The following is a 487,175-nucleotide window of genomic DNA, read 5'->3' as shown; positions in this document are numbered from 1 at the left end:
CTGACAACTCGGTTGCAGGAGAAGGTCTCTGGAACCTTCCCTGACTCCTTACTTAGATGGCACCCAGCTAACCCCCTGGGCATCTCCGCCAGGACCTTCCTGGACTTTTTCCTCTTCTCTTGGGCCCTCACAGTATGTAACCCCAGCTAGAGCACACAGTGTGTCTTTCTGCCTCCCCCAGCTGGGACCAGCCTTTTGGGCGGCACCAGGCGGCATGTGGGATCTTAGTTCCCCGACCAGGGATGGAACCCGGGCCCCCTGCATTGGGAGCGAAGAGCCTTAACCACTGGACCACCAGGGAAGTCCCTGGGACCAGCCTTGAATGCAGGGACCTGACTCCTCCATGTCCCACGCCCCAGGTTCCCCGATCCGAAGCCTCCACCTTCAGCGCTTCCCACCACGTGGCCTACTTTGAGGCCTCAGCCAAACTGCGCCTCAATGTGGACGAGGCCTTCGAGCAGCTGGTGCGGGCTGTCCGGTGAGCACTGCCCCCTTGCCGTCGTCCTCCACCACCCTGCTCCCTGCGGCCCAAACTCACCAGCCTCTTCCCGCAGGAAGTACCAGGAACAAGAGCTCCCGCCCTGCCCGCCCAGCGCCCCCAGGAAGAAGGACGGGGGTTGCCCCTGCGTCCTCCTGTAGGGACGGGAGAGGAGCAACCGGCACGAGCTCTCGGGACCAGCTGCCCTCGCCGAGCTTCTTTCCCCATCTGGGTCTCCCAGGAACACTACACTCCCACCCGTGATTCCTGGCCTCCTCCAGGGGCCATCACCACTGTGTGCCTTCTGCCACCGCCTCCTTCCCCCACCTGAGCCCCAGGGTGAGGGCTCCCGGGCGTCCGGGTCACTGCTGTATATAACTCCCCTCCCCCAGAGAAATAAAACGTCACTGCCAATGTCAGGAGGTGCTTTTTAAAAAGGGAAAAGGGCAGGGGAGGTGGGTGAACTCAGGCTGCGCAGACACACTAAAGCCTCACTCCACGGAGAACCATACGCCGAGAACCATTGGATCTAGGACCCTTTGCTTGGGGGAGGGACAGGGGATATACAGAACTAGCCGAGCCAGGCCTCTGGGCCCCCACTTCCACTCCAACAGCACGATTGCACCCTTTTCTGTTTCCCCAGTGCCCAGTACTAATAAAGTACTAACAAAGTACTAACGTTTGAAAAAAACATTCCCCCCCACCACCTCCGGAAAGCTCTAGAACTGCACCTTTCAGTCTGGCAGCCGGAAGCTACATGTGGCTATTTAACTTAAATAAAATTTTAAAACTCAGTTCCTGAATCACACTAGCCACATTTCAAGAGCTCAGTATTCACATGTGGCTCAGCAGCTACCCGAACGGGCAGGGCAAATACACAAAATTCTCCTTATTGCAGAAAGGTCTATGGGACAGTGGTGTTCTAGGAGGTTCCAGGATCTCGGAGAGAGGCAGCAACTGCTACAAAGCCTGCCCACCTGCTTCCCACCTCCAGTGTATATTGAGAAAGGCGTTTTGGCTGCAGGAGGGAGAAGGGACAGGTGGGCTGAATGGTGTCCAAGCAGTCGACTGGCAAGTTCTGTTCTAGAAAGTTCTCAGTTGGGCTGACATCTGAGTCTAAACCCTGAATTCAACTGGAGGCCGGTGTGGACGCACCCCATTTGAGCCTCTCTCCCGGGGGGGCCTGAAGTGTGGGGCATCTTAAGGCCACCGCATATAAGGTGACAACACACTTCAATTTGAGAATCAGGACCCCCAATTCTGTACTCTAGTTGCTAACCTGGAAGGCTGGAGCCGGAACTGGAGACCACCACTCCCCTATCTCCCAGGCCCGTCTGACAGGCCATCTTTGAACTCCAACACCTACTCAACACACCAGGCCAGAAATCTCAACCAAGATTTCACCGTGCCCTGGAACTTTGGCCTCCACCTTATAACTGTCACCAGTCAATGATCTGCTCCCCGACCCCTACATCTGCTCAGTCTCAACAGAATCTCCGGGCCTCAATCCCAAAATATTCCCTTGACACCCACCCCAGAACCCGCTTCCTGGTTCTAGGGTAGACAACGACCCTGCGTGGCCCCAGCAGCAGGCTGCCTGGGTTCAAATCTGGCGCTGCCCCCTCCCATCTGAGCGCCTTTGGGCGAGTGCTTCTCACTCTTCTCATCTGTAAAGAGGGGCTGACCACAGAGCCACTTCCCAGAGCCAGAGGCCTTTAGGAGCCCAATCTGCAACTAGAGAATGAAAGCAGCGCCTGGGACGTACTAAGTGCCCAGGAGCAATGACGGAGGCCCCACTGTTCTCCTGCCCCAGAACCATGAATGTCCCTCTGTATTCCAGATTAGAACAATGATTAGCTAAATATCCCTTTCCGGGTTTCATTATCACAGAATCCTTGGCCTGGGTTCAACCTTCCGCCCTGGGAATAAGCGTGGCTCAGATACATTGTGCTGCGCGTTCACCCTCCACCCACCGCCCCCAGAACCTCTGTTCAGCGGGGGCCCTCCCCTGTGGGACAGGGATGTTTTTTAATCAGTTCCCAGGTTAAGATCTGACCTCTCCACCTGAGCCCCAGCCAGGGGTGAGGAGCTCTCAACAGGAACCAGCGAGTCCCAGGCCAACTTCTCTCTCCCCAGGGTCCCACCGCTGACATGCCACAAGCAGGCCTGAGTCTTTTCTGCATTGTCTAATGGGGCTAAGTTCCTGGCCGGGACACCCCGTTTCTCAGAGGACCTAAAGGCACTCTGAGGAGGTGACGAAAGCTACCGCTTGCCCCTAAAAAAGGCACACATACAAAACCCACATGACAGCTGGCAGGCCATTTTTGGAAGGTTTGCAGTCACCACCATGCCAAAGCTCATCAGACAACAGCGAAGAGGCTGGGATGGCCCCGTTGGCATCTCCCTAGGTTATGTGTGTGCCTGTGAGTCTCTGGTTCCTGCCCTCCCCTGAGCCTGGCAGTGCTTGTCAAAATTCCAAGTCTCTTGGGATCTTAATGTCCCTCTCTTTCTCCATCTTTGTCGTCCTCAGCCTCTACCCCCTCTTGCCATCTCTTGGACCTCCACCAAGCCCCCAGAGTCTCCTGCTATGGGTGACAGCAGCTAAGCGTTGAACAGCGCTTCAAACGAATTGTTTTCCTTTGTCTTGACAAAAGCCCATTTTACAGATGACAAAGCTGACGATGGAAGCTGTTATCCAACTTGTCTGGTCAGTGCCGGAGCTGAGATTCAAATTTGGTAAACTGAATTCCAAAGGCCAACCACAAGGTTATTCTGTCCCCAAAGGGATGATATTGTCCCCACAAGTCACTTTCTGAGCACATCATCCAATTTCTGCCCTGGATCTCTAACCTGGGACAATCCTGGAACCTTTGGCCCCAGTATAACATCCCAGTCCAGAGACTTGAACATGCCACTCCCTCTCAGAGGATGCATTCCTGATGTGCTCCAGGCCAGAGTTCAAGGACGTTAATGACCCATCTTTACTCTAGAAAGTAAATGGCCCATCATTCACTCTCTTGCGGTCCTCAAATGCTACTTCACTCCTCTGTTCTGTAAAACCAGGGCTCTAGAATTGATAACATTGGTTATGGTCTAGCCAATACCCAAGGTTCTAGAACAGGGGTTCTTCCTCAAGTTTCACCCAGAAGAGAATCAATCTAGAACACTGATGATCCACCCCCCCCCTTTTTTTTTTTTTTTAATATTTATTTGGTTGCACTGGGTCTTAGTTGCGGCAGGTGGGCTCCTTAGTTGCAACTCGCCGGCTCCTTAGTTGTGGCATGCAAACTCTCAGTTGCGGCATGCATGTGGGATCTAGTTGCCTGACCAGGGATCGAACCTGAGCCCCCTGCATTGGGAGTGCCGAGCCTTAGCCACTGCACCACCCGGGAAGTCCCTGATGATCCACCCTTAAATCTCACGTTTGGTCTTTACCTACTGACCAGCCATCTTCAGTGCCAACTCCAGAGTTCAAGAATACCAATGGTCTATCTTTCAGGATGTGTCCAGGCTCTAGAACAACGGCTTACTCACTACCTTATAGGCTGGGTTCTAGTAGACCGCCAGTTGACCTCCACACTTTTTTTTTGACTGCACTGTGCAGCTTGAGGATCTTAGTTTCCCAACCAGGGACTGAACCCAGGCCAAGCACCGAGTCCTAACCACTGGACCACCAGATAATTCCCAACCTCCAAATTTTTAACACCCTTATTCTAGAACATTGTTCCTCAAACTTGAACGTATGGTAGGATCCTCCCAGGATTTTATTAAAAAATGGGTTCTGACTCAATAGAGCTGAGAAACAGCCCATGAGTCGTCTACATCTCCACAAGCTCTTCAAGGACTCTAAGAAGGCATGAGAAGACAGAAATCCACATTCAACTCTGCAGGCCGACCTCTAAAATGCCAGTCCACTCGTGACCTTGTAGTTTCAGGGTTTGAGAACAGAGACCCACCCTCAAGCCTATCTCAGGGAGCCAAGAGAAAGCTGGTTAACTCCCAACACCCATCACTGCCTGTACTGGTTTAAAAATACACCCCCAAATTCATATTCTTTTCCCTTCACAAAGTAGACCTTGATTCCCCTCCTTGAGTGGATGCTGGGCTTAATGACCCTCCTCTAATGAAGAGTGTGGCAGAAGCAATGGTGTACAATGGCCGAGATTAGGACATCAAGATTGAGTGGCTTCCTCCTTGCTCTCTCCCCTCACTCACTCACTCTGGGGGAAGCAGCTGCCATGTCTGGAAGACTCTCAAGCCACCACCACCCTATGGCGCGGTCCACATGGCAAGAAACTGAGGCCTCCAGCCAACAGCCACACAAGTGAGCCACCTTAAAAGTAGATAAGTAGATCCTTCAACCCCAGTCAAACCCATGATGACTGCACCCTCACCACTGACCTCAGGCCAGTACCACCCAGCTAACCTGCTCCCAAATTCCTGATTCTCAGAAACCCTATGATGATAAATGTTTGTTGTTTTCAAGTTATTAAGTTTTGGGGTGGGCTGATTTGTTACACAGCAAGACATAATGGATACAATGACCCCAGCCCAACCATGTCCCAGGGCTCCAGAAAAGCCACGTGCCAGATCCAGACCTTCTGCCCCTGCCACCCCCTGGCCCCCCAACATGCCGCAGGACAGAGGCACTCCAGCCAGCCGATAAAGTGTTTGCCGTCGGGTTTTCGTTTGGCTGGTTGTGTGTACACAGTGTATACAAGTTGAGTTGTACAGAAGCCCAAGAAAGAGCATGAGACAAAGGCTGGTGGGGAGATGGGAGCAGAGGGGTTAGAGAGAGGGAGGAGGGGAGAAGAGACCGATAAAAAATAGAACCACATCCAGATGACAATGGGATGGGGGCGGGGGGAGGGGGCAGACACAGACAAATCGCAGTAGAAAAGGAGTGGGAGGGGCAAAGAGAGGGGACCCTTCTCCCCCCTCCACCTCCCCAGCCCCCCGCCCTAGGTATGTACAATAAATAAGATTAAAAATAATTAACAAGATGTGTTTTCCCCCTCCCACCCGACACCAAATGCCCTGGGGAGGGAATGGCCTTTAGCAAAGATCTTGGCCTGTGAGGGGGGGATTGGGGGGAAGGGGTCCCCCAGCTCTCCGAAGCCGCCCCGCCCCCCTCAACCATACATAGACTTTTCCTATACATTATGTACAAGGTGGAGGGAGCTGGGGCTATGCCATGGAGGGGGGATTGGGGCAAGGTGGGGGAGGGAAACCGTTACTAAATAGACATTTATACATATATATAAATAATTTCTCTGTACACCGGACAGCGGGAGGAATGGGAGGGAGTGGAGAGGGCTTGGGACATGGGGGGAGTCGAACTTTGAACCCTGCCCTGTGGGGGCAGCATGGACACACCCTGACCAATGACCACCCCCCCACCCCACCCCAGCGATGGGGCCCAGGGGTTAGCTCCTGAGGGCACAGTTCTGTCCCAATTCTCGGTTTATGGAGGAGGTGGCCCCCCCAAGCCAGGGTGGGGTCACCCGCAGCGGCTGTGGGCCTGTGCTTGGGCCAGCAGGTCGCTGAAGGAGTCAAAGAGCTGTTCCAGCCATGGCTGGTTCCGCATGCACTGCTGGACCACCTCCTCTTGGCCCAGGTCCTCAGCGCCGCCCTCGATGGCCAGGGTCTGCAGGGGGGTTAAACATGGAGCTGGGGTGGGAGGAGGCTGGGGGCCTAGGGATCAGTGTCCCAGGGAGAGGGGGGCTGGGAGCTGCACTCCCGGGTCCAGGGGGGGAGCCTGCGATGGCTTGAATCCCAGGGTGACCCGTGCGGGGCGTGGGTGGGCTCACCTGGTCCCGGCAGCGCAGGAAGGTGTGGTACTTATAGTGGTGGAGTGAGTGGTAGAGCGTGTAGTATCCCGACTTGTCCAGCTCAACCTTGAACTCCTGGGCAGGTGGAGCGGAGAAGCCTCAGCCACCCTGCTCAGCGCCGGGCGGCCCCTACCCCACGCCCCGCCCCCGGCCCCGCCCCTCCCGGGCTCCGCCGCACCTGGGCTCTGACCACGCTCCTCTTGAGTTTGCTGAGCGTCTTGCGGTTGTAGGGTTCCCCGGCCGGCCGCAGACGCACGGCCCCCTCCTCAGGGGAACCCTCCCCACTCTGCTCCACTTGCAGCTGGGGGAACGTGTGCAGGGCGTCCTGCGGGAATCCGAGGGGTCAGGGGGACCTCCCTGGACCCGCACACCCCAGACCCACCCCCCCAGTTCTCAGATCCTGAGTGATCAGATGCCTCAGTTTCCCCCAGGAAACTGCAGATCAGGAAAGACACTTGGGAGTGTCGGTTTCCTCAAAGGACAGTGGAAGCCTAGGTCTGTCTGGTGACCCTTATAATGTCAGGATTCTCCGAGACACCTAACATCCTGCCCAGGATTCTAGAGCCACCATCACATCCTACAAAAATTCTAAGAGTCAGCCTGAAATCCAGAATCCCTAGAGCCGGGCTAACGTCCATCCCAGAATTATATCAGACTCATATTCCACCCCATAATGCTCAGACCTATCCTAATGTTCTACAGTGGAATTCATTTTTTTTGGGGGGGGGGGTGGCGCACGACGCGGCTTGTGGGATCCTAGTTCGCCGACCAGGGATCGAACCCACGCCCTCGGCATTGAAAGTGCGGAGTCCTAACCACTGGACCACCAGGGAATTCCCATTACAGTGGAATTCCTAACTCCAGCGTAATATCCTACCCCCCTTCTCAAAGCCAGATGAACAGTCAATCCCAAGATTCTCAGAGACATCCTAACATCCCATGAAGAGTTCCAGAACCAGATTAACGTTTTACCCCATGTTTTCATAGTCAGACTAACATCCCAGCAAGAATTTTCAGAGCTGGCCTAAAATCCATTCCAGAATTCTGAGCCATCCTAACATTTCACCCCCCGGTTCTCAGCACCACATTAACATCCCCATCAGAATTCTCAAAACCAAATTAATGTTCTCTCCCAGAATTCTCGGAGCCACCGTGATATCCCATCCCAGAAGGGAAATTACATAGATGACTTCGGATTCGAGCCTGAGATTCGAAGAGCCTGAATTACGTCGACAGAGAAGCCATCAGAATCCACTCAACGGGGACTTCCCTGGTGGCGCAGTGGTTAAGAATCCACCTGCCAATGCAGGGGACACGGGTTTGAGCCCTGGTCCGGAAAGATCCCACATGCCGCAGAGCAACTAAGCCCGTGCGCCACAACTACTGAGCCTGCGCTCTAGAGCCCGCAAGCCACAACTACCGAGCCCACGCGCCACAACTACTGAAGCCCGTGCACCTAGAGCCCGTGCTCTGCAACAAGAGAAGCCACCGCGGTGAGAAGCCCGCGCGCCACAACGAAGAGTAGCCCCAGCTCGCCGCAACTAGAGAAAGCCTGCGTGCAGCAACGAAGACCCAACACAGCCAAAAATAAATAAATAAAATGAATAAATTTATTAAAAAAAAAAAAACCTCTATTCTAAAAAAAAAAAAATCCACTCAACGCTCTGCCCCAGAGCGAGCCCTGGGTCCAGGCCCTAGTGCACCTTTTGTCCCCAAACCTGTACTCCACGACCACGCTCTGCTGGGCCTGCCTACCAGCCCACCCCAGACCTTGCCAATGACCCCGCCACGCCATCCCAGCTCACCTCCATCTGTGCTTGCAGGACTGCTGGGAACCCAGAGACTCCCTCCAGACAGCCCGGCCTCCACTATTCTCCTGGCCAAGCCCGACCCTTCCAACGATCGCCCCTCCAGGGCCTGATGCTCTGGGGACCAGCGCAGTGGCTGACATGCACGTGTCTCCTCTGTGCCTGAGCTCTGGGCCCCAGACGCCGCAGGCCAAGCCCCCCCCAAGCACCTGCAGGGCTGGGCTCAGCGACAGCCGCTTTAGGACTTTCTTCTTGTGCTCATTCAGGAGGCCATCGATCTTCCGCATGGGCGGGAGGTACAGCTCGTCTGAAAGGCAAGACGGGGTGTCAGAAGAGATGCAGCCCCACGATGTATGGGAGGCAAAGGAGGGGTAGGGGGCTCTGGGCCCCCAGGCCTCTGCTCACCATGTGTGTCCTCCAGGGCTTGAATCATATCCGGGTCGAGTGCCGTGCTCACCAGCATCTCCACGTAGCTCCGGTACATCTCCCGCATCGCGCGGGTCTTCAGCAGACGCCCGGGTACTGCCCGCTCTGGGGGAAAAAAGGGAGACATGGCCCATCATTCCAACTTCCTCCAAGGCCGCCTGTGTGGCAGACAGTATTCTAAGCCCCAGGGACCAGGAGAGAAATTCCTACCCTCAGTGAGGTACACGTCCAGTGGGGAAGACTCTCCAACACCAGGACAATATACTCTAACGGTGAATCATAGGTACCGTAATGAGCTCAGCCTGGCAAGTCAGGGAAGGCTATTAAAAGTCACACACACGCTGAGCCTTGAGTGACAGGAAAGAGTATTCCAGGCCGGTGACCATTGTGTTTGACTAGTTCAGTGTAGCTTCAGTAAAGTCTAAAGAAGCAGCAGAGTTGGTTTCCAAACCAGTGAATCAAGTCCAAGAGATCAGAGTTGGTTTCCAAACCAGTGAATCAAGTCCGAGAGGTGAGTTGGTTTCCAAACCAGTGAATCAGGTCTGAGAGATCAGGTCACAAAAGGCAAGACTGAGGAAGGAGATGGCAGCTGAGACTGCACAAGTCAGGGCAGGCCAGACCATGTGGGGCCTCTGAGATGAGGCAGAAAGGGGAGGGCCTTTCTTAGGGAGGGGTACTAGGGAGCCATGGGAGAGCTATGAGCAGGGACGGGCGAAGGTAAGTGGAGGGAGACCACGCCAAGGCCAGGGGATGGATTGGAGGGATGAGACCAGAGGCCAGGGCAATGGACCAGATGAGAAAGGATGAGGCCGGCCCAGGGCTGGAGGATCAGGATACAGAGATTGAGGGGCAGGAGGGCCAGCATCTGAGCTAGGGCTGTGGGAAAGAGCAGAGGGGATGGGGGAAGTCAGGGCCAGAGGGGTAGGGCTGGGGGCTTCCTTGCAGCAGAGATGAGGGAGGTGCCTGGAGGGTCTGGCCTGGTGACTTGGTTGCCAGTGGGGCTGTGTCTGAGATAGAGAAACTAGGACCAGCTCGGTGGGGTCTGGAAGGAGGGGGTTGCTGGTGGGTAGGGCTGGAAGGTGGCAGGGAGAAGAAATGAGTCTGAGGCTCACGGAAGTTGTGGGAGCTTGCCAAGTGAGAGATACGGAACGCCAAGCAATGAGGCCAAGGACGGGACTCTTTTTTTTTTTTTTGGTCCGTGCCGCATGGCTTGGGGGATCTTAGTACCCTGACCAGGGATCAAACCCAGGCCCTGGCAGTGAAAGCACTGAGTTCCAACTACTGGACCACCAGGGAATTCTCCAAGGACGGAACTGGAGGGACAGCCACCAGAAACTCAAGAAAGAGCATCAGGGAGAAAAGAGAAGCAGGAGGACCACGTGTGGGGAGACCCCAAAACATCCCTTAGGAAAAGGCACGAGAAATGTCCACTTGATTTACCCACATGGACGGTCCTTGCTGACAGCTGTTTCAAGAGGCCAGAGTGACCATTTAGCCATGGGAGTCAGACCCCATCAAGCCTCTGCCTGAACCCTCCTAAGGCTCCTGTCTCACTCTTGATAAAATCCTGCCAGTGGGGCCACAAAGCCCCAGGATCCTTGTCTCTCCAAGATGTGGTCCTGTTCCTTCTTTGCCCTCACTTCCTCCAGCTGCTGGCCTCTTTCCTGATCCTCAGACACACCCAGTCCATAATGTTCTCTCTCCCAAAGTCACACCACCCCAACCCTGTTGCATTCGGATCTCTGCTCCAATGTCACTTCCAGAAGCCTTCTGCAACTCCCCCTTCCCCCCAAAATATCACCCAGGATCCCGCCTGGATCCTCTTTACCGGATTTATTTTTCTCTACTGCCTTTAATCCGACCCAGCCTTACACTGATGATTTTTCCTATTATTTTGTGTTCTATTACATAACATATTTATCTGATCGACTCCCCCGCTGAGACTGTAAACTCCCACGAGGATACATGTTTTTGTCTTTCCTGTTTACTGCTGGAACCCTCAGTTCATGGCATAGTATGTGCTCAATTAACACCTGCAGAAAGGGGCTGAGGAAGCCAGATGAGAGTGGACTAAAGGAAGGGGAAGAGGGAACATCACTGCAGCCTCTTTCTAGAACTTTCATTGTGCATCTAAGAAAGGAGAGACATCAGCTTCTAGCACATGGAGGATCACCAGTCTTGGACCAGCAGGAGGCCTGGTTCTGAGACCTCCTGGTCTGGGCAGAACCTTCAGGGCATCCAGATGTTGAGTCAGGCTCATCCTGCCCAGGAGGGGCTCCTGGTCAAATGGGGTGAACAGAGAGAGACCCAGGCCCAAAGAAAGATACTGCCCCTTGGTGGGGGAATTGCTTCCCTAAGAGTGCAGAGTTTAGTTTCTCCCATTTCATAGGCTCAGAAAATTCTGGGCTGTCCACATATGTTCATAGCAGCATCAGCCAAAAAAGTGGAGACAACCCAAATGTCCATCAAGCTAGTCCATGGATAAACAAAATGTGGCATACCCAAGCAATGGAATAGTATTCAGCCATAAAAAGGAATGAAGTACTGCAAACAACTATATATAATAATTAAGTAAGCTACAAGAATATATTGTACAGCACAGGAAACATAGCCAATATTTTATAAGAACTTTAAATGGAGTATAATCTATAAATATATTGAATCACTATGTTGTACACCTGAAACTAATATAATAATGTAAATCAACTATACTTCAATTAGAAAAAAAAAAGAATGAAGTACTGATACACACCACAACATGGATGAACCTCAAAAACATTATGCTAAGCAAAGATGCCAGTTCCAAAGGACTGCACACTGTACGTATGATATCCCTTACATGAAATGTCCAGAATAGTCAAATCTATAGAAATAGAAAATTACTGGTTGCTTAGGGATGAGGGTGGGGAGAAAGGGGAGTGATGGCCAAAGGAAGCAGGGTTTCCTTTTGGGGGTGATGAAAATGTTCTAAACTTGACTGCCAGGTAGATGCACAGCTCTGACTATACTAAAAGCCAGAGAATTATGGGTTTAAATTAGGTGAACGACATGGTATGTGAATTAGATCTATAAACTTGTTTAAGAAAAAAGAAAAAGAACCTGCAAATCTGGGCCTTTTGTGAAGCTCCTCCCTTGCCAGCACCTTGCCCTGACTCAGCTTTAACTGCTTCCACCTGGCCAGATTGAGTCAACTGCCCAGTTAAAAGACTACATTTCCCAGGCTCCCTTGCAGTTAGCTGTGGCCAGGTGACTAGTTCTGGCCAATGGGATAAGAGAAGATAGGATGTGGGCCATTCCCAGATCTGGCACTGAATCAGAACTTCGCAACTTCACCAGGGCTTTGATGAAAAGATAATTCCAACTCTCTCATTTGACTAGCCTCTGTTACAACAGCTATCCCTGCACTACACCTGAAAGAGTATGTGACCTTGAGCAAGTCATGTCACCTCCCAGGGCCTCAGATTTCTCATCTTTAAAATGAGGATAAAAAATAAACAAATAAAATAAAAAACAAAACCCCCCGAAAAATATAATAAAAAATAAAATGAGGATAATTTTACAGCATCTACCTCACAGGGTTTATGTAAAGATAAAATAAGCCAATGTGTAACATGCTTAAAGTGATGCCTGGCACTTAGTAAGCACTCAACAAAAGTCAGCTGTTATATTTATTTTACATATGTGTACATATATTTTTGTTGTTGTTATTGTCATCATAAACCAGACATCATTCTAAGCAATGGAGCTCCCACCTGGTGCCCACTACAGGTGATTACCCTCCTATGTGCTTTTCTGTGAATACCCATTTTTACTTTATTATTAACCCATTTTACAGGTGAGGTCACTGAGGTGCAAAGAGGTGTTGCCCCTTTCCTGGAGTCACCCAGGGAGTCACAGGGAACACCACTATGTCTGGGTCCCCATGATAGATGTTGGTCCCCAATCCTCCTCAGCCCTCAGAAACTGCCTATTCTGAGACAAAACAGCGCAGTGTTGAAGAACAGAGCCCGATGCTCCACTGGCTGCATTCCAACTCAGGTGGGATGTCACATCCCAGTTGTGCTGCACTCTCTTGGTGTCTTAGTCTCCTCACCTGTATTTGAGGATAATATTGGTATCTACTTCCTAGGACCACAGTGAAAAACTCAAACAAGTTAACATCTATGAAGAACTTACAAGACAGCCTGTCACGTGGTTAGGTGCCATATAGCTGTTAGCGACTGCTATTATTTTTAACTTACTTGTTACTACTGTGACTGTTTGCTACCTGGAGCCCTCTGGATAGCCCCCACCCATGCCTCCTTCTGAAAGCCAGAGTTGCCTCCCTACCACCAGCCCTACGGCTGCCGATGGCCTTACCATCCTCACTGGGCGCCCCGGGGGATGACTCTGAGTCCGAGGAGCTGCCTGGTGGGCCCCCGCCCACCGAGGCGTTGCCTGCCGCCTCCTTCAGCCACTTCTTCCTCTTCTTGGGGGGCGGCTCAGCCTTCACCTTGGTGGGCCGGGACTTGGGCAGCCGGGAGGTGGCGGGCTGTCCCGTGGTGAGGCTCCGATCTGGCCGAATCTGCCGGCCGCCCGTGCCCCGCTCACCCCGCAGCGGCCGTTCCCCACGCGTTGCCCTCTCTTTCTCCTTCTCTTTCTCCTTCTCCATGGGCCGAGGCAGGGATGGCTTCTCAGGGGCAGGGGGCTCAGGCACGGCCGTCTCGGGTGTCTGCTCTGGGGGCTTCTCGGATGTCGTCTTATCAGGGGTCTCGGGCTTAGGAGGTGGTGCCAGGGCCTTGGGGGGAGGTGCGGAGCTGCCCCCGGCAGATGCGGGGCCCTTGGCCTGCCCAGAGCGTCTGGAAGGGGACATAGATGGGACTGCAGTCAGCATCCCCTGAAACCCAAATTCTCCTCCTTGGGGTACCCCGGGGTACCCCCGCCCCCGCCGCCTAGCCCACAGCTCTAAGCACAGAATTTTGCTGAGCTGGTCTCTGTCCCCCTCTCTCTGGGGGCCCCACTCTCTGGGTCTCTGCACCCCCTCCCCGACTCTGTTTCTAAGCATTGTGTACTTTAAAATGGTTTTTATGTTATGTAAATTTCCTCGTATGATTCACCCCATGCCTGTTGGCCCTGCCCACCACCTGACCCCCGGCCCCCATGGTACCTGACAGGCACTGGGGGCCGGTGCCAGGGTTTCCGAGCACAGACCCTCACGTAATCCTTCTTGTTGACGTTTTCCAGAAACTTGACGTAAAGGCGCTGGTACCGGTTTTTGGCGTCCCCAAAATACCCCAAATACTACGGAGGAAGAGAAGCACATGAGGAACTCCTTCCTCCGCCCCAGCTAGGCAGCCCAACACCCAAGACTCCCAACCCCTGCCCTGGCCCACCACGGCAGGCACCCGGAGCCCGCCGGGAGGTGGAGACCCCCCATCTGGACACATCTTGGACCCAAGGTGAATCAGAATCGTGTGAGGGGGACAGCGGCTTCCACACACCCCACCCAGGGCCCCTCAAGCCCTCGCTCCCCTCTGCAGGCTCACATTACTGGTGGCACAAAACTGCCGCTGCCCGTCCTTGATCTCCGGAGTGAATTTCTGCAGCAGTGCCTTCTGGACTCGCCAGATGGGTGGAGGCTCGCGCCCCGTCTGCAACGCCAGCTGAGGAGGGGCACAGGAAGGCCGGCAGGGTCAACCCCCATTCCTGCCCTTCCCAACCCCAATTCCTGGCCCTCTGTCCTCCCTCTACACCCGCTTAGAGAAAAGGCATCATCGTTAACAAGCATCAGCAGACTTCCAGCTGACAGGTATCTTCTGGCTGTCTGAGGTTCTTAGATTTGGGGATGCAAAGCTTCCCCAACTTACCATGGGGTTCCGTCCCAATAAACCCATCGTAAGTTGAACATATCCTAAATCGAAAGTGTATTGAATACCCCTAAGGACATCATAGCTTAGCCCAGCCTACCTTAAACGTGCTCAGAACACTTACATTAGCCAGCAGTTGGGCAAAGTCATCTCAAACAAAGCCTATCTTACAATAAAGTATGGAGCATCTCATGTAATTTATTGAATACTGTACTGAAAGTCAAAAACAGAATGGTTGTCTGGGGACAGGAGGGTTGGAAGTGTATCAGGTGTTTACCCTTGCGATTAACTGCATGGCTAACCAGGAGCTGGTGGCTTGCTGCTCGCTGCCAGTGCCCAGCATCACAAGAGAGTATCGTAGCGCCTATCACTAGCCCAGGAAAAGAACAAAACTCAAAATTCAAATGCCTCTTGCTTCTGCACCGTGATAACGTTTACAAATCCTAAACTGAACCATCAGGGAACCGTCTATACTCTCAATCAGGCCGTTCATGCTGTTGTTGTTGTTGTTGTTTTTTTTTTTAAATTTTACTGCAGTATAGTTGATTTACAATGTTCTGTTAATTTCTGCTGTATAGCAAAATGACTCAGTTATACATATATATATTCTTTTTCATATTTTTTTCCAGTGTTGTTTATCACAGGATATTGACTATAGTTCCCTGTGCTATATAATATAGTACAGTATAGACCTGTTGTTTATCCATCCTGTATATACTAATTTGCATCTGCTAATCCCAAACTCCCAATCCTTCCCTCCCCAGCCCCTCCTCGCCCTTGGCAACCACAAGTCTGTTCTCTATGTCTGTGAGTCTGTTTCTGTTTCGTGGATATGTTCACTTGTGTCGTATTTTAGATTCCACATATAAGTGATATCATATGGCATTTATCTTCCTCTTTCTGACTTACTTCACTTAGTATGATAATCTCTAGGTCCATCCATGTTGCCGCAAATAGGCCATTCATTCTGGGCTACAAGGTTTTAGTTATTACAGCTATACAGTGTGATGGTACAAGCCATCCGCATGACTCAAAGAAATGACAAAATCTGAGCACTCATCCACCCACCATCTTCTAGATACAGTGTTGGGCGTCACAGTTTGGTGGTGAACGAGATCGACAAAGCCTTTCTTGGGGTCTTCATTACAGAGGTAATAAGACAGACAAGCAAATAAACAGAACAGGGTGAGGTTGTGGCTTGTGCTAAGAATAAACAGGTGATGGGTTACCTGAGACCATTTATTTCATCAGCCTGTCCACAACAGGGCAGGACAGTGACACAAAGGCTCCCCGCTCTCCACTCCCCCCAGCACACTCAGACCCCCATCCCCACCCCAAGGCTTGTGTGCCCCAGCTGGGCACTGGGAACCAAAGGATGTCAGACCCAGCATCTGATCTCAGGGAGTAAGGGGACTAGCAGGGGACCAGACACAGGCACAAAAAATAACAGCACAAGTAATAAATGTGCTAACAGCAGGTGCCCCAGAAGCCTAGAAGAAGGACTCTGGACTCAGTCTGAATCCAAGAATGCTTCCTCGAAGAAGTGATACCTAAATGAGTCCTGGAAGGACTGTATCTTCCGTGGGGGGGTTGGGTGATGACCAGGGACTGCCAGGTAAAGTGTGTGACAGCTGTGGCTCTAGAAAAAAAGCAACTGACAGGCACAGATAAGTAAATAATAAGAACATAGTGGGAAATATGCACTGAGCTTTGTGATAACCCAGAGATGAATGAGGGACAAGCCCTTGCATTTAAAGAATCCATAGTTGGGACTTCCCTGGTGGTCCAGTGGTTAAGAATCTGCCTTCCAGTGCAGGGGATGCAGGTTCGATTCCTGGTAGAGGAATTAAGATCCCACATGCCGCGGGGCAACTAAGCCCGCATGCCACAACTACTGAGCCCGCACGCCACAACTAGAGAGGAGCCTGTGCGCCGTAACGAAAGATCCTGCATGCCGCAACTAAGACCCGACGCAGCCAAGAGTAAATAAATAAATAAATATTTTTAAAAAGTAAATAAGTAAAATAAAGAATCCATAGTCAAGTGAAAAACGGGATTCAGATAACTCCAGCTGACTGATCATGGCTGCCCTGAGCACTAGGCTCAGCAGGAGCAAGCTCTGGGATTAATTAGTGATGTCTGCCACTGGCAGCAGCTGCAGCACTGGAGCCTGAGTGCCAAGTACTTGCTATCTATTCTTGGTTTTTTGGTCAAATGCTTTTTCATATCCTGCAGATCACCCAGGGCAACAGAAAGAAGGAGTTAGAATAACCAGATGAAAATGAGGTCCAGAAAGGTTCTTGGCTGAAATTCCATTGGACAAGAGTGAGGCAGGATGAGACAGGGATATGGGCATGTCAATCCCAAGTGCCTTCCTCCAGGATACCATGGTTCTCAATCCTCCCTCCGGGCTCCTCAGGGAGCCAGGTCAGAGGCCCAAGGATTGAAAAGTCCGTTTCAAATCCTTTTCAAGGACTGAAAAGCTCATTTACATCCTGCCCTGCTCCAAAACCTTCCAGAGCCCCCAATGCAGATTCCACAACCTGGCATAGAGACTTTGCCTCAGTCTCCTTTCCTTTCTCCTACCCCTGCCCAGCAGGTCATCCAGCCCCTCAAAGCTCAGCAGACAAGCCCCAGACTTTCTGACCTCCAGGTTTCTGCACATGCAGGGCTCCCCACTAGGGGTGTCTTTTTCCCTCTCACTGTGGATATAATGTTCCCTGTTCCAGTTCTCAGAAGTTTCTGAAAAATCCATCAGAGCACCCCCTCCCCCAGCCAGGGGAGGGAACCCCCTCCTCTGTCTCTTCCCACTGCCGATCTTCCTCCTCTAAGGATTCAGCTGTTTCTCTAGCTGGACGTGGGGCCCTTGACTCACCACATCCCAATTGGGCTTGGCTTCTTTCCCCAAACCGCTCTTCCTCCCAGGATCCCCACTATCCCCCAGCCATCAGGCCATGGCATCATCATCCTTGCCTGCTCCCCAACCAGGGTCACTTAGTCCCAAAGCCACGTGTTGCCTGCCTCTCCTCATGTCAATCATGTCACTGACCACACCCACTTCCACCTGGTGAGAAGTTGCCCCACCCATAACACCCATTCAGTGGAAGCCACAGCTGATTGGAGGAAACCTGACAAGGGGTGGCCAATCAACAGGCATAACACGAACCCCATCCTGACCCAAAATGCTGTGCTGGGCCAATCAGATTCTCTTCTGGGAATTTGAACTGTGACAAGCTGAGACAAGGGCAGTAAGTAGCAGGATGTGAGTAAGTAAGCTAGAAGCACCCAGCCTGGTGTTAAGGAGAAGGCTGCAGGATCAGACACAGGGGAGTCAGTGTAACAGAACTAAGGCAGTGGACAGACTGTCATCAGGATTGCACACTTCCCCAGCCACCTTCCTGCTGGCCAGGGCCCTCGAAGCTGCCAGACAACCCAGAGCAGATTCTCAAGCAGGCACCCACTGATCTCACCACAGGATGATCTGGACCCTGCCCACCTTCCCAGCCTCGGCACTCGCTGTCAGTCACTCAACCCCTTGCATCTCTCCCTACCCATCACATAAACATGCCTCACCACAGGGCTTTTGCACAGACTGTTCTCTCTGCGTGACCCGCTCTCCCCATACTTTTCTCCATCCAACAAACTTATATGCTCAGAATTTACATCCTGATAAACCCTCAACATCTCCAAGGACTGGGAGTTAATATTATCACTCCCATTTTACAGGTGGGGAGGCTGAAGCAGAGAGGGGGCTAACCCTACACTGTCCAATTCAGAAGCCCCTCCCCATATGTGCCTCTTGAGCATTTAAAACGCAGCTCATTTGCATCAACATGTTCTATGAGTGTAAAATACACACTGGATTTCAAAGACTCGGTAAGCAAGAGAGAACATAAAACATCTCATTAACTTTCCCTATATTGACCACATGTTAAAATGACATTTTAGACATGTTGAGTTAAAGAAAATACATCCTTACAACTAACCTCACTCATCTTTTAACTTTTCAAAAGTGTGGATGCAAGAACGTTTAAAATGCTGTACATGGCTCATACGATATTTCTATCGGGCTGCCACTGTTCTAGAACAAACTATGACCCGTGGCCCATTTTTATAGAACTATGAGCTAAGAATGGTTTCTACATTTCTAAAGGAGTGTGAAAAAGAAAAACAAAACAAAAAACAAAAACCCAAGAATACATGATAGAGACCGTACGTAGCTTGCAAAGCCTAAAATATTTACCATCTGGCCCTTTACAAAAAAAAAAGTCTGCCAAACTCTACACTAGAGATCTGCCCAAGATCACTGAATAATAGAAACAAAGTTTATAGGGCACTTTCGGCGTGCCACCCACAGTCAGAGTACTGGACAAGCCGTAAAGCCTGAGTGCTCACATTGTACGAAGGGGGTACTAACAGCATCAGCCCCCATTTTACAGATGAGGAAACTGAGGCTCAGGAAGGGTCAACACTAGTCCAGCTCGGAAGTGGCAGAGATTCAAGCCAATCAGATTAACGCCAAAGCTGGGCCCTTAATGACCATGCTGCCAGCCTGCCCTGACTCCTGACACATGAAGGAGTCCTCATCTGCCTGAGTGGCTCAATCCTGGGGCTGTGAGTCCCCCATCAGAACACATACTCGTGTTGTATTTTAAGCATCTTAGTCCTTGCCCGGCCCCCTGCCCTGCCCCATGCCAGCTGGGAGGTGGTATCAGATGGCCCTGGCTCTAATCCCGGCTTGGCACCCACCAGCCAAATGATTCCCTCTCCCTGAACGTGAACTTCCTCATCCGTAAACTGGGGACGGTCAGGGTCCCCACCCCAGAGCCCTGTTCATTTGGCCCAGTGCTGGGCGCCTAGGAGCACTATCAATGTTTGGTAGAATATACACAGAGAGTGGTTGACTCTGGTGCTGAGAGCGTGGGCTCCCAGGGCCAGTAGAACTGGGTGTGGGTCCCAAGCTGTGAAAGCCTGGAAAGCCCACTTTAATCCTCTGAGCCTCAGTTTCCTTCCCTGTAAAAGGGGGATAGTAATCCCTATAAAGAAAGGAGATTACAAAGATAAAACTTACAGGTGGTGGCGAAGCTTTGCACAACAAAGTGAATATACTTAATGCCACTGAACTGTACACTTAAAAATAGTTAAATTGATAAAACTTCGTGATATGTATCGGTTACCACGATTAAACTAAATTCCGAATGTGATGTGCCCCAAATCCTATCCCGAGAGCTGGTAGCCGTTCCTGTCACTGCTGTTCGTTTGACACCTCCCTCGCCTGTCCCAGACTGATGGCCAAAGAGCCTCAGAAGTCTTGAAGTTAAAATGAAATAATGTACACAGGGCACTAGCAGAGTGAGTACAACTATGAGGGAGATGGGAGGACTGGCCAGGGAGGGATACTGAGACTCAAGGCATTGGGATTGTTCTGGTAGCTGGCTGAGGAGTGGAGAAGTAAGCCTTCACTCTACCATCCTGCTTTGACCACTTACATATCTCTTGTGAATGTTCTCTTGTATCATATATCATACTGAGAAGATGACAAAGTAACAATGAAAAGATACAGTCTGGGATTGGTGAGCTGGGGTGGACAGAGTAGAATGTGGCAGGGTGGAAGGCAAGCAGAACCAACCAGGAGGTGATAACGGTGGAAGCTGAGTGATGGATACACACAGCCCCGTTGCTGTATTTGCTCTACTTTTCCAACAATAAAATAGATTGAAAGGACTTCTCGGGTGGTCCAGTGGTTAAGACTCCGTGCTCCCAATGCAGGGGGCCCAGGTTCGATCCCTGGTCAGGGAACTAGATCCCACATGCCACAACTAAGAGCCCACATGCCGCAACTAAAAAAAAGATCCCGCATGCCACAACGAAGATCCTGCGTGCCGCAACTAAGACCTGGTGCAGCCAAATAATAAATAAATAAATAAATAAATAAATATTTTTTAAAAAATAGATTGAAAATAAGATAGGAAAAAGCACACTAAGTTCCTCTCCCAAAACACACTTAATAATGAAGTATAATAGGGAATTTCCTGGCGGTCCAGTGGTTAGGACTTGGCACTCTCGCTGCCATGGTCCTGGGTTCAATCTCTGGTTGGAGAACTAAGATCCCACGAGCTGCGAGCTACGGCCAAAAAACAAAAGTATAATAATATGCACTATCCTTATAATGAATTCACCCTACAATTTCTCCATCTGTAACTCAGAAGAAACAACACCCAAGATGAAATTAAACACATTAGGGCTTCCCTGGTGGCACAGTGGTTAAGAATCTGCCTGCCAATGCAGGGGACACAGGTTCGAGCCCTGGTCCAGGAAGATCCCACATGCCGCGGAGCAACTAAGCCCGTGCGCCACAACTGTTGAGCCTGTGCTCTAGAGCCTGTGCTCTGCAACAAGAGAAGCCACCGCAATGAGAAGCCCGTGCACCGCAACGAAGAGCAGCCCCCGCTCGCCACAACCAGAGAAAGCCCGCGCGCAGCAGCAAAGACCCAATGCAGCCAAAAATAAATAAAATAAATTAAAAAATGGTCCACATCAAAAAAAAAAAAAAAAGAAAAAAATCTTTAAAAAAAGAAAGAAATTAAACGTGTTAACATACATCCAAGACCAAACATGGTTCCTGCCCCATAGTTGCTACCCAGTCAGTGACAGTAACACGAAGAATGGCCTTAGCCCTTGGGGTCACCATCAAGGTGATAATGGCTTGCTGACCTACCGAGTACTCGCTCTACCTCATGCTCTGTGAGAAACACTACACAGGCATCTGATGTCACCTACCCTTGTCAAGCACTTATATTAACCCTCTGATCCAACTACCTGTCCAATGAACAAAGTACAGCAAAGGTCACTACACTTTTTCCATAACAGGACAGACAAGAAATATTTTTGGCTTTGTGGATCAGCTAAGCTCTGTTGCAACTACCCCACTCTGCTAGTGGACGGGGAAAGCAGCCATAGCTAATATGTAAATGAGTGGGTGGGGCTATGTGCCAATAAAACTTTATTTATAAGAACAGGCAGGGGGCTGGATTTGGGGGGGCAGGGGGGGCATAGTGTGCCCACCCCTGTGTAGAATAACAGGAAGTAGTAAATGCGCTGGTGTACAAAAAGTGTTTGTTTTTTTTCAGCCACACTGCATGGCATGAAGGATCTTAGTTCCCTGACCAGGGATCGAACCCGTGTCCCCTGCAGTGGAAGCTAGGGAAGTCCCAACATAAAGTATTTAAGATGTGGCCTGACACACAAGCATTCCCAAACCACTGGCTATTACATCTGCACGTTGTATGTGTGCCTTTTTATAGGTATGTCACGTCAATACCTCAGCTTTCCACCTACAAGGCACAAGTTGCCTTTAAAGCATCCCTTGGCTTGTGTTAGAAGCTCCCTAAGATCAGGCCGTCCTCATCAGCTTTGTCCCTTAGTATAACCCTAGCACCCACAGCAAAAATATCTGCAATAAATGCTAACAATGGGTTTACCTTATTTATCGGTGACACACACACACACCCAAATAACATCTCAGAAGCGTGCAAGTCCTCTGCAGGGGTCCAGCTGGCCTCCTCTATCAGCCCCATGACTGTCAACTCAGGAGGATCAGATGGGCTGCCTCAGCCATCACTGTACCTGCAGCCCCCAGCACCGGGCCTGTCATCCAACAGGCGCTCGATAAACGCTCCAGTGACCAAAGCGTTGGGCCCAGTTGTCCGACACGACAGGAGACTCACCTTGAGGGAAGGGATGTCCTCGGCGCGGATGACGAACTCGTCGCGCTCCCGGAAGATGCCCTCCCCGCCGCTCTCGCCAGCCTCCTCGTCCGTTTCCCCGCACACGGCCGCGGTCTCCTGCTTCTTGGCCAGGTGCAGGGGCCGGGCGTCCGGCGGCTCGGGGTCGTCGGGGGACGGGGCAGCAGGCTCCTCCGGAGGGGGGGCAGGGGCGGCGGTGGGCAGGGGCGGCGGGGCGGGTGGTGAGGGCAGGGCTGGTGGGACTGGCACGGGTGGTGGGGGCGGCGAGCTGGGCGTGGGGGCCACCAGAGGGGGCGGCGAGGGCAGGGCCGGCGGCGGGGGCGTCGGGGCAGGGGGCGGCGAGGGCGGGGGCTTCTCCTCCAGCAGTGGGGGCTCTGGGGGCGAGACGGGCATCAGGGCTGGAGCCCCGCTCAACCCCAGCCCGCCAGACCTGTTATCTGCTACCAGTGAAAGGCCTCCCAGCCTATTCTGGGGGGTCTCAACACAGCCCTCTTCCCGCCCTGCATCCCAACATCCCTCCTGACCAAATTGAGCTCTTCACCTAGCATCCATCTCTGCCCTCAATCCCCCTCCATCTCCACTTTTTATTCCTCTTCTGCTGACCTTCCTCTTCCTGCAAAGCTCCTGTCTGATCCCTCCCTGACCTTCAATACCCACCCCTGTCCCCAGACACCTACCAGAAGCCCAGGACCCTTTAACTTCTCTCTCCAAGGTCCTAATAAACTTTCCTACCCAGACATGCCGCGCTGGTCCTCCCCATCTTTCCCCAGCCTCCAAAGACCCCCTTTGTGTCTTAGTGCAGTTCTGTGCCCCAGTACCATTGCTCAGTGTCCCCACCACAATGGCCAGGAGGCCTCTCTGGTCCCATCAACACCCCCCTCCGCCCCCCAGTCTAGTCCCTACAAAGCTCCTGGCCCTGCCCTAACTCCTAGTCCCCAAATACCATTCACCATCCCAGCACCTCTTCTCTTGTCCCTGAATGTCCCTCCCTGTGCCAACAGCCCCTCTGCCCCTTATTGCCACTCAGCTCCCCAGTCACCACTGTGCCACACCTGACTCCCTCCCTGAGACCCCTTCCCAGCCCCAGTGGCTTCTCTGAGCCCCTGAAACTCTCTCCCAACCACAATGTCCATTTTAGTCCTGAAACGTCTCTTTGTTGCTTTGGAGCCCCAGTCTGACGCTTACCTTCCATTCCTCAATGTTCCTCCCAATTCCTCAACCACTCCTTCTGTGCTTCTACCTCCTCTTTTCCTGCTCAGAGGTCTCAAACTCCTCCACTCAAGCTCTCCCCTTTCCTTTCCTCAGCCTGCTCTCCACTCTCGGGAACGGCAATACCCTCTCCTTCCCGCTAACTCCCTGTGAGATTCTGTAACATTCCTCCTCTAACGCCTCGAGATCTTCTGACTCCCCCGACTGCTTTTGCTCCATCCCTGGGTCCTTCCAAGCTATGAGCCTTCCTGACCCTTCCAAGGCTCCCTCTCCCCCCGATGCTCTCTGCCGTTACGGCAGATCCAGGCACTCCCCGTTACGGCAGATCCAGGGACTCTATTTAGCACCCTCGTGTTTCTCATCTCTTCCCTGATGCTTCCCTTCGGCCTCTCACTGTCTCACTCCCCACTGCCCATCTTTCTACCACCTTTCAGAAGACTTCATTCCTTAAGACTCCTGTGAGCTCCCAAGCCGCCTCATTAACTGCTCCAAATGCCTTTCTCCAAACGCCACCTCTTTCTTCCCCCAATGCCTCTGTTCCCCCCATCAAAGCCCCTCAAATTTTGTCCAACCCCCCTCTCAGGACAGAACACCATCCAGACTTGCCTGTACCCCAAGACTTTTCCGATGGCCCCCCACGAGATCTGACTAGTTATTGTTGATACGTTTCTCTTTAAACAACCCTCCCAAGTCTCTCTCTGCCCCCCAGACCCTTTTCTTTCCTTTATTACCCATCCCTAACTCCTAGAGCCTTTCTCAGGTCCCATGTCCCCCATCAGTTTTAAAAGCTCTCTCCGTCCCTGTCACCCACCTGCCCCCATCACTTACAGCCTGCCCTGTCCCCCAGTGTTCTCCACTGCCCACCTTGGGGCCCCTGCTAGTCCCCTTAGCACCTGTGGGCGGATTAGAAAAAGATGCCCCTTTCTCAGAAGGCTTGCCCTCAAGTAGGAGGTTACCCTCGTAAACAGGCAAATCTCTATCAATCACCTGTACTGTGAACAGGGCCTGATCTACACAACCAGGCCTGGTGACCTGAATGTCGGGAAACCCCTGCCCCGCCCCCAAACCATCTTCCCAGAGCTCACCAGGCGTGCCACTGCCGCTGGCACTGGGGAGCCCCGGGAGAGGGGGTGGCCCGGGGACTGCAGCCTCAGTAGCCAAGGGGGGCCCGTCCGCGGTGGAGGTGTCCTTAGGCCCGGCCAGCGGCGGGTCGTCGAGGGCGGAGATGGCCGAGGAGATGCTCTCCTGCAGGTCCCGGTTCTTGGCGACAGAGTCTTCCTCGTCCGACGAGAAGGAGGGCAGGGTCTCGAGGTTCCGTTTCAGCTCCTCGTCCAGCCGCTTGCAGGGCGAAGGGCAGCCGAGCCCCAACCCCTCGCTCTCGGCGGCCTCCAGAGCACCCCCCAGCCCGAAGGCGCCGGCGGGTGGGGGCTGTGGCACGGCAGGCGCGGCGGGGGGCTGGGGAGGCAGGCCCCGGGCCGGCACGGAGGGCGGCACGCTCTTGGGGGGGCTGAGCGGGGGTGTCAGGCCGGCCTGGTAGAGCGGTGGATGGCGCTTGCCTGACTTGAGAAAGTCCAGGAACGAGGCCATGAAGCCGGACTTCATCTCGGGCTGCTTCTCCTCCACCTCCTTGATCTTGGCCTCGATCTTCTCCCGAGTGAGGCTGGAGTCCAGGCTGTTGTGGTCAGCTCCTGACACGGCATCGCCCGATGACGCTCCCAGACCCTCGCCGGCCTTGGGCACAGACAGCTTGATCTAGATATGGGGGCAGTGGGGAGTCAGGGCCCACAAGCCCAGGGCCCCAAGCCCCCTCCTCCCTCAGACCCAGGGGTCTGGGGCCCCAGACCTCTCCCCAGTTAAGACCCTAAAGTGCAAATTCTCAGAGTGTCAGCCTGTAGAATCCTAGAATTCATGCCTGCGGACCCCTCTACTCAGATTCCAGAATGACAGGACTGGGGTCCCTCCCTCATTACTCACGGACCCTCCTCCCACAAGACCCAGGAATCTAGGACTCCTGATCAATAGTCCTGCAGGATCTCGAACCTAAGAATACAAGCGCTAACCCCCCGCCTCCCTCTAGACACAAGAGTTTCAATTCTCAGACCTCTACAACATTGGAACCCTGGAATTCCAGCCCTCGGATTCATTTCCTCGTGGGTGTTAGGAAGATAAACCACATCCCCTACCACGCCCAAGAACCTCAAATGTGGTCCCAACCCTCAGGCGTCGGGGTTTCACTCCCCCTCACCTTCAGTGGTTTCAGGGGCTCCAGCCGAGTGCCCCCAGCCTCCTCGGCCTTCCTGCCTCGGCCCCGGCCCCGGCCCCGGGGTTTCTTGGCCCCATCAGTAGGTGTGGAGGCCAAGGCTGGCCCAGCAGTGGTGGGGACCTCCAGTGGGCGAATTCGGGGTCTCCCCCGGGGCCGGGGCGGCCCATCACGCTTGGCCTTGGTGGGCTTGCGGCCACGGCGCCGGGGGCCATCGGGGCCAGGGTTGGGTGGACAGAAGTCAATGTCGCCCAGCGGTGAGAGAGCCGGACGGGAGCGGCAGCTGGACACCAGGTCAGGCAGGCGCCGGGGGTTGAGGCGGATGTCGGCGGGCACGTCGGCCTTGTCCTCGTCGGCCTCGAACTCGTACTCCTGGGCATACAGCTTCTTGGGCGTCTGGAAAGGCGGGTCACGGCGCCGCAGCAGGTGGAAGGAGGACGTCTTAAGCAGCTTCTTTGGCTTGGTAGAGCAGAAGATGGGCGAGGTCAGGCCTCCCTTGGGCTCCGAGGCAGGGGGTGGCGGCGGGGGAGGCGGGGGCGGGGGGGCCGCCTGGTGGGGCCCACTCTGGATCAGGCCCAGAGGCTCGGCGTTGACGGTGGAGGGCAGCTCAGGCGGCTTGCTGGGGTCCAGGCCCAGGCCCGGAGTCTCGGGACCGGCTCCAGACGCCCGACTAGGGCAGTAGGGCCCATAGGGATCATAGGCAGGGGGGCCCGGAGGCGGCCCAGGCCCTGCCTTGGGATCGCCCTCGTCCTCGGGCGGCCCAGCCTTTCCATAGTCATCTGCGGGGCCGCCGCCAAACATCTCCTCCATGGTGGGGAAGAAGCTGCGCTCCTCGTCTTGCAGCAGGGAGTCAGGGAAGCAGATGGAGGTGAGTGGCACAAAGCGGGGGGCCTTGGTGCCTTGTGGGCTAGGGCTGCGGTAGGCCCCCGAGGGATCCTTGCCCTCGGTGTTAGGTGGGCCCACGCCAGTGTCACCAGGCCCAGGTGGCAGCGGCTCCAGGGCCCCGAGCAATTCTTGCATGGTGCCGGGTGGCTCCAGGCTCTCCTCGGGTCGCAGGCGGGGGCTGGGGGCACCCGGCTCCAGGCCATGGCCGCGGAGGTGGGCCTCAAGCTGGAGGGGCATGGGTGGTGGAGGTGGCGGGGGCGGGGGGGGAGGCTGGGGTGCCCCATCACGGGCGGCCGGCTCAAGGAGATGGACGCCAACTTTGGGAGCACTGGAAGAGGGGCTGGGAGCATGGCTGAGGACCGAGGGGAGCAGCTGGGGGGGAGGGGGAGGCAGCACCAGTGGGAGGTCAGGGCCCCCGGCCTCTAGGAGGAGGCCGTGGGGGGCGGGCTGGGCAGACTGGGCCGTGGGAGTTGGGGGTGGAGGGCTCTTTTGGAGGAAGGCCCCCAGCTCCTTGGCACCTGCGCCATAGTGGACAACTGAGGTGGCCAGCCCCTCGGGGGTCTCGCCACCCCGTTCTGGCCCTTTCTTCTTCTCCTTCAGCCTCCCCAGGCCCAGCTCCAGGGCCGCCGTGGCACCCTCGTCAAGGCTGGCGCTGGTACGGATGACGCTCTGCAGATGGTACCTCTGCGGGTCTTCCTTGGCCAGCTCGTAGGGTGTGCCCGGGGGACCCCCAGCCCCGCCACTCCCAAGTCCCTTGGAGGCATCCGCCGCCCCATCTTCGCCCACCAGGCCATCTGCCCCTGAGGTCCTCGGGGGGCTGGGTGCCTGCAGGAGGTGCTGGATGAGGAATTCTTCATCCTCGGTGCGCTCAGCAGGAGGCCCGCCAGGGCCCGCCAGCAGCTCTGAGCCGTCCCCCTTGCCCTTGTAGCCACCTGCTCCAGCGGCATAGCTGCCGGCTCCTGGGGGTGCCAGGAATGGGGCTGACGCCAGGACAGAGCTCAGGTATTTGCCAGGAGCTCCTGGAGAGCCGACTCCAGGCGGGCGGCCAGGGGCCGGAGGCGACTGCAGCGGGCGGATGATGTGAGAAGGGCTGGCCTCTCCGCCGCCCCCCAGGGAGCTGGGCCCCCAACCACCTCCATGGCCCGAGAGTGCTGGGGAATGGCCAGTACTGTAGCTGAGCGAGGGGCTGGCTGTGGGCAGCCCCTGGGAGTGGGCAGCTGGCCCTGGGTACGGCTCACCCTGCACCCCATATAGCTGCCCCTGCAGCTGGTCTGGGGAATAACTCTGACATGTGGCTAGGCCAGGAGGCGGGGGACCACTAGGGGGCTGCTGGGGCCCCCCTGAGTAGCTAGGGCCTTTGCTCAAGTCCTGCGCTTGACCCCCTCCAAACCCTTGCCCATAGGCCTGGGGTCCTAGAAGCCCTTGGGGCTGACCAGGGGAATAGGCCTGGCCTCCCGCCCCCCCAGCCCCAGAGGCCTTGCCAGTGGCGTAGGCTGCTGCTGGCCCACCCAGGCTCTGGCATTTGGGCGTGGCAGTCGAACGGGGTGGTGGGGGCCTGTTGGCACCGCCCGCAGCTGCCCCATAACCACCTTTGCCCGTCTTGTAACCAGGCGACTGAATGATGGGGCGGTAACCTCCACCGCCACCCGCCGCCCCACCTCCTCCAGCTGCCTCGGGGCCCGCAGCCCGGCCAGATGCCCCGGCCGTGGCTCCACTGGGCCCAGCCTTGCTAGGCTCGCCACCGCCCGGGGAGGGCTCCCCACCACCCAGGGGACTGCAGGCCAAGTTGGCCCGGTGGCCCATGGAGGCGTAGCTCCCTCCGCAGCTCAGGTAGTGCTGGAGGGCATGGGCTGGTGGCGGGGGGGGCTGGGCACTGGCTGGCCGCTGGTAGTGCTTGATGACGGTGTCCTGGCGGGGCAGGGCCCGCTCGGGTGGCGGCGGGCCGGGGGCAGCACCCGAGAAGTTGTAGAGCTGGGGAGAGGATTGCTCGGCGGCAGCGGCAGCAGCAGCGGAAGAGGAAGCCAGCAGGTTGAACTGAGTTGGGAGGTGGCGGGGAGGTGGGGGTGGATCTGGGGGGCCCGGGCGGTAAGGAGGGGTTTGGGCTGGGCCAAGACCAGCGGGCCCCAGGACACCACCCCCCGCCAGGCGCTCAAAGCCTAGCGAGGAGGGCACCGTGGGTGCCTGCGAGGGCTTCAGGTGCAGCACGTCATGAGGAGACAAGAGCCCATTAGCTGGGGGACTAAATGGGGGGTCCTGGAGGCTGAGGGAAGAGGGTACTGGGAAGGGGCGGCTGCCAAAGGAAGCCGGGTGCTGATAGGCCGACAGGGCAGAGGAAGATGGAAAGGTGCTGGAACCCGGCAGGGCGCCTGAGATGAAGAGCTCCGTGGGGCCCGGCGTGTGCATGGCTGGGGATGAGGGAGGAGACCACAGGTCAGAGTTGACCACAAGCCAGCCCCACCCTGGCCCTCCTGGACTGGCAATGGCCTTACCTGTTTGCCAGGAAGGACTGCGGAATTGGGAGAGGAGAGAAGAGGCAGAGGGACCAGGCTGGGGGCCCCGGGACTCCAGGGCTGAGATGAGGTTCATGACGGAGGCGTCGGGCCCTGCTGAGCCTGCGTGATGGAGGCCGGTGTCGAAGAGTCCAGAGAGGCCTGGTGAGGGTCGGGGGGGGGTAGAGTCAGCTAGGTGGGGGACAGGGCAAGGTTGAAAAGGAAAAGGAGCAGGCCAAAGGCAACTTGGGTCAGGAAAAGGGGTTGGAGAGAAGGGGTAGATTCAAAGAAGAGAAAGGAGGCAGAGACAAGTTAAGGAAACAATAAGCAGGATGGGGTACGATGCAATCATAAGGGCAGGGAGCCCAGAAGGAGAAAAGTAGACAAAGGAGTAGAAAAATCCATACATGAAAAAAATGGGAGCAAAACACAGAGCATCCTTATGGTCCAAGGGAGGCCAAAGGATTAGGCAATTCTAGCAAGGAAGGGGAAGGGATGGGATGACCGGAGCCACTGAGAAGAACCAGAGAACAAGTCGAAACGGGTTGAGTCAAAGTGAGAGGATCCAGATTTAAAAAAAAAAAAAGAGAGAGAGGAATAAAGGGAAGGAGCCAACCAAGAGGGTCAAGGGTCAAACTGGACAACAGCCTCTTTGCTGATCCATCTAGGAAGGAGAGCGGCAGGATCAAAGGAAGGGAACCAATCCGAGGCACTAGAGGCAGGGCCACAGGAAAAGAATAAGGCAGTGGGCAAATCTAAGGAAGAAAGGGGAGGTCCAAAGAATCGGAGCCAATCAGGAAGAAAGGGAATCAGGAAGAAAGAATTCCGAGAACCAAGAGGATGAGCAGACCCAGAGGGAAGGGATTGGGGTGGGCTGGAGAGGCGGAAAAGCCTGGAAGAGAAGGTGGGATTTGGGGGCTGAGACGACGGGACCAATTGGAACAAAAGAGGCGGGGCCAGAAACAGGGGCAGACGAATCCGGCGTGAAATTAAGCAGCCTCAGAACAACCAATCAGAGGAGAAGTAGCAAGAGGCGGACCAGAACGGAGGGCAGAGCCAATTAGGAAGGTTGTAACTTTCAGCAGCCAATCATCTGCTCTGGAGGGAGGGCCAGGCGGGGCGGGACAGGGGCCGTACCTGCCGGGTGGTGGTTGGTGGCATAGCTTTGCAGTGGGTGGGGGGCCGCGTAGGCCTGGCGGTGTAAGATGTCCGTCTCGGGGTGCGAGGTCCTGGAGCTGCCATAGACCAAGCTGGGAGGAAGAAGGAAATGTTAGGGTATCCTCCGAAGCTACCCTCGGAGAAGGGAACTCAGCAAATCCCCTGGGGAGTTTGGGAGACTCTTCCAGCTGACTGGGGGTTACCCTAAGGAACCTTGGGCCCTAAAGGAAAGAAGACAAGGGAATCCGAGTGCCCAACTAAAGAGCTATAGAAATGGTCCCCACTCGAGCCCCAGTGAATACAGCCCAGATAGCCTCACATTTACAAACACAGACATGCACAGGGAGGACACAGAGAGGGTGAAGAGCCAGAGAAAGTGCCTTAAGTTGAAAATCTGGACCTGCTTCCACAGCCCCCACCCCGCAGGTGACACAAGGCCCTGGGGCCAATCCCTGAGGGACGCCCCCTCTTCTTCAGACACATGGGAACACAGAGGCCCTGAACCTCACGGGATGGTGCAAACCGAGTCGGGAGCAGGAGGCAGATTGTTCCCCAAAGGGCAAGGATGGGAGGTGGGCAGAGGATAGGACTCCTGCAAAGTACCAGGCACAAGTGTGAACATGAACACCGTCCATCCCCCCGGGTTGAGGTTCAAATGCATGGGCGCATACAAAGCCAGGTATGTGTGCAAACCAGTATCCAACTCACTTGTGTGGAAAGATATAGAGCGAGGAGTCCCACATGGAGAATACTAACACACGTGGGGTCATGCCCAGCCAAGCTGGGAAACCCAGGTGTATAGGGGGAGGGGGATTCGGGGGCAGGTGAAGAGTGAGGGTGTGACACAAACAGCAGGAAAGGGGCAGATTCGCAGGTGAAAAGGCTGCCAGCTACATACGCACTGGGCCCACTCTCACGCACACAACCACACGCCCGGGAAATAGCCTAATCTTCCTGTGCAACGGCCCCAAACCATGGCCCAGACTCAAGAGGTCAAACACTCCACTCCTCGCCATCAACTAGGATTCTGTCTTTGGGGGTGGGGGAGCTCAAGGGGGCGTGTCTCAGATGCCAGGACCCCCACCTTGCACACACACAACCCCAGCTTAGGAAGGGGGCGGGGCCCCGTGCCCACTCAGGGCGCGGAATTTCTGGGGGGGCCCCCCGAGTAGCGCGGCCTCGCGCAGTTCCGTAACAATAGGACCTGAGGGGGGGCCGCGCCCCCCAGGTCTGCGTTCTAATTCTCTTTTCCTTCCCACCTTTGCAAGAGCAGAACCTAGGGCGCGAGGGGGAGGGGTCAGCAAACCGGGAATCCAAGGATGGGGGGAAATCCAGGCCTTGCTTCGCCAGTCCCTCCCACCTTCCCAAGGCCTTTCCGTCTGAAATTGTTTTGCACCCCCATTTTTCCGCGGCATCTCTCCCTTTGCATGCCGGAGCTGGCTTTAGCGGAGTTTGCAATTTGCAAACTGGGGCGGCGGCGTTGCAAACCGAGGAAGGCCGCTCCCTTGCAAGCCGGAGGGGAGTTTGCGATGCACGCGTAGCCGGGCGGGCCCGGCCGGGCTGGGCCCCCACCTCTTGGCCCCTTCCTCCAGGCCACCCCCGGCTCCTTACCTAGCTTTCGCTGACCTCTCGTAACTCCATCCCGCCCCGGCGCCGAGCGGGTCCCCGAAGCCGGCGCTGGGGTAGTTCCTGTCCATGAATTGGCCGCGGTGGAAATTGGGGGGAGGGGGAGGGAGGGGGGGAGGGGGGCGCGCGCGCGCTCTCCTCCGCCGCCGCTCCCTCCGCTGTTGCTTTTTTTTCCCTTCCCTCTCTCCCTCTCTCTCTCTTTTTCTTTGCAGCCGCCGAAGGCCCGGGAAGGCCCCGGGCGGGGGAGGGAGGGGACAGGGGCGGAGGGGCGGAGGGCGGAGGGGCGGGCAAGGGAGGGGGTGCAGCCGACGAGCCAACGAGGGGGGAAGGGGGGTTCCCCCTGGAGGGAAAGAAGGGGGAGGAGGGACCCCGCTGTCTCCGCCTTTGCCCCGGCGCTTGCAGGAGACAAGGGGGGGCGCGCGCTCCGGAGGGGGCGTCCCGGGCGGCCCCGGGGTGGGTGCGGGCGCTGGGTGCTCGCTCTATCGCCGCCGCCGCCGCCGCCTCCTCCTCTTCTGCGCTCACGGTGCAGCCATCTTTGCACAAGGCGGCTGGGGGAGGGGGGAGGGGAAGGGGGGGCGGGCGGCGGGGTGTCTGGCTGCGCTCCGCTTCCTCCCACAATCCCGTGCAAATGCAAAAAAAAAAAGAGAGAGAGAGAGAGGCAGACAGAGCGTTAGCAGGGCCTGAGGGTGTAGGGCGCAGCGTTTGTACAGAAAGCCAGCTCCGCCGTGCGCAGACGCGCCCGGGTACGCGGTTCAGTTTATTTGTTGGGGTTTTTTTTGCATTATTTCACTCTTTTGGGTCTCTTTTCCAAAGGATTTTTATTTAAGGAAAGAGCTCAATTCCAGTCCCCCAGGTGCAGTGTGTGCCTGCCCCCAACCAAGCACGCTTGCAAATATGCCCCCCACCCTTTCCCTGGATTGCAGAGTGCCCCCGTGCGCGCACGGGGAGCACACGAAAACACGCGTGAACACAGGCGGGGCTCTGCCTGTCCGTGGCCCGTGACACTGAGGGCGATGGCCGTGTCACACTTGCTCACACGCGAGTCTGCGAGGCACCGCGCGCCTGAGTCGGAGTTTCCACGCACGCCTATCCCGGGGGCGGGGCTGGTGGGTACCCCCACCATTAGGAGAGCGTGGGGGCCTGCGAGGCGCCGGGACGCGGGAACACGTTGCCCGGGAACTTGCGTGTATCCGTACGCGGCGGAAACACGTGTGTTAGGGTAGGCCTCAGGCCGGACGATCCCTACTGCCATCACCCCTCCAAGCTCAGCTCCGGAGTTTAAGAGGCCTGGGGGTTTCCGGAATCCGGTGTGAATCTGGGGCACGGTGCGGAGAACCCGGGCTCCGAAACAGCTCTTCAGCGCGGCCTCCTGAGGCTGCAAGGGGAGGGGCACAGTGGGGAGTCAAAGGCCCGGCTGTTTTTGCCCCCTCAACCAAGACCACTCCGACCCAACCTGGGCGTCTCAGCCTATCCTCTGGGTACAAGACCCACCCCCCCTATAATACTACACACACACACACACACACACACACACGCACACCCCTATAATACTACACACGCACACACACACGCACACCCCTATAATACTACACACACACGCACACACACACGCCTAGGCCACGCCCCCGCTCTCCAAGACACACACACACACGGCTGGGCCACGCCCCCGCCCTCCAAGCCTCGCCCCGGATAATAAGCTCAAAATTCCAAATCCCGCCCCTAAGCCCGCGCCCCTCCTCCGGCAGTGCCCTCCCCTCTGTGCCCCGCCCCCAGGCAGAAGCCCAGCCCCATACCTGGCGTAGGGAGGCGGTGGTGCGTCGTGCACCCCAGGGGCCAACAGCGCCTGCTCGTAGGTGGGGAGGCCCGGGGGTGGGGGTGGAGGTGGAGGCAGGGGCGTCGGCGGGCTCAGAGAGCTCAGGGGGCTGATGAGCTCGGCCCTGGGGACAGAAGGTGCACTGTTAGCAGGATAGAGAGCCTTGGGAGAAGGAGGAAAGACGTAGGGAGACAGAGACACTGAGGGTGGTGGGGAGACAGAGGTGGAAGGGAGGTGGACCAAGGAAAAAGAGGGTCACCGTCAACCTGACTCTACACACAGAAAAGCACCTCGAAGTGACAGGCAGATGCACAGGGACAGACAGCCACAGAAATCAACAACTGCTGAGACAGACTCGTTCACAGACACACGTGCTCCAGATACAAGCAGAGAGTCGTGGAGAAAGAGGCAGCCCTGCAGAGGCAGGCAGACACACACAAGAAACAGACAGACACAACAGAGATACACTCAGCCACAAATTTCCCAGATCCACTCTTAACAATAAACTCTTCCTAGAAACCTTTAGACCCACTATACTTCAAGACTAATGCTCAAGCCCTCTCTTCGACCCTGCCACTGAGAGAGACACACCTAGACAACTGACACAGGCACACACAAACACAGCTACACCTTGTCACCACGGAAACTGACATCCCACAGACACCCAGAGACCACAGGCTGCAGCCTCACCAGATACAATACCCACAGAATGATAATTACACATAAAACTGGTACTGCAAAGACAGCCAGGCAGCAAATATTGAGTTCCTACTTTGTGCCAGGTGCTGTGGATATAGTCAGAGAGATGCCACAACTGGACACAGACTCTCACAGACTCACTCTCCACATGACGGTCTCCTCAGATCTTTCAGCAGCGCCTAACCGCCCCCAATCTGGCCCATCTCCTTAGGTTGACCCTTCCTCCCTTCCCTGCTCCCCAGCCCCTCCTCCCCAAAGCCCCCTTACTCTTGAGGACAGGGCTGCTGGCCTCGGTCCTGACGGCAATGCAGATACCAAAAGGCTCCCAGGCTGGCCAGGACCATGAGCAGGATGCCCACTGTCAGTCCCACAGCCATGCTTGCTACGTCCACTCGTCCACGTCCTATGGGGGGGAGGAGGGCACAGCGTTAGGGGCTGTCACCCTCTCCAACATCCAGATACCTTCCCCTGAGGTAGGGGAAACCTTTCCACATTTCCCCTGAGGGAAGACGACTGGCCAAGAAGGCAGAGCTGGGGCCACTTCCTAGCTGTGTGAACTCAGGCAACTCACCTCACTCATTTTTGTGAGCCTCCATTTCCTGCTCTGTAAAATGGGAATAATAACCCCTCCCTGATAGGTTGCAAAAATGGGAATAATAATAGGTTGCAAAAATGGGAATAATAACCCCTCCCTGATAGGTTGCAAAAATGCAATGAATTAAATGCAGAAACCTGGGATAACCTCATCTGAGACTAGAAAATAGGGCAATTGTCTCTCTAAGAGGAGAGAGAACCCTCCTAAGATTGCAGTTGACATGCTTACTTAGGGTAGGGAGTTCAGACAGCCAACTCTCTGAACCCCCATACTGAGCATTGCCAGATTTAGCAAATAATAATGAGGATACCCAGTTAAGTGTGAATTTTACATAAACAGTGGATTTTTGTTTTTTAGCCACCGCAGACAGCATGCAGGATCTTAGTTCCCCGACCAGGGATCGAACCCGTCCATGCCCCCTACAGTGAAAGCACGGAGTCCTAACCACTGGACTGCCAGGGAATTCTAATTTTTTAGTATAAGTACGTCCCATGGAATATATGAGATACACTTATACTAAAAAATTATTCCTGTGTATTTGAAATTCACATTTAACTGGGCTGGGGGAGAGCTGTCCTGTATTTTATCTGGCAACCCCGTCCCCTCTGGAATGCAATACCTTTTACCAACCAGGCTAAAGAGGGGCAAGGCCTTACCAGAAGGCTAGGAACAATTTATCTATCAAGGAGGAATGTAGGGACATCCCCTCAAAAACAGATTGCTGGGGTTTAGAACTCATGTGGACCCTTGGCTAAGGTGAAGCGCCTTTAGCAATCAAGGCTTCATGTCTGAGGAAAAGGGGGGTGGGGCACAGGGAGGACCCTGGCTTTGTGAGGCCTTGCTAGGTCTTGCTGCTGGGGAAACTTCCTTTAGCACTGGGTAGGGGGGACTTTCCTCAAACAGTAAACCTCAGGCTTTTAGCCCTCTTAGCAAAAAGCTGCACTAAGAAGGTGGGAGGGTGGGGGGTGGGGAGCAGCCTTCCTGATTCAGACATGTTTCAGGTGGACTCCTTGATAGGCCTGTAGCAAAGCAGTTACCTCCCCTAGCAACCAATGTGAGGACTTCAGCCCAGACTTAGGGCCTGTTGCTAAGGTGGAACCACCCCTAGCAACCAGGCCACTCAGGGGTGAGATGCCCGGTGCCTGGAGGGGGGTCCTCCTGTGGGCAGGAGGCCTTGGGTCCTGAGCTTGGCTAGGTGTGGTTGCTAGGAAGAAGGCCTCCTTAGCAACCAGGCTGAAGCCAGGATGGGGTTGTGGGGGAGGGGAAGCCAACCAGGTAGTGAGTGCTGCTGTCTTCCTTGGTCCAGCCTGACCAGGCTTTGTTGCTAAGGAGCAGCCCCCTCTTAGCAACAAGGCTGCAGCCACGATGGGGCCTCAGAACTCAGAGGAGGGGTTGGGGCTGGGCTGATCAGGCAGGTGAGGACAGACAGGTTTCCACCAATTGGCCTAGCCCAGACCCGTTGCTAGGGAGCGACCCCCCTAGCAACCAAGCTGCAGAAGGGGCTGGGGCTCTGGACTCCAAAGAGGGGCTCAGGTGGGCCAGGGCCTCTGAGCCTGAGGCCTCAGGGCTGTAACCTCTCCTTCCAACTGTCCTCCTTCCTGGGGACATGGGACCTACCCCGAGTAAGGTGTGGTGGGTTCCTTGGGCAAGGGCTCTAGTCTCAGAGGAGGGGATTTCTTTACCAACCCCCTCCAGGAACTCAGGAGCATGGAACATGGAGGGGGTGAGATTGGGCTGGGGGATGTTCGTTCAGCCTCCACAGAAAGGAGCTGCCTTAGTTGCACAGAATGAGAGGGCTCCCCCGACTCACCTCCTTTGCCATTGTAGATGTAGTTCTCCCAAAAGCGCTCCTTGAATGGGCAGGAGGAGAGAAGGCAGAAAGGCATCAACTGGGAGATTCTACACCCCCAAACCAGCCCGCCCTGATGATCTCTGAGGCATGAGGGCAGAGGGAGCTGAGGGGCAGGACACCCCCGCCCCAGGTCCTGGAGAAGACAAAGGGACTCCGGGGACCCCAGGCCCTCACCGTCAGAGTATTGTCCTCAAAGTACTCCCGCGCCTCTTCCCAGGAACACCTCTCCTCTTGACACTCCCGTTCCAGGTTCCCTGGCGTGAACAGCTCCAGGTCCCAGTGGTTGGCTCGTGGAATCCGCCTACGGCTGCCCAGGAAGCTCTGGGCCTCTGGGGAGTCCAGGAAGACTTCTGGACCCAAAAGACATAAGGGACAGAAAAATGGAGGGTTCCTAGTATGGGGGACATGAAGAAGCCAGAACTTAAGGGGATGAAGAGCTATGGGGTCCCGGGGGAGGAGGCAACTGCAGGCAGGGTTTTTCCTGGGCCAGAGGAAGGTGGATGTTTGTGCCTGGACTCCGGCTCTTCCCGCAAACGCTCACCTTGGTCTTGCTCCCCACTGGGTGAGGTGTCCAGGCAGGTGGTCAATCCCAGGTACAGCAGCAGCACAGGGGGGTGGCTCCTCATATTTTGTGGACACTAGGAACCAGGTGTGGTTAGATGAGAAGTGCCTCAGCTCCTGGAGAATGAGGCCAGGTCTCCCCACCCGGACTCTGTGGTCCAGGAATTATAATAATAGCAGATACTTACGTGGCCTGTATCCTGGACCAGGCACTGTTCAAGGTCATTTACCTTTATCAACTCAGTTTCATTTTCACCACAGTGCTATTATTATCTCCATTTGATACAGGAGGAAACTGAGGCACAGAGAAGTAAAAGAACTTGCCCAAGTTCATACAGTTTGCAAGATTCAGAGGCAGGATTTCAGCAAAGGCAGTGTCCCTCCAGAAACCAGAGCCAGGAGTTTATCTTTTTTTCTGCTGTGTCTGCAGCCCCCAGCATGGGTTTTGGCACAAAGTAGGAGCTCATAAACATGTCCATTGATAGGGATTCCTTCTTCCTGGTAATTTCCATGTATATCCACCTCTCTGTGCCCATTGCCACATTCAGCCACAGAATCAAAGATTACAGAAGAGGTAAAACCAGAGGCCTGTATCCTGGGGTCCAGGAGTTGGGGGAGGGGGCAGCGGTCCTGGACTCTTGGGTTTGGGGGCCCCAACTTCTGGGTCCCAGAAGAGCAGGGAGCCAGGTAGCCAGGGTCCCCAAGCCAAGCTCTGCCTCCAGGGACATTCACTTACCTGCCTAGACTTGTGAGCACTGTCCCCTCCTCCTTAATCAGGGCCTCCTCGGCCAGCTGCAGCCAGCCGTGAAGGGGGACAGGGGAGAAGGGAGGGGAGAGGAAGGAGGGGGTACCTTGCTCACTATAGTCGGCACAATCCTGGTTTCTGGCCAGAGGGGCGGGGTTTGCGATTACCTGCCCTGGGCGGGACTCAGGTAAGGGACAAAGTATTTAAAGGGACCTTATGATTAAGGGTCTAAGGTCCAGAGCCCCATAGCGAGGCCAAGGTCTCCGACACCGTGGGGCACTTAGGGAGTTGGATAGGCGCCCCCTCCCCGCCTATCCAATTTCCCCCCAGAGAGCTCGCCAGACAGAGCTAGGGAAATAAACAGCTAGGTCTCCAGATATCTAGGTATCTAGAAACTGGCGGGAAACTTGTGCCTTGGTCCCTGGGGGTAGGTGGGTATGCCGTAGTAAATTCCTGCTTCCTGAGAACGGCTCTGACTTCCGATTTCTCAACTGCTCCATTTATAAAGTGGGGACAGAGGAGTTGTCCCTTCTCTATTGTCTCTTATTTTGCAGCAGAAAAGTGGATGATATGCTTTGGTAAGCGGGCTTTTCAATCTCTGGGCGAAGTGATTAGTCCTTAAACACAGGCTTGGGGAGAAGCAAAGCCTAGCTACAAGCAGGAAATCGCCCGCGCAGGGAAACGCCTAGTATATGCTAAGCACGCCCCCTATTCACGCCAGTTTCACTGACCGGAACCTTCGACTTGCCACTCACGTTTCCGGAGGGAGGAAGAGAAGAAGGGAGCACTTACCAAGCCAGAAGAGATACCTCCGCAAATAGTGGCAGATCTACTTCCGGTCTTTTCCGCCGGGAGGAAGTGAGCGGAGCGGAGAGGGAAAACAGCGCTCCTTTCCGGTGTAGGGGTACAGTTGAAGTAGTTACCGACGAGGGAAGAGTCGTTCGTGAGGTGAGTTCCAGGCGGTGGAAGGATAGTGTTAGTGAGATCGCCTTCCGGTGGGCAAGAGTCTTGGGCTCCTGAGGGAGACTAAGACAGGATTTTGAATTCCCGACTTCCTGGCAATCCTTAATAGAGCACTCTAGGCGCCCCAAGTTTGAAGCCGGACTGCAGGTCCCAGAAATCCCTGGAGGTAGCCAAACCTTCAGCCGGCAGTTCTCAGGAGAGCTTTGGTTCCACTGCAGACGGATGGGCCGGGGATCCCAGGGGAAAGAGGAGACTGGGACTCCTAGGGGTCTAATGAGTGAGAGTTGAGGAAGAAGCACCCCTTTCCTGGCCTCCGTTTCCCAGACTGTGATGGGGAGGGCGGAGAAGGATTGTGCAGTCGCCTGCCGCCGCCTCCCTGCACCTTTTTGACGGCCGCTTCCCTCTCGGAGTAGCTGTAAGGTAACGTTTTCCTCTGTGGAGCTTTGGGGTCAGGCAGTCCTGGGTTCACATCCTGATGGTGTTGCTGATTCGGTGTGAACTCGGGTCTTGATGGGTCCTTTCACTTTAATATTTTATTATGTTTTATTATGAAAATGTTCCAACTTATATAAAAGTGAGAGAATAATAGAAGAATCCCTATCGCCCAGAGTTACCAGTTACTAATATTTTTTGACATATTGGCTGGGTATTTTTTAAAATTAAATATATAAGGCAAATCCTATCCATCGTGAGATTTCACCCGTAAATACCTCAGGATACATGTGTAAAAAACAGGGACATTTTAACAACATTGTAAATTAACTATACTTCAACTTTTTAAAAAATTTTTAATTTTTAAAAAGCACACACGCACACAAAAAACCAGGGACATTTTCTTCCATGACCACAATACTATTACACTTACAAAAGCAACCCTAATATTACCTATTACTTGGTCCATAATCAAATTCTGCTTCTGAAAAAATGCCTTTAAAAAAAAGAAGTTTCACTTTTTTGAATCAGAATCCATTCAAGTCATTGTTATGTCTCTTAAATTGCTCTTAATTTCAAACAGTCTCCTCTCCACCCCACCCTGGTTTTTTTTTTTGGCAATTGATTCATTGAAGAAACTGGGTCAGTTATTCCGTTATCATCCCACCATCTGAACTTGTCTCTTTGCTTCTTTGAAATGGTGATGGCCTTTCACTTACTCCTCCATTATTCCCCCCGCACCCCCTCTCCCCAACTGCCACACCCTCTCTCTATGGATTAACCTAATCCGGACTTTTCACATAAATGGAATCTTCTTCCTGCCTGGTTTCTTTCACTTAGCATAATGTTGTCAAGGTTCATCCATTTTGTAGCATGTATCAGTACTTCTTTTTAAAGCTGAATAATATTCCTTTGTATGAGATACACCATATTTTGTTTATCCACGCGTCAGTCAATGGACATTTGTGTTGTTTCCACTTTTTGGCTATTGTGAATATGCTGCTTGCACTTGTGTACAAGTTTTAGCGTGGACATAGTTTTCATTTCTTTTGGCGGTGGAATTGCTGAATCAAATGGTAACTCTGTGTTTAGCCTTCTGAGGAACTGCCAGACTTTTCCAAAGTGGCTGCTTCATTTTGCATTCCCACCCTCAGGGTCTGAGGGTTTCAATTTCTCCACACTTGTTATGATCCGACTTTTTTTTTTTTTGGCCATGCCGAGTGGCATGCGGGATCTTCCCCGACCGGGGATCGAACCTGTGTCCCCTGCAGTGGATGAGCGGAGTCTTAACCACCGGAAGTCCATGATCTGACTTTTTTTTTTTTTAGCTTTTTAAATTTTTATTTATTTATTTATTTTAGCTTTGGCTGTGTTGGGTCTTCGTTTCTGTGCGAGGGCTTTCTCTAGTTGCAGCAAGTGGGGGCCACTCTTCATCGCGGTGCGCGGGCCTCTCACTGTCGCGGCCTCTCTTGTTGCGGAGGACAAGCTCCAGACGCGCAGGCTCAGTAGTTGTGGCTCACGGGCTTAGTTGCTCCGCGGCATGTGGGATCTTCCCAGACCAGGGCTCGAACCCGTGTCCCCTGCATTGGCAGGCAGATTCTCAACCACTGCGCCACCAGGGAAGCCCATGATCTGACTTTTTGACTGTAGTCATCCTGTGGGTATGAAGTGGTATCTCACTGCTGTTTCTTGTTTTTGTTTTTTTTAAGATTTTTTTGAATGGGGACCCTTTTTAAAAGTCTTTATTGAATTTGTTACAGTATTGCTTCTGTTTTATGTTTTGTTTTTTTGGCCACGAGGCATGAGGCATGTGGGATGTTCGCTCCTGGACCAGGAATCGAACCCGCACCCCTTGCATTGGAAGGCGAAGTCTTAATCACTGGACCACCAGGGAAGTCCCTCACTGCTGTTTTGACTGCATTTCCTTCATGATTAATGATGTGGAACATTTTTTTTCATGTGCTTATTGGCCATTTATATATCCTCTTTGGAGAAATGTCTGTTTCGATCCTTTGCCCGTTTTTAAATTGGGTTATTTGTCTTTTTATTATTGGGTTGTAAACTTCTTATATATTCTAGATACAATTCCTTTGTCAGACAGGTGATTGGCAACCACCACCTGTTTTGGTACAGCTTGCAAACTAAGAATGGTTTTTAACATTTTTCAATAATTGGAAAAGACCGTAACCAACAAGGACCCACTGTATCTCACAGAGAACTATACTCAATATTTTGTAATACCCTATAAGGGAAAAGAATCTGAAAAAGAATATATATATCTCAATCACTTTGCTGTACAGCTGAAACTAACACAATCCTGTAAATCAACTATACTTCAATTTTTTTTAAATTGGAAAAAAATCAAAAAAGAAGAATATTTTGTGATATGTGATTCAGATACCAGTGTCCATAAAAGAAGTTGTGACAGGGGCCATGTGGCCCACAAAGGTGAAAATCTTTACTCTCTAGCCTTTTCTGGCGGATCCCTGCTATAGCCTCTGGCTTCCTAGAATCAGGAAATTAAATTGAAAGGCTTGATTAATTTAGCTTCAGGCATCTTGGCATGGCTGCTTCAGAGCTGCTAGCTTCACGCCTGGCTGTCCCACTTTTAGGGATGGTGAGATTGATCAGGGGCTTCAGGTAGTGTTTACAGACTTAACGTTTGTCCCCAACCCCACCCGAAATCTTATATCTCCAATATGACTATTTGGAGATAGGACCTTTCCCGAAGTAATTAGGGTTTAATGAGGTCATAAGAGTGGGGTCCTACTCCATGAGGTTGGTGTCCTTAGAAGAGCAGGAGATGCCAGAGGGCAAGCACTCTCTCCGCCCTGTGAGGACACAGCCAGAAGGTGGCCAGCCATCTGCAAACCAGGAGGAGAGGCCTCACCAAAACCCAACCATGGTGCCACCCTGATCTCAGACTTCTGGCCTCCAGAACTGTGAGAAATAATTGTCTGTTGTGTCAGCCACCCAGTCTATGGCATTTTGTTTTGGCAGTCCTAGCTGACTAATACAGGTAGGAACAGCACAAACATGCCATTGTAAAGCTATGTTTTTCTCCTTTCTACTAGCGAGTATTAACACCCTGCGGATGTCCAGTTGCCATCAGGTGCCTTAGTGAATCAGTTATGTCATCAGGGGTTGCAAAATGGTGGCTTTCCAATTCTTTCATTCCTCCCACATTTCTTTATCCAAGCTGTTTTTCACCTGAGCCACGTCCAAGGATCAGTAGAAGGGAGTGACGTGATCTAAGCTCCCTTTTGAAAAGCTCACCAGGGCTCCTCTGTCAAGGAACAGACTGAGGAAGAGACCAGTTAATCCCTCCGGGCCTCTGTTTTCTCACCTCTAAAATGGGGAGAACCTACCTCAGAGGTTATCCCGAGGACTGAATGCGTTCAGAATTATGAAGCACTTTGCCCAGGGCCTGGTGCATAAGTGTTGGAAGGATGTGATGGTCATTTCTGTTCCTGCAGTGCTTTTGTATTGATTGGATGGATGATTCATTCATTGATTACACACTTCCCCTGGCCCTAGGGTTGGAAGTGGTTAACTGATCCTATCTGACATCTCTGTGCCCCCCAGGTGCCAGGCAGTGCCAGGACCCATCCTGGAGTCCAACCCAGGCCCCGCCTCTAGGGGCTTCTAGTCTGGGGGGAGAAATTCTGAGGGGTGGCAGCTATAATGGACGGAAATCAGGGCATTGTCAGAGCACCAGGAATGCCTAACCCAGGCTACCCAGAAGAGGCGACTCCTGATGGAGCCTGGGAGGAGGAAGGGGACGGGATTTCCAGGCGGAAGGTCCAGGCCTACAGGAGCTGCCCCGTTCCACGCTGAGAGTCAGCACAGTGCCTGAGGCTGCCTGCAGCCAGACAGCATCAGGGATGGTGAAGGCCACAGACTCACATGCCTGGGTCAGACCCCGGCTGCATGACCTTGGGCACCTTCTCCCTGCCTCTGTTTCCTTGTTTGTAGCAACTGTTTGGGTTGTGGCATCCGGTGGAGTTAATATGTATCAAATACTTAGAACAGGGCCAGGTTCACCAAACCTCTTAAATAAATACCAGTCATTATTAATAGAAAATCTCAGACCCTCGCTTTTGCTCTTAGGGAGCTCCCTCTTTCCTGCTTCCAACACATCCTGTTTGTGTCTGTGATTTCCTTGAGTGTAATCGGCCCTTTGGGTTCCTTTAACACAGGTCTCCGCCCCCCTGGGACGGCCTGCAGCATTCATGTGACCCACGCTATTCAAGGGAGGGGGCTCGTAGCATCCTTTAGTTCTCAGAGGGTTCTCTGATCCCAAGAGATTCAGGATTCAAACGAATCAACTGCAGAAAAAGACGGTCGGGAGAGAATAAGGGAGATTTGAATACAAGCTGAATAGTAAAGGATGTTAAGGGATTATTAATGCATTAATGGTATTGTGGTCATGTTTTTTAAACACAGTAGCCACGAGTCCCCAGAGGCTGTGGGGCACTTTGATATGTGGCTAGTGCCCCCGAGGGACTGTGTTTTTTTAATCATTTCATTTTGATTAGTTTAAATTCAAGCACCGATACCGGATTCAATCCCTGGAAAACTTTTAAGTACGTTTGGCACAAGCAGGGCGTGTGAATGTACATTTGCTCCTGTAAATTTTATGAACCCGAAATATAGGACAAGTTTCTCTAGTGAAACTTTCGTGTCTGAATTGAGATGTGTTGAGAGAGTGGACTAGATTCTGGATTTTGAAGACTTTGTAGGAGAACGGGAATGAGCTGGCCTTTATTCTTGGATTGTGACCTCCCCGGGAGCTCTGCAGCTGTCACACGGTTAAGGGGGCGGCTCCAGAGCCCGGCTGCCTGGGTTCGAGTCTGGCTCTGTTGCCACTTCCCAGCTGGGGGGCTCCATGGGCCTGTTTTCTCCTCTGTAAAATGGGAAGGAGGATATATAACAGCTGATGTTACTTTGGATGTGGCCTCTCTGAAAAGCTAGTGATGTGAGATGGTAGTAGTTCTGTTTTCTCTTTTGAGGTTTTCCTCACTGAGGAGACAATAAAGCTGCTGACCCCTGGTCAACCCTGGTCAGCGGTTCTCAAACTTTTTGGTCTCAGGACCTTAAAAATCATCAAGGACTCCAAAAAGCTTTTGTTTGTGGGAGTTCTGTCTAGCAGGATTTGCCGTATCAGGGGAATTCCCCCGGCAGTCCAGTGGTTAGGACTCGGCACTTTCACTGCTGAGGGCCTGGGTTCGATCCCTGGTCAGGAAAGTAAGATCCTGCAAGCCTCGCTGCATGGCCGAAAGAAAAAAAGATTTGCCATATCAGAAAGGAAAACAGACATGAAACTGTCTTTATTGAGATATAATTCACATGACACAAAACTCACCGATTTAAAGTATACAATTCGTGGTTTTCCGTATAATCACTGTTTTTGCAACCATCACCATTTTCTGATTTCAGGACATTTTCATCACTGCAGAAAGAAACCCCATACCCCTTAGCAGCCACTGCATGCCCCCCCCCGCCCGGTCCCCCCTTCTCCCAGCCTGTGGCAACCACCAATCTGCTTTCTGTCTCTATGGATCTGCCCATTCTGGACCTTTCACATAAATGGAATCAACAACACGTGGCCTTTTGTACCTGGCTCTGTTCACTCCACATGATATAACAGACATTTTTAAAACCCAAGGATGTACAAGCACAAGTCACACAGCCTCTGGAAAACCCCACTGGACACTCGAGAGAAGGAGAGGAACAAAGGCAAACACATTTGTTTTATTTATTTATTTTTAGAGAGCTCTTTTTATATTTATTTATTTATTTATTTGGCTGCGCTGGGTCTTAGTTGCAGCACGTGGGATCTTCGTTGCGGCATGCAGGATCTTTAGTTGGAGCATGCGAACTCTTAGTTGCGGCATGTGTGTGGGATCTAGTTCCCTGACCAGGGATCGAACCCATGCCCCCTGCATTGAGAGCACAGAGTCTTAGCCACTGGACCACCAGGGAAGTCCCAAACATGATTTAGTATCACAGAAATAGTTTCGTGGACTCCCTGAAACTATCTTAGGGACCCCTGGGGTCCCTGGACCTTCCTTTGAGAACCACTGCCCTAGGCAAATGGCTTCACTTCTGTGCCTGAGTTTGCCTCTCTCCAAAGTGGAGATGGGGATGGCACGGACCTCAGAGGGTGGCTGAGGTTGGACGACTGAGAGTTGGCCTGGGGGTCAGGGGTCAAGCAGTGTCCCTTGGGATTATTCCCATGACCGCCTGGCGAAGTAAAGAGATGCTCCATCTATAGCGGTTCCTCTCTCTCTCAGAGGGAAAATGTCCCGGTCCACAAAGCCAAAGAACTTGGCTACAAGACAAGCAGCCCAGTGCCAAATACCGCAGAGGGTCAAGGCAGTTGACAACTAAGAATAGAGTGGGGAATTTGTCCCTGAGGAGGTGAACTCGACCTTCATGAGTGCCAGTGGGGAGGGGGGAGCTGGGGCGGAAGCCAGGGGGCCAGGGCGGAGGAGGGGGATGGCAGGTGAGGTGGCAGCAGGTGCTGGGCTTGCTCCAAAGCTGGGGGTGAGGGGAAGCTGGAGGAGGGGCGGTGGATGGAGTTGGGGTGTTTCACCAAGGTTACCTTCTGCAAGCAGCACCGTGGCCGCAGCTGGGGTGATAGAAATGTTCCGCATCTCGATTTGGGGGGGGTAGTTACGAGGGTGTATGCAATTGTCAAAACCTATCAAGCTGCATCCTTAAGGTCTGTGCATCTATTCTATGTAAATATACCTACAAAACAAAAAAATGGGTTTCTGGGAGGAAGACGCCAGTAGGGGGAGTGCGAGATCTGTAGCTCAAGGAGAGGTTTGTGTTTGAGTTTGAAAGTGAAAGGCAAGTTTCTGAAAGCATCCCGAACCGGAAAATAAAGATGAAGTTGCTTTTTTGCATTTTGGGATCTCCTGGTTGTGCCTCCCTCCCCCACCTTCTGGATCCTCCTTACAGCCACAGAGCCAGAGAGAATATTTCCTGAACATTCCATATGCCATGCTCTGAGTATGACCTCATTTAGTCCACACAGCAATCCAATCGTGTCAACTAGATCCCATGGTTCTCCCCATTTCTTACCAAAGGACTCAGAGAGTCAATTACAAGTCCAGAGTCACAGCCAGTAGGGGGCCAACCTTGGACTCAAGCCCAGGCAGGTCTTATTTCTTTGATCCATATAACCCCCTCCTTCTTGTTTCATTTATTCTTATTTATCCCCTAGTCAGTCCCCTCCCCTACATGGGCAGTCATTCTTATATGCATCATCTTTTGTTTGCAGGTGTTTAAAATGTATCATTTTGTGCATGTGCAGATTGTTTTATTTCTTACTTTTTTCACCCAGCATTGTGTTTTTAAGATCCACCCACAGGAATTCCCTGTTGGTCTGGTGGTTAGGACTCCGCGCTTTCACTGCCGAGGGCGAGGGTTCAATCCCTGGTTGGGAAACTAAGACTCCACAAGCTGCGTGGCACTGCCAAAAGAAAAAAAGTCACCCACGGTGCTCTGTACACACCTAGTCAGTTGCATCTCACCGCTGGGTGGTCTCCACGAGGGGCAGTCACTATCCATTCCGCGAGGGCGGGATATTCAGTTGCCTTTGACTCCCCTCCAGTATAAATAACACCACTGTGAACATCCTCATACATGCTCCCTAGTGGGTGTCGCCTTTGGGGCGCATACACCCAAGTGCAGAATCGCCTGCACTCACTTTGCTGAAGTACCACCAGCCTGTGTTCCCCCAGCATCACCAGAGGGGATTCCTATCACCCACCCTCACCCTATCCAGCTCCTATCTTATCCAGCTCTCAAAGTTTCGCCCACCAGCCTAGTGATAGATTTAAAATGATGTCTCACTGTGGTTTTCCTGTGAGGAGAATTTGAGGCATCTTTCCATCTACCTGTTAGTCTTTGAGCTTCTTCTGTAAATCGCCTCTTCATATCCTCTGCTCATTTTCCTATTGGGGTAGCTGGGTTTTTCTTGTTGATTTGCCAGAGTTCCGCGTACAGTCAGTTCTGTTCTAACACTTGTTTTGAAAACTCGAGATTTATTCCAGTGCGATTGACACATTAGGGAACAATTTGAGCATAAGGCATGTTGCACCTAAAGGAACCCAGGTGCGCTTGGTTGAAATGAGCGTGTAGGCATACACAGAGCACACGCTCAACACATCCAGAACATCTACTGGGCGCTTCAGTTCCCCACTTGTGTTACGAGCCCCACTGATCACATCTGGTGCTAGAACTTTCCATCAGATAACCCTCCTTCCACCACCTCACAGTAACTCACAACGTGTGCCCCTTCGGACACCACTTCCACAAGCAAACTTCAGGTCTTTTTCAGGGTTAATTGCCATATTTTTTTTTTGGAGGTATAGGCATTTCTTAACCATTTAACGTGTGCAAAACTCTCTTCCCCTGCCCCACTCCCAGCTTTCCCATCAGATCAGATCGGGGGCCAGAAAGGTCCAGTCCTCTCTGCCTCTGCTCCCTCTGGTCACACAGCCCTGCAGCTGCCCCTTCCTTACCCCCCGGGATGACGCGCCACGGCAAGAACTGCACGGCGGGGGCCGTCTACACCTACCATGAGAAGAAGAAGGACACAGGTACTGGGGTTGGGAGGGGGGACAAATGGACCCTGAAGTCCCCATGTTACTTTGCTCCTCTGGTTGTGCTTTCTGGGCATGTGTCTTTCCCCTGACCGTGTAAGTAACAGCCACGTGACTGATGGTCATGACCGGAAACGTAACAGCCCACGTGAGCCAGCGACCTTCTCCCTGCCTTGTCGTGGGCACTGCGTTAAGTGCCTTCCATGCTAAGCCTCCCGAACACCCACTGAGGAAGGAATCACTGTTGTCAGGCCATATTCCAGAGGCGGAAACTGAGGCCCAGAGAGGTACAGACGCTTGAGCTTGGTCACAGAGCCAGAAGGCCCGAGGGGAGCCAGTTACGAGCCTCTTCCCCGAGCTGCCTCAGGGACAGGGCCTGTCTGTCACTCATCCTCTGGGGATGAACGCCTTCCTGTGGGTTGTGCAGCCTTGTCCCCAACGCAGACGCACAGCCCAAGCTCTTGACTGCCTGTTCTCTGAGTCCCCCCACCTCGGAGTCCTCTCTGTGCCTTTCTCTCCGGGTTTGGAGAAGGGCACATCTCCTGCCTGTTCTCTGAGTCCCCCCACCTCGGAGTCCTCTCTGTGCCTTTCTCTCTGGGTTTGGAGAAGGGCACATCTCCTGCCTCTCCATCCCTCTACCTCTCTCCGTCCCCAGCGGCCTCAGGCTACGGCACCCAGAACATTCGACTGAGCCGGGATGCCGTCAAGGACTTCGACTGCTGCTGCCTCTCTCTGCAGCCCTGCCACGACCCTGTTGTTACGTAAGCTGGGAACGCGGGTGGGCGGGTCAGGGTGGCGAGGGCAAGGGAACCGCCAGGAGGGGGCTGCACAGCCAGGGCGCCCTGGCAAGCCACCTACCCTCCCGCAGCCTCAGTGTTCTCCTCTGAGACATGGGCATGATCCTAGTACGCTTCATGGGGTGTGGAAAAGAATACATTCACAATAGAGGGTAGGGCTCCTGGAAAGTTGCTAGCCCATAATAACAGCTCACGTGTGGAGTGCTTACTGTTACCTGCCTCTCAGCGTCTGGCAAAGGCTTCAGTGAGATAATGGGTAGAAGATACTTAGTCCACTGACTAAATATGTGCTCAACTACTGGTCCATTTTGTAGACATCGCGATGAGAGTAGATCATGGTTCAGGGTCCCCGAGGCCACCGGGAGGCTCAATGGTTCACTAGAAGAACCCATAGAACTCAGCAAAGCAGTTATCCTCAAATGACAGTTTATGACAGCAAAAGGTTACAGATTAAAGCCAGCAATGGGGGTGGTTTCCCAGGCAGTCCAGTGGTTAAGACTCCGAGCTTCCAGCGCAGGGGGCGTGGGTTTGATCCCTGGTCGGGGAACTAAGATCCCACATGCCGGGCTTCCCTGGTGGTGCAGTGGTTAAGAATCCGCCTGCCAATACAGGGGACACGGGCTTGATCCCCAGTCCGGGAAGATCCCACATACCACAGAGCAACTAAACCCATGCACCACAACTACTGAGCCTGTGCTCTAGGGCCCGTGAGCCACAACTACTGAAGCCCACGCACCTAGAGCCCATGCTCCACAACAAGAGAAGCCACTGCAATGAGAAGCCTGCCCACCGCAACGAAGAGTAGCCCCTGCTCGCCGCAACTAGAGAAAGCCTGTACGCAGCAACAAAGACCCAACGCAGCCAAAAATAAATAAATAAAATAATATAAAAGATCCCACATGCCGCGTGGCACGGCCAAAAAAAATTTTTTAAATAAATAAAATCAGTGGGAAAAGACAGATGGGGCAGAGTCCCAGAGAGACCAGGCACAAGCTTCCTTTGTCTCTCTCAGTAGAGTCGCAGGAAAGCGCTTAATTTTCACAGCAGCAGTTACTACCCACCAGGAAGCTCGCTCCTGCCTTGGTGTCCAGGGTTTTTATTGGAGGTTAGTCACCTAGGCCTGGCTGACCTTGGTCTTCAGCCCCTCCAGAGGTCCAGCTCACACCACATGGTCCCAGCCTCCCAGGCAAACAGAGACACTCTTAACAGGCAGGACATTCCAAGGCCTAGAGGTGCCCTCCCAGGAGCCAGTCCTTTGGCTGGAATGTGCAGGGTTTGGACAGCCCAGGCCTGCTGAGCTAACCCTTTACGGCGCGAGATTTTGCCTATGCATCAGAGAACATTATAAAGCCAGGAGAGTTAAAACAGTGCGGTCACCTCAGAGAGCTAAGCCGAGCCCTGAGTGAGCAGCTGCCTATAAGACGCTTAGTGTTTGCCCTGGGCAGGGAGCTGATGTTTGGCAGGTGACTGTTAACCTCTGGCCATGTGGCCTGGGCCAGGCCCTGTTTTCTCATCCCTTCCTCTCTTTGCAGCCCCGATGGCTACCTGTATGAGCGGGAGGCAATCCTAGAGTACATTTTGCACCAGAAGAAGGAGATCGCCCGGCAGATGAAGGTGGTGGGGCTGGGAGAAGGGGGTGCAGGCGTGGGTAGGCGGTTTCGATGCTGGGCCTCCCGTCTAAATTCCTCCCCGCCCAGGCCTCTGCCTGTGCTGTTCCCTCTGCCGGGCACACCATCCCCTCCCACTTCTGGTTAAATTCTTCTCGTTCTCCAGATTTCAGCCCAGGTGTTGCCTCCTCTGGCCTCTTGCTAGTCCAGGGCCCTGAGAGCCTGCCCCTGTCACCTCTTCTTTGGCACTTGTCACAGTTGTGACTCTACCTGTGGCTGTCTGATACAGGACCCAGGGGCAGGGAGCAGGGCTCTCACCCACCCCAAGGCCCTAGGTTCTCGGGACATACTTGGTAAATGAGTGGATGCCAGCTCATCTCCTTGGGCCTCAGTTTTATTGTCTCTAAAATGGGCTGACAGGGCCAAACTAGAGGGCACTGCAGGGCATGCGGGAAATGCTCACAGATAAGAAATTTTTAGGCATTTTCTTGGAGCCCGGCCCACCTTCCATGGCTGAGCTCATTTTGTGGCTAGGAGGGACCCAGTCTCCCTCCTTGTTCTGCCGGCTTTTCCGGAGCTCAGGAAGCACTGGGGGCCAGATTCTTGTTGAGCTTTTGGTCTGTAGTGCGTGGCTTCCCCTGTGCCCAGGTCCTCCACCCGGCCTGGTGGCCCCCTCATCGTGGAGCCCACATCGGAAGCCTTCCCGAGCATCAGTCAGCGTCAGCGTTCCCTCCTTGCTCACTGGGTGGCCGGAGCAGTGTCTCCTCTTGCCCTCACGCTGCCTGAGCCTTCATGACTCCATAAACCTTCTCTGCTCCCTACTATCCTGGAACTCGGGCCCTTGAGGGCAGGGACAGAGTCTACACTGCATGGACTGTATAATAGATAAGTGATAAGATATACTGTATAATTAATATCATATGGCCCAAAATTACATTTATTGAGCACTTACTATGTGCCAGGCCAGGTGCTAAGTGTTTTAAAAAATCATCGTGTGTAACCCTCCCAGTGAGCCTCCGAGGTAGGTCACCATTGTCAGCCTGTTTTACGGATGAAGAAACTGAGGCCAGGAGAGGTCACAGTGCTTACTGGAGGCCACAGAGCTAATCAGTGACAAAGGCAGGGTTTGAGCTCTGGCGGTCTGCCTTCAGCCAAGCTGTTGACCACCGAGTCCCAAACCAGCTAAACTGGAAATGGCTTAACCGTCCTACAGTTGGTGAAGGGACAAGCAAAGGCAGCAGAGGCACACGATGGGTAACTGTGCAGCCGATTAAAGATTCACACCCAGGCGGTCACCAGCCTCTAGCAAACAGAGCCTCTGCCAGGAACCTCCCCTGTATGGGTTCCAGTTCACCCACCTTTAAATTCAAAGAGGCACCCCAGCCCCCAGCTAGGGTGCCCCAAACTCACAAGCCGCAGGAGGAGGCCTAGCTCGCTTCTGCCTGGCTGCCCGCAGGCGTACGAGAAGCAGCGGGGCGTCCGGCGCGAGGAGCAGCAGGAGCTGCGGCGGGCGGCCGCGCAGGACCAGGTGCGGGGCTTCCTGGAGAAGGAGGCGGCCATCGTGAGCCGGCCCCTCAACCCCTTCACGCCCAAGGCCGCCTCCGGGAACTGCCCCGGTGAGAGAGAAGTGCACATGCGAGTGGGTGGGGGTCCCGCGGGGCCGGGTGCCTCCCTGGGTGCGGCGTCCGAACCCCTCTCCCCGCCCCCGCAGATGATGCCCGACCCGGGTCCAGCGCGGGCCCCACAGGCAAGGACAAGGACAAAGCGCTGCCCAGCTTCTGGATCCCGTCGCTGACCCCCGAGGCCAAGGCCACCAAGCTGGAGAAGCCGGTGAGCCGCCTACCCCAGCAAGCGCCCGTGTGTGCCCACTTTGCCAGAGAGAGCCAGGGTCCTGAGGGCCCTCTCCCCTCCCTCACAGGGACCCCCATCCTCCCTCCACCTGGCGCTAGCCCCGCCTGTTGACTCGGCCCCCCTCCTGCTCCCCAGTCGCGCATCGTGACCTGCCCCATGTCCGGGAAGCCGCTGCGCATGTCCGACCTGACGCCCGTGCGCTTCACGCCGCTCGACAGCTCCGTGGACCGCGTGGGGCTCATCACGCGCAGCGAGCGCTACGTGTGCGCCGTGACCCGCGACAGCCTGAGCAACGCCACGCCGTGCGCCGTCCTGCGGCCCTCGTGAGTCACCTGGGGGACAGCCTGGGGACCTGCGGGACGGGGCGGGCTTGGGGTAAGGCTTTCTCTTTGGGGCGGGGCCTCTGATCGTTGTACCCCACCGTCACCCTCACTGCAGTGGGGCCGTGGTCACCGTGGAGTGCGTGGAGAAGCTGATTCGCAAGGACATGGTGGACCCCGTGACCGGAGAGAAGCTCACGGACCGCGACATCATCGTGCTGCAGCGGGTGAGTGGCACCCCTCCTCCCTGTCCCCTCGCCTTCCGGTAACCCCGACCTGCTTCCAGAGGGCCCACCCCCTTACCGAGGCCCCGCCCCACCAAGGGGGCGGGGCCCAACCTCACCTCGCGGGCTAGGGAACCCCGACGGCACCCCAGCTCCCCGACGCCTCTCCTCCTCCTCCTCCTTCTCTAGGGCGGCACGGGCTTCGCGGGCTCCGGAGTGAAGCTGCAGGCCGAGAAGTCCCGGCCGGTGATGCAGGCCTGAGCGCACGGGAAACCAAATAAATGGGCTTGTTGGATGCGACAGGCCGTGTGGCGCCTTCATTCACCGCGCCGGAGCCCGGTGACGGCGTGCGCTCAGGAATGACTGCACTTTGAAAGCGTGGGCTAAGAATATTTGATGTGTTCTCACGTTAAGAGTAATATCTGAATCGAATGCAAACGCACAGCTTTAAATGGGTTGAGTGGCCAGAAGCTGGAGTCTGGGCCGCGACCACAGGAGGGCGCCACTTTAACGGACTATAGAAATCCCCGCACTTTCTTTTGAGTTAAGCCAAATTTGAAGCCCAGGAGGCGACCCGGAACGCGTTGTAAAGTTTGATAAGACACGCAAAGGAAATGAAGTGCTGTGTGTGACTGAGAAAGCGAACAGCCGGCATCCTGTCTAGAGAAGGCAGTCAGGAACACTCCCTCCCCCACCACCTGGAGGCTGGAGGGTGAAGAGGAAGAAGAAACCACAAGTGCAGAGTCCCGGAGGCAGCAAAGTACTTGGCAGGTGTGAAGAGAGGGAGGAGTTCAGAGCAACCAGGCCTAGTGGACCTGCCCAGAGTTCAGACTTGACTAGGAGGGCAGGGGTGGCCTTTAAAGCTATGTTTTTAATAACCATTGAATCACAAAAGCAGACCCTGTGCAGTGTGGAGAACCAGAGCATACAGTCAAGCAAAGATTGCAAAAATAAAGACTTAAAAGTCCTGACTGTCTGAGCGATACCCAGGTCCTGTCCTTCCAGGTCTTTCTCACACGAGTTTTTTCAACAAAGTGAGATTTCCATGCAAATACTTTTCTGTTCATTGAACAGTCTCTACCTTTTCATTTTGGTAAAAGGTCTTCTCATCTAATGCCCAGGCGAGATTCAGAGTGTCCTTGAGTGCTGGGCAAGCCCCTGTCTGGCACAGGACCAGTTGGTGTATCCGGCTGCAGGGAAAGGTGTTAGCACGAGGGTGGGTCATCCTTGCACCCTGGGGAGCCCCGGAAACCCAGCAGTTCCTCAGACGCTTCTAGACCCTTCCCTTGGTCCCTAAGAGCCCTCATGCCCCACTCTTGGGATCCCAGTCCCTCGTTTTGGGAGAAGAATGCTTGTACCCATTTTGCAGAACAGCCCACTGAGGCTGAGAAGACAACGTGCTCAAAGTCACACTGCTCAAGGCCATAGCTGAGCCCAGGTTCACCCAGAGGTCAGCCACCTCCAGATATCTGCACCCCTCCTCATTCAGTCCTGCCCTCCTCCACATCCTTTGCACCCTTCCTCCCCTAGGTTTCCCACACTGCCACCCACAGACCTCTCCACCTTGGCAAGCTCCCACCCCATCCCTTTACCCAGAATGATAGAGATCGTCCCTCCTTCTCTAAACACCCCCAATCCCTGTCCTCTTAAGAGCTCTAAACCACCCCGAGTCTTTTCTCTCAGTCCTCCCCACCCAAGGATCCTGTTTTTGTGTAGTGCAGACCACGCCCCACCCCAAATAAAGATGTAAAGGTGCAAGATTGGAAATTCTGGATTTCCACAAGGAGCCTAAATCCCACTCTTTAGTTCACAGGCCCTTTGAGACACTCTGCGGGGAGGGGTGGGGTGTGAGTCAAGGTCCTCGCTCTAAGCCATAGGTTTCCTTTAAGATTTCAAAGGTAACAAGGAGAGGAAGCAAGAGTCAGACCACAGCTGAAGCTGTGGCAGAAGGGCGGGACGGGAAGTGGAGACAAATTTTGTGTTTTCTCAGCAGAGGTTCCTTAGACACTGGTCTAGAGTTCAAAGCAAAGGGGCTTCCCTGGTGGCGCAGTGGTTAAGAATCCGCCTGCCAACGCAGGGGACACAGGTGCGAGCCCTGGTCCGGGAAGATTCCCACATGCCGCGGAGCAACGAAGCCCGTGCGCTGCAACTACTGAGCGTGCGCTCTAGAGCCCATGAGCCACAACTACCGGGCCCGCGCGCCACAACTACTAAAGCCTGCATGCCTAGAACCCATGCTCCTCAACAAGAGAAGCCACCGCAGTGAGAAGCCCGCGCACCGCAATGAAGAGTAGCCCCCGCTCGCTGCAACTAGAGAAAGCCCGTGCGCAGCAACGAAAACCCAACGCAGCCAAAAATAAGTAAATTTATTTAAAAAAAAGAATCAGAAGACCTGACATCGTCAAGAGACCCCACCCGACTGCTTCTCCCAGGCTGGCTCTCAGAAGCTGGTGGATTTCATCACTAATCTGGAGGTGTCAGGGGTCACCAGTGGGAGAACTAAAAGCAGAAACAGTTCCAAAGTTCCCGAAGTTCTCAGTAAGCACGTGGAGGAACTAGAATTTTCTTTACTACGCCGGTAGGCATGGAAACTGGGGAAATGATTTGGCCACATGTAGTAAAACTAAAGAATGGTGACTGCATGACCTGGCAATCTTACTCTGACCTCTGCAACCAACACACATACAAACAGCCTCAACAAAACGCAAACTAGAATGTTCACAGCAGCTCTGTTTGTCATAGCCGCTTACTGGAAATGACCCAAGTTTATCAACAGCAGAATGCATGACCTGTGGGCCATTCCCAGTGGAGTGCTATACAGCAACGAAAAGGACCACTCTGCGAAACACTTATGAGTGCACACAACGTGCTTTTACTTCTCTAAATAAATAGGCGAAAGTATGCCCTTTGAAATCGGGGTAGTAGTTATCCTTGGGGAGGTGATGTCTGGGTCCTCCCGGGGGCTGATAGTGTTCTCTTTCTTCATCTTGAGTACTAGTTACAGGTGTGTGCATGCAGTCTGAAAATTCATGTTGCTGAACACTTATGTTGTACACTTTTCTATTCATATGTTATTCTCCCATAAAAATGTCCTTAAATTCACTGCAATAACAAAGAGATGTCCTTGGCAGTTTGGCAGTGTCTACCGAATTCATAAATTCCATTTCTAGGAATTTATCTGCAGTTAAATTCATGGAAAATTACGGATGTGCTAGTGCCTTCTGTGCCGCATCCTTTGGAAGAGAAAAGACTAGAAACAACTTAAATGTTCAGTAGAGAACTGGTTAAATAATCTATCCAGGGACTTCCCTGGTGGCGCAGTGGTTAAGAATCCGCCTGCCAATGCAGGGCGTACAGGTTCGAGCCCTGGTCTGGGAAGATCCCACATGCCACAGGGCAACTAAGCCCGTGCGCCACAACTACTGAGCCTGTGCTCTAGAGCCCGCGAGCCACAACTACTGAGCCTGCGTGCCACAACTACTGAAGCCCGCATGCCTAGAGCCCGTGCTCCGCAGCAAGAGAAAACCCCGCTCACCGCAACTAGAGAAAGCCTGTGCACAGCAACGAAGACCCAAAGCAGCCAAAAATAAAATATATATATATATATAAATAAAATAAATTTATAAAAAAATAAATAAATAAATAATCTATCCAGGAGAATATCACTCAGCTGTAAGACTGTGAGAGAGAAAGCAGGGGGAACGGGGGAGAGAAAGGAAATGAAGACTTTCTTTGTGGACTGAGTTGAAATAGTCTTCAAAATGTATTCTTAATTACCTTAATGAAAAAATAAATAATTTTTAATTTATTTATTTTATTTATTCCTTTTTTATTTTTATTTTTGGCTGCGATGGGTCTTCATTGCTGCGCGCAGGCTTTCTCTAGTTGAGGCAAGCGGGGGCTACTCTTCACTGCAGTGTGCGGGCTTCTCGTTGCCGTGGCTGCTCTTGTTGCAGAGCACGGGCTCTAGGCTCACGGGCTTCAGTAGTTGTGGCACGCAGGCTCAGTAGTTGTGGCTCGCAGGCTCTAGAGCGCAGGCTCAGTAGTTGTGGTGCACGGGCTTAGTTGCTCCGCGGCATGTGGGATCTTCCCAGACCAGGGCTCGAACCCGTGTCCCCTGAATTGGCAGGCGGATTCTTAACCACTGCGCCACTGGGGAAGCCCATAAATAATTTTTTAAATTTACAATTGGAGGATTCTGACTTAAAAAAAAAAAAAGGCAGTAAGAGAAACAAGAATGGTAAAAATATTATCTGCTGTCATTTCCATTAAAAGTAAAACAAGTTGTGCTTTTTTTTGCTTAATTCTGTGTAAATTCTCCCTGAGAAAAACACTGGCTGCCAGAAGAGGCGACCTTAGTGGAAGGAAGACTTTGGTTTTAGTATCATCATATGTATTTAGAATTTTGTATCCCACGAGTATATTGCCAAAATTTAAAAATAAAACGTGCAAAAGATTAAAAAAAATAAAAACCTGGGGAGAGGCACTAAGAGTGTCCAGGTGCTGGGCAGCTTTTTATCATAAGTTTTTCCATAAAAGTAATTTGTTGCTATGTATGCGTATTATTTTGATTTAAAAAAAAAATGTTTTCAAACATGCAGCCCCCAGAGAGCTACAAAATTTCCCTACTCCTTCCTAAACCAGTTCTACACAGTCCGCCACTAGGGGGCAGTATGTCATCATGTTTATAATTAAAAGCTTTTGAGTCACACTTGGATTAAAATTCCAACCCTCCCACAGATAACAATTATAAACTCCGGATAAAACAAAACAGTTACTGTCAAGGTCTTATCCCAAGTTAAATTAGTCTCTTGACATATTTTAGCAATGCTTTTTAATGTATGATTCATTTTCTCGGTTTTTCCTGTTGATTGTGGTCTCCAGGAGGAATGTACTTTCCAATTAATTTGCAGTGCTTTAGATACCTGTTTGGTTACACTGGAGACAAAAGCAGGTCCATTGTCACTTTGAAGGGTGTAAGACAATCTAAATCGGGGAATAATATCCTTAAGGAGAGCTTTCACCACTTCAGAGGCTTTTTCTGTCCAGGTGGGATATGCTTCCACCCATTCTGAAAGTGTCCACAAACACCAGCAGGTATCTGAAATTTCCTGCAGCTTGAGGCATTTGAGTAAAGTCTATTTGCTGATCTTCGGTAAGGCAGGTTCCTTTGTGTTAAGTCCCCCTCACTCCTTTTCTTTTCTTCCTGTACGACAGATGTTCCCTTGGGTTTTTATTACCATAAAGTGACAACTGTCTGACTTTTCCCACCCTGATGTAGTAGCACAAATGCTTGCACCTAGAGGATTTCATCATTCTTCCCTGTTTCTCCACAGAATAACTACAGAGCCATTCAAAGGCAACCATAAAACCATAAATAGCGATGAAGCATCTCTAACCATTAAAAGGATGCCTATTGGCCTTGGCATCCACCAACCAGGCTGAATTCTGGGATGGGCCTCTCAGTGATTTTAAGAACCAAGTGGAACCTTTCTCTTCTCCCTGGGAATGTCCCACTTTTGGACAAGAACAGACAGGTGTTTGTGTGTGTGTGTGTCTGTGTTCCTTTCCTTCATTTGACATCAATCTGTAAATGAAAAAATGGTACCAAAACAAAATGAAATGAAAAACCCCTAACAACAAACAAAAACCTAAATAAACCCTTGAGTTTGGTCACAGGACTTTACATATCAAAAGAGCCATCAACTCAACCCTCACGCAATGCGACTCCTTGGAGAGCTGTTGGATCCAGACCAACAACACAGGAGACTGCAGGCAACGGAATTAACACCACAGCAAGGGTGACGTTACATGGGGCACAGGGTCCCAAGATAACCCTCCCTAGGCCTCTTGTGGAGATCCTAACAGGTATTGTGGCCACACATCGTTACCATGAAATATCATCTTCCTCTCAGTCATGGATTAATAGCTGTTATCAGATCACCTACCCAAAATACACCCCAGAGGACTTTCTTTAGGGATAGTAGAAACATTCCCCAATTTTTAAAGACAGAAATACAAGACAAAACAAAAACAGCGCACACAAACGCCAGCATCCAAAGAAACAAACGATCCCGTTCACAAATCAGGGGAAAAGTCCAGCTGTTATTGCCTCTCTCCAACAGGGTACCCCCACTCAAATACAAAACAAACTGGCTTATTCCGGAGAAAAAAAGCCCCAAGTGGAGGAAAAAGTTTCCGGCTGTACACACCAGAACTACTCACCCTGCTGTATGGATCCTGTCGGCTCCCACAGGTCGATTTCTTGCTCCCACTGCCAAGCGATGGGTCAGCTGGTGCCGCTTTGGGGAATTTTGAAGGGAAGATCCTCAGGACAAGTGCCGGCAGCTGCTAGGGCCTTACCCGAAAATTCCCCAACCAGGGCTGGTTGGCCATGAGCAGCAAGGCTCCTGGCCGGCTTTGCAAAAATTGGTACTACTTGCCCCATGTCAGGCCAGTAAATCCAGAGATGAGTCATTGGGGCAAAGAATAGTGACTTCATTCACAAAGCCAGCATACTGAGAAGATGGTGGGCTAGCATCTCAAAAGAACCATCTTCCCCGAGTTAGAATTCAGGCTCCTTTTATACTAAAAGGGGAGAGAGAAAGTCCTGGTTCCGGGTCAGACTCCGGGTGTTAATTTCTTCCTTCCCTCAGCCATTCACAGGTGGGCCTGGTCAGGAGGTTTCCCTTGAGCTAAACGAAGGTATTTTAGCTTAATGCTCATTACCTGGGAGGCAGGGTTCCCCGAGATGGGTCATTATGTATGATTTAAGCTTATAGGCAAAATCCCTTTAGTGATTAACTTGTAATAGGATACAAAAGTTCTTCCCTATTACAAAATGAGTGGAAAGTAGAGAGTTCCCAGTTTTCCCTACTATTAACATCTTGCACTAGTGTGGCACTTTGTTATAATTGGTAAATCAGTATTGATACATCATTATTAGCTAAAGTGTATAGACATATTATGGTTCACTTTTTTTTTTTCTTTGAAGTACAGTTGACTTACAATGTTGTGTTAGTTTCCGGTGTACAGCAAAGTGATTCAGCTATATATATATTCTTTTTCAGATTCTTTTCCATTATAGGTCATTATAAGATATTGACTATAGTTCCCTGTGCTATACAGTAGGTCCTTGTTGTTTACCTATTTTATATATAGTACTGTGTATCTGCTAATCCCAAACTCCTAATTTATCCCTCCCCCCACTTTCCCTTTTGGTAACCGTAAGTTTGTTTTCTGTGTCTGTGGGTCTGTTTCTGTTTTGTAAATAAGTTCATTTGTATCATTTTTTAGATTTCACATATAAGTGAGATAGTATAATATTTGTCTTTGTCTGGCTTAGATCACTTAGTATGATAATCTCTGGGTCCATCCATGTTGCTGCAAATGGCATTATTTCATTCTTTTTTATGACTGGGTAGTATTTCATTATATATATGTACCACATCTTCTTTAGCCATTCATCTGTCGATGGACATTTAGGTTGTTTCCATGTCTTGGCTATTGTAAATAGTGCTGTAATGAACATTGGGGTGCATGTATCTTTTCGAATTAGTTTTCTCCTGTTATATGCCCAGGAGTGGGATTGCTGGATCATATGGTAGTTCTATTTTTAGTTTTTTGAGGAAACTCCATACTGTTTTCCATAGTGGTTGCACCAATTTACATTCCCACCAACTGTGTAGGAAGGCTCCCCTCTCTCCTCCACACCCTCTCCAGCATTTATTATTTGTGGACTTTTTAATGATGGCCATTCTGACTGGTAGTGTGAGGTGGTACCTCATTGTGGTTTTGATTTGCATTTCTCCAATAATTAGTGACGCTGAGCATCTTTTCGTGTGCCTGTTGGCCACTGGATGTCTTCTTTGGAGAAATGTCTATTTAGGTCTTCTGCCCTCTAGTTTTATTTTTTGTTTCCAGGGACGACCTCAAACCCTGCCCAACCCCCAGAGCTCCCTCTTCAAATGCCTTGTCCCCTCCTTCAGCCCACAGCCCCCCAACTCCCAGCACGTTCCTCTCCCAGCCACAGCCCCCAAGGCCCCTGTTACCCCCTCAGAGAGACACACAGATGGGGCCCCAGCACTAGATTTTATTGCTTCCCTGGCAGAGAGGAGGCATCCTTTGGGCAAGTGCTGGGGGCGAGTTCGGGGCACCTGGGGGAGTGTTTCTCGTCTCTGTGGTGTGAGGCTCAGATTCAGATCTGGGGGTTAGTGGAGGCTCTTAGAGGCTGAGCTTGGCGTAGGGGGACCTTGGTCTGGGCGGGGAGACTCTGCCAGTGAGAAGTGGGTGGTCCCTCACTTTGGGTCCGTGAGCCCCTGGGGGGATCTGGGAGGGGCTGTGATGTCTCAGGGAGAGAAGTTGACCCGGTGGGTCTGTGAGAGCCCAGGAGCAGGGGGACACCGGAGGCTGTGTCCGCATCCTGCAGGGCTGGACAGGGGGCCCTGGCCACTGGGGCCCGTCTGCGGGTCAGCCCATGGGGCGACAAGGCCCCAGTGGGCACGCTGGGGCTCAGAGCTCATCGTGGTGACGCGTCAGGTCCTCGCCGTAGTTGGTGGCCTGGCTGCCCACGAACATGTTCCAGTTGCCCAGGATCTCAGCCTTGCTCAGACGCCCGTCCTGGGGGGGGGTCAGAGGTCAGCGGGACGCCACAGGGGCCCTGCCTGGGAGACTCCTCCCTGGAGCCAAGTATGGCTCCCATGGTCTCTGTTCCCCTCTCTCTGGGTCCCCCTCTCCCTGGGTCCCTGTCCCCCTCTCCCTGGGTCTCTGTTCCTGCTTTTCTCCCTCCCCACCTCGATCTCTCTGTTCTTCTTTCTTTCTCCAGCCAAATAGGGACCCCAGAGCCCCAGGCGCACGTTTTGGTCATTTCCGCCCCCCGGGCCAGCGTCACCCCCTGCGCCCCTGCACCTGGTCCGTGTCACTCTCGTGCAGCAAGTGGTTGGCCTCCACCAGCGGCTGGTCCTGGGCAGGGGGCAGCACCCAGTGGCCCACCTCACTCCCATCCAGCTGCCCGTCCTTGTTCAGATCTCGGAAGTCCCGGAACTGTTCCCGCTCCGTCCGCACCCAGGCTGGCTCCTCCTCCCCGGCCTCTGCCGAGTACAGATCCGCTGGGGTTGGGGGTGAGAGGGGGCGACATCAGGGGCAGTTCCCGGGGCCTCCCAGCCTGGCTCTGACACTCCTGGACCCCGGAACCTCGGACCACCCACTTCACTTTCCTTCACCTCAGTTTCCTCTTCTGTTAAATGGAATTGATAACAAACCCGACTTACAGGTGATCATTATGCTGCACGTGAAACTGACTTCATTGATTGGTCATTTGATTGATTGAATCATCCATCCATTTGATTGATACACGCATGAAACAGAGTGTGCCCTGTGTGGTGCAGTGCCTGGCACATAGTAGGCACCCATATGAAGGAGCAATGAGTGAAGGTTTTTATAGGAGATCCTCTAAAGCTACACTTTGATCAGCTCACCACACCCAGAACATCCCTAGAGATTCCAGGAGCCTCTCATTTGTTGCAATCATTTGTAAATGTTTGAAAAGCTCTTCACCCCAAGGACCCACAGATACATTTGGAAGACATTACACCACAGATACATTTGGAAGACATTACAACCTGACAAGTCTTTTTATACCAGACACAAAGCCACCATAATTAGGACAGAATGCCTTCCTCTACTCCGGGGCCAGGCCAGGGAGCTGTCACAGGGAGGGATGTCCTCATAGATGGAACAGGTGCCAGGCACACAATTACCCACTTAGCCTTCAGGCTTCCTTTTTTTTTTTTTAAATGGTCTTACATCTTTTTTTTTTTTTTGCCATGCCGTGCGTCTTGCGAGATCTTAGTTCCCTGACCAGGAACTGAACCTGTGGCCATGGCAGTGAAAGCGCCGAGTCCTAACCACTGGACTGCCAGGGAAGTCCCTGGAGTTCTTTCTGACCAAAAAGGGAGAGAGAGACTTCTATCTTCCTCAAAGACAGAAAAAAATAAATGATGTTTAAATTAAAATGTCTTGCCTATGGGTTTGTTCCATAAAAGCATTCTATAAAGCAATGTTTTCAAACTTTAAAGACTTCCATGTTTAATAGCCTTCCCTTCAACCAAATTCGCTGTACCCCTGAGGACAGGGACAGAGGCAGGACCAATGGGGAATTGGGGGGTGTCTTCGGGGCTCCCCGACATCCTGAATAACAGGAGATGCAGCATTTGCTGTGTAAATGCAGGCTCAAGACAATTTCCCTGACATCCTATCCCAACCAAACACAGCCCCTGAGCCCTGATTTTGTAGAAACTCCACACTCTCCCAGGAATGGACCTGCTCTGTGATATTCTCTGCTCTATCCTCTACCACCAACATGCAGTAGCTGCTTGATAAATGTTTCCTGGCCCGGCACACAGTAGGTGCTTGATAAATGCTTTTGCGGTCTGGAAAACAGAAGGGACTCAATAAATGTTTCCTGAGCCTGGCACACAATAGGTGTTTGATAAAGATTTGCTGGGTCCCGCAAATATATGTGCTCAGTAAATGTTCCTTAGGCCTGGCCCACAGTGGATACTCAGTAAATGTTGGGTGGATGGATGGACCCAGGCAGCAACCCTGCCCCACTTGAGAGAGCCTTCGCTCTAATGGCTGATATATATCAGCTGCCACCCATGCTCGGGAGAGGACAGGCCTCCTTGGGGAGGGAATCAGGTCCCACTCACCGATGTACTCGTCCACTTGCACATAGCCGTCTTTGTTCTTGTCCAGATCCTCCAGGGTTTCCTGGGGAGAAAGAGGCATCAGGGCTGAGAAAATGCAGAAACAAAGGAAAACAGTCAAACAGGACAAAATATTATTAGTTTAGTCATTAAGCATAGTCAAGGACCCTTTAGTTCCTCTTCAAGGGCTATAGATAATATTCTGAGCCATGTCCTTTGAGCTGTCTTATAGGTACTGAAACCCCACCGGGTGGAAGAAGTTAACTACACCTGGCATGGGCAGGGGGTACAGGAGAAATCTCTAGACTTTCCACTCAATTTTGCTGTGAACCTAAAATGGCTCTAGAAATTAAAGTCAAATGGAAAAAAAAAGAGAGAAGAGAAGAAAAATCCTGCCACTCTAAAATAGAGACAGAGTTGGCAAAAAAAAAAAAAAAAAAAAAAAATATATATATATATATATATATATAAAGTAATAGAAGATGGGGGGCCAGCAGGAATGGCCTCAGAGTGGACACTCCATGTCTGGGGTTGGGATTTTCCTGGGGTTCAGCCAGGATGGGGGCTATCTAAGGCACTGCTGGGGGATGTGGTTTTCTGAAGGCAGGCTGGGTGCCTGGACCCCAAATGTGAGCACAGAAAGGGGGAGGCCAGATCAGGAGAGATTAGATACTGTGGGGTTGGAGGGTGGGCACTGGAGCCCCAAAGGTAAGTGCTGGGAGGCTAGTCCTGGCATCAGAAGCCTGGGTCCTGGGAGGGAGGTGGGAAGCAGCGTTCCTCAGGCCCCCACTCACAGCAATCACGATGTCCCGCATATGAGGGAATTCCTCAGGATGCAAAAAGGCCGTCAGCTCTTCCCGAGTGGCCATTGAGTCCCCATCCTGGTCAGCCACCCGGAAACGCCGCTCGTCCCGAGTCAGCATCTTCTTGTAGGTCTCTGCATCCTCCACGTCGTGAAATTCTTCACCTGGAGAAGAAGGGATCTTGGTGGGATGTGCTTTAAGACAAAGGGGTGTGGGACTTCCCTGGTGGTCCAGTGGTTAAGGCTCCACCTTCCAATGCAGGGGACTCGGGTTCAATCCCTGGTCCAGGAACTGAGGTTCCACATGAAGCAGGGTGTGGCAAAAATTTTTAAAAAAAGAAAAAAAAAAAGACAAAGGGATCTAACTCTGGGGAGTCAGGGCAGGGAGACCTCCACCGAATTAATAATAATTAATAGTAGCTACCTTGTAGTGAGAGCTTATTATGTGCTAAGCTCTTTATCTACAAAATTGCAATTAATTCTCACAAAAAGCAAGCAAAATGAGTTATTTTGTAGTAGTTGTTGTTGTTGGGGTTTTTTTGGCCGCACCAAGCGGCTTGTGGGATCTTAGTTCCCCGACCAGGAATTGAACCCGCACGGTTGGCAGTGAAAGCACAAAGCCCTAACCACTGGACCGCCAGGGAATTCCCAGTTTTTTCATTTATTCTTACTTTATGAAGGAGAAAACTGACTGTCAGAGAGAGGAAATAACTTGCCCAAGGTCATGCAGCCAGGAAGGATGGACTTTGAGTTGATACTGGCCCATTGGGCCCCGAAGTTGTGCTCTGGTGCGGTATACTGACTCAGCTTGCTGGACACAGAGGAGGGGAAGGACATTTTCAACAAAGGGAACAGTACGTGCAGAGTAGAGGTTTGAAGAGCACGGTGAGTTCAGGGAAACTGCAGAAGATCCATTTAGCTGGGGCAGAAAATGCAGAAAAACGGTGGTGGATGGTTGGGTGAGGCTGGGCTGAGGCGCTAAGACTCTCTCCTGGGGACCCTGGGGAGCCATGGGGGGCTGTGAGCAGGGGAAGGTCAAGGTCAGCTCTGAGTGTGGAAAGATCCCTCCGGGTGTATGTGAGGGACAGGCTGGAGGGGGAGGCTGGGTTGAGGGTCCAGGAGGGAGTGGATAAGAGCCGTGGGGGGCCGAGGACTGGGGCATGGGGATGGAGGGGAGGGAATCCAGAGGCAGAGGAAGAATAAATGGCTTGGGGTTCTCAGGATGAGAGGTCAGAGATCAAAGGTCAGGCCGATAGGGCTTGGGAGGTAGATGTCCCCGGTCAAGGATCTGAAGTTCCTCAGTGGATGTCAGAATGAGAAACCAGAGATAAGGGGTTGGGGGTTTCAGGGTGATGGGGTTCTAGAAGTGGGTAGACCCTGGTCAAGGGTCGGAGGTCAAAGGTCAGGGATCTGGTTAACGGGCTTAAAGTTCTCAGGATGAAGGTGTCAAAAAAGGTCCGGGTCATGGTGTGTGTGGGGAGCAGGGGTCGGGTCGCGTACCCGGCTCGTAGTGGCCGTAGGTGGCGTTGCGCAGCTCCTCCCAACCCACACGCCCGTCACGGTCTGTGTCGTACGTGTTCCAGGCCGCGCTCACTGAGTCCCGTATGTGCCGCTGCTGCGTGTGTGCGATCCACGCGCGGAGCTCGGCTAGCGACACCCAGCCGTCCCCGTCCCCGGCGCGGTCCATGCGGTCCACGATGCGCCTGCGAACCAGGGCGGGGCACACGTCAGTCTCGGGCCCCGCCCACCCCCGAGTCCCGCCTTCTTCCAGGAACTCGAGACACAACCCCACATAGGGCTGAAAATGTCACTGAGTCGCCAGCAAATTGGGGGGAGGCGCCTGTCAATCCCGGTACCACTCCCTCCTCAGGGCTCTGCCCCCTCAATCCAGGGTCCGCTCCCAGAAGCGATAACGCCCTTTCCGAGACGCGGCGGGCCTGTGGCTGGCGCTGCGGTCCACGACACGCCCGCCTGGGGATAGGACCTATGACAATCCAGGGTCCCACTCTCCACTCTGGCCTGCACGTGCTACACCTCTAGCTTGAACGAGCTGGGGAGGGGGGCAGGGGGCAGGGAGTCACACCGTGCCCCTCGCCCGCAGATTCCCTGTCCCAAGACTCACTCTGAACTCCGATTGCCACGGCTACATACTCTCCGGACCTCTGGCCGTCTCAGGCCCCGCCCCCTTCCCCTGGCTCTGCCAGTCTTCAGAACCTCTAGCCCCTCTAGCCCCGGCCCCTGCTCGGCCCCCTCCCTGGCTGCGAGCGTCAATTTCAGGCCCGTATCCCTGCAGCCCCGAGGTATGCTGCGACTCGCCCCTTTCCTCTAGTTTTTCCCAGACGTTATCAGGCTTTGCCCTGTGACCATCAGCCCCAACACTGCAGGCTCGGCCTCCACCCACTCCTCCTCGTGCTCCAGCCTGATCCTGTACACCTCCATGTCACATGTCAAGCCCTTTTAGGCCCCCACCTCATGCCCCTTCTCTCGGGCCACGCCTCTCGGCTCCCAGGTCCCATCCCTCTCCCCTGGCAATGCCCCGTCATTGGTCTGTGTTCTCGCCCAACCGCTAACAGAGCCCACATGGAGCCCTTCTTCCTGTCACCGTCCCGAAGCCCCCGCAAACCAGTCCCTAGAATTGAATTTGACATGGCCCTGCCCAGGTCGCTGATCCCTTCCTCCCGCGCTAGGCTGTCTCTGCTCTGTTTAGTAGGGGTCCGGCTACCCTGAGGTTCCAGCTGTGGTTAAGAGTTTGGGCTCTAGAGCCAGACGTTTAGGTTCAAATCCTGCCACCTCTTCTTGTTGGTTGTGTGACCGTGGGCAAGTCGCTTACCCTGTCTGTGCCTTAGTTTCCCCCTCTGTAAAATGGGGATAAATAACAGAACATACCTCACAGCGTGTGGGGATTAAACGACTTAAGTCTCGTAAAGCACTTTGAACGGCGCCAGGCACTGTAGTAAGTGCTATGTCAAATGTGTAAGTCTATCACTGCCTTTCCTCCCCCATCCTTCCTACACCCAACCCCATCCATGCACAATATCCCAGCCAGCAGACCTGGCCACCACCGCTATCTCCACCCTGAATCTGGTGACCCTAGTCTCTTTTCTCCCACCTGGAAGACTGCAGTCACTTCCTCACTGGGCTCCCTGCTTCTTGCTTCCTATAGTCTGTTCCCTGCATGGCAACCAGAGGGATCCTGTTAAAGCCCAGGTCAGCTCACATCCTCCCTCTGCTCAGAGCCATCCCATAACCCTTATCTCACTCAGAGAAAAGCTTAAAACTTCACTGTGGCCCCAAAGGCCCTGCACAACCTGACCCCTTTGTTCTCTCTGCAACTACCTTCTACTCTCTCCCTCCGCTCACTGGGTTCCAGTCACATAGGTCTCACTGTTCTTCAGACACATCAGGCACATCAGGCCCGATCCTGCTTCAGGGCCTTTGCACGTACAGTTCCCTCTGCCTGGAATGCTATTTCCCCATACACCCACGTGTCTCATATATTACCCTCTCACCGAGGCCTCCCCTGACCTTCCTCTTTAAAATTACAACCCTGAATCCTCCTCCCCCTCCATCTCTCTCCTACCCCAGACGGGCTTGGCTTTCCTCTGGGGTGAGTTGGTCGAATTCCTTGGCCACTTCTTGTCCCAGAAAAGCCTCATGATCATATTGGAAGTCCCCGTGAGCGTCATCATGAAGGGCCTCGCTCAGGGGGGCCGCGTGGTGCACCCTCCCCTGGCCATGAGGGCCGGCGTCAGGGGATGGCTTTCCCTGGGCTCCGCGCCTGAGCAGCAACAGCAGCAGCAGAAGTGACGGTCGCCACATCATCAGTCCCTGAGGAGTGGTGGAGGCTAGGAGTCAGGGGTCACAGAGAACAGGACAGAGACGGGACAGGAGGATGGGGATGGGGGAGCCTAGGACAGGACAGAGAGTTGGTAGCTGGCTGCAAAGTTTGGGGCTCAAGAAGGGACAGGAAGGGGAGAAGGGAGGCGGGGTTCTCTGAGGTTAAGCCAGCTGTGGGGACCGAATCCTCTGAGGAAGTCCCAGAGGCGTACCAGAGCCGCAAGCGGGGAGGATTCAAGCGGGAGACGTGGCGCAATTCCCAAGCATAGTTCAGGGCGGGGTCGTGGCCAGAAAGAAATCATGCAGGCCCCCGGGCATCGCTTTCAGCTTGGTCCCCAATCCTCCACCCAAGTGGACCCGAACCGTCCTCGCTGGGCAGGGCAGCCGCCCCCGCCTCCCTTTACCCGGTCAAGCAGCTTCACTTCGCTCTCTAAATTCCACTCTGAGTTCTCCAAAAAGATGCCTAATTTGGCTGCTCTCCAACCAGGCCCCGCCTCCCGCAGTGCAGAGGCCCCGCCCTCCTACCAATGAGCGCTCTTGAGGGCCTCATGGGGCGGGGCCGATGAGAGCTCGGCGGGCCAAGGGCGCCCCTCGCCACGTCCACAAAGGAAAGCGCAGCCCCTTGAGGTTCGGCCCGTCCCTTTCCCAGGACAGGCGGGGTGGGCAACACCGGAGTGACACGGCCGGGGGAACTACAACTCCCGGCAGGCGTCGGGGCGCCGTGCCCGACCACCTGCAGTTGTTCTAGCTCCAAAGCCTCACGGGAGGTGTATTTTTATCTCTTTCCCTTTGTCCGCAAGTTTTAGGAAGGAAGGGAACCAAGAAGCCTGAGGAGGCTTTCCTTTCCCTCAAGGAGGGACTAACTCTTCCGCTCCACCAAGAGTCAGGTCAGACTCCAGCCAAGAATTCCTCAAAATGCCGGGCACAAACATCCAGTAAATATTTGTGAAATTTATTAATTAAAAATATATGACTTGGTATATAAAATTGGTAGATTCCACCATGGCAACAAGTTAGCCTCAGGAGAGATTTGAAGTCCAAGGCTTACACCATTTATTCCCCCCACAATTCCCTAAAAAGTTGAAACGATGAGAACACAATGATTCGGGCCCAAACCCATGTTATATGTGGAGGTGGAAGGGAGCCATATATATCAGGAGGGGAAACTGAGGCAGGCCACAGGAGGAGAAATCCAGAGGGAGGACATCGGGCTCCTTCTGGAGGCTCAGAAATACGAGGATTCCAGGAGGTCTCACAGCATGAAAAGGACCTGACTACATTAGCTGGTAGCAGCCAGGATGGGGGACGATCGGCAGTCGCTGGGAATGCATTTATATCCTAAGATTCAGCTTCCTTGGACAGGCCAGGAGTGGGTAGGAGGGCCCCTACGTCGTCCCCACGGAAAGAGATCCAAGGGGCTGAGGAAAGAGGGAAGGGGGAGAATCTTTGAAATCCTCTGGGTCTCTGACTTCCCCTCCCCCACGTGTGTGTGTGTGTGTGTGTGTGTGTGTGTGTGTGTGTGTGTGTGTGTGTCTTTCTCAGTCTCTGTCCTACCCTGTGGGTTTCTATACGCTCTGAGTCTCTGTTTCACCCCTCCAGTTTTCTGTCCCCACCACTCTCTGGGTCTCTGTCCCTCTCTGTCTAGACCTCTGTCCCCCCCAGGAATGTGTCTCCCTCTTTTTTGGCATCTCTGTCCCTCTCTCTGAGGCACTTCCCTCTTCCTGTCCCACACCTGGCAGCCCCTTCCTCATCCTCCTCCACAGAAGAGCTCCTCCTGCAGCCACTGTCATGAGCAGTAAGAAGCCGATGACGATTCCAACCACTGGCACCGAGGACTTGGCTGGTGATTCTGCAGCCAGAGAATGTTGTGATATATTTAATGGACCCTCCAGCACATCCGAGTCAGGACGGGGGACTGGGGGTTCTCAGTCCCTCCCAAGCTCAGAGATTCCAGCACCAAGTCTTGGGGGAGTGGAAAGGCCACTCACATGGTGCTCTAGGTCTAGAAAGCCCCCAGGTTGTAGGTAAGAACCAGCCATAGCAAGAGGGGTCTCAGTCACTCTGGTCAAGAGACCTGTAGCAGCAGGGTGGGTGGTGTTCCAGATTGGAGAGGAGGGGTGGGCACACAGCAGCGGAACATCAGACCCATAGAGGGCTGGCAGCAGCAGGCAACGAATGGTCAGACTCCATGAAGACTAGCAGCAGCAGGACGGAAGGTGGTCAGTCTTAGGGAGGACTTTCCATAGTGGTTAACGGGTGGCCCGACTCAATGAGGCCAGCAGCAGCAGGATGAAAGGCACTCAGACTTGGGGAGGCAAGCAACACAGGACAAAAGGCTGTCAGGCTTTGGAAGAAGTGGCAGTGGTGGGGCAGAAAGCAGTCAGATTCAAGGAGAACGGGCAGCAGTGGAAGGTGGTCAGACTCAGGAAGGATTGCTGCAGTAGAGGGAGAAAAGGCAACCAGAAGTAGGCAGCGCATCTTTCCCCAGCGGGACCTCACCCAGCTCCACAGTGAGGGGCTGGGCCAGCCCTGCGTGCTGCACCACGCAGCAGTAGTGGTGCTCGTCGCCACTCTTGACTGTTAGCGATGACCAGGCGTGGAAGGAGCCATCACCGTTGGGGCCAATGTCACCCTCACCAGAGCCAGCTGCCATCCCATTCCGTACGAATCGCAGCTGCAGCTCGGGTGGGTAGAAGGAGAAGGCACTGCAGGTGAGCACAGAAAAGCCAGGGCTGCCCGGTCGGGCCTTCAGGCGCATGGAGGGTGGCTCTGCAGACAAAGAGGCGGACAGGCCTAAGCCCCAGGCCCATGAACCCCCAAGGCCAGGCCCAGGGTTGGAGAGGGACATAGAGAGGACTCCATTCCTTCCACTCTACCCAGCAGGCCCCACCACGTGCCCTGTGACCTCCTGAGCCTAGAGAATATAATGGTAAAGGGGGAAGGGCCTTCCCAGGGGTACAGAGACCCAACCTGTCTGCCACGAGGGTATCCGTCTGTCACCCAGTCCTTCCTACCATGACACATACTGTGCCTCCACCGTGTGATGTGCCAGGCACTCTTCTAGGCACTGGGGACACAGCAGTGAACAAGACAGACAAAAGTCCCTGTACTCACGGAGCTTGTGTTCTAATGAGGGGAGAGAGACGAATATTTGTGTACATGCAAATAAAAGGGAAAGGGTTTACGAAAGTGTGATGAGGGAAAATAAGACAGACCCAACAGTCATTCAAAAGATAGTAAGAGAGGGACTTCCCTGGTGGCGCAGTGGTTAAGAATCCACCTGCCAATGCAGGAGACATGGGTTTGATCCCTGGTCCGGGAAGATCCCGCATGCCACGGGGCAACTAAGCCCATGTGCCACAACTACTGAGCCTGCATTCTAGAGCCTGCGAGCCACAACTACTGAGCCTGCCCGCTCTTGGGACCGTGTGCCTCAACTACTGAGCCCGCGTGTTGCAACTACTGAAGCCCGCGCACCTAGAGCCCGTGCTCTGCAACAAGAGAAGCCACCGCAATGAGAAGCCCACGCACCACAACGAAGAGTAGCCCCAGCTCACCGCAACTAGAGAAAGCCCGCGCACAGCAACGAAGACCCAACACAGCCAAAAATAAAAACAAATAAATAAATAAACTTTTTTAAACAAAAAAATTGAAAGAAAAAAAACTCTTAGCAAACTAGGAGTTGGAGGAAACTTTCTTAATTCGTCAAAGGGCATCCAACAAAAAAATCTATAACTAACATAATACCTAATAGTAAAACGCTGAATGCTTTCCCTATGAGTTTGAGACTACAAGATGTTCATTATCACCACTCTATTCAACATTGTACTGGGGATCCTAAGATAAGAAAAAGAAATAAAAGTTACTAAAACTAGAAAAGAAAATAAGTAAAACATGTCAAGCATGACATGATCCGAAAGAATCTAGGAAAAATTAATAGCAGTAAGTGAATTCAGCAAAGTTTCTGAATACAAGGAAAATATATAAAACTCAATAGTATTTCTATAAATCAATAGTATTTCTGTAAACTAACTACAAACTATAAGAAAATGAAATTTTTAGAATTACCATTTACAGAAGCATCAAAAAATGTCTAATACTTAGGGAAAAAGAATCTAACCAAAGGGGTGTAAGACCTCTACACTGAAAACTACAAAATATTACTGAGAGAAATTAAAGGATATCTAAACAAGTACAGGGATATACTGTATTCATGGATTCGAAAACTTAATATTGTTAAGATGTCAATTCTCCCCAAACTAATCTATAGATACAATTCAATCACTATCGAAATCCCAACAGAATTTTTGGCAGAAATTGACAAGCAGAAATGTATATAGAGATGCAAATGACACAGAATAACCAAGGCAATAAAACTGAAGAACTTAATTGCTAGATATCAAAACTTTTTATAAAGCTACATTAATCAAGAGAGTGAGGTACTGGCTGAATTTCAGTCCAATAGCTCAGTGGACTAGAAGAGAGACTAAACAAAAAAAAAAAGAAAGAAAAGAAGAGAGGGACTTCCTTTGCCGTCCAGCACGGGTTCGATACCTGGTTGGGGAAATAGGATCCCACAGGCACGGCCAAAAAAAAAAAATTAATTAATTAATTGAGGGGACTTCCCTGGTGGTCCAGTGGTTAAGACTCCATGCTCCCAATGCAGGGGGCCCGGGTTTGATCCCTGGTCAGGGAACTAGGTCCCGCATGCCGCAACTAAAGATCCCACGTGCCACAACTAAGACCCAGCACAGCCAAATAAATAAATAATTTTTTTTAAAAAAAGTTAAAAAATTAACTGAGCCATGTACTTTAGGTAAGTAAGTCACACCTCAATAAAAAACAAAACAAAACAAAAAAAGAAATATGCTATAATGAATGAATGGACAAAACAGTGGCATGAGAGATAATAATGGGGGTGGGATGGCACACCTTAGCCAGGGTGGTCAGGGAGGGCCCTGCTGAAGAGCTGACATCCAAGGTCAAACCTCAAGCATGAGAAGGACCCAGTCATGGTTGGATCCCAAGGAAGAGAATCAAAAGCAGAGGGAACAGCAGGTGCAAAGGCCCTGAGGAAGGAAAGAACCTGACATATTGGAGGAAAGGGAGAAGGCCACTGTCGTTGGGGGCATTGTGAAATTACAGTGGTGGAAGGCAGCCAGACCATGAGGAGCTTGCAGGCCTTGGAGCAGAGTCTGGATTTTAGTCTAAGACTAGTGGGGATCTACGGGACAGTTTTAAGCACTGGTGTGATGGGAGTTCATTTATGTTTTTAAAACATTCTTCTGACTGCTAGGTGGAGGACTGTCTATATTGAGGGCCGAGATGGAAGTAGGAATTGCACTGTGGGGGAGGCTGAGGACAAAAGAGCTCTAACTGCAGCCCTTAAATTCCCCAGCCGTGTGTGTAATTATAGCTCAGAGTGACATATGCTATGTGGAACAGAGGTCACACAAGATCTTGTGAGCGTCCAAAAGAAGCAAGTGAAAGCCTCATGGGCCAGAGTGGAACCTGACACCGGTGGCATCTGACACCAGTGCAACTGGCAAAGGTGAAGAACTGGGAGGCCTGATGTGAGCTTAAGGGGCTCTGGGTGATTCCGTCTGGCTGAGTGGAGCAGATGGAGAGATGTGAGGCTGAGGAGAGAGACAGAGGCCATGCCACGTGGGGTCTCAATGCCCGGCTGAGGGGCCTGAGCTGTGTCCCGAGGGCTCTAGGAGCCACAGGAGGGCCGCGTGCAGGAGAGGGGCAGGGGCAGCTTGGGATGGACAAAGACCCTCTGGGACATGACTGCAGGAAAGCGGGGTAGACTGGAAGCCTGGAGGCTGGGGAGGAGAGGCTGGGGAAGAGGATGAGGCCTCGGGGCGGGGCAGGGCTGTGGGGAGGAAGGGGTCCGTGGGCGTCAGGACTCCCAGCGGGGTCGCTCACCCTTCCACTCCAGGTTGCCTCGGCCCCTCTCCAGATGCCCCAGCAGCCGGTGGGGGCAGGAGTAGAGCAGGAAGGTCTTCTCCTTGTTGACTGCCTCGGGCTGCTGCGTCCACTTGATACCGATGGTCTGGGACTCAGGCCAGTCCCCATCCCAGGTGCCCATCTTGGGGTCAAATATCATGAACTCCTCGCCATTCAGGGCAAACTTGGCCACAGGCACCGAGACATTGTCAGGGCCCAACTCGCAGCCCAACAGGCCCTGCAGGGTGTAGGGACCTGGGATGCCCAAACACAGATGAGCAGGGCCCAGGAGCAGGGGCCTTGGTCCCCTCCTCCCTCAGACCCAGGATCCAGGCCCCCAGCCCCTCCTCCCTCAGACCCAGGATCCAGGCCCCAGCACCCTCCATCCTCAGACTCAGGAGTTCCAGTCTCACCTCCTTCCCCTAAAACTTGGAGAGCTTCGAGGAAGAGCTTCTCCTTGTTCCTCAGGTCTGTGGTCTCTTTCTCCCAATACCAGGACACCTGGCTTTCCCAGACCCAAGCGCCGTAGGGCTCAGCCTCAGCCCGCAGGTTATTGTAGCTCAGGTACTGCTGTGGACCCAGCCAGCCCGATACCCAGAAGGCAGGAGTCCCCGAGGCAGGGGCGGACACGGCGGTGAAGTGGTACAGGAGGGAGCGATGGCTCTCTGCCGGAGACACAGGTGAAGAGAGCAGATGGGCCGGGGTACCTAGATGGGAGCAGGACAGACACCCCGAGAGAGAAAAGACCCCACCGCAGATAGAGGGGCCGGAACCTGAGAGGGGGGCCAGACCCAGAGAGAGGGACAGAGACCCCGTAAGAAGGGGACAGGTGTTTCCCAGACACACCGCCAGAGGGAGGAGATCGTGAGAAACGAAGTGAAATGAGGCAAAGAAGGAAGTGCCCGGCTCGAGTGGGACCTCGGATTTCGCTTCCTTTGCTCTTTTCCCGGCGGGCGGCACCTCCCTCGTCCGCGGCAGCCCCGGCGCCCCCCGGAGCCCCCTCACCTGCACTCAACGTCCCAGGCAGGAGGACGAGCAGCAGACCGAGCCCCCAGGGCTGAGGCCGGCGGACCCGCATCCTGAATGGGAGACCTGGGGCGGGAGGGGGCGCGTGACTCCTCCGGACCCCCACCCCGCCCCGCCCTCCCTCCCTGCCCCAGCTCCCGCTCGGCTCCCCTCGGCCACCCCGCGCGCCTGCGACTGCGGGTGGAGGGGTTCGATCCCGGAGGATGACAACAAGGCCCTCCTCCTCGATGAACTTTCATCCCTTACTTGGCTCCGAGCTGGTTAATTAGTTACAGAGCCTGGATAGGCTGAGATTCCTTGCTCGGAGTTCGGCCCCGCCTCCTCCTCCTCCTCCCTCAGACCCGCGGGTCCCGGCCCCCCCCACCCTCCGCGCCCCTCCTCCCTCAAACCCCAAAGTCCAGATCCCCGGCTCCCTCCTCCCTGAGACCCTGGAGTCCGGGCGCCCGGCCCTCTCCACCCTCGGTCTTGGGCCCCAGCTCTGCTCACGGCAGCCACGATCCCTTCCCTCCTGCGGCCCCAGCTGGCTCCCGTGACTAGAGACCCCAGTTCCTCTCTCACATCCTGTCCGGAGACGGCTCCTCGACTCCAGGAATATCCAACCCCGCCCCCCAGCTGCAGGGCACACCCCGGGCCCTGGGCCCAGCCTGTCTGAGTGTTGGTCTCTGCCTCTCTCTAGAAACTTTTGTCTTTTTTTTTTTTTTTTTCCTCTCTGTTGCTCCCTTATTTCCTTATCTTGAGGGTGTCAGCCACCCAGCAAATTCATGACAAAGTTGGGAATCAACATTATCGGAGTCCCAAACTGGGAGGTCTGTGTGCGTCCCCTTCTTACGTCGTTGTCTGTCCCCACCACCCCCAACGCCCGTCACTAGCTCCTGCTGTGATAAAAGTCCTCCAGATACTTCCACACTTCCTCCTTCCAAACCCTCCCCCAAGGGCCCCTTAAAGTGCGCCTGCCGTTCTTTAGTATCTTCTGATATGACCTTAATAACGCACACACCCAGTATACTGTGTCAAGCTTCGGGGCACCCTCCAACCGCCCACCGGCAGCCCACACTCCTGCTATAATGCTCCCATTCATTTGTTTTACTGTGGTAAAGTGCACAAAACAAAGGAGTTACTATTGGTTACATTTAGTGCATTCACAATGTTGTGCAACCATCACCACTATCTAGTTCCAGAACTTTTTCATCACCCCAAAGGGGACCCCAGAGACGTTGAGGGGCCCCTGCTCCCCTCAGCCCCTGGCAACCACGAATTTACTTTCTCTCTCTATGGATTTTGCCTATTCTGGACGTTTCAGATTAATGGAATCCTATAATATTGTGGCATTTTGTGTCTGGCTTCTTTCATTTAGCATACTGTTTTTGTTTGTTTGTTTGTTTTTGGTCACGCTGCACGGCTTGTGGAAGATCTCAGTGAAAGCACGGAGCCCTAACCACTGGACAGCCAGTGAATTCCCCAGCATATTGTTTTCAAGATTTATCCATATGGTAGCCTGTATCAGGACTTCGTTCCTTCTTATGGGTGGATAGTATTCTTTTTTTTTTAATTTAATTTAATTTATTTTTTATACAGCAGGTTATTAGTTATCTATTTTATATATATTAGTGTATATATGTCAATCCCAATCTCCCAGTTCATCAGGTGGATAGTATTCTATTGTAGGGACTGACCACATTTCATTTATTCATTCATCAACTGATGGGCATTTAGGTTGTTTCCACTTTTTGGCTATTGTGAATAATGCTGCTGTGAACATTTGTGTACAAGTTTTTTGTTTTGTTTTGTTTTTGCATAGCTGTATTCAATTCTTTTGGGTATATACCCAGGAGTGGACTTGCTAGGTCATATGATGTATTAGTCAGGGTTTTCTGGAGGAACAGAATCAACAGGATATATATATATATATATAGAAAGAGACTTGGTATAAGGAATTGGCGCACGTGATTGTGGAGACTTGGTGAGTTCAAAATCTGATGGGGATGGCCGGCAGGCTGGGGACTCTGGAAAGAGTTACATTTCAAGTCTAAAGGCAGGCATTCTGGAAAACCAAGAAGAGTTCATCTTGCAGATGAAATCCAAAGGCAGTCTGCTCTCAGAGTTCCCCTTTGCTTGGCGGGTGGGGGAGGTGAGTTTTCCACCTTCAACTGATTGGATGAGGCCCACCCACATTTTGAAGGGTGGTCGGCTTTACTCAGAGTCCGCTGATTTCTTTGTAAATCTCATCCCCAAACACCCTCACAGAAACATCCAGAGTAATGTTGGACCAAACATTCGGGCACTGTGGCCCAGCCAAGTTGACACATGTGTTTAACGATGACAGATGGTAAATCTATGTTCAACTAAGTGAGGGACCTCTGTTCATTTTCATTACTCTCCCTGGGTCCTGCTAGAATATCCACTAAGATCCATCCTGATGCCGCCCGGAAGGATCCCACTTTCATGTCCCATGAGTCCTAAAATACCTTGGGGAATTTGCCATGCCCAGCCGTCCCCTCTACGTCCCTTGGGATCCAGCTATGTCTCCGGAGCACCATTCCAGCCCCTGTGCTCTCATTTTAAAGGCCCTCAGGACCCTACTCTGATGTTCCTTGGACCCTGATAAAAAGTGGTCAGTGTCTGTGACAATGTCCCCCAGGACCCTGGTATACTTTTCCTTGAAGCTTAAAAACCATCACACTGGGGTCCCACTTATGTCCTACCTTAAGATGCCCCAGGGACTTCCCTGGCGGTCCAGTGGTCAAGACTCTGTGCTTCCAATGCAGGGGGCGCGGGTTTGATCCCTGTTCGGGTAACTAGTATCCCACATGCTGCGGGGCGTGGCCAAAAAAAAACCCCAAAACCCAAAACAAACGAACAAAAAAAGATGCCCCAGAACTCATCTAAATGCTCTCTGAGCCCTAATGTGATGTTCCTCTAGCCCCACTCTGAGGCCTGTTGGCCCATTAATGGCCTCACGATCCCACAGCTATGCCAGCACGCTGCTCCACTGCCCATCACACCTGGCACAGCTCTGCTGTAATAACTAGTTGTTTTTGGTTTTGTTTTGTTTAGCTTTGTGATTTGATTTCTAACTTTTATTTTATGTATTTATTTATATTTATTTAGGCTGCACTGGGTCTTGGTTGAGGCAGGTGGGATCTAGTTCCCCGACCAGGGATCGAACCCTGGCCCCCTGCATTGGGAGCGCCGAGTCTTACCCACTGGACCACCAGGGAAGTCCCTAGCTTTTTATTTTATATTGAAGTATAGTTGATTAACAATGTTGTGGTAGTTTCAGGTGTACAGCAAAATGATTCAGTTATACATATACGTGTCTATTCTTTTTCAAATTCTTTTCCCATTTAGGTTGTTACATAATATTGAGCAGAGTTCCCTGTGTTATACAGTAGGTCCTTGTTGGTTATCCATTTTATTTATTTTTATTTATTTATTTATTTATTTATTTATTTATTTATGGCTGCTTTGGTTCTTTGTTGCTGTACACAGGCTTTCTCTAGTTGCTTCGAGTGGGAGCTACTCTTACTTGTGGTGCGCGGGCTTCTCACTTCAGTGGCTTCTCTTGTTACGGAGCATGGGCTCTAGGTGCACGGGCTTCAGTAGTTGCGGCACATGGGCTTAGTTGCTCCGCGGCATGTGGGATCTTCCTGGACCAGGGATTGAACCCGTGTCTCCTGCATTGGCAGGCAGATTCTTAACCACTTCGCCACCAGGGAAGTCCCTGGTTATCCATTTTAAATAAAGCAGTGTGTACATTTCAATCCCACACTCCCTAACTGTCCCTTCCCCCCTGGTAACCTAAGTCTGTGAGTCTGTTTCTGTTTTGTAAATAAGTTCACTTGCATCATTTCTCTTTAGATTCTGCCTGTAAGAGATATCATACCATATTTCTCTTTCTCTGTCTCACTTACTTCACTCAGTATGACAATCTCTAGGTCCATCCATGTTGCTGCATTTGGCATTATTTCATTCTTTTTAATGGCTGTGTAATATTCCATTGTATGTATGTACCACATCTTCTTTAACCATTCCTCTGTTGATGGACATAACTAGTTTTAACGCTGGTGTCCCTGGAGTTCTCCTGGACCATCACCAGAGGCCACTACCATGCCCCTGGGTCTCTGAAAATCTCAGGTTCCCACCCCCAAGCTCCTTGGGTCCCAGATAGTATCCTGAGACCCAGTGATGGAGTCTTCAGGAGGCTACACCAACATCCCACGGAGCTGGCCATGCCATCCCTGAATCCTGCTAAATCAGTCCTGAGCCCTCGCAGAACAACTACTGTGACCCACTCTGAAATTGCCACAAAGTGCCCTCAGCCCCAAGCTCACTCCCCGCTGCCGAGCCTGAGTGAATCCTTCAGGTTCTGTCGGAAAGCTAAGCGGGGCTCCCCAGGCCCACTCCTGGGTTCTCTCTATTACTGTCTCTCACCAGGCCCTGCCCTATCCAGAACCTCCCCATGAAAGACAGATAGACAGACAGACACAGAGAGATGGATAGATAGGTAGGTAGGTAAGTAGGTAGATAGATGATAGATAGAAAAATAGGCAGATAAGTTGGTAGGCAGGCAGTCAGGCAGACAGACAGACCGACGGACAGATGAATGATAGAAAAACAGAGACAGACGGACAAAACAGATGGACAAATAGGTAGGTAGGCAGGTAGACAGATAGACAGACAGATAGAAAAATAGAAACAGGGACTTCCCTGGTGGCACAGTGGTTAAGAATCCGCCTGCAGGGCTTCCCTGGTGGCGCAGTGGTTGAGAATCTGCCTGCTAATGTGGGGGACACGGGTTCGAGCCCTGGTCTGGGAAGATCCCACATGCTGCGGAGCGGCTAGGCCCGTGAGCCACAACTGCTGAGCCTGCGCGTCTGGAGCCTGTGCTCCGCAACAAGAGAGGCCGCGATGGTGAGAGGCCCACGCACCGCGATGAAGAGTGGCACCCCGCTTACCACAACTAGCGAAAGCCCTCGCGCAGAAGCGAGGACCCAACACAGCCAGAAATAAATAAATAAATAAATTAATTAAAAAAAAAAAAAAGAATCCGCCTGCCAATGCAGGGGACACGGGTTCCGTCCCTGGTCTGGGAAGATCCCACATGCCGTGGAGCAACTAAGCCCGTGGGCCACAACTACTGAGCCCACGTGCCACAACTACTGAAGCCCGCACACATAGAGCCCGTGCTCCGCAACAAGAGAAGCCACCACAATGAGAAGCTTGTGCACCTCAACGAAGAGTAGCCCCCCTCTCCGCAACTAGAGAAAGTCCACGCACAGCAACAAAGACCCAATGCAGCCAAAAAAAAGAAAAAGAAAAATAGAAACAATTAGACAGACTCTCTAGAACATTCTATAACATCCCTACCAGGCAAGAAACTTTCCGCATTTCCCAGGAACTTGCTGTCGTGGTCCCTCATACAGCTAGATTGCTGCTCCCTCATCCTGAGACCCCACTAAAAAAAGGACCCTCAGGGAATTCCCTGGTGGTCCAGTGGTTAGGACTCTGCGCTTTCACTGCCATGGGCCCGGGGTGGATCCCTGGTTGGGGAATCCCGCAAGCTGCCTGGTGCGACCTAAAAATAAAAAAATAGGGGCTTCCCTGGTGGCGCAGTGGTTAAGAATCTGTCTACTAATGCAAGGGACACGGGTTCGAGCCCTAGGCCGGGAAGATCCCACATGCCGCGGAACAACTAAGCCCCTTCACCACAGCTACTGAGCCTGTGCTCTAGAGCCCGTGAGCCACAACTACTGAAGCCCGCGTGCCACAACTACTGAAGCCCACGCGCCTATAGCCTGTGCTCCGCAACAAGAGAAGCCACCGCAATGAGAAGCCTGTGCACCATAACAAGGAGTAGCCCCTGCTCACCACAACTAGAGAAAGCCTGCGTGCAGCAATGAAGACCCAATGCAGCCAAAAATAAATAAATAAATAAATAAGTTTAAAAAATAAAATAAAATAGCACAGCTACGCCTGTGCCTTTAAAAAAAAAAAAAATAGGACTTCCCTGGTGGCGCAGTGGTTAAGAATCTGCCTGCCGATGCAGGCGACACGGGTTCGAGCCCTGGTCCGGGAAGATCCTACATGCCGCGGAGCAACTAAGCCCGTGCGCCACAGCTACTGAGCCTGCGCTATAGAGCCCGCAAGCCACAATTACTGAGCCCGTGCTCTGCAACAAGAGAAGCCACCGCAGTGAGAGTAGCCCCCGCTCAGCACAACTAGAGAAAGCCTGTGCGCAGCAACGAAGACCCAACGCAGCCAAAAGTAAATAAATAAATAAATAAAATTTAAAATAAAATAAAAAGTTAAAAATAGTTTAAAAGAAAAAAAAAGGGCCCTCAGGTCCTGCTACACGCTGTGTGTATCCCCTTTTGATACCCTGAGTCCTACTCTAATGGTTCACACAGCCCGCAGGATTCTCCTCTATTGCCTAGGACCCTAAAATAATGCCACCAGAGCCCTGATGACAAGCCCTTGGGTTCCTGCCACTATGCTCCCAGGACCCAAGTACATTGCCCCTCGGGGCCTTCCCAGTGGTCCTAGGTCCATCTATAATGCTCACATCCCTCTGCAGCTCCTGCTTTACCCATCCCTGGGTAGCTCCTCTAGGTGTCCTCAGTCCTACTACAATGTCCCATTGGTGTCACTTCAACACTTCTCAGGACCCCTAATCTACCCGTCCTGCCAAAAAGTCCTTTGGTTCCTGTTAACATGTCCCCAGGATCCTGCAGTACTCCCCCTGCGTGCTCAGAAGGTTCCCTGGATCCTGCTAAAATATGTCCAGTCTTCCCTCATGTGGCCTTGAGGGTCACCAAAATGAACTTGGGGTGTCCTCTCTAAGCCCTAGGGGCCCTGCCAGGACCCTATTAGAATGCCTCTAGCCTTACCATGAAGTGTGTTTTTTGGGGCCACGCTGCGCGGCACGCGAGATCTTAGTTCCCCGACCAGGGATTGAACCCATGCCCCCTGCAGTGGAAGCTTGGAGTCCTAACCACTGGACCGCCAGGGAATTCCCACCAGGAAGTCTTTAGGGTCCTGCTAAAACATACCAAGGGCCTGCTATTCTGTGTTCTATGGAGCTCTGGGAAAACTCCCACAGGCTTTTATCCATGCGCCCTGGGATCCTGCATCAGCGGCCGTCCACAATGGGTCTAGAATGCTGTATTAGTGTCCTATGGCTGCTGTAACCAATCACCACAGACTTAGTGGCTTAAAATAACACAAACATATTCTTACAGTTCTGGAGGTCAGACACCTAAAATGGGTCCGCAAGACTATTCCTTCTGGAGACTCCAGGGAAGAATCCATTTCTTTGCCTTTTCCAGCTGCTAGAGGCTGCCTGCATTCCTTGGCTTATGGCTCCTTCCTCTATTTTCAAAGCCAGCACCTTCTCTCCTCTCTGACTTCGGTGTTCCTCCTTACATCTCTCTGACTCTGATCCTCCGCCTCCCTCTTATAAGGACCCTTGTGATGACATTGGTCCCACCTGGATAATCCAAGATCATCTCCGCATCCTGAATTTAATCACATCTGCAAAGTCCCTTTTATTATACAAGGTCACATAATCACAGGTTTTGGAGGATTAGGGCACAGACATCTTTGAGGGATCATTATCCAGCCTACCACGGTCAACGTCATGGAAGGTGCCCTCCCGTGACCCTGCTGTAAAGTCCCCATTCTGATCTTCTCTCCCTCTTGTTAGAATGGCCTCAGGGTTTAGCCAAGAGGCCTCTCAGAGGTCGGCCTGAACATTCCCCATAATGTCCCTCTTTCCTGCTACAAAAGAAAAAGCCCTCAAGGTCCCTTAATACCCACTGGGAATCCCTGCTAAGTATCCTGGGGTCCTGCTATGTCTTCAGGGACCATTTACAGCATCTGTTGGCTGTCTCCTGTCTTATCCCCAGGGTCCTATGCTCTAATGATCCCTGCCTATGCCCCCCCCCTTTTTCTTTTGGGGGGTGTGGCGCGCACCGTGCAGCTTGAAGGATCTTAGTTCCCTGACCAGGGGTTGAACCCGGGCCACGGCAGTGAAAGCGCCGAGTCCTAACCACTGGACCACCAGGGAAGTCCCTCTGCCTATGCCCTTTAGATCCCCTGGGGGCCTACTATCATGTCCTCAGGGGCCCATCACAAAGCAATAGAAAGCCCCAGCAGGACAATTACTAATGTGCAGGGCCCAATGCTAAATGAAAACGTGGGGCCCTTTGTTCCAACTTCAAAACGAACCAAGTGCGGGTCCCTTCGGAACAACTGCTTGGACAGCGTGGAGCGCTCACCCATGAAGCCGCCTTGGTCCCTGGGGACTGCCCCTGGCAGCTCCGAGCTTTCTCCCTGAATCACCACCTTAACATCCGCCCCTCCTCTCTGCACCTGCACTGTAGTGCCCCCTACTGACCCCAGGAAGCAATCACACCTGAGTTCAAAACCAAATCCTGCCTCTTCCAGGTGGGCCTCTCTGAGCCTCGTTTTCTTTATCTGTGAAATGGGATAATAATCATACCTACTTCGGTAGAGAAGCTTTAATGACTCAAAGGTTTGGCACAAGGCACATAGTAGAGCATAGTAATAACCTGTTCCCCATACTGCTCCCCCACCTCAGGATGCTGTTAATGTCCCCAGGGGTGCACTAGATGGTAGGCTCGCAGACACCAGGCCCTGGATCTGTCTTGCTCACTCTTGCATCTCCAGGGGCCAGCACAGGAAACATTAGCAGAATGAATGATGCCAATAATGAATGACCCTGGGCTGGCTTAATGTGTCCCTAAAACTTTTCTAGAACGGCCTTGGTATCCTGTTAGAATGTTCTAGCAGAATCTATACTCACCCCTGAAACAATCCGTGGGTTTGGGAGCTGGGACTTCCTATAATGTGAGACCCCAGGGTTTTCCCATGATGGGCTCAGGGCAGTGTTAAAATATAGCAGGAGGGCTGCTCAAACATACGCACCTGCTCTGATCCCCTTTCCCTAGACTCCACTCACAGACCTCAGGGCCCGTTAAATGAATCCTGGTGCCCGCTGCACACATAATACCCACGCGCCGGCTCTCATATAACCTGGGTATCGCAACCACCAACAGAACCTGCTACAAGACCCTGAGGCCCCACTATAATCCATTATTACTACATCCTGCTGTAATACCGCAGGGGGCTGCAATGACGCTCGCCAGTCTGGCTACAGTAGAACATTCCTGCAGTCTGCTGTGACAGATGTGAGGCCATGATACATTATGATATAACCAATATCTGCCCTGTTTTCATGTAACAGGCCTGACACCCGCTGTCATCATAAGCCAGGACCCTGCTATGAAACTGTGCTTGGAGCTAATTTCCCTGCAAAATGGCCACTGGGGCCTCCTATAAGAGGCATGCGATAGAATATTCTAGAAGCATGCTAAAATAATCTCAAGATCCCATGACAAACCACTAGGATTTGCTATAGTAGACCCAGGGTTCCACAACCATTTAATACCTCTGGGGCCACCTGCCAAAGACTCTTGTCTTTGGGCCTGCCCAAGGGGACTCAGGGCCTGCTGCACCAAAACATCACTGGGCTTTGTTCTAACAACAGGCTCAGGAATGCGACATAATCAGTTCCCTAAGAAGTATCACTTACTGGAACTAGTTCTACCGCCAACAACACAGGTGAGCATATTTCATCCTCCCAATGGGGCAGGAAGGCAAGATTTTACAGATTAGGAAACTGAAGCTCTGTGGTTCCTGGGGGGAGTCACGCCCAAGGTCCCAAGGTCACGCAGCTAATGACAGCAGGGCTAGAATCTGGAACAGAGCCTGCAGGCTTAATGCTTACATTTGGAGGTTTCTGAGCATGTTCACTGCTTCCGGTTACTCCATGCCTTGAGACCTAGTGTAAACAGATAGGTTAGGGGGTCCCCAGAGAAAAAGAACCAGGAATGGCTTTCTTGACATAAGAGAAGCCATTTTGGCTTAAGCCGTTTTGTGATCTAAGCCTGGCTGCAGTGCTTGCCCTTGAACAGGTCTCAGTAATCCTTGATCTTAAGGGAAGTTAGCGAACAAAGGGAAAAGGAAAAGCAGTCAAGAAACAATAGTTCAACAATAAAATAGAGTCCTAATTCCTCCTCAAGGGATGTACAGAACAATCTGATACAGTTTTTGAGCTCTTCAGGAACTAAGGCCCCCAGCCAGGTGAAGGACAGAAAAATGTTGACCCTCCTGACTTCAATCAACTAAAGCTTGGACTCTGGCGACCTTTGCCCCAATTCTGTGCTGAATTCTCTGCTCCAGCCCCCTCATGAATATGCATGTCCCCTTAGCTTAAAACTTCCCCAGTTTTGCTGTTGGGGAGACACTGCTTTGGGAAAGATCCCCAGTGTTCTCCTTACTTGCTGCAGGTAATAAATCCTTTGTTCTCCTGATGTTTGGCTTGGTTGTGTCTTTTGGCTCGACACCCACCCAGAGGTGAACCCAGTTTTCGGGTAACACTAGGGGTCAAGCCTGGCCTGTGAGAATGTGAGGATTTAACTTTAAATGGACTCACTCAGGGAATTCCCTGGCGGTCCAGTGGCTAGAACTCCGCGCTCTCACTGTCAAAGGCCTGGGTTTGATCCCTGGTCAAGGAATGGTGCAGCCAAAAATACACAAACAAATAAATAAATTCACTCAACTAAACATGTTTGGAGCACCTACAATTTGTTCCAGGCGCTGAGGCTGCAGAGATTCCGTGTCTTCTTGGGAGTTTGTATTCCAGGGGTCAACAGGTAAACAAATAAACGTGCAGTATCTTACAGGATTTGTACAACAAATATGCCATAAACGCGTTTTCCTGTCTATGTAAGACATTCAAGCAGGGAAGGGAGATTGGGAGGGTTGGAGGTTCTCCCAAGTGGAAAGAGGTCGGTGAGAATTAGAGATTAAGGGATGAGGGAGGGAGCCAGGTGGAAGCCTGGGGTTAGAGGTTCCGAGGGGCAGAGGGCACAGAGCCAGTGCAAAGGCTCAGAGGGAGCAAGTCAGGGGTGCAGGCAGTGAGGATGGGGGCAGGCAGGTAGGCAGAGGGGAAGCTCTGAGGCTGTGACCTGGGCCTAGGAGTCGAATCTCTAGCTGTCACAGGTCTCTAAGAAAGGCAGGTAAAGCGCTCTCCCACTCATCAGGCCAGAGTACTGGTTCAGCCCTGGGAGGCTTCTCCTGGGAGCTTGTGAGCTGACCCACGAGGAGGCCTGTCGGGTGTGCCCCCAGGCACACGGGCTGCACCCGACACTAGGTAGCCTGAGATGGGGTGCGGAGGAGACGCCCAGGAACCCACCGCGCAGGGAGGAAGCAGGGGAGCCGGGTTGTTGTTTTTGTAAACACAGCGGCCCCACCCCAAACGGAAACACCTGTGGGTGGGGGCTCCTTGAGTGGCCTCAGATCCCCCGCTGGGTCTCTGCTCCCGCCCCCCGGGTCCCAGTCCCCCTCCTCAGGGTCTCCATCCCTCCAGCACTGGGTGGGGCAGGCGTGCAGGCTGAACCTCAGGGCGGTGCCCCCCTCTGACCCGTCCCTGCCCCTTCCTGCCCTCTTTGACGCGGCCCCGCTTCCTCTGGCAGGAACCCCCGCCCTTGCCAGGCCTGGGTAAAAAGGAGCCCCTGGGCCGGTCCACAGGCCAAGTCCTGGGAGGCAGCAGCGGCGGCTCCTCTCTCCTCACGGCCCTGTCTCCCAACCCTTGTACCAGTGTGTGCCTCAGTCCCTGGTACAGGCATGGGGGGCAGGGACCTGGGGACCCCAGCAGCGCCAGGCCCCGAGGGGTGAAGGCAGCGGGGCGACTCCGGCACCTCCCTTCTGTCTGTGCCTCCGTCTCTGCCCGGCTGTGGCTCTGGTGAGGGTCTCTGCTTCAGATCCCGAAGTCCCTGGGTCCCTCTCTGTGGTGTTTCTCATTCCGTCCGCACCTGCCACCCACCCCACGCGTGCCTCTTTGTCTTGTTCTCCAGGCCCATCTGTCTCTGGAATCTGAGTCTGTCCCTGGGCTGTGGTCTCCGTCCCTGTTCGGTGTTCAGCTGAGGGCTCTGTCTCAAATCTCTCTCCTGATCTCTGTATCTGACACTCAAGTTCCCTCTTCCTTTCCCCATTTTTCTCTGCTTCTAACAGAAAGCCCTCCTGCCATTACCAACTGTTAAGCTCTCTCCATCTCCCAGGTTTTTTCCCTGACAGTCAAGGTCACCATGTCCGGCCCTGTCAGCAATCTCTTCCCCTTCATTTGCCTGGCTCTGTCCCCTTTCTCCTCATCTCCAATTTCTCTCCTCACCCAAGGCCACCCCACTTGGTCTGTCACAGATCAGTCCCACCTCTACGGACTTCCTATCCATTTCTGAGCAGCCTGCAGCCCCCCCGCACTGCTGGCTGTCCTTACTAAGCGACTTAACTTCAAGGCCAATTTCCTTACTTGCATTCTTAGGCAAAGAAAGTGTCCATCATCTGACACGTGGAGCTCAGCTACTCCTTGGGACCCCAGGCAGAGAACGTGCCCCCTCAGATGAGTTTGCTCATCTGCAAATGGGCATGGTGTCCACTTAGGAGGCGACGGTGCAGCATACAGGGGGAAGGTGGGTGCCTTGCTTCCCTGCCCCACTCCTTCCGTCAGGGTACACAGTCCCAGGTTGAAGTCAAGGCCCTCATAGTTCCGAACCACGCAGCTGCGTACTCCTCAAGCCCACCCAACACATGCCGACCCCCAGCAAAGCCCAGAGGGCCACTACTTCTTCCTTACCCTCCCCTCGGAGGCCAGAAAGGGCCCAGAGTCTAGAGAACCCAGGAACCTCCACCCTCCCTCACTTCCTCCCCAGAGACTTGCAGGGGGAGCTCAACACCAAGTAGAAGGCATTGTGTACTCCGACACCAAAAGCTGACGAGGACCAAAAGACCAGAGAGGGGCAGCATCGTGGTACAGGTTGTCTTCACCCAGAGACGAGAGGGCAGGAGGCAGGATTTGGTCCCCATCCTTACGCCCCCAGAGGATGAAAAACAGCCCCCCCTTTCACATCAACCCCACTTAATTCCCAGGGACACCCCCTCCCTCTGATAAGGGCATGGATACGGAACCTGGCCCGTGACTGGGGAAGTAACTTTTATTTTGTTTGGGGCAGTGGGCAGGGGTCTGGTCTCAGAACTTCTGGAACTGCTTCTTGGTGCCGGCAGCCTTGGTGACCTTGAGCACGTTGAAGCGCACCGTCTTGCTCAGGGGCCGGCACTCGCCCACTGTGACAATGTCACCAATCTGGACGTCCCTGTGGGGGTGAGCAGCGCCACATCAGAGGGACTCTGCCCCAAGCAGGCCCTAATGGCACCTTTCTCACTGTCTCCAGGCGGAGGCCTGTCACCTCTGGCTCCTCCAAACCCCAACCAAGCCGCTATTTCCAGGTCCATTTGCACTGCATGCCGCCCTGTCGTTATTTATTGAGCGCTAACTATGAAAGGCGCCAAGCTCAATACCATGCAGAGGATGCTCCGACCCTTCCAGGACAGAAGACCTCCAACTAGCATCTCCATTTTGCAGAGAACGGGAGGCTCCCAAAGATGGTGATACAGGGTCCCCTCACAAACCGTCCCCGCCCCCAACAGGTGACGACCTTCACCCGGCAGCCAGGGCGTCCTGTTAACGGCCAAGGCACGTCCCAAGTCACCCAGGCTCTTGTGCAGCCCACCCCCTCCTCTCTGCCTGGGAGGGCGGCTCACCGGGGCTACCTGGGGCCACCGTGCTCACCTGAAGCAGGGGGAAAGGTGCACAGACATGTTCTTGTGGCGCTTCTCGAAGCGGTTGTACTTTCGGATGTAGTGCAGGTAGTCTCGGCGGATGACAATGGTCCTCTGCATCTTCATTTTGGTCACCACACCTGCGGGAGAAGGGGCAGATCCCGGGTCAGGCCCCATAGGGAAGGGAGCCATGGGCAGCCCAGGGCATGCTGGGAATCAGGGGCCGCTGAGCAGGGTTCCCAAGAAGCCCTGCTCCTGGCATCAGCTGTGCCAACTGCTTTCTCAGCAGTGCCCGGGGTGGGCATCTGAAGACCATCGTGAAAATAACAAACATCATCTGCCAGTGCCCCCCATAACCAGGAGTCTGCCAACCCCTTCCTCACCCAGGACCCTGGGGTCACAGTGTCCCCAGCCCCTCCTCCCTCAGACCCGGGAATCTGAACCCAAGCCCCCAGAGGTCCTCACTTACCAGACAGGATTCGCCCTCGGATGGAGACATTACCAGTAAAAGGGCATTTCTTGTCAATGTAGGTGCCCTCGATGGCCTGAAGGAATAAGGAGGATTAGCAAGCCCCGAATGGTAGTTCCTGAAAAGAACAAGGGGTGTGGCCTCCCTGTAGACACAAAACTACAACTCCCAGCAGCCCCAGTAACAGCCACTCAGATGTGGATAGGGCAACTCAGTTTGGGCACACGTGCAGGGAAACAGGGATCTCCTTCTTTCTTCTGAGGATCCCCATACCTCCTTCGGTGTCTTGAAGCCCAGACCAATGTTCTTGTAGTATCGCGGGAGCTTCTCCTTGCCAGTTTCTCCAAGCAGGACCCTCTTCTTATTTTGGAAGATAGTCGGTTGCTTTTGGTACGCACGCTCAGTCTACAGGGATGAGATGAAAGCTGGTAAGCTTGCAGCAGGCAGCAACCTGGTCTGGAAAGCTTCACAAACCCCCCAGATCCCATCCTCTGCAGTATTTAACTCCCCAAACGCTGCACTCACCCAAATTTACCTCTAACCCAGACTCAACTCTAAACCCGGGGTTACGTCGGTATTTACGGTCTAAAGCACCTTCCACCGCCTGCACAATTCACCCCTTAAAACTCAGATACAGAATCATCCCTCTAACACCCTGGACACCCTTCAGCAAGAATTATTCTCCAAGACACAAAGATACCCACCCAGGAGTCACTCCTTATTAATTACATATGGCTCCAAAATTAAATACCAAAACGATGGGTTCCCTGGAGTAGCCCTTAGGACTCAGTTCTCACAGGATTAACCCTACAGCCTAAGGCCTCCAGAAAAACACTCTGTAAACCTTGGGTTTTAAAAAGATAACTCCTAAAAAGCTTCAGCCTTAATTACACCCTAAATGCGGAGCTCCTAAGATTTAGGAGGCGCCAATCGAGATTAACGCCAGGACACGCGCCCTCTGCCCGAATTTCCCTGGGAAATCGAGGACGCCCAGAATTAACCCCCAAACTGGGGCGTAGAGTCCCGCTCTCCAGGACACGCCCCTGAAGCCCGGGCCCCGCTAGGTCTGCGTCAGTCCCGAGCCCGAACCTGAATGTCAGCCATCTTCCCGGCCGCCTGAAAAAAGGAAAGCCGCGGCGGCGTCCGGGTTTCCTTATCGATTGCACAGAAACTAAAGAGGAAGTGACGAAAGCGGGGCAGGGTAACACGGTTTGAGGCGGAGCCTTGGCGAGACTCTGATTGACGGACTGCCCTACCCAAGTACGCGATTCGGAGACCGCACGGACCCTGCCATGACGTTCATGGCAGAGGGGCGGGAAGAGACAGACACTGTCTCGCGAGACTCTTAGGCCATCATTGCGCGCCAGCGCGCTAGGTCACGTTGGGAAAGAGTGGCCAGCCTTGTTATCGCGAGAGTTGTCGGGAGGCGGTCTTGTTTCTGCGGGGAGTGGGACCACGTGGGGTTTGGGGACAGCGTGGCTGTGTCCGCGCAGGGCTTAAACGGGTTGTGGCGGCGGCCATCTTTTTGCAGGACTGGAGACCGGAAAGTCTTAGGCGCATGCATGCTCTGCGGTGCCGCCATCTTTGTGAGGGGCGGGCACTACCCTTGAGTTTGGTGCAGTTTAATGAAGGTTGTTTTCCTCTATGGGCCATTTCATCCCCAAAGGTTTCGTGAAAAAATAAAATTAAAAAAAAAAAAAAAAAAAAAGGCGTTCTTCTGATTGTCTGTAACAGCGCTGTCCAATAGTAGTTTCCGCTGTGATGGAAATGTTCTGTATCTGCGCTGTCCAACACAGTGGCCACTGGCACTGGAAGTGGGGTGCCTGCGACTGAGGACCTGAATTTTTAACTTTTTTTCTTTTTTTTTTTTAGGTAAGAAGTGGATTTATTTAGAGAGAAACATACTCCACAGACAGAGTGTGGGCCATCCCAGAAGGTGAGAAAGGCCCTAACTTTAATTTTATTCGATTTAAATATAAATAGCCACATGGGGCTAATATCTACTGCGTTGGTCAGTGCACGTCTATAACTGAATACTAATTTATTGTTTTATAAATTCTTGTAAAGCAAAATCTAACAGCAATTGCCATGTGCCTGGCATTGTGCTAACACTCTAAGTATGGTTCGGTTACTATTCCCATTTTGCAGATGGGGAAACTGAGGCATTAGTTGCTCCAGGTTTCACAGAAAATGAGAGGCAGAGGTGGGAATTGAACCTGGGCAGTCTTGCTCCAGCGTTCTTAATCACCAACCTTTAAAGAAGGAAGCTTTGAATCCTTTTTACAGTCACTTCACACTTAATGAGCACCTATTTGGTACCTGGCCCCCTTCTGGGCAGTGGTGGCAACAACCCGACCAACCCTGACAGCTGTCCACACTCTGACTTGCATCTTGTTGGGAGATTTCAAACTCCAGACCTTGGCACGGATAGGTGTCTTATGCCTCTTTCCTTAGTTAAGTCTTGGTCTAAAATTTACCAGTGCTCTAACTCCACAGAGTGTGGTTCTCTCTAAATAAATCCACTTCTTACCTATCACAATAAATAAATAAATAAATAAATAAAACCCATGGGGACTATACAGAATATTCAGTGATTTCATGTTAGGACAAGTGTGCAACCATCTGAAAAAAAAATAAAGTTGGGTCTCTACCACCTACTGTATGCCAAAGTAAATTTCTGATGTGTAAATGTAAAATTTAGGTGGGTTTGGGGAATGAAACCATAAATGTACTAGAAGAAAACATGAGTTTTGTTTTGTTTTGTTTTTTTCACTTACGAGTCTAGTAAAGAATTTTTTTTTTTTTTTTTTGGCTGCACCGTGCAGCTTGTGTCATCTTAGTTCCCATGGCAGTGGAAGCGCAGAGTCCTAACCACTGGACAACCAGGGAATTCCCTAGTAAAGACTTTCTTAAGCATTGCATTTAGAACATAAAATCTGTGCTCCCAACAAACTTCTACACAGGTCACAAAATATTATTCTTTTGATCTTTTTCCAATTTTTAAAAAAATTGAAGTATAGTTGATTTACAATGTTGTGTTAGCTTCAGGTGTATAGCAAAGTGATTCAGTTATACATATATATGTGTATATATTCTTTTTCAGATTCCTTTCCATTATGTTATTACAAGATATTGAGTATAGTTGCCTGTGCTATACTGTAGGACCTTGTCATTTACCTATTTTATGTAGTGTGAATATGTTAATTCCAAACTCCCCCTGCCCCGTCCCCTTTCATGCTTTCTTATTTATCCTTTGTTTCCTCTTCCCCACTAAAATGAGGGCAGGAATTTTCGTTGCCTTTGTTCTCCAGGGCTTCTGGTGACTGTCACATAGTAGGTGCTCAGTTTGTCCTTGTTGAATAACTGACCAAATGAATGGAGGAGAATTAGATACACCAAAATGTCCACTTACAGGCAGATGGGTAGATCCTGGCATAGCTTGATCATGGACCACTCTGCAAGCACGTAATAAACATGAGGTAAGTCAACCAATCTGGAAGTGAAAACACTGCCAGACATGTTTCATTTTTTAATCTTTAAATTTCCGATGACTTCTGAATAGGGATTTCATGCACATGGTACAGAATTCTAAAAGTACAAAGTAAGTTGTGAAAGATGAATCTTTCCCTCACTCTTCTCCCCGGACATGCGCACCCAGTTTCCCTCTGCAGAAGCAACTGCTGTCATCCTGTTATCATCTGCCAATGTGTCTTTCAAACTAGTCTACCCTCTGTTGAATTTGTATGTGGACAAAGCAAAGTGCAGAACAAGAGGCACAGCATGATCCATTTATTCAAATGTTTATGGACAATCTATAGGACGACTGCATTTTTTTACATATATATTTCTTTTTCATATTCTTTTCCATTATGGTTTATCACAGGATATTGAAAACAGTTCCCTGTGCTATACAGTAGGTCCTTGTTGTTTAATGCATTTTTTAAAGCTTATTACATGATATAGTTGGGGCTTATCTTTTTAGGTATTATAGACTACATTGTCCAATAACACAGCCATTAGTTACATGTGGTTATTTAAATTTAAATTGAGTAACATTTAAAATTCAATTTTTCACTCATTCTATTCATATTGCAAATGCTCAGTAATCACATGTGGCTAGTGGCTTGCATATCGAACAGCAAAGATTTAGTATATTTTTTATCAACATAAAAAAATGCTCTTATAGACAGAGAAGGCTGGTTGCATATATATGTATATATAATATATATGATGTCTTTTAAGTTGTAATAACTTCAGAAATATAAATGCTACAAACTTACAAAAAATCATTTGAAGTTTAATTATTTAAATTTCTTTTACACTTGATAGCTTTGTGAATTTTGAACGATACATTTTTAAAAATTTATTTTACGGGAGTATAGTTGATTTACAATGTTGTTAATTTCTGCTGTACAGCAAAGTGATTCAGTTATACATACATATACATTTTCATATTCTTTTCCATTATGGTTTATCACAGGATATTGAATATAGTTCCCTGTGCTACACAGTAGGACCTTGTTTTCCCAACCTATATATAATAGTTGGCATCTGCTAATCCCAAACTCCCAGTCTATCCCTCCCCCCAAGCCCCGCATGGCAACCACGTTTGTTCTCTGTGTCTGTGAGTCTGTTTCTGTTTCATAAGTTCATCTGTGTCATATTTTAGATTCCACATATAGGTGATGAATGATACATTGTTAATTATCATTGTTTCAGTCCCTCTGGGGTAGCATTGAGGAGGGACTTTTCATTTTAGAACCTGCTATGTCTTCCCCCCAGTGACCTTGTAGTAGCTTTATAATTTATTTTTTGAAGAAAAAGTAAGTTCTGGAGTATTTGAATGACTTAGAAAGGATTTATGATATTTAGTTAAAAAAAAAAAAAAAAAAAAGCAGGACCTGGAGTTGCTGTCTACAATGTGTGCTAAATAAACTATGTACAAAAGTTACATATAAAAGTCTGCATAAAAGTTTCTAACTTAGAAAAAAGCCTGGAAGGAAATGCATGATATTGCCCTGGTGGTTTACATCTCCAGGTGGTGAGATTAGGTATGATTTCCTGTCTCGTGTCTCAAATGCTCAATATTTTGCAAATTGCTGAGCAGCTGGTGAGATTTTGATAAGGGGAGAGTAAAGAAAAGAAATACTGCTTCACTCTGAAGGGGTGAGGGCAAATCGGAGATGTTTAGGTCCTTAGCTTCTAGATATTTTTGATCACAACCCACAGAAGGAAATACATTTTGCATTGTGACCAAACACACACACCTCTCTCTCACCCTCCTCTGCCTTCTTCTGTTTTCTAATTTTTAAGTCTTTTAACTCTCTCCTTTCCTTTCTGTAATACACTGATTTTTTTCCTTTTCATTTCTATTCAATTTCGTTATCACCACTATTATTTAAAATATTTATTTATTTATTTGGGTCTGCCGGGTCTTAGTTGTGACATGCAGGATCTTTCTTTTTTTAGTTGCAGCATGCGCAATCTAGTTCCCTGACCAGGGATCGAACCTGGCCCCCTGCATTGGGAGCGTGTAGTCTTAACCGCTGGACCACCAGGGAAGCCCCTCAATTTCATTATCATTTTAAGGCTGCTTACAGCCCACCACATCGATTTTTTTGAACTGCAGTGTAAACAGCCTTGCTGCCCAATAATAAACTTCAGCCAACTCTAGTTGTTACCACTTGAGGGCGTATTTCCCTGTCTCTGCCAGATTTCAGACATTTACTAGCATTTCACAACAGAAATCCAAAAGCTAGGAGAACTGGAGACCCTCCCCCTCCCCAGTGAGCACAGAAATGTCTATTAAAACAAGACGTATCCCTGCACCCCACCCACAGACCAGGGTCTCCAAGGTTGCTATAGCCCAGGAGATGAGGCTGACCTGGAGGGTCCTTTGGTTGTGGGCAGTTGGGCAAGATGGAACTGGAGCTTTGGAAATGTTCATTCTGTTGGCCCAGAGGTTCTGATTCCCTGTACTTGTCCCACAGGAATGATTAAGGTTATGCCTGGAGATTTCGTCTGCATTCTCTCTGAGGAATGATGAGCATCTTCTCATGTTTATTTATTGGCATTTGTGTATCTTCTTTGGTGAAACGTGTTTTCAAGTTTCAAGTTTTATTTGGTTATCTCTCGTTACTGAGTTTTGAAGAGTTTTTCTCTGTATTTGGCATTCAAGTCCTGCAAGAGATACGCAAATAACTTCTCCCAGTCTGACCTGTCTTCATCTTTTTAATGGTGGGTGTCTTTACAAGTGGCAAGTTTTACATTTTTAAGCCAAATATAAGGGATTGTGGTTTCCAGGGGATTATATTGTGCTTTTACATGCAGTCCTGTTAAACTTAAGACTTAAACTCTGGTTTTCAGTTGCTTCTGTTGGCAGCTCTGCTGGTAAGCGGGAGCCCCAGGAGGGGTAGGGAACCACCCACTTGCAAAATGATTCTTAGAGAAAATTTAAGCCACTGTGGTGTCTTAGACATTTTGGAGATTAAGCAAGAGAGAATGGCACAGTGTCCCAAGTTATGATCTGCCCCGTGAACCAACTAGCAAGTACTGCCCACCAGTCCCAAGGGCAGCACGAATCTAGCTTTCTGCCCAGTACAGATGTGCGTACCTGGGTCATACCTGACCCCTCTGCGTGTCATCCTGGCTGACACCGCTGACTGCACATAACCCTCCTCAGTAAGGTGGGGATGGGGGCCCACCTGGGTCAAGTATTGAGAGGTGACCAGGGGTGATTATCCAGGGCTGGGTACCCTAATGTTTACCCTTTCAGGGACTCACCCTGACAGATCTAACAAGCCTAGTTTTAATCTTACAAAGCACCAAGAGCTTTCAAATCCCACTTTCTCTAATGCCTAACCACCGTTTACAAAATGTTTTTTCTTGTCCATTTCTTCACGTTAAGCTTGGCCCAGCATGGCAGACTGGAAGAGACCACATGCCCCACAGTGAGGAACCGGTTTGGTTTTAGAGAATGGTGGCAACTCCATACTTTGCAGCTGAATTAGGGAAGACAACTTTATGCAAACTGGGCAACACCAGGCTCTACAGGTCGTAAATACCAATCCCATAGGCATCTCAAATTCCTTGGCATGTCAATCTCTACAAAGGTCAACTCCTCCACGAAAGGCAGTTTCTAATCCATCATCTGCAGAAAGAGCACAGCCAGTTTTATTCTTCAAAGCCTCCCATCAGCCGAGGGCCTTGCTCCCCTGGGCCTGCCTCTATGGCAGACACACACTGCAAAGACGCCAAATTTCTTTAAAAATAATTTATTAGTTTTGGATCACAAAATATAGGGAAGACACAAGGGCAATGCCTGTGACCCCTTGGGCCGTACTTCCCTTCCATAAACACCTTTTAGAACCCCAGACTCGTGCTGCCCAAGCATTCTCTCACATCCTAACAGCTGCAGAGTATAGTACCTGACCATGTGGGAAGCTTAGACTCCCTGTAGGCGACGTGAGTGGCCCTTCTACTTAGGTCTTCCAGCTCACTTTTGCCAGTATTGCAACAGCACGGGTTGTTCGAACTGTCCATGTCCTAAAACTCTCATGAATGAATAGGTCACAGGCAAATTCTGCCTGCACAGCCCTTACAACTGTCTACGCTTTTAAAAAGGCCTTTCTTAAAACAGCAGTGGCTAAGGCCCCTTTGCTATACCCAGTCTTCTAAGCCCCAGGCTGCCTGTGGCACCTGGACGGCAGCCCCTGGGGGTCCCCCACATCCTAGGGTGGCGATGGAGGAAGGGCAGGCCAGGCCAAGCATGAAGAAGAAACGGTCAATTTTATTTGGCTCAGACTAAGAATCCATGGGTCTTGAGGACCTCTGTGAATCGGTCGATTTTCTTCTCTATGTTCTTTTCGGCCTGCTTCCGTAGCCTCTGTGGGGTCAAGGTGACAGGTGGTGGTTAGTGGCTGCTCCCTAGGACTGCCCTTATCCCAGGGGGCCACCCACACCGGGCCTTAGGCAGAGCCTTCCGAGGGCATAACAAAGACCCAAGTCAAGAGTAATCAGCTCCCAGACCCTGCCCCAGAAAGCGTGGTGCCCCTCCAGCCTCAGCCCCGCCCTCACCATGAGCTGCTTCTTTTTCCGGTAGTGGATCTTGGCCTTCTCCTTTCTCTTCTCCTCCAGTGTAGCCGTTACTGCCTGGTACTTCCAGCCAACCTCATGAGCCAGGCGCCCTAGGTAGGCAAACTGGGGGGGAGAGGGAGAAACGAAGCTGTAAGGAAACGAGGCCAGGGTGACTAGGGGAAGGGCGCTGACATCCTGTCCTAGAGGGTCCCAGTCCAGCCGTACAACTTTGCAGCAAGCCTGCGCTCAAGAGACACAGCCACCCCTGGCAGGGCTCTCTGCTCCTCCTGGCATCAGCTGAGCCATTGGCATTATCGGCACTGCCCACAGTGGCATCCGCAGACCATCGTGAGAAAAAGCCATCATCTGCCAGTCTCAGGGCCCTAGGTGCGCCCCCCAGGAAGCCTGGGACCCCAAGGCATCGCTCAGCAGACCCTGGAACTCACCTTCCGTGTAGGCTTCAGACGCACAACTTTGAGGGCGGCAGGAACCACCATCCGCTTTTTCTGTTAGAGAAGGAGAGGGACTTAGAGACCTGGAGTGAGGGACAGACAGGGAAGAAGGCTGGCTGGGGCAGGCGTCTCAGCCAGTGCTGTTTTCACGAGGATCAAACAATGTAGGTAATTGCAGAACATCACGGACACCAGACAAAGATGCCGCTGAGGGAGATGGGTCTTGCTCACCTTGTCATAGGGTGGCGGGATCCCATCAAACACCTTGAGGCGGTCCAGAGCGGCCTGGCCTCGCTTGGTCTTGTGGGGCAGCATGCCTGTGGGCAGAGGACAACAGGCCTGCTCAGTGGGGCATGTGAGGACCCCGCTGCCTCACCTGGGCGGGCGGGCAGGCGGGCGGCCTCAGATGGTAGTGCATGTGGAGTCATCTCACGGTTGGGAAACTCGAACACGAGTGGGAAAAGTCTTCATCACCGGCCACCCGCCCCATCAGCCCGTGGTCCTCAGGCCCAGCTCACCTCGCACTGTCCGCCAGAAGATGCGGCTGGGGGCTCGGAAGTGGTAGGGGCCACGGGAGGGGTTGGTGTTCATCCGCTTGCGGAGGAATGCCAGGTACTTCACTGGGAAGAGGGGAGAGTGTGTGAGGCCTCAAGAGTCCTCAGGCAGATGGTAACTCCTTCCAACGCAGCACACAACCTTACTTCCGAGGGCGTGTTCGGGAACTCAGACTAACACCTCCCACCACTGGTGGGACTGCTTAGGAGCCCGTGAAAGCGTGAGCCCTACAGAGGTCCACCCTCTCCAGCCCTCCTCCCAGGCCCTCACTCACACTTGTTTCTATAGAAATTGCCAGAAATGTTGATGCCCTCACAGCGCACAACCACCACCTTTCGACCTAGAGGGAATGGAAAATGAGACAATCAAGGAGGTCAAAAGTTAGGAAGCAGGCCCAGTTACTGCTAAGGACCCAGAAAGGAGGCTCCTTCCGTCTCAAACTGGCCACAGTGCACAAGGAAGGCACGGAGTCTCCTGCCCCGTGTCACAGAGCAGCAATCGGCGAAGCTGGACTCATGCTTAAGTTCAATTTGTTAGTCTAACAGAGCCCAGAGCCCCCAACCTGGGAGGGGAGGAGGTTGGCAGGTCTCAGAGCGGTGCATGGGGTTGATCTCATAGTCGTTAGACTCAAACGAAAGATGGTGATTTTTGCTCATCACTGACCTTGAGGCTCGTGTCTGGGGGAGCTATGGGCAGGGGGCAGACTTACCCAGAAGCACCTGCTTAGCCACGATGGCTGCCAGGCGGCCCAGGAGATGGCCTCGGCCATCGAGAACCAGGACCTGCTGGAAATAGGTTGAGAGGGCTCAGAGGCACCCACAGCTTTGACTCCCCACCTCAAACAATCATTCCTCCCTACTTGTTCATTTCACCTACCTCCCAGAGTACCTGTTAACCAAGTACAAGACCCAGAAACTAGAACCTAAGGCTCACTTTACAGACAAGGCCAAGAGAGCAAGTGACTGACTCAGAATTTCAGTAAGTGGAATAAGATACCAAAGGACTCCCCTCACATCTCAGCTGCTTGAAGGGCAAGAATCTTTATGCCCAGATTATGCTTGACAGTCAGCAAATGAGCTACAATCTGAATCCAGACTGGCAATACTGATCCTCCAGGCAGAAGAACCTGTGATCTGGATACAAGCTGCAGAATCTCGACAGAATCTGGTTCTGTCCTGGTCTCAGATACTTTTCTAGCATGAAGGTTCAGAGCGGATGAAGCTAGGAAGGGTAGTCTAAAGCCCTGGCTGGCTCTGGTATTGACTAGATTTGCATCCTCCGGCGAACTGCTCAAACGCCAATCCTCAACTTCTTGTCAAGTGTAAAAGTCCCAAGTTTACCAAGGGCTTGCTATACATGTTATGATTTTTGGAAGCCGGTGCAAAAGGCCACAAAATCTAAAACCAGACTTCCTGACAACATAACTTTGGTCAAAACCCTCCAAATCTCCAATATCTGTTTCAGGAACACTATGATAAATTAACTGAATTACACAAAATACAAGGCAAACGGTACCAAGCGCCGTAAATGCAGGGACACGGTTTCGGAGAACTCTACCACTTGCCTGGCCCCAAACGTGGTTTTCCTTCCTGAACCACAGACCCATCACAGGCACACCCCTTCCAGAGGCATCCTTTCCTTTATATCGAATAGGTTACACAAGAAGACTGGGCAAAGTCAGAATTAAGTTTCTGCTGCCGTCCTTGAGGGCCTCCAGGTCGTTAAGGACAAACGATATCCCAGGGCTGTGAACATTTCATCACAATCCTGTTTCCAGCACCAGCAGACCTTTAGACTTCCTCGACCCCCAAGAGGAAAGAAAATAACAATTCGTGCCTGCATGCCCTGTAGGCAGGAGCTCTCTCGACCCACTGCAAAAATTTCGCGCTAAAATACCCACAGCTGCAGGGAAACCCTGATGCGCACTCCCACGAGGCCGAAACAACCCGCGCCTTGGGCAGGGCGGAAATACCCTCCATTTTGGCCAATCCTCGGCTTCTCTTCGTCCCCTGGCCGCGCAGCTGCCTTCCGCGTGCTTCCCCACCGCTGAGGACACACTGGCCCAATTCGGCCAAGGCCCGGTAAAAATCAAGGTAAATCAGGCCTAGTTTTAAAATAACTTTTCTTGTGCTGGAAGCCCCGACCACTGCCCCCTGGGCGAAAAATGATGCCGCATTCTAGCCAGCCGAGAGCGTAAAAACCGTTTTATATTTCCGTTTTGGGTTCCTCTTACCCCGAAAGCTTTCTGTTTTGCTCAGTTGTCGATCTTAAGTTCCACAGTACACTTACGAGAGGAAAGAGGTCCAACCCCGGTCCGGTCTCGACCCCACCCGGCCCCACACCGCTCCGGCCCGCGCAGAGCCTGTACCTGTCCCTCCGCCATCTTCGGCAGCCGCCTGGGAAAGAAGGAACCTTAACCGCAGGGTTTCTTATCCCTTGAAACAGGGGCGGAGGAAGTGACGCAACACGGGCGCTTTCCGTCTTTTCATTGGCCAGAGTGCCTTGCGCGTGCGCAGAAAGGCCCACTGGAAGGCGGGTCATCTTTTGACTGTCCAATCAGTATCGTTTCTATCGAACCTAGGCGGCCATGGCTGTGCCGGGCGAGATCACGTGGGGTAGGAGGGGGCTCTGCGGGGGCGGGGCTGTTCAGCCTCTGTTGCCGTATTTAGGAGGGGCTGGTAATCCTCGCGCGAGTTGCTCGCTGTGTTTGCGGTGGGGCGGGGGCGAGAAGGCTGGAGGAGAAGCGCTCTTAACCCCTAAAGCGATATCACGTGTAGGCCCACAGCAGGCAACGAGGCTTGCCCTTTAGCGCTTCAGTCTAGGCTTAGAGATCTGGATTTCGGTGTCTGTCCGGCTTCCTTGTGATCTGGCTAAATCCCTGGCCGTGTATGGGCCTCAGTGTCCTCACCTGTCAAAAAGGTGGAGATAGTCTTCCCTATGAGATCTAACGTATGAAGGAATGACTTCTAGATGCCTGAGTGTTCCCCAAAGGAGCTTCTCACTTTCTGGACAAAGCCTTTGCTTTGGCGGTGCCCCTTGACTGGGATGCCCTCCCCTCCACCCCCACCTTCTAAAATCTGGCTTGAGTCCTTCTCTCTAGAGAGCCTCCCTGTTATCTCAGGCTGGCTCAGGTACATCCTCGGGGCTCCCACAGTGCCTATGCTACCTCCATTAGAGCGTGTGTCATCCTGTACTGGGGCTCTCTGGGGCCCCTGTCTTCTCACCCATGGACCAGGAACCCTGAGAGGGTGGGGCTGGTTCTCACTCACGTCTGGGTCCCAGCCTTGCCCTGCACTGGCCCTGGGGCCCAGGAGGCCTCAGAAAATAGGTATTGAATGAAACACTGCATTAACTGAAAAACCAAGACCCAAACCCAAGCTGCCCCATCCACTCACCCTGTCCCATCCACAGACAGGCCTGGCCAGAGCTGGTAGAAAAGGATGATTTATATACAATTTCCTGGGGACAAGGGCTTTGTACAGAGGGGGGAGGGTGAGGCCGGGGCCGCTGCTGGGTGCTGGCGTTGCCTCCATCCTGGGGAGACAGTGACAGGAGCAATGTGGCCAAGGAAAGGACCAGTTTCTAGCTGACTTCCTCCAAGTTCCGACTCTGTGTCCTCGGGCAGGTGACTCCTCTCTCTGGGCCTCAGTGTCCTCCTCTGTAAAATGGGATGATAGATGACTCACTGGGCTGTTTGAGGCTCCGTGGACAGAGGAGAGGAAAGCACCAAGCTCAGGGCTTGGCACAGTCTCAATGCCAAAACCAACTCCATTCACCCTGAATGCTCACTATGTGTTTGGGCATCGCTGGCCGAGAGAAGTAACTCTCTGCAACCATGAGAGATCTGCGCTCTCCAGGACAGCTGTGATACCAGCCACATGTGAATACTGGGCACTGTAAATGTGGCCAGCAAAACTGAGAAACTGAGTTTTTCATTTTACCTAATTTAAACTTAAATAGTGTGGTTATTGGGAGAGTGGGAAAACAGGGTGTGAACAGGGACAAGGGTAGGAGGAAAACTTCTCAATGAAAATTGTATCTCGGGGACGTCCCTGGTGGCGCAGTGGTTAGAAGTCCACCTACCAATGCAGGGGACACGGATTCAAGCCCTGATCCGGGAAGATCCCATATGCCGCAGAGCTATTAAGCTCGTGCACCACAAGTACTGAGCCTGCGCTCTAGAGCCTGTGCTCTGCAATGAGAAGTCCTCGCACCACAACAAAGAGTAGCCCCCGCTCACCACAACTAGAGAAAGCCCGTGCATAGCAACGAAGACCCAATGCAGCCAAAAAAAAAAAAAAAAAAAAAGTACTCCCCAAAACAAATGCTGACATGAAAGATCATTTAATTTAGAAATTGTTCCGTGATCCAGTTACTGGAAAACTTCTGTAGGTTTCAAAGAACTTGAGTATACGAATCTACTTATGCAGCTGTAAATTTCATGGAATCTAAATACTGATCAAATATTTCTGATAAAAATTTCGCATATGCATTGCAATGTGCTGTGAGTGTAGCATACACACTACATTCTGAAGACTTGGTATGAAAAAAAGAATGTAAAAATATCTCACTGATAATTTTTTAAAGTATTGATTACATGTTGAGATGACAACATTTTGGATACACAGGGTGAAATAAAATATATTCTTTTTTTTGGCCACGCCACTGGGCTTACGGGATCTTAGTTCCCCGACCAAGAATCAAACCCGTGACCCCTGCAGTGGAAGCACAGAGTCCTAACCACTGGACCACCAGGGGATTCCCTAAAATATATTCTTTATACTAACCTGCTTATTTTTACTTTAAAAAAAGATTCAGCTACTAGAAAATTTAAAATCACATGTGTGGCTTATATTCCATTTCATTGGACAGCATTGCTCAAAGGGTTTTTCGTGGTCACTTCCCTTAACCTCTCAACAACTCTATGGTAGAAGGATTATTATTAGAGTCTTTTGTACAGATAAGAAAACTGAGGCAGAAGAGTGAAAGGCACAGAAGCCGGAATCAGAAGGCCCAGAGTCAAATCTTGGCTCTGTCACTCATGAGCTGTGTGACTTTTGGCAAATGATTTACCTCTCTGGGCCTTGGTTTCCGCCTCTGTGAAATGGGGATAATAATGGCACCAGCTTCTCAATTAAGTGAGTTAATTTGTAGAAAGCTCCAGCACAAGACCTGAGACACTGAGGCACTCTACGTGTAAGCCATTGATGCCAGATGTTTCTTGTTAGATCCCTCTGAGCACATTGGGAACCTGGGCCCTCCACTCCTTCCTCCCTCGGGGAACCACCCACCTTCTGCCCCCAGACTGGTTCCCAAGTTTGCCTCTGGGGCTTCCTCTTCCTGCTGCCCTAGGTGAGAAGTCTCAGCTCCCTTACCTCGACTTTGAGGCCTAGATGTTGCTGTGTCATTTTCAATCCCCCACCCACCCACCCCAGGCTGGGCGAAGTTGCTAGAACACCCTGACCTTTTTCACACCAGGAGGGCTTTGCAGAGGCGGTCCCCTCTGCCTGCTCCAGGAGGCCGCTCTCTCCTGGCTTGCAGACTCCTGTATCCAAATACCTCCCCGGAGGTTGGGGTGGGTGGTGTCTTCATGTCCGCAGGTCCCCACTGAGCTCACTGTCTTTCCCAAATCTCCCTCCTCCCCCCAGGTTCCCCACTGGGCCAGACCCAGCGTCCTCTGCTTGCGCCACCTCCCCTTCCTCCTTCCTCCCACCCCCCACCAAGCCTGTCAGTCTCCAGCCCCATCCCTCCTGATGATCCCTGACCCCTGACTCTGCCCGTCCCCTCCTCTCCGTCCCCGTGGTCCGGCCCTGGCTCAGGCCTGGTCCTCTCTCCCTGGACCCTCGCCCAGCAGCCTCCACTTTGGCCTCCAGTCTGCTGTCTGTTCCAGTCTGTCCCCCTCCATGGCCCCAGAAGGGTCTTCTTGCATCCGGACTGACCCACACCTTCCCTGCTCAAGGCCCCCCTCCACACAGGCCACCCACACCAACACCAAATCCAGGGTCCTCAGCTTGATGAGGAGTCAGTGCTCCAGGCAGGGCACCTATGGCCCCCAAAGGATCAGCTGACTCTGGCCATGCCCTCTGCCCACCCCACTGGCTCACCCGCTCCCCAGGGTAAGGCATCCTCTGTCTCTTCCTTCGCCAGTGCAGGCACCAGGCAGCGGCCAGCAGCAGGAGGGCCACGGGCAGCAGCAGCAAGAGGAGCAGAAGAGGGGCCTGCGGGGCCGGCAGGGATGTGGCCCCCAAGGCCCCGGGACTCCTTGGGGGCAGCAGGGTGGAGGAGTCTGCCAGGAGAGAGGAGGCTGGGTGACTGAGAAGAAGGGCCAGGCCAGGGAAGGAAAAAAAAGGCCTGCCTGGTCCTGCTGTGTGACCTCGGGTGGGCTGCTCACTTCTCTGGGCCTCAGTCACCTCATCCATAAAATGGGGATAATTATTGTGTCGACTTCATAAGGTTGTCACAAAGATTAAACGCGTGAATATACCGAAAGTGCTTAGAACAGTGTCTAGCACGTAGTAAGGTTGAATTTTATTTATTTTTTAAAGCCACTAATAACTTTTTATTTCAAATATATCATTTTTCTTTTTTTTTCTTTTTGCCCGCACGGCATGTGGGATCTTAGTTCCCCGACCAGGGATCGAACCCAGGCCCCTGCCAGTGGAAGTGTGGAAGTCCTAACCAGTGGACCTCCAGGGAATTCCCTACATTTTATTTTAAAAAGGGACAAATGTGTGTCTAGTGCTTATGTATCGATTTGCTTATTTGTCTTCTTCCCCCAATAGTCTATGAGCTACATGAGGGTGACAGGAGCCTTATTGCCAGAACCTACTACTTAGTGCTGATGAAATAATAGTTTAATTTACATAAAGTAAATATCTGAGTGGATGAATGGACAGATAATAGAACAATGAAAGATACAATGTGTGAAGCTATGATGGCTCACAAGGCCCCACTTGATCTGGCCCCCTTTGTTCCTTCTGAACCCTCACCCCCCACCTTCTCCCCTTTGCTTACTTGGCCTCAGCCACTGGGGCCTCCTCATGATTCCTTAAACGGGTAGGCAGGTTTCTGCCTCAGGACCTTTGCACTGGCTGTTCCCTTGTCAACTTTCAGTGACTTTCCAGTCAACCACCTCAGCCCATGATTCCATCACCCTGTTTTAATTTGCCTGCATGGGGCTCGTTACACTCAGATATTTTCCTGATTAATTATATGTTTACATGTTTATTATCTGTCTCCTTTATTAGCAGGTCAGCCTCCCATGGACATGGACTTGATCTTGTTTTGTGCTGTGTCTCCAATGCCAGGCACCAGGGAGATGGTTAATAAAGGTTGGTTGAATGAATGATTAGTGATACATGTAAATACAAATGACAACGTTAAATATAAATGACTAGGACTTCTCTGGTGGCGCAGTGGTTAAGAATCCGCCTGCCAATGCAGGGGACATGGCTTCGATCCCTGGTCCGGGAAGATCCCACATGCCGCGGAGCAACTAAGCCCATGCACCACAACTACTGAGCCTGTGCTCTAGAGCCCGAGAGCCACAACTACTGAGCCCGCGCACCACGGCTACTGAAACCCACGCACCTAGAGCCTGTGCTCCGCAACAGGAGAAGCCACCGCAATGAGAAGCCCGCGCACCACAATGAAGAGTAGCCCCCGCTCGCCGCAACTAGAGAAAGCCTGCGCCAGCAACGAAGACCCCATGCAGCCAAAAATAAATAAACAAACAAACAAACAAATAATTTATATATCTATAAATGACTAAACGATTGGAAATGCAGGAAGAAATTGAGAAGAATATAATTAGAGTGGGAGGTTTTCTTATGTCCCCCCACCCCCACCCCCCGCACGGCTTGCGGGATCTGACCAGGGATGGAACCTGTGCCCCCTGCAGTGGAAGCATGGAGTCTTAACCACTGGACCACCAGGCAAGTTCCTAGAGCGGGACGTTTTTAACCATCCCTCTCAGAACTTGACAGGTCTTGTAGACAAATATAACGAAGTCAGAAAGTCTCTGAAGAATACCAAGATAAGGTTGATAGAATATATACACACTGATTCAATCCTGATCATACCAAAAAAAACAAAAAAACAAAATCTATTATTTTCCTAAGACCTTGTTCAGTTACAAAACTGATTATATACTTGGCCATAAAGGAAAACTTAATAAATTGAACAAGTTAAGTTTTCACAGGGCGTGGTCTCTCGTCATATTCCAATAAAGTTATTTCACTTTGAAACTTTTTTTTTTTTTTGGCCGCACCACGTGGCTTGCAGGATCTTAGTTCCCTGACCAGGGACTGAACCTGTGCCCTTGGCGGCAAAAGCTCAGAGTCCTAACCACGGGACCTCTAGGGAATTCCCCACTTTGAAACTTTAGGGCTGGTCCATCCAATATGGCGGCCACTTGCCTCATGTGGCGACTAAAGATGTGACCTGCGGCCAATCTGAACTGAGATGTGCTGTCCGTGTAAAATACACACCAATTCTTAAAGACTTAGTAGGGAAAAAAGGATGTGAAATACCTCATTAAGTAATTTTTAAAAATATTGATTATGTGTTGAAATGATATCTTGGGTTAAAATATATTGGGTTAAATAAAAAATATTGAGTTGGTAAAATTTGTGGTTTAGGGACTTCCCTGGCGGTCCAGAGGTTAGGACAGTGAGCTCTCACTGCCGAGGGCCCTGGTTCGATCCCTGATCAGGGAACTAAAATCCCACAAGTTGCGGGGCGTGGCCCCCCAAAAAACTTGTGATTTAAATATTATTTTAAAAATTATAAAATTATGAGAATTAAATTCAAGGGACTTCCCTGGTGGTCCAGTGGTTAAGACTCCGCTAAATAAATAAATAAATTCAATAACATCACAGAATTCCCGGGCGGTCCAGTGGTTAGGACTACACGCTTCCACTGCAGGTGGCACGGGTTTGATCTCTGGTTGGGGAACAAAGATCCTGCAAGCCATGCAGCACAGCCAAAAAAAAAAAATAATAATAATAATAAATTCAATAACATCGTTATAGAGAACAGATTACTGGTTGACAGGGGTTAGGATGGGAGTTTTAGGATGAGATCTAGTTGCACAAACTCACATGTGGTTACACAAAGCTACATGTGTGATAAAATTACATAGACACACATATATACACACACACACACTCTCTCTTTTAGGGGTTGAATGTGTCCCTCAAAATTCATATGATGAAATCCTAGCCCACAGTACCTCAGAATGTGCCCTTATTTGGAGATCAGGTCTGCAAAGAGGTGATCAAGTTAAAATGAGGTTGTTAATGGTGGGCCCTAATCCAATATGACTGGTATCCTTATAAGAAGGGGAAATCTAGACACAGAGATATGCATAGGGGGAGAGTGCCATGTGAACATGAAAATGGCCATCTATAAGCCAAGGAGAGAGACCTGAAACAGATCCTTCCCTCACAGCCCTCAGAAGAAGCTAGTCCTACTGACACCTCAATTTCCCAACTGTAAGAAGATAAACTTCTGCTGCTTCAATAACCTAGTTGGTGGTACTTTGTTACAGCAGCTGTAACAAACTAATACTCACACACATGGATGCATGCATATATAACTGGTAAACTCTGAATAAACTCTGTGGATTGTACCCATGTCAATTTCTTGGTTTTGACATAGTGCTATAATTAATGTTACCAAGCAAAAGGTACCACTGGGGAGGCTGGGTGAAGGGTGTGCAGGACCTCCCTGTACAGATTCTATGCCCCTTTCCTTTGAATCTGTAATTATCCCAACATAAAAAAGTTTAAAAAATAAATCCACCAATAACATGCTAAAAAATAACAAACATTAAGAATCCTGAAAAATAAATGAATTAACCTTTTTTCTTTTTAACTTTTTTTAAACACAGCTACAACAAAATTTACACTCAAACGTGTGACTCTATTTCTATGGTATAGAGCTACCTCAGAGAAACAGGCAGGGATGGTTATTCCCTTCTCAGAGATGGGTAAACTGAGGCCCAGAGGGGGATGACAGGCTCAAAGTCACACAGCCCAAAGGAGCACGGTGGGGTCTGGGGAGCCCTGAGTGGAAGGGGTGAGGGCCTAGTGAAGGTGGGAGAGGAGGGGGTGGGGCGGTGGGCTATGGGGCGCTGGGCACCTTTACCCGGCTGACACTGCAGCTCCAGGCACCTGGAGAAATTCCGGCGGGTGATCCAGGGCTTCAAGGCCACCAGCTGCTGGGAAGTGTCCTGCAGGAGGTGGGAGATGTTGGCCTGGACGAAGCGAAGACAGCTGGGGAGGGGCTGGGGGCAGGGGAGGGAGACGTCACCACGGCATCACCCCCAGCGTCACCTCAGGTCAAGGGCAAGGCCTGGATCTCACAGAGAGTTTGGAGCCTTGCTCCCCCAGGTTGCTAGGGGGAAGCCTCCTTAGCAATGTCTAGCAATGCGGTCCAGTCAGACCTGGATCAGGAGGGAGTTTACATCCCCTCCTTCTCCGGGTTGCTAGGGGTGAGAACCCCTTAGCAACATCCTTCAACAGGGCCTGAGAAACAAACTTAGAATTGGTGCGTTGGGCTCAGACCCCTGGCCATCCTCCAGTACTTAGAGAATTGTCACTTCCCAGCACTGAGGGCCCCCAGCAGGACTGGACTTCCAGCTCCATCTCCCTCAGGCTGCTCAGGTCAAAGGAAATCTCCAGTAAGGCCTAGCAGACCTTTGCTTCCAATCCCTAGGAAAGCATCACGCTCCCCTCACTTGTTCCCCAAGTTCAGGGCTGACCTGGAAGGCACATGAGGTGACGAAGTGTATCTCGGTGTTGACAGCCTCCAGCAGTTTCCCCATCTGGGACCCAGCCACGGTCTTGAGCCGTCCCATCCAGCGCTGGGCCAGGACCAGACGCCAGAAAGCCCCACAGAGCTCGTCCTGGGGAGAGACCACCCAGGCTCTGGGTCCCGTGGGCGGAGGGGGCAGGGGGCTTAACTGGTGGGGCTGCGGGCCGGGACTCCAGGGTCCCGGGGGAGGAGGGGGCCGGGTCAGCACACTAGCCTGGCTCCCTGAGGGGTGGTGAATCTTGAATCTCTCCTTCCCACCTCCATCCCGGGCCCCTCCCATCTGTGACTCACGTCCTGCAGGTTGGAGGCAACAGTGACTGGGTAATCTTGAAGCAGGTAGTCAGACTGCGGGAGAAAACAGGGTCAGGCCTGGCTGCAGACAGGAGGAAAGAGAGCTATGGGGACCCGGGGGCGGGGGGACAGGGACCCAGAGAGAAGGTGGCAGGGACCCAGGGTGGGGAGATGGGGACCCAGAGAGAGGGGTACAGAGACCCGGAGGGGGCGGGGACCCAGAGAGAGGGGGACAGGGACCTAGGGAGAAGGGGGCGGGGACCCAGGGTGGGGAGATGGGGACCCAGAGAGAGGGGTACAGAAACCCGGGCGGGGCGGGTACCCAGAGATAGGGGGACAGAGACCCGGAGGGGGCGGGGACCCAGAGAGAGGGGGACGGGGACCCAGAGTGGGGAGACAGGGAGCCACAGAGACCTAGACAGGGGGAACTCAAACCCAGAGACAGAACCTCGGCCTCGGATTTGGAGCAGGGACGCTCACCAGCTTGCCGATGGTGCTGGTGAAGGTGGAGGAGATGGGGCTGTGGGGGAAGGAGCAGTCCGGGGTCCCGCGGAGGCCGGGGCTCAGCAGCAGCAAGAGCAGCAGGGAGGTCTGCGGGCGGCGCGGAGTGAGGGCCCCACTGGCTCCACGCCCGCCCCCCCTCCCTCGTCGAGGCTGCCCCCTCCAGCCCCCTTTTCTCTCTTCCCTCTTTCTCCTTTCCAGCTCTTCCACTTCTCGGCTCCTCCTCCTCTTGGCTCCTGTGTGCCCACCTCTGACCATCTTTCCTGTATCTCTTTCTGCCTCTGGTCGGGTGCTGACCAGGTTTCACCCTCCTCTGCCCCATCTGTTTCGCCCCCCATCTCCCTACCTCGACCCATCTCTCTCCACTTCTGCTCACTTCTGCCCAGGATTTTCTCATCTCTGTCCATCCCTCTGCCCCTCCATGCTCATCTCTCCTGTTTCTCCCTCAATCTGGGTCCCATCTTTCCCACTTGTACCCACCTCCCTGTTTCTTCCCCCGACCCTTACCCATCTCCCCCAACCCCTGTCCATCTCCCCCACCCCTGTCCATCTCCCCGCAACTCTGTCCATCTCCTCCCAACTCTGTCCATCTCCCCCACCCCGTCCATCTCCCCCCAACTCTGTCCATCTCCCCTCTCAGCTCTGCCCATCTGGACACCACTCTTCCTTTGCCCCACCTTAACCCCCAGGGATACGCACAGTTGGGCTCCAGGCTGGCGCCAGCACTATCATTTCGGCCCGGGGCCCCTCATGCCTGTGGCCGGATCTTGGAAGGGACAGAAGAGCGAGTCTCGGACCCCCGCACCCCAGCCCCTTCCTTGCCCGCCCCTCCCGCCCCTCCACCTCCCCGCCCCTCCACCTCCCCGCCCCTCCGCCCCTCCCTCGGTCCTTTGATGTGGCTAAGTTTCCGCCTCCTACTCTATAGAGCTTCCTGCGTGAAGCACGGTTATGGTGAAAACTCCTCATCTCCCCTTCTAAGAACCCCGACGTCCGGTGCCCGCAACCCTCCCCAGGCCAGGGACCCAGGAACCCGACCCCCACGCCTCTCCGCTCAGCCCCAAGAGGGGGATCCCGGCCCCGCCCTTCGGGGACCAGGAGCCCATTTCTCCTCACGCACCAGGCTTGCCCCAGCTGGGTGTGGAAGGGGCCACGCCGGGTGACAGCCGGAGATCGAAAGTGAAAGGAAATATTGGGGGGAGATAGTGAGCTGGGCGGGTGGGGATTGGGGTGGTGCAAGGGGCGCCACCTGGTGGTGACAGTGGTAGCTGACGCCCCAAAGGGCGCCTCAGTGGGACTCCCGCTCAAGCGGGCTGAGGTTGGGTTGTTCCCTGGGTGGGGGGGTGGGGGGACACAGTGAATGGAGAGCTGCGGTTCCAACGTGGATCTGTCTCTAGCTAGAGCTAATCACACAGGGCCAGGAGGAGGTCACCCCGAGCCCTTCATCTTTGTCTTGAAACCTCAGCCCCAGCCCCCAACCCCGGTCACCTTCCACATCGAGGTAAGTGACAGCTCCATCCTTCCAGGTGTTCAGGCCCAAAGGCATGGAGGGGACTTGTGACTCTGTTTGCCTCTCACTGTCCACTGACAGTCCAGTCCGTCAGCAAAGTTGTTGGCTGACCATCAAAATGTATCCAGAATCCGACCACCTCTCATCACCCCCACTGCCGCCACCATCACACGCCTGAATATCACTGTTCCCTACTCACCTCATCAGCTTCCCTGCCTCAGCCCTCACCTGCCACAGCCTGTTCTCCATATGCAGCCAGAGGGAGCCTGTGAAGACCTAAGTCCCCTCACGTCCCTCCTCTGCTCCAACGCCACCGCCCACCCCCGAACCTGCCACAAAAGTCCAAGTCCTCACTGTGGCCTAAACAGACGTGCAGGATCTGGCCCTGTCCCCTGTCTCCTCTCTCCTCCCTCCTCGCTCAAATCCAGCCAAGCTGGCCTAAGGCAGGCACGCTCCTGGCCCAGGGCCTTTGCACTGGCTGTTCTCTCAGCCTGGAATGCCCTTCCCCCAGATACCCACATGGCTCAACCTGATCTCATTCAGGTCTTTGCTCAAATACACAAGGCAAAGCCTTCCCCAACCGCCCTTTTTCAAGTTGCACCCCCCTCCCAGCACTCCCACTCATCCCTGCTTTGCTCTCTCCCTCGTCACTCATGACCTTCTGACACACCATTGCCGTTTACTTTTCTTCTTTATTGTCAGTTGTCCCTATGAGGACGTCAGCTCTGGGAGGACCACGGTGAGTATCCGCTTACCCTGCTGGATCTCCAGTACCAAGAACTGTGCGTGGCTCACGGCAAGTGCTCGATCAATATTTGTTAAATGAATGACCAAGTGGATCCTGGCCCTTCGGCATTGTGTGGTATATCGGAGAATGCATCTGGTGTCCGGCTGTTTCCTGGGAGACAACCTCTAAGTCCTTGGAACTTCCAGGTAAATGATAGGCTTGTCTTTGTTATTCATGGATGGGGGCGCTCCCTGACCACACCTGAGTTTACACTAATGAGGGACTCAGGATGGGGCTGGTCAGGACCAGAAAAACCAGTCATGTGATTAGAGGGTTGGGGCTTGGAGGCACAGGAAGAAGCCTAACTTACCGACCTCTCAACTCCAACCTCGAGGGAAGGGGAGGGAGGCTAGAAATTGAGTTCAATTTCCGTCTCCAACTTCACATGGCTTTTTCCTCTTCTGTCTTCTCCTCTTTTGCCTCTTATAAGGGAACTTGTATTTAGATGTAGGGTCTACTTGGATAACCCAGGATATCTCGAGATCCTTGACTTAATTATATCTGCAAAGACTTTTTCCAAATAAGGTCACATTCATAGGTTCCGGGGTTAGGACATTATCTTTTGGGGGCTACCACTGAAACCACTAGTTCCCCCAAAGCTGTTTTTCTCACCTCTGGAAACAGCATGTGCAGAGGCCGCACTGGCTGTTTCCTCTGCCAGGGATGCTCTCCCCCCACCACTTTTCTAACCTAATTAGATCTTCATTGTCCTTCAAGACCCAATGCAATCACTAATCACCAGGGAAATGCAAATCAGAACCACAGTGAGGTATCACCTCACACACCTGTTAGGATGGCTATTATCAAAAGGACAGATAAGTGTTGGAGAGGGTGAGGAGGAATGTAAACTGGTACAGCCACTATGGAAAAAGGTGTGAAGATCCCTAACAAAATAACAAATAGAGGCAATTCCCTGGTGGTCCAGTGGTTAGGACTCCACACTTTCCCTGCCTTCAGTGCCGAGGGTGTGGGTTCAATCCCTGGTCTGGGAACTAAGAACCCGCAAGCCACGCAGCACGGCCAAAAACAAAAGAACGACAAAAAAAGTGTCCATCGGCTAATGGATAAAGAAGATGTGTGTATATACACACAATGGAATATTATTCGGCCACAAAAAGAAGGAAAACCTGCCATTAACCTGGAGGACATTATGCTAAGTGAAATTAGTCAAAGACTAATACTGTATGGTGTCACATATGGGGAATCTAAAAAAGTCAAATTAATAGACCCAGAGAGTAAAATGTTGGCTGCCAGCAGCTGGGAGGTCAGGGAAACAGAGAGTTGTTGGTCAGAAAAGACAAACTTTTAGTTATGGGTAAGTTCTGAGGATCTAATGCACGGCATGGTGACTCCATTTAACAAGACTGTATGGTATACTTGGAAGTGACTGAGAGTGGATTTTTTAATTAATTAATTAATTAATTAATTAATTAATTAATTAATTTTTGGCTGTGTTGGCTCTTCGTTGCTGCGTGAGGGCTTTCTCTAGCCGTGGCGAGTGAGAGTTACTCTTCGTTGCGGTGCGTGGGCTTCTCACTGCTGTGGCTTCTCTTGTTGCGGAGCACGGGCTCTAGGCACGCGGGCTCAGTAGTTGTGACGCAAGGGCTTAGTTGCTCCGCGGCATGTGGGATCTTCCCGGACCAGGGCTCGAACCCGTGTCCCCTGCATTGGCGGGCGGAGTCTTAACCGCTGCGCCACCGGGAAAGTCCCGTGAGAGTGGATCTTCAGTATTCTCACCACGAATAAAAAAGGTAATTATGTGAGGTGACGGCTGTGTTAATTAACGTGATTGTGGTGATCATTTCACAGTGCATATGTATGTTAAATTATCATGTTGCACACCTTAAGAAGTCACATTGTAAAACTGAAATATATACAATTTTTAACTGTCAATCATACCCCAATAAGGCTGGGGAAAAAAAAAACTCAGTGAAGGGGCACCTGCCTTGGGAAAATTCCTGCCATCTCTCTCGCCTTCACCTCATACACAGACACACACACACACTCAAGTTGGGAAAGGTGTCTTCTTCAGGCCCCCAGAGTGCCCTGAGCTTCTACCACTGCTATAGTACTGTACCTGTCACCTTAGGTTACATCAGTGTCTTTCAGCCAGAGCTGAGCCTACCTCTCCTCTGCTCACAGATCCTCTATGGCTCCCTAGTGCCCTTGGGACAAATTCCCAACCCCTGCTGACACCTTAATTTTAGCTCAGTGAGACCCATTTCAGACTTCTGACCTCCAGAGTTGTAAGATGATATGTTTGCATTGTTTTATTTAAGCCACTAACTTTGTGGTCATTGTCACAGCACTGACAAGAAATGAATATACCTCTCATCCACTGCATGAGCTCACAAGGCTAAGTTCTGTCTTGTTCATGGCCATTCCCAGCACCTACAACAGTGCCCCACTCACAGCAGGCACTCAACCGATTTTTGTTGACCAACTAGATGGCTGCCTTAACTAGGAGCTCCTGCCCCTAAGCCAGAGAAGATTGGACCAGAAGTGGACATCTACCCCAGTCTGGCCAGATTTCTTCTCCTGTGGATGTGGCACTAAGTGTCCTCTGTGGTCTGGGCTGGGGGTATAGAGACCTCCTGTAGTTGGCTTTGGCTGGTTAAAGCAACAGGACTAATAGGAAGGTCACTGAGGCAGCCCATGGAATCTGGGGGAAAGTTATGAAACCCCAGAGGAACTAGAGCCTTCCAGGGACTTTCCTCCAAGACGTTCCTATGTCTTTCCTGTCCAAACGTCCAGATCTTGGGAGAGGTTATCTATTCTGCCCAGCTTTAGTCAAATACTGACAGGAGGTTGTCTGCTCTCATTTGCCCCAGGACAAAATCAACCTCTAATTAACAGCATGTTTTGTGTAACCATCACAGAATCTACCCAATGAGGTTGGAACTATTAGCCCCAATTTATAGATGAGGAAACCGAGGCTTAGAGTGGTTAAGAAGCTTTCCTAACGTCACATGGCTAGAAGGATCTGGAATGAAGCAGACAGGCAGATACAAGACCCAAGAGATCACGTGACCCACTGAGCCGGGACCTGAATACAGCTCCTGCTTGCACTCGGGTTCTGAGGACCTGGGGTTCCCGGCTGTGTATCTCGCCCTATTTTCCATATCTCTGTAGCTTTCCAGAAAATTTCCTTTTATCCTAAGCTAGTGTGTGTGGGTTCCTTGCATCAAAAAGAATTCTCAAACAGTGGTATGCTGGAGTGGCTCGTGGGAACTGTTAAAAGTTCAGGAATTGTCAGCCGGTTGTTCAATCATCTGGAGCTTGAAATTGACACGGTAGGAGCACCATGGAATTGGCTAAAGTTACTTACCATGGATTTTATTTTATCCCAGAGAGCTACTGTATTTTATTTTCACCAGCACACCACAGATTCTGAGGCAATGCAGAGGCAGAGAAAACCAGGGAGCAGGAGCCATTGGATGGAAAAGACCAGAAGAGACAAGAGTCGCTGAGGCCCTGTCCAAAGTTTCTTAGAGTCCCTTGTATCTATTTCACAGACACTGTGTTGTCCTGGCGCCAGCCCATGGGGCTGCTGAGTCTCAGAACTGAAATGGCCTCAATAGCCCAGAAGTTGCTATTTCCTCCCTTCCTCCCCTCAGAAACACAGCCAAGATTGGTCAGAGTTTATTGGAACCATAATAAGAGGAAAATTCCAGATGTCTGGCATCGGTTGGGGTCCATCTGTCCTCTGTCCAAGATGGAGTGGGTGACACTTGGGCAATCAGTCCCCCATGGGCAGCCACAGGGCCTTGGTCCGTGCTGCCCGCAGCCCCAGCTCTGGGCCTGCCCCCTCGGCGTCCTGATCCCAGGCCCGCGGGCAGCCTCTGTTCACCCACACTGGCTTGAGGTTTCCTGCTGAGGCCCATTCCACAAACTGGGAGCCCTGGCGTGGGGAGATGGGTGGGGGGGTGGGGGGGTGGTCAGCATTTCCATTGGCTTGGTTGCTAAGCAGCTGCTTCCTTGGCAACAAGGACTATTATTGAGGAGGGGCCTAAAGGCTTGCCTAGGCTCTGTGGCTAGAATGTTCAGCTCCTAGAAAGCAAACCTTCCAGATGCTGAGGGAAACAAGGTTGACCTTTACGGCTATGGAACTTCTTCCCCTTTAACAGCCCACACTCAAAGGAATGGGGCCTGAAGTTATTGTTGACAAGGAGTTCCCATCTGTTACCATCAGGAGGTTTAAGAGGGTGGACTGCAGGCTTCTGACACTGTTGCTAGGGTGTGGTCCTTAGCAATGGGTTGTCCAATGAGATTAAGTCTTTGGGCTAGGCAGGATCTCAGGCCCTTGTTGCTAAGGAGATCCTCTTCCTTAGCAACCAGGGCTCTAAAGGGGCAGGATCTCAGAACGTGGTTGCCAAGGAGTTTCTCCCCCTTAGCAATGGGTGTTCTAAGGGGGTGCAGCCATGTCCCCAGAAAAGGAAGAGTTTGTTGGTGAAGTTTAAGACACTGGAGATGGCAAAACAAAAGGTACCTGGGCAGATCCGAAATACCACAGGGCCTGGATGTCCTGGTGCAAGGCCAAGCAGCGGGTCAGGTGGTCCCGGTCTCCTGTCACCACATTCACCAGGCCCCCTGGCAACAAGGTGGCCATATCCTAGGGGATGGGATAGTGGGTCATCCAGGGTTGGGAGGGAGTCAGAGACCCCCAGGGCTGTCGGGGAGGGTAAGGAATGAGCATCTGGGGAGTGGCCATGGGGGTCCTGGAAGGAATGGGACTGGGGTCATGACTGGTGAAGGCTCACAGTCTGGAGAGAACCATCACTGGGTCTATGAGGAGTGAAGGTTTTGTGCCAGGATGCAGGTTACCATGGTTACCAAGGGGGTGGGGTGAGAGCTGAGCTCCTGCAGGTCTTGGGGCATCTTTCATCCATCTGCTGCTCCACAGGCTGCTGGGAGCAGCAGCAGGCAGGCAGGCGACTGTACCTGGCAGACCTCCAAGGCAGGGATGGGACAGGCCCCGCTGGGCACCAAGACCACAGTGTTGCCGTGGGCCAGAGCAGGGGCCAGCAGAGACACGAAGGCAAGCAGGGGCCACTCTTCTGGGCACACAATAGCCAGCACGCCCAGAGGTTCCTGCAGCCGAAGCACGGGGCCTTTCAGCTCTGCTACCTGCAGGGACAGGCAGGAGGTCAAGGGCGGGGCAGGAGAGCCTGACTGCCCTCCTTTGGTCTCCTCTATCACCCGCCCTTTTTCTCCTCTCATCCCCAACTTTACTTCTCCGTAACAACTCCAATCATAATAATAAAACCAGGTGATATTTCAGAGTACAGACTCTGGAGCCAGACGCTGGGTTCACATCAGCTGTGTGACCTTGGGTGGGTTACTTAACCTCTCTGGGCCTCAGTTTCCCACCTTTAAAATGAGAATAATAGTGCTTACCTCAGAGATTTACTGTTAAGATAGAATGAGTTAATATGTGTAGAGGTCTCGAAATCTAGCCTATAGGTTTGTGTGTGTGTGTGTTTTTCTTTAAATTAATTATTTATTTTTGGCTGCACTGGGTCTTTGTTGTTGCGGGCGGGCCTTCTCTAGTTGCAGAGAGCGGGGGCTACTCTTCGTTGCGGTGCACGGGCTTCTCCCTGCGGTGGCTTCTCTTGTTGTGGAGCACGGGCTCTAGGCACGCGGGCTTCAGTAGCTGTGGCTCGCGGGCTCTAGAGCACAGGCTCAGTAGTTGTGGCACACGGGCTTAGTTGCTCCATGGCATGTGGGATCTTCCCAGACTAGGGCTCGAACCCGTGTCCCCTGCGTTGGCAGGCGGATTCGTAACCACTGCGCCACCAGGGAAGCCCTGTGTGTGTGTTTTAAAGCTTTATTGAATATAACTGACTATCACTAAACTGCACACACTTCAAAGTGTACAATTTGATAAGTTCTGATATATGGATACACCCGTGAAACCAATCACAACAATCAAGATAATGAACTTCACTCCCCCAAATTTCCTTGTGCCCCTTGGTAATCCTTCCCTCCCTGCCTCTACTTGAACCCTCTGTGCTCAGACAACCAGTGATCTGTTTTCTCTCTATAAATTAGTATTTTCTAGAATTTTCTAGACATAGAATCATATACAGTCTGTACTCTTTTATCTGGCTGCTTTCACTCAGCATAACCATTTTGAGATTCATCCATGATGTAACTTGTTCCCTCCTGATTGCTGAGTAGGAGTCCGATGTATGGGTGGGCCACATTTTGTTTATCTATTAACCTATCGAGGGACATTTGGATTGCTTTTTTGGCTACCATGAATAATGCTGCTATAAACATTTGTGCAGGGACTTCCCTGGTGGTCCAGTGGTTAAGACTCCATGCTCCCACTGCAGGGGGCGTGGGTTTGATCCCTGGTCAGGGAACTAAGATCCTGCATCCTGCAAGCTGCACAGCAAGGCCAAAAAACAAAACAAAACAAAACAAATTTGTGCGTAAGTCTTTGTATGGATATATGTGCTCATTTCTCTTGGGCTAAAACCTAGAAGTTAAATTTATTTAGATAAATACCTAGGACTCATGGTGGGTCATACGTTAAGAGTATATCTAGGGAGTTCCCTGGTGGCCTAGTGGTTGGATTCCGGGCTTTCACTGCTGTGGCCTGGGTTCAATCCCTGCTTGGGGAACTGAGATCCTGCAAGCCATGCAGTGCGGCCAAAAAAAAAAAAGAGTATATTTAACTTTTTAAGAAACTGCCGAACTGTTTTCCAAAGTGGTTGTCCCACTGATGGCCCCACCAGCAGGGTGCGAGAGTTCCAGTTCCTCCACATCCTCACCAACACTTGGTAAGGTCAGTCTTTTGAATTTCAGCCATTCAATAGGTGCCTAATGATATCTCATGATGATTTTTGTTGTTGGCTGCGCTGGGTCTTCGTTGCTGCGCGCGGGCTTTCTCTAGTTGCAGAGAGCAGGGGCTACTCTTCATTGTGGTGCGAGGGCTTCTCATTGCGGTGGCTTCTCTTGTTGCAGAGCATGGGCTCTAGGTGTGTGGGCTTCAGTAGTTGTGGTTTGCGGGCTCTAGAGTGTGGGCTCAGTAGTTGTGGCGCACGGGCTTAGTTGCTCCTCGGCATGTGGGATCTTCCTGGACCAGGGATCGAACCTGTGTCCCCTGCATTGGCAGACGGATTCTTAACCACTGCGCCACTAGGGAAGTCCCTCATGGTGGTTTCGCTTGCATTTCTCCAATGACTAATGATGCGGAGCATTCTTCCATGTGCTTATTGGCCATCCATAAGCAAACATTTTCTGAGCCCTTGGCTACACGTCAGACATTAAATGCTCGGCTCACTTAGTTTTCATAACAACTCTTCAAGGTCGGTACCACTGTATAAGTGTATAATTGTATATCATTTATGGAGGAAGCCCAGGTCAAATGACTAGCTATCTTTCCATTATCTTTCTATTATCTCTATCCCTGAGTGTGCCCATGCCATTGCTTGAGTCACTGAATCCTCACGCTTTCTTCACTGGACCCACCATACGTTTCAGACCAACCTAGTATCTATATTTAGCTGCATATTATATATATAAACAAAACAAAAATCACACCAAACAATACTCTGTGCAATGCACTCTATATTTTCTATCCTGTTCTCTTTTGTTAAAAAAAGAAACAAGAACAAAAACACCAAAGCAGGGCTATGACCCCACTAAATTGGTTTTATGGCTCAGTAATGGGTCACTAACAACAAGTTGAAACACTACTCTATGAGGTGGGCTGGATACCCATTATACAGAGGACGAAAGCAAGATGTAGAGAGGTGAGGCCACTTGGGCCTGGACCCCTAGTCTGGCTCATTCTGGAGCCCCTCTGACGCCACTCCAGACTGCCTGCCCTGTCTGCCGGCCCACAGACCCCTCTCACCTGCAGGGTGCAGCCTGGGGCCTGGACGCGGGCCCCCCATGCCCGAAGCCGCCTCACGCTCAGCTCCACCTCTGCCTTGGCGACCTTGAGCTCCACTCCATGCCTCTCCAGCCTCGAGACCAGGGTGGACTCTCGGCGTTGCAGTGCGGCCGCCAGGGCCCACAGTAGGGCTGCTCGGGCCCCTGGCGACTTGCCCACCCAGCTGTGGGTGGACAGGGCACATTGGGGGTTGGTTTCCTCATCCTGGCTCTTTCCAGGTGCCCCACCTCTGTCCACAGCTCCTACCCTGGGGGTCCAGGCCCCGTAGCGCATCTGCCCGGGGAGGAGAGTGAGGGGCCAGACCCACATCCCGTCAGCCCTGGGAGCTCAGACTCCGTAGCCCACAGTCCTTGGGGTCCAGACCCCATGTCCCATCAGCATCAGCCCGGTCCTGGGGTTTCGGGCTCCCCTCTCCGACACCCCACGACCCCTGCGCTGTCTCACGTGACGCCCCGCTTCCTTACCCAGGGGCAGCCTGGTGCGCAGCCTCCACGGCGCCTCGGATATCCTTGGCTCCGCCCTCAGCCACGTAGCCATGGAGATCGCCCTGCGAATCCCGGATGGGCCTGGAGCTCCGGGCCCCAGGAGCCTGGAAACGGCCTCCCACAAAGAGCCCATAGGGGGGTGCTGGGCTGGAGCAGGGTGAGGTGTGAGGGTGGGTGCTGGGGCAGGGACTGCTCAGACCCCATCCCCACCCCACCGGATGGACCACTCGAGCTCCCATGAGCCTCTGCGGGACCCCACATTCCTGGCCCCTGAGTCTCTGGGAGAGCACAGACCTTCCACACGCCAGGAATTCTGAGAGCTGTAGTCCCTAGAACAGCTCACCTAAGCCCTGTTTCAGGCCCAGCTGGTAGGGTGGAGGGAACAGCAAGGCCAAAGGTGTCATAGTTCAGATTCTCCGACAGGTAGGGCAGCCGGGTAGGGGTCCCTGAGGGCCGCAGATACTCATAGAGACCCTGAGAGAGGGACAGTGTCAAGAGGACGTGAGAAGGGCACAAGGTGGATGAAGGGGTGGTGATGGGCAGGGAGGGGTGCACTCACATCTGGCCCCCCGTGCCAGGAAGACCCACTCTCCTTGCAGCCACCTGTTGGCACTGCAGGGTCTCTGAGGCCGTGGGCATTGATCCAGACCGTGCCCATCTGGAGCCTGTGGGGAGGAGGGGCCATCAGAGAGAAATGCACAAACTTGAGGCGGGGAGGGGTAGTCAGAGAGGCGGGGAGAGACCCAGAGAGAGGGGAAGACATCGAGACTGAAGCTGGGGCCATCCCAGCAGGGCCCCCTGTGTGCCCAGTGGGTGTGAACTGACCCGTAGGCCAGCTCCAGGGCCTGCCCCAGTCTCTCGCTCCACACGCTGGCACTGCCTCCTCGGGGCGTCCAGTTGGCCATGGCCAGCGCCTCCTTAGCAGTGCGGAAAGGGGAGGCCACGACCAGAGGCCACGGCACCTGGAAGGGGTGACAAGGGAGCTCAGGCGGCCTGGCCAGCCCCTCCCTCCAACACCCCACCCACTAGGAGTCCAGCCTACAGCAGTCAGCAGCCCCCAGACCCAGTCCAAATGGTCACCCCGGGGGCCTCTGTGTTGTGCCGCCCATGTCCGGCTGAGGATGGGTGGATGGCCTAGGGTCTCTGAGACCCTGAGGGGCTTACCTCTTCCTGGGTACATGGAGAGGCTGGAGGGAGGTCAGAGACCAAGGATGGGGGAAAGAATGGGCTGTCTGGAGGCATACTGCCAGCCTGGAAGACCTAGGGAGACAGAGAAATAGATCTGCAAGTTCACTCCAGTCCTCTCCTCCCCAGGGATCCAGGAGTCTGGACCCCAGACCCCTCCTCCCTCAGACCCGGGAGTCAGACCCCAGCCCCTCCTTCCTCACACCCCGGAGTCCAGGCCCCCAGACCCATCCCTCCACAGACCCAGGAGTCAGATCTTGAGGTCCCTCCTCCCCCGGCACCCCAGAGTCTGCGCCCAGGCTCACCTGTGCACCCTGGCTCTGGGCCTCGCGCACATAGCGCTGGGCCAGGTCGTGTGCAGCAGCCCCCCGGGCCCCCATGTCCACGGCTCCGTCTAGCCCTCGGCCACCGCGAAGCCGCCCCATCCGCGCCTGGAGCCGCCTCATTGTCTCATCCCACACAGACTCCTGGATGAGGAGTCTGAGTCCCCCCTGTTAGGAAAAGGGGGGGTTAGGGTGGGCAAACTTGGAGCCTATGTGGGTGGGTCACATCCCCACAGAGGGCCAAGCCTGGGGGACATATGTGTACAGACCAGAGGAGGGTCAGGGAGAAGTGGCCGAGGACCAGGAGACTCCCTGAGGCCCCAAACTTCAGGGAGGATGTGGAGTTACAGAAAGCTGGTGACGCAGAGTGAAGAGAGACGCTAGAAAACTAGGACGTGGACACTCAGAAAAATGAAGAGTCCTAAAGAACAACAGACACAGAGCCCCCGAGCCTGGAAGCCCAAGAGAGCCGGGAACATGGAGATTCAGAAACTCGAGAGGATGAAGAGTCCTTCGCATGCGACGGTCTACAGATAAGAGTTTGGAGACACAAAGAACTGAAAATTAAAACAAATGAAGGGACTTCTCTTGTGGTCCAGTGGTTAAGACTCCGCGCTCCCCATGCAGGGGGCCCGGGTTCCATCCCTGGTCAGGGATCTAGATCCCACATGCATGCCGCAACTAAGAGTTCACATGCCACAACTAAAAGATCCCGCATGCCACAACGAAGATCCCACACGCGGCAACGAAGATCCTGCATGCCGCAACTAAGACCCAGCGCAGCCAAATAAATTAATTTAAAAAATAAATAAATAAAATGAATGAAGCCATGGAGCCCCAGGGTCTGGAGACAGACATGCCCAGCCCCCAGGTCTCACCGGGCTGCGGTCAGACCAGGCTGCATCCACGACGCCCTCCACGGCCGAGTCCACATCCGCCGTCTCCATCAGTAGCAGCAGCGACTCAGCCCCCAGTGCCAGGCCCAGCTCGGGACCCTGGCCCGCGAGGGCCCGCCGTAGGGCACGGCCATCCTATGGGATCCACGCAGGGGTCAGCGGCGGGGAGGAGCATTCCAGCCCCCCAGCTGTGTCCAGACACCCTCCCACCCCTGAAGATACCTCGATGGCGCCACAGAAGGCCACCTTCTGGACTCCAGGCTGTGAGGCCAGGACAGGCCCCAGGGAGGCAGGGCCGCTGATCACATTGAGGATTCCTGGGAACTGGCCTAGCTCCCCCGCCAGCTGGGCCACAAGGAGGGGCGTCGGAGAGGCTGGCGGCACGAGGACCACCACAGTGCAGCCTGGGGAAGGCAGGCAGCTCAAGGACCCTGGAGTCCAGACCCCCAGCCCCCTTCTCCCTCAGACCCCGGAGTCCCAACCCCCAGCCAATCATTTACCCACAGCCAGGGCAGGGCAAATCCTCCACATCATCTCAAGGAAGCAGAATGTGGGTGGCAAGATGAGACCAATCACTCCTGCAAGAACAAATGAGACTGGCGCAGGCGCTGCTGGATGGTGAGGGAGGAGGGGGCTGGGGGCTGGGACTCCTGCTTCTCACCCAGGGGCTCCCAGCCTGCCAGCGCCTCCTCCTGGGTGTGTGCCTGGACTGCATGGTGCTGGAGCAGCTGCTGGGCCAGAGGGACATCCCTGTCTCGAACTTCTCGAATGGCCCGTCCAGTAACCAGGGACTCCAGGGTCCACAGCAGCCGCTGGTGCTTCTGGATCATCTTGGCCAGCCTGTGGAGCAAGCAGGTGGGATGGTCATTGTTTTCTTTTTTCCTTTTCCTTGGCCGCCCGCACGGCTTGAGGGATCTTAGTTCCCCGACCAGGGATCGAACCTGTGCCCCCTGCAGTGGAAGCGCAGAGTCCTAACCACTGGACCGCCAGGGAAGTCCTGGGATGGTCATTTCCCACTGCCCCTTGGCCTGATAGAGTCCTGGAACACGCCCTGTGTATACCTGAAGTACAATCCCCAGGAACCCCTGGGGCATCTTTGGTGGAGGGCACCAAAGATGTATGGGAAATGTAGTCTGGTAAACACTCAAAACCTCAGGGTGCTGTGTAAAGATCTTGGCCACCTGTAACCCCCAAACGTGCTAGGAAATGAAAGTTTAGCCTTTAAGTTCAATTGTTCTTTGGGAAATGGAATCTTTGTCTCTAACTTCCCCAAGAATGTGCTGGAAAACAGTTTCAGGAGCTTCACCAGCCCCAGTGAGCTGTTGAGAAATGGCGCCCGGATGAGTCCCAAGGGTATGCTGGGAAACAGGCTTTGTCATTTCTAGTCCCAGCGAACAGTGAGAAATGGAAGTTTTAGCTGCTAAAGGCTCAAAGGCATGCTGGGAATATGAGTCTTAGCAGCCAGTGAATTCAGGGGGATATTGGGAAATATAGAGTCTTTGTTCTCAAATCCTTCTCCGTCTCCTGGGGTCCACACCTCAAGTGCATCACCTGGTCAGATGCTGGGCCCGAAAGGCTCCAGGTTGTGTGCTCCAGTTCTCCAATGAGGTCCTGGCAGCCTCCACGGCTCCCGCCACATCCTCCGTCTGTGCCTGGAGGCAACTGGCCAAGTTCTCTCCTGGGGAGATGAATGGGGGGAACCCAGTTGGGAGGTGGGGGGAACCCGTGTCAGAACTGGAGGGGGCTGACATTTCTGGAGCCCAGAAGCACCCCAAGGCGGTAAAGCTGGTCCCCCTACCCCACACAGGGTCTCAGTTTTACCATCTGACAAATGGGGATAAATCTATATAGGTCTTTGCTCTGACTGCCTCCCACAGGCAAGGAAGGGATTTTAGGAGACAGTGACTTCAAAAGTGTTCACAGGGACCTGGAACCATAATTAGGAGGACTGTTATCAAGAGGGGCCAGAAATCTCAGACTTCTTCTCCCATCAGCTGCTCCCTGCCCTCAGGGCCCTGAGCAGAGAGAATGGTATATTGTTGGTGGGTACACCTGGGGCCACAGACACCTCTTTCCCATGACTGGGGGACACCGCATACCTGTGATGGGATCCTGGCAAGGCACTGAACTCCTGTGTTCAGGCTTTAACCACCGTCCGTTAACATAGTGACCCAAGTGCCGGTCCTGGGTGTCCAGCCAGGCCTGGGGGAGGTGGAGAGAGTTCGGAAAGGGGTCTGAGAGGCAGCTGGGGGAGCTTGATCCCTACCCAGAGTCCTCTGGGAAAAGAATACCCACCCCCTTTGCCCCATCAGTTATTTTCCCGTGTAGGAGGAAAATACACATAAACATAAAAAATACATAACATGAAATTCACCATTTTAAAGTGTAAATTCAGGGCATTTTGTATCAATACATTCACAATGTTGTGCAACCATCTCCACTATCTACTTCCAGAACATTGGGAATTCCCCGGCGGTCCAGTGGTTAGGACTCCACGCTTCCACTGCTGGAGGCCCAGGTTTGATCCCTGGTCGCGGAACTAAGATCCCACGTGGCGAGCAGCACAGCAAAAGAAAAAAATCCAGAACATTTCCATCACCCCAAAAGGAAACTCCATACCCATTAAGAGCTCACCCTCCCTTCTCCCCTGCCCCCAAGTCCTGGCAACCACTAATCTGCTCTCTGTCTCTATGGATTGGCCTATTCTGGACATTTCATATATAAATGGAATCCCACAATATGTGACTTTCTGTGTCTAGCTTCTGTCACTCAGCTTGGTGTTTTCGAGATTCAACCGCACTGTAGCATGGATCAGAATTTCATTTCTCTTTATGGCTGTATGGTATTCCATTGTCTGGAGAGACATTTTCTTTACCCATTCATCAGCTGATGGGCATTTAGGTTGTTTCTGCCTTCTGGCTATTGTGAATAGTGTTGCTGTGAATGTTCACGTACAAGTCTTTCTTTGAATACGTCTTTACTTCTTTTGGGCATATATCTCAGAGTGGAGCCACTGGGTCATATAGCAATGCTCTTGAGTAATTCATGGAGGAACCACCAAACTGTTTTCCACAGCAGCTGCATCATTTTACATTCTCACCAGCAACGTATGAGGGATGTCCTATTGACTTTTACATACGGAGAATGTGAACAAAGGATTAATAAAACTTGTTCTTCTCCGTGGAGAAATGGCCTTCTTGAATAGAAATGACTTTCTATTTCCCTGGAAATCTGATACAATTCAGTTATATCTCTAGACAATATTGACCCCCGACTGGTCCACTGCACCTGGACCGGGAAAACTGGGAATACACCATAAATATCCAGTGGGAAGCCAGAACTCTGGGGCTTCCTGGAGTGCTCTGCATTCTTGTGATAGGCATGTTCCTTGCCAGGACCCTTGCAATGCCCATGAGACTGTATCACGTGGTATCAGGTTCTCTTTGGGAGGTGGGGCTTTTAAGCCAGGTGACTCCCATACCTTCCCACGTGTGATGGCATTCCCTCCCACCTCTGCTGTCATCACTCGGGAACGATGTGACCCCTACTGAAGACACAGGCCTGATGCTGCCTTGCCAGGTGCAGTTTACTTGGTTGTGAAGTGCCTAACTGAGCCCAAGGTAGGGAGTCCCTGGAGCCTGGGGCCACATGGCCTGGGTTTGAATCGTGGCTCTGAAACTTCCTTGTTGTGCAGTCTTAGCCTGGGTCTTAAAATACCCTGGTCTCAGCTAACCCATCTGGAAGATGGAGATAATCACAGTCTCTCCCTATTTCACAGGACAGTGATGAGAATTAAATGGATCCATATGTGTCATAGGCTCAGAACAGCACTTACTTAAGACTTCCTATTAATTTTATTGCATTTCATTCTGTCTGTTTCCTGTTTCTTTCTCTGTCTTCCCTAAATCCTTTCTAAATCCAAGACATCCTTTCCACTTTTTCCTTCTGCAAACTGGTTTTTGTTGTTGTTGTTTTTGGCCACTGGCTTGCGGGATCTTAGTTCCCCGATCAGGGATTGAACCCAGGCCCCCTGCAGTGAAAGCGAGGAGTCCTAACCACTGGACCGCCAGGGAATTCACCAGACTGTTTTCTCTTAGCATCCCCGATGCCTTAGTCTCCTGATTTTTCTCTTACCCTACCAACTGGGCCTCCTCATTTTTCTTTAAAGCAAAAAAAATTTTTTTTTTTGTCTGTGCTGGGTCTTCACTGGGGCGTGTGGGCTTCTTCGCTGTGGGCTTCTCTCTAGTTGCGGCGCACGAGTGCAGTTGCCCTGCGGCATGTGGCATCCTAGTTCCCCGACCAGGGTTGAACTCGCGTCCCCTGCGTTGGCAGCCGGATTCTTAACCACTGGACCACCAGGGAAGTCCCCAAAATTTTTAAGTAAAGTAAAAATTCATAAGTTTCAAATTCAAAGATGCCCCCCCGACGGAAAGACATATTTTTGAAATAGTCGGGCATATATGAACATGGGCTGGGCACTAGATGATATTAAAGAATGACTGTTAATGTTAAAACGGCCTGGTGGTTGTTACAAAATGAGTCCTTACCTGTTAGAAATGAAGATTCAAATACTTATGGGAAAATAACATGACATCTGGGTTTTAAATCACTCCAGGAAAAAAAAGAGATACAACATTGGATGAAATGTTGATGATCATTGACACTGAGTGATGGGTAAATGGGAGTTCATAATTTAAGTACTCTGTGTAACTTTGCAAAATTTCCCCCCCAAAGAAAAACAGAACCCAGAAAGAATGTTCCACAGGGTCCTGGCAGGCCACCCTGGTGTGAGAAGAGGGCCCTGGTGGAGACTAGGAACTCATGACTTGTCTAAAAAGACAGTTAGCTATTGGATCCAGATTATCTTTGTCAGGGAATGTGAGGCAAAGGTTGCCAAACTTTGGAATTTTATTTTCAAGAGAAGCTGGAATCCCGGATGTTTACATGAAATTAGTTGTCCACTAATTCACATTTTTAAAAATAAAGTTCAGGCCAAAGAAAACATGTTTGTTGGTTGAGTCTGGCCCACAGATTGTAAGACTGAGCTGGGGGGCGGGGTGGGGGGGATGGGGGGCATGGGCTCTGGAATCCCAGGGCTCAGGTTCAAATCTCATTTTCACATTTTTTAAGATGTGTTGACTGTTAGCAAATTACTTACCTCTTTAAGCTTCTGTCTGCTATCACTAAAGTAATGACAATAATCCCCTCTCACAGCTGTTTTGGGGATTAAATGAGATCATGCTGAACACAGAGGCTGGCACATAGAAAGCACCCAATAAATATAAGCTATTATCACATTATTGCTATTTCAGGATAGTCCATCTCTAACCAACCTCCAAGGGTGGGAATTCTCTATACTCCATCCCAGATCCTCTTATCTGAGTCTACACTATAGTTCTAGATAATCTCATCATTCCCACCATTCAATTATCTTTCTACTGTGAGGTCCCTGTCTCCAGACCTGAGGCTCAGGCACAGGTAGTATTTGACTCCTGCACATGGCCCAAGGCTTTCCCTCTCATCATCACCATGTGATAACCAAGCCCACAGTCTTTCCCAACCTTTCTGCCACCCTACTCCTCTTGGGTTCACCATGGGGGGTGGAGGGAGGACAGAGACAGCCAGACCCAGACCCGAGGCATTGTCCTTGCCCTCTCAATACCCCAAACCCTGTTACTCCTGCATCTCTGCCTCATCTCTTCTCCATCTCTACAGTCCGCACCAGGCTGTGGTCTCATCTTCTTCCACGTGGACCACTGTTCTAACCTCCTCTTTCCCTCCAGAGAAGCCCAAGCTTCTCACACCTAGGTGCTAGAGGGCCCTGTGAGATCAGGACGGCTCCATGGGGGAATTCTGAGGGGGCTGGGTAGCTATACAAAGTTCGAAGCACCGAAGTTATACACGGGAACCCCAAGATCGTTCTGGGGGACCCTGATGAATCACGGGAGTCTTAGGGAAGTTCTGAAGTACACGGAGGGATCACGGGAGCCCCACGGGGTTATTCTGCGGGGTTGAAGGTAATTACAGGAAGTTCTGATGTATTCTGGGATTCCGAGAGTTCCCGAGACTATAGGATCCCCACAAGTATTGACGTGACCCTGAGGACTCACGGGGGCTCCGCGGAGGTCTCCGGACGACCAAGGGAGCCCCCCCCAGGAATTCCGAGGAACCCCGGGAGCCATAGGATATTCTGAGGAATCACGGGAAGTCTACGCGGGTTCTGAGGGTCCTCGGAAGATCACGGGAGCCCCACAGGAATTCTGAGTCCCAGGGGATCACAGGAAGCTCTGAGGCGGCCCTGAAGAATCACAGAAGCCCCTCGGGGGATTCTGAAGAATAGGAGAATCACCACCGTGACTTTTGGACCGTGGAACACGACAGCCACTAGGGCAAGCGAGAACAGACTAAAGGGCTAACAGGCAGCAACCGTAAGGGCTCAAGGGAACGTCCTCCAGAGTGGATCCTAAGGAGTGGCGGGAATCACGGGAGCTGAGAGGGGCGGAACTGCTGAGCTGCCGCGGTGTATCACGGGAGTCCGCGCTCAAAACGGGGCCCGAAGGACTGGGAAGGGGGATGGGCAGCGCCGGCCGGGTAATCCTCACCAATGCGCATGCGTGGCTCTCCGGCACCGGTCCGTATTCCAGTGTGGTGAAGATCTCGCAGGCGCGGGGTCCTGCGCGCGTCGCAGCCATCACGCTCCCAGGCCGCTTTCCACGGACTACGGGACTCTCTCCCCAAGGGTACCTCGAGGTCTGAAGGGCGGCACCGCCCCCTCCAGCCCAAAGGGCGAGGTACGGGAGATAGAGCGTAACCCCGCCTTAGGACCCGGTGACTCCGCTTATAGGTCTGCGCCGGGAAGTGTAGTTTGGAGCATGCGCATTCCTCAAAGCGGGGGGAGTGGGGAACGAAAATATGAATGCCTTAATAGGTACGAGGCCTCCAGATTTAGAAGAGTGGCCGTATTGGCGTCTTCCCACCACCCTGTTCATATTGGAGGCCGAAAGTGCAGCTTTTAGCCCGAAATATCTTTACTCGAGAATCTAATCTACCTCTGGGGACGAGGTGATTGTTCAGAGATCAGAAGGGAGTCCTTTAGGATGGACAATGAAGTTAAGGTTTTAAAAGTGTGCCAGCTTTGCCCAGTATCCTGGCCAGATGTGGCTGTAGGGAAGGAGCGGAAGTGTGGCTTTAATCCACACCGGAAGTGTGGCGTTTAGCGGCTGCCTGGATTTAGTTTTGATTGGTTGAGGTGAAGGGCGTGGTTTCAGACTTAGACTAGATTGTTCTGTGATTGGTACAGAATGCGGTTGCAGGATAGATGAACGAGCGTTGGGGTAGTCGGAAGTGTGGCCTACCCAAGTTCCTGGTTATGCAGAGACCAGAAGAGTGGCTCTCATTTAAACACTTGGCACAAAGGGCTTAGAGGGCATCTAGAGACATTGGCTTCTAAAAGATTTGATGAAGTATCTGACCTGAGTAAAACTGTAGTCTCAGGCCAGATTCTTAGATCTTCGTACAGAATTGTGGGTGTCGGGAGTCGGTTGAGGGCCCGGGAGCAGGCGTCAGAGTTCGCATCCAACCGAAGGTTGTTGCTGAGGACGCCTAGGTCTCTTCCCCAGGGCCATGGCCGACTTGAAGCTGCTGGTACCGGAGCTAAACGAGGCAGAGACGATGAGCGCTGAGACGGCGCGTTTCGAGGAGCTGCTGCTGCAGGTGCGGACTGAACGGACTCCTGGGTCCCTGAGGATTTGGGAGATTTTGTGTGTGTGTGTGTATGTGTATGTGTGTGTTGTGTGTGCGCGCGCGCACTCAGAAACGGGACTACAGTTCCCAGAATGTACTGGCGGGGGGCGGGGGGGTAAGCAACAGGGCCTACGGGAGTTGTAGTTGCTTAACTACTACTATTACTAGCTGTTCGCTAGTCTCTGGAAGAAATGGGAGTGGGATCAGGGTTGGCCTTCGGGTTCCTCAAAGTAGGAAGGGGACATAGTATGTCTCATGCCCTGCCTAGCTCATATACGTAAAAATTGCTCACTAAACATTTGAGGAACAAATGAGGGGGTTCTGACAGCACAAACGCCAAGCCTGGACGTTGTTTTCTTCCACACAGGCCTCCAAGGAGCTCCAGCAAGCCCAGACAAGCAGACCAGAATCTACACAGATACAACCTCAACCTGGTGAGAAAGACAGAAACCCAAAGAGAGAGGGATAGAGTCCCAGAGAGAGGTGGTCACAGACTGGGGGCAGGGGCATAGGGAAAGGAGAGAGGAAGGAGACACAGTAGTGGTATATAGAGGCCTTGGGTGATGGGAGTGAACGGAAACCCAGAGAGAGCAAGGAAGGGACTGAGATCCAAAGAGAGGAGGGGTAAGGGGGAGGGATAAATTGGAAGATTGGGATTGACATATACATACTAATATATATAAAATAATAACTAATAAGGACTTACTGTATAGCACAGGGAATTCTACTCAATACTCTGTAATGACCTATATGGGAAAAGAATCTAAAAAAGAGTTATACATATATATATGTATAACTGACTCACTTTGCTGTTCAGCAGAAAGTAACAACATTGTAAATCAACTATACTCCAATAAAAATTAAAAAAAAAAAAAGATGTGCGGTGACTAGGGGGACAGAGACTCAAACACAGAGAGTCAGAAATCCCAGGGGCAGGAAGGGGAACAGACCCAGAAAGTGGAGGACTAATACTCTAGGAGGGGGACAGATCAAAAGAAGGATGGACACTGAGACCCATGCAGAGACAGATGGTCAAGGACAAACCCATTCCCACCAGGTTTCTGCATAAAGACCAACTCATCTGAAGGGAAGGTTTTCATCAACATTTGTCACTCTCCCTCCATCCCTCCTCCCGCTGACTTGACCGAGGATGAGCTGCTTCAAATGCTGGAGGAGGACCAAGCCGGGTTTCGCATCCCCATGAGTCTGGGAGAGCCGCATGCCGAACTGGATGCAAGTCAGTGCCTTGAGAGGACCCAGGAGTCTAGCCCCCTCGGTCCTTTCTTCCCTAGAATCCAGGGCCCAGGACCCTCCTCCCTCAGGACCTAGAAACCTGGCACCCCTGTACTGATCCTTTTCCCCATGGCATATCCCTAGCCTCCTGGGCATCCAGAACTCTCACTGGACAGTCCTGGTTCTGCTCACCTGGCCAGGCTGGCACTTCTCCCTGCCCCACCCCAGAGCAAGGGAGGGCTGGGCAGGTGCTCATTAGCTGATCTCCTGGCTCTAGTCCTCGGCCAGCCCTAACTCATCCCTGATTTCTCCTCCACCCTCTCCCCTGTCTCTGTGTCTCTGCCTTGTCTCACCTCTGTCTCTGTTGAGTTTCTGTCTCTATATCCTTGTTTTTTTCAATTCACATATGTCCCCTGAAGCCTCCTGGGATGAAGCTTTGGCCAGTGCCCTGGGGAGTAGGGACTTATCAAAACCCAGAACCTGCCCTTGAGAAACTCTCAGGTTTGGGTGAGGATGAAGGAGGCAGATGTGATTTCAATGTGGTGTGACTCTGTGCTGTGCTCGGGGTGGGGTGGGGGGCCTCTTCACTCCCACTGAGGGATCAGGGAAGGCTTCCTGGAGGAGGAGATGTCGGATATAAGATTTCAAGGAACCAGAGCAGTTCATCAGGCCAAGACAGAGAAGAGGGTTCTAGGCAGAGAGAACAGAGGGGTCCAGAGGCCGGAGAGAAATGACTGAATTGAATTGATCAGTAATCAAGAGTGATTGGAAGAAATTTAAAGGGATGAGGTTGCTGGAGAAGTGAACTCTCTCCAGGTGGGAGGGGCAGACCACACAGGGCCTCCAGTGCCAGGCTGAAGGACTCAGTCCTCCCCCTGCGGGTGTTGGGGAGCCTTGGGAGGACTATGAACTGGGGAGGGTCAGGGTCAGCTCTGGAACATGGTGGGGAAGGACCAGAGGGGAAGAGACTGGAGCTGGGAGACGAGGCTGGTATGAATCCAGACTGGCAAGTGCGTGTCTTGACTTCCTAATGTCTCTGGGTCTGTGGCTGCTGTTCTTGATTGTGTTTTCCTTGGCTGTGCCTGGGCCGTGGGGTTCCCACCGAAGGCTGGGGTCTCACCCCCTTTCTCTCCCGGCAGAAGGCCAGGGTTGTACCGCCTACGACGTAGCTGTCAACAGCGACTTCTACCGGAGGATGCAGGTTGGGGGCGGGGCTGCAGGGGAGGCCTGGGCCGGGGCCTCTCCCTCCATCCCCCAGCCCTCCCACATCTCTTCTCCCTCTTTCACTCCTAGAACAGCGATTTCTTGCGGGAGCTCGTGATCACCATTGCCAGGGAGGGCCTTGAGGACAAATACAGCCTGCCACTAAATCCAGGTGAGGGGCGGGGCCTGGGCCACGGGGAGGAGCCAAACCCGGAGGAGCTTGCGGGCGGCCCCTGGGAGAAGTGGGACTAGTGTGGTCAGGGATTATATTAGCCCCTGGGCTGTGGAGTTCAGGGAGAGGGCTGTGTGAGTCTTGGGAAGGGGGAGAGGGAGGAGACGGGGGAGTCCAGATAAGGGGGATTCCAGATAAGCGGCAGGGTCTTGAGAGCCTCGAGGGGAGGGGCTAAGGCAGGCACGCTTCCTAAAGTCAAGCTTGGGGGTGTGGTCAGATCCCTGGTATCCTCGGCAGAGGGCGGAGCCTCTCCCATGAGGCTCTCGCAGTGCAAGACCCCCTTCCTCCTCTAGGGGAGGGAGCAAAGGACACCCTGAGCCATGTGACCTTTGATCCTGTGCTCCTTCCCCTCAGAGTGGCGTATATTGAAGAACAGACCTTTCCTGGGCTCTATCTCCCAGCAGAATATCCGCCCCCAGCAGCGTCCTCGGATCCAGGAGCTGGGGAACCTGTACATGCCCGACTCCCCGAGACCTGAGAAAGGGTGGGCATTCAGTGGGCTCCCTATCTCCTGTCTCCCCGACATTCTTTGGAATCTCTCCCACCATCCTGTAGGTGTCGGTGTCCTGGGGCTCTGGGAACCCAGAGGGAGGAGAAGCAGAACTCTCTCTGGGAAGGTGTCCTGAGGCTGCAGGGCTGGGAGGGAGAAAGAGAGGGAACAACCCTGGTAAAGCCCTGGCGGCTCTTCTGAGTTCTGGGTCTTGTTCCTCCCCAGCCCTGAGAAGCCTCACCTGAACCTTTGGCTGGAGGCCCCTGACCTCCTCTTGGCCGAAATTGACCTCCCCAAACTGGTGAGTGCACCCTCCACCAGAGCAGGAGAATGAGATCTGGAAGGGTTGGGGTCTTGGAGGGGAAGTGATGTGGGCTTGTTATCAGACCTGTGTGAGCCTGGCTAGTGCTGCCCTCTGAGCAGGTTGCCTCCTCTGTCCCATGGGGGCCTCAGGCCCACTTCTGGTGCTGTCCTGAGGATGCCCAGCGCATCGTAAGTGCTCAGTCATAAACCTGTAATTACTGTGTCCCACCTTTTTCTTGGGAGATGAGACTCTTTAAATATGGTATCCCGATACACGAGAGTTCTCTCACTGGTCTGTGTTCCTACCGTCCTGTTGCCGAGAAGGGAAGGGTGGGCTGATTCCGCTGCATCCCCAGGAAGGCGCTCTGGGACTGTCGCTGGAGATCGGGGAGAATCGCCTGGTGATGGGGGGCCCCCAGCAGCTGTACCATCTGGATGCCTACATTCCCCTGCGAATCAACTGTGATGAGAGCAAGGCAGCCTTCCATCAGAAGAGAAAGGTACTGGGGGGCTGGGGGTTGTGGGGAACCAGGGACACTCGGGGACCTGGACCCCTGGGTATGAGGGGGGTGGGGCTGGGGGCCTGGACTCTGGGTCTGAGCGGGGAGGGGCTGGGGGCTGGATCCCCAGGTCCTGAACCTCTTTCCTCTTCCTCTCTCTCCTCAGCAATTGATGGTGGCGATGCCCCTTCTGTCGGTGCCTTCTTGACTGGGTGTCTCCCTGTGCTTCTACATGGAGGGAAGAGGATGGTGGCTTCCCTAAAATTGAAATAAAAGATTTTTGCCTTTGTTCTGTGTCTGGCTAGGAGTAAGTGGGGAGTGGGAGGGAAGAGGGACATTGGACTGGAGTCCCATGGAGGTCACTCCCCCAGCTCAGGCCTCGTCCTCTCCCCCGATCCTCTCCCTGGCCTCCTGGCCTCTAGTCTCTCCCCTTGTCAGTCTCTCTCAAGGCCCCAGAGCTGCCCTTGCCCCTCTCCTGTTCACAGCCCCTCTTTGGCTCCCCAGTGCCCCTAGGAGAAAGTCCAAGCCTCTCAGCTAGCACTCAATGTTCTGTGCTGTCTGGTCGCCTTCATGTTCCCTTTTTTTTTTTTTTTTTTGCCCACTGCAGGGCACATGGGATCTTAGCTCCCGACCAGGGATCAAACCCATGTCCCCTGCAGTGGAAGTGTGGAGTACTAACCACTGGACCACCAGGGAAGTCCCCCTTCATGTTCCCTTTTGGCCTCTTCCAGTCACTCAGGCTAGTCATACTGAGCAGTGTCCTGACCACACCAGTTTTTTACACCTTTTCTTAGTTTCTGCTATTCCCCTACTTAGTATCCTCTTCTCCAGTACACCTACCCAGGTCTACTCCAGTACCTCTGGTTGTTTGCCCTCACAGGGCACATCTCCTTACTCTACACCATGCCCTGCCCCGACCCTCCCAGTCATCCCTTTTAGTGAGCTTTTCCTGGGAAGCTTTTCAAACTTCAGGCTTTCTTTGATCTTCCCTGGCTGAGTTAGAATCCTCCTCTGGTGGTCCCCAATACCCAGTGATACTCTCATTAGAGCTATGTCCCCTATGGTGTGACAATGCCTGATGCCTAGTAGGAACTCAATAAATATTTGTTGAGTTCATGAATGATTGCCAACACACTCTTCTTCCATAGTGAATCCCAGGAGGATAGGTAAATGCAGGAGCCTCAGTGGTAGATGTTGAAAGAAGAGCGAGGAGGCCAGTGTGGCTGGAACTGAGTGAATTGGGTGGGGAAAGAGGGATTAGATGGTGAGAAGGTGAAAAAGTTTGGGGATGACATTGGGTAGGGTCCCTTGGGCCTCGGAAATAGCGAACTTGGGCGCCATGTCCACCAGAGGGCGCAACGCAACTTCAGCCCGTTGTCTCAGAGAACTACAACTCCCAGCGGCCCTCGGAGTAATCGGCCCTTCAGAAGCAAATGGTGAAGTCCAGTGGCCGCTGGGACTTGTAGTTTGCATGGGAACCCTCCGTGGAGGAAGAAGAACTCATTCCCGGGTCCCGAAAGTGTGGGGCTGGGTCCTCTCTGCCTTCCTCGGTCTCCATGGTGATGGTTCCGGCGAAGGCCCGGGATTTGGCAGCTGCTGGGCCCCCTTCCCACTCCTTCCTCCTCACCATCTGCTCCACCTTCACACCTGGCCCGGAGCCGCGACCGCCGCCTCCGCACCCAGACCGGGGATTCTGTCACCACAGGGTGGCGCGTGTGGACGAATCCGCGGGCTACTCCTTCAGACTCTGGAGTCCGAGCCCCAGGCTCCCTCCTCCCTCTGACCCAGGAGTCTCAGCCCCCAGCCTCTCCTCCCTGGGAATCCGGGGTTTTCTCAAACATAGGCAAAATTGTGACACCCAGAGGCCCAGCGAGACAAAGCTAGAGGCTGCGGCGGGCAGCGGCTGCCGGGCCATCCCTTCCGTGGAGCCCGCCCGCCGCGCCGGCTGCTCCCTCCCACTCCCTCGCGGACCTGTGCCACATCATGAAAATTTAATCCCAAATGTATTTTTGGCCAGACCCAGGGAGGCAGTGAGGAAAGGAGCACCCTCCTGGGGCCTGGATCTGGCGTCGGAAAGAGGGGCTGGCGGCGAAAGGAGCGGGGCAGGACCTGCCAGCGGGCTGGAGACAGGTCGAGGTTCAACCCCAGGGGGGCGGGGCTGGAATTCAGGGGTGGGGTAAGAAATCAGGGGGCGGGGACAGATCCCGGGCGAGGCGGGGACAGATCCCAAAAGGTGGGGCAGAACTCAGGTGCGGGGAGAGGACTCAGTAGCTGGGGACAGAACTCACGGACGTATTCCTGGTGCCGATTCCAGGGGGTGTGGGCAAATATCAAAGCAGGGACAGATCCCAGGGGAGGGGACAGAACTCAGGGGTAAAGAAATATCCAAGGGGACACAACTCAAGGGCTGGGGAGAGAACTCAGGGTGGGGAGAGAACTCATAGGGCGGAGATAGATCCGAGGCTAGGGAGGGAATAATGACCAGCAACTGGGGGTGGAGGGAGTATAACTATAAGGGATGAACTCAGATGGGAAGGAAATCGGAAATGAAGGAACTGGAAGGCGGGATGCGCCTAGAGGGGAAATAGAACTGGAGGGACATGAAATTCAAAAGGGGAAAATGGAAACAGGTGGATGGGAGTCAAGGGCGAAGAAACTGGATGGGGAAGAACTAGAAGGGACAATGGGTGTATCGAAATGGGGGTTGGAATCTAGGGAGGGGGAAGGAATTCCCTGAATGAGAAAAGAACCCTCTGAATGGGAAAGTTGGAACTGAGGATGTGGTGGCCTGGGGATGGAGGGCGCTGGGCAGGATGTGGAACTGGAGGGCACAGAAATTCGGAGGGATAGGGCTGGGAGGATGAAACGCAAAGGAAACTCAGAGGAAGATGAAACTGTAGGGGATGAAAATGTGGGGACGAAATTAGGGGGAACTGTGAATCGGGGGGAGCAAATCTCAGATGGGAAAGAACTCGGGAGGAGAGAAAATCTGGGGTAGAAGGAGCTGGTGGGGGATGGATGAGGGGGGAGTAATTCCGGGAAGGGACAGAACTGGGGGCGATGCAACCCAGACACGTGAGTTCAGAACCCAGAGGCGTGGTCTTGGAGTGGAAGGGCGGGGCAAGAACCGGGATGGAGGGCTGCGAAAGGCGGGCGGGACTAGAATACAAGGGGCGGGGTCTAGCGTGGATGGGCGGGGCCTCTTCTTGCCCCATCCCACCCCCGACGCTGAGTCCAGTGACAGCCCCCAGACAGCCCGCACTCGCAGCCTCCTTCCCCCCGAGCGGAGCTGCGGGGCCGGCCGGGCCGGGGCGGACCCCGGGTACCCGGACGCGGCTGCCCGGGCCCGCGGGCGGGGGGATCGGCGGGGCGAGGGGGACCAGCAGCAGGGGCAGCCGCCATGGAGTTCCGCCAGGAGGAGTTTCGGAAGCTGGCGGGTCGTGCCCTCGGGAGGCTGCACCGGTGAGCGCGGTGGGGATCCTGGGCGGGGAAGAGGGCTAGGGTCCGAGGAGGACGCTCATTCCCACCTGGGCGCAGACGGACAGCTAGACAGGCGATACCCATGGGTGGGGGGACACCCATCTGTCCAGTTTTCTCCCTCGGTCTCCGACGGCGCCGCTCTCCCTGGTCTTGTCTCATCCATCATTTTTCTGCGCCCCACCCCATCCCAGGCTCTGTTCTTTTCTCTGGGATTATATATCCCCCTTGTTTGGGTCTCTGACTCCCTCCCCCGCTTCTGGGTCTCCGTTCTCCTATCTTCTCTCTGCTTCCTCTCTTTAGATCTCTGTTCCTTCTCTCTAGGTCTCTGTTTCCTTTTATCTCTGAGTCTCTGTCCCGCTCTCTGGCCATTGCTCTCACTAGTTCTCTACAACCCCTCTGTCTAGGTCTTTGTCGCTCTCTCTCTGAATCTCTGTCCCCCAACTCCCTGCCCTAGGGCCTCTGACCCTCTCCTTTGGGTCTCTGACCCTCTCTCTGGGTTTTTATTCCTCCACCCCGGGTCTCTCCATCTCTGTGTGTTTGCCAGTTTCCATCTCTCAGAGAGTTTAATCTGAAGCTAAATCGGATTGGGGCCCATTGGTCCTTGTCCTTGAGGAGAGTTAAGCTGGCAGGAAGAAGCCAGGGTATCCTGGGTCTCTGGTGGAGAAGGGAGTTGCCGGCCAAAAATTAGGCTCCTGGGGTAGGACAGACTTCCCAAAGGGTACAGGCTAGAGCTCAGAGGGACTTCCTTCCAGCCAAAGAGATGACCCCAGTGACCTGGGTGTCCCCAGAGCAGTCTGGACACCTCTCCCGAGTCTCTCACCCCCAACCCCAGCCCTGGCTCCAAGTCAGAGAAATTACTCAGCTGCGGAGAAGCCTAAAAATATCTGGCTACAGTGCGGGGAGGAGATGGCCTCATCAGCACTATGCCCCTGCCGCCATTCCCTCAGACCCTTGGGTCCCCTTGGCCCACAGCTCTGATCCCATCTTTGATTGACCAGCTCACTAGACCATGCAGGTCCTTCTCTAAGTCTAACACTAGCCCTGCTTGCTGCAGATCACCTACTAGCTCCAAAGTTACCCCACCCTTCAGTAACGTGAGAGATGGGAATAAAGCTGGACAGAAGGGAGGGGGCAGGAGGATGGCACAGTGATGGGAGGGGGGTGGGGAGATGAGATAACCTCACCCCTTCTTTTCCTAATCTTCCAGCCCCTCCCCACCCTTTTTCTCACCTCCTTTCACGAGTTTCTCAAAATACATCAGTGTGAAGTCAGGAGAGGGAGAGAGACGTGCTGGTGGAGGGGCTGGGAAGGGGGACGGCAGCAGGAGGGATGTGTTTCTCAGGCCCTCTCCCTCAGTCTCCGTTTCTCAGCTTCTCTGTGTTTGGGTTTCTCTCCATCTGTCTCTGCCTTACCGTCACCTCTCTGAGCTGCCTTCTGAGCCCCTAGAGACCCCAGAGTTCAGGGCTCCCACCAGGACAGTCACCAAGGAGTTTGAGCCCAGAAGAGCATCTGAATCCTGGGGTTCACTTTGATGGTTGGCGAGACAGGGGGAATGCCCTATATTGGACACAACACCCTGATTCCTTTTAATCCTCTAGACAAAGCTGGGGAAACTGAAGCACAGTTGGAAAAGGGGGGGAAAACAATAGCTGAATAAATATGGCATCATTCGAACCCAGGTCAGTCTCCCTACCAAGTCTGGGATGGAGGCTGCAGACTTCCTCGAGATGAGTGATGCTGGAGTGGGTGGAAAACTCCCTCAGACCAGGAAACACACAGTAACCCAGATGACTTGGGGCAAGGACAAGGGGGGGAAGGGGAATACAGTAGAGACAGGAGCCAAAATACCTCCTTTCTGAGAGCCAGGCCTTGGGAGGGGTGATGCTGAGGGCCAGGAAGTGGTCAGGCCCCATTGCTACTCTTGTGTGTGACCTTGGACATGGTACTTCCACTTCCTGAGCCTCAGTTTCCTCAGTTGTACAATAGGAAGATAAGGGAGAACCAAAGGGATATAAGAGAACAGAGACCTTGGACGGGGGAGAGGGGAGTGGACCGAGAATCTGCAAGAAGCAGAGGCAGAGACCCAGAGAGGCAGGTTGAGACACCGTCTTCATTTTGGTTACCTGCCTCCTAAGTGCTGCTTTTCCTCACCACCAAGTCCCTAGACCTGAGTTCCAGGCATCCAGAGAGGAAAAAGGACCCTATCCAGGGTCTCCCCTCTCTGTTCTTGTCCTCTGTGAAGTATTGGGGGCACCTTCATCTCTGCATCCCTGGTTCTCTTCTTCTGAAATGATAATATCACCTTGAAGTTCCCTCTTTGTAACCTCACATTCTACTCTTGCCCCCATTTTATAGGTATGGAATACTGAGACTGCCTCCCTCGGTTTAGAAAGCCTTGATCTAAGATCTATGTCCTAGTATTAACAATGAATATCACATTTCAGGGGCTGCAATCATATCTTGAGTTTCAGGGTCAAATAGCATGTGAGAGCAACCTGGGTCAAATTCTAATCTCATTGGCTGGCCTGTTCTGGTGGAGGGCAGTCCCTACCACCCTGTGCTATTCATTCTGGGGGCTTCCATTCCCCTCTCTCTGGCTCTCTGCCCAGGGTCTCATTCCGCATCCCGCTAGGTTCTGTCAGCTCCCCCGTCCCTTTCTCCACCCACCGCCCATTTCTTAACCCCCTCCTCCACTTCCTTAAGTTCTAGGATGGGGAGGGCTGCTGTTCTCATCTCTTCCACCCGCCTCCTCCCAGACCGTCTGGCTGTTCTTTCCTCCCCCGTCCCAGTCTCCCTCGCCTCCATCTGTTCTAGCCCCTTCCTGGGATCCAGCCCGATCCCCTGGCTGCCTACCCGCCTCGGAGCGGGGCCGCACCTCACAAATCATATCCCTAGTCTGTCTCTCCTCACGCTCCTAGTCTCTCCATGTTTCTCTCAGCGTTCTGGGTCTCTGCCTCTGTGTTCTCTCTCCTGGGTTTCTGTCTCTACCTGACTTTGGGTCCCTCTCTGGGTTTCTGTCCCTTTCCTTCTCAGGGTCTTTGTGCTGTCCCCCACCTTCTCTCAGGGTCTCTGCCCCTGTCTTATTCTCTTCTTGACTGGATGTCTGTCTCTCTCTGGATATCTGTCCCCTTCTCTCTGGGTCTCTCTCCTTCCTCTGTGTCTCTGACCCTCTTTCTCTCAGCCTCTGCACTCCTCACCCTGTCTCTGTAGCCCTCCTTTTGAATCTTTCCACACCCATCTCAGGGCACCTCTTTCTCCCTGCAGCCTCTCTCTGGATTTGAGGTGGCCCTCCAAGTACCCTATACATCATCACAGACTCAATCCTGGATCCAGAACAGGCGGGGGCGAGAGCCTCACTGGGGACTGAGCCAATCCCCCTACCAGGGCCATCTGTCCCTTGCCAGGACACCTCCCGCCACTCCTCCTCCCTACCCCCTAGGCTGACAGCCTGAACTCAAGTTTCTCCAGGGATATCCAGCTGGGCTGCTGGATTCCAGTGCCCTGGACGTCTCCGCACCCCCAATCCCTGGGAATGGGCTTCCAGTGGCTGAATGGAGTCAGCTGGATGTCAGGCCCACAACTGGTGCCTGGAAGCAGGGAAGGGCATGCCACAGGGGGCAGGGGAGGAGGGGGGACCGTATACATAGCAGACGTGGCTGAGAAGCATCTGTTCTTTTGACACCTTTGCTGAAGCATCTCCTTAGTGCCTTTTGCTTCCTCAAATAGGCTCATATCTGGAAGAGGGGGCTGGAGAGTGTCTCTGGACCTTGGCGGGGAGGGCTGGGGTCACAGGGTTTTGGATCGCAAAGGGTAGCCTGGGTCTAAAACAACTGAGTCAAGAGGTGACAGGGCTGGGGGAGAAGGGAACTGAGGAGTTCCCCACTCAAGTCTGAGGGAGGAAGGGCCTGGGGGTGCGAATTCCTCATCTGAGGGAGATGGAGACCGGGGTCCAGATTCCTGGATCCAGAGGGGGAGAAGGGAGTCAGGGGCTGGACTCCTGGGGAAAGAGGGAGTGCGGGCTTAGAATCCCAGGTCTTGAAAAGCAGATTTTGCCCTGGACTTTTGTGTCGTGGGAGGAGGGGGCTGGGGACTGGACGTCTGAGTCTGACCCTTGCTGCCTCTCAGTCTTCTGGAGAAGCGGCAGGAAGGTGCAGAGACGCTGGAGCTGAGTGCTGATGGGCGCCCGGTGACGACGCAGACCCGGGACCAGCCGGTCGTGGATTGCACCTGCTTTGGTCTCCCTCGCCGCTACATTATCGCCATCATGAGCGGCCTGGGCTTCTGCATCAGCTTCGGCATCCGCTGCAACCTGGGCGTGGCCATTGTCTCCATGGTCAACAACAGCACGACCCACCGCGGGGGCCACGTGGTGGTGCAGGTAGCTCAGGGCGGATGCTACCTCAGGCTGCTGATAACACTGCCCACGCCCTCTGATGACGTCACACCCGCCCACACCACGCCCCTTCCACACCAAAGCCTGAGTAGCCCCTCCCATTTGTGCTGCCCCCTCAGCTCCATCTCATCTCGGGGCTCTTCCCTTCCTAAGCCCCGCCCCCATCTAAATGAAGCCCCGCCCCTATTTGTTTCAGGTCTCTGATTTCAAAATGCAGACTGCCCATCATTAGGTTCCCTATGTGTTGCCTCTGCTCCATTTTGGGCTTCCTAGCAACTTTGCTCCACCTGCGTCCCACACCTGTTCCAGTGTTGCATCTTAATCCCAGGTGCAACTCAGGTTCCACCGTGAATTTTGATTCTGGATTTTCTGAAGTTCCACCGTTGCTTAAATCCCTCCCCCATCTGCTCTGGTCGTTACCTAAAGCTCCGCCTCATTTCAGACTTTCTCCCTATTTTAATTTCAGTATAGGCCATGACCCCGCCTCAGAAAAAAATTCCTGATTTGGGCTGTGGCCTACCCGCCCCTTGTTCCCTTCCAATCAGGCCCGACCTTTTGGCTACTTCTTGTCCCTGCCTAGACCCCATCCTGGTCAATCAGCAAACGGTTTGTACATTGGTTAGAAGTGGAGAAAGAACCCCCACCCCCATATATGGGCCCCTAGACATTCAGAGAAGGGACCCTGAGACAGGGAAGCAGGCAGAGCTAGGCTTCTAGGCAGCAACAGGCCCCACTGCTAAGGTAGTGCGGTCTTAGCAACATGGAGGAACAGAGTTGGGGTAGGTGGCACGAGCTCTGATTGGCAGGTGTTTTGAAGGCGAGAGGGGATCCTTGTTGCTGATTGGATGAGGGACTGTCTGTGGGTGCTGATTGGTGGAGGAGCAGAACCTGGGGCAGAGATGCTGGTTTGATGTGACTTTTGGCCCACAGAAAGCTCAGTTCAGCTGGGATCCAGAGACTGTTGGCCTCATACACGGCTCCTTTTTCTGGGGCTACATTGTCACCCAGATTCCTGGAGGATTTATTTGCCAAAAATTCGCAGCCAACAGGTATGGGGTGGGGTCTCAAAGTGGGCGGCAGAGTGTGGGTGGAGTTAGAGGGTTTGGCCTTGCATTTGGGGGCTGACTCCGGGAAAATGGGAGGAGCCTGGGTTCTGGACCAGGGTCCTAGAGAAAGGCGGGGCTTGTGATTGTGGAAGGTGGGGGGTCACAGAGAAGGTGGGGCCTGGGGTTCTGGGGGCGCAGGGCCTCGCCTGCTGTGGGAGGAAAGGGCAGAATCCTAGGTATGGCGGGGTAGCTGGACTCTTTTCTCGGACCACGAACTCTTCCTATCAGGGTTTTTGGCTTTGCTATTGTGGCTACCTCCACTCTAAACATGTTGATCCCCTCGGCTGCCCGTGTCCACTATGGCTGTGTCATCTTCGTGAGGATCCTGCAGGGGTTGGTAGAGGTAAAGCTCCGCCCCCTATGACCCCCGCCGCCGTTCTAGCCTCGCCTCTTCTCGTTGACTTTGGCTTTCTCCTCCCTAGGGGGTCACGTACCCCGCCTGCCACGGGATCTGGAGCAAATGGGCCCCGCCCTTAGAGCGGAGTCGCCTGGCAACAACAGCCTTTTGCGGTGAGAGGAAGGGGCTGGGATCCAGCCTTGTGGGTCTGAGGATGTAGGGGGCTGGAGTATGGACTCTTAGGTCTGAGGAAGGAGGGGAATGAGGGCTTGGACTCCCGGGTCTGAGAGAGGAGGGGGCTGGTGACCCAGACTGAAGTATCCGAGGGAGGAGGGGCTGTGGCCTGTGCATCTGTGTCCCAGAAAGGTGGGGGCTGGGAATCCGCCTTATTGCATTTGAGGGAGAATGGGACTCTTCTCCATCCTGTATCATCCCCCATAGGTTCCTATGCTGGGGCAGTGGTCGCGATGCCTCTCGCCGGGGTCCTGGTGCAGTACTCAGGATGGAGCTCTGTGTTCTACGTCTACGGTGAGGGGCCCGGACGCCTGGGTCCGGGTGGCGCTGGGGCAGAGCGAGGCCGGTCGTCACCTCGCTTCCATCCCCCTCCTGACCCCCCCAGGCAGCTTCGGGATCTTCTGGTACCTGTTCTGGCTGCTCGTCTCCTACGAGTCCCCGGCGCTGCACCCTAGCATTTCCGAGGAGGAGCGCAAGTACATCGAGGACGCCATCGGCGAGAGCGCCAAACTCATGAACCCCGTCACGGTCCGGGCCCAAGCCTGCGGGGCGGGGGCGTGGTGGGGAGAGGAGAGATATCGAGGCAGGGACGCAGGAGAAAAATGGGCTTTGAACCCGCACTGCATGTAGATCTTGGTGGGTTTGCATAGACATTTAGAGGAGACTTGATGGGAACGCAAGGTGGATGGAGCTAGAACCTAGGAGGCGGTGTTAAAGCCCGGAGAGAACGGCATTAGCAGGTGCTGAGAGCAGGGCTTGGTGGCGAGGTGGGCGGAACCACTGATGGGCGTGGTTAAACCTGCAGAGGCGGATTAGAATGTGAGGTTTTGCTTAGACCTCGGGGTGGGTGAGGCTAGAATTAGGGGGCGTAATTGGATGGAAAGAGACTCTTGGGTCCATTTATGAGTCTCTGAAGGTCATCGTGGGCTCCGGACACCTGCCAACCTGAGGGCCACTGTAGAGTCGGGACCCCTGCATCCCTGAAGTGTTACTGTGAGGCTAGGATGCCAACGTTCCTATGGGGACGTGGTCAGGCTGGCGACCCTGCGTCCTTGGAGGTTTTAGTGAGATCGGGAAACCTGGGTCTCTGCGGACTATAGTGGGATCCCTGTAGGGACACGGAGAGCGCCCAGCCCCGCTCTCTGTCTTAGCCGTCCCTCCTCTCGCCCACCACAGAAGTTTAACACACCCTGGCGGCGCTTCTTCACGTCCATGCCAGTTTACGCCATTATCGTGGCCAACTTCTGCCGCAGTTGGACGTTCTACTTGCTTCTTATCTCCCAGCCCGCCTACTTCGAAGAAGTGTTCGGCTTTGAGATCAGCAAGGTTGGGCCCAGAAGGGAGGGTGCTGCGGGAGCGGCGGGGGTTGAGGGGGGAAGGAGAGGGACCTGGATCCCAAGGGGTTGGAACGGGGCACAGGGAGGAGCCAGTGGTACCTGAGCCGTGGAGACCCCGGGCACGTGGCCCCTGAGCCCCCTCCCTGTACGCCCGCTGGCGCAGGTGGGCCTGGTGTCAGCGCTGCCTCACCTGGTCATGACCATCATCGTGCCCATTGGAGGCCAGATCGCCGACTTCCTCAGGAGCCGCCGTATCATGTCCACCACCAACGTGCGCAAGTTGATGAACTGTGGGGGTGAGTGGGGCGGGGCCTGGATCTGGTCTGGGACAGCCTGGGAGGGGCAGAGCGCCGTGGGGCAGATCTAGGGGGCCGGACTCTGAGGAAGGGGCAGAGGTCAGAGGGCGTGCCCAGGGGCGCGTCCAAAAAGGCTGAGCCAGGGTGAGACCAGACTTGGTTGGAACAGAATGGCAGGTAGCAGCCTCAGGGGCCGAGGGGTAGAAGGGCAAGGCAGGTATTGCTGTCCAGGTGGAGCAAAGGCGAGACCACGTTGGGTCTGGAAGGACGGGGTCTATACGAGGCTGGCCAGAGTAGGATGGGAACTGGGTGATGAAGAGGGGGAACCTGGAGAGACAAAGGTCTGAGTGTAATGAATAGGGACAGAAAGGGAAGGTGCGAAGGTGCCTGGGTGGGGCCTGGACCCTGCGTCTTCAGGGCGTGGCCTAGTCAGTGGGTGGGGCCACGGAGTGCCAGGTCGGGGCGGCGAGCCTGTGCGCGTGGCCAAGGGCCAGGCATTGGGGAGGTGAGGGCTTGGTTGGGGCGGGCGCGGACAGAATGGGGAACAAAGCCAGGGACAGGCGTGGAAGTGTCCAGACTGGGGCGAATAGGGGTCGGCTGCGGCGGGAACGGGTCTGGAGAGGCGTGGGGCGGCCTGCGCTCAGATAAGCGGCTCTCTGTAGGCTTTGGCATGGAAGCCACGCTGCTGCTGGTGGTCGGCTACTCGCACTCCAAGGGCGTGGCCATCTCCTTCCTTGTCCTCGCAGTGGGCTTCAGCGGCTTCGCCATCTCTGGTGAGAACCGCCGATCCGCCCCTGGGGGAACTCTGGTCACCTCTGTGGGGAAATTCCTGGCTCAGGAAGGGGACCTCCCAGCCTCGCAAAAGGTGGACTAAAAAGCCAGAACGGCGGGGAGGGGGGAGGTAGGGGTGGGGGAGGAGTCACTCGAGCGAGAATCGGCTGTGACGTCTCCTGGCTCGCCTTGCCAGGGTTCAACGTGAACCACCTGGACATCGCCCCGCGCTATGCCAGCATCCTCATGGGCATCTCCAACGGCGTGGGCACGTTGTCCGGCATGGTGTGCCCCATCATCGTGGGTGCCATGACTAAGCACAAGGTCCGTGCGCGGGCCCTGACCCACTTGCCCTCCAAATTTGTGTATATTACCCTCCTGACGTGCGCCACCCTCCCTGGGCTCCATCCCTGCCCTCTCTGGGTCTCTTTCAGCCTCTTTCTGGATCTCGGTCTCCCTTTCTCTGGGCCTCCCTGCCCCCCCCCCCCCCGCCCCGCTCAGGTTCTCTCTCCACCTCCTGTTTCTCTGTCCTCTGACTTCACCTCCCCATTGTCCCCGCCCCAGACTCGGGAGGAGTGGCAGTATGTGTTCCTCATTGCCTCCCTGGTGCACTATGGAGGAGTTATCTTCTACGGGGTCTTCGCTTCCGGAGAGAAGCAGCCGTGGGCGGAGCCTGAGGAGATGAGCGAAGAGAAATGTGGCTTTGTTGGCCACGACCAGCTGGCTGGCAGTGACGAAAGCGAAATGGAGGATGAGGCTGAGCCCCCCGGGGCACCCCCTGCTCCCCCTCCCTCCTATGGAGCTACACACAGCACAGTTCAACCCCCAAGACCCCCACCCCCGGTCCGGGGCTACTGACCATGTGCCTCCCGCTGGATGGCAGTTTCCAGGACCTCCATTCCACACATCTCTGGCCTGAGTGACACTGTCAAGGAACCCCAGTCCTCTCTGTCCTGCCTCAGGCCTAAGAAGCACTCTCCCTTGTTCCCAGTGCTGTCAAATCCTCTTCCCCTCCCAATTGCCTCTCAGGGGTAGTGAAGCTGCAGACTGGCAGTTTCAAGGATACCCAAATTCCCCTAAAGTTTCCCTTCTCCACTTTTTCTGCCTCAGTGGTTTCAAATCTCTCCTTTCAGGGCTTTATTTGAATGGACAGTTCAATCTCTTACTCTCTCTTGTGGTTTTGGGCACCTCCCCCTTTCCTTTAACCCCAGGGACTCTCAGGCTAAGCCCTGAGATTACTCAGCCCCCCCTCCCCTTTCAGAAAAATTCAAGGTCTTCCGTCTAGAAGTTTCAAATCTCTCCCAACTCTATTCTGCATTTTCCAAGTTGGTTTACCTAATCACCCATCCCTGCCATTCTAGGGATTGATTCTCACCAGCGTTTCTGAGGGGAAATGGCAGTTTCAAGCACCCCCCCACACACACCTCTTCACCCCTCCCTCCACCAGCATATTCTGCTGAAGCACCAAATTCCCCAAGACCTTCTCCCTAGCTTAGCACAATACCTAGGGAAACAACCAAAATGGCAGTTTTAACAATATGCCTCTCTTCACTCCCATGCACTTTTTCTGACACGGTTTTCAGGTCTAAATAGTGGCTGCTCAAGTCCATCAACTCAATGGTTTGAAGCCACCGGCATTGAACTTTCCCATGGTGGTTCAAGATGCTCCTCTTCCCCCCAATTCCTTGCACTTTATTCTTCTGGGTGGTTTCAAACTACCCTCATTTTCTCAGTGGCCATTTGTTGCCTCCCTCAGGGGCTAAATGACTCCAAATCTGGGATCCTTCCCCTCTCAGATTCCCCTATTTCGGCTTAGAATTTGGGGAACATATATAGGAGAAGTCACAGAATCCCAGGAAAGGGAATGGGGCTGGGGAAAAGGGGTGCTTTTCCCCGGGGCAGGGTTGTGTCTTTGTGTCTCTGTCTCTGTGATTGTAAACCCTGCCCTGCCCCTCTCCCAATAAAATGCTTTGGTGTACACACCCAGTCGTCATTGGCCTTGGGAGTCCCCAGCACGCTTCTCCCTGAGACCCAGGAGTCCAGGCCCCCAGCCTCCTCCCTCCTCACATCTGGGATCCTAGGACCCCAGCCACTCTCCTCCCCCAGGACTTAGGCCAGAGGAGTTGTCTAGCTGTGGGAACACGTGATTTATTCGTCCTTAGAGTATGTTCTCCGCTGACATCTAAAGCATCTCTGCGTGTTGGACCCTCTATCCGAGAGGACCCCTATGTAGCAAAGCGGGCCAGGAGGACAGGACCTCTGGGTCCTTCCTCTGTCTGGGGAAGGTGCAGGTCTTGAGGGGCTCACACGAAGTTGTTGGGGAGCGTGGAGGGGGAGAGAGGTTCCAGGTGCTGGGGGCGGCCCCCGCGGGGCGGCGGAGGCAGCTTGGGTGGCAGTGGGGGGGTGGGCGGTGGCTGCTTGGTAGCGATGTGTGAAGGGACCCAGGCGTTCGGCGCATAAAAGTAGAGGTTGTAGGGGTCCTTCGGGGCGTCCAAATGCATAACTGTGGGGACAAAGGAACGAGGTCATCCATAGGCTGACAGGGGGCCTGTCCCCTCTACTGAGCCGCTGGCCAATGAGGAGACAGGGAAGAGGATTCCGACCTTCCATTGGAGCGGGGTTTTCGAATTAAAGGGCCCCTGAATAGACGAGGGGGCGTGGCGTCCAAGCAGCAGGGGCGGGGCCTGCCGCGCTCCTGGAGGGGAAGGGGCGGGGCTTGTAGGGACCTGCAGCTCCGAGCGTGCGGCAACTCCCGGCTGGGCTGGGGGCGGAACTGGACATGTGTGTGTGAAATTTCAGAATACTGGGGGGCAGAACCTGACCCTGGAGGGTTCAGGGCTTCTACTGACCTTGGATGGGGACCTGTACTTTTAGGTAGGGCGCCCTGAAGTGTCAGGCGAAACCAGGTTAAGGAAACGTGCAGGCATTCAAGGAGCGGGACGCTACAGGGGTTGCTCACCCGGTTCATCTCCGTCGTTCGGGAGCCGGTGGTGTGCGAAGGGCCGGTGTCGAGCCGCCCGGCGGTAGAGACACCACAGGAGCAGGAAAATGCCAATAAGCAGCCCGGTCCCGGCGAGGAATAGGCACAGGGCCCCGCCTGTCTCGCCCCGGGGACGCCCCACCAGGGTCACGCCTGAAGGAAGGAGGCCCAGGAACAGCAATCTAAACTCCTAGCCTCCTCCACCCTCAGACCCAGGAATCCAGATCCCACCCTCCTCCTCCCTTGGATCCGGGAGCCCCGGCCCCCAGTGTCTCCTCCCTCAGACCCCGCAGTACCAGCCCTCAGCTTCCTCCCCGCTTCAGACTCCGAAGAGGGGCTTACAGCCTTCTCCTCCTTTCGACCCAGGAGTCCGGCTCCCAGGGCCCTCCTCCCTCAGACCCAGGAGTGCGGGTCCTAGTCCCTCACCAGTCTCCTTCACTCGCTCCACCACGATGATAGTGTTGACACTCTCACCTCGGCTGCGCCGCTGGGGGGCCCGCGGAGTGACAGGGGCGGGCTGATCGGGGGGCCCTGGAGGAGCAGGGGACCTCACAATCCGGGCTGAGGGAGGAAGGGCGTCGGGCCCTTTAGGGCTAGAGTTCTGGGGGACTTTCAGATCAACGGTCCCAGGAGATTCTGAAGTGGGCAATTTAAGGGCGTCGGGCTGGGTGGCTGCAAGGGTTTCTGATTTGGGATTCAGGGGCAGCTCATTTAGGGCAGTAACTTCTTCCTTGAAGGGTGCAGGCGTTTCTGGGGGAAGACTAGTGGAGATCTCAGGATCAGAGGCTGGGAGGGTCTCTGTTGCATCTTGGTAGGGGGTAGTGGGGAATTCTGTTTGGGGAATTTCAGTGGGGTTGGGATTGTGGCCTACATGAGATGCTGGGTGGGGGGTTTTGGTAGGGTCAGGATGGAGTGTCTGGAGGAATTCAGAATTTGGGGTCTCAGTGGTGTCAGGGTCACGGGTCTCTGGAGATTTGGGGTCAAAAGTCTTGGTGGGGTCAGGATTAGGGGTCTCAGGGGCTTCTGCATGTGAGATTTCAGTGGAGCTATGTTTGGAAATCTCTGGGGATTCTTGGTGTGGAGTTTGTGTAGGGGCAGGGTTTGGGGTTTCAGGAAATTCTGGGTGTGAAGTTTTGGACGAATTAGGTTTGGGGGTCTCAGGGGATTCTGTGTGTGGAATTTCAGTTGGGTCAGGTTTGGGGGTCTCAGAAGGTTCTGGATATGTCATTTTGGAGGGTTTAATTTGGAGGGTGTCCAGGGATTCTGATATTGAGGTGTTGAGTGAGTTAGGTTTGGGGGCCTCAGGAGACTCTGGGTGTGGGCTTTCTCGGAGGTCAGTGTTGGGGGTCTCAGTGAATTCAAGGGGGGAGGGCTCAGGGGAAACCGCATGAGGTGTCTTGCAGGGCTCAGGATAAGCGGTCCTGGGGGATTCTGGGTTACTCCCATTGAGAGTGGAATTTCCAGATGCAGGAGGGGAGGGCTGAGAGGGGTGGTCTATCCGCGAGAAGTCGGAACCCTCAGGCGGTGAGGCCGAAGGGGCAGCCTTGGAACCCAGCCAGGCGAAGAGAAAGACGAGAAGGAAGAGGATTGGGCTGAAGGATTTCATAGCTCTGGGATTTACCTGTAGCAGTGGGGGAGCGGGAAGGAAGGGGTTAAAGCCAGAAGTCGCCCGGGAGGCGACTCCGGAGGCCACGCCCACTGGTCTCCGGGTAGACCGCGTCTCCGCCCAGCTCTGGGCACCAGGTAAAGGAGAAGCCCCCTGCAACTCCCTGAAGGCTGTGAGGCGGTAGCTGCCGTAGCTAAGGGAGACTGAGGCACAGGGCTTCTTGGGAGTCGTAGTAAATTTCCTTATCTGTTTCCCTAAGGGGTCCCAGGAAAATTGGGAAAGAAAGACACCTTTCCAAGCCCCCAGACCTCCTTGACTTCGGCTTCGAAGGGTGTAGACCTCTGAGGGGCATGGGATTTCTTCCTCTCCAAGAGCCCTGGGGACACCTTGACTTAACAGTTGTTTACATTAGAGGAGGCTCAGAAGGAACGCCTGCGGGCTGGGGTCCTGAACGCCTGGATTTGAGGGAGGAGGGGGCCTAAATGCCTGTAACTGGGGGAGGAGGGAGACTCCTGGATCCTGGTCAAGAAGGCTGCTGGGGGTTCAGACTCCTGGCTCCCAGAGGGTGGAGGGCCCTAAATGTGGGTCTAAATTCCTAATTCTTTAGAAAAGAGAGGCTTGAAGGTTCAGATGCCTAGAATTTTGAGGGAGCAAAGCTTGGAGGGGGGCTGGATTACAGGGGAGAAAGGAAATGGGTGTCTGGAACTCTTGGGTCCTGAGTTAGAAGGAAATTGGGAACTCTGAGCCTTTGTCCTCCAGAGATAGGTGTATAAGGGTCTGGATTCCTCAGCCTTCAGGAGGAGAGAGCCGTGGGGCAGGACTCAGGTCTCTGTTTATTGAGGATGGAGCTGGGATCTCAAGGTCTCAGGGGCTGGTCTGGGGCAGAGATGCCTAGGTCTGTGGTCAGGTGGAGGTGGGGTTGGCATACACCCAAATGGGACAGGGTCACTTGGGGTTTGGGGTCTCTTACCTGCTCAGTGGGGTCCAAGATAACAACAGGTGAGCAGAGCTGAATGCAGAAATCAGTGAATGCTGCAGAATGGCTCTGGGCAGGGCGGCAGGAGGTAGGGTCTCAGGGGTGCATATGACGCACCTGACCCCCACCCTGGGGATCCTGGGAGCCTAGCGACAGGCTTGAACTTTTACAGGGACAGAGATGAGGGAATTGTCTCTGGAGAGGGGAAGGGAGTTAGGGACTGGATCATTTGGTGGAGGGATGTGGCCCAACCAAGCTCTCCTCCCTGTGAAGCCAGGGGTCCCAGCCCTCTGCCCTCTCCTACACCCAAACCCAAGAATCCAGGTCTCGGGTAGCCTCCCACTTCAAGAGCCAGGAGTCGGGACCCTCAGACCTCTCCCCTCAGATCCAGGAATCCAGTTTCCCAGAGCCAGGCTCTGTTCCCCTCCTCTCTGGGGAACTATGAGTCTAGGTTCCCATGTCCTGTCAATCAGAGATTCAGATTGCTACTGCCCTTTGGGACTTCCCAACCTTTGTCTACCATTCCATTGTGTAGACAGCACCCTCTTAAGAGCAAGTGTTAGGGGGATTGGGCCTTATCTTCACAACACCCCCAAGTTCCTCCCCGGGAAGGGCTTGGACACATCCTCAGGGAAGTCAGGGTCCTTGTCTGTCTCTTTCCCCTCTTTGCAGTGTCTCTAAGACTTTCCTGATTTCGCCTGTCACTATACCTGCCTTCACTGCCCCTCCCCCCGCACATACCCTTTGCTTTCTCTTACCAACCCCCTCCCCCACCCCCCCCACCCCCCATTTCTCACTCTTTCTTTCTGGTTTTCTCACTGTCTGGATTCATCTCTGGACCTCTCTGTCCAGGCTGGCTGTCCTTCCATTTCCTGTCTTTCTGCGTGCTCTTTCCCTCATTCCTCCATCTCTAGCTGGCTCTCTTGGTCCCTTTCCCTCTCTTTTCTCTCTTCCTTCCTTTTCCCTTCTTTCTTCCTCTGTTGCTCCCTTTCTTCCTCTCTTTCCTTTTCTCTGTCATTCTGTCTTTGTCCTTCCCTGTCATGGTTACTTAATCTCTTTGTGTCTCTGCTTCTCCCCATCAGTCCCTCTTCTGTTGCTTCCCCCTGTCTCTCTTTCTCTCTCTGTGTCTCTGGCTTCTGCTCTGATGGTCCTTCCGCCGGTCTCTATTTTTATCCCTCTGACACACCCCCTGTGTCCACTTCTCTGTCTGTCTCTCCCCCTCCCAATTCTCTTCAGGTCCCAGCTCCTGGTCCCAATTAGTGGGTGGCCGCTAAGGCAGCGGCGGGGCCCCCACCCCCAGCTCCTCATTATCGCTGGCAGCTCCTAATGAGCCTGGGCGGGGGTTGACCTGGCGCCCCCAGCCCCCTGGTCTGCGTCACTGCCCGCTGCGGGGGTTGTGGAGGCGATATAAGGGGGCTGCCAGCCTCGCTGCCGGAACCCACTGCGCGGTAGGGGGCCCTGCAAACGGGCTGCAGGGGAGTGGGGGTGGATGGTGGGGCCGGGGTTCTGTTCTGGGCCAGGACGCGGGCCTCACTGAGCTCTCTCCTGTGTCTCCACAGGTGATGGAGACCCGCCAGGTACCCAGGAGCCCCCGGGCGCGACTGCTGCTGCTGCTGCTACTTGTGTCCTGGGGCCACCGCACCGCCTCAGGAGCCGCCCTGCCTCCCGCGGGGGTCTTCAGGTACGTAGGACATCCAGGTCTCCCAGGAAGGGTGGGGACTCAAGAGAGGTGGGAAGAGACCCAAAGAGAAAGGGGAACAGAGACTCAGAAAGGGGGAACAGAGACCCAGAGAGAGGACAGAGATGGGGGGTGGACAGGGAATCAGCAAGACAAAGAGATACACAAGGATCTGAGAAAGGCTTTGAGAGACTTGAAAGGAGCCGAAGCAGGAACGGGTTTGTTCCTTGAGCAACGTTTACTGGGTCTTGGTGTGTGCCAGGCGCGCGCCGGGCGCTGGGGCCGGACAGGTGCATCAGACTCGGTCTCTGTACTCAGGAGGCTCCGAACCTGGTGAACACAGAGACGGAGACCCATACAGAGAAAGAGAGAGACAGGGGACAGAGACTGAGCCACTCCACAGACGGTGCAGTAACAGGGCTTCGAGTTAGACCGCGGGGAGGACAGTTGGCGGGCGGCGGGCCCGGACACATGGAAACCGCCTCTTTCCATCTCCCGGCAGACTCCACACCCCCAGCCGGGCTTGGGCGGGTCCGGTCACCCCCCAGTCGCGGCGGAGCCTGGCGCTGGCGGACGACGCGGCCTTTCGGGAGCGCGCGCGGCTGCTGGCCGCCCTAGAGCGCCGCCACTGGCTGAACTCGTACATGCACAAGCTGCTGGTGCTGGACGCGCCCTGAGCGCCCCGCCCGCCCCACCTTAATAAAGACCCTGCTGTGCGTCGGGACTGCGCCTCCTTCATGTGCTTCGTGTGTGTGTGTGTAGTGGGAGGGTGTGTGTGTGTGTGTGTGTGCGTGCACGGGGGCGGGCCCTGCGTCCGCTACGCTGGCGTCTACCTCCAGTTCCCTCTCTCTTTTCTCATCTCCCACTCTACTCATCCTCTCTCTCTCTGCACTACCGCCCCAGCTCTGTCCTTTCCTCTCACTCTGTGCCTTTGTCCCTCTCCACTCGCATATCTGCTCCCACCCCACCCCCGACTCTGTCCCCTTCTCTTGTTCTTTGTAACCTCCCAGGTCTCTGTCCCCCTCTGAGTCACTGCCTCTTTCTCTGGCTCTCTGTTGCTCTCTGGGTATCTGTCCTTCTCTCTTGGAGTCTCTATACTTCTTTTTCACCCTCATGGCTTCCCGGCCTTCTGGGGAATCTCTGTCTCCTCTCTCGACTCTTCTTTCTGCCTAAAACTCTTCCTTCCATTCTTAGTCACTTTCTTTTTTCTCTGCCTGTCTCCTTCGTGTCTTTTTTTCCTTTCTTTCTTCTTTTAGGTCTCCGTCTCTCTCCCGGCTCTCATTTTCTCTGAATTTCTCTTTTTCCGCTCTCGCATCACTTCCCGACTTCTCTTTGGGCGCATTGGAAAGTTGGGGGGGGCGGCGGTGGGGGGACTCTGGAGATGCATCTGCCATTCAAAACCGGGTTCCCCTAAACCTACTTGTGTGGTATTGGGAAGGGCTTCTAACCTTCCAGCCTCATTTTCCTCACCTATTTTGAGGATTAAACCAGATACACCATTAGAAGACTTAAGTACGCCCTTCTGGAAGCCAAACACATTATTAGAAAAGGGTTTCCAGGAATTCCCTGGTGATCCAGTGGTTAGGACTCGGCGCGTTCACTGCTGGGGCGAGTTCAATCCCTGGTCAGGGAACTAAGATCCCGAAAGCCACGGGGCCGCAGCCCCCCAAAATAAAATAAAAAATAGAAAAGGGTTTCCGCCTCTCTTGCAGCAGCCTGCAGCAGTTTCTTCAGGGTTTTCTAACTGCGCGCCTCCCGGAAGACCATTGGGGCGCCTGGGCGGGGCGGGAGGAGAGGAGAAAGGAGAAAAGCTTTAGGCTCCTGGAGGAACGGGACGGAGGCGGGGAAACACCTGGCCCACCGGTGAAGGAAGTAAGGAAGCAGCCAATCAGAATCTGCCTCTCCCTCGCTCTCTCGCTCTCTCTCTCTCTCTCTCTCTGGAGGCTCGGCCAGCACTTCCGCCCCGCCCCTCAGTGGTGACCATAGCAACTCACTCCCTTAACTGGACTGCGAGGTTTCTGAACCTAGCTCCCGTGGCGCAGCTCGCACGGACTGCGCTCTGATTGGTCTAGAGAAGAGAGTGGAGCTGAGCGAGTCGACGTGAGGACAGGGGGCGGGGCTGGCGCTTGGTGATTGGCAAGCTCTCCCGTAATTTGCATTTCCGAGAGGCGGACCGCGCCCTAATTGGCCCTTAGGCTGTGGGGTGTGGCCTGTTTCCCTGTTATTCAGAAATACTGAACAATGAATAACTAACTGTATTTATTCCTTACAACTATGGGGAGTTGGCCAAATTTTACAAAGAAACATGGCTCTGAAAGTCAGGAATCATTTCCCCAAGTTGTCAGCGCTAGTGAAGGATAATTGGAACCCAAATCTGTGCAACTTCAGAAGTCTAGACCATTCCACTACTCTCATGGAGAAAGAGAATTAAAATGTTACGAGCAGTTACTATATGCTGGGCACTCTTCCACATACCATTGTATTGGCTCTTTCAGCCTCACATCAACCCTGTGAGAAGCCTCATCCTCTGTCTGCTGATGGGCCTGGTAACTCCGTCTTGGCCTGTGCTCTTCCTATACTTCCTCCCCACGTCTTTTTTTTAATTTTTTATTTAATTAATTAATTAGGCTGCGCAGGGTCTTATTTGCGGGAATCGTCGTTGCAGCATGCGGGATCTAGTTTCCTGACCAGGGATCGAAACTGGTTCCCCTGCGTTGGGAGCGGGGAGTCTTAACCACTGGACCACCAGGGAAGTCCCTCCTCCCAAATCTCTTGCCTAGCATTTGAGGCTTTTCACAAAATGGTGCCCAAACCCCTTCCCTTCTCACTCTACTCCCCTCTCCTCAGGAAATTTCAGCAATCCCCACACTTCAGTCACCATCACAGCTAATAACATCCAGACCCCCATTTCCAGACTGAAAGCCCAATGCTCAGGGCTCCAGCCACTTCTTGGAACCCAGACACTCACTCCTCCCCACATGAGCTCAGAGTGTCCCCCCCAAGCCCACCCCTTCTCATGGGTTCTCCATGTTGGGAATGGCTCCACTGTCCACCAGTCACTGGGTCAGATGCAGGTGCAGTCCTTGCCCCTTCCCTCTTCATCCTCCTTCATAGCCTGTCAGTCCTGGCTCTGTCCTTCCTGCTCTGCCTCTTTCTGCTCTGCCCTTTTTTCCATCCATGCACCCAGCCCAGCTCAGGCCTCATGCTCTCTCACCTGGACCATGGCCCCAGCCTTCTCCCCACCTCCTGCCTCCAGCCTCACTCCATTATTATTCACCCTCTATACAGGCTCAGAAGGTCTCTTTCCCACCCATAGTTGATTCTGCCCCTTCCCTGATCACAGCCCTTTCTTGGACACTTGACAGTAGAGTTCAAGCTGGTGTTCAAAACCCTTAATGGGCTCTTGTCTACCTATCTTTTTTCTCACAACTCTAAAGCCTCAAATCCTTCCCTGGCTTTTTTTTAAATCCAAGCAACATGGTGCTGCCTATGGCTTTCTACACACAGAGGTGCTTTCCAACCACCTGGTCTTCACACACTTTTTTCCCTCTGCCTGGAACACCCTCCCCCGCCCCTGTTTACTATAACCAACCTTACCCATCTTTCAAGACTAAATGCAGATGTCACCTATTTGGGAAGAAATCTCTAACCTCCCAGGCTGGGTTAGGTGCTTTTCCTGAGCTCTCACAGAGCCTGTAGCTACCTCTATCACTGTCCTGCCTTGCTCAAAGCTCTCCCAAGGAAGCCTCTGCAGTGCTGAAACTGTGCTATATCTTGACCTGGGATTTGGTTTCATGGATGTTTACATGTGCAATAATTTATCCAGCTGATACTTGAGATTTGTCCGTTTATCATTGTATGTAAGTTATACCTCAATTACAAAGTAAATAACCAAAAACAAGTAATTAAATGTCCCCCAAACTCCCATCAGCCTCAGGAGAAAAATCAATGCTCCTCAGCCTGGCATTGGAGGGTCTATTTTTCTGTCTTCTAAAGTCTAGCCATGGCAAATAGATGATCACTAAGTGTTTGCTGAATGAACAAATGGCACACCCTTTCCTGCTGGCCGTTGGTGACATCTATGTGTGTGCCTGGCCCACATCTTGTTCTCCCTCTTTCTGCCAGGAGAGATGCTTGCTCTCCGAGTTGCCCTTGCAGCTAGGGGTGGTCATGCCAAACAGTTCTGGCCGACGAGACAGAGTCTGCTGCTGGCTTTGGGAAGGCTATTGCTTTTCTTTATAAAAAGGAAGAGATGTGTCCCCTTCTCCCTGCAGATATGATGTATGAAGCTACAACACCTGCCATCTCCTGAGCACAGGGGAAGGGCCAAGAGAGTCACAGAGAATCACAGCACGCTGGTCCCGGTGCTATGGAGACTGAGCTGTGGGTCCTCAACTGCCCTCCTCCAGACTTGTTTTGTGAGGGAAATATAACCCCTAGTGCTTAATCCATTATTGGCTGTGTTTTGCTATTGTTAAGAAATGTAGTTGCCAATGTTAAAAAACCAAGAGACTTCACATAAAAACCCAATACAGGGCTGTGGACCCTGGAGCACTGTATCCGGGGTCCCGGCAGTGGGATAATCCCGAATCACAGTGGCACACCCACGGGATTAACAGTAAAAAGAGCCCCAGGTAAGTCACTGAACTAGACGCTGCTCGCTCTGAGGCGGCGGGAAGCGTGCCTCACACCGGGGGCGGCTGGAGGTAGCAGAGCTGGAGGTGGGGCCAGGCGGGGGGCGGGGACTGGCCCAGCAGCCGGACCGAGAGCAGCAGCAGCAGCAGCAGCAGCAGCAGGCCCAGGACCGGCGCCGGGATCAGCGGGTGCCGAGTGACTCTGTGGGGAGGCAGCACAGTGCTTGGGCGGCCCAGGGGAGCCCAGGGTATCCCGGCGGTGCCCTGATGTCTGACCATCACCCTCCCTCTGGAGGCGCCTTGGGGTGCACCTGAGCTGCTGGGGGTGCAGGGGGCGCAGGCAGAGGTGGCCCCAGGCTGGCCTCCTGACTGGGACCAGCTCTTTCACCACCGGCACCAGGGCTTGCTGCAGCTCCGGCTCTGAGGGCCTGCTGGGGGGAAAGGAAGGCAGGGCGATAGTGCTGGACTTTTTCTCTGCCCCCAAGTCCGCCCCCAGGCCCTTGGGTCCCGCTACCTCTCGGGAGGGCTTCCCGGGATGTCTCCAGGGTGTGAGTCTCCCAGAGGGATGGGGAGATCCACCTGGAAGGACAAAGGAGACAAACTTGAGACACCGGGTCCTGGATGGGGAGCGGTGCTCGGTTCAGCCCACTGGACACAAGCGACCACATGGAAGGGGGTGGGACACAGTGGTTCAGTGCGTGAGCCTCCCGGAGACACACTGCTGCGTTGGGCTCCCAGCTCTGCCAGTTTCCTGCTATGTGTCCCTTGGCACGTCACCCCATCTCTCCAGGCCCCACTTTCTCCACGTGCTGGACGGGGATGATGACGGCACCCACCCCACAGGGCTGAAGTGGAGACTGAATGAGTGAATGTGGGCAAAAACCAAAAAATCAGGAGGCGGGCTCAGAACAGTGCCTGGCAGACAGTGAGCGCGCAATAACTGCGTGAGCTACTCAACATTATTATTTCCATCTTCCGTCTGATTCTGGAAGTATCCAGGCTCCCTGAGGGCAGAGACCCCATCTTCTTGAGGAGCCCAGCCCTGGGCTGGGCCTAGTCCACCGTGGATACTCTTTGGGTCCATCCAGGCCCAGCAGGCGCTTTAAGATTAAAGCCCCAAATATTCCTCCTGACTCACTTTCCCACCTCATCCCCCGTGTCTTTCTGAAAGGGCGTCCCCTCTGCAGATCTCAGGCTTTCCCACCCATGCCTTTGCTCTGTAGATGATGATATGGTAATAACAATACAATAATAAATAAAGAGTTCCAGGAACACCAACCCCAGCCACTATCTTCACCACTGTCACCTCCTGTGTGTCTGCTCTGTGCCAGGCACTTTACAACCTGATCCTTAACACTTACCCTCACCCTGAGAGCTGGGTAAAGATCGTTGTCACACTAGCCGCGAGGAAACTGAGGCGAGGGCCCAGTCTCCATGGAAGGGAGCGTGGTGTGGTGGGAAGGAAGTGGGCTTGGGGTCAGGCTGCTTAGAGAGACCATGTTGGACGGTGCGGACCCTGAAGGGTCCCAGGTGCCTGGAACGGAGGCTGGCACACCTTTGGGGCTCACGGTTCTTATCTGAGGACTGCAGGCTTCTGACCTCGCCAAATTTCCTTCCCTCTCTTCCCTTGCCTAAGAATCAGGATTGTCACCTGCCACTTTGAGGAGCAAAGGAGCTGGTGTGGGTGGTACCAGGCAGGGCAGCTGTGACAGGGAGTTCTGGGGCTGGCCGGGGAGGGTCCGGCCCTTCCTGAGAGTGTGGGCGCTTGTGCGCGTGCATGTTTGCAACCCGGGGGTGTAGCCACGTCTGTGGTGTAGCAGCTGCAGCCCTGTACGTGTGCTTGGGGGGTCCCCTGGGAACATTCTGGCCGCCCACTGGCCTGCAGCCTCCCTCTACAGTACCGTCTGCTCTCATTAGCTGCAGCGAGGGCATTGTTATCTCTTGGCCAAACCATTTTCCCGTCTGCTTGGGGGTGTGGGCAGGGGCTGGGGAGGAGCTGTGACTACAGCAGCCTCCTCTGAGGGCTGCAGTGGATGGTGCTGGGGACTGCCTACCGCGACCCGGATCTCTGCTTCCTCTTCTTTCTCTCTTCTGGGCAACCTGGGGCGACAAGAAAGTTGCTGCAAGCATCTGTCTCCCCTGCCTGGTTCCCATTCGCCCGCTGTGTGGCAGAACCTTTAAAGGAGGGCTCTTAACATGGATGGGCACCCTGGAGAGACCTGGAGGATATCCTGGAGCCCCACAAGCAAACTGTTGCGAGTAGGTCTCAGCATCTGTATTTTTTCAGGGGAATTTTTCACCAAATTCTCCAGAGTATGTGACTCCTACGGGGTCGGGGGCCTCTCCACCTCATTGGCTTTCTCAGCTGCTACTTTCCCAGCTGATCCCCCAGCCGATCAGAGGCTTCTGGTTCTCTCGCACCCAAAACACCAGACACTCAGATCTCTCCGGGACCCCACTCCCTGGCCCAGCTTCCTGCCTGGTGGGTTGCGCCATTTTCAGTCAGTCTCAGTCTCACTGGGTCTTCTTTGAGAACTGGGACTCCAGCTCAGACTCCCCTGACTCCAGAACCCAACTGTGTGGGCCCTGCCCCCATCCCAAATCATTTCTCTTAAGTGTGCAAGCTCCAGCCTCTGCGCCTCCTACGGTCACAGCTGTCTGAGCCCCTGAAATGCCTCTCTGGGGGCTCAGGCCTCAAGCTGGCCAGCCCTGATGTCCCTTGGAGACCCAGAGGTCCACACCACCTGTCACCACCTTCGCTGGGGATCAGGGATCCAACCTTCCAGCCTTAGCTACCAGCTTCAGGCCCAACACCCTCAGGATACAGCTGTTTCCTCAACTCCCATCCAATCCAGGCTCGTGGGCCCCAGCCTCTGCCCCAGTCAGACAAACAGCTGTCTGATCCTCTGAGACTTCTATTCAGGGACCCCCCAGCCCCTCTCTCAAGGTCCAAGCTCTCACCCCTGGTCACGTCTAGGGGTCAGAGGATTCACCACTTCCCTCACTCCCAGCTTCCCAATCTGTGGATCATACTGCCCCTGCCCACCGCACCACCCCCCACCCCGGAAACTCGGAAGTCCAGCCCCTACGCCAGCCCTTGTCTCCGCTGCTGCTCAGCCCCCTCTTCCATTCCCTGGTGACGCAGGGGGAGGTCACAGCTCCAGGGCCCCCATCCTGCCCAATCTCAGCTTTCCCAGACAAGTCCAATTAGAGACCGTGGCAGGCAGCCTCATTAGTTGCCGCAGCCGGGAGCCTGCAAGAGGGGAGGGGGGAGAGAGAGGCACCACAGGAAGGCAGAGGCCCCATGCAGGAGGGTGGGCCCAGACATCTAGTGCTTTCTCTATCCTCGGAGGCTGCACATGAGCCTCGTAACAGTCGGTAACAATCACAGGGCAGGGGCTCACTCCACCCCATCTCAAAGTAACCGAGCTGGGATTTGAACACAAGTTGTCTGATTCCAGAGCCCCTGATGATCTCCCAACTGTCTGGCTGCTCTCCTGGGGCACAGTCGGGGTCTCATTCATCCCAGAGCTCCCTGGAGGCCTTGGGAGAGGTGTGTTCAGTGACAGTGACTTAGTGACTGAGCTGTCCCATCTGCCTGACAACTGTCTTCTTGTCTAAGGGCCTCCTATACGAATACCTCTCCTAAAGGACCCCAAGCAGGGCCTCCTCCAGAAGTATTTCCCCCCAGGTGGGGCTGGGTGCTGGATGTCCTCCTGGAACTATCAGGGTCTGAGGGCAGGGCTGGGTCTCACTCATCCTGGTCCACAGGCCCAGGGTGGCCTCAGCATGAATGAACGAGGGAATGAGTGATGCACTCCCTCAGGGCTCTCCCAGGCCTTATACTCTAGCCGTCTGACAGTTGGCATCACCTCGAGGCAGAGGGATGGCTCAGGGAGGACCAATCTTCTTACCACATTGATCGCTCCTTCCTTCCTTCATGAGCGTACGCAGGCTCTCCCTGGAAGTTTCTCTGTGGGAAAGAAAAGCTTAGGTCTCCCAGGCTGCAACACCTGCCAAGAATTCATCACCTGCTTCTAAGACCCGCCTTCCTCTTGGGTCCCCCTTGAGGATGGCTCTATCATCCCTCCAGGAGCAGAAGCCAGAAACAGGACAGTTGTTCCACCAAGCCCCTTTCTCCTTCAGGACCCAGGCGTTCAGGTCCCCCTGCACCTCTCACACTCCTACAAGCCTCTCACACTCATCTGGGACCCGAAGAGGCTCAGCGTTTCCCTTCCAACACCCTTCTCCTCCCAAGTTCCCAGTCTTGGGGACCCAGGTCCCCCTCCATTTTCTCTGGAGACATTCATCCTTGCCTGTGGTCTCAACCACCAACTCGACACTTTTCTAAATACATCCCTGAGCTCCAGCCTTGTGCACCCACTGCCCCCGAGAAGCACCCCCCTATCCCTCAGGGTGTTTACCTCAGAGGTTGCAAGCTAAGTTCAGTGTCTTTCTGTCTACTCCCTTCCCGGAATCCAGCGCCCTCAACCCCGCTGTCAGCGGGTCAGCAGCTCTGTCTCCCTGCCCCAATTCTCTCTGCCTGTCCCTTTTTCTCCATCCCAAGGCCCTGGTCTGGCTCAACCTTCACCCTCTACCTCTGGACCACTGCCCCAGCCTCCTCCCTGGCCTCCCAGGCTATCAGCCTCCAGTCAGTCCCCGTGTGGCCCCAGAGGGGTCTTTCTACATCCAGAGCTGACCTGCCCCTCCCTACCCTCAGCCTTCCTGTGGCTTGATGGAGAAAAGCACAACCTCTCAGCTTCATTGACACGGAATTCCTTTCATTATCCAGCCAGACCTCATCTCTCACTAGTCACCCCCAACTGCCCTCTGCTCCCCAAACATGTTATGGGGTTTCACGCTCCCACATCCTTGCATTTACTATTCCCACTGCCTGGAAGACTTCTCCTTTCTCACACCACTTAACTTCTCTCTTTCTTTCTTCAAAATAAACTCGTGTCAGTTTCCCTGTGATATCTCCTTCAGTCGCCTACCCGACATGGAAACTCTCTTCTCTAGGCTCCCACAGGGCCCGCCGCCACCTCTAGCACGTGGATCATCCTGCACTGGGATGGCCTGATTGCATGATCTCTACCAGGCCTTGGGCGCTAGAGGATCCAGGCCCTGAATGATTCTGCTCTGTGTCCCCAGGAGCCAGCGCAGGCAGCACCCGGAGGCCCGGGTCAGTCTTCCCCTCCAGGAGGCAACGGACCGCTCTCAGCAGAAGCTCGCTCTAACTTACACGTCCCCCGAGGAGCGCGGCTCTGCCCCCCACAAGCTGTGTGACCTCCCTCTGAGCCTCAGTTTCCCATGAGTAACAGGATGAGGGATGAGGGTGCCTAAACCTCGCAGAGGCAGTGGGAGAGGTCAGCGAGGAATCCAACAGGAGCGCTGGTGTCAAAGAGAAACAGAAGCTTCTCTCAACTCAGGGAAAAAGTGAACAGAGAAACGAGTTTGTCCTTTAAGGATGATGAACAGCTTTGAAGCAGTATAATTTTCAAGACAATACAGCGTTGTTTACAGAGCTGTTAGCAATATTTCCTTAAAAAAAAGGAATTCTTCTGGCACTAACAGCTTAAAATCTCACTTTTCAGCTGTGAACACTGAAGATGAGTTGTCTTCATTGTTTCAAACAACGTTTGAAATATTGTTCAGGTAATTACAGAAGTCATAAAACAATGGTTATTGTTGAATTCAAGATTACACAGCGGGCTTGTTAAGTTTTTCTTAAAGGTGACATATTCAAAAGGTAAATGCTTAATGTACCTTTATGGGTCAGGAAGAACAATTCACTTACTCCCTTCCCGCTGTAGCACCATATAAACTAAGGAGATTCCTGACAGTGTATTTGAAATAAGGACAACAACCACCACCATGCAGTTTGCGTGTTGCTTTGTCCACTTTTGTCTCCCACACCAGCAGGCCAGTCCCTAGAGGGCAGAGGTGGTGTCCTGTCTGGCCAGGGGCTCCTTGGCCAACACCCAGCAGGCCCTCAGTCAACATCTGTCTATGAGATGGGGAACAGTGAAGGCACATGGTGTCCCAGGCCCCTCTCCCGGCCCCTGGATCCGGTAGTCTCAGAGTCCCTCCTGTGCTCACCTGCCCCCCAGTTGGGGCTTCAGGTGGAAACTCAGCTTCCTCATTGGTCTCATTGATGACCTCCTCCCACTGCCACACGCCACACAAAGGGTTGGAGAGATCGGCGGCTGCCACTTCTTGTTTCTGGGAGAGAAGAAGTTGTTTCTGAGGCCAGGGAGAGTCAGATTAAGGCAGAAGACAGGTCAGGGGTGGGATGGAGATGGGCTGAGGCGTGAGGATGGGAGGTGGAAGGGAGGTGGTGTGAGGCTGGGCTGGGGAGTCGGTGGGGGCAGCACCCGGGAGGGGTTTGGTGCCCAGACCAAGGACTGGGTTAGGGATGAAGTTAAGGACTGAGATGGTCCTGGGGGAACCGGGGTGGGGCGAGAGGGCTGGGTCAGAGTTGCCGCTGGTGGTGGGTTAGGGTGTTCTGGGGGTGTCAGGCCCACCTGCCGAATGGCCTGGATCTCCACACCCAGCGACGGTGGTGGCAGCTTGGTCCAGTCCACTCTCCTCACCTGAGCCCCTTCGGGTAGCCTGTCCACACAGTCAGGACGGGGAAGGCTGCCTCCACGCCTGCCCACCACCTGTCCGTCAGCCTGTGCTGGGGTTGCTGCCCTGCCCACCTTGGGGCTGGAGGCCAGGGGTCCCTGTCCTGGGGCTCCCCTCCTGCCTCCTCCACCCCCGCCATTCCACTCACTCATCCAGCCCCTCATGGGTCTGACTCAGCTGCTCCTCCAGGTGTGAGATTTCCAGCCTCAGTTCCTGCAAAGGAAGGAGTGGGGGACCCCTGGGTCTCCGTTTTTCCCCACCCCCCATGCCTGGGCTCCTCTTCCAAGGTCAGTTCCACTCCTGTGACTTCTTTGGGCTCCTCCAGACACGTATTGCCAAGGGAGAAGGGGAAGAAACAGTGACAGAAACTTAGGAAGCCAAAGAGAGGCAAAGAGCAACAGGAACCCAGGAGGTAACCTATCAGTCAGGAAAATTAAGAAAAGGAAGGCAGAGATGGAAACACATGGAAAAACGAGAGACACAGAAACAGATTCACAGAGAGGCAAGAGACACACGGGGTGCAAGAGACTCTGAAGACAAGGGACAGAAAGAGGAGTTGCCTCAGGAGACAGAGGGACTAGACCCAGAGAGAGGCAGAGACAAGAATCTAAACAAGCCCGGCAGAGATACAGAAATAGGAGGAGGGGAGATGTGGTGAGAAGTCACCCACAGAGAATCAAAGTGGATGGGAGGGATTTCCCTGGTGGTACATTGGTTAAGAATCTGCCTTCCAATGCAGGGGACGTGGGTTCGATCCCTCGTTGGGGAACTAAGATCCCACCTGCCACGGGGCAACTAAGCCCGTACGCCACAGCTACTGAGCCTGCGCACTCTGGAGCCCATGCACCACAACTAGAGAGAAGCCGGCGCGCCGCAACTAGAGAAGCCCGTGCACCGCAACAAAGAGCCCGCGTGCTGCAACTAAGACCCGACATAGCCAAATAAATAAATAAGTAAATATTAAAAAAAAAAAAGGAATGTGGATAGGAGATGGAGATACAGAGAGAGAGAGAGAGAAAGAGAGAAAGGAAGGAACAGAGGAAAAGTGAAAAGGCAGAGAGAGACAGAGAGGGAGAGAGACACACAGTCAAACAGTAGCGATGGGAGAAACAAGACGTGGAGATTTGGAAAAGATCAACAGAGACAGAAGGAGGCAGCAAATCCCAGAGATGACAAAAGAGAAGTGGGGAGAGTGGGGCCAGGCCAGTGGGTTACCTGGGTTGTGGTTCTGTACTCCTCCAAGGTCTTGGCCAGACTCTCCGCGTGGCGAGTACGCTGGGAAAGCCCAAAGCTGACTGAGTCTGGGCCCAGCCCCCCGAAGACGCTGAGGCTGGGGGTTGGGGGGACAGCCAGGGTGGGCTTGGGGGAAGAGCTAGGGCCTGAGGGAGAGCACCAGTTTCCCGGGAACCACTCTGATCTCTCCTGGCTAATTATCCAAGGATTAGAGCCAAGCAGGACTTCCCTTTGCAGACTCGGGGCAGGAGACACACAGAAGGCAAATGTTTCCCCCCAGCCCCCTCACCTCGGAGAGGATGGCGTCTCGCTGGCAAATGAGGCGTTCACACTCGTAGAGCTGCCGCTGCCAAGGAAGTCGCCCGTCCATCTCTCTGGCCCGCCCACTCTCCCGAGCCCCTCTCCTCAACCTCCCTTCATGTCTTTGGACATCAGCTACACCAAGGGGGGTTTCAGCTGAGTTGCCCACTGCCCCTGGGAACCTGAAGGCTTGATTGAAGTCCCTGATCTCACCAGACCACAGGGGCTGAAACTGGTGATGTAAAAATGGCCTTGGGGTGGTAGGAAGTTGTCAAGGTGCTAGGGAGGGGTGGCACCTTCAAAGCATCTTTCTCTGTGGCCAGCTCCTCACTCCTCCTCTTCACTCCATCCCGCTCGGCCAGCAGCTTCCCGTTCTGAAAGAAGGGACCCTGGTCACATTCACTTCAGCAAATGGCCATGTTAATATTCATAGCTGACATCTGCTGAGCACTTGATGTGCATCGGGCCTCATGCTCAGCACTGTCTATCTTTTAGCCCATTTAATCCTTCCAGCCATCCTATGGGATCTCAGCTTTGATTTGCAGATGAAAAATCAAAATAGAGCTGCAAAAATGGAGATAAGATAGGATGCATGGGGTGGCTGTGAGGATTAAATGAGCTAATAATTATTGCTAATAGTTACTGAGCACCTTGCCAGTGTTAGCTTATTTCTTATGCCCTATTTTAAAGATAAAAATGGGAATTCCCTGGCAGTCCATGGTGAAGACTCCACACTTTCACTGCTGAGGGCCTGGGTTCAATCCCTGGTTGGGGAACTAAGATCCCACAAGCTGCAGGGCACAGTCCCCCCCAAAAAAACAGTATGATGAACCCCCATTATCCATCACCCAATTTCAATAATTATATACATTCTCCCTGTTTATTTCTTCTATATTTTTCAAATATTTTGTTTGTTTTGTTTAACCAGAGTATTTTAAAGTAAACCCCAGGCATCATATTATTTCACCTGTAACTACTCCAGCATTTGTATTTCCTACTTGAGGACTTTTCCTGTAGTAAAACCACAATACAATGATCACTCGTAACAAAATTAATAATTCCTTAGTATCATCGCACACCCAGTGCTCTTTTTTGGTTTCGGTTTTCTCACAAATGTCTTTTCACGCTTAGTTTCTTTGAATGAGGATCCAAACAAGGTCCACCATGGCTTTTGGTTGAAATGTCCCATTTCTTTTCATCTGACAGTGATCCCCCACCTCCCCAGTCCTGGCACTTTTTTGGGTCCTTCATTTGTAGAAGAAACCAGGTCATTTGTCCTGTAGAATTGGTGCGTTTGGATTTGGTTTACTGTGTTCTTGTTCCCTGTGCAGGACGTTTACCATGCTCCTCCCCCCTCATTATTTCCTATAAACTGATGGGTAGATCCAGGGCCTTGTCCAGACTCCTGTTTAATTTTTGGAAGGAAGATTCCATGGATACTGCTATATGCATTTTACTGTGCCATTCAGGAAGAATGTAAAGTCTGGCTGTCCCAATTATTAATTTTTACACTGTCATCATCCCCAGTTTTACAGATTCCAAATCCTGCACTTTTAACTCCCAGACTCCTCTGAGCCAGATGCAGCCCTGGATGAGAATGGGGAACGAGCTTCGTCCCTCATCTCAAGTTGCTCACCACTGGAGGTGGAGACCGACACAGAAGCAGATGATAATACATGAGGTGGGCCTAGGGCCCTGGGCCTTGTGGGAGCCCAGGGTTTGCAAGGAGGCTGTACTGGGTCTAATCCTCAAGGGTAAAGAGAGTTATCTGCGAAAACAAAGGGGCTGGGAGAGGGCAGCCCACGCCAGCCACAAAATGGGACTTGAGAATAAAACGGACCAAATTCCAGCCTAGAGCTTCCAGGCACCAAAAACCTAGCAAGTTGCGCTGAGCTTTGACATGAGGCAGTCACTGGGGAAAGCATTTCGGAGCACAGAGGCAGTCGACTTCCCTTGGCCACACCCCTCCTCCCGGCGCCCCTGGGGATACCAAGGCCAGCTCCCCCCTTCACTCCAGCCTGGCTCAGCTCCAAGTCCTCCATCAGCCGCCTTCTCCCCCTCTCAGGCTCAGCGGGCCTGGGCTGCCAGGTGAAGGGCAGAGGAAGGACGGGCCAGGAATGCTGTGTCAACATCTGTCCACCTGGTCGGGATTTACAGGCTGGATCCTGGGCCACTCGGCAGGGAACCTGGTTACTCAGCTGCTCCTGCCTTCTTCTGCAGTAATCTGAGCCCTGCTCTGTAGGTTCTTGTAGGAAAGCTGAGTGTCCCTTACTCCAGCATTATTCTACTGTAACTTGAGAACTTGATCTATAGATGGTCTGTAGGCAGCTGCTGAGAAGGGAAAGGTGGGGGAAGGGAACCAAGAATAGCTTGTTTATCGAGCGCCTAGGATGTCCCAGGCGCTGCTCAAGGCACTTGACCTGGCACAGGCCTTCTGGGCCAGGAGGAGGCAGAGACCGCCAGCTGCCATTCACCCTGCTTATTCCCTCTCCTGCTTTCCTTGGGGGTCCACTCTCCACGTGGGCAGGTGGGTCCCAGCTGCAGCTCTGGAGGTGAATCAAGATGGAAATCTCAGCAGATTCAGCACAGACACCCAGCTGATTAGCTAACCCAGCAGCCATTCTCACCCCCTCTCACTCGTTTGCCTCCCACTCCAGAGGCTGAGGAAGGTCAGATATTATTCCAGCCTCTCTTGTCACGTGATCCAGTGAGCTGTGAGAGGGGTCTGCTGGTGTGGGGGTGGAGTGGAGGTGCTCCTGGAAAAATGTTTCCTTCTGATGAAGAGAGAGAGCCATGAGAGGAGCATTTGCCCCTCTTTGTCCTGCTTTGAGTGAGAACGCGAAGTCTGGAGCTGTTGCAGCCATCTGTGATCCTGAGGCCGCAGACAGACAAACAAGTCAAAAAGCTGCCAAACCAGCCCAGAACCTTCAAAACCTCTTGTTAAGTTAATTAGTGTCCTTCAGATTGAAGCCACCATTTCTTCGGTGCTTTCTTCTTCAGAGCTGAAAGTATCCCAGACCTATCTGGTGGCTGTGTTATCCATGCCAGGGAGTGGTTTGGCTATAATCATTTGATGTCACTTTAGCCAATGAGATATGAGAGGGAGGTCCTGTCATGGGGCTTCAGGGAAAGTTTCTCCTTGTTCTTAAAAAGAGATGTTTTGGGGGAGGGGGTGGGATGAATTGGGAGATTGGGATTGACATATATACACTAATGTGTATAAAATAGATAACTAGTGAGAACCTGCTGTATAGCACAGGGAACTCCGTGGCACTTTGCTGTACAGTAGAAACCAACACAACGTTGTAAAACAACTATACCCCAATAAAAGAGATGTTCTGGAAGAAACAGTCACATCCTGTCTGCACCCCATGCTTCACACCATGGCAGCCATCCTGCAGCGAGATTCCCATTGCCCCAACAGAGGGAATTTTCATGGAAGAGCCAGGGAATGATAGTGGAAAATTTTTTGGTTTACGTGTAAAAGCCATAATACAGACATAGGACAAAGAGATTTGGGAGGATCAAGCAGAATGAGTATTACTGCCTGGGCTGGGCAGAGATCCTCAGCGCTGGGGGAGGAGCTCAGGGAGAGTCAAAGAAGAGAACAACAGAGTGAAAATGGGCCCTGAGGCCAGTCCCAAGCCCCAGGTTAGACGGCTGGACAGGATGGACGCAGTTGAACCACAGAACCTCTGGAACGTCTGGGAATCTGAGAGAGGTGTTTCCCAGCTCAGTCTGTGAAGCAGCAAGGTGTGTGAAAAATAGAACAGAGATGGCTGTGTGAGGAGCTGAGGCACAGAAGGCCCAGTGAGGCCCCTATAGACACAAAGTCACAGGAAAGCAGCTAAACCTCCTCTGTGCCCCTAGAAGGGTGTGGAGGAACCCCAGTGGCATTTGTGGGTTGTGAGGTTCCGACGAGGGCTACCACCAGCAGATGCAGTGAGGACAGTACATCCAGAGACCAGAAGGCAACGTCAGCCCCCCAGTGGATGCCAGCGTGCAGTGGTGACTAAGGCTAAGGACCAGATGGGACAATGAACATCAGTCTTGTGACCAGCAGAGAGAACAGACATTGATTGAGGAGCACTGAGATGCTGCGTGGATCTCCAGCAACTTAGATGCCACCTTCTGTGGGGGCTTTATTTCCACCTAAAAGGAGTAGGTGGACCCAGAATTAACTAAGACGATGTTTTCTGTCTCAGAATGGGGCTTGAATCAGCCCTGAGGTTGGACTGGGCCTCTTCATGCTATGTGCTAGGCTCTGGGCTAAAAGTGGCCATTTAATCCCCACAACAATCCTAACAAACAGATATCCTTCTTTCCTGTTCTTAGATAATAAAACTATGGCTCAGAAAGGGCATGTCACATGCCTAAAGGTTGTCTGTTGTGTAAGTGGCAGAGATGGGATTTTTTGTTTTTTTTTTTTTGGCCGTGCTGTGCAGCATGCAGGATCTTAGTTCCCCAACCAGGGATCGAACCCGTGCCCCCTGCAGTGGAAGCTCGGAGTCCTAACCACTGGACCGCCAGGGAAGTCCCAGAGATGGGATTTGAATCAGGGCTGACTTTAAGGCCTGTGTTCTTTCCACCATAAAAAATATGAACAACACTAGCTATCTTTTTGTGAGCTCTTTCCATGTGTCCTGCCTTGTACCTAGCATCCTCTTGTTTAAATCTCACACAATCCAACCAGGGAGATTCCATTATTTTGCCCTTTCTCGCAGGTGAGGACACTGAGGCACAGAGAGGGGCAGACTGGCCCATGCTTACATAGGCAGCCTCAGCGTAACCAGGAGTCCGCCCCACGTCCCACCCTCTTACCGACTGTGGCAGTCCTCACATGCAGCCATGTGATCTTCAGGGACATGCACACATTATTGGGCTTCTGAGGTCTCCCTCACCAGACTGAAGGGTGTTTGTTGCAGGCGGCTGGGGGTGCTTGGGGCAGCAGTGGGTAGGGCAGGAAGGTCCTGAGGACTGGGGAAGGGGTGGGGTGGGCACTGGGCCGCAGCTCACCTCCTCCTGCAGACTCTCTATCTCAGCCGCCAGCTGCTGCTGCTCCTTTTCCTGACCGAGCCCAGAGAGAGAACAAAGCCTTCTTTTCAGGCCTCCTTGCCCCCAAATTGCCCTTTTTCCACCCCTGGGCACGCAACTTGGGCCTGGGTCATTGAGGAGCAGGGCCGGGGGAATGCGTCTGGGGAGCCCTGATGACTGCTGCTGTCCCCTTTGTCATGAGAGGGATGGCAAGTAGATCCGGACCCAAAGTCTGGGGAGCAGGGCCTGGACTGAGGGAGGAAGCCCGGGTGACCTCTGCCCTTTCCCACTCCATAGTCAGTCTCTGTTGCTCAGACTCCAAGATAGTAGGAAGAAGAGTGCACCTTTGTGCCCCTTGCCAGAAACCCACCGTCTGCCGGGCTTGGGCCAGAAGGCCGCGATTCTGTTCCTCCAGGCTCTTGGCCAGAGTCTTCAGGTCCTCCAGTTCCTCATCCACGGCCTTGGCAAACTGCAGAGCCTGTTGGGTACTGAGTGGGGGCGGGGGCAGGTGGGCCACATGGGAGAGAGGAATGTAGAGATCATGGATGTAGATCCACTCAGAGCATCAGAGAAATCCCAGACAGATACCCAGAGAGAAAAGGAGGGAAAGAGACTGAGTGTGGGGGGACAGAGACCCAGTTTCTACCTAAAATACTAAGAAAGTGGGAGTGAGCCTGTGCCTGTGGGCAGGTGGGACACGGGGGTGTGCAGGAGGGTGGGTGGGGCCGGGCCCACCTGCGGAGCTGCTTGCGCAAAGCCAAAATCTCCTCCCCAAGGCGCAGGGAACCCTCCTCGGCTGTCTCCACACTGCGCTGCAGTTTGGCGTTCTCCCCGGCCAGCCGGCGGTTGCTGAGCTCCAAGTCCTCCAGGCTGCTCAGCAGGTCGGCTGTGGCGGACCTGGGGGCAGGGAAGGTCCAGGGTCACTGCCCACAGCCCTGGCCTCCTTTCCCCAGGTCGGGGTAGGTGTAGGTGGCGGGGAGATGCGGCTCTTCTAGGGAAAGAGAAATAGGAGACTGCCCCACTCTCCCTGAGCTATTAGCACAGCCTGTGTCCCTCACCCACTTCCCGAAGGACCCCAAGCCCTAGGCCAGGCCCTGGGCCCTAGGCAGGCTGGAGGGCATGGGCAGGGGGAGGGCAGGGAGGGGCTGAGGGTAGGTACAGCTCAGGTCTGGGGTCTTCGCCTCCGAAGCTCTCCAGGTTGGCTGGATCCTCAGCTTCTGAGCGTCCTGGAGGGAGACAGACAGAGGGTGGTGGGCTCCCAGGTGGCCTGAGACGATGGATTGCTCCAGGATTCCGGCCTTGGCCTTCCTTTGGCCTCCATCCTCAGATGCACTCTGGGTGATCCCATCTGCTCCTGGGGCTGCAATTATACCCACCATCCAGAAAGCCTCTTGCTCATGGGTACCTTGAGCTCAGGCTGGATCTCCCCATAGCCCCCAACCGCCCCACATTCATGATGCCCAACACTGGGCAGCACCTCAACTGCCCCAAACTTGTCTGTCCTCCCAGTTCTCCCACTCACCCACCCAGCCCCTGGGCTGTCCTGGCTCCCTCACTCCTCCTGCCTCAGGCCTCACCTTCTCCCCCTGGATCCTCACCACAGCCTCCTCCCCGGACTCCTGGCCTCCAGCCTCTCCTCCCCGGGAGCTGACCTGTCCCTTCCCTGCTCACAGCCCGGCTGGAGGAGGTTCAAGAGAATATCAAGAAAGCTATATTTTTTGACTTTTGTTTTGTTTTTATAAGCCTGGAGAAATAGAACATGAACACTTTTTTATGGAGCACCTCCTATGTGTGAAGACTTTGGGGTAGAATGGTGAGCAAACCAGCCAACCAAACAGCAGGGCAGGTAATGAGTCAGATAATCAGATTTCTGCAGGGGAGGACTGCAGATCTGTGCTGAGGGAGCTGGACAGAAAGGGACCTTAGCCTGCAGCATCCCAGGCCTTCCCCACCAGGGCTTCCCTATCAGGTGTGAAGGATGAGGGAAGACATGGAAAGCTTAGGCTGAGAAATAGCCTGAGCTGAGGCCAGGCCGGAGCGGGGCAGTGCCGGCAACAAGACCAGAGGGACCGTGAATGCAGGGACTAGAGTACAGGGAGGGGCCGGCTTGATGATGGTGATGGAGATGATGATGAGAGGTGGGAGGGGCCTCTGTAACAGGGCTCGTGTCAGGAGGGGTTGGAAAGAACCCATGAGGAAAAAAACAAACAAACCCCAAAGCTCAGGACAGCTGGGAGGTAGTCATGTCGTGGAGGCGCCTAGAAAGCCAAACTCGCAGCTCCAGTTTAGAGCAAAGGTCTCTGGAGTCCTGCCCCATCCCCTGCTCTGCCCCTGGGTGGGAAGTTCCCCACACTGTCTGACCCTGGGCCTGCCTGCTTCATTCTCTATATAACAATCTCACCAGATGGCAGTTGCTGGGAGGTCAGGGCTCCCTCAAAGGCGGTCTCCTCTTCCAGCTCTAATCCCCTGTATCAAAGGGATGAGGCTTAGAGCTCCCTGCAACAACCCGCCCAATCCTGACCAGCCACTGGCAGGGGGATTGCCGGTGGTGGGAGGAGGGGACAGGTCAGGTGAGAGTGAGCACTGTGGGGAGGAAGGTGAGGCCAGATGGCAAGCACCCGGGGCCAGATGGAAAAGCAGGAGGGGCAAGGACTGGGTTTGGAGGAGGGATGGGGACAGGCCTCTGTCAGCCCCTTAACATCGCCCTTCTCCTCCTTCCAGCCCATTTTATTTCTGCCCCCAGACTCCCTCTGCCTCCCCATCTCAGGCACTTTGTCCACAGACCCCCCCTCCCCCAACTCTACTTTTCTCTCCTCCTCAGCTTCCTTCCAACCACAGCAGGTCCCTGGGCCCAAAGGGTGCTGGCTGCAGTAAGCAGGTATGAGGTTAGATCTTAGGAAGGGTTTCTTGGGGGAGGGTGGAGGTGCGGGGACCTACCCATCCAGCTGACAGGCAGCAATCCAGTCCCGCATGATGACCAGGAAGGTGTCCAAGTCCACAGTGGCCTGAGGGCCCTCCCCATTGGGGTCCAGGCTGCAGGCCAGTGTTTGGAGGCGTGCATCCTGGGGGCCCCGTCCTGTCACAGCCTCCAGGTAGGCTAGTACATGGGTCACAGCCACAGTGCCTGGGGATAAAGCAGGCTGTGAGGGAGTCTGGGGCAGGTGAGGGGTGGGGGATGGGGACAGGCGATGGCTTTGAAGTGGGACCACTGGCTGGGCTGGTGGCACCCCTGCACCATGGCCCTTGGGCAAGGGGGCCCAGTCATCCCCACCTCAGAAGGTGGACCGAAGAGGACCAGCTGTGCCCCACCAGGCCCACAGTGGTTGCCCTTCCTCCCTCTCCCAGGCCCCAAAGCCCCACCCTCCTCTGTTAACGTTCCCCAAGTTTCCTCCCCTCACCGTCCTTGTCCTGAAAGGCCTACATCCCCTTATCCATTTCCTTCCTGAAGCTTCCCACAATCATCCACTTCACCCTAGCCCATCCCTCTCGCTATGGCTCCCCAGTTCCCAGCCCCCCATCTCCATCCCTTATAATTCCTTGATTCTCTGACCTGTCCTCTGGGGGTCACAAGCTTCAAACGTGGAGTTGAGTATTTGTTCCTCTAAGCTGAGCAGCGTCCCCGTCCCCAGGCTCCCCTCCTCTGGCTGGTCCCAGAGGTACACTGAGGAGACAAGAGGGCCAGCCCACCTATGAGGAGGGGGGATGATGAAGAGCAAAGAGGGGTGACCCCAGGTCCTGGCTCCTGCAGAGGGGAAGGAATTCATTTCAAGCTGCCTGGAGTTTGGGCTGGTGGGGAACCGCAGGAAGCTTTGGGTGGGGGCCGCAGTGTGAGGGTCTTTGAGTCACCTCCCCCATCCCCCGACCTGGGAATGTGGGCCCCATCTTTCAGGCCAGGAAGTGCCCCTGCTGTTGAATCCTTTGTGTTCAATCGGCTCAGGAGCCCAGATACTGAACAAATACTCTGAGTACAGCCTTTCCTCCTCTCTTCCCCTGCTTCCCAGGCTCGGCTCAGAGGGGGCTAAGGGTGGAGGAGGGCAAAGAAGAGAGGATTCTGGGAGAAGCCGAGGGTGAAGGTGGGCCCAGGAGCCAGGAACAATCCGATATCGCGCGGGCAGCCTGGATCGATCCCTCCCGGCAGCATCTCCGGTCTCCCAGCCCGCCTCGGTGCTGGGTCTCTCTCCTTCCCACATCCCTGAGGCTGGCGTCATCAGTGCCCACGGCCTGGGGCCTGAAACGAAGGGGGATGGGGCAATCCAGGCAGGGTGGGTGGTGGGGGAGCAGTTAGGAGCTCAGAGTCCAGCTTCATGACTGTGGGCAAGTCTTTTCTCCTTTTGGAGCCTCAGTTTCCCCACCGGTAAAATGGGTGGATAGAGTGATCTCCCCTCCCCAGGGCTGGGAGGGCTAGGTCTGTGTATTTGAAGAGCACCCCCTCTCCCCTGCCTCTGCACAATGTGAATATCCTGGGGTCTGTTTGTCCACTGCTGTATCCACTGTGCCCACACATAACAGGCACTCAACAAATGCTCCAAGATATAGAAGGAGCCTATATATTCTCTACCCCAGGACCCACTGGGCCAGCCCAGCCTCTTTCCCAGGGCTGGAAGTGACCTGCGAGGCTCCCTGCCCTGCCCCTGGACAGCTGGGTACAGCAGAGGGCCGAGCACAGGCTGCAAGGTCTGACAGACTCAGGGGGCAATCTGGGCAAGGGACTCAGGCTCTTGGAGCCTCAGTTTCTTCCTCCGGAAAATGGGTGGTGGGGGGTGGTTACTTCGCTCCTGGAGAAGAGATGAGATAAAATCTGGAAAGGCCCTGGCAGAGGGCCTGGCACATGGTGGAAGCTCAATAATAAAACTGAACATTTATTCAGCCTTTAATAGGAGCCAGGCCCCCTCTGAGCATCTTACACGAACCATGGTAGCTGCTATTATTAGCCCCACTTTAAAGATAAGGATACTTAGGCACAGACAAGTTAGAAACTTGCCCAAGGTCACATGTTCAACATATGAGTGCCCTTTCTCATCCCTCTGACTCTTCAAGGGTTCTTTGTAGTGAGCTAAAATTTGTCCCCTTGGGTTTGAACTCATGCTTCTAGGGAAGGGGAGCGGGAATGTATAGTTAGGGGAGACACCTCCTCTCACTGTGCCCCCATGTTATGGAGGAGGACCCTGAGGCCCAGTGAGGTCACCCAGGACTGGCTGGCTCCAGATGTCGTGGGATCTGAGGATCTGCATGTATCTACAGCGCAGATGTGACACTCTGCCTCCCGGGGCCCCTCAGGAAGATGTCACTCTGCTTCTCTCCTGTTTTCTTTCCTTCATTTCCTTCCTCAGTGTCTCTGCCTCTATCTCTGTCCTGTCCCTTTTCTAGTTTTTTCTCTCTGGCTCTTTCTCTCCATCCTCCTCCCCATCTCTCTGTCCCCTGAGTCCCGCCTGCTTGTCTCCATGTCCACCGCTCCCATTTTCTTCCCTGTCTCTGTGCTTCTTTCCCCACAACTCAGCGACTCTCCGTTCCCTGAGCCTTCTCTCTCCCTCCTCCACTGTCTCTCTCTTTCCCCCCTCTGCCTTCCTCGGTCTCCATCCCTCCTGGGTGTGTTCCTCCCTTTCCTTCGGGAGCCTCCCAAAGCTGGCTCAGCCCTTGGCCACGGGTTCCTCGGTGGCCGCACGCCCTCTGCTGGTGCAGATGAAGTTTAGATGTTGGTCCCTCGGTCAGCCTGCCCTAGCTTCCCGAACCCCGGTGTCTGCCTCCTACCTTCTTATCTGGAGAGCCTCCTGAGGCCAGAGTCCAGGCCTGCTAGGAGCTTCTAAGAAAGGGGTCTTGCCTCTCCTCTAGGGTGGGAGTCTCCCTCGGGCTCTCTCACTTAGTAGATGAGTTTCAGAAAGGGCAACCCAGAATCTTCCTCCCGAAGCCGCTTTCACACCCATTTGGTCTGCATCCATCCAATTATTCAAGGACTTAGCAATTGGGTTCCTATTACATGTCAGGCATTGCTCCAGTGCAGCGTGACCAACAGGGCAGCCGCTGGCCACAGTGGTTCTTGAGACCTGAACTGCGGTGAGTGTAAATTGAGATGCTCTATTAGTGTAAAGTACACACCAGATTTTGAAGACTTAGTATGAAAAAAAGAGAATGACTCCAACACATTTTTATATTGTTGTATGCTGAAAGGATACTGTTTTGGATATATGGGGTTAAATAAGATCTATTATTGCCATTCATTTTGTCTGTTTCTTTTATTCTTTTTCTTTCAATGTGGCTACTAACAAAATTTTAAATTACATATATGGCTCGCATGTTGACCAGTGCGGCTCTAGGGACTGGGAATACCAGAGTGAATAAAACCGAGGCTGCCCTGTGGAGCTCATATTCTAGTGGGGGAGACAGAGTCTAAACAGACAGACAAATAGATGTCAGTGTTATGAAGAGAAGTAAAGCAGGAAAGGGGAGAGAGTGCGACAGGGCAGCTGCTTTACAGAAAGCAGAGATCTGAATGAAGTGAGGGTAGCCTGTGGGTCACTGGAGAGGGTGCTCCAGGCAGGGGCACAGCGCATGCAGAGGCTTCTACTCTCGCAGTCTGGCCTCCCCAGAGCAAATGAGATAAGGTGTCCAGGCAGGTGGGCACACAGCAGGCACTTAATCAAGGATCCCTCCCTGCCACCCACCCTGCCTTGAGGTGGAGGCTCAGCCACCCCAGGCCACCTCTCCCAAGTCACAGCCTGGCGCCCCATTCACCCACTCCTCCCTCTTCATCCTCCCATGGGACAAACAGGGACCCAGCCACTTACTTTCGGCAGCGGGGCTGCCCGCCTGGCTCTCTGGCAGGTCCATGGGCCACCCCCACTGCTCTGCAGCTGCTGGCGAAGCTAACAGCTCCCCGCCATCACTGGGAGGAACTGAAAAGGGACCAGCTTCTTCAAGAGATCCTGGAAGGACAAACAGGGGAATGGCCTCCTCAGACCAGCCACCCTCGGATGGAGACCTGCCCTGCCCCACCTGTGCCCCGGGCCGCTCTGGATTCTCAGAACCAGTTTGCCTACCCCTGCCTGGACCAGTGCAGCTCCCACTCAGACCTGTTTTATGGACTGTAGGTGTGAGTTGGGAAAATGGGGGGCTCAAGGAGTGGGCGGCGGAGATCAAAGGGGGTAGGGTCACTCGTTCCTGCCATCCCTCCTGCCCGCAGTTTGTCAAGGTCCCCAGCCCTGTCCCTCCCGCCCAGTGACTCTCCCCTGACCCCTCCTCTCCTTCCCTATGGCCCCAGGTCAGGCCTCAGCCTCTCCCCCTGGGCCCTTGACCCAGCCTCCGACCCAGCCTCCTGACTCCAGTCTCCCGCTCCAGTCCATCCTCACAGGGCCCCAGAGCTGACCTGCCCCTCCCCTGCTCAATGTTTTTCCACAGCTCCCAAGCACCCCGTGGACAAAGCCTAGACCTTGGACTTGATATCGAAGGCCCTGCATGGCCTGATCCCACCTGTCTCCCCTACCCCAAATCCCACTTGCTGCTCCAGCAACTCTGAACTGTGTGCTGTTCCCCAAACTGAGCCAGTTCTTCCCACCTCCGGGTCTCTGCCTGGGACATCCTCTTCACTGGCCCTTCCTGTCTCAGCTCCCATGTCCCCTCCTCTGGAAAACGTTTCTGAAAGAGGGGCTGTCCCTGGGTTCCCACACCACCCTGGGCTCCTGACATTCTTGCCCTATCAGCTTGTACTTGGACCTGTTGGCTTCGCCTGTGAGTTTGATCCCCATCCCTCTCCTGCTCCCAGCCCTCCCATGGCTCCCTAGTGCCCCCAGGACTAAGTCCCAGCCCCTCAGGCTGGTGCCGCACACAGCGGTCCCTGCAACTCCTGGCTTCTTCTTGTCCCTTTTCTCTCCACTGGCCGACCTCCAGGTCCCTCACGGCCCACAGGGACTCAGCATCTTCCCACGGTCCTCCCAGGCCCAGGCTCCCAGCTCCTCTGGGGGGCCCTCCTTGAGTCCCTAGAGCAGTTAGGGACTCCCTCCTTTGTGCCCTGACGATGCCCTGTCCTGCTTCCATCATACCCAGGTTGACCGTACGACTTACTGTCCCAACTCCAGGACCCTTTCAAGAGTGAAAGGGGAGCTACGAAGAATGACAACAGACAATGGTGCCCACATAAGGCTGATCTGGGCACGCTGGGGCACACGGTCAACATACGGTCACCTGGGGCCTGTCTGTCCTCACCCCGCCCACTCTGCCCCCCCTTTCCTCACCAAGTACTCCCCACGCCCTGCTCTCCCTGGTGCCAGACGGGGTCCACAGCTGTGGAGTGCGCACTTCCTGGTGGCTTTAGAAGGTCCTAGAAAAAGGGGTCTTTGAAGAGAGACCCTTCCAGAGTGCGGACCAGGCTGGGGGGTGCAGAAGGGGGGTGACGGCTGTGGGCCCTGAGTGGGGAAGGGTCCCTGCGAGCGAGGGTGATGACAGGCCCTGGGAGCCTCTGACAGGGTTTGGGGGACACACTCCTGGTGAGGGACCAACAGAGGCTCTGGTGGACCGCAGGGGTCTTTGACGGGGAGATTCTAGCAGGAGGACCACCCAAGCAGGCATTGTGGGGATTTCAAGGGGGCCTCTGACTGGATTTCAAGGGGGCCTCTGACTGGATTTCAAGGGGGCCTCTGACTGGATTTCAAGGGGGCCTCTGACTGGATTTCAAGGGGGTCTCTGACTGGATTTCAAGGGGGTCTCTGACTGGATTTCAAGGGGGTCTCTGACTGGATTTCAAGGGGGCCTCTGACTGGATTTCAAGAGGGTCTCTGACTGGATTTCAAGGAGGCCTCTGACTGGATTTCAAGGGGGTCTCTGACTGGATTTCAAGGGGGTCTCTGACTGGATTTCAAGGGGGTCTCTGACTGGATTTCAAGGGGGTCTCTGACTGGATTTCAAGGAGGCCTCTGACTGGATTTCAAGGGGGTCTCTGACTGGATTTCAAGGGGGTCTCTGCCTGGATTTCAAGGGGTTCTTTGACTGGATTTCAAGGGGGTCTCTGCCTGGATTTCAAGGGGGTCTCTGACTGGATTTCAAGGGGGGTCTCTGACTGGATTTCTGGGGGGTCTCTGGATTTCGGGGGAGGGCGTCTCTAACAGGATTTTGGAGGGGAATCTGACAGGATTTTTGGTGGGTTTGACAAGATTTCTGGGGACCTCTGGCAGGACTTGGGGGGAGGGTTCTGATAGGATTTGGGAGGAGCGAAACAGGGTTTGGGGGGGTGTCTCTGGCAGGCTCTGAGGGAGAAGTCTGACAGAATTTCTAGAAGATTCTGACAGGATTTCAGGGGTCATCTACTAGATTTCCTGGGGGTTTCCTTTCAGTATTTCTGAGGGGATCTGGTCAGGATTTCAAAAAGACTTTTAACAAGCCTTGGAAGGCCCTGATATTGGGGACTCTCCGCTAGGATTTGGGGGCTCTGCCAGGATTTCAGGAGGGGCTCTGACTCGGCTGGTCCGGGGAACCTCGCCACGGCCAGGGCGCACCTGGGGCCACGTCCCAGTCTAGGGACACAGCTGAGGGCCACGAACGACAAACAAACGGCACCTCGGTCGTTGAAGAGACGCGCGTGCGCTGTCCCCGCCAGGAAAAGCAAAGGCGACTGGGTGGGACCGAGAGCGCGCGCGGCGTCTCAGAGCTCCTCCCCCGACGCAGGCGCACACGGGGGGCCAGGCGTGCGCTGGTCTAGTCGGTTACCTGTAAGGCCGCGCATGCGTAGGGCTGCCGGGGCGCGCGCCCAGTCTCGTGAAGCGGCCGCCTGCGTATTGGCCGAGCGGGCCAAGGGTGAGGGGACTACAGCTGCCGGGAGAGGGCGGCGGAGGCTGCGTCCCCTGCGCTGGGATCTTCTCTGCGCCCTCAAGCTTCGGTGTAATGGGCCCAAGCAAGGGAGCGTTGGCCTGAGGGACCCCTGGGCCATCCCCCACTTCTTATCAGTCACCAAGCCGTCCCCTTTTTGCCCTCTGTTCCGTGCCAGGTTGCCGGTCACCGTACAATGATGCCCTGCCCTGTCCTGCCTCACCACTCCCGTGCCTTTTTGTGGCTTCAGTCACCATGTATTAATAGGTCCCCGAAGGATTCTTTTCCAAACCGTTTTATTCATTCCTTTTAGGAGAGAGTGGAGGAAAAATAGCCTCAGCTTTTCTGGCTAGAGCGAGGAAGAGAATTATATCCCAAATTGACTCCTAAGGAGGGGCATTAGGGGTAAAAGATGTCCCACACAGTCGGCCTCTTTGCTAGCCTAGACACAGAAAAGGAATCATTCTGCCGTTCATCCCATCATTATTCATTCAACTGTTACTTCCTCAGAGAGGCTTTCCTCTGACAAACTGCCTGTAATTCAGACCCCCATCTCTCTACTTACTCTTTTTTATTGGTCCTCGTGGCACGTCTCGCCACGTGACATATGCTATATTTGTGTACTGTCTTTGTCACCCCCCACTGGAATGTGAGCTCTGAGCAGTAGGAGGCTGTCTGGGGACCAGAACATGGCTGGCCCAGAGTGGGCGCTCAAAAAATTTTCGTTGAGTGAATGAATGAAGGGACAGAATCCGTGCCTGGTAACTACTGGGCAGTGTAGAGTGATGATAAGGCTGGAGTCAGACATTCTTGGGTTTGAATTTTGGCTCCATCACTTCCTACCTGTAACCTTGGCACAATGGCTTACCCTCTCTGAGCCTCAGTTTTCCTCCCAGAAATGGAGATAATAATTGCTTCTTAGGTTACCTTGAGGACTTAAGGTGGTAATCCTTGTTAATTGATAGTTATTATTTTGGCTATTAGGTGGCAGCTTGTTATAAGACCTGGGAAAGAACCTGTTTGACAGATGATGTGGTGAATGATTAACAGAGTGAGATAGGGAATCAGACAAACCTAGTGCCATTGCTCTGTGACTTTGGCAAGTGATTTCACCTCTCTGAACCTCAGCTTCTTCCCTAAAATGGGAACAAGTAATATCCACCCTATGGGGTCTTATGAGAGTTCAATAAGAATGTTTGCCTAGAGTTTTCTTAGCCCTGGCTGGTAAGTGTTGGACGTCATTAACTTTATTAGTATAATTTCATTCTTTCATTTTATTCCTTCAGTATTTCTTGTTTTTTTCCTTTTTTTGAGGAAAATAATTTTGTAAAACCTAAAATAATTAAAAAACCATTTTATAGTATAGTTATACATAAAGTGCTAAATCTTGTTATGCCTCAATTAAATTTTTATAGAGTGATACATTAATGAAACCATCCATATAAAAAAAAGAGAGTATTGCCTGCAGCCCAGAAATCTTCACACCTCCTCTTAATCATTACCCTCTAAAGGTAACCGCCTTGAATTATGGCCTCTTTTGCTCAACGTTATATTTATAGAATTCATCATGTAGCAGTAGGTAATTTATTTCACTGCTGTGTAATATTCCATTGTATGAATACGCCACGACTGAATCATTTTACTCTCGATGGACATTGGGTTGTTTCTGCTTTTTGGCAATTATGTATACTGTTACTATGAATTATTTATCCAGATTTTCTTTAATTACTCTCAGTAATGTCAGAGATCTAGCAAATCTTTTGTTAGGTTTATTCCTAGGTATTTTGTTTTGCTAATGCAAATCATATTTTTAAAAATTGCATTAAAAATCTTTTTGTTCCTAATGTTTAGGAATATAATTGATTAAGGTATATTAATCTTATACACAGTGAAGGGTAGCAGAATATGCCACCCCAAAATATCCAACTATGGCATAAGGATCATTTTGAACTGAACACAGTTGAGAAGAAGCAGATACAAGAAAAGCTCTCTGCCCTTCCCTATTTGCCTAAAAGCTGTATATAAATTTGTTTTGTTTGTTTGTTTGTTTTTTGACTGCACCACGTGGCTTGCCGGGTCTTAGTTCCCTGATGAGGGATGGAACCCGTGTCCCCTGCAGTGGAAGCTCGGAGCCCTAACCACTGGACCGCCAGGGAATCCCCATGGATATAAATTTGTAAAGGTGTTCCCTCTCCCCTCTCTATCAGGAAGGACAAAAGTTAATAACCCTAGACCCTCGTCCACCCAGACACAGCACCAGCACTCTCCCCAAGGGTACTCCCTACCCTTGTTGCTAACAGCATAGATTACTTTTGCTTGTTCTCATACTCCGTATAAGTGGAACCATATAGTATATACTCTTTTGTGATCTGGTTCTTTAGCTCAATTTTTGTGAAATTCAGCTATATGGTTGCATATAGTTGTAGATCAGGAAATCTTTGCCTTTATTGGGAGTATTTAGTTCCAGTTACTTAAAAAAAAACTTCATTTTGAAAAACCTCAAATATATACAAAGTGAGCAGAACAAAGCCCCATGTATCCAACACCCAGCTTTAACAATGGTCAACATTCTGCCATTCTCTTATTTATACCTGTACCCTCATCCCAGTTTATATATATATATATATATTTTTAAAATTAATTAATTAATTAATTTATTTATTTTTGGCTGTGTTGGGTCCTCGTTTCTGTGCGAGGGCTTTCTCTAGTTGCGCCAAGCAGGGGCCACTCTTCATCGTGGTGTGCAGGCCTCTCACTATCGTGGCCTCTCTTGTTGCGGAGCACAAGCTCCAGACGCGCAGGCTCAGTAGTTGTGGCTCACGGGCCCAGCTGCTCCGTGGCATGTGGGATCTTCCCAGACAAGGGCTCAAACCTGTGTCCCCTGCATTAGCAGGCAGACTCTCAACCACTGCGCCACCAAGGAAGCCCCCACTTTATACTGTTATTTATTTTTTTAACATTTCTTATTTTCAGGTAAACTTTACATCTGTTAAAATGCACGAATCTTAACAGAACAATTCTGATAAAGTTCCATTTAATTTTAATGTAATACTGATATTTTTCTTTAGATCTACCATTTTGCTATTTGTTTTATATTTCCCCCATCTAATCTGTTCTGTGTATTCTCTTCTTTTCTGGCTTTCTTTTATATTAGTCAAGTTTTTTGTTTTTTGTTTTTTTCTCTTCTGTTATGTTTTATTCTTCTTCTGTTATGTTGATGGTTATGTTCTTTTATTCTTTTTTTGGTGGTTTTCTTAGAGACTACCATAGGCATCCTTGGCTTATTAGAGTTCTACTTTAAGTTAGTACTTTTATCATTTCTTGGGCTATACGTGAGGACCTAACAACACTTTAATTCCATTTAGCTCCTCCTGCCTGTTGTCTTGCATTTTATTTATTTAATTAATTTATTTTGGCTGCACCGAGCAGTTTGGGGGATCTTAGTTCCCTGACAGGGGATCGAACCCAGGCCCTTGACAGTGAGAGCACTGAGTCCTAACCACAGGAATTCCCTGTCGTGCATTTTAATTCTACATATATTTTAAATTCCACAAGATATTATTGTTATTGTTTTAAGCAGTCAGTATTCATTTAGATTTGGCACATACTTACCTCAGGGTTCTTTATATCTCCCCTCATTACCCAACTTTCATCTGGAGGCATTTCCTCCTACCTGACAAGCTCTAGCATTTCTTTTTGTGCAGGACTGCTGCTGATAAATGTTTCATTTCAGTTTGTCTGAAAAAATGTCTTTATTGTCCCATTACTTTTTTTTTTTTTTTTGTCTGCATTGGGTCCTAGTTGTGGCGCGCGGTCTCTCTCATTGAGGCGTGTGAGCTCAGTAGTTGTGATGCGTGGGCTTAGCTGCCCTGGAGCTTGTGGGAACCTAGTTCCCCGACCAGGGATTGAACCCGTGTCGCCTGCATTGGAAGGCGGATTCTTTACCACTGGACCACCGGGAAAGTCCCTTTGCCATTACTTTTGAAGGATGTTTTCACTGGGTATGATATTCTGGATTCACGATGGCTTTCTTTCAGCCTTTTGACTGTGTCATTGAATTGTTTTTTGACTTCCATTTTTTTTCCCTATTTAAAAGTCAGCTGTCTGTCTTCTTTCCTCTTTGAAGTAAAGTGTCCTTTTCCGTTGGCTGCTTTCAAGATTTGTTGTTGTTTTAGGTTTTCATAGGTTTTAATGTGATATGCCTAAGTGTGGTTTCTTTGTGTTTATTCCGCTTGGGGTTCCTAAAGCTTGAATCTGTGAGTTGATGTCTCATCAACTTTGTAAAATTCTTGGCTAGTGTCTCTTCAAATGTTGCTTAGTACTCTTTCTCTTTTCTCTCTACTTCTAGGACTTCAGTATATGTTTGATAGGCTTTTTCACCATGACCAGTATGTCTCATATGTCTTTTGTATATTTTCCATCCTTTTTCACTGATTCAGTCTGGCTATTTCTACTGACCTGTTTCCCACTGTGTCTAATCTGCTGTAAAACCCATCTACTGAATTTTTAATTTATTTAGAAGTTCTAAAATTTACACTGGATTCCATCTCCTCCCCCTCCCCCTTTTTTAGGTTCCAGTTCTCTGATGAAATTCTCCATCTTTTCATCTATTTTTTTGAGTATATTAATCATAGTTACCTTAAGGTCTGTGTCTGATAATGCCAGTTTCTAGATCACCTATGGATGCATACTTCTATTGATCTACAGACGGGGAAACATCGATTTCCCCAGACGCCAGGTGTGGTTAAGGTTATGGAATCCTCATGGACTGCTAGAGGGAGTAGACTTGTCAGAACATTCTACCTAATCAAAATAGGTAGATGCATCCTCTACAACCCAGCAATTCTTTTACTGGTTATAGCTCCCCAGATCCCTCCTGCCCTCCTTCTGGGCCACAGGGGGACATATATACTAATGTTTATTGTAGCATTATTTGTAATGGTGGGAAATCAGAGGCAGTTCAGTTGTGCATCACTGAGAGTGTGGAAAGGTTACATGTGGTGAAGATTGACCATGGCATTTATTCAGTGGATTGGATGGATATTGGATGTACCAGGGCAATATGGAGGAGTCTTAAAGATGGTGCTGAAAAAAAAAAGCCCCATAAGAATGACATGTGTAATACCACCTATGGAAATTACAAATACATGCATAAAAAGGAATGATCATATTTAGCAAGAATATGTACTGTTAGAAGCTGATGTGTGTCCTCCCAAAATTCATATGTTGAAGCCCTACCCACTGGTACCTCAGAATACAATCATATTTGGAGACAGATCTTCAAAGAGATTATTAAATTAAGATGAGGTCTCTAAGATGGGCCCTAATCCAGTATGACTGATGTCCTTAAAAGAGGAGGAAATTTGGATGCAGACATGTGCGTGCATGAGAAAAGACCACGTGAAGACACAAAGAAAAGATGGCCATCTGTAAGTCAGGGAGAGAGGCCTCAGAAGACACCGAACTGGCCGACACCTTGATCTCAGACTTCTAGCTCCAGAACTGTGAGAAAATAAATTTCTGTTGTTTAAGTCACCCAGTCTGTGGTATTTTCTTATGGTGGTCCTAGCCCACTAATACACTTACCAAAAACACAAGAAATAGTTGTCAATGGTGGGAAAGTGAATGGGACTGGGGGTTGGGGAGAGAAGGTATGGAAAGGCCAGACAAGTTCTGATATTCTCCATGAGGACATATTGATGCTTATTTGGAATAATCAAAAACCTATTTTTTTTCAAAAGGAAGTTCTCTTTTATTTATGCCCACACATTGCTAGTTTCCTGAATGTGCTGAGTCTCTCTGTGGGGTGATCCAACCCTGAACCTGGGCTTCGAGGGAGAAAGTGCATGTTGTGTCTGCACCCCTACAAGACGCAGCACCATAAAGACCCTGATGTGCCTTCTCAATTTTTTTTTTTTTGGCCACACAGCATGGCATGCAGGATCCTAGTTCCCCAATGAGGGATCGAACCTGCGCCCCCTGCAGTGGAAGTGTGGAGTCCTAACCACTGGACCGCCAGGGAAGTCCCTCAATGGTGGGTCTTGAGAGAGGGGTCTTGGAGGGAATAGGAGGTGCTCTGAGGATGGGGGATGGGGGCACAGTGGCAGGGCACCCAAGACAGGGTCTCTGAGCTTCCAGGTTTGGCTGAGGCAGCAGGCCTGGCTTGCAGAGTTAGAGTCTAAGGTGACGCTCATGGAGGGACAGAGGGACAAAGGAAGAGAGACACAGAGCAATTCGAGATGGAGTCAGCATGTAAATTGAGAGTCAGGGAATGAAAAGACAAAGATGAGAGAGTGGAGACAGGTGGATGTAACAGAGATGGGGCTGGAGACACAGACTTGGGGGCTGGAGGTGACAGGGTCTGGACAGAATAATGGCCCCCCCAAAGATGGCCCCCCTCTATTTCATGGAACCTGTTTAATATGTTGTCCAGGTAGGCTCAATCCAATCCCAGGAGCCCTTCGAGGCAGAGAACTCTCTCCTGCTGGAAGAGGAAGAGGAAAGCATAAGGGAGATGGGGCAGAAGGGAAATATAGAGAGCTTCCATGCGTGAGATTTGAAGTATGGGATCCACATGCAAAAACCGGAGAGAGACCTCTATGAACTAAGTGTGGGTGGCCCAGGTGACAGCCAGCAAGGAAGCAGGGACCTCAGTCCAATCCCAAGGGACTTGATTGTGCCAACAACCTGAATGATCTTCGAAGGAGAGTTGTCCCAGAGCCTCCAGGTAAGAACCCCGCTGGCTAACACCTTGATGTTGCCCTTGTGATACCTGCACAGAGGACCAGCCCAGCCATCCTGGATTTCTGACCTGTAGACCAGTGAGAGGATACATTTGTATCATTTTAAGTTGCTAGATTTGCGGTCATTTTTTGCGGCAGTAACAGGAAACTAATGCAAGGGCAGAGTGGACGGACGGGACTGGAGTGAAAGAGCTGGGGGCCAGAGGGCAGACAGAGCTGGAGGTGACAGGGATGGGGACTGAGGATACTGATGGGGCTGGAGGTCACAGAGTTGCTCAGTCAGAAGACAGACGGCGTCTGAATCAGAAAACAACCCAGAGACGTTGGCAGGAACTAACAGCTCAGCCAGATGTCATGCTGAAGGTTAGGGTTGGGGGGACTTGCCATGGCTTGGCTGGCTGAGGCCCGGGGACAGATCTCCACAGGAGACAGTGCTGCTGGATGTAAGAAAAAGTTTAATTTCCATATGGTGGCTGGGGCGGGGTCTGGTGTGGGGGGGGGGGTACATGCAGGTGTTCCCCGGTCCCCACCCCTATAACTGCTGGGAGGGCCTGAGGATATACAGGAAGTGGGTCTTGCGGGCGGGCAGCCTGGCATGAGAGGAGCTCTGGGTCCCCTCTTCGAGGGCGTCCTCGCGGGTCCCCTCTCGGAGCCCATCCCGGATGGCCTGCAGGCGGTGCCGCTTCTCACTGAGCCAGTGGCTGCTCTCCTGGGCATCCTGGTGGGACCTCCGCCGTGGCAGCTTCATGATCCAGAAGGTCATTCGGGGGTGGGGTTCCGGGTGGAAGCTGTCCACGGCCTTTGGCACAGGCACCAGGGCCTCCTTCTCCTCTACCTTGGGTACCTGGTGAAGAGGGACAAGGAGACCCTCTGAAACTCCAAGTGACAGCCTCAAGATGCTCCCCTGGCATATTCAACCCACTTTGCCACCTATGGGATGCTTTGGGAATTAAAAGCTCACCCTGCAGTTTACAAAACACTCGGGTTTATAAGCGCTTTAGAATTAAAAATACTCTGAGATTTATAGACTCCTCTGGGTTTGAAAACACATTTGGGAGGTTTCAGAAGCACTTTAGGATTAAGCATTCCCTGAGGTTTAGAAAGCAGTTTGAAAGGTACAAAGCACTTTGGGATTAAAGAATCATGACCACGGTTGCGACATGTGATCCTTGACTGAATCCTGGATCAAACATCAATCACGTCAGCTCTTGTGGACAGCTTTTGGTCCAGCAGGGACATTTCAATGTCTGTTCGGTCCTTGCTACTCAAAGTGAGGGCTGTGGACCAGCAGGGTCGGCCTCACTTGGGAGCTTGTTAGACATGCAAATGAGCGGGCCCCACCCCATCCAGACCTACTGAATCAGAGTCTACATTTCAGTACGTTGAGGTTTGGGAAGCCCCATAGGAGATGGTTACAGGTTGAATTGTGTCTCCCCCACTCTCCAATTCATATGTTGAGGTCCATTAGGACTCTAGTAGCTCAGAATGTAATCTCGTTTGGAAATAGGGTCACTATGTAGTTTTCATTAGTTAAGATGAGGTCATTAGAGTGGGCTCTAATCTAATATGACTGGTGTTCTTATGCAAAGGGGAAATTTGGACATAGAAATGCACATAGGGAGAACCCCATGCAAAGACGAAGGCAGAGATGGGGATGATGCATCTACGTGCCAAGCAAGGAACGCTAAAGAATTGTCAGCAAACCACCAGAAGCTAGGGAAGAGGCATGGAACAGATTCTCCCCAACAGCCCTCTGAAGGAACCAACCCTGCTGACACCTTGATCTTGGACATCTAGCCTCCAGAACCGTGAGACAACACATGTCTGTTGTTTAAGCCACCCAATCTGTGGGACTTTGTTACGGCAGCCCTAGGAAACTAATACAGAGAGAATAGTCTGATATCAATGTTAAATTTCTTGGGTGTAAAAATGGGACTGTGGTCACGCAGGTGAATGCATTATTCTTAGGAGATATCTGCTGAAGGATTTAGGGGTGAAGTGTCATGATGTCAATAATTTACTGTTATATGGTTCAAAAATAAAAAAGTAAAAAGAAAGTCAGTACGGTAAAATGTTAACAAGTGGTGAATCTAGGCCAGTGGTTTTCAACCCAAGTCTGGAGACATTTTTGGTTGTCACAACTGGAGGGGGTGTGGGTGCTACTTCCATCTAGTGGGTAGAGGCAGGGATGCTGCTGAACATCGTATAGGGCACGGGACAGCCCCCTACAACAAACAGTTATCCAGCCCCAAATGCCAATGGTGCTGATGTTGAGAAACCCTGCTCTGTGGAAAAGTGGATACAGGTTTATGGTACTATTGTTTTTGCAACTTTTCTGTAGATTTGAAATCTTTAAAATAAAAAACTGGGAGTGTGTGTGGGAGAACCATGTGGGTTTGCCAAGCACTTGAGTGTTCTTACAACATTTTAGGATCAAAAAATAAGCACTTTGTGATTAGAATCACTCCTAGAGGTTTACGAAGGTGAGATACACAAAGCATTTGGGGTTCATAAAGTACTTAGGAATTATTAAAAAATCACATTTTGATGTTTACAAGGGAGAGATTTACCAAGCACTTCGGGATAGATTAAAAAATCCTTGGAGGTTTGCAGAGCACTTTGAGATCAAAACACACTTTGAGGTTTACGAGGGTGAATCTCACCAAACACTTGGAATGAAAAGCACTTTTTCTGGCTTACAAAACCCTCTGGGGTTTGAAGCAAGCAAGGATGTACTCTGAGGTTGTAAACCTCATTTCTGAGAGCTGGTTAGTCCCTTTTGACAGATGACAAAACTGAGGCCCAGAGAGAGGGTGTCCAGCACAGAGGGAGTGGGAGAGTCAATTCATCTTTTCCTCCTAAACTACAGAAAGTGTTTGGGTTTGGACACTTTGCTGGGGGCGTGTCCTAACCTTCCAGTCACCCTGCAAGCTCCCCTCTCCTGGCTCGATGGATGCCACCACCTTCTCAGAGATCAGCACCTCTCCTGTCTTGTTGTTGGTCACCTGTGAGGACCCGAAGGAGAGTAAGAAAAAACTTCTTTCCTCCTATGCCCTCCTCCCTGACAGATACTGCAGCATGAGGGATCTTAGGGAGACTCCAGGAGGGACTTCCTGGCATAGGCACCTTGTCAATCTGGAGGTGGCTGGAGAGAGTTTTGTTTCCCAGCCTGTGCTTCTGGTTCTCTTCTTGGTGGTAGTTCCTAGGGAGGCCCCGGAAGTCCATAGGAGCAGAGAAGAAGCTGTCCATGACCCGCAGCAGGTCATCCTGGGGGTGGGGGAGGAATTGGTGAGCTGCTGGACCTCCGGACTCCCCAGGACATCTGTAGCCTTGGCAGGATCCCCTTCTCTCTCCATCCTCTGACCCTTAGGGCCTAACCAGGTCACCTCCTTTCCCCATCTGTCCCATTACTTTCCTATTTCTGTCTTCTGTCTCTCTGTCCCCATCCCTCTCTCCTCCTGTCTGTCTGTCTCTCTGCCTGTCTCCCTCCCTCTCTTCCTATCTCTCGGTCTCCCTGTTGCACGCTCTCTCTGTCCCTTGACTCCTCTTTCTGTCTATCTTTCTATCTGGCCGCGACCCGTCTCCCACTCTGTCTCCCTGAACCCCTTCCATCCCTCAGTCACCATCTGCCCCTGTCCCTCTTCTCGGTACCTCTTCTTTTCCCCAACACACGGCAGCGCTTACTTTCAGGAAAAGCCGGGTGAAGGCTTGGAGGAGACTCTGGAGACCTAGAAAACCCGAGGAGCTCTCCTGGGCGTCAGCATCGCGGATCGGGGCTGCAGTGGAGGGGGGCACCGAGGCAGAGGCGAGCAGCAGCAACAGGGCTAGCGGGTGCCACATTGCGGGGCGGGCCGGGAGGCTGTGGCAAGGGCAGGGGTCAGAGCCCCCCCGCCCCCCATAAAGGCTCCGTCCCCTAAGTGCCCACACCCCCACCCTAGACAACAACTCCTTCCTATCCTCGGCCCAGGAACTCCGCACACCCCGCCCATTCCCCCCGCCCCCTTATCTTCTGCTCCAACCCCCTCCATCGTGTCAGGCCCCTCCCCTCCCCTCAGGCCCGGCTCTTCTGGGCTCTGCCTCACACAACGGATCTCATTCCTCTCCTTCGCCCACATTCGTATCCAGATCTCATTCCTCCTCACCTTCTCCCACGCCCCGCCCCTTCTTCTGGGACCCGCCTTTATACTAGACCACAGCCCGGTCACCGGACTCTCAGACTCCGGCCGTCCACGGACTGTTAAATCCAAACAGTTCTGATCTCGAGCCCAGGCCGGATACCTGGAGCGTTGGATGAGCTCCGCGAGGCCTAGGCTCGTCTCTATTGTCTGACCACGCCCCCATCTGCTGACCTCACCTATGAGCCCAGCCCTCTATTGGACAGTCACGCCCTTAAGGGAAGGGCCACGCCCCTTGAGCCAGAGCCGGGCGTTGATTTCAAGTTCACACCCCCATAGTCAGACCACGCTCCTGTCGGTTGACCTCGGCCCTGGAGACCCAGTGTTGCCCCTGTTCTCTGATCGTGGCCATCGTGCTGGAGTCACTCTGCAATCTCAGGTGGCCCCTCCCCTGACTTAGAGCCACGCCCCCGCACCTAGGCCACGCCTCTGTGCCCCAGATCTTGCCCCTAGCGCCCTCAGTTCCATTTCTAGGCTCTCTCTGCTCATGAAATACCCGTGTCCGAGCAGTCCTTCTGATTATCCCACTGCTTAGTTTTGTATCTATCTCTGAGAGTTTCTCCGTGTCCTTTTGCGTCTTCTCCAGGTTTTGAAACGATTAATACGCTCAATAGAGTGCAGTGTAGGGACGCTGAACCCCGAGCCCTCTTCGGTTCCACTAAAAAGCTCCGCCCTCTCAAGAAACCCTAAATCCAGTCCTATGTACCACCTTACAAGGAACCCGGAATCCGGGCTCCCTTTTTCCTCAGGACCCCAGAGTCTGGACTCCAGCCCCTCTTGTCTCTTGAGTTTGAACACTCAACTCCTCATCTTTAAGGGACCCTTCATCTTTAAGGGGTATAATTAAGGGACCCTCATCTTTTTCCTCAGGCACCGAGGCTCTCCCCGGGTCCTGGGACAGCTGCCACCTCTAGTCTACTAGTGCGTGTGGATGCGGGAGTCTCCACCTTGGTGAACATCCAATAAACTCCCAGTCGTCTTGCTCACGACCCTTAACTCTGATGAGGTCACAAGGAAACCAATCAAGCAAAAGAAATCAGTGGAAATCAAGCAAAAACCCATCCCCATACCTCTAGTCTCAAAAATATACTTGAGGCTGAACAGGATTCTTTTGTGTTCCTATCAATCACTTCCACATCTCCAACACACAGACTACACTAGAGGGTAGCCAGGAGTCCAGGCACCCAGACCATTCCTCCTCCAGACTCAGGAATCTTGGCCCCCAGTTTCCTTCTCTCTCAGATACAGACAAGTTTCCTGGTCCCCATCAATCCTCCCTCAGACCCAGGTGTCCAGACCCCCAATTCTCCTCCTCTCTCAGGGATCCAAGCATCAGAATCCCGAAATTCTCACCAGGCCCCAGCTAGACTTCACCTGTCTTTTCCTAAAGCAAAAATCCTCCCCCAGACTGTCACCGTCGGATCCCCCTTCCCGCTGTCCGGCGCCCGGACCCGCCCCCCCTCCGGTCCCTCCCACTTTTCCCAAACAAAGCTCCCGGGCAACTTTCTCCCTCGCAGCGCCCCGCCCGCCCGCGGCTCCCCAGCCCCAGGCCGGGAGGTAGGTAGGAAGGCGCCGGCGGGAGTCGGGGATCCTGCTTCGGGGTGTGTGAGTTCGGGTGGGAAGTTATGCGTTATGAGTTGAGGTGTTTGTGGGACCGTCTCTGAATTGCTTGCAGCCCTCTTTTTGCCGGGGGGCCCGAGTTTGCGCTCGTGACTGAGTCTAAGTGTGGAGTTGGAACTTTCGCCAGAGTTGGGGTGTCTGTTGATGGGTCTGAGTTTGGGAGTGTGCGCCTGGGAGTCGGTGAGGACTGGGGACTGTGGGGGAAATGTCTTTGGAAGTATCGGTTTCAAGTGAGAAAGGGCCCCATGCTTGTTTCTGATCGAATTGGTTTGTGTGTGTCATTTGTGGGCGCCTGGTCCTCCTCATGGAGAAAGGAGGCCTCCTGGGTGGCAGAAGGGGGGGCTACGGTGCTTTCTGGATCTTCAGTCTTGTCTCTTTGGAGGTTTGGGGCCTGGGGCAGGAAATTAGTGGGGACCTTTCTGACTCAGCTCCTCTGTCCCTTTGTCTGGCCACATGGGGGAGAGCTGGGCTGGGATTTTGGCCTACGGGGGTCCTGAATGCCTCAGCGCCACTGGGCTCGGCCAGGGGTCTTTGTCTGGGCCGGAGCTCCGGGGTCCGAGGTAGGAGGGGGTTGGGAGCCTGGACTCTGGGGTCCTGGGAAAGCTGTGGAAGACGTGGAGCCGCCAGGGAGGCGGGATCTGACTGTATTGGAAAAAGTTTTCCCCTGTTCCCGGCCTCCGGAAAGTCACTGGGAACTTGAGTTGGATCTGAGCCCATGCCGCGGGGCGGGGGGGGGTGGTGGAGGTGGGGGAGGAAGGGGAGGGAAGGGGCGGGGCCGGGGGCCAGAGAGGAGGCGCCCTCGCTGGCCAGCCCCTCCCCTGATGGGGGTTGTGGGAAACTGGGGGAGGGGACGCCTGGGCCCTTTGTTCTGACTCTCCTGATGGCAGGGCGCCCCTGCCCCCCAGTCTGTGGTTCTGTAGGTCTTTCCTGGTCTTGGCTTGAGTTTGTGCCCTGAGTCTCTGTCCCCTTCCCTCTGGGTCTCTGTCCCCCGACACTGGGTCTCTGTTCCCTCTCTCTGGGACTCTGTCCTTCTCTCTCTCTAAGTCTCTGTCCCCCTCTCTCTGGATCTCCCCTCAGCCTTACTAGGGCCTGTGCCCCTCCTTCTTTTCTAGCAGCTGCTGTTCACATCCTGGCACCTGTTCTCGGAGTGGGACTGAGAAGATCTCACCCACGTCCCCCTTCCCTGCAACTAGGCTCTGACTCCTGTCTTCTTTAAACCAGTAATCCACACCCAAATTTTCAGCCCTCCTGGACCCTAGTCATTAATTACTCTGGGGTCTTCAAGACTTCATCACAATCCAGGCTCCCTTGAGAACGCAGAGGAGAACGCTCTCACCCTAAGCTTCCCCAGAAATCCAGCCCCTTTCTCCTCCAGGACCCAGGAGTCCAGGCCCCCAGTCTCCTGCTTCCCTCAGATCCAGGAGTTCGGCCTCCAGCCCCCTCCTTTCTCAGACCCAGGGTTCCAGATCCCCGAACCTCTTCTCCCTCAGATCCAAGGGTCTGGGTGCCCCCAGCCTCCTCTCTCAGACCCAGCAGTCTGGACTTCTAGCCCACTCTGCTCTGAGGTCCCTCTGGGTGGGTCAGGGGAACGTTGCTGAACTCTGTGTTCCTCCAGGCCCAGATGGGGGAACCCCGGGCTGGGGCCCCCCTGGACGATGGCAGCGGCTGGACAGGAAGTGAGGAAGGAAGCGAGGAGGGCACTGGCGGCAGTGAGGGGGCGGGGGGAGACGGGGGCCCAGACGCAGAGGGTGTCTGGAGTCCAGACATCGAGCAGAGCTTCCAGGAGGCCCTGGCCATCTACCCACCCTGTGGCCGGCGGAAAATCATCCTGTCCGATGAAGGCAAGATGTATGGTGAGTCCAGCCCGCTCTTTTGCCTTAGCCCCCACTGGTTAATAAAAATATTAAGCAACACTGATGGAGCTCTAAGCACAGTTCACATAAAAGCACATTGTGTCCTCAGAATGACTCAGGTAGGAGTTAGCATCACCATTTGCACAGATGAGGAAACCAAGGCCCAGCAAGGCTAAATGATTTGCCTGAGGCCACAAAGAACCAGTGTGTGGCGGAACTGGGATTTGAACCCAGGCAGCCTGACTTCAAAGCCTGCAGTCATAACTCCTCTCCCTTATAGCCCCCGGCTTGCTGTGGACCTCTGGGAAATGTTGCTTCTCTCTCCTTCCCTGGTGTCCTCTCTGTTGGGAAGTTCTGCTGAAGGTCTAACTCTATTCCATCTTTGACTTTTCAGGTCGGAATGAACTGATTGCCCGCTACATCAAGCTGAGAACAGGGAAGACTCGAACTCGCAAACAGGTCTCAGGACTGCCTTGTGGGCTTCTGTTTGGAGTGGGCTTGTCTTGTCAGGGTCAGCCTACCAGCAGATTCACGTTAGAGGAGAGGCTTGTTCATGTGTTTTTGTCTTTTCTTTTGGCCCCTTTGTTAGTACACTCTAACTGTGCCTATTTTGGTATAGTTCTCTTAGCAGTTGCATGAGAACTAGAGGGTAAGACAGACCAGAAGAGCCAAAGAGAAAAGGATGGGGAAGAGAAATAAGACCCGGATTTGCTGGGTGTGGGGATGATCAGTAGTGTTAGTGAGAAAAGAATAGCCTTTATGGACGCATCTGTGTTCTTACACTCCAAGACAGCTGGCACTTTCTATGTATTTGTCATCTTTTGTGTTTCAGCAGCTCCATGGGGCACCTGGAGGGAGGGAAGGGGTACGGGACGCAAGGGGTGAGTGGCTGTGGCCTGAATCTGCTTCTTTGTCACTCCCTTCAGGTCTCTAGTCATATCCAGGTTTTGGCCCGAAGGAAATCGAGGGAAATCCAGTCCAAGCTCAAGGTAGAGGTCAAAGGACCGTGGCAGACACCCTGAGAGGGAGGCAGAGACCTTGAGAGGGGGGATAGAGACCCAGAGAGAGGAGGACAGGGACCCAGAGAGAGGGGGACAGAGACCTGGGTGGAGGGTATAGAGACCCAGAGAGAGAGGGGCAACAGAGGTCCAAAGAAAGAGGGAGAGACCCAGGGTGGGGGACAGAGACCCAGAGATGGGGACAGAGTCACACAGAGAGGTAGACAGATGGGGGGAACAGAGACCCAAGGTGGGGGTTAGTGGCCCAGCAAGGGGGTGAATAGAGACCCTGGGTAAGAAGAGTGTCATAGAGAGAGGGGGACCGAGATTTAGCTTAGGACAGGCAAGAAGGATGGGGCGTCGGGCCTGTCCTCTGACTACTGGGGTCTTCACCCTCCCTCTCCTCTCCTCCCCCCTCCCCTCCCCTTCCCTCCCCTCCCCTCCCCTTCCCTCCCCTCCCCTCACTGCCTTCTCCCTCTTATGCTGTGAGGATCTCCTCTTTGTCTCCTTCTGGTTCATCTTTCCATGTTGCCTGCCTGCATTTTCTGTGCCCAGAAATCTTCATTTCCTTTTGGAGATGTTCATATCCCTTTTCTTTTTTGCATCCTCTGGATATCCTGTTCCCTCTTGGCCTGAGACCTTCATTTTCTACTCCTCTGAATATGGGGTCTTTTCTGCCTCTTCCTTAGGACTTGGGGACCACTACTTCCTGTTCTTTTTGTGCCCAGAAGCCTCCCCATCCTTTTTCTTTAAGTCTGAGAACCTTCACTCCCAGTCTTTGGTCTTTTCTGGACCTCACTGTCCCCCTCTGTCCTGTCTGGGCTGGGAAACCTTCACCGTCTCTTCTCTCTGGGTCTAAAAGTCTCATTTCCTGTTGCCTGTGTATTCAGAAACCTCCACTTCCGGCTCTTTCTGAACCTAGAAACCCTCATTGCTTTTATTCTGGGCATGGGAACCCCTTTCCTCGTCTAGGCCTGGCTTTCTCTACTTTCTGTTCTATATTCATCCCTTGCTCCCCTTTCCTCCCATCGCTCAGCTCAGGGTGGCTGGGCTGTAGGGGTTGGGAGGGCAGGAAGGTGGAGTGGGGCAGTCCAGGCCTCATTTCCTAAGTCATGTTTTCTTTCTTCCTTTGGCACCCTCCCCCACCCCCATGGGCAGGCCCTGAATGTGGTAAGTCCCCTTGCCCATCCTCCCACCCTCTCCCTTTCCCAGACATTCCTGAGGAGGCCAGGAGGGGCAGGGGGCTGTAGTGAGAGGGATTTGGACCCTCACCCAACCCTTTGCCTTGGCTCCCCAACTCTGCATCTCCGCGGGCTTGCCCTGCCATGTCATTGTCCCACCCTTCCTGTATCGACTGGGACTTCCCGCTAACATGGACCTCCAACTTCTCCTCCAGGACCAGGTTTCCAAGGACAAGGCTTTCCAGACAATGGCCACCATGTCCTCAGCCCAGCTCATCTCAGCACCTTCCCTGCAGGCCAAACTTGGTCCCGCCGGTCCTCAGGTGGCCTGGGTTGGGGATTGTGGGGTTCAGGGCTGGAGGGGTGGGGTTGAATTTCAACAGGAAATTGATCGAGCCCCCTTCTTTGTCTCTTCAGGCCCCAGAGCTTTTCCAGTTTTGGTCGGGGGGTTCTGGGCCCCCCTGGAATGTTCCAGAGTAAGTACTTGCTATTCTGGCTCAGCACCTGCTCCCCCTCCACCGACCTCCAGCCCTTTCTCACCCCATCTTCCAGCTCCCAACCCTCTTGTGAGCATAGATTCTGGAGTCAGGCTATCTGCATTTGAATCCCAGGGAGGAGGCTGGGGCAGTGGTCCGGAGAAGAGGACTAGGTCTGAACTGGGATAGTGAGGAGGGGATGGGGAAGAGAGGAGAAGGAGGGATGGGGCTGGGACCTGATGGACTGAGAAGGAGGGACGAGGCAAGGAGAGTGCTTGGGGTCTGGCTGGTGACTGGGGTTGGTGGGACCATCCAGAAATGTGCAACCTGGGGGAGGAGTGGGTTTGAGGAGGAAATAAGCTCAGCATGGGATTGATTTGATGAATGTGAGGGGCCTATAGGATGCCCATGGAGATAATGACCTCCCAGTGAGATTGTCTGTCTGGGCTCCAGAGGCTCATGGGAAAGGCTTGTTCTTAACCCATAAAGGTGGTTCTTGGGCCTGAGGGTAGAGCAGGGCTCTTTATCTTCTCTCAGAGTCGGAAGGAAGAAAATGGGCCCCTTTTCAGCTCTGAGAGAGCCCTGAGGGTGACAGGATATGTTTTAAGCCTAGAAGATAGAAAGGGCCCCAGAGGCTCATGGGAAATGGAGTTTTCAGCCCATGGAGGTGGCAGTGGATCCAGGCTGGGAGAGAAAAAAGTTTGCTGGGGAGGTGCTGCTGGATGGGGACACAGGAAAGGGTCAGAACAAGTCCCTGGGGGCTGAAGGAACTACAGGTTTGCAGGGGAGAGGGTTGGGCTGGAAGGAGGGGTGGTTCAGCAAACATCGCACTGGGCATCGGAGTCCCACTTTTTATGGAGCTGATAGTCAAGTGGGGGCGACGAATGTTAATTAAATCATCACCTAAATAAACACAGAATTGAAGTGTGTGCCGTGGTGTGGAGAATCAAAACAGGTTCTTGGGTGACGGAGCGAGTTCTGGGGGTTTTTCTGAGGAGGTAACATTGAAGGCCAAGTAGGACTTAGCAGGGTACATAACGGGGTTGGGAATATTTTAGGTAGAGAAAACAGCATGTGCCAAGGTCCTGAGGTGTGAAAGTTTGGGGAGTTCCAGAAACCGAGAGAAGTATTAAGCCATTGGCTGGTCAGTCAGATGTTTATTGAGCACCTACTAAGTGCCTGGTACTCTTTTTGTATTGGGGACCCAGCATTGAACAAATTAGAATTCCTGCTTTCGTGGAGCTTATATACTTGGAGAGGGGAGGAGACAGACAATAAACATATAGATAAATAAATAAGCATTAATAAGAAAAGAATAAATGTGGGAAATAAAGCAGGGTATATATCCTCTATTTAGACAGGGGTCATGAGAAGCCTCTCTGAGGAGGTGGCATTTGAGCAGTGGACCTCATGGGTAAGAGGGTAGAAGATAGAAAGGGCCCCAGAGGCCCTTTAGATTTCAGAATCTAAAAGGGGTTTAGATTTCAGAACTGGGATGGCAAGTACTAGGTTATGGTTTCTGCGGGTTCAGGTCTAAATGTCCATGGAGTTTGTGTCTTTCTTATCCTGATCTTTTGACACTTGGCCTCTGCCTGCCCTCTGACATCTCAGTCTCCTCACCACTATCTCCTGGGCTACCCAGAGGTTATTGGCTTCTAGAGCCTTGTTGTCGGATACCACAGTCACTAGCCGCATGTGGTTATTGAAATTTAAGTTAATTAAAATTAAATAAGAATTCACTTCCTTGGGAATTCCCTGGCGGTAGAGTGGTTGGGACCCGGCGCTTTCACTGCTGTGGACCGGGTTCAACCCCTGGTTGGGAAGATCCCGCAAGCCGCTCAGCGTGGCCAAAAAAAAGAATTCAGTTCCTCAAATACCCTAGCCACATTCATACTCAGTAGTCACAGGTCGTGTGCTCAGTAGCCACATGTGGCCAGTGGCTACTGTATCGGATGGCACAGATACAGAACATTTCCATCATCGCAGAAAATTCTATTGGACAGCCCTGCTTTATTTTATTTTATTTTTTAAACATTTATTTTATTGAAGTATAGTTGATTGACAATGTGTTAATTTCTGCTGTACAGCAAAGTGATTCAGTTATATATAAATACATTCTTTTTCATATTCTTTCCATCATGGTTTATCACAGTATATTGAATGTAGTTAGCTGAGCTATACAGTAGGACCTTGTTTATCCATCCTATATGTAATAGTTTGCATCTGCTAATCCCAAACTCCCAGTCCATCCCTCCCCCACCTCTCCCCTTGGCAACCACAAGTCTGTTCTCTATGTCTGTGAGTCTGTTTCTGTTTTGTAGACATGTTCATTTGTGTCATATTTTAGATTCCACATATAAGTGACAACATACGGTATTTGTCTTTCTCTTTCTGACTTCATTTAGTATGATCATCTCTAGGTCCATCCATGTCGCTGCAAATGGCATTATTTCATTCTTTTTTATGGCTGAGTTGTATTCACTGTGCACATGTACCACACCTTCTTTATCCGTTCATCTGTTGATGGATGCTTAGGTTGCTTCTGTGTTTGGCTGTTCGGAATTGGACAACACTGCTTTAGATTCTGTTGTGCTTCACCTCCACGCTGAACTTTTGCCTGATGTCCCTCTGGTCATTTTCTCCCTACCCTCTTGAGCCTTCAGCCTCCTCTTTCTCCAAGTTTCCTATTTGTTCTGTTTTCTCCCCACCTCTTGAGACCCCATTTGTGTTCTCTTTTTGCCATTTTGTGAGAGGCACCAAAATATCCTCAAGACCACAGGCTTTGTGGTTGGGACTGATCTGGGTTTGAGCCCAGGCTCCACCATGCCAGCTGTGTGACTTTGGGCGGGTCAGTTGACCCGTTTGTCTCCGTTTCCTCCTATGCAAAATGAGAAGAGCAGTAATCACACCTACCTCATATAGGCTGTGAGGCTTCAGTGAAATGGTGCCCATAATGTGCTTGCACAGGGTCTGGCTTGTCATGGCCCCTCAATAAATGTTAGCTGGTATGATTAGCATCTTTCCTTCTTACTGACCCCCAGTTTCCTTTCTCCTTTAGTGTGAAGCCATTCTCGCAGACACCGTTCTCCTTGTCACTGACTCCTCCATCTACTGACCTCCCAGGTAAGAGCCTGTTCTCCACCCTCTCTTGTTTTCCCCTCTCTCTTCTCAGCCCTGACTGCCTTTCCTTCAACCTTCCATTGATCAGGGGATACATTCTTACTGAGATCCAGCTCTCAGGCAGGGCCTGTGGGGGTATGGGAAGATGAGTCACAGAATTTATAGTGGTTAAGAGCCTGGCCTCTGTAGCCAGATCTACTGGGTTTATGGTCTGTCACTTGCTAACCTAAAGGACATCAGGGACATTGATATATTAATCAAGATTCTTTAGCTGCACGTGACAGAAACCCAAATCAAGCTAGATGACCAAAAAAAAAAAAAAGGGGGAATTTATTGGTTCAGGTAACTGATATTTCAGGAGTTATGGCTTCAGGCATGGCTGGATCCAGGGGCTCAAATGGTAGCATCAGGACTTGCTTGGGTCTGCTTTCCTCTGTGGTGGCTTCGTTCCCAGGCAGGCTCTGCCCACCTGGTAGCAAAGATGGCTTCCAGAAGTCCATGCTGATGTGGTCCTAAGAACTCACATTGGTGAAAGAGAGCTCTCAGCTTCCACGGATTCATCAATTTGGGAATGCTTTTGGCTGCAAGTTACAGAATATCCAAATTAACAGTGCCTTAAATAGTAAAGGCTTTAATGATTCCACATAACAAAAAGTCTGGAGGTGGGCTGCTCCTGTGCTGGTTCAGCAGCTCAGCAATATCAGGACTGGCATCTCTATAGGTCTCTTGGCCTCTGTTTTATTATCCCAAGATAGCTGTTGTGACTCCAGGCATCACATCCCAAGCAGGACTTGGCCAGAGCCAAAAGCTTTCTCCTCCCAAAGTTCTGTCTTTTTCATTCAGGAAGAAACTCCTTCCCAGAAGCCCCCCAGCAGATTTCCCCTAACGTCTCATTGGCCAGGACTGTGTCACATGGCCACCTCTAGCTGCAAGGGAGGCTGGGAAAGTGAGTATTTAGCTTTTTCAGCTTCTAAGTGGAGGCAGGCAAGAGAGAACAGTGCTTGATATATTCAATAAATGTTAGCAATTATTATTGTTTGTTCTTCTCTCTCTAGGGTACGAGCCCCCCCAAGCCCTCTCACCTCCTGCTTTGCCCCCACCTGCCCCATCACCCCCAGCCTGGCAGGCTCGGGCTCTGGGCACTGCTCGGTTGCAGCTGGTGGAGTTCTCGGCCTTTGTGGAACCTCCGGATGCAGCTGACTCTGTGAGTGAAATTTTGGGATAGTCACTGGGGGGTTTTGGAATGAAGGGGGTTATAGGAAGGGAAAGCATAAAGCAGGGGTTCTCAAATTTTAGCATGTATCAGAATAACATGGAGAGCTTGTTAAAACACAGATTGCTAGGCCCACCCTTGGAATTTCTGATTCAGTTGGTCTGGTGTAGGATCTGAGAATTTGCGTTTCTAACAAGCTCGCAGGTGATGTTGATGCTGCTGGTCCAGGGACCACACTTTGAGAACTACGGGAATAAAGGAAGTGGAAGGTCATGGGGTCATGGATTGGAAAGGCCAGAGAAATCATCCAGGACATCGTTCATTCATTCAGTAGACATTTTTGAGTGCCTACTGTGTGCCAGGCTTTGGGGTGGATACTGGGAGCCTGGAGAAGAAAATCTGTTTCTAGGTGCCAGCTTTCCTGGCCTAGGATGGAGACAGATGCCATATTAGTCAGAGTGGACTGACTGTTAGAAGAAATAACTCCCAACCCTCAGGGACTGAACAACATAGAAGTTTCTCACTCATTAACATGTCAGTGTGGCTGGTCGGTAGGAGCCTTCCACGCAGTGATTTGGGGAATCCAGGCTTCTTCCATTTTGCGGCTCTGCCATTTTCTAGGGCTTCAGAAGATGCTGCTGGATGCTCTGCATCTGGCTGGCAGATGGTGGAAGGCAGAGAGTCAAGACTTATGCAGGTTTTATGAATCTGGCTTGGAAGTGGCAACTATCAGGTCTGCTCACATCCCACTGGCCAGAACTTAGTCACGTGGTCACACCTAACTGCAAAGGAGCCTGGGAAATGTAGTTTAGCTGTGTGAAAAGAAACTGGGATTTGTGAACACAGCAGTCTCTGCCATAGTGACCTAAACGCCAGTTGCTGTATATCGTGGTCCTGGTAAAACCCAAGTAAGATGAGATTAAAACCCTCCCATCTCACTTGGAACAAAAGCTAAAGTCCTTTCAGTTGCCTACAAAGCTCTGGTTGATCTGACCCTCATTCCTGTTCTGATCTTACCTCCTGCCCTCTCACCCTTGTTTACTCTGCTCTGCCACACTGACCGCCATGCCCTTTCTCAAACATGCCAGGCCCACTCTTGGTTCAGGGCCTTTGCATCTGGATGTCCTTTCCCCAGATATCCCCATTCTCTCCCTCCATTCATTCAGGCCTTTGCTTGATTGTCTTCTCAGACTGGCTTTCCCAAGTCACTTTATGGAAAATGACAGTCTTGCCCACATTACTATGCTTTATTTTTTCATAGCATATGTCACTCTCTGAAGGTTATATTATCCATGGAATGATTTAAAAAAATTTCTGTCCCTGCCAGTAGCTCCATGAGGTAAGGGACTTTGCCCTTGTAGCCCTGGGACCCAGAATAGTGCCTGCACACAGTAGGTCTCTCGACCGATGTCTGTTGAATAGCAAGTATGTGCTGGGATAGGGGAAGCTCATATTTCTATGGGTGTACAGAGGAGTAATTATACCTGGGGAGTGAGTGAAGACTTCCCTGAGACGAATTTGCCATGTGCAGAACTGGATGTTTCAGACACACAGAGAGAAACAGCATGAAGTTTTCAGGGAAACAAATCATTGAATATGGTGGGAGCTGGTGAGGCTGCAGATAGGTGGGTAGGTGCTGGTTCTGGAGGAGCTGGCATTGCCAAGCTGAGTGAGGGACCCAGACTTTGTTTAGAGGGTAATGGGGAACCACAGAAAAGGTAGGGTATAGAGATGCCATCTGACTGCAATCAAGGGAGGCCTTCAGGAAGAGGCAGATTTGGATGGACTTGGGCCTGGAAAGACAGAAGGAGGATTTGTATTGGAAGAGAAGAAGGGGAATATTTTCGGGGTATGGACAGAAGTGATAAGAATAAGAACAGATAGGAAGTCCTGATGTGGGCTCTGTGGATTTCCACCCATCCATCCATCCATCCATGAACACCTGTTCAATACAGGGCCAGGCTGAGGGGGTGTGGGCTTTGTCCGAGGGGTACTGGGGAGCCATGGGAGGATTATGAGCAGGGGAGGGCCAGGGTTAGCTCTGTAGCCATGTGAGTGAAGAACTGAAGAGGAGATTGGAGGCTGGGAGGCCAGGGAGAAGGCTGGGGTGAGGGTGGGAGAGGACAGGGCTGTGGGGATGGAGAGCAGGGGACAGGGCAGAGAATTGGACAGTAAGGACAGGGCTTGGGGACTGAGATACTGCGGGAGTAAAGGGGCAGCAGGGAGTAGGGACAGTGCCTGAGAGCTGGGCCCAGTGGAACAGCAAGCAGGAGCTGTGGCGATGGTGACGGGGTGTGGGATGGGCTTGGGCAGTGAGGGCTGGGGGTCCAGCCCATCTCCCACTCCTCACCCATGGCTGTCCCTCCTCAGTACCAGAGGCACCTGTTTGTACACATCAGCCAGCACTGCCCCAGCCCCGGAGCGCCCCCCCTCGAGAGTGTGGACGTCCGGCAGATCTATGACAAATTCCCTGAGAAAAAGGGTGGTCTGCGGGAGCTGTATGATCGTGGGCCCCCCCACGCCTTCTTCCTGGTCAAGTTCTGGGTGAGTTCCACCACCAAAAACAAAAGTGCTCACAAATCATGTGGCCTACTAGCTAAGGCCACTGGCTCTAATGGAGAGTCTCAGGACTTACCAGGTCAGCCTGGGCCTTACCAGTCCTCATGGCTCAGAGTGTCAGCCCCCTCAGCAGCAAGGAACACCAAGGAGTTCTGGATGGGACCAGTGCAGGTGTAGAGACCTCCAGCCTCCCCAGGTCCCACTAGACTTTGCCACACCCAGTCACGCGACTGATATGGCCCTGGGGATTTGCTTGTGACATTTCAGACTTCCCTATATCCCACCTGACCACACCAAACCTTGTTGCTAAGGAATGGCTCCTTCCCCTTAGCAAATGAATCCTGGAGTGTTTGGTCTCTAAAGAGGGGACGAGGCTTTACTGGGTTTCACCAGACCCTGTTGCTAAGAATGTCTGGCCTTGAGGAAGCGACTGAAGGAGATGGGGAGTGGCTTTGTAAAGTCCTGTATTTATTTAGCAGTCATTTATTGAGCACTTAATGTATATAAGCCCTAAGCCAGGTATGTAATTGTGAATAAGAGGGTTTCTTAGGCTTATTTGGTGTGGTGTCCAGTACAATGACTGATGCTATAGGGGTTCAATCAATATTGGGAATGTTTAGGTCGTGCTAACTCTTGTGGTAACCAGGGCTGTGGAGGGATCTACGTAGTCTCTGAGAAGGAAAGCCCGTAGCTTCCATGGTTATGAAGCACTCTGGTATGTGATGTGGAGGCCTGAGACGGCTCTGAGGATGTGCTGCTGAAGTTTTAGGCATTGCTAGGGCTTAAGACAGGCCTCACAAGGTCCCAGGTCTGGAGAGCAACCCTTCAGAAGCCCAGTATGTGAAGGGCTGCAGGGGAGTGGCCGGGAAGACCTTCTGTTTTCTTTGGCTTCACAAGGCCCTGTTGCCAGGGTGATGGATGGAGTCAGGCCTCTGGGGAGAGGACTAAACCACCCTGGAGAATGACCTGACCAAGTTAGCAACTACAGTTAGGAAAAGGAAGAGATGTGCCTCCCAGGAAGGTGACCAAGGGGCTCAGACCAAAGGTGTGATGGGGTCTTAGGCTTCATTAGGCTCCACTTGGCCTAATGGACTGTCTGCCAATTGGCCACTGGGGTCATGAAGGGATCTGACATGTGAGAATTGGCTGAAAGGGCCTGGGAGAGTTTTCTAGAGAGGAGTCAGGCTTCCCCAGACCTCACCATGCCCCGTTGCTAGGGAATAGCCACTTGTCTTAGCAACCAAGGTCAGGAAGGGCCCTGAGGGAGAGCCTCTGGTTGCTAGGGAATAGCTGCCTCCTTAGTAACCAGGCCCTTGGAAGGGGCTGAACTCCTGAGTTGGGGGTTTCAGGAGAAAAAGTTGAATTCCAGGGCCTCTTTGGTGGGGAAGTTACTGAGGAGAGAGGGGGACCCAGACATCTTTAACACTGATGGAAGGAACGGTGGGTCTTCTCCAGAACCTGGCCCATGGAGAGGTGGGGACTTTAAATGTTGAGGAAGAGAGATGGGCAACTGCAGGGCAATGAGTGACACCAGGCCATGGAGCAGAGTTCCCACTTTAGAAGAGTCCCCACTGTTTATAAGGGACACCCCCTCCAACTTACCTGTGCCTCCCCATCCCCAGGCGGACCTGAACTGGGGCCCAAGTGGCGAGGAGGTGGGGGCCGGCGGTAGCAGTGGTGGCTTCTATGGAGTGAGCAGCCAGTACGAGAGCCTGGAGCACATGACCCTCACCTGTTCCTCCAAGGTCTGCTCCTTTGGCAAGCAGGTGGTGGAGAAGGTGGAGGTGAGGCTGGAGGGGTGGAGCTCTGGGCGGGTGAGCGCCCAGCCACCTGCCACTTTGGGGGTGCAGACTAAATGGACTGGGAGCCACGACAGCTCAGGCCTTTGGGGGTCTGCATGGTGGGTGGGGGGTGTCCTAACCTCTTTAATGCACGGGCTTAGAGCTAATCCGGAGTTCCAAAGTGATGTGTAGGGGTCACTTTGAGGGTTTAAAGATACTGTGTGGTACAGAGATTTACAGTCACTAAGATTCAAAAGGTTCTTGTGGATTTGGAGGAGTCCGCAGGGCAAGGAGGTTCAAGGGTCACACTTAGCGGTTGCGGAGGGCTTGAGGGGGTTCTCAAGTACAGAGGTCAAATAGACTTTGGAGATCTCATGGAGGGTCTTCGGAGGGTTTGAGGGTATCTGAGGGCCTGGAGGGTTTTGAGGGTTCAGAGAACAGCTTTGAGGGGCTGGAGGGGTCCCTAGTTCCAGGCTCAGTGATCCTGAGCTGGGTACCCAAGGGTTCAGGGTCCCATCTTTGGTCACTGTGGATGGGGCAATGGAGGGAAGATGGCAGTGGGGAGTGGGTGTGGCATCTGAGAGGTGGCATGGAGTGGTGTTCAATTCCTGGGGTGACCCCTGTGTCTCTGAGTCACTGTCCTCTCCACTCCCTGTCCCCTGGTTCAGACGGAGCGTGCCCAGCTGGAGGACGGGAGGTTTGTGTACCGCCTGCTGCGCTCACCCATGTGTGAGTACCTGGTGAATTTTCTGCACAAGCTGCGGCAGCTGCCCGAGCGCTATATGATGAACAGTGTCCTGGAGAACTTCACCATCCTCCAGGTGATGTGCTGGTGCTGGGCCTGAGCAGGGACCCTGATGTGGAGGGGAGTGCCTGCAACAGACCCTCAGCCTAGGGACCCTTTACCTGGGAAACTGACACAGTGGGGACCTCACACTTGACCCTTAGCTTAGGGGACCCGTTTACCCAGGGAACTGTTAATGGTGGGGATTCCACAGCATTCTCATAAAAGGGAAATTGACCTGGAGGACACCCCACAGTGGATCTTCAGCCTAGGGGACCCCCTTCACAGGGAACCTAACCTTAGCCCAGGGAACTTGATATGGTAGAATCTCCTTTAACTTTGGGAAGTATGATGTGGTGGGGACCCCCTTGACCCTGTAATGTGATATAGCATCTGATGTGAGGCCCCTCCCTACTGACCCTGAGACCTAGAACCTGGCATGTTGGCATCCCATCTACCTGGGGGAACATGACATGGTGGGGATCCCTTTCTTGGGTATCCCATGATTCCTCGGGGAGGGCACAGTGTTCCCTGCCCTCCCTTCCAAGCATAAACCCCTTCTCCTGGCCTCCTTGGCAGGTGGTGACAAACAGAGACACCCAGGAACTGCTGCTCTGCACCGCCTATGTCTTCGAGGTCTCCACCAGTGAGCGGGGGGCCCAGCACCACATTTACCGCCTGGTCAGGGACTGAAGGGGGGGCCCCAGAAGTGGCTCACTCCCGGAATACTCTCCTCCCAGGAAGGACCTCCAGCTTTCCTCACGCTTCTTACTTGGGGGGTGGGGGGTGGGCTGCTTCCTCTTAGGACCTTAAAAGCTCCGTGGTGAGTTGAATGGGCTGGGACTGAGAGGAAAGGATGGATCCTGATATTGGGACCTCACAGGGGTGTCTGAAAGGACAGATCACTCCAGAGCATTTGACACTGGGGACAGGAGTGAGACAACCCCTGGGACAGCACTGGTTTCTGTCTCTGACAGGCATCCTCCCCCTTCTCTGTTTTGGGTGTTTTGGAGGGCCCCAGTTACACATTGGCTTGTCCCTCTGTTTTTCAGCACCCCCCTTCTTCCCAGTCTGCCTCTCCTTACCAGCCCCATCCCGGGACCCTGATATTGAATTTTGAAGGTTAACCCTTTCTGTGCAGGAGTAGAGCCAGGTGGGCCCTGGAAATTTTTTTTTTTTTTTTTTTTAATATAACAAGAGATATTTATAAGTGGGTGTTAGGGTCGTGACTTTTTCTCAGCTGGGCAAGCAGTGGGGTGAGGCTTTTAAATCTCATGTCCTCTTCTAAATGAGCCGTGGGGCTAGACTGTGTTGCCTCCTTCTCCTCCCCTCCCCCCAAAGTGTGTTGGTTTGTGTTTTGACAGAGGATAAAGCTATTTTACCAAAATGCAGGGGATTTATTTGGCGTTTGGGCTAAAAATAATCTAGTGGGAGGTGGTAGGCCGACAGATGAGGCAAAGAAATGAGGTGTCTTTAGGGGCAGGAAGCTGGTGGCCGGAAACCCCAGGTCCCACGGGAGAGGTGACAACAGCGGGGCAGGCAGACATCTGGGTCCCCGAGGGGGATGAGGGCTCAATGGCTGGGACCAACTAGGGATTAAACAAATATTTACAGGCGACAGGGAACTAAATGCCCAGGGTACTTGGGGTCGGGGCGGGGCTTCGGGAAGGGCGGGGCCTAGCGGTACCGAGCGAGCCGATCGTAGACGTGGTCCAGGTTTCTGCACAGGAATATGGAGAGCGTCATGAAGCTGAGCTATAGAGAAAGGAGACGCGGTCAGAGAGGTCGAGGGGGTGCCGGGGAGAGTCGGGGGTCCCCAGGGAAAAAACCTAGGGGGTGGGGCCTGGGGAAGAAAATAAGGGCCCGCGAGTTGGGCGGGGCTGCGTCATGGGAGGTGTGGAGAGGAGAGTAGGTAGGAGATGGGCGGGACTAGAGGGAGAACTGGGCCTGGTTGTGAAAGACTCAGTCAGGGACGGGAGTTTGGAGAATATGGCGGAATTAAGGGTAAAAGGGCTAGAGGTCATTGGGTAGGATACCAAAGATACGGGCGGGCCGGGGAGGGGTGGGAGCAGAGTTGAAGCAGGAAGGAATAGGGTGGGGTAGGGGGAATCCAGCTGCGTCTAGCATAGGTCTAGAGTCAGCAGCAGCGTGATCCGGAGAAAGCCCAAAGTCCTTTATTCCGGAGGCTCATCTATCTCGCCCTCCGTCTCGGCCTCTAAGTCCATCTCGGCCTCCGTCTCCGCGCCTGCACTCCCGGTCTCAGGTTGTTCCTCGTCTTGATCCCAAAGCGGCCAGGGCCCCAGAGCCATGGGCAGTTTACCCTGCGGGGCCTTGTCCCCCCAGTTAGGGCAGGCACCCGCCATGCCCCAGCCAACCCACAGACTGCCGCTACGCCCCATGCTGCTCAGCACACCATAGCGCCCGCCGCTGCCATCGGTGCTCGGTCCCGGCCCGGGGTTCGAACAATAGGCATCCGGCACCTGCGGCTGGCGTTCCTGGTGGAGCATGCTGCGTGGTAGTAGCAGGCTCAGCCCCGCAGCCCCGCCACACTCACCTGAGGGGAAAGGGGAGGGATATTGCGGCCAATAGCAGGAGGCTGATATGCCAAGGAGGACCAATGGGAGCCTCGCGAGGAAGGGCGGGAACGCCTGCTCCCTCCGCGCAACCAATCAGGGCTCACAGAGGGTAGGTCTCCTCCCTCGTCCCTGGTGGAGCCTCAGGAGGGCCTGGACTGGCTGACGCTCTATCACGCATGAGCTTTTCCCGGAGAGAATGGTTGGACGCGCAATTTGGGGCGGGGCCACCTAGACCAATCGCGAGTGGGGGCGGGACCAGATTACCTCAAGTAGACCCACGCCGAGACAAATGCCCACTATGGAGATGAAGTTGTTGTGCAACCACTTCTGGAGGCTCCGTGCGCAGCCCTGGGGATATAGGGGAGAGGTTACGGGTAGGGTTCTTTCTGGGATTCGCCCTCAAGCCCGGGCCCACTGTTCTCCTCCGCCCAGCCCTAACCCTTCTTTCAGGTACCGCCCCCCTTCCCTAGTTACCAGGGTTCTCTAGTCTCTCCGCTTCGGCCGGTCCAAGCCTTCCCCCTCCCCAGGCATCAGCGTTCCAGATCCTGCCCTTTCGCCTAGGCCTTTTCTTTAGGCCCCGCCCTTCAAAAGACCCCGCCCCTTGCAGGAGCTCTGCCCCTCTTGTAGTACCGCCCTTTCTCGTAGCTCCACCCTGTCAGACCCCTCCTAAGTCCTGCGCTCCAAGTCCTCCCCACCTCGCGGTAGATGTAGCTGTTCGCGGGGACCAAGCAAATGTCTGCATTGTGTCGGGGCCGCGCCAGTGGTCCGAGCCCGCTGAACTGAGGGAAGGAGATCTTATCGAAGATTGCGGAGTCGTTGGTCGCCGATGAGTTGTAGCAGGAGCAGGGCACGCGGTGCCCTCTCGATTCGTTGCTCCTCAGGCTGGGGATACGGAACCAGTCCTGAGGAGAGTTCCAGCCGCAGCAGCGCAGCTAGAAGAGTGACAAGAGTCAGAGGAACAGGGGCTGGAGGGATGCAAGATGCTTTGGGGGATGAGGGGACTGGGTGATGGGTATGAGGTCATACTGGGGAGTAGAGGGCTAAGTGGTGGGTGCAGGGTGGGGGACTGTGATCTGGGCCAGGAGACATTAGGGGAACATGAGGTTGGGAGAGACGAGTCACGGGGGTAGGGGTCATGGGGCTGGGGGGAGGAGCTGCAGAATCGTGCTGTGGACTGAAGAGTGGGTAGGCAGTACAATTCAGCCTCAGGGAGGGGACAAATGGATGGGAGGGCGGGGTCATGTGAGTGACCAGGGAATGGAGCCTCACTTGGGCCGGGTGTCTTGGGAACCAGAGTCACTACTGGGCAGGGAGTGGGGTCACGCTAGGGCCTTGGGGCTGAGGGCGGAGTCTTGTCGAGGCAGGGGGCGGAGCCACTGCAGGAGCTGGGAGCTGGGGGACTGGGCCATGTCGCCACGGCTGGAGGTGGCGTAGGTGAGTAGGGTTACATTAGGGTCCTACAGCTGGGGGCTCGGGTCGCGTCGGGGCCAAGTGTCTTCCAGGCAGTGGGCGGAGCCACGTCAGAGTCTCAGAGCTAGAGGGAGGGATCCTGGTGGGTGGGGGCCTCACGCACCTGAAACTGCACGTAGTCCCAACTCTCCTCCGCAGCCGTCTCCTCCGGGTGGGCGCGGTAGGTTTGGATCGTCTTCAGCACGACGTCCTCCACTTTCCGTTCCAGCTGACAGGCCGAGAGTGAGGATGAACCACCACCTGCCTCCCCACCGCCATCTGCCCCAACCCACTCCAGCCACTCCGTGGCTGTCTCAGCCTCAGGTAGTCCCTGAGCATCTTCAGGTCGGCCTCGGTTTTTCGCTGAATGTCTAGCTATGTTTCTATCCCTCAGAATCTCTCTCTCTGCCTGTTTCTATCGTCTGTCTTTCCGTTTCTCCACTATCTCCCATGATCTCATTCGGTTTCTGTCTCTTTCTCGGAGCCTTCTGTTTCTCCGAGAGTTTTTTTTTTTCTGTTTCCCTTTGGATTTCTGTCTCTCTTCCTCTGTCCGTGTCGGTGAGTCTTTCTCTGGCCCTAACTGTCTCTAGCTCCTTCTCTGTGTCTCTCTGCCAGTCTCTGCATCTGTCTCTGTCTTTCCGTGTCTCTGTTTCTTTCTGTCTTCTCTGTTATTTCTCTTTGTCTATGTCAGCCCCTGTCTGCCTTTGTTTCCATCTCTTTCCACCGCCCACTAGCTGGGGTTGGGGGGAGGAGAAGGGGAACTCACCTGGACCTTCTGAGTGGAGATGAGGATTCCCAGGGTGATCTGTGTGGCAAACAGGAGCAGCAGTGTCCCAAAATACTGGGGAGGGACAGAGTGGAGAGGTCAGGCTGAATCCCTCCGCAGGATGAAGGAGCTGCCAGGGCTCTATTTGAGGGCAAGATGTGAATGAGCCTAGGGATGGAGGGGGGAGGGGCACTCACCAGGCCCAGGAGGCAGCGGAACTCCTTCAGGGCCCCCACACAGCCCAGGAGGGCAAGGCCCATGGTGAGGATTCCTGAGATGGCCAGGGCCTTGGACCAGATCTGCAAGGGCATGAAGGACAAGCCTGGGGGAGGTGAGAAACAGTGACGTTTGGCTCCATGTGCACAGCTCCAGGCAGCCCCATTCCATACCCACACACCACCCAAGCGGGGAACAGTAACCTGGGGGACGTCTTCCTGGGCTCCTGGCATCCTCTTCTCTGGGCCTCTGTCCCTGTCCCACCCTGAATCTCTCTATCCCTTTCCTTCTGGGATTCTCTCCACCTCTCTCTGTGGGTCTCTGTCCCTCTCTCTCTTTGGATCTCTGTTCCCTTCTTTCTAGATCTCTGTCCCTCTTTCTTCCCGGTCTCTGTCTTTCCCTCTTGTTCTCAGTGTTTCTTTCCTCCGTCAGCTCCTACCCACCCCCAATAGTTTCAGCCCCATCACTTGTTCTGTGACATTGGATCAGCCATCTAAACCTCCCTGAGACCTAGGGAATAATGCTATCTATTTCCTAGAGTTGTTTTGAGGAACACATGGGAGGCATGTGTTCAGTCTGGTCCTCTACACAGGGCAAACATTTATTATATATGAGCTATTAGGATTTTTTTTTTTTTTAAGAGCTATTAGGATTTTGACTATTACTCCATTGTTATTTTCCTACAATTATTATGAGTGTTAATCTGTTCTTCTACTTCCTTGCTGTGTGACATCCAGTAAGTGACTTCCCCTCTCTGAGCCTCAAGAGAGGGAAGATTTATGGGAGAATCTGATGAGCCTCTGCCCAAGATCTGACACCTAGGAAGTGTCTGAGAAATGGCCATTATTATTACTGGTATGCACAACTCATTTGCCAGAGGAAGAAGCTGAGTCTCGGAGAGTTATGGCAGTAGCAAGTGGTGGAGCAGAGCCTGAGATCAGAACAGGGAGTTGGGCACCATGGGCCTCCCTGGGATGAGGGAGACCACAGGAGGTCCTTGGAAGGGAGCCCAGTTCATGCCTGCTCCAGGAAGGCCCACCCGGACTGCCCCAGCTCCCTTACCCACAAAGGACACGAAGCTGGTCTTGTCGATGAGTATCCAGATGCCGAAGCAGAAAATAAGGCTGCCTAGGACCTGGGGAGAGGAGAGGAGAGCACGGCCAGTGGGCAAAGGGGGATTTGAGATTGGGCAGCTGCGGCAGGGGCTGGGGCGTGGGCTGGGGAGCCGGGAGGCAACTCACGAAGAAGAAGACGTTGAAAACGAAGAGGAGGTACTTGATGAGGCTGAGGCAGCTGTCCTGGGCTGACATCTTCTTCTAGAGGTGTGAGAGAACAGTGGGAGGGACAGGACAGAAGGGGTGGTGGCAGTAGGGAGACGCAGGCAGAAAGAAAGACCGTGAGACAGATAGGGAGAGGCCGAGAGAGAAGAGAAAGGAAGAACTCAGAGAAAGAGGAAGTTCCAGGGGCAGAGCCCCACCCCCTCCCTTTACATGCGAGGTGACTTTCTTCTGTGTCTCTGTCCCCATCTCCCTCACCTGCCCCACTGGGATGCACACACCAGTACCTGAGGGGCCTTGGAATTGGTGGGCACCAAGGACATACCAGGCAGTTCTTCCCAGGTCTCCATGGCTCAGGCTGGGGGACGCACAGGGAATCCTGATCTACTTGCACCCACCTACTCTGGGCACCAGGACCCCAGGCTGGCCCTGGACAGCAGCCGACCTCACAGACACTCTGACCTCACCGCCTGCAAAGCTCTGCCACCTCTGCATTCATCTCTGTCCCTGCTTCCCAGCCCTCCCAGTCTCTTGTCCTCCTCTCTCTCGGTCTCTGTTCTTTTCTCTCTGGATCTTTATCCTCTCTTTACCTCTGGGTCTCTGTCCCCTTCCCCCCCAGGTCTCTATCCTCTCCCTCTCTGGTTTCTGGCCCCTTATCTGCGTGCCTGTCCTTCTTTCTCTGTTTATCTACCCCCTTCCCCCACCTTCCTGTCATTGCCCCTCTCTCGGAGTCTGCATCCTGTTCTTGGCAACAAGTGTAGACCAAGGTCCTCCCATGTGCTGGGCCAGGGACTGGGCACCTGGGGGAAGTGAAAGTGCTGCAGGTCCCAAGTGGGAAGGTCCCCAGTGCGAGGGGGTGACTTGGAGGTACCAGAACACCCAGAGCGGAAGCTGAGCCTCGGGCAGTACTTCCTGCTTCTGCAGTGAGGCCCCTAGAGGGGCAGGCCCCACAGGAGTCAGGATTGAGCCCAGGACCTTGGCTGTTAGATCCGGGTGTGCAGTACCTGATTGTCTCTAGGCCCGAGCTGTGCAGCCAGCAGCCTTTGAAGTCTCCCCTGATGCCCTGCAGGTTCCTCACTTCTGTCAAGTCCTAAAGGCCTCACGGATTTTTAACATCATGGATGTTCCTACCATCTTGACATCCACCCAGGCCCTGGAAAACCAGACTTTCTTAGAGACCCAGTACCCTCTCTCTCTTCTGAGCGATCTCATCCACTTTTTTTTTTTTAAGTCTCCAAATGTAATTATTTCTTATTAATGTCATCAAAAATCAATTCATATTAATAGTATTCTGATTTTTGACTCTGGGCTTTCTTTTTCCCTCCAACTTTACCGAGGAATAACTGACAAGTATAATTGTACATATTTAAAGTGTACAGAATGATGATTTTATATGTATATATGTACATACGTATATACATATATGTATATAGTGGAATGATTGCCAGGCTCAAGCTAATTAACATATTCATCACTTCACATAGTAAACTTAGTGTGTGTATGGTGAGAACACTTAAGATCTACTCTCAGCAACTTTCCAGCACACAAAACTGTATTATGAACTATATTTGTCATGCTGTACATTAGATCCTCTGATCAGAACTTATTCCTCTTATAACTGAATGTTTATACCCTTAGACCTATGTCTCCCCATTTTCCCCACTCCCCAGCCCCTGGCAACCACCATTCTACAATGTTTCTGTTTCTATGAAATTGGCCTTTAAAAATTTTTTTTTAAAAAAGATTCTACATATAAATGGTACCAGTATTTTTTTTCTCTGGCTTCTTTCACCTAGCATAATGCCGCCTCCCCCTCCCCCCACTGCAGGTTCATCCCTGTTGTCCCAAATGGCAGAATTTTCTTTTTTATGGCTGAATAATATTCCATTGTGATATATATATATATATATTAAAGTTAGGGTTAGGGATGTATCACATTTTCTTGATCTATTCATCTGTTGAAGGACATTTGCTTCCATATCTTGGCTATTGTGAATAATGCTGTAATGAACATGAGTGAAAAGATATTTCTTCAAGATACTGACTTCATTTCCTTTGGATATATACCCAGGAGTGGCATTGCTGGAGCATACGGTGCTTCTATTTTTAATTTTTTGAGGAACCTCCATACTGTTTTCCATAGTGGCTGCACCAATTTATACATTCCCACAAGAGTACACAATGGTTCCTTTTTCTTCACATCCTCACCAACACTTGTTATCTCTTGTCTTTTTGATAATAGCCATCCTAACAGTTATGAGGTGGAATCTCATGGTTTTGATTTGCATTTCCCTCATGATTAGCGATGCTGAACACCTTTTCATACCTCTATTGGCCACATGTATGTTTTCTTCGGAAAAAAATGTCTGTTCAGGTCCTTTGCCCATTTTCAAATAGAGTTATTTGCTTTTTTGCTGTTGAGTTATATGAGTTCTTTATGTAATTTGAATATTAACCCTTTATCAGGTATATGGTTTGCAAATATTTTCTCATATTCTTCATTGAAAAGGTTGCCCTTTCAATATATTGATTGTTTCCTCTGCTATGTAGAAGCTCTATTGTTTCATGTAATCTCACTTGTTTATTTTAGCTTTTGTTTCCTGTGCTTTTGGTGTCTTATCCAATGAACTATTGCCAAGACCAATGTGGTAAAACTCAAGGAGCTGTTTCCCTATGTTTTTCTTCTAGGAGTTTTACAATTTCAGGTTTTACATTTAAGTCTTTAATCCTTTTCAAGTTAATTTTTGTGAGTGGTGTACGATAGTGGTTCAGTTTCATTCTTTTGCATGTGCTTATACAGTTTTCCCATTTATTGAAGAGACTGTCCTTTTCCCATTGTGTGTTCTTGGCACGCTTGTCAAAAATTAGTTGACTGTATATGCATGGGTGTATTTCTGGACTCTCTATTATGTTTCACTGGTCTATGTGCCTGTTTTTATACCAGTACCATATTGCTTTGATCACTATAACTTTGTAATATAGTTTGAAATTAGGAAGTATGATGTCTCCAACCTTGTTCTTCTTTCTGAGGAGTGCTTTGGTTATTCAGGGTCTTTCACAGTTCCATACAAATTTTAGGATAGTTTTTTCCTATTTCTGTGAAAAATTGGAATTTTGATAGGGATTACATTGACTCTGTAGACTGCTTCGGGTACTCTGGGCATTTTCACGATATTAATTCTTTCAATCCAAGAACATGGGATATCTTTCTATTTATTTGTGTATTCCCCAATGTTTCTTTTCTCAATGTCTTATAGTTTTCAGTGTACAGGTCTTTCATCTCCTTGGTTAAATTTATTCCTAAGTGTTTTATTGTTTTTGATACAATTATAAATGGAATTGCTTTCTTAAGTTTTTTTAGATAGTTTGTTGTTAGAGTATAGAAATGCAGCTGACTTTTTTTTTGGCTGCATTTGGTCTTCGTTGCTGCGTGCAGGCTTTCGCTAGTTGTGGCGAGCGTGGGCTACTTTTCGTTGCAGTGCGTGGGCTTCTCACTGTGGTGGCTTCTCTTGTTGTGGAGCACAGGCCCTAGAGAGTGCAGGCTTCAGTAGTTGTGGCATACAGGCTCAGTAGTTGTGTCTCATGGGCTCAAGAGTGCAGGCTCAGTAGTTGTGGTGCACGGGCTTAGTTGCTCCATGGCATGTGGGATCTTCCTGGACCAGGGATCAAACCCATGTCCCCTGCATTGGCAGGCGGATTCTTAACCACTGCGCCACCAGGGAAGTCCACAGCTGACTTTTGTATGTTGATTTTGTATCCTGCAACTTTACTGAATTCATTTGTTAGTCAGGTTTTTGGTGTGTCTTTAGGGTTTTCTACATAAGATCACATCGTCTGCAAACAGATAATTTTCTTCCTCTTTGATTTGGATAAGTTTTATTTCTTTTTCTTGCCTAATTGTTGTGGCTAGGACTTCCAGTACTATGTTGAATAGAAATGATGAGAGTGGACATTTTTGTATTGTTCCTGATCTTAGAGGAAAGGCTTTTAACTTTTCACCATTGAGTGTGATGTTAGCTGTGAGCTTGTCATATAGGGACTTCATTATGTTGAGGTACATTCCTTCTATACCTAATTTGTTGAGAATTTTTATCATGAAAGGATGTTGAATTTTGTCAAGTGCTTTTCTGCATCTAACGAAATGATCATATGCTTTTTATCCTTCATTCTGTTAATGTGGCATATCACATGTGTTGACTGCCATGTGTTGAACCATGCTTGCACCCCAGGGATACATCCCACTAAATCATGGTGTATGATCCTTGTGATGTGCTGTTGAATTCAATTTGATAGTATTTTAGTGAGGATTTTTGCATCTACGTTCATCAAGGACATTGGCCTATAATTTTCTTTTCTTGCAGTGTCCTTGTCTGGCTTTGATATCAGGGTAATGCTGGTCTCATAAAATGAGTTTGGAAGTGTTCCTTCCTCCTCAACTTTTGGGAAGAGTCTGAGAATGATTGGAATTGATTCTTCTTTAAATGTTTGGTAGAATTCACCCATAAAGTTATCTGGTCCTGGGCTTTTATTTGTTGGGAGATTTTTGATTATTGACCCAATCTCCTTGCTCATTATTGGTCTGTTCAGATTTACTTTATGGTTCAGTCTTGGTAAGTTGTATGTTTCTAGTAATTTATTCATTTTTTCTAAATTATCTAATTTGTTGGTGTATAATTGCTCATAGTAGTCTCTTATGATCCTTTGTATTTCTGTAGTATCATTTGTTATGTCTCCTCTTTCATTTATAATTTTATTAATTGAGCCGTTTATCTTTTTTCTTAGTCTAGCTAAAGGTTTTTCAATTTTTGCTCATCTTGTCAAAAAACCTAACTCTTAGTTTCATTCATCTATTTTGTTTCTTTCTAGTCTCAATTTCATTTATTTCTGGTCTAATCATTATTATTTCTTTCCTTCTGCTACCTGTGGGCTTATTTCTTCTTTTTCTAGTTCCTTGAGGTGTAAGTTTAGAACATAGATGCAACAATTCTCAACAAAATGTAAACAAACTGAATTCTCTCTTTTCCATTCTTATTTTTTTCTCCTCTGACTGGATAATGTCAAAATATCTGTCTTCAAGTTCACAGATTCTTTATTCCTTGGTGAACCAACCCCTGGGTGATGTCCTCATTTCCTCTCTCCTTCTTTCCCATATGGCCCATCAGTCCCTAAGCCAATCCCTTCTTCCCCCTGATTCTCTACTCTGTCCCCTCCTCTCTGTCCTCGTGGCTCGGGCTGACTCAGGACTTTTGTTCTCCCACCTGGACCCAGACCTCAGGCCCTTCCCTGGCCTTATTCTCTCCCCTCCAGTCCATTCCCTACGTGGCTCCAAAAGAGACTTTTTGAAACTCATACCTAGGTTACACAGCCCTATGTTCAAATCTCAGTTAGGACACTGACTCACCACCCCTTCCCCTGAGCGCCCACTTCTAAACCACCATGAAGTCCTTTATGCTCCACTACTAAAATACATTTCGAATCCATCCACTTGTGTCGAACTCCATGGCTACCATCCTAATCCAGGCTCTTATTATTTTCCACACAAATAATTATAATTGCCTCTGAAATGATTGTTATGTGTTGAATGGTGACACCCCCCAAAAAAAGATATGTCCATGGCCTGGAATGTGACCCTATTTGGAAAAGCTTTTTTTGCAGATGTAGTTAAGTTAAAGATATCAAAATGAGATCAACCTTGATTATTCAGGCCCTAAATCTAATGACAAGTGTCCTATATTATAAGAGAGACATAGGAAGACACAGAGAGAAAAGGAGAATGCCAGGTGAAGAGAGAGGTAGAGATTGGAGTTATGTAGCCACAAGCCAAAAAACTCCTGGAGCTATCATAAGTTGGAAGAGGCAATTATCTGATTCTCCCCTAGAGCCTCCAGAGGGAGTGCAGCCTTGTCAACACCTTGACTTTGGATTTTTGGCCTCCAGAATAGTGTGAGAGTAAAATTCTGTTGTTTTAACCTACCAAGTTTGTGATAATTTGCTCTTGCAGTCACAGGAAACTAATACACCAATCTCCCACTTTTCTACCCACTGTTCCCTTCCTCAGAGATGAGTACGTGAGTACCTGGAGATCCAAAGGAAGGTGGCAGAGGTTTGCTAGATGCTCACCAATTTGGTTTCTTCTTTCTTTGGCACACAGGAAGACTACATTTCCCAAGCCTCCTTGCAGTGAAGTTGAGGCCATGTGACTGGTCTTGGGCCAGTGGAGTGGGTGCAGAGTGATGTAGGGCACTTCTGGACCTGGCCGTAAAATGTCCTGTACAATTTTTACCTTGTCTCTCTTCATTCATTCATTGGCTGTCTGTAAGCTGAGAATTTATTGGAGGACTTAAGGATGGGAGAGCCAAGAGATAAAAGAGCTTAGGTCCCTGGTTTCTCCTTGGAAGAGAGCCTTTTGGACTTTATGTAAGTAAGAATTTATTGCATTAAGCTATATAATATTTTATTAGTATATAAAGTTTGTTTGTTAGTATTAGTAAATAGGGTTGTGTGTTAAAGCAACTAGCTTTAATAATCCTGACGGCTACAGGTAAATACCTGTCACTGCATTTTAGCCAGCATCAAAATTCAGATCTGTGATAAACTTCAGTGCTTTCAAATTTTCTTTTCGTAGTTTTGAGTGCATAATGTTATTTTTTTACCTCTTTCTTATGGTGAAGGATGACACATATAATAATGTTCACAAAACACAATGTACAGCTCAATGAATTATCACAATGTTAATACCCATGTAACGAAGATCAACATCATCATCGACCCAGAAACCATTTTCTCCCTTGCAAATCACTATCCCATTCCTCTTGACTTATAATTGCTATATTTTGGTTTGGCCTGTTTTTCATGATATAAATGGAATCATACAGTATTTATTCTTTTGTGTTTAACTTAATTTTGTTCAACATTATATTTATGAGATTCATCAATGGAATAAGTAGCAATAGTTCTTATATCCTCACCACTTTCAAGTATTTTATTGTCTGAATATCCCACAATTTATTTATGCATTCAACTATTGATGGACATCTCGGTTGTTTCCAGTTTTTTGATTATTACAGATCACACCAGTACAAACATTAAAAAAAAGGATGAAATTAGTTTTAATAATATATTTTATTTAACCCAACATATCCAAAATATTAGCTTATAATCCTCTCTTCCAAGTCTTCCTTGAATCTACTCGAATAAGGCTTTCATTCTGACTCGTTCACCAAAACCACTTTTGTCAAAGTCACCAATGATACCCATGTGGTCAATTCTTGGTCCCCATCTTACTTGACTTCTCTACATCACTGGTTGTGGTCCCCACACAGGCAGCATCAGTGTCAGCTGGGAATCTGTTAACATATTGTAAGTCCTCATCCCAGACCTACTGTAGTAGTCCCCCCAAATATATGTCCTTGTCCGAACTGCTGGAGCCTGTGAATGTGACCCTATTTTTTCTAACCCTATTTGGAAGAAGGGTCTTTGAAGATGTAGTTAAGGATTTCAAAATGAGATTATCCTGGATTATCTTGAGTGGGCCCTAAATCTAACGACAAATGTTCTTAGAAGAGACACCCAGAGGAAAGGCACTCCTAGAGGAGAAGGAGAAGACAGAGGTGGAGATTGGAGTTATGCAGATACAAGCCAAAGAATGCCTTGAGCCACCGGAAGCTACCCTTAGCCCACACATCCTATTTTCTGCCCAGAAGCCAAAGGGATCCTCCTGTTAAAACATGAGTCACTTCTTGACTCAGAACCCTCTAATAGCTTCTTATCTCACTCAGGAAAAAACCCCAACTTCCTATCATGACCTCTAAGGGCCTCCATACAATACTCTGGCCCCTGCCACTTCTCTCATTCCACCTACTACCACCCTTCCCTCAGTCACTGGGATCCAGCCATATTGGCTCCCTTGCTGTTTCAAGAACCTGTCAAGTATAGTTCTGCCTCCAGACTTTTGTCATTGCTGTTCTCTCTGCCTGGAATGCTCTTCCTCATGCTGTTCCTAGCTCCTTTCCTCATCTCCTTCAAGGCTCTGCCAAATGTCACTTCCTCAGAGAGGTCTTACTTGACTACTGTCTACAGCTCTCTGCCTTGTCCCCTCATAACACTCTGTTTTGCTTTCTTAACAGCACTCCCATTCTCGGAAATTCTTATTTGTTTACATGTTTCCTGCTTTTGCAACTAGAATGTAAAATCTTTTTCATATAGTATCCCTAGGGTCTAGGGCAGTGTGGGGCACATATCATTCAATAAATATTTACTGACTGGCATTTTTCCTGGTGTCTTGAGTTCACAGATTTCCCTGCCCCAGGGCTTTGCATAGCCTCAGGGACTGAGATGTTCATATTCCATTTTTCACCTAGTAAATCAACCTTCAAGTCTCAGTTTCAGTGTTACTTCCTCAGGGAACTCCTCTTGTAACAGAGAACAAGCCTGACTCCATATTGGATCTATTCCCTTAGTTCTAACCCTTGTGCTCTGTTGCCTGTGCTTAGTCATGCTGGCTCTGCACCTTTGTAGAAGAATGTTGCCAAAGCCTGAAATACACATGATAGCCCATTCTCAAGGCTCTGACCTTTAAATGTATAACGCTCTTCCATTCATATAAAGATAAAAAATTGGAAAACAGAAAATAAGTTGTCTTGTTGGAGGCTTATAGGAACATTGTGACCAGACCTACAGGTCACATAGGTATAAAAGAAGCCTGTATAAAAGAAGCCTGAATTTTAACTCCGGTAAGATTGTTCTTTTGGACACTAGTCCAGCATCTTCTTGGTATGCTGGCTTTCCAAACAAAGTTGCTATTCCTTCCCCCAGCAAGGATTTATTGGCCTGTTGTGTGATGGGCAGTATGAGCTTGGGCTCAGAAACACTCTCTCCAAATTAGGTCTCTGTGTTAAGGACTGAATAATTTCCCCAGATTGTAATGTATTCTTACAGCACCTAGACATTTTCCTTTACATCTTTTTGTTCAGTCATAATGATCTACGCCTGGGGACCACAGGTGGTTCTCAAAATGTGGTTCTCAAAATGTGGCCTAGGGACCACTGGCGGTTCCTGAGACACTTTCAGGGGTTCATGAGGTGAAAATTATTTTCATAATACTATTAAGATGTTATTTGCCTTTTCACTCTCACTTTCTCTTGAGTATACAGTGATGTTTTCCAGAAGCTACAGCAAATGAGCTATTTTGACAAACCCTGTGCAGAAGCAGATATGAGAATCCAATTGTCTTCTAGTAAGCCAGGCATTAAAGAGACCTGCAAAAATGTAAAATACTCTTCTCACTAAATTATTTTTGGTGTGGAAATTAGTTACTAAAAATGTTGTTTGCACAATGAGTTTTTGATGATAATACATATTTCAGAAATTTCTCGGTTTTAATATTGATAGATATAACTCACATAAACACAATCCACATAAATACAACCCACATAAATTATTGGGGTCCTTCATTTTTAAGAGTATAAAAGCAGTCCTGAAACCAAGAACTTTGAGTAAATCTTTAGGTTTTTTATTCTTGTCTGCAAGCCCAGCAGATTTCGGAATTCTCTGAAGGCAAGGTCCCCCTCTGTCTTATTGGACACATACTTAAGGTTTGGCTAGTAGTATGGGGAGACTTAAATGTTACTGTCAAAGATCTGAAGGCAAAAAGAAACGAATGGGAAGACCAATCCTCCCACCTCATCCTCACCTCCACATTACTCGGGGGACTGGAAGCGAAGCCCATGCTCCAGACGACGGACTCGTCTTAGAGCCTGGACTGAGCAGTGCGGGAGGATGGAAAGGGAAGGAGGTTGGGCACGTGGTCTAAACTGCACGAGAGGAAAAGAAGGAAGGAGGGACGCATGCGCATGTGTGCACGTGTGCGCGCGTGTAGGGAGGGAGGTGGGGGTTGGAGAGGGCGGAGCCGCGGATTCGTTCCCTCTGTCAGAGGTGAGCGAGGGGAGCGGCGGCGCATGCGCAGAGGAACGCGGGAAAGTCGGTGCCTGAGGTAGAGCGAGGAGCGTCGCACGGTAAGGCCTGAGGCGTGAAGGGGCCTGAGGTGGTCGCTAGGCTCCTCAGTTGAGCCTTCTACACCCTTATTTTCGGCTGACTGACCAGACTGAAGAGTCCAGGCCTCGAGGGTGAGGGTGAATTGGCCCCCGCAGGATCCCTGAAACGTTCATAAATTTGGGGTGTGTGAGGTTGGGCGTCTCCCCCTGGGGTCACTGGACTTCGCCAAGGGATAACAGGCCACCTGACGGAACCTCCCAGACCCCGGGCTCTGTGGAGCTGAGCGGTCAAACGGCCCGAGAAGGCCCTCCTTTTTTCTCCCCTAGGACCTGGGAAATTGGCGTCAGCCACTTCGCTCACCAAATCTGACTTTGAGCCAATCCCAAGGCCTGACCTTCACGGGAAGCGGCCGTCGGTCCCTGCCCAATTGGGGAAGCCCGCTGGTTCAGGCTCCCAGGCGGCAAGAGACCGGGTCTAGCCTCCTCACACGCCTGTTACGGACGAAGTTATTGCCTGCTCCTTGAGGAAGCTGGACACCAGCTCCCTCCTTTCATTTTTGGGGTTTATAGTTCCAGGGGAGGAGGTAAAGGGAGAGGAACGGGCGTTTCCGGGAGGCCCGAGCGCTCTCCGGAAGGCATGGGCCTAGGAGAGCAGTTGCTGGGAAGGGTGGTGTCGAGCCTCACACGTTGGGCCACCATCAGGGCCTCTCCAGGCTGCGAGGAAGGGTTTACCAGGGAACCAAGGGGCTTTCTAGGTGTCACAGTGGCCGGTTTGCAGAATCTGTTTGCTGAAACTTAGTTCTCTCAGTAGGTCAAATTTACCAATTTACCAGAAAACTTGTAAATTCTGGTAAATGTACCAATTTACCAGAATACACTTGCTGAATGTGTTCAAGAAAGGTGGATATATTTTTCATGGGTACAGTTTTCCTTTGTTTAGTGGAACTCGGTGTCAGGGTCAGTGTTAACATGCATTATGGGAATCAGAAGTACTCCTTGTAATTTTGAGTTATGGTTCATTTCAGCTGCTGGCAAACCGTCTAGTAATAGTGAAGATTTGTGATCTTAGGTAAGCTGCCGACTCTTCTTTTTTTAATTTAATTTAATTATTATTTTTTTATACAGCAGGTTCTTATTTGTTATCTATTTTATACATATTAGTGTATATATGTCAACCCCAATCTCCCAGTTCATCCCACCAGCTTCCTCTTCTTGGTTAACTTTTGAACAAATTGAAGTAAGATTATTGTTTTTCTGTTTATTCTGAAACCCAAAGGAAAGAATTCACTATGGACACGCTTTGGAGTTTCTCTTACTTGCTTTTGTGTTGATAATCTGAGGCTCTCTGTTTCTTTTTCATATCCTTAGCTTTTGTGACAGCATTTCCTTCTGGCATTTCTCCTAATTCTCTGGCCATTTCTTCTTCTTTTCTTTATATTTTATTTTTAATGTTCTAAATCATGAAATATGCATCCACAAAAGGGCATAGAATGTATAAACAGAGTTTTAAATGAATAATTATAAAGCTTACATCTGTGTAACTACCAGCCAGATCAAGAAGTAGAATATTACCATGACTCTGAAAGATCTTCTCTCATTATCATTTCACAATCAAGTACCCCTTCTTCCCTTTTAGAGGTAACTTCAAGTCTGACTTTTGTGGTGATCATTTCCTTGACTTTCTTTATACTTTTGCCATGTATATGTGTATCCCTAAATTACTAGTTTAATTTTGCCTCTGTTTTGAACTTAGAAATATGGACTCATTCTGTCTAGAATATTTTATGCTATGCTTCTTTTGCTCAGCATTGTGAAATTTATATTGTTGAGTGTAGCTGTAGTTCCTTTATTTTCTTCACATATGCATAGTATTCTTTTGTTTGAATAGTCTATGATTTATGCATTTTACTATTGATGGGCGTTGGTGTTTTTCAACTTTATGACAATTATGAGTAATGTTGCTGAGAACATTCTTGTGAGAAGTAGAAGAATGTAGTTGGTTAAGAGCTGCTTCTGAAACCAGACTGTGTTAAATCCTGACTACCACTCATTGGAGGTGTAACGATGAGAAAGTTGTGTAACTTCTTTGTGTTTCAATTTTTTTCATTTTTGTAAAATGGAGGTAATAATAGTACCTACCTCCTAAGGTAATTGTGAAGAGTAATGTAATTTAAAAATGTAAAGCATTTAGAACAGTGCCTGACACAAAGCAAGCACAATGTGTTAGTTATTATTATTACTGTATTCTGTTGCACAAGTGAAAGAGTTTCTCTAGGGAATATATTGGGAGTTGTTGGGCCATAGGGTATGTGTATATTTGATTTTACTACTAATACTAGGTTGTTCTCCAAAGTAGTTATGACAATATACAGTAACGTTAATTGAGGATGAGACTTCCTGGTTGCTCTACATCTCATCAACACCTGGTATTATTAGACTTTTCCATTTCTTCCCAGTCTGGTTGGTGTGCAGTTGTATTTCATTGTAATTCTAATTGCCTTTCACTGATTATTAATGACATATTTGTAATAGTTATTGGGATAATTTAATTAAATGAATTATTTAATGATTATTTAAATATTATAAAATATTTATGAAGTGCCTGCCAAGCCTCTTGCCCATTTTCCTATTGGGTTGTCCGTATTTTTCTTCCTAATTCGTAGGTGTTCTTTATATCTTTTGAATATTAGTCATTTGTTGTTATGTAGGTTGCAGGTATCTTCTCCCATTCTACAGTTTTTCTTTCTATTCTCCTTTTGGGGTCTTTTCAAAAAAGGAAGTTTTTAATTTTAATGTAGTAAAATGTATCAAATTGAAATTTTATGGTCATTGCTTATTGTGTCTTTTATGAGAAATCTTTTCCTATACCAAGGTGTTGTGTTTCAAGGGGCACCATTCACATCAGCAGTAATTTTGTTCCCTGGAGTAGTATAAGACAGTGATTCTCCATTCTTTTATATTTTCTAGAATTTTATAGTATTGTTTTCACATTTACTTCTTTTGTCCATCTGAGATTGATTTTTGCAGTTATTTGAGGTAGGGGTCAGTTTCTTTTTTTTGCTGTATGGATACCCAATTGCCCCAGCACCATTTATTGAGAAGTTCACCCCCTACTTACAGGTCTGCTAAGGCATATCTATCATGTATCAGACTTAATATAACGATAAGTCTAATTTTAGGCTCTCTATTCTGTTCCATTAGCCTATTTGTTTGTCCCTGTCTCAATTCACACTGCCTTACTACAAATTTATAATAAGGCTTAATACTTGTTAGAGCATGTCTTCTCACTTTGTTTTTATTAAGGAGTATCTTAGCTATTTTTGGGCTTTTGAGTTTTCAGATAAATTTTGGTATCAAGGTTGAGCTAGTCTTATAAGTTGGGGAGTGTTCCTCTTTCTGTTTTCTAGGAGAGCATTCCTTTCTTAAAGGTTGGTAGAATTTGCCATTAATGACATCTAGTATTAGAAAGGTTTGTATATATGTGTGTGTAAGTGTGTGCACGAACACATATGTGTGTTTGATTTTCAGTTACAGTTTCAAGTTATTTAATGATTATAGGACTTCCTGGGTTCTTTATTTTTCCTGGGTAGTTCTTTGGTTAATTTTTACAAGGTATTTGAGTATTTCACCTATTTTTTGAAATTACTGGTGCAATAATGTTAATATTCTTTATTTAATATCTGCAGCATCTATAGTAATGTCCCCTTTTTTTAATTCCTAGTACTGGTTATTTGTACTTTTCCTCCTTTTTCTTTTATTTTTTAGAAATTAATTAATTAATTAATTTTTGGCTGCGTTGGGGATTCCTTGCTGCCTGCAGGCTTTCTCTAGTTGCAGTGAGCGGGGGCTACTCTTTGTTGCGGTGCATGGGCTTCTCATTGCAGTGGCTTCTCTTGTTGCGGAGCACGAGCTCTGGGTGCGCAGGCTCAGTATTTGTGGCACATGGGCTTAGTTGCTCCACGGCATGTGGGATCTTCCCGGACTAGGGCTCAAACCCATGTCCCCTGCATTGGCAGGCGGATTCTTAACCACTGAGCCACCAGGGAAGTCCTCCTTTTTCTTGATCAAGCTTATTAGAAGATTGTCAACTTTATTAGTTCTTTCAAAGAACTTCTGGGCTTTGTTGATGATTTTATTGTTTGTTTTCTATTTCATTAAGCTTTGGCTATTATGAATAAAACTGCTATGACTGTTCTTGTAAAAGTCTTTTTGTGGCATATGTTTTTATTTTTCTTAGGTAAATCCATAGGAGGGGAATTACTGGGTCTAGCAGTTTAATAAGAAACTAAGATTTAAATAAATCTTTTTTTTTTTTTTAAAGTTATACAATTTTTATTTATTTATTTATTTATTTATGGCTGTGTTGGGTCTTCGTTTCTGTGCTAGGGCTTTCTCTAGTTGCGGCAAGCGGGGGCCACTCTTCATCGCGGTGCGCGGGCCTTTCATTATTGCGGCCTCTCTTGTTGCGGAGCACAGGCTCCAGACGCGCAGGCTCAGTAATTGTGGCTCACGGGCCCAGTCGCTCCGCGGCATGTGGGATCCTCCCAGACCAGGGCTCGAACCCGTGTCCCCTGCACCGGCAGGCAGACTCTCAACCACTGCGCGACCAGGGAAGCCCCAGAAACTAAGATTTAAAAAGCCCATTTTCATAAGAAACTGCTAGACCTTTTTCAGAATGGTTGTACCATTTACACTCCTGGCAACAGTGTATGAAAGTTCCAGGTGCTCCACATCTTTGCCAGCATTTGGTGTTAATCTTCTTAATTTTATCAATTTTGGTAGGTAAACAGACCAGTATTTTTTTTAAATCATTATATTGTTCTCTTTCTTATAAAGTTGTACACTCTGTATTTATTTAGTGATCACCTGAGAACTTAAAAAATGCACACTTAATTTATTGAAGTTACAGTATGTCTCCCCTTCTCCCAGAAGATGCAAAGAACTTAAAATATTCGAATTCTATTTACTTTCTTCTCAACTTATATTTTATTAGTCTGATGGTTTTTATTTTTACTTTTTAACCTCCCAGGACATTATTATTTTGTTTCATATAGTTATTTTTTTCATTCGTATTTTCTTGCATATTTACTACATATGTATTTTTTGTTTCTCTTGGTTCTCAAATCACCCATCTGGGATTACTTTCCTTCTGCTTGAAAGACGTTTTAGAATTTCCATTAATGAAGATGTGTTCGTGACTGATTGTCAAAACGTTTTTGTCTGTTTGTAAACTATTTTTATTTTACCCTCATTTAAAAATATTTTATTAGGATTTAAGGTACTAGATTAGCAGGCTTTTTTTCTTTCAATATGTTGATCATATCCTACCATTGTCTTGTGGCTTCCATTTTTGATATTGAGAAGTCACCCTTATGTCTCTCCTTTGCAATAGTCTGTATTCTTCTTATAAGTGTTTTGAAGTGTTTTATATAAAATAATATGTCTGTATACAGAGTTCCTTTGGTCTCCGTTGGACTTCGTTGGGCTTTTTGAATCTGAGATTGGTTTATTTCACCAGTTCTGGAAAATCGTCTTAATCTTTTCAGACATTGTTTCTGCACCATTTTCTGTTCTAACCTTCTGAAAAGAACAATTAAATATCTGTTAGACTTTCAAAAATTTCTTTGATTTCTGTGTTTACTAACCTCCTTTTGTATTTTCCATGTCATTATCTCTTTGTGCTATGTTCTTGGTTATTTTTCTGACCTAAGTATTTCGGTTCACAAATACTATCTTCAGCAGAATCGAATCCACTGTTAAATTCATTCAGTAAACTTTTAATTTCAATTATTGTGTCCTACATTTCTTTTTAAATCTGTGAAATCACTTTTTATAGAGTCCTGTTCCCTTCAGATATTTTCAGACTTTTCCTTTATTTCTTGAAAAATAGAAACCAGTTATTTTATTGACTTTGTCTAATGATTCCTTTATTTGATGTCTTTCTTCATTTGATTCTGCCATCTGTTGTTTCTGTCAGTTCTCACTAGTGCCCTTTTTCCCTTATGTGCTATGATTCTCCCTGTTCTTGACAAGTTGTTTGTAGGAATAATTTAAGGCCTTAAAATTAAGGTGTCTTACTCCAGGAAAGATTTCAGTTTATTTCTGCAAAGTATCTGGGGGGACACCATTAGTCTTGTACCAATTATACTTAATTTGTGGGGTTTAATAGTATATTACTGTGATTTTAATGTGCATTTCTCTGATAACTAATGATGTTGAGGACCTTTTTTCAGATGTATTAATATATTGGCCATTTGTATGTCTTTGTGAAGTGTCTTTTTAAATCCTTTACCCATTTTTAATTGTATATCTTTTTAAAATTGAGGTATAGTTGATGTATTACATAAGTTACAGGTATACAGCATAGTGATTCACAAGTTTTAAAGGTTATACTCCATTTATAGTTATTATATAATATTGGCTATATTCCATGTGTTGTACAGTATATCCTTGTAGCTTATTTATTGTATACATAATTAGTTTGTACCTATTATTCCCATACCCCTGTTGTATATCTTTTAATTAAGCTGTAGGAGTTCTTTATATTCCCTAAATACAAGTCTTTGTCAACTATATATCTCAGGATCATTTTCCTAGTCTCTGACTTGCCTATTGATTTTCTTAAGTCTTTTGATGAGCAGAGGTTTTTAATTTGGTGAAATCTAAATGATTAGTTTTTAAAGATTATTGCATTTTATGTTCTATGTTTGAAATTTTTGCCTACCCCTAAGTCACAAAGGTATTCTCTTTTGTTTTCTTTTAAATGCTTTATAGTTTTAGATTTTACATTTAGATCAATGATTCATATCAAATTAATGTTTGTATATGGTGTGAAATGGAATTCGAGTTTCATTTTTTTCCTCATATGGATATTCAGTTATTCCAGAAAGGACTTTTCTTTCCCGGTTGGTTGTCTTTGTATTCTATTTCAAGAATCAAAAAACGATATGCTGGGACTTCCCTGGTGGTCCAGTGGTTAAGACTCTGTGCTTCCAATGCAGGGGGTGCAGGTTCCACCCCTCGTCAGGGAAGTAAGATCCCATATACTGTGCATCATGGTCCAAAAAAAAAAAAAAAAAAGGACCATATGGTTTATTTCTGAATTACATTGCTACTTTTTTTTTTTTTTGGCCACGTGTTGCGGCATGTGGGATCTTAGTTCCCCAACCAGGGATTGAACCAGTGCCCCCCTGCACTGGGAGCACAGAGTCTTAACCACTGGACCACCAGGGAAGTCTCCTACCTTGCTACTTTTATATGTTAAATCGACCTTGCATTTCTGGGGCAAACTCCACGTGATCATTAGTTATTACTCTTTTATATATTGCAGGATTTGCTTTGTAACTTTTGTTGAGGATTTTTGTCTTCATCTATGTTCATGAAGATATTGGTCTTAAATGGTCTCTTTTACTAATATGATTATCAGGTTTTGGCATTAGGGTAATGGTAGCCTTATAAAATGGATTGGGAAGTGTTTCCTCCTTTTCTGTTTTCGAAGTACTTGTTCTTGGTGTGTTTTTTTTTTTTTTTCAGTATTCTATATAATTCACTATTTGAAACCATCTGGGCATGGAATTTTCTTTGTGGGAAGGGTTTTGATAAGGAATTCAATGTATTTAACAGACATAGGACTATACAGATTTCCCATGTCATTTGATATCAATTTTGTTAAGTTGTATTTTTAAGGAATTCCCCCATTTCATCTAAGTTGTTAAGTTTGTTGGCATAAAATTCTTATAATATTTTCTTATTATCCTTTTAATGTCTATAGGGTATGTAGTAATAATCCTCTTTCATTCCTGATATTGGTGATGCGCATATCTCTTTTTGTCCTATTGTTGATCATTTCAAACAACCAGTTTTGGCTTTCTTACTTTCATCTAGTGTCTGTTTTCTATTTCATTGATTTTTGATTTTATATTTATAGTTTCCTTTTTTCCATTTTAGATTTACTTCTTTTCTTGAAACCTTCTTGTAAGACATTGATTTTAAACCTCTTTTCTAATTTCAGCGTGTAAAGCTATAAAATTCTCTCTAAGCATTGCTTTTGCTGCATTCCACAAATTTTGGTATTTTATAGTTTTATTATCCTTCAGTTTAAAATGTTTGGTAGTTCTTTGTGATTTATTCTTTGACCTATGGATTGTTTAGTAATATATTCTTTAATTTCCAAGTATTTGGAATTTTCCTTAAATATGTTGTTACTGATTTTAAATTTACTAACGTTGTAGTCAGAGAACATACTCTGTGATTTCAATCCTTGTAAATTTATTGATACTTGTTTTATGGCTTAGCACTGGTAAAGTGTATGTATTCTGCAGTTCTGAGGTTCTATAAATATCATTTAGGTCAAAGCTGCTGATAGCATTTTTGGATCTTCCTTATCTTTACTGATATTTTGGTCTTATTTTTTTCTGTCAGTTACTGAAAGGGTGTTAACTTCTACCATGATTTTGGAATTAATTTATTTTTTCTTTGACTTTTGTAAACTTTTGCTTCATGTATTTTGGGACTTGTTATGTTTGTACACATTTGTAAACGTTGTCTTCATGATGAATTGACCTTTATTATTAGTAAATGTCCTTCTTTATATCTCATAATACTGTTTATCTCAAAGACAATTTTATGTTATTCTAATAAGTCCACTATAGCATTTTTATGCTTAATTTGCATGATATATCTTTTTCTAGTAATTGACTTTCATCTATGTCTTTGAACTTACAGCACATCTCTTCAGAAGCATCTAATTGGTCTTGCTTTTTTATTTATCCTGACAATTTTTGCCTTTTAATTGGAATGCTTAAACTAAAAACCTTTACTGTAATTGATATGGTTGGATTTTGGTCTCCCATTTTATTATTATTTTTCTTTTTGTTCATTTTGGGGTTCTGTTTCTCCTTTCTATCTTCTTTTAGATAGTTTGAATAATTTTTAGTATTCATTTTAATTTGTCTATTGTCTTGATAACTATAGCTCTTTGTAACATTTATTTACAGTTTTCTAGGGATTACAATTCATATTCTTTTTATAGTCTGTTTAGAGTTAATATTTTATCAATTCACATAAAATGTAGAAATCTTGCAACTATATAGGTCCAGTATTTGCATCCCCCCCACCACTTCCAATGTGTTTTACATCTACCATGCAGTATAAAACCTACAACTTATAATTTTTTTGTTTGTTTTTAATTAATTTTTATTAGTGTGTAGTTGATTTACAATGTTGTGTTAGTTTCTGCTGTACAGCAAAGTGAATCAGTTATACATATACATATATCCACTCTTTTTTAGATTCTTTTCCCATATAGGTCATTACAGAGTATTGAGTAGAGTTCCCTGTGCTATACAGTGGGTTCTTATTAGTTATCTATTTTATGTATAGTAGTGTGTATATGTGAATCCGAAGCTCCCAATTTATCCCTCCCCCCTCTTTCCTCCTTGGGAAACCATAAGTTTGTTTTCTACCTCTGTGACTCTATTTCTGTTTTGTAAGTAAGTTTATTTGTACCATTTTTTTTTAGATTCCACATATAAGCGATATCATATGATATTTGTCTTTCTCTGACTTACTTCACTCAGTATGACAATCTCTGGGTCCATCCATGTTGTTGTAAATGGCATTATTTCATTCTTTTTTATGGCTGATACAACTTATAATTTTTGTTTTAAAAATCCATGTGTATTTTAAAGAAAATAAGAGGAAAATATAGTTTTTATATTTCCCACATATATACCACTTCCAGCATTCTTTATTTGTTCCTGAAGATCTGAGTTTCCCTCATTGTTACCCTCATTCTCAGAACTTCCTTCATCATCTTTGTTGTGTGGGTCTGCTGTGATGAATTCTCTTAGTTTCTCTTTATTTGAATTTTTTTTTTTAAGGATATTTTTGTTGATTATAGAATTCTGATTGACAGTCTTTTTTTCCCCCTTTCTATGCTTTGAAGATGTTATTCATCCCCTTCTGGCCTCCATAATTTCTGATGAGAAGTACACAGCATTTAGTATTCTTCCCTTGTATATAATATGTTCTTTTTCTCTGGCTGCTTTCAAGGTTTTTCTCTTTATCTTTGATTTCCAGCAGATTGATTGTGCTCATGTTAGACATGTTTTTCTTTGTATTTATCCTGTGTGGCATTCTTTGAGCTTCTTTAGATAGAAGCCTATCTCTTTCACCAACTTTGGGAAGCTTTCTGCCATTATTTCTTCAAATATATTTTTCTGACTTATTTTCATTCTTTCCTGTCCTTTAAGGCTTATCCATTGTTAGACCTTTTGACTGGCCTCCCAGATCCCTAAGACTTTGTGACTTCCATCTTTTTCCCCCTTTTTCTTTCAGAAGTTGGATGATTTCTATGAGGGCATCTTCAAGTTTACTGACTCTTTGCTCTGTTATATCTGTTACATTATTTAGACTATCCAGTGAATTTTAATGCAGTTCTGCCTGACAATTTTATTTTATTTTAAAAAAATTTTATTGAAGTATAGTTGATTTACAATGTTGTGTTAGTTTCAGGTGTACAGCAAAGTGATCCTGTTATACATATATTTATTCCTTTTCATATTCTTTTTCATTATGGTTTATCACAGGGTATTGAATATAGTTCCCTGTGCTATACAAGACATCTTGTATATAATAGTTTGCATCTGCTATTTATCCATCTTGTATATAATAGTTTGCATCTGCTAATCCCAAACTCTCAGTCCTTCCCTCCTCCACCCCCTCTCCTCCTTGGCAACCACAAGTCTGTTCTCTATGTCTGTTTATCTGTTTCTGTATCATAGATATGTTCATTTGTGTCGTATTTTAGATTCCACATATAAATGATATCATATGGTATTTGCCTTTCTCTTTCTGACTTACTTCACTTAGTATGATAATCTCTAGGGCCATCCATGTTGCTGCAAATGGCATTATTTCATTCTTTTTTATGGCTGAGTGATATTCCATTGTGTATATATATCACATTTTCTGTATCCATTTATCTGTCGATGGACATTTAGGTTGCTTCCATGTCTTGGCTATTGCAAGTAGTGCTGCTATGAACATAGGGGTGCATATATCTCTTTGAATTATAGTTTTGTCTGGATATATGCCCAGGAGTGGGATTGCTGGATCATATGGCTACTCTATTTTTAGTTTTTAGAGGAACCTCCATACGGTTTTCCATAGTGGCTGCACCAATTTACATTCCCACCAACAGTGTAGGAGGGTTCCCTTTTCTCTACACCCTCTCCAGCATTTGTTATTTGTAGACCTTTTAATTAATTAATTAATTTATTTATTTATTTTTGGCTGCGTTGGGTCTTCGTTGCTGCATGCAGGCTTTCTCTAGTTGTGGTGAGCGGGGGCTACTCTTCGTTGTGGTGCACGGACTCTAGGCGCACGGGCTTCAGTAGTTGTGGCACAGGGGCTCAGTAGTTGTGGCTCACGGGCTGTAGAGCGCAGGCTCAGTAGTTGTGGCGCATGGGCTTAGTTGCTCTGCGGCATGTGGGACCAGGGTTCGAACCCACGTCTCCTGCATTGGCAGGCGGATTGTAGACATTTTAATGATGGCCATTCTGACTGGTGTGAGGTGGTACCTCATTGTAGTTTTGATTTGCATTTCTCTAATAATTTGTGATGTTGAGCATCTTTTCAGGGGCCTGTTGGTGCATTAATTGATTTTTCAATGTTGCATTCATTCAGCCTTGCTTACTTGGGATAAGTCCCATATAGTCATGGTGTATAATTCTTTTTATACATTGTTGGATTGTATTTGCTAATATTTTGTTGAGGATTTTTTTTTTTTTTTGGCCGCGTTGTGTGGCGTGTGGGATCTTAGTTTCCTGACCAGGGACTGAACCTGCGCCCCCTGCATTGGAAGCGTGGAGTCTTAACCACTGGACTGCCAGGGAAGTCTGAGGATTTTTGCATCTATGTTTATGAGAGATACTGGTCAGTAGTTTTCTTTTCCTGTGATATCTTTGTCTGGTTTTGGTATCTGAGTAATGCTGGTGTCATAGAATTATTTCCTCTGTGTCTGTCCTCTGAGAGATTGTAGAAAACTGGTATAATTTCCTCCCTAAATATTTGATAGAATTCATTAGTGAACCCCTCTGAGCTTTGTGCTTTCTCTGTTTTGGAAGGTTATTAATTATTTATTCAATTTCTTTAATAGAGACAGGCCTATTTAAATTGTCTGTTTTGGAAGATTGTGTCTTTCAAGAAATAGTTCCATTTCATCTAGGTTATCAAATTTATGGGCATAGAATTGTTCATAGTATCCCTTTATTATCCTTTTAATGTCCATTGGATTTGTGGTTATGTCTTCTTTCATTTCTGATATTAGTAATTTGTGTCCTCTTTCTTTCTTAGTTACCCTGGGTAAAAGCTTATCAGTTTTATTGATCTTTTCAAAGAACCAGCTTTTGATTTTGTTGATTTTCACTATTGATTTCTGTCTTCAATTTTTCTTTTTTTTTTTTTTTTAATAAATTTATTTATTTATTTTTGGCTGCGTTGGGTCTTCATTGCTGTGTGCGGGCTTTCTCTAGTTGCGGTGAGAGGGGGCTACTCTTCGTTGTGGTGTGCGGGCTTCTCATTGCGGTGGCTTCTCTTGTTACGGAGCACAGGCTCTAGGCGCGTGGGCTTCAGTAGTTGTGGCGCACAAGCTTAGTTGCTCTGCAGCATGTGGGATCTACCTGGACCAGGACTTGAACCCGTGTCCCCTGCATTGACAGGAGGATTCTTAACCACTGCGCCACCAGGGAAGTCTCCTGTCTTTAATTTCTGCTCTGATTCTTATTATTTCTTATCTTCTGTTTACTTGGTATTTAACTTTTAAATTCTTCTTTTAGTTTCCTAAGGTGGAAACTTAGATTATTGGTTTTATATCTTTCTTCTTTTTTAGTATATGCACTCAATGCTATAAATTTCCCCCTAAGCACTGCTTTTGCTGCATGGTCCCACAAATTTTCGTAAGTTGTATTTTATTTAGTGCAAAGTATTTTAAATTTCTCTTAGGATTTCTTCTTTGACCCATGTGTTATTTAGAAATTTATTGTTTACTCTCCACATATTTGGGGATTTTTCCAGTTATCTTTCTGTTATTGAGTTCTAGTTTAATTTGATTGTGGACTGAAAGCAGACATTGTATGACTTCTTGTCTTTGAAATTTGTTAAGGTGTTTTATGGCCCAGAGTGTGGTCTGTTGTGGTGAATGAGCTTGAGAAAAATGTGTATTCTGTTGTTACTAGATGAACTAATCTGCAGACGCCAACTATATCCTGTTGATTGGTGGTGGTGTTGAGTTCGACTATATCCTTACTGATTTTCTGTCTGCTGATTTTCAGTCTTTGTTCTCTTTGCTTTTCAGTTTTGGAGGTTTCTATCTGAGATATTCTCAAGCTCAGAGATTATTTTCTTAGCCATGTTCAGTCTACTAATAAACCCATCAAAGATATTCTTCATTTCTGTTACAGGATTTTTTTTTTTAATCTCTATCAGTTCTTTTTGGTCCTTTCTTAGGATTTCCATCTTTCTGCTTACATTGCCCATCTGTTCTTGCATGCTGTCTACTTAATCCATGAGAGCCCTTAGCATATTAATCATAGTTTTTTTGTTTGTTTTTGGCTGCGTTGGGTCTTTGTTGCTGTGCACTGGCTTTCTCTAGTTGTGGCTAGCAGGGGCTACTCTTTGTTGTGGTGCGCAGGCTTCTCATTGTGGTGGCTTCTCGTTGCAGAGCACGGGCTCTAGGCACGCGGACTTCAGTAGTTGCAGTGCTTGGGCTCAGTAGTTGCGGCGTGTGGGCTCTAGGGCGCACGGGCTTCAGTAGTTGTGGCCCGTGGGCTCAGTAGTTGTGGCTCGCAGGCTCTAGAGTGCAGGCTTAGTAGTTGTGGTCAGGCTTAGTTGCTCCACGGCATGTGGGATCTTCTCGGACCAGGGATCAAACCCGTGTCCCCTTCATTGGCAGGCGGATTCTTAACCACTGTGCCACCAGGGAAGTCCAGTCATAGTTGTTTTAAATCCCTGGTCTGATGATTTCAACATCCCATCCATGTCTGGTTCTGACACTTGCTGTCTCTTCAAATTGTGTTTTTTTGCCTTTTGGTATGCCTTTTAATTTTTTTCTTGATAGGCTGAATATGATATAATGGGTAAAAGGAACTGCTGTAAATAGGCCTTTAGTAATGTGATGGTAAGGTGTAGGGTGAGGGGAAATGTTCTGTAATCCTGTGACTAGATCTCAGTCTTTTAGTGAGCCTGTGTTTCTGGACTGTGAACTTTACAAGTGTTTCTCAGGGTTTTTTTCCCCTCTCCTTTTAGGTGGGGCAGGATGACTAGAGTGGGCTGGAGTTGGATATTTCCTTGCCCTAGGTGGGTTAGACTCTGATATTACCCCAACAGAGTAGGCTCTGGTTAACTAGTTTTTCCTGAGGGCAGGCCTTGTTAAGAACAGAGTGCTCTGGAGCAGTTCAAAATGTTTCTTTTTTTCCCTCCCCCTGCTGGAAGCACAAGGGAATTTATCTCTGATATTCTGTAAGAACCTGGTCGGGCTCCTGGATGTTAAACTCACAAAAATGTGCCCCTCACCAAATGACTGTGGCCCTTGGAGTTTTAAACTCTCAGAGTTGTCCACAATGAACCTCTAGCAATTCGTCAATTACAGTCAGGTTTTCCTATCCTGGTACAGGTTCTATGGTGATTTTTGCTCATGAGTCTCTGCTCCAGTCATTATTCAGTGAATCTTTGTATTTGCCTGTTTCTTCAATATTGAGGGCAGTGATTTGCCCTGTGTCCTCACTTCCCTTAGGGATCCAAGAAGAGTTGTTTTTTTTTTTCAGTCTGTGCAGGTTTTTACTTGTTAGGATGGAGTGGCAAGGCCTGCCTTACATGGGAATCAGAAACTGGAAGTCCAACCCAGATGTTTTTCAAGTTCCAGTATTCTTATTTTGACATCACTTGAGAGTTACAGTTGTAATTTTGGACTTAAAATTCTTCTGTCTTTTCTTGTCTCCCTGACTTTGACATTTTTAGTGAATACAGGCCAGTTACTTTATAGAATTTCCCTCAATTTCGGTTGGTGATATTTCCTCATGATTAGATTCTGGTTATACATTTTTGGTAGGAATACCACTGAAATGATGTTGTGTTCTTCTCAGTGCCTCATATCAGGAAGCAGATGGTATCAATTGACTTTCATTACTTGGTTAAGGTAGTATTTAACACTGTAAAAGTACTATTTTCTATTTTTGGGGGGGAGAATATCTTGTGGGGAGATACATTAATACAAGTACTTATTTGCCCCTATCAGACTTTCTTTCTTTTTTTAAAAATTTATTTATTTATTTTTGGCTGCGTTGGGTGTTTGTTGCTGTGCGCGGGCTTTCTCTAGTTGCAGCGAGTGGTGGCTACTCTTCTTTGCAGTGCGTGGGCTTCTCACTGTGGTGGCTTCTCTTGTTGCGGAGCATGGGCTCTAGGCGCACGGGCTTCAGTAGTGGTGGCACGTGGGTTCAGTAGTTGTGGCTCGCTGGCTCTAGAGCGCAGGCTCAGTAGTTGTGGTGCATGGGCTTAGTTGCTCCGCGGCATGTGGGATCTTCCTGGACCAGGGATCAAACCCGTGTCCTTGCATTGGCAAGCAGATTCTTAACCACTGCGCCACCAGGGAAGTACCCAGACTTTCTTGTGTGAGCAACAATTAATGATTCTTGCTTGAGTCAATTATTACTCTCATTGCAAATGATAATTTTCTGATTTCATCATTCCCATACATTTATTAGTTTGCATTTTACTGTAAGGAAGAGATTTTCCTTTTCCTTATTTGTATCACTGTGGATTTATAGATTCTTATTTTATTCTGTGGGTTCTCGTCTGTTAGTATTATTATTTATTTTGATGCTGCAGTTGTCCCAGATTTGGCTGATGGGAGCTCCTTCAATCTGACTTCTGTGTCCAGTATCATTTTATTTTTAATTTCTACTTATTTAAATATTTATTTATTTATTTATTTGGCTGTGCTGAGTCTTAGTTGCAGCACGTAGGATCTTTGTTGTGGCATGCAGGATCTTTAGTTGTGGCATACAGGGTCTCTTAGTCGCGGCATGTGGGACCTAGTTCCCTGACCAGGGATCGAACCCGAGCCCCCTGCATTGGGAGTGCCGAGCCTTAGCCACTGGACCACCAGGGAAGTCCCAATTTTTACTTATTGATGCATACTTTTCTGGATTATTGAAGTAACACTTTTTTTTAGACAGTTTACTAAACTAATTTAAAATCAGAGAGAAGGCTATAAAAATACCTATAATCCTTTTGTCTTCTATATCTTAATGTATTTTCTTTCAGCCTTTTCTTTCATTGCATTTTTTAATTCTTTTTTTAATTGCATTTTTAAATGTAGTAGAGGTAGAACTAAACATAGAAATTTATATCTGAGTTTTGTTTTTTTAACCTGTCATTGAAATGTAAGCATTTCCTGAGCTACTAAGAACTCTTTGGAAACAGTGTGTCTCACAATTGATTTATCCTTGTGACCCACATGTGCCTGTGTTGCCTTGGCATGCACCTGCTGCCTCTGCTGCTCCTTCCCCCTCTGAAAGAAAACTCCAGTTCCCTCTCTCTTCCCCTCTTCCACATCCTGTTTTTTTTTTTTTTTCCTTTTCTTGTTCATCATGATCCTTGCCCATTCTCTTGTAGAGCATTTGAGGAGCCAACAAAAGGTCAGAGTGGTGGAAGCACAGAGAACAGAGAGGAGAGTGGCCCCAGATATGAGGTAGAGCACCGTCCACTTGCTGGGGGTAGAGCAGTGGGGCGGGGGGGCACAGTTAGATAATAACTAGTTAACAATCAATAGATAATTTCATCAGGAGGTGAGAAATGCTATGAAGAAAAATAAAAGTGGGCGGGATGGAAAGAATTGTGGGTAGGTAGCTGCTATTCTAGATAGGTTGGTAGGGAAGGCATCTCTGGTGAGGTGATATTTGAACAGAGACCTGAGTGTTTTACAGGTGAGAAAGCTCAGAGAAGTAAAACAGCTTTTCTAAGGTTGGTTTACCAGGCAGATTTAGTATTAAATTCATTTCTTTGATTCAGAAGCCCACTGTAAATGGTACTTCCCTCTGTACGGAGTATATCTGAAAGTTTTCAGAAATGCTTTGAGTGGGATTCCTAACTATTAGCTTGGCTATTTCTACCCTTATCCCTTGCACTAAAATATTTCTAAGAAATAAAACCTATGTAAGAGATTTTTTTTGTGTGCTTTGAATTTCAGTGGTGGTAGGGACAGAAATGCAAGTTTTCCTTTAAGGAGGTGTTGAGGATTGTTTTGGAACTCAGTCATTTCTTGACTCTAAAATCTAAAATCTAGTTTTTGGTGTCCTTAAGGTCTACTCAGAAAGGCAAACCCTCCCTTGAAAGAGTTGGAGCTGCTCCTGAGAGTCTGCCTGGAATGACGACAGAGGCCCAGGCTTCAGAATCTTCACTGGCAAAAGCCTCATCTGCTGAGAGTTCCCTAGGAAGCCAAACTTGGGAAGACAAGGGCATAGGGACCTGGTCTCTGATGGCCTGGGTTTCAGAGGCCCAGGCTTTGGAGGCCCGGGCTGCAAGGGCTCAGGCCTGGGAGACGCAAGCTTGTGAGGCTCAGAGCAGGGCCAGCCAACCCAAGCCAACCTCTGTATCGGGGGTAGAAGCTGCCCCAGTCCTGAAACAGAGACTCTTACCTGCGAAAGTTCAGGTGCCAGAGAAGGAAAAGAGTGAGGTTCTCTTTACTCGTCCATTCTGGTCCAGCAAGGTTGAGTACATCCTGGCCCAGGTGGGCTACTCCATGAGGCCAGGCAGTCTCTGGCATTTTTGCTACCTGTGGCTTCACAGCGGAGGTTGTAAGTCTGGGTACCAGGAATCACGGATCCACAAGGGGCTAGCAGGACGGAGGCCTGTCTGGGCTTCAAACTTTAAGATCTCTGGAATCTGTAGAGGCTAGAGACTTGGTGCTCTGAGCAGGGTAGGAGCCAGGTGCCTGAACATCAAGGATCATGAGAGGGGTAGAGGTGCAGGATATCTGAACATGAGGATGGTGGGGCTAGAAGCTGGGATCGGGGTGGGGGTGCACACTAGGTATTTGGGTCTTCCAGGAACTGGGGACCAAAGAACTGGGCACCTGGGACTGTGAGGGATGTGAAAACAGTTGATCCCTGATGCTGGTGGCCCTGAGGAGGTCACTGGTGGGGAATGTGTTTTCCTGGACCCATGAAGAAGTCCAGGCACTGAAAAGCCTGATGGTTCTAAGAGCTCCTCCTCGAATCCCCTGCACAGGCAGTTTTCTCATCATCTACATCTTCCTGCTGTTGTTGCTTGGGGTTCCTCTCCTCTTCCTGGAGATGGCAGCTGGTCAGAGGACTCGTCAGGGCACCATTGGTGTGTGGAAGGTCATCAGCCCCTGGATTGGTGGTGTAGGGTATACCAGCTTCATGGTGAGGAGCCCTGGGCTGCCCAGGCCTACCCTTTACACCCCCTCCCCACCCCAACCCTTGTCCTGGAATGGGTCCCATGACTTCACTTCCATGGGTCAGGTTCCTTCAGTTCCCCAGTCCTCTGTCAAATCCCCTCCTTTTTCCTGTCCCCACTCTTCCTCCCCAGCCACCTCCTCCCTGGCCCCTAGGTGTGCTTCATCACTGGCTTGTACTTGAATGTGGTCAGTGCCTGGACCCTCTTCTACTTGGGTCAGTCCTTCCAGTTTCCTGTTCCATGGGAGAAATGTCCTTTACTGAAGAACTCCACTGGCCTTGGTGAGGGGGAAATGAAAGATGAGAAGGGGGAAAACAGAGAGGTGGAAGGGAATTTGGAAAAGGAGAAAGGAGTGAGGAGCGATAAAGAAGAGGAAGATAGGGGAAGGAAGAAGAAATGGGAGGGGGAAGGAGGAGGGGGTAGTGGCGGAGGGGCTAAAGAGGGGAGGGGTAACCCTGTCTAGCAGGCATGTCCAGAGCCAGGTCCCCTCAGATCCTGAATGTGCACGGACGACACCCTCCCTGTACTTCTGGTACCGGATGACTTTGAAGGCCTCAGACAGAATTGAGGATGGTGGGCCACCAGTCTTCAGTCTGAGCCTGCCCTTATTCGTGTCCTTGTGTATTCTTGGTGCCCTCACGATTAATGGGCTCAAGTCCACCGGGAAGGTGAGCCACCTGTTTTTGATTCCTTGACATTGTCAGATGCTTTAGCCCTCACCTAACATTGTTACTCTTTGATCTCCTAACTTCTCACTCCCTCTGACCTTTTACTCCCACTAGCCCCTGACCCCTGCTGGAAGCTGTCTTCTTACTCCTCCTTATTTCTGATTCAGCACTTTTGATCACTGCTGACTGATGGTTGACTCCCACTGGTACATGCTTTGTCCCACTCTCAATTCAGGTAATATATGTCTTGGTATCATTGAGCTATCTCATCATCCTCTGTTTCATCATCCGGAGTATACTGCTGGATGGGGCAGTATTTGGCCTTCGGTATTTGGCAGTTATCAAGGTAAGGTGTACCTTCCTCACTCCCCTATCAGGCCTTGGAGGACAGTTCTTGCCTATTCTTATCGCATCCTTTCCCCATTATTTCTGTCTGTCTCTCTTTCTCCCCATTTCTGTTAAGGTTCTCCTCTCCTTCTTTGACATCTCCCCTTAACAATTGTCTTCTCCCTTTTTAGATATCAGATATGTACAACGTGAACATGTGGTACCGAGCAGGGAACCAAGTCTTGTTTTCCTTGGGCCTCGGCTTTGGCTCCATTGTCTCCATATCCTCGCACATGCAACCGTCCAACAGCTGTCTCAGTGATGCCTTTGTTGTGGCTCTGGCTAACCTGGTCTCCATGCTGCTTTTCACACCTTTTATCTGCTCTGTCCTGGGCTTCTGGGCCACAGTCCTCACACACCGCTGCAGTGAGAAGTAAGGCCAACCTCTTAGTTGAGGGTCCCAGCCCCAGGGGACTACAAAACCCAGAGAGCCTAACCTTAAAGTCGCTACAAAGACCCACATTCACACATCTCAACCTCAGGTGCACTTGCGAACCTCTACTTTCCCCTATAGTGAAAAACAGACAATAGAATCCCTGTCATATATTGTCCTTCTCAGAACATTTTTCTAGCCCTAGAAATCTTAAAACTCTGAAAATTGCCAACTGTCTACCTCAGAGTACCACCACAGAGTTATGCAAGCGTTCAAGGTTACTCTAATCCCAGAGAGCATCCATGACCACAGCCATCTGGAGACCTTTCTACTTTCTGAATGCCTACATTCTTTACTGTCAGCTCCGAAATTTAGGGATTTCTGTCAGTCTATCATACTTAAACCCCAGAAGGACTCAGAACTAGAGCCTTTATTGTCTGCTCACCCCATTTTTTAACTTCTTTAGGCATTAATTTCAAAAGCATCCATCAGACATTTAGAAAGTACTCCTTGTGTAACGCAGAGACTTGGACAGGTGAATCAGACCACAGTCCTTGCCTTCACTGAGTTTTTAGTTTTGGAGGGAGGAGGGGAGGGGAGTTAGATACTTGATTATACGGTCTTAAACTCATGATAACCAGCAGCAGGAGTGATGGGGAGGACAGAAGACAGAGCTGTTCACTCTGCCTGAGCTACTCAGAGAAGGACTCCCAGAGGAGGCAAACCTAAGCTGAATTTGTCCCTGGTAATCCTAACCCATGCAAATGGCCACGATTTCATTCCAGAAAAAGGCTGGGCATATACAGATGCACACATGCAAGAGTTCTCTAATGTATATACTTAGGAATGGAATTGCTGGATAAGGTTGGCACACCTTCAGTCTTAACATATGTTGTCTGATTTTCAACGTGGTTTATGATATGTGAGAATTCCATGTATTTCACTTTCTGCACAACACTTGGTTAAACTTGGTCGAACTTTAAAATTTTGACAGTCTGGTGGCAGTGTAATGGTATTTTTAATGTTTTTAAAAACATTTTGTTATATATTACTTACATATAGAAACATGCATAAAACAAAATATGCAATGTAAAGAACTATAAAATAAACAGCACCCACGGTAAGAACTAGAATGACCCTAGAAGCTCTCCATGTATCTCTAATTATTAACCTCTTTCCTCCCTCCTAGAGGTAACCATTATCCTGACTTTTATGATAATTAGTTCGTTTTCTTTACATGTTTATCATATGTTTGCTTATTTAAGCAATATAGTTTATTTTGAACACTTACATAAAGCAATATAGTTTAGTGTGTCCATCTGTGTAGTCTAATTTGTTCATTTACATGTACATTTTCTTTGTATTCTTTTATGTTTTACCTTTTTTATTCAACATATGTTTGAAAGATTCATCCATATTGTGCATACCTCTAGTCTGTGCTTTTTAATGCTGTATAATGTTCCAGTAAATGAACATACTGAAGTTCATTTACCAATTCTATTATTGGTGGACGTTTGGAATCTTTCCAGTTTTTGGCTGTTAAAGCAACGTTGCTCTAAACATTCTTATGCATTTTCCTTATGTACTACATATGTGCACATTTTTTTAGGGTATATAAGTATGAGTGAGATTGTTAGGGTGTACTTATCTATTACTATGTGATAAATCACTCCAAAAGTAAGTGGCTGAAAACAGCAGTGGTTTATTATTTCCTCATGATTCTGTGGGTTGACTGGAAAGTTCTTCTACTGGGCTTGGGTGGGTTAACTCACATGTCTGTGTTCAGCTGGGCCCAAATGGGACAGCACTGCTCTGCTGTACATGGTGTTGGCTGGGCTCACTCCACTTGCAGTCAGTTGGCAGTTCAGCAAGGCCTGTTTTCTTCAGGGAGGCCTCACCTTGTGGCTAGTTTGGGCTTCCTCACATGCAGCTTACAGAGAATAAAGGTGGAATCAGCAAAATGTCTTGAAGCCTATTAAGCTTGGGAATGCTCGCATTGTTACTGCTGTTACATTTTGGTCAAAGGAAGTCACAGAGCCACCCCAGATTCAAGGAGTGGAAAAACAGACTTTACCTCTTGATGGGAAGAGCTGCAAAATACCATGGCCATGTTTCTTCAGTCTACAACATGTATCTTCAGCTTCACTAGATAATGCAAATTACTTTCCACAGTGTTGATAGGATTGTAATTCTCTCTCTCTCTCACTGTCTCTCTGTCTGTCTGTCTTTCACACACACACCCATTTACTTAATCCCAATGCTAGAATACATGGAACATAGTTACAGAATTGCTAGTCCATACTATTGCAAAAACATACTAATCCCAGGTTTCCCAGGTATTTGTTGACAACTTTTTGTCTTTATCCTGAATTTTACAGTCAAAATGCTGTGTTCAGAAATTACTTGGGCTAGTTCTTTATTCCTCTATTCAATGTGGTTATGTTATTCACTTGAAATACAGTTATGTTCATTTGTCTCTGTTTGTATGTCATCTCAGTGCCCCTCCAAACTTGATTTTATTTTTTATTAAACATTAATGTGGTTTCAAAAGACAAAATTATATAAAAAGATACTCAAATATCACTCCCCCACCATCACTTCAACCCATTTCCTACCCATCCCTTGCAGGAAACTCATTATTTTTTGGTTTATACTTCTGGTGTTTGTAAAAATAAGTAGAAATATGTCTATTTTCTTATTTACCCTTCTTTCTTACACAGAATATAGCGTACTGTGTATATTCTAGTTTTTTACTTTTGAAAAATTTAATAAGATATCCTGGGAATCACTCTTCCATATTCATTCCTTTCTTATTAGCCTGCCTTAGGCCTAATGGTATTGCCTGTTATCCTCTATCTCTGCTGTTCCTCTATTCTTTAGAGTTCTCATTGCCCCTAGTAGGTAAGCCCTTGTTAATAATCGGACAACGCCAGAATTAAAATCATTTTCTCTTTGAAAGATACCATTAAGATAATGAAAGTACATGTCACAAAATTGGAGGAATTTATATATTCTGTACACAGTTGATCCTTGAACAACACAGGTTTGAACTGCACAGGCCCACTGTATATGTCGTTTTTTTTCAATAGTCAGTACTACAGTACTACATGATCTGTGGTTGGTTGAATCCATGGATACAGAACTGGATACGGAGGAACCGTGGATGTGGAGGTCTGACTATAAGTTATAAATGGATTTTCAACTGTGTAGAGGGCTGGCTCCCCTAACCCTCATTTTGTTGAGGGATCAACTGTATATGTTATCCAGAATATGTAAAGAAGTCTTTCAACTCAGTGAGAAGACAAACAACCCAATGAAAGTGTGCTATTAACTTTTTACAGTCTGCTTAGAATTAATATGATATTTTACCACTTTAAGTGAAATGTAAAACCTTATCATAATAGGACCTTTATCTGCCCCCCTTTATGTTATGGTTGTCATATGTACTACATATACATACACTGAAAATCCCATCAAACAAGGTTATAATTTTTACTTTCAACTGACATACTTTTTTTTTTTTAATTTTAGAATTAAAAAAATTTTTTTAAATTTAAAATTTTTTTTTCTTTTTTTTTAACATCTCTATTGGAGTATAATTGCTTTACAATGGTGTTTTAGTTTCTGCTTTATAACAAAGTGAATCAGTTATACATATGTCCCCATATCTCTTCCCTCTTGCATCTTCCTCCTTCCCACCCTCCCTATCCCACCCCTCTAGGTGGTCACAGAGCACCGAGCTGATCTCCTTGTGCTATGCGGCTGCTTCCCACTAGCTAGCTATTTTACGTTTGGTAGTATATATAAGTCCATGCCACTCTCTCACTTTGTCCCAGCTTACCCTTCCCCCTCCCCGTATCCTGAAGTCCATTCTCTAGTAGGTCTGTGTCTTTATTCCTGGCTTGCCCCTAGGTTCTTCATGACCATTTTGGGTTTTTTTGTTTTTTTTTAGATTCCATATATATGTGTTAGCATATGGTATTTGTTTTTCTCTTTCTGACTTACTTCACTCTGTATGACAGACTCTAGGTCCATCCACCTCACTACAAATAACTCAGTTTCGTTCCTTTATATGGCTGAGTAATATTCAACTGACATACATATTGTAATACTTAAGAGGATAAAAATATCCTGTTATACTTACCTAGATACCATTTTTGTTGCTCTTCCTTCATTTCTGAAGTTTGAATTTTCCCTCCAGTATTATTTCCATTCCATCTGAAAAACTTTTAACATTTCTTTTATGTTACAGGTATGTTGGCAATGAATTTTTTGAAATTCCTTTATCTAACAATGCCTTTATTTTACCCTTATTTCTTGAAGGAACTATGGGTTGACAGTCCTTTTCTTTCAGTACTTAAAAAATGTACTATTTCTTTCTAGTCTCCATTTCTTTTTTTTTTTAATTTAAAAAAGAATTATTTATTTATTTATTTGGTTGTGCCGGGTCTTAGTTGTGGCAGGCAGACTCCTTAGTTGAGGTTCGCAGGCTTCTTAGTTGTGGCTCACTGGCTCCTTAGTTGTGGCAGGTGGGCTCCTTAGTTGTGGCATGTGAACTTAGTTGTGGCATGCATGTGGGATCTAGTTCCCTGATCAGGGATCAAACCCGGGCCCCCTCTTGGGAGCACAGAGTCTTAACCACTGCACCACCAGGGAAGTCCCTCTGGTCTCCATTTTTGATGAGAAACGTAGTCACTCAAATGGTTGTTCCTCTATATGTAATGTGTCATTTTTCTTTGGCGGCTTTCAGATTAAAAACAATTTTTTAAAATTGAAGTATAGTTGATTTACAGTGTTGTTAGTTTCAGGTGTACAACAAAGTCATATATATATAAATTTTATACATATATTTATATATATACACACACCCAGACACAAATACTATATATTCTGCATTTTTTTATGTTTAATTTTCGTTTGTTTGATTTTGATGTGTCTGGGCATAGGCTTTTTGGGTTTATCATGTTTAAGGCTCGCTGAGCTTCTTGAATCTAAAGTTTTATGACTTTGGCCAAATGCCAAATTTTCAGGGAAATTTTTCAGCCATTGTTTCTCCAAATATTTTTTCTGCACTGCACTCAGTTTGACTCTCATTCTGGACTCTGATGACGCAGATTATAGGCCCTTTGTTATTGTCCCATAGGTTTCTGAGGCTCTGTATATTTTTTTCCCCACTGTTTTTCCTGTCGTTCATATTGGATACTTCCTATTGATTTATCCTCAAGGTCACTGACTCTTTCCTCTGTCATCTTCATTCTGTTATTTAGCCATTGAAGTGAATTTTTTGTTATTGTATTTTTCAGGTATAAAATTTTCCACTTAGTATTTTTCTTATATCTTTTGTCTGCTGATAGTCCCTTTTTCCATTTGTTTCAGGTGTTTGCTTTGACTTCTCCAAGTATGATTGTAATAGTTGCTTTCAAGTCTGATAACTAAAACTGCTGTGTCATTTTGGGGTTGTTATGTATTGATTATCTTTTTCCTTGTGGTATATTGAGGTTTTCCTGGTTCTTTATAAATTAGGTAATTACATATTGTATTATGGTTATTTAAAATATATATGAGACTGTATTCATTTGGAAAATGTTGATTTTTTTTTTTTTTTTTACAGTTTTATGAGGCAACTGTCCCAGTTAGATTTAAGTTGTAAATTTCTACCCATCTTTCCAACTTCTGTGGGCTGTGGTTCCAGTGTCAGTTCAGTTTTCAGTCTTCGCAGTGCTACTTGGGTCTGCCCTGGTTATGTGCCACCAGCAGTTTGGAAGCTGGGAAGTGGTATACCCTGTTTTCCAGTTGTCAGAATTTTTTGAATGCTGTTTAGGGTCAGATATAATCCTGTGCTGCCCAGGATTTCATATAACACTTCATAGGATCACCTTCTTGAGCTCCCTCTTACCTGAAGTCTCCCCAACACTTTCCAGCTCTTAGAAGCCCCACTAACTGGCTTTCTGCCTAGAAAACTAGGGCTTTAGTTTCTCTGCTCTGCTACTCCTTTCGTCAGCTGCATCTGTCTCCAGGGCTACACATTGAAAGAATAGAAAAAAAATGTTTAAAGTAACAGGGATTTTCCTCCCTTATCCATGTACTTGGAATCACAGTTTATTTGATTAGAGGAGGGTTTCCATCTCAGATGTATGTAGCTTGTCCAGCCACCAGTGCCATAGCCACCATTGTTGCTGCAGGATTGTCTGACATGTTTGATAAAACAGAAAAAAGGAAGAAAAATCAGGGGATTTCTCTTGCTCTCTCTGAAATTTGAGGCCTCTTTTCTTTTCCTTGGACCTGAAATATAGGACTTTTCTCTCGGAACTCTTTCTGTCCACACCTGATAGGTAGTTCTGGGTTTCAGGCTACCTTTGAGTCCAGACCAGAAGGTACTATAGGGAAAAAGTATTGTAAACTCACTGCCAATTTGGTGGTACTTTGAATTCAACTTTCCTTCCCCCAGCTGCCAGCTACCGTTCACTTTTCAGAGTCCTTCCACGTGTAGGACTTTCAGTTGCATTAAGTAGAAGCAGGGTAGAATGTACATCTGAGCTCTAGTTTCTGATGAGAAGGCATTCAAAAAAAAATTCATCCTACTTGGGGTTGGCTAAGCTTTGTAATTTGTACTTTTCACCAAATTTGAGAACTTAACTGTCATTATTCCTGTAAATATTTTTTTCTGCCTCATTCTCTCCTCTCCTTTTGGAACTCTTAATTATGTGTATGTATGTTAAACTCTTTGTTATTGTCCCATAAGTCCCTGAGGCTCTGTTCATTATATTCTAAAATATGATTTCCTCTGTTCCTCAGATTGTATAATACTATTGATCTATCTTTAAGTTCACCAACTTACCTCTGATTCCACCTATCCTAGTACTTATGTTATAACTGGAAGTTTGTACCTTTTGACCACCTTCATCCAATTCCTCCTACCCCCAACCCTGCCTCTGGTAACCACATATCTGATCTCTTTCTCTATGAGTTTCTTTGTTTTTGGAGTATAATTGACCTACAACACTATGTTAATTCCTGGTACATAACACAGTAATTCGATATTTCTACATTTCAAAATGATCACCGTAAGTCTAGATATCTTCTGTCACCATACAAAGATATTACATAATCATTGGTTATATTCTCCACATGGTACAGTTCATACCTGTGACTCACTTATTTTGTAACTGAAAGCTATACCTCTTAATCTCCCTCACCTATTTCTCTCCTCCCCAACACTTCCCCTCTAGCAACCATCTGTTTGTTCTCTGTAACTATGACTGTATTTATGACTCTGTTTAGTTATGTGTGTTCATTAGTTTTGTTTTTTAGATTCCACATGTAAGTGATATTATGCAGTATTTGTCTTTCTCTGTCTGACTTATTTCATGTAGCATAATATCCTCTAGATCCATCTGTGTTGTTGCAAGTGGCAAGATTTCATTATTTTTTGTGGCTGAGTAATATTCCATAATATATATATGTGTGTGTGTGTGTGTGTGTGTGTATCTTCTTTATCCATTCATCTATTTTTTAAAAACTTAATATATTTTGGATATTAACCCCTTGTTGGATATATCATTTGCAGATATCTTCTCCCATTCAATAGATGGCCTTTTTGTTTTATTGATAGTTTCCTTCACTGTGCAAAAGCCTTTAAGCTTAATTAGGTCCCATTTGTTTCTTTTGCTTTTGTTTCCATTGCCTGAGGAGACATATCCAAAAATATATTGTTAAGACTGATGTCAAAGAGTGTACTGCCTAAGTTTTCTTCTAGAAGTTTTATGGTTCAGGCCTTACATTTAAGTCTTTAATCCATTTTGAGTTTATTTTTGTATATGGTATGAGAAAGTAGTCCAGTTTGATTCTTTTGCATGTAGCTATCCAGTTTTCCCAACACCATTTATTGAAGAGGCTGTCTTTTCCCCATTGTATATTATTGCCTCTTTTGTTGCAGATTTTGGATTGTTGTGTTTTAATTTCCATTTGTCTCCTGGTATTTTTTTTTAAATTTCTTCTTTGATTTTTTTTCAGTGACCCATCAGTTGTTTAGTAGCATATTGTTTAGCCTCCATGTGTTTGTGTGGGGTTTTTTTTCTGCAGTTTTTTCCTTGTAGTTGATTTCTAGTCATAAAAGATTCTGATATGATTTCAATCTTCCTAAATTTACTGAGACTTGTTTTGTGGCCCAGCATGTGATCCATTCTGGAACATGTTCCATGTGCACTTGAAAAGAATGTGTATTCTGCTGCCTTTGGATGGAATATTCTATATATATCTATTAAACCCTCTGGTATAATGTATCATTTAAGGCCAGTGTTTCCTTATTGATTTTCTTTCTGGATAATCTGTCCATTGATGTAAGTGGGGTGTTAAATTCCCCTACTATTGTTGTGTTACTGTCAATTTCTTCCTTTATGTCTGTTAATATTTGCTTTATGTATTTAGGTGCTCCTATATTGGGTTCATATATATTTACAATTGTCATATCTTCTTAGGTTGATCCTTTGATTATTATGTAATGTCCTTCTTTGTCTCTTTTACAGTTTTTGTTTTAAAGTCTATTTTGTCTGATACAGGTATTGCTACCCTGGCTTTCTTTTTGTATCCGTTTGCATAGAATAGCTTTTTACATCCCCTCACTTTCAATCTGTGTGTGTCTCTAGGTCTGAAGTGAGTCTCTTTTCGGCAGCATATATATAGATCTTCTTTTTGTGTCCATTCAGCCACTCTGTGTCTTTTGTTTGGAGCATTTAGTCCATTTACATTTAAAGTAATTATTGATAGGTATGTATACTTATTGCCATTTTGTTAATTGTTTTGGGGTTGTTCTTGTAGTTCTTTTTTGTTCCTTTCTTCTTTTGCTCTCTTCCCTTGTGATTTGATGACTATCTTTAGTGTTATGTTTGGATTCCTTTCTCTTTTGTGTGTGTATCTATTATAGATTAAAAAAAATATTTATTTATTTATTTGGCTGTTGGGTCTTAGTTGCGGCATGCGGGATCTTTGTTGCCATGTGTGGGATCTTCGTTGCCACGTGTGGGATCTTCGTTGTGGCATGCGGGATCTTTGGTTGAGGCATGTGGGATCTTCTTTTTTTTTTTTTAGTTGCGGCATGTGAACTCTTAGTTGCAGCATGTGGTATCTAGTTCCCTGACCAGGGATCAAACCTGGGCCCCCTGCATTGGGAGCACAGAATTAGCCACTGGACCACCAGGGAAGTCCCTATTATAGATTTTTGGTTGTGATTTCCATGAAGTTTATATATATATATATAAAATTATTTTAAGTTGCTGATCTCTTACATTTGAACACATTTTAACAACCCTGAATTTTTACTCCCACCCCATGTTTACTGTTTCTGACATCATATTTTACATCCTTTTGTTTTGTATATCCCATAAGTACTTATTGTGGATATACATGATTTTACTACTTTTGTCTTTTGTCCTGCTAGTTTTATAAGTGATTAATCTACTACCTTTACTGTATATTTGCCTTTACCAATGAGATTTTTCCTTTTGTAATTTTTACATTTCTATTATAGTTATGGCCTTTTCTGCTTAGAGAAGTCCCTTTAACATTTCTTTTAAAGCTGGTTTCTTTTAGCTTTTACTTGTCCGTAAAATTTTTTATCTTGCCTTCAAATCCGAATGAAAGCCTTGCTGGGTACAGTATTCTTGGTTGTAGGTTTTTACCTTTCATCACTTTAAATGCATCATCCCACTCCCTTTTGTCCTGTAGAGTCTCTGCTGAAAAGTCAGCTGACAGCCTTATGGGAGTTCCCTTGAACATAACTTGTTGCTTTTCCCTTAATATTCTCTCTTTATCTTTAATTTTTGCCATTTTAATTAGTGTGTCTTGGTGTGGTCTTCTTTGGGTTAATCCTGTTTGGCACTCTCTGTGCCTCATGGTCCTGGATGTCTGTTTCTTTCTCATGTTAGGGAAAGTTTCAGCTATTATGTCTTTAAATATGTTCTCTGCCTCTTTCTCTCTTTCTTCTCCTGGGATTCCTAAAATGAGAATGTTGGTATGCTTAATGTTGTCTCATAGGCCTCTTAAACTATCCTCATTTTAAAAAATTCTTTTTCCTTTTTTTCTGTTCAGCTTGAGTGATTTCCAACTCTGTCTTCCAGCTCGCTGATCCATTCCTCTGTATGTACTATTGATTCCTTCTAGCGTATTTTTAATTTCAGTTATTGTATTCTCTGATATTTCAGCTCTGTTTGGTTCTTCTTTATATGTTCTAACTCTTTGTTAAAAACTTCTAACTTCACACTGTGTTCATGCATTCTTCTCCCGAGTTCTTTGAGCATCTTTATGTTTTTTTTTAAAATTAATTAATTTATTTATTTATGGCTGTGTTGGGTCTTCGTTTCTCTGCGAGGGCTTTCTCTAGTTGCGGCAAGTGGGGGCCACTCTTCGTCGTGGTGCGTGGGCCTCTCATTATCGCAGCCTCTCTTGTTGCGGAGCACAGGCTCCAGACGCGCAGGCTCAGTAATTGTGGCTCACGGGCCTAGTTGCTCCACGGCACGTGGGATCTTCCCAGATCAGGGCCCGAACCTGTGTCCCCTGCATTGGCAGGCAGATTCTCAACCACTGTGCCACCAGGGAAGCCCCATCTGTATGTATTTACCTTACACTTTTTATCAGGTAGATTGCTTATCTCCACTTTACTTGGTTCTTCTTCTGGGTTTTTATATCGTTTTTCATTTGGAACATATTCCTCTGTCACCTCATTGCCTAATTTGCTATTTTTATTTCTATGTATTTGGTAGGTTGGTTATGTTTCCAGTCTCGGAGAGGTGACCTTATATAAGAAACATCCTGTGGGGCCCACCAGTGCCCTCTGGGTCACCAGAGTTATATGCTTAGGGGTGCCCTCTATGTGGGCTGAGTGGGTCCATCTGTTGTGGTGGGCTGACTACTGTGGGCACGCTGGTAGGCATTGCTGGACCCTGTTCCAGGTGGTTGCCAGGCCCTGCCTTGTGCAGAGGCTGCCGGCCACTAGTGGGCAAGGCCAGTTCCTGTCATGGCTGGATGCAGAGTCCAGGGTGTCCCAGAGCTGGTGTCAGCATGCTGTTGGGTGGGGCTGGGATCCAGGGCGTCCTCTGGTGGTGCTGGCCTGCTGGTGTGGGCAGGATCTGACATGGCTGGCTATGGGACTGCAGTGGTCCCAGGGCTGGTGTTAGCCTGCTGGTGGGTGGGCCAGACCTCAGAGGTTCCCAGGGCTAGTGCCAGCCCACTGGTAGGGTCTTGGGGTCTCTGGCTGCAGGGCCCTGGGGGTCCTGGAGTTGGTGTCAGCCTGCTGGTGAGTGGTGCTGGGGCCCAGGGGGTCCTGGGGCTGGTGTTGGCCCACTGGTATATGGACTTCGGTCCTGCCACAGCTGGCTGCAGGGCCTCAGTGGTCCCAGGGCTGGTGTCTGCCCACTGATGGGTGGGGCTGCGTCCTGGCCCTCTGGTGGCTAGGACTGGGTTCCTACTCAGCTAGCTGCTTGGCCTGAGGCATCCCAGGACTGATGCCAACTGGCTGGTGGGTGGATCTGGGTCCTGGGACTCATAAGCTAGAGGGAGAGTTCCAAAATGGCACTTGCCAGCTCCACTATCCTCGTGGTGGAATGAGCTCCCCAAAATGGCTGCTGCTAGCATCTTTGTCCAGAATGAGTCCCAGTTACCTTCTTCCTCTCTGGGAGGCTCTCCAAGATCAGCAAGTGGGTCTGACTCAGGGTCCTTTCAAATTACTGCTTCTGTCCTGGGCCCTCAAGTGTGTGAGATTTTGTGTGTACCCTTTGACAGTGGAGTCTCTATTTCCCATAGCCCTCTGACTCCCCCGAAAATAAGCCCCACTGGCTTTCAAAGCCAAACATTCTGTGGGCTCATCTTCCCAGTGCAGAATTCTGGGGCTGGGGAGCCCAATGTGGGTTTGGACCCCTTGCTCCCTGGGGAGAACCTCTGCAATTGTAAACATCCTCCCAGTTGTGAGTCACCTACCTTGGTGTATGGGTCTTGATTATACCATGTCTCTGTTCCTCCTATCTGCCTTGTTGTATTTCCTTCTTTAATTGTAGAAGATCTTTTTTGCTAGTCTTCATGTTATTCATATCAGTAGTCGCCTTATAATTAGTTCTACCTTTGGTGTGCCTGTGGGAGGAGGTGCGCTCAGGGTCTTCCTACTCTACCCTCTTGGCCACTTCCCCCATGTAAGTTTTTTTAGAAGTAGCTTGTCAATTTTTTTACAAAAAAAGTTATGCTCTGCTGTTAATTGAGTTTGCATTGAATCTGTGGGTCATTTTGGGAAGAATGAACAATTAATATTTTGTCTTCTGATTTAGGAACATGGTATATCTCTGTTTATTTACATGTTCTTTAATTTCTTTCAGCAATATTTTGTAAATTTCAGTATATAACATGTCTTGTACATGTTTTGTAAAGTTTTTCTGCAATGATTTCTTTTTTTATGTTCTATTGTAAATAATATTCTGAAATTTTAATTATTTAATTGTTCATTGCTTAGTATATTGGAATATAACTAATTTGTGGGTATTGACCTTGATAAATTCATTTATTTTTGTAGCTTTAGGTTTTTCTACATACACAATCATGTATCTGCTGTAAAGGCTTTTACTTCTCCCTTTCTAATCTTTAAAAATTATTTTACTTGCTTTATTTCACTGACTAGAATCTCCAGTAGAAGATAGAAGGGGTGAGAATGGACATTCATGCATTTTGCCATTTTCAGGGGAAAGCAGTGAATCACTAGTATGTATGATGTTATTTGTAGGATTTCCCCCTCAGATGTCTTTAATTAGGTTAAGCAAGTTCCCTTATATTCCTAGTTTTTCTGCAACTTTTTACATGAATGAACACTGGAATTTTGTTATATCGTTACTCTACAACTATTGAGCTGATTATATCAATTTATTTCTTCTGTATTTTTGTTAATGTGGTTCATTGTATTGGTTGATTTTTGAATGTTTAAGCATTCTTGCATTCCTGGAATAAACCCCACTTGATCATGGTGTATTATACTTTTTATATATTTCTGGATTAAATCTGCTGATGTTTTGTTAAAGATGTTGAATCTAAGTTGATGAGGGGTATCAGTATTTTGTTTTCTTTTCTTCTGGTGTCCTTGCATGGTTTTATTATCAGGGTAATACTGGCTAAATAAAATGACCTGGGAAGCGTTTCCTCCTCCTCTAGTTTCCAAAAGAGCTTCTGTAATATTATTATTATTTGTGACTCAAATATTTGATGGCATATGCCAGTGAGCCGTCTGGGCCTGGAATTTTCTTTGTGGGAAGGTTCTTAATTGTACTTCAGTTTATCTAATAGATTGTAGGGCTCTTTTGGTTTTCTGTTTCATCATGTGTTATTTTTGGTAATTGGTAATTTATGTGCTTCAGAAAAATTTTTTCATTTTATCTTAAGTTGTCTATAGTTTTGGCATAACATTGTTCATAACACTCCTGTTTTATCCTTTTAAGGACCTGAAGTGATATTCTTTCATTGCTGATATTGGTGATTTTCATTTTTGGGGGGGGGGTCAGTCTAGCTGGAGGTTATCAATTTTAAAAATTCAATTTTTGGTTTTGTTGTTTTTTTGTTTATTAATTTTCTATTTCACTGACTTCCGCTCTTATCTTTAATATTCCCTTCCTCCTACTTACTCTTTTTTTTAGCTTATTATAGACATGTATCCACAACTATAGTATCATACAGGGTATTTTTACTGCCTTAAAATCCTCTGCGCTCCTCCTGTTCATCCCTCCCCCAGCTCTGGGCAATCAGTGCTCTTTTTACTGATTCCATAGTTTTACTTTTTCCAGAATGTCGTATAGTTGGAATCATACAGTATTTAGCCTTTTCTGGTTGATTTCTTCTTTCACTTAGTAATATGCATTTACATTTCTTCCATATACTTTCTTTTTTTAAAAAATAAATAAATTTATTTATTTATTTATGGCTGCGTTGGGTCTTCGTTGCTGCGTGTGGGCTTCCTCTAGTTGCGGCGAGCGGGGGCTGCTCTTTGTTGTGGTTCGCAGGCTTCTCATTGTGGTTTCTCTTGTTGTGGGGCACAGGCTCTAGGCACGCGGGCTTCAGTAGTTGTGGCTTGCTGGCTCTAGAGCACAGGCTCAGTAGTTGTGGCGCACGGGGTTAGTTGCTCCGCGGCATGTGGGATCTTCCCGGACCAGGTCTCGAACCTATGTCTTCTGCATTGGCGGGCGGATTCTTAACCACTGCACCGCCAGGGAAGTCCCTCTTCCATGTATTTTCATGGCTTGATGGTTTATTTCTTTTTCACACTAAATAATAGTCCATTGTCTGAGTGTACCACAGTTTATTTATCCATTCACCTACTGGTTGCTTCCAAGTTTTGGCAATTACAAGTAAAGCTGTTACGAACATTCTCGTGCAGATTTTTGTATGGAGAAAAGTTTTCAGCCCTCTAGGATAAATACCAAGGAGCACAGTTGCTGGAATGTATGGTAAAAGTATGTTTTTTTTTTGTAAGAAACCTCCAAACTGTCTTCCAAAGTAGCTGTACCATTTTGCCTTCCCACAAGAAATGAATGAGAGTTTCTAATGCTCCACATCCTCACCAGCATTTGTTATTATTAGTGTTCTGGATTTTGGCTATCCTAATAGGTGTGTAGAGCTATCTTGTTGTTTGAATTTGTATTTTTCTGATGACATATGAAAAGATATTCTGCACATCATATGCTTATTTGCCATATGTATATCTTCTTTGGTGAGGTGTCTGTTAAGGTATTTGGCCCATTTTAAAATCAGATTGTTTTCTCATCAACATTTAGGAGTTCTTTATATATTTTAGATAACAGTTCTTTATCAGGTATATCTTTTGTGAATATTTTCTCTATCTTATTCTCTTGATAGAGTCTTTCACAGAGCAGGACTTTACTTCAATTTAATTTAATTTTTAAAAAAATATTTATTTATTTATTTATTTATTTGGCTGTGCCGGGTCTTGGTTGCAGCACGCGGGATCTTTGTTGCCACGTGCAGGATCTTCGTTGTGGGGCAGGGCATACGGGATCTTTAGTTGCAGCATGCAAGATCTAGTTCCCTGACCAGGGACTGAACCTGGGCCCCCTGCATTGGGAGCGCTGTGTCTTAAGCACTGAACCACCAGGGAAGTCCCAGAATTTTAATTTTAATGAAGCCCAGCTTATCAAATATTTCTTCATGGATTGTACCTTTGGTGTTGTATCTAAACAGTCATTACCATACCCAAGGTCCTCTAGATTTTATCCTGTATTATCTTCTAGGAGTTTATAGTTTGAGTTTTACATTTAGGTCTGTGATCTATTTTGAGTTAATGTTTGTGATGAGGTGTAAGGTCTGTTGTCTACATTTTTTTTTTTTTTTTTTTGCACATGGATGTCCAGTTGTTCCAGTATCACTTGTTGAAAAGACCATCTTTGTTCCATTGTATTGCCTATGCTACTTTTTCAAAGTTAGGTTAACTATATTTATTTATGTGGGTCTATTTCTGGGCATTCTATTCTATTGATCTATTTGTCTGTTCTTTTGCTAGTACCGTTTTTCTTGATTACTATAGTTTATAGTAAGTCTGCGAGTCCTCCAACTTTGTTCTGCAATATTGTGTTGGCTCTTCTGGGTCCTTTTCCTCTCTTCATATAAATTTTGGAATTTGTTTGTCAGTATCCACAAAACAACGTGCTTGGATGTGATTGGAAATGCTAGAAGTATGTTGTTCATTTTCCAAATATTTGAGTTTTTATTAGCCCTATTTTTATTGTTAATAATTTAAAATTTAATGCCATTGTGGTCAGAGAACATACTCTGTATAATTACCATCCTTTTATTTTATTGAGAATTGTTTCATGGCTCAGCGTATGGTCTGTCTTGCAGAGCATTCCATGGGCACTTTAAATTTATTTATTTATTTATTTATTTTTGCTGTGTTGGGTTTCCTTTTCTGTGCAAGGGCCCTCTCCAGTTGTGGCAAGCGGGGGCCACTCTTCATTGCGGTGCACGGGCCTCTCACTGTCGCGGCCCCTCCTGTTGCGGGGCACAGGCTCCAGACGTGCAGGCTCAGCAGTTGTGGCTCACGGGCCCAGTCCATGGGCACTTTAAAAGAATGTGCATTCTGCTGCTGTTGGATAGAGTGTCCTATAAATGTCAAGTTGGTTGATAATTGGTTCAAGTCTGTGTTATTAGTGGTTTTGTATACTTGTTCTATCAATTAATGAAAGAAGAATGTTGGTAACTATAAGTGTGGATTTATCTCTTTTCAATTCTGTCAGTTTTTGCTTTATTCAGTTTGAATCTCTGTTACTAGTTGTATAAACATTATAATTGTTATATCTTTGTGATGAATTGACCACTTTATCATTATGAAATGTCTTTTCATCCCTGGTATATTACTTATTCTGAAGTCTACTTTGTCTTAATATAGCCATTTCAGCTTGCTTATGGTTCGTGTTTGTGTGGCATATATTTTTCATCCTTATACTTTTAATCTATCCATATCTTTATAATTAAAATATGTTCTTGTAGCTAGCATACAGTTGGTTCTTGCTTTTTTATTCAGTATGAAAATAGAATGTTTAGGCCATTTATGTTTATTGTAATTATCAATAGAATTGCCCTCTTCCTGCTTCTTTTCTTTTTGTCTTGTGTCTTCTTTGTTGCTTTATTTCTCATTTCCCAATTAGATTGCTTTTTTAAAAGGATCTTAAGATTCCATTTTTAACTCCATTCTTGGCCAATTCACTATACCTCTGTTTTATGTGTTGAGTAGTTTTTCTAGAGCTTACAATACACATCTTTGATTCATCACAGTCTTCTTTCAAATAATATCAAACAATTTCATACAAAACTTAAGAACATTCCAACAATATACTTCTATTACATCTTCCTGTCCTTTGTATTGTTGTTGTCACACATTTTTCTTCTCAGGACATTGTAAACATAATACATTGCTACTATTTATGCTTTAAATAAATAATATCTTTAAAATAAATTTTTAAATAAGAAAAAAATGTGTCTTATATTTGCCCAAGTATTTCCCATTTCCACTACTGTTCACTTCTTTGTGCAGATCCAAGTTTTCATTTGGTATCATTTTCCTTTCATTTAAGAAATTCCTTTTATTAAAGGAATGTAATGTTTTTGTAGTGCAGATCTGCCAGCAATGAATTACCTCAACTTTTGTTTGTCTAAAAGTCTTTACTTCACTTTTACTTATGAAACATATATTCAAATGAATATATGAAATACATTCAGAATGAAAGAACATTTCAGTGTAAAGTTCATTTAACAGTTTTTTTCTTTCAGCATTTTAATGAGGTAATTTCTCATCCTCTTGCTTTTATACTTTCTGATGGCTTTCCTGCATTCATTCTTATCTTTGTTTCACTGTAAGGTATCTTATTCTTTCTCAGACTACTTTTAAGATTTTCTTTTTTTCACTGTTTTTCAGGAATTTTATTATCATAGGTCTTCTTTCAGTGTTCTTTCTATTTATCCTGTTTGGAGTTCATTGAGCTTCCTGGAACTGGGGATTTACAGTTTTTATCAAATCAGGAAAGATTTAGGCCAATATTTTTCAAATACGCTCCCCTTCCCTTTCCTCTTTTTCTGGAACTCCAGTTGCACTTATTTTAGAGGGCTTGATATTGTTCTGCGAGTCATTGGCTCTCTGTCTTCTTTTTCAGTATTTTTTCTCTGTATATTTACTATTGTATAGTTTTTATTTTATTTCTTTGGGTTCCTTGATCTTTCCTTATACAGTGTCTAATCTGCTGTTAATCTCATCTGGGAGTTTTCATTTCAAATACTATATTTTTTATTTCTAGAAGTCCCCCTGGTTCTTTTTTTTTTTTTCTTGCACAATTCATATTTTTTTAGGAACCATTGATGTTAAAGGGACTGTATTTTTTAAAATTTTCTTTTTTAAAAAAATTTATTTTATTTATTTATTTATTTTTGGCTGCGTTGGGTCTTCGTTGCTGCGCACGGGCTTTCTCTAGTTGCGGCGAGCGGGGGCTACTCTTCGTTGCGGTACACGGGCTTCTCATTGCGGTGACTTCTCTTGTTGCGGAGCATGGGCTCTAGGCGTGTGGGCTTCAATAGTTGTGGCTTGCGGGCTTCAGTAGTTGTGGCTCACAGGCTCGGTAGTTGTGGCTCGCGGGCTCTAGAGCACAGGCTCAGTAGTTGTGGTGCACGGGCTTAGTTGCTCCCTGGCATGTGGGATCCTCCCGGACCAGGGCTCAAACCCGTGTCCCCTGCATTGGCAGGTGGATTCTTAACCACTGCGCCACCAGGGAAGCTCCGCCTGGTTCTTTTTTATATCTTCCATTTCTCTACTTGTTAGGTTCATATTTTTCTTTAAACACTTTAACATAGTTTTAATAGCTGTTTTGATAAATATCCCTGACTGCTAATTCCATATCTGTCATTTATTGCTCTATTTTATTTACTGATTTTTATAGTGATTATAGGTCACATTTTTCTCTTTCTTCATTTGTTTACTAATTTTTGACTGGAGGTTGGACTTTGTGAATTTTATATTTTCGAGTGTCTGGCTTTTTGTTGCCTTCCTTGAATAAGTATTGATTGAGCTTTGTTCTAGTAAGTAATGTTACTTGTGGTTCAGTTTGATCCTTTTGAGGCTTGATTTTAAGCTTCATTAGGGTGGGTCTAGAGTAGTCTTTTCTTTTCTTTTTTTTAAATTTTATTTATTTTTTTGGCAGCATTGGGTCTTTGTTGCTGTGTGTGGGCTTTCTCTAGTTGCAGCGAGTGGGGGATACTCTTTGTTGTGGTTCATGGGCTTCTCATTGCGGTGGCGTCTCCTGTTGCGGAGCATGGGGTCTAGGGTGCACGGGCTCCAGTAGTTGTGACGCACGAGCTCAGTAGTTGTGACTCGCTGGCTCTAGAGCGCAGGCTCAATAGTTGTGGCGCACGGGCTTAGTTGCTTCACAGCATGTGGGATCTTCCCAGACCAGGGCTCGAACCCATGTCCCGTGCCTTGGCAGGAGGATTCTTAACCACTGCACCACCAGTGAAGTCCTAGAGTAGTCTTTTCTCCAGGAATACTTCAGTCCCATTGGGAAGGCATGGCCCTTCTGGGCTCTCTACTGAAAACCCCATTCAGAACTTGGATGTTATTCTTTACATAGCCTTGTGGATTTTCATCCTATATGTGTGGATCTTAAAATTCAGCAAAGACTCAAGAGCCTGTATGCAAATTTCTGGAATTCTTTTTCTTTGTAACTACCTTTCCTCCAGAATTCTTCTTTGGAACTTCCAGCTTCTTTGGCCTCTGTGAACTCCCTCTTTGTCTCCCCAGCTCAGTGAGACTGCCATGCTTTACTTGTGATCTTCTTTTCTGCTCTGCAGACTAGAATGTGCCTTCAGGCAGAAAACCAGGGCAATTATATGGCACACCTCACTTGTGGCACACACATCCTTTCTCTCAGGGATCACAGTCCTATACTGCCTGTTATCTAATGTCTGAAAACAGTTGTTTTATAAATTTTGTCCAATTATCTAATTGTTTACAATGGGAGGGTAAGTTGTGCCCCTGTTACTTAATTGTGACTGGAATTAGAATTATCCACACTGAATTTTAAATCTCAATTATTTTTTATTTCAAGAGGGTTCTGTTTCATTTTTTTAAATCTTCACGGTCATTTTATAGTTTCTTGTTCCCTACAAATGTTTCCAGCCTTGTCGTTTATTATTTAATCATAGTAAACTTAGTTGTATTATAATCTTTGATCATTCTAATATTTAGAAGTAACTTTAGGTCTATTTTTACTGTGTTTCTGATGGTTATTGCTCATGGTGTCTTGTTTTTGTGTGCGTGGTTCTCTTCATGTCCTATTTATTTATTTGACCATTATTTGTAGGAATTCTTTAAGGTCTAAGAAGAGGGTGTATTCATCCAGATAGGACTTTTGTTTCTACTTGATGCATAGGGACAATTAGAAAGACTGCTTGAAACTCAGTTCTTAACTTGAGCTTTTTTTTTTTTTTTTTTTTTTTCCGATGTGGACCATTTTTAAAGTCTTTATTGAATTTGTTAACAATATTGCTTCTGTTTTATGCTTTGGTTTTTCGGCCGCGAGGCACGTGGGATCTTAGCTCCCTGACTAGGGATTGAACCTGTACCCCTTGCATTGGAAGGCGAAGTCTTAACCACTGGACCGCCAGGGAGGTCCCTTAACTTGAGCTTTTGAGACAACCAGGGTCAAATATTTGGGCTCCAAGTCCAAGCTAGGGCTGGCTTGTGGTTATGACATTCAGGAACTTTAAAAATTTGCCCTTGTTTTGCTCATTTCTGAAGCAACTTTTCTTGCATTCCCTGTGGTGTGGAACAGTTGGGTGCAAGCTTCTGGTTCATGAAGGTGTAGCCCCTTGAAGTGCCAGATTTAGGGGGAAACCTTCTGTTCTAATCCTTACTTTGGGCAGGCTCTGGTGCCTTATATTTGACCCCCATGCTCTTTTTATTTCTTAAAGGTCACTTTAAATTAGAAACTTCAGGTACAGTTTGCTGTATTTGACATATACATTCGGGGCAAAATTGCTTTGGAAGTCTCCTTTCCCCCCTGCTTTTGTTTGTACTTTGATTTTTGTCTAATAATTCCTTATGATCTCATCAACATTTTTATTTTTTAAGAAGATTTAAAAATCTCTTTGAGACTTTTAAATTATTTCCAGTGAGAAGTTTGGTCCAAATATTTAACTTGCCTGTTACCAGAAGAACATATAGTATTTTATTTTCTAAAATGTGATCAGACTATACTTATTTGTCTGCTGCTTGCATTTCGCCGTTATCAGCACATCTTGGCAAGCCTTCCACTGCAGTTGTTATAGAGCAATGAGCTGAAGTTTTAGGGATTTATAGGAATTAGCCCAAGTGAAGAATGATGGTGGGAATGGGGTTGTTCTTGGGCATGAGAGGGCATGGCAGGCCCTGAAACTGTAAATAGTTAAGTCTGACTAGAGTATAATATGTACAGAGGGTCATGGGGGGAAGATAAAGTTTAGAGAGCAGGGCTCATCAAAAAGTGCAAGAAGCAGTTTCTCACAACATAGTACAACTTCATGGGACCATTATGCACATGGTACACTTAAGTAAATGCTCCCTGACGTTCTGTAATATAAAGCTTAGAAGGTTGACTTTTACCCACTAGTCTAAGAAGGGAAGAGGTAGGGGGTGAATAAGAGACCCCATCACTAGAGCAGGGACCCCAGAGTCCCCAAGAAGACTATAGGAGAGGCTTCTCTTGGGGCTCCCCCCATGGTCATAAATTATCCAGGCTCATAAAAATTCATGACTTTGAAGGTGGGTGGCTTCTAGACTTCATCCCAGGCTCTACCTTACCCAGATCAGTTATGTGATGTCCTTTCTTCTCTGGAAGATAAGGGAAAAGGAGGTGATCTTCTAAAGAGCAAAATGGTTCTATATGATTCAACTCCTTATCCTCAGGAATACTGAAACACTTTTAAAGCTGGTAACCCTGGGGATACTGCCTCCTGAGGCCCAGCCCCCTCAAAACCTGAATGGTGATCCGACCTCCATCTTCACCTCCTGGTTCAACAGCCTCTCCAACCCCATCAAGAGGAAGGTCCTCAGGCATGTGCCTGAGTGCAACTTAGAGAAGCAGTTTTTGAAGGTCAGTAAAAATAGGTGAACGGGGCCTAGAGTTCCTTCAAAGCTTTTTGTAAAACAGAAACTTCACCAGAAAAAAATCCCAGAAGCACCAGGATAAGCTGCAGCCCTGGTAATGCAAAGAACTATAGCTTGCAGAGTGCTCTTCTGTGGATAACGTTAGGTGGGTTGGTTTCCATGTCAGAGGGTCAGCTTGGAGATCTGATTTTCTCAGTGACCCAGGGTTTTTAGGGAATTTTCCAGGAAAGATAGAATGTATCTTTGTCTGTATTTTGTTGTTGTTGTTGTTAAGTTCAAGGACACTTTAACTCCTCCCCTTTCTCCCCTTAACAGGTTAGGGAGAGCACAAACTTTGCTTTCCTGGCCTTCATTGAAGCCATGTCATTTATTCCTGGGTCTGTCTTCTGGTCGTTCCTCTTCTTCCTGATGTTGCTGACCATGGGGATGAGCACCATGATAGGGATCATGCAGGGCATCATTACCCCCCTCCAGGACACCTTTACTTCTTTCCAGAAATACACAAAGCCATTTACAGGTACTCTGACCCATGTCCCTGTACCCATCAATGACCCTGACTTCATTGAGACTCTTACCCAGCCCTAGTCTATCACCTCTGCTTAGCCCTTGTCACCCAGCCAGACCTCTGACCTTGATCCAAATCCAATGTTCCCTCCAGTGGTTGTCTTTCTGCTCATGTTCCTGTGTGGCCTCTTCTTCACTCGACCTTCAGGCAGCTACTACATCAGACTGCTGGCTGACTACTGGACAGTCCTCCCCATAATCATCATCATCATATTTGAAAACTTGGCTGTGAGCTGGGCCAGTGAGGCCAGGAGGTGATAGCTTGGGTCTATAGGGAAAGTTGACCCCTCTCTTGTTGCCTCTTTTCTCACTTGACTAGAGTGACATAGGAACCCTTAACTTCAGGGCCTTCTGAGAAATCGTTTTATTCACTCATTCATTTAACATATTTTTGGGGTGCTTAATATGTGCCAGGCACTGTTTTAGTCACCGGGGATACAGCATTGAGTAAAACAAACATCCCTGTCCTCAGGGAGTTTACATTCTAGTTGTGCAGATAGACAATAACCAGATGAAAAAATTAAAATGTCAGGAGATGATAACTGACAGGCGAAAAATCAAAAGTAAGGTAAAATGATCAAGAGTGGGAGTATGTTTGGGTGCTAGTTTAGATAGAATTGCAGGGAAGACCTCTATGATAAGGTGACATTTGAGCAGACTCCTGAATGAAATGAGGGGAGGAACCATGACAAGATTTTGAGAGAGCATTCCAAGCAGAGAAAACAGTAAGTACCAAAGCAAGAGGAAGCATCATTCCTGGAATTTTTGAGCAAGAAGGAGATCAGAGGTTAGAATAGTATGTTAGGAGATGAGGCTAGAGAAGTAATGGGATATTATGTAGGACCTTTTAAGCTATGGTAGGACTTAGTTTTTTTTTAATTTTATTTTTATTTATTTATTTATGGCTGTGTTGGGTCTTCATTTCTGTGCGAGGGCTTCCTCCAATTGTGGCAAGCGGGGGCCACTCTTCATCGCGGTGCGCGGGCCTCTCACTATCGCGGCCTCTCTTGTTGCGGAGCACAGGCTCCAGACGCGCAGGCTCAGTAGTTGTGGCTCACGGGCCCAGTTGCTCCGCGGCATGTGGGATCTTCCCAGACCAGGGCTCGAACCCATGTCCCCTGCATTGGCAGGCAGATTCTCAACCACTGCGCCACCAGGGAAGCCCAGGACTTAGTTTTTTATGTAGAATGAGAGAGGAGGCATGGCAGGGTTTTGAGAAGGGGACATTATCAGATTTGTTTTTAAAAAGATACCTGTGACTGCTGTATGGTGAACAGACTATGAGGAGTCAAGAGTGAAGCAAGCAGAGCAGTTGGGAGCTATTGTAATATTCCAAATGGGAGCTAATGATGGCTTGGGCTAAGGTGGTAGAGGTGTAGGTTGAGAGATGTGGTCTAATTTTGCAAGGAAGAGCTACCAAGGAAAGGGAACAAGATAAACAGGGACATAGTAGACATAATTGTGAAAGGAAGAGTGGGAAAATGCACATAAAATACAAGGAAGTCCCAACGACTTTTAAACAGGCTGAGGTGTGGTTATCCAAGAGGTATAATTCAAGGGCAGAAGGTTCCGGTGGCAGCATTTTCAGGTGACAGTGGTTCTTGGAGTCAGGTTACTCATTCACTAACTCGCTCAATACATATGTTGAGACTTTCTTTGTGTCAGGAAAGCCTTGTGGTACTGGGATACAAATGAATAGAATAAGCTCCTCCTCTCAAAGAGCACAGAGTCCAAGGAGGAAGACATATATAAGCAGACAATCCCAGTACAAGGTGGAAAGCCTATAGTAGAGGTAGCCAGGGACATCTAGGGGCATCTGGAGAGTTGGGGAAGGCATCCCACGTGAGATTATGGTTGAGCATAGTTTGGACAGATGAATATGTAGACAAAGAGGGAGAGAGAAGGGCATTCTAGGCCAAAGGACCCCACTTGTATATTTATTGAGATTGAGAACATGGAGTGAAGGAGGCCGGATACATAGGTTGGAAGAAACTACGTAAAGCTCCATGAGGGTTGAATGTCAGCTTTTTTGGAGTCTGTGGTGTTCACTGTGGACACCCAGCACCTAGAAGAATCCCTGGTACATCATAGACACTCTCATATTCATGGAATGAATGAAAGGGACTTGGCCTTTATCCTGAGGGCACTGATAACCCATGAAAGGTTTTTGAGCAGTAGAGGAATGTTTGAAAATTTTTCTTGGGTTGGGATGAAAGATTGACTAAGAAAATAATAAAGAGGATGAAGCTTGAGCTGAGGCAGGGGCTAAGGTTGGGCTGGCCTTGTCCTCCAAGACTGGGTATGGCCCAACTGGGCCTTCTACTGTCTTGTGGCCCTTCCTCCCAGTTTCTTTGCAGACTTGGCTAACCTGTGGGGCCACCCCGTCTACCCCATCATTCGTTGGCTGTGGTCCTGTCTGAATCCAATTGTGCTGCTGGTCCTGTTTGTGACCACTGTGTTTCATCTGTCTCTGAAGACCATCACCTATCTGGCCTGGGACTCAAGCACTGTAAGTCTCCATCCTCAGACCCCTGACCTTCACAGGGAGTGGGGGGAGAGATTTTTCAATCCACTCTTGGTTTAAAGCCTCTATCATCTCATTCTCTGACTCCCTGAAGACTCTTAGTCCTCTGCCCTGGTTCCCCTCCGACCCTCCCCTTCCACAGTCCTTCGTCTTATGGGAACTTTGATGTTCTGAAACCCTTTCCATCTCTCCACAGTCAAAAGAAGTGGTTCGACGATACCCATCATGGGGGCTGTTCGCAATGATTGCCCTTTTACTCATTGTCATTCTCCCCATCCCCACGTACTTTGTATATTGCCTCACCCATGGGATTCCTGTCACCTCCACCCGCTGGGACAAGCCTGTGATATCCTCCAGATCCCTGCCCATAAGTGTCCAACTAACACCCATTAAAGAGGTCCAAAAGGAGGAAATCCTACAAGGTGATATTCAAATTGCTGATTAACCTGTTGTGTGACTTCCTAACTTTATTTATTTGACCTGACATCATATATCCCTCAAAACAGATCTAACAGGCAACTCTTAATACCAACTTGCAACTGTTGATGTCTCTAGACCCAGAACTGCTTTTATTCCCAAGGGTGGGGACATTTTTGGCGGGGGGAGCTCATGGGGCCTGGCTTTGCAGTCTTCCTCCTAGACTGCATCCTCCCTGGTTACCACTTTTCATTGTGTTTTCCCCATCCCCTTCCTCAGTATATACACATACCCATTTTATACGCCATCGGTGATGCCTACTAGAACCTGCTTCTCAACTGGTCTACCCAGCTCTTGGAATGAAGCTGGAAGAGTAATGCTGTTGGTCAATAAATTAGTCTACTGGGATTCCAAGCACTGGGTGTGAACAGATCTTTTTTTTTTTTTTTTTTTTTTCTTCTATAAATGTCTCAGATGTTGTCTTCCTTTCATGAGTTTTCCATTCTTTTGAGAGCCAAATATCCAGCCCTGAGTTCCTGCCCTCTCTTTGCCATGGTAAATTAGATGCTAGATTACTAGACTTGATTTATCTAAGGATTGGCCTTGAGCCAGGAGAAACCCAGGAAATAGTGGCTTCAACAAAGATGCAAAGGATATTAATGTACTTGCTGATGGGAAGTGGTAATCCTATCATTGGTCTAAAAATAACTTTTAAAAAGAAGTTCCAAGACTGTTGCGGACTGTGTATCTGTGAATCGACACACAACCGGCTTGGGGAACTACCAAATTGTATTGCTGAGCCCACCAGGGTCCCATATCTGCTTGGTAAGAGACATAGTAGGTTTTACCATAGGGCTAAATCAAATGAATCTGCCTAGAGGATGATAATGAGTGGGTCTCTCAGAACTTGTGGGAGGGGTGACTCCGTAACTGAGCTGAAGCACTTCCCAAAAGGAGGTGGCATCAGTCAGTTAGCAACCGGGATGGAGGCTGTGGGTGGAGGTTTTCGGGACTTCCGAGGATCCAGGGAATGGGTTTCCCTTAAATGTTCAAGAGATCCCAGGACTTCAGATTGCTTAGGGCCCACAGGGAGGCTGCTCCTGTGTAAGTTTCTGTGACAAAGGAAGAAAAAGCAGACATCCCGAACCGCTGGAGCGTGGGACTCTAGGGATGGGTCTGGTGAATGGAAAGAGCAGAGATCCCAGATTTCTGTGCACCTCTGAAGTTTCGAGCTCAAGCTAGATGATTGTAGGGCTGGAGGGGATGCGAACCTCTATGTCATCACCCATTGGTTCCTGTACCTTGTAGCCCCACCCTCTCACGCTCCTTCCTTCCTGCCGCGCCCCCTCCCCAATCCAAACGAGATCGTCTGCTTCAATGCTTCAAGTCCCGTGCTGTTGAGTCGGGTAAGGTGAGAATCAGAGATAGGAGGCAGTCGCCTTCTCCTCATGATCAAATAGTCTTTGAGTTTTCAACCTCCTTATATTTGGGAGCCCAGGAGCTCATCCTCCTTTCTGCCTACACCCACCTCCTCCAGTTCCAGCTTTGGGAATGGAACTTGTCGGGGCAGGGGGGATTGAAAAGTGGGGTTTTACCGGATAAACCGAAGGGAGTGGAATGAAGATCTTGATGTTTCTCCGCCTCGCACTGTAAATTTTTCTCTTCTCAGGCCACTTGTTGAATGTCCTTTGACACCTAACGGCAAGGTTGTTTGAACTGGGAATATCTCACATTGCTGTAGGCTGTACTGATTAGAGATAGGAAGACTGATTTCTACAGTAGGTATTTCTCTACAAAGCTCTGGGTCCTTGTTGTCTCAAGTTGGGTTTAGTAGCACCCTGTGTGTGATGAGCAGATTTTCTTTGGACTGCTCTTGGGAATCTCTGGCCATGTTAGACAAAATGGAGCCCTTTTCCTTGGGTAGGGAACCTTACACATCTTCACTTTTATTCCTCCCAAGAGTGGTGTGAGATAAAGGTATTGTCATCCTCAAGTTTAAGTGGGAGACCCGGAAGTAAGAGAGGTTCACATAGTGAGTCAGGGGTAGATCCTGAGAAATGTTCTTGTCTTGTGGCTCCCGGCCATTTTATTTTGGACATTTTCAAACACATCTGAAAAAGTAACGAAGTGAATTACTTTGTACTTACCACGCATCTTCAATAATGACCAACTTGTGACAAATCTGGTTTTATCTCTCCTCCCCCTACTGCATGCCTACCCATTATTTTGAAGCAAATCCCAAGTTTATCATTTCATCTGTAGATAAGTCAGTATATTCTCTAAAAAATACCCTTTTAAAAAAATCTGACAAAACTATTATCACACCTAAAACAAATAACAGTATCCATTTATTAAATATCTAGTCAGTATTCAAAATTTTCTAGTTGTCTCATAATTATTTTTTCTAGCTTTATATTTTTTTAAATAGCTTTACTGAGATATAATTCATATACCACACAACTCACCCTTTTAAAGTGTACAATTCAATGGTTTTTAATATATTCACAGAGTTGTCCATCTATCACTACAGTTTTTGTACATTTTCATTACCCCAAATAGAAACCCCACACCCCATAGCCATCACCCCAACTGTCCCAGCCCGCAACCCCAGTCTTAGATGAACACTAATCTACTTTTTGTTCTATGCATTTGCCTGTTTTGGAGACATTTCATATAAATGGAATCATGCAATATGTGTAGTTCTTTGTGACTGGCTTCTTTCACGTAACATGTTTTCAAGATTCACCCATGAAGTGTGTGTCAGTACACACTTCATTTCTTTTTTTTTTTTTTTTAATTTTATTTATTTATTTATGGCTGTGTTGGGTCTTCGTTTCTGTGCGAGGGCTTTCTCTAGTTGCGGCAAGCGCGGGCCACTCTTCATCGCGGTGCGCGGGCCTCTCACTATCGCGGCCTCTCTTGTTGCGGAGCACAGGCTCCAGAGGCGCAGGCTCAGTAGTTGTGGCTCACGGGCCTAGTCGCTCTGCGGCACGTGGGATCTTCCCAGACCAGGGCTCGAACCCGTGTCCCCTGCATTGGCAGGCAGATTCTCAACCACTGCGCCACCAGGGAAGCCCTTCATTTCTTTTTATTGCTGAATACTAGTACACATTTTATTTATCCAGTTATCAGTTGATGGACATTTTGGGTTGTTCCCACTTTGGGGCTATTATGAATAATGCTGTTATGAACATTCATATAAAAGTGGGGTTTTTGGTTGGACATATATTCTTATTTGTCTTGACATATATTTAAGAGTAGAATTTCTGGATCATATGCTAACTCTGTTTAACTATTTGAGAGACTGTCTCATAATTTTTTAAAAGTTTGTTTGAATCATCATCCAAATAAAATTCATATGTTGCAATTCATTGCTATACCTCTTAAGAATCTTTTAATCTACAGGTCTACCTTCCTCTTTTTTTTCCCCCTTGAAATGTGTTTGTTGATAAAACTGGGTTATTTGTCCTGTACAATTTCTAGCCATCTGGAATTTGCTGATTACCACCCTGTGATGTTATTTAATATATTCTTGTGTCCCCCGTGTTTCTAATAAATTGGTAGTTAGGTTGAGAAGTCAATATTCTAGCAAGAATACTTCAAGGGTGGTTTTATGTACTTCAATTAGGAGGCAAAAAAAAAAAAAAAAAAAAAGCCAAATACCTGGATGGCTCTCTTTTTGTGATGTTAGCAGCCATTGATGATCATTGTCTAGATTTGCATATTTAATAGAGATTATAAAATGTAGTATTCTAAATTTATTATTCCTTTTTTTATTAGCTGGAATAATTCTAGGAAGAGAAACTTCTTATCAAACATTCATTACCCTGGCATGTATTTTGTATAGGAAAAACAATAAATTTTGATTCTTTCCCTTTATTTACCAGCTTAAAAAATGAGTTTGTTGCCTAATATCCTCTAAATATGATCATTGAGATTTTTAACTTTTAGTATTTCTCTGAACTCATTGATTTAAACATATTTGATGTATTTTAGTCCATTGCAGTCATTCTTACTGATGCTCAGATCATCTCATCTTTGACTCATGGGAGTGTCTTCAAGTTGCTCCTGCGTCCTTTAGACAAGACCCGAGTATATCTAAAAATGTCCTTGCTTTCTGGTATTGACTGTATGGTCCAGGATTAACTTGTACATTTCATGACCCAGATCTGAAATCAGCTATTTTTCCAAGAATACCTAATTCCTTTTAGTGGAAAATGGTATTTAGAGATCACAGTTTTGTGCTAGGGGTGTTCATTGCTACTGCATTGATCACTGTCTCTAAGCCTTTCAATAGATACAGCTAGGAAATACTTCTTCTCCTAAGACAAACTATATCATAAATGCATACTCATTTTTTCAATTCAAATTTAAGACTATAGCATTTCTACTTAGCCTCTTGGATCTTACCTTTATACTTTTTTCTCTATGTGTTTTTAGGCTCTTGATGTTTGTTTCTCAACTAGAAGTTGGTGCCCACAAGCCCTCACCCTCATCATTTCCCAAACTGAACTCATCATTGTCTCTATCAGTTTTCTCATTCCCAGACCTACAAACGCATATGTGTTTCCACCTAGGGAGTAGGGCAGCTGGACCCAGATCTGGTGGACCTAGAACCTAGGTGGGCAAACTGAGGCAAGACCTGTTTTAGGACTCTTTGTGGTAGGGTTTGAGGATATCTAAAATGGAAATGTTCACATGTCCTCTCACTGTTTTAGGGGTCCACGGGCAGCAAGACTAATCCCAGATGTACTCACTGATGGAACTGTTATTGCAATCCCTGTCTTGAGGGGCTTCTTGGCTCGGTGAGAAGAAGGATAGCATTTGGGGATAAACAAGTCTGTGTTTGTATGCTATATCAAACCCTTAACTAATTCTGTGACTCTCAGCAAGTTGCTTTTTCTTCTTTTTCTTAGCTTTCTTATCTGTCAAGTGGAGATGGGGAAACAATCCCACAGATTTGTTGGGTAAATTAAATTGTTAAGCATAAGGGAATTGTCACAAAATAAAAGAGCTGATATAGATGATAGTATGTTAAGATTATATAATTTTCTCTAAATCTCTACATTTTTTCAGATTTTATACACAGATATTACACATTAAAATATTCTGTACTATATAAAATATTTTAAGTTACTAGAAGGTAAGCTCAAGGAAGGCGGGAATTTTGTCTGCTGCTGTATTCATAATGCCTAGAACAGTGTCATACGTGTGTTTTCAAGCGCAAGTGGGCAATCAAATATTTGTTCAATGAATAGATAGATTAATCCCAGAAGTTGATGTTTTAAATAGGTAAAAACAGTTGCCAGTCTAGAAGTGAGAATTTTCCACTTCAAATGTTATTTCTCCCTTAATTAGAAAAAAGAAACCCCTTTAACAGTCTGAGGTGGTAAACTACAAATAAGAAAAGATTTCGTTTTTCCCCAAGTATTGTATCCATCTTTATATTGTTGACTTTATCTTGCTGTGTTCCAGATCCCTTAATTTCTGGTCGTTTTCATTCATTAAAAATCCATTCTAAGGTCCATTTAAAAACTCCAGTCTTATCTGATTCAAAGCTTCCTCACTCTCATTCCTGGACAGGCTTGTGACTCAATGGACCTGAAGTGAGAAGAGATGGTCTGCTCTTTTATTCTTCCCTTCCCTTTGACTTATCTCCTCCCCCTTTTCCAAACCTCTGTTTCTAACACCAAGTCCTCTAATGTTTTCAAACTTGAGACCCACCCCCCTCCTTTCCCTAAGCCTAAGACTCCATGGAGGAAAATAAGGGACAATCATCTCCAACTTTACTGAGGACATGATTACAATTGTCTCTCTTTTGGTGGGTCTCTGATTCTCTGGCTAAACCATAGTGGCCTTGTATGCACCGAAGTGTAAGAGGTGTCTGAATGGTGACTTTTTTGTGGAAACTTACATGTGAATTCTCCCTGACAGCATAATTCCCTGACATGGGAGATTTGACTCCAACATAACCTCATCTGAACCTCCTCATATCCTACTCCAGAAGCCAGCCTTCTTAGGTATTGTACCTACTAGTGAGTATAAGCCAAGCTGTCTTCCATGATACCTATTTGACCCCTAGGAAATTCAGGCATTCTCGTCACTACCACCCTGGTCAAGAAGTAGAACATGTGCCCTCTCCCCGTCACCACTACTTCCCTCCCCTCTAGAGGTAATCACTATCCTGTCTTTTAAGGTAATCATTTCCTTGCTTCTTTGTAGTTTTACAACCTATGTATGTATCCCTATATAGTTTTGCTTTAGTTGTTTTGGGGATATCTCTTTATCTATCTATCATCTCTATCATCTATATAAAGCTACAGTAACTAGGTGAAGTAAATGTGCAAGGATATACAAAATGACCAGTGAAGCAGAATAAAGAGCCCCAAAACAGATCCACACATGTATGGAACTTTAATAAACAACAGAGTTGGCACTACAGATAAGTTGGAAAGAAAATTGTTTCATAAATATGCTGATACAATTAGATATCCATATTTTAAAAAACAAATTTGGATTCACACCTTATACCTTATACAAAAAAAAAGTCAGGTCAAGATGGATTAAAGGCTTAGATGGGGGGACTTCCCTGGTGGCACAGTGGTTAAGAATCCACTTGCCCATGCAGGGGAAATGGGTTTGATCCCTGGTCCAGGAAGATCCCACATGCCACAGAGTAACTAAGCCTGTGCACCACAGCTACTGAGCCTGTGCTCTAGAGCCCGCAAGCCACAACTACTGATGCCCACACGTCCTAGAGCCCGCCTGCCGCAACTTCTGAGCCCATCCACAACTACTGAAGCCTGTGCGCTCTAGGGCCTGCGTGCTGCAACTACTGAAGCCCGCGTGCCTAGAACCTGTGCTCCGCAGCAAGAGAAGTCACCGCAGTGAGAAGCCCGCGCACTGCAATGAAGAGTAGCCCTCACTCACCTCAACTAGAGAAAGCCCGCGTGCAGCAACGGAGACCCAATGCAGCCCCCCCACCCCCCCCAAAAAAAGGCTTAAATGGGTTTTTAAATATTTTTTAATTTTATTTTTGGCTGTGTCAGGTCTTAGTTGCAGCACGCGGGATCTTCGTTGCGGCATGTGGGATCCTCTGCTGCAGCACGAGGGCTCTCTAGTTGTGGTGCCCAGGCTCCAGAGCATGTGGGCTCTGTAGTTGTGGCACGTGGGCTTAGTTCCCCCGCGGCAGGTGGGATCTAAGTTCCCCGACCAGGGATCGAACCCGTGTCCCCTGCATTGGAAGGCGGATCCCTAACCACTGGACCACCAGGGAAGTCCCAAGGTTTAGATGTTAAAAAGCAAAATTTTTAAACTTTCAGACAATATATAGAAGAATACCTTTTGAGAAGATATATATATATATAATATCTATATATAGAGAGCAATCAATATACATATTTATATATACCACTTTACTATGTCATGATATCTTATTCTTCAAAAATATCTTCATTATTCTTTTTTTAATTTAAAGTTATAAACAGTAAAATTCACTCTAGCTGTAGAGTTCTATGAATTTTGACAAATACATGTGGAGTCATGTAACTATCAACATAGTCAAGATACAGAATAGTTCCATCACCCCCCAAACACTCCTTTGAGCTGCCCCAGTATAGTCTAACCCTATCTCCACCGCTAACCCCTGGTAATCAGTTCTCCATCACTATGGTTCTGCCTTTTCCAGAATGTTATTTAAATGTAACCTTTGAGGCTGGTTTCTTTCATTTTGTGTAATATATATGAGATTTGTATATGTTCTTGAGTTTATCAATAGTTCATTCCTTTTTACTGCCGACTAGTATTGCATTCCATGGATGTACCACAGTTTATCTATTCACTAGTTTAAGGGCATTTGGATTTTCCAGTTTGGGCAATCATGAATAAAGCTTCTATAAACACTGGTTTTTATAAACAAAATTTCTTGGAAAGATACCTAGGAGTGGTTTTGCTGGGTTATATGGAAAGTGTATGTTTAACTTTTTTTTTTTTTTGACTGCGCTGGGTCTTCGTTGCTGCATGCGGACTTTCTCTAATTGTGGCGAGTGGGGGCTACTCTTCGTTGCGGTGCGTGGGCTTCTCATTGTGGTGGCTTCTCGTTGCGGAGCACGGGCTCTCGGCGCGCAGGCTTCAGTAGTTGTGGTGCACAGGCTCAGTAGTTGTGGCATGCTGGCTCTAGAGCGCAGGCTCAGTAGTAGTGGCGCACGGGCTTAGTTGCTCCGCGGCATGTGGGATCTTCCTGGACCAGGGCTTGAACCCGTGTCCCCTGCATTGGCAGGCGGACTCTTAACCACTGCGCCACCAGGGAAGTCCCTGTTTTCATTTTCTTCATTGTGATCTTGACCCATCTGAAATATATTTTCTTGTAAGGAGCATAATTTTCCCCCAGGTGGCTTGCCAATTGTTCCAACCCAATTACTGAATACTTCATGTTTTGTCCACTGATTTGAAACGCCACTTTATCACGTCCTGATTTCCATCAGTACCCAGGTCCTCTTCTAGACTTCGTATTCTGTGCTATCAAGCAGTTTATGTAAATCTACTCCAGAACCACCCTGTTTTATTGATAGATATTGAAGCTGTACACTATGTTGAGTCTTTATAGCACAGTGGTTAAGAGTGTGAACTCTGAAACAGGTCTCCTGGGTTCCTATTTTAGCTCTCCCTTTACCTCAATCCACAAAGTGTGTTAACCACTAAGCTACTAGCCACAGTAAATATGCCTGGCAACCGGTGACTTCACTCCAGCCGCCGCAAGGCTGAATTGGCCTAGTAACTGGTGTCCCTAGGGATCCTCCTCAAGGAATAAACTTGGAGAGAAGATGCTCCAAGGAGGCAGGGATGATGGGGTGAAAAGGAGTGGGAAGAACTGAACTATGCTTCACACCTAAGGCGCAGATCATCAGGTTTCAAAACTTTGGGAACCGTGGGGAAGGCGGCTCCCTTCAGAGAGATAAGTCCAGGACGCCGGCAGCGGCCTGCGGACGGCGGGTCCGAAGCCTAGAAGAGTGAACCAACAGGGGCTGGGCTGGGGGTCTCAAGAGGGCACCCCAAATGTGAGCATCTTCAAGGTAAACTGCCTAAATCGCCTTTCGGCTACAGCGAAATATTAAAATCTCCTCCGACCCCAATGGCGATGGCTCCCACGGATCCTCGTACCATCGTCCCCTCGTCGCACTCCCATGCCGACCCTCCCACCCCCACCCCCAAGCGCCCGCAGAAGCGACCGGTCTTCTCCAGACGCGCGCGTCTGTGGCGGGTAAAGGGGGGGCGCAGTAGTCCTGGCCCGCTGTTCCCGACCTCTCCGGGAGCCAGGCGTCTGTTCCCCCGGCCCCCACCCCTCCGCCTCTGGACACAGACCTCGGAACTTCCCCTTCCATCTCCGTTTTTCCCAGGAATTTAGGGGTCCAGCATGCCCTGAATCTGGGAGCGGAGGGGCGGACCCCGGGCGCGGAGGGGCGGGGTAGTAAACGCCAGCGGGTAGAGCGGAAGTCTGGTGGCCCATCTCGCCGCCGCTCTGCTCGTCAGCTTGCCTCCCCTCTCCTCCGCCTTTCTCTTTCCTCAACCAGGTCTCGGATGGGCCCGCCCTGGAGACACCGACTTCCTCCAGCAGGTGATCGGGGCTGAGGCCGGTGGGGTTGGGATGCTGTAGGCGCGTCCTTCACTGACTCGCTCCGAGGTGGACTCCTGGTATTTTCCCGTCTGGATCAAAGAATTTCTTAGCTGGCCTTCAAACAGGTTGTCGCTACTTTGATTCTCAGAGAGCCCGGCGGAGAGTAGACAGAGTAGAGGGCACGGAGGCAGAGAAAGACCGGGTGCACAGATCCTGGTAGGGCCGGACTCGTGACAGAGACAGTTATCCCAGGTGGGTGCTACCTGGGTTGACACTTCCCGGGGGTGAAAGCAGAGGGAGCATCGGCAGCAGATTGAATTGCAGGTAACGAGGCTTGAAAGGGTGACAAGGCTGTGGCTGCTGCTGGAGGAAGGGTGGGAGGCGGGAGCAGGAGCAGGAAGCAGTGGGCTGTTCAGGAAGGGCCCTGGGTGCTAAACTAAACGGGTTGTGAGGCATCCGTGGGAAGATTTAAGCAAACCATAGATTTGGTCAGGTTTATATAATGACTCTGGAATATTAAGTAGCCATTAAAAATCATATTTTTAAAGAATGCTTTATCACATAGGAAAATACTCATTATATACTCATGATATAATGGAAACATATATATATTATATATATCCAATATATCTCCAATCTGTAAGAAATACATACACATGTTCATAGAATATATATTAATATATATTTATATACTCTATGTTACATTTAACAGATTATCAAATATATATGTTCTATAATCATATCCAATTTGTAACAAATATACAAACACATATGTGTTAATAATAATATCTAGTTTGTAAGAAATATACATGTATAAAGTATTCATATAGACATATGATATGATAATGTCCAATTTATAAGATTGGCTGTGTCTCCTTCCAAAACCTAAAGGGAGCAAACATTTATTTATTTATTTATTTATTTATTTATTTATTTATTTATTTTTGGCTGTGTTGGGTCTTCGTTGCTGCACGCAGACTGTCTCTAGCTGCTGCAAGCGGGGGCTGCTCTTCACTGTGGTGTGTGGGCTTCTCATTTGCGGTGGCTTCTCTTGTTGTGAAGCATGAACTCTAGGTGTGCAGGCTTCAGTAGTTGTGGCGTACAGGCTTAGTTGCTCTGTGGCATGTGGGATCTTCCCGGACCAGGGATCAAAGCTGTGTCCCCTGCATTGGCAGGTGGATTCCTAACCGCTGTGCCACCAGGGAAGTCCCGAGCAAACATTTAAATTATGGTATCTTTTAAGATTGTGTAGGTACCCAATTAAACTAAAATCTCAAACTTAAACCAAGAGGAGGCCCAGTGGCTCCATCTTGCAAATAGCATTCTCCCTGAGCCATCTTCCCAAATCCAGATTGAACCGAGCTCAGATGTGTGCTGGCTTGGTACAAAAGCTGATGCTGGTGCTAGTACTGTCCACAGAGGAGGTTGAAAGGAGTTTGCAGGTCAGGGTGACCACCTCTTTGGCTGGAGTCTGTGCCGTGGACTCTTGAATGGGTTTGACCATCCTAGTCAAAAAAGGAGAACACTGCCTATACCCTAGAAACACTTCCTTGAGCCTGTCCCAACCACCAATCCCTCATGCCCCCCAAGAGAGAATCACTATCCTGACACTTACAGTCATCACTTCTTTGATGTTATTTCTGATTTTACCACCTCAGTGTGTATACCTAAATACTTTAGTTTTGCTTGTTTTTTTGGACTTTGATATAAACAGAGTCATATGATATGTGTTCTTTAGGATATAGCTTCTTTCACTCAATGTTAAGTTTTTGAGATTCATCCATGTCATTAAGCATAATGGTAGTTCATTTCTTTGCTGTGTAGTATTCCTTTGTACTGGCTATATCACTCTATATTAATGCTACTGTGATGGATTTCTGGATTGTTTCCTTTGGGGGTTGTCGCAAACAATGCTGTTAAGAAAAATGTGTCCTTTGGTGCACATGTACACACATATTTTGTTGCAGTTATACCTAGGAGTGAAATTGCTGTTCATGGGATATGTATATCTTAATAGATAATGGCCAACCCATCTCTCAAAATATTTTTGTCAGTTTCCATTCAGCAGCAGTGGGTAAGCTTTACCATGGCTCCTCATTCTTGCTAATATTTGGCAAGTCTTCTCATTCAAGCCAGCCTGGTGTGTAGTGTCACTTCATCGTGGCTTAAACTACCGTTTTCCCACTGTCTGAATAGCTTGAGAACATTTTCATATGTTCACTGGCCATTTGGAAGACCACTTCGGTGAAAGATCTCAAGTTTCCTAAATATTTTTCTATTGGGTTATTTATATTTTTCTTATTGCTTTGTAGGAGTTTTTTTTTTTTTTTTATAGTAGTCATCTTTTTCTTTTTTAAATTTATTTATTTATTTATTTATTTATTTTGGCTGTGTTGGGTCTTCGTTTCTGTGCAAGGGCCTTCTCCAGTTGCGGCAAGCGGGGGCCACTCTTCATCACAATGCGCAGGCCTCTCACCATCGCGGCCCCTCTTGCTGCGGAGCACAGGCTCCAGACGCGCAGGCTCAGCAGTTGTGGCTCACGGGCCCAGCCGCTCTGCGGCACGTGGGATCCTCCCAGACCAGGGCCCGAACCCGTGTCCCCTGCATTGGCAGGCGGATTCTCAACCACTGCACCACCAGGGAAGCCCTGTAGGAGCTTTTTATAGATTCCAGATAAAAGCCCTCTGTCAGCTATATGTGTGGCAACTTTTTTCTACTCTGTAACTTTTTAGTCTTTTAATGGTGTCTCTTGATGAACAGATGTACTTAATTCTAATGAACTCACATTTACCTATTGTTTCCCTTACGGTGAGCCCTAAGTCCTGTTAAAGGAATCTTTCTTAATCTCCAGATCATGAAGATATTCTCCCATATTAACTTCTTTAGAAGCTTCATGGATTAATTTTTGTATGATGTGAGATAATAGTCAAATTTTGTTTTTTCCAAATGAATATACATTTTCCCATCATAATTATTTAATTCTGTCATTTCCATGATCCTCTGAGTTGACATGGAATACCTCTCCATTTATTTAAAACTTTTACTTCTCTTAGTAATCATTTTTAGGTTTTGGTATAAAGGTCTTATCTTTCTTTTGTTAGAGTTATTCCTAAGCACTTGAAATATCTTCATGTTATTATAAACATTTCCTTTAATTTTTTCATTACCTATTTATTTCCTGCTGGTATTAGAAATGCTATTAATGGTATTCCACTAACCCTGTATCCAGCAATGTTGTTAAACTCACTTATTAATCCTAATTATGTATTTACAGATTCTTTTTTATTTTTCACATGCACAATCATATCCATAAACAATGACAGTTTTACTTCTTTTTCCAAACTTTATACTCTAAAAATATCTTACTGCACTTTCTAGGACCTTGTATCAATTATCTATTGCCACCAAAATGCTGTATAACATACCACCTCAAAATTCAGTGATTTAAAGCAACAAGATGGGCTTCCCTGGTGGCGCAGTGGTTGAGAATCCGCCTGCCAATGCAGGGGACACGGGTTCCAGCCCTGGTCTGGGAAGATCCCACATGCCGCGGAGCAACTAGGCCCGTGAACCACAATTACTGAGCCTGTGCGTCTGGAACCTGTGCTCCGCAGCAAGAGAGGCCGCGATAGTGAGAGGCCTGTGCACCGCGATGAAGAGTGGCCCCCGCTTGCTGTAACTAGAGAAAACCGTCGCACAGAAACAAAGACCCAACACAGCCATAAATAAATTAAAAAAAAAAAAAAAAGCAACAAGATTTTATTATTGTATCTCATGAGTCATTAGACTGGGGTCAGCAAATATGTAAGGGGATTGACTGGCTATTGACTGATCTAAGTTAGCTTGAGCTAGGGCCACTGGAATGATTCAGCTCTGGTTTACATGTCTCACTTCCAGCAGATTAGCCTAGATGTGTCCTCATGGTGATAGCAAAAGAGTAAGAGAGCAAGCAATAACAAGGAAGGTCTTTTGCAGCCTAGGCTCTGAATTGGCATACCAGCCCAGATTCCAGTTAGCGAGAGGATCTGAAGAATTACATTGTAAAGGGAGTAAATAAAGGAAAAAATTGAAGACTTAGGCCCACTGATGCTATTAACCTACCCAAATTTTAAATTCAATTTGACTAGAATGGTAGTGGGCATCCTTGTCTTATTACTGAGCTCCAAGGGAAAGCCTTCAACATTTTATCACTATGTTTGATATTTGCTGTAAGCTTTTTTGGAAATAACCTCTGTGAAATTAAGGATGTTCCTTTTTAGTCCTAGTTTCCTAAAAGTGTTTTTTAAAAATGAGTAGTTATTGGGTTTTATAAAATATTTCCACAAATATTAAGATGATCATATGATTTGTATCCTTTGTTATGTTATCATTGATTGATTTTCTTTTTTCTTTTTTTTTTTTTTACTTTTAAACTTCCCTGCAATCCTGGAATAAATTCACCTCGGTTGTAATGTAATGTCGTTTTTATGTATTGATGGATTTGATTTGCTAGTATTTTGTTTGGGACGTTTGCATCAACGTTCATGAGTGACACTGGCATACGATTTTCTTTTTCATAATTCCCTTGCCAGGTTTTGGTATTAAGGTTAGGCTGGTCTCACCACTGTTTCTATTCTGGAAGATTTTATGCAAGATTAGTAGTATTCATTTCTTAAATGTTTAGTACAATTCACCAGTAAAATCATCCAGGTTGGAAGTTTTCTATGGAGGAATATTACTAATTAGGAATCAATTCATTTAAAAGTTATAGGACATGTATCTTTTCTAATTATGGTTTTCTCCAGATATATGCCCAAGAGTGGGATTGCTGGGTCATATTGTAGGTCTATTTTTAGTTTTTTAAGGAACCTCCATACTGTTCTCCATAGTGGCTGCACCAATTTACATTCCCACCAACAGTGCAGGAGGATTCCCTTTTCTCCACACCCTCTCTAGCAATCTCTGTTGTTATATATTTAATTCTTTACTTAATTAAAACCAAATAAGATGTAACTGTTTTTTTGCAGCCTCAATTTTATCCACATATTTCCATTTTAATTACTCTCAATTCCTTTCTGCATGTTTGACCTTTCTTCTGAGATAAGTTTTCCTCTTCCAGAAGAATCCACTGTAGTATTTTTAGTAGTGCCAGACTTCTGGCAACAAAACTCTGTGGTTTTGTTAGTCCAAAAATGTATTTACTTCATCTTCATTCTTGAGGAATATGTTTTCGAGAAATGGAATTCCAAATTCACAGTTATTTTCTTCCAGGACTTTAAAGATTTAATTCCACTGCCCACTTGCTATAACAGTTATTAAATATTTTGAAATTGATCTATGCTTATAAGATGAGAAAAAAACGGAGTGTCAGAGAGATGAAATTATTTTCCCAAAGTCAATAACTCATGAGGAGAAGGGCCAAGATTTAAACTCTGGCCCTCATTGCTCTAAAACCTTTGTTGTCATGGAGTTTTACAGTCTGGTATCTGAGACATGTCCCTTAAAGTCTGCTATTCTTGGTGATCCCAGGATTCCCTTAGGAGTTAGTGGGCCTGTAAGAAGAAACTCATGGAGTCCCTTGAGGAAATATCAGAGGAAGAGGCCCCCAAAGAACACCACTCTTCCTCAACCCCATCCTGGAAGCTCACGGCCAAGGAGATTCTGGCCACCAAGACCCAAAACTACTTTGCTCAGACTAAAAGAACTGAGAACATCTTGATCCAGGTTGCCTTCTCCGTTGGGCTAAACAGCATATGGCGTTTCCCTTACCTTTGTCATCTGAATGGAGGAGGTAAGGTCAGGGACCTGGATCCTGAGTTTAAGGAAGGAGTTTTAAGGCTGGGAGCCTAGACTGCTAGGTGCTGGGGGAGGAGATAACTGGAGGGGAGGCACCCAGACTCCTAGAGGATAAAGAGGAGAGGGGCCAGGACTCCTGGCTGCCTGAGCACAGCTCCTGGCTCTCTTCTTCAGGCAGCTTTATCCTGATGTACTTCTTCATGCTCCTCTTGTTCGGGATTCCCCTCTTGTACATGGAGAGGATCATGGGGAAATGTCTGCATGTGGACAACATCTGGGTCTGAAAGCAGCTTGTCTCCTGGCTGGGCAGCATAGGCTACGCCAGCATACTGGTGAATGTGGGGCCCAGCCAAGAGGCATCCCAGTTCACCCCTTGTGGTCTCCAGGTTCCCTGTCTCCACCCATCCCACCCCTCAGGCCCACTATGTCCACCCCCAGGTATGCATCTTGGTGAGCTTGTATAACAGCGTCATCATCACCTGGAGCCTCTCCTACCTGGGCAACTCCTTTGGTCATCCCCTGCCCTGGGACAAGTGCCCACTGGTGAAGAACATCAATGTCACCAGTGAGGAGAGGGAGAGAGAAGGCCAGCAGAGCCAAGGGAGGCAGGGGCACCAGGGGGCAAGAGACAGGGAGTGAGAGCCAAAGGGAAGGAAGTGACTAGCAGGGGCAGCCACCAGGTGAGGTGGTACCTAAGCGCCTGGGTCCCCCCAGACCTCACTTGCCTTCGGACTGTGTCCCACCAGTACTTCTGGTACCACACCACTCTGAATGCCTCAAACCACATTGAAGAAGGGGTCGAGGCCCTCGTCCTGAATCTCAGCCTGGGCATCTTCGCAGTCTGGTGCCTCCTCTTCCTAATCATGAGCACAGGGCTAAAGATTTCAGCGCAGGTAAGCCACCTTGATCACTGATCCCACTACCACTTCACCTTTGCAAATCCAAAGATCCTCAGGCTCCCTGCCCCCGCACCATCCTCCTCCTCCCTCCTTTCCAGGACCCAACTTCCCAGTTATCATGGAGATGGACAGTGTCCTCTCCAACCCCTCAGCTCCACCACCAAACTGGATCAGTGGGGTGGCTAACTTCTCCGGGGCTGCCCTCTCAGAATGAAGCTGAGACGACAGTGCTGTGAGTTAATAAATGGGTCCACTGGGACGCCCTGCACAGGCCATGGGCATAGTGTGCTTTCAGTGAGCAGCCCAGATGTCAGCCTCCTCCTGCACATACACCCTCCAAATTGCCAACACCCCTGGCAAACTGAGTATCCAATCTGGTGACCCCAGTTTCCCCCTGCCTTTGAGACCCCTCCATCTCCTGGAGCTGAGCCAAACTGTGGGGGAACTTTGCAGCAATCAGTATCATGCAATCTAGAAAGTGTGTTAATCCCTAAAGCTAACTTGGTAATTGGTGACCATACTAAATCTATCTCATAACTCATCTCACTACTCCTACCAAGAGGGTAGCTCGCCTAGAACATTTAGGTCCTCACTAGCTGGCTGTTATGCTTCGTTCTTACTTGGGATAAGGTCCCTCACCCACTTGGGCCCTGGGAAGTAGGTCACCTGGTTTCTGTGGGCTCAGGACCAGGGAATCGTGGAGGACTTGGACCTTATTAAGGTTGTCTGTGGGAATAGGTAACACCGCCCTGCCTATCTGTCAAATGGAGTTAAGGGAACTCAGGGGATGGAGGACAGAGGCCCCTTCTAGAAGCCACACCCCTTAGTGACTTCCTGGGCAAAAACCCTTCTCTCCCATTGCCTACTCCCGAAGGTCATGACCTTGAGAATCAATGCCAGCTTCCATTACCACCCACTCTGGTTCCCAATCACTTCTCAAATCTTCGCCTGCTCTTTCACACCTTTTAGTTACCACAAATGTCTCTAAACATCTTTTATCACACTCCCCTATCAGTAACAGCTTTTTGAAAAAATATCCCCAACCTACGTAGAAAATTTACGTGTGAATTCCTGTCATTCTATCAATACATACTTGATATCAGTAAAGTTTCATTTGTTTTGCTCATTGATTTTTTAAAAAATAGATGTAAGTAGAAATCCTAAATTTTTCTTCCTGCATTCCCAATGTAATGGCTTCTCCTTCCCAATTTGGAGAGCCCTGAAAAGGGCAGAGGCAGAGGCCCCCAGGCCCTTCCAGCCCCTGAGATTCACCTCGGGGCCTCCTGCCTCCTCCCTTGCTCTCCATGCACCCTGGGTCTGGGATAACCCAGCTCCGGGAGCTGGAGGCGAGTGGAGTGGGCCTGGTCCCCCTTCCACCCTCACCCTCACCTCTGTGTCTCTCCTCGCCTCTCAGAGTCAGGCTGGGCCACCATGAGCCAGTATTACCAAGTGTCTGGTGGGGTAAGAGAAAGGCCAGTGTAGACGATGAGTCCTGCACTTGGAGTGGTAGTTGTAAGGTTGCTTTTTGTGAGGTTGGGGGGTGAGAAGTCCTGGCATGGAGGACACCTTCCCAGGTGCTATGAGAAGCCCCTCGCCCTTGTTAACACCTGGACAATGTATTAACGGACAGGCCCTTGGCTGGTCTCCCTCTCCACCTCTCCTTTCATGAAGTGGATATTGCAGGAGGCTCAGAGAAGAGAAAGGACAGCCCTGCAGTCAAACGCCCAGCCAGTGACAGGTGGAGAGAGAATCAAGGTTTTCTGGCTCCTAGTCTGGGATCCTTTCGTGATTTGGATGATCATGACATTGGCTGGGGGAAGCCACATGAGGAGCTTTAGCAAGTAGTTGCAGCTGAGACAGGAGTCTGCAAACTTTTCCTACAAAGGGCCAGATGGTGTTTTTGGCTTTTCAGGACGTGGTCTCTCTGGCATACAGTTGTCCCTCAGGATTGCTTCCAGGACCCCCCACAGATACCAAAATCTTCAGATCCTCAAGCTCCTTATATAAAATTATGTAGTATTTGCATATAACCTACACACATCCTCCCGTATACTTTTAATCATAGATAATTAATACAATGTAAATGCTATGTAAATAACAGCCAGCGTGGCAAATTCAAGTTTTGCTTCCTGAAATTTTTTTTCGAATATTTTCGATCCACATTTGGTTGAATCCATGGATGTGGAACATGTGCCTACAAAGGGGGCCGACTGTGCAACTAGAACTGTAATCACAAAGAACTTTTGTACTTTTGTATAACTTGATCGCCATTTTATATAACAGGTCCTGTTTTACAAATTTTGATTTACTAAAAACAAAAACAAAGGGGGCTGACTGTATTCTCTTTGTTGTTTGATTTTTACAACTCTTTAAAAACGTAAAAATCATTCTTAGCTCACAGGCCAGATTTATCCCACACACAACGCCCGTAGTTTGCCAATCCCTGGTCTAGGGCCGTGTGATACCTACAAGAGAATGCTGGTGACTAAACCAGAATTTGCTTTGAACTCCCTAGTTGGCCCACTTTGTACCAGGCAGCCACCCAGAGGGTATAACCATCAGGCTGTCCAGCAGAAAGAAAGGTGACCCAAGAATGGTCAGGGGGGCAGAATCCTAAATTTTCAAAATGGTCTATATAACTCCCCCACCCCTTAGATCTCAAGAGATTGATCATCCAGGAGGCAGCCAAGAAGAGACGAAGCCTCTCTGGGGACACCCGCATTCAGTGACCAAACTGCCCGACTAAGCTGTGTGGACCAGGAGGAGAGGAAGAAGGTAAAGTCAGAAATCTTTTTGAGCTGATTTTTCAGGAGATGGGTCCAACAACCGTTAATACCAGATACATATGGATGGGAGGGAAAATAGTCCCACCCAATACCTTAACCTTGACTGCAGTCTGTCTTCCAAGGTGGGCTCTGGGGTTGGATGGATGGACACCACCAGCTTTTAACTCAGCCCAACCAGCAGTGAACCAGGCCCAGTCACTTACAAGGACTTGTATAAATCGAGGGCCCCACTGAGCCAGCAGCTTTGCTTCAGGCGGTGGAGGGAGGGATAAAGTTTTCTCCAAAGGGGAAGCTGCTACTTCTCCACTGCAAAACTGACATGACCCAAGGACCAGCCCAGCTGTGCCCTTGAACATACCATTTACATTTAACCATTTCAGACCTTACTAGTTGTCAAGTTCAAGTTGACCTACCCCAAAATGGAGGAGTCAAGCCAGGAAGTCACAAGGCCTCGGTGGGTTGGTGGGTCCCTTTCAACAGCGCTTAATAGCAATTAATAGAGGCCTTTCCTAAAAGGGGTGTATGTGGTGGCTGCATCGGCAGGTGGCGCTGTTGTACCGGGAAGTGACTTCTGAGTACCTCCACAGCCATTAGGTCATTAAAGCTATGATTTCCCTTTCTCCTGGGGTTCTACGTAGTTTCTATAGTCGGCCGTGGAGAGGACCACACATGCTACAGTCCCTGGATGGGAGAATCCCCGGACACTTATGGGACAATCACAGTATGAACACATAAAACATCAATACCAATTATATATTCAATAGGGGAAGCCATGACAGCACACTGAATTGGCCCAAATGCCCATACCCTGCAAGGTCACTTCAGCTTCCCTGCCCCCATAATGAGCCTTATCAGTTGAATTCAGGTGCTTTTTCCTCCTCGAGGAACATGCATGCATCAGGGACTACAGCATCAGCTTTAGTGAAATTTCTACCTGGGGGATATACTGTCTCCAAAATCCACAAAGGCTGATCCTTGTTGAACATCCTTTGTAGCAGGACCAACAGTTTGTCTTTTCTAAGCTATGAAATGTCTATCTAAGCCTAGATAGTCCTCAAGATGATGACTTGGATAGCAGGGTCTTCTCTTTCATTTGTTCATTTGTTTGTTTACTATTTATTTATTTTGGCTGCACTGGGTCTTAGTTGCAGCACACAGGATCTTCATTGCAGCATGTGGGATCTTTTAGTTGTGGCACATGGACTTCTTAATTGAGGCATGCATATGGGATCTAGTTCCCACCAGGGATCGAACCCAGGCACCCTGCATTGGGAGCATGGAGTCTTACCCACTGGACCACCAGGGAAGTCCCAGGGTCTTCGTTTTTGTCTTCATTCAAGACCCATCCATCCTCAGTTAACTGTGATTGGGTGGCAGGTAATGCAATACAAGCAGTGAAGGTCATTACTAAAAAGCCATTCCTTCCAAAGATGTACAAATGGCCAAAAGCACATGAAAAGAAGTTCAATGTCGTTAGTCATTAGGGAAATGCAAATCAAACTCACCATGAGACACCACTTCATACCCACCAGGATATCTATAACCAAAAGAAAAAAAAAAAAAGGAAAATAACAAGTGTTGGTGTGTATTTGAAGAATTTGGAACCTCATACACTGCTGGTGGGAATGTGAAATGGTGTGACCACTGTGAAAATCAGTTTGTCCGGTCCTCAAAAAGTTAAACATAGAATCACCAGCAATTCCACTCCTAGTTATATACCAAAAAAACTGAAAACAGGTGTTCAAACAAAAACTTGTACCTGAACATTCATAGCAGCATCAGTCACGATAGCTAAAAAGTAGAAACAACCCAAATGTCCATCAATGGATGAATGGATTTTAAAAAGTTATATATCCATACTATGGTTATTATTCAGCTATGGAAAGGAATGAAGTTATAATATAACATCAATGAACCATTGTGCTAAGTGAAAGAGGTCAGGCACAGAAGACCACATATGTTATTATTCCACTTATATGAAATATCCAGAATAGGCAAATCCATATAGATAGAGAGCAGATTGTTGGTTGCCAGGGGCTGGGAACAGAGAAGAATAAGAAGTGAGTTCTTAATGGATACAAGGTTACTGTGTGGGGTGATGAAAACTTCTGTAACTAGACAGTAGTAATGATTGTACAACATTGTGACTATTCTAAATGCCACTGAAGCGTACACTTAAAAAGGGTTAAAATGGTAAATTTTATATTATGTGTATTTTACCACCACCACCACAACAACAAAAATACAAATTGAAAAGAATGAAATAAAATTGCCTCTATTTACAGACAGTATGACATAGAAAATCCTAAACAATCTGCAAAAATAATACTAGAACTAGTAAAGTGAGTTCATCAAAGTCATAGAATACAAGGTTAATATACAAAAAATCAGCAGTATTTCTGTATACTAGCAATAAGCAATTCAAAATTCTAAAAAATTTGAACAGTATCATATACAATATCACATTGTATAAGAATACATCTAACAAAATATGTGGAAGATTTGTATGCTGAAAATCACAAACACTCATGATAGAAATCAAAGAAGACCTAACCAAATTAAGAGACATACAGTGTTCATGGATCAGAAACTACAGTACCATTAAGATGTCAATCACCTTGAACTGACCTGTAGATTCAACACAATCCCAAACAAAATCCCAACAGGTTGTTTAGAGAAATTGACAACCAGATTCCAAAGTTTATATCAAAAATCAAAGGAATTAGGACAACTAAAACAATTTTGAAAAGGGAAGGCAAAGTTAGAGGACTCACACTACCTGATTTCAAGATTCAGTACAAAGCTACAGTAATCGAAACAGTATGGTACTGGTGAAAAGACTGACATATAGATGTACTGATCAGAAGAGAGAGCTCAGAAATAGACCCACACATATATGGTCAATTGATTTTCAACAAAGGTGCCACGATAATTCAATGGAGAAAAAAGGAGTCTTTTCAACCAATGATGCTGAGCAATTAAATTACACATCTGCAAAAATAAATAACCTTGACTACAAAATTACCCTATGTATAAAAATGAACTCAAAATAGATTGCAGGGAGTTCCCTGGTGTCCAGTTGTTAGGACCCCGAGGGCATGGGTTCAATCCCTGGCCAGGGAACTAAGATCCCACAAGCTACGTGGCCAGGCCAAAAAAAAAAAAAGATTACAGACCTAAACGCAAAGCCTAAAACTATAAAACTTTGAAGAGAAAATCTTTGTGACTTGGGTTAGTCAAAGATTTCTCAGATAGGACAAAAAAGCATCAAACATAAAAGAAAATGTTGATAAAATTCTTCCCTCCAAGAGACACCATTAAGAAAGTGAAGGGCACTTCCCTGGTGGTCCAGTAGTTAAGACTTCGCCTTCCAGTGCAGGGGGTGCGGGTTCGATCCCTGGTCGGGGAGCTAAGATCCCAAATGCTTCACGGACAAAAAACCAAAACATAAAACAGAAGCAATATTGTAACAAATTCAATAAAAGACTAAAAATGGTCCACATCAAAAAACAAAAACTTAAAAAAAAATGAAAAAGCTCAATACATACTGAGGGAAAATATTTGCAAAATACATATCTGATATAGGAGTATGCAGAATACATTAAATTTTACAATTCAGTGATACAAAAACAACCCATTTTTTAAGTGGGTAAAAGATTTGAACTGACACTTCACCAAAAAAGCTATACAGGGCTTCCCTGGTGGCACAGGGAAGAATCCGCCTGCCAATGCAGGGGACACGGGTTTGAGCCCTGGTGCGGGAAGATCCCACATGCCGCAAAGCAACTAAGTCCGTGTGCCACAACTACTGAGCCTACGCTATAGAGCCCACGAGCCACAACTACTGAGCCTGCGTGCCACAACTACTGAAGCCCGCACTCCTAGAGCCCATGCTCTGCAATAAGAGAAGCCACCACAATGAGAAGCCCGCGCACTGCAATGAAGAGTAGCCACCGCTCACCGCACCTAGAGAAAGCCCATGCACAGCAGTGAAGACCCAACACAGCCAAAAGTAAATAAAATAAATTTATAAATAAATAAATAAAATATCTTTTAAAAATTTTTAAAAATTTAGAAAAACACAGTGAGACACCACTACAAACCTCTTAGAATGGCTAATTAAAAATACTGATAATAGCAAGTGCTAGTGAGGATGCAGAGCAACTGAAATTCTCTCATAACATTGCTGATGGAAATGTAAAATGTGCAACCACTTAGGAAAAGAGTTAAGCAGCCTCAGATAAAGTTATACAGGGGAATTCCCTGGCAGTCCAGGGGTTAGGACTCGGCGCTTTCACTGCTGGGACCCAGGTTCAGTCCCTGGTTGGGGAACTAAGATCCCGCTTATTATACAACCCAGACACCCCAATCTTAGGTATCTACCCAAGAGAAACAGAAACATATCCGATACCCAGTTTTCTCTAATTCAATCTAGGTTTGCATATCAGCCCCTTGGCTTGTCTAAGTAGGCTTCACAGGAGCTACCAAATCCATTCCAGTTTTTGGCGGCAGCTTTGAGCAGCCTTTACAGCTGTCTTCTCTAGCCCCACTTGTCCCTTTAATGTAGCAGGTCCTCAGCCTTCACAAAGCTCATGCATTCTTTTTTTTTTTTTTTCACATACATTCTTGAGTCCTCACTCCACCCTGCTGCCTCCGTTTCTCTGACGACCTGCAGCTTCTTATCTGGAGTTTTCGTTTCTGTATAAAATACACCTCTCTTTCAAATGACCTATTTGTTTAAGATTTTAGTGGCTCACATATTCTACTGACAGTCACTCCCTTCCCACATCTGAGACTGGAGCAGATATCTTACGGGTTCTTTTGGACCACAGGCTAGTGAATGCCACAGCTGTCCCGTGCCCTCAGCAACCCCTCCAGAGGACCCTAGAGTAGCAGATCATGGCTATGCTGCTCACTCTTGGTTAATGGACACCCAGTCACTTACTGGCCTTGCTGGTGACCTGCAAGAGGTCCTCCTCACTCCTAAAAGGAAATATCTTCCACCTTTGTAATGGCCCAGTTAAACTCTGTGTGGCTTCCAAAAACACAGCATCAAGACAAGTGGAGACATTTGTGGTCACCAATTGTCATTTTAAGGGGCCAGGATTCCCACTGCACTAGGGCTGTGCAACAGAGAAGTGAAATAGGTTCACTGCGGGAAAATATACAAGTAAGAAAGATTTAAATATAAATTTTAGCAGTATTTTGTAATTCCTCGAGCGCCTAGCCTCCTCTTCAATTACAGGACTTTTGGTTTCCAAACTGATTTATGTGTGGAAATGAAGTGGAGGTTGTATCTCTCCATTATGATGACTTGTGTCAGATTTCTACCTGCCAGACCTGGCATTTTCCTGTTATACAGATATTTCAACAGAAATAAATTAATACAGGGGTCTCAGATATATTAAACGGGTCTCAGAAAACTGGGAAAGAAATAGAAAGAAGCAGAGTTAGCACAGAAATAGTAAACTGCACGAAGCAAATATCACCCCCAGGACTGGAGAGACAAACGGAAGAGAACAGAGTTATCAGAACCTAAACTCTTGGAGACGCGCCCCTGGGAGCTGAAACTCAGGCTAGAAAAAGGGGCTGCTTGGATGGAGCAGGTGTGACTGAGGGCATAAACGGAACTTGTGGGAGTGCTGGGGTGCTGGGGCGGGGGAAGCTGAAAGCTGCAACCAGATAAAGCAATGCTCTGGGGCTACGCTAGGAACGGGAAGCAGCAAATCCCCTCTTCCTCCTCCAGTCACCGTTCTCCCTCTAGCGCCCCCTCTAGGCAGAGTCTAATAGGAACCCAGCTGGCAAGACAAATGTGGCTTGCGGAGTCCCAGCCCCAGCATCACAGAGCTGAGTATACAGAAGGGCAGATTTGGAGCTGAGAGACAACAGCTTAATAAAGCAGCATGCCCACTGAGTGAATTCCTAGGGATTTGTAGCATTTAACATTTCTAAATATAAATTAGTGCTTTACAAAGGCTCTGGATCCAGATGGCCCAGATTCCTATTCAAACTCAGCCACTTTCTAGCTGTGAGACCTTGTGTGAGTCACTTAACTTTTATCTGTGCCTCAGTTTTCTTATCTGCAAATGGAGACATTAGTACCTACCTAATATATGGTTGCCATGAGAATTCCTTGACTTAGCACCTGGGAAGAACTTAAACACAATGCCAGACACATAGCACTCGTGTTAGCTGCTGTTGTTGTTGTTGCCAGCATCGTCATTACTGTTGTTATTACTACTTGGGTTAGTGAGAATTGATTCAGCATCTTCCAGAGAAATCTGGTTGCCACAAAACACTTGGCAATATTTCAAAGCTACTCTGCATCCAAAGTGGCAGACAGTTGGAATTCCTCCAATTTGGAAAAAGGATGTTTTGGTTTGCATTTTTGGATGTGTTGGTTGTTGGTGGCTTTTTTGCTATTTTACTAATAATTGCTGTCAGTTCAACCTTGTCATTACCAGTTTAGTTTGTTATGGGTTGTTTAGTTAAACGGCATGTATAATGATGCATATTTGCCTCAATTCCGTGCGTGCGTGGCCTGCAATTTTCCACTAATTAGACTTTTTAAAGACACATAGGCAGTTATCTACTCAAATTTGCATCATCTGTTCCCCTATTACCAAAGCAGATGTACACAGCACCCACCCACCCCCACTCCAGGAAATACTCTTACTTTTTATCTCTGAGTTCTTCTTTCATTGGTAGGCAGGAATGGGGGGGGGTACAGATGGTTGGGGTTCTTACCCACTGAAGTGAGAGTCATCAAAATAGTGCAGACAAGAGGTGCTGGGCCTGAGTCACACAGGAATAGTGGGGCTGAGAGGAAAAAACAGCCGGGGGATACCTGAAAGAAAGCAGCAAACGAACCAAGGACCCCAAACACACCCCCAGCTTCAGCCCCCATCCCCAAAGGATCTAGACACCCACCAGTTCCCCAAGAATCAAGCATCCAGACACTACTCCTCTCAAATGGCTTTATTTCCCCAGTGTGGGGAGCTGTGAGTGGGCTCTGGTACCTCAAGGACCCTGCAGCCTTCTCCAGCCCAGCAGGCTGTGGTACAGCCTTGAGAGGCAATGCCTGGGCTCCGGAGGCTCATGCTTCCAAAGTAGGGCTGGTTCTGGGAGGATCCAAGCCTGCTGTGGTTTGTATGGATGACACTCCCTGCAGTGATCGTGACAGTGGCCGAGGTGGTAGTCCGTGGGCATGAGGTTCACCTCAAGGACAAGGTCGCCAGGTGCAGGGGTCAAGGACCTGCTAGGCCTTACTCTGGGAGCAAAACTCCCTATGGCAGCTACTCTTTGAAGTCCACCAGCAGGGCTCAGTCTGGGGGAAGAGAGAAGAGGTGGTGGGCATAGAGGCGAAGACAGAAGAAATAAAGAGACTGGTAAAAACAAAGATGTACAAAAAGCCGAAAGGAGACCGAGAGTGAACCAGGGACTAAGGAAAGCCAGTTAAAGAGAAAAACACTCAGAGATAGGGGAAGAGAGACCCGGAAAGCAGGGACACAGACGTGGGTAGTGATAGACGCCAGAGATACACACAGGTACACCACACACACTGACCTTTAGGCCCAGGTGAGGCTGGGGGCAGCGGCCCCCCTGGGGGAAGTAATGCAGAGCGGCTCAGGGCCTCAGCTACCCAGCCCAGGACACGGCTACAGTACTGGACCTGGGGAGCAGGGAGGACATCAGGGCACCAGACTGGAACCCTACTGCCCCTCATCCCAGCCATACTCCCCCAGCCTGGCCCGGGGTCCTCACCTCCTGTTCCAGTCCTTTCAGACGCTGCTCGTACTCGCGGATCTGTCTCAGCTGCTGCAATGCTGTGTCCACCCTGGGGATCCAGGGTTTCAGGTCGGTGCCTGCAGCCTACCAGCCCCGCCCACCTTCGAAGACCCGCCCTCTGTAGTTCAGCTTTCCTCCCTAGCATTCTAGGACCCTGTCCCCGCAGGCTCCGCCTCTAGCCTGGGTCTTTGCAGGATCTAAATCATGGGATCGATTCCTGAAGCCAAAAGCCCCGCCCAGAGCCAGGCCCCGCCCTCACTTCTGCGATGTGCGCTTCAGACTTTCAGAGTCGCTCTCCCGCTTGTCCCGAGCTCGCTCCAGCAGGAAATTCTCCTTTTGCACTGACTCCCACGTCAACAGCCTCCGCTCTGCTTCCTTCGAGAGGTGGACCCCTGGACAGTGGGGTCAGGAGAGAGTCAAAGGGCTCGCCCGCTCCTAGACCCAGCTTCCCCACCCAAAACCATGAGCTTTGGTGATCTCCCAGACCACGCCCCTTCGCCGTTCTAGGCCTCCCACTAATATCCCACGCCCAGCTCCCTGACAGACTAAGCCCTGCCCACTAGTGCTACTGGGCGTCCTCCTCCAGCCTATACATGCTCGTCTTTCTCTCCAGGTTCCGCCCCCTAGGTTTCTCTCTTTTGGGCCAAGCCGGCCTCTCACGAAAATGCTCGATGACTGCTGAAGGTGGCAAGCTGGCCCGGCGCCTGCGAAATCGACGGATGAGGGAGAGCACGTGCGAGATGACGATGAGAGGCGGAGCCAGTGCGGGCCGAGAGTGAAATTCCCGGATGAGGCTGTAGCGCTGCGCCTTCCAGTAGAGGTCGCTGTTGCCCTGTACTTTGCCGAAGGTATAGCTGTGGGGACCAGAGATCAAGGGTCACTGGAGGTCAACGCCCCTTCAGGAAGAGAGGATGAAGATTAGCTGTCAGGCAATATCTGTTTGAAGCCCAAGGCAGCAGGCAGATGTCAAGATCAATAAAGTTGGAGGTTATTACAGGACGCAATTAGTAGCTGGGTTAGGAGTGTCCAGGGTCAGATGTCATAGGTCAAGTTGGGAAAGCTATCATGAATTAAGTAGAGATTGGAGTCAGGTTCAAAAGTCAGCCTGGACACAAATAATAAAATAGGAAATGAAAATGGGGACACTACTATCAACCTTATAGAAATAAAAAGGATTATAAGAGAATGCTATTAATAATTGTACACCAACAAATTAGATAACCTAGATGAAATGGACAAATTGCTAGAAACACACAAATTACCTAAACTGACTCAAGAAGAAACAGGACAATCTCAAAAGACCTGTAACAAGTAAAGAGATTGAATCACTAATTTAAAATGTCCCAACAAAAAAAGCCCAGGACCAGATGGTTTGACTGGTGAATTCTACCAAACATTTTAAAGAGATTTAACACCAATCCTTCTCAAACTCTTCCAAAAAATTGAAGAGGAGAGAACACTTCCCAATTCATTCTATGAGGCCAGCATTACCATGATGATATCAAAGTCAGATAAAGATATCACGAGAAAACTACAGACCAATATCCTTTATGAATATACATGCAAAAATCCTCAACAAAATACTAGAAACCTAATTTAACAACATATTGAAAGGATTGTAAGTGGGATATATGCAAGGAATGCAAGGGTGGTTCAACATACAAAAATCAATCAATGTAATATACCACCTTAATAGAACATAGGAAAAAAAATCATGTGATCATCTCAATTGACATGGAGACACAGAAAAGGCATTTGACAAAATCCAACACCCTTTCATGGTTACAAACAAACAAACAAAACAAAACAAAAACTCAGAAAAGTAGAAATAGAAGGAAACTTCTTCAACATGATAAAAGGTACTTACGAAAAACCCACAGCTAACATCATACTCAATGAAAAAAGACTGAAAACGTTCCCCAAAGATCAAGAACAAGACAAGAATGCCCACTTTCGGGACTTCCCTGGTTGCCCAGTGGTAAAGAATCTGCCTTCCAATGCAGGGGACGTGGGTTCAGTCCCTGGTCGGGGAACTAAGATCCCACATGCCGCAGGGCAACTAAGCTCGCACACCACAACTACTGAGCTCCTGCACCTCATCGAGAGATCCCTCGTGCCGCAAACTACAGAGCCCACACGCTTTGGAACCCGCGCACCACAACTAGAGAGAGAAAAACCCGCGTGCCACAACAAAGAGCCCGCATGCCGCAACTAAGACCCTACGCAGGCAAAAAAATAAAGAAATATTAAAAAAAAAAAAAAAAAGAATGCCCACTTTCACCACTTCTATTCATTATACTGGAAGTTCTAGCCACAGCAAGCAAGAAAAAGAACTAAAAGGCATCCAAATTGGAAAGGAAGAAGTAAAACTGTCTCCACTGACAGATGATATAGCCTACATATAGAAATAGAAAATCCCAGGGACTTCCCTGGTGGTCCAGTGGTTAAGAATCCATCTTGCAATGCAGGGGATGCTGGTTCAATCCCTGGTCAGGGAGCTAAGATCCCGCAAGCTGTGTGGCACAGCCAAAAAAATAAATAAATAAATAAACTTTCAAGAATCAAAGGATATTATCAAGAAAAGGAAAAGACAACCAACAGAATGGGAGAAAATATTTGCAAATTATATATGTGATAGGAGTTTAATATCCAGAATAAAGAACTGCTACAACTCAACACTAAAATACAAACAACTCAATTTAAAAAACGGGCAAAGGGGGCTTCCCTGGTGGTGCAGTGGTTAAGAATCCGCCTGCCAATGCAGGGGACACGGGTTCGAGCCCTGGTCCAGGAAGATCCCACATGCCACGGAGCAACTAAGCCTGTGCGCCACAATTACTGAGCCTGTGCTCTAGAGCCCGCGAGCCACAACTACTGAGCCCACGTGCTACAACTACTGAAGCCCGCACGCCTAGAGCCCATGCTCCGCAACAAGAGAAGCCACCGCAATGAGGAGCCCGCGCACCGCAACAAAGAGTAGCCCCTGCTCGCTGCAACTAGAGAAAGCCTGCGCGCAGCAATGAAGACCCAACACAGCCAAAAATAAAAATAAATAAAATAAATAAATTTATTTTTAAAAATGGGCAAAGGATTTGAACACACATTTCTTTAAAGATGTGCAAATGGGCAATAAGTCCATGGAAAGATGCTCAGTGTCACCAGTCATTAGGAAAATACAAATCAAAACCACAATGAAATAACCAGTTCATGCCCACTAGAATGGCTAGAACCTCTTAATAAGGTAAATAACAACTGTTAGTAAGGAAAGGCTAAACATAGAATTACCATATGACCCAGCATTCTATTCTAGAAATATACCCAAAAGAAATAAAAAACGGAGACTCAAACAGATTTGTGAACAGCAATGTTCATTGCAGCATCATCCACAATAACCAAAAGATGGAACCAACCCAAGTTTCCATCATCAGATGAATGGATCAACAAAATGCCTTATAACAATACATCAGTATTATTCAGCCATAAAAAGGAATGGAGTGGCGGTACATGCTACAACATGATTGCACAATGAAAACATTATGCCAGACACAACAGGACAAATATTGTATGATTTCACTTACATGAATCACCTCCAAGAGGCAGATTCATAGACACAGAAAGTAAATTAGAGGTTACCAGGAACTGGGTGGGGGAGGGGAAAATGAGGCGTTACCCTTGCTTAATGGGTACACACTTTGTTTGGCGTGATGAAAATGTTTTGGAAATAGATAGTGGTGATGGTTGTACAACATTATAAATGTAATTAATGTCACTGCATTGTGCACTTAAAAATGGTGATGATGGCAAATTTTGTTATATATATTTTGCCACAATAAAAAAAATTTTTAATCTTCAGCCTGGGCTCAGAGAGCAGATCAGATTCCAAAGGCCAGGTCAGGAGCAGACTCTAACTGGGTTTGGGACAAGCCAGCATTAGATTTGAATCAGAGTTCAGAGACTAAAACTAGAATTGCTTAGACTGGGATCAAGAATCATGCTGGGGGGGCTTCTCTGGTGGCACAGTGGTTGAGAATCTGCCTGCCAATGCAGGGGACATGGGTTCGAGCCCTGGTCTGGGAAGATCCCACATGCCGCGGAGCAACTAGGTCCGTGAGCCACAACTACTGAGCCTGTGCGTCTGGAGCTTGTGCTCCGCAACAAGAGAGGCTGCAGCAGTGAGAGGCCCACGCACCGCGATGAAGAGTGGCCCCCGCTTGCCGCAACTAGAGAAAGCCCACACACAGAAATGAAGACCCAACACAGAAAAAAATAAATAAATAAATTTTTAAAAAATCATGCTGGGGTCAAGGGTCAAGCTGGGATCAAGAATCACGCTGGGGTCAAGGGTCATGCTGGGTGAGGTCACCCAGATGAGGTCAGATCATCAGAGAGCAGTGGGGACTCACCTGAACATCGCGATGAGCAAATTGACCAGCAGGATGTTGGCCACGAGCAGGAAGATGACGAGGAGGACCAACACCAGCCAGTTGGCATAAAGCGAGACACAGGAGCCTGCCTGGGTCCTTGAGGGGCGCGCCCATAAGCCCTTCTCCGATGAACAGTTGTCAGGCTTCATGAGGCCCGCTGTAAAGGGAGATAGAGATGGAGCCAGAGAGACAGAGACCTAAGGAAGACAGAAATCCAGACGGGCATGGGAGAGCAGAGAGGGAGACAGAATCCCAGAAAGAGGGGGGAACAGAGACGCAAAGAGAAAGAGGAGGGGCCAGAGACCCAGAGATAGGGGAGAGAGAGGGGGGACTCAGAGGGAGGGTGTCACACCCTCTCATCCCTCCTCACCGTCTATGTCCTCCTGGGGGATCTGCCCAAAGATCTGCAGGTAGGGCCGGTAGAAGACCCGGCGCAGGATATTCGCAAGGTTACGGTCCTGGGGCCTAAGGAGCCCCTCCGTGGCCACCCCGTAGGCAATCAGCCACACGCCAAGGAAGAAGAGGAAGAAGAACACATCCTTCATCTGCAGAAGAGGAAGATGAGACCAATCCGGGCCCTGCCCTTCCCTACTCTGGCCCCGCCCCTGCATCCAAAGCCCCGCCTCCTTCCCTGACATTGCGTTCGAGTCCACGGCACCTTCCCTGGCTCCGCCCCTTTCCTCCTCTGGCCCCGCCCACACAAGCCCTACCGCACTCCTCACCATCTTGTTCACCATGACGATCTTGGGCCCCAGCTGTTTGTTGACTGTGAAGATGTGCAGCAGCCTCACCGTGAAGATCATGAAGTCGAGGCAGAGGACAGTACGGCCCAGGTCATACAGTCCTGCAGTCAGCCTGGGGTATGGGTGACGTGGCAGGGGTCATTCAAGGGTTACAGGGTGCAAAGGAAAACCCCGAGTCTTCCCAACACCAGGCTGAAGGTGAGGATGTGACCTCCCCAGGGCCAGAACTGGGACCCCCCCCCCACCTCTGATTCACCCGGGGTTTACTCAGATTTAAAATTTGGCACCCATGACAGTGCCAAGCTGGGCCACGCAGGGCGCTGGTACCCATTAAATAATGGCTGCATGAACAATGGCCTTAGCAAAAAACTGGGAGGTCCCTGTAGCAATCAAGTTGTGAAAACTGCAGGAATATTTGTCCAACCTATAAAAGGCAAAATATAGAGAGTTCCAGCAAACCAATAAGCAGAAGACAAACGACCTAACAGGAAATCGGATAAAGGATAACACACAATTCACAGAGGAAGGTCAAATGGTGAATAACATCAGCAATCCCTATGGGGAAAATAAAAATTATATCTCTATTTTGCATCATGTACTTTAACTTTGAAGGGATTAAAAACCTAGAGTAAAAGGGAAAACATCAAAATCTTAGTAAGAAAATATAGAAGAATTTCTTCATAAGCTTGACATAAGATAAATGTCATATAAGAAAAAGAGTCTTATATAGAGGACACAAAATCATAATAAAGGAAAAGACTGAATATTTAACTACTTTGAAATATAAAACTTATGTGTATTAAAAGATAACATAAATACGATGGACAGAGAAAGGCAAAATTTTCTGCCAAAAATACATAGCCTAAATTTGATCAGGAGGGAATACCAGACAAATTTAAACAGAGGCAAATTCTACAAAATAACTGGTCTGGACTGTTCAAAAATGTTAAGATCATAAAAGCCAAAGATGGACTGAAAAACTGTCCCAGATTAGAGACAATTAAGGAGACATGACAACTAAAGGCAACATGGAATCCTGGATTGGCTCCTGATCCAGAAAAAGAACATCAGTGGACAACTGATGAAATTTAAATAAAATTTCCTGGTTCTGATAATATAAGATGTTCACATTTGGGGGATCTGGATGAATTCTCTGTGCGGTTTTTGCAACATTTTTTTATGTCTCGGGGTTTTTCGAAATGAAAAGTTAAAGAATAAAAGAATGTTTAAAGAACATACAAAAGTGAAAAGACAAGCTGCAGACTGTAAGAAGATACTTAGAACAAAACCACCAAGGATTGGGATCCAGAGTATAAGGAGAGCACCTACCAAAAAATATATACATGCAAGAGATGGATGAACACAATAAATTAAAAACTGGGGCAAAGGATATGAAAAGACAGTTGACAGAGTACATGTGCCATTAGATATGAAAGATGCCCAACTTACCCAACTAGGAGTCAGGGATGCATAAATTAAAACAAGGAGAGGTCATTTTTCCCATCAGATTGGCAAAACATGTAAAGGTTAAATTGAGAGCTACAAAATTTTAAAGATTGAAAATATCAGGTATCATCAAGCATGTCCTCAAGGGGGCAGTGTCTTACCCAGATGGTGGGTGTGTAGCCGGAAGAAGCTATTTTACAAGGAAAGCAATCCACATCAAGAATACACATACCCTTTGACATCTCAGATGTAAACTATTACTTTGGAATAATAAAAAATTAGAAACAACTGAAATGTCCATCCGGAAGGGATTGGCAAAATAAAACGATTCATCCATTCAATTCTGGAGAACATGGGAAATTTCTCCCGTGTAAAATGAGATTTTTGGCATTTTTTTTTCCTGTCCAATAATTCTTCCCCCACCTAAAAAACGATGAGCTTGACAAAAATGTCTATCATTGGTATTCCTAAAAGGTGGTAGCACATGGTCCTAGCCCTTTCTTCTCAGAAGATACTTTATACAAAATACAAGGAATAAACAGAAGCACAGTGTTCTACAAAACTTTCTTATCTTGCTGTTTGAATAAATTATTCATGTCGAATTACTTTGTACCATTTTTAACACAGCACAGAGGAAGCATACCTCTCAGTGTGTCAACTGAGAAGAGAGTAGGGGGTCATTGCTGTGAACCATCCAGATTATAAAAGGGGGTGTCAGGACACTTCATCCCCTGTAAATAGTCACTAGGTTGTGACCACGAAGTTCTTTGTCTGCTCTCTTCAAAAGCAGTGGTGTCCTAACAGCTAGGACTTTATTTAAAAACAAAAAACAAAAAAACAACTCACCATCAGAGTACTGGACACAGAGCAGCTAATATCTGATTATAACTTCATGTTATCTCAAGTAGAAAATGAAAGACGCTTTGTAGAGAAATTTTTGGCCTAATTCTATCTCTTGAAGTTCAGAATTTTTGTCCCACTGCCTCGTGAAAGGAATTCATTCATTTATTAAATCTGGCAAGAAGAAGTCTGTCTTGTCTGCCTTAGCCAGCGAAGACTAAAACCCCTTCTTCAGGAATCTGATGCAACATTTTTAAAGAATAAGGAATATTTGCAAATACTGACATGGAAAGAATGTCAGGACATATTACAGAGGAAGAGAAGAGGTTGCAAAAGAATAATAAAATATAGTATCATCTGTGTATAATATCTGTGTATAAAAGAAGTAGGTAAATGCATAGAAAAAGAACAGGCAGGATGTGCACCAAACTGTTGATGGAGGTAACTGCTGAGAAAAGGAGGAAGCTTGAAATGGCTGAGGAAGATAATCCGTTTCTGTTCTATGCTCGTCTTCATTTGAATATAATCTTGTTCAATAAGGACGCACTTCTGCATTTCTTTGGGCACAGACTATATTCAAAGATGTTTTAAGTTGCTGGGAGACAAGATAGATGTGGCTTGAGGAGTTTATAATCTTGTATGAGGAGAGAGACAGCAAAAGCCATGGTCAAAGCACTATTGGGGGGACTCTCAGGATGTTAGAGGAACACAAAGAAGAGACCCAGAGTCTGGGTAGGAGAAAGGAAGACCTCCAGAGGCAGAGACAGCAAAGCTGAGGCTGAGAGGAAGTGTAGGAGTTGGCTTGGCCAAGGAGAGGAGGGAAAAGTGTTTCAGGAAGGGGAAACAGCATGTGCCAAGACCCAAAGACAACACAATTTATTCCCGAGGACATTTTGATTTGCCCTTTGCCCTCTCTCTGGCACCACACAATACAATCTAGAAACTATGGAAGAAATGAGCTAACATTATATAGCCCAGTCTGGGCAACAGAAAATAGTTGAGGGTAATTCCTCACAGTTAGTTTTTTGTAAATTAGCTAAGAAATAAGCAGAAACATTCAAGATTTTTATGGAGTAAAAAGTTGACAAAGCATTGAGGCCTCCCTGATGAAATTTAAAATTATGAAATTTGACCCAGGAAAACCGGACGTGCAAGAAATAAAAGCCACAAAGTAAAATTCACAAACACAGACCCTAGATTTTGGCAAAATTTGATACGGACAAAAACACAAACGTTGAACCAAATATTTGTTGTAAAACTTAACCCAAATAATAATTAATCAAGTTGAAATAATTTCAGAAACTGAAAAAGAAAATAATTGAAGCTACTTTCACTGCCCTGCAATGTAAAATCAATCAAGGCAGTTTAAAGTAACTAGAAAATAGTTCCTTGGTAAGAATCCGTCAGTACTGGTAAAATTCTGATTGCAATTTTGTAATTACGCAGATTCAAAATACCAAGGATCACGGTCAAAACCACTGGCCTTGTGAAGAAGGAACTGCAAGTCACTCTCAGACAAGCCAGAGTGTAAATGAAGAAAAGAGAAAGAAATCAGGGAGGCAGCCCTGGCAGAGAAGGGCAGGGGCTGAGACTCTGTGCATGGGCGCTGGAGAGCCCCAAGAAGCAGGGAGAGACAGGCCAGCTCTGGGTGTAGAAAGACCCTTGCGGGCCCTGTGGGGGATGGATTGGAGGGAAGAGAGGCTGGGGCGAGGGTCCAGGTGGGAGAGGCAGGCGTGGAGGTAAACAGGGGGATGAGACAGAGAAAGTCAGGGGCCAGGAGGATGGGGCCTGGGACCCAGGGCTGTAGAGGAAGAGGAGGGAGGAGGTGAGGGTGGCACTCGGTGTGTGGCCTAATGTCTGGGGTCCAGGACAGGGGTGCAGCTGCAGGGCCATGTTGAGGACTAGAGAAACATCCTGTAAAGTCCAGATCTAGAATGAAGAGCGGTGGGGTCCTCATTCTATCCTATCAGCCCTAAAGCCAGATATCCACATGTGAGCAAATGGCTTACAGAACATCTTTAGGCAGTACTTTCAATCAAGATGGGATTTTTTTTTTTTACGAATAAGCAGGGGCTTCCCTGGTGGCGGAGTGGTTAAGAATCCGCTTGCCAATGCAGGGGACACGGATTCAAGCCCTGGTCTGGGAAGATCCCACATGCCGCAGAGCAACTAAGCTCGTGCGCCACGACTACTGAGCCTGTGCTCTGGAGCCCGCGAGCCACAACTACTGAAGTCTGCGCGCCTAGAGCCCGTGCTCCGCAACAAGAGAAGCCGCTGCAATGAGAAGCCTGCGCACCGCAACGAAGACCCAATGCAGCCAAATTAATTAATTAATTAATTATTTAAAAAAAAGAATAAGCAAAGTTATTTTAAAACTGTGAATCACTATATGTATACCTGCAACTTATATAATATTGTACATCAACTATACCTCAATGAAAAAAAGAAAAGAATAAGTGGAGTTGGATTTAGCCTCTGCCTGCCGCAGGGAAGCCAAGAGTTGAGACCCCCAACCCCACCCCTCACCCCCATCCCCACTCCCACCCCCCCACCCCCAGGAAGGAAGGGTCAGAGGTCGCCATGGGCTGGGAGTGTAAGGTCACAGGGCACTCACCGGCAGCCCACGCCCAGGAGGAAGCAGGTGAGGGCCACCAGGTCGCACTGGTTCCAGGCGTCTGAGAGGTAGAGGTGCAGGCGGCGGCGCAGTGGGGCCTGGTGGGTGTCTGTCCTGGGGGCCCCCATGGCCAGGCTGCCCAAGCCGCCACCCAGCCCCTGGCGGAACTCCTCGCAGAGCAGGGTGAAGGCCCAGAAGTAGAGCAGCAGCTCCAGGGCGCTGGGCGTCTCGGGCTGGAAGTCAATGAGCAGCACGTGGGCGAAGAGCAACAGGAAGAGGAGGTAGCTGACCACGTTGCCCATGAAGGAAGTCACCGGCGCTCCCCAGAACTGGGGCCAGCGGCGCAGGCGCTGGGGGCACCCCCCACAGCAGCTCCTGCGGCTGGGCGGCCCCAACACCCCCAAGGGCGTCTTCTCAGGAGGGTCTGTGGTCCTGGGGGAGAGAGGGAGAGAAGGGAGAAGGGCTCAATCTGACCTCTGCACCTGACTGTCACCATTATCAGGACCTCTAAACTTTCATATCCTCCTCATCCTCCTTTCCAGACATTCCCCACCTTCACGACTTCTGACCCTGCCTGACCTGAAACTAAGTCTGATGTCCGCCATCACCTTGACTTTTGACCCCTGTATCTAATTTCTGACCTCTGAAATCTCCTACCATCAAGACTGCTGAGCTTGCACCTCTGACTTTTTCCACCTTTCTGACCTCTGGCCTCTGGGCTGACCTCTGACTCTTGTCTGGCTTTTGTCTCCAAGTCCCTCTTCTTTCACCTTCACAACCTCTGACTCTCTGTCTGACCTTGGACCATCTATCTGACCTCTGGCCCTCAAATATGACCTCTGACCCCCTCACTTTCATGGCCTTGGTTCCCCAGGTTTGACAACTCCATCCCTGAATATTAACTTCTAACCCATAAATTCTGATATCAGATTATCCAGCACAGTTTTCTCAGATAACTCTTCCTTCTCTATATCTGATCTCTGACTGTACAGCCATATCTGAATTCTAAGCTTCTAGGTCCACTCATATCTCTGACCCTTCTCACCTGAGTTCTGATCCTCTGTCCCAGTTTCATCCTAACTCTTAATTCTGACCTCAAATCAGAAACAGAAAAATGAATAATACAAATAATAATAAATTCAGAAAGCTAACAGGAAAAATAAACTGGCTTGGAAAGGCATCCTCTCTTTATAAACCAAGTGGAAAGAAAACCCCAAAGTGGAAACAACCCAAATGTCCATCAGCTGATGAATAGATAAATAAAATGTGGTAGATTCAAACAATGGAATATTATTCAACAAGAAAAAGGAATGAAGCACTGACATATGCTACAAAGCAGATCAATCTTGAAAACATGATGTTAAGTTAACAAGGCCAGTCATAAAAGACCACCTGGTGTATGACTCCGTTTATATGGGATGTCCAGAACAGGCAAACCCGTAGGGACAGAAAGTAAATTAGCGGTTGCCTGGGACTGGGAGAAGGGAGGAGCGGGGAGTGAGATTGTTAATGGGTACAAGATTTCTTGCTGCAGTGATGAAAATGTTTTCAAATTAATTTTGTGATGATTTCACAACTCTGTGAATATACTGAAAACGACTGAAAATTGTACACCTTAAATGGGTGAACTGAATGGTATGTGAACTATATCTCAATAGGGCTGTTCTTTTTGTTTTTTTCAGGCTGTTCTAAAGAAAATAAGCAGAAAGAACAGTAAAAGCTAAAGAAAGTGAGATGCAGAGAGGAGAACTAGCTCCCCAATAATACGAGAAAACAGACCTGGTAACAAAAATATGTGGTGGGTCAGAATGCTCCCCAAAGTCTGCCATCTTGAATCACTTCCAGGCAGGAGACACAGATTCCTGGATGCTTCCCTGGAGGAGAAGCATCCAGGAATCTGTCCTTTTACAAAGCTCTCCAGGGAGGTGGCTTTCTACAGTGACTAAAAGCACAGATTCAGGAACAAGAAGATCTGGGCTCAAATCCCAGCTCCACCACTAACCAATCACATGATCTGAGGTGGGTGACTTAATGCCTCAGTTATGTCATCTGTAAAATGGGGATAATAATGGACCCTATGGCATAGGGTTGAGAGAATTAAATGAACTGATTTTCAAAACAATTTAGCGCACTGGCTGCCCACTGTAAGTGTTCTATAACCTCAGCTATTGTCATCATCATATGGTACAAATGTTGGGAACTCACCAGACAAGGATACCACTATGGATCGTGACACTGGGACCCTCTGTCTAATTTTTTTCAGTGGTCCAAATTTTTTTCTTAGTAGTCTCTTCTACCTTGACAATTATTTTGTATTCTTTGTGCATTGTCTCAGAAAAAATATGTATATACATAATACATTTAAATTTGACTTGTTTCACAGCAGGTGGTAGGTTTTACAGACTTCTGGCGGTCTGATTATGTTTCTAACAGTTACCAGAAACACTTTTTCTTCTGGAATACTGGGGCTGAGTTTCCTCCCTGTTCCCATTCAGATGATTAAAGTAGAGATGGAGGGTGCAAAGATGGGGCCTCTTCCTCTGTTTCTCTATTACCATAGATTTAGACCCTTATACCTACACACACACACACACACACACACACACACACCATTCAACAAAACAAATAAGTGTATCAGTAATAGCAGTAGTAATGCTAGTCCCCATGAGCTGAGCACTTACTTTGTGCCAGGCACTACAACATGCACATTTAATACACATTATCTCCATGAATCCTCCCAACTGTTCCATCAGGCGTTGTGGTATATTGTATTACTGTGGACCAAACATTTTGGTTCCCTCCCAGTGGGAGAATTAAGAGCTAAGGAATTATCATATGACTAGTTTTCGGCAATGAAATGTGGGCAAAAGTGACACGTGTCACTTCCAAGTGGAGGCTTTAAGGTCCAGAACCTGGTTTGCCATGTCTCTTTTCCCTCTACCATGATACCAGCAACATCTCAGCTAGGAGGTGTTTGCTTATCCCAAAGTGGAGACCACGTGGAGCAGAGCCGCAGACAACCCAAAAATGGAGCATGAATGACAATTAAATCCTCACTGTTGCCAGCCCACTGAGAGTTTGGGATGCTTTGTCATTGCAGCATTACTCAACCTAACCTGACTAACACACGTACAACCTTCTCTTTACAGCAAAGAAAGCTGAGGCTCAGGGGTGAAGCCACTTACAAAGGCAAAGTCGGGATTTGAACCCCGCTCTGCTTGACTCAGAGCCAAGTCCCCCAGCACCTCTGCTCTGCAGAATTAACAGAAGATTGATAAATATTCAATTTCATTTGCTTAGGACTGATTTTGAAAACACCTTCATGGGTACCACAGCACAGAGATTAAGAGCAAAGGCCCTGGAGTCAGAAAAAAAAAAATTGGCAAAAGATCCCTAAATGAACCAAATCCACACAATTCCACTTGCTTTATCAAGACAGAAATACATGTATCATGAAGCAAATTGATTTTCAGTGAGGAACTCCTTGGTGGCAGAACCAAAGTTGAACCAAGCCTTGAGCCTGGCATTTGGGAAACTTCCTCAGTATTTTCAGTGGCTTCATGAAACCACCATCTCCCGAAGCCCCACTTCTCCCCTCTGGTTTTGCTCCCATTACCTGGTGCTCCTGGAGCTGCCTAGGGTGCCCCCTACCCCCGCACAGTGCTGGTGCTTCACTTACTCGCCAGGCCCTTCCCCACTGACGTCCCTGTCCATGTCAAATGCCAGGTCCTTCTGCGTGGGTTCCTCATCTGGCTTCCTGGCATGGAGGGACACACAGAGTGAGAAATAGGGGGAGGGTAGGTGGGAGAGGAATTCTCCAAACCAAACTCAGTCACCCAGAGACATTGCAGGGAATGAGAGGTATCATCCCAAAGTGACCTTCCCCCCAGAGCCATGGCCAGAGGGCAGAGGAATTGCCCCTAGAGATACTGCAGAGACCCACCCCTAAAGCTCGCTTCCCACAACATGCTCCCAGTCTGGGGGAGGGAAAGAGAATGAACAAGGGTGGGGGAAGCACTGGACAGACCAAGTAGAAAGGCAGCCAGAATTCAGCAGGAAGTAGAGACTGATCTCCCCTCTCCCCCTCCTCCTGCCAATCTAACCCCAGGGGACTGACCTGAAGGTGATGAGGTTGGTGTAGATGAGTGGGGGGCAAAAGAAGGTGAGAACCAGGGCCCAGATGGGTGTGGTGCTGTCCATCTCCCCCCACCACTTCTGTGTCAGCAGAGACTGTGGGGTGTGGGGAGGATTAGGAGCCTGAATCTCCCCACAGCCCTCTCCCAAAGACCCCAGACAAGGATCAAGCCACACTCCAGAGCACAGAGCAAATGCTCACTGTGGGGGCCATAACTACTGGGGGTTGGGGGAAAGGAGTCAAAGGCAAGGAACATCTGTCCCAGATTTTAAAAGAGTTAAACAGCCAACATTTGTTAACATGATATACCAGATACCGGGCTAAGCACTTTACATAGATTAGCTCACTTAACCCTCACCACACCTCCAGGAGGACAGGTACTAATATTTTCTCCTTTTTCACAGGTGGAGCACAGGGAGGTTACAGAAGAGGCAAAAGCTGCAATCCATGAGTTTAACCACCATTCAAAGCAAAGGACTCAGGGAAAGTATTTGAAGTGCCAACAAATCATTCCAAGAAGTGAAATGGGACTTCCTGCTGGGTAGGCAAAACTTCTTGTACTGAGGATGGGACTCTCTTTGCCCCTGTCAGATTTAGATTAAGGAGACCGAGAGTGTTTTCAAAATGTCAGGATTAGCAGGATGGGAGCAACTATGGGGGCACACAGGTCTTCCCAAAGGAAGGGTAGGATTTCCTAAACCAGAGTTTGTCTATATCCAAAACACTAAGTAATTGTCCAGTGACACCATTTTAATTGTTGAAGCCTGGCAGTGGGCACCTCTTAAGGAAGTGGGAAGGACTTCTTGTGTGAGAGGTGACACTTCTTACTAAAGTCCCAGGTATTCCTATATCTGGAATAGAACTTTTTTTAGTTCCCTGACCAGGGACTGAACCTGGGCCACGGAAGTGAAAGCGCCGCATCCTAAGCACTGGACTGCCAGGGGATTCCCTGGAATAGAACTTTTTAGGAGGGTGCGCTTTGCTGTGGGAAGGTTGGCTTTACTGTGGCAGGGTGTGAGGCTTCTTTTGGGAAGACCAACCCTTCCAGGAGAAGGCTGAGACTTTCTGGAGAGGGGTTATCTCCAGGGGGAGAGGCTGGTCAAGACCATGGACTGCCCACCATGGCAGGGGCTTATCCTCCAGACTTCCCAGAGTCCAGCTGAGAACTGTTTGGGATGTTGGTATATCAGATGCTCACCTGTACCCCATCCTGGGCAAAGAAGGAACGGGCATCAGCCTGCATGGCAAGGTGGAGGCAGGTGGCATCCCCCCAGAGTGGGCAGCGCCAAAGGAGCAGGTGAGCAGCCCGTTCCTCGCTGCTGCGGTAGCATTCTCCAAAGAGGTCTGGGTGCAGGAGATTTATGTGAGAGGGAGGAAAAGTAGTAGGAAGACGGTGTGAGCGAAGAGATGAGGGGATTGAAGGGGAAGAGGCAGAGTGACGAGAGGAGGAATGGGTAGGTTTACAACCCCCTTCATGGCAGCTCCCTGTCCCTGCCCCGCCAGGCACCCATGCCCCACGCACCAACACCCAGCCCCTCAAACTTGGCTGCCAGGTCCTTCCTCCGTGCTGCCTCCTCAGCCTCAGTCTCCAGGCGCCCCAGCACTCGCAGCAACAGACAGGCCCCAAGAGCTGAGGCCACAGAATTGGAACCCTGGAGAGACAGAGACGGGGGTCACAATTAGGGTCAGAGTTTGGAATGAGAGTCACAGAGGGGTGAAGAAGGTGAGAGGAAAGCTTGTGATCAAGGGAAGGGACAGAGCCAGAGGTTAGGAATTAACTAAGGTCGGGAATTTCCTGGTGGTCCAGTGGTTAGGACTCCATGCTTCCATTGCAGGGGACACGGGTTTGATCCCTGGTCGGGGAACAAAGATCCCGCAAGCTGCGTGGCATGGCCAAAAAAAAAAAAGAATTTAACCAAGGTCATCAGAGACCAAGGATGAAGTAATATTTGTAGATGGATCTGGAAGAAACTGGACATCAAGGGAAAATGTCAGAAGTCAGGTGGTTCAGAGACCAGGGGCTGGGCTGGAATTTAAATGACATCAGAGGTTACAGACAGGCCAAGAAGCAATGGAGATGTCACCTAAGATGGCAGAGTAGAGAACTTCAAAACACTGTCCCTCCACAAAAGCAACAAAGAAGCTGGCAAAAAACTGTCAGGATCAACTTTTTCGGAATTCTGGACTCTAACATAAAATTTACAGCAAACAGGAGAATGCTTAATGAAAGATCTCAGTAAAAGAGCACTGTGACATTTTAACTAATCCACTTACCATTGCCAATTCCCCAGCTCAGTGGTTGCCTTGAAGGCAACAGCCCATATTGCTGCTTCAGGTTGTTGGTATCAGAAGGAGCAATTCAGATCTTACTCTTAAATAATTGTGGTTGTGTGTATAAACCTAGCTGGTGGCTCTCTGAAGGGACAGCTCAAGGGTTGGCCTTTGTTTCACTGTTTTTGGTGCTTCCCCAGAGCAGAAGTGTCTTCCCAGGTGGTGTTTGAAAACATCCAAAACAAATGTATCAGCCTCAGCTAACTGAGGCAAAGAATAACAGATTCTTTGCCTCAAGTAGCTGAGGCAAGCAATAGATACTCTGAACAGCTTGGGAGGGAAGAGGGAAGCAGCTGGGGAAGGAGATGCTTGGGGGAGTAAGGGGTTTTAAAAGCTCCTATGGGGAATTCCCTGGTGGTCCAGTGGTTAGGACTCTGAGCTTCCACTGCAGGAAGCACGGGTTAGATCCCTGTTGGGGGAACTAACATCCCGCATGCCACGCAGCACAGCCAAATAAATAAAGAAGTAAAAATAAAACAAAAAAATAAAAAGCTCCTACATGTACCAGGAAATCTAGAAGGCTACAAACATGACCAAGACTGGATGCATGCTCAGGAAAGACTATGGAAAGCCCTAAGCTTTCACCTCTGGCTGACCTTTAGGCTCAGCAAAAGCAGGAAGTGAAGGCTAAAGTCAAATTGTAAACAGCCTGCCTAAGTGTTGAAAGACAGCTCCACAAAGAGCCAACCTGTAAAGTGGAAGAGCTTTATTCCCCCACCCCTGTGCATTTAAGGGAATCGCTGTCAAGTCACTAGCTGACCACTAAGCTAACAGAATGGGATTTCAGTGGCCATACATGACAAAGAATACAGACTTTACAAAAATAGCTTAGGAAAGTCACTAAACAAACAACAACCACCCACAACAAGCAGCAACTCCTGAAGGCAGGAGTTAAGCTGATTTCCAAAGTTGCCATATTATAATATTCAAAATGTCCCGTTTTCAACAACAACAACAAAAATTATGAGGCATGCAAAGAAACAAAAAAGTATGACCCATTCACAGGACAAAATAAATTAGGAAACTTAGCCACTGGATTTACTAGAGAAAGACTTTAAATCAACTGTCTTAAATATGCTCAAAAAGCTAAAGGAAATTATGAACAAAGAGCTAAAGGAAGCCAGGAGAATGATGTGTCAGCAAATAGAGAATAGAAATAAAGATATAGAAATTATAAAAAGGAACCAGGGACTTCCCTGGTGGCGCAGTGGTTAAGAATCCGCCTTCCAATGCAAGAGACATAGGTTCGAGCCCTGGTCCAGGAAGATCCCACATGCCACGAAGCAACTAAGCCCATGTGCCACAACTACTGAGCCTGCGCTCTAGAGCCCACGAGTCACAACTACTGAGCCCACATGCCACAACTACTGAAGCCCGCACCCCTAGAGCCTGTGCTCTGCAACAAGAGAAGCTACCGCATTGAGAAGCCCGTGCATTGCAATGAAGAGTAGCCCCCGCTTGCCACTAGAGAAAGCCTTCACGCAGCAACAAAGACCCAATGCAGCCAAAAATAAATAATTAAATAAATAAATTTTAAAAAAATAAAAAGGAACCAAATAGAAATTCTGGAGCTGAAAAGTGCAATAACTGAAATGAAAAATTCATTTAAAGGGCTTAAGAGCAGCTTTGAGGAGACAGAAGAAAGAATTTGTAAACTTGAAGATAAGTCAATTGCGATTATCCAGTTTGAGGTGCAGAAAGGAAAAAGAATGAAGAAAAATAAACAGACCCTAAGAGATCTGTGGGACACCATCAACCATACCAACATATGCATAATGGGAGTCCCAAAAGGAGAGGACAGAGAGAAAGGGACAGAAAGAATATTTGAGGATATAACATACTAAAACTTCCCCAATCTGATGAAATACATGAATCTGTACATCCAAAAAGATGAAGAAACTCCAAGTAGGATAAATTCAAAGAGATCCACACTACAAAACATTATAATCAAATTACTGAAAGCCAAAAACAAAGAAAGAATTTTAAAATCAGCAAGACAGAAGTGACTCATCATATGTAAGGAATCTCAATAAGATTAACATGTAGGGTTAAATAATTATATATATAATAGTTATAAAACTATAAAACTCTTAGAAGGAAACATAGGGATAAAACTTCATGATCTTGGATTTGGCAATGGTTACTTAGATATGACACCAAAAGCACAAGAAAACAAAGGAAAAAAAAAGACAAATGGGACTTCATCAAAATGTAATACTTTTGTGCATCAAAGGACATTATCAACAAAAGGAAAAGACAGCCCACAGAGAGAGAGAATGTATTTGCAAATCATCTATCTAATAAGGGATTAATACCCAGAACATATAAAGAATTCTTTAAACTCATCAACAAAAAAGACCAAAGAGTCAGTTAAAAAATGGGCAAAGACTTGAATAGACATTTCTCTTAAGAAAGATAGATGGCCGATAAGCACATGAAAAGATTCTCAACCTCACTAATCATTAAGAAAATGCAAATCAAAACCAAGTGAGAGGGCTTCCCTGGTGGCGCAATGGTTAAGAATCCGCCTGCCAATGCAGGGGACACGGGTTCGAGCCCTGGTCCGGGAAGATCCCACATGCCGTGGAGCAACTAAGCCCGTGTGCCACAACTACAGAGCCTGCGCTCTAGAGCCTGCGAGCCACAACTACTGAGCTCACGCGCCACAACTACCGAAGCCCGTGCTCTGCAACAAGAGAAGCCACCGCAATGAGAAGCCCACGCACTGCAACGAAGAGTAGCCCCCGCTCGCCACAACTAGAGAAAGCCCACGCACAGCAACGAAGACCCAATGCAGCCAAAAATAATAAACAAATAAAATAAATAAATAAAAATAAAACTTAAAAAATAAAAACCAAGTGAGAGGGACTTCCCTGGTGGTCCAGTGGTTAAGACTCCAAGCTCCCAATGCAGGGGGTTCGATCCCTGGTCAGGGAACTAGATCCTGAATGCCACAACCAAGAGCCTGCATGCCGCAACGAAGATCCCACGTGCCGCAACTAAGACCCAGCGCAGCCAAGTAAATAAATAAATAAATATTAAAAAAAAAAAAAAACCAAGGTGAGATCACACCCATTAGGATGGCAATTATAAAAAAGAAAGAAAGAGACAGAGAGAGAGAGAGGAAGGAAGAGAAAAGAGAAAAGAAAACAACAAGTGCTGGTGAAGATGTGGAGAAATTGGAACACTTGTGCATTGCTGGTGGAAATTTAAATGGTACCACCACTGTGGAAAATAGTATGGCAGTTCCTCAAAAAATTAAACCTAGAATTACCATATGGTCCAGCAATTCCACTCTTAGATATGTACTCAAAACAATTGAAAGCAGGGACTCAAACAGATATTTGTACACTAATCATAGCAGTATTATCCACAATAGCCAAAAGGTCAAAACAATCCACATGTCCATCAACAGATGAATGGATAAAGAAAATGTAGTATATCCATACAATGGAATATAATTCAACCTTAAAAAGGAAGGATGTTCTAATACATGCTACAACATTGATAAACATTTATCTCAATTTAAAAAAAAATCTATTTATTTTTAACCAATGACCGGATGGGCTGAAAATAACCCAGGGCTGAAGAACTCCTGTCAAGATATTTCTTCGACATAAAGATAGGGTCTGTCTTTGATCCTATTCGAATACCATGACTTTTTTTTAAACTTCTCAAATGTGTCCCAACACCTATGTCTCACCAGCTTTAATCCAGGCCCCCATCTTGGCTGCCTGAAGCTTTACCTTCCTACCTGGCATCCTTGCCTCTAGTCTTGTCCCCTTCTGCATTGCAACTACAACAATGCATTTAAATTGCAAGCACAATTATGATGAAATGAATCCCCATCAGTTACAGATAACGTCTAACTTCCTCATACAAGCAACCACTTTGAAAGGATGAGATTGATGCATATGTACGAACAAGGGTAAATGCCCAATATATACTGTTAATGGAAAAAGCAAGTTACAAGAAATGCATGATATGGGGGGGGTTGGGGAGGAAGAAACAGCACTCTGGGTCATACATCAAGAATGGAGTGGAGTGGGGGACGGGTGATATCCTAGGTCAGGGAATCTTACTGCACAAGCATTGGAGTTCGGTAGAAATAAAGGACAGGAATGTAGGAGAGAGTAGAATCAGAGATCAAGTCAGCACTCACCATCTCCCAGAAGTACACGGCCATCTGAGCCCTGTTGAGCAGCAGTGCCCAGAGGAGCAGGTCAATCCAGGGTGCCTGCCCGGGGATGGCTTCCAGCGCAAGTTCTGAGGTAGCCTTGTCCCACAGCAGATACGACTGGAGGCGAGGAAGGCAAGGTGAGCGTTGTCTCCGCCCCAACCATCAGCCCCACACCCCGTTCAGTCACACACCCCGTGCTCTGACCACGCCCCCTCCCGGCATAGCCCCGCCCCCAGACCCTTTTGTGCTTCCCCCACCCAGCCCATTCCTTACATCCTCCTTGCTGCCATCGCCCTGGTGGGTGCCCCCGGCGGGGAACGTCGGTGCACACGTCTTCCCCAGCAGCATCCGCAGCACCTGCCCCACCTTAGGGGGTTGTGGCTCCGAAGAGGGTTTAGAGACTGGGCCTTTGTTGCCTGTGCCGTGGGACGCCTGGTCCAAAAGGCTGTGGATAAGTGAGTTGGGGGGCGCTGCGTTGTAGAGCTGGGCCAGGCGCGTAGGGGTCAGGAAGCGGTCCAGGCTAAGGCCATGGGAGATGAGCAAGCGCACGAACTCTGGCCGGTCATTCAGAAGGGCGTCCATGAGGGAGGCTTCCAGGTGGAAAGACTGGTGGGGGCGGAATGAATGGGGGAAGAGTTGAGCACAGAGACAGGCAGAAGGCCAGGTGAGGTCAGAGATTAAGGACAAGAGATGGGGATACAGAGCTATGAGTGACAGATGGATGGATGGATGGTTGGATTGATGGATGGGTGGAGGGGTGGATGAGAGGATGGATGGGTGGGCAAGTAGATGGATGGATGGATGGGGAGAGAGGGAACAAGATGGGGACAGATGGACAACCAGAGATGGATGGACAATTAAGAGAAGGCTGGACAGGCCATAAAGGAAGATAGAGCCAGATGTCAAAGGAGTCAGGGAGTGGGGGAAGTGCATCCCTTTTGTCAGGATCCCCAGTCGCCAGGCCCCAACCCCTCACCCGCCATCGGATATCCCCCCGGAAGAGTTCACTCTGGGCAATGTCCACACGGTTCCAAGCCACAGCCAAACGCAACTCATCCAGGTAAGCTGAGGCTTCAGAGCTCCCACAGGCTGAAAGGGTGAGAAGGAGAGGGGGCAAGAAGTCAGGGGAGGTTGGGAAGATCTGATGAATGTCTGTATTGCTTCTACTTGAGATGCCTGACATTTAAACTCTGTATAAAGGCAATGTTGTTGGGCAGAGTCTGGGGTCTTAAGAAGTCAGGCTATTACAAGCATAAGGTCATTCAACACAGGGGCAGAGTTGAATGTAAATCTCTTCAGACCAGTGGTTGAGAGGCCCCAAGAAAAGGAAAGGGAATCATTTATTCATTTAACATTTACTGAGGTAGGCTACGGGCCAGGCAGTAAGAGGGATGGAGAGAGATTGGATACAGTCCCTGCCCTGAAGGAGCTCATTCCCGGGAAATATGTCCCAGAACCACATAACTGCCCTTAGAGTGATTCGTGCCCTTGGAGGAGGGCATAGAATGTGATTAGGACCCAGGGGAGGCTACAATCACAGAGGTATGGAGAGATCCAAGGGAGCCTCCTAGGGGATGCACATTGAGGTAGGGCTTTTGAAAGACTAGTAGGATTTGGAAGTGTGCATCTAAGGTGAGAAAAGAATCATCAAGGCAGCAGGAGCAGCTTGAGCAAAAGCCTCGGTGCAGGAAAGCACAGGCTATGATGGCAAATGTGAGTCACTCTGGTTTCCTGCAACTTGGGAGTATTTGTGAGACGAAAAGTAGCAGAAAAAATGTAAACATTAGCCGGACTTCGGAAGAACTTGGAGGTCATTAAATAGAACAAGGAAGAACAAGTGGCCTTTAAAAATTTGATCGGGTAATTTAATGGATCCAAAAGTGTGCAGTCAACCTTGTGTGACCTTGGGCAAGTCACTTTCCCCCTCTCTGAGCCTCAGTTTCTTCATCTGCAAACTGGGGAGACAGTCCTTATAGGAAGGGTTAGAGGATCAGGGGCAATAATGTGTGCCAGCTGCTCAGCACAGTGCCTGGCTGTTCCTAGACCCTCATGAAGCATTCATCCTCTTCCCTCTTCCTTCCTCACCTGCTGAAACCCCATCCCTTCAACTCTGCCAACACTGAGACTGTCCAGCCATCTCCAGTTTCCCCAGCAGAGTGTGATCACTTGTACTTCTGCAGGCAACAGACTTAAAACACCACCCCCTCAAACCACATCTTAGAGAGCCGCTGTGTTTTCCCCCAGGAGGCTGATGAGTTAACTTCTGTAAAGTAAATCAGATTTGCCCACTGACTGTCATCCTCTATTAAAGGATGTGTCCCCACAAGAAATGGAATCATATTAAGAAGAGTTCCCATTTATTAGGCTCCCCCTGGGGACCAGACACTGCCCATAATCTGCCTCTGAGGCCCACAACACTCCCGCCTGGTATTATCTCAATTTTTCAGAGAGAGAAACGAAGGCTCAGAGAGGGAAAGTCTCTTTCTCAAAGTCACACAGCAGAGAGGGGGCCAAGCTGATACTCAAATTTTAGTTTTATCTGATTCCAAAGTCAAAAATAACTGCCACACCACAGAACATGGTAGATGCATTTGGGGTGGGGACCTGGAACTCAGAACGCATTACAAATTGACACTATGCCTCTTGAGAGTTTTTATCTAAGTGGGTGTTTTCCCTGTAAAACTCTTCTGACACCAAAAACGACCCTCCCCACCCACATCCCCACAGAGCCCTGGGGATCCCCCTTACCACTTATTTATCCCACCTCCGCATCTTACTAACTCCAAATTCTACTGGCTCTTCAAGGCCGCCCAGTTTAAATACCACCTCCCCGTTTTTCTCCCCTTTCTGACAGCAGTTCCTCTCCCATGCTTTTGTCTTGAATTTTACTTAAGGTTGTGTCCAAACAACGCTGGTAGGAACTGCTTTTATCTCTGAGCCTAATCTTTGTTGAATGAATAATGAGCTCCATCCTCAGCCTCTACCAAGCAGCCATTATGCTCCCTACCTTGGTTTTCATCATTCATTCCTCTAGTGAAATATCAGGAGCTCCTTGCTGGGAGACAGCACTCTGGTTTTTCTCTGACTCCACCACCCCTCAGGGCTTAAAACATATTGGAGGCATATAGGAAAAGTAGAAAGGGTGAGTGGGTGGATAGATGGAAGAATGGACGGATGGATGAAAAGATGGATGGATAGATGAAAGATGGATGGATGGACGAATGATGAGTGGATGGAATTGTTACTAGATGTGTGAATAAACTGGTAGAAGGATGGGTGGATGGCAAGATGGATGGATGATTCGATGGATGGAAGAATGAAGGATGAATGGAATAATGGGTAGATGGAAAGATCAATGTACATATGGCTGGCTGGATGGATAAAGGATGAAAGGATGGGTGGATGGATACAACAGAAGGAAAGCAACGTTGGAACATAATGAAAGTATCTTGGGAAAACTGTCCAAATAACACCATGCAAAGCCCCAAAAGGCAATGATAAAAGGAAAAAGATAAAAAGGGGCGCAATTTAGAGAGGATGGATAAAGTGCCGAGGCCAAGAGAGGTGTCCAACGTTGAGCTGACAGTGGGGGAAGTTTTGGGACTCCAAGCCTTACCCTTGACAAGGGCCTTCAAAACGATGGTCTCAAATTCCTCAGGGCCATCATTAGCTGAATAGACTGTCAGCAGCTCCTTCCGAGTCATGATCCTCTCCACCTGCAGGATACCAAATTTTGCAACCCACACCCAACTCCCTGGCCCTGTCCACAGAGATATAGGAGAACATTCCCCTGCAGGACCCAGTAGTCTAGGTGCCTAGCACCCTCTACTCCCAGAACTTAGGGGGGATCCAGGCCCCCAGGCCTCTCCTCCCTTAGACCCAGGAGTCCAGGCTCCCAGCCTTTCCTCCCTCATATCCATGAGGCTGGGCCCCCATTCCCCTTCCCTTGGATCCAGGACTCCAAATCCTCAGCATCCTCACCTCTCAAGATTCAGGAACCCAGGTTCCCAGCTCCCTCCCATCTCAGGTTCCCGACTTGGGCCCCCAATGTCATACCTGGGCCTGTAGGATCTCAGGGTCCCCTTTGGGGAAGAAACGTTTAATCAGATCTTGGGCTTCACTTCGCCTGCCTCCTCCACTCCCTGGAGCCAGAGTGTGGATCTCTGCCAGGCAGTCTGCAGCTCCCCCAGACCCGGCCACCAGGAGGCAGGGGAGCTGAGCCTGGGTGGCATTCTCTATCCGCTACAGGACAAAAGGGGGAGTCAGGTTAGGGAAGGAAAGTATTCACACCTCCTGGAGTCTAGATTCCCAGCCCCCTCCTCCCCTAGGACCCAGGAGTACAGCCCCCGGCTACTGCCCCCCGCCCTTAGACCCAGGCACCTGGGCCCTTATACCTTCAACATCTTTTCATCACCATCAATCAAGAGAAGGAGGACAGGGATGTCAATTCCAGTCCCTGAGGAGAGAAGAGAGCACAGGGCTTGGTCACCTCCCATCAGCCTCTGTCAGCGATGGGAGAGAACCACATTTCCCAGGAGTCCCCAGGGCAAATGCTGGCTTCTGCCTAATCCTCTGTCCCGAGGCTCATGAGAACTGTCACGCCTTTGAGGATGTTGGGAGGGGCCAGATCTTGAAGACAGTAATGTTCAACTTCTCAAGGGAGGAGAGGGCTGGGAGCCTGGACTCCTGGGTTCCCGAATGAGGCATGAGTCAATCCTGTAACTGATTAACCATCCAGGAGCCAGGAGAGGATGAAAGTGCAAATTGAAAATAAAGGAAATAAGGAATAGAAAGGACTATCCAAATACAATAAAGATATTTATCAAAGCCCAATAGCAAACTCATATAAGTTTTTTACGAACTCTATTCCAAATAAAATAAGAACTGAAACAACATTACTACCATTCACACTTATCTGGGAGTTTTGAGCTAATGTAACAATGCAAGAAAATGAAATAGTTGGAATGAAAACTTGTATATATATTTTTTAAGCTGGAAGAGACAAAGGTATCTATTTGAAGGAAAGATGATTTATATTCTCAGAAAATTGGAGAGACTCCACTCAGAATAACTAAATATTAATAAGAGAATTTGGTTAAGAGGATTAATACAAGAAAAATACACAAAAATAAAAAACTTTTCTCCAACTATTATAATATGTATCTTATCCATGTTTTCACAAAAATGATAAACTACCTGGGAATTAATTCATACAGAAAGGTATAATATTTTTATAAGGAGATTGATAAACCTTATATAAGGACAAGGCCTGAATAAATGGTAAAACAAATACCATGTTAACCTGTCACAATGTAACACATAAATTCAATGCAGTTTGGAGAAACAGGGAGGTAGGAGGAGGTTGGCAATGTTTTCCTTTTTTTTTCTTAATGGAACAAAATAATTTTTAAATTCATATGAAAGAATTAATATCAGAAGAGTTAAGACATTTTTGAGAAATGACAGTGGGGAGAAACTTTCCCTAATATACATTCAAACGTCTTTAAACTGCTATAAACAACAAGAACAAATATATATATATATATATATATATTTTTTTTTTTTTTTTTTTTTTTTTTTTTCTGGCCACGCTGCACAGCATGTTGGGTCTTAGTTCCCTGACCAGGGATTGAACCTGCACCCCTTGCATTGGACACGCAGAGTCTTAACCACTGGACCACCAGGGAAGTCCCAAACAAAATATATTCTTGGCACAGGAATAAATAGAGAGGTAGAAGAGGAAAAGGTTCAGAAATACTTCAACATATAAAGGAACTGAATATACAACTTAAGTGGCATTTCAATTTAGCTAGGAAAAGATGGTTTATTTATTAAATGGACATGAAGAAAACGTGGCTTCCCATTTGTAAGAAAAAAATGTAGACTCCCTATCTCAAGACACCTAAAAATCATTTCCAGATGGATTAAAAGTTTAAACATAAAAATATAAGGTATTAAAAAAGAAGACTTAACATATTTGTATAGCATTGGAGTGAAATGGACCTTCCTAAAAAACCAAGGGAAACCAAGGGGCTATAAAAGGAACAACAAATATATCTAACCACATAAAAATGATAGAATTTTTATGGAAGTAGACACCATAATTAAAGTATCTTTTAAAAATTTTACATCTAACAGTCAAAGCGTTACTAAGGACAGGATACAAAGAATTCTTACAAAAAGACAAGAAAGAAATAACCCAATTCAAAAATGTGCAAAGAATATGAATAGACAGTTCATAATTGAGGAAATCTGATTGGCCAATAAAATATGTTTATATCTTTTAATAGTGGTTAGATAAAGTAAAAAATCAAATGAAAAGTGGCATGTCACTTTTTATCCATCAAATTTGCCAAAAAAAAATTTTTAAACCAAGAGTATCCAGAGCCGGTTAAGACTGGACAGAAAAAGAAACTCTCACACATTCTCGATGAGAGTGAAAACAGCTACACACTTTTAGAAAGTTATCTAGTACTATCTATTAGTATACACACAGGGCAATCTCACTTGGGGGATCTACTGTATAGAATTTAAAACACCTGGATGTAATTATGGATGTTCATACAAAGATATTTATTCAGCACTGTTTGTAGTGCCAAACACTGATAGCACTTTAAGTATCCACCAATTGAGAAAAATTTAAATAACAGATGGTACAACCATTACCAAGGAATATCATGCAACTATTAAAAGGAGATACAGGGCTTCCCTGGTGGCACAGTGGTTGAGAATCTGCCTGCCAATGCAGGGGACACGGGTTCGAGCCCTGGTCTGGGAGGATCCCACATGCCGCGGAGCAACTAGGCCCGTGAGCCACAATTACTGAGCCTGCGCGTCTGGAGCCTGTGCCCCGCAACAAGAGAGGCCGCGATAGTGAGAGGCCCGCGCACCGCGATGAAGAGTGGCCCCCACTTGCCGCAACTAGAGAAAGCCCTCGCACAGAAACGAAGACCCAACACAGCCATAAATAAATAAATAAAAATTAAAAAAAAAAAAAAAAGGAGATACAAGATAGAGTAGTTTGTATCTAAAAGGGATGGTTGTAAGAGAGTGATATGTATATGTATAGTATAAAAGAGAGAAAGGAACACCACTGAGCATAGGATTTTATAAGCATAGACAAAGATATAAAAGGATTAACTCCAAACCATATAACACAGATTACCCCAATAGAAGGGATTGGAGCTGGGAAGGGAATTTTCTAACGTCTTTTTTTTTCTTCTTTGACCAGTGGGTTATTTACAAACTACAATTCAGGCAATGATATGAATTTCCTTATATACCTTTGCGTGGTTTGATTAGTTCCAATAAACACATATTAAAGCTGCCATAAAATATTATGTTGAGTGAAAGAAGCCAGACTCAAAAGGTCATGTATTATATTATTCCATTTATTTATCTTCTGGAAAAGAGAAGACTAGAGTGATGGAAAACAGATCAGTAGCTGCCAGGGGCTGGGCACAAAAGGAATGCCTTCATGGTAACAGAACTGGTCTATGTCCTGACTGTGGACATGAATCTCTAACATATGCCTAAACTCACAGAATTATACACCCCAAAAAAGTCAGTTTACACCCCAAAAAGATAATTTTAAAAATAAGATTAAAGTTGCCAAAAAGCTAAGTAAAATTTAAGAATTAAATGGGGGACTTCCCTGGTGGTGCAGTGGTTAAGAATCTGCCTGCCAATGCAGGGGAAACGGGTTCAATCCCTGGTCCGGGAAGATCCCACATGCTGTGGAGCAACTAAGCCGGTGTGCCACACTACTGAGCCTGCGCTCTAGAGCCCACGAGCCACAACTACTGAGCCCTCATGCCACAACTACTGAAGCCCATGCGCCTAGAGCCCGTGCTCCGCAACAAGAGAAGCCACCACAATGAGAAGCCCGCGCACCACAATGAAGAGTAGCCCCCGCTGGCCGCAACTAGAGACAGCCCGCGCACAGCAACGAAGACCCAACGCAGCCAAAAATAAATAAATACTTTAAAAAAAAAAGAATTAAATGGACACTTTTTAAAATATAGGAAATGTTCATAAAGAAGCAGGTTTCTGTTTAGTTGACTTTCTACATTGGGCATTTCTTTCTGTTTTAGTGATTTCTGCCCTGTCTTTATTATATCCTTGCTTCTACTTTCTCTAGATTTGATTTGCTCTTCTGTTTCTAGGATTTTTTTAAATTGGAGACTTAAATCATTGATTTTCAACCTTTCTTTTCTTTTCATTTTAGATAAGCATTTAAGTCTACTGATTTCCCTCTAAGTACTGCATTAGTTGCATCCCCAAATTGTTGGTATGTCATAACATCATTATCATTCAGTTCAAAATATTTTCTAGCTTCTTTTTTTTTTTCCTTCTTTGATCTGTGGGTTATTTACAAACTACAGTTCATGCAATGATATGGATGAATCTCACAGAAATAATGTCGAATATGAGAAGGCAGAATTTAAAACATGGGGTTGTATTCATATGAAACACGGTCAGAACTACTCTATGCTGTGACAAGCAGAATAGGGTGGCTCTTGGGTGTGGGCAGAAGGCTTCTGGGGGCTGGTATTATTCTGTTTCTTGATCTGGGTGCTGGTTGCATAAGTGGGTTCAGTTTGTTAAAAATTCATCAAGCTGTCCACCTTTCGGTATGGTATTGTAGATTTCAAGATAATGATTTTTTCAAACACAGCAAATGATGGGAGAAGGCACTTGACTACAGGAAACTCCCCCTGGCCGCAACCCCCAAATTCCGACCAGATCTGACCACTGGGATCCTGAGCCTTGGGCTGTGAATCCCCAGTGGAAGGAGCCACTCACCTCCCACGCCCGTCTTCTGTTGGGCAAGGTAGGACTCGAAGCCCAAGCGGAAGCGGTTCTCGCCGCCCAGGCGGCTGTGGGTGCCGTCGTCCACCAGGAGGAAGGCCGAATAGTTGTAGTCAAGAGGGAACTGGACCCCATCCTCAGGGTCACCGTGCCACCGGTACCTCGCAGGAAACGAGCCCTGGGGGACAGGTGGCAAGACCAGGGAGTCTTTCCATCAGGGCCAAGAGGACAGACACCAGTCATTCGTCCTTCAGACCCAGGAGACCAGACACCCAGCCCCGTCCTCCCTCAGACCTGTGACTACAGGTCCCCAGCCCCTCCTCCCTCAGACCCAGGAGTCCAGGCCCCCAGCCCCCTCCTTGTCCAAGACCCTGGGTCCCACCTTGGGGTTGATGAGGGTGTGTCTATTCCGAACCACACCCCAGGGGGCCACGCCCATGGCCACCACCTTGTTGCCCCCAGTCCTGGCCGTCTGGTGGTCCCGCACAGCCACACCCACATGCCGTCCAATGCCCTTGTGCAGCCCTCCGGTGACAATCCAGGCCCCTACACAGCGACACAGACTGGTGGTGAGATCCAGAGACACACAGGAGTGCAGAGACAGAGAGAGAGAGAGACTAGGGAGTGAGACAAGACCCCACACACAAAGACGGGATGGGGGGAAAACAGAATTCCAGGGAAGTGGCGGAGACGGGGGAGCAGGTGGCCCCGGCCCGGGAGGCGGAGCCCCTGCCCACCCTCAGTCACCTGTGTTCTGCGCAGCCCGCACCAGCCCGCGTCGCAGCAGGTCCTGCAGCCAAGTCTGCAGGGTGGGGTCCCCCGACCCCCCCAGCACTGACACCACCAGGTTCGGGGCCTGGAAGCCCCATATGTTCGTGACCAGATTATAAACTGTAGCTGGATCCGTGCGGTCAGAGAGCCGGAGGAACTGTGGACACACAAGAGGAAGGGACAGGGGGAGGGGGACAGAGACAGAGAGAAAGGGACAGAGACGCAGAGAGAGGAGCACAGAGATGGGGGGAGGGGGGACGGGGACAGAGACCCAGAGGGGAGGGATGGAGACCCAGAGAGAGGAGGATAGAGATCCCAGAGAGAGAGAGGGGGACAGGCTCAGAAAAGACAGACAGTGGTGGAGGGGACAGGGATCCAGGAGAGGTGAAGATAGGGATGGGCAAATGAGGAGACACAGCGTTCAGCTGGGACACCCCCAGGCCCTGGCTCCGGGAGCCCCTGAGGCATGCAGCCCCACTGGTCAACCCTGGCCCTGCCCAGACATGCAGGCCTCACATTGCTGGCCTTGCGGCCGGCACCCAGGAAGTCCAGGTCTCCGAAGGCATCTGTGGGCTTCTCCGTGGTGTGCAGGTCACTGTCCCATACGGTCACCACGGCTGCCCCGAATGCATCCTCCACAGCCACCGATGGGTGGGCACACCGGGGTTGCCCACACTGGCACAAGGTCCCCCTGAGGGGGGAGGGGAAGGAGGAGAATGAAGCCCAGAGGTGTCCGCACCGACCCCAAGCATCCTGTAGAAATGTCCATATTTCTGCACCTCCCTCCAGAGGAGCTCACAATCCATACTGACCCTGGCACTGGCCCTCCACGGTTCTGACCAGCCTGAGGGAGAGACTGGGGCAGAACAACCACAGTCACCTCACCCACCAGCAGGAAGCCACAGTGGCTCAAGAGCACCTGAGCAGGGAGGTCTACATACCAGGCCCCACACTCACTGTTGCCTTCAGGGCCTGAGGTGGAAAAGTGCAGGGGGCCATCAGGGATGTCCTTGCTGCCCCCATTTCAAACAGATGATATTCACATGAAAAGGAAAATCAAGAGAGTGATTCACAGAGCACGCATGCACTAGAGTAGAGGCCAAGGCAGCTGTGTGACTTTGAGCAAGTAGCTTCATCTCTCTGAGCCTAAATTTCCACCTCAAATGCAAAGACAATGATAGCACAGCCTACGTCATAGAACTATGAGGAGCCAATGAAATAACACAACATTTCCTAAAATGGGGGCCGCATACCAGATCCAGTCTCCGTGAACTCCACACAGAGCTTTAAATAACCTTGAACAACACAGTGAGAAAGTCATTCCTTTTTGAGCTCTCCTGATTCCTGTCAAGGAGAGAGGCTCAGCGGGTGCTAGAATATTTTTAATGCCTAACTCTTTACTTTTTCTTTTTAACAGAGAAAAGCTGGCCTCATGCTCAGAAAACTGGGCTGGCAACAGCAACTATTTAGACGGTAAATACTTTTTATTTGGGTTTCATTGTGATTGTCTTTTATGCCTTGTTTCTTTCTCTTTGTGGCAAATGGAACAGATTTTGCATTTATGGTGATCACATATGAAACTTTTTTCCCCCTAAATAAATACACAAGTATCCCTTGTCACCTAATGGAATTGGCACCTGAGTTTAAAAACAGGAAGCAACACGGGTTTGGGAGATGAGGGATTTATTTGAAAATGTATCTAAATCTCTTTGGTCCCTGATTCCAGAAGGGATTCAAATATCAGGGGAGACCTGCATTTATGTAAACAGAGTGAGCCATGATTTAAGGACTAATTTTATGGAAAGAATAGCACAGGTGGTCCATGGATTTGACAAGAGTTGTAAAGTCACTAAAAGAATGGCCAACAAATCCAAACAGAATACACCAGCTCCTGGCACAGTAAGGAATATAGGATACACCCCTCCGTCTTCCTGAGTCTACCTCCAGGGTCCTGGCATGCCTCAGTTTAACCACTTGATCCTTTCACCCATCTCAACCCCGTCCCTGGACGCCCCCTCATTCCTGTCCACCTACTTCTCACGAGCCCTTCCGGGCAAAATTTCTTCATGGAATGTTCCAGAACCTGAACTGTCCAGTACAGTAGCCTCTAGCCACAACGTGCTCCTTATATTCAAATAAATTAAAATTAAATACAATTAAAAATTCAGTTCCTCAGTTGCTCTGGACACATTTCAAGTGATTAGGAGCCACATGTGGCCGATGGCTGCCATATTGGATGTGGATATAGAACATTTTCACCATTGCAGAAAATTCTGGTAGACAGCACTGGCAGACTCCCCCTCTGTCCGTCTCACCTCCTACCCCCCCTTTCTCTGTGTGGCCACTGAAACCGAAATTGTTCCCGATAAAATCAGCAATTACCTGCACGTCCCTGAATACAGTGGCTTCTATTCAGGTCTCATCTGACTCAGACAAAGTAGCACTGGTCATAGCTAAAAGGCTGATTCTAGAAAACCTTCTCCTTGGCAAAGCACACCTGTTCCCCTGGCTGCTCTGTCTCTGACTCATCTGTGGCTTTCTCTTGCTCTGTGCCTCCCTTGAGTGTAGGTGTTCCCCAGAGCCAGGACCACATGCCTTCCCTACATGGGTCTCAAACTCAGTGCCCCCAAGGGCCAGGCAGGTAACGTAAGAGAAAGAAGCATCAGGTGGAAAATTATAAGTGGATGTGCCGGAGGCTGTGCTGACTTGAGGCAGCATGTCTGTCTTGAAGCATTCAGAGACAAGTGTTTAGCAATCGTCTTCCGTGGAAGAAAAAAAAAAAAAAACATTGGCCATAGAATTGCCAGTTTGCAACCTCCTCTGATTTTACACTTTCTTCCCCCCATCCTACTTCCACAGTTTCCATTACCACCTACAGCTAGGACTTCTCAAATCTTGGATGGAAGTCACAGACCTTTCCTGAGTCCCTGAGCCAGGTTTGCAACGCCCCTGGCTCCCCCAGGCCCCTCCCACACACGAAGTCCCACTCTGAGCTGGGTGACATTTCCCAAACCTACTCATGCACCTGGATTCCCATCTCGGGGACAAGCTCACTGTTTCCCAGGCCCCAGACCAGATGTCTGGGCCCATCCTCCCCTCTCCCCTCTCACTCTGCAAATCCGTCGGTCCCCAAGCTCCTGCCCCTGGCCTGCCTCAGGCCTGTTCTCCTCCCACCTGTCCCTTGCCCAGCCTCTTCCCCAGCTTCCTGAACTATTCATCCTTACGTGGCCCTCAAAGCATCTTTCCACACCCAGAGCTGACCCTGCCCCTCCCATGGCTCCCGGGAACACCAAAACACGGTCCCAACCCCTCGGGGTGACATTTAAGGCTGTGTGACTTCTGGCCCTGCCCTCCTGCTTGATATCCTCTTTCAGATGCTCCTTGCACCTTGAACTCTGCCCCATTTGCAAGCCACATCATCAATAGGGGGCAATTTATACTTGTTGTTCCCACTCCTGGAATCCAACCCACCTTCAACTGTCAAACTCCAACTTTATCACCTTCCAGTGTCACCTCATTAGCCCCTCCTCCTCCAGAAGCCATTGGTGACACCCTGTGTCCCCTCCCCGGACTTAACCAGATGCCTCCTCTTGGCTCCCACTGGGCCCAGTGGCTTGTCCTTTGCAGCTCCCATCTCCTTGCCTTAGAATCATCTTCCTCCCACCAGACCAGAGGTTCCTAAACTTCCTTGACCGCCCTTTCCATCAGTAAAAGTTTTTGAGCACTCACCCCCAAATAATATATATGTTTATTTATACATAATTCAAGCCATCCTGCACTAATATAGTCATAATAAAACACACACTAAATTAGGAACGTTGACATTTCCCATACCCCAAAGATTGCCTTGAGGACACTAGAAAGCCAAAACCCACTTGAGAGACCATCACTGAAGGCCAGGAGCTCCTAAGGGTGGCCACTCCCCACCCCCCAGCCACCCAGCACAAGCACAGGCCCTACACATGCTAGTAATTGCTACCTTCCGGTGGTTCCTATGGACATATTTTCCAGTGCTTACTATGTGCTGGGCACTGTTTCAGAAATATCACAAGCAGTAACTTGTTTAATTCTCACAATATCCGCAGGAAACAGAGCCTGTTTTTATGCCCGGATGATAGATGAGGCCCAGAGAAGTGAAAAGACTTGCCCGAAGCCACACAGCACATGTCCCAGCTGAAATCTGAACCCTGGCAGGGCCTGTGCTCTTGAAAATAATGCCCCCTTGGAAGTGCTGAGTGAGAGTTTCTTGGAGGAATGAACGAATGAGTGAATGAATGAAACAGAGAGAGCCAAGAAAGAAAGACAGAGAAAGTGACACCAGGAGGCAGAGACACACAGAAGGCACACGGGGAAGGAAAAAACCATAACCCAGCCCTGGGGCTTGAACACTGACCCTGAGCGGGAGGATGGGAAATTGGAAGTGTTTGCAGACTGACCCAAGCCCTCCCCGAGGTAGAGAGCCACTAGGAAACGCCCTAGGGAGTATCGGCTCTGACAAGACTGGGGAAGGGAAGGAACCGAAGGGCGGGGTCTGCGGTGGGTGGGGTCAGCGGACCCGGGACACTCTGGGGTCCGTCCCCGGGGCGAACTCCTCACCCCGCATCTGTGGGGTCAACGATGAAAGTCGTGCACGTCTTCTTCTTGAAGATCTTGGGGATCCAGCTCTGGAGACAGGAACAAGGAGTGGGGGGGGGTTGATCCAGTTCGGTCCTATGGGTCACGGAGTGACCCACCCGCGCCCTAGCCGTAGAGCCAGGAGTCCGGGACACCAGTGCCCTCCTCTCCCAGACTCAGGAGACTCGACCCCCCCAACCCCCTCACCAATCCGTCCCCAAGGACCCTGGAGTCCGGGTCCCCAGCAACCCCTTCCTTTGTCTGACCCAAGAATCTGGGTCTCAAGCACCCTCCTCTCTGGAAACCAGGAGGCCAGGCCCTAGCTCCCTGTTCCCTCAGGCCCGGGTCCGGCCGCTGTACCTGCTCCTTCTCCGCACCCACCATGCTGCCGCAGCCACCGCAATCTATCCGTCTCCCTGCATTCCCTCCACCAACCGGGTTCTAGATGCACCCTGGACAAACCGGATCCGCCACTTCCCAGCCCAGCCTGGGGCGGGGCCAGGTCTGGGGGGCGGGGAGTCTCGGAGAAGCGTAGAGCGGGAGGCGGGGCAAAGGGTCGGACAGGACCCAGAGAGAGGCGGGCAGGGACCCAGGGAGAGGGGGACAGGAACCCAGGGAGAGGGGACAGAGACCCAAAGAGGAAATGCCAGCGATGAGAGAGAGGGCACACTGACCCAGGTCGGGGGATGGGGGGCGGGAAACACAAAGACTTAGGTGGGGGCAGAGAATCAGAAAGGGGGAACAGAGATTGGCGGGGCGCTACATTGACCCAAACACGGAGAGAGAGAGAAAGGTTTGGATGGGTGGCAGACACTCAGAGTGAGAGGGAGAAGGGGACAGAATCCTCAGGAGGTGGGCAACAGGGACCCTGAGAGAGAGCTGGTGAAGAAACAATGACAGAGAGAGGGAGACCCATAAAGAAGGATGGGAACCCAAAGAGCGAGGGCGACGGTGACAGGATGAGGAGTGGGAGGTGTTGATATGCGGACAGGCAGGGCCACATGTCTCCTGACAGCTCTCTGACAGGGACAGCTGCGGCCTCCTGGGTAACCTGAGCCCCTTGCCCCCCCTCGCTGTATTTATAGCCCTGGCCTGGCACCATCCCCTGCCCCTAGATCTGAGTTCCAGGGACAGGAGGTCATGGGTACGTGCGCTGGCGCAAAATTCCTTTCGCGCCATTCCAGGGCTTCCATATTGGCATCCACCTTCTCAGCAAAGTAGCCCATTCTGGCCAGAAACTCCCCATAATCTAACCCCCAGTCCTTCTTTGGCAGGGGTTTCTCCCCTCAGATACATCCCTCCTGCTACCCTCCCCCATGGCCCAGGCTCCCCCCAAATTGGCCTACTAAAAATCTAGCCATTGTCTTTGCAGCTGCCAAACATGAACTTGTTGGCAACCCAAAGTCAAATCCCTTGGCTCCTCTCTCTTGGCCAAGGAGAGACCCCTTCATCCACCCCCTCCCCAGCTGGGAGGAGGAGGAGCAGGAGGGGAGGGGCAGGTGGGGACTGACCCAGAATAACTCAGGGCTGAGAGTAAATTTAGCCACAGAGAGGGGAGGGGAGAGACCCTATTGGCTGCGAAGTGGGAGGGAGGGCCAGAGAGGAGGGTAAGGGGCTCTGGAGACTGCCTCAGAGGGCCTGGCTGTGAGGGCCAGAGGGCAGAGGCCGAGAGAGACACAGCAAAGGAACAACACAGGGAGAAAGAAAGAGAAGGAGCCCAAAAGGGACAAGGACCCCAACATTCATCCACATAGCCATAGCCACAGTGGGAGCCAGCCCTGGGAGAAGCTCTGCTGCCTGTCTGTCCCCATGGGCCACTGTGGGCCATGGCTGCACACTTCTCTCCTCTGGGCTGCAGTGGCCAGCCTGCTTCTCCCCACTGCCGTGACCCAGCAGCTGAGAGGGGCTGGGCCGGGGCCCAGCAACTGGAACAACAATGCAGGAGCTTCGGGGCCCTCAGAGGACGCATCGGGCAAGTTTGGCCACCCCACGCACAGCCATAGAGGCCACGGAGATGAGAACAAGGATGTTTCCACGGAGAGTGGGCATCATTTCTGGGGCCACGGAGACCACAGAGAAGAGGACGAAGATGTCTCCAGAGAATCCCAAGACCATAGGTACCAAGGCCCCAAGGTGGGAGATGAGAACATCTCTGATGAGGAGGAATATACAGAGCGTGCTCAGCAGGCCCGTGGGCACAGAAGCCATGGGAACGAAGACGCGGATGATTCAGCTGAGCACGGGCACCACTTCCCCAGCCACGGGAGCCACGGCCATGAAGATGAGGACGAAGACGAAGTTGTGTCCAGTGAGCATCACCATCATATCGTCAGGCATGTACACCGAGGCCATGGAGAAGAGGAGGATGAAGAAGAGGAAGAGGAGGATGTCTCCACTGAGTATGGACACCAGGTCCACAAACACCGAGACCATGGGAAGGAAAAGGATGAAGATGTCTCAGATGAACACCACCATCATGGCCCCAGCCACAGACACCGAGGCCGTGAAGAAGAAGAAGAAGAAGAAGATGATGACGATGATGTCTCCACTGAGTACGTACACCAGACCCACAGGAGTCAAGGCCATGGGAAGGAAGACAATGAAGATGTCTCAGATGAACACCACCATCATATCCCTAGCCACAGACATCAAGGCCACAGAGACAAGGAAGATGAGGATGAGGATGTGTCCACTGAACACTGGCACCAGGTTCCCAGACATACCCACCATGGCCTTGGAGACGACGAGGAGGAGGACGAGGAGGAGATCACAGTCAAGTTCAGCCACCATGTTGCAAGCCACCAACGCCAAGGCCACAAGAGCGCTGAGGAGGAGGACTTCCCAGAGGAATATGAAAGAGCAGTCCCTGGCCATCACCACCGCGGAGTCCCCAAGGAGGAAGATGAGGACATCTCTGCCAAGCTTGGCCACCAGGCTCCCAGCCACAGGCAGCAAAGCCACAGAGATAAAGGGACTGGCCACAGAGGGTCCATCAAAGAGGAGACTAGCCACCAGCCCCCAGAACACATGGGGGTAAAGGATAGAAGCCATTTAAAGGAGAGTGATTCTGAGGAGGAAGAGGAAGAGAAGGAAGAGGATCACAGCTCCCATGAAGAAGATGATGAAGGTTCAGAGGAGGGAGGAGAAGGCACCCACCATGGCAGCCTGGATCAGGAGGATGAGGAAGACAAGGAGGAAGGTCATGGCCTCAGCCTGAGCCAGGAGGAGGAGGAAGAAGAGGAGGAAGAGGAAGAAGAGAAGGAGGAGAGGAGGGAAGAGAGGGCTGAGGTTTGGGTCCCACTGAGCCAAGACCACCAGGAGGAAGAAGATGAGGAGGAGGGGCTGGAGGAGGATGAGCTCCCCTTCACCATCATCCCCAACCCACTGGCCAGGAGGGAGGTGTCTGGAGGTGCCTCCAGTGAAGAGGAGAGTGGTGAGGACATGGGTAAGTGATCTGACTGGATGATGGGGGTGGGGAGGAGCGGAGTCAGCCTGGGTCAACGCTGCCCTCTTGTCCCCACAGATCAGCCGGACGCCCAGGAGTACGGGAACTACCAGCCAGGGTCCCTTTGCGGTTACTGCTCCTTCTGCAATGTATGTCTGCAACCCAGCTCCATCCACCAAGCTGTTCCTAGAGTTTGTGCCAGGGCTCTGGTGTGCCTTGGGAGGGCCCTGAGCAACGGGCCTGAGTAAACAGAGACACTTCTGGGGCCAAGTAGGGGACAGACTGGAGGCCAGGAGGCTGGGGAGGAGCCTGGGACAGTGGTCCAGGAAACAGAGGGTGAGGCCTAAGCTGCACTTGCAGATGTGGGGACAGGGAGGAGTGTTCAAGGCAGAGCCGAGGGAGGTGGGACAGGACTGGAGACTGACAGGCTATGGGGAGAATAGGAAGAGAGGGGGTGAAGAGAGTACCCAAAGGTCCAGCCCACAGTGACAAGGGGACGTCGGGGCACCTTGCAATAGGGAAATGAGGGGGTGGGAAGCAGGTTAAGCAGGTTGGAGGAAGATACTGAGCTCAGTGTCAGAAGTAATGAGGCTGAGAAGTTGGGGATATGTCCAGCGGGCAGGGTGGAGGACTGGTGGGTGGCTCCCAAACGTCTCTGCCTAACCAGGCTCCTCTGGTCCCCAGCGATGCACTGAATGTGAGAACTGTCACTGTGACGAGGAGAACATGGGAGAGCACTGCGACCAGTGCCAGGTGAGACTTCCCCCAGACTCAAGGATCCACCAGGTTTCCGGATGGCCCGGGACCATCTGAGCACCCCCAGCCCCAAATCCTCTGCCCTCAAACTGACCTAACCCCTTACCCCTGATGCAGCCTTGACTCCAAACCCGATCCTGCCTCTGACCTTAACCTCCACCTAGCTAGCCTCCTACCCAAGTACGGCCCACGCCCCATCCTAACTCCGCCCCTGACCACCTCCTACCGCTCATTCTCTCTCCCCATCCCCGCCCCCAGCACTGCCAGTTCTGCTACCTCTGCCCGCTGGTCTGCGAAACTGTCTGCACTCCGGGTGAGCATGGGTGGGGCCCAGAAGAAACCTGATGAAGGTTTCTAGGCCGCGGGGCCTAGTGGGTGGAGCCAACCTGAGAAGCAGGCTGGAAGGTTGTGGGGCGTGGCTATGTGGGGAGGCGTGGCCAAGGCTGGGACTCTGTGACGAGCGGGAGGAGCACGGAGGGGCGGGGCCGGGCAGAGGGAAGGTTGAGGATAGGTGCCAAAACCTAAGAGGTTCGGATTGAGGGGTGAGCCTAGAACAACCAAGAGGTTGGGGCCAAAGCAAGTGGAATTCGAAGGACGCGGCGGGGGGTGGGGCTATTGGAGAATGGGAACACTTAGAACACTTAGAGCCAGGAGGAAGGAAGGAGTCCCTGTAGAAGGAATTAGTTTGGGGGAAGGAATCCAGAAAAGGGGGCGGAGTTAGTCCTGATCCTGGACTGAGTGAAAAGTGTCCCCCAATTTCACCCGTGGTGTACCCCTCAAGCCTCTTCTCTCCCACAGGAAGCTACGTCGACTATTTCTCCTCGTCCCTGTACCAGTAAGTGTATGGAGGCGGGATGTTTAAGGGCCCCGTTTAGAAAGGTGTTGTCCCGCTATGAATTATTGGACAACCCTGAGCCTCTAGTCCCCCCTTGGTGAAATGGGCAGGTTAACGATCTCTAAGCGCCCTGGTGTGAGCTTTGGACACTTCGGCTGTCCAACCTCTGCGTCCTTCTCTCCAGAGCCCTGGCAGACATGCTGGAAACTCCGGAACTCTAACCCAGACACACGGCTGCGGCGCAGATACATCTCCCTGGCCCTCCAACCCCTTTCCACGGGCCATATTTATTTCTCTGAATAAACGTGCTCCCCGAAACCTCACTGTCAGGCCTGGGATCTGGATCCTCTGGGCACCGGGGAACGCGGGTGGGGTCTGAAGGAGAAGGGGCCTGGACTCCTCGAGGTGGGTGGTTGCTAGGTCCTGCTAAATAAATCAGTCAACACGGGAGCTTTTTGAAACAGTTCTCTTTACCCGTGATCACTGAGTGACGCCTAGGGCAGGGAGGCCGACCAAGAGTCGGGGGCGAGGGCTCCCCCACCGTCTTTCCTCTCCCCACGCCACGTCGCCCAGCGGCATCGTGGAAAGAGGATTCTCCCATGCAAACCCCGGAGCTGGAGCGGAACGGGGAGCGCAGTTCTGCACCCCCTACCCACCCCGGGGCACGGACACGGCCACAGCACGGGGGGCGGAGGGGCCTCGGGGACACGAGACACTGGGGAGAGAGAGGAAACCCCGCCCGCGGCTGACCCCAGGCACCGGCGACCGGACGCCGCGGGGCAGGGCTGAGTGGCACAAAGGGCGAGGCTTTTAGCAGCGAGTCCCCCCTCCCCTCCTTTCGGACGAAGAAGGACGACTTGGGCCCCGCGACTGGGAAGAAAGGGGAGGGGGCAGCCTCTCCCCGCATGCGGCCCGGGAGGGAAGCCCCGCCCCCTTCCCGCGGGGAAAGGGCACCCATCTCCCACCGGAAACTGATCAATAAATTACAAAGTAGAGGAAAGGGAGGCGGAAGTTTGGGGCGGGATTTCTTCCTGCCGCCTTCTTCCCCCCTCTCAGTCCAGTGCATGTGGTTTGGTCCAGGCCCAGTCCATTTGTGAGGCAGGGACCAGCATTCCCCGTTTGTCTGTACAGATGGTCCAGTCCGCGGCGTGAGCTCCCCAGCAAGCTCTCCCCGGCGAGACCATACTCTGGGCGGGAGGGGAAACAGCCCAGCCTCTGAAAGGTTCTTCCGTCCGAGTGAGGTCACCTGCATTGACGCCAGGCAGTGCGTGCAGCTGTGAAGATCCATTGTGCCGCCCAGAACCCCAAGAGCGCCCAGTACAGTCCTCACCTGGAGGCGTACACTAGCAGGAATAGGTCCGGACAGAAACGCCGTCTGCCCGGGAACTCCCAGAAGTCTGGCCTGGAGGGAGAGTGAGCAGCGGTTCAGCCTGGAAAGCGCGCACGCACACACACATACACACACGCCCACTTCCTCCCCCAGTATTTCTCCGATCCTCAACCCCAAGCGTCCTCCCTTGGATTTCCCCTCCCGACATGACAACGACCGCCTAGCTCCAAGCCGGTGTCCCACCCTTTCCCATAGCCTTGGATTCCTTCAAAGTATCCCAGGTGACACTGGAAGAGCTCATTTCCCACCCTGGAAAGGGGGTGTGGTGGGGTTGAGGAGGTTGGCTTATAGGAGCGGTCCATTTGTCATGGTTGGGGGAGAAAGGACTAGGCCATTTCAGAACCTGAAGAGGGAGGTTCCTACCCCCGAGGAAAGGGAGGGGAGGAGAGGCTGTCGAGTTTGGGATCCGCCCACCTTCCGGCTGCAGCTTGCGGAGAGGAAGCCCCGGCGAGCCCAGGGCCCCTGCTGCGGCCGAACGAAAGTTGGGGGGCAACATCTCAGCTGAGTCAGGAGTTACGCCTCGGAGGTCCTTCTCTCGGAACATCTTCCGCCAGGATGGGGAGCGGCTGAAGGACTTGGCACTGTCCTAGGTATAGGGGCCCGGCAGCCGGTGAGGGACTAGGGCCGCGTTCCGACTCCGCCCCTTCATTTGACCCCACCCCTCTCCGGGTCCTTCCCTCCTTTAACCCCGCCCCTTTTCTGGCACCTCCTCCAACCACGACTCGCTGGCAAAGTCAAGCCCCACCCCTTCAGCTCCCAGCCTAGCGGTGCCGCTGGGAGTGGAGTCTCCTATGCTGCTGCTGCGCCCACCTCATCCAGCCGCCTGTCTGTGCCCAAGGAGATGAGGTTGCTGAATTCCTTCTCCAAGAGCTGCCGGGCCTGGGGAGGAGAGGTGGGAGAGGGGTTAGCAGCGTGCAGTCTGTGAGGTGGGGATGCCCAGTATGCCCAGGGCCTAGCGGCCGCTCACCTGTGCATTCTGTGTGGGAATCTGCAGGAGCAAGGCCAGGTCAGAGTAGTCGAAGGTCTCGTCCAGGGCGAGCAGCGCCCCGTGCACCCCGCTCTCCGTGAGGTTCGTGGCGAATTCCTTCAGGCCCAGCCCGGACACCCAACCCATGACCCGCTCATTGGACCACACCATCACGTCTGGGGACAGAAGGGACCCTCAGCTGCTCCCCTCCTGGGGCCAGGCCCTTCCAATTTATCCCATATCTCCACCCCCACTTCCTCTTCCTGGCCACGCCCCTATGCTGGCTCCATCCCCTCTTCCCTGGCCTCCCTCCCCTCCCCTATTTATGCCTCCTCCAGCACTGCTCCAAACCCCTCCAACGTGGCTCCCAGCTGGACGTTTACACTTTTCTACTCACCTCGGATCTGGGTCTGACTCTCTTCCCGCCTCCGCTCCAAGTCCTTCCGGTCATAGTTGAGCCGTTTCAGGCACATGATCCCGTAATGCAGACTCACCCTGAGTAGCAGAGATACTGGAGTTACAGATGAGCCCTCATACCCCAATGACTGCTACTCCTATTGGGCTCTCCCCGTTGTCTGTGGTCTTCTGGCAGAGGTTGGGGAATTGCTCCATTGGATCTGTTCTACTGATTGCTGACCTTCCCAGGAATTGCAGTATTTTCAAAAAGCAGTTCCTATTAGCCAACCTCTAAGGGGTATGGGGTCAACTAGCTAAGCTGTCTCAGGACTTGGGCTTTTCCTAGTGGGCCTTCTTATGGGTGGAAGGGGCACAGGAGTCTGGACTGCCTGACAATCAGGGCTAGAGGACCAAAGATAGTCCAAGGAATTCCCCATCACTGGTCCTATTTGCCAAAGACTCTCTAGAAGTGGGGCTTCCCCCCTTGGACTGTCACCATGGGCCAGGCAACCCCCACCTGTGGAAGCTGTCCACCATCTTGAGTTGGCCCCGGAGCTCCTTCTTGTTAAGATGATCTAACATTCGGGCATCCACCAGCGACTCCATGAAGTAGCTGCGGTACTGGGGCAGCCCCAGGCTGGGCAGCCAGTCGTTCCCCACCCATTCATGGTTCATGTCGCCATATGCCAGGATCTGGGGCCATGGGCAGGTGGGGGAGGAGTCAGGCCCTCTGACCCCTTCCCATGTATGTATGAAAGGGTATAGTCCAACCCCCCTCCCCCAGATCCGAGGTTGTTCTTTCTCCATCCCATAGCAGGACAATGGCCAATCTCTGCTCAGGACAATGGACAATCCAAAATTGTCTCCCTTTCCTTCATTATGACAGCATAGACCCTTGTCTACTCAAAGTGTGGTCCTTGGACCCACAGCATTATCATCACTTGTGAACTTGCTGGAGTTGCAGAATCTCAGACCCTAGCCTACTGAATCAAAATTTTATTCTCACAAGATTCTCAGGTTATCTGAACTGTACATTAAAGTTTAAGAAGCTCTAGTCTAAAGTTGTCCCAACTAAGAACAATGGATCAGTCCAACATCACTACTCCCCCAAGTCAGCACAACGGATTCTTCCAATGTAGCTCTCTCCCCAACAAAGGATAATGGATCTATCCACCACTCTTGCACTGTCCCCAAAATACTAGTCTAGCTATATCTGGCCCAGGACAATATTCTGGATCAACCCCAAATCCTTCACTCCTCTTAGCATAAGGAAATAATCCATACCTTCCCCCCTGCTGGGAAACAAAGACCCAACACAGCTCCTCTGTCTCAGGTGAGGTCATCCCTCTCCCCTCTTGAGAACAAAATGTAGCTCCTTCTCCCCAACTTCTCACCCTGACCTGCCGCCCCCTCGCCCCAAATGCTTTCCCTTTTCACCCCAGTACAGTGGAACAATCCCACTTCCCTCTTTTCTAGGGAAAAGAGCTGCTCAGCACCTCCCTCTAGTTAGAGCAATGAAACAGCCCGTGGAGCCCCCGCAACCCAGCATAATGGAATGACCCGTGCACCACTAACAGTGGAATAGCCGGGCTTCTACGCCGACCCCCACCAAGCCACAGACAAGAGCAGAGCTCCACGCAGCGCCCCCTCCCGCGGTGAGGATGGAATGCTCCGGCGAGGGGAGGGGCGGGGCTCGGAGAAGGAGGGGCGTCCATGCAGCGTGCACAGCCTGTTCATGCGCCCACGGCCCGCCCCGCGCCCCCTACCTGCTCCCAGCTGATCTCCTTGGTCTCCTGACCAGTTAGTGGGAAGAGGGGAGAGAAGGGGTGGGTTAAGGGGCAGGCGGAGGAGGGCGGGAGGGACGAAGAGACGGACAGACAGCCACAGATTGATCCGCCCCCCCTGCTCCTCCCGAGGGAAAGTTAGTGCCACCCCCAAGGCCACCGGCAGGGGGCACTCACAGGCTTGGTCGTCGCGGTAAGGGACTCCATCTCTTCATGTGTCATCCACACGTTTCCTGTGGACTGAGGGGCGAGGGGTGTTACAGAGGTTGAGAGAGGGCTTCTGAACAGGGGAGGGGAAGGAGGTCGTGCTCCTGGAGGAGCCGAATTAGGCATGGGAACACATAATTTTCTGTATGGAACAAAATGATAAAATTTTAGAAGTCAGTATGTGCTATGGGAAAAAAAATAGGTGTTCATGTGTTGGGGTGATGGGGCCGGTACTAGTTTAGCCGTTGAGTTAGGGAGGCCTCTTGGAGGTGGTGACATTTGAGCTGAGACTTCAAGGATGAGCAGGAGCCAGCCTTGGGGGAAAAAGAGGGAGGGGTGCTCCTAGGAAAGGGAGCAGCAAGGGCCAAGAAGTAGAGTAGAAAAGGGGGGGTGGTAGGGGCCCCTCATCAAGGGCCCTGTAGAGAACCATATGAATTCGGCTTTTTCTCCGGGATGGGATCCCTCTGGCTTCAGTGTGTAAAACAGCCTGAGGGGAGGCAGAGGGACCTGAAGGGAGACCCCACTCTCAAGAGATAATCCAGGTGAGAAACTGTGGGGAGCAGGGTGTATCAGACAGAGCTGGAGTGAGCGGACCCAGGATTGGCTACTCTGAGGACAGTAGGCGGGGCCTTGAGACAGCAAGACAGCAGGGGCTGGGATTGGCCCCTGGACACTCACAGTGCGGGAGGAGGCAGGAGCAGAGGGTGAGGTGAGTGAGACCATCTCCTGGATAGCGAGGCGCAGCTTGAGCCGGTGCAGTGGGTTGCTGATGCCGATCTCGCGCTGGATCTCCGTGTCTGACAAGTTGGCCATGATGGCACCACTCTTGACATTGGCCCGGCAGGCGGCCACATACCACGCAGGCATGCCTACCCACAGCTGGACCAGAGGGAGGAAGGGAGAAATGGGGAAAAAATGAGACAGAGAGACAGAGACATACAGGAGGAGAAGTGGGAGAGGGACAGAAAGAAAGGGAGAGAGGGAGACAGAGAGATGGGGAAAGGCAAATGGGAGAGAAACAAAGACATGAGAAAGCAGTGAGAGGAGGGCAAGGCAAAGAGATGCGAGAGTCAGAGGGAGACACAGGAAAACAAAGGAGGAGAGTCAGAGAAGGGTAATACCAGAGTCAGAGGGGAAAGAGAGAGATGGGGAGAGACAGAGATGAGGAGAGACACACAGAGATGAGAGGCAGAGATGGGGAGAGAAAGGAGCAAAAGACATAGAGAGACATGGGAAGAAATACGGGAAATGACAAAAACACAGAGATGGGGAGAGAGGCAGGAAAATAGAGACACAGAGAGAGAGAGAGACATGGGAAGACACAAAAAGATAGAGAGAGACAACAGGACCAAGGTGGGCATGGCCAGAAGGACAGGGGTGAGGGGAGGAGGAAAAAGAGCAACAGGAAGATCTACAAGAAGCCTGACCCCTCCCAGGGCCTCCCCCCAACCAACTCCTCTCCACCGCCACCTCTGAGTTAGGAGGATGGTACTAGGTGGACCCGGCCAGCCCTAAGGGTGGGGTTCTCAGACCAACTGGGGATAAAGAGTCAGGACGTTTCTGGGCCCCAGTACCTCTAGCCAGGAGACCACAGTGGGCCCATCCCAGGCAGCAAAAGGCAGGCCCTGACGGCAGGCCTCTTCCAGAAGTTCATGCCTGGGGAGAAGGGGCCAGGGCAGGAGATCTCAGGGGCAGAGACACCTAGCCCTCTTGGATGGCCCCCTTCACCAACTGCATCCCCCCACCAAAGCAATTTTTATGAATGTAAAAAACATGGCAGGAGGCTAAAAAAAATACATGTGAATCTTTGTAATCCACCTTCCCTCCCCCCAACACACCCACACTAATCAAGAGAAAAGGGGGAATAAAAGAAAAGAAAAACTCTAAGGGTTCCCAAGTTCCCAGGCAAGCAAGTCCAGGATCTTGGACACCCCCTCCCAGAATTTTCTTCTCACTTATGACCAACCCTCCCCACCTCCACACCACACACCCACACTCACTTCCTCTTGTTCCTTCGGTCCTTGTCTCCTGGGCCTGTCAGCTTGGCTAGCCCCAGAGGGTCAGTGGCCAATGTCTCGTCTGAGGGTGTTCCAGCTGGAGGCAGGGAGGGGCCAAAATTTGGAGAGTCTCAAAGGGGAGGCAGAATCTTTGATGCTGGGGGGTTGAGAAGGATGCCAGGAAAGCAGAGGCCCAGAGGGATTAGTAAATGCGGCCACACAGAGGGAGTGATAAGACCAGACAGGGACCAATGTCACCTCCTAGGCAAGGAATTGGAGAAATCCCCAAAATAGGGCTGGATTCACTGGGCTGGCCTTGGTAAGCTGGCAGTGGTGTGCTGGTAAATATTTAACAACTGGCTCCCTGGGGAAGGAGAAGGTATTTCCTGATTTGTAGCATATGCCAATTTCCATGGTGTAAATAATCCCACCAATTTCAAGCTACCAATGTGATGTCAGAGCAGCTCATAAAATTCCTGAAAATTTAACTAACTTGGATTTCACAAACCAGACAAGCAGGCTCCAGCCCATCAGATGCCCTGCCTTTAGGATGCTCCTCCCTCTTTCTCTATTTAAAAAATAGGTAAATAACATAACAAATTCATTTGCCCACCAGTCACTCAGGCAGGCCTCAGAGTGCCCTTTCCTTGTCCCTTCTCCTCCCCTCTACCTCTGCCAAGGTTCCAGTGTTCTAAATGAATTCCCAAATGAATGAAGACAGGATTGTATATCAAATGAATATGTAAAGAAGAAGAAGGAAGGAAGAAAGGAAGGGAGAGAGGGAATCAGGGGACTCACCCAGAGAAGAGCTGTCCCGACCTGGTGGTCCCATTCGCCCCTTCTCCTTCTTGCCAAAGAGACGGCCTATGGATGACTTGATGCTCTTCTTCTTGGGAGCTTTGTGCAGGGAATCTGGGGTGCCCTCACTGGGTGAGCAGGACAGATAGATGCCATCTGGGATGCCTCCTCTCATCCCAAGTCTTTGTCCACTCCCACCGCCTCCTCCCAAGCAAGTCCCTCCCTGTCCCATCCCTTATTCTTACTGACCTTCCCCGTGAGGGCCCTCCATCTTCCAGGGATCCCGCCTGCAGTGCCAAGGCCTGGGTCATTCTCTCAAGGCGGGCAGAACGAGGAGTGGGAGGTGGGGTGTCTCCTGGGATTGCTGGTCCCTCCATTCGTGGAGCCCCAGCTTCCTCCTTGGGGGCATGATTCTGGAGACAGAGAGGCAGAGATGCTATATTGAATCGGAGGGATCATGCTGGGGGCTCATTAGTTGGGATGTCTACGAGGTGTCTGGGATACCCCTGATTTGGGGAACCACTTCTAAAGATAGCCTAGATTAAGTGCGGGTGAGTTGCATAAATATAAAGGCAATAACTGCAGTCCCTCTGGAGCTTGATAAGCCCATATTTATACTGTCTTAGCTTCTGGTGTCAGGAGTGGGATCTGCTCAGCCTCAAGGAAAGCTAATGAGTTACAGGTTCTGAAAGTAGGAAATCTGAGTTTAAGGCAATAAAATAGGGCAGATAGATATTGTGCCTCCCTCAAAGGTCAATTCTGAGGATCTAATGGTAGTTCTCAAATGTATATTTGGTCACAGAGACATTTTTCTAAAAATCCTATGCAGTGGGAATTCCCTGGCCATCCAGTAGTTAGGACTTGGTGCTCTCACTGACAGGGCCCAGGGTTCGATCCCTGGTGGGGGAACTAAAATCCCTCAAGCTGCATGGCATGGCCAAAAAAATAAAAAATAAAAGTAAAAAAATAAAAATAAAAATCCTATGCAGAAACTTAATTCATAAAACAGGTAAAAGGAGATCAGATCTGACTAAAGTACAAGTTAGGGTTCAGGAACCCAGTGGCTCAGCCTCCCATTTGCCCTTTGAGTTGGAACTTTTAGGGAAAGCTAAAGTTGCTTTTGAAAATCACTGGTGTGTTGGTCATTGTTGCTTTTTGTTAGGGAGCCCTGTTTATGACCTCCCACCACCACCACCAAGCTGAGGAGACTTAAGAATACTCACAGCCTTGTCGGTGCCCTCACGGGCAGGGCTAGGGGGTGCCAGACGGGGTGTTGAGTGGCCAGAGCTGGGAGGGGAGGGGCTGGCAAGGGTAGAGGTGGTGAGGGAGGGGGGCAGTGAGCAGCTACTGCGGTAGCGGCCCAGTGAGTCCAGGCCCGAGCCAGACACCCGGCTCTCCAGCTCTTCTGCCCTCTGTTCTGTTGTCTCCTTCTCCTCTTGGATTAACCTGAGGAGGAAAAGGGGGAGATGGGGTGAGAGGACTCAGGCAGACAATAGGAGAGGGAGTTGGGGGATCCCAATGTGCCAGGAAGGCTTGGCGGAGCAAAAATAATTCTGAGGAAGGGACAATGAGGTTAGAGGGTCTTGGTGGATCCCTGACGGCCTCACAGGTTCAAGGGGAGTCAAGGGATCATGATAGGCTCAGGAGGTCGTGGAGAGATTAGGGATGACAGGATGATCAGGATCTGCATCAGGATGACGCTGATAGTAAACAAGTGGTTATGGAAAAGCACAAGTGGATTACTATGGGCAAGAGGTCAAGTTCCAAGGAGGACAGCAAGAGCAAGCTCCTAAGAGCAGAGTGAGATCAGGGACTCTGAGGTCAACCTAGGATCTGGGAAGGTCATACAGACATTTGGTGAGAGTCACTGTCTCAAGTCACAACAAGTTGGAATGGAAGATGATGGTCATGTTGATACGTTTGCTGGGGCCCATGGAAAGTGTTTTATTAGAGAATTGTTAAATAGGGCAATTTCTGGGGAATCAGGGTAGACTTTATGTGATGGGGGTTTCTTAATAAATTGAGGATTGTTGTTATATTAGGTAGAAATTCTTGTTATCTAGAGTTGAGGTTCTCAAGGTGTTTTGGACTGGGGGACCTTGTGTTGTGTTGAGATTCGTAGGGTACTGGGAGTCTCTGGGTAACTGTTGCGTGAAGCCATGAAAGCCATAATGTAATGGAGGATTCTTGATGGATTGGATTGTGAAGTTTGGCATTTGGGGATGCAGTCTTGGGTATATTGGGAAATTGTGAGTACCGGCCGGGGGGTGTGTAATGTATATGTAGCACATAGGAGACTTCTTGGTATTTCCTCAGGGATTCCTGGATAGTGTTGGGCTGGGAGAATTCCTTGAGGATGTTGAGGAAAGGAGTTGGGCTTAGGTGTGCAGATTAGTCTCCAGAGCCAGAGGGGCCTTGGGCTAAGCTCAGACAGGGTGGGGAAGAACTGGGCCAGTGCTCACTTGATCTCTTTGTTGATGGCCTCCAGCTGCTCCTGAAGCATGATGGCCAGTGTCTGCACATCAGCCTGCCCACTGGGAGACAGCAACTCAGCTCCAAACATCCCCTCCGCCTCCTCCTCATCTGAGCCATCCAGCTCCCCAGGGAATGGAGGTGGCATGGACCCCGCAGGGGCAGACCGCTCCCACTCCTATCTCTGTGTGGAGACAGAGAGATGCCAGGTGGACAAGGGCCGAGGTAGGTGCTGGGTCTTCCCTCACCTATCCTGACCTTGCCCACCCTCTATAAGCCTGCCCATGTCCCCTGACACTGACTGCCCTCACCATGTGACCCAGCCCCCCAGCCCAGCTTTCTCTCTTGGTGGGTCCTTCTTCTTGACCACCCATGACTCTGCCCTCTCCCCTGATTCCACTGTTTCCTTTGACCCAGCCCACTTCCTTTCTTCACTTGGCCCCATCCATTCTAGGATTCTACACCCTGCATACCATCCCCCCAAACCCACCCCTCTTCCCACCCCATCGTTCCTCTAAAGTTCTCACCAGGCAGCAGGACATCCACGTGAAGAGCCATCGAGGCAAGTGGGGATGACGGAAGAAGAAGAGAAGACAGTGTGGGTCCAGGAGACCTTGCTTGTCAACTCAGTCCCCTCCCAGAGCTCTGCATGTTGGGCTCCACCTCCTACTGCTGCCCTCCCAAGCCCTGCTCAGTCCAGGCCCCAGGAGTGGCTGCTGACCTTAGAGGGCTCATCTTTGACCCCTGACCAGCGACCCCTCTTGCTTGCCCGGCCACTGCCAGCCCCATAGGGGTCCAGGTGGGCGCCAGAAGGTAATGTGGGTGCCTGGGAGTAACGGAGCTCCAGGGCACTGCCAGGGAGAGATCTGTGGGCATAGAGAGGGCAGTCAGAGACCAAGGGGTCAGGAAAAGGAAACAGAGGTGAGTGGTCATGGGGAAGGGCTTGGAGTCAGAGGATTGGGAGAGGGATCTGAAGCCAAAGGTCAGGAAAAAGGGTCTGGGGTCAGAGGTCATGAAGTCAGGGGTCAAAAATAAAAGGGACCAGTGGAAGTCTCAGGAGGACAGGGAGTGGGGTGGGGGAGACTTCGTATCAGAAGGGATGTGCTTGGCCAAGGGGGCTCCATGGGCAGAGGTGGGACAGGAAGATTACTGTCACCTGGAGTAGGAGGACGGTGGCCTCCCCCGCAGCTGGTCAATCTCCATCTGCATGCGCTCCATCTCCGCCAAGAGCTGCTCCTGGGGGGAGGAGGTTGGAGATGTCAGGTCAGAATCTGCCCCCTCCCCCCCACTGAGTGTCAGCCCCTCCCAGCCAGGCTGATTCCAACCCCAGCAATGCCTGCTCCATTTCCCTGGCCCTCACCCCCAAGCGCCCCCCCCAGCCCCCTCCCTACCTTGTTGAGCAGCAGCTCATCCTGAAGCTTCTTCATGCTGGCGATCTCCTCGCTTAGTGAGTTCTGTGGGGGGCAGGGGGGCAGTGAGGGGGAGGAATCTGGAAGCAGCCTCCAGTGCGCAGAGACAGGCCTGAGGGGACCCCAGGGGAAATGAGGTGGGCTTGAATGGTGAGCTGGATGGGGAGAGGGTTGTGGAGCCGAAGATGCCGCTTAGGCAGGGAGTCCCTGGGAGCCCAAAATTCAGCATCCTGTGAAATTTCCACGGATTCAGAGTTTGAGGGACCACAGGGTGAGAGGCTTGGGCAAAAGCCAAGAATTCAGGCTGTAGGTGCCCCAGAATTCAGCTCTAGGGTGTTTAAACTAGGTGAAAGTGTGGTGGTCCCAGCAATAGAGCAGTCTATTAATTTCAAATTCAGGATGCCCAGATTTGGGGAGATCTCAGATAACTGTTTGGGGAAAGGTCTGGGGCCCCAAGATTCCAGCTTATTGGAGTCCTAGGCTGGGGCACACCTTCTCCTCCAGTGCCCCCATGCGCTCTTTGAGGTGAAGCTGCAACCGTTCGTTGGACTCACTCAGCAGCTTGTCCACTGTCTCGGACAGCCGCTTATTGTGGTCATCGTTCATCTTCTCCCGCTGCCGGGCCTGCCCAGAGGAGAACAGAGCAGAGGTGCTCAAGCCCCGAGCGCTGTCCCTGCTCCGAGCTCCCGCCCCCCGGCACAGCCCCCTCATCTAGGCGCATCCCCCAAGCCTCAAAGCCTCCTCACCCGCTGCAGCTCCTGGTTCTTCTCCTCCAACTGGGCCTCCAGCTGCCGAAGCCTCTCCTCAAAATTCCCATGACGTTCCTCAGCCTAGAGGATGGAACCCATGGCATCTGACTTTGTCCCACTAGGACGCAGTCAGCCTCCAGGCCCCACCTCCTCCAAGGCTGGCTTCCAGGCCCCAGGCTCCTCCCCCACAGGACTCCAGACCCTGCACTTGTGATTCAAGCCCTGCCCTCTCCTCTAGTCTACAGGCCCTGTCCCCTTCTCAGTTCATGTTCTCCCCATCTGTTCAGTCCAAACTAGAGAGCACCACCCCCCACCAAACCTCCAGGCGCTTCAACCATCCCAAGTCACGTCCCTTCCCTAGACCCCAGGCCCTGCCCTTTTCAGCAGAATTCGGGCTGTGGGTCTCCTACCCCTCCAGACTCAGGCCCTGCCTCCTCCAAGCCCCGCCCCTTTGCCCCAGAGACTCAAGGCGCCGCCCCAGGCCTCCCTTCACCTTGTTGAGCGCCGCCACTCGCTGGGCCAGCTGGGCCTCTATCTCCGGCAAGGTCTCCGCCTTCTGCAGCGTCTGCTGCAGCTTCTGCTTAGCGTCGTCCAGCCACTCGGCCAGCTGACGGCTCTTCTCTTCACTCTGGGGGACACAGACAGGGGGAAGGGAGGAGCTAGGTCAAACTAGCCACGGCCTCGCCCCCACCGCCCCTCCTCGGCCGTCCTCCCACCTGCCGGTACAGCGACTCCTTGCTGGCCAGCTCGTTTTCCAGCTTGTCGTTGGCGTCGTGCAGAGACGTGGCCTCTCGCTGGGCACTCAGGTAGCGCTTCTCTAGCGTTGTGATCCGCTCCTCCATATCCTCCCGCTGCGCCAGCGCCTGCAGAGGTGACAGAGGGCCGTGTGGACTACAGCTCCCAGAAGGCCGTGGGGGTAGCCTAGGCTTAGAACCCCAGTTTAGGCACCCCAGGGTATCCTGGGAAATGAAGTCCCCTGCCCTCAGGGTGTCAGAATGATGGAACCACACCTGCCGAGAGCTCCCAGGCATAGCCAACATTAGATCCCATGCCACCTGATAGTTAAAATGGTGGTACAGCACCTCCCATAAACTGGGGCAGTACTGGCTTAGACCCTCCTCATATGGATGACCTAAGACCCATGAGATGGAATGTCTCCACTCTTCTTAGCCCACTTGCCTCAAAAATCCAGGCCTTAGATTTTTCAGCAACTTCTGGCACAGCTCAGGTTTAGAATCACAGAGCAAGTGCCCTAGGGTCTCAGAGGAAACAAGGGTCCCTTCCACCTGGGAGGCAACATCTCCCAAGAGCCCCCAGGGTAGCGCATGCTTAGAAAACCAGAGAAGGTGCTCCAGGGTCTCATGGGGGAAGGACTCCTGCCTGGGAGCCGGTGTGGTGGGACCACATTTCCCAATAAGCTCTGGGGCCATCCACACTTGAAATCCGAGGTAAAAGCCCCAGCGGATGATGAAAACTAAAGTGCTCTCTCTTCTTTCTCATTCAGTGCTTTCAAGAATCCATGCCCTACATTTCACAGCAGTCCCCGCAGCGTGGGAGTTAAGGTCAAGGAACCTCAGCCAGGATGGGGTGAAATGCAGACAAAGGAGTTCAGTTAAGAGGTGCAAGAGAATTTCCCAATGATAACATAATAACTACAACAAGATACTGGGTGACTACCAAGTATGTGCCATGTGCCAACTCTCTGACAAGGGTCATACATCCCATTAGGTGAGGAAACTGAGACTCAGAGAGGAGAAGAGTCCACACAGCTTGTGGACTGAATCCAGATTCGTGAATTCTGTGACTATGGGCAAAGGGGGACAGGAAGGGTTGAGGGGAGGGAAGGGACAGAGGGCAGCCCACCAGGGGCTCCGGCCTCACCTCCTTGAGGTCGCGCTGGAGCTTGGCGTTAGCTTCCTCGGCCTTACCCAGCTCGCGGTGGGCCGTGCCCAGCTCCTCCTCCAGCTGGCTCATCTGGCGGCACAACACCGCCAGGCGCTCCCGCAGCTGGCACACCTCCGCCCGCTGCCGCTCCAGGGCCTCCTCCAGCTCTGCCGTGCGCCGGTTCGAATCCCCACCAGGACCCAGGCCATTGGCAAGAGTCTGGAATGGGGACAGTGAGGGAGGAAGGGACAGAACTCAGAGTGGGGAACACAGAGATAGAGAATGCAAGGAGAAAACTGATGGGGGTGAGGGGCGATCGAAGATCAGTAAGAGCCATGGAGGTCACAAAAGTTAGCTAGCCGACTTGAATCAGAGGTCAAAGGCCAGTAAGGGTCTGAGGTGTTCAGATGTCCTAGGGCCAGTGAGAATCGTACCAAACATTAAAAGGACCATCACAAAGTCAGGGGGCTGAGTGGGATCACAGTGAGGAGGACCAATGAAGAGCAAGGGGAAGGAAAGACTTCCACCTCTTACCTGCCCATCCCCATCCTTGCCGGGCTCCTCTAGCCCCGACCAGCGCCTAGACAGCTGCTCTCGAAGGCTCAGAGTCTGGCAATGGGAAAGGGAGATCAGGGCAAAAGAGGCCCTAGAAACCCCGTTTGTACTTCCCACTGGCACTGGTCCTGCTGGGGCCACCCTTATCCCACAGTCTACCCTTAGACCCTGTGCCGTCATTATATGTCTCCTTAGCCCCCCACCAGAGAAGAAGTCCACCCTTATTCTTAACCTTAGCCTACTTGTGGAGGTGTCCTGACTTTCCCCACCCAACCATTTCCTCCATAGTCAGTTCTTTCCCTTAGCCCAAGCCCTGGTTCTCACCTTAGTCTCACTGTCACAGGGCAGTACTCCCCTTAGTCCTGCCCAATGAGTTCCTCCTTAGGAACCTCACTGGTTTTCTCCATAGTCCTACCCCACTGGTCTTCTGCCCTAGTCCTGCTCCCAACAGATTCTAGGACCCACCCAATCAGTTCCACCCCATTGGTAGTTCATAAGTCCCTCCTCCTTCTTGGTCACGCCCCCACCTCCTGATTGCTCAGCTCCAACTCTTCCTCTAGCACTGCCACCCGCTCCAGCGCCATTCGCAGCCGCTCCCGGACCTGGGGGTGGGGGCAAGACAGTGTGAGATGGAGATCAGACCCGATCAAGGACAGTTGATGCAGAACACCTTTGGGATGGACCTGATAGGGCGACATTAGCATTCCTCTATTTATAGTATGTGTGCATCCCCAACTAGCTACCAAGTCAGCCTCACCCGCTGGTATCCCCCATCCTATTATATTTTTCTATTATCAGCCACTCAGGTCCCAGTCTGCATAACTTGTCTCAGTCAATTACAGTCAACATTCTTCCCACTTGGGCCATCCCCAACCAATCACGGCCAGAATTTCTGCCATTCAACATAGCCCCAGCCAACCACGAGTTTCTGTTCTGTAACCAGGCTCTTTCAATTCTCATACCTTCTCATCCAGGGCCTTGTGGTGCTCGAAGAGGGATTTTAGAGCCTTGAGTACCTCCACCTCGGAAGAGACCCCTCCCGGGGACTGGGCCTGGCGCTTTACCACAGTCATACGCAGTGACCTCTCGTGCCTGGACACCAGGCACTCCAGGTGTTCTAGGAGAAGCTACAGAGATAGGGCACCGGGCCAAGGAAAAGTGTCAAGGGAAGAGAGGCAGAGTGAAGGAAGAGGATTCAGACAGGTGGGGCGGACACATGGTAGAGGTGGAGCCAAGCAAAGTGGTATGGAGAGAGACAGGTCAGGAAAAGAGAGGGATAACAGAGGTAGGTGGGGGGCAGGTCAAGGAAGGAGTGGTACAGGAAATGAGAACAGTTATGGAGATAGGGGAGGAGACATGAAGGAAGGAGGGGACCAGAGGAGACCCGCCAAGTTGTAGGAGCAGGGAGAAGAAAAGAAGGCGAGATAGAGGAAAAACAATGGGTCAGGCTGCAACACCCAAGGCCCCGCCCACCGCACTTAGGTCCCGCCCCAAGAACTCTCACCCGAGTATTGTTCCGCTCTGCCTTCAGCTCCGCAATTTCTTCCTCCCGTTCCAGTAGCTGCTCCCGACACAAGTTCAGCTCCTTCGTCAGAGCCGCAAACTCCTGTCCAGGTGTGGGCAGGATTGGACAATCAGATCAATCCTTTTCCCCATCTCCTTCATTCCATAGGACTGGGAGGTTTGGAGATCCCGCCCCTCTCTGCCAAGTCCCGCCCCTTCAAGCGGCTCAGGCCCCGCCCACCACCGGCAAGCCACTCCCCCTTCCAAGTGCCAAGTTCCGCCCCTTCCGGACCGCCCTCCCTGTGCCTTCGCGAGTCCAGGCCCCGCCTCCCTCAGGCCCCGCCCAGACCTGGGGTAGCGCGATGCTGAGCTGGCGCTGCAGCGAGTCCTTTTCGTGGCCCAGCTCGCGCAGCCGCAACTGCGCCGTAGCCAGTCCGTCCTGCGCCTCGCGTAGCGTCTCGAGCAGGCGCTCGCGCTCCGTGAGCATCGTGACCATGAGGCGCTCCAGTTCGCCGCCCGCCTCGTCCGGGCCCAGCGCCGAACCCCGCCGGCCATCCTCGCTGATGGTGGGCATCACCTCGCACATCATGGCGGCGGTGCTGGCCTGCGGGTACGGGGAGGGGGCAGGGAACCGAGAGGGACTTCGTCAAAGCACACCAGCGAAACTGAGGCACGGTCACTGGGATACTACATAGTGAAAACTGAGGCAGGACAACCCAAGCGCTGCACAGAAGAAACTGAGGCCCATCCATTCCGATCATGGCACAAGATAAACGGAAACCCATTGCTCCCAGGAAACCAGGCCTGGCTACCTGGGTGAGAGCATTTGGAGAAACAGGTCAGACTCCATCAGACGCTGGCAACAAATCTAGGCCCAGCCTAGTCAGAGAAACCGAAGCCGGGTGCCCCATTGCCTGAGTGAATGTGGAAAGTTTGCAGGCCCCTCCCCTCTGGTCCAAGTCCCGCCCCTTCAAGCAACTCAGGCCCCGCCCATCACCATCTATTCTGGCCCTGCTGAGAATCCCCTTCAACCTACTGCATGAGCTAGAAAACTCAGGCCCAGGCGAGGGAGACCATGTCTTCAGGAGGCCACAAAACTGGGGTCACAGAATTAGGTCACTGGTACGTAGTCACCTGTATAATGTCACAGGGATGGTCCTCACCTGCTATTCGGCCCAATTCCTGCCTCCTTCAACTTCCCAGATATCTAGATATCTAGCTCCAGGAGAATCTAAAGACCCACTCCAGTCGGGAAAAACAAAAATGGTGGGGACAATGCTAGCCATCTCCCACTACGCAGGAGTCCAAGATCCAGCTACCTCTTCTCTCAGGTCACAGGAATCTAGGTCCCCTATCCCTCCCTTCCCCCAGACTGAGGAGTCTGAGCCTCCAGCCTTCTCCTCCCCAGTCCCAGGAGTCAGAGACCACATCCCCTTCCTCCCAGGACACAAGAGTCTGGGCTTTCAACCTCCAACCGTAGACCCAGAAATCTCAGCCTTCAGACTTCTCCCCCCTCAGAACTCAGAAGTCAAGGCCCCCAGGACCCAGGAGTCCAGGTGCATGAGCCGCGGGTGGAGATGAAGGGAGGTCTCCTGAGCCACTCCCTCCACACACATCAGGTCAGACGGGTCCATCTAGCTGAGCCGAAAGCAGGAGGGACCTTCACTCTTTCCCTCCTTTCTTTCTCTCCCTTCAGGCAGACGCATAACCGGTTCTCAGAGTAGATAATTTCCAGCTCCACCCAATATTCAGACTATGTCTGAAGCCTGGGACTGGGGCCTTGGACTCCTGGGAGTACAGGAGGGGACTGAGGGCCCTGGGACCTGGGAGCGGAGGCAGATGGGTGCCTGTAATCTTGGGTCTTTGAAGAGGTGCGTCTGGGAATCTAGACACCTGAATCCCAACACTCAGAGATCAGATTCAAGAAAATGTTTATAAGAGGGCAGGCCAGACTTAGACCAAAACCCAACGTGGTATCTAAAACCCAGAATCTTCTCATGAGATGCAACTAAGGATGTTTTAGGGAGGCTGCTCTAGAACTTCAAATTCCCTGAGAAGGAAACAAAATTCAGCTAGGCTGGGTGTAGAATCTAGAAGGCCACGTGCAAGAAGACACAGTACGGAGTGCAGAGAGGACATACACTTCCACATTTACAATGTGCTTGGGGTAGGATCCATACATGGGGCCAAATAGAAGGGCATACTCTAGAACCCAGGTCTGGAACTTTGAACAAGCCAAGAGCAATCCAATAACTTCAAAGAGTGTCTGGGTCACCCCAGAACCCCAAACACAGAGGGGAGGATAATGATATCTAAGAACAGACCTAATGCAGTACATAACAAACCTAAGTCAGGAGACATAATCTAGACATAATCTAGAACTCAGAACCTACCAGGGATGAAGGTATAAAGGTATATTTTATCTTTACAGAATAAAGCAGAGATCGCATGCTTGGTTTTTTCATGCATCTAGATAATGATAGAACTCAGAGGGCAGAATATATGCTCTAGAATTCAGAACATGCCCTGGAGGCAAAGGAAAACCTAGAAAATAGCAAGGAGTTTGCCCGGAACTTAGAATCGCCTGGGGGAAGATGCAGAAAGATGCATTCTGGCAATTGAGAATTTCCTGGCATAAGGACTGAGCTGGCAAAGGGGGTGGGGATGGGGGTGGTGTGTTCTAGAAATGAGGACATTTCTAGGCTGAAGACTCCAAAAGAGGAGAGAGCCTAGAGCATGTTTAGAATGCTGAAGTGGCAGATGGAGGAAGCCCCCAATCCACCAGGGGACAAGTTCTAAGCCAAGGTCACACCAGGGAAAAGATGGACAGAGAAGGTGGGAATGGATGAGCCGAGAACATAGAACCTGAGGAAGGAAGATGCAACGTACAACACTTCAGTGGGAATCCTCGAGATTTAAGACTGTAGAACTGGATGGAATCTAAAACAGGGAAGTGCAGGGACTTCCCTGGCAGTCCAGTGGTTAAGACTCGGCGCTTCCACTGCAGGGGATGTGGGTTCGATCCCTGATCACGGAACTAAGATCCTGCATGCCACACAGTGCAGCCAAAATAAATAAATAAAAATTTAAAATAAAATAAAATAGGAAGTGCATTCTAGAATGGATAGCACAGTTTGGAGAAAGGCTAGAGCACATAAATGGAACACACATATTCTAGCACTTAGAATGCCCCTGGGAAGGGAATGGAATCTAGAACAATGCCAAGGATGTGGCTAGAACCTAGAACACACCCAAAATGAAATTTTAGAAGAAAATAAGCAAGGACTGGCTTCTTAAAAATTGGAACATGTAGGGAATTCTCTGGTGGTCCAGGGATTAGGACTCCGTGCTTTCACTGCTGAGGGCCCGGGTTCAATCCCAGGTCGGGGATCCAGCAAGCAGCATGGTGCAGCAAAAAAAAAAAAAAAAAAAACAAAGGAACTTGTCAAAGGGGAGGAGGGTGAGATCAGAATTTGGCTTGGGAGCATTAGCTAGATATTTGAATTTACCTGGGGAAAGTCGTGCCTTGAATTTAGCATCTAGCCTAGACTTTAGAACAGTACCTTGGGTGAAAAAGGAACAAAGATGTTGACTGGGAGTGTTCTAGGATTTAGGAAGAATCTAGAACACGAAGCATTGCCAGGGCTTATGTTTAGGTGGAAATGTGGAAGACAATTCTAGATCACAGAATGAACCTATGCCATAGAACACATCTGGAGGAAGGCATGTATGTTTGGCTCACCAGTCTGACAGTGTACTCGAAGGATGTGACATCACGATATGAAAAAATCGTGATGGAGTGCTGGAAACATCTCAAGAAGCTGGGTCTCAGGGGAGAACGTTGGAAACCCCAGGGAGCCCAGAAACTGAGATGATATGGAGATGAAGCAGGGTATTTCAAGGCCACCAGAGATGTCAAATTGATGGGAAATTGTGAGGCTGTAGGGACTTGGGTTCAAAAGAGTAACAGCTGAGTGGCTAGATACTTGGGGTGGTGGGTGGCAGAGTTGGGGAACTGGACTCCTGAATCGTTGTGGAGGCCAAAGCCAGGAGATGGAAGTTTGGAGCCTGAGTCCTTGTTGGATGGAGGGTAGGGGTAGATGGCTTTCGTGGGCAGAATAGAAGGTGGGGTCTGAACTCCTGGGTCCCTGAGGGGAGGCAGGATCAGGGACAAGGCATCTAGGTCTCCAGGGGGCAGCGTGGGTAGAAGCCAGAGAATTGCATTAAGAATTGCATTCTGAGTCCCTGAAAGGGAGAGAGTCATGGCGCCTGAATCCCTAAGGGGGCAGATGCTGGGGTGCCAGGTGGATGGGTATATTTGTCTGAGGGGCACAGGGGCTGTTGAACTGCCTCTGAAGGGAGCAAAAGCTGGAAAACTGGATTCCTAGATCCTGAGGGGGTGAGGGCTACCAGCTGGGGCCTTTAGCCAGAGGAAGTGAGGACTGACAGGGCTCCCAGAGCCCGGTGGGATCTGAGTCCTCAGATGCCAAGATCCCTAAGGTGCACCAGGCAGGAACATTCAGAAGCCCTGACTCCTCAAGTAGAAGCTGGGGTCTCCGAAACCTGGGTTGTTGAGGGTGGAGCTGAGAGCCTGACCAGCGGAACCCTGAGGCCCGGGCGCCCAGGTCGGGGAGGGCCTGGGTATCCCCAGGTCAAAGGCGCGGCGGGGGAGATCCCCGCGCCGCCGGCGCCGCCTCCCCGGCGGCAGCAGCAGGAGATGGGGGACGCGAGGCTGCCGAGAACGGTGACCATGGACAGCTCCAGAGCGGGCCTGTGTCCAGGGCGGCCGCCGAGCCGGCTGGGACTGAGGGACTCGGCCGGCTGTTCAAGCCGGAGGACCAGAGATGGGCAGACTGGGTGCGCGAATGGGGGACTATGCGGACGCGACGGGGGGGCGGCCGGCCCTAGCTGGGGGAGTCTGACACAGCCGCGGCCGGTGTCTGGAGCTCCCAGGACTGGGCCGAGGAGGAGGATCTAGGTCCAGAGGGGCTTCCTGGGGCTGACCTGGGAAATCCAGCCTCCTGGGCCCCGGAGGAGGCGCAGGCGGCAGTACGCCTGGGATTTCAGGGTTCGGTTGGGGACTCAGAGCCGGGAGGGGCACGCCTGAGTCTCTGGGGTCTGGCTGTGAAATCTGGGCTCTGAGGTCCCAGGGGATGAAGAAGGGAATCCAGGATCTCAGGGAGGCGGGGGAAGCTCGGCGACGGGTCCCCGGGATGGGCGCTGCCAGGCGGGCCGGGCTGGGCTCTTACCTACCTGGTCCGCGGCGGCTGCGGGCGGAGCTGGGCTGCAGGAGGGACGTGGGGTGGGGTGGGGGGACCGGGCGGGGCCCCTGGCGGCGGCCGGGGCCCGGATCTGTGGCTCCGGAGCCCTGTCTCCGCCGCTTGCGCGGGCTCCGCGTCTCTTGCTCCGGCTTGGTCGCTGGGGACCCCCCCCCTTGACGGTCTCACAGCCCTCTACCCCCTAAAATAGCCCCCTGCCCCTTTCACCGTTCAGCCTCCCCCCGCGAGGCCGCAGCCGTCAGATCCAGGGGTGCTCACCAGCGCCCCCCAAATCCCACCTTCCCCCGCCAAAAAATTCCTCCTCCCTCCTCCCCCCACCCCCCGCAAACCAGCTCCGGGGCGGTCGTGGCCCCTTTAACAGAAGACTGACAGACGGGGCCGCATGGCCAATGGGAGGCGGTGTCTGCGCCGGCCGGCGGCTAAACCCCGCCTCCGCACTGCCTGGGAGGGGTCTCGCGGGCGGAGAGCGGGAGGCGGGGCTCAAGGTGGGACTGCCAATAGGCAAGCGGCGTGCGGCGGCTGGGGTGGGAGGCGGAGCCCGGCAGGGGGATGATGTCACCTGGAGCGAGTGGCGCGCGGCGTGGAACGCGAGTCGCGACCACGGATTCCGGCGGTGGCGCGCGCCGGCCCTCGCGCCGCACGGGACAGGAGGGTGGGAGTAAAGGATGGATTTTAAGGCGGGGGCAGTTCCCGGAGACACGCGCTCGGGTTGGAAGGTGGGGTGAATGCCGGGTCGGCTAGCGCACCTTATTCTGCACCCCTTGCGCCCGCCTCGGGAACTGCACGTGGCACCTCCACCCCCGCCTCCCACTCAGACGATTACGCGGCCGGGAGGGCTCCCCCGGCGGGCTAGGCTAATGGTTCGCTCCGCCCCGCCCACACAGAGGCCGCCCACTGACTTTTGCGCGTTTCAGGCCTCCTCTGTGCGACCAGATACAGAGGAAGGGGGCTTGGCCCCCGCCCTCAGGATCTCTGAAGGGTAGGGGGAGTTGTCTTCAGTTATGACCCAGCGCTCAGACCCAGACCGGGTCCCAGCCTCCAACCTGGACTTGCCGCTAGGAAGCCGGCCAGCCTCTGCCTTCGAACCTGAGGAAAAGCCTCAAGCTCCGCTCTCAGACTCTGAAAAGGGCCTGGTCGTGACCTCAGCTTCTCTCCTTCCCCCACATCTCCAGACATTCTAACCCCCGGATGCAGAACAGACACAGACACTCAATGAGGGTCAAAGATCTTTAAATAAGGAGCTGGTGACAATAAATACTGTACAGGGGAGGGGGTGAGGGTCCAGATCTGTGGTTTCAGCCTCGAGACTCCAAGGACCTAAAAGGAGGGTGAAGAGAGGGGAGCCAAGCTCAGGGGAGGGGACCGGGGGAGGCATGGGAGAGAGCCAGGACTGGGGTTCCAGAGCCAAGAGCCCAGGGAAGTGGGCTGAGGGTTCCAGAGGGAGTAGGTTCCCGATCTTGGGATGGGAGTGAGCTAGGAGTCCCCAAGGTATTTAGTCAGAACGGCTTGGAGTGAGAGCCTGGGTCAAGGGTCAGAATCCCAGGGAAAGGAGCCAGGGCTGGAGGTGGCAATCAGGGCCTCAGAAATCATTGGCCTGGTTTGGGAGTCTGGGGACACCGGAGGCAGTGGAGGCCCCAGGGGTGTGGTGGCAAGGGGCTCACGAGTAGCTCTGATGTTGCTGGCGCCGCCGGGCAGAGCGCATCTTCTCAAAGCGGGCCTCCATCTCCTCCAGCACTCGAGGTGTATAGCGCACCACCAGCTTCACCGAGCCCTGGGCAGCCTTCAGCAACTCCACTGCCTTCTCATGCTGCTCACCCTCAACGCTCTGCAGGGGCGGTGCAGACAGCTGGGCCTGGGGCCCACCACCCTCACCCCGCCCCCCACCCTGGTACCAACCCCAAGATGCCAAGGCCTCATGTCCTCACGAGAGAGTCACTCTTCGCTCAGAGTCCTCCCCCTAAACCTTCCAAGTTCCCCATGTCAGGGACAAGCCCCATATGCCCTCAGTCACCGAGCTAGACCTCCAGACTCGTCTTTATCCCCTCCCTCCCGGCAGCCCGATGATCCCCAGCCCCATCCCTCCTGCCCTGACTCCCTCTTCTTTGTCCCCACCACCAGGCCCCAGCTCAGACCTTATCCTCTCCCCACTGGACCTCACCCTAGCCTCCTCCTTGGCCTTCTGGCCTCCAGTCTCTTCCCTCAGTCTATCCCCCACAGAGTCCCAAAGGGGTCTTTCTAGGCCTCCAGGCTGAGCCTATCCTTCCCCTACTCACAGCCCTCCCATGGATCCCCAGGAGGCTTGAGACAAAGTCCCAGCTTCTCAGGACGGCACTTAGTCCCTGCATGACTGACCCCAACCACCTACCTAGTCGTGCCTCCATCTACTCTAAGCACAGTGATTTTAATCACCGGCACGCCCCAGTCCTTCATCAGAACCAAGCCCTTTCTCTTCACCTCGTAGGAGTGCAGAGTCACAGCCCCTACCCACAACACCCTCCGCCAGTAACACCCTTCTCCACCAGCTCCTACTCATCCTTCAAAACCCAACTCAAATATTCCTTCATCTGCAAAAACTCCCCTCATCTACACTGGTCTGGTGCCACATCTGGGCTCTCACAGTGCTTTGTGCTTCTTCATTATCTCCTTGGTTTAGGACTGTTTCAGTCAGGGTCTATCTCCCTCACCAGAGAGGGACTCCTCGAATGTAGAAGCAGTGGCCAATTACTCTCAGGGTCTGCAGCAAAGCCCAGCACAGGGCCAGACACAGAGGCAGTGCTCAGTGTGTGTTGACTGAATGTGAAAAACAGCGACTGTGCTACCTTGGGCAGGCTGTGACCCCAGCCAGCCCTGCCTCAGCTCCCCACTCACCACACCATTCACTGACAGCAGCTGGTCCCCACGCTTGAGGCCTCCGTGGCGGTCAGCCACGCCTCCAGGGATGACACGGGAGATGTAGATGGGCGAATTCTGCTCCTTGCCCCCCATGATGTTGAAGCCCAGGCCCTCATCCGTCTTGGGCAGTTCCACTACCCTGGGATGTGCGTGGCCCTCACTGGCTGTGAAGGCGGCCACCGTGGCCTGGGAGAGAGAAAGCCTCAGGAGGTGAGGGCCCCTCCACAATGTGTATGCGGACTAGGGTGGAGGATCTGCGCCAGGGAGAGGGATTTAGGCCAGAGAGCTTTCCTCAAGCACGGGGCGTCTGCCACACAACTCAACACAAGATCACTCCGTAGTGACAGTACATCCCTTTTAGTCACTTTGGACACTTCAGACTGTCAAAGAGAAAGTCTCCATTTGGTGTGCATGCGTCTTGAATACTCAACACTTGTCAATATCGCTTTTTAACAGAGAGAAACAAGACCTGGACAGAGCTAAGAGCCTCCAGCAAGCAGCAAGAAATAGCATCTAACTGTAGTTTAATAAGATTACAGTGTTTAACGCTAGTTCACTGTTTTCATTGGTTATCTTCTAGTCAGGCATTCGGTACTAGTTTCCATTTGTAGTTGCTAAAAATGTCTTTTTTGCTAAAGATGTCTTTATACGACACAAACTAAAAATGTGAGATTATTTAAAATACATTATAAATAAATCATAGCAAGGGTGGTACATAGATATGGCAAAAATCATGAAGGAGGAAACAGGAATGAATGACTGACATTAGGTAGATATTGAGCTAGACCATGTGATTCAGTGGATACCATGGGCAATGGGGTGGGGGGGCGCCTACCTTGGCTGTGGCGTGGGCCCGGATCTCAGCACTGCCGGTGATGTCCAGCGTGTCATAGAGTTGCTCATACACCTGGCGAAGACGCAGCAGCATCAGGGAGCCGCCAGACCCCTCCTCCCTTCAACTCAGGAGTCCAGGCCCCCAGACCCTCCCACCCAAGGATCCGCCCCGCCCCCGCAACCCGGAGGCCGCGGAAACTACAGCTCCCAAAGAACCCCTGAGCTGAAGCGCGGGCATCCCAAGGAGGGCCGCCCCGGTAGCTGCTGGGAGGCGTAGTCCCCGGGCTCGGGGCGACCAGGAGGAGGACCACGGCCGCCCGCTTGTGCTCGGCGCCGCGTTGCTCTCACCTCCCGGATGGCAGAGCAGAAGCGGCTCTGCAGGACTCGCTGGAGGGCCTGCAACTTCTGCGGGGGCAGCTCCCCGCTGCGCTGGAGCCGCTCGAGGAGCTCCACCGCCCGGGACACGTCTGCGGGGCGGGGGCGGGGCACACAGACACACAAGAGTCAGAGGCGTGAAGACGCAGAGAAAGACGGAGAGATGCGGCCAGAGACCAAGTAAGGGCGAGCGCAGACCCCGGGAAGGACAGCAGAGTCCCAGTCGGACACCCGCAGAGTCGCCCGTGGCAGAGACTGCGGCCAATCGGGCGCCCTGCGTCCCCAGGATGCCCATACACACCCAGGCAGGGGTGTGCAGCGGGCGCCCCCTCTCTGGCCGGCTCGCCCACGGACCCTCCCACACCCACCGACTGCTCGACTCTCGGCGCCCCGCCCCGCCCACCCCCGCCGGGCCCGCCCACCCGCCCGGGCCTTGCCGGAGGAGGGGCAGGGGACCGGGCTCCGGGACGCAGGCCGGGGCGGGGTGGGCAGGGGCCCCTGGCGCGCTTACCCCGCTCCAGCCCCAGCGGCTCCACCAGCGCAGCCATGTCAGCGCCGCCGCTGCGAGGCACCCGCCTGGCGGTCGCCGGCGAGGAGGGCGGGGCTGCGCGAGGCCACGCCCCGGAGACGAGCGCCCCCTGCGGAGGCGAGGCCCAGTGAGCGCACCGTCCCACCTGCTACCGCTCGGGTCTCGCTGCCCTGCCCTCAGATCCCATCGGTCTGTTGGTTGGGTTTGTGACCCCTCCTACTGCAGCCTCTGTCTGTCTGCACCGCCTGCCGTCTCATCTGTCCTGCCCGCCACACCTGTCTCCTGTCCCTTTTTCCCACATTCATTGGACAAACTTATGTTAAACATCTGGGCCCAAGATCATGGACACGATGGTGAGCAGGGCAGATAAGCCCACTGCCCTCCCGGAGCTTAGTCTATGGGTGGGCGAGGGGGCAGGGTAGACAACCAACTATGGCTGTGATCAGAACTGGGAGTGGGGAGGTGATGATCTACGAAGGACACTGACATAGAGCCCTTGGAGGTAAGATCATCAAGAGGTGGGGCGTGGGTCACTTTCCAGGCAGAAGGAGCCCACGTGGCTGGATAACAGCGTAAGGATTGGAGTGGTTTATGATGAAGGTGAAAAGTTGGCAGGATACAGCTGATGCACAGCCTTGTGTGTTGGCATACTCACGCTGAGGATTTTGGACTCCATGGTAACTCCTAAGAGTAAAATGTGATATTCAAATGTGTATTTTAAGATTACTGTGGACACTGTGTGGAGACTGGATTGGATGCGAGCAAGAGCGGAAGCAGGGGGACAGAGCAGGAGGCTATCCCAGTAATCCCGTGATGGCTGAGACCAGGGCAGAGGCATGGAGGATAAGTGGACAGATTTGGAAATGTTTGGACGTGTCTTAACTGCATATGAGGACTGGGAGGTGGAGGAGAAGGGGATATTAAGGTGCTTGTGAGGCCTTTTGCTATGATGGTCTATGCTGGTGGAGGGATAGTGGATATTTTGACTTTGAAGAGCCTGTGCAGTATCCAAGGCCTGCAAGCAGTTTTGAGAATTTGGGCGAAGGTGGTAAATAAAGCCATAAGCATGGACAAGAAAGCTGGAGGCAAGAGAATATAGAATGAAGGGGACCTAGAACTGAGTCCTCAAAACTCGTAACATTTAAAATTCAGGAAGAAGACAAAGAATGGCCAGAAATGTAGGAGGAAACCCCAGGTGGGAGAAACCATAAGAATTTTAAAAAATATTTTATTTATTTTATTTATTTATTCATTTTTGGCTGCCTCGGGTCTTAGTTGCTGCACGCGGGCTCTTCGTTGCGGTGCGCAGGCTTCTCTCTAGTTGTGGCGTGCGGGTTTTCTCTCTCTATTTGTGGCGTGGGGGCTCCAGAGTGCGTGGGCTCTGTAGTTTGGGGCGCACAGGCTCTCTAGTTGAGGTGCACGAGCTCAGTAGTTGACACGTGTGGGCTTAGTTGCCCCGTGGCATGGGGGATCTTAGTTCCCTGACCAGGGATCGAACCCACGTCCCCTGCACTGGAAGGTGTATTCTTTACCACTGGACCACCAGGGAAGTCCTGAGAAGAGAGTGTTTCTGAAAAAAGATGCTCTAAAGAAATGTAGATGTAGACAAGGCTGGAGAAGTCTGGTTGTTGCTTTACCATCAGCTGGATGGGTAAAGTATATCCTCAGTTAACTTCACCATTAGTGGGATGGAGTCCAGAAAAGGGCTTTTGCAAAATGAGAGGACTAGAGTAGGTTTGTCTGTCCCTCTCCTTCCTAGTATATTTCTCTTATTTTAACAAAAAAAATAACGTAGTTACAGAGTTAAAAATAAAATCAGGGCTTCCCTGGTGGCGCAGTGGTTAAGAATCCGCCTGCCAATGCAGGGGACATGGGTTCGAGCCCTGGTCCGGGAAGATCCCACATGCCGCGGAGCAACTAAGCCCATGCGCCACAACTACTGAGCCTGCGCTCTAGAGCCCACGTGCCACAACTACTGAAGCCTGCGCGCCTAGAGCCCGTGCTCCGCAACAAGAGAAGCCACCGCAATGAGAAGACGGCGCACCGCAAGGAAGAGTAGCCCCCGCTCGCCGCAACTAGAGAAAGCCCACATGCAGCAACAAAGACCCAATGCAGCCAAAAATAAATAAATTTATTTTAAAAAAAAAAACAAAATCAAATAATACAGAAGGACGAATAATGAAAAGCACCAGCCCCTGTACCTGTCCTAACTCTCCCCACTGCAAGAGGCAACAAGGTGTAGATGTTTCATCAGCTAGTTGCTTCTGCAGCTAAGTAACATACCGTTTCTCAATTTTTCAATTTTAGATGTTAGCAATATATTACACATTGATTTTCTGCTCTTACAACCTTTCCCCTCTCTTCCCATGGTAGCTTTATGGTACCAGTTTTTAGGTCAATCAATAAAGCGCTCACCTTATGTCTAAGTACTTACTGTTTGCTGTAGAGCTCAAATGTTATCCTGTGATTACATTTCCTTTCTTGAACAGCTTCTGTTTTTTTCTGTAATGTCTATCTACTTTTGTTTCCTTCATCACATTCTTTTTTTTTAATTAATTTATTTAATTTATTTATTTTTGGCTGTGTTGAGTCTTGTTGCTGCGCGCAGGCTTTCTCTAGTTGCGGCGAGCGGGAGCTACTCTTCGTTGAGGTGCGCAGGCTTCTCATTGCAGTGGCTTCTCTTGTTGCGGAGCACAGGCTCTAAGCACATGGGCTCAGTAGTTGTGGCACACGGGCTTAGTTGCTCCGCGGCATGTGGGATCTTCCCGGACCAGGGCTCGAACCCGTGTCCCCTGCATTGGCAGGCAGATTCTTAACCACTGTGCCACCAGGGAAGTGCCTTCATCACATTCTTAATTTCTTTCAAACTCTCCATCACAAGATACATTACTGAATCTTTTTGTCCTGAAGCTCCTTGGAAACTTCAATCCTCTAACCCCAATCTGGACCAAATGCTCTCTAGAAACTGCCATCCTGGGATTTCCCTCCACTGCTCTGCTGAACTGGAACATCTCTTTTAAGTCTCTCATTTTGGTAAAGTATATCCTCAGTTAACTTCCTAAAAAGATTGTGGAGGGAATTCCCTGGCCATCCAGTGGTTAGGGCTCCATGCTTCCATTGCAGGTGGCACGGGTTCAATCCCTGGTCAGGGAACTGACATCCCACAAGCCGTGCGGTGCAGGCAAAGAAAAAAACAAGATTGTGAGATTTCTCCTTCAAGAACGTTCCTCTTTTTTTCCCTTAGCACTTCTAGTATCTAATCAACTACCAAATGCATCTACTAGTTAATTTCAGCTGCTGTTTTCCAGTTCTAAAATTTCCATTCGATTATTTTTTTAAAGATTCCTGTTGAACTTTAAAATTTTTAATTTAAAGATCTCTTTTAAAAATTTTTTTGAAAATATTGATTGATTGATTCTGGCTTTGCCAGGTCTTAGTTGCAGCACGTGGGATCTTTGTTGACTTCTTAGTTGTGGCATGCGGACTCTTAGTAGCGGCACGCGGGTTTCAGTTCCCTGACCAGGGATCGAACCTGGGCCCCCTGCACTGGGAGTGTGGAGTCTTACCCAGTGGACCACCAGGGAGGTCCCCTAAAGATCTCTTCAAATTCTCCATCTTTTCCTTTGGGAACATAGTTATTTCAGTCTCTGATAATTCCAACATTGGCATCAAGTCTAGGTCTGTTTCTTTTTTTTTTTTTAATTAATTTATTTATTTATTTATTTTTGGCTGCGTTGGGTCTTCATTGCTGCGCGCGGGCTTTCTCTAGTTGCGGCGAGCCGGGGCTGCTCTTCCTTGTGGTGCGCGGGCTTCTCACTGCGGTGGCTTCTCTTGTTGCCAGAGCTCAGGTTCTAGGCGCACGGGCTTCAGTAGTTGTGACACATGGGCTCAGTAGTTGTGGCTCGCGGGCTCTAGAGCGCAGGCTCAGTAGTTGTGGCGCACGGGCTTAGTTGCTCCGCGGCATGTGGGATCTTCCCGGACCAGGGCTCGAACCCGTGTCCCCTGCATTGGCAGGTGGCTTCTTAACCACTGCGCCACCAGGGAAGCCCTGGGTCTGTTTCTGTTGTCTACTGTTTTTCTCTTTGAATAGATGCTAATAAGCATTGGTACTAAAAACCATAGAGGCTTTGAACCTCAACCTGTCTCCCCTAGGACCGTGTGGCTGCTCAGCTCTCTCCTCAGTAACTTAGCCTCCATTATTGCTTTCCGATGAGACCCTTGGGGGTCTCACCACAACGAGCAGCTTAGGAGTTGGCAGATGCCTAGAGGGAAGTTTGCATGTGCATTCTGGGGCTCAATGCCCCACCTGGGAATTTCACCCTCAAGTCCCAAGTGTCTGGTCCAACCTCCGTGAACTCAGCCCAGTCGAAGACTGCCACTTTCTGAGTTTATTCCACCACTGAGAGTTTTCCACCACTTTCTGAGTCTATTCTGCCGCGCTAAACTGGCAAATGTCCTGAAAGAAAAAGCAAGAGTAAATATGAAGTTCACCTCTGTATGCTTTCCTTTCCCCTCAAGTCTGGCCTACATTCGTTGTTCCCCAAAGCCTTTCACAAGTTACTTGTATGTGTTTTGTCCAGTCTTTATATAACTGGCCTGTGCCAGGCTAGTCCAAAATGGGTTGTTCTGCATAGCCAAGCCCAGAAGTCTGGCTTCAACATCTGGGATATCTATGAAAATACACTAGAAGTATTAAGTTCTTTTATTCCCTAAATTGTTTCCTCTCGGACCAGTTTCTCTATTTATCTTGTGGTCCCTTTTGGCAGAATTTTTTCAAATGTCTGGGATCTTTGGTTATATGCTTATAAAAACTGAGGCAGTTAAAAAGCATGCTAGAGGACTTCCCTGGTGGCACAGTGGTTAAGAATCCACCTGCCAATGTGGGGGACACGGGTTCGAGCTCTAGTCCGGGAGGATCCCACATGCCGCGGAACAACTGGGCCCGTGGGCCACAACTACTGAGCCTGCGCTCTAGAGCCCACGAGCCATGGTTGCTGAAACCCGCGCAGCTAGAGCCCGTGCTCCGCAGCAAGAGAAGCCACCGCAATGAGGAGCCTGCGCACCGCAGCGAAGAGTGGCCCCCGCTCTCCGCAACTTGAGAAAGCCCGCGTGCAGCAACGAAGACCCAACGCAGCCAAAAATAAATTAAAAAAAAATTTTTTTAAAGCGTGCTAGAATCTTGCTGTATGTCAGTCAGCTCACATGACAGACTGCCTCTGGTTTATCAGACCAAGTTTGCCTTGAGGCTGAGAAACTTATAAAAGACAAAAAAGTAAGTCTTATATTTGCCTAGGCAGCAAATGCCCGGCTCCTAGGCATCCTGACTGCTGAAACAGAGGGCGATTTTTCTGTGTACAAATCCTACTCGAGTCGTCTACCCTTGTTATACCTGGAGTCGTAATCTTGAGCATCTGTAGCGTTCTGCAAGGCTGATGGATGGCTTCCTTCTGAAGTGGTCAGCAGACTGAAGTGTTCTCACCATCATCCTGTTTCATCTGTAGTCCAGAAGTGTGTTGACATCTCCACTGCTCATGGAATCTCTCGTTTTGTTACTCCTCTACTATCATTACGAAGCATGGAGTAAAAACGCAGACGGTGAACCTGCCATCATGAGCCGTATGCTGTTTTCTGTCCTGACCCTGCGAGGACTTTCTGCTCTACCCAAATCTTCTTGCATCTTTTCTTTAAATTGAAGTATAGTTGATTACAATGTTTCAGATGTGCAGCAAAGTGATTCAGTTGTACATATATATGTATTCTTTTTCAGATTCTTTTCCATTATAGGCTTTTTTCTTTTTTTGGCTGCGTTGGGTCTTTGTTGCTGCGCGTGGGCTTTCTCTAGTTGCGGCGAGCCGGGGCTGCTCTTCCTTGTGGTGCGCGGGCTTCTCACTGCGGTGGCTTCTCTTGTTGCCAGAGCTCAGGTTCTAGGCGCACGGGCTTCAGTAGTTGTGACACATGGGCTCAGTAGTTGTGGCTCGCGGGCTCTAGAGCGCAGGCTCAGTAGTTGTGGCGCACGGGCTTAGTTGCTCCGCGGCATGTGGGATCTTCCCGGACCAGGGCTCGAACCCGTGTCCCCTGCATTGGCAGGTGGCTTCTTAACCACTGCGCCACCAGGGAAGCCCTGGGTCTGTTTCTGTTGTCTACTGTTTTTCTCTTTGAATAGATGCTAATAAGCATTGGTACTAAAAACCATAGAGGCTTTGAACCTCAACCTGTCTCCCCTAGGACCGTGTGGCTGCTCAGCTCTCTCCTCAGTAACTTAGCCTCCATTATTGCTTTCCGATGAGACCCTTGGGGGTCTCACCACAACGAGCAGCTTAGGAGTTGGCAGATGCCTAGAGGGAAGTTTGCATGTGCATTCTGGGGCTCAATGCCCCACCTGGGAATTTCACCCTCAAGTCCCAAGTGTCTGGTCCAACCTCCGTGAACTCAGCCCAGTCGAAGACTGCCACTTTCTGAGTTTATTCCACCACTGAGAGTTTTCCACCACTTTCTGAGTCTATTCTGCCGCGCTAAACTGGCAAATGTCCTGAAAGAAAAAGCAAGAGTAAATATGAAGTTCACCTCTGTATGCTTTCCTTTCCCCTCAAGTCTGGCCTACATTCGTTGTTCCCCAAAGCCTTTCACAAGTTACTTGTATGTGTTTTGTCCAGTCTTTATATAACTGGCCTGTGCCAGGCTAGTCCAAAATGGGTTGTTCTGCATAGCCAAGCCCAGAAGTCTGGCTTCAACATCTGGGATATCTATGAAAATACACTAGAAGTATTAAGTTCTTTTATTCCCTAAATTGTTTCCTCTCGGACCAGTTTCTCTATTTATCTTGTGGTCCCTTTTGGCAGAATTTTTTCAAATGTCTGGGATCTTTGGTTATATGCTTATAAAAACTGAGGCAGTTAAAAAGCATGCTAGAGGACTTCCCTGGTGGCACAGTGGTTAAGAATCCACCTGCCAATGTGGGGGACACGGGTTCGAGCTCTAGTCCGGGAGGATCCCACATGCCGCGGAACAACTGGGCCCGTGGGCCACAACTACTGAGCCTGCGCTCTAGAGCCCACGAGCCATGGTTGCTGAAACCCGCGCAGCTAGAGCCCGTGCTCCGCAGCAAGAGAAGCCACCGCAATGAGGAGCCTGCGCACCGCAGCGAAGAGTGGCCCCCGCTCTCCGCAACTTGAGAAAGCCCGCGTGCAGCAACGAAGACCCAACGCAGCCAAAAATAAATTAAAAAAAAATTTTTTTAAAGCGTGCTAGAATCTTGCTGTATGTCAGTCAGCTCACATGACAGACTGCCTCTGGTTTATCAGACCAAGTTTGCCTTGAGGCTGAGAAACTTATAAAAGACAAAAAAGTAAGTCTTATATTTGCCTAGGCAGCAAATGCCCGGCTCCTAGGCATCCTGACTGCTGAAACAGAGGGCGATTTTTCTGTGTACAAATCCTACTCGAGTCGTCTACCCTTGTTATACCTGGAGTCGTAATCTTGAGCATCTGTAGCGTTCTGCAAGGCTGATGGATGGCTTCCTTCTGAAGTGGTCAGCAGACTGAAGTGTTCTCACCATCATCCTGTTTCATCTGTAGTCCAGAAGTGTGTTGACATCTCCACTGCTCATGGAATCTCTCGTTTTGTTACTCCTCTACTATCATTACGAAGCATGGAGTAAAAACGCAGACGGTGAACCTGCCATCATGAGCCGTATGCTGTTTTCTGTCCTGACCCTGCGAGGACTTTCTGCTCTACCCAAATCTTCTTGCATCTTTTCTTTAAATTGAAGTATAGTTGATTACAATGTTTCAGATGTGCAGCAAAGTGATTCAGTTGTACATATATATGTATTCTTTTTCAGATTCTTTTCCATTATAGGCTTTTTTCTTTTTTTGGCTGCGTTGGGTCTTTGTTGCTGCGCGTGGGCTTTCTCTAGTTGTGGCGAGCAGGGGCTACTCTTCGTTGTGGTGCGTGGGCTTCTCGTTGCGGTGGCCTCTCTTGCTGCGGAGCACAGGCTCTAGGCACGCGGGCTTCGGTAGTTGTGGCATGCCGGCTCAGTAGTTGTGGCTCGCGGGCTCTAGAGCACAGGCTCAGTAGTTGTGGCGCACAGGCTTAGTTGCTCCGCGGCATGTGGGATCTTCCCGGACCAGGGCTCGAACCCGTGTCCCCTGCATTGGCAGGCAGATTCTTAACCACTGCGCCACTGGGGAAGTCCCTCCATTATAGGTTATTACAAGATACTGAGTATAGTTCCCTGAGTTATGCAGTAGGTCCTTGTTGTTTATTTTCTGTATAGGAGTGTGTATCTGTTAATCCCAAATTCCTAATTTATCCCTCCCCCTTTCCCCGTTGATAACTGTAAGTTTGTTCTCTATGTCTGTGAGTCTATTTCTGTTTTGTACATAAGTTCATTTGTATCATTTTTAAAAATCCCACATATAAGCATTATCATAATGCTATCTATCTTCCTCTTTCTGATTTACTTCACTTAGTATGATAATCTCTAGGTCCATCCATGTTGCTGCAAACGACATTATTTCATTCTTTTTTTATGGCTGAGTAATATTCCATGGAATATATAGACCACATCTTTTTTTTTTTTTTTTTTTTTTTTTGACATGGACCATTTTTAAAGTCTTTACTGGTTTTTTGGCCCCAAGGCTTGTGTGATCTTAGCTCCCCGCCACGCAGCAAGCAGGATCTCCCCAGCCAGGGATCAAACCCATGCTCCCTGCAGTGGAAGTGCAGAGTCCTAACCACTGGACCGCCAAGGAATTCCCTCAGCTATTGTAAATAGTCCTGCTATGAACATTGGGGTACATGTGTCTTTTCAAGTTAGAGTTTTCTCCAGATATATGCCCAGGGATTGCTGGATCATGTGGTGACTCTATTTTTAGTTTTTTAAGGAACCTCCATACTGTTCTCCATAGTGGCTTCACCAATTTACATTCCCACCGTGTAGGAGGGTTCCCCTTGCTCCACACCCTCTCCAGCATTTATTTGTAGACTTTTGGTGATGGCCATTCTGACTGGTGTGAGGTGATCTCTCATTGTGGTTGATTTGCATTTCTCTAAATTAGCAATGTGATGTTGAGCATCTTTACCTGTGCCTGTTGGCCATCTCTGTCTTCTTTGGAGAAATGTCTATTTTGATCTTCTGCCCATTTTTGACTGGGTTGTTTGTATTTGTTCTATTGAGCTGTATGAGCTGTTTGTATATTTTGGAAATTAATCCCTTGTCGGTCACATCATTTGCAAATATTTTCTCCCATTCCATAGGTTGTCTTTTCATTTTGTTTCTTTCCTTTGCTGTGTAAAAGCTTTTAATTAGGTTCCAATTGTTTATTTTTGCTTTTGTTTCTATTACTCTAGGAGTCAGAACCAAAAAAATTTCAATGCGATTTATGGCAAAGTGTGTTCTGCCTATGTTTTCCTCTAGGAGTTTTTTAGTATCCGGTCTTACCTTTAGGTCTTTAAGCCATTGAGTTTATTTCTGTCTATGGTGTTAGAGAATGTTTTGTCTTTTATATGTTGCTCTCATGTTTCATTTCCTCACCCTTCTTCCTGCTCTCCAACTCAGACTAACAGCTTCCCTTTCACACAAAGCTGTAGCTTCCACTGAGTATTCTAATGCCTAAGCCCCATCCCCGCACCAAGATAGGGGTATGAACAGACGCATAAGGGACGTGTGGGAGAGATGTAAAAAAGGAAAGAAAGATACAAAGGGATCAAGGACCCTTAGGGAGGGCTTCCTTATCCCATCTGAAACAGCTCTGGCGTACTGGGGCTAGCCCCAGCCTTAGGTCATAAAGCTGAAGTCAAAACCAACCAAAGTAGGGCTATCAAAAGGCAGAAGGTGACACTCTTCTAGGGAAGGAAGGGCAGTGAAAAAACCAAATGTCCATTATCAACAAGAAATTAACTTTATTTTTAAATCCAAGAGACCAGAACAAATAAGGAGACTCCTACCCTTGGCTGGCAAACTTAGGTGGTGACCAAGAAGGTTTGGGGAGAGGATGACAGCAACTGGGAGGGTAGGAACACGTCCAAGCCAGCGGTGGGAGGCCCTCTTCACTCTGGCGCAGCCTCCATCAAATACCCGTTCTCTGGAGCCAGGTACCCGTCACCTCCCTCGGACTCCATGTACATGTCTCGGCCGTCGCTGCCCAGGCCCTCCAGCCCATTGTCCTGGCCACCGCCACCCGCCCCACCTCGGGCCTCATCCCTGCCCCGTTCACCACCCCGCTCCCCCCGCTTGTGCTCCCGATCGCGATCGCGATCGCGGTCCCGGCGCCGCTCCCGCTCGCTCCGGTGGCTCCGACGCCGCTCCCGATCCCGATCCCGGCCCTTCTCCTCCGGGCCGTCGGGGCCGTCAGGACCCAGCTCCCCAGGAGGCCCGTCATCAGGGGGCGCGTCGCCGGTCTCGGAGGGCTCTGCCATGTCGCCGCCACCGCCGCCGCCTCGCAGCTCCTCCTTGCGTTCCCGCTCCCGCCGCGCCCGCTCACGGCTCCGGCTGCTTCGCCGCTTCCGATCCCGGTCCTTGTCCTTGCTCCGCTCCCTGGAGCGCCGCCGCTCCTCCTTGTCACGACTCCGCGAGCGCCGCCGCCGGTCCCGAGAGCGGGAGCGTCGTCGTTCTCGCTCCTTGTCTCGCTCGCGGCTCCGCTCCCTGCGCTCCCGCTCGCGGTCCCGGTCCCGGTCCCTGTGGGGAAGCGGGGAGGGGCCGGGCCTGGAGAAGGTGGGCAGAGGTTTGCGGCAGGGCTCCCCCGCTGACCGCCCCCGTCCCAGGACACCGGCTGCCCAATCTCACCTCTCATCATAGCGGGAGGTGTCGTCCCGGCCGGAGTGCCGGATGTTGACGTCAGCGCCCCCTCTCCGGGTTCCGCCTAGGCCACCTCCTGGGGGCGGGGGCAGACCACAGCGGGTCAGTCCGGGCGGGGCCCACAGCAGGGCGAGCGAGGGGCGGCAAAGAGCGCGGCGAAGGCCACCAAGCACCTCTGCCGGCGCCCACGGGGCCAGGTGCTGTGAGGACCTTCTGCCGCACTTCTCTAACATGACACGCACGCTCTGCAGAGATCAGAGGACTTCCGCAGCGCGAGCTGGGAGCACCTGTAATCGACTCCAAAGCCCACCATCTTCACCACTACAGACGCCACATAGCCTCCTGGCAAATCCTCTCTTCCAGCCATCCTCACCCTCACCCGAAAGCACGGCAATGGCCTAACAGAAAACGTGATCTGCTCCAAAGCCATCAATGGCTCCCCACAGCCTAAAGGCAACGTCAGGCAGATGGCTGGTTCCTTCCCGTCTCTAGAGCAAGGCGCCCTGGCTCTTCATGTCCTAGGCATTTCCCAATCTCCTCATGGTCTCCATTTCCTTCCTGCCCCAGTTTTTGGGATCATTCACCTCTTTCCCTAGAATCTCATTTCCCTTGTCTAGTTAACTGCTACTTACCCTTCACACATTAACCCAAACAATGCTTCCTCAGTAAGCCTGCCCTGACCTACCAGATGAAGCCGTTCTCCACGACTCACATACATTTCCTTCTCAGAACTTCACGTGGAGTTTCCGATTTTACATGTACATGTGTGAGTTAACAGCTGCCTCTCCCACCAGCCTGTAACGCACCATCAAAGTCAGGACGATGTCTGGCTCTGCTCGCTGTGACTGTACGTGGTACAGCATCCAGGATATAAAATCGTATGTGCAGCAAGCAGTCAAATGACTGAACAACTATAAGGAGTAGCGGATGGTCTCCTTCTTCAGATGGGGAAACATTCTCAGATAAAGCCACCTGCCCGGGGTGACTCTGCAAGGAAGGGCAGAGCTGAGACCCAGGAAGCTGCCCTCTCACGCACGCTTCTGCCCCACACTGCCTGGAAGGAAGCTTCGGCGAGGTGGGCTGGGGTTCCATATAAGGAATGACTTTCAGCAACGAGGGTGAAAAAGGAAAAGAGGCGGCCTGGATATCAAAGACATTCAAATAGGGACAAGCAACCGACCAGGCTTCTGGAATATCACAGGTATAGGGCAGAAGAGACTCGTGTTTTCAATTTTCAGGTCACAACCCAGCAATGGATCACATCATTAAATGTGATTGGTTGCAATCAATATATTAAAAATAATAATAATAATAAAGCAACAGAATATAAAATACTAGTACATACTGCCTGTAGAAAAGATAATTACTGTTTCATAAAACTTCTGTTTGGGTTAAATGTATTTTTTTGCATGTAGCAATGCACTGGGTCAAGATGCACCAGGTATCAGCATCAGAAAGTCGGAAACAGCAGACTCTGAAGGACTCACTCCAACCCAGAGAAACCAGAGTGAGATAAGAACCCGTCTGTTAAGTTCAGAGACTCAGCAGACTGAGTGTGTGGTCTACTCAGCAAAGGCAAGTCAAGCATCACAACAGCGGGCTGGGAGGCAGAAATAAGAGCAGAGGGTACTGGACCCACCTGGGGTGTCTGCACAGGGAAGATCATTTTCCCTGACAACTGTGTCACTCACCCTCATAGGAGCTGGTCCTCAATAGCCATGTTTGGATGGCAGGACCTCAGCCCCAGGTCCACGTCCAATGCTGAGCCACTTAGATACACCCGCCCCGTAACGTAGAGAGACTCATCCAGGACTGGGCTGTGGAATGCCACACTGGGCCAGTGCGGAGAGACACAGTAGAGACCAGTCCACACGAACAGCAAACAAGGCAGAAGCAAGCTGCAGAAATGCCAAAGGTGGCTCTTGACCGTTCAGGTTTGGCTACCAGGTCCTCTTGAGGCCCACAGGCATCGCCTGTCTCTGGGCTCCAAGACACTGGGATTCTGTATCAACAAGGCCCCTTTATGCTTTAAGAAGCTCAAATGTACTTCTGGTGCTTGCTACCAAACTGACCTTGACTGAGATGGCTACTTACAAATTAGAGACAGAGAGTGGGGGGGCTGAATGCAGGAGTCTCTGAGGGCAGAGGCTATCTATGTATGTCTTGCTCTTGACTAGAAGCCTGGTACACAGCTGGTGATCAAACTGGCGTTTGCTGAATCAATGAATGAATGAACAAATGAGCAGGAGCAAAGTGTAAGTGGATGAGAGAGTGACTTTCACAAGCCCGACCGTAGGCCACTTGCCAAGCTGGCTAACTGAGATGCTGAGCTCACTGAACTCTTGCCGTTATTCCCACTTTCCAGGATGAGGAAAATGAGGCAGGAAGAAGGGAAAATCCACCAGCCAGGAATTACGTAAGCTGGAATCCGACCCCAGACTGGCTTCTCAACGTCAGTACTCTTGCTCCTAACTAGTAACCCAGAGTAAGAAACTAGACCAGGAGAAAGATGGTGACGAGAAAGGCTGAGCTAGACAGGGAGAGAGCATGTGAGCAGCTAGGAGAGGAAGAGAAGACAGAAAGCAGCAGAGGGTACAGAAAAGAGGTGAGAAAGCAGCTGGCAGGACCCCGAGCCCAGCCTGAGCAGGATGTGCTCACCTAGCCGCCGGGGCCTCCAGCCCTTCACGGTGCGGCCCCTCTCCACATCCACGAGGACTCTCCTGCCATCAATCTTCTTGCCGTCTGCGTGCTTGTAAGCGGCTGCAACAGATGGGGGGAGGGGGAGGGGGGGAGGGGGGAGGAGTCCCCAGAGGGTCCTCTAGTCAGGCTAAGGCCCAGCTCTGTGGCATCCCCACCCCCCGGCCGTGTCCCCATCCACACACTTACACACGCGCACACACAGACACACACGCCCACCAGCCAGCCAGGCAACTGACAGCCAGACCAACCCTCTCCCAAACCAGGAGGGGCCTGCTCCGTCTCAGCACCTGCTTCCTTACCAACCCCCAATCACTATTGGGGGGCGAGACCACTCCCAGGCACCATCGTGACCCTAACCACCCCCCTGGGCTCCCAGGCCACTCCTACTCCCACTCGACAGAGCAGCCCCCTCCCGCCAAGGTGGCCAAAGTCGCTGCAAAGAAACTGGAGGTTAACTCAAGGCTGGACTCTGCTGTGGGGGAGGGTTCCTCCACAACCCCAGGCATGCACCCTAAAACATCATGCTGGGGGAGGAGGCCCGGCCGGGCCGCTCTGCACCCCAGTTCACACCGGTTTCCTTTTTCTGTGGTTTTTTTTGGGGGGAGGGTGAGCGTGGGGGGAACAGACATCAGAACAGAAAATGAACCAGAAGGGGGTGGGAGAAATCTTTAGGAGATGGCAGGGAGCAGAAGGGCGGGTTATGGTGCTCCCGGGGGCCTGGAGGGGCCCCCTACAGCAGGCGGGGGAGAGGGCAAGTGGAGGGAGGCACGGGAGATGTGCGGTGCTACTGAACATTCCTGCCTTACCTGAGATGACTGCCACCCAACCCCTGCCCCTGTCCCGTCTCACTCCACACCCCCAGCTCAACGCACGCCGGGAGGCCAAGCCCAGCCTGAGCCTCTCGGGAAGGGTGAGGAGTAGAGGGGGAGATGCGGGGAGAGGCACGTCCTGCTCTCGGGCAGGGCACAGCAAAGGACAGGCCTGATCCCCGGCCTGTCTCACGTGGGGCTGTCGGGAAGGCCAAAAAAGTCCCTATTTCCCACCCCCAGCCCTGGCCTAGGGGGTTGTCCTCAACCAGCCACAATACCCGGCCCCGCCCCAGCCCTCTCCCCCCCAAATAACAACCAGAGGAAGAGAAAAAGGTGCCATTTACCGATGCCGGCCTTGCGGGTGTCCAAACCGAGCGGGATGGGGGGGGCTCGGCAACTCCTGGGGGCCTGGCGAGGAGGCGGGCTTCCCGGGGGGGGACACGGGACCGCTTACCTGGAGCCCCCAAGCTTACCTGAGCACGCGCACAGACCCCACACCCACCACCACGGGGTCAGCTAAAGCTACAGGGAAGGGATTCTAGGAGCCACGGAAGGGGAGAGGAACCACATCTCCTGCACCACCTGGAGACAGGCAGAGGAAGTGGTGGACCCCAAAGAAACCTTACGGAGGCCTTGAAAGAGGGGGAGACAAGGGTTAACATCAAGTCTGGGAGCTGGAAAGCCGTGGGACTATCTAGTTTGATTTTAAAAAGAAGGCTAGGGAGGCCTTAGCAAACCTGTCCACCTTCACCTCTCCCCAATAAAGTCCATGCTGAACTAGGCACACGCCCACCCCCTCTCAGCACGTGGAATGACTTCTCCACCTCGAACTCCACACTCCCTCCCACCACCTGCTTCAGCCCAAAGGCTGGCACCCAAGGGGACAGCCTTGGGGGTCCAGGAGATGGAGTGCTGCCCATGATCTGAGGCGGAGGGGCCGCTTGGCCCCTGAACCCAGAGGAGGGTGGTAGGGAAAGGAAGTTAAGGACCGGGAACACCGTCAAGCAAAGGAACCCTGCTCTGGTTGTGTCCCAAACCCCGGAAGAGGCCCAACCCGGGAGTAACAGCAGAGAAAACATGTGACGTGTGTATTTCTAGGCTTCACTCTCTCTCCCTCTCTTAGGTCTCTAGACAGTGCAAGGGTCTTCAGGAAAATCCACACCACCTTCTGCTGTTTGCGGCCTGTCACTCGAACCCTCCCGCGCCCAGTCCCCAGTCCCATGCACTCTGGAGAGCAGCTGGGCCGCTGGGCTCCACGGCCCCTCGGGAGGCCTCAACCATGATAAGGCAGACAGGAAGGGGGCAGAGCACCCCAAATCTAGCAAGCAAGACGATTCTCCAGGGCCACCACAGTGACAGCCCCGCGAAGGCGCAGGGGCAGGGAGCGGAGGGCTGAAGGGTTCCACGTGGAGCCCTGGTCCCCGTGCATCCCGTCTTCAGTATTCCCGCCACCCTGCCACTGACGTCATGAGGCCAGGGAAGTCAGGGGGCTGGGTCGAGCCCAGCTGGAGAGGCCGGCTGCCTTTCCCGTCGGGGTTCATCTTTCCCCTCCTGGGATCAGCAGGATTACTGGAGAGCAGATGGATGGGGGGCAGATGGGACCAAGGGCACCCAAACGAGGAAAGGGCTCTGGGTGCGGGGAGGCTGAGGGGGCGGCTGGGGATGGGAGGAGGGGTGCCTCGCTGCTCCTGAGCTGCCTGGCTAAGCTGGGCTGGTGTGCGGTGCTGAATGATCTTACCCATGATACAAACCCTTATACCAACCATACACTGAGGTGTTGTAAGGGGAGCGTAAGCATCAGCTGCAAGCCAGCTGCGTGGTGGCTGCAGTGACAATAAGAACAGTCAATTAATACGGCGGCCCCTGGACACGCCGCAGCCCTGCCCGCCCCCACCCACCCATCCCTGCCCACGTGGATGCCGCCGCGGCCTCAAAGGGGGCTCTGGAGACGTGGGGGCAGGCGCTGAACACGCCAACCGGCCCACTGCCCGCTGAGGAGCAGGGCGGGAGCCAGGGTGGGGAGGCGGAGGGTCAGGTGGCCCAGCCCCAGTTCAGCTGGGGGAAGAGAGGGCAGGTTCAAAGGCCAGTCCTCATTCTAACCTGGCCGCCCCCAACTCCAGGGGGAGGGGGGGATGGGGAGAGGCTCCCCGAAACTCCGACCCCTCCCCCCACCTCCCGCTAGCCCCAGCCGCCGCCCGGCTCCCTCCTTGCCCCTGAGGTTCAACGTGTGACACTTACCTCCCCGGGTTCACACACACACACACGTTGTGGGGGATTTTGGTTTTTGTTTTTAAAAAAACACGTATATAAAAAAAAAAAAGATATATCAGAAACAGAGGGAGGAGGAGAGAGACATTGCTAATGTCAGGTTTGGCAGGGAGGGGGGTGGGGACAGACGACGGGAAGGGGCTGGGGCAGCAGAGAAGAGAGAGGGTCAGAGGGCAGGGTGCAGGCGGGAGGTACTCACAATGCATGTCTCGCTCGTGTTCATACTCGATGAAGGCATAGCCCCGGGGCTTTCCTGACCGCTTACTGTAGACCATGTGTATCTGGGGGGCAGAGGTCAGCTCTGACACAGGGAAATCCCACCCTGTCAATCGCACAGCCCGTATGCCAGGCCCTGGGCTGGGTGATGCCAGCGACAGACACCTCAGACCCTCTCTCCGTCCCTTCAAGGACCCAGAGTGACTGCTGCTCTAATGGCCCTGGGCTTTGCAGTTTATGTGCATGATGACCTCAAGCCCTTGCTACAGCCCAGAGCATTTAAGTGACTTTTAAATTAAATGAAGAAATGTCAGTTAAACATGAAGCCTTGCTCTAAAAACAAGAATCAACATACATCTTCTATAAAGGTATAGAGAAGACAGCAGACATTTCCAGCTCTGAGGGCCATACAGTCTCTTTTGCAACTGCCCCGACCGACTCTGCCTTACGGCAATAGCAGCCGCAAACAACAGTAAACAAATGGGCCTGGCTGGATACCAACAAAACTTTATTTACAAAAACCAACTTTGTAGTTTGCCGACCTGTGCTCTACATCAGCAGCAAGTAGTCACTACCTCTTTGCTGTCCTTCTGCTGTCCCAAGTCTACCGCATGGAAGTGCAGTCAGGATAGCAACCCAGGCCATGGACTCCGAAGCCAGAAACGAGGCAATGCATCCTCAGGGCTGGGAGCCAGCCTCCTCCCTCCCTCCACACACGTCCAACTCAAACTCCCCGTGCCCCAGTCCACTCACTCTTTTGATGGGTCCGTACACCTCAAACTCTCTCCGGAGCTTGGATTCTGTCGTGTCATAGTTCTACAAGGAGACAGAAATGAAGTTAAGTGGAGAAGCCCTCAGAACATCCCCGGGACCTAGTCTACTGCCCACACCCAAGCTCTCAGCAGTCGAGGGTTCCAAGACTCCTCTGGGGCTCCAGGGATTGGGAGCTGGGGACTCACCACTCTAGCCACAAAGAGAGTCTTGAAGGCATCACCCTGAGCATTGGGATCATTGTGAGGGTCCCCTGTGCAGGAAAAAAAGAATTCCTAAGTAGAAGGTGCCAAAAGTATCGTAGAGCGAGACAGAAACAGACCGACGGGCAGAGACCCAGAACTTTTGGTCACCTGGCCACCTTGGGCATGCCCCTCCGAGCCCTGGTTTCCCCGAAGCACAGCAGCCTTCATCTAAGTGGCTGATTTAGGCTGACGAAGGGAGGGCGTGAGACTGACTTCAAGCTGACAGGACGGGGGCCAGCCGACCCGCCATTTCAGACGTATGTATCCCGAGGCCCAGGTCCCTCGCAGGTGTAACTAAGCGCAAAGGGGCATCTCTGGAGAAGCAGCCTGATCCCTCCAGGCGCTGAGCTTCCTCTCTCACCTGCACGGCCACAGTGCCACCCACAGGCAGGGCCTGCAACTGCAGCCCCAGGGGAAACCTGAGATCAGGCAACCCTAAGACTGGGAGTGGAAGCCTCGCAGAGGCCAAGCCCTGCTTTCTGCCCTATGCCCTGTGGCCTCAGGGAGGAACCCACGGCTGGCGCTGGAGCCCACAAAAGGCGGGTCAGATTCTTACTCCCAGCCTTACTACCGCCAGACCACTGAGGAATAATCATCTCCACAGACAGAAACCAGACTCTTATTACAAAACCAACTCCATAGGTGATTCTGATGGGTCAGGCCTGGGAAGAAAGAAGTCTTTTTCACCAAGTATGGTGGCCCCAGCACACACAATGGCTCTTGACTCCTGCCAGGGCCCCAAAGGCACCCTGCCCATTGCCAGTGGAGGCGGTTCTTCTACAATACAGTGCTACTTTCTGAAGAACTTGCCATATTCTATGAGAATGTGAGAAAAAGAATAACATTAATAATTTATTGAACACATAATTAGGCTCAGACACTGCTGGAGACTGAGACTTATTTACCATCGTTTTGCAAATGGAAATACAACCAACCCCTGAGGCATGGAAGAGGAGAAGTGTCAGGCAGCAGAGAGGCCAAGCTCAGCTTTACATCCCAGCTTGACCTCACAGCCCAGGCCCCAGGCTGAACCCCCGCGTGTTAGCTTCTCAGAGAAGCCAGAGAATTAAAGGTCACAGATCTGTTTCCCGTGAGAGAGGATGGCTGCAGACATAAACTAAGTTCAGGACGACTTTAGAGAATTTCTTGGAAAACAGAAGACTGAACCCAAATTTAAGGGAATGACTACCTGGAAACTGATGGTAGCCTTTGAAAACAACTCCATCTTTGTGCCTGCCCCTCACTTCCTCACCAAACCTCATCCCTTTGGGTTGTAATTTTCTGTGCCCAAATGTCTCAATCTGCATCCATTCACCCAACAGATATTAAGCACTTTGTGCCTGAAACTCCCATAGGTGCTGGGGATTCAACAAAGACAAAAAAGATGCCTGCCTTCTTGGAGCTCATCTGTTACTGGAGGGAGGCTGAAGGTAAACAAGGTAAATAAGGCAACCATCTAGTTCTATCCGGTAATAGCAGAGAGATGGGGAGAAGAATTTTAATGGGAAGGTCAGGAAAGGCCTCACTGAGATAACATTTGACCTGAAGTTGTATTTAACAGGAAATAAACCTCACACCACCAGGCAGCAGGTGGTCTAACAGGTACAGCAGGAGCAGTAGAGTGGGACCCCGATCACTGCCTGGCGGAGTGGACGGAGGCCAGACAGCAGAGCGCTGAGCTTCCTGATGGGCAGCCCGGAGGTGCCTGGCAGACAAAAGGGGAAACCACCCCAGGCACACCACACGAGTCTCTATAGTTTTTGCTTAACCAAGAGGCTCAGGAGTGTGACCACAGGTAAAAGCTCGTGCAGCTGAGCCAACAGGACGCACGTATCTGAGCTACAAGAGGGTGACAATGAACTGAAGTTGAAGAGGAGCTCACCAGTCACCATGCACACACCCTCACTCCACTCGGTTCCGCTGGCAACTCTGCCCTTGGGAAATCCTTGGTTAAAGGGATTATGTAGGTAGCAGCCCAGAGCAGGGGCTCAAAGGACTGGACTGGGGAGCTGAGAAAACTCATTAGGCTTTTAGATGGCGAAGAAAGTATCTCAGAACTCTTGCTCTTGCTAAACATACCCGGCCTCCACAAACCTCCATCTTCTGTCTTAAAAGCGGGAGCAATAACCCCTGCTGCACTTGGAAGCTGTAAGTCAAAATCATGACGTATTCAATACATCAAGTGTTCAGCAAGGAGCAAGGTCCCCTTGAATGGTAGCTGTTAACTGTGACAAGGCACAGCAAGTTTCTGTACTTGGGGATGGAGGCTCTCAGAGGCAGAGAAACCCTACTATACTTGACCCATCCTTTTCTTTTCCTTTTCTTTCACAGGGAAGTTCAAACACTTAAGGAAACAGAGAACAGGGTAACAAACCCCTCGGAACCAGCTTCAACTATCACCACACGGCTACACTTGTTACATCTCTAACCCCACCAGGATTTTAAGTCAAACCCCAGATATACCACTGTAGCTGCTAATAAAGACTAAAAAAAAAAAAAAAAAAAAAAAGTAACAACAGTACTGCTATTACGACTTAAAAAGTTAACATTAATTCCTTAACTTCACTAAGACCCAGTGTTCAAATGTCCTTGACTGTTTCAAAACTAGATTTTTACAGCTGGCTCATTTAAATCAGGATCCAAACAAGCTCCACACTTAGCATTTGGCTGAGGTGCCTTTTGACTGTTTAATCCATTTGGTTCACTCCCGGCCCCCTGCCACCCTTTTAACATTTGTTAAAGAAACTGGATCACATGTTTGTCCTATACAATTTCCCACATTCTAAATTTGATTGACTGCATCCTCAGTATTGTTTAACATGCCAGGATCCCATTTTTTTTTTTTTTTTTTTTTTTTTTTTTTCAGGATCCCATTTTTAAAGTGTGGAAAACAATTTCCAACAGGAGAAGTGACTTATCCAAGGCCACACAGCTGTAAGTGGCAGAGGTGGGGTTAAAACTCAGGTGGGTCAGAGATGAATGGATAAAGAAGATGTGGCACATATATACAATGGAATATCACTCAGCCATAAAAAGGAACAAAATTGAGTTATTTGTAATGAGGTGGATGGACCTAGAGCCTGTCATACAAAGTGAAGTAAGTCAGAAAGAGAAAAACAAACAGCGTATGCTAACGCACATATATGGAATCTAAAAAAAACCGGTACTGATGAACCTAGTGGCAGGGCAGGAATAAAGATGCAGACGTAGAGAACGGACTTGAGGACACGGGCCGGGGGGGCGGGGAAGGGGCAGCTGGAACAAAGTGAGAGAGTAGCACTGACATATATACACTACCAAATGTAAAATGGATGGCTAGTGGGAAGCAGCCGCATAGCACAGGGAGATCAGCTCGATGCTCTGTGACCACCTAGAAGGGTGGGACAGGGAGGATGGGAGGGAGGCTCAAGAGGGAGAGGATATGGGGATATATGTATACTTATAATTGATTCACCTTGTTCTACAACAGAAACTAACACAACATTGTAAAGCAATTATACTCCAATAAGATTAAAACAAACAACTCATGTGGGACAGACTACAAGGTCTGTGCCCCAGCAGCAGAGCTGAAAGGTTTCCCAAGTTACCTGCTGCCAACAGTTCTGTGAGCCAGGTCCTACAGGAGCTGGGGCCACAATGGTGAGCAAATTCCATCCAAACCCTGCCTTCCTGGAGCAACTATGAACCAATGTAAGATAGATATTCACCAATGAATCCTTCCTGCAGACTGAAGTGACCAACCTGCAGCAGGACTCAGGGCTTTCAATGTACATGGGGACTCGGACCAGAGCAAGCAAGTCACGAAAGGCTTCCTTGAGGAGAGACGCTGACAGAGATACGAAGGGCAGCTCCATATAAACCAAATATCATGTGAGACCAAGGGAACAGCCCAGGCAAAGACCCAGTGACAGGAGACCATCTGGGAAGGAAGAGGCATGAGAAGAGGCCAGTGTTGGCTGGAGCAGGAGGGGAGGGGCGCATGGGCAGAATGCATCCTCAGTGGGCAGGGAAGGGACTCTGGTCTTTTTGCTGAAAGCAAAAGGAGGCTGTGTGGGAATTCCCTGGCGGTCCAGTGGTTAGGACTCTGCGCTTTCACTGCCGAGGGCCCGGGTTCAATCCCTGGTTAGGGAACTAGGATTCTGCAGGCCGTGCGGCGCGCCCTCCCCCGCCAAAAGGGTGTTAGCAGAGAAAGGTACAATCAGAGTTGTATTTTAAAAAGCCCCACAGAGGGAACTTCCCTGGCAGTCCAGTGGTTAAGACTTTGCACTTCCAATGCAGAGGGTGAGAGTTCGATCCCTGGTCAGGGAACTAAGATCCCACAGGCTGTGCAGCACAGATTGAAAAAAAAAAAAAAAAAAAAAGCCCTCCAGAACCTGGCGGGGACAGAGATGCAGGTAAACCCCGTTAGACATTAGACTGCGTGTCCAGGCTAGAGGGGCCCTGGGTGGTGGACAGAGAGAGAAGGCTCAGATTTGTGACAGGGATACGTTTTGGTGACAAGCTGGGGAAATAGCAAGAAAAAGTTGTTAAAAGCAAACTGGGTGGCCATGACTGAGGTCATGATTTGCAAAGCTGGATGACCATGTTCCAGCAAAGGAAACATCCAAAGACCAGGTTGTTGGGGAGAGGAAATCCTGATTGTGGTTTGGACACTGAGTTTGAGATGCCTTTGAGGCATCCAAGAAAAGACAGGAAGGCAGTGAGAGTCAGGGCTCAGACAGCTCTCATTTAGATGCCCAGCTTGCAGTTGTGAGGCATTTGCATAAGCTCCCTGAGGAATGGGCCACTCCAGGGAATAGGTTCTGAGTGAAGTGATTCACCATAGACGCACAAGTATAGGAGGAAAACCCAAGCCCTAACTAAAAAGGCCTCGCCCTAACAAGAAAGGGCCATTGGAGGTTGATATGCGACCCTCTTGTGAAGTCTGGTCAATGGCTACAAGGTCCCTATCCCAAACTCTAATTCCTCCTGTACCTGGAAGAGATGAAACATCCGCAGTCCAAGGATCAGGGAGCTAAGGTGGAGCCAGAACTGCCTCACTAGCCGGGACCTCACTGCCTCGCCCTGTGAGACCTGGCTGGGCTGTGGGAGCCCCTCCAAGTCCAGGCCCCTACAGGAGGCAGCCCAAGGTACCGGGCTCCTTTCCTGCTCACCCTTACTCCACACTCCCCTGCTTAAATGCCTAAACCAAATACAGTGCGTGGCAAATGGTGGGGTTAAAAGAGTGAACTGACAACCTGTTTTCCCAAATTAAAGTCTTGGGGTGGACTGGCGGAGAGAAACACAGGAGTGCTTGAACGAGAGATGAAACGAGGAAGGAGAGACTTACACATTTTTAGCTCTGTCTCGACTTCCTGCTGTCGCCGCTCAATCTTTTCCCGTCTCTGTCAGGAGAAAGGTAGACAACTGAATACAGACAGAAGTGCCCTGATGTCAGGGAACATCCTGAAGAAAGAGGCAAAAAAGGATGTGGGGCCAGAAGGCAGACACTACATACCTTCCTCTCCATGCGCTCCTCCCGAGTTTCTGCTCGAGTTGGAGGAGGGGCATCTCGAGGGTCCTGGGAACAATAAGAGGTGACAGGGTGGGAGGGACAGGGGACAACAGCATGAGACACCCAGCCAGGAAATAATAAATATCTTGGCCACGCTCCCCTGCGTGTTTACACAGACACGCGCACAAACAAACATGGACAGTTCCCAGGCGCAGATCAAAGCACGGTCCATGGACCAATGCTATCTGTGAACTGTTACTGGTCTGCGACAAGAGAAGTAGAGAAGCCAGGAATTGGTATTCAGAAACTTCTACAGCAATCTGACAGAGTTTTATGCCCGTTGAACTTAATAAAAAAATTTTGAGTTTTTACTTTGTAGTCTTTCTCTAAAAATACTAGAAAAATGAAAGAAACTCTCTTGTATTTATCAAGAACATCAACCTGCAACATATTTGTCCTCTGTCATAAACAGGAATCGGGACCAGGCCTGAAGCAAAAGGAGCTGACAGTGCAGTGCTCAGAGGTAAACAACTGGACACCTTCTGAGGGCCAGAGCAGTTCCTGAAGGCCTCAGCAAGCTCTCATCAAATAGTAACTGGCACATAACCCATGTCTGCCACTGGCCTGTAGCGATTAAATTAGTGTAACTGGCGAACAACATTTTCCAAGTACCAGTTCAATGAGGGTGGCAAATCCCACTAAAGAGCCAATCTTCTGTCATCTCGCTACTAACTTCTGCTCTGCAACTTCCTCCATCTCCCCTTTCCCACTCGATGCCAGAACTTTCTTCTTCTGACTTCTGGCAGCATTTCTCAGGTGTTCTCTGATACACCTTAAGAGGTGGAAGTTGTTATCTCAATTTCACAAATGAAAAAACTAAGGCCCAAGAGCCCAAGTCATTTATTCAAGTTTATCCTGAAAATCTCAAGCCCACGGTCTTAAGCAGCCTATCACCTGGTGCTAACCCTTTACAAATATCACCCTGTTAGTGACAAAAATGGTAAATATAAGAATAAATATTGACATTTACTGACTGCTTAGTATCAAGCCCCGTGACATAAAACTTCCAGTTATTTCTCCGTCAATATTACAGCAAAGATACTAATATCCCCTTGCTGTAGATGAAGCGATCAAAGCACTACGAGGATGCACCACTTGCCCAAGGTCACACAGCTGATAAATGGTGTGCCAAGGTCTACCTAACTCGAGAGCTTGAATCCTCAACTGGTAGTTACGGAACTTCCACAAAAACCAACAAGGGATGCATTATCAACCCCAAGCAAGACTGGGAAACTGAGCATAAAAGTCACCTGCCTAAATCACCCAGCTGGAAAACTGGCCAGGGACTGGACTCCCCAGTCCAGCCCCACGGCCTCCAGAACCCAACCCAGTCCAAGTCTGCTCAGTGAACTCACCTCAAACTCTCGGATGTATGGCGCAATGCCACAGTAAGGTTGATTGTGGTGTTTTTCATGTGGCAGTTTCTCCAGGGGTGGCAGGTACGGGATGGGGTCACGGGGAGCAAAGAGAGCCAGAAGGTTGGGTGGCAGGAACTGGGTCATCTTGCCAAGTCTAAGAGCAGAAGCAGGACCACATTATATGAGGGTGGGCTGGGAGAGATGAGGCCCCTATAACCCCTTGACTTCCAAGGAAAGAGAGAAATAGGGGCAAAATCTCAGTATCAGAACAAGTTCTGTAGGGGCACAGAGTGCTCCTAAGCCACAGGGGAAAGGAATAAATCTGAATGAGAAAGCAGGTTTTGGAGGGAAGGCTGTGCGAAGGTGGGGCGAAGCCGGTAAGGGAAACAAAGACTGAAAAAGGGTTTCTGAGTAGTGAAGTCTCAAAGTCCTGAGCAAGGAACTGCGGGGCTGAGGGTCCCTGGGGGCTTGTGGGGGCATCAAGGATCCTGAGAAAGGAGGTCCAAGGCAGTGGCGGCTGGTGGTCCCATTCCTTGGATAACAGGTTATGGGGCGAGGGTCGCAGAAAGTCTCCGATCAAGGAAGGGGATCAAAAGTAGCAAACCTCAAGCCTGGGAGTTGTGGGTAACAGATCTGGGCCCCACAGGCGAAATGAATTATGGGTAAGGGTCGGTGGAGGCGAGAAAAAAAGGCAACACACCGCAAAGGCCTGTGGGTAAGTGGCCGCTGAGGAGGAGGGGGACTACGGGAAGAGGACCTAAGTGACCAGAGAACTCTGGATAAGGGGTGCAAAAAGGTGCTGTGGCAGTGGCGCGGGAAGGGGACCCAACCGCGGGGAAGGGACTGGGGCACACCGCAGGGGCTTGTGGGTAGCGGCCCCACACCCGGTAAGGCCACTAAGTCGCACTCACCCGCCGCGCGGCGCCCTCCTCGGCCTAGCGACGGTCCGGGGGCTCGCGGCGGCTGCGGCGGCCCCTCAGCAGCAGATAATCCTGCTCTGGCTTCGACTCTGGCGGCGTCCGCGTCCCTCAGTCTCTGTCGCTCGCCTACCGCGCGTACCAGGCCGCTGCTCACGAGCCCGCGCGGCTTCGGCTCGCGACAGGGCAAGGGGTGGAACCAGCATCAAATCCCTCCGCCGTTTGCACTGCGCACGCGCTGCGCGAGTCCATCACAACTCACACACGGGGAGCCTGGGGCCGCCGTGGGCACTGCGCACGCGCAAGACCACTACCCCGCCTTCCGGCACCTTAAACGCCTTTGCCGCGGCATGCTGGTGGTCACAGTGCGCACGCGCGCTTCGCCCCAAGCCGTCTTCTTCCCCCTCGCGCTCTGCGATCCAACCGCCTCTGTCCGCGAGACTCCTCTCTATGCTCCACCCCTTTCCCTAACATACTTCCCGGATCTTGCGCGCATGCGTGTATCGTCATGTAGGGCGCTTTACCCTTCCGCCGTTTGGCAAAGAATCCCTCTGTGAACGGTGTGATTGCGTAACCTATTAAATCAGTAAACTATTCATCGAGCGCTCAATGTGTCCTCGGCCTTGTTTGGACTCTGGGATATAGCACGTGACTAAAGCAAAGTCTTTTCCTTTTTGGAGCTTGCATTGTACTGAGGGAGACAATAAAGGCATTTTTAAAAATAAATTTAATTTCATATAGTGGCCAGCACAATAAAGAAAAATAGGGGAGAGTAGGGTGTTGGCAGTGAAAGAGGAGCTATGTTAGAAAGGATAATGGAAGGCTCTTCTGAAGAGGTGACATTTGAACAAAGGCCCGATGGAAAAGAGATCGGGGCGGGATTAACAGCAAGTGCAAAGGCCCTGACTTAGGAATGATGGCAGGAATCCCAGGTGGTTGGCCAAGAGAGCAGAGAACTGGTGGCCATGTTATTTAGGGCCCTGTAGACCTGTAAGAAGTAAATATTTTAAGTTTTTTTGATAGATGCAATTGGCTGTTTAATAATACAGAAATAATTACAACATTTAAATGACTAATATGTTAAAAATATTTTGACATATTTGCTTTATGTATGTATATGGGAACTCTGAACTATTTTTTTTTTGGAGCTTTTCCATAATTCTAAAATTATTTCAAAATAAAAAGTCTAAAGAAAATAAAGCTAAACCTGCCTTAATAATGTTTTTTTTTTCTGTACCACTGGAAAGTAAATTGCTGCGGCACTGCACCTCTAAATACTTCACCATGCATCTCCTAAGAAAAAGGCATTCTTCTACATAACCACAGAACTAGTTTCACCTCTTAGAAAGTTTATCCAGTCCCTATTCAGATTTTCCCAATTGACCCACTAGTATTTTGTTTTAATCTGAACCAGGAGCCAATCAAGTTTCATGCATTGTATTTGGTTGTCATGTCTCTTTATTCTCTTTTAATATAGAATACAGACACACACACACATGCACACCCACACACACTTTTTTTCCCATATTTTGTTGGTTTTTTCCCAGAGTTCAGACCAGTTTCCAGTAGAATGTCCCACATTCTGGATTTGTCTGATTGTTTCCTCGTGGTGTTTAGTGTGTTCCACAACCTCTGTTATGCCTATAAAATGGAAATTGAGTCTGAGGTTTGAATAGACTAATGTTGAGCATTTTTGGCAAGAATGTTTCCCTGGTGATACTGCGGACTTCATATTGCATCACCTCTGGAGGTGCAATAATGTCAGAGAGCCCCACTATTATGATGCTGAGTTTGACCACCTGATCAAGGGGCTAACTGATAGATCGCTCCTTGTAAAAGTACATTTTCTCCTTGGTAATCTAAGCAGAGAGACTTTGCCACTGTTCCCCAACCACCTCATCTCTCACCTCATGGTTGTAGCAGCCATTGCTGATCTTTGACTGAATAAAGTGTTACATGGGGGAGAGGGCAGATTTTTTTTGAAAAGAAATAGGAAGTCACTAAAGGGTTTTGATCAGGAGATGGATAGAACATAATTTGCATTCTTAAAAGATCACGTCAATGGCTGGGGACAGAAAAATTGAAGGGAAGAGGCTGAAGGGGAACAGGCAGATGTTTAGGAGGCTACAGTTCCCAGGGAAGAGATGATGGCTTGGACTGAGATGGTAGTGTTACCAAACTCAGGTTCAGCTACTTGCTGCTGGAAAGTCAATACTCCAGGGACAAGTGTTGGTAGGAAAGGAAAGGTTGCTTTATTCAGGAGGCCAACAACCTGAGGAGAAGGTGGACTCATGTCCCAAAGAACCAACTCACCACTGCCTATCAGGGCACAAGAGATTTTATTTTATTCTATTTTATTTTATTTTATTATTTTATTTTATTTTATTTATTTTAGCTGCACCACATGGCATGCAGGATCTTAGTTTCCCGACCAACGATCAAACCCATGCCCCCTGCAGTGGAAGAGCAGAGCCTTAACCACTGGACCACAAGGGTAGTCCCACAAGAGCTTTTTTTTTTTAAATTAATTTATTTATTTTTGGCTGCGTTGGGTCTTCATTGCTGTGTACGGGCTTTCTTTAATTGTGGAGAGTGGGGGCTACTCTTCATTGCGGTGCGCAGGCTTCTCATTGCGGTGTCTTCTCTTGTTGCGGAGCACGGGCTCTAGGCGCGCAGGCTCAGCAGTTGTGGCGCATGGGCTTAGTTGCTCCGCGGCATGTGGGATCTTCCTGGACCAGAGCTCGAACCCGTGTCCCCTGCATTGGCAGGCAGATTCTTAACCACTGCGCCACCAGGGAAGCCCCACAAGAGCTTTTAAAGGGGAGTTTCAGGGATGTAAAGGCAGAGGGAGGGGGTTACATGCAGAACACCACAGTCAGCTTTGACAATTATCTTGAAATTGGTCATTGGTGGTCTGACCAGCATCATCTTGATTGTTTTAAGTACAGTTAATCTTCAGTTCCAGAGTCAGTTTGTTCCCATTTCTTTGAGGCCAGTTCTCGGAATTGTGGAGGATGAAGCAGCTTATGTCATGGCTACAGTCTGGTTATCATGTAGTTAACTTCTTCCACCTGGTGGGGGTTTTGGTATCTGCAAAACATCTCAAAGGAGATGACTCAGAATATTATCAAGAGCCCTTGAGGAGGAACTAAAGGTCCTTAACTTTGTTTAATGACTAAACAATTATTATTTTGTCCTGTTTGACTGCTTTTCTTTGCTTCTGCATTTTTTTTCATTTTTCTGATGAAATTTATTCTTTGGCTAAAGTTTTTTACAGACAGGAGGCAGGTGGAGGACATGGAGAGGGGGTCTGTTCTGGGAAGACCCCATAGGGTCCTGCCCCGTTACAGTAACAGTGAGGTGGAAAAGAGTGGTAAGATTCAGGATCTATTGTGAAGGTAGATCTCACTCAGTTACTATAGAAGTGGAATTAGAGTGTATGGGAAAGAGGGACGTTAAAAATAATTCCTAGAGGAAATTAAGGAGACAGCTAAATGCAATGTGGGATCCTGGATTAGATTCTAAACCGGAAAAAGAACATTAGTGGAAAATTGTTGAGATTCAAATGAGGTCTGTACCATTGGTTAATGGTATTATACCCTTGTTAATTTCCTGACAAATAATTGTATTATGGTTATGTAAGTTGACATTGGTGAAAACTGGGTGAAGGATATATGGGAACTCTGTACTATTCTTTGCACCTTTCCTGTAAGTCTGAAATGATTTTAAAATTACAAGTTTAAAGAAAAAATTTTAATGAAGCTAATCTTCCCTTAATAATAATAAGGGGTTAGATTTTCATACTAAGCGAAGTAAGCCAGACAGAGAAAGACAAATATCATATGATATCACTTATATGTGGAATCTAAAAAAAATGATACAAATGAACCTATTTACAAAACAGGAATAGACCCACAGGTATAGAAAACAAATGTACAGTTACCGAAGGGGAAAGGGGGGAGGGTTAAATTAGGAGTTGGGATTAACATATACACACTACTATATATAATAGATAACCAGCAAGGACCTACTGTATAGCATAGGGAAGTATACTCAATATTTTGTAATAACCTGTAAGGAAAAAGAATCTGAAAAAGAATCTCTCTATATATGTATACATGTATAACTGAATCACTTTGCTGTACACTGAAACTAACACAAGATTGTAAGTCAACTATACCTAAATAAAAAATAATAATAATCCTCACTCCTAGATTTGTAGACTAAGCAACTGGGTAATTGGTGGTGCCTCTGATTTACAGAGGGAAGACGTGGGGAAGAGTGGGATTGTTGAGGAGGACTTCTGCGTTTGGACACGTCAAAGATGTCTGTTTGACACTCAAGTGGAGCTGTGGAGTTGAAAGTTGGAAGATATGGCAATCATGGAAGAGTTTGGGCCTGGAAACCTAGATTTGGGAGTCATTGGAATAGACATAGTATTTGAAGCCATGTGACTGAATGAACTCAGTTAGGAGAGGAGAGAAGATGGAGAAGGGAAGACATCTGAGGACCAAGGCCCAAGGCCCTCCATCAGAATTCAGATAAAGCAAGAAGACCCAGCAAAGGAGACTGAGTAGGAGTGATCACAAATGTAGGAGAAAAACCAGGAGAGTTGGGTGTCCAGGAAGCCAAGAAGGAAAGTGCTTCAAGAAGGAGGCAGTGTTGGGCTTCCCTGGTGGTGCAGTGGTTAAGAATCCCCCTGCCAATGCAGGGGACACGGGTTCAATCCTTGGTCCTGGAAGATCCCACATGCCGCGGAGCAACTAAGCCCGTGAGCCACAGATACTGAGCCTGTGCTCTAGGGCCCGTGAGCCACAACTACTGAGCCCGCGTGCTGCAACTACTGAAGCACACACGCCTAGAGCCAGTGCTCCGCAACAAGAGAAGCCACAGCAATAAGAAGCCCACGCATTGCAACGAAGACCCAACGCAGCCAAAAAAAATCATTAAATAAAAAAAAAAAAGTAAAAGAAAGAAGGAGGCAGTGTCAAGATATGGAAGCAATCTACGTGTCCATCAACAGATGAATGGATAAAGAAGACGTGGTGTATATATACAACAGAATACTACTCAGCCATAAAAAGGAATGAAATTTTGCCATTTGCTGCAACCTGGATGGACTTGGAGGGCATTATGCTAAGTGAAATAAGTCAGACAAAGACAAATATTGTATGATATCACTTATATGTGGAGTCTGAAAAATACAACAAACTAGCGAATATAATAAAAAATAAGCAGATTCACAGATATAGAGAACAAACTAGTGGCTACCAGTGGGGAGAGGGAAGGGGGCAGGGGCATGATAGGGGTAGGGGGAAAAAAGGGTTATTATGGGACTATATGAAATCACTTGTGTGAAACTTTTGAAAATTGTAAAGCACTATAGAATTTAAAGAATCTTTCATTCAATAAAAAAAAGAAAGAAGGAGGAGGATGGACCTAGAGATTATCAATACTAAGTGAAGCAAGTCAGACAGAGAAAGACAAATATCATATGATACCACTCATATGTGGAATCGAATTTTTAAAAAATTATACAAATGAACTTACTTAAAAAACAGAAACAGACTCACAGATTTCGAAAACAAATTTATGGTTACCAAAGGGGAAACACGGAGGGGAGGGATAAATTAGGAGCTTGGGATTAACATACACACACTACTATATATAAAATAGATAACCAACAAGGACCTACTGTATAGCACAGGGAACTCTACTCAATATTCTGTAATAAACTATATGGGGAAAGAATCTGAAAAAGAATGAATATATGTGTATGTATAACTGAATCACTAAGCTGTATACCTGAAACTAACACATTGTAAATCAACTATACTCCAATAAAAATTTTTAAAAAAAGAACACAGGGAAAAAAAAAGGAGGAAGAAGAGGCAGTGTTCAGAGTGTCTAATGCTGCTGAGAAATGCAGAAACATAAGGACTGAGGTTTGGCTACCATAGATGACCTTGACTAAACAATGGGAGATGAAGAAGAGACCTCAGGTAGGGAAAAATCTTTAGAGAAGTTTTGCTACAAAGGGAGCAAAGAGAGGTGATAATAGCAGGAGAGGGAAGTGGAGTCAAGGAAAGTTGGGTTTTGGGTTTTGGGGTTTTTTTGGCCATGCCACACAGCTTGTGGGATCTTGGTTCCCTGACCAGGGATCGAACCCATGCCCCCTGCATTGGAAGCGCGGAGTCCTAACCACTGGACCTCCAGGGAATTCCTTTTTTTTTTTTCTTTAGGATAGAAAAGATGTTAAGATAGAAGGTCTTATAGCAGAATTGTCTGCTGATGGCAAAAAAAAAAAAAAAAAAATTAAGCATATACTTATCGTATAACCCAGCAAGCTCACTCTTAGCTACTTATTCAGGAGACCTGAAAACTTACGTTCACAAAAAAACATGTACATGATTTTTATAGCAGCTTTCTCCATAATTGCCAAAAACTAAATGAAACTCAAACGTCCTTCATATAGGGAATGGATAAACACATGGGCACACATGCCTTGGAATAGTACTGAATGTTAAGTAGGAAAAAGAGTCGACTCTACTTCAATAAAAAATAAAACGTAGGGACTTCCCTGGTGGCACAGTGGTTAAGAATCCGCCTGCCAGTGCAGGGGACACGGGTTCAAGCCCTGGTCCGGGGAGATTCCACATGCTGCGGAGCAACTAAGCCCGTGCGCCACAACTACTGAGCCTGCACACCTAGAGCCCGTGCTCTGCAACAAGAGAAGCCACTGCAATGAGAAGCCTGCGCACCACAACGAAGAGTAGACCCCGCTCTCCACAACTAGAGAAAGCCCGCGCGCAGCAACGAAGACCCAACGCAGCCAAAAAATTAATTAATTAATTAATTTTTAAAAAACCGTAAAGGATAGAGCTACTGATACAAACAACGGGAATGAATCTTCCATGCATTATGCTAAGTGTAAGAAGCCATATTGAAAAGGCTACATACCCTATGATTTCATTTACACTTGACCCTTGAACAACACGGGTTTGAACTGCGCAGGTCCACTCATACGTGGGTTTTTTTCAGTAGTCAATACTGCAGCACTAAACGATCCGGTTGGTTGAATTCCTGGACGCAGAACCGTGGATATGGAGGAACCACAGTACTCAGATTTTTCAATTGCATGGACTGTCAACACCCCTATCCGACCTGGAGCATTGCTCAAGGGTCAACTATATTTGACATTCTGGAAAAGGCAAAACTACAAGAGCAGAGGGAGAGAAAACAGAGCAGTTGTTTCCAAGAGCTGGAAGTGGGGGAGGCAGCTGACTACAAAGGGAAGGAGGGAACTTGGGGGGAGGGATGGAAGGTTCTATATCTTTACTATAGTGGCAGTTACATAACTATCCGTTTGCCAAAATTCATAGAAGTGTACACTATAAAGGGTCACTTTTATTGTATGAGAATTAAATCTCAATAAACTCGACCAAACAAAAAAACTGGCTTCCCCAAATTAATTCATTAATGACAAAGGGAAAAAAATAATAACTTTATAATGGAGAAACCCAGCAGACACTAGCCTAACCAAGTGATCAAAATTAATGTCACCGGTGACAAGATATAGCAACATCATGTGCCCCCAATATGATGTGATGAGAAGGGAACTTCAACTGTGTGGCATCCTCCCTCCCCGCAAAAAATTATAATCTCAATCTTATCAAGACAAGACACCAGATAAATGCAAATTGAGGGACAGTCTGCAAAGTAACTGACCAGTATTCTTCAAAAGTGTTGAGGTCATTAAAGACAAGGAAAAAGTAAGAAACGTTTGCAGAATTGCAGGAGACTAAGGGGACATGACAGCTAAATGCAACGTGGTACCCTGGGTTGGATCCTAGAAGACAGAAAGGAAATTAGTGGGGAAATGGAGGCAATTGGAACGTCATTTAGTCAACAGCATTGTACCAGCGTCAATTTCTCCGTTTTAACAAATGAACCTTGGCAATGTCAGACGCTAACATTAGGGGAAACTGGGTGAAAGATATCACGAATTCTCTGTGCTATCTTTGCCACACTTTTGTAAGTCTGAAAATATTTCAAAATTAAAAGTAAAGCAAACAAAAAAGATCGTATTATAACACAGGAATGACAACATGATACCGAGGAATAGGAGAAACTGACATTGAAATTGACATAACACGTCTGTGTTAGTTTCCTGTTGGCTGCTGTAAAAAATTACGACAGACTTAGTGGCTTAAAACAATACACATTTATTACCCTACAGTTCTGGAGGTTGGAATTCTAATATGGGTCCACAGGGCTGTGTTCCTTCTGGAGGCTCTAGGACAGAAGTCATTTCCTTGTTTGCTTTCTCCAGCTTCTACAGGCCACCTATATTCCCTGGCTCATGGCCCTTCCCTCCATCTTCACAGTCAGCAAAGTAGCATCTCTCTCCTCTCTGACCTCTACTTTTTTTTTTTCATTTTTCATTTTTCATTTTTTCTTTTTTTGTTTTTTCATTTTTAATTATTATTATTTTTTTGTCTTTTATCTTCTTTTCCCCGTGGCACCATGCACAGCATGCAGGATCTTAGTTCCCTGACCAGGGATCAGACTCGTGCCCCCTGCAGTGGAAGCGTGGAGTCTTAACCACCTGGCCACCAGGGAAGTCCCCATTTTTAAGTATTTTCTATTTTATTTTAATTTCTTACCTGTACGTCTAGCCTCACATCATCTAGGAATCTGACCTTCCTACCTCCTTCTTGTAAAGACCCTTGTGATTACCTTGGTGCCACCGAGGTCATCTGGGATAATCTCCCCAACTCAAGAGCCTTAATTTAATCACACCCACAAAGTTCCTTTTGCCATATAATATTGGGTTGGCCAAAAGGTTCATTCGTTTTTTTCCGTAAGATGGCTCTAGTAGCACTTAGTTGTCTTTAACTTCATTTGAAACAATTTTGTTAGATTGTATGTGACAGCTGTCATATCAGCGCGCATTTAAAAAAAGACGTATCAAAACTGGTGAATTTTTGTATAGCCATTTTAATATTGAAGATGGAAGAAAAAAGCAACATTTTCGACATTTTATGCTTTATTATTTCAAGAAAGGTAAAAACGCAACTGAAACGCAAAAAAAAGATTTGTGCAGTGTATGGAGAAGGTGCTGTGACTGACTGAACATGTCAAAAGTGGTTTGTTAAGTTTTGTCCAGGAGATTTCTCGCTGGACGATGCTCCACGGTCCGTTAGACCAGAAGTAGTTGATAGCAATCAAATCGAGAAATTAATTGAGAACAATCAACATTATACCACGCAGGGCTTCCCTGGTGGCACAGTGGTTAAGAATCCACCTGCCAATGCAGGGGACACGGGTTTGAGCCCTGGTTCAGGAAGATCCCACATGCTGCGGAGCAACTAAGCCCGTGCGCCACAACTACTGAAGCCCGTTTGCCTAGAGCCCCTGCTCTGCAACAAGAGAAGCCACCGCAGTGAAAAGCCCACGCACTGCAACGAAGAGTAGCTCCCACTCCCCACAACTAGAGAAAGCCCGTGCTCAGCAACGAAGACCCAACGGAGCCAAAACAAACAAACAAATAAATAAATAAAATTTAAAAAATAAAACAAAACAAAACATTATACCACGCGGGAGATAGCTGACACTCAAAATATCCAAATCAAGCGTTGAAAATCATTTGCACCAGCTTGGTTATGTTCATCCCTTTGATGTTTGGGTTCCACATAAGTTAAGCGAAAAAAACTTTCTTGACTGTATTTCTGCATGTGATTCTCTACTTAAACGTAACGAAAACGTTCCGTTTTTAAAACAAATTGTGACGGGCAATGAAAAGTGGATACTGTACAATCATGGGGAACGGAAGAGATCATGGAGCAAGTGAAATGAACCACTGCCAACCACACCAGGGGCTGGTTTTCATCCAAAGAAGGTGATGTTGTGTATATGGTGGGATTGGAAGGGAGTCCTCTATTATGACCTCCTTCTGGAAAACCAAATGATTAATTCCAACAAGTACTGCTCCCAATTAGACCAAATGAAAGCAGCAGCACTAGATGAAAAGTGTCCAGAATTAGTCAACAGAAAACGCATAATCGTCCATCAGGATAACGCAAGACTGAATGTTTCTTTGATGACCAGGCAAAAACTGCTACAGCTTGGCTGGGAAGTTCTGATTCATCCACCATATTCATATTCACCAGTCATTGCACCTTCGGATTTCCATTTATTTCGGTCTTTACAAAATTCTCTTAATGGAAAAAATTTCAGTTCCCTGGAAGGCTGTAAAAGGCACCTGGAACAGTTCTTTGCTCAAAAAGGTTAAAAATTTTGGGAATATGGAATTATGAAGTTGCCTGAAAAATGGCAGAAGGTCGTGGAACAAAAAGGTGAATACATTGTTCAATAAAGTTCTTGGTGAAAATGAAAAATGTGTCTTTAAAAACCAAAGGCACTTTTTGGCTAACCCAACATATTCAAAGGTTCTGGGAATTAGGACATGGACATCTTCCAGGGGTGGGGGGGGACATCATTCTGCCTCACATATTAATGATACAAGAGAATTAGGAGTGATGACAGGAGCTGAGTCTGCAGGTGGGACAGAGATGGGACCCAGGACACAAGGCAAGATGTTGGTCTTCGATCAGGAGGGACAGATGAAAAGCAGATCATCTGGGCAGCTGATAGAATGGGCTGTGGGAAGATGAAGTGTCTGGTAGCCTCTATGCTTTCAGAAGAATGAGGAGAGAGGGAATCAGCTGACTGAAGGAGGAGAATGAAGATTCCTCCAGGAGGCGATTCCTCCTGGTGAGGAGGACCAGGGTGAGCTGGGGATTTGAGGAGAATGAAGATGGGGAATCGCCATCTTGTGTGTGTGGCGGGTGCTGAGTGTACGTTGATGAAGGACACAGAGCAGGGTCACAGGAGGGCTGGGATTTGGGGTCCAGCCCCCCTCAGAGCCCCCTGGGAAGGCACAGAGTGGGTGAGAGGATTTACTAGGGTTAGGGTTTCACCCCAACAGTGCCCTGGAGGGGATCATAGGCAAAGAAGGGAAAGACATCCGAAGGAGAGTGACTTTATGGGGGACCGTGGAACGGTGGAAGCAGGGGGAAGAGGGAAGGGAGGACAAGATGGGGGTAGTCAAAGATAATGAGAATCTAATGGGGTCCGTGCATTGTACATGCTGGTGGGCTTGAAAGTTGGCTTTATTTTTATTTATTTATTTTTTTGCTGCACCCCCCGCAGCTTGCAGAATCTCAGTTCCCCGACCAGGGATTGAACCCCAGGCCATGGCAGTGAAAGCCAAGAATCCTAACCACTAAGCCACCAGGGAACTCCCTCGAAAGTTTTTTTTTTATTTGGTTGGTGGGAAAAGGGAGCGCATGGACAGAGAATGGGGTGATAAAAATAGAGTTTGCCTACTGTGTAGCACAGGGAACTATATTCAGGATCCTGTGCTGAACCATAACGGAAAAGAAGAGGAAAAAGTATATTTATGTATAACTGAATCACTGTGCCGTGCAGCAGAAATTGACGTTGTAAATCAACTATACTTGAATAAAATAATTTTTTTAAAAAAAGAAGAGGAAATCAACTAAACTCCCATAAAAAACAAAAACAAACAAAAAAGAGGAAGAAAAAAGTAGTTTGGGGAGTTCCCTGGAGGTCCAGTGGTTAGGACTTGGCACTTTCATTGCTGTGGCCCACGTTCAGTCCTTAGTCAGGGAACTAAGATCCTGCAAGCCGCGCCGTGTGGCCACAAAAAAAAAAAAAAGTTTTAAGTGGGTGTAGTTACTGATAATGACAAGGACAAGGGTATGACCGAGAAAGTGGGTGGCACAATCAAGGGGGACAGATAGATACAGGTGTAGAGTTTCTTTGGGGGGAAAACAAAAATTGCCTAAAATTGATTGCAGTGATGCATGCAAAACTCTTATGAATATAGGAAGAACCATTGGGTTATATACTTTATTTTTTAAAATTATTTTATTTTATTTTACATTTATTTATTTTTAAAAATTTTGGGCTGCATTGGGTCTTCATTGCTGCGCGTGGGCTTTCTCTAGTTGTGGCAAGTGGGGGCTGCTCTTCCCTGTGGTGCACGGGCTTCTCATTGTAGTGGCGTCTAAGCGCATGGGTTTCAGTAGTTGCAGCATGCAGGCTCAGTAGTTGTGGCACGCAGGCTCAGTAGTTGTGGCTCAAGGGCTCAGTCGCTCTGAGGCATGTGAGATCTTCCCAGACCAGGGATCGAACCCGTGTCCCCTGCATCGGCAGGTGGATTCTTAACCACTGCGCCACCAGGGAAGTCCCATGTCGTATACTTTAAACGAGTAAATTGTATGGTATGTGAATTGTAGCTCAATAAAACTGTAAAAAAGGAAGGAAGGGGGCTGGGGTAGATCAGAGGGCAAGATGGATGGAAATGATGGGTTCAGAGTACCAAGAGGCCACGTGTGGATTATCTAGTATCATGGTGTGTGTTAACGAACCACCCAAAGACTGTATGACTGAAAACAATAAAGATCATTTATCTCACTCACAAGTCTGCAAGCTGGGCAGGGCCTCAGGGAGAAGGCTTATCTCTCCTCCAGGGGATAGCCTGGCTGGGGCAGGAGGACTTCTAAGATGGCTCACTCATGTGGCTGCAGGCTGGTGCTGGGGATCAGCTGTGAGTTTAGTAGCCTAGGGTCCTCTCCACATGGGCCTTGTCATCTAGCCTGCACAAGTGTCCCAAGGAAAAGAGTGGGGTGGAAGGTTGCCTGTTATGATCCAACCTCGGAAATCACACTGCGTCCCTTCCAAGGTGGTCTGTTAGTTGAGAGTCTCACCAAAAGCTGGAGAATGGACTCCACAAGATAGGGTGTGACATGGCTCGGACAAAAAATATGGTCCTTTTTGGAAAAGACAACCGAGTACAGGCCAGGTTTTAGCAGAATCATCTATATGGGGATATTGAAATTATTAAGAATTATGACAGTCGTTTTAGAGTGATGGATATAGAGCCAGGATTGAAAATCTTCCATGAAAGAGTGGGAGTGGGCAGAAGGGAAAGGGATGAGTTCTTTAGGGAAGGCTGGGAAGAGGTGTCCATGGATAACTTGAGCTTCAAAGGAGCTGAGGGAGGGAGAATTGTCTGGAAGTGGCAAGAAGGAGTGCCCACCTCCAGGCTCAGTGGTAGGAGGGTGTTAAGAGATAGGGCTGCAGGGAGGAGGCGAGATCGGTGCCCACAGAGCATTCAGAAACCCACAAAGAGGGATCTCTGTGGGCTCTGAGAATGAGAAAAAAAAGAGAAGAAAGGAGACCAGAAAGAAGGGAAAAGGCCAGAGAGATGGGGAGACAGAGACCCAGACACGGGTAGGGCCAAAGACCATGAAAAAAAGGGACATAGACACAGAGAGAGGGAAACAGAAATCCAGATGGATGGTGACATAGCATCCCAGAAAGAAATTGTAGACAGGAAGAGAAAGAGTGCCAGAATTCCTAGGGGGTTAAAACCTTCAGTGTCTCTCTCTACTCCCCCAGCAGAGGGCGCCCGGGGCCTCATTCCCTGGAGTCCGGGTGTCCAATCCCCACGACTTCCCGCCAAGCACATCGGGTGGGGCTATTTTTACCCCGTGTCATAGGACACCGGTGGCTGGAAGGCCATCGTCTGTCTGTCCTTTGGTCCCTTCGAGTGACCCTGCGGCATTTCCCCAGCCCACCCCTGACCTGTTCCTGGCAGGCCTGGCCTCCTTTTGCCCTATTCAGGGCTGCAGCTCAGGCCTTGCTGGGTCTAAGAAAGTCCGGCAGAGAATCCAGGTGGAGACCCGGGGGGTGGGGGTAGGGGCAACCCGAGCGAGGGGACACCGTGTGGGGGACACATGCTCAGGGTTTAGAGCTGCTGGAGCATCCCCAGGATGGGGAAACCACCAGGACAATGGCAGAGACAACCTAGGGTGAATGTCAGAGAGAGATTCAGAGATATGACTCGGGAGAGGCTCGGTCCTCCAGAGGCCCTGAGACAGAGACTTGCAGTAATTCAGAGAAACAGGGAAAGAAAGATACCCAAAGGGGAGACCCAGAGAATCCCAGGGACAGAGACACAGCGGGCTGAGAGGTAATGAGAGAGAAGAGACCCAGAGAGACAAGAAGCAGAGAGACCCAGACAGAGGGGAAAGACAGAGACCAAGAGAGACAAGAAATAAACAGAGATAGAGATACAAGAATCAAAAGGAAGACGGAGATTCGGAGAGACCAAGACACAGAGACTGACGGGAATCCCCAGACACAGATGACCCTAGAACGGCAAAGCTCAGAGATAAATGACCCATAGAGATACTCAGAGATACAACCCCGAGATCAGAGATACAGAGACCCAAAGTGAAGACATAGCCAGACACAGAGACATACAAAAGAACGAGAGAGAGAGACAAAGAGATGGAAATTTGTGACTCCAACAGAGCGGCTCAGATACTCATAAAAACATAGACGAGAGACATACACGGAAACCCGGAGAGACGCAGGACAGAGATCTCAGGCGATGGAGAGACAGAGGGAAAGGAACCCGGAAGGCCAGGTGGACCCCGAGAAAGCGCAGCGCCGCGTCGCCTGGGGGTAAAGGGCGGGCGCCCCGGCAGAGGGCGCCCGAACGCCCTCTGCCCCGCCGGGGTCATGGCGACCCCTCCCCCGCGCCCTGGCCGCACGGCCGGGCTATTTTTACGCGTGGACACCGGACACCAGGCTGGGGCGGCTGGGGCGGCTGGGGCGGCTGGGGCGGCTGGGGCGGCTGGGGCGGCGGCGGCCGAGGCGGGGCCGGGCCGGGTCGGGCGTCGGGGGCCACACGTCCGTCCGCGGGTCGCCGGGGCTGCGCGCGCCATGGAACCCGGGTGCCCGCCGCCGTGCGGCTGCTGCGAGCGAGTAGTGCTCAACGTAGCTGGGCTGCGCTTCGAGACCCGGGCGCGCACGCTGGGCCGCTTCCCGGACACGCTGCTCGGGGACCCGGTGCGCCGCAGCCGTTTCTACGACGGCGCGCGCCGCGAGTACTTCTTCGACCGGCACCGGCCCAGCTTCGACGCGGTGCTCTATTACTACCAGTCCGGCGGGCGCCTGCGGCGGCCGGCGCACGTGCCGCTCGACGTCTTCCTGGAGGAGGTGGCCTTCTATGGGCTGGGCGCCGCGGCGCTAGCGCGCCTGCGCGAGGATGAGGGCTGCCCCTTGCCATCGGAGCGCCCCCTGCCCCGCCGCGCCTTCGCGCGCCAGCTCTGGCTGCTCTTCGAGTTCCCCGAGAGCTCGCAGGCCGCGCGCGTGCTCGCCGTTGTCTCGGTGCTTGTTATCCTCGTCTCTATCGTCGTCTTCTGCCTCGAGACGCTGCCCGACTTCCGCGACGACCGCGACAACTCGGGGTTCGCCGCGGTGGCTGCAGCTGGCCCGGTGAGGGGGCGGGGCTTGCGTGTGGAGAGGCGGGGTTTGGGAGGAGCTGGACGAGGTCCACGGGGTCCTGGCCAATCAATCATAAGGTGGGGTAAGGGGCAGTGGGAGGTGGGGCCTCTCAGGAAGGTGGGGCCTGGCTGTGGATGGGCAAGGCATTGGGGGCCTGGTTGGAAGACCTGACCAATCAAAGGTGGGCAAAGGCCTGTGAGAGGTGGGCAAGCCAGGGACGGCACCAGACCAGGGGACTCTACATTAAATCCTGGGCTGGGGGCGGGAAAGGTATAGCTTAATGGGGCGGGGCCTGAGGATCTGAGTAGGAGGACCTGCCTTATCAGAAGGCGTGCGCTGAGGTAGGTGAGAAACCCGGCTTTTGGAGGGCAGGAGCACAGGAGGACAGGTGTATTAAGAAATCAAAACTGAGGGATAAGGCGAGACTGAAAAATCGGGGGTCTATACGGCTGGCAGTAACCAATGGGAAGGATGGGCTGGAGGTAGTGAGATCTGGGACCTCAAGAAAGCCGCCGAGGGAGCTGCAGATCGAGGGGTGGGGCCTGAGGATTGGGGCAAAAGGAATCCATCATAAAGAAAGTTGAGCTGAGGGCCGTGAGGGGAGGGGCCCGGGTTTTGGCATAAAGATAAGGTCTTTAACCATTATGGTCCAGGCTGGGTTTGGGGAGGGCAGGGCACAAGGGAGTGGGGCTAGGATGGGGACACTCGCCAACTGGAAATTCAACTCCGGGGGCGGGATTTTGGGAGGGAAGAGATTGAGCCCTACTCAAGCATTATTTCAGGAGGCCCTGCCAATGAAGGATCAGGGACCCTAAAGTCAGCCTTCCCTGCGGGTCCCGAGAAGGAGTGTACTACAGCTAGGTCACCGGGGTTCTGGGGGCAGCAGCTATTGACCAATTTGTAAAGAAGTAGTTGAATATTTAAACAGCAAATATGGCCATTCCAGTGCGTCCCAGCCCTGGCATGGTCCTCCCTGAACCCCTTCCTCTCTGCAGTTTCCGGCTCGGCTGAACGGCTCCAGCCCAGTGCCTGGACTCCCACCTCGCTTGCCCTTCGATGACCCGTTCTTTGTGGTGGAGACGCTGTGCATCTGTTGGTTCTCCTTCGAGCTGCTGGTGCGCCTGGCGTCCTGCCCAAGCAAGACAGCCTTCTTCAAGAACGTGATGAACCTCATCGATTTCGTGGCCATCCTGCCTTACTTTGTGGCACTGGGTACCGAGCTGGCCCGGCAGCGGGGGGTGGGCCAGCCAGCCATGTCACTGGCCATCCTGCGAGTCATCCGACTGGTACGCGTCTTCCGCATCTTCAAGCTGTCCCGGCACTCAAAGGGCCTGCAGATCTTGGGCCAGACCTTAAGAGCCTCCATGCGAGAGCTGGGCCTCCTCATCTTCTTCCTTTTCATTGGTGTGGTCCTCTTCTCCAGCGCAGTCTACTTTGCCGAGGCCGACCGGGCAGAGTCCCATTTCACCAGCATCCCTGAGTCCTTCTGGTGGGCGGTGGTCACTATGACCACAGTTGGCTATGGAGACATGGCACCCGTCACTGTGGGCGGCAAGATAGTGGGCTCTCTGTGCGCCATTGCCGGCGTGCTGACCATTTCCCTACCTGTGCCAGTCATTGTCTCCAACTTCAGCTACTTTTACCACCGGGAGACAGATGACGAAGAGGCCGGGATGTACAGCCATGTGGACACGCAGCCCTGTTGCCCACTGGAGGGCAAGGTCAATGGGGGGTTTGTGGATCGAGAGGTTCCTGAGCTCCCACCTACACTCCTCTGGCCTCCGCCTGGGAAACACATGGTCACCGAAGTGTGAGGGACAGTTGAGGTCTGCAGAACCTCACATTTCCTTGGAGGGAGGGAGGGAGGGAAGGGAGGAAGGAAAGTTGGGGGGAGGGTGTCGGGTTTAGGAAGAACTAAGTTAAGTGGTAATGGGTTGGGGAACACTAAGTCTTATTGGGTCTTGAGTTGTGGATTGGTAGCCCCTGTGGGTACCTCCTTAGGTGACAGTGAATGGCAATGGGTTATGCTGATTTGAGGGGGAGGCTTCATCGGTTTGTATTGCATTGGGTTGTGCAAAGCTTGGGGTAGTATTGAGATAGGTTTTGTCACATAATTTTGTGAGTTTCTTAGTTCCATGTTGGATCGGGTTGGGTTACGAGTGTAGGTGAGTCTTGTCCAACTGCATTATGCAGGATTCTGTGGTTTTATGAGTCCCCTAGGGCCATGTTGGATCAAGTAAGGTGGTCACCCACGGCACTGTTGGGACTGATTGTGTGTTCATGCATGGTGCTGGAGAGTTGGGTTGAGACACTGGAAACTGCGTGGCTTTGTGATTCTTCTAGGGCCATGTTATTTTAAGTTCTGTGAACTTGTGAGTCATGTAGAAATACGAAGAGTCATGTGATAGAATGTGAGCTTTCTAGGTTATATGAGGTTAAGTTGGGTTGGAATGTATGAGCATAGGAGTCTTTCAGGGTTCTGTTGTGTTGAATTGTGTAGAGTTATGTGGCTAGAAGTTTGTCGGGGCTACAATGAGTTGAGTCGTAATGAGTTGTGTAATCATGTGAACCTCGTAGGACCAGTTCAGTTGGGTCATACAACTGTTTGGTTTGGGTTACATCAAGTTGCGTCCCTGAGTCCTGTAGGAACGTTGGGTTGAGTTGGACTGTATGTATGAGCACCACAGGGCCATGCTGGTTTGTTTTGCATTTAATGGTAGCGCCAGGACCCAAGGATAACAGCACTGGGAAGGAATCATGTGTCAAGGAGTGAATGTGCTATGTGGACTCTAGGAGACCAACTGAACTGGCTTGCCCCGTGTCATCCCTATAAGGGGCAGGGCTAGGTTCTGTATCTGTAGATTCAGTTGGTCACACAGAAAGCTTCTGGGTGAACTTGGAAGATGTAGATGCCCCTTACATTTACCCCACACCTGCTTTGTTTTGCCATTCAAACCCCTCCTCTATCTGTCTTCCCTTGGAGTTTTCCTTCCAGACATGGAGATCAGAGCCACAAGGGAAGGGGAAAGGGGGAGAAACTGTACTCTGTTCAGACATGATGGGGGGATAGAAACCCAAGGGAGGGGGACAGAGAGCTGGGGAGGGATAGAGACCCAGAGAAAGAAAGAGAAAGAAACCCCAAGAGGGGAAAAAGACCCAAAGAGAGGGGGAGACAGAGACCCAGAGGGGGCAGGTATCAGGCACCCAGAGAGAGAGGGACAGAGACCCAGAGTTGGAAAGAGACCAGAGCACCCCAGAGAAAGAGAACCAAAAAAGAAAAAGGCAGAAAAAGTCAGTGCCCCTGAACCTGAGAGAGATGCACAGTGTGTGCCATGGCATCACAAAGGGATCCCAAATCAGGACGCACCACCCTAACCTCCCGCAGCTCAAGAAGTGTGTCAGACAAACTGCAGGGCCCACTCTATCTTCCTGGGGAGAAAGCAGTGTCTCAGAGCATGGGCGTGGCTTCCCAAGGTCGCGTGGCTTGTCCCCGGGGAGGGATGGGGGGGCTGGACTTGTGGCCTGCTGCTTGACCCTACATGTCCCCATCAGCCTGCTGGTCTGCACAGGACTTCCCGAGTCTAACAGCCTCATTTCTCACATATGAGGAAACTAAGGCTCAGAGGGGAGGGGGTTACCCAAGGTCAGAGGTCTTTCAGTACTAAAAGGGCATTTGGAGGAGGAAGAAGAGGAGGATGGTTACGTCACTCACATATATAGGGCTGCCTATGTGCCACGTAACTTTCAAAGTACTTGTATTAATTTATTAAAATCCATCCAGTGGTTTACAGAGAGTTGTTGTTGTTATTTTTAGCTAGGAAACCACCCCCCTTTCTTTTTTGGTCAAATGAAATCTTACTTAGGAGCACCAGTGTGATGCATCGGAGGGTGTGAACTGGCTTGAGGAGTCTCTCTTGACAACTCAGAATGTGGCTAACAAATTCCGTTTGGAAACCTCTGATTTAATCCAACCACCTTTTTACACAGAGAGATAGAAGAAGGTACAGACTGTGAGAAGTGTTTGATAAAGGTTGAAAAAAATGTAACCTTTAAATAATATAACACTTCTCTCCGAAATGGAGAGAAAGGCACATTTGGAAAAGAAATGGAGACAGACCCCCTCACAGTGACAGACACAGGGCAGAGTCTGGGAGGCAGGCACAGAGCCCAGCACAGGGACCCAAAGAGGAAGAGACACGTGCAGAGAGGACAGAGATACCCAAGGGGAGGAGGGAGAGCAGGAGAGAAGAGGGCAGCGGTCTGGGAGGGGGTAAGAGACAGGAGGGCGGACAAAGACCCATAGAAGGAGGACGAGACCAGAGAGGAGGGGCCAGAGATCCAGAGAAGAGAGAAGGACAGGGACCCAGACAGAGAGGAGAGGGATACAGAGAGGGGGGGACAGAGACCCAAGGAGAGAGGGGGAGACGGAAACTGTTTCCCATTACTCTTTGAAAACTCACCCCTACTACCCCATCAGAGACTGAAAGTTGCATAAAGTTCCTCTGGTAGGGGGCGGGGCATGTTCGGTGCTTAGGCGTATGGGAAGCATGGCGAGGTCAGGGAAGTGACCCGAGTGGACACTCAAAGACTGGGAAGCGCCCCTCCTCCACCCCAATAAACAACCGCAGCAGCCTTCTATGTGGCCTTGGCTCGGATGGGGAGAGGTGAGGGGAACACCCTAATCCGGGGACACCCTTCCCGCCACCTTGCCATGCTATATTTAGGCTGAGGGAGGGGTATGGGATGACCACCCCCCCCCCCTCCACGAAGGCGGGTGTCGGCTTTCCTCCTGAAAATAGCTCCAGGGGAAGGGTGAAGCGTTAAGTCTGTCCCGGGACTCCAACTCCTGTCCGATCTCCGTCTGTCTTAAGGTCTCTCTTTCTCTGGGTCTCTGTCCCCCTTGTGGGGTTCTATCCCCTTTTCTCAGCATGTCTGTCCCCTCTCTCTGCATCCGTGTCTTCTCTCTCTCTCTCTGGGTTTCTGTCTCCCTCTTTCTCTGGAAGTCTGTCCCCTTTTCCTCTCCATTTTTGTGCCTTTCCCCCACCTCCCTTCATCTGTCACTATTCACTTTCTTTCTCTAAGCAGGTCATTCTGTTGCCAAATCATATCTTTGTCTATCTCCGGGTCCTAGAATACCTTGAGTTGCTCTTATCTGAACTCAAGACAAGACCCTCTCCCCAGTCCCCACCCAGGAAATTCCAGCAGAGAGGACTTATGTGGGAGAGACCCCCTCAGGCAGCGTCTCCCCGGGGCCTCGGGCCTTATCACTCCCCGAGCCCAGCTGGTTAATGTCTGGCCTGGAGCTCCCGGGAGAGTTGGGGATGAGAGCGGAGGGTGGGAATCTGTCCGGGGATTGACACTTCACTGGCAAAAGAACGCAAAGGAATCTCAGGCCCAGACTCCTGGGTCTGAGGGAGGAGGGGGCTGGAGCTGAGGAAGAAAAGGGCTGGGGGTCCAGACTCCTGAGTCTGAAGGAGGCGGGAGCTGCGCGGGCCCAGACTCCGGAGTCTGCGGGAGGAGGGGTCTGGGGGACCTGGACTCCTGGATCCGGGGGAGGAGGGGGCTGGGGACCCGGACTCCGGGGTCTGAGGGAGGGAGTGGGGTGCTGGCGCCTGGCCTCCTGGGACTGAGGCGGGCGGAGGGCTGAGCGAGGCGGGCGGAGGGCTGAGCTAGCCAGGCCAGGCTTCCGAGGTCTCGGCACGCGTGTGGAAGGCGGGATCCCCCGGCCCCTCCTCCGCCGTCGGGCGCCGCCCCGCCCCCGCCCCCGACCCGGGCCCTCGGGAGCCTGTGCCACGAGGAGCCGGCGGGCGAGCGGGCGTCCCTGCAGCCAACGAGCAGGAGGAGGAGCCGCCGCCGCGCCAGGGGCAGCCGGGGGAGCCGAGGAGTGCGCCCCAGGTGAGAGCCTCCGCGCCTCCTCCCCCGGGATTCCGGCGTCCGGGTCGCCCTGCCCCCGGGTGGGGGGGGCGGGGGCGGGGCCGGCGGGGGCGGGGCTTGGCGGAGGAAACTGAGGCAGGAGGGCAGTGTCCCAGAGGGAGTCCGGACCCCCTGGCTAAACCTTCTGGGGGAGGGGGGGCCGGGGAGTCCGTATATCTGAGTACCTGGGAAGGAGCTTGAACTCCAGAACTCCAGGGTCTGAAGGAGGAGGGCACTGGGGGTCCGGACTCCTGGGTTTGAAGGAAGAGGGATTTGGGGGCCTGGACTCCCGCATCTGAGGGAAGGAGCTGGGGACCTGAGTTCCTGAAAGAGGAGGCAGCTGGGGCCGGGGCTTTTGGGTCTGAGTGAGGAGGGGGCGAGAGCCTGTTCTCCTAAGGGAGGGGGCAGCTAGGGCCCAGGACTCCAGATCTGAGGCAGGAGGCAGCTGGGAACCTACACTCCGGGTTCTGGTTGGGTCAGCATGTGCCCCTCTTCACAATTCCCCCTTCCCATTTCCCCATCTCCCAGCCAGGGCAGGCGGCCACGCCAGGTATGTGCAGTAGAAGTCTTGGACGGGCCCTGGCCTGTCCTGTGAGGAGAGAACATTCCAGGAAGCAGCCTCGGGGACCCGGAGCTTCTTAAGTGTGGGCCCTCAGGGACCCGGGTGTCCAGGCCAGCCCCGCCCCTGCCCTGTCTGAGAGATGAATGGGCTGAGGAGGATGTAATCTTTTCCAGCCTCCATCCTCAGCGTCTCCCCTCCCCTCTCCTCCCCCCATCTGCTTTCCATCCAGGAGCCATCACCTGGGCAGGGCAGGGGCCTCTAGCAGGGGGATGCAGCCTTGGCTCTTGGTCCCCTACACTTTGAGAGGAACACTGAGAAGGGGAGTGTTCAGGCCCCCTCCTCCACCTGCCTCTATAACCTACCTGTTCCCTTCCTCCGCTAGGTGGTTGCCTCCTCCCTCTACTGAGATGTCAGGAAGGAGGGGGCCACCTGCGTCCCCCACAGGGGCCCCCCGGAGCCTGGGGGCCCCCAACCCCGGAGCTCGGAGGCGGAGGAGGTGCTGACAGGTCTGGTAACCACCCACTTCTTCTCAGTCCTCTCCAGGCCATCCTTTCCCAGAATCCACAGGCTTCCAGAATGTTCTAGAGAAACTGCAATATCCACACCCCTGCCAGTGTCTCCCAGCCCTGGGCCAGTTTCATGGACAGGGAAACTGAAGCCCCACTTGAGAGGAAGTGTCTTGCCTTCACAGTGGCAGTTTTAAGCTGAACTTGGGTCTCCCTAGGATTCCAGAACATGACCTTTCTCAGAATTTTGGAAACTCAAACCTCCTCCAGGCTGCAGGGCTTAGGGTTCCTTGGGGTTGTAGAGACAGGATGGCAGAGTGGAGTTGCTGGGACAGGATTCAAGTTCCACTTCCGGCATTTGCTGGCTGTGTGACCTGGTGCAAGTCACTAACCTCTCTGAGCCTGTATTTCCCCATTTGCCTGTATTTCCCCATTTGTTGGCTATTAATAGTAATAATAGTAGACTAATTATGATTAATCTAGAAGTTGGGCATTATCGAAGTCCTAGAATATAGGGTCCCCCGAAGTTCTAGAACAAGTGCCAGAACCGCCTCCCTGTGGTTCTGGCACACAGGTCCCCCTGGAGTTCCCATCGGCCCCCACCACTAAGTTATTATCCTTCTCTCTAATTCCATCTTCCCTCTCTCTATCCTCAGGTGCTCAGCGAGATGCTCCCCCACCCCTCAGGCTCCCTCCCCATCCTCCTACTTTTCCTCCTACCCAGTGTCCCAATGGAGCCCCACGCTTCACCCTCACCCCTGCCCCCATTTCCAGTCCCCGAGTGGGACCTCTTGTCCCCCCGAGTAGCCCTGTCCAGGGGTACCCCCGCTGGGCCCCCTCTGCTCTTCCTGCTGGAGGCTGGAGCCTTTGGGGAGCCAGCTGGCAGCCCGGCCAACCGCAGTCGGCGGGGGGTGAGTGAGACAGCACCAGCGAGTCGCCGCGGAGAGCTGGCTGTGTGTGACGCAGTCAGCGGCTGGGTGACAGACCGCCGGACTGCTGTGGACCTGCGTGGGCGCGAGGTGGAGGTGCTGGGCGAGGTGCCTGCGGCTGGCGGCAGTCCCCTTCGCCAGTACTTCTTTGAAACCCGCTGCAAGGCTGACAGCGCTGGGGAAGGTGGCCCCAGTGGGGGTGGAGGAGGCTGCCGGGGTGTGGACCGGAGGCACTGGGTGTCTGAGTGTAAGGCCAAGCAGTCCTACGTGCGGGCATTGACTACCGATGCCCAGGGCCGTGTGGGCTGGCGATGGATTCGAATTGACACTGCCTGTGTCTGCACGCTCCTCAGCCGGACTGGCCGGGCCTGAGGCCCATGCCCGGGAACTGGGCAGGTAGAGGAAGAAGAGAGCTGGATGCTGAAAGACCTCAGGGGTGGCCTGGCTGCTCTAGGCCTCAGTTTGGGAACTCGTCAAATGGTCACAAAAATCACAGCTCTCTGATTTTGAGAGCTCAATCTGGGCAAGAAAGACAGATGGTGAAACCAAATGGGGTTTTGAAGGATGAATAGGAGTTCTCTTGGATGAACTTGAGGGTAATAATGATGATGATGATGATAGCCAATATTTTCTGAGTGCCTACTGTTTATGAGCTCTAATACACAACTTGTCAGATCAGCTCTGGTGGATTTGACCATTGGAGGCCCTCAGCTTCTAAGCTGCTGACCATGCGATCTCAGAGGACATCACCTTGCCCACCCTGGAGAGAGTGACAAGGAGGGGATATGTCAAGAAGTGTGTATGGGAGCATAAAAACTGGAACATGTAGGCAACTAGTTGGGAGCTGGGGTTCGAATGAGAAATCTTACTTAGTCAGATAGGGCAAGTGTTGACTTAGATATTCTGTTTTGAGGTAGTGAGCTACCTATCACAGCAGGAGCACAAGCAAGGTTGAATGACAGGATGTCAGGATGCTTAAGAGTTTGGCCTTGGTGGGGAGTTGGAATCAGGTTTCTACCCCTCTTCCCTGTCCCAACCTTTACCCTATACTAGTGAAGAAATAGACCTTACCATTGTCCATTGAGTAGAGCATGAGGTTTTGACCAACTGGCCTGCCCCCTGGCTGGGATCAGGGGAGATTTGGACCCTGATCAGCCTAGAGTGAGCCAGGAAAATCCAACAGGAGAAGTGGCCCCAGAAGCCTGAATGAGGTGGTCAGTGGGACCCTGGGCCAGGCTGCAGAAGGCAGCCTCAGTTTTCCCTGTCTGAAGAATGGGTTGGTGGGATGAGATAATGGGGACTGAGGAGGCAGAGGCTTCGACCAAAAGGGCTTTAAAGTGAGGAAGTGACAAGAGAAGTCAGGGGTAGACCCCACACCCTCAGGACACCCCTTCATATATTACCATTCCATAGCCGCATGCAGACACAGACCACACTTTTGCCCTTGTTTCTACATCTCTGTGTTCCGGGTCTGTGGTTCCCGCTCTCTTCTCTGCCGCCTCCTTTGCTGTCTCTCTGTCTAAATTCCTGTCCCATCATCTCTGGGTCATTAGCTCTCTTTCTGTCCCTGTTTCTCACTCACTGTCTCACCCATTCCTGTGTGTGTTTCTTTCTCATTCAGCAAAGCTCTTTCCACACCCACCTCTTTATTGCCAAGTATTTCCCCGTGGGTCCCTCCCTCTTCACCCACCCCCATACCCAGGTGGAAGTTTTCAACCAAATCAAAGGCAGGCAGGACAGAAGAAGCCGAAGCTGATGCTGAGTCCTTCAGCACACACGGGGAGGGAGGGAGAGCCCTGGGGAAGTCTGGAAATCGTTACCCAGTCCCTCACCCCTGCCCTCTGCTGCCGAGGTGGGCTGTCCTGGCAGAGGGAGGAGGTGGCCAAGAGGACCGGGACCCTATAGGAAAGGGGGATGTTTCTCATGGATGCCCTGATGCGCTGGGTAGCTCTGCCCTCCTCTCCCTCTGTTCCTCTATTTTTGGGTCTCTGACCACCCCCCGCCCCAGGTCTCTGTCCCCCTCTCTCTGCTGCCCCCTCTCTGGGTCTCTGGATCTCAAACTCTCTGAACTCTGGACTTCCATTGCTCTCCCCCTCTCTTTCTGCCCTCCTCTCCCTCTGGGTCTCCGTCCCCACCCCCGCATTTCTCTGAGTTTTTGTGCCCCTCTTGGGGTCTCTGTACTCCTCTCTCAAAATCCTCCTCCCTCCTGCCTGGGTGTCTTTCTCACTCCATCCATCTGCACGCCTGCAGGCCCTCCATTGGCTGGGTTTAGGGTGGGCGGGTTCTGTCACCCGGGGCAACAGCAACAACAAGCCGGCTCCTGCTAGGCTACGGGGCGGGGGTGGGACCATGGCGGGTCGGACCCTAGCTCGGCGCTCCGGTCCCCCACGGTCCCCCATCTCTGGGACAGAGGTGCCTGGATCCCAGCCCAGCTGGCATCTCACCAGCAGTGGCGTCGCCCACCACTGTATCCCGCCCGTGCCCTTTCCCCCGCCCACTGTGCAGGTGAGAGGACCCTAGGCTCTTAGCCAAGAGGAGACTGGGGGCCCAGACTGAAGGAGGGGCCTGGGGATCCAGACACCTGCTGAGAGAAAAGGGGGTTCCGGGCTTAGAGTCCTGTCTGGCAGAAGGAGGAGGGTTCCAGGGACTGGGTCTGAGAGAGGAGGGGTCAGGGAACCCGGATGCCTGGAACTGGCGGGAGGAAAGGGCTGGGGACTGACTGGGAAAGATCAGGGCTTGCGGACGAGACTCCTGAGTCTTTTTAGCTGACGTCCTGCACCTTCTCCTCAGTCCACGGTCGCGGAGCCCCTGCCCCCGGCCGCAAAGCAGGATTTGCGTATTTGGGCTTTCGACGAGGTCACAAGCAGATGGGAGACAACCTCGGGCTCGGCCCACGTGCCCAAGACCCACGGCGGGCCCTACGCGCAGCCCAAGGCCCCAGAACCTGCGGATCGCTCGCGGACTGTGGGGATCAAGGATGTAGCGGAAAAAGTAAGGTTCTGGGATGCCCAGGTCCGCGGGAGACAAGGCTGGGGACCGCACTGGAGTCCCGTGCGCCCTCATGTTGGGTCCCCGCGTCGTCTTCTTGCAGCTCAGACACCGCGGCTGGCGCCTCCCTCTGATCACAAAGCACCAGTGCAGTGAGACGAGGGCTCAGTACACCGGCTGGCCCAGCCTGGACCGGGGCGCCACCTCCTTCATCGGGCCCCAGCCCCTGGAGCTTGCGGACCACAACCGAGGGGGCCCTTCCCAGGTAGCAGAGAAGACCGCAGTGGCAGGATCTGGCAGAGCTTTGAGACCCTGGGGCGGGGTCTGAGGGAATTTTGAGTCTGGGGTCTAAAGAGTGGGACAGAATCTGGAGGTTACATTGAGTGGGGAAGGGGCTTAGGCCTTTTGAGGCGGAGCCAGGAGGAGGAGGGGACTGGAAGCCCGAAATCCCAGCTCTGAGGCTGGGGGCACAGCTAGTAAATCCTGGGGCGGGCCTAGGAGGTGGTTCTGAGGCTGCGGGCGGAGCTAGGTAGCCTAATGTACGTGTGGGCGGAGCTTGAATATTCCGAGGCCGGTCTGGGGCGGAAGGCGGGGCTGGCTTCCCCTGTTAGGGAGGTGTAAGGAGTAATAGTCGCCCGAGGCACAGCTGAATTCCAGGGGCGGGACCGAGAAGGTTTGAATCTAGGGGAGGAGCAAGGAAGGTTTTTTAGTGACTGGGTGCTTGGCTTTGTGTCCGATGACGGGCAGAAAGTATTTGGACTTTGCAGGTGAGGCTAGTAAGGGTTCTGATTTGGGGAGCGAAGGTGAAGTGCACTGGCGTGCAACTGGCCAGGAAGGATTCTGATTCTGGGGGCGGGTGTCGGCCTGTTTCAGAGGCGCTGTTGAGGCCAAAGGAAGAGGAACTCCGTCTGGGGCACAGGGCATGAAAAGGGGTATGAAACCTTTCTTGCTCATCCCTCCTCCCGCGATCCTCCTCAGGCTCTAATCCCCTGGACGAAGAACCCCGAGTTGGCCGGCCGGCCTTTCACTGTTTCTGACCAGGGCATCCTGGACCGCCATCAGCTCTATCTGACCACTTCGGCCCGGGACTTCCAGGCCTATTCGAAGTGAGCCTGGGTCCTCCCTTGGCACCGCCCCCCCTGCACAGCCCCCGCATAGGCTGGTGGGACGCCGAGCCCCCCGGTGTTGGCTCCCCGTCTCTGACTCAGTAGTCTCGGCCTTCAGCTCCTGCACGTGCAATAATCAGAAGTTCAGACCCAGCCCCTACCTTTTTTAGCGCCCTGGTATATACTTAGTGTCAACTCTCAGGAACAAGAAGCCTGAAAACGGCCCAAGAAGGAGTTCTGGATCTGGGGACGTGGCCCTGAGGGTCTAGGGCGGGCCTCCTTTGGTATTTGAGTCCCCCAGATAACTCTTATCCGAGGATGCGAAAGTCCCAGATTCCAGGCCCTTAAATACCTCGAGGACCCCGGAATGCAGGCTAGGACTCCCCAGTCCCATGCTTCCTAAAGGGTCCCTGACTCCTACAAATGTGTCCTCGAGGATCTATCTAGCCGTGCCCTCCCCATCGTGCCTCCACCCCAACCCCCGACAGGAAGGAGTTGTCAGGCTACCCTCGCAAGGACTCGGTGACCTCCTGGAGCTTCGGGGAGACGCCCCAGGCCTGGGGCCACGGCCCGAAGCAGCCGCCCGGTCCGTGCTCCTCTCGGCCACTCCGGCCGCCGAAAATCCGCGTGCCCCGCGCCCGTCCGGTGATGCCAGTCGTGCCGCACCGCGGGGCGCTGTCTCTGGCTCAAGAATCCTACGGCCCCCCGCTGCACCCACTCCGCCGGCTCGACCGTTTCTGCCCGCTGGAGCTGCCCTGGGGCGGCCCCCACTGGAAACCCGAGTCAGGCATCTACAGCGTGCCACAAGCCTACAGCACCGAGAACTCCAACTACGGCAGCTTAAAGCCGGCGCTGGTCTGAGCCAGACGGGCCAGCCCCGCCCTGGACACGCCCCCCAAGCGGGGGCAGTGCCGAGACTGGAAGACTGGGACTAGGGGTACACTGGGTGGGGCTAAGACGGGAACCCCGCCCCCCACCTGGGGGCGGGGCAGAGCGTGGACCGTGGGCGGGGCGAATCTAACACTTCCATTCAATCGCGGGGGCGGGACTGAGCCTGGAAAATGTACCTTGAGGCTGTGGGCTAGAGGGTGGGACACACCCTCTGCGGCGGAAAGGGCAGAGCTTATCTCAGTCGACAACAGAGTTAAATAGCCTAAACCACGCTCTTTGCTGGGTTCGGTTCCGGCATCCTGGTTTCTGGGGGCCTGAGTGTGGGGCAGGTGGGATTCCCGCTGAATCCCTGGTGGAGGGGCGGAGCGTCTGGGTGGACACCCCCACCTCTGGTGACAGAATCCAACATCGAAGCCACATCCCTCCTAAGAAGTCGGATTCAGTCTACGGCAGGTGGAGCAGGGTTGAGGCTTCAGCCTATCACCACTGGAGGGTTGTCAGACGGGCGGGCGGCGCTCCAGCCTCTGGCGGGCTCCCCTCAGGGTGGGTAGAGGGGGGCCCACAAGGCAAGGGGCACAACTGCGGCCTCCTATACCCTATTTCTTGTGCTCCCACCACGGCCTCCCTAGCACCTGGGGACTGAGTCTGTGAAGTCCGCTTCACCTTGGGTGTCTTCTGCTTCTTGGCGCGGAAGCCACTCAGGGAGTGGGGGGAGGGGGGCGCCACTGGGCCATTCCTGCATCTCCCCGACCTTGTCTGCCTCTCGCCCCCGGGGAGATTAGTGTCCTGGTTACCCCACCATGCTGCCGCCCCCAGTGGCCTTGCCGCCCCCACAGCCCGCAGCTATAAGACCAGGTAAACGCAGCAGGGGAGACACCAAGGATGGAGATGCTCCAGGTAAGACCGCAGGGCCCCTGGGCCCCATGCGACTACATCCAGGCCACGGCTGGAAGGAAGAGGGAGAGTCCTGTGACCTGGCAAAGGAGGCCTCTTTCTAGAAGGGTGTGGAGAGCCAGCAAGCTTCCTGGCAGGAGGAGGGAAGCAGCTGGTGCAGGGCCTGAGGGTGGGTATCTGAAGTGCTGGGGTATCTGGGGTCCCTGGGTATGGGGATGGGAGATTCTTGAATGGAAGACGTCAGGGTCCCCGAACGTGTGTATGCAGGGCTGGGGGGTGGGTGCTAAGGACTCGGGGCGGAGGGCTCAGGCTGGCCCTGAGGCACTGGCCTTGTCCTAGGGGCTGCTGCTGTTGCTGCTGCTGAGCGTGGCCGGGGTGTGGGCACCCAGGGGGCCACTGCGGCCGCTGTGCCGGCCCATCAACGCCACCCTGGCCGCTGAGAACGAGGCCTGCCCTGTCTGCATCACCTTCACCACCAGTATCTGTGCCGGCTACTGCCCCAGCATGGTGAGTTGCCCAGGGTGGGTGGGTGCTGCCACCTCAGCTCCAGGTGGATTACTCAGGGCCAGGCCCGCAGAAGACAGAAAGTGGCCCCGGGGGTGGAAGGGTGGCCCGCCACCCGGGGCAGGGGCTGGGCATGTGGGAGAGCACAGACGGTCCTCTGGACACCCGAGTCTGGGATCTGTAGGGTGCAGTGGGGGAGCTCGGGGGAGGGCTTGGCCCCAAGTAGACACCCAAGCCCCCCCCACCCAACCCCGCCACCTCCAGGTTCGGGTGCTGCCGGCTGCCCTGCCGCCTGTGCCCCAGCCAGTGTGCACCTACCGCGAGCTGCGCTTTGCCTCCATCCGGCTCCCCGGCTGCCCACCTGGTGTGGACCCAATGGTCTCCTTTCCCGTGGCCCTCAGCTGTCACTGCGGGCCCTGCCGCCTCAGCAGCTCTGACTGTGGGGGTCCCAGAGCCCAGCCCTTGGCCTGTGACCGCTCCCCTCGCCCAGGCCTCCTCTTCCTCTAAAGATCCCCACCTCAACCTCTCATGCCCACCTCAACCTCCCATGCCCACCCCAACTCCTGGAGCCAGCAGACGCTCCTCCCTATCCCTCCTAATAAAGACTTCTCAAACTGCACTCTGGGGGTGTCTTTCTGGGGTCTCAGGGTGTGTGTGCCTGTGTACGCGCACACACACACACAACACACACAACAGGTCCAGTTTCAGAACCATTTTATACAAAGTCACAGTGTCAGAACTCTGGTAGAAAATGGGGAAGCGGGGGTGAAGGTGATATCAGCTCAGGAGGTGTCCATGGTTTCACCTTCTGTCGGGAGAAGGAAGGCCACGTGGTCAGTGTGGCCCCGAGGGCAGGGCCTGAGCTCTCCAGGCCGGGCTCCCTCCTCCCTCTCTGGGGCAGGCGGGGAGGGGGACACTCACTGAGCTCGTTGAAGAGGAAGGCGTCCTGGTACTCCTTCATGTACTGCGTGGAGCGCGACTCATCCAGGAAGAGCGAGTAGACCCGCTTGATGTCATCCACCTGCACTTCGGTGCCCTGACAGGGGACGTGAGACCTCAGTGGGCCCCTCCCAGGAGGCGGGTCAGGGTGAGGACTCTGGGGCCAGGTCGCCTGGATTCAAATCCTGCCGTGGCCACCTCGTGGCTGTGGGCCCCACCTCCCCACCCCTCAGTTTCTTCACCTGTAAAATGGACTTAATGGCATCAACTTGCCGCCAATAGATATTTACTCAGCACCTCCCATGTGTCAGGCTGGGAACCACAGCAATTAACCCGAGAGACCAAAGTCCCCTGCCTTTGAAAATTTGGGTTCTGGGACTAAATGCAACTGCCCACGGAAAGCCCTGGGAGTAGCATGTCCTCCACTCGCTCATCTGACCCCTGGGCAGACGCAGCCGCTGACCTTGCGTTTCCGGCACACCAGGCTGGCGGCCGTGATGAGCTGGATGGCGTAGCGCAGCGAGGTCTCCAGCCCAATGCGGGTCAGCACCGTGTAGGCGTCCTCACTCATCTCCACGTCTTCCTCCTCACACCTGCGGGCAGGGGGCGTAGGGGGCATTCAGCCAGGGCCGTGGCGCTGCTGGACCTCCCGGGGTACACGTGGAGTCCACGTCCTCAGAAGCACAGAAGAGCCACCGAGGCACAGGCTGGGCCCAAACCTTGGGCCTCCTGAGCCTCCGCCTTCCAGGGCTCTTTCCCCAAGGTCAGTCACCGGCACAGCCCCTCCCTTCTCCAAAGAGCCCCCCCCCCACCCCGATCACAGGCCACTGCTTGGACGCCCAGCCCAGTCCTGCTTCTGGCAGCCCAGTGACCTCCCCCTCAGACCTCAGTGTCGCCACGTGTCACACAGGGTGGACACCAGCCCTGCCTCCCAGGCCTGCAGCCTGGACCTGTCCCGGAAGGCCGGGGGGCCCCCACCCGCACCGGATGCGGAGGATCTGCTTTGTGTCTTTCTCGCTGTAGGGAGAGGTCGAGACGATAAGCAGGCGGTCCAGCAGGTCAATGGGGATGCCGTGGGGGCTCTGGTAGCTGGTGCCCCGGATCCTGGGGAGGAGGGGGAAGGGAGGCTGTCAGGGTGATGCTCTTAGAACCTGGCTCTCCACTCCCTCTACTCAGAACACCCCACCCCTACCAACCCCCTCGGCCGGCCGCAGCCCGCTCGCTGGCTCACTGGACCAAATACCCAGCAGCCTTCAGCTCTGGGCTGGTGTCACTGCCCGAAGGCGCAGCCACGCCCTGACTGCATCAATCCCCCTGGAGCTGAGCTGGTTTTCGCTAGATATCTGTGTCCGGGATTACCGGATCAAGGTCCCACTCCTCTGCTTGACACAGAGCTCCGCAAGGGAAGCAACTGTGCCGGTCCCGTCCCCGCCTGCACCTGGCCCAGCACAAGGCCTGGCACGTGGTGCTAGGAAACAGCAGATTCCCATTATTCATGGTAGCTGCATTCTACAAAGTGGAGGCGAACATTCAACTAGCAAATACAGGGTTAGGCTCTTGTGAGCCTCTGGTCACAATTTTTGGCAACCAACCAATAGGTAGCCTGGTTTCAGGTTAAAGACACCTTATTCAATATACATTATTGACTTATTCATGCTGAACTCATAGCCAGTAGCACTTGAACTCGTGCCTGAAGGAAGCTCATCTAACACATGTGTTTTCTCCGTACGGCACATCCCTGCCTTCTTGTGCTTAGCGACGCTGGACAGCTGGGGGCCATTTTAAACAGCAAAGTTACCAGGAACAAAAAGCATACAATGTGACAAATGTGGCACTAAATAGATCAGGAAAAGGACACTTATTTACAGCCTGTGAACTGAAACTAGGAGGCACAGCACTGCCTGCTTCGACCCTTGTCTGGACTGTCTGCCGTGGGCGATTCAATTTTTTCCTGCTCTGCACACGTTTGCGAATGACCGCCAAAGTGTGATGGATACCAATTTGGGGGCTACAAATCAACTGTAGCGAGTAAGCAGATCCACAAATACGGAATCTGCAGAGGAGTGGCTGCGTTTGCTGCCCCTCACAGGAGACACCCCTGTTCCCACAGCCTGACCTGCAGCTGCTACAAACATGCTCTCAGCTGCTCTCATCCAACCCTGTCATCTGGATACCAAATTCTGGCCCTGCCGCCTTCTACGTGTGACCTTGGGCAAGTTACCAGGCCTTGCTGTCCCCAGCTTTAAAATGGGGCCGAGGGAATGCCCTGGTGGTCTGGGTGGTTAGGACTCCGCGCTTCCACTGCAGGGGGCACGGGTTTGATCCTTGCTTGGGGAACTAAGATCCTGCAAGCTGTGATGCATGGCCAAAAAAATAAAAAAATAATAAAGCAGGGCTGAGACAATATTACCTCCCGAGCTTCTTCTGAGGGGGCCAAGCAGTTCATCCTGGAAAAGGGCCAAGCACAGAGCCAAGGACGACCTGCCTGCGGCCCCCGGTAGCCACGCTCCTGTCTTCCCTGCACTGCAGCTGGCACACGGCTGCTGCCCTGGAGGTGCTGGTCGCTGGGCTACCGCGCGGCCAGGTGCTGCCACACACCTGAGCAGCCCTGGGTAATGGGTCCAGGTGGCCGTGCTGGGTGCAGCCTTTGGGCCCCAGCCTCTCGCGAGCTCTCTGCCCTCCACTTCCTTCTACCTTCCTGTGGACTCTTGAAACGTAGATGAGGTGGGGAAGAGCCAGCAGGGAGGACATGGCACAGCACCCCCTAGGGCAGAGGTTCCCAAGCTTTACGGCATCTGGTACCCTTCATGTCTCAGGATCTTTTCCATGGTACCCTTAGGTCAAGAGAAATACTAAGCTTCGTTCCCTTTATTTCTATTAAGCAGTTAGGTGTAAGCAACTTAATTGTAGTATTTTCTGCAGCGTCCGAAACATGTCACTGTGCATCCCTTAAAACCTTAAAACATCCCACAGGGGCTTCCCTGGTGGCGCAGTGGTTAAGAATCCGCCTGCCAATGCAGGGAACTCGGGTTCGAGCCCTGGTCCGGGAAGATCCCACATGCTGCGGAGCAACTAAGCCCGTGCGCCACAACTACTGAGCCTGCGCTCTAGAGCCTGTGCTCCACAACTACTGAGCCCGCACGCCTACAGCCCGTGCTCTGCAACAAGAGAAGCCACCATAATGAAAAGCCTGCGCACTGCAACGAAGAGTTGCTCCCACTCGCCGCAACTAGAGAAAGCCTGCGCACAGGAACGAAGACCCAGTGCAGCCAAAAAAAAAACCCAAACACATCCCACAGCACTCCTGTGTTCTCTGCAGTACCCTGGGGTGCCTTGGCACACAGTTTGGGAACTGGAGCCTTAAGGGAACAAGAAAACAGAAAGAACATGGCACCTGGACTTCCCTGTGGAGCAGAGTTGCCCACCAGCCCTGACCAGCCACCTACTTTTGTTTGAGGGGAAAGTACACTGTCTTGTCTGGGCCACAAAGCTCGGGGATAGCCAAGCCCACCCCTCCCTAACGAGGTGCTCACCAAACGTGCCCTGATTATCCAGTGGCCGTTCCCACCACCCAGAGGTCCCCGTTCTCCCCAGGGGCCTCTGAGGGGCCGGCAGTGGCTCACCGGGTGATGCCGCGGTTGGTGGCCATGATGAGGACAGGCGCCATGTCACTCTCCAGGGCCCGGTTGAGGAAGGAGAAGCTCTCAATGTCCAGCATGTGGACCTCGTCGATAAACAGCACCTGGGGGTCAGGGGGGCGGATGTCAAACCCACCTCCTGCGCCCACTCTTCTCCCCCACCGCAACGTCCCCTGCCCTGGCCCTGTCCTGGTACTCACGCCGGGGATGATCTCCGCCTTGCCCTCCTCCCGCCACTCGGCCACCTTGGCATTGATCTGCTCTCGGACTTCTGACTTGATCTCCCCTGTGTCACCTGCGGGAGGCGGGGTGTCAGAGACAAGACAGGGATCCAGGGCTGGAGGGTGGACCAAGATGCAGAAGGATGGGACGCCGGGGACAGAGGGGAGAGAGACCAAGCCTGGAGTGGCAGCACGACGGGAGGGCCAGGGAGTCGGAGGTGTCCCAGAGAGGCAACACAGGGGGAGAGAAGAACCACACTCACAGACGGAGAAGAACAGGAGTCGGCGAACAGGGATGGAGGAAGAGGGGAAAAGCCATGGTCACGGGGGGGGCCGTACTGGTGGATGGGAGAGGGAGAGGGGAGCTGCTAGGCCCCCTGGGGCGGGGGGCGACGACGGCTGGGCCTCACCTGAGAAGAGGGCCAGGAAGCCCTGGGTGCGGGAGTTGATGACGTCAATCTCGTGCAGGGACACCGTGTGCACCACCTCCTTGCGCTTCTGGAGCTCCCCGTCTGGGCACTGCACGAACTTGGTCTATGGGGCCGGGGTGGGGTTCAGTGTGGACAAGGGCAGAAAAGAGCATGAAGTGGGGGGGCCCAAGGGGCCGTCTGGGGGAGACTGGGGCTCCCTGGAATGGAACTAAGAATCCAGATGGGGGTTACCCAGAAACCCCAGGCCCAAGAGGTAGTCAAGACCAGGGCAGTCAACAGCACTGAAGGATATGGGGGTTCTTGGAGGACCCCGGAAACCATGAGCCAAGTGCCAAGCTGAGGGGTCCCAGCTGTCCTAGAGGGTACAGGGAAGAACCAGGAGTACCAGGGACATGGGGTTGGGGTGACAGGAGGATCCAGACCCTGTGGGCCCTGGGGTGATGGAGGAGAGAGAAACATCCTGGTGCCTGATGGAGGGGACCTGGAGCCCTGACCCACCTGGGAGCCCATGGCGTCATAGTCTCGAGCGCGTGTGAACGAGCGTCCCAGCTTGGAGATCTTGCCCGTGGCCTTGTCGATGGTGATCACATCCCTGCAGGGGATGGAGGGCGGGGGTGAGGAAAGGAAGGGCCAGAGCTCCCCTACCCTGACCACCTGGTGCGGCCCCCACTGCTCACCCAGCCTGGACCTTGTCCTTGGTCAGGGACTCGATCATCTTAGTGCCCAGGTCGTATATGGTTTCCATCTCTGTGGTCTTGAGGGTCAGCTTGCCCACCTTGGAGCCCTGAGGGGTGACATGCCAGGCAAGGGGCTCAGAGACGGGCCCGATGTCTCCCTAACACAGCTTCAGAACAAGCATGACATGGGGCAGCTTTGGGGGCTTGACGAAGATATCCACTGTCACAACTGCGGTGACAGCTTCCTGGGTGCATGTGTGTCAAAGCCTAACATCCTGTAAACCTTCAAGGGCGTGGCTTATTGGTTGTCAACTGCACATTAATAAAGCTATTATTAAAAATCCAGTAAAGAAACAAACAAAAACCTAAAAGACAAAATCTATAAAAACAACAGGGACCTGAGGTCTCACAGAATGGCCAAAGGGGTCCCACTGTAACACTCCTTTTTTATACCCAAATGAAAGGCAGTTTTTGTCGATCACAAACCCAGAAGAACTCAGCTAAACACAACTAAGAAAACAAAAAATGCCACGCCCCTCCCCACGAGATAAGCTAAGAAAACAAAATGCCACGCCCCTCCTCACAAGATGAACAGTCGCCAAGTCCGGGCTTTTCCCAGCACATTGGAGTCTCTCCTGTGTCCTAGAATTGTTTCCACAGTGAGGTGCTCCCTTTGTAGGGACAGGCAGCAGCATAAAAGAACTGGGATTGGGGAGGGAGTTAAAGGGAGTTTTGCTTGTTCATTTTTTTTTTTTTTAATTTATTTATTTATGGCTGTGTTGGGTCTTCATTTCTGTGCGAGGGCTCTCTCCAGTTGTGGCAAGCGGGGGCCACTCTTCATCGCGGTGCGCGGGCCTCTCACTATCGCGGCCTCTCCTGTTGTGGAGCACAGGCTCCAGACACGCAGGCTCAGTAGTTGTGGCTCACGGGCCCAGTTGCTCCGCGGCATGTGGGATCTTCCCAGACCAGGGCTCGAACCCATGGTCCCCTGCATTGGCAGGCAGATTCTCAACCACTGCGCCACCAGGGAAGCCCTGCTTGTTCATTTTTAAAGGGAGGATGTATCCACAGATTTCTTCTGTAATCAAAATCTAATTTAAAGAACTATCTGGGGAATAGCTTTCCCTATATTTAAAGACTCTCCTACCATGTTTTTAAAATTCAAAATTTAATTGCAATAGATGAGACTAATTTAGGAGGCTGTTTACAGGTGTTAAAAGTGCAGGTGGACCCCCACCCTCCAGCCCTGGGCGTAGCCTAGACTCAGGAGCAGACTCACCGTCCCTGTTGCTGGCCGATCAATCTGGATCTCCACCACCTCCCCTTCGATGATCTCGGTCTCCTCCCTGGGCAGAGAACAGATCTAAGGAGAGAGCCCGAGGCCTGGGCCCTCAGGAATTGCCAACTCCTGTGAGCCCTTGGGTGCAGGATAAGCTGGCCAGGGCCGGGGGGGATGTCCCAAGGCCGCTGGGAGCTGGCACCACCCCCTGCTTACTTGATGCGCACACCGATGGAGCGCCGGAAGGCCTGTGTCAGCGCCTCCGTTTTGCTCATCTCCAGGGAGAAGATCTCACTGCCGGCGATGGCTGTGAACGGGGTGTCAGGGCCCAGGGCCTGTGCCATGCCTGGGAAGGAGGGGAGGCAGCCTGGGTAGGTGGGGGCGGACCTGGCACCAGGTCCCCAACACCCGCTCTGTGGCAAACCAGCTCTTCTCCCTCCTCAGGCAGGAGAGCAGGAGAGGGGCAGGGTGCTGAGCGGCAGACAGGGCGACGCAGAGAAGGCAGGGGACGGAGGGCCGCGTGGGCAGGCCCTGGATCAGAACCCTGCGCTGCCCAGAGGGCGAACCTTACGACTCTATAACTTGCCAAGCCTGCCTCCCAACCTCTAAGAGCTGTTTAGCCTCAGGGCTTGGGGGTGATGAGCAGGGGTAGAGGCAAGGGGCTGATATTGAAGGTAAGAGAGTCAGACTGCGTAGGTTCGAATCCCGGCTTCGGTGCTTAGCACCGGGTGACCTTGAGAAGTCTGCTCCCCAAGCCGGTTTGCCCCTCTGTGTAATGGGACCGATAACATGACAAGCACTGGCACGGGATGGCACCCTGCACAGGAGCGATTACGAGGGCAGGCAGGCATACACTGGTGCTCAACCATGACTCCGCCACATGGTCTGGAACCAGCACAGGGACGGGTCTCCTCTATGGTCTGGGGCCTGGAGCTGGCTGGTAGACAGCAGGGCCATTCCTGCCATCACTCCAAGCGCTGAGCCCCTCTGCCAGCTCCCCTTCCTGAGGGCTCTGCCCAGCTCTGAGCCAAGTCTCCCGGACAGGAAGTCACCAAACCCTCCTGACCAGTGTGAGCTGGGAACTCTCCTTGGTCCCCTTTACAGATGTGTGTCACACTCTGTGCCTGGGTGTCCTGCTCCCTACTGTCTGTCCAGGAGACTCCCAGACATCCTACAAGTCTTAGTTTAGGCACTGACTCACCTGGGAAGTCTCTCCTGGCAACCACCACCCCGTTTTCTCTCCCCACCACCCCTCATCGGAGGTAGAAGCCTCCTCTGTTCATCACCCTGGACGGGACCGTGTCCACGAACACTTCCTCCAGGCCGGAAGCTTCTTAAAGTCAGGACTTTGGTCTTAATCATCTTAGTGTCCGCAGTGTCTGGTCCAGGGCCTGGCACACCAGGGTACCCGAATGAGTGCTACTTTATCTTAACTGCAGACCTAGCTGTTACCTTGATTCTCACTGCCTGGCCCCACAGTCAAGGCACAAAGGTGGGAATGAGTGGGAAGAGAGGAGAGTCCAGGAAAGCTTCAATGAGGAAAAGATGCCTGGGTAGGGTTTTGAAGGATGAATAGGAGCTCAACAAGGATGAGGGACAGTTGTGAGTAAAAAGATCTTAAATCACTAATGCATTGCAAAAGAGACTGCTGGCTGTCTATGCAATGCCCATCTTTCCCATCTTCCTTCGTTCCAGACCCCCCATTTTCTTAGGGTAGCAGTGATCCCAATTAAAATATTAAAATAAGTTTTAGTGTCTCATTCTTGTGCAGCAGAGTGTAGCCATTAAGCTCTAGTCAATAAAATATAAGCAAGAGTGTGTGGGAGTCCCAAGACAGCTGCTTAAAGGGAGCTACCTCTAGGAGGTACACCCTCATTGCAATTACTCTATCTCCTTCTTCCCATATGGAGTATGGGTGGGATGGCTGGAGCGTAGGCCATCTTCTTGCAACATGAGGTGACCCTGACATGGAAGCAAGTGACGTGGAGGCAGGAAGGTAGGAGCCTTCACTGTTCAACAAGGCTGAATTGGCCTACATTCAGGTTCTTCTATGGGAGAGAATAAACCCATAGTGTTTAAGCCACTGCCATTTTGGGCTGTCTGTTAAACATGGCTGAACCTGACCCTGACTTACACGGGAGGGATCATCTGGCAAGGCCAGAAGAGATCCTGCCCTGAGAGGTGTCTTACCCATGGCGATGGCCGTCTTCCCAGTACCCGGCTGGCCGGCGATGAGGACTGCCCGGCCGGCGATCTTCCCTTCCCGGATCATCTCCAGCACCACGCCAGCTGCCCTCCGGGCCGCCAGCTGGCCCACCATGCCCTGGGAAGCCTGGGGGTGGGAGGTGACAGAGCACACAAGGTGACTTCCTACTGGGCTACTACTGCATTTCTACCACCTCCAGGCTGATGAGATCAAACAGGACATTGTTGGCTGGGACTTCAGAAAAAAAGCCAAAAAAGCCTTTTCCACCCCCATTTTTTAAAGAACGATAAAACTGCACATGCCACTGAATTTTATAAATACAGCGCAGACAAAGGTCTGGAAGATCATAACGCAGTCCCCGTACTCCCCACAGCCCTGGGTCCCCTCTGCCCGAGGCCCCCATGGAGCAGCCTTCCCACCCCGGCCCCCTGGGCTCTACCTGCCGTGGCTCCAAGGCATCGTCTAGCCCCAGCCCCCGGATATGGGAGTGAGCGCCTGTGTGCGGGGAAAGAACCAGAAGACACGGTTATCAGCCAGCTCGTGTCGATGTGTGGCCTGAGGGGCTTCCCCGCTGAGCCCTGGTTTCCTCCTCGGTCACAGGGGCACCTCGATTCCCCACCTCACTGGGAGGATGGCCGGACATGGTAAATGCTCAGTAAATAAGAGTGGCTCTTAGGCTACATGGTGGTCTGAGTGACCTCCCAGGTTCTAATCTCATTCCATGTAACTCTGAGAACAAGAGTCTCAGCTATTATCACCCTGGATCATGGCCAGGGCTCAATAATTGCCCCCAGGCCCTCATTGACATGGAGGCGGGGAGGAGTTCAGAGAGGTTAGGTCCCTTGCCCAAGACCACACGGCCAGTGAGAGGTGAAGACGCAGGATTCCAATGCTTTACACTAGACCAGGGCTGGGCAAACTACAGCCTGTGGGTGGGCACTTGTTTTTGTAAATAAAGTTTTATTGGCACACAGCCATGTCCATTCGCTTACATACCATCTGGGGGTGCTCTCGCACTGCTGCAGCAGAATTGATTACTTTCAACAGAGAAGATTTACTATCTGGCACTTTAAGGAAAGATGTGTCAACCCCTGTGCTGGACTGTAGGCACGCCGAGGGCAGGGATTCGGTGCAGCTAGAGTCTCCTGGGTCCTCAGCTCCCAGCAGGGCTGGCCCTTGATAGCTAAGTGCTTTACCTTATTGTATCTTATGTCAACCGAGGAGGTGAACTACTCTCCCACCGTTTTGCAGGTAAGGAAACTGAGGCACAGAGAGCAACTAGCCCCTCACTACGTGGCTCAGAAGTGGCACCCAGCAGCGTGCTTCCAGAACCCAGGTTCATAGGCAGGAGCCCTTTACTGCCTCTTCTGGAAGCTCTGAATGAATGAATGTGGACAAATAAGTGTAGTCTCCTCCTTGCAAGTAAGGCTCTTTGCAAAGGCTGCACCCTGTTGTTGCCACTACACCCCAACTTCCTGGTCCCGGGTGAGCTGGGACCAGGGGCTTGACTGCTCTGAGTCTTGGTCACCTCAGCTAAAAATGAGATGACAGTCACAAGAGGCGCCTTGTGGGGCTACTGTAAGGATTCAAGGGATGCAAACTCATATTCAATGGTTATCTGTGGAGCGTCTGGTCTGCCAGGGCCTGTGCTGGGCACACCGCTAGGACGGAGACAGACCAGGTCCCCGCCCTCACAGAGATGATGCGAGTGCTGGGGGTTTGGGACAGTCAGTGCAGGGCCAACTCCAGTCAGCACTCAGCAAATATCCACTTTCACGATTTCCAAGCAGGATGCTGGGGCATCCGGGAGCCCCGCCTGGGAAGCCAAGCCAGCAGCAGTAGCGCCTGGGGTTGAGGCCTGGCATGGTCCACCCCACCCCGGCCCCCAGCCATCTGACCTGCTCTGGAACTCAGGATCCTCCCTCCTTAGATAGGGGGGACGGGGGATGGTGGGATGGTGTGCAGGCCGACTCCCTCTCGGGGGTCCTGGGTAAGTTGGCTCTGTCAGGGGTACAGGGGGCAGGCAGGGGCTAGGTCCTATGCCTGATCCACGCTCACTCACCGATACGCTCAATCCTCGTCACGTCGCGGATCTCTGGGACCTTGGTTGTGGCTGTCTGGGGTTGGAGGAAGACGCATCAGTAAGAGCCTTTGCGGTCCCAGCTTTCAACAAGCCCTCCTCTGTCCCTCCTGCCCGCCTCCCACAAGACAGTCCTTTCCACTCTTCCCCACAGGGGGGCTGGCGTCCCAAACACCAGATCCTCCTCAGTTGTCACCCACTAGGGCTGGTGGGTTGACCCCGTTACGCTGTCAGTCCCAGGAAGCCAAGGACTGTGTCTGTCTCATTCACAGCCCCATCCCCAGGGCTAGGCCCATGTTTGATGCCCAGGAATTATTTGCTGAAGGAAGAAGTCCTCCCCGTCCCCCAGAGCTGCGAGGACAGATGCAGAGTGGGCATTAACTTGGATGTGTTCTGGGCCCCGCTGATCTCCCAGCCCCCCCTTGCGCCTCGCTGCCCCAGCTCTCTGTCACTAGGCCTTTGCATGTGCAGGTCCCTGGTCTGGCCTGCTCTCCCCACCCCACTCACTGAATCAGATCAAGCGTCACTCATTAAGGGAGGCCCTCTTAATGCAGCAGCCCCTGCCCGGCTAATTTTAGGGTCTCTGGATGTCCAGACAGAAGGAATGGCCTCTTTTGGGAGTCTGATCTCACACTCACAAGGTAGACTGTTGGATCAATGTTCTTGGCTCCAATGGATGTGAGTCCCATGAAGGGCACAGCCCACATCTCACTGGTCTCCCTTGGGGCTCAATGTTTGGAGTTTGAATGAATGACGCCCTGAAGTGCTGAGCTCACTCAACAAGCAGGTACTGAGGTCTCCTGTGTCCCCAGCTTTCCAAAGAGCAAAGTCAGACATTATCCCTTCTCACGTGGGGGAGAGAGATGAGTAAACACCGCCTGGGACAATTCAAGAACCGAATGGAGATCCACTCAGATATTCATGGCAGTGTTATGTATAACCAAGAGGTGGAAAAAACCCAAAACATCCATCAACGGATAGATAAACAAAATATGGGGTAGCCATAAAACGAAATATTATTCAGCCATAAAAAGGGATGAAGGGACTTCCCCGGTGGCGCAGTGGTTAAGAATCCACCTGCCAATGCAGGAGACACGGGTTCGAGCCCTGGTCTGGGAAGATCCCACATGTCGCGGAGCAACTAAGCCTGTGCGCCACAACTACTGAGCCTGCGCTCTAGAGCCCACGAGCCACAACTACCGAGCCCGCATGCCACAACTACTGAAGCCCGTGCGCCTAGAGTCCGTGCTCTGCAACAAGAGAAGCCACCGCAACGAGAAGCCCGCGCACCACAAGGAAGAGTAGCCCCCGCTCACCGCAACTAAAGAAAGCCCACGCACAGCAATGAAGACCCAACGCAGCATACAATTCTTAAAAAAAAAAAAAAAGACCCAACGCAGCCAAAAATAAATAAATAAATTTACATAAATAAGTAAATAATATTTTTTTAAAAAAGGGATGAAGTTCTGATCCACGCTACAACATGGATGAACCTTGAAAACATTATGCTGAGTGAAAGAAGCCAGACACAAAAGGTCACATGTCGAATGATTCCGTTTATATGAAATGTCCAGAATAGATAAATCTAGAGACACAAAGTAGATTAGAGGTTGCCTGGGGTGAATAAAGAAAGGGAGGCCTAAGAAGGCAGCACGCTGACCCAGCTCCTTGACCACCTGCCCCCAACCCTCCTCCTCCTCACAGGTCTCCTAACCAGAATGAGAGGAGATGCAGGCATCCAACCCAAGGAAAACCCTCCTCTCTCTGGAACCAAGAGTTCAGACTTCCTGACCACCACGTAGTCACAAGCCTCCTCCCTTGCAGTTTGTGACCTCTCCCACTTACTCTTCCTCACAGGAGGTTGCTCACTGCCCCCAAACCGCTATCAGAAGATTGAGAACATACTCTCACCCATCCCTATACAGCCTATCAGACTCTACTCGAGACAAAAGATAGACATTGGTCCAGGAATCCCAACCCTCAGCAATCCCAACATACAGACCTGCCTCCTACAAAACCTTTCCTTTCACCATAAGCCTCTCCTAACCCCCGCTGCCTGCTGATCCCATGGAAACAAAACTCAGCTCCTACCATCCCCTCATACTCCCAATACTTCATCCACACCCATGCAAACTGGGTCTCAGGAGTGTGGCCACTGCCCTTTCCTCTTCCGCTTCCCCATCCACCCCCTTTGCCATGACAACAGAAACAGACTCACATGTCGCCCCTCAGGCACCAGTTAACTCTCATCCCGACCCTAGCCCCATCTTGACTGAGGTCACCATGGGAACCGAGGCATCTGGAAGCCACGTCCAACCCCCAAGCCAAGGCTACATCCCTTCTTCATTCAGATGTTTCTCAGAAAAGTACTTGGTGCCTGGCCCAGTGCAAGTGATAACTTATTGAGCATCCACGCTGGGCATGCCCTGATGAAATGCTGGGAATATGAAAATGGTTAAAACAACCCCATGACAAGTTCCTAAGCCTCTGTGCTCCCGGCCCTTTCCGCTCTCTACTGACACCCTCTGAGTTCTCAACACTCTCTCTTTTGGCTCAAGACTCAATAAGCAACTCCACGACCTGAAGCGCAGAGGGCAGGTCCCCGCCTGTGTTTCTTCCTTGTACTCAGGTACTATTCACACCATCAACAACCCAAGACTGCTGGATGGCTTGGAGCCCAAGACACTACAACCCTCATCAGACTTTAAGGCAAAGGACTGGAGAATTGGCCACTAGTTGCGCCCAGAGGATTGGAAGTTGGAGTTCCTATAAGATGATGGAGTCAGATTTGACCACTGAGACCGTAAATATTCACTTGAACCCAGGATGCCGGTATCCTAGTCCCTTCTTTTTTCCTCCCTCAGATCCAGAAGCCCAGGCCCCCAGCTCCCTCCTTCCTCAGATCCAGGAGTCCAGGCCCCCAGCCTCCTCTGCGCTAAGATCCAAGAGTCCCCGTCCAGCCCCCTCCTCCTTGAGACTCCTCAGCCCTCAACACGCCGACACTCACCACGGTTGCCATGATGCTCACCAACCGCCAATATCCTAGCGGAAACGGAAACGCGCTAGGAACGAGGCTTTCTGGCCCCTCTAGACTGCCAGGTCCTCCAAAAATCTCGGTGGTTCTCCTGGTGGGCGCGGCGTCACTTTTCAGGCCCCGCCCATCCAGGCTGCTCTGGAAGATGAGTTCCCAGAACTGCTGAGTCGATTCCCCACGCCTCGTGGCTCCTCCTCCTTTTACCCAGGCCTCCTTACTAAGGCCGATTGCAAAATTCTTAACACTTCTTCGGGCAACCACACGTCCCCCACGCTTCCTTTCCTCCTTATCCACCGTCTTCCCTCCCCCGCCAATTTTGGGGCCCCTTGCTTCGGATTGACAGAGCTGAAGGCCAATCAGCTAGCGCAGCGACAAGCCCCGCCCACTGGAGCTCGCACCAGCAGCCAAGGCGGTGGCGGGGCTAAGCGAACCCTGCACTGTCCACCAATGAGAGACGCGGGAGCCCCGCCCCCGGGCGCAGACCAATGGCGCTGGCCGGGGGGCGGGCACCGCCTTCTGGTGGCCGCAAGGTTTCACTGCAGGAACCCCCACTGGGCTCAGTGACGCTGCGGCCGCCTCCGGCCCCGGTCCGAGCGCTCTAGGCGGGAGTGCGGTCGTGCAATAGGAAGCCGAGGGTGGTGCAAGCTTCCCGTCGGGCACCAACTACCTGGCCCAGCGCCCTGCCCAGTGCATTCCTCAGACACCTCTGGGGCCCCCACCTGTGGCCCCCGGAGCCCTCTAACCGCGTCGGCCATGCCTCTAAACCGCACTTTGTCCGTGTCCTCACTGCCAGGACTGGAGGATTGGGAGGATGAATTCGACCTGGAGAACACAGTGCTCTTTGAGGTGGCCTGGGAGGTGGCCAACAAGGGTGAGCACGCCGGGCGGAGGGACCCGGACGAGAAGGGCAGTCGGGGGTGGGGGCCCGGAACTGTAGAGTAACAGAGGAACGAGGCTGCATGGCATGACTCTTGGGTCCTGGGCAAGGAGCCTGTGACTCCTGTGTCCTTGGGGAGGGACTGGAGTTTGTCTCCTGGGCCCTGGAGGGAGGGGATGAGTCGCCTAAGATGAAAGGAGTTTGGAAACCCAGGTCCTGGGTCCTAGGGGTGAGGGGGCTAAAATGAAAAAAGACCAGAGACCTGGGTCCTCAATAGGGAAGGAGTTGGGGGGAGGGGTTTTGCACTTCCGAACTGTGGCCCTAGGGGGAAGGGTCTTGGGATGTAACTCCGGATTTGGGAGAGAGCCCACTTGGAGATAACGATGCATGAATCGTGGTGGGAGAATTTGGGGGAACTGGTCATTTGAGAGTAAAGTTGTGAAGAGGCTGGAGACCCTAATTCTTAGATTCTAGGGTGAGAGAGAGTTAGGGCCTGGATGCCTGGGTTCTGAGGGCCTGAGCTCTGGGTTCTTAGGAGTAGAGGAGCCTGTAGCCTCAGACACATGCGCGCAGGAATGGGGAAAGGCTGGGAAGTCCTAAGCTGGTCAGGGCCTGGGCCCTGGGATGGGAGTGGCTGGGGGCCTGGATTTCTGGGTTCCGGGCTCCAAAGGGCCTGAGGTTCTGGGTTTGGAGAAGGCTGGGGCTGGAATCCCAAGAGCTAGGCAGTCTAGCTCCACAGAAGAAAGGGATTTTGCTTTGCTGAGTCTTGGGAGAAAAAGGGGAGGTCTGTGAACATGGAGACATGGATCTCCAGGGCCCAGGCTTCAGGAGGTAAGGAGGCTGGAGGCCCAGACTTCTGGGTCTGGAATGGAGTCATGGGAGGGGCAGGACCCTGCATGCCTGTGTCCCCATGTGGGGAGAGGGAACTGAGGGACAGGTCGGCAGAATCCCTGGGGGGTGAGGAATTACAGCTCTGGCTTCTTTTGGGCAACTCCGAGACCCTAAATGAGGCCATGAAGAGGGATTCTCCCTTACTGTGTCCTGGAGCCTGACTGGGAATTTAAATCCAGCTCCTGTAAGCTGGGAACTCAAGAAGCTAGGCCCTAATAACCCTTGTCAGCTTCTGTCCTCCTCAGCCCCAGCCCCTAATTCCCTCACACCTAGAAGCCTAGGCCCCCTGCCCCTTCTCTCAGACTCAGCACCTCCTCCCTTCAAGTCCCGACCCCAGCCCCCTTCTCCCATAGTCCCAAGAGTATCGTCCATCACCACCCTCTCCCCTCCTTCCTCTGACTCTGAAGTGTAGGCTCCCAGGCCCCTTTTCCCTCCGAGCCAGAGGTCTGGGGCTCCCGCAGCCGCCCCCCACCCCGACCCTGCCCCAGGCCCCAGATCTGTGGACCTCTGCTGGGGCCTGCCCTCACGCACTTGGGCCCACAGTGGGTGGCATCTACACGGTGCTGCAGACGAAGGCGAAGGTGACAGGGGATGAGTGGGGCGACAACTACTACCTGGTGGGACCGTACACGGAGCAGGGCGTGAGGACCCAGGTGGAACTGCTCGAGCCCCCGACCCCAGCCCTGAAGAGGACGCTGGACTCCATGAACAGCAAGGGCTGCAAGGTGGGACATGGCCCAGCCGAGGGCAGGGTGGGGGCAGCAGAAAGAGAAGGAGCAGGGGATGGACAGCCCCAGGGAGAGAGGGAGGCATGGACAGAAACTCAGGATGGCCCAGCACTTTCCCGGGCAGACATCTGACAGACACTCAGACAGATGCAGGACCCCGTGAAGTGAGTGGGTGAACCCCCAGCTCTAAGACAGCAGGTATGAGACAGACTGAAAGATGGTCCCAAGAGGCCGAGATCCTCAGATCCAGAGAAAGGAAAAGAGCTAGATGGACAGCCAGACAAAACCCAGGGGAGGTGGGCTTGGGGGTGAGGCAGGAGGCCAGAGCAGGAGTTCTGGAGCCTGAAGTTCAAATTCGCCTTCTCTGCTTCCTGCCTTGTGACCTTGGCGAATGAACATGCTAATAGCATCCGCCTTATAGGCTTCCGGGGAGTATGAAATAGTTCATAAAAAGTCTTCAGCCCAGGTCCTGGCATGCAGTTAGTACTGTCTGTGAGCTGTTATCGTCGTGGTTATTATTATCATCATCATTATTACTGAAAGCAGCCACACGTGCAGAGTGAGGTGGCCAGGCAGGCAAAGGAGAAAGCCAGATGGAGAAAGGCTGAGTGTTCCAAAAAGTGATGGTGGCCCCAGTGGTTAGAGCAGTAGGGAGACAGACAGAGTCCAGATACAGAAAAGAGGTAGCCTGATGTTTTAGAGAGAAGGATCTCGAAGGAGAGAGGACGATGGAGTATTGAGGAAGAGATTAGAGGTAGGCAGGCAAACCCAGGGGACAGAGTTTTGGATGCGCAGCCAGGAATTAAAAGGAGGAGGGGGAAAATAAAAAAAGAGGAGGGGAGAGCCCCAGGCACCCAATGAGGATTGAAGGATGAGGACAGAGAGGTGGCTGTCCCCCAGGGAGAGGGCCATAAGGCAGCAGGGCTGAGGTACAGACATCGGGGTCTGGGAGGGAGAGGTACAATGCTGCCTTCATTCATTCACAGCCTCTGATTTGGGGTGGGGTCTGGAGTCCAGTTAGACGGGACTGTGTCCCTAAGGAACCCTAGGGCAGCCCAGTCCCTCCCCCATGGCAGCTGCTGTCCATGTGCTGGGGGCCTAAGAATAGCCCCCCCAGCAAAAGGGCAGACAACAGCTGGGAGGGGGAGGAGCATAGGGGGTCAGGCTCCCAAAGCCGGGAAAAGCCAGGTTGGGGAGGAGTAGGACGGCTTGTCGGCTGCATAGAGCTGTGGCAGCAGACCCAGAATCTGGGCCACGGTCTCAGGAGGAAAGCAACAGATCAATGAAACGTGGCAGGGCCAGAAATGCGACCACAAGGCTTAGAAACACGGCAGTGGGTAGAAAAATGTAGCCTCCGTGCATGGAAAGTGGGTGGGCAGTGTTAGAAATGAGGCTGCGAAGTACAAGATGGGCCTATGGGCAGAGGAAAGAGGAAGCAGGTGACAAATACATGGCGAAAGGATCAGAAACAAGGGAGCGAGTGGAAGAAGAAGGAGCCAGTACAAGGAGTGAGCGGCAGAAAGGAAAGATAATGGGAGAAAGCAGCATTATGGTTGGTGAGAGAAATGTGGCAGCGAACACAGAAGCAAGGCAGCGGACTGGAGAAATGATTAGCAGGGTGGAAAAATAAGGCAGTGGGGGCACAGAGACAGGACATGTGCAATGTGGGTTTATAAGTAGAGAAGAGAGGCAACTGTTAGAGAAACTAAGCAAGGGATAGGGAGATGCTGCAGCCGAGATGGGAAAAAATTGTGGTGGGAATAACTAATGGCAAATTGAGAAATAAGGCAGCAGGTGAGAAATTAGCAGCAGATACAGAAACAGAAGGTAGAAGCACCGAGGCCATGAGCCCAGACGTCTCCCTGGGGATGGGAGAAACGCAGTTGCTGGGCCCAGAGACAGGTGGCCAAAACCCTAAGCCTCCCTGTGTCCCCCTGCAGGTGTATTTCGGGCGCTGGCTGATCGAGGGGGGCCCCCTGGTGGTGCTCCTCGACGTGGGGGCCTCAGCCTGGGCCCTGGAGCGCTGGAAGGGGGAGCTATGGGACACGTGCAACATCGGGGTGCCCTGGTACGACAGGGAAGGCAACGACGCCGTCCTTTTTGGCTTCCTCACCACCTGGTTCCTGGGTGAGGTAGGCCCCACTGCCAATCCCCTTGTCAATCCTTTCGACCCCAGGCCCCAAATTACAATGGCCATCCGAGGCCAGAGGGTGGCTAGTGTCTCCCAGAGCATTCTGGGAGTTGTAGTCCTTTAAACCGAGGATTAACTCTGATCTCTGGCAATATGGACATCCAGGGGCCAAGATTCTTCTTTCCTCAGAGACCCAGTCTCCCAACCCCAGCGTCATTTACTCCAGTCTTCCAAATATAGGAATTCTAAGCCATTAGCTCTTGGGGAGGCTGGCTTGACGGGAGGGCTCACCCCCAGGGAGTTCTGGGAGTTGTAGTAGTTCTCTAATATGGGCGGGACTTGGCTCTCAGGTGGGTCCCCGGATGTTTGGGACTCCTCAGCCTGAGAACCCGAACCCCAATTCGGGCCCTTTCTTTTTTTCTTTTTTTTTTTTTTAATTTTTATTTATTTATTTATTTTAAATTTATGGCTATGTTGGGTCTTCGTTTCCGTGCGAGGGCTTTCCCTAGCTGTGGCAAGTGGGGGCCACTCTTCATCGCTGTGCGCGGGCCTCTCACTATCGCGGCCTCTCCCGTTGCGGAGCACAGGCTCCAGACACGCAGGCTCAGCAATTGTGGCTCACGGGCCCAGCTGCTCCGCGGCATGTGGGATCTTCCCAGACCAGGGCTCGAACCCGTGTTCCCTGCATTAGCAGGCAGACTCTTAACCACTGCGCCACGAGGGAAGCCCCCGGGCCCTTTCTTAAGTTTTAAAAGGCTCAAGAAACTTTGTTTCCCATACCCTGGGACAGTTTATGAATTGGCTGCTCCTAGGGCATTCTGGGAGTTGTAGTCCTTCAACCAGTATCCGGTACGGGTCTACTCTTTTTTTATTATTATTATTATTTATTTATTTATTTTTGGCTATGTTGGGTCTTCGTTTCTGTGCGAGGGCTTTCTCTAGTTGCGGCGAGCAGGGGCCACTCTTCATTGCGGTGCGCGGGCCTCTCACTGTCGCGGCCTCTCTTTTTTTTTTTTTTTTTTTTGCGGCCTCTCTTGTTGCGGAGCACAGGCTCCAGACGCGCAGGCTCAGTAATTGTGGCTCGCGGGCCCAGTTGCTCCGCGGCATGTGGGATCTTCCCAGACCAGGGCTCGAACCCGTGTCCCCTGCATTGGCAGGCAGATTCTCAACCACTGTGCCACCAGGGAAGCCCCCCAGGTCTACTCTTGATTGACGTAAAAGGTGTCCAGGAATTGTGTTCAGGACTTGGGAACACTAAAACTTTGGTCTTTCCAATTCAGCCCTTCTGGGACTTAGAAGGTTGGTCAAGAAAACACAGCTCCCATCAACCTCTGGGAATGAGGTCAGCTAGTCTGGCTGCCTTAAGGATTTAGAGCTCCTTGTCCCATGGGTATTGCAATGGGTCACCACCCACTCTGTGCAGTTGTGGGGATAGATTGACTTCTCCCCTGCTTCCTCATCCACGTTGGGGATTGCTGGTTGTCTTCACAATACACATGGAGACACAGTGGCCCTATCCCTATTGCCCCACAGTTCCTGGCCCAGAGCGAGGAGAAACCACATGTGGTTGCACACTTCCATGAGTGGTTGGCGGGCATTGGGCTCTGCCTGTGCCGTGCCCGGCGGCTGCCCGTGGCTACCATCTTCACGACCCACGCCACGCTGCTGGGGCGATACCTGTGTGCCGGTGCCGTGGACTTCTACAACAACCTGGAGAATGTGAGCTGGGAGCGTGGCAGATGGGGGTTGCCAGTATTTCAGGACAGCCCGAGGCTGTCTGTGAAGCCCAAGGGGATCAAGTTCTCTCTTCCCCCAGGACCCAGGAATCCAAGTCCTCAAGCCCTCCACCCTCAGGCCCAGGAGTCCAGCTTCAAGGCCCAGTCTCCCCTAAGACCCTGGAGTCTGGACCGCCTGTCTTCTCCCCAGTTCTTCTAAGCTGATTGCCCTCCCTCCCTACCCAGTTCAACGTGGACAAGGAAGCAGGTGACAGGCAAATCTATCACCGCTACTGCATGGAGCGGGCGGCAGCCCACTGCGCTCATGTCTTCACTACTGTGTCCCAGATTACCGCCATTGAGGCTCAGCACCTACTCAAAAGGAAACCAGGTAGGAAATAGGCCTGGGTCCGTAGACATAAATGGGGTAGTCTATGCCAAGGCTTGTTCCAATGTTTTTGCTGTAAAGAGCAGAGAACTACAACTCCTAGAATGCCCTAGGTTGGTGACCTGAATATGAGGCTGCCTGGCTGCATGCCCTAGAGGCTAATGGGAAGTGTAGTTTCTTTAATTTCAGAAATGGTAAAATTCTTTTACTGGCTAATGTAGATATTGGTCTTCTGAAAGAGGAAGGAGGTTCCTTGGATTTTGTTTTTGAGAAAAGCAGTGTTGGAACCAGTTATTCTTCCCAAACTATAGCATCCATTCTCAATGGGTATAAGGTGAGAACTATAACTCCCAGAAGACCTTTGGCTGTCCAGCTCCTTATATTCCTGGAATTTTGCCCCAGGAGCTGATGGAGGTTATAGTTTTTCACTGATATGCTTTAATTTCTATGAGAATAGGAAATGGTTGGGGCCCTAAAAGAGGCTTGAAAATAGAGAAGCAGGATGGGGACATTGACTCATTCCCCCAGCTCAGGGTGGCATAGGGGAAACAAAAGAGCTACAACTCCCAGAAGCCCCGATGTTGCTCTGTTCCCTGTCTGGTTAGCCATTCACAGGGGCTGATGGGAGTTGTAGTCAGGCTTGTGAATATAAGCATGCAATATTGGGCAAGAAAGTATCTGAGTGGCAGGGCAGCTGGGTCACCACAGGAGCTCACTGGGGAGCTATCGAAACAAAGACATTGTGAAAGGAAAGGGGTCTTTCCTTCATTTATTCATTCAGCCACATTGATCTGAACGAAGAAATGAAGAAATGAAATGTGGGACCTTCTCCCCCAATCCCAGATATCGTGACCCCCAATGGACTGAATGTGAAGAAATTCTCTGCCATGCATGAGTTCCAGAACCTCCATGCTCAGAGCAAGGCTCGAATCCAGGAGTTTGTGCGGGGCCATTTTTATGGGTATGTAGGCCAGATACCTAGTTCTTGAGAGAGATGGTGGTTGGGAACCCAGACTCCTGGGGCCAACAGAGGGGACAGCTGAGGGCTCAGCCTCTTCAGTTCTTGAGCACCAGAACAATGGCTGAGTATTTAAGGAAATCCCCATCTAAGGAGAAAAGAACAATTCCCAGGAGTTCCCATGATGCCTCTGTCCTAAGATGTTCTTTGCCCCTGTGGCTTCTGGGGTTTGTAGTTTCAAGGCTGGGGCTAGTGGGTGAGGGTCTTGGCTTCACCCTGTCTTGTGGCTTCTTTAGGCACCTGGACTTCAACTTGGACAAGACCTTGTACTTCTTTATCGCTGGCCGCTACGAATTCTCCAACAAGGGGGCTGATGTCTTCCTGGAGGCCTTGGCCCGGCTCAACTATCTGCTCAGAGTAAGGCCTGGGCTGCAAGGGGACAAGGAGGATGAGAAAATCAGTACATGACTGGGGAGAACGGAGACCTGGGGAGGGGGGGGGCAGGGAAACCTATGTGTAAAACAGGAGTGTAGGGACCCAGAAAGAAGATCAGAGTCCCCGTGGGAATGGTAGCTCTGTCCTGTAATTCTCCTTGACAGTAAGGGGCATGGCAGGGTCCTCGTGGTCTTGGGGGGTGGAAAAGGGTGGGTGTTCTCAGCCTTCTCCCATGTGATCCTCACACACTCACACGCACGCACACACACACACACCCTCCCTTTCCTCTGCCCCAGGTGAATGGCAGCGAGCAGACAGTGGTTGCCTTCTTCATCATGCCAGCTCGGACCAACAATTTCAACGTGGAAACCCTTAAGGGCCAAGCCGTGCGCAAGCAGCTTTGGTCAGCAGCCCTCGGCCCGGCATCCCTGCCGCTCCCACTCCCAGCTGTGTGCTTTGGGTCCCCTGTTTCTCCTGGAGTCTCAGTTTTGTCATCTGTGACATGATCAACCCATCCCCCACCTGATTCCCAGCAAAGTTACTTGCTCCAGATGCCTGCAACTCGGGGGCAGTACGAAGTCGCAGTCGCAGGCAGGACAAGTGTGACAGCATGACCAGGGCTCTGGTATCAAGCTGGCGAGATCCCGCTCATGCCCCTGTCCTGCTCTGGCTTTGTGACTTTAGGCAAACCACTCCCCGTTTTCAAGTCTCAGTTTCCTCATCTGTGAAAAACACTCATTAGCCATCAGCTATTTCTTGAGCTCCTACTGTGTGCAAGGTGCTGTTCTAGGCACTGGGAACACAGCTGTGAGGCAGAAAGATAAAATCCCTGCCCTCATTGTGTTCACATTCTAGAAAGTTCTATAGAAAGTGCTCTGGCAAAAAAAAGCAGGACTGGAATATAAGACAGGGTTGTCAGGACAGGCCACACTGAGTAAGTGCCAGCAAGTAGAGACCAAGAGAGGAAACGAGGGAGGAAGCCCTGTGTGTATCTGGGGAACAGCATTTCAGGCAGAGGGAATGGCAAGTGCAAAGGCCCTGAGGTATGTTTGAGAAACAGCAAGGAAGCCAGCGGGGCTGAAGCAGAGTACCCTAGGGAGATGGGGTAGAAAATGAGGCCAGAGCTACGAGAGGACCATGAACAGAGGAATGTTAATGAAGTTGTAGGGTGGCACTCTTTGCTAGCTTTACTTGTGTCCATACATTTTCCTCTCTCAGAATGTAATTTTCCCTTTTTATAAAATGGGGCTCAGCATCACGACTACCAGGACTAGCCCAAGTCCTAATAATAGCTGACATTTTTGGAAGGCTCACTGTGCGATGGGCACTGTGCACTTTTTGTCATGACCTCATCGAATTCTCACTGCAAACCTTTGAGGGTGCTTCTATTTTTATCCCCATCTGACAGATGAGGCATTGAAGTCAGAGAGGGAAGGCCACCTGTCCTTGGCCGCAGAGCTGATGCAAAGCACAAGGGATCCGAGCCTTCCAGGGCCTATTCCCCGAGTCCCCATCTTCCAGCCAGAAATTCCCAGAGCTTCTCTGCTCAGACCTCAACTTCCCAGCTGCCCCAGAAGCCTAACAATAAATGGCAGCTGGTCTATAAGTGATGTTGTCGCTCTGCTCCTTCCAGGGATACGGCCAACACAGTGAAGGAGAAGTTTGGGAGGAAGCTTTATGAATCCTTGCTGGTGTGAGTGTCCCGCCCTCAGCCCTGCATCCTCCTGGGCTCTAAACCCTCTCATCACCCATTCCCAGATGCATCCCCCTGCTCGCCTTACAGGGGGAGCCTCCCAGACATGAACAAGATGCTGGACAAGGAGGACTTCACTATGATGAAAAGAGCCATCTTTGCCACGCAGGTATGGTCTGGACTCCTGAGTCGAAAGATGGCAATTCCCAGCAGCCCTGGAGGCAGCTTGCCGTGTTAGCTCTGACCCCAGAGATGGGTGGGAGTTCTGCTTTGTTGGCAGCCCTTATTCAAGGAATCAATTCTGAAGTCAGAAGGGTGTGTGTGAACTGACTGGTAGAACTTCAATTCCCAGAAGCCTTTAGGGCAGCCTGCTTTCCCACAGCTTTTTCTGCCACAGAGGCTGCTGGGAGTTGTAGTTTCTTTGAGTCCTTGGGGATCCATGAACAAAAGGTGGAAGGACCTTAAACTAAAGTCAAGATAGCCACAAAAGGAGAACTGCAACTCCCAGCTAACCCTGGGCCTTGCTGCAAGCTACCTCCACCTCTTCCCCCAGAGACTGCTGGGAGTGGTAGTTTTGTTGGGCCTCTAGGGATAGAGCCAGGTCAGCTAAAAAAATTATTTCCGGACTTCCCTGGCAGTCCAGTGGTTAAGACTCTGTGCTTCAAATACAGGGGGTGCAGGTTCGATCCCTGGTTGGGGCCTAAGATCCCACGTGCCGCATGGTGTGATCAAAGAAGAAGAAAAAACAACCATAATAACAACAACAAAAAACAGCAGTTATTCACTGAAGAACATTGAAAACTTTCAGCAGCTACTGTTTCTTATCCCACTGGTTGTGTCTTAGTCTCCAAATACCCCTGGGAGTTGTAGCTTCTTTAGATACCTGGGGTTAATTAGATGGGTGGGAAACCTTAGAGAAAATTGGCAGTCACAAAATGAGAACTACAACTCCCAGCAGCCCCCAGGGCTTTCTGCTACCTTGACTCTTCCCTGGCCCCAGAAACCTCTGGGAATTAGAGTTCTTTTATTCTCTGGAGTCAAGGGTTTTTGGTACCTGTGGTCAGGGTTGGTGATTTCCCCCAATCCTGGGGAATGGAAACCAAGACAGCCAAGTTGCACAAACAAGGTGTGAATTGTTTTTGTCCAAACTATAATTTCCAGTAGTTCCTAAGGCAGTCGGCCTCACTGAGGATGTTTCTGCTATGGGGCTGCTGGGAGTAGTTTCCTGGGCTCCTGGAGTCAGTAAACTGAAGATGAGTAGATCTTTTAATGAGAGGAATGATGGGACAGCTGCAAAGAACTATATATCCCAGCAGCCCCTGGGACTGCTATCCCGCTAGCTCTGTCTTCTTCCAGTGGCTCTTGGGAATTGTGGTTTCTTTGGGCCTCTTTTGAGGGTGGAGGTGGAGAGAATACAGGATGGAGAGTAAAAGGAACTTGGAGAGAAAGAGATCCAGGATTTTCATAAGAAAACTATAACTTCCGGCAAGCAGCCCCTGAAAGGCACAGCCCCCATCAACTGCTGGGAGTTACGGTCCCTTTGGGTTTCTTTGATGAGAGCCCAGAGTACAGAACAAGATAGCTACAGCTCCCTCTAGTCTGTGAGGGATGTTAACACTGGCTCTGCCTCTAAGACAGCTGGGATTGTAGTTTCTTTTCGGCTTATGGTGCTTAAAGGGAAAAGAAAACCTTTACAGATAGAGCCAAGTAGGAAATCTACAACTCCTGGTAATCTCTTGGGTTTGTTGCTCCACAACCTGATGGGAATTGTCTCCTTAGATCCCCAGGATGAGCATGGCTCATGGGGAAGTAGGGAGTCCTCTGTCCCTTCCCTGACCCCCCCTCCCACCCCACTTGTGGCCCCTACAGCGGCAGTCTTTCCCTCCTGTGTGCACCCACAATATGCTGGACGACTCCTCAGATCCTATTTTGACCACCATCCGCCGAATTGGCCTCTTCAATAGTAGTGCCGACAGGGTCAAGGTGAGGGCACTGGCCAGGGTGGGTTGGGCATGGTTGGGGGTGGTGGTTCTGGGGAGGGCTGTGATATGGGGGGTGGAGCCTGAGCCTCACATTCCCCATCTCCCCTGGTATATCAAAGGATTGCAATGTTTAGAAAGAACCTTTACTTCTGAGGCAGACAGACTTGGATTCCAATCTTTGTCCTGACACTGTCTTGTGTGGCTTTAGACAACTTTTTCATCCTCTCTGGGATCCCCAGGGAGTAGCTAAATAAGGTGCTCGGGCTGAGCCCTTGTTTTCCACTGCCAGGTTATTTTTCACCCGGAGTTCCTCTCCTCCACGAGCCCCCTGCTCCCTGTGGACTACGAGGAGTTTGTCCGTGGCTGCCACCTTGGGGTCTTCCCCTCCTACTATGAGCCTTGGGGCTACACACCAGGTGAGTTCAGCGTCTGGAGTGATCCCAGGACAAGGGACTGGCCCTCCCTGAGCTCCAAACTCCTCCTTTGCAAAACAGAAACAATGGAGACAGTCTGTTCCTGTGTTTTTGTGACACAGTAGCTCATGTGAGTAACTAGAGGGCTGATGTCAGAGTTCACACATGATTTCTCCCAATTTGCTACTGTTTAGTTCCCCAAAACAACAACAGCTAAATGCACGGTTCACTAACGATCAAGCTACTTTCATATGTTTTTAAGGCAAAATAAATACCACACTTGCTGTAATATTTCTTAAATGATGAGTAATTTGACAAGTCTTTTAAACTATGCTTGTGTGATGATTAGGAAATTTGCCAGTTTCATCCCCGGTTAAAATGGTGCATAGGTTTTGTGTGACCAGCTCCAACCCTATTTTTCCCATAAGCCTTGTTATATGTAGTGCCTACTTTTGCAGCTTACAGACGTTTTTAGAAACACTTATATAAAAATTATAATAAACTCCTTGAAGCATTTCTCAGCGTTATTTAAGGGAGTAAACGAGGTGTAGTAGGTGCTCTGTACACAGTGATAGTAATAATGAGAGACCTTGTCTTACCTCTTGTCAAAACAGACTATAAAGCTATGACAACCAAAACAGTGCAGTCTGGCACAAAAAGGTGTCTTATAGGTCATGAGGATAAATTAAAATGGTGGACATTGGCCCAGAGTACCGTGCTCAATAAATTAGCATCCTTATTACCCAATTATGGACTCTTCCTTACCCTGAGGCCTTGGGGCAAATGAATTCCCTTTTCTGGGCCTAGTAGCTTCCCCTCTAAGGAATAGGGACAATCATACTTTAATGCACAGCCTAATTTGTCTGGTTCCTGACTTGCGCAGCACAGCGCCCGGCTCTTATTAAAGGCGCCAATAGAGGGCGCCATTGGGGCTTTCACTGGGATTTAAGGCAATAAAGAGGGGCAAGCTAAGCGGACCTTTCTCACGCCTTCTCGCAGCTGAGTGCACGGTTATGGGTATCCCCAGTGTCTCCACCAACCTTTCTGGTTTCGGCTGCTTCATGGAGGAACACATCGCAGACCCCTCAGCTTACGGTCAGCGCCCGGAATGAGAGCCAGGACTCTTGGATCCTGGGAAGGAGGGGCGTGGTCTCTTGGGTCACTAAGAGAGGAGGGGGTGGACTCCTGAGTCCCAGTGGGAGGAGGCGTCCTGGTGTCCGCAGAGTCCCAGAGACAATGAAGGTTTCCCCAATCTGTTTTCTGAGACCTCGTCCTGGCCCCGACAGGCATCTACATTCTGGACCGGCGTTTCCGAGGCCTGGATGATTCTTGCTCGCAGCTCACCTCCTTCCTCTACAGTTTCTGCCAGCAGAGCCGGCGGCAGCGCATTATCCAGCGGAACCGCACGGAGCGCCTCTCCGACCTTCTGGACTGGAAATACCTAGGCCGGGTATAACTCCCCTCCCTGTCCTCTGCTGGTGAATCAGTCACTTACGGCTCTGGGTCTCTGATTCCCCGTGCCTCGAAAGCTGGCGCAAAGGGCATGGTCTCTTCCTATTTGTAACGCTTGCTGTCCCTTTAAGAAAAGAATCAACTTTCAGACTGGAAGGCCACCGGGGTGGGAAGTTCTCTATTTGCATAAGGGTGCGGCCAAAGAGGTACCTGACTGGAGAATTCCGCCCCTGTTAAGGGGGTGTGGCTCAGAGACTGTCCATTCACAGCTCTGCTTATCTACATAAGGGGTGGAGCCTGAAAGATGGATGATTGGCAGAGGGGCCAACTGGAAACCACTGCAGGGTGTGCTCATCTGCATAAAAGGTGTAACCAGGGTTCACCCCACCTCCAAACCTGCTGGGGGCGGGGTCAGGCTCCTGACCCCTGATGCCCACTCTTCTTTCCCCCCAACAAGTACTACATGTGCGCACGCCACATGGCACTGGCCAAGGCCTTTCCAGAACATTTCACCTACGAGCCCCACGAGGCTGAAGCGGTAAGTGGACCCGGGGTCTCTCTAGGGGGCCAGGAGCTAGAAGGGTGGGGTGAAGTGGGGTGTCCTTCCTCTAGTTGCAAGACCTCAAGGACGCTGGACGCCCAGGCAGGCTGTAGAGGCCTCTGCTCACTATGCGGTTTGTGCCCACACCTCTGTACGCAGACCCAGGGCTACCGCTACCCGCGGCCAGCCTCAGTGCCACCATCGCCCTCACTGTCGAGACACTCCAGCCCGCACCAGAGCGAGGATGAGGAGGAGCCCCGGGACGGACCACCCGATGAAGATGGCGAGCGCTACGACGAGGACGAGGAGGCTGCCAAGGACCGGCGCAATATCCGCGCCCCGGAGTGGCCGCGCCGCGCCTCCTGCACGTCTTCAACCGGCGGGAGCAAGCGCGGCTCGGTGGACACAGCGCCCTCCAGCTCAGTCAGCACCCCCAGCGAGCCCCTCAGCCCCGCCAGCTCCCTGGGCGAGGAGCGCAACTAAGTCCCCTGCCCCGCACTCCCCTGCCAACCCTGCCTCCCTTATCTGGAGGGTGGATGCAGAATGGCGCTGTCCCTAAACTCCACTCCAGATCCCCAACCCTCTGTGGGGTCCACAGCCCTACCCCCTCCGCCATACACTCCAGCCCCTCTAGCTCCTCTGTCGGAATCCCAAACACTCCAGAATCCACAACGTGCCTTTCTTGGGTTCCAGAATGCATAATCTGTGCCCTGGAGTCCCCCAGGCCATCCCAGAGGCCAGGAATCTGCCATTATCCTGCCATGGTGCCAGAGGTTTTCAGAAACCTGCTCTGTTGCCTTCTGTGCTGGGACTCCTTGAGCCCCTTGCGGCTTGCTAATTTTACAGCATACAGAGCCTGCCATGCTCAGGCCTGGCCCGGGGCCACCAAGCACTGGAAACCACGTGGAGTCCCTGCTAATGAGACAATCAAGTCCAGAGCTGGGGCACTTTCAGGGACTTAATGCAGGTTAACTCCAGAACTCGGGCTCCAGGCCAGTGCACTCGTGTTTACTCTGATTTAGCCCTCCCTGGGGTGTCCGGCTCTGCCTGGAGGATCCCTCCACCCCTGCTCCCTTCTTGCTCTGCACTTTGGCCAAGCAAGTGGGGGCAGAACCACTTGGCTTCTCATTCCTACTGGAGAACAAGCTGTCTTGGTCTAGATGCCTTTCTGGCCTTTTCTGGACCAGACCCTACTTCTCCTTCCCCATATCTCCAAACTCCTGTGCCCTACAGGGAATCCCTCTGCTGAGGACAACTGGCTGTCTTCCCCAGTACCTGCACACATAACCCCCAACCGCTTAGACCCACCATGAAACCACTGGGTTCTAGGTCCCAGCTGCCAAATCTAGAACCTCGCCACTTTGCTGCATCCTGGTCCCTTCCCTCTGGTCTAGAACTCAGCCCACTGGATTCTAGAACCTCCATATTTACCTCGAGCCTCTTCCATCCCTAAGCTGTGCCCTGCCCCCCGGCTTTGGTGAAAGGGAGGTGCCCCTCACGTGTGCTGTGCTGTGTCTGCTGCCCTTGGTTTGCAACTGGGAGTGGGGAGGGCAGAAGGGGTGTGATTGAAGTGTGTCCAGAGATGAAAAAATACATCTATATTTAAGAATCTCAGGTCTAGTCTGACCGGAGGGCTTGGTGGGCCTCAATCCTGGCCCCGCCCTCCTCTTCCCTCCCTCTTCTTCACCTCTGATTCCTCCCCTTGCCCACTGCTGAGTCCCGGTTCTCTTGTCTCATTCTACTGTCTCAGAGACTTGGATTGCCACTGGATTCCAGTGTTATTTCAAAGGAAGGCAACTCTCTTGTTTTTGACTCGACTTGCAAGTGGCAAAGTTGGCTCAGGCTCTTAGATTCCTCAGTAGCACTAGCCATATGCAAGGGCTCAATAGCCACTGTGGCCACATGTGGCCCATGGCTACCCTACTGGACAGCGCAGATACAGAACATTTCCATCACTGCAAAAAGTTCTATTGGACAGCACTGGCTTAGAGCATGTTTCTAGGACTCTGGCCTCTGGACTTTGGCCCTACTGTCCCCTGGATGACTCTACTTTTGGAAAAAAATCTTTTTCTCCTTTCAGTTCTAATCATCCCTAGGATACACGTGCATCTCTGAATCAATTGCTTTTCAGGGGAGTAGAAAGCTCTGATTGTTTGAATTTGGATGTGTGATCATCTTTCTGTTAGCCACAGTGTTTGTGACACCCAAGAGTCCCCTCCCCCACCAGAATTACCAGCGGGAGGGGCATGGCGCTGAGCAGACAAAAGAACAGCTGTCTAGCAGCCATTTCCTCTTAGATTCATCTACCAAATATAGGATGGGGTAGGGGGTCAGAGTTGACATCGTTTTATTGCTTGGACCCAGCAGCTGCTTAAGTCATCTTCAAGCTTCTTCAGTTCCCATTTGGATAATTTCACATCCCATTTCTGTCTGTGCTGAGCCCTGAACCCCTAGCTCAGCACCTCTTTCACACCATGTGCCTTCAGCTGCTCAGACCCACTAGCCAGGTTCTACCTATTATGTGCCTTGAATTCCACACCTGTAACAAGCAGCCTTTGGAGGTCAGACCTGGGTGTGCCTCCCGGTTACCATAGGTAATTTACACAGTTTGTCTCGACTTACCCATATAAAGGAGCTCACATTTCTACTTAGCCTCCCAGAATTGAGACAGAGTACTTCCAGAGCTTGGCAAGTGCCTAGCAACATAACTCATGTGAACCGGTTTCTAATTACTGAGCTCCTTAACAGCTGTCTGCTTCCAGCTAGCAACGCCAGGTTTTACTAGACTCTCCCTGGAGTCTGGACTCTACCATCTTAGGAGGGGCAGTTAACAGCCTGGCAAAGCAGAAAACCCACTACTGCAACACCCCACAGGTGTTATTATGTCTTAGAAGTAAAGAGCGCCAAACTCCTCTCTCCCTGCCAGCCCAGGGCAGCTTGTGAAAATAGATCCCACCTTTTTTCCCAGGATACACACAAAACCACTAGCCGCTGCAAAAAGCTTTATTATTTCCATTTGGTCCAAGGCTTGGGAGAGGGCTCCAGGATGGTTAAAAAGCTGCCTAGTGGCTGCAGACAGGGGCTTCAGGTAGAAGCCCTAACACCAGAGGGGCTCCTCAAAGGCCACTGGGCTCCGGAGGCTCCTAGTCGTGCTTGAGGGTGAGCCTTTCGAAGAGATACTCGCCCAGCCCAGCCTGGGGACCAGCCAGCCTGTGGAGGTTGGTCAGGTGGTCACCCATCTTCTTGATGAGTTTCACCTCCTCATCTAGGAAGTGGCTCTCCAAGAAGTCGCAGAGCTGAGTGATAAAAGAGGAGAAAATGTTGCCACGGACAGATCTAACAATGTGACAGATGGGGGAAGGAGGCTCAGAAGGAAATCTGCCCAATCAGATGAGGCCAATGCTTAGTATGTAAGCATCATTCCAGGGAAGGTCTTATAGACATGACTGGAGATACTTACGTGGGGGTCTGCGCGGGCACAACCCAGGGCATGCAGATCCAGAAGGGCCTGGTTCAGGTTCTTCTCCATGTTAATGGCGGCTTCCATAGCGTCCTGAGTTTTACCCCACTCATCTTGAGATGGCTTCTATACCGAAAACAGAAACGGCTCAGTACTAGCCACATACTGTGGAAAGGACTAAAAACTAATTTTCCAGTAGTTGCTAGAGTAGAGGGCTTAACCGGGAAAAAACGTCTAAGAGTTTGTATCTATCATTCCCCAGTGTTCTATAACTACACGTCCCAGGATACTACACGCTGCGCTCTGGACCGCCACGTCTTGGGAGAACTGGGTGCGCCTCGATCTCCAGCTGTAATAACCCACAAAAGACTGAACTCAATCTCCAAGAAGCCAACGCGGTGCCTAAACCGCTACAGTCAAGGGGCCTCTAGTGCAGGGACTGTTGGGAGATGTAGTCCGCTGCCCACACACTATTTACCTGCACGTCCTGGAAGAGGGCGCGGCCGCCGCGTTGGTTTTGCATTTTCAAGAGACGCTCGGCGCTCTCGTGCTTCTCTTCGGCCAATTCGCGGAAAAAGTGGCCCACGCCCTCCAGAGCCACATCGTCGCGGTCGAAATAGAAGCCCTGCGGGAAGAGATGGCGGGAACAATGGTCAGCAGGAGGCGAGGCCAGGCATGCGGACTCCGCCTTCTGACTATCCAACAGGACAAAGAAGGCCAGCGCGTGCGCAGAGGGCCGGAGGTGCGCAGCTGAGGGGAACTTGGGCTAGGGGCGTCCTGGGGACCCTCACCAGAGAGAGGTAGGTGTAGGAGGCCCGCAGATGCATGTTGACCAGGCGGTTGACGGCGGCCTCCACCTCGGTGGAATAATTCTGACGAATCTGGGAGCTCATGGTTGATCGGTAATAAGGAGTTCGGCTCAAAAAATGGTGTTGGCTGGTCCCGGTGACCGAGGACAGCTGAGTGCCTCACTCCGAAGGTTGGAGGGTGGATAGATGAGTGGCTGGCTCCGAAGGCTGGAGGGTGGTCGGAGGCTGGAGGAAAGGGCGACCCTGGGTCTGTTCCGTCCAAACACTGTTGAAGCAAGAGACAGATCCGGGGAACCGCCGAGCGCAATGGAAACGTCTGTGGCCAAGGCGGCTTCTTTTATAGCGCGCGGGCCCTCGGAAGTGGGACGGTCGGGGAGAGCAATCGGCCAATCTGCGGTGGTGGGAGGCGGGGCCTGGAGCCCAGGCGTGACCAATCAGGAGCATATAGGACGCCTAGACACACACACCCCCGCCCCCCGGAGGTGGGGAAGTCACGCGCCTGTAGGCGAGGGCTGTTGTGAAATGGGGAATTGGGGGGTGGGAGTTTTCGGGAGATGCAACGGCTCTGGGGCTAATTCTGGGAAGTCAAGAGATTCTGGGGAGGGGGGAGGGAGACTCTCTGGTAGGTGAAAGATTAATAATGACGACACTGGGAACCCTGGAAAATAACGATCCCTGGGTCCTGGGGGGTGTCTCAGGAAAGTAGATCGGATTCTGGTGCTGTGTCCCGGCACGGACTTTACTGGAACCCTGGGGGGGTTCCTCAGAGGTGCGGAAACCTCCAGATGACTGTGGTTTACGCTGGGAGATAAGGGGGTACCCGGATCATTGAGAAGTTTGGAAGGCTGTGAGATGATATTTCTGGAACCTTGGGTCTCTCTCTGGGAGGACCTGGAGCCTTGGGGTTCAAAGGTGGGGGGAGTTTCTGTAGCTTTAGAGTTCACAATGGAAGTCCGTATTTTTCTGGAAACTTCCCCGGGGGGGTGGGGCGGTCTTTAGGCCCTTGAAGTGATCTTTGAGATTAAAAGGACAGTTGTAGAGCCCTGGTGTTCAGCCCCGGAGTGGGGGAGAGGGATGTTTCCAGAAGCCTAGTAGGGGCTTTTTAAAGAGGTCAGGGGTCTTGGAGAGCCTTTTGGAGCCCTCGAAAGATTGTCTGGGCCCCTTGGAATACCTGGGGGCTATTTTAGGGGCTCACTTTTTCTGGAAGCTGAGATGGGGAGGGGTGAAGTGACACTGGAATTTTGGGGGTCCCTCTGAGGCTGCACTTCCTGGAGATGACTTTGAAGGCAGCCAGAGACTGGGAATTCTTTTTGACTCCGAAGCAGCCTCGCTGAAATTGTCCCTGTCTTGCCTGACACATGCTCCTTCAAGATCACAGAGAAGTACTGGGTCCTGGTGAAACAAGGAGGGTCTGGGGACCTATGAATGGGATGTCTGTCTTTAACCAATGGACATTTTTAAAGTGTGCCTGGTCCAGGCTGGTGCCTGGGTGGCAGAGCTGGCTGAAGAAGCCCTCCAGGAGCTCCCCATTGTTGTTGTTTGGGGGGAAGGAGAAACAGAGACAGGACTTTGACCCTATTTCAGTGCCCTAATGGAGGCAGCTGGCCGGCTGGGGCAGGAAAGCTGAAGCCGCTGGGGCGTTGGGGGCAAAGGTCAGGGCTCACCTTGCAGAGAAGCCTCTCCAAGCAGCCCGGGCAGGGTACTCCCTGATCAAGGGGACGCCAGTCAGGCTGGTATCTGGGGTCCTCAAGGGGTGTCTGGGCCAGTGGCCAGGAGAGCAGCCGTGCTGAGTCATGCTGAACTCAGCTCTGGAAGGGGCTCCCTCCGAGGGGCGGGGTGGAGCCCGCTGACTGACCTCATCTACTTTGGGTGGACTGCAGTCTGGCTGGGACCCAGGGAACTAGGCCTGGCTGGGCCCCAAGTCTGGTCCCCTCCCCCAAGGTGCCACCTTGAGGGCTTTGTCTCAAGGCACTGTCTTTTTAGTTCCCTTGATGGTTTCCCTGGGCTCCCGCCTGTGGCCATATTGTCCCCTCTCTCTGGGTGGTGACTCAGTCTCCCCTCACTTCTGTCTTATCTGACATCTCTCCCCTGACTTGCTGTCTCTGGGGCAAGCCTCTGGGGGAGGGGCAGTTGCCCCAGGCACACAGTCACAATGGGGTCTGAGTTACTCATTCACCAAATTTCATACCTCAGCCCAAAGACCTTTAGCCTGGGAAAGGAGAGGTGACCTGGAAAGTGCTCACAGGTGGAGGGAGAGGAAGGGGTGAGATAAAGATGATCTGAAGAAGGTGGGGGTATCAGGGGGGATGGGAGAAGACAAGTGACCCAGGGAAACAGGGACAGAGAGACAGGGGGACAGAAAGACCCAGAGAGGGACAAAGAGACAGGAACAGAGACAGAGAAGGGGACAGAAGGACCCAGAGAGAGGGGGACGGAGAGCCAGAGGGGTGGGACTTCCCTGGTGGTGCAGTGGTTAAGAATCCGCCTGCCAGTGCAGGGGACACGGGTTCGAGCCCTGGTCCGGGAATATCCCACATGCTGCAGAGCAGCTAAGCCCGCGAACCACAACTACTGAGCCCGCCTGCTCTTGGGCCTGCGTGCCTCAACTACTGAAGCCCACGCGCCTAGAGCCCATGCTCCGCAACAAGAGAAGCCACCGCAAGAGAAGCCCAGGCACCGCAATGAAGAGTAGCCCGCGCTCACCACAACTAGAGAGAAAAAAACCTGCGCATAGCAACGAAGACCCAACGCGGCCAAAGAAAGAGAGCCAGAGAGGTGACAACCGACTGTGACTCTCCGAGTGACCTTATTCTCTGTAATTCCCTTTTCTGATTCTCCTTCTGTGGCTCAATCTACTGTGCCTCTTTGTGAGCACAGCATCTTCCCAGGGGCCGCTCCTCTCCTGGAGGGCCCTTCCCATTTACAGGGCCAGACCCTAGACTCCTCCTCCTCCTCCAGCCCCTCCCTCTACCACCTGTCAGTCTCCAGCCTGTGTGTCTCCTCTGCAGCCACACAGCTCAAGCTCAGGCCTCCTCTGGAGTCTCCCTTGGACCCTCTCTCCAGCCTCCTCAGCCTTCCAGCCTCTCAGCCTGCCAACCTCCAGAGCCCTCCCCTGCTCTCCTAGTCCTCCCGAGGTCTGCCCCCCTCCAGCTTCTTCCCCATTTCTCCACCTCAGTAAATGTGCAACTTCCTGTGGTCCCATATGGTGGAAGCTTCCAGGTCCTAGTTCCCAGGGTCCAGGAGGCTGCTTTGCACCCTGCTACCCTGATATCCACCCCCCACCTCCACCCCAGCCCCAGGCTCCCCTGCCGGGCTTGGGCCCGCACAGTGCTGCCTCTAACACAATACCCTAGGCTGTGACACGACTCATGTGATCTCAGGTCACCTCGGTTCCCCTCAGGACTGTGGGCTCCTTAAGGGCAGGCCAAGGCTTAACTCACCACCTACCCATAGAGGGCACCAGGCAACCTCAGAAAAAGATGTGTCAGCACATGAAGCCTGGTCTCCTGCGAAAGCCAGGAAGTGGGCCCAGTGACTCAGACTCTGAAAGTGTGGCCCGAAAGAGGTTTATTGCCCCCCGAGACCACTCCTCCCCACCCCACCCCAATAATTACAAAAGTAAGAAAAATGCCCATGGCCCCCAGTCCCCACCCCTCCCGAAAAATGCCATAATTTATGCAGAAAAGACACAGTCCAAGGCCGCTGGTGGCCTCAGCCCATCTTCTTCCAGATGGTAAGCGAGGCAGTGAGCACGCCGGCCACGAAGATGGTCACTGTCTGCCACGTGGGTGTCCCAAAGTAGGAGAGGAGGCCGTCCTGGGGATAGGGACATGAGGCACTTCAGCAGCTCAGCCAAGGGGCAGGCCCTGGGCCAGCACATGAGGGGTCACAGAGAGGTCAGAGGGCATGAGTGGGGGCAAGGGCCTAAGATTAATGGTACTAAAGAGCTGGGGGCCAAAGAGTTATCATAGAACTTGAGGGATTCCGAAGGAAGTAGAGGCACCAGGGAGGGCAGAAGGCACTAGTCAGGTCAGAGGTCACCAGGAGGTCAAGGGTCATGGAGAGGTCAGTCGGTGCCATATGAATCGGGGTTGATCAGACATGTAAGAAAATGCATTACAGAGTACATCTGATGATCCGAAAATGGGGAGGGGGGCACCACTGTGGTGGGCTCAGGAAGGCCCAGGGGTCCCAGAGGAGTGGGGGATTGGGTGGGGTTAGGGGCCTCACCCAACCACCCTGGTCCTGGATCCAGCCCAGCAGCCGCTCTCGAAGGAAGTCCAGTGTCCAGCCCATGATGGTCCTGATCAGCTGGGGCACCTTGGTGCACAGGGCCTGCGGGGAGTGGGCTGGGCCTTAGGGACTGAGCCTTGTCCCCACTGCCTGGGGCCGTGGCCCCCAGCCTCCTTTCTCAACTCTCTGCCTCCCCTCCTGCCCTTCTGCAATCTCTTTTCCACTCACAGTCAGAATGAGCTTCATAAATTGTGAAGTGGATCTGGTCACTGTCAACTGCCCTGCTCACAAACCATCTATGGCTCCCCAGTACTTCTGGGATAAAAAATCAAAAGCATATCTTGGCCCACAAGGCTCTGTATGAAGCCTCTGACCTGATCACATTCCAATTTTCCTCTTCTTTTCTGTGCCTCATTGTCCTTCTTCCATATCTTTTTTTTTTTTAATTTTAAACTTTAATTTTTATTTTTTCTTTGGCCACTCCACACAGCTTGTGGGATCTTAGTTCCCCGACCCGGGATCAAACCCGTGCCCCCTGCAGTGGAAGCACGGAGTCCTAACCACTGGACCGCCAGGGAATTCCCACCCTTCTTCCATATCTTCATTCCCACCAAATTCTTAACCTGCTTCAGGACCTTTGCACATGCTGACTCTGCCGCCTCAATGGGCCTCAACCAAGGGAATTTTCACTCATCCCTCAAAGCTCAGGTCTAATGTCACTTCCCCAGAGAGGGCTTTCTGACCTTCAGACGAGGCAAGGCCTGACGCCTGCTCTTCAACTCCCTAAGCTTCCCTACTCAGCCTTTATCTCGCTGCTTCTCACCTGCTGTCCCCAGCTCCACACGCAGCCCTACCATCACCCTGACTGCTGCTGTCCCCCTCACCTCTAACATTCAAGCCCCATCAGCTCAATCTTGCAAACACATCAAGAAATCTACTTCTCCACCTCCAATGCTGCCCCCTGACTCCAGGTCAGTCTTCCGTTAGCCAGGACTATTACAGGTACCCCTTCGTCAGCTTCCCAGTTTTTGCCCTTGTGCCCCATAATCCATTTTTCTACCCACAAGGGACAAAATAATTTGCTGGGCTTCCCCTCCCCCAGTATTTTATAATGAGAATCTTCAGAGAGAAAAGTTAAAAAAATTTCAAAGTGTACAGGCATATACACACAACCTAGATGCTACAATTAACATTTTGCTCTCCTTGCTTGAAAAGTCTTTTCTATTTATAAATCAGGTCACCTCACTCTCTTGTTTAAAACCAGCCAATCACTCCTGTCGCACTCAGAGAAAGCTAGTCTTTATAGTGGCCCACAAGACCCTCGCAATCTGCCCTCATCTCACCTTCTCCCCCTCCTCACTCTGTTGTAACCACATGGGCCTCCTCATTGCCCACAACACACCAGGCTTGGTCCTACCTCAGGGCCTTTGCATGTTCTGCCCCTCTACGGGATGCCTTTTCCCCCATCTTTATACAATATATCACTGCATCTTTCTTGTCATTCCAACTTTGGCTTTCATGTCACCTCCTCTTAGAAGTCTTTCCTGACCACTTTGCCCAATCACGTCACCCTAGTTTACTTCGCTCAGCACTCATCATACGACGTGGGCTCCCTGAGAGCAGGGACCTAGCCTGTTCTGTACTGTGTCCTGGGTGCCGAGTACAGGTCACACACACCATAGGCCCCATAAATGCTTGTTGAATGAATAAATGAATGAAAAAGCAGACAAGCGGTCCATAGCTGTCTCTCTCCATTCCCTCTGTGGTTACTGGGCTGCCACAGGGGTTGACCTCACAACTCCCAGGTCCTCATAGGGGAGCCTGCCTGGGCTCACAGCCCTGCAGCCGCCCACCTTGAGCACCAGTTTGCTGGCAAAGTAGAAAAGGGCGACAACCCGGCCCCAGTTGAAGTTGCCGTCAGAAAACATTTCAGCCGCCACTCGGAAAAAGACCTCTCGGGGGGAGTCTGTGTCCACGGCCGCGATCATCCTGCAGGAGAGAGGAGAGCCAGTGCTGGGGAGGGAGGATCAGGCGGAGTGTGGAAACTCTGGTGTCCACCCCATACCAAAGATAAGGAAACTGAGGCCTGAGCCAGGAAGCCATCATGGGGGAGAGCCACAAGGTGGACATTGAGGAAATTGGGGAAAATGACTCCCTGAAGGAGAGTTTCAAGATCCTAGGGCAGGGGAGGGCTGGGAGTCCAGAGTGCTGAGTTGAGTGGTGGGGCCCTGGACCCCTGGGTCTGACGGAAAAGGGGTCTGTGGGCCTGGACTCCAGGCTCCCAGGGGAAGTGGAGGTTGGGAGCTGGGACTCCTGGGCTCTGAGGGAGAAGGGGCTCACTGGCTGGGCCCCTGGGTCCCCGGGACCACACCTCTGCAGCTCCATGTTACTGTCCAGTTCATCTCCAATGCGCTTGAGACACTCGCTCAGCTTCTTGGTGGATGCATCCTGGGGCGCCTGCTCCAGGCCCAGCTCGGGTGTCTCTCCCCCCATTCGCCCTGCTCGATCCTGGATGAAACTAGAGTGGGAATGGAGTTGCAGGGAATGCAGAATCAGAATGGGGCCTCACTCCTCAAATCTGCTCCGCAATAATCAGACCTCAAACTCACCCCTGAAGCAAAAGGGCCCCTGTCTTCATGATCTGCTCAGAGCTGGTGGGCCCTAGAGGAGAAAGGAGGGAAGAGGTGCCTGGACTCTTGGGTCCTAGGGGGATCCAGGGAACTGGAGTGGCTCATGATCCCTGAGGGAGGACAACGCTAGGGGACCCTGCATTTCTGGGTCCCTGGTAAATAAAGTGACTGGGGGCCCAGGCAACTGAGTCCCTGATGGAGAAAGAGGCAGGAATCCTGGGCCTGTATCCTTCATTCTTCCGGGGGAGGAGGCTGAGGGAACACTTCATGCAACCAGACCCCTGGCCTGAGGGGACCGAGGGGAGACCCGCCCCTCCCACCAGGAAGTGGTGCCGGCAACAAGCCCGGGCCTGCCCTGGGGGCTTGGATTATGGGGTTCCCCAGCTTCTCGGGGGTCCGAGAGCGCCAGACAGGAAGGGATCCGGACGCAGAGGCCAGAGAGCCCGGGACCCCGGGAGTGGGTGGAAGCTGGCAGCGCCGGATCCCGGAGTTTCTGCCCCGGAGTGCTTGGCGATCGGACGGCCCCATACCGGCAGGAGGGATCCTGGGGTCGGCCGGCGAGGGGCTCGCCCTCCTCCCGCCCGTCCGCCTCCCGCCTCACCCCCGCCTCTGGGTTGCTCCCCGGACCCGTCCATCACCGCCGCTCCCGCCGCCGCCTCTCGCCGGGTCCGCCCGGGCGGCCGCAGCACGCCCCTGGTCACGTGAGCGCCCCGCTGAGCGTGCGTCCTCTCACGTGAGCGCCCCGCAAAATGGCCGCCGCGAGCCGCTGCCCCGCAGGGCTACCCGGACACGGGACCGCACCTGCCTCACCTGCTCCGGGAAGGATCGGCCCCTATCACGTGACTGCCCAATCAGCACTTCCCCTTAGGAACTGGTCGTGGCGCCGTTCCACCAGGCACGCATTCAATCGCAGCTATAACTTTTATTCATTCATTCATTCCTGCAGTATTTTCAAAAGTTCCGGGTGGGACTTGAGCCCTTGCCAGGACAGAAGGAACATCAGAGGCCAAAGATAGCATTCTTTGAGGCAGGAAGTTCCAGATGACTAAAGTCTATGAATGTTTATATGTGTTTCTGTGAAAATAAAAGGAATCTGAAGTTCAAAAAGTGATAGATTGGTGATAGATTGGCAGGGTGAGGACAGAGAGGCTCCTGGGGTGTCCGAAATGTGCTATATATTTATCTGGGTGGTGATTACTTGGGCATACAAATATTTAAAAATTCACTGAGTTGTACACATAAGACGTGCAGTTTACTGTATGGCAATGATTACATCTACCTTTCAAACGAAAATAGTAAGAAGGAAAAAGAACTGAGATTAGAAAAATAGGCTGGGGTCAGATGATGAATGGTTTGGGCATATAAGAGAAGGGAATCTATGTCCTAAGGGTGGCTGGGAGCCACGGCAATTGAAGATTATAGGTGTCTTAATCCATCAGCCTGACAACACCAGGAATATAGTCTGACAAATTAAAGTTTATTGACCCATTGAGATGATGGAGACCACACAACAGAGAAATCATGGAGCATCTTGACAAAGGAAAAGGTAGAGTTATTATAGGATTTGGAGGAAGAGTGGAGTTTAGGTGATGACTGTATGTTAGGCTCAAAGCCAAGCAGTGTGTGGACTGCAAAAGGAACCAGGGTCCTGTATCCTTGCAAACTACAAGATGAATGTAGATGTGTAGTGTTGGGTCCAGAAACCCTTTACTCTGCACCTGGGTTGGAAATCGAGGCTGCTACTATGTTTCAAATGATTTCGATCCTACAGGCAAGAGTGGGATGTTTCATTTTTACTGATAGAATTTCCAACACTGTGAGTAAGAAAGCATGTCCTTGGGAAATAGTGTTTCGTATTAACTTTGAAGCTGGCTTTATTTGTGTCTGTTATTCCAGCCCAGTGAATTAGCCCTCCCTCCATCCCAGTTACAGAGAAGGAAGAAAGGGCTTTTAATGCAGCCACAGACCTCTAAACAGTACAGCTGTTGAGTAGAGGGGAAAAAACTTTTGAGATAGTTCTGAAGTCAATATTGTTTACAATAATAAAGATACTATATCAGAACTATGAAGCCCACCTCCAAGATGGGCCCCAATGATTCTCACCTCCAGGTATTCAGGCCCCTGTGTAGTCTCCTCCCACATGAATAGGGCTGACAGTGTGACTAATAGGGTATTGTGGAAATGGCAGAGTGTAATTTCCAAGGTTAGGTCATAAAAGTCACTGCAGCTTCTGCCTGACTCTCTCTAGGATCACTCACTTTAGAGGAAGCAGCTGCCACGTTGTGAGGACACTCAAGCAATCATCCACTGGAGAAACACATGTGTCGAGGAACCAAGTCCTCCAGCCCCAGTCAAGCCTTAAGGTGACAGCTGTCCCCACCAACATCCTGACTGCAACCTCGTGAGAGATCCTAAGCCAGACCCCACAGCTCAGCCACTCATTGATTTCCAACCCTCAGAAACTGTGTGAGACAATAAACGTTTATTGTTGCTTTAAACTGCTAAGTTTGGGGGCAATTTGTTACACAGCAATAGATACATTGCTAATGTATCTAATTATACTAATTAGATAGTATACATATCTAATACATCTAGGATAACTATGGCCTATTTATAGATGCAGAAACCAGAGCCCAGAGAAGGAGATGGATTTGCCAGAATTGTACGGTTCTTGTGGGTGCTGTCAGGTCTCCAGCTTGACCTGTGTCCCTTGGACAGGGCTTTCTTACTCAGCCCCACTCATAGGCCCCAGCCTCCTGTCCCTCCCCTCCAGCCCATCTTCCACATGAACCTAGATGGGTTTTTCTGTATTCAGAGCTGGCCCTGGTCCTCACCTGCTCACAGCCCTCCCATGGCTCACTGGTAATAGTAAATCTCTCTTACACATTATTATAAGACAATTAATCTAGTACAATCTGTTATTTATTGTATATCCGAAGGGATAAGAGAGAAAATGAGGTTTTAAGACTTTTTTGGAGGGGGGCATGCCACATGACTTGTGGGATCTTAGTTCCGAGACCAGGGATGGAACCCATGCCCCCTGCAGTGGAAGCACAGTCTTAACACCTGGACCACCAGGGAAGTATCTTAAGACTCTTCTAACAAAGGAAAATACAGTTTATAAGTGTTTTAAAGTTACCGATGTATATTACAAGATGGACGTAATTGGTGGGATCTGGGGGTGGCTTACTTGGGTCCTCTGCTTTGCATTCTCTCACAAGGCTATAAAAAAGGTGTCAGCTGAGGTTCTGGTCTCATCCAATGACTCATCTGGGGAAGGATCCATTTCCAAGCACCCATAAATGGTTGTTGGGAAGATCCGGTCACATGAGAGACACTGGACTGAGGGCCAGCATCTTGGTTCCTTGTTGGCTGGAACTCCTTTCTTTGCCATGGGACCTCTTCATAGTGCAGCTCACAACATGGCAGCAAGCTTAATCAAAGTGAGCAGGCAAGACTGAAGTCATAGTCTATTATAACCTAGTCTCGGAAGGGACATCCCATCACCTTTGCCATGAGCGGCAGGTCACTAGGTCCAGCACAGTCACAGGAGAGGGGATTATATGAGGACATGAACACCAGGAGGTGGAGGTCATTGAGAGCCATTTTAGAAACCGATTACCCCAGAGAAAACTCTAATTCGAAAAGACACATGCACCCCTATGCTCATAGCACCACTATTTACAATAGCTAAGACATGGAAGCAACCTAAATGTCCATCGATAGATGAATGGATAAAGAAGATGTGGTCTATATACACAATGGAATATTAGTCATAAAAAAGGATAACATAATGCCATTTGCAGCAACATGGATGGACTTAGAGATTATCATATCAAGTGAAGTAAGTCAGTGAAAGACAAATATCATATGATATCATTTATATGTGGAACATTAAAAAATGATACAAATGAACTTATTTACAAAACAGAAATACACTCACAGACACAGAAAACAAACTTATGGTTACCAAAGGGGATAGTGCAGGGGTGGGGGGAGGAGAGAATTTAGGAGTTTGGGGTTAACAGATATATGCTACTACATATAAAATAGATAAACAACAGGAACCTACTGTAAAGCACAGGGAACTGTATTCAATATCTTGTAATAACCTATAATGGAAAAGAAGATGAAAAAGAATATATATATTCAATATATATATATAACTGAATTACTTTGATGTACACTTGAAAGTAACATGACATTGTAAATTAACTATACTTCAATGAAAGAAAGAAAGAAAGAGAGAGAGAGAAAGAAAGAAAGAAAGAAAGAAAGAAAGAAAGAAAGAAAGAAAGAAAGAAAAGAAACTGACTACCACTCCAGGAAAGGAAGAACCCTTTGCACATAGAGGAAGGACAGCAAAGGAGAGGGCTAACATGTTGTAGATGTTAAGTTATTCAGGGGAAGAGGACCCTGGTGGCTGATCTAGTGAAGGTTCTGGGGTGGAGAAGAGTGAGTAGGATTTGGGGGTTCCACTTCTGCTTAGACATATTAAAAATGAATCCATCTCTCCCACTATAAAAGTTATACCAGATGTTCTGGTTCACTACTGCTGTGTAACAAATCAGCCCAGAGCTTAGTGGCTTAAAACAACAATTATTTTATTATCTTTGATAGGCCTGTGGGTAGTGAGATTGGGAATGGCTCTCTGGGCAGTTCCAGCTTGGGGTCACTCAGTGTCTGCAGTCAGAAAGTGGCTGGAATTGGAAGAGCAGGGAGACTGAAGGGTGTCGGGACCTGGTGGAGCATATATTTTCATGGAGCCTCAAGCCTTTCCATGTGGTTTCTTTGTGTGGGATAGCTTGAGCTTCCTTATAGCTTGGTGGCTTCAGGGCAGCTGAACTACTTGCCTGATGGCTGAAGGTTTCAAGAGTATTTCAGCTAACAAAGAAATTGCATTGCCTTCCCTGATTTGACCTCAAAAGTCATGCAGCATCACTTCTGCCATGTTGCAACAGCTACATATTAGTCATGAGCCCACTCCACTTCAGGGGAAGGGGAACTCGACTCTACTTCTTAATGGGGGAAGTGAGTGGGGACAGGAGATATCTTTGGAAAATATAAGGTAACACACCAATTCAGCTGCTTTAGCAAAGACCATTATAACAATGACTTAAACAACACAGAAGTTTATTTCCCTCTCATGTAACAGTCCAAGAATATGCAACCTTAAGTGATAATAACAGTGAGTAAAGTTCCACAGTGTCAGGAACTATGATGGTTAATTTTATATGTCAACTTTACTGGGCCAGCTTGACAGGGTACCCAGATGTTTGGTCTAACATTATTCTGAGTGTTTCTCTCAGGGTGTTTTTGCATGAGATCGATATTACATCAGGAGACTTAGTAAAGAAGATTGCATAAAAGGTCTGAATAGAACAAAAGGCTGACTCTCCTCTGAATAAGAAAGAATTCTTTCTGCCTTGCTACCTTTGAACTAGGACATGAGGGACTTCCCTCGTGGTGCAATGGTTAAGGCTCCGCGCTCCCAATGCAGGGGGCCCAGTTCGATCCCTGGTCAGGAAAATACATTCTGCATGCTGCAACTAAAGATCCCTCACGCCACAATGAAGATCCTGCATGCTGCAACTAAGACCCGGTACAGCCAAATAAATAAATAAATAAATAAATAAATTTTTTTTTTTTTTTAAAAAGGAACTAGGACATCAGCTTTCTTCCCGCCTTCAGGCTCAAACTGAAACATTGGCTCTTCCTGGGTCTCAAGACGAAACTGCACAATTCAGATGGGACTTGAACCCAAGGGGTGGGACTTAAACCCAGTGTCTTTTTTTTTTTTTTTTTTTTTGACGGCGCCATATGGCATGTGGGATCTTAGTTCCCTGACCAGGGATCAAACCCGCGCCCCCTTCAGTGGAAGCCCGGAGTCTCAACCACTGGACTGCCAGGGAATTGCCCCCGCCAGTGTCTTTTTTTTTAATATAAATTTATTTATTTTAACTTTATTTTTGGCTGCATTGGGTTTTCGCTGCTGCGCGCGGGCTTTCTCTGGTTGTGGTGAACGGGGGCTACTCTTCATTGTGGTGTGCGGGCTTCTCATTGCGGTGGCTTCTCTTGTTGCGGAGCACGGGCTCTAGGTGCACGGGCTTCAGTAGTTGTGGCATGCAGGCTCAGCAGTTGTGGCTCACAGACTTAGTTGCTCCGCGGCACGTGGGATCTTCCTGGACCAGGGCTCAATCCCGTGTCCCCTGCAGTGGCAGGCGGATTCTTAACCACTGCGCCACCAGGGAAGTATTCCCCCCACACACTGTCTTTTAAATGAGATCACACACCAGGTCTCAGATCTTAATGAAGCTCAGGTTCTTTATGTCTCATCGCAGAAAGAATTCAGTGGGAGACAAATTGATAGGTAAGAAGTGGACTTATTTAGAGAGAAACACAGTCCACAGAGTGTGGACAATCTCAGAAGGCGAGAGGCCCCGAAATATGGGGTGATTGGTTTTTATGGGTTGGATAATTTTATAGGCTAACGAGTGGGAGGATTATTCCAACTATCTTGGAGAAGGGGTGGAGATTTCCAGGAATTGGGCCATTGCCCACTTTTTGGCCTTTTATCGTCAGCCTCGGTCATGGCATCTGTGAGTGTGTCCTTTAGCATATGCTAATGTATTACAATGAGCATAGAATGAGGCTCAAGGTCTACTGGAAGTCAAATCTTCTGCCATCTTGGACCTAGTTGGTTCTAACCAGTTTATGTCCTATCCTCAAGGGCTATGTCATTCTTTTAGACGTTGTGCCCTGCCCCCTTCCCTCCTGTTTCAGAGCTGCCAGCCTTCAGACAACAACTACACCATCAGCTGTCCTGGTACACATGCCTTCAAACTTGTACTGGAACTAAACATTGGCTCTCCTGGGTCTCCAGTTTGCCAACTCATCCCGAAGATCTTGGGGCATGCCTACTTCCATAATCATGTCTTTCTTCTAGCCGTCTAGCTTGTTGCCCTACCATTCACAACACAGCACTTCCATCTCATAGTGTAAGATGGACACACCAATGCCCAACACATCCCTGCACCAGGAAGGGAGAGACTGAAAGGGATGTCATCCTCCTTGCCTTTTAAGGCCATATCTCAGATGCTGCAGACATCCCACTGGCCAGAAACCATTTACATGGCAAGAAACTGGTTGCAAGGGAGCCTGGGAAATGTAGTCTTTAGCTGTGCAGCCATATGTCCAGTGAAACTTCCCTATCAGAGGCGAATAATTATTAAGGGGACATCTAGGCATATCTGCCACACGATCAAATGACTGAAACCAAGCAAGCAGAGGGCTGAATGGTTTCACATTGTGGTGATAGCTGAATGATGTGTAATGGGACTTGGAATAGGCAAACAATAGAAAACTCATTTAACTGATTTCTAATCTCTCAATGTTCTGAAATTTCTACCAAATTGCTTATGTGCTCAGAGTGAGAGTTATTAGTGTCATAAACCCAATGTATCCATCTCCATCTTCTGGAATGTGGTAGAATTGAACTTCCCGGACTCTCTGTGGTTCGTTCAAGTCACATGACTAGTTTTGGCCAATAAATTCTAAGAGATTATGTATGTCATTTGTGTGTCAGAACATTTAAGTATTGGTACAAGAGCTTCCAGGGTGTTCTTCCTTGGCCACACTTGACCGGCAGGACTCCAGATGGTAGTGGCTCTGTCAGCCTGGGTCCCAGACATATACAGCCCAGAACCCTCAGTCAATATATAACACAAGTGAGAAAAAAACCTTGTTATGCTAAGCTGAGATTTGGAGTTGTTTGTTACTACAGCATAACCTAACCTATTCTCACTACTATAGAAAAATATGAAAGTTAGATCTTTCCTAGAGCACAGAGTTAACCCTAATTGGTTGGCCAAGCACCCACTCCAACTGCTTGTAATTTGGGTGGGAATGATCTCCGACCCTTTCCACACAGAGGGGCATATGACCCCGGCTTTGCCAATAAGGCCACTGAAATACTTGTGAACGTTCCTGTTGAAATGACTCTCTATACCTCAATGGAGGCCTGGAGCTTCTGGAGGCCTGACCTCAAAGTGAAGGGCCAATCAGCTAACATCTATAGAGAACCTGCTGTGTGCTAGGGCCTGTTATATACCATTCCATTTACTCCTCACCAGAGGGTGGATAGCGTGGTATCTCCCCTTTGCTGATGAGGAGACAAAGGCAGAGAGAGGCTAAGGGAGGGTGCAGTTAGGGACACCTCCTACCCATATACTATGCCCTGCCCAAGATCACACAGGCTGAGGCAGGCAAACTGTGGATTTGCTCACACGTCTGCTCCAGGAGCTTGTGGGAAATGTGATCCTGACCGCCCGCCCCCGCACATCCTTCCACCCAATTTATGCTCTAGTGACCCCTTGGATGGTGGGCTCTCTCCAGCTCCCATCAAACCACCACTGCCAAGATCTCTGTGGAAAGCACGTTTTTATTTTATTTTATTATTTTATTTTATTATTATTTTTTGGCCATGCTGCGCAGCTTGTGGGATCTTAGTTCCCCAACCAGGGATTGAACCCGTGCCCTCGGCAGTGAAAGCGCAGAGCCCTAACCACTGGACCGCCAGGGAATTCCCAGCATGTCTTGATTTGTTCAGGACATACATCAGTGTTTGTCTTGGGGGAAGGTGATTCCAGTGGCCTTCCTCACCTCCTCAAGCATGTCAGCCAGGAGCTCACTTTCTGCCAGAGGAATCACAAGACTTTCCTTCAGGCCTGGGGGAAAGTGCAGTTAGGGACCCCTCCTACTCACGTCCCGAAGACCAAAAGAACTACAATTCCGAGAATCCCATGAGGCACAGTAATACATGGTTCAGGCATATGGATGCCGCAGGGGTTCCTGGGAGATGTAGTTCTAAACAGTTGCTTGAGCGGCTGAGGGGTGGGGAAGATATCCATCTCCCCTACCGGGCTTGCCCTGCCACCCTGCCACCCTCCCACCCCGTCCTCCACATCCTTACCCTTCTGCAGGCATTCCTGGACGTGCTTGGCCTCATAACTCATGCCCATTCCACTTGTAAAATTGAACTCCTTGCCTGGGGCTGGGGACAATGGGAACTCCATACGCTCCCCCTTCACCACCAGCTCTGTTGGACACCAGCAGGGGTCGAGGATCTGAGGGGAGATAAGAGGTGGTCCTACTGCCCTCAGCAACAGGGCTGCAGGGGCTCCTCTTGGGGCTGCTCAGGAGCCTCCCTCTCATCAGCTAAGGGCTGATCACCCTCCATCCTCGGGGAGGTTTGGGTCCCCAACCCCAACCCCTGCCCTGGTCGCTGGGGGATTATTCCTTAGCATCAAGGTTGCCACACTACAAGCCTGTCTTGTCTGTCCATTTCCCCAGGAACAAACCCCTCTTTAACCCTATGCTCAGGCCTCGTGAAGATAGCCTACCTTTGCATCTGTAGATAGCCTATCTTTGCAACAGAATCCCCGTTGCAAGGAGGAGGCTTAGACAACCCATCACCTTCTTATCCACTAGGAGACTTGTTTTTGTTTTAGCCCTGGGGAAGCCTAAATTATTCCCATACCCAAGTCAAAGTCAAAATGGAAATATAGAGATACAACTGGGGCAAATTCTGCAGTTCAAGTTTGGGGCAAGGTCCAAATTCTTCTGCTGAGAATAGAATTTCTTTCTAGCAACATGGCTCCAGGAAGTCCCATGAAGCCACTCTTTGATAATGCCCATATCCTGTCCTGAAAGCAATTCCAAAGATTAGAGCTGTTCTCAGAGGATGGTTGATAAGAACTGGTTTCTCCTAAGAAAGGACTAAGGACTTTTGACAGACCAATGGGTTCACCCTCAAGAAGGAGCCTGGAGGTCCAAACCCCATCCCATGGCCTGGTGGTTGAGGATGGATTCCTTAGCAGTGGTGTGGAAAGAGGCTGGTTCAGTCCCTATCCAGCTCCAACAGGCATGACTGGCCTACTCCTCTTGCTAAGGGCCATGGTTCCCAGTACTTGGGCCCATCCCAGCTCGGCCAATCATGTCTCACCTGGGCCATGCCCTTGGTACCGCTCACAGAGACCATACTGGAGAGCTGGGCAGTGATGCTGCAGGTGAAGCTGCCGTAGACCCCTCCTGGGTACTGGAGTAGCACAGTGACAGTGTCGTCCACACCTGGGGGAAGGCACCGGATGGGGGCAAGCCTGGCATCAAATCCTGCCTGTGGAACCTTGGGCAAGAGACCTCATCTCTAATATGGCAATGAAAGAGAGTGAAGCCAGAAGCGGTGATGTGTCCTACTACATGGATGAACACTGAAAACACTTAGGTTAAATGAAAGAAGCCAGACACAAAAGTCACATATTGCAGGATTCCATTTGTGTGAAACGTCTAATATTTGGCAAATCCATAGAGCCAGAAAGTAGATTTGTGGTTGGTTAGGGCCCAGGGGGATGGGAGAATTGGATGTGGGTTTTTTTTTTTTTTTTTTGAGTAATGAAAATATTCTAAAATTGATTATGGTGGGGGGAGGGATAAACTGGGAGATTGGGATTGACATATACACACTACTATATATAAAATAGGTAACTAATAAGAACCTACTGTATAGCACAGGGAACTCAATACTCTGTAGTGACCTATATGGGAAAAGAATCTAAAAAAGAATGGATATTTGTATATGTATAACTGAATCACTTTGCTGTACTCCTGAAACTAACACAACATTGTAAATCAACCATACTTCAATAAAAATTAATTAAGAAAAATAAAATTGATTATGGTGACAAATGCACAACTGTGACTGTACTAAGGCCACAGAATTATACCCTTAAAATGAATAAATTGTATGGTATGTGAATTATATCACAGTAAAGCTGTTATCAAAAATAAATAAATAAACAAAAATATGCTAAAAGAAAAAAAAGATAGACTTCACCTCTCTGAGCCTCATTTGTGAGAATCAGTTTCCTCATCTCTAAAATGGGGATAATAATAGAACCTGCCTCATAGGTCCGTTACAAGTATTATATTAAATGATATAATATGCACAAAGTACTTAGAAGGGTATTTAAATTACAATAAGTGATATGTAAGCATTAGTTAACACAGCAGGAAGAGTACTAGCCTGGTTCTGGAACACATCAGGCAGGCCATAGATGGAGGAACCTAGTGACTCAGCTCTCTTTGATTTCAGATAAGCCCAAGTTCTTATCCTGGATCTGCTGTATAAGCCTGGATAAGTCACTTTCCCTCTCTGCACCTCAGTTTCCTCGTCTGTAAAATGGGGACAACCTAAATATATTAGGGAGATCATATCTATAATAACCCTAATGCAGAGGTAGCACATGACAGATGGGATCTGTTATAGCTACTATTTAGTCTAGAAATTGGCCAATTTGTTTTGAATTTTATTTAATTTATTTTTTTATACAGCAGGTTCTTATTAGTTATCCATTTTATACATATTAGTGTATACATGTCAATCCCAATCTCCCAATTCATCACACCACCAACCCCACCCCCCCACCACTTTCCCCCCTTGGTGTCCATACGTTTGTTCTCTACATCTGTGTCTCAACTTCTGCCCTGCAAACCGGTTCATCTGTACCATTTTTCTAGGCTCCACATACACGTGTTAATATACGATATTTGTTTTTCTCTTTCTGACTTACTTCATTCTGTATTGACAGTCTCTAGATCCATCCACGTCTCTACAAATGACCCAATTTCGTTCCTTTTTATGGCTGAGTAATATTCCATTGTATATATGTACCACATCTTTTAATCCATTCGTCTGTCAATGGGTATTTAGGTTGCTTCCATGACCTGGCTATTGTAAATAGTGCTTCAATGAACATTGGGGTGCATGTGTCTTTTTGAATTATGGTTTTCTCTGGGTATATGCTCAGTAGTGGGATTGCTGGGTCATATGGTAATTCTATTTTTAGTTTTTTAAGGAACCTCCATACTGTTCTCCATAGTGGCTGTATCAATTTACATTCCCACCAACAGTGCAAGAGGGTTCCCTTTTCTCCACACCCTCTCCAGCATTTGTTGTTTGTAGATTTTCTGATGATGCCCATTCTAACTGGTGTGAGGTGACACCTCATTGTAGTTTTGATTTGCATTTCTCTAATAATTAGTGATGTTGAGCAGCTTTTCATGTGCTTCTTGGCCATCTGTATGTCTTCTTTGGAGAAATGTCTATTTAGGTCTTCTGCCCATTTCTTGATTGGGTTGTTTGTTTTTTTAATATTGAGCTGCGTGAGCTGTTTATATATTTTGGAGATTAATCCTTTGTCCGTTGATTCGTTTGCAAATATTTTCTCCTGTTCTGAGCATTGTCTTTTCGTCTTGTTTGTAGTTTCCTTTGCTTTGCAAAAGTTTTTAAGTTTCATTAGGTCCCATTTGTTTATTTTTCTTTTTATTTCCATTACTCTAAGAGGTGGATCAAAAAAGATCTTGCTGTGATTTATGTCAAAGAGTGTTCTTCCTATGTTTTCCTCTAAGAGTTTTATAGTGTCCAGTCTTACATTTAGGTCTCTAATCCATTTTGAGTTTATATATATATATATATACATATATACATATATATATTTTAAATAAATTTATTCATTTTATTTATTTTTGGTTGCGTTGGGTCTTTGTTGCTGTGTGCCGGCTTTCTCTAGTTGTGGCGAGCGGGGGCTACTCTCCTTTGCATGGGTTTCTCATTGCCGTGGCTTCTCTTGTTGCGGAGCACAGGCTCTAGGCATGCAGGCTTCAGTAGTTGTGGCACGTGGGCTCAGTAGTTGTGGCACACGGGCTTAGTTGCTCCACGGCATGTGGGATCTTCCCGGACCAGGGCTCGAACCCGTGTCCCCTGCATTTGCAGGCAGATTCTTAACCACTGCACCACCAGGGAAGTCCGTTCCCAGAACTTCTGCTGCCAGTGTCCTTGTCCCCACGGTGAGCCACAGCCACCCCCCACCTCTGCAGGAGACCCTCCAACACTAGCAGGTAGGTCTGGTTCAGTCTCCTATGGGGTCACTGCTCCTTCCCCTGGGTCCCGATGTGCACACTACTTTGTGTGTGCCCTTCAGGAGTGGAGTCTCTGTTTCCCCCAGTCCTGTCGAAGTCCTGCAATCAAATCCCGCTAGGCTTCAAAGTCTGATTCTCTAGGAATTCCTCCTCCCGTTGCCAGACCCCCAGGTTGGGAAGCCTGATGTGGGGCTCAGAACCTTCACTCCAGTGCGTGGACTTCTGTGGTGTAAGTGTTCTCCAGTTTGTGAGTCACCCACCCAGCAGTTACGGGATTTGATTTTATTGTGATTGCGCCCCTCCTACTGTCTCATTGTGGCTTCTCCTTTGTCTTTGGATGTGGGGTATCTTTTTTGGTGAGTTCCAGTGTCTTCCTGTCAATGATTGTTCAGCAGTTAGTAGTGATTCCGGTGCTCTCACAGGAGGGAGAGAGCGCACGTCCTTCTACTCTGCCATCTTGAACCAATCTCCTGAGACAGTTTTTCTGAAGAGTGACCTTGATCCCATGTATTATTTTCCTGGTTATCCATTGCCTTCTGTGGTACTGTTTGCAAAGATGAAAACAGTAATTCCTCTTACTCCTCTATGAGTGCCCCTTTGTGGTAGCTCCTTCCATCAAGAGGTAAAGTCTATTTGCCCACCTCTGAAATCTGAGCTGACTTTGGGCCATGGAACAGTGGCAAATATGGTACAAATAAAGGTTTGAAAAGCGCTTGCACATTGAGGCCTGCCTTCTTTTTGTTACGCCTGGAACTCTGAGCCCACAATGTGAATGAACCTGAGCTAGCCAGCTGGAGAGGCCATGTGGAGGAGAACCAAGACTCCCCACACAATAACCAATACCTGCAAGACATAGTGAGGCCGTCCTAGACCATCCAACTCCAGTGGAACAGCCAGCTGACTGCAGCTACATGACTAAGACCAGCAGAAGAACCACCCAAGCTGAGCCCAGCCCAAATTGCCAACCCACAGAATCACAAACTAATAAATGATTGTTATTTAAGGTCACTAAGTTCTGGGGTAGTTTGTTATGCAGCAAAGTCTGAGACAAATTCAAAAAATAATAATTACTAACTGCTTGCCATTTGCCTCAAGTTACTTCATTAACTCCTTATGATAACTCTATTACTGACATTTTACCAGTAACTAATTAAGACTCAGAGATGTTGTGTCCCTTGGCCAAGAACACACAGCAAAATCCCAGCACAGAGCCTGCCGACACTCTCAACTCTGATCCTCTTTGACTTCATATGGGAAGCTCCTCCAGCTGTCTAACCTGATTCTCATGGGTGAGGAGACATTCCCAGCTCAGCACTCCCAGTAAGACAGGATCACTCCTATTACCATCGTATAGTCCAGGATAGATCGTACCTGTTTCATGGCGCCTTCCCACAGCTTAAATCCTCTCCGGCTTTGGCCCACCGAAGACCATAATGATGAACTGGAGGCAGTAGATGCCAATGTCTAACAAGCCACCTCCAGCCTGGGCCCAGTCTATGGCCTGGTGTACATGGGTGAGATTCTTCCCAAATTCTGCCCGAACCACCCGAAGGTCCCCCAGAGTTCCCTGGGCCAGAACAGACCTCAGAGCCTCTACAGCAGGAAAGAAGCGGGTCCAGATGGCCTGCAGACAACAGAGGGAAGAAAGCAGAATGCAGAAAGGGAAGGAAAGGAGTCAGGACCCAGGAGTTAACCAATCAGTTCTTCTCCTTTCGAGGGCCCAATCTTGAGGGGGTACCCACTGCTCCCCAGTCTCCAAACAAGACCCCTCCCTCTTCCTTCTGCAGCCCATCAGTCCCCAAGTTATGTCCTGCCCCTGACACCCTCTGCCCTCTTCTCTCCTCTCCACTCCCATAGCCCCAACGCCGGCCTTTCCTTTCTCATCTGGACCATTACACCGGTCTCCCAATGTTATGGGCTGAATTGTGTCCCCACCAAATTCATGTTGAGGCCCGAACCCCCCAGTACCTCCCAATGTGAGTGTATTTGGAATTTTTTTTTTTTTTTTTTGGCCGCACTGCATGGCATGTGGGATCTTAGTTCCCCGACAAGGGTTCGAACCCATGCCCCCTGCAGTGGAAGCGCGGAGTCTTAACCCCTGGACTGCCTGGGAAGTCCCCGGCGATGGGGTTTTTGAAGAGGTAATTAAGTTAAAATGAGGTCATTAAGGCGGGCCCTCATCCAATTAGACTGGTGTCCTTATAAGAAGAGGAAATTAGGACACAAATATGCACAGAGGGAAGACCATGTGAAGACACAGGGAGGAGACCACCGTCTACAAGCCAAGGAGAGAGGCCTCAGGAGGAACCAACCCTGCTGACACCTTGATCTCAGACATCTAGCCTCCAGAGTGTGAGAAAATATTTTAATTGTTTTTTAAAATTTTATTTTATTTTTAAATTGAAAAGTTTTTTAATTTACTTAAAAAATTAAAAAAATTTTTTTTTGGCTGTGCCACGAGGCTTATTGGATCTCAGTTCCCCTACCAGGGATTGAACCTGGGCCACAGCAGTGAAAGCCCGGAATCCTAACCACTAGGCCACCAGAGGACTCCCCAGAAGAGTGAGAAAATAAATCTCTGTGGTTTAAGCCACCCAGTCTGTGATGGCACTTTGTTACGGCAGCCCTAGCAAACTAACACTCCCAGTCTCTCCCCTCCAGTCCAACCCCTACATAGCCCAGAGGGATCTTTCCTTCTCCTAGAGCTGACCCTGTCTCACCTCTGACCAGTCCCTTTCCATCGTTCTCCATTGCCTAGTGTCAGGTCCCATTTATTGGGTATATATTATGAGCAAGACAATAGGTACATGCTTTGCATAATGACTCCTCCCAACATCCCTGCCACATAGCTATCATTAGGTCCATTTTATAGATGAGAAAACTGAGGCTCAGTTGAATCAAATTACTTGCCCAAGGTCACAGAGCTAGGAACTGGGGAACTGGATTCTAGAGTCCTCTGACTCTAAAGCCAGAAATTTTGACCTGTCCAAGATAAATTTCATACTAAATACATGAAATCTGTCCATTCTTGTTTTCTTTAAGTCTTAACTCTGCTTTCCCTCTCTGACCTATTTACCTATGCAATTTACTTTTCCTTTAAGGCACAGGTCAGTCCCTACCCTCAGGAAACCTCCTTGACCATCACCCAGGCTGGGCCAAGGCCTCTGTGCTCTGTCAACTGCTCAGTCCTATGTCCATGAAAGTCCATGCAAGTGGGCATTGGGATTGCCCATTTCCATGACCATAAGAGCTTGAGCTCCTTGAAAACTAAGCCTGTGTCTTACACATTATGAGTTCCCAGTTCCTAGGATTGGATCTGGCACACATTAGGTGCCAATAAAAATGAGGAAGCAATAAACTCACAGAATTTTGAAACTGACATCTTGACTACTTCTTGGGCACGTGGAACTTTGCAGACTGGGACTCTCAGCAATACTGGTCATATGACAGCTAGATAGGACATGGGGAAGTAAGAGGCAGCCATTGTGACTACCAGCAGAACCTATAGCAAAGTATTTAAGAACCATAAGACTCCTTAACGTGAAAACAACTTGCGGGGGGGCGGGGGGCGGGTGTCATATGGTGGCCATCTTAATTGCTGGCAATCTGCAAGATGTCAAGATGTTTTGGCTATAGGTAGCTAAGTCTGATAAGGGCAAAAACAAAGGTAGCTTGACGTTGAGGGTTGGTAGGGGATTCCTTGGTACTTCTGATCTCTGTCTCTGTAAATCCACCCAAACTAAGCCCATTGCCATTTTGTGCCACTTTGTCACTATCGACATCTTTTTCTGAAAGGCTGACAAAGGATCCTCCAGGTGGCCGTGTTTGCTAAGGGCCAAAAGCAATGACTTCCACACATGGGAGATGTTGCTAGTCGATTCCATGACATAGCTCAACTGTATCCTGACAAACGCAAGGACCCCGTTTCACTTTGTGGACATCTTAACTCTTGGCAGCCCACCCTTGTATTCCTCCAAAAATGTCCACCGACAACCACGTTTAGTAATGGCAAGTGGCGCTATGTTGTGTGTTGGAAGGTTCCCTCCACCCTCACCTCCATAAGGAATTAGGCCTCAGGATCTGGCCTCAGGAACCATTTCGTGCACTTCCGCGGCGTTCACGCCCATGGGCTTCTCGCACGGCACAGCCTTGCCCGCTGCTAGGCAAAGCAGCACCGCGGCCTTGTGCTGGGGATGTTGAGTGCCAATGCAGGCCACCTCTAGAGCGGGAAGAAAGAAGTAAAGAGATCGGTCGCCCCGCGCACTGAGACCTCCGGTACCGCCCACCATTTAGAGGCCCCGCCCCCAGCATCCGGGAACCCAAGTCCCTCCAAGCGGGGACGAAGTCCTGCCGCAGTGGTGAAACGCTAGCCTTCCATCAGGACGGAGTTAACCATTCTCTACCATCACTCTGTTTCCTTCAGATTATTTCCAGCCTTCTGAAATTATCGTATTCAATCATATGATCCTCACAACACCACCAAGAAGTAGAGATGATTATTTTGCCCGTTTCACAAATGAGGAAACTGAGAAGGGCAAGCGGAAGAGGGAAAAGCCAGTTCAGGCAGCCTGACTCCAGAGCTGGGCTGTTGTCCAACTACAGTGTCCTGCCTCTCCATCCAGGCTACTCTGGAACGCAGAAGCCCGGGCCGCAGGTCATATTTAAAGCCTGAAAGGCCTCCCTCAGAAATTCAACCCTGCCTTTACCGCGGAGGTGTGGCCCCTAATCGCAATTTCACGCTGGACGAAGAAACCGGTTCCTATCGCTCTGCCTACCAGCCCGAAGTCCTTCCAGGAGCCCAGAGGGATTGGCTTATCCCGCAGAGCCTTGCATCTCCTACGGAGCAGCCTGAAGGCAGCGCCCCCGGTGGCCCCCCGCGGCCCTCCCCACTCACCCACGTTCGGGTCCTTGGCCAGCTCCTCATAGGATCCGTAGGCCTTGGGGAGGTCGTGTTTCCTCGCAAACTCCTTCGCCCGGCTCAGGTCACGGGCCGCTACCGCCACCACCTGGAGGGGCGCCTGCGTCATGCTTGAGGGGCTGGGGCAGGTGTGGAAGACAGGTGGATGGGAGGGAGGTGATGGAGAAGGCCTCGGGATAGGGAGAAATTACATCCACGAAGACGGGGCACGGGGAATGTGGTCCTGGGGGATGAGGTGACCGGGGGCTGGACACTTGGGTCTTGGGAAAGACAGATCTGGGGCAAGCGATTATTAAACCCCTTATCTAAATTTCTTCTTTTCACAGCAAATCAGATCAAGACCCTCCCAAACCTCACGGAATTCGTGTGGTTAAAAGACAGAATGGGATAAAGGAGTGAGTACGGAATTTGAGGTTGTTTCACTGCCTTGGGGACTAAGAAGTCCAGAACCTTAGTTCCCTCCTCCCTCAGACCCTGGAATACCCCCCGACCCCCCGCCCGCGCTTTCCCTGGACTCCGGAGGGAGGGCGGACCTGGTGCCCAGAGCGAGGCAGGGTCCGCAGCAGCGTCGTGAAGTCGCTGGAGATAAGGCCAGCTGACACAATGCCCCAGCGAAGCGCCAACTCCGCAACCTGGAGTCCCAAAGGCCCCTACCTTCGCGCGGAGAGTTAAAGACTTGATGCCCCGCTCAGCGAGGGCGTGGCCCTTTTCTCCTCCCCCATCGCTCCTAGGCCGCTCCTCATTGGCCACGGGGCCTGTGTGCTCCTCCAGGCAAAGAAGGAGGTTATTTAATTCTAGCGTCCCCACTGGAAGAGCGCACCGTTGGCTCCGCCTAATGGGGGTGAGGACCAGAAACACTTCGGGAGTTGTCGCCGCACGTGACAAAGGGGCGGGGCTTTCTTGTCAACTTGGACCCTTGAAACCTTAGGAATTGTCCAGAGAGAGAGAGAGGATAGTAATAGCAAAGCTAGTATTTTTACTAATTTTTACCAATATTTATTAATATTTATAGAACGCCTGTGGTAGCTCAGACCCCCACCTCCGTGCTTTACTTTCCCCATCCCTAATTTCTCACCACAAACCTGCGAATGAGGTTCTATTTACAGACGTAGAAACAGACCCAGAGAACTATGCTCATTTTTTCGAGGTCTCACAGGTAGGAACGCGAAGACCTTCAGGTTGGCTGCTTCCAGAGAAATCGCCATACTGCTTCTTAAGAGCCCTGGAGCCAGGCTGAAGGGTTGCAAACCTCTCCTTGCCACTTCTTGGCTGTATTGCTTTGCACAAGGGGTTTCCCTCTCTGAGCCTCAATTTTCTATTCCGGAAAATGGTGATCACAATAGCATCTACCACAACAGGGTCCTACTGTATAGCACGGGGAACTATATTCAATATCCTGGGATAAACCATAACGGAAAAGAATACAAAAAAGGACGTATAGGGCTTCCCTGGTGGCGCAGTGGTTAAGAATCCGCCTGCCAGTGCAAGGGTCACGGGTTTGAGCCCTGGTCTGGGAAGATCCCACATGCCGCAGAGCAACTAAACCCGTGCGCCACAACTACTGAGCCTGCACGCCACAACTACTGAACCTGTGTGCCACAACTACTGGAGCCCGTGCTCCGCAACAAGAGAAGCCACGACAATGAGAAGCCCGCTCACAGCAACGAAGACCCAAGACAGCCAAAAAAAAAAAAAAAACCCAAAAAACAACGTATATATGTGTATAACTGAGTCACTTTGCTGTGTGGCAGAAATTAACACAACATTGTAGATCAACTATACTTCAATTAAAAAAAAAAAAACACCAGCATCTACCTATATAGAGTTAAAAGGATTAACTGAGCTCTGGGGTCTATTGTGTAAAACATAGCAAATGATTATTGTCTATGTTAATTGGCAAAAGCCAGCCAACTTCACCCACAGCAAATTAGTCAATTTCCCTTGTAGACATTTAATTAAGATATGAGTTTCACACAGGGAATCACACAAACTGCTGAGTAAAAATATTAATGGATTGCACCAAGGACACAATATCACTACCGTGAAGAAAAGGAAAAAAGACATTTTAAAAAGTGGGTGCTCCTGGGTATTTATCCTAGAGAGGTAAAAGCTTAACATTCACACAAAACCTGTACACAGATGTACATAGCAGCTTTATCTGTAACAGTTCAAAGCTGAAACAGCCCAAATGTCCTTTAACTGGCCAGATAAGCAAACTGGTACATAGATACAATGAGATGGAATGAACAATTATAGGAACAACAACTTGGATGGATCTCAGGGGCGTTTTCCTGAGTGAGAAAAGTCCATCTCCAAAGGTTGCATCCTGTACGATTCCATTTATGTAAGATTCTCGAAGTGACAACATTATAGTGATGGAGAACCGACCAATGAGAACAGCCAGGGATTAGGGTTTGGGGGATGGTACAATTAAGGGGTAACACGAGAGAGTTTCTTTGTGGGGATGGAACAGTTCTGTATCCTGATTGTGACGATGGATATGAGAATCTTCACATTTGATAAAATTTCATAGAACTCTACACATACAAAAATTTTCAAGTGCGTGTAAATCCGTGTAAAAATTTCAAGTGCTGAAATCTGAATCAGGTCTGTACCTGATTGAATAATGTAACAATATCAATATCAATAATATAGCCATATCAACTCCTGGATTCGAGGATGTATAATGGTTACCTATGATATCATCATGGTGTGTAGGGGGAAGCTGGGTGTAGGGTACAAAGGAACTCTCTGTACTACTTGCAACTTCTTAAAAGACTTCAAAATAAAAAGTCATAATTGAAATTTGTTGGCAGTGAGTTCGGGTCCCCAGAAGAGTCATTTGCAATATCCAGTAAAGTAGAAAATCTGCAGTATGTCGTGGTCTAGCGATTTCTATCCTGGGTAGAAGATATAAATCCTTGTGAAACTCGCAACCCTGTGCCTGAAAAGACATGTGTATGAACGTTTATCGCAGCGTTGGGTGTGATCGCTCAAAATTGGGAACAGCCATCAGTGGAAAAATGGATGAATAAACTGTGGTAAATTCTAACAATAGGATACCATGTAACAAGGAAACTGGATGGGGACTAATTTCACACTGTTTTCATGGAATCTGGAAAACTTAAACTTGGTTAAAAAAAAAAAAACAAAAAAACCAAGTGATGTCACAGGGATATAGTTCTTTCATGTGAACTTTAGAAACATGTATCAGAGTACCGTGCATTGTTCATAGGTATATTCCTGTTTAATAAAGAACTGGAAACATTTATGGGAATGAAAAACTCCAACTTCAGGAGCAGTGGTTTTCTCTGAAGCCAGAAAGAGGGTGTGGTTGCGGAAGGGCCATAGGGAGCTTCAACGCTACCTGTAACATTCTGTGTCATAAGAAAAGAAATCTGAAGCATTTTGGCAATAGGTTAAGGCTTGATGAATCTGGGCAGTATGTCCAAGGGTGTCTATAATTTTTCTCTAGACTTTTCTCTATGCTTTTATTTGCCTGGGAATCTATTCAGCAAAGCTCTTATGCGGGGTCATCTATGCCTGCCTCTGTTCTAAAGGCTATTAACTCATATAATCCTCACAACAGCCTTCTGAAGCAGGCCCTGTTATTCGCCCCATTTTGCAGATGAGGAAACTGAGGCACAGAGTGGTCAAGAACCCTGCCGGAAGTCACACACCTAGCAAGCGGAAGCGCTGGATTGAAGCACGACCAGCGTAGCCCCAGAGTCCACGCACTGAACTGTGTCCGCTGCATTTGATTTAACTCATAATTAAATAAGGAAAATCACTGACCCGGGACGGGAATCCTCTGCTCAGTAGATCAGGCACCTTCCATGCCAGGGAGGCAGACCACGGGGGTTAAGCATGTGACAGCAATTCTGGAACCCGAGAGCCAGGGAATTAACAGAGGGCATAGAACGTGAAGTGGAATTTAGAGGCAGAAGGTCAGTGAATATACAGGAGCCCATTCTCTGGATGTCTTCTGGTAAGGGCTGCTTGACTGGGGCTCAGGTAGCCATGCTGTGGAACTGTACTCTAAGAAAAGTCCCCCACTGCCTAGCTCTCTTATTCTCTTTAAGAGACAAGCAAAACGATGATGTTGGAAATGTGGCAAATCCACTCTGAGCTTGAGTACCAAATTGTGTGCGTCTGGGTGCCAGCACGCTCCAGGACTTGCTGGCAACACCATTTAGAGACCTTCGAAGAAAATTGAAATCATAGGGAGAGGGGAAGGCCCTATCCCAGGCAGCCCATAGCCAGGAATTCCAGAAAGAGCTTCCAGGGCCATTCAACAGACAGTCCTCCCCACAGAGCACAAATACTGAGCATCTAATCTGTGCCAGATTAGATGGGACACATCTGAAATGGGACAGATGCTTTCTCTGTCCTCATGGGGCTATCAATCAGTCCAGGGGGGTTGACAGTGTGGGGAACAGCAGCAGAGAGAATGGCATGATCAAGGGCTCTGAGGTGGGAAAGAGCTCCATATGTTCTAAGAACTGAAAAAAGGCCAGCATGGCTGAAGAAGAAAGATGGCGGGTGAGTGTGATGGAAGATGGGGCTGGGGAAGCTGGCGGGAGAGATGTCTTTAAGGGCTCACTCGGAGAGGACCCGAAGGAATGGAGCGTCCTCTAATTTAGGTGGCTTCTGGTTGTGGCACTGACCATCGGCATGACTCCTATATTCATTCTGCAAACGTTTCTACTCCTGACAGGGCCACGTGCTGGGCAATCCTGGGGACCAGAGATGAACCTCACTCCACTCCCTGCCCCCCTCTGGTGGCGGAAAGAGACACAGTCTGTGGTAGGCATAATAACGCCCTCTCCCAGGGACTTCCCTGGTGGTCCAGTGGGTAAGACTCCGCGCTCCCAATGCAGGGGGCTGGTTCGATCCCTGGTCAGGGAACTAGATCCCACGGGCATGCTGCAACTAAGAAGCCCACATGCCGCAACGAAGACCCAGCACAGCCTAAATAAATAAATAAATATTAAAAGAAAAACCAAAACGCCCCCTCCCAAAGATGTCCACTTACTAGTCACCAGAACCTGTGGATATGTGACCTTACATGGTAAAATGGTCTTAACTGAAGATGCGATTAAGTTAAGAATCTTGAGATGGGGAGATTATCCTGGATTATCTGGTGGGCTCAATATAAATACAAATGTCCTGATGAGAGGGAGAGAGGAAGGTCAGAATCAGAGAAGGAGATATGACAAGGAAACAGAGTAAGGGAGAGGTTTTTTTTTTTTTAGATTAATGAATTAATTAATTATTTGGCTGCTTTGGGTCTTCGTTGCTGCGCGCAGGGTTTCTCTAGTTGCGGCGAGGCTACTCTTCATTGCAGTGCGTGGGCTTCTCATTGTGGTGGCTTCTCTTGTTGCGGAGCATGGGCTCTAGGCGCGTGGGCTTCAGTAGTTGTGGCACGCGGGCTCAGTAGTTGTGGCTTGTGGGCTCTAGAGCACAGGCTCAGTAGTTGTGGTGCATGGGCTTAGTTGCTCTGCGGCATGTGGGATCTTCCTGGACCAGGGCTTGAACCCGTGTCCCCTGCATTGGCAGGCTGATTCTTAACCACTGCGCCACCAGGCAAGTCTCAGGGAGAGATTTTTAAATGCTACTCTGCTGGCTTTGATGATGAAGGAAGGGGCCAGGAGCCAAGGAATGCAGGCAGCCTGTAGAAGCTGGAAAAAGCAAGGAAAGAGATTCTCCCCTAGAAGCTCCAGAAAGAATATAGCCCTGCAGACACCTTGATATTAACCAAACAAGACCATTTTATACTTCTGACCTCCAGAGCTGTAAGATAATACATTTGTGTTTTAAACCATTACGTTTGTGATACCTCAGTTGTGGCAGCAATTGGAAACTAATACACAGCTCCAACCGTCTCAGTCCTGGATGATGTATGTCATAATGGTGGAAACGCTAGTATAGAGGCCAGGGTGGAGGGTACTCCTAGCCCAACCTGAGGACCAGGGAAGCCTGGGCAGATGAGGTCATGATTGAAGTGCATTTTGAAAGATTTTGATGGAGGTTTTCCACGTAGAGAAGGAGACGTGGCCTTCCAGACAGAAGAAACAACCCACGCGGGAAAAAACTGGATCCAGTTAGAACTGAGAGCTTGGAACCCAGGGTGGAAGGTGGGGGACACATGAAAGATCAATCGAGAGAGAATAACTGCGCCATTTGTGAAGGGTCAAAGAGCTCCCCCTGAAGGTGATGGAGTGTGGAGAAGGGGGGAAAGGAGATGATGACCCGGGTCATATTCAAGTGTTAGAAAGATACCTGTGAAATTAAAGGTCACACAGAAACTGTCAACCATGCGAGGAACGGGTGAACAGTGTGCTAGGAAGACGGCATAGCATTTATTCATTAACTCATTTGTTCATCAGAGTTTTTGAGCACAGATGCAGTACCAAAAAATAAAAATAAAAAATAAAAAACCCCCAAAACCAAAAAAACAGAACAAAACCAACAAACAAAACATTTCATGATACTTCAGAGAGTGGACTTTGGATCCAGCCTGCCGGGGTTGCAATCCCAGCTCTGTCACTTACTAGTTGTGAGACCTCAGGCAAGCGTCTTGGCTTCCCCTAAAGGCCTCATCTGTAAAATGCGGGTGATGATGGATGTTACCTCGCAGGGCTTTTGTGAGGATGAAATGAATTTTATTTATAACATATAATGTGTTTGAGATAGCACCTGCTACATTCTAAATGCTATGAGGCTGTTAGCTACTATGTATTCATATGTACTAGTTGGTCTGCTGCTATAAGAAATTACCCACCATCAGTGGTAATATTACTGCTTATACTATGACAGTTCTGGTGGCTGTCCAGAGCTCTGACCGTGAAAGAGGTGAGGAGAGAGATGATGGAGAGTTTAGACTGTGTTTTTTTTTTTTTCAAAACAAACAATTTTTTTTTGAAGTATAGTTTTTTTGAAGTATATTTACAATTTTATGTTATTTTTAAGTACACAGCAAAGTGATTCATATATATGTATATATATATATATACATATATATATATTGTTTTCCATTATAGGTTATTACAAGATATTGAATATAGTTCCCTGGGCCATACAGTAGGTCACTGTTGTTTATTTTGCATATAGTAGTACGTATCTGTTAATCCCAAACTCCTGATTTATCCCTCTCCCCTGCCACTTTCCCCTTTGGTAGCCATAAGTTTGTTTTCTATGTCTGTGAATCTATTTCTGTTTTGTGAATAAGTTCATTTGTATCTTTTTTAGATTCCACATATAAGTAATAGCATATGGTATTTGTCTTTCTGTCTGACTTACTTCATTTAGTATGACAATATCTAGGTGCATACGTGTTGCTGCAAATGGCATTATTTCATTCTTTTTTTATGGCTGAGTAATATTGCATTGTGCGTGTGTGTGTGTGTGTATTTTATATATATATATATATATATAATATATTATATATATATATATATATACCACATCTTCTTTACCCATTCATCTGTTGATGGACATTTAGATTGCTTCCATGTCTTCGCTATTGCAAATAGTGCTGCAATGGACATTGGGGTGCATATATCTTTTTGAATTAGAGTTTTCATCTTTTCCAGATATATGCCCAGGGGTGGGATTGTTGGATCATATGGTAACTTTAAAAGAACCTCCAGGGCTTCCCTGGTGGCGCAGTGGTTGAGAATCTGCCTGCCGATGCAGGGGACACGGGTTCGAGCCCTGGTCTGGGAAGATCCCACATGCCGCGGAGCAACTAGGCCCGTGAGCCACAACTACTGAGCCTGCGCGTCTGGAGCCTGTGCTCCACAACAGGAGAGGCCGCGATAGTGAGAGGCCCGCGCACCGCGATGAAGAGTGGCCCCCGCTTGCCGCAACTGGAGAAAGCCCTCGCACAGAAACGAAGACCCAACACAGCCAAAAATAAATAATAAATAAATAATAAATAAGTTTAAAAAAAAATTTGTTTCTTTAAAAAAAAAAAAAAAAAAAAGAACCTCCATACTGTTCTCCATATTGGCTGCACCAATTTACATTCCCACCAACAGTGTAGGAGGGTTCCCTTTTCTCCACACCCTCTCCAGCATTTATTATTTGTAGACTTTTTGATGATAGAGTGTTTTAATGAATGCAATGAATGAAGACTCAGAGAAGGAAGGTGGGAGGAACAGAGACCTGGAGAGAGGATAAAAACTGTATCAGTTTCCTGCAGCTGCTTTAACAAACTACCACAAACTTAGTGGCTTTAAACAACACAAATATTCTCTTACAGCTCTGGACATGGGAAGTCCAAAATGGGTCTCAGTGTGCTAACATCAAAGAGTCAGCAGGGCTGGTTCCTTCTGAAGACTCTGAGGGAATTTATTTCCCTGCCTTTTTCACCATTAAGAGTCCACCCATATGTCTTGGCTCATGGTCCTGAGTCACTTTGACCATCTGTGGTCACATCTCCTTCTCTGTCTGTCATCCCCTTGCCCCCCTCTCATGCAGACCCTTGAGATGACATTGGGCCCACCCAGATAACCCAGGATCATATCCCCATCTCAAGAGCCTTAACTTAATCACATCTGCAAAGTCCCTTTTGCCGCAAAAGGTTCTGAGGATTAGCATATGGTCACTTTTGAGAAGCCATTATTCTGTCCACCATGGAGACCCACAGAGAGAGTGTTTAAAAATGCAGGTCTTATTATTTTCAGGTATGGTGAGGCCAACAAACCAGGAGACAATTGCTGCTGAAAAGATAGTTACTCATCGTTTCCAAGAGGAGGGGACATGCCATGCTACAAAGGGCCACATGAGGAAGTGCCAGGGTTGGTCAGGAGATGGAATGAGGTGAAAATGTGGGCAAGCGCTTTTATTGTGGTTTCTGTGGGAGGGAATGAGCAATTCAGGATAAGCAGGTTTAGGACTGGCAAGTCTGAATAATTTCGGCAGACTCTGGGGTGTAGGGGTTGTCTGAGTTGTCTGGTACCTGGTCCTGGCATGACTAGGGCAGGGAAATATTGCCCGGGACTATGGAGACTGTAGGAGCTCCATAAAGAAGGTGGTTGGAGTCTGGGCTCCGGAGTGGTTGGTTTGCATAGGAAAGGTGCAGTCACTAGCAGGTGAGTGGTTTACTGTCTCTAGCAACTAGCTAACTCTGGGAGGGGCAGTCCCTCCAGTGTATGCAAGACCCCAGAATTCAAAACATCAGAATCACATGGTTACTACACAGGGGGACAGAGACCCAGAATATGGGGTGAAGGCAGAGTTGGAATCCCTGGCTCCCCATTTTTGTCTCTTCCCTTTGTGACTCCCAAATCCTCTCTCTGTCAACGCCGAGTCCTATCTACAGCACAAGCTGCAGCTCCTATGCAACAGAACATTCCAAAGAGACAGTAACCATTTTAAAACATTTGTGCACACAGGTCAAAAGGGAAATCATTTTCAGATTAAACATGAAGGGCCAAAATAACTGTTGATTTAGGACTAGGACGAAAGGTCAGACAGGAGGCAGGGATGGGGGATGTTGCTCCAGGGCAGAGGTGACTCTGTTCTTGACCACATATGCAGGGCACTCTGTTGTATAGGGCAATGAACTTGATGTGAACCTCTCCCACTGCTCTTTTTGGAATTTGGCGTCTACTGGAGGAGACAGAGAGTAATCAAGTGGACACACTTCCAAATAAAGGATTACAAAATGTAAAAAGCATCCTGGGTGACTAGAATGGGTTTCCTTAGATATGGGAGTCAAGGACAGGCTCCCAGAGACATAAGTTGTATAGACATGTCCATTTAATAGCAATAACAGCTATTACTTGCTAACCTCAAATTTCAGCCCAGAAGCTATGCCACTCATATGTATTATTATTTTCAGATCCTTCAAAGGATGCTGGAAAGCTGCTACCATTTTATGCCCATTTCCCAGACTGGGTCACTAAGGCCCAGCTCCCAGTTTTCCAAGAGAAGCAGAGAGAGGCTGTGGCTAATGTTTGCAAAGGTCATTGTTGTTGAGGTTCAGCAGGGGAGAAGGGTGGGCGTGGCACATGTACCTTCCCAGGAAACTTCCTTGGACATTCCAGGGTCTGGGAATATGTATTGTTAATGAGCCTCCCAGATGATTTTTTTATCACTGGGGCCTCCTTCATATTTCTTCCTCTCTTTGGACACTAAACTAGACCTGTCTCATGCCCAGTGACATGTTGGTAAACAGGCTCTGGGGGGGGGGTGGGTGGGAGGAGGCTCTGATTTGTAGCCTCTGCCAATTTCCTTTGTCAGCTGTTAGTGCAGACAGGTGTGACATCCAGAGCAACTGCAGCCACTTTGGGACAAGAGGAGTACAGCCCCCCACACCTCCCACAGCAGGGCTAGGAGATGGGAGAACCTGGTTCCCTGAAGGCTTTGGAGTCACCCTACCTTGGGACTTCTTGTTTTGGGCAATAATACATTTTTCTTTATTGTTTAAGCCTAGGTTTGGGTTTTCTGTCCTTGTGGCTGAAGGGATCCTACTGAAGGTGCGTGTGTGTGTGTGCGTGTGTGTAGGCAGTGGACCCATCAGGAGAGGACAAAGATGCCAGGACAGAGCCTCTCAGAAATGATGCTTGAATTGATTCTTAAACAATGAGGAGGCCTTGGCAGGTGAAGCATGGATGAAGTTTCAGAAGGAAAAGGATTTACAAAGAAACAGATGCATGGATTTGTTCCAGAAGGTGTATTTGGTTGGAACCAGAGTACAGAGCAGGGCAGGGAGCCATGTGAGATAAGGCCAGAAAGGCTGAGGGGCTGGAACCTGATCCTGGGGTGGAGTCAGCTCTGTGACCCTTCTGGGGTTGTGTGGGGAAGGGGCTAGGGGCCAAGATGTCAGGGAGGAGGCTGAGGTGGCTGGAAGCCAGTGGTCAGGAGAGTCAGGGCTCCTGGTATGAGAGGTGATCAGCTATGCTGAGGACTCTTCTGGCCCTCACACCCAGCCGTGGGGGAGACACTGTTTTTGAGGCATCGCTGGTCCCACAAAAGGTAGAGAAAGGTCTTAAGGGACCACCCAAGCCCCATAAACCAACAGAAGCTGGGCCCAGAGCAGCAGGCAGGATTCCAGTAGCTGTGGGGATGCAGGATGCCAGAGTGGCCACAACCTGGGCATTGAGGCCAAACCAACTAGAAAGGCAGGCATGGAGCAGACCCTTTTGGAAGGGAGGGGGCTTCCCTAAGGTAGGCTGAGCCAGTGAGCACTTGACTGGACAAGCGAAGGCAGGTGCCTCGGAGGGGGACAGAAAGAAGGGACCACAGAAGGCTGTGGAAGCTGAGGCAGCAGATACAGGGCTTGGGCAGCAATATGGAAAGTGCCATCCTGTCCCCGCACCCCACCCCACCCAGCAGGCCACAGGTGTTGCCAGGCCCCCAAAGGAGGTTGATTGTGACACCTCATCCCCCTCCCATCAGCTTCAGTAGGAACTCAGAGTACTGGGGTCCCGGAAGGATCACAGGTGCTGTGACTCCAGCTGGGGCAGCTCGGGGGTCTGTTCTGGAACTTTCTTTTCTGAAGGATCCACATCCTTCTGGTCACCAGCTGGAGCCGGGACAGGTGCATCATCTGGAAATGGAGGAAGAAAATGGTAGCACTAGACGTACCAGCCCCTCCTCCCTCAGACCCAGGAGTCTGGGCCCCCAGCTCCTTCCCTGCCCCCTGGGCCCAGGGGCCAGCACCTGTGTCTGGGTGGAACTTGAGCTGTCCCTCGGGGCCGGGTGCTGGGTTGTTGTGGACTTGCTGCTGCTGTTTCCTCTGTTCCATTTGCAGAACGGCCTGCAGGGGGTGGGGGAGATCACAGAGGCAAGAGGGTATGATGTTGAG

General features: G+C 50.3%; 34 protein-coding genes, 3 long non-coding RNA genes and 1 pseudogene across 85 annotated transcripts in view; 16 read left to right on the top strand and 22 right to left on the bottom strand.

Annotated features, from left to right (window-relative positions):
* Window positions 1-892, top strand: part of RRAS (RAS related) — a 3,017-nt gene extending 2,125 nt beyond the window's left edge. The window contains exons 2-3 of the mRNA XM_082367195.1: window positions 141-478; window positions 555-892. Coding sequence (XP_082223321.1) covers window positions 141-478; window positions 555-639 — 423 coding nt within the window. The 3' untranslated portion in view covers window positions 640-892. The remainder of the gene's footprint in view (window positions 1-140; window positions 479-554) is intronic.
* A 4,249-nt stretch (window positions 893-5,141) lies between these two features.
* PRR12 (proline rich 12) lies at window positions 5,142-32,301 on the bottom strand. Of its 5 annotated transcripts, none has more exons than XM_082370279.1 (14): window positions 31,747-32,301; window positions 30,115-30,227; window positions 28,978-29,139; window positions 25,589-28,893; window positions 24,429-25,074; window positions 22,117-22,508; window positions 14,069-14,185; window positions 13,690-13,823; window positions 12,903-13,381; window positions 8,523-8,648; window positions 8,327-8,424; window positions 6,488-6,634; window positions 6,289-6,384; window positions 5,142-6,125 (listed from the first exon to the last, which is right to left on the bottom strand). In XM_082370279.1, exons 1-14 carry the CDS (start codon window positions 31,830-31,832, stop codon window positions 5,979-5,981), a joined length of 6,048 nt encoding a protein of 2,015 aa, XP_082226405.1. In that variant the 5' UTR covers window positions 31,833-32,301; the 3' UTR covers window positions 5,142-5,978. The 5 variants fall into 5 exon arrangements, with proteins under 5 accessions (XP_082226405.1, XP_082226404.1, XP_082226406.1 ...); XM_082370278.1 differs by having other exon boundaries at window positions 24,429-25,095; window positions 31,747-32,300; XM_082370280.1 differs by having other exon boundaries at window positions 24,429-25,095; window positions 25,589-28,557; window positions 31,747-32,299.
* Window positions 32,302-32,587: 286 nt separating this feature from the next.
* PRRG2 (proline rich and Gla domain 2) lies at window positions 32,588-38,922 on the bottom strand. 3 transcript variants are annotated; one of them, XM_082370385.1, is made up of 7 exons: window positions 38,819-38,922; window positions 37,262-37,358; window positions 36,895-37,070; window positions 36,679-36,718; window positions 34,541-34,676; window positions 33,555-33,698; window positions 32,588-33,136 (listed from the first exon to the last, which is right to left on the bottom strand). In XM_082370385.1, exons 2-7 carry the CDS (start codon window positions 37,344-37,346, stop codon window positions 33,118-33,120), a joined length of 600 nt encoding a protein of 199 aa, XP_082226511.1. In that variant the 5' UTR covers window positions 37,347-37,358; window positions 38,819-38,922; the 3' UTR covers window positions 32,588-33,117. The 3 variants fall into 3 exon arrangements, with proteins under 3 accessions (XP_082226511.1, XP_082226510.1, XP_082226509.1); XM_082370384.1 differs by lacking the exon at window positions 38,819-38,922 and adding an exon at window positions 37,470-38,721 and having other exon boundaries at window positions 32,589-33,136; XM_082370383.1 differs by lacking the exon at window positions 38,819-38,922 and adding an exon at window positions 38,018-38,718 and having other exon boundaries at window positions 32,590-33,136.
* Window positions 38,855-53,814, top strand: NOSIP (nitric oxide synthase interacting protein). 2 transcript variants are annotated; one of them, XM_082370371.1, is made up of 9 exons: window positions 38,855-38,974; window positions 47,864-48,036; window positions 48,695-48,800; window positions 50,369-50,450; window positions 51,900-52,059; window positions 52,155-52,273; window positions 52,430-52,617; window positions 52,733-52,841; window positions 53,028-53,814. In XM_082370371.1, the coding sequence occupies exons 2-9, from the start codon at window positions 47,967-47,969 to the stop codon at window positions 53,097-53,099; spliced, it is 906 nt and encodes a 301-aa protein (XP_082226497.1). In that variant the 5' UTR covers window positions 38,855-38,974; window positions 47,864-47,966; the 3' UTR covers window positions 53,100-53,814. The 2 variants fall into 2 exon arrangements, with proteins under 2 accessions (XP_082226497.1, XP_082226498.1); XM_082370372.1 differs by lacking the exon at window positions 38,855-38,974 and adding an exon at window positions 39,005-39,409.
* A 7,096-nt stretch (window positions 53,815-60,910) lies between these two features.
* RCN3 (reticulocalbin 3) lies at window positions 60,911-68,741 on the bottom strand. 2 transcript variants are annotated; one of them, XM_082370354.1, is made up of 7 exons: window positions 68,588-68,741; window positions 67,927-68,174; window positions 65,847-66,049; window positions 64,339-64,511; window positions 63,548-63,608; window positions 61,746-61,945; window positions 60,911-61,457 (listed from the first exon to the last, which is right to left on the bottom strand). In XM_082370354.1, exons 2-7 carry the CDS (start codon window positions 68,166-68,168, stop codon window positions 61,350-61,352), a joined length of 987 nt encoding a protein of 328 aa, XP_082226480.1. In that variant the 5' UTR covers window positions 68,169-68,174; window positions 68,588-68,741; the 3' UTR covers window positions 60,911-61,349. The 2 variants fall into 2 exon arrangements, with proteins under 2 accessions (XP_082226480.1, XP_082226479.1); XM_082370353.1 differs by having other exon boundaries at window positions 68,396-68,631.
* A 373-nt stretch (window positions 68,742-69,114) lies between these two features.
* On the bottom strand, window positions 69,115-75,756 carry FCGRT (Fc gamma receptor and transporter). 3 transcript variants are annotated; one of them, XM_082370346.1, is made up of 7 exons: window positions 75,645-75,756; window positions 75,138-75,224; window positions 74,546-74,839; window positions 74,112-74,387; window positions 70,683-70,952; window positions 69,916-70,032; window positions 69,115-69,601 (listed from the first exon to the last, which is right to left on the bottom strand). In XM_082370346.1, the coding sequence occupies exons 2-7, from the start codon at window positions 75,208-75,210 to the stop codon at window positions 69,522-69,524; spliced, it is 1,110 nt and encodes a 369-aa protein (XP_082226472.1). In that variant the 5' UTR covers window positions 75,211-75,224; window positions 75,645-75,756; the 3' UTR covers window positions 69,115-69,521. The 3 variants fall into 3 exon arrangements, with proteins under 3 accessions (XP_082226472.1, XP_082226473.1, XP_082226474.1); XM_082370347.1 differs by having other exon boundaries at window positions 74,546-74,797; XM_082370348.1 differs by lacking the exons at window positions 69,916-70,032; window positions 75,645-75,756 and having other exon boundaries at window positions 75,138-75,320.
* A 12,457-nt stretch (window positions 75,757-88,213) lies between these two features.
* On the bottom strand, window positions 88,214-90,561 carry RPS11 (ribosomal protein S11). The gene is made up of 5 exons (XM_082370389.1): window positions 90,415-90,561; window positions 89,599-89,730; window positions 89,326-89,401; window positions 88,867-88,996; window positions 88,214-88,390 (listed from the first exon to the last, which is right to left on the bottom strand). The coding sequence occupies exons 1-5, from the start codon at window positions 90,427-90,429 to the stop codon at window positions 88,267-88,269; spliced, it is 477 nt and encodes a 158-aa protein (XP_082226515.1). The 5' UTR covers window positions 90,430-90,561; the 3' UTR covers window positions 88,214-88,266.
* Window positions 90,562-90,668: 107 nt separating this feature from the next.
* On the top strand, window positions 90,669-96,956 carry LOC309617765. 3 transcript variants are annotated; one of them, XR_014238118.1, is made up of 4 exons: window positions 90,669-90,956; window positions 91,198-91,261; window positions 92,740-92,804; window positions 94,795-96,956. It is a non-coding gene; the product is annotated as an uncharacterized lncRNA (long non-coding RNA). The 3 variants fall into 3 exon arrangements; XR_014238119.1 differs by having other exon boundaries at window positions 92,637-92,804; XR_014238120.1 differs by having other exon boundaries at window positions 92,611-92,804.
* A 138-nt stretch (window positions 96,957-97,094) lies between these two features.
* Window positions 97,095-100,860, bottom strand: RPL13A (ribosomal protein L13a). Of its 4 annotated transcripts, none has more exons than XM_082370380.1 (8): window positions 100,777-100,860; window positions 99,118-99,190; window positions 98,683-98,748; window positions 98,372-98,473; window positions 98,085-98,170; window positions 97,848-97,907; window positions 97,402-97,524; window positions 97,095-97,210 (listed from the first exon to the last, which is right to left on the bottom strand). In XM_082370380.1, exons 1-8 carry the CDS (start codon window positions 100,789-100,791, stop codon window positions 97,124-97,126), a joined length of 612 nt encoding a protein of 203 aa, XP_082226506.1. In that variant the 5' UTR covers window positions 100,792-100,860; the 3' UTR covers window positions 97,095-97,123. The 4 variants fall into 4 exon arrangements, with proteins under 4 accessions (XP_082226506.1, XP_082226505.1, XP_082226507.1 ...); XM_082370379.1 differs by having other exon boundaries at window positions 99,118-99,193; window positions 100,777-100,853; XM_082370381.1 differs by lacking the exon at window positions 100,777-100,860 and adding an exon at window positions 100,642-100,761.
* Window positions 100,861-101,089: 229 nt separating this feature from the next.
* Window positions 101,090-111,230, bottom strand: FLT3LG (fms related receptor tyrosine kinase 3 ligand). Of its 6 annotated transcripts, none has more exons than XM_082370357.1 (9): window positions 110,937-111,027; window positions 110,718-110,784; window positions 109,998-110,108; window positions 109,518-109,571; window positions 109,174-109,317; window positions 108,584-108,696; window positions 104,513-104,694; window positions 101,804-102,066; window positions 101,090-101,316 (listed from the first exon to the last, which is right to left on the bottom strand). In XM_082370357.1, exons 2-9 carry the CDS (start codon window positions 110,748-110,750, stop codon window positions 101,233-101,235), a joined length of 984 nt encoding a protein of 327 aa, XP_082226483.1. In that variant the 5' UTR covers window positions 110,751-110,784; window positions 110,937-111,027; the 3' UTR covers window positions 101,090-101,232. The 6 variants fall into 6 exon arrangements, with proteins under 6 accessions (XP_082226483.1, XP_082226481.1, XP_082226482.1 ...); XM_082370355.1 differs by lacking the exon at window positions 110,937-111,027 and adding an exon at window positions 111,136-111,230 and having other exon boundaries at window positions 101,218-101,316; XM_082370356.1 differs by lacking the exons at window positions 101,090-101,316; window positions 110,937-111,027 and having other exon boundaries at window positions 101,837-102,066; window positions 108,552-108,696.
* Window positions 111,231-115,938: 4,708 nt separating this feature from the next.
* On the bottom strand, window positions 115,939-129,841 carry ALDH16A1 (aldehyde dehydrogenase 16 family member A1). The gene is made up of 17 exons (XM_082370323.1): window positions 129,710-129,841; window positions 125,207-125,309; window positions 124,659-124,785; window positions 123,769-123,947; window positions 123,608-123,685; window positions 123,330-123,511; window positions 123,090-123,242; window positions 122,194-122,379; window positions 121,868-121,963; window positions 121,529-121,665; window positions 121,263-121,368; window positions 121,047-121,177; window positions 120,683-120,850; window positions 120,180-120,381; window positions 117,254-117,439; window positions 116,802-116,924; window positions 115,939-116,213 (listed from the first exon to the last, which is right to left on the bottom strand). Exons 1-17 carry the CDS (start codon window positions 129,797-129,799, stop codon window positions 116,052-116,054), a joined length of 2,409 nt encoding a protein of 802 aa, XP_082226449.1. The 5' UTR covers window positions 129,800-129,841; the 3' UTR covers window positions 115,939-116,051.
* On the top strand, window positions 129,759-135,100 carry PIH1D1 (PIH1 domain containing 1). 4 transcript variants are annotated; one of them, XM_082370368.1, is made up of 10 exons: window positions 129,759-129,898; window positions 130,727-130,820; window positions 131,218-131,284; window positions 131,908-132,087; window positions 133,223-133,284; window positions 133,377-133,458; window positions 133,873-134,002; window positions 134,234-134,309; window positions 134,668-134,811; window positions 134,978-135,100. In XM_082370368.1, the coding sequence occupies exons 2-10, from the start codon at window positions 130,731-130,733 to the stop codon at window positions 135,017-135,019; spliced, it is 873 nt and encodes a 290-aa protein (XP_082226494.1). In that variant the 5' UTR covers window positions 129,759-129,898; window positions 130,727-130,730; the 3' UTR covers window positions 135,020-135,100. The 4 variants fall into 4 exon arrangements, with proteins under 4 accessions (XP_082226494.1, XP_082226495.1, XP_082226496.1 ...); XM_082370369.1 differs by having other exon boundaries at window positions 129,767-129,898; window positions 130,714-130,820; XM_082370370.1 differs by lacking the exon at window positions 129,759-129,898 and adding an exon at window positions 129,931-129,951.
* A 2,976-nt stretch (window positions 135,101-138,076) lies between these two features.
* On the top strand, window positions 138,077-148,747 carry SLC17A7 (solute carrier family 17 member 7). Of its 2 annotated transcripts, none has more exons than XM_082367698.1 (12): window positions 138,077-138,273; window positions 142,417-142,669; window positions 143,615-143,733; window positions 144,019-144,133; window positions 144,213-144,300; window positions 144,569-144,655; window positions 144,747-144,889; window positions 145,538-145,687; window positions 145,862-145,994; window positions 146,741-146,767; window positions 146,962-147,089; window positions 147,330-148,747. In XM_082367698.1, the coding sequence occupies exons 1-12, from the start codon at window positions 138,212-138,214 to the stop codon at window positions 147,621-147,623; spliced, it is 1,599 nt and encodes a 532-aa protein (XP_082223824.1). In that variant the 5' UTR covers window positions 138,077-138,211; the 3' UTR covers window positions 147,624-148,747. The 2 variants fall into 2 exon arrangements, with proteins under 2 accessions (XP_082223824.1, XP_082223823.1); XM_082367697.1 differs by having other exon boundaries at window positions 138,079-138,273; window positions 146,657-146,767.
* A 150-nt stretch (window positions 148,748-148,897) lies between these two features.
* GFY (golgi associated olfactory signaling regulator) lies at window positions 148,898-151,351 on the bottom strand (the record flags this gene model as incomplete). Its single annotated transcript, XM_082367699.1, has 3 exons — window positions 148,898-149,268; window positions 149,725-149,898; window positions 150,172-151,351. The coding sequence occupies 3 exons, from the start codon at window positions 151,349-151,351 to the stop codon at window positions 149,069-149,071; spliced, it is 1,554 nt and encodes a 517-aa protein (XP_082223825.1). The 3' UTR covers window positions 148,898-149,068.
* Window positions 151,352-153,170: 1,819 nt separating this feature from the next.
* Window positions 153,171-157,596, top strand: PTH2 (parathyroid hormone 2). The gene is made up of 3 exons (XM_082367700.1): window positions 153,171-153,775; window positions 153,887-154,008; window positions 154,508-157,596. Exons 2-3 carry the CDS (start codon window positions 153,890-153,892, stop codon window positions 154,680-154,682), a joined length of 294 nt encoding a protein of 97 aa, XP_082223826.1. The 5' UTR covers window positions 153,171-153,775; window positions 153,887-153,889; the 3' UTR covers window positions 154,683-157,596.
* Window positions 157,597-157,725: 129 nt separating this feature from the next.
* On the bottom strand, window positions 157,726-181,424 carry KASH5 (KASH domain containing 5). The gene is made up of 20 exons (XM_082367696.1): window positions 181,316-181,424; window positions 178,616-178,753; window positions 175,384-175,494; window positions 174,771-174,957; window positions 174,235-174,299; window positions 172,993-173,059; window positions 172,569-172,730; window positions 172,204-172,321; window positions 171,816-171,866; window positions 167,096-167,173; window positions 166,789-166,845; window positions 166,482-166,541; window positions 165,415-165,479; window positions 165,164-165,251; window positions 164,739-164,861; window positions 162,554-162,612; window positions 160,694-160,739; window positions 159,154-159,218; window positions 158,951-159,070; window positions 157,726-158,841 (listed from the first exon to the last, which is right to left on the bottom strand). The coding sequence occupies exons 2-20, from the start codon at window positions 178,656-178,658 to the stop codon at window positions 158,691-158,693; spliced, it is 1,716 nt and encodes a 571-aa protein (XP_082223822.1). The 5' UTR covers window positions 178,659-178,753; window positions 181,316-181,424; the 3' UTR covers window positions 157,726-158,690.
* Window positions 181,425-188,803: 7,379 nt separating this feature from the next.
* On the bottom strand, window positions 188,804-207,136 carry DKKL1 (dickkopf like acrosomal protein 1). 5 transcript variants are annotated; one of them, XM_082370375.1, is made up of 5 exons: window positions 205,640-207,136; window positions 192,053-192,227; window positions 191,495-191,641; window positions 191,281-191,373; window positions 188,804-189,212 (listed from the first exon to the last, which is right to left on the bottom strand). In XM_082370375.1, the coding sequence occupies exons 2-5, from the start codon at window positions 192,206-192,208 to the stop codon at window positions 188,901-188,903; spliced, it is 708 nt and encodes a 235-aa protein (XP_082226501.1). In that variant the 5' UTR covers window positions 192,209-192,227; window positions 205,640-207,136; the 3' UTR covers window positions 188,804-188,900. The 5 variants fall into 5 exon arrangements, with proteins under 5 accessions (XP_082226501.1, XP_082226502.1, XP_082226500.1 ...); XM_082370376.1 differs by lacking the exon at window positions 205,640-207,136 and adding an exon at window positions 192,647-192,927; XM_082370374.1 differs by lacking the exon at window positions 205,640-207,136 and adding an exon at window positions 192,547-192,924.
* Window positions 194,025-209,515, top strand: TEAD2 (TEA domain transcription factor 2). Of its 6 annotated transcripts, none has more exons than XM_082370333.1 (12): window positions 194,025-194,100; window positions 195,779-196,016; window positions 196,411-196,475; window positions 196,943-197,005; window positions 198,411-198,518; window positions 198,613-198,671; window positions 201,730-201,794; window positions 202,847-202,995; window positions 205,375-205,548; window positions 207,186-207,308; window positions 208,013-208,165; window positions 208,708-209,515. In XM_082370333.1, the coding sequence occupies exons 2-12, from the start codon at window positions 195,785-195,787 to the stop codon at window positions 208,819-208,821; spliced, it is 1,305 nt and encodes a 434-aa protein (XP_082226459.1). In that variant the 5' UTR covers window positions 194,025-194,100; window positions 195,779-195,784; the 3' UTR covers window positions 208,822-209,515. The 6 variants fall into 6 exon arrangements, with proteins under 6 accessions (XP_082226459.1, XP_082226457.1, XP_082226460.1 ...); XM_082370331.1 differs by having other exon boundaries at window positions 207,186-207,347; XM_082370332.1 differs by lacking the exon at window positions 194,025-194,100 and adding an exon at window positions 194,125-194,144 and having other exon boundaries at window positions 207,186-207,347.
* Window positions 209,516-209,690: 175 nt separating this feature from the next.
* CD37 (CD37 molecule) lies at window positions 209,691-224,514 on the bottom strand. Its single transcript, XM_082370394.1, has 9 exons — window positions 214,700-224,514; window positions 214,377-214,451; window positions 214,198-214,270; window positions 213,117-213,241; window positions 212,920-212,994; window positions 212,278-212,382; window positions 211,400-211,636; window positions 210,969-211,052; window positions 209,691-209,883 (listed from the first exon to the last, which is right to left on the bottom strand). Exons 1-9 carry the CDS (start codon window positions 214,760-214,762, stop codon window positions 209,806-209,808), a joined length of 915 nt encoding a protein of 304 aa, XP_082226520.1. The 5' UTR covers window positions 214,763-224,514; the 3' UTR covers window positions 209,691-209,805.
* Window positions 224,515-241,288: 16,774 nt separating this feature from the next.
* Window positions 241,289-275,906, top strand: SLC6A16 (solute carrier family 6 member 16; the record flags this gene model as incomplete). The annotated part of the gene is made up of 12 exons (XM_082367194.1): window positions 241,289-241,300; window positions 241,749-242,259; window positions 242,693-242,850; window positions 243,039-243,165; window positions 243,377-243,552; window positions 243,788-243,898; window positions 244,071-244,312; window positions 265,776-265,962; window positions 266,292-266,493; window positions 266,635-266,794; window positions 268,887-269,049; window positions 269,261-275,906. 12 exons carry the CDS (start codon window positions 241,289-241,291, stop codon window positions 269,507-269,509), a joined length of 2,298 nt encoding a protein of 765 aa, XP_082223320.1. The 3' UTR covers window positions 269,510-275,906.
* A 6,677-nt stretch (window positions 275,907-282,583) lies between these two features.
* On the top strand, window positions 282,584-295,412 carry LOC309616536 (sodium-dependent neutral amino acid transporter B(0)AT2-like). The gene is made up of 4 exons (XM_082367193.1): window positions 282,584-284,864; window positions 285,044-285,124; window positions 285,219-285,434; window positions 285,584-295,412. Exons 1-4 carry the CDS (start codon window positions 284,642-284,644, stop codon window positions 285,781-285,783), a joined length of 720 nt encoding a protein of 239 aa, XP_082223319.1. The 5' UTR covers window positions 282,584-284,641; the 3' UTR covers window positions 285,784-295,412.
* Window positions 295,413-295,517: 105 nt separating this feature from the next.
* TRPM4 (transient receptor potential cation channel subfamily M member 4) lies at window positions 295,518-331,762 on the bottom strand. Of its 5 annotated transcripts, none has more exons than XM_082370315.1 (25): window positions 331,612-331,761; window positions 331,234-331,301; window positions 327,154-327,328; window positions 326,614-326,794; window positions 326,249-326,412; window positions 325,861-326,044; window positions 321,450-321,511; window positions 321,112-321,297; window positions 320,672-320,771; window positions 318,032-318,144; window positions 317,329-317,661; window positions 317,038-317,172; window positions 312,067-312,196; window positions 311,743-311,888; window positions 310,527-310,639; window positions 310,089-310,166; window positions 306,410-306,841; window positions 301,489-301,621; window positions 301,137-301,311; window positions 300,746-300,923; window positions 297,003-297,196; window positions 296,602-296,734; window positions 296,319-296,391; window positions 296,121-296,226; window positions 295,518-295,881 (listed from the first exon to the last, which is right to left on the bottom strand). In XM_082370315.1, exons 1-25 carry the CDS (start codon window positions 331,633-331,635, stop codon window positions 295,877-295,879), a joined length of 3,621 nt encoding a protein of 1,206 aa, XP_082226441.1. In that variant the 5' UTR covers window positions 331,636-331,761; the 3' UTR covers window positions 295,518-295,876. The 5 variants fall into 5 exon arrangements, with proteins under 5 accessions (XP_082226441.1, XP_082226442.1, XP_082226444.1 ...); XM_082370316.1 differs by having other exon boundaries at window positions 331,633-331,754; XM_082370318.1 differs by lacking the exons at window positions 326,614-326,794; window positions 327,154-327,328 and having other exon boundaries at window positions 331,612-331,724.
* A 1,095-nt stretch (window positions 331,763-332,857) lies between these two features.
* HRC (histidine rich calcium binding protein) lies at window positions 332,858-336,610 on the top strand. 2 transcript variants are annotated; one of them, XM_082370329.1, is made up of 6 exons: window positions 332,861-334,696; window positions 334,775-334,845; window positions 335,381-335,449; window positions 335,711-335,765; window positions 336,251-336,287; window positions 336,472-336,610. In XM_082370329.1, the coding sequence occupies exons 1-6, from the start codon at window positions 333,061-333,063 to the stop codon at window positions 336,506-336,508; spliced, it is 1,905 nt and encodes a 634-aa protein (XP_082226455.1). In that variant the 5' UTR covers window positions 332,861-333,060; the 3' UTR covers window positions 336,509-336,610. The 2 variants fall into 2 exon arrangements, with proteins under 2 accessions (XP_082226454.1, XP_082226455.1); XM_082370328.1 differs by lacking the exon at window positions 336,251-336,287 and having other exon boundaries at window positions 332,858-334,696.
* On the bottom strand, window positions 336,556-337,752 carry LOC309617753 (annotated as a pseudogene). Its single transcript has one exon. The product of its transcript is annotated as an uncharacterized misc_RNA (transcript).
* PPFIA3 (PTPRF interacting protein alpha 3) lies at window positions 337,401-357,844 on the bottom strand. 4 transcript variants are annotated; one of them, XM_082370321.1, is made up of 30 exons: window positions 357,652-357,842; window positions 352,748-353,002; window positions 352,400-352,501; window positions 351,858-352,022; window positions 351,423-351,497; window positions 350,875-350,949; window positions 350,338-350,559; window positions 349,173-349,319; window positions 348,950-349,084; window positions 348,454-348,537; window positions 348,200-348,331; window positions 347,690-347,752; window positions 347,455-347,534; window positions 347,020-347,164; window positions 346,289-346,476; window positions 345,050-345,272; window positions 344,076-344,239; window positions 343,827-343,954; window positions 343,032-343,125; window positions 342,606-342,687; window positions 341,710-341,910; window positions 341,002-341,064; window positions 340,807-340,833; window positions 339,558-339,733; window positions 339,042-339,139; window positions 338,645-338,820; window positions 338,488-338,556; window positions 338,092-338,263; window positions 337,618-337,689; window positions 337,401-337,533 (listed from the first exon to the last, which is right to left on the bottom strand). In XM_082370321.1, the coding sequence occupies exons 2-29, from the start codon at window positions 352,985-352,987 to the stop codon at window positions 337,631-337,633; spliced, it is 3,585 nt and encodes a 1,194-aa protein (XP_082226447.1). In that variant the 5' UTR covers window positions 352,988-353,002; window positions 357,652-357,842; the 3' UTR covers window positions 337,401-337,533; window positions 337,618-337,630. The 4 variants fall into 4 exon arrangements, 3 of the variants coding, with proteins under 3 accessions (XP_082226447.1, XP_082226446.1, XP_082226448.1); XM_082370320.1 differs by lacking the exon at window positions 337,401-337,533 and having other exon boundaries at window positions 337,550-337,689; XM_082370322.1 differs by lacking the exons at window positions 337,401-337,533; window positions 340,807-340,833 and having other exon boundaries at window positions 337,550-337,689.
* LOC309616535 (uncharacterized protein C19orf73) lies at window positions 353,158-358,783 on the top strand (the record flags this gene model as incomplete). The annotated part of the gene is given in 6 exon segments (XM_082367192.1): window positions 353,158-353,214; window positions 357,050-357,255; window positions 358,365-358,434; window positions 358,436-358,577; window positions 358,580-358,650; window positions 358,654-358,783. Coding segments are annotated over 6 exon segments (660 nt in total). The 3' UTR covers window positions 358,768-358,783.
* A 107-nt stretch (window positions 358,784-358,890) lies between these two features.
* On the bottom strand, window positions 358,891-362,619 carry LIN7B (lin-7 homolog B, crumbs cell polarity complex component). Its single transcript, XM_082370382.1, has 6 exons — window positions 362,290-362,619; window positions 361,752-361,870; window positions 361,405-361,476; window positions 360,546-360,755; window positions 359,339-359,502; window positions 358,891-358,994 (listed from the first exon to the last, which is right to left on the bottom strand). Exons 1-6 carry the CDS (start codon window positions 362,324-362,326, stop codon window positions 358,973-358,975), a joined length of 624 nt encoding a protein of 207 aa, XP_082226508.1. The 5' UTR covers window positions 362,327-362,619; the 3' UTR covers window positions 358,891-358,972.
* Window positions 362,620-372,190: 9,571 nt separating this feature from the next.
* On the bottom strand, window positions 372,191-388,173 carry SNRNP70 (small nuclear ribonucleoprotein U1 subunit 70). 2 transcript variants are annotated; one of them, XM_082370338.1, is made up of 10 exons: window positions 387,938-388,173; window positions 387,024-387,180; window positions 385,612-385,674; window positions 385,444-385,498; window positions 380,058-380,122; window positions 379,852-379,914; window positions 379,082-379,163; window positions 375,764-375,865; window positions 373,094-373,181; window positions 372,191-372,985 (listed from the first exon to the last, which is right to left on the bottom strand). In XM_082370338.1, exons 2-10 carry the CDS (start codon window positions 387,168-387,170, stop codon window positions 372,358-372,360), a joined length of 1,293 nt encoding a protein of 430 aa, XP_082226464.1. In that variant the 5' UTR covers window positions 387,171-387,180; window positions 387,938-388,173; the 3' UTR covers window positions 372,191-372,357. The 2 variants fall into 2 exon arrangements, with proteins under 2 accessions (XP_082226464.1, XP_082226463.1); XM_082370337.1 differs by having other exon boundaries at window positions 372,191-373,012; window positions 387,938-388,169.
* Window positions 387,196-397,632, top strand: LOC309617767. The gene is made up of 2 exons (XR_014238122.1): window positions 387,196-387,822; window positions 392,206-397,632. It is a non-coding gene; the product is annotated as an uncharacterized lncRNA (long non-coding RNA).
* A 5,072-nt stretch (window positions 397,633-402,704) lies between these two features.
* On the top strand, window positions 402,705-407,118 carry KCNA7 (potassium voltage-gated channel subfamily A member 7). The gene is made up of 2 exons (XM_082368778.1): window positions 402,705-403,321; window positions 404,326-407,118. Exons 1-2 carry the CDS (start codon window positions 402,767-402,769, stop codon window positions 405,142-405,144), a joined length of 1,374 nt encoding a protein of 457 aa, XP_082224904.1. The 5' UTR covers window positions 402,705-402,766; the 3' UTR covers window positions 405,145-407,118.
* Window positions 407,119-408,993: 1,875 nt separating this feature from the next.
* On the top strand, window positions 408,994-418,242 carry LOC309617746 (lutropin subunit beta). 5 transcript variants are annotated; one of them, XR_014238115.1, is made up of 8 exons: window positions 408,994-409,225; window positions 410,188-410,311; window positions 410,968-411,222; window positions 414,031-414,231; window positions 414,332-414,493; window positions 415,207-415,334; window positions 415,823-417,288; window positions 417,459-417,580. XR_014238115.1 is itself a non-coding variant. In XM_082370351.1 (7 exons), exons 3-7 carry the CDS (start codon window positions 410,980-410,982, stop codon window positions 418,128-418,130), a joined length of 1,017 nt encoding a protein of 338 aa, XP_082226477.1. In that variant the 5' UTR covers window positions 408,994-409,225; window positions 410,188-410,311; window positions 410,968-410,979; the 3' UTR covers window positions 418,131-418,242. The 5 variants fall into 5 exon arrangements, 4 of the variants coding, with proteins under 4 accessions (XP_082226477.1, XP_082226475.1, XP_082226476.1 ...); XM_082370351.1 differs by lacking the exons at window positions 415,207-415,334; window positions 415,823-417,288 and adding an exon at window positions 417,888-418,242 and having other exon boundaries at window positions 417,459-417,626; XM_082370349.1 differs by having other exon boundaries at window positions 415,823-417,588.
* A 78-nt stretch (window positions 418,243-418,320) lies between these two features.
* On the bottom strand, window positions 418,321-432,432 carry RUVBL2 (RuvB like AAA ATPase 2). The gene is made up of 15 exons (XM_082370330.1): window positions 432,102-432,432; window positions 429,077-429,131; window positions 427,454-427,509; window positions 426,999-427,140; window positions 425,025-425,154; window positions 424,809-424,875; window positions 423,530-423,636; window positions 423,351-423,444; window positions 422,832-422,955; window positions 422,401-422,495; window positions 422,186-422,304; window positions 419,547-419,666; window positions 419,026-419,155; window positions 418,545-418,659; window positions 418,321-418,431 (listed from the first exon to the last, which is right to left on the bottom strand). The coding sequence occupies exons 1-15, from the start codon at window positions 432,111-432,113 to the stop codon at window positions 418,406-418,408; spliced, it is 1,392 nt and encodes a 463-aa protein (XP_082226456.1). The 5' UTR covers window positions 432,114-432,432; the 3' UTR covers window positions 418,321-418,405.
* A 241-nt stretch (window positions 432,433-432,673) lies between these two features.
* Window positions 432,674-447,941, top strand: GYS1 (glycogen synthase 1). The gene is made up of 16 exons (XM_082370327.1): window positions 432,674-432,999; window positions 434,440-434,621; window positions 436,565-436,756; window positions 438,289-438,474; window positions 438,717-438,861; window positions 439,702-439,819; window positions 440,113-440,233; window positions 440,548-440,654; window positions 441,885-441,944; window positions 442,035-442,113; window positions 443,814-443,927; window positions 444,216-444,342; window positions 445,339-445,434; window positions 445,626-445,789; window positions 446,249-446,329; window positions 446,492-447,941. The coding sequence occupies exons 1-16, from the start codon at window positions 432,882-432,884 to the stop codon at window positions 446,813-446,815; spliced, it is 2,214 nt and encodes a 737-aa protein (XP_082226453.1). The 5' UTR covers window positions 432,674-432,881; the 3' UTR covers window positions 446,816-447,941.
* On the bottom strand, window positions 444,624-450,912 carry FTL (ferritin light chain). 2 transcript variants are annotated; one of them, XM_082370388.1, is made up of 4 exons: window positions 450,584-450,912; window positions 450,271-450,417; window positions 449,793-449,918; window positions 444,624-445,915 (listed from the first exon to the last, which is right to left on the bottom strand). In XM_082370388.1, exons 1-4 carry the CDS (start codon window positions 450,683-450,685, stop codon window positions 445,823-445,825), a joined length of 468 nt encoding a protein of 155 aa, XP_082226514.1. In that variant the 5' UTR covers window positions 450,686-450,912; the 3' UTR covers window positions 444,624-445,822. The 2 variants fall into 2 exon arrangements, with proteins under 2 accessions (XP_082226514.1, XP_082226513.1); XM_082370387.1 differs by lacking the exon at window positions 444,624-445,915 and adding an exon at window positions 449,320-449,628 and having other exon boundaries at window positions 450,584-450,910.
* LOC309617766 lies at window positions 450,424-459,962 on the top strand. The gene is made up of 2 exons (XR_014238121.1): window positions 450,424-450,534; window positions 459,713-459,962. It is a non-coding gene; the product is annotated as an uncharacterized lncRNA (long non-coding RNA).
* On the bottom strand, window positions 450,719-458,166 carry BAX (BCL2 associated X, apoptosis regulator). Its single transcript, XM_082370386.1, has 6 exons — window positions 458,066-458,166; window positions 457,444-457,495; window positions 457,206-457,352; window positions 456,688-456,823; window positions 454,832-454,936; window positions 450,719-454,417 (listed from the first exon to the last, which is right to left on the bottom strand). The coding sequence occupies exons 1-6, from the start codon at window positions 458,097-458,099 to the stop codon at window positions 454,313-454,315; spliced, it is 579 nt and encodes a 192-aa protein (XP_082226512.1). The 5' UTR covers window positions 458,100-458,166; the 3' UTR covers window positions 450,719-454,312.
* A 1,368-nt stretch (window positions 459,963-461,330) lies between the features above and the next one.
* Window positions 461,331-476,562, bottom strand: DHDH (dihydrodiol dehydrogenase; the record flags this gene model as incomplete). Its single annotated transcript, XM_082367191.1, is given in 11 exon segments — window positions 461,331-466,190; window positions 466,436-466,589; window positions 467,468-467,592; window positions 471,811-471,835; window positions 471,839-472,063; window positions 474,494-474,505; window positions 474,509-474,514; window positions 474,516-474,658; window positions 475,334-475,445; window positions 475,891-476,007; window positions 476,512-476,562. Coding segments are annotated over 11 exon segments (1,080 nt in total). The 3' UTR covers window positions 461,331-466,080.
* Window positions 476,563-486,026: 9,464 nt separating this feature from the next.
* Window positions 486,027-487,175, bottom strand: part of NUCB1 (nucleobindin 1) — a 20,083-nt gene continuing 18,934 nt past the window's right edge. The window contains exons 9-10 of the mRNA XM_082367190.1: window positions 487,031-487,134; window positions 486,027-486,917 (exon numbers count right to left, since the gene is read on the bottom strand). Coding sequence (XP_082223316.1) covers window positions 486,805-486,917; window positions 487,031-487,134 — 217 coding nt within the window. The 3' untranslated portion in view covers window positions 486,027-486,804. The remainder of the gene's footprint in view (window positions 486,918-487,030; window positions 487,135-487,175) is intronic.

This window comes from Balaenoptera borealis (genome assembly GCF_965194805.1).
Source record: "Balaenoptera borealis genome assembly, chromosome: 19".
Classification (NCBI taxonomy): domain Eukaryota; kingdom Metazoa; phylum Chordata; class Mammalia; order Artiodactyla; family Balaenopteridae; genus Balaenoptera; species Balaenoptera borealis.
Note: the sequence above shows the minus strand (reverse complement) of the source record. Positions and strands in the feature narration are given on the sequence as shown.

Bases quoted from the DNA above. Each gene is read 5' to 3' on its own strand.
- PRR12 (XM_082370278.1), bottom strand. From the start codon at position 31,832: ATGGACAGGAACTACCCCAGCGCCGGCTTCGGGGACCCGCTCGGCGCC. The intron at 30,228-31,746 runs GTAAGGAGCCGG...TCTTCCTCCCAG, and splicing joins GAGAGGTCAGCGAAAGCTAG to CTTGGTCTATGGCAGCTCCA. The intron at 6,126-6,288 runs GTGAGCCCACCC...ACCCCCCTGCAG, and splicing joins TCCTGCGCTGCCGGGACCAG to ACCCTGGCCATCGAGGGCGG.
- PRRG2 (XM_082370385.1), bottom strand. From the start codon at position 37,346: ATGAGGAGCCACCCCCCTGTGCTGCTGCTGTACCTGGGATTGACCACC. The intron at 36,719-36,894 runs GTGAGGGCCTGG...TGCCCATTCAAG, and splicing joins TTGAGGACAATACTCTGACG to GAGCGCTTTTGGGAGAACTA. The intron at 33,699-34,540 runs GTAAGGGGGCTT...TTCTGTCCCCAG, and splicing joins CAGCAGCCCTGTCCTCAAGA to GGCCGAGCTCATCAGCCCCC.
- NOSIP (XM_082370371.1), top strand. From the start codon at position 47,967: ATGACGCGCCACGGCAAGAACTGCACGGCGGGGGCCGTCTACACCTAC. The intron at 50,451-51,899 runs GTGGTGGGGCTG...GGCTGCCCGCAG, and splicing joins AGATCGCCCGGCAGATGAAG to GCGTACGAGAAGCAGCGGGG. The intron at 52,274-52,429 runs GTGAGCCGCCTA...CCTGCTCCCCAG, and splicing joins CCACCAAGCTGGAGAAGCCG to TCGCGCATCGTGACCTGCCC.
- RCN3 (XM_082370353.1), bottom strand. From the start codon at position 68,485: ATGATTTCTTTCTGGCCACGACCCCGCCCTGAACTATGCTTGGGAATT. The intron at 68,175-68,395 runs GTACGCCTCTGG...ACCACTCCTCAG, and splicing joins CCTCCCCGCTTGCGGCTCTG to GGACTGATGATGTGGCGACC. The intron at 61,458-61,745 runs GTGCAGGGGCGC...ACCCCCCCCCAG, and splicing joins ACGAGAGTGACACGGACCAG to GACGGGCGTCTGAGCAAGGC.
- FCGRT (XM_082370346.1), bottom strand. From the start codon at position 75,210: ATGCGGGTCCGCCGGCCTCAGCCCTGGGGGCTCGGTCTGCTGCTCGTC. The intron at 70,953-74,111 runs GTGAGCGACCCC...CTTTGTCTGCAG, and splicing joins AGGCAACCTGGAGTGGAAGG to AGCCACCCTCCATGCGCCTG. The intron at 69,602-69,915 runs GTGTGGGACAGG...CTCTTTCCTCAG, and splicing joins GATGAGGAAGGGGCTGCCAG to CCCCTTGGATCTCTTTCCGT.
- RPS11 (XM_082370389.1), bottom strand. The intron at 89,402-89,598 runs GTATGGGGATCC...TTATTCCTTCAG, and splicing joins GCTTCAAGACACCGAAGGAG to GCCATCGAGGGCACCTACAT. The intron at 88,997-89,325 runs GTAAGTGAGGAC...CTTCTCCCGCAG, and splicing joins CCGAGGGCGAATCCTGTCTG to GTGTGGTGACCAAAATGAAG.
- RPL13A (XM_082370378.1), bottom strand. From the start codon at position 100,014: ATGGGTCTGTGGTTCAGGAAGGAAAACCACGTTTGGGGCCAG. The intron at 99,191-99,972 runs GCAAGTGGTAGA...TATTTCCAGCAG, and splicing joins AAAACCACGTTTGGGGCCAG to GTCCTGGTTCTCGATGGCCG. The intron at 97,908-98,084 runs GTGAGCAAGACC...CTTCTCTAACAG, and splicing joins TCCCGCCACCCTATGACAAG to AAAAAGCGGATGGTGGTTCC.
- FLT3LG (XM_082370355.1), bottom strand. From the start codon at position 110,750: ATGATAGTGCTGGCGCCAGCCTGGAGCCCAACT. The intron at 108,697-109,173 runs GTCAGCCCTGAA...CCCTGCCCCCAG, and splicing joins TCACCTCATGTGCCTTCCAG to CCCCTCCCCAGCTGTCTTCG. The intron at 102,067-104,512 runs GTGAGCCAGTGG...CCCATTTTACAG, and splicing joins TGCCTTACCCTGGGGAGCGG to AGGAGGACACTGAGGCCCAG.
- ALDH16A1 (XM_082370323.1), bottom strand. From the start codon at position 129,799: ATGGCTGCGACGCGCGCAGGACCCCGCGCCTGCGAGATCTTCACCACA. The intron at 125,310-129,709 runs GTGAGGATTACC...CACCTCCCCCAG, and splicing joins AGAGCCACGCATGCGCATTG to GCCTGGCTGGACACCCAGGA. The intron at 121,964-122,193 runs GTGAGCCTGGGC...CTGTCTCCCTAG, and splicing joins CCCAGAGCCAGGGTGCACAG to GTCTTCCAGGCTGGCAGTAT.
- PIH1D1 (XM_082370367.1), top strand. From the start codon at position 129,980: ATGCGCATTCCTCAAAGCGGGGGGAGTGGGGAACGAAAATATGAATGC. The intron at 133,285-133,376 runs GTTGGGGGCGGG...TTTCACTCCTAG, and splicing joins ACTTCTACCGGAGGATGCAG to AACAGCGATTTCTTGCGGGA. The intron at 134,003-134,233 runs GTGGGCATTCAG...GTTCCTCCCCAG, and splicing joins TCCCCGAGACCTGAGAAAGG to CCCTGAGAAGCCTCACCTGA.
- SLC17A7 (XM_082367697.1), top strand. From the start codon at position 138,212: ATGGAGTTCCGCCAGGAGGAGTTTCGGAAGCTGGCGGGTCGTGCCCTC. The intron at 144,890-145,537 runs GTCCGGGCCCAA...CGCCCACCACAG, and splicing joins AACTCATGAACCCCGTCACG to AAGTTTAACACACCCTGGCG. The intron at 146,768-146,961 runs GTGAGAACCGCC...TCGCCTTGCCAG, and splicing joins CAGCGGCTTCGCCATCTCTG to GGTTCAACGTGAACCACCTG.
- PTH2 (XM_082367700.1), top strand. From the start codon at position 153,890: ATGGAGACCCGCCAGGTACCCAGGAGCCCCCGGGCGCGACTGCTGCTG. The intron at 154,009-154,507 runs GTACGTAGGACA...ATCTCCCGGCAG, and splicing joins CCTCCCGCGGGGGTCTTCAG to ACTCCACACCCCCAGCCGGG.
- KASH5 (XM_082367696.1), bottom strand. From the start codon at position 178,658: ATGGACCTGCCAGAGAGCCAGGCGGGCAGCCCCGCTGCCGAAA. The intron at 175,495-178,615 runs GTAAGTGGCTGG...TTGTCTCCTCAG, and splicing joins GGGCAGCCCCGCTGCCGAAA to TGTACCTCTGGGACCAGCCA. The intron at 158,842-158,950 runs GTGCACCCCAAG...GCCTCCCCACAG, and splicing joins CTGCACCCCCAGCAGCTCAG to AGTCACTCGGCACCCGCTGA.
- DKKL1 (XM_082370375.1), bottom strand. From the start codon at position 192,208: ATGTGGCACCCGCTAGCCCTGTTGCTGCTGCTCGCCTCTGCCTCGGTG. The intron at 191,642-192,052 runs GTAAGCGCTGCC...TTCCTCCCCCAC, and splicing joins TCACCCGGCTTTTCCTGAAA to CCCCAGGATGACCTGCTGCG. The intron at 189,213-191,280 runs GTTAGGACACGC...CCTCTTCACCAG, and splicing joins GCTTGCAGGGTGACTGGAAG to GTACCCAAGGTAGAGGAGAA.
- TEAD2 (XM_082370331.1), top strand. From the start codon at position 195,785: ATGGGGGAACCCCGGGCTGGGGCCCCCCTGGACGATGGCAGCGGCTGG. The intron at 196,017-196,410 runs GTGAGTCCAGCC...TTGACTTTTCAG, and splicing joins CGATGAAGGCAAGATGTATG to GTCGGAATGAACTGATTGCC. The intron at 205,549-207,185 runs GTGAGTTCCACC...CCCCATCCCCAG, and splicing joins TCTTCCTGGTCAAGTTCTGG to GCGGACCTGAACTGGGGCCC.
- CD37 (XM_082370394.1), bottom strand. From the start codon at position 214,762: ATGGAGACCTGGGAAGAACTGCCTGGTATGTCCTTGGTGCCCACCAAT. The intron at 213,242-214,197 runs GTAAGGGAGCTG...CACCTCCCCCAG, and splicing joins CAGCTTCGTGTCCTTTGTGG to GCTTGTCCTTCATGCCCTTG. The intron at 212,383-212,919 runs GTGAGTTCCCCT...TCGGCCTGTCAG, and splicing joins TCTCCACTCAGAAGGTCCAG to CTGGAACGGAAAGTGGAGGA.
- LOC309616536 (XM_082367193.1), top strand. From the start codon at position 284,642: ATGGAGTCCCTTGAGGAAATATCAGAGGAAGAGGCCCCCAAAGAACAC. The intron at 284,865-285,043 runs GTAAGGTCAGGG...TCTCTTCTTCAG, and splicing joins TTGTCATCTGAATGGAGGAG to GCAGCTTTATCCTGATGTAC. The intron at 285,435-285,583 runs GTGAGGAGAGGG...GGGTCCCCCCAG, and splicing joins GAAGAACATCAATGTCACCA to ACCTCACTTGCCTTCGGACT.
- TRPM4 (XM_082370315.1), bottom strand. From the start codon at position 331,635: ATGGTGGGTGCGGAGAAGGAGCAG. The intron at 326,795-327,153 runs GTGAGGCCTGCA...GTGTGTCCACAG, and splicing joins CCGGCCGCAAGGCCAGCAAT to TTCCTCCGGCTCTCTGACCG. The intron at 321,298-321,449 runs GTATAAGGGCCC...TTTGTCCTGTAG, and splicing joins GTGATGAAAAGATGTTGAAG to CGGATAGAGAATGCCACCCA.
- HRC (XM_082370328.1), top strand. From the start codon at position 333,061: ATGGGCCACTGTGGGCCATGGCTGCACACTTCTCTCCTCTGGGCTGCA. The intron at 334,697-334,774 runs GTAAGTGATCTG...TTGTCCCCACAG, and splicing joins GGAGAGTGGTGAGGACATGG to ATCAGCCGGACGCCCAGGAG. The intron at 335,450-335,710 runs GTGAGACTTCCC...CCCCGCCCCCAG, and splicing joins AGCACTGCGACCAGTGCCAG to CACTGCCAGTTCTGCTACCT.
- PPFIA3 (XM_082370321.1), bottom strand. From the start codon at position 352,987: ATGATGTGCGAGGTGATGCCCACCATCAGCGAGGATGGCCGGCGGGGT. The intron at 351,498-351,857 runs GTATGAGAATTG...CCCCACCCCCAG, and splicing joins ACAAGGCCCTGGATGAGAAG to GTCCGGGAGCGGCTGCGAAT. The intron at 347,753-348,199 runs GTGTGCCCCAGC...TGCCCCCCACAG, and splicing joins TGGGGGCACTGGAGGAGAAG to AACTCACTAAGCGAGGAGAT.
- LIN7B (XM_082370382.1), bottom strand. From the start codon at position 362,326: ATGGCTGCGCTGGTGGAGCCGCTGGGGCTGGAGCGGG. The intron at 361,871-362,289 runs GTAAGCGCGCCA...CCCGCCCCGCAG, and splicing joins GCCGCTGGGGCTGGAGCGGG to ACGTGTCCCGGGCGGTGGAG. The intron at 360,756-361,404 runs GTAGGCGCCCCC...TCTCTCTCCCAG, and splicing joins GGGCCCACGCCACAGCCAAG to GCCACGGTGGCCGCCTTCAC.
- SNRNP70 (XM_082370337.1), bottom strand. From the start codon at position 387,170: ATGACCCAGTTCCTGCCACCCAACCTTCTGGCTCTCTTTGCTCCCCGT. The intron at 380,123-385,443 runs GTAAGTCTCTCC...TTTCCTGCACAG, and splicing joins CGAGACAGAGCTAAAAATGT to GGGACCCTCACAATGATCCC. The intron at 375,866-379,081 runs GTGAGTACCTCC...CATCTGTTGCAG, and splicing joins ACACGAGCGAGACATGCATT to CCGCTTACAAGCACGCAGAC.
- KCNA7 (XM_082368778.1), top strand. From the start codon at position 402,767: ATGGAACCCGGGTGCCCGCCGCCGTGCGGCTGCTGCGAGCGAGTAGTG. The intron at 403,322-404,325 runs GTGAGGGGGCGG...TCCTCTCTGCAG, and splicing joins CGGTGGCTGCAGCTGGCCCG to TTTCCGGCTCGGCTGAACGG.
- LOC309617746 (XM_082370349.1), top strand. From the start codon at position 410,980: ATGCTCCCCCACCCCTCAGGCTCCCTCCCCATCCTCCTACTTTTCCTC. The intron at 414,232-414,331 runs GTAAGGTTCTGG...GTCTTCTTGCAG, and splicing joins TCAAGGATGTAGCGGAAAAA to CTCAGACACCGCGGCTGGCG. The intron at 414,494-415,206 runs GTAGCAGAGAAG...GATCCTCCTCAG, and splicing joins ACCGAGGGGGCCCTTCCCAG to GCTCTAATCCCCTGGACGAA.
- RUVBL2 (XM_082370330.1), bottom strand. The intron at 422,496-422,831 runs GTGAGGCCCAGC...CGCCTCCCGCAG, and splicing joins CTTCCTGGCCCTCTTCTCAG to GTGACACAGGGGAGATCAAG. The intron at 422,305-422,400 runs GTGAGTACCAGG...CCTGACCCCCAG, and splicing joins AGGCGGAGATCATCCCCGGC to GTGCTGTTTATCGACGAGGT.
- GYS1 (XM_082370327.1), top strand. From the start codon at position 432,882: ATGCCTCTAAACCGCACTTTGTCCGTGTCCTCACTGCCAGGACTGGAG. The intron at 440,234-440,547 runs GTAAGGCCTGGG...CCTCTGCCCCAG, and splicing joins GGCTCAACTATCTGCTCAGA to GTGAATGGCAGCGAGCAGAC. The intron at 440,655-441,884 runs GTCAGCAGCCCT...TGCTCCTTCCAG, and splicing joins GCCGTGCGCAAGCAGCTTTG to GGATACGGCCAACACAGTGA.
- FTL (XM_082370387.1), bottom strand. From the start codon at position 450,685: ATGAGCTCCCAGATTCGTCAGAATTATTCCACCGAGGTGGAGGCCGCC. The intron at 450,418-450,583 runs GTGAGGGTCCCC...CTCTTCCCGCAG, and splicing joins CCTACACCTACCTCTCTCTG to GGCTTCTATTTCGACCGCGA. The intron at 449,919-450,270 runs GTAAATAGTGTG...TTTTCGGTATAG, and splicing joins CCCTCTTCCAGGACGTGCAG to AAGCCATCTCAAGATGAGTG.
- BAX (XM_082370386.1), bottom strand. From the start codon at position 458,099: ATGGACGGGTCCGGGGAGCAACCCAGAGGCGGGG. The intron at 456,824-457,205 runs GTGTGGTCCCGG...TCTCTCCTGCAG, and splicing joins AGTAACATGGAGCTGCAGAG to GATGATCGCGGCCGTGGACA. The intron at 454,418-454,831 runs GTGAGGCCCCTA...CCCTATCCCCAG, and splicing joins TCCAGGACCAGGGTGGTTGG to GACGGCCTCCTCTCCTACTT.